Genomic DNA, 576,716 nt, shown 5'->3' on the forward strand with positions numbered 1-576,716 from the left:
TCACACAGTCTCCGACATGGTAGGCGATGACGGAAGGAGCCACATGAATTGACCTGAGTGAAGCCTTAACAAGAAGGGGTGTTTTTCAGTGGAGCAGTTTGAGAGAGAATGCAGAATATCCCACACTTATATTTATTGTTTATCTTTGTTCAGTGACATTGAGGAAAGGCTCTCACTTGACCCCTACTAACCCATGGCATCTGTGAAATGGTGGCCAAATTAGAGGGACAGAGGGAAGTCAGCTAAACTGTGAAGGAGGCATCTCTCAATCAAACTGAAAGCCCCCAGCAAGGTTTGCTGAAGGTCATCTGTGTTTGGAGTTGTGTAATGGGATGGAAGAGACAAAAGTATTGCTGATTTCATTTTTCAAAAGCTTATTTGTAACACAAAGACCATTTTCTATAGATTTCTTGTAGCATAACAAAGACAGCCTATTTGGTCCATAAATCGCCTGAAGTCGAGTGTCTAGATGGAGTACTAGAAGCTGAACCTATCACAGATAACACATGGGAGCATTTTTTTTTTAACAGAAGTGAAATTCTGTCCCCCTAAGCCTACTGGTGACTTCAATGGCCCGAGACAAGGAATCTAGAAGAGTGGGAATCGGGGATGTACCCTCAGAGGATGGAAGGGTAAGGAGCTGTATAAACAGCTAGGAACATGGCTTGTCCTAGGCAACTGCCTAGTCATAGCACTCGTTTCCTCATAAGGCTCCCTGATGGATTTGGCTTCCTCCCTTCCTGCTGTCAATTGTAGCAGAAAGAGCCATAGCAGGATCAGAGGCTGGATTGTCTTGAGTTTTTATCCTGTGGCTTAATATCTGTATGATTTGGGGCAAGTTTCTTAGCCTCTCTGTGCCTCACTTTCTGCATCTGTAAAATAGGAATGACAGTAACACCCACTTCACTGGATTATTGTGATGATTGAGTCAATACCTAGAAAATGCTTAGAACATTATTTGGCATGTTGTTAGTGTTTCCCATCTTGTCAACTCAATATCAACAACAAATGTTTAACTCTCTTTGTTTTTTGGTCAAGATGTGGTGGATAAAAACAAACTCATACATGGATTTTTGTTAATTTTATTTGTTATTTTTTAAAATTTAGTTAGCATATAGTGCAACAATGCTTTCAGGAGTAGATTCCTTAGTGCCCCTTACCCATTTAGCCCATCCCCGCTCCCAAAACCCCTCCTTAACCCTCTGTTTGTTCTCCATATTTAAGAGTCTCTTATGTTTTGTCCCCCTCCTTTTTTATATTATTTTTGCTTCCCTTCCCTTATGTTCATCTGTTTTGTCTCTTAAAGTCCTTATATGAGTGAAGTCAGATGATTTTTGTCTTTCTCTGACTAACTTCACTCAGCATAATACCCTCCAGCTCCATCCACGTAGTTGCAAATGGCAAGATTTCATTCTTTTTGATTGCTGAGTAATACTCCATTGTGTGTGTGTGTGTATACATACATATATATATATATATATATATATATATACACACCATATCTTCTTTATCCATTCGTCCCTCGATGGACATTTGGGCTCTTCCCATACTTTGGCTATTGTCGACAGTGCTGCTATAAACATGGGGGTGCATGTGTCCCTTTGAAACAGCACACCTGTATCCCTTGGATAAATGCCTAGTAGTGCAATGGCTAGGTCGTAGGGTAGTTCTATTTTTAGTTTTTAGAGGAACCTCCATACTGTTTTCCAGAGTGGCTGCACTAGCCTGCATTCTCATACGTGGATTTTTAAAGACAAATTTTTACTGTACTCTTAAGTGGTGAGACTTGAGCTAGAGTACTGGCAAATTTGATGCAGCAAACCAGATTTGAGCTGAGCCATGGGGACAGGAGAACAAGGATAGATGGGATGGGGCTTGGGGCCATTACTAGAAGTAGAAAACCAATGGCAGAGGTGCAGGGAAAGAAAAAGCAAATGAGGGCTTTGATTTTCCCTTCCCTTTTCCTCACCACCACCTAAATCACCAGCACATCTTCCTTGAAGCAGTGTTGGGGTGAGGTGAGAAATAGGAACCCAGGTGGTGGGTCCCAAGACAAAGTAAGTGAGGGGTGAAGGGGAGGCATAAAATGCCATATATTTAAAAGAAAATGGAAGTATGGGGGTGAGTATAAAGGAGCAACCATTCAGAGCCCAGGGAATTTTAAGAGTAGTTGTAGTGATGAGCAAAGAAGATGATCCTATGGCTCACTGCTATTCTGGTTGGCCTTTTGTTCATAAGCGTCACGACCACCTGGTTTATAAAACGTTGGAACTTCCTATTCCTAAAATAATATCTTGTGAAGGAAGTCACAATATACAATGAGTTACATGATAAACTTGGAGGCAAGACAGATTGCAAAAGGCAATGTGAACCAGGATGGTTAAAGAGTTTTCCATAGCATGGTGGTGTTTAAACTAGGTTTTAATACAAAAATTCTAGGGGCGTCTGGGTGGCTCAGTCAGTTAAGCATCTGACTCTTGATTTTGTCTCCTGGTTCATGGGATGGGGTCCTTACGGGGCTCTGTGGTGACAGTGTGGAGTCTGTGTGGGATTCTCTCTCTCCCTCTCTCTGTGCCTCTCCCCTGCTTGTGTGCACGCCCTCTCTTTCTCTCCTCTCTCAAAATAAATAAATAGACTTGAAAAAAAATAAAAATTATGTATGTGTGAACCAGACTCATAAGGTAGGATTTGTTGTATTTAGGAGGACTGACAATGGTAAATACTGAGTGAAAATAAGTTAGTAAAAATAGACCGAAGTGACACTGAAGAGATCCTTGAACACCAAGATGAAGGTCTCAAAAGACAATTGTACACAATGGAAAGCTGCTGAAATTTGAAGAAATCATGAATGCACTGCCTGAAGTATATATAATGGAAAGGCTAGACCAGAAGAAGGAGATGCTAGAAATATGTGTAATAAGGAAATGATCAGGAAGCTAATATTGGAATACTAACTATAAAGATGGAGAAGGAGGGTCTACCCAAGTTGCCAGAGAAATGTAGAAATGAAGTCAGTTAACCTTGAACTGTGACAGTGAAGGACTAGACAGTTGTAGTCTTAGGATATGGAGACACAACGATGAAGGTTTAATCCCTACTCTGGCTGCTCACTTGTCCTTTGTCTTTGGAATATTATTTAAACCTCTCTAAACACAGTCTCTTTATCTGTAAAATGAAGGTAACAAAATGCACCTCACAGTTGTGTGTGTGCGTGTGTTAAAGTATTGCTTTTAAATAATTCACTATTTTTCTGATCATAATAAATTGCTCAATGAATATTTATCATCACATCATTATGATTTCCATAAAAGAATTTCTGTTGTGTGCTATTTCTTTTCTCTAGAATGGAAGATCTACAAGAGCAGGGATTTTTGTCCGTTTTATTCATTGATGTATCCCCAGCACCTAGAAGAGTCTCAGAAACATAGCAGATGGTCAATAAATAATAAGTTGCACAAACCATCATTATGATTCGGCATTGGGAACTGAAAAAAAATAATAGAACTTTGGTCAAAATAGGTAAGTAGAAAGAGGAAACTACACAGAGAGGTCAGATGACAGTTTTAGATAGTTCGTTCTGAGGTGTTATTAAAGTATTACCTTCCAGCCGGCACCACCCACTGTCTTATACATGTTACACCTGTTTAGCAGAAACCATCAGTGTACCTACCATAGTCACTAAAATAGAGACCTAGAATGTAGGGAGGAATATGCTTGCCAGCCCTTGGTACTCAGAACAGAAAGCTTTCTCGGAGTACGGGAGTAGTATTTGATAACAATAGGAACACAGAGAACAGGAATTCCAAGAGGGTTTCAATTCAGAGAAGCTAGAAATGAAGCTGACCTGTTTCTGAAGATTATCTGGCCTTTTCCGTTGCTCACAATACACAGAGAACTCTTTCTTCTCTTTATTTTTGTCCCAGTATTATCTCGAAACGTATTTAAAATTCTTGTTTACAACACCCTTTTAAAATTAGTTGGCTATCATTCACTCCCATTTCTTACTAAATTATTTCATCCCATTCTTTTAATTAATGGTGGTTGACAATTTAGGGCAGACAAATCAGAACGTTTAAAGAGCCAATAATTCATGACTGTTGAATCGAAACAGTGGGAGAGAGTTGATAAGCACGGACCTCTTCATACAGTGATAAGGCTGAAAACAATATATGAGAAATGAGCAAATCAAAATAATATTTGAGCAATGAGTATGTCAATATAATAATATCACTAGCGAGTTAAATAAGTAGGAAATCATTATATAACTGTCAGCAAACAAAACTTATTATATAATGAAGAACACAACTCAATTGGAATAGCCATTTATACAGTCAACTGTGGGAGAACAAACCCAAAATAGAAACATTTACTGAGCACAAATATTCCCTTTGAGGTTGTAGACACTGCAACAGCACTTCTGAGTGAAATATAACCCATTTTGTATGGATAGTAACTCTACCCAGTAATAACTGATTCAATATTTAATTTCATAGTTTCAGAATACCATAAACCTTATCGAGAGAGACAGATTACACTGGACATTTCAGAGACGTAATACTTGAAAAACAAGTTGTGGCACAGAAGGATAAACAAGATCTAACAGTTTGATATATCACCGTCCGTGCCCTGAGAGGACAGAGGTAGTAGATGTAGAAATAGAGGCCCCAAGGAGACATGGGATGGTACCAAATGTTACCTTTAATGGAAAACAACTTGGACAGGATGCTTTAAGCACTCCGGCTTCTTACCGCAGCTTCCTTGAAACCCCTATCTTGCTTTCCTTCACCACTTTGACACGGATGCAGCGGCATCTGGCACCTCTCTTGAGGTCAGCGCTGAGGTGAGACACACAACATCTGCGTTTCAAGCTCTTTTGCTTCCCTTCCACAGATTGCAACCCAAGAGAAGGCCTTAGAAGTGGAAGAGTTCCTTGTGATGGGCAGAGAGCTGAGTGAGTCAGCCGACAGGCATTTTGCAGGGCTCTTTAGAGCTTGATTCCATCCAAGTCCTCTCTTTCCTTAGCCTGTCTCCTCCCCAGCAGGGGTTGCATGTTTGAGAGGGAGGCTGAAAGATGCAGAGGACTCGGGGCAAGGATGCCCAGCGGAAATCACGCGTTGTTGTAGCGGAAATTGTACCTCCTCGTCCATTTCTTTGATTTAGGCTTGGTGTTTTCTATTGTAGTATACTTCATCTCCCCCAGTCTTAACGTAATACCTTTCCCGTAACCAAGTGTGCTTAATCATGAGGTTCACCGTGTGGAAACTTTCCTGATTAGAAACAGATGGATCTTTGTAATAAAAGTATATGTCTTTCATAAAATGAATTCCAGGGTAATAACATTTATACTTTTGTGAATCCCCTCTGTGGCATGAATGTTATTCTTAATGCATGATTTTTAGATGTAAAGTAATGTATATAATCACACCCAAATATTTTGATACAAGTATAATACATTATAGTTATTTAAGTGCCCCAAACTAAATGTTCAAACCTTGACCAATCGGAATATCTTTGCTTTTTAAGTCTTGGAGGCTATTATATAAATCTGAAATATTCTGTATTCCTGTTACGAATTAAAGAATAAGGATTTTAACTCATCATTAAAGAGTGTTCTGGGCATACAAAGGATATAGAAATACCTGTGATAATCTCTGCCTATGAGGAGTTTTCAATGGAGGTAAAGAAGTAAGACTTGAAATAAAAGAAAGTAATATGACGCTGTGAGCTTAAGTGCTAAGTAAGTTCTAGAATTGAAAACAGGAAGTATCTTGGAGATTAAATCATTCAACCTCCTTGTTTTATAGAATATAAGTGTTAGTCCCAGGGAAGTTACCTCCACAGGAACACAGAAATCTACTCATACCAAAAGTCTCCTAACTCCAAGTTGAGGGCTCTTACTCCCAACCTCCCTTTTGTCCTGCTGTAACAGCGGAGGAGGCTTTAAAGCAGGCCTTTCATCCGTGACCACTGAGGTGTCAGGCTTAGTTGGTTTCCTGTGGTTGACCACAGACAGGGCATGTCCTTAACTTTGCTTACGGAGAAGCTAAGGATGGCTGTGCAAGCGGCCAGGGAAGGAAGAGGAATGTTCCCCGAACCCACCTACAGTGAGTCGTGGGAAGAGAAAAGGAAGATAAGGGCAAGTGAACAAGTGTCATCTGTCCACTGTGTCACGCCATACTGATGGGTGCCTCATATGCAGCAATGCCTATTTGCTGAATGAAGGATCGATGATCTCACTGACTTCTCACAATTCTGTAAGGTATGGTTGTTCCCAGCTTCACGAAGGACTTTGAGGCTGTTCACTCAGCCAGCAATGTTCACTCATACTCTGTTGAGTAGAAGGTCTTGTGTTAGACACAGTGGTACAGAGAAGCCTCCTTTTCCCTACTCAAATAGAAAGTAGACGTGCCGGAGATTGAACTTCGATGTTTGTATATGCACTCTGCCTCTGAGCTCTAATTCTACATATTCAGAGAAGTGACAAGTGGAAGTTAGCCTTCCAAACCGGAGCTTTTGAAAACTACTTAAGACTTCCCACTCTTTACGTTACAGTTGACAGCCTGCCATGTGAGAGGGCAGCAGAGAGAATAGGGTCACCTAGAGTCAGTTTTGGTTGGAAAAAGCCACTGAGAAGAACAGAAGTCAATGGGGATAGGAGCACAGAGCACAGAGAAAGCAGTAGTCTTTGTGTACTCTGTGTTGAAGACACGGGCACAGGGAGAGCTGTTGAAATGGATTCAGATCCAAGTACCTTGAGTGAGAGATCTGCACCAAGATAGATTGTTGGAAAATTAGAAACAGCCAAAGGAGGAATGAATACTCTTCCCAGCAGAGCAAAAGGAATGAAAAAGATAGGAATTGAGTACACCAAGGACAGTTTTCTCTTTACAGAATTCATATAAAAACACACCCTCTTACACCCTGCCTCATACGTACCCTCATATACATGTCAGAACCCTGTGCTTTACAGTTCTTTCTCAGCTTCTCCTTCCTACTTCCAATCCCTGACAATCCCTGCAAACTCCTCCAGAAGTTTCTTTGAAATCCACTGGACAGAACAGTGGTATGACGAAGTACCTAGTTTTCAAAAATCATGGGTCCCATTCTGTGCTTGGCATAGATGTGGGCTTATACTGAGGTATTTCAGAGACTCCTGTTAGGTATCAGGGACTTCCCCTGAGAGCTGGGCATGTGTGTGGATTCTAGAGAGGAGGACACACATATTATGGAATCTTTTTCTCTTCTGGCTTCAACTTGTGAGTTTATAGGCTGTTTCCTAATGTGAACAATGATTAAGTGAAGCACTCTTTTTAAAAATTGAGGCATGTTGGGGCGCCTGGGTGGCTCAGTCAGTTAAGCGGCCGACTTGGGCTCAGGTCACGATCTCGCGGTCCGTGAGTTCGAGCCCCGCGTCGGGCTCTGTGCTGACAGCTCAGAGCTTGGAGCCCGTTTCAGATTCTGTGTCTCCCTCTCTCTGACCCTCCCCCATTCATGCTCTGTCTCTCTCTGTCTCAAAAATAAAAATACGTTAAAAAAAATTTAAAAATAAATAAATAAATAAATAAATAAAAATTGAGGCATGTGAACTAGTGTTGGATATGTAAATGCACGGATCTCAATCTTTATATCTAAAAGAACTACCATGAAAAAGTAAAATTGTCCTGCGAGCAGTTTTGTGACTCTTACAGATGGGTCCTAACAACACTGGCCTATAATGTTTGCATAGACACACATCTGGGGTGAAATAAGCAAAAGAAGGGCTTGTGGCTGCTGTTTACTTTTGCAAACTCCTACAGCAGAACTAAATACTGCTCCCCCTCTAAAAAAATGACAACTCAAGACTTCAAATGGATCAGTGGTTTGAAGGGATCCGATTTAACTCCAAACACTTCCTGTGCCCTGAGAAAATGTGACTAGGATATTAAACTGTAAAAATCACAGAATCTTTAAACGTTTTAGACTAAAAGGCAGTGTTAGAAATGACCTGGTTCAGTGGTTATTAACCTTTTGCGGGAAGAAGAGAATCTAATATAATTTGGGGAATCACTCCCTAAGAAAAAAAAAACATGCATATTAATTTAATTTGCATACAATTTTTAGGGAGTACAGGGATTTCTTTATCCCTTGCTATCAGAGTAAGAACTCCTGAGCCAGCAACGTGCCTGCATGGCTCAGCAGGTTAAGCATCTGACTCTTGATTCAGCTCAGGTCACGATTTCACAGTTTGTGAGATCCACCTCTGCATCAGACTACACATTCAGATAGCATGAAGCCTGCTTAGGATTCTCTCTCTCTCTCTGCCTCTCTCTCTCTCTCTCTCTCAAAATAAATAAATAATCTTAAAAAAAAAAAAAAGAAAGAAAGAAAAGAAAACTCCTGAGCTAGTGGAACGCTCAATTAAATTAAAGCCTCATTTATTTCAGAGATCAACTGCCTTCCCCAGGATTGCATGGCTAACTGTTGTTGAAACAGAGCAGGAAGCAATTAGCTCAATACTTAATCCACGTTTGATTAAAGATACCACCCAAATTATAGGAAATCAATACCTGAGGGACTTAAAATTTCCTGGCAATGTTAACTCTCTGGGGGTTTTTTTCTTGTTTTTGTAGTTCAAGGTTATGTCCTCATGGCACCACTGGTAACTTTCTGATGAATTCAAATTAAAAGAAATATTTAATCAGATGACACTATTTCCATTTCATAAATTGCATTTGTTGATCTGTTGTACTTTTAATTTTTTTTCTTGTTACTCTGACATGTCAGGGCAATATATCACTTTAAGGGAAGATAGAAAAAATTGAAGACCACTCATGACATCCCAAGGGTAGTTCTCAGGGTATCAGGCATTCGTACTACCGGATTATGTTAAAGTAAAGTGAGATTCTGGAAGGATGGCAATAGGATGCCATTCTATTGACAGGATGGCAATCTAAAGTTGGCATTGTTAGGTTTTCTGATGAGGTGGGCTTGCTTATCTTAACAGAGATTTTGTGCATGACTTTCTTGGAACCAGTAGACAACTAGAGGTTATAAACTTATGTGTCATTTAAATAATAAAGATTACCAGTATGACATATACCCATTATTTCTGCTACGTAGCAATATCAACGAGCAGTAAAGAAGTGACCCAGTTCTTCCCCTGACTTCACTCCTCTCTTCCCAGAGAGCACTTGGGCTCATCCCACTTTCCCTGTCCTTTCCCTGTCCTGGAGAATTCTGCCACATAAGCAGTGAAAAGGGCAAGAGGAATCATAGCTCCTCGGGAGAGAGAATAATTGGGGAAGATGATAAACTTACAGATTCACTGAAATTGATTAGGACATTTGAGCAGGTATACCGAATGGGTTTGCTAGATATTAGATGTCCCTTCTCTCTCCCAATAAACTAAAGAGATTGATTTACTAAACACAAATGCTTCACATAGTGCTTAAGATAGGATTATCCTGAGACTTTATGCACGATTTATGAGATTTGAGTAACAGCTCAGGACAGATCTTATGTATACGTCAGATATTCAAGGGCAAAACCATGTCTTACAAGACATCTCTGTATCCTCAATATTCAGTATGAAGTCTGGCACGCAATAAAATAAAACTTTGTTTTATATCCTTAAGACATATATTTTCTATTTATCTAGATAAAAATTGTGTTGAATTGGAGTTTACCTATATGCCAAGCGATATTTGGGGTGTTCTAAGAAGGCCTTACTGTCAAATTCATCTCTTCTGTGATTCAGAATCTGAGACTCCATTTCTATAAAGTCATTCCCTTAAGTTACGCTTCTCGCACTTGGAATTTTTGAAAATTATTAAACATTTCTGCAAAACTTTTTAAAATATGTAGCATCGTTTTGCCTTGTGACTGTCCAAGAAAGGAGATATATGCTGCAGCCTTTTCCAAACTTATTTGACCTGGAATCTTTTTTCCAGAAACCTATTTTTGGGCTAGTGTTGCACAGAGTATCATTGGTAAAGGATACCATGAACTCATTCACACTAATGCGTTATGGTTTTATCGCTATAGATAAGGCCAGGTAGAGAAACCCCGCGATGAGGTACTTAAAATAGAGGGAAAAAATATCATGAGGTTAATTGTCATCATTTTGCAAATGATGGATCATTTCTCCAAAGCCCTTTCTTCTGGGTTCTTACTCTGTTATTACTGCTCATACTCTTTTTTTTATTTATTTTTTTAATGTTTATTTATTTTTGAGACAGAGAGCATGAATGGGGGAGGGTCACAGAGAGAGGGAGACACAGAATCCGAAGCAGGCTCCAGGCTCTGAGCGGTCAGCACAGAGCCCAACGTGGGGCTCAAACTCACAGACTGTGAGATCATGACCTGAGCCGAAGTCGACCGAATGAGCCACCCAGGCACCCCACTGCTAATAATCTTTTTTTTTTTTAACGTTTTATTTATTTTTGAGACAGAGAGAGACAGAGCATGAACGGGGGAGGGGCAGAGAGAGAGGGAGACACAGAATGAAGCAGGTTCCAGGCTCTGAGCCATCAGCCCAGAGCCCGACGCGGGGCTCGAACTCACAGACCGCGAGATCGTGACCTGAGCTGAAGTCGGACGCTTAACCGACTGAGCCACCTAGGCGCCCCCACTGCTAATAATCTTAACGATGCTAATCAGTAGTAGTTATAAACATTGTCAAAAACTCAATGTGAATATTTCCATATTTCTACATGGCCAAGGCTTTCTGATCAAAAATTACTGGCAACCTGGCTAAAAGAATAAATGAATGGCAAAAACCCTGAAAGTTCAAGACAGTTAACTACCCTACAAAGATGGCTCCAGAGAAATCCATCTGTACATTTGTTTCTATTCCGAAGGGTTGTCTGCACCTGAGGACTTTGCCCTTTTCTTCCCAGGGAGGATTTGTTCACATTCTACATTGGAGAACAAAGGTTTTTCTCCCTCTGTTTGCAGCAAAGAGGGGCAGCTGGCTAGCTCTGAGATTTATAATTTCAGGGCTTCTCTTGCATGTAAAAAACCCCAATCCTGCCTGTACAGTATCTTCCCTCCTCATGTTACCCCGGGAGGGATTAGGGCATAGGACACTAATGCTAAAATCATCAATAAGTAAATAATCAGTTTGCCTCTGGTGCAGAAAACTTGGTTACTGTCAGGATAGAATAAATAAATGTAGGTATTTAAAATGCATCAAGCCTTTATGATGTTCCAGTTTCTATGCGAAGTGATCTGTGTACAATATCATATTTATCTTCACAATAACTCTCCGAGGTGGGTGTTAGAATCGACCTACGGATGAGGTGGCTGAGGGTCTGAACTAATAAGTAATCAGCGTAAGGTCACTCCGCTCTTATTTAGTTGGGATGAACTTCTGTGTCACACGGACTCTTAATCACTCTGCTAGGATGTAGCATCTTGAGACCCGGGATTTTATCTATTTTGATCATCAGTGTATCCCTAACGCCTAGAGAAGTGCTTGACACTCAGTAGGTCCTTCTTTTTTTTTTTTTTTTTTCTTTAACGTTTATTTATTTTTGAGACAGAGAGAGACACAGCATGAACGGGGGAGGGGCAGAGAGAGAGGGAAACACAGAATCGGAAGCAGGCACCAGGCTCTGAGCCATCAGCCCAGAGCCCGACGCGGGGCTCCAACCCGCAGACCGCAAGATCGTGACCTGAGCCGAAGTCGGACGCTTAACCGACTGAGCCACCCAGGCGCCCCACTCAGTAGGTCCTTAGTAAGCATTTGCTGAATAATTGCTCTACTGCTGTCAGGAGCTCAGAATGTGGGGAACATTCCTTTCAGTTAAATCACACGTGCCAGGTCACTGATAGAGCCTACTTAGGGGGTAATGATTTCATTTAATTAGGCTTTTTTTTTTTTTTTTACAGGTTTTAAAGAATAGATTAAAAAATATTCAGGACATTAAAATAAGCCAGCGGTAGAAAATACTCAGATTTGGTATAGATGGCTTGTGCGTAAACTGAATTCACTACGGTGGAGTACATGAAAAGCATTGGTGTTACATACCAAACAAAAGAACAGTGCTGTCTCCTAATAAAGATTTATTTCTTCGTGTAATGTTTGTTATAACAGTTTCCTAAGAAAGTAATAAAATTTAGTTCAATTTGGCTGATTATATTAGAATGCAACTTACATGAGCCAAATTTACATTCAAATAAAATGAAGGGAGGATTTTGACCTTGGTTACTAAATTTATTTACCACCTATTTCCATGTAATCCACTGATTACTACAATGAATTAGGCTAAAATGTGTAATCCAATCCCTGGGCTAGTTAGTTAACCTATAGAAAAGTGAGTTTGGACCTATATCTTTGGACATAAAGAAACTGAAACGAACTGATTTTAAATTTTATTTGAATAATAAGATAGCTGTATGCAATTTTAAGATTTACCGAAGCCCGAGAGCAGATGAGCAATAAATTTGGATACTGGCTACATGGCGATGATAATTAACGCCAAACTAGGGAATAACCCCAGTTAATGGAAAATATAAACAGAGGTTTTAATTGGACTAAAGGGACTCCTAGTGATGTTAATAATGGATTATGAAACACAAAAAATGAATGTCCTCCAACAACCACTCTCAATAAAACAGTGGACCAAAAAGAATGTTCTGCTTCAACATAATCCATATCACATTGCATTTGCCATTAAATTAGTGACTTTACTTCTTGTTTATTATATCATTAACTAAGCTCAGGGACCTACATACATTTTTAATTATCACTTTACAATTAGCATCCTGTCGGATGTACTATTAATTTAGAAAGACAGAGACATGATTGTATCACATAGAGAAAATCACAGGCATGATAGGATTTTCTCTGGATAAACAAGCAAAAATTATGACATTTGTGCTGATTTTTTTTGAGCTCTTCTTTTTATCCCACATCGTAAAAAGCTACTGAGTGTTAACTAGAAATTAACCTTGGGGTGCCTGGGTGGCTCAGTCGGTTAAGCGACCGACTCTGCGTTTCAGCTCAGGTCATGATCTCAGGGTTTGCGAGTTCAAGCCCCTCATTGGGCTCTGTGCTGGCAATGTGGAGCCTGCTTGGGATTCTCTCTGTCAGTCTCTCTCTCTCTCTCTCTCAATCTCTCTCCCTTTCTCTCTCTCTCTTTCCTGCATGTTCTCTCAAAATAGATAAATAAATTTTAAAATAAAAAAAAGAGAAATTAACCTTTAGGGACTTCAAAAAGTAGAAACCAATTTCACCCTTCTTTTCTTTCTTGTCTTACTACCATCTTCTTTCTATCTCTTGCTACTGTCTTCTGCTTTCACTGTATTTGTATTTTTACATACAGAAGTCTTAAGCTCTTTATTCCTATAAATTCCTTTAGCTTTTACCAAATCTTATAAGATTTTTCATCCTTTGCCTCCGCTCTACTGAATTCTGTTTTTGAGTAAAGTTTCTCACTGAATAATATGTCAATCTCCCCGAGCTGAAAATGGATCAAACTTTGGGTCTGAATATGGAAGAGACTGCATCACTCAAAAATCTGGAAAGAGGGATGATGGGGGAAGGCTGTTCATAGTCACGATATATGGCTGAGTCTGGAAACTGAGCATCTTAACATTATAATTGTGGCTTTTAGTAAATGTGCTGCCGAAGCCAGCACAATTGTGGCTTTGATTAAAATAGAAATTACCCCAAACTGAAATGATGTCTGATAATCTAATGGGGGTGCATAATGAACTGGACTGGGGACACGTTGGTGGTTTGTCCTGAAAAATGCACGAAAGTATAAGCCCCAAAGGCAAGCAACACGCTCTGAGGTGTTAAGCCAAAATTCTTTGTTTGCAATGATAGAAAAGGATGCCAAGGCTGGGAAACTATTTCCAGAACCCAAACAATGGGTCTTTTAGGCAAGTCAAATTGGCAGGAGATGGTCTGTTGATGATGTAAGAGGCAGAGACAAAGGCTTTGCACTATGAACTACTCTAGAGTTAAGAATCTCTATGCACTGAAGAAGTAACACTTAAAAGAAATCGTAGGTCATCATTAAAATTCCTGCCATCCAGAACACATCCCTACACTCTGACGCAAACTTCTGGTAAATATTTGCTTCAAGAAAAACTGGTTTTATTTGAAAATGAATAATAAATAGAACCCAAAATAAGATATCAGCGCACATACTATGGAAAAAGAGGAGGGCTAAGAAAGCACAAACAAACAGCAGGAAAAGAACACTTAGAATAAACGTCAAATAAAAGTTAGAATAAAGTGTTTTCCATGAATTAAAAAAATTAACTCTGAAGTAAGAGCATTAAGCAAAGACAAAGAAATTCAGGAAAGCAATAATAAGGCCCCAGAGAAATATTAAACATGAGCCAAGCTGGCAGGTCTGAGAAAGTAAGTAGAAGAGGAAAAATAATCATTGAACTAAAAGATAAATTGGGAGAAAAGGAAAATTGGTATCGCTGCATAGTAAGGGATATGGAGGAAAGAAGGAGGAAATTGGCAAAATCAAACGGAATTTAATACAGAATTTAAAAGGATAAGAGAAAAAGATTTGGAAGACGGGCAAATGAATCCCAATGTATATATAGGCATACCTCGGAGAAATTCTGGGTTTGGTTCCAGACCACAGTGACAAAGCAAATATCACAAGAAAGCCAGTCAAATGAATTTTTTGGCATCCCAGTGCATAAAAAAGTTATGTTTATACCATAAGGTAGTCTTTTTGGTGTGCATATGGTAGAACTCGTTTCAAATTTGGAGTCAGTCCTCTCAAACCCTTCCATCCCTTTGTCAACTAAGTTTATGGAATATTCTAAATTCTTTGTTGTCATTTCAACAGTCTTTATAGCATCTTTACCAGGAGTAGTTTCCATCTCAAGAAACCACCGTCTTTGCTCCTCCATAGAAGCAGCAACTCATCCATTCAAGTTTCATTATGAGATTGAAGTCAGTCAGTTACATCTTCAGGCTCCGCTTCTCATGCTAGTTCTCTTGTTATTTCTATCACATCTAATTGATGAGGTTTTTGGAGTGACGGGGGTTTGCGGGGTCCGGAGCTGATGACCAAGAAAGAATTCTTGAAGACGTCTTTGGTGCAAAAAGGTGATTTTATTAAAGCACAGAGACAGGACCCGGGGGCAGGAAGACCTGCCCTGGGGACCATGAGGAAAGACTGGTTATATATTATGGAGTTGGGGGAGGTAAAGTCCAGGGGAAATTTCCAGTGAGATTTTCATATGCTAAAGAAAACTCCCAGGATAGTGGAGGCCTAGCTGTTGTCAAGCTAAGGTTGTTTTCCTTCTAGCAAAGCATTAGCATTAAGACAGTAGGGAGTTCCTGTAGAAACATCTTACTCTGCCTGCCTCAAGTATGTTAATGGGTTGAAGGTTAAAAGGAAATTGAGTTCTATCTGCTATTTCCTTCTGCCTTTGTTTCCCACTTCACTATGGAGGGGTGATGTTGGGGTTCCAGGAAACAGAGTCTATAGATTTCTGGAGATGAGACTACTGATAAGATTGCCTTTTACTTGTGAGTTACAAAGATATTTGTCAATAGATAGGACTCAGGTCTTGAGGGACTACATCTCTATAAGTTAACCCTTTGTTTTCCCCCCTTTCCTTTGTTCTTGGGCAGCCACCAGTGCCCAAGGAATATAACGCATATCCCACCTGGAGATGGGTGTGGGGTGGGGTGTTTGCAGCCTGTTAGCTTGCCTTATGCTCCCTCATCATAACGACATCTAAAATGGTAAATCCTTTCCAGAAGGCTTTTGATTTACTTGTCCCAGGTCCATCAGAGGAATCACTACCTATTACAGCCTTATGAAGGGTATTTCTTAAGTAATAAGAGTTGAAAGTTGAAAGTCATTGATCAATAGGTTACAGAATAGATGTTGTGTTAACAGCCATGTAAACATTAGTCTCGTTGTACATCTCCATCAGGGTGTTTGGATAATCAGGCGCATTGTCATTGAGTGTTGATATTTGAAAGGAACATTTTTTTTTTATCTGAGTCTTAGGTCTCAACGGTGAGCTTAAAATATTCTGTAAACCATGTTGTAAACAGATATGCTGTCATCCAGGCTTTGTTGTTCCACTTATAGAGCACAGGCAGAGTAGATTTAGCATAATTCCTAAGGGCCATAGGATTTCTGAAATAGTAAATGAGCCTTGGCTTCAGCTTAAAGTTACCAGCTGCATTAACCCCTGACATGATAGTTTTTGTGTGCTTTGAAGTTTTGAAGCCAGGCATTGACTTCTTCTCTCTAGCTACAAAAGTCCTAAATGGCATCCTCTTCCAATAGAAGGTTATTTCGTCTATATTGAAAATCTGTTGTTTAGTGTAGCCACCTCCATTAACTCTCCTAGCTAGGTCTTCTGGATAATTTGCTGCAGCTTCTATAGCACCAGTTTCTGCTTCACCTCGCACTTGTATGTTATGGAGATGATTTCTTTCCTTAAACCTCATCAACCAACTTCTCAAGGTTCCGACTTGTCTTTTGCAGCTTCCTCACCTCTCTCAGCCTTCACAAGATTGAGGAAAGTTAGAGTCTTGCTCTGGGTTAGGCTTTGGCTTATGAAAAGGTTGTGGCTGGTTTGATCTTTTATCCACACCCCTAGAACTTTCTCCCTGTCAGCAATAAGGCTGTTTTGCTTTCTTCTCATTCATGTGTTCACTGGAGGAGCACTTTTAATTTTCTTTAATAATTTCTCCTTTTCATTAATAACTTGGCTAATTGGTGCAAGAGACCTACCTTCCAGACTATCCTGTCTTTCAATATGCCTTCTTCACTAATATTAATCATTTCTAGCTTTTAATTTAAGATGAGAGACATCCAACTCTTCCTTTCACTAAACAGTGAGAGGCCATTGTAGGGGTTATTAATTGACCTAATTTCAATACTGTTGTGCCCCAGGGAAGAAGGAGGTCTGAGGAGAGGGAGAGAGATGGGGGAACGGCCAGTTGGTGGGGCAGTCAGAACACACACAACATTTATTGAGTTCACCATCTCACGTGGGCGTGGTTCATGGCGCCCCTAAACGATTACAACAGTAACATCCAAGATCACTGATCCAGATCACCACAAAAAATGCAATAATAATGAAAAAGTTTGAAATATGGTGAGAATTACCAACAGTGACACAGAGGCAGGAAGTGAGCAAATGCTGTTGGAAAAATGGCGCCGATAGACTTGTTCAATGCAGGGTTGCCACAAACCTTTAATATGTTTTGTTTTGTTTTGTTTTTAGAAAACAATACTTGCAAAGAGCAATAAAAAATGAAAATTTGAGGAACATGATAGCATAAGTTGGAAGGTTGTCATGAATTCTGTTAGAGTTGGAAACATCATGCTTTTTTGTGAACATGGGAGACAACCATTTAAATATTTAGTAAATTCATATATTTTCTTTCCCTCCAACCTTTTGTTTGTTTGGCTTCCCTTCCTCCCTCAGTGACAAAACAAATGGCACAAAAAGATTTAATACACAAAGAAAGAAAAACAAAAGAAACGGTTTCCAGCCTTAATGAGTTTGTTAAGCAGCCAACATCTGGCATGGCTGCCACAAGATATAACTGGCAACAATCGTTTCACCTCTGTCTCTGGTATCATAGTTTAGCAAAAAGTCAAATATTAGATACTACTTTAGATGAAGTTTTTCTACATTTTTCTAAAGAAAACATTCCCTGTTTGCTAACACCACATTCTTTTTTGATCCAAAAGCAATAGTAAATGCATGCCCGTTGTAACTCAGCTTCTCTAATAAAGATGAAAAAAAAAATCACAATTCTCATTTCTTCACTATTCAATAAAATTAAATCTTGGTAGCACACGTCAGCCATTAGAATAATTTTAAGAGTAGCTTCTGGAAAATTAAGAGTCCAGTCAGCATCTCAGAACCAAATAGCACTCTGTTAAATGGGAAGGGTAACTAGGACATTAGCTGAAAGGTCTAAGAGAATATAGATACCTACAGATGTTAATATAAAACCCAGTGGCACAAATCGTATGTTCAAAAATGGCTTCAAAATCTGTATTAGTTTCCTAGGGCCGCCATACCAAGGTACCACAAACTATGTGTCTTGGAACAAAGAACTGGTCTCCCAGTTCTGGAGGCCAGAAATCTCAAGTCAGGATGACAGCAGGGCCACCTTCCCTTGGTGGCACTAGGGAAGGATCAGCTCCAGGTCTCTTGCTTAGTTTGTAGTAGCCTCGCAATGCCCCTTGACTAATAGATGGCCGTCTTCTCTCTGTGTCTTCACATCATCTTCTCTCAGTGCATGTCTGCCTTTGTGTCCAAATTTCCCCCTTTTTATAAGGAAAATAATCATGAGATTAGGGTCCACATATGTTTCGGGGGACATAATGCAGCCCATAATAGTCTCCCTCTGGCTCCCCAAAATTGATGTCCTTCCCACATGCAGAATATATTTACCATCCCAACATCGCGGAAAGCCCTCCACATGCTAGCATCAAGTCTCATTTAATCATTACCAACAAAATCAACTCAAAGCCCCAGATCTCATCATCTCAATTATCCCAATTAACCATGGGTGAGAACTAGGGTAAGGTTCACTCTGAGCCAAGTGATTACATTTACTGATAAAACTTATAAGGAGCATTCTGGCTTCTGGAAGAACTAAGTCCAAAAACCAAAGGTACAAATTAGCAAAATCTGAGGATAAAACATTTAAGTGCTGCAGTGGTGAGAACATAACAATTTCCAAGCTCTAGACATGAAAGCTTACCATTTTCTGGCTGTCTGAAGCATTTTACTTATATTAACCTAGAAACAAGATTTTATCTGTATAATAATCAATAAGAAACATATACCTTAGTATCATACAGCAAACCTACTTTAAATTCAGCACTATTTATTGAACCCCTCTCAGTACTCCCAGTCCAAGCTGTTCCAAACTTACACCCAGTTGTTTTCAAGCCTGTGTATAGAGGAAATTTCCCCCTCCTTTTTCTAAATAGAATATCCACGAATATCATATATCACACTAGAGCTTGGTGAAATGTAACTTGATAAATATCTTTTCTAATGTATCTTAAGTAAGACATTATTCCCCGATAAATGGTTTTTTATTCAGTCTTACATGAGTTAGAATTTAGTGTTATGCAGATCTCATGCTTATTTTACTGATGTGCATGCCGCTTACAATGAAAGCCCAGTGGTTTTCCATCAGTTACGGAGAATCATAGAGAGGGGTGTATTCAGGGTCCCTAATTTGCCTTCACATCAGGTTGCAACAACAGATGGTAGCAATCTAATGCTAGAAACGTGGGGAGGAATTCAAGTGGGCAATGGGCAGACGATATATGACAGGACTCTGACCACTTCGTCTGCAGCAATCAGCCTAGAATGGTCAGGACCTGGTCAAGGCCTTGGGCTTTCCTGTTTTTTACCCCTACTTCTAACTCGGGGCAAACCAGAGAAAGCCCATTACGCTTTCCTAACCGGTCACACAAGGTTTATCCTTTCTAGTTAGCCCATCTCCAGCCTCAGTTTTTAATGCTAACAATTTTTAATCAGAGTATCTCCAAATCCTTCCCTTATTTCATTAAAGAGCTTTCTTACTTCTTTGCCTGCCTTTAAATCTCTGCCAAATGCAAGTGATGGTGGCTGACTTCTGTCCTAGATCAGTCTCTGAATAACTAGACTCTGTTTGTTCTCATTTGGGTGGTCTTCATTTATTCCCACAGAACATTTCACCTTAAAAGCAGGAGAAAATGGCTCAGATGAAAATCCAGACCTGGGACCATTTACTCTTAAGTGCGGCCGGACACAGCTGCCTGCCCTACATGAGGGAGTAGTGTTCACTAAACAGCACCCTTATGAAACTAGAAGATCCTTACTTTTTTTAATCTGTATTTTCAGGAAAGAATATGCTGAAAAAGAAATTAGAATCCTTTTAAAAGCATAGACAGAGCTAATTGGTTTTCACTTGTCACGTATTTGGTGTTTGGAAGATGAAAAATGATTATGGTTGACGTGTGGCAAGGCAAATTTTATGAGTGCTCAAAGTAATCTAAATGATCCAGAATAACTCCCTAAATTTCAAAATGCCCACTGTAGCTAAAAATGCCATCCTTCAGAATTACATTCTTTTTTTTTTAAATTTTTTCTTTTACATTCATTTTTTTATTTTTGAGAGACAGAGACAAAACACAAACGGGGGAGGGGCAGAGAGACAGGGAGAGGGGCAGAAAGAGAGGGAGACACAGAATCCGAAGCGGGCTCCAGGCTCCGAGCTGTCAGCACAGAGCTGGACGCGGGGCTCGAACTCACGAACCGCGAGATCATGACCTGAACTGAAGTCAGATGCTGAACTGACTGAACCACCCAGGCACCCCCAGAATTACATTCTTAAGTGATCTCTCTAATCTTTTTAAAAGATGCATTAATTCTGTTTAAACTAATCAGTCAGCTAACAGGGCACCTCGGTGGCTCGGTTGGTTAAGGGTCTGACTCTTGGTTTCCGCTCAGGTCATGATCTCATGGTTTGTGGGATTGAGTCCCCAGTCTGGCTCCATGCTAATAACCCGGGACCTGCTTAGGATTCTCTCTCCTCTCTGTCTGCCCCTACGTGCTTTCACACTCTCTCTTTCAAAATAAATAGACATTAAAAAAAACTTAGGGGCACCTAGGTGGCTCAATCGGTTAAGTGTCCAACCTCAGTTCAGGTAGTGATCTCATGGGTCATGAGATTGAGCACCAAATCGAGCTCTCTGCTGTCAGTACACAGCCTGCTTTAAATCCTCTATCCCTGCCCCCTCGAAATAAACATTTAAAAAATTTTAAACTAATCAGTCATGTATCATGTTTATGCACTGAATCATTGTATCAGAATCATCATGCATTAAAGAGAATGAACTTAAGGTAAAATAGCCATGGCCTTACCAACAAAATATTTGGGTAAAAGATACAAAGGAGGTTTTCTCTTCCCTTTATCATAAATGTGTGTATCTCCCACAGTCTTTGTAATACTTCAAGGCATATATTTGTATACATGCCTGCCTTCCTTTAATGGACCTTAATTTCCTTAAGAATAAAGACAGTGCCTTATTAGCGCTTGAGTATCTCAGCACCTTGTTGTCAGACTAAAAGCACAGTAGGTACTTAATAAATATGGAATGAGTAAATAAAATGAATGAATGAAATTGTCATTATCTTTACTTCCCACCTTTGGCACTGACTGTAATTTCAGGCAGTAGATACCATGAGAGTCTGAGAAAACAAAATAGCATGGCCATAGGATTTGGTAAAAGCTGAGTTACCAATCCAGTAAATATTAGCCTTGAAACTTTAAGTGAATAAACTACAAAAAGGTTGACTTTTCTCTCAAATTTCTAGCTCCTATGGAGAGTCAAACATACAGTTGAGCAAGGCAGGAAGGTTTTCTAAGGCAAATTTCACCAACAGGTACTAAAAGCTTTTCATTCCAATTCAACAGAGGCAGGAAATCCTATACTTCGGAAGAATTAAGAGATTGGCTTGAATTTGTGATGGAAATTCTGTGAGGATCACATAGGAAAGATAGAGGACAGTGAACAGGTCCTTAGATTTTAAAGAGCCCCAACACAAAGACTGTATATATTAAGGCTATTAGTTGATACATTTTGCTGAAAAATATAACTTCTTTAGGAAAATGTTACTGGATACTAAGTATGTTTACTTGCACTCTATATTTGAACAGCGGTTTGAAGGCATCTTACGGAGGAGACCATGGGGGTGATTCATGCATCAGATAATCATTGGACACTAATAATAACAAGATATCCTCCATTTCTGTGATTATTATTTCCATGAGACAACAGAGTGATTCTCAATTCAGTGCTGCCATGAGTTAGGACCACCATGCACTTTTTTGTGCCTCATCTTTCTCCTCCCTCTAAAAGACAGAGTAACACTAGTTGATATTTTAAAACATTTCCTTGCTCTAAAGTTTTAAATTCTTTGAGAACCAAAGCTTTAATATAATATAAAACATTATTTCTTATATCTGATTTTCCTAATACTGAGCCAATACAGGACGGGCATCCCATTTAGTTCTAGATTATATTGTCCCTCAATGGAAACCAAATAGTAAATAACACTGTACAGCAAAGGTTTGTAATAGAAAGGTTATTGTTATTTACTGCTTGTATACCAATAAATAACTTGGGGTGGTTATTTTTTAAAGAGCTGAACTTTACAGTTTCAGTTTGATTTGACTATATGATTAGAAACCCGATTTCTATACTGTTATTTTAGATTGAGTAATTAATACTCTCTAAATAATAGAAATGTTTACATCAGCTTTACAATTAAATACAAAAAAAACTTCACCTGAAGAGATCTTAGTGTAGCAAAGATTTTTTAAAAAATATTTGGGATATTTGCCTAAAAATTCTGTAAATTTTTATAATTCAAATATACAATGATATCTTGTATTTGGAAACACCTACAATAATGAATAAGTAAGACTTTGCCTAAACTCTGAAAATCATATGAAAGTATGGAAACTTAGAGAAAGAAATGTTGCCTGACTTCTTTATGAATATTATCTTAATGTAAAGGCATAGAATCATAGAACTTTAAAGATGAAAGTAACTTTTGAAATTACAAAGTCCAAAATTCTTACTTTTCATAAGATAAGACTGAGATTATGACTGCTTAAAAAAAAAAAAAGATAAAATTGGACTTCAAAGGAAGAATGACACCTTGATGGAGCCTCAACTATTCAGTCTGTTGTTCAAGTGGAGTTCTAGATACCCTGTTGTGTTGACAGAGGCCCAGGATTTATCAGGATCAGAGAAAACCGGTTCAGGCTGACCTAACTTTTAAGTTTTAAGTTTGCCATAAGCCAAAATCCAATATACTAATTTGAACTAAAGATTTTTTTGAAGTTGATTTTTATGTATTTATGTATGTATGTATGTATGTATGTATGTATTTATTGAGAGGGTAGGGGGAGGGAAGGACAGAATCCCAGGCAGGCTCCACACTATCATTACAGAACCCATCCTGGGGCTCCTTCTCATAAACCATGAGATCATGACCTAAGCCAAAATCAAGAGTTGAGCGCTTAATTGAATGAGCCACCCAGGTGCCCCATTGAACTAAAGATTTTTCGCTATAAAGCACGTAGAAAAGTTACATTGGTTGATCTGCTTATTTTCTTCCTTTAAAAACATCTACAATGAACGGTACGTGTCGAGAATAACACGAGAGCAAAGGATTTTCAGTGGCTGGTGTCATTTAGCTGTAGGGACAGTTAATCTGTTTACCCAACAAGGATATGACTTAAATCCACCACAGACAGGCTTGTGCCCTAATTCTCCAATAAAACTGATACTGTAAAGGTTACTAATAATTTTCACATTGGTAAATACAGTAGTTAACTCTTAGTTCCTGTTTTACTTGTCTTCTCTGCAGCCAATGAGAGCTGATCGTTTCTCTGCTTTGAAATAGTCATTACCAGCACACTATTTTCCTGGTCTTCCTGCCTCACAGGCTGCTCTTTATCTTCTATGTTGTTTCCTCATCTTTTTCCCGATTTCTTGGCACAAGTTCCCCCAGGGCTGTCATTGAACCTCTTTTCTTTTGTATCTACATTTACACCATAGAGCTGTGGTTTCCAAAGTTTGGTCCTCAGACTAGCATCATCAGCATGACCTGAAAACGTGTTAGAAATGCAAATTTTCAAGTCCCTCCAAAGACTTAATTAATCAGAAACTCTGGGATTGGGGCCCAGCAATTTCATTTTAATAAGCACTTCAGGTGATTCTCCTGAATGCTAAAGTTTGAAAAACATATCCTTAGGGGATCTTATAGATTTTTTAACTTACTAATACCATCTGCAAATTGTGGATTCTGATTGTTTTAATATATGTGGCCTAGACTCCTCCCTCTAAAGTACAGATTTATATATCCATTGCTAATATGATTTCCCCACTTGTTTGTGTTATGGGCACTTTAACAATTATATGTTGGGGCAACTGGGTGGCTCAGTCAGTTGAGTGAGTGTCTGACTTTGGCTCAGGTCATGATCTTGTGGTTCAAGAGTTTGAGCCCCATGTCGGGCTCTGTGCCAATAGCTCAGAGCCTGGAACCTGCTTTGGATTCTGTGTCTCCCTCTCTCTGTCCCTCCCCCACTCACGCTCTCTCTCTCTTTCATTCGAAAATAAATAAAAAACATTTTTAAAAATTAAAAAAAACTATTACATGTCAAAGCCAAGTTTCTGACAATACAATTTTTTTCCAGTTGCAGTATTCTCCATTTCAGTTAATGGCCAAAACTTCCTTACAGTTGCACAAGAAAAAATTCTTTATTTTTTATTTTTTTAATGTTTTATTTTATTTTTGAGAGAGAGAGAGAGAGAACATGCGAGCGAGCACAGGGGAGGGGCAGAGAGAAAGAGGGAGATACAGAGTCTGAAGCAGGCTCCAGACTGTGAGCTGTCAGCACAGAGCCCAATGCGGGGCTCCAACTTGCAAACCATGAGACTGTGACCTGAGCCAAAGTCCGACGCTTAACCGACTGAGCCACGCAGGCACCTCTAAAACTCTTGAAGTTATCTCTGACGTCTCACTTTCTGTCATGCTCTGTATCTAATTTATCAGAAAATTGTGTTGGCCCCACTTACAAACTACCTACTGAAAGGAGACTACCTCTCCTTATCTCCACTGCTACCTGCCGGGTCCAGTCAGCACCGTCTTTCATCTGGGTGTGTGCAATAGCATGCCCCCTTCTTACCCTTCTGCAATCTGTTTTCAACAGAGCAACTAGAATGATCCTTTTAAAATAGAATTTGGAAATTTGGTTCCAGTTTAATGGCACAGTACGAGCCCATTACATCCAGTCCTCCTCATTACAACAAAAATCTCTGAACAGAATACAAAGATAAAGAAAAGGAAAACAGAGGAACGTGTAGACTCTCAAAAGCAAATAAAAGAGAGCAGATTGTGGAAGGAAGTCAAGACTTAGAGAAGTAACCCGGCTAGGGGTATTTGCTTTTGTTTCTTATATGGTTTTGCTTCAATTGTGTGGCAATGTTTAGTCACAAAGGAGACTTTGGGCATGGATAGACAAATCTTTCCCCAAACCTCATCTTTCTCGGGTAGTAAGGACGTAATCTTTTTGGAGGAAAAAACAAAAGTTAGGGCTAACCTAATTCTGTGTATGAACCTGAACACAGCCAAGACTGGTCTCGGAGCTACTGATGCATGAGATATACCTGAAACAGTATGACAAAGGCTTTGAGAAGTGATGTAAAATTTGAACATACAGTCCACAGAAGGCAATGCACAATTCATACTTGAACCTCGCTCAGTCAATTGACAGTTAAAACAACAAAATAAATGTTTTATAAAGAATTATAACAAGACCCAGAGTATTCATATAATAACATGCAAGAGGATTTAAATTACTAATCTGAAAAATATATGAATGCAGAAATAAGTAGATAGATGGATAAATAAATAATACAGTAAAATGTGATCGTTCTCAGAAGAAAAGGCTATTAATAAATGCCATCTCAGAGATTACACAGATCTTGAAACCCAGACAGAGATTTAAGGTACTATTTTAGCTGTCTCCATAATGTAAATGAAAATTCTCTTGAAATGAATTTAAAAAATGGAACGTCTCAGGAGAGAAACAAATCAAAAGGAATAAAATTAAAAGTTTAGAGGTGAAAGACACAATATCAGAAAAAAAAAATCATGCTGGATAAGCTCAATGTAAAAATGAAAATGAGAGCGGGAAAAGTCAATGAACTGAAAGATGTAGATCAATACAAAGTTTCCCACCTGAAGAACAGAGAGAAAACACTTGAAAAAGAACAAAGATTGGAGGACTTGTGTGACAATATCAAAAGGTCTAATATACATGTAAGTGGAGTCTCAGAAGGAGAAAAAACAGATTGGGGAGAAAAAGAAATCTTGACTAAATAACAGTAGAAAATTTCCAAACTGGGTAGAAGACATATATTTACAGCGTGGCAAACCACAACTGAAACAAAACTTTCCTAATAATATTGTAACCAAACTTCTAAAGAAAATTGCAAATGCTTCCAGCAAAAAGAGACATATTACAAACAAGGGAACAATTATTTGAACAACTGAAATTTCTCATCAAAAATTATGGAGTTTAGAAAACAGTGAAGCAATACGTTCAAATCGCAAAAAGAAAAGAACTACCAACCCAGAATTATATTTTCATTGTAAGTATTTTTCAGAGATGAAGATCAAATAAAGGTATTTTCAGATGAAGGAAAACGAAGAGATAATCAACAGCATTTCTGAACATCCAGATTTCTCCAAAAAAGAAAAAAAAAAGGAAAGAAATTCTTCAAGTTGAAGGGAAATAACATAAGAGAGAAATCTGGATGTTCAAAAATGCTTGTAACAAAATCAACTCTTGTAACAAAAATGGTAAATAGCCTGTCAGGTTAAAATTTACATAGATGTAAAAAAAATTTTACATAGATAAAATAAATAAGAAAATTACAACAATAAAGGTCACCGTGAGGATGTTGCAAGTTTCTAGATTTTACTTAAGGCACAATATTAACTCTAAGTAGATTTTGAAAAGTTGGTATGTAAATTGAAATTCCAAGTCACAGCTAAAATTATGCATATTAAAAGATATAGGTTAAACATAAGGGCCAAGATGTAAATTAAACTGAAATAAAGGGAAAAATTTTTATAATACAAAATATAGCAAGAAATGGGGGCATAGAGAAATAAAAAAAAATGAAAATAAACAGAATACAAATAAATTGATAGATGTAAATCCAAACATCTCATTAATAACATTAAATTTTAGGGTCAAAATACTTGAATTAAAAGGCAAATGTTGACAGAATATGTACACAGGAAGGGACCACTATCTGCTACCAACAAGGTTAAATATAAAACCTCAAAGACTCTGAAAGTAAATGGATGAAGGATGTCAGTATCATAGTGGCATAAGATATCTCTTTTTTCCCTCATCAGCCACAAAAATCTGGCCTCCATCCACAGTTAAAGTGCCTTTGAGGGAGTTGTGGAATTCACTGCCACCTGTCAAGGGACCCACGAGAAATCTTGCCCACCCATTCACTGGGTAATAGGCCGAAAGTCTTTGGATCAAGCTATGGACCCTGCAATGGCGTGTGAAATGTCTCCAGCCCCTCTCAACCTCAACAGTCTGAGGATCCTTGGAGAACACGGACTTAGACAATCACCCCTGGATGAGAGAGGCTGATCAATCAATAATTACTTTAAATGTAAATGGATTGAATCATCCAATCAAAAGGCATAGAGTGGTTGGATAGATAAAAAATAAATAAATAAATAAGACCAGACCATATGCTGCCTAGCAAGAGACTCACTTCAGCCCTAAGGACAAACAACAGCTCAAAGTGAAAAAAAAAAAAAAAAAAAAAAATGGAAAAAGATATCCCATGCAAGTGGAAACCGAAGGAGAGCAGGAGTAGTTGTACTTATGTCAGACAAAATACAGTCTAAGCCAACACTGTAACTGGAACAATGGAAGGTTCCAGACTTTACCCCACACCAGAAACCCTTGTTTCACAGCAACCCACAGAATAAAGCAGCCTCATGAGAGCCGTGGAATTCAGGTCAGAGGTTTCAACACCTTGGTAGAGCACAGAAATGAGAAACAACTCATTGAAAGGCCTAAGAACAGTTTCACTTTGCCTGCATCACCTCTCCCCAGGCCAGCACAGTGCAGCACTAAAAGAGACTCCTTCTGGCAAAGAGATGTGTAGATTAAAGAAATAAATTATTAATTGAAAAAAAAGAAAAACAGTAATAGAAAAAATGAACGAAGCTAAAACTTGGCTCTATGAAAAGATAAACAAAATTAATAAATCCTTATTTAGATTAATTAAGAAAAAGAAGAGAATAAAAATCATCAATATCATGAATGAGGAAAGGATTATGAGAGCAGTTACTATAAACACTAAAGGGAAAATAAGAGTAGGCCATTAAAAACTTTAAGCTAACAAATTCACTAATTTTGGTGAAATGGATAAATTTTTGAAAAAATGCCACTTGCAAAATTGATACAAGAAGTAACCAAAAATCGGTTTAGATCTATATCTAATTTACAAATTGAACTTTTTAAAAAAGTTTATTTTGTGAGAGAGAGAGAGAGAGCGTGAGCGCATGAGCAAGGGAGAGGCACAGAGCGAGGGAGAGAGAATCCCAAGCAGGCCCTGCACTGTTCGTTCAGGGCCTGACTCAGGGCTTGATCCCACTCAACTTTGAGATCGTGACCTGAGCTAAAATCAAGAGTCGGATGCTTAACTGACTTAGTCACCCAGGTGCCCCTAAAAATTGAACTTTTAATCTAAAACCTTCCTCAAAGAAAGTTCCAGGTCAAATGGTTGTGATATGCAGGCTAGAAATAATGCCAATGTTACCAAAAAATGTTAAGAAACTACAAGTGTGATTACTATCCAACTAATTTGGAAAGTCCAGCACACCCCAAATATCAAAATCAGATGAAGATGTAGAGGTCTTAAGTATTACGGGAGGGGGAGGGGGAGCTGGGAAAATATAAAAGCCATAAAGATTAGAAAAGAAAAAGAAGAAAACTTTTGTAGATGATTTGATTAAATAGAAAATCCCATGGGACTGACAAAATAACTAGATCTAATAAACTAATTGAGCAAGCTCACAGAACATAAAGTTATTTTTAAAATATCAATTTTTTTTCATGTTTGTTTATTTTTGAGAGAGAGACAGAGTGCGAGTGGGGGAGCGGCAGGGAGAGAGGGAGACACAGAATCCGCAGCAGGCCCCAGGCTCCGAGCTGCCAGCACAGAGCTGGACACTGGGCTCGAACTCATGAACTCTGAGATCATGACCTGAACCAAAGTTGGATGCTTAACCAAGTTAGTCATCCAGGCACCACTTAAGTTTTCAATTTTAATCTTTACAGTAGAATATTCAATATGGGAAGATACTGTTAGAAAGGCAATTCTCAAACTGATCAGTAGATTCAATTCCAAAATGTTTTTAAAAATTGACTCACTGATTCCAAAATACATATAGAAATTCAAAAGACCCCAAAACAGTTATTAAAACAAAGAATAAATTTTGAGAGCCACCTTACCTAATTTCGAGACTTATTAAAAAGCAACAGTATTTAAAACTTCGGTATTTCTTAAAGATACACATGTAGATTAATAGATTAATAGAACAGAATAGAATACCCAGAAATAGACCCACACAGATATGGTCAGTTGATTTTCAATAAATGCAGAAAGGTGATTCAATGGAGAAAGGAACGTCCTTCTAGCAAAAGCTGCATCAACTGAATATCTACATTAAAAAAAAAAAAAATCAACCCTTTATCTCACTCCATATACAAAAAGCAGTCAGAAAGGATCACAGACCTAAATGTAAAGCTTAAAACTATCAATATGTTTAAAAGGGAACACGGGAGAAAATTTTCCAAATTTGGGATAGGCAAAATTTTCTTAGAACAACAGCAACAACAACAACATACACACATACCATACACACACACAAATGATAAACTGTTCTCCATTAAAATTATAAGCTTTTTATCTGTATTAGGTAACATTAAGAAATGAAACGGCAAACCAGAGACTGGGAGAAAACAATTACAAAATGTATATCTGATAAAGATCTCTTACAGATATATAACAAAACAATGAACTTTAAAGTGGACAAATACTTTGAATAGATTCTGCATAAAAGACACACCAGTGGCCAATCACATATAAGATGCTCTACATCATGAATCACCAGAGAGATCTGTGTTAAAACCACGATGAAGTATGATTCCATCAGAAAAGCTAAAATGGCAAAGATTTACCAGACATTGCATCTGTAAGGATATGAAGCAACTAGTATTTTTCCTACACTGCTAGTGGGGATTTTAAACAATAAAGCCATTTTGAAAACCTGTCAGTTTCTTGAAAAGCTTAATATCCAACCTCCATATCCCCCCAGCCTTTCCACACTTAGGAAACAAAAACTTATGTCCACACAAAGACTTAAATCTTTGTCATCTCAGTAAAACCCAACATGGTCACCTTATATAAATGTTCAATCTTCCCTTCTTCCCTGCAGTCTCTATCCATTGCACCGAGCCTATGTATTTTTCCCTGGAAATTATCACCGTATACCATTTATTATGTGTATTTTCTGTCTAAATCTACTAGAATATAAACTTCATGAGTACAGAGATTTTTTTTTCTGTTTTATTCACTCCTATATCTCCAGAACCCAGAACGACATTTGCCGTAAAGAAAATGATAACTAATATCTGCTGAATGAGTAAGTGCCTATTAAGAAATACCCAAGGAACCATGTATCCTGAACCTGGTAGCAGCAAACTGATAATTTATTGCTTTTTTAAATGCCTCATTTCTGGATGCTATTTCTCCATCAAACTGTTTTGTGCAACATGATTGGTCAGATTTGCAATTTTTTTGTAATAATCTTACTCTGGTTATGATGTTAGATAGAATCGTAGTTATCTTGACTGGATTTAAGGTGATGAAGTTGGTAGTATCATTGATGATAACAGGTAACACTTATTAAAGGCTTACTCTACGTGAAACATCCTACTAATGCTTTATATGTGTTTTCTTTTTTTTAAATTTTTTTTAATGTTTATTTATTTCTGAGACAGAGACAGAGCATGAGTGGAGGAAGGGCAGAGAGAGAGGGAGACACAGAATCCGAAGCAGGCTCCAGGCTCTGAGCGGTCAGCACAGAGCCCGATGCAGGGCTCGAACTCACAAACCGTGAGATCATGACCTGAGCCAAAGTCGGTCGCTCAACCGACTGAGCCACCCAGGAGCCCCTATGTATTTTCTTTTTAATCCTCCTAACAACCCTATAAGTGCTGGTCTTCCAATCACATCACAGATGAGCAAACTGAGGGGTAGGGAGGCTAAATAACTTGTTCATTGTCCAACACATAGTGGTTGTGCCTAGGCTATGAACTCAGGCCCATATTCCTCGACTAATTACTGACCCTTTTGGATTTCTACTTACATAAAATTATATGGAGTAAATGTTATTCTTACCCATTTAAATTTCAAAAAGTAATCTTATTTCTAAGATCATGGAAGAGGCGGTGCATTGAAGGTTATTGCCAAAGCCTTCTACAGGACTAAAGGCCCAGAGAGGGTATATAAAGCCCCTAAGGTCACACAGCTAACTGATCACTGAGCCAGTGGGCCTTATGGATCCTAAGAGTATCGTCAATCTCCTTTCCCATGTATCTCAGTTGACATAAACCATAATTTATCCAGCAAATTATGGTAGGTTTGTGACTGTTTTTCAGATGACTGCTTAACCACTTTTGGCAAAAACAAAAACGGAAACAAAAACAAAAGAAAACCACTTCTGATGAATTCTCATCCCAGGAATCAAGTGTGGTCAAAGCAGAGTCGCACTCAGTTTGTTAATGAGCACCTTGAGAAAAAAGTGTTATGTGTGGAATAGTGGAACAAGTCAGATCTGAAGCTGAAATGCCCTGCTGTGATGATTCTTTTCTTCCCGCCAAGTATCTAACCCTACTAGAAGAAGGCAGAGAAAATATAAAGGTCTCGTGAACAGGCATCATTTGGGGGAGCTAAAGTAAGCTGGATGTAAATAAAAGGAATTCTGACCACTGCCTTCGATCCAGACCAGCTGACTAACAAGGATGCTTGGAAAAGGGAATAAATGAAGATAATAGGGCGGGAAGGGCAGATCCCTGTTATCCTAAATAAGCCCAGATTCTAGAAAATCTCAACCACTCTAAAATGCCCGCGTTGTGACTTTTGAATTGAAAGAGCATTCGAACAGCTCCTCTAACCCTTTGGCATCATCCTTATGCAATAGACATTCATTCATTCAGAGTACTGCTGAAGGCAACGTTACTAAATTCAGTTGAATTGTATTAGCTTTCGATTCTACACACCAACTGTGCAAAGTATCGAAAGACATACAAATATGAGAAGCACCTAATTGCCATCCTCAAAGGGACTATTAGCTAGAATGGAAATAAAGGAGTTGATGGAGTCTTCATTACCAGGAGAAGCTGATGCAACAGTCAAGAGGATACGCCTGTGACAGTTAAAAATGAGGACTAGCAATCGGAAAAATTTCAAGATGCAAATATAAATGAGGAATGATCTGCCTAGAGGTAATGTGGAGAAGGATGAGACAAATGAGTTATACCATGGATGATGGAGAGAAATTAGTTCTAGAGGACTCAATAAAACTGAGAAAATTGGACAAGGAGGCAGAGTGGAACAGTGAACAGTTGTGTTTTAATGTTATGAAATTAAAGCACAAGAAGAAAAAAATAGCAAATACGACAAATGGTGCAGAATGAGGATGGGGTTAGCAACGAATTAAAGATTATGCTTGGTGTTCGGTCTGCTAACATTACATCTGGGAGAATGCTAACTTAAACATAAACTTCCAGAAGAACCATCAATGATTTTTTATGATGGAGGGTAAAATAAGGTCTATAATTAAGAATGCCCTGGGGGCACCTGGGTGGCTCAGTCGGTTAAGCATCTGACTTAGGCTCAGGTCGTGATCTCATGGTTTGTGAGTTCAAGCCCCGCATCAGACTGTGCTGGCAATTCAGAGCCTGGAGCCTGCTTCGGATTCTGTGTCTCCCTCTCTCTCTGCCCCTCCCCTACTCGCACTCTGTCACTCTCTCAAAATAAATAAACATTAAAAAAAAAAAAAAAGAATGCCCTGAATTTTTGCCAGGTGAAAGAAATGATTTTGTCCATATTGACTTGTCTTATTAAGAAAGACAAGGTGAACGTCTTATGTATTTAAATAAAGTCTTCACCATTAAGTTAACAATGACACAACAGCCACAATGGCAAGTAGATGACTTTATTGATATTTAGTTCTTAACAGAGTAGGCAGTTTGGAACCTATCTTTCAGTTGTAAGACCTAATTGTGGTTGCCCTTCATATCTATTAACCTAAAAGGTAAAATGGTCTCATTTGTACCATTCTGCTTAAATTTCCTCTTCTGATCTTTGGTGTCAGTCACAGAGAATTTTGGAAATTAAAGATTTCTATGCTCTTTAAAAGCTCGTTTTTAATGACCTGTCAAATGCAAAGGCTGTGGGGTAAGAATGAGGGAATGATTAGATTCATGCTATAGAATCAACGATCTAAGAACATTCAATTTTGCCAATTTCATGAAAATTAAAAATAGAGTATATGTGAAGCTATTTTAAAGAGGCAAATGAAAGTACAATAATAATTTAAACAGGAAGACAGCTGTAAAGGAAGTCCTGAAACGCTGTTTGAAAGGATTTCTATTGAAGTTGTACAATAATACGTGAAATCTTTACTTGATGTTTGCTCTGAATACACGTTCCCTCAGTCACTGAAAAGAATAATGAACGGCATGTGTCAATTTTTCTTAACATATCAACGGAGGAAAGAAAAGTTTTTAAAAGTTTGTCTTGACATCATCCTGTGACTGAATCTCCTGATAATCTAAGTTCTTTTGCTACTGAATATACCGCATGTGATCTCTGCTCTTCTCCAAGGTTCTAGAATTTATTTTCTATTTTTTAATGTTTTATTTATTTTTGAGAGAGTACAAGCAGGGGAGGGACAGACAGAGAGGGAGACAGAGGATCTGAAGTAGGCTCTGCACTGAGACCAGCGAGCCTGACGCGGGGCTCGAACTCATAAACCATGAGAGATCATGAAGCTTCCAGAATTTAAAGCTGAAGTTTTATGTTCATTGTAACCCCCATCCCTGTTACTCTTTTTCCACTTACATGGCATTCTCTTCAGCTGCCTCCTTATTTTGTTCCTTGGGTCTCCGTGTGAGTCAGGGCTTCTGACTCAATTCTAGCCCTAGTGTAGCCTGCTGGGTTTCTCTGCCCCTCATCTTTCCCCTATTTGCTTTCACAGATCAGATTCTCTGGAGGAAGAGCCTGAGACAGAGTTTGGGGACAAGATCTTTATTAGGGATTAATACCTGTGAAAGAAAGATGGACAAAGCCAAAGTGGACAGGAAGAAGGCAAATGATGAGAGAGGCCTAAGTCTCTCCCAGTGACACAGACCTTTCCAGAGTGTTGGCTCCGAGAGTTTCCGCACTGGGATTTTATTCCACAATCCACGCCATCCAGATCAGTGAAAAGACATGATCTCAGGGAGGTAGCTCTTTGTACTGACCAGACCTTGAAAAGGCTGATGGTTGAAGACTGTCTGAAGAGTATCATTTCCACAGCTGGGCAACATTCATGCCTGACCTGTTGGCTATATTTGTTTCCTAAAAAATATATTTAAGAAATGCAGCCGTTTCAATAACATGGATTTGGGAGGCAGAAAAACAAGAATATGAGTCCCCAAACCTTCTAGTTACTAAGTAATTTGCTCTGGGTGCATTATTTAATTGCTTCAAGCCTCCTCCAATTCACATGTCCAAAAAATGATTACACACACTTATTTGAGTTGTTATGAGGTTTTTGATGAGAACAAGAATGCAGATTTCTTTGAATATTGTTGATATACAATAGGACTTAAATCAATGCCCATATCCTCAGCCATCTTAACACATTAGATATTGGGGACTAGCCTCTCTTTCTCAAGGTATTATAATCTCTCCCCTTTCATGATATTGCATTTTCCTAGTTTTCCTATAACTTCAGTGAATTCTTCTCCAGTATCTTTTTTTTCAGCCTTTTGAGCTATAATTGATATGTAACATTGCATAAATTTCAGGTGTACAGCATAATGATTGATACATTTACACATTGTGAAATGATTACATTAGGGTTACTTAACACTCCCATCACCTCACATAATTATCCTTTGTGTGTGTGTGTGTGTGTGTTTGTGTGTGGTGAGAATGTTCAGCAATGTTCAAGTAAATAATATGGTATTATTAACTACAGTCACCCTGCTGTATATTAGATCCCCAGAACTTATTGATCTTATAACTAAAAGTTTATACCCTTTGACCAACATCTCCACACTTCCCATAACCCCATGACAACTACCATTCTATTTTGTTTCTATGAGTATAATTTTTTTTTACATTCTACCTATCAGTGAGATTATACAGTATTTATCTTTCTCTGACTTATTTCACTTAGCATAATGCCCTCAAGGTGCATCTATGTTGTCTCAGATGTCAGGATTTCCTTCTTTCTCATGCATGAATAATATTCCATTGTGTATATATATATATATATATATATACCACATCTTTGTCTATTCTATTCATATATTCATGTACAATTAGCTTGTTTCCATATCTTGGCTATTGTGAATAATGCTGAAATGAAGATGGGATTAAAAATACTTCTTCAAGATCTCGACTTCACTTCCTTTGGCTATACACCCAAAAGTGCAAATTGCTGCATCATACAGTCCTTCTACTGTTTTCCATAGTGACTGTACCAATTTACATTCTCACTCACAGCACATAAGGGTTCTCTTTTCTCCACATCCTCACCAACACTTGTTATCTCTTTTCTTTTACATGATAGCCATTCTAACAGCTGAGACATGATATCTCATTATGATTTTGAATTGCATTTCCCTGATGGTTAGTAATGTTGAGCATCCTTCCATATGCCTGTTGGCCATTTGCATGTCTTTGGAAAAATGTCTATTCTAGGCATTTTTAATTAGATTTGTTTCTGCTTTTAAAGCGTATGAGTTCTTCATATATTTGAGAAGTAACTCCTTTTCACATATATGGCTTAAAATATTTTTTCTGGGGGTGCCTGGGTGACTCGGTTAAGTGTCCAACTCTTGATTTTGGCTTAGGTCATGATCTCATAGGTTTGAGATTGAGCCACCACCCACCCCTCCATCCCCCGCCGATCGGGCTCTCCACTGACAGCATGGAGCCTGCTTGAGATTCTCTCTCTCCCTCTCTCTCTGCCCCTCCCCAACTCATGCTTGCTCTCTCTCAGAATAAATAAATAAACATTACAATAATTTTTTTTTTAATTTTGCAGGATGCATTTTCGTTTTGGCGATTTTCTTTTGCAATACAAAAGCTTCTTAGTTTGGCGTAGTCCCACTGATTTATTTTTGCTTTTGTTGCTTATTTTTTGTGTCAGATCCAAAAAATTATTTGCAAGTCCAATGTCAAAGAGATTTTCTCCTATGTTTTCTTCTAGAAACTCTATGGTTTTAGGTTTAAGTCTGTATTTCATTCTAAGTCAATTTTTGTGAATAGTGTAAGACAGGGGTTCAATTTCATTCTCTTTCATGTGATTAAGAGTTTTCCAAACACCATTTATTAAAGAAACTATCCTTTCTTCATTGAGCATATATGGCTGCCTTGTCAAGTATTTATTGTGTGTGTGTGAGGGTCTATTTCTAGGCTCTCAATTCTCTTCCATTTGTCTCTTTGTCTTTTTATGCCAGTACCATACTGTAACTACTATAACTTTGTAGTATAGTTTCAGCTCGGAAAGTGTGATGCCTACAGCTTTGTTTTACTGTCTCAGGATCGCCTTGGCTCTTTGGGGTCTTCTGTGGCTCTATACCGTTTTAGGATTGTTTGTTCTAGTTCTTTGAAAAATGCCATTGGAACTTTGTTAGTGATTGCATTGAAGCTATGGATGGCTTTGGGTGGTACGGACATTTTAACAATATTAATTCTTCTGATCCATGAACACAGGGTATCTTTTCACTTATTTGTGTCTTTAATTTCTTTCATCAAAATTTGAGTTTTCAGCATATAGCTCTTTAATTTCCCTGGTTAAATTTATTCCTAAGTGTTTTATTTTCTCAATGCTATTATAAATGGGATTGTTTTCTTGAATACTTTTTCATATATTTGGTGGGTGGTATATAAGAAACAAAATGATTTTTGTATGTTGATTTCTTTTTTAAAGCAACAATTTATTCTAGTTGTGATAACTGTAGGTCAACTAAGGTGTTAGCTGACAAGAGCTGTGTTTGCTTGAGTGACTTTGTCTCTAGCTGCACATTTAGCTGTAAATTTCATCCTGATATTCTCGGGATGAACTTATTTTGGTCCCAGATTGAAAGAGGTACAGCTCCCTGAGGCATATTTACTCTTTCATCAGTATAACAGATTTGCAAAAGATCGGTTCAACCCCACAAGCACACTTTTTTTTTTTTTTTTTTTTACAAATCAAAACCACACTCAAATACCACCTCACACCAGTCAGAGTGGCTAAAATGAACAAATCAGGAGACTATAGATGTTGGAGAGGATGTGGAGAAACAGGAACCCTCTTGCACTGTTGGTGGGAATGCAAACTGGTGCAGCCGCTCTGGAAAACAGTGTGGAGGTTCTTCAAAAAATTAAAAATAGATCTGCCCTCTGAGCCAGCAATACCACTGCTAGGAATTTACCCAAGGGATACAGGAGTGCTGATGCATAGGGGCACTTGTACCCCAATGTTTATGGCAGCACCTTCAACAATAGCCAAATTATGGAAAAGCCTAAATGTCCATCAACTGATGAATGGATAAAGAAATTGTGGTTTATATACACAATGGAATACTACGTGGCAATGAGAAAGAATGCAATATGGCCTTTTGGAGCAACGTGGATGGAACTGGAGAGTGTTATGCTAAGTGAAATAAGTCATACAGGGAAAGACAATACCATATGTTTTCACTCTTATGTGGATCCTGAGAAACTTAACAGAAGACCATGGGGGAGAGGAAGGGAAAAAATAAAGGTTAGAGAGGGAGGGAACCAAAACATAAGAGACTCTTAAAAACTGTATGTTGATTGTTTTATCCTGCAATAATACTGAATTTGTTTATTAGTTCCAACAGTTTTTTGGAGTAGAATTTAGGATTTTCTAGATAGGAAATCCTATTATCTGAGACAATTATACTTCTTTTTCTGATCCTGATGCCTTTTATTTCTTCTTCTTGCCTAATTGCTCAGAGTAAGATTTCCAGGACCTTGTTGAGTAGGAGTGGTGATAGTGGGCATGCTTGTCTTACGCCTGATCTTAGAGGAAGAGCTCTCAAATTTAGTCATTGAATGTGATGTTAGCTGTGGGCTTGTCCTGTAGGGCAATATGTTGAGGTACATTCCTTCTGTACCTAAGTTGTTGAGAGTTTTTATCATGAAGAGAAGTTGAATTTTGTGAAATGCTCTGTCTGCATCTATTGAGATGATCATGTGATTTTTATCTTTCATTCTATTAATTTGGTGTATCACATTAATTAATTTGCATATGTTCAACCATCCTTGCATCTGAGGGTTATATCTCCTTGGGTAAGGGTGTAAATCTTTATAATGGACTGCTGAATTTTGTTTGAAATATTCTAGTGAGAATGTTTATGTCTGTGTTCATAAAAGATACTTTTCTATAGTTGTCTTTTCTTGTAGAGTCCTTACCTCACTTTGGTATCAGGATAATGCTGGCCTGGTAAAATGAATTTGTTCCTTTCTCTTCAATTTTTTGGGAAAAGTCCAAGAGGGATTGGTGTTAATTCTTCTTTAAATGTTTGGTAAAATTTGCCAATGAAACCATGGGGTCCTGGCATTTCTTTGTTGGGACATTTTTGCTTACTGATTCAATCTCCTTATCAGTAATTGATATAGTTCAGATTTTCTATTTCTTCATGACTCATTCTTAGAAGGTTGTATGTTTGTAGGAATGGAATATGCCCATTTCTTCTAATTGTCCAATTTGTTAATAAATAATTGCTCATAGCAGTGTCTTATGATCCTTCACATTTCTGTAGTATCAGCTTTAATATCTCCCCTTTTACTTCTGATTTTCTTTGAGTCTTCTCTCATTTTTTCTTATTCTAGCTCAAGGCTTGTCAATTTTATCTATTCTGAGAAGCAGCTCATAGGTTCATTGATCTTTTCTATTGTTTTCCTGGTTTCTACTTCATTTATTTCTATTCTGATCTGCATTCTTTTCTGATAATCCTGGGCTTAGTTTGCTCTTCGTATAGTTCCTTGAGGGATAAAGTTAGGTTGTTTATTTGAGATCTCTTTTTTTTTTTTCTTAATGTATACATTTATCAGCATAAGCTTCCTTCTTAGAACTGCTTTTACTATATCCCATAAGTTTTGTTATGTTTCCATTTTCATTTGTTTCAAGTTATTTATTTCCCTTTGATATCTTCTTTGACCTTTTAGTTGTTCAGGAGTGTGTTGTGTAATTTCCATGTATTTGTGAATTTTCCAGTTTTACTCCTGTGTTGGTTTCTAGTTTCATACCATCATGATCAGAAAAGATATTTGGTATTACTTCAGTCTTCTTAAATGTGCTAAGACTTGTTATGTGACCTAACATATTACCTGTCTTGGGTAATGTTTCATGTGTTCTTAAGAGAAATCCATATATTCTGCTGCTATTGGATGGGATGTTTTGTATATGTCGGTTATTATCTATTTAGTCTAAAATGTAGTTCAAGTGCAATGTTTCCTGATGGTTACCTGTTTGGATAATGTATCTGCTGTCAAAGTGTGCTTTTGAAGTCCTCTACTATTATTGTGTTCTTGTCTACTTCCCCCTTCAAATTGGTTGGTATTCGCTTCATATATTTAGGGCTCCATTGTTGGGCACATTCACATTTACATTTGTTATAACCTTTTGATGAGTTGACCCTTTGATCATTATGTAATGACCTTATTTGTCTCTTGGTACAGTCTCTGGCTTAAAGTCTATTTTGTCTAAGTATAGTTGCCCTTTTTCTCTTTTGTTTTCCACTTGCATGAAATACCTTTTACCATCCATTCACTTTGAGCCTAGGTGTTCCTTAAAGCTGAAGTGACTCTCTTGTAGGCACCATATAGTTTGGTGTGTTCTTTTTGTTTGTTTTTCATTCAGCTACTCTAGGTCATTTAATTGGATAATCCAATCCATTTATCTTGGCAATAATTACTGGTTGGTAAGAAGTTGCTAATGCCATCTTATGCTTTCTGGCTATTTTATAGTTGGCTTGCTCCTTTCTTGCTTGCTATCTTCATTTGAGAATTGATGATTTTCTAGTAGAATGCTTTGATTCCCTCTTTTTATCTTTTGTATATCTACTGTAATTTTTTTTCTTTGTTGTTATCACAAGGCTTACATAAAAATCTTAACAACAGTCCATTTAGTTTACTTTAGCTAAGCACCAACAACTTAACTTGAATTGCATTAAAAACTACCCTTTTGGGGCGCCTAGGTGGCTCAGTCGGTTAAGCGGCCGACTTCGGCTCAGGTCACGATTTTGCAGTCCGTGAGTTCGAGCCCTGCATGGGGCTCTGTGCTGACAGCTCGGAGCCCGGAGCCTGTTTCAGATTCTGTGTCTCCCTCTCTCTGACCCTCCCCTGTTCATGCTCTGTCTCTCTCTGTCTCAAAAATAAATAAATGTTAAAAAAAATTAAAAAAAACTACCCTTTTGTTCTCTCCTTTTATGTTTTTGATTTCATAATTTATCTCTTTTTATAGTATATATTTATAAATTTTTGTAGCTATGGTTATTTTTAATATTTTTGTCTTTCAATCTTTTTATGAGAGTTGAGTTGTTAACACACTAACATGCTACCATATTCAAATATTCTGAACTTGACTCAATACATACCTTTACCAGTATGTTTTATATGTTCATGAGTTTTTTTTGTCACTGATTAGCATCCTTGCATTTCAGCTTCAAGAACTCCTTCCAGCATTTCTTGTAAGGCAGTTCTAGTGATAATGAACTCCCTCAGCTTTTGTTTGTCCAGGAACATCTTTATTTCTCCTTCATTTCTGAAGGACAGCTTTGCTGGTTATAATATTCATAGTTGGCAGGTATTTTTCTTTCCAACTTTGAATATATCATCCTATTCTCCCCTGGCCTGTAGACTTCTGCTAAGAAATCCATTTGATAGCCATCTGGGGGTTCCCTTAAAAGTTTCTTTTCTCTTTCCACTTTAAGATTCTCTCTTTTTCTTTTCTTTTTGACAGTTGTATTATGTTTTGGAGAGATTTCTTTTGGTTAATTTTTTGGGGAGACTTGCTAGCTTCATAAACTTGATTGTCTAAATACCCACTTTTGAGATGTTTTCAGCTATTTTCCTGTGTGTGTAAGTTTTCTGCCCCCTTCTTCCTCTCTTCTCCTTCTGGGACTCCCATAATTCACAGATTATTTCTTTTGACGGTATCTTACACATAATTTAGGCTTTCTTTACTCTTCTGCATTTTTTTCTTTGTTCTCCAACTGAACAATTCCAAAGGGTCTGTCCTCTGATTCATGAATTCTTTCTTCTGCTTGACCTTTCTGATATTGATGTTACCTTGAATTTTTCATTTTGTACATTATATCCAGTTCCAGAATTTTTGTGGGTTTTTTTTAATGATTTCTATATCTCTGTTACACTTACTCATTTTCATGTGTTGTTTTCCTGCTTTTGTTGTGTTATCTTGCTGTGTTTTCTTGTAGCCCATTGAGCTTCTTTAAAACAGCTATCTTGAATTCTTTATTGGGTAAATTGCAGCTCTCCACATCTTGGGGTCGGTTACTAGAAAATTATTTTGATCTTTGTGATGTTATGTTTCCTTGATTATTCATGTTCCTCAAAGCCTTGCATTGCTGTTTTTGTATTTGGAGTAACAGTCACCTCCTTCAATCTTTAGTGACTCATTTTCCAAGAGAAATGCCTTCCATCAGCCCTGCAAGGGATTCTGAGACTTTTTCAGATCTTCCTTGAATATGCTGGTTCTACTTGTGTCCTCTATGGCATAATTCTCAAGCTTTATTCTTCTTCTCAGTCCTACAACTCATCAAACTTAAGTGTTGACGGCCTCCTTTTCATTTTCCCAGGGGTGATACTAAATGCTCAAATTTATGATCTGTCTCTGACCCACAGATTTGGGCTAGCTTTCTGCTTATCACTGTTGGAAACATGCACAGCAAGCTGACCGCAGCATAGGAGGGTATGTGAGTAAGGTGCAGAGCATAGTGGGTGCTGTGGGCCAGTTGGGAGATTCATAGGTGAGGTGTCCCAGTGCTTCATATGGAATGTTCCCAATGCACCTGGCTCACAGTTAGTAGGGTGTTTCCCTTTCATATGTCTGAGCTCTGACTACTGTTCTCCTAGTTGTTCACCATTCACCAGTCGTGAACCTCAAAACTCAATGATCTAGTTGGGATGAGAGAGAAATGGGCCTCTTTGCAGCCTCCCATATAACTGGAGAAGCTGGTCTCTCATACACTCTCACTTTCTTTTGTGGGGGAAAGTTTGGGATGAGAAGGATCTCTTTGCACTGAACTATGCCACCTGAGGGAAAGATGATATAGTAAAGTCAAACTGTGCCTCTCAGCCTCTCCAAAGCACCCAATATTTTTTGTTTTACCTTTTTTCTCCAACAGTGTGATAAAACTTCTCTGTAGAATCCTGGACTTCCACAAAGTCTTTCTCATCCATGAGTGATTGTCTGAGTCCGTATTCTCTGGGTGTTCCTGGACCATGGTTAAGGGGGACTGGAGTCAGTTCATGGGCCACTTCAGGGTCTACAGCCAGGGTCTTGACTCCTGTGACCTGATTCAGGGAGATTCCTCCCTGACCTCTTGTTGGCTGATGCTGGAATCCACAGCTCCACAAAGGCACTTTTGGCCATGAATGGATGTCAAATTATTGTTGGTGGAGGATACCAGCAGGGACATATTTAGCCAAATTTCCAGTATCACTCCTTTTACCATTTTTTTACTCCTTTTCCTCTGGCTCACCAAAGTTTTTATTTTTCTTCAGCTCATTTCTTTCACTATATACTTTCTGTCTTATGTGGAAGCATGGTAGAGTGACAGGACCTTGAGATTGGAGTCAGATGATACTAAGATGTAATCCTTGCTCTTACGGGGGGGCAGCCTTGGGGAAGTGGCTCCGATTTTCTGAGTTCAGAAATTCTAAATTTTTAGCTTTATTGTTTGTAAATTTAGTCTAACATTTGAATCAAATATTAAAAATACTGTATGAAATATCTGTCATACACTAAGCACAAAAAATACTATATGAAGTATACACCATACACTAAGCACAAAAAAGAGTATCAATAACATGAAAAATGATTATGAAAATACTTATGATAGCAATGATGATGATCAATAACATTCAAGCTATTACTACCAACATTTGCCTTTGTCGAGATTGTTCTTGCATGGCAATCTCTAGAATAAATTATTGTAAGTGTCATTCCATACTTTCTACTGCCTATTGAACATCTGTACCTGACCATTTGGTTAATTAACACCTGTTACAAAGGTAATTCATTATTTTTATCTCTAAAATTGATTTTTCTGTCTATGGCAACATAGTTTTCTCAGTAATTTTTTTATTGAGGTGTAGTTGACACACAATGTTACATTAGTTTCAGGTGTACAATATAGTTATTTGAAAGTCTATATATTATGCTATGCTCAACACAAGTATAACTATTATTTGTCATCATACAATGCTATTATAATACCATTGACTGTATTCCCTATGCTGTACATTTTATTCCTGTGACTTACTCATTCTATAACTGGAGCCTGTCTCTTCCGTTCCCCTTCATCCATTCTGGTCATCCCCCTAACATCCCCCTGACATCTCCTCTGTCAACCATTAGTTTGTTCTCTGTATTTATGGTGTGTTTCTGCTTTTTGTTTGTTTTGTTTTGTTTTAAATTTCACATATAAGTGAAATCATATGGCATTTGTCTTTGTCAGTCTGACTTATTTCACTTAGCATAATACTCACTAGGTCTATCCATGTTGTTGCAAATGGAAGATCTCAGTTTCATTCATTTTTATGGATGAGTAATATTGTGTGTGTGTGTGTGTGTGTGTGTATAATATCTTCTTTATTAATCTATCAAGGGACACTTAGCTTATTTCCATATCTTGGCTACTGTCAACAATTCTGCAGTAAACATAGGAGTGTATATACCTGTTCAAATTAGAGCTTTTGTTTTCTTTAGGTAAATACCCAGAAATGGAATTAATGGATTGTATGGTATTTCTGTTTTTAATTTTTTGAGGAAGCTTCATACTGTGATTTCCACAGTGACGGCACCAATTTACACTGCCAGCAATGGTGCAAGAGGGTTCCTTTTTCTCCACATCCTCACCAATATTTTCTATTTATTGTCTTTTTGATAATAGCCATTCTGACTGTGAGGTGTGAGGTGAAATTTCATTGTGGTTTTAATTTGCATTGCATTCCCCTGATGTTGAGCATCTTTTTATGTGTTTCTTGGCCATCTGTATGTCTCCTTTGGAAAAATGTCTATTCAGATCCTCTGCTGATTTTTAATAAGATTATTTGAAATTTTTTCAGTGTTGAGTTGAATAAATTCTTTATGTATTTTGGATATTAACCCCTTATCCATTATATCATCTGCAAGTATCTTCTCCCACTTCATAGGTTGCCTTTTCATTTTGTTAATGGTTTTCTTCCCTATGAATAAGCTTTTTCATTTGGTATAATCTCAATAGTTTATTTTTGCTTTTGTTTCCCTTGCCTGAGGTGATACATGCAATTCTGTACAGTAATGAGAAACTGGCAGAAAGAAAAATTAAGAAAACAATCCCATTTACAATTATACCACAAAGAATAAAATACCGAGGAATGAACTTAACCAAGGAGGTGAAAGGCCTGTACTCTGAAAATTATAAAACCTTAATAAAAGAAATTGAATAGAACGCAAATATAAAGATATTTTATGGTCATGGACTGGAAGAATTAATATTGTTAGAATGTCCATAATACCCAAAGCAATCCAGAGATTCAACGTAATCCTTATGAAAATACTAACAGCATTTTTCACAGAACGAAAACTAGTCATCCTAAAACTTATATAGAACAATAAAAGACCTCAAATAGCCAAAGCAGTCTTGAGAAGAACAAAGACGGTGCTATCACAACTCCAATTCCAAGATATATTACAAAGCTGTAGTAATCAAAAAAGTATGGTACTGGCACAAAAATGGACATGTAGATCGATGGAACAGAATACAGAGCCCCCAGGAAAAAACCCACACTTAGATGGCTAATTAGTCTATGACAAAGGAAGCAAGAACATACAGTGGAGAAAAGACTGTCTCTCTAATAAATGGCACTGGGAAACCGGACAATTACATGCAAAAGAATGAAAGTGGAGCACTTTCTTACACAAACATAAAGTGAAAATGGATTAAAGACCTAAATGTGAGACTTGAAACCCTAAAATTCCTAGAAGAAAACATAGGTGGTAATTTCTTTAACATCAACCTCAGTGAATAATCTTAGTAACTCATACCAATGGAAAGACACAGAATCTGACACAGGCTCCAGGTCAGAGCCATCAGCACACAGCCCCATGTGGGGCTCAAACTCACGGACCACAGATCATGACCTGAGCTGAAGTAAAATGCTTAACTGACTGAGCCACCCAAGCTCCCCAGAGAAGATGATAATTTTAAAAGTAAATGTATACCTGAAAATTTTTTGTATTTCCACTTAAAAATAAGAAAGCCTAATGTTTAATGAATTTGCACAAAATAAACTAATAAGCCAAGTATATAAGATTTCATTTACTTGAAACCCTGAGAAATTAACTACTTTTTTCTTCTTAATTGTTCACTTCTTTGTTTTGGTGTATATTTTGGGGTACATGGGTGGCTCAATGAGTTAAGCATCTGATCTTGATTTCAGCTCAGGTCATGATCTCATGGCTCATGAGATCAAGCCCTGCATTGGGCTCTGTGTTGACAGTGTGAACCCTGCATGGGATTCTCTTTATCCTCTCTCTCTCTCTCTGCTCCTCCTCTCTCTCTAAAATAAAATAAAATAAAATAAAATAAAATAAAATAAAAATGTATATTTCACCTTTCCTGCTGATGTAAAGTCTCAAGCCTCTTAACCTTTTACTAGAACAGTGACAGTGGTTAAATATTGTTAATTCAAACAACTTCTATGATGAAACCATAAATTGAAAATTAAGAAATGATGACAGAGGAACTGCTGAAATGCCAGTAAAGCAGAAACCTTCTAAAAATGTATTAATAGGTATAAACTAATCAAGAAAACAGAAAGGAAAACAGAATATGAAGCATGAATTCTTTATAAAATTCCAACATGCTCTTATTTAAAGTCAAGCTCAAGAAGGTCTTTGTTCTACACTACTTTCCTACTTCTGTCTTGATTTGCTCTATAAGCTGGTGGTTACTTGTCATGTACCACTATTTAAAATATCAGTTATTTTTCTAGACTGCAAAATGATGCTCACAGATATGTTTTTAGGTTAACCACTCTGTAAAGTCCATCTCTTGTGAAACTGCTTATGAATATTGTGTTCTTTAGTCATTTTTATCTGAACTTGTCTTTTTAAATTCTATTTATTTGATAATAAGAAATTGCCTACATTCTTAGAGCTATATTAGTCAAGTCTTCTACAAGAATGGACTTGTCATCCTGGATTCCAGATTCTGCTTCCTTCTCAGTTCCCCATTATCACATCCTGACTGTCATATTCCACTGAAATGATTTAGATTGTTTTCTCGGTCTTAGATCATTATAACTAGACTCACATTCTTGCTTGCCAATAGCTCTTTTTATCTGTGTTTAACACAATTTCTCTGGCTTCTTGGTTCTGTCCTTCAAACTTTGCCCTGCCTAGCGGAGGGGCCGGACAGACTGTGTTCCGACAGCAAGCGCGACTTAGCGTCTGGGAGGTCATAAGTTAACAACTCTGCGCGGAAAGCGGGAAGGCTGGAGGACAAAGGGAGGGAGAGCTGCTGAGCCCCCGGACGGCAGAGCTCAGCTTGGCAGGGAACAAAGGCGCTCGCCAGCGCCATCTCCCCCGCCCATCCCCCAGCCAAAATCCCAAAGGGAACCAGTTCCTGCCAGGGAACTTGCTCGCTCCGCGCAAACACCCAACTCTGTGCTTCTGCGGAGCCAAACCTCCGGCAGCGGATCTGACTCCCTCCCGCTGCCACAGGGCCCCTCCTGAAGTGGATCACCTAAGGAGAAGCGAGCTAAGCCTGCCCCTCCAGCCCCCGTGCACCTTGCCTACCCACCCCAGCTAATACGCCAGATCCCCAGCAACACAAGCCTGGCAGTGTGCAAGTAGCCCAGACGGGACACGCCACCCCACAGTGAATCCCGCCCCTAGAAGAGGGGAAGAGAAGGCACACACCAGTCTGACTGTGGCCCCAGCAGTGGGCTGGGGGCAGACATCGGGTCGGACTGCGGCCCCGCCCACTAACTCCAGTTATACACCACAGCACAGGGGAAGTGCACTGCAGGTCCTCACCACGCCAGGGACTCTCCAAAATGACCAAACGGAAGAATTCCCCTCAGAAGAATCTCCAGGAAATAACAACAGCTAATGAACTGATCAAAAAGGATTTAAATAATATAACAGAAAGTGAATTTAGAATAATAGTCATAAAATTAATCGCTGGGCTTGAAAACAGTATACAGGACAGCAGAGAATCTCTTGCCACAAAGATCGAGGGACTAAGGAACAGTCACGAGGAGTTGAAAAACGCTTTAAACGAATTGCAAAACAAAATGGAATCCACGATGGCTCGGCTTGAAGAGGCAGAGGAGAGAATAGGTGAACTAGAAGATAAAGTTATGGAGAAAGAGGAAGCTGAAAGAAAGAGAGATAAAAAAATCCAGGAGTATGAGGGGAAAATTAGAGAACTAAGTGATACACTAAAAAAAAATAATATACGCATAATTGGTATCCCAGAGGAGGAAGAGAGAGGGAAAGGTGCTGAAGGGGTACTTGAACAAATTATAGCTGAGAACTTCCCTGAACTGGGGAAGGAAAAAGGCATTGAAATCCAAGAGGCACAGAGAACTCCCTTCAGACGTAACTTGAATCGATCTTCTGCACGACATATCATAGTGAAACTGGCAAAATACAAGGATAAAGAGAAAATTCTGAAAGCAGCAAGGGATAAACGTGCCCTCACATATAAAGGGAGACCTATAAGACTCGTGACTGATCTCTCCTTTGAAACTTGGCAGGCCAGAAAGGCTTGGCACGATATCTACAGTGTGCTAAACAGAAAAAATATGCAGCCGAGAATCCTTTATCCAGCAAGTCTGTCATTTAGAATAGAAGGAGAGATAAAGGTCTTCCCAAACAAACAAAAACTGAAGAAATTTGTCACCACGAAACCAGCCCTACAAGAGATCCTAAGGGGGATCCTGTGAGACAAAGTACCAGAGACATCACTACAAGCATAAAACATACAGACATCACAATGACTCTAAACCCGTATCTTTCTATAATAACACTGAATGTAAATGGATTAAATGCGCCAACTAAAAGACATAGGGTATCAGAATGGACAAACTTTGCCCTGCCTAGAAGCATACAAATCAGGATAATTTCAGACCTGACTGTAACCCAAGGATCCTACAGGTTGCCTCCTTGTTTTATGTGACATTTTTTCCAACTTGAATCTCTCCTACACACTGCTGTTGGTTTGAACTTCAAAAACAAAATATTCACCATAGTAATGCCCTTCTCAAGAATTCACACTAGGTCCTATTAGCCTCTTGCATCCAGTAAAAATATTTGTACTATTTTCAAGGTCTCTAAAATCTGGCTTTGTTTTAACCATTCCATATTGAATTTGTATGTGTGTGATTTTCCTCCTAAAATCCATCTAATTCAACGCCTTGCTTTTTTACACACTCTCCACAACGCACCCCATAAATCTTCTGTGACCTTGTCTAAGAATTCATTCCGCTCTTTACCCTGTTAGAATTCCCTTCCATCTTTTATCTATTTTTCACTTTCCTTCCAATCCCAAAGACATAGTGCCAGCGCTTCCTCCTGTGTTATACTTTCCCTGATGGCTCAGCCTACATAATCTCTGTTTATTTTTATTTTTTTTTAATTTTCTTTAATGTTTATTCTTGAGAGAGAGAGAGACAGAGCATGAGCAGGGGAAGGGCAGAGACAGAGGGAGACACAGAATCCGAAGCAGGCTCCAGGCTCTGAGGTGTCATCACAGAGCCCGACGTGGGGCTCGAACTCACAAGCCGTGAGATCATGACCTGAGCTAAAGCAGGACGCCCAACCGACTGAGCCACCCAGGTTCCCCTGTTCTTTTATTTTTTAATGTTTGTTTATTTTTGAGAGAGAGGGAGGGAGACACAGAATCCGAAAGGAGGCTCCAGGCTCTGAGCTGTCAGCACAGAGCCCCGTGCAGGGCTCAAACCCATGAACCGTGAGATCATGACCTGAGCCAAAATCGGAAGTTTAACAGACTGAGCCACTCAGGTGCCCCCATATCTCTGCTCTGATGAGCATTTTTTTTTATTAAGCGTTGCTAACATTCTGTCATATGATTAATACATTTCTCTATATAATATTAGCAAATCTCTACGTAGTCAGTAGTCTTCTAGTTATAGCAGCATTTCATGCAGTTGTATATATAAAATATGATCTTCATATATTCATCTTACCATCAACTAGCTTCTAAGCACTTTATGGGAAGGCCAAACATCTCATATTTCTCTTATGCTAAGAAGTACTTAGTACACACATCACTTTATCATTAACATTGAATATGCAGTAGTCACTCAAAGACTTGAGCCATAAGCCATTGGGTTTTCAGTACATCCTAAGATATTCATGAGTATTTTTTGTACAGTAAGTTATATGGCACTATTCATCCTGTACTTTTAATCATGAGATGAGGGAATAAACTTCATGCTATTCATTCTGTGACAATAAATTTATAGGTATGAACATGATATAAAGTCTTTGGTTTGTGTTGCCGGCAATTAGCGTAGTTTAAAATTTCCTGTTTGGTAGGTTCCTTGTTCCAGCCTTTGTTCTTCATCTAAGACAGTGGTTCTCAAACATGAACATGCATTTGGAATCACTCATAAAGCACAGGTTGCCAGGCACACCTGAGAGGTTCTGATTCAGGGGCTTGGGCGTGGGGGCTGAGAATTCACAGGTTTGACAGGTTCACAGATGATACTGCGGCTGCTACTCCTGGAACCACGTTTTAAGAGCCAGCGATCTAAGAAATGAGAAATCCAGATACAGAACCAAATTCTTTATCATTGAAGGGTATCATAAAGAGATTTGGGGGAAATGCCAGAAGCAGAACACATTTCAAGAAAGAACACTGCTCTCCTGTATTAAAAGTCTGTATTAATTTTAGGATCCTCTCTTTGCAGCCTATCTGCCCACAAACAGTTAAAAGTTTCCTATTCTTGTTTGCTTATATGTTATGTGCTTTGATGAAAGGCACGAATACATTTTTTTGTAGTGAACATTTTCAGATAAACGAAAGAATGTTTTCTTATTACAACACTTTAAAATAGTGATTTTTGGGAAGATGATTTTTCAGCTTTATACGTATGATATATAACATGTTGAAAGAAAACAAGTATTTTTTATTTGGCATCTGTTCATTATTTAAAATAGCAATAGTTTTCCTTGGGGGTGTAATATATATTTATTTTACATGTGCTTAACTAAGATTTCAGAACATACACATTTGTGCTGCTTAAATACATACACATATTAGTGTAATCAATAGAACAAAGCAAAGTGTATGGGATAGGAGCCAGGACTTTGGTCTTTGAGGGATCTGAATCTAAAGTCCAGCACTACAGCTCGCTGGCTGTGAAATGCTAAGCAAGTTACTTCACCTCTCTTAGCTTCCATTTCCTCATCGATAAAATGCAGATAACAATATTTCCTTCATAGGCAGTCTTGTAAGGAATACATAGGGGAATGTACTTAGCCAGTGTCTGGCCTATAAAAAATATCTGAGAAATGACTGCTATTCTTCTTCTTATTATTAAACAGTACCTGTAGAAGATGCTTAGTAAATGTTTAATGAATAAGTGAATGAAATAATGCATCTCACCAGGATTTCAAAAAATATGATACTGCATTCAAGGAAACAGATGAGAATTATTTATCCCAATATATTAATATAATAAGCTAAAAAAAATAGAGGACCTCACTTGATAGTATGAACACAGACACACAGTAGTTTGTGATGTTTGTTTTTCATGTTTCAGTTCATATTTGTATTTTGTACGCATTGGTATTTAGTCATGCCTAACATATTGTTTTCCATGTAATAGGGCCCAGTGAGTGTGGACTAATTACCTGCAAGCCATTTGGAACATAAAATGAGTACATTTTCTGTTCGTATTTTCTTTCAGTTCATTTTATGTGTTTGCCGAATCTGTCATATTGCTATCCTTGGAGCATGTACATTTCGAGGCTTGATTTCTTTGTTCTCTGGTTGTGCAGAAGCAAAGTGCTAACTTGGTGAAGAGAATAGACGGGACAGTTGCCCTCACCGTGAACAGCCTAAATCCCGATGAATGTTTTCACAGGTGTACTTATTCCACTTCTTCATGCTTCTGCATTTCAAATAGAAAAAACAAAAACCAAACGTGACTGTGTTTTTAAGAGAGCAACTCCGCAGTTACCTTTATTAACACGGCAGTCGGCAGGGACTGGTGGTCCCTTACAGCTAATGATGACATTATATGGGAATTACTGCTGGGTTTAATACGTTTCTTATAACAGCAAGTTCTAAAATACCAACTGGTCATTTCAGTTTCTGGCCTTCACATCTTAGATTTTATTCTCCAACGAAATAACAGAGAAAGATATTTTGGAGCAGCCACAAAAATAAAAATAAGAAAAATTACTTTTTCCCTTTCGTGTGTGACTTTGTAGAGCTAGTGTTGCCAGGCTCTGTAAATCTCCACTTCTGCTGTAAGCACAAACTCGGTCTAAACTATGATTGTAACTTACTTATATATCATTTGAATGGTGCTGAATTACACGCTGACTGTCAAAACGCACAGCTACTCCGTGAGGGCTTTTAGTATTGGGAAAGCTCTCGACTGTGAGTTGGTGAATAAGTAGGTTATGTTCCAGGCACTAGAGGTTAAACTGCGCATGAAAGCTTTGACCTAAGAGTTGTACCGAAGGAACTCCTGTTTGGAAGGAATCACCATATGAATTGAGTTTCCCGGTAGGTGGTACCAGGAAGCTGCACAATCCCTTAGGATGGCCCAGGCAGCCCTCCAGGACGCCTTGCTGATGGGTACCAATGCCAAGGTGCTTCGAAGATCTATCTTGTCTCGTAATATCTCCCTTCGCATTTTATTACCTGAATTTTCACTATGAGAATGATTAGTGTATCAGATGACATAAATCGGGCCTCGGTTCTCAGGAGAACAGTTAAAAGGCAGGTATTGCTATTTGCTCCATTATAGCCTCAGTATTCAAGCATTCCCAGCGTGCGTTCACAAAATGCGTGGCCCAAATCAAAGCATGAGACCTTCTGCTGTCTCTCTCAAAACTCATCTTCATTTCTATCCATTAGCCAAATCTGTTGAGATAATTTCGGAATCTGACTCATAAGCTGGGGCACAGCCAAAACTTGACAAATTGAGTAGAAGCTCCTAGAGATCTCCCTCCAGGTGATATTTGTCCAAACACGGCTGCCAACTGGGGAAACGCAGCCACTCGTCCTAACTGCCACTCACGTTGAAAGCTCACCAGATACACTGGCTAAACCACCTCACTGAAATTTAGATTCGATATACCTAGCCTCTCTTCCTGCTCCTTCTGAAAATGTTACCAGAAGAGTCAATGAGCGTGTCTCATGACTTGCTATTTATGGGCCCGTGGTAGCATGTAAAACATGGACTTTCTGGACTTTCCCCCAGAAACAATGCTAAATTTGCTATTTGATAACTTGTAGCGCTCATTTTTAGAAAACATTTAGTGATACTGTCTACAAGTTCTTTAATAAGGGCCTGAGATATAATTTACCCGAATCAAGAGATTTGAACTCGTTGCTCAAAAGATGAGAAAAAGACAGGCAAGGTGTCAGAGGAAGTGGAACTTGTTGAACCAGAGAGAGGCCTGACTTTGTCTAACATTTGCCCTGGAATAGGTATAGATTATCCTTCAGAGACTGCTGACAGACCCTTCTGTTCTCAGTTTCAGTTGCTCTTCCTGTGCTCGAGTTTTTCCAAAACATTGCTATTGGTTCGAGCTTCAAATAGAGCTGTTTCATGTGACTGCCCCATTCAAAAATTATAATAGTTCCTAATAGTCTACTGTATGCAGTGAAAACACAGCTACCTCTTCTGAGGATCTCTGAATTTTGACTCAGTCTCTAATTCGGTTGACCCTTGAACAACACAGCTGTTAGGGATGCCAGCCCTGTGCAGCTGAAAATGCACATGTAAATTTTGACTCCCTAAAAACTTGGCTACTAATAGCTTACTGTTGACCAGTAGCCTTACCGATGATCATAAACAGTCAATTAACACATGTTTTTGTATTTGGTACATATTCTCACAAAAAAGTAAAGCTAGAAAAAGGAAAATATTATTAAGAAAACATAAGGTTTGGTACACCTGCGTGGCTCAGTCGGTTAAGCGTCCAACTTCACCTCAGGTCATGATCTCGCGGTTCATGAGTTCGAGCCCCTGCTTCCGATTTTGTGTCTCCCTCTCTCTCTGTCCCTCCCCTGCTCATGCTCTGCGCTCTCTCACTCTCTCTCAAAAGTAAATAAACATTAAAAAATTTTTAAAAATCATAAAGTTTTTTCATCCCTAAAAACAGTGAAATCTTTCCATTTGCAACAACATAGATGGAACAGAGAGTATTATGCTAAATGAAATAAGTGAGAGAAAGACAGCCTACGATTTCACTCATACGTGGAATTTAAGAAACAAATGATGAAACAGACTTAACTAGAAGGAACAAACTGGTGGTTCCCAGAGGGCAAGTGGATGGGGTGACAGTTTTTAAAAAATGAAAAAGAAAATCATAAGGAAGAGAATACATTTACAGTACTGTACTGTTTAAAAATTCATATATAAGAGGACCTACAGAGTTCACCCATGATGTTCAAGGATCAACTGTACTAAATATTATTTATTATTATTTCCCCCAGAAACTCCATCTGATTCAGCATGCTGACTTCCTTACTATCTCTCCCTACCCAACTCTCAAGAACCTTCCATGATTACGTCCATGGATTTGCTCCTGCCCTTCCCCCTATTAGAATCCCTTCCATTGTCTATTTATTAATATTCTTTCCATCTTCTAGATCCACCTCCTTGATACCTTCCTTGAAGGTATCATAATCACTTTCTTCCTGAGGTTTTTATGTGTAAATCATTTAGTGACAGTTTATTACTTAATTAATATCTTTCTTATATACCACAACCTCATCTCATTATCTATATTCAGTGTCTTTTCACTATTACAACATTTAACTTGTGTGTTTGTGTGCATCTTATTTGTTTCTTGATGTATTTTCTTAGCCCCTAACTAAACGATAATCTGTGGATAACCAACATATATTTTCTCATACTTAGTAACTGATATATCTCACCTTTCTTCATGCTTAGTAACACTTTGCACAGAACTAAATTTATTGTTATCATTAAGTACATAGTTGGCATTCTACGTATCCTTGAATTCTGGGCCACTGGGTTTTCAGCACACCTCTAGGTATTCACAAATGTTTTTGTACTGTTATTTATTTGTTATTACTTAACATTGGTGCATCTCTAAGTCCAGAGGCCATCTGAAATCTTTAGTTTGCTCAAGGGGAAAATTTCGCTTAAAGACAATTCTTTTAGATAATTGAAGTAAACAATGACATTTGATGTATTTGCGTGCTAACATAAATGAAGATTTTTTCCTTCAACTTCTGGAAAAATGGATATTTATGGACTGAACAAATTCAATCACTTAGAGTCTACTAGTAACCAGAATGTCCTAAAAAATCAATTAACTTTTGAATCAAATGCATATTTCCTAGCAATGCATTGCATGGAGGTGGTTAAAAATGAGGTAATTATATTTATATCTTAGTAGATGGAGAACTATATCTTTCTCGCTTCTCCAATGTTCTACTCATATTAAAATGGGAATATATTCTTTCAAAGCGTTGAAAATACAAAACAAAACAAAAACCAATTTATTTTGGTCAGCTTGTGTCTGCATCCTTTTAAAAGAAAGATTTTTTTTTATCACGGAACTTGGTAGGAATACCACACAGGTACCCTATCACAGAAAGACTAAACATAACTACAAGTCAGTCAAAAATTAAATGGAGCTCTCAATCCCTCAATTCTGGCAGGAGGTATCTGCCGATGCTATAGCAGACTGAGTGCCAGTGATAAGTAAATTCTTTTTTAAACGTCCCAAATTTGGGGGCTTCTGGATGGTTCAGTTGGTTAAGCATCCGACTCTTGATTTTAATTCAGATTATAACACCACAGTTGTGAGATCGAGCCCCACATTGGGCTCTGTGCTGATTGGGGAGCCTGCTTAAGATTCTCATTCTCTCTCTCTCTCTCTCTCTCTCTGTCTCTCTCCCTCTGTCCTTCCCCTGCTCTCTCTCTTTCAAAAAAAAAAAAGTCACAAATTTCCAGATAACATATATATAGTTTTCTAACATAGTACTAAAATAATACAAAAACCTTCTATGTCCATGCACTGTTCTAATTACTTTATGGTTACTCTCTCATTTTTGTCCTCATAACAGCCATTGAGGTAGATATTATTATCATGAGGAAATTGAAACACAGAGAGGTTAAGTAACTTGTTCCAAGTCACAAAGCAAATAAGGGCAGGGCCAGAGTTCAGACCCAGCTCAGATAGCTCCAGAGAAATTCTACTATTCACACTTTATTATACTGCTTTAACATACTGCCTTGATAGCATTGATGTTGAATGACTGAAGAAAAATATTGAATGACTAAAAGGTAAACTCTCTCTTATCTGGGAATAAGCTATCTTTACCTTTACCTATCTTTACCTATTCCAGGAATGTGTAGATAGTAGGTACTCAGTATAAGGTGGTCATGTTAAAAGGATTCCATTTTCCCACATATCATATTTCATAAATTCTAAGAAACATATAATTTTTACATTTAAAGCATTTACATTTTTATGTTTTACATAAAACATACAGAGGCTCAGAGGCTCAGAGGAAAACCACTGATAGGAGTGACATATTTTGTTTTTTGAGGGTTTTTTTCTTTAATAAATGCTGCATCACTGATATTCTTAATGATGCAGAGGGACTCAGCTACTTTGAGTTGAAACCTATTCCAGATGAATCAGAATCCAAATTGGAAGAACTCGTAGGAACATTTTCACCAGTCTAGTTCCATTACGTTTTCTTTTGGTTGATTGTTCAATGTCTAAATCTAAATGAACTCTTCCTGCAGGTATAAAATGCAAATGCTGTGATTGAAAGAATTGTGACCTGCATTAATGACAGCCTTTTTTTCCTTTCGTGGCAATACTTAAATTAATCTTACTTTCCATGGGCTATTGGAACCAATGGAATAGGGCAAAACATATTTGAAACACCACCATTCATATACTTCTAGCAGTAGTTATCAATTGATCTTCTATAATTGGGAGTGATTTGAACACCCACTGTTTCCCCATGCCCAATAAGCCTCCCTTCTTGGGACCAGTGGCCACGGTTGAGGTGTGGACAGCCACGAATACATGTATTTTCTTAGTAAGAACTTAATTGATATACATGAAGCCCATGACCTAACGATAACCTGGCCATATTTTTAGAGCAGTCACAAATCCACCTGTCTCTGAGACTGTTTCTCTAACAAGCAAATGGATATATTAGAATCAAATACAATTTTTCGAAATTGTGCTACCAGTTGTTATCTATGTGCACACTATCATTTCCTTCAGATTTTGATTCCTATAGAAGCCAGTTAAAACCTACAAAAAGGTCTTCAGAATTTTATACTTTCTGCAACACCCTCTAAATGTTTACTGTTTGTGATTCTTTTGAAACTTTTCATCTATAATCCTCTGGATGAAAAAACTCAGATAATTTTACATTGAGTACTTATTTGTTTATAAGCTTTATATTCATGGCAGCAAATACATTTCAACTTAAGATGCACTTTAATGCCTGCTGACAATACAATTAAAACTTCTCATCTAAGTTGGATGTCCCCAAAACCTTGACAAGAAAACCAATAAAAGTAGGCTTGCGTCCTGCGTCCTATTTCTTTGGAGAATAAAAGGAATGCAAATTAAGTCAATAAAAAACCATGGGCAAAATATTTTGATGGATCATCATCAAAGAGAACATAAAACCCTCTGTTCTTCAAATACCTATTACCGTTTTGTTTTGTTTTTTTCATCTATTTTTAATCTTGCTGAAATCGGTAACTGGAGAATGACTCTGCTATTTTATGCAGGCTTTTGCTGTTCAGATAAATGTGACAGCCCTCAGTGAAACTCGAAAACATAATTGACACCAGATAGTTCTTTTAACCTTAGCTACATTATCAAAAGGCTATACACTTTTTTTTTTTTTAAGTCCATTGACCCTGCCACCTATTTACTTCCTCCTGTCCTCCTTCTTTTTCAACTTCAATTCAGAGGGCAATTGCGATAGTCATCTGGTTTTCCACACCCTCTACTTCTTTGACTCTCACTTGCTCTTTGTGCTTGCCCTGAAAACCCCAAATGTTGGTCAAATCCAACTCTGCATATATGCTTCACACGATCCATGCAGCTGAATATGTCTGGGAAAAAATGAAATCATGCTATCTGGCTTCGCTCTAAATTCATGTCTGTAGCCTACACTTCTGTGTCTTCAACCAGATCCTGTTTCCTTCTTCTCCTGGGCACATAACTTGGCCACATCTCCCAATCTCCTTTGCAGCTGGCAGAAGCCCTGGGACTTATGTCTGCTAGTGGAATATGGGCACAAGTGATACATAGTTTCTGGGTAGGACTCCTAAAAACCCTGGGAAAAATTGCTTTCCTTCCTTCCTTCCTTCCTTCCTTCCTTCCTTCTTTTTCTTTTCCTTTCTTTTCCTTCCTTTCTCTCTCTCTCTCTCTCTCTCTCTCTCTCTCTTTCTCTCATCAAATCCATGAAAAAATTTTACTGGAAGATTTTGAAGTTAGGGAGTGGGTTGGGAGGGGTGTGGCTGGAAATGCTTGATGAAAAGACTGTGTGGAACAGGGTACCTCTTTCTCCCCTGAAATCTCCTTGGAATGTAACAAAGAAGAGGGAAATAAAAAGCTTTTATGCAGCCTCTGAGACCTGGGAGTTGTTTGTTAGAGTCATCTGTTTACCCTTATTGATACAAATACCACAAACAGTGAGTCTTTAATACCTCAAGAAAACCAGACTGCATTTTCCAAGTCTGTTCACATGTTTATTCTCTTAAATGATTCTTTCACACTTTTTTCTGCTTTCTTCAAATCTGGTTCAACACCCCTCTCCCCCAGCGCTCACCAGAGCTCATGTCTAAGATGACCCCGCAGTGGGCACTGGCCCCCATATGTCTCAGCTGCTCAAGCACATGGCTTCACGGAGTTTCCTATCTCTCTCGAAAAGCAAATGTCTCTCTATTGAATTATTCTCATCAACCAACCAACATGCTATTATTTCTCTAAATAATATCAAACACAAATTAAGAAGACAGAAACATGTCTTAAAATCAAGAAGTATAGTAGATATGACTGACTGATTTCCAGTTAAAAGTCACAGAGCAGCAGATTGGAGTTTCTTAAATTCCATTTATATTCAGATTGACAGAACAGTTCCTAAAAACAGGTACCTGTATTTGTGAATTTTATTTTCCTTTTTTTTTCCCAGATTTTGTCAAATCTTCCCCTGTCAATATTTTTCTCCTTTATCCACTGAAGCTGCTCTACCCTCTGCCCGCCACATTGCTGACGTGTAGTCAAGTCTTTTTTTGTCTTTTTTTTTTTTTTTTTTTAATTTTTTTTTTTTCAACGTTTTTTATTTATTTTTGGGACAGAGAGAGACAGAGCATGAACGGGGGAGGGGCAGAGAGAGAGGGAGACACAGAATCGGAAACAGGCCCCAGGCTCTGAGCCATCAGCCCAGAGCCTGACGCGGGGCTCGAACTCACGGACCGCCCGCCACATTGCTGACGTGTAGTCAAGTCTTTAACGTTAGCCGGAAAAGGGGCAGCATCTGGTGTAGTTAGTCGGCTCTTCCTTTAGGCTTCCAGTCTCCTGGTTTTCTCCCTACTCCGCTGTCTTCCTCACTACTTCTGACTCATCCCCTTGGTCTCTTAATCCGGATCACTCAGGGGCTCAGTCCTTGCTCCCCTTCTATACCTACACTCCTTTGGAAGTCCAATCCAGCCACAGTTTTAAGTTCAACCTCTGTATTGACACGTCCTGAGTTTGCACGCCGTCCACGTTTCTACCCTGAACTCTTCTTGTCTGACTCCCTATTTGACATGTTTATTTGAATACTGTGTAAACACTGTAAATTCAATGTGTCAAAAACTGAACTTCAGATCTTCCCCACCGCTAACCTCCTCCATCCCATCTTCTCAGTTGATGGCACTTCCATCTTTCCCACTTGTGCAAGCCAAATTCTTTGTAGGCACCTTTGACTCCTCTCTTCGGCTCACACCTCATGTTGGGTGTGTCAGTAAATCTTGCTGACGCTCTGAAGTGAACTTCTTCTCACACCTCCACCAATAACTCCTTGGGATCCCAGTCACAATCACTTCGTGCCTGGATTTCTTAGAAGACCACAACACAGGTTTCTCTGCTTCTATCCTTGCCTCCCTACCATCTGTTCTCCACATAAGAGCCAGAATGATCATTTTAATGTATCAATCAAATTACTACTCTCTGTGTTCATAACCCTACAATGTTTCTCCATGTCTCTCAAAGTTGAGAGATTGCATATATCAAAGGACAATGGCTAGATGGTATATGGCAGCAGAACTTTGACATACAACCCCTGCAGCAATTGGTTCAGAATAGTCAGGTTGTGGTCAAGGACTAAAAATTTCCATATATATATATAGGTTAATCACTCCTCCCTAGCCCTGATTCCAACTCAGGGCCAAGCAAGAAAAGCTAAATGTAATTACATGAGATGCCCCACTCCTCGTAAGCCCCACTCCAACCAACATCCTCTGATCGAATCATATTTGAAGATTTCGCTTTTTTTTTTACTGTCAAGTTTTCCTACTCCTGTGACTACCTTTGGATCTCTGCTAAATAAGAGTGATGGTGACTGGTCCCCTTGCCATAGCAAGCTCTGAATAGATCACCTTTGCTTGCTCTCCTTAGTGTGTGCTCTTTGTTTAAGACCCCAAATTTGTATGGCCTTCCAGACTGCCATTGATCACATGTTGGATTACCACTCTGGTGGTGGATTACCACCATCTCCAGCACCTCTGTTTTTGTTCTCTCCTCACCACCCATGCTGTTCTCCATGCTGTTCCTTGAACATGCTTGACATGCCCCTGCCTTAAGGCTTTTCACTGGATATTGTTTCAGCTTTGAATGATTTTCTCTGCACACCTCATATCTACATGGTTCCCTCATTACTTCCTTCAAGTCTTTGCTCAAAGTGACTTTCTCAGTGAGGTCTTCCCTAACTTCCCCTCCCTTACTCCTACATTTAAAATATTATTCTTTATTCTACTTCGTCCTGTCTTGATTTTTTCTGCCATTACTGTCTTCTAATATAATTATATTTATAACGTGGGGCTCCTGGGTAGCTCAGTCAGTTAAGTGTCTGACTTCAGCTCAGGTCATGATCTCAAGTGAGTCCGAGCCCCGCATCGGGCTCTGTGCTGACAGCTCAGAGCCTGGAGCCTCCTTCGGATTCTGTGTCTCCTTCTCTCTCTGCCTCTCCCCCCACTCACGCTCTGTCTCTCAAATATATAAAAAATTTTTTTAATTTTTTAAAAAATTAAAAAATTAAAAAAAAAGAAACAAGACATTAAAAGGAGAAAAAAACATTATGTGTATGGGAGCCCTAAAGACATGAGACCCAAAGATAGTGAGCATTTGAGGCTTATAGGCCATGCTGAGCTAAGGAGAAGCGGATATGAGTCTTGGGCTCAAAGGGGAAGAAAATAAGTCACAGGATGATGCCTTGACCAAATGTTTGGTAAACAAATGTTTGCCATGTCAGGCAGATAAATCTTTCTGATAACAAGTTATCTTTGGTGTTAGCTTTCTCCTGGTAAAGGCCCTCTATTTAAATTCTTTTAGACAGTTAAGGGAAGGTAAACAGGTCTTTCTGAGTCTGTTCAGCCTCTATTGTCTTCCACTCAAAATAATACGTATGTCAAAATGTCATATTTTGGGGTGGTGTATTCTGTTCCTTTACTTAGGTGCCTTAAAACCTGTTGGTGTTGAGTGATTCTCGAATACCTTGCACTGTTTTCATAACACGGGAGCAAAGTTAACATTTACATATCCACTCTCCAAAAGGAAAATAAAGATCAAAGGTACAAATTTCCAGTTATGAAATAATCCTACGCCCGCACCAGAAGGAGACGTTGAAGGCAGTCATACAAAAATATACCAACATTAGTCATGGGGATGTAATGCACAGCATGGCGAAGTACAATAAAATTTAATTGTCTTTGTAATTTTAAAAAAGAAGAGGAAGATGGTGGATTATTTTTATCTACTCCACATTGTAGTCCACTGTTTAAATATGAGGCATATTTTAGGTTCATACTGTGCAATGTGAGTTTGGCTGTGAATTTCAACATCTTGTATCTAATGACTTGGTGTGGAAGAAATATTTTAATATATAATACTCTAAGCCAGATAGTCTCAAACTCTAGAGTGCAGCAGAATCACCAGGAGGACCTTTTATTAAAACATGCATTGGTGGGCCCCATGCCCAGGGTTTCTGATCCGGTAAATCTGGATGGAACCTGACAGTTTGGAGTTCTAGCAAGTTCTCGGGTGCCACTGCTGCTCCTGCTGGTGATCCAAGCACCACACCTTGAGAACGCTGTTCTGAGGCGGCCTGCTACTCCAGGTGTGATCCATGGGCCAGCTGCACAGGCATCGCCTGGGAGCATGGTAAAAATTCAGAAGCTCAGCCTTTTCCTCTGTTCTAGTTAATTAGGATTTGCATTTTAAAGGTGCTTTAACAAGGTGCATTCTCCAGAGGATTCGTGTGCATATTAGAGTTTGCAAAACATTAAGGTTCCAAAGCAGAGGAGGGATATAGGGTCAGATATTGTCCCTGAGGCTGGACAAAGGCCAGCATTGCCAGGTGTAAAGACAGCCAACTGGTGGGAACCTTTAAATTACATATAATTAGATATGTTTGTAGGCTACAGAAACATCCTTTAAAAAGACAGTTTGTTGGGTTGAGGAATTTCTGGTTCAATGAATGCACAGCCACAAGCCTGGTGGCAGGACAACCAGAAAGAAAGCAGTGTCTGGGGTCAGTAGCAAGCCCACGTGAACATCACACACCTGAGCCTAGAAATTATTTACAGTGAGGAGTTATTTTAACGGCAAATTTCCATCCACTGTCTCTAGCTTCTAACTCTCGGGAAGTATGAAAGACTTTTACACGAACTGCTTCTGTTTTCCATGTTCTTAGTTTCCTGGGAGAAGCAAAGGGCAGGTCTAAAGGTCATGGGTTAAAGAGTAATCTGAACAATCAGAGCTCAGGCTGAAAGCAGAAATAGCCTATGAAAGGTATATATACAAAGAAATTTCCTATCTCCTCAATTGTGCTTTGTCTAACATCAGAAACGTTCATGTGTAGTAATAAAATGCAAAGGAATATCAAGGCAGGCTTAAGTAGGTAAGTAAATGTATCCATTTTATCCCCCGCTGTTTATGACATAGGATTTTTTCAATTTTTTTTAACAAATTTTTTTTACAAAATTTTTTTTAGCAAAAAGTCCAGGCAGTGCTATTGTATCTTAGGGAACATTTATTACCAAGTAAAGGAAGCATGCACTGAAGATGGCAGGTAATTGTTAATCAAATCTTTTCGAATACAGGTGACAAAATAAAGCATCACTAATCTCTACAATAAAATGATATGGGGTAAGACATTCATAATATGCTGATAAGCCAGCATATGTAGGAGGCTTTATAAAGATACTAGTGTAACTGGGTTTTTACCCAAAGAAAACAAAAATACTAATTCAAAAAGATATATGCACCCTACATTTACTGCAACATTATTTATGATAGCTAAAATATGGAAGCAACCCAAATGTCCATAGATAGAAATGGATAAAAAAGATGCGGCACACACACACACACACACACACACACGCACACACACACACACAGAAATATTACACAGCCATAAAAAGGATGAGATCTTGGCATTTTTGACAACATGGATGAACCTAGAGTATATAACGCTAAGTGAAATAAGTTAGGGAAAGATAAATACCATATGGTTTCACTTATATGTGGAATCTAAGAAACAAAACAAAACAAACAGAAACAGTGTCCTCAATACAGAGAACAAACTGATAGTCGCCAGAGGGAAGGGAGTGGGGTGTGGACAAAATGGGTGAAGGGGAGTGGGAGTTACCAGCTTCCAGTTACGGAATGAATAAGTCACGGAGATGAAAAGGACAGCCCATCACAGAGTCAGTGGTACTGTATTAGCATTATTTGATGACAGACGGTACTGACCATGACATTATAGAGTTGTACAAACCCTATGTTCTACACCTGAAACAAATGTAACATTGTGCGTCAACTATCCTCCAAAAATATTATACTAGTGTAAACATTTTGAAACATAGATATGTAGCCTTATCTGCTATTGATATGTAGCCTTATCTGCTATTGAAATTTCCTGCCAATTTTTATTTCAAACCTGGTATAAGGGAATATGTTTTGTTGTTGTATTAAATTCTCCAGGTCTCACTTTCTAAATGTGACCTTTCTTATCTTTAATTAGAAATGTTTTATTTGATTTCAGAAGTTATAATGTTGAAAGGAGTTAGGTTTTTACCGTCATATGTAGGCTTATAAAGTTATTTTATAGCCTAATAACAATAACAGACTTCACAGTGGTTTAAACTGCCTTGTATGTGTTTAATTAGGATGGTAATACTAAATTTAGTAAGACATATAAGCAGTTCGATGTAATATTTCTTAATAGGCTTTACTTCTCTTTCCTAGTAAAAGAATCATCAAAAATAGGCCTGAAAGTACATTGCCTAAAGGAGAAATCCTATTTTTTTAAATGAAATCCTTTTTGAACAATTTGAAAATAACTTGCCCTCATTGTTTACTCGCTGCCATGATTATGACACTGTAAAGAGTATAAACTTTCAGAAGAAAGGAGTGAACATCGACATCGACCCTGTTCTTTAACTTTTTTCCCTCTTCTTCCGGCCATTATTGCCGTGAGTTGTTTGTAAGGATCACACATTTGCCTAAAGTGAATACTGTTTTTATCCAGCCATTATTTGTAGGTGACATAGTACATACATAATAATTGCTTATGCTTATTAATCTTTAAACAATTTTAATGCTGGGATGACCACTGAGCATGACTACAATTGGCAATTTTCTGCTACATTTAGCCAAATTCTGGGTATGAGGCTCCACAAATAGCTTTTCTTTTGAGAAGATATGCTTCATTTGAGTTACCTAAGAATTCTGCCTGCTGTCTGATTAATGGTTCTCAGACTGACCACACTGTGGATTCTATGACAGAGATATATTTCTGGATCACACACAAAAAGAAGTGATTAACCCTGTGTTTAGTCAATAGATGCCATTATAGCCATGTCACATGTTAGAAAAATAGATGCCATTATAGTCATGTCACATGACTTCCCATGTAAATCTACAAACAAAGGGGACACCATTTAGAGATGTCCTATGTCTCTTCTCATCCAGGGGACCACACAGACTTTAGTCTACACGACTAAAGGAAAACCAGCATGGTTCCTGTCACAGCATCATTATATTTTCTCCACCTTTCAGCATCTCTGGAGGTCCCATTCACCAGCCTAAGGCTTCTGGTCTCTAAGATCTCACCATTCATTCAAGCATTCCAAGCAACACCAAGGAGAGGCCATGTGAGGACACAGCAAGAAGGGGCCGTCTACCAATGAGGAAGAGAGCTTTCACCAGAACCCAACCAGGCGGGCATTCTGGTGTTGATCTTCTAGTCTCCGGAACTGCGAGTGAGGAAAGAAATGTCTGTTGTTTAGCCCTACACCACCCCCCACCCCAATTGGTGGCATTTAGTGATGGCACTCCAAGCTGGCCGAGACCACATCCAAGCACAATTCTATCAGCAAATTCCAAGTTCAGTGAAGATGTCCAGTCTCAAGCATTTTTTTAACTTCTTCTGAAGCTTGAGGGATCAGTTCCTCTCTAAACCCAAGAGATATGATATCTTTAAATACACAAGCTTAATGTCTATACAAAGAAAAATCTTTTACAGGAATTTTGCAATTATTATTTCTTCCCCTATTACAGTCTGCATAATTAAGATTTAAGACGGGGCACTTGCAACTTAGTGGAATTTACTTGAGAACCATGAACCACCAACATAGTTTATTAATGCCATGTCTTGCGACAAGAAAGAAAGTGTTAATTACCTAATGATTTCTGGGGTTCTTCATACCTGCAATGTGGGATTTCACCCAGTGTCTCCCCAAACACCTGCCCACTCTCTACTGTGGATTAAAATATGTTTAATGAATGTCGTGCTTTAACTAGGGACTCAGGCATTCTCATTCTACTTCTGTGTACGGCCAAGGCTGGCGTCGAACAGCCCTGAAGTTTTCAGGCTCTAATACCCTCTTTCACGCAGGCATTATCCAAGATTCTTCTCTAAGGAGAACTGTTGTCATGTTTACTAAAACCCACAAGACAGGGAAATGGACGGGTCATTTTGTTTTATCTCCTCATGAGTGCTAGTTAAAAGGCTTTAACAAGAAACAATAGCAGAGCTCGATTATCCCTACGGTAAAATCTGCGAAGCTGTTTCAGCACACAAATATGATTTCTTCAGCAAGCGTGCTCTAGCAACTGCACGATTGTTGAATTCTTGAAACTGTCCTTCTCACTCCCCCCGAACTCCACACCACCAGTCTCCTGGAATGTTCTCAGGATTTAGAGCACGAAGCAAAATAGGAAAATTTATCCCTGAAAAGTTGAGAAACACAACAGGCATCAAACTCACTGAAGGGTTTAATGGACAGAGAGATTGATTTGATATCCGCACTAAATGCCTCTCTTTGCAGGAACACGGGAGTCTGTGACTGTTTTGCAAACCATCAGGAATAATTGTGGTTACAATTTTATTAGTAGCTGGGGGATATAGTTATATTTCCTCCCATCTTGATTTTCAGGCAACTTTGCTGTGGAGTTTCCTGCATCTTAATTTGGGGAATGAGCTCAGAGCACACCCTTGCCATTGTGCATTAACGAACGCACACTGGTCGGCTAGGCAGTATTTACAGGAAATTCTTGACACACCCTTCCTGTTTTCAAGACCTCACCAGCTAGACTTAACAGGTCTCTTTTAGTGGTGCTCTTCAATGCAAATATTTGCATTTATTTAAAGTGTTTTATTCCCAGGGTACCTGGGTGGCTCGGCCGGTTAAGCGTCTGATTCTTGGTTTCAGCCCAGGTAATAATCTCATGGTGTTGTGGGTTTGAGCCCCGTATAGGACTCCATGCTGACAATGCGGAGCCTTCTTGGGATTCTCAGTCTCCCTCTCTCTCTGCTCCTCCCCAACTCGTGCTGTCTGTGCCTCTCTCAAAATAAAGAAATACATTTAAAAAATAAATAAAAACAAAGTGTTTTATTCCCCTCACACAGGGAATGAAACGTGGGAAAACAGAAATATTCTCACTCGAATTAAAGCCTTGTAACACCGTGCTTTTCAAATTTATAAAATTGTGTTTTCGGGGCCCTTAACTTCCCTTGTTTTGTTCTTTCTCACCTGTGAGTTTTCATCCTGCATTCTGAGGCCCTTCAGGTTAGATTCTGAACATATGAATGACGTGTCTGAAGTCTTAAGCATCTCTCAAGCACTGGGGTTTTTTAAGACATTCAAGCCTCATGTGGGAATGGAAGTACATTTTGTGGCGGGGAGAGGTGTTTCCAGGCAGGATAGGATCAAACTATCTCTTCTGAACAACATGTTAAATGCAACCCCGTCTTTATTATCAGGACAGCCTGACTGTGAAGTTGTATTGAAATCAAACTAGTTGTGTATTAGAAGAATAAGAAATATTAGCATTAGATACTCCTAAAAACAAGCCATGTTGTATTAACTTGTATTAGCATCAGCATTAACTTGTATTAAATCGAACTTGTATTAACATTAGTATTTTGGAAGAACTGGGAATTGTTAAAAATAAACAAAACCAACAGGCTCAGAACGGAGTCACTTATGCTAAGCCTCATGTCACCAAACTGAGGCTGAATTACAATTTCAGCTCGCCCAGAAATAAAATGTTAACATAGTTTCGGGACTGTTCTATGCTGGTCACCTGGTCAGCATTAGTTAGGTAATCTGCCTGATGGGCCACTCTGATCCCCTACAACGAAAGTAACCCTGCAGTAACCAATCCACTTCTTGCCAAGTACGACGTCCTCATTCCTGCTTCCTCTGCCTATAAAATCTCATGCCTTGCATACCTCTTTGGAGCTTCTTTCTGCCTTCTAGATTAGATGCTGCCCACTTCGCGAACCATTGAATAAAGGCCGTAAGATCTTTAAAATCTACTCAGCTGAATTTGGGTTTTTAACAAAATGTAGCAGTCACGGCCACAGATTTTGAATCAGAGGCATCTGGGGTTCAAATCTAAGTGTAACCCCACATAGGACGTTGGGTGAGCTATTTCACCTTTCTCTGTCTCATCTTGGCTGTTGTTGATCTGTTAAGGGGAAGTGGCCATAAGCATATCTATTTCATAAGGCTTTTGTGAGAAGTGAAGTTGAGGAAATGTGAAGAGGGCTAAGCGCAGGCTCACGCTGTGGAAAATGCTCACCGACCCAGCAGCAGCTGCAGGGTAAGCTCCTGCTTCAGGGGAGGTTGAATCGAGGCTGAAAAGGTCATTAGCATTACAGTGGGGGTAATAGAGCAGGAACTGTTTATTCCCCCGGCACGAAAGGGATTTAATAAATTGAAGCCTGCAGTATACGTCTTGTTTTCTCCTCATCTTAGCCCAAAGCCCTAGAGGGCTGGCTCCCTCTGGCCCTTTATCCGCCAACACCCTAGATTGCATGGCCCTTTAAAAATACACCCTGCAATATACCAGGTCAGAATCCCAAATGAGGACTTCTCTGCCTACCTTGCTTGTACCCTGGCAGCTGAAGTCGGCTGAGGAAAGACACACAGTGTCATCCTGACTGCCACCAGTTTCAATTCTTCCCCTGCACACTCAAGTGAGCCCTCAGGGCCTCCTCGCCATCCCCCCACGTTTTCCTAATCCCATTTTTCTTCCACCCCCTTATATGATGATTTCACATCTTCTCTTTGTTCCTCAGAGCTGCCACGCCCGGTCTCTCCTTTTCATCCTAATAATCTTGCCTCCTGTTTCAGGGAGAAAATCATATTAATCAGAGCAGTTCAACAAGCTCCCACCGCTAACAACACTGCCCTCTTTTCAGTGCCTTTTCTTCATGGGCGGACCGTCCCTCTTTTCTCCTGTGCCAGGCTGGCCACTCGGCTTGAGCTCTGGATCCAGGCTTCTCTCACCTACTCAGGCCATTTTTCCAGCAAGAGTACCTCTCCTCCTGCATTATTGCATGATGTCTCTCTTATATCATTTTTAGCATCAAAAATATGGTGCTATAGCACATTTTTTTAAAAAGTTCTCCCTTGACCTCCTGTAATCTTCCAGGTACTGTACAGCCTGCTTCTAGGCAACCAACTTGAGCAATGGAAACCTGAGAAAGGTAGAAAGGCCCCCAGTGACCCCTTGGCCCATTAGGCAACCCACCTCAAAATATCCATAAGCCCTAGCTGACCAATGGGTTACTTTTACCTGGACACACGTACCAAAAAAGGAAAATTCCATATGCTTCCATTCTTCCTCACCTTCCCCCTTAACTATAGCCCCCCACCACGGCCTCCCGGCAGATTGTCTCTCCTTTGCTGTCCTGCCCACTGCCCCTTGCGGCATATTCAATAAACTTCTAGCCCTTTCGTTCTGCCTTAGTTGAATTCTTCCTATTCCCCTTGCCTCTGGCCTCCACCCATCCTACAGATACTACCTGTTTCCTTGTATCTTTTAACAGAAAAAAAAATTGAAAACAGGTGTCTAATTTCACTGCTTCCACTTACTCTGGCATTAGCCCTTGAACTTGCAGAACTTGATTTTGTCAAGGTGACCAAGAACCTCACACTGGCAAACCCAAGGAGCAGCATTTAATCCTCGCCTTCTTGACCTATCAGCAGTATTTGAGTCAACTTAGGACTCCCCCTTTTCAAAACTTCTCTTTCACTTGGCTTCCAGAACACCATCATTTTGGTTCTTGGATGGTACATGATGGGTAGCTAGTTTGTACAAGCATACCCTGAATGTCCTTGTTAATCGCTGCTTGAGAATGTAGTAACCCAGTCCTCCCTCTATATTCCCGTCACTTAGAATTTGCAGCAGGATATGTTGTTCGGTGTTCAAGGTCAAGGGCTATGGGGGTGGCCAACCTGGAGCATCTCTCTTGTGACAAAGAGTGTTCAAGTGTCATGACTTAAGCTCCTTAGAAACCCTGGCCATGCAAGGAGAGGGAGGGCCACCGATAGTAGCGAGGAGAAGCTGCTGGGACATCAAAGCTTGCTGCACATGGTCCCCAGCAGTGGAAGCTTAGTCCAGGCAGTAGCTTCTGGACTCCTTGTATGTAAGTCCCTCCAATAAACCTATGTCTGGTCACTTTCTCCAGGTCTTTTTTGTGGCCTCACTGGACCATCACCCACCCTAGTCCTAGAGTCTACTGGGGTGCAGCTGCATGGTTCTCCACTTTAGTGCCCATCCCGACCCTCAAGCTGCATAGCTGGTGGTTCCTCATCTCCTGAGGGCTCAGGGTTCAATGCTTTTGGGACTCTGTCTGCAAGTATCTATATATACACAACTTCCCTTGGTGATCTCATCCATTCTCACTGGCTTTCAATAATGTACAACTAACTGTTCCCAAGCATGTATCCCCTGTCTGGAAATTGAAGGGGACCAGAACATGCCATTTTGGCATATTGATTATTTTGAATAAAAGCTACGTGGGTAATAGCTGGTACGAGAAGGACATTCTGAGCTTCCTTTGCCTCCCTGAAAGCAGGAGATAAATCTCCCATGTGAAAGTACCGGGTAGAAGGCATCTTGATCACCAGAGAGAGGGATTTTAGGGCCAAGAAGACTGTATAAACAAACCTTGTTACTTCTTTATCAGTTTACTACCCCAGGCCCAAACCCCTTTGTCTTGTCAAGTTTTCACAAAGTTACTGTTTCTTTCTCTAAAAGTTTTAAAAGTTGACTGCTTTGGTCACTTCTTTGTGTTTCATATATTATACAATTAATTTTTTTTCTTTTATTAGCCTGCCTCATGTCACCTTTATTATTACACCAGCCAAAGAGCATAGGAGGGAGGAAGGAAAAATGTTTTCACCCCTGCAACTTCTCTTCTGATCTCCAGATTTACATACTCACTGTCTGCTGGATGTGCGATCTCAACATTAACATACCTAAGTCCAGGCTCCTGATTCCTGCTCACCCTCCCCTGCCCCATCCCAATTCTGGCAGTTGTCCCCAGGTCATTATATCAAAGCTCCTTCCATGCAGTCGCTTAGGAAAAACAAACTAACAATCACGAAAACTCTGCTATTCTCTCATTTGCAGCACACTCTCTATCTTTACAGGGCCAGGAACTCTGGCTATCTCCACTCTTCTTCTGTTCCAGCCTCCATCATCTCTCACTTCATTTAATGAAATGTTTCCTTGTTGCATTCTCTGCCTCCACATTTTCCCTTTTATTTCCCTCTTCACCCGCTTTGTCTCTCTCCTTACAATAGCCAGTAACCCTTTTAACATATAAGCCTGATCATGTCATGCCCAAAACCCCCTGTCGACTTTTCACTCAGTAAAATCCAAAGGCTGTGGCAATGCCTTACAAGCACCTCCACAAGCACCCCCTGCCCCCCTCCTGGACAGCGTGTCCTACACAACAGACTCAAAAACACCAAGCAAGCCCAGGTCCCAAGGCTTTTCATTTGCTGCTCCCTTCGCCTAAGATGGTGGGTGGGTGACAGGGCTTACTTAGGGTCATCTTAGGTCTGCACTCAAATATCACCTTACCGTAGATGACTTCTTTGACCATCTTCTAAGATAGCCCTATCATTCTAATTCAGCACCACCTGTTTTCCTTATGTGTTCTATTTTTCTCCATTACACTGGCCCTACACTTATTTACTTTGGTATTTACTCCCATAGAACGTGTGCTCACAAGAGTAAGAATCTTGCTGATTTTCATAGTTTTATCTTCAGTAGCTAGAACAGTCCTAGGCACATAACAGGAGCTCAATAAATATTGTATGGAAGCTTAAATGACTAGTGTAGTCCCTAACTGCATTGTTTGGAGGTTTTAGACCAAGCAGGTGAGAATCCTAGGGTATGGAAGATCAGTAGAAGCCAGAGAAAAATGTGTCAAATTAAGAATAAAATTGTGCATGTTCCTTGCATTAAAAAGAGTGGTTTTGCTACTGGGTATTTACCCAAAGAAAACCAAAACACTGATTCAAAAAGATAGATGCACCCCTATGTTTATTGCAGCGTTATTTACAATAGTCAAGATATAAAAGTAAACCAAGTGTCCACTGATAGACGAATGCATAAAGAAGATGTGATATATAGGGGCACCTGGGTGGCTCAGTCGGTTAAGCAGCCGACTTCGGCTCAGGTCATGATCTCGCGGTCCGTGAGTTCGAGCCCCACATCAGACTCTGTGCTGACAGCTCAGAGCCTGGAGCCTGTTTCAGATTCTGTGTCTCCCTCTCTCTGACCCTCCCCTGTTCATGCTCTGTTTCTCTCTGTCTCAAAAATAAATAAACGTTAAAAAAAATTAAAAAAAAAAAGATGTGATACATATAAATATATTATATATACATAATATTTCATTGTATGTATGTGTAAACGTAATGTGTACACAGATACATACAATGAAATATTACTTAGCTATAAAAGAAATGAAATGAGTGCCAACACAGAGCTAGAGCATATTATGCTAAGTGACATAAGTCAGGCTGAGAAGACAACTACCGTATGATTTTGCTCATACGCGGAATCCAAAAAACTAAACAAATGAACAAACTAAAAGTGGAAACGGACCCAGAAATACAGAGAAGAAACTCGTAGTTGCTAGGGGGGGATGGGCAAAATGGGTAAAGGGGAGTGGGAGATACGGTCTCAAAGTTATGGAATGAGTAGGTCATAAGGATAAAGATAAGAGTGGTGTCCCTACAGCCGTGCCATGAATGTCAAGGTGTATGAATTCTTGGGAAGGCACCTGGTGACTTTCTACATTCTATAGAGCAGGTTGAAAAGCTGGCAGATACCAGAGGCTGAGGATAAGTGGTCACATCATCCGCATCGCTTTAACGTAGGTTCCCTCAGAAGAAAGCACTATCTGTGCAGTTTCCAAGTGGTGCTATCGGGGAAGAGCTACAAAGAGCTTGTTTGGCACGACTCACTTGTTTTCCTCTAAGTCTTAAAACCAAGGCACTGGCTGTTGTGAACTGTCTATTCAGGGAACAGCCTTGGGGATAGTAGTGTCTCTGTGCAGCAAACAAGAAATTTACTTACAGTCCTGGAAGATAGAGGGGTGTGTTTCCTTGGAACAGAGGTCAAACATGCCTACTGCCCGTTATGAAAACACTTGGGTTTTGTGGGTCCTCTTCTGTAGTACAACCCACTCCGTTGGCTGGTGCCCTCTGGTCTTCTTGGTGTGGCCCTGTGGGAACCGAAGTTCGGGAAACCGGCCCAAAAATGCAAACGCTCTCGCTGCTGTTGCTTTAGGTAATAATTTATCTTTCACCTGTGGCCTGAAGTTTCATGTCATCTACCAAGATCTATGAAGTTGTGGCAGGCTAACTTAGTAGCTCACAAGTAGGGTGATATTTCAGACCACTCATAGTCCTCGACAGTTTTGGCAGTGAGGGTAAGATGCTGACGAGGACATGCCTTGCTAGGAGATGAAGAATGAGGACCTCACAGGCTGATGAACGCCATGTGGGGGGAGTCTATGGGAACTGGTAGTGAACCTGTTGACACACTGTGTGATCAGTTGGACTATAAATGGTCCTTCACCACTGACCACGAATGAGGGGAAACTGGGGAAGTGGTCACAGGCTGAGAGTAGTAGGAAGCAGGCCAAAAACAATTGCCTAAGCGGTATGTCATTGTAGTTGACATTCCTCCAGGCAGAGAACTTCCTTGAGAGCATCGTGGCCAGCCCACACCCACTGCATCGTAAGGGGTAAGATTCATCCCAGGCAGGCGGAAGTTTCCTACCCTTTTCAGGCAACACTTACAGAGTTGTGTGTCTCCACGGAGCATGAGAAGAGGGAGACGTGAGACGGCTATGAGGAGAAACTAAGCTACTTCTTAGAACCTCGGCTGGTTCCCTTGGGATGTGAGGGTGAGGGGCTTGTAAAGGAGGAGTGGCAGCAGCTGGGCCATCCCACAGCCCAATCCCGCCTGTGGTCTGTGATGCCAGCTGTAGACCTATTTGAGGACAACAGTGTAGGCCTCAGAGGTTGGCTTGTTGTTGGGGTGGGGCATTTTTGTTTTTGCTTTTTTGTAGTGGATCCTGGCCGCACTTAGAAAGTGTTAGCCCTTTCCGGCAGATCTCTCTGACACAAAGTCCTGGGGCGACCATGGAAGCGACATTGACCAGGATCCTGGATTTGCGCACCTGGATTGGATTTACAACGCTGATTGCGGAGACCCAGTGGAGAATGAGAAACTGACCCACCGGAATTTAAGTGAATTTCTGTGGCCAGCCCCACCACAATGGAAAACGCCCCTAGCCCTTATGTGGAGATGAGGCGAGAGCTTAAGAGGTGTTAGTGTGGGAGTAGCGTCCCAGGTGTCCCACATGAAAGTAGACACCGTTAAAAAGTGGCTGCATGGGAGGCCAGCGTGAGTCAGGCTGCGCGCAAGCCTAGTGGTGCTGCTGTTGTGAAGCCGCAAGAAGGTGATGAGGGAGCGCAAGGCAAGCTGAGGGCAAAGCAGGAGCTAACACCCCGCACCGCAGCCCCCTCCCAACCCAGGAGCTAAGACTCCCCAAGGAACTCATGGCTGTCTTAATGCTAACGTTTGCCAGAGACTAAAAACAACCTTATCTTGACAACGATAGCCAAGCCCCCAGGATCCTACAATTCTTCTTTAACATGCAGAAATCCCTTTAGAGACTTGGCTTATCTCTATCCTCTCCCTCCACAAACTTACATGTATATAAACAGTCACTTCTCACAATCCCAGTGCAGATCTTTCTGCCCAGGGGTCCTGTCCCTGCGCCTTTTTGCACCAAAAACATCTCAAGAGTTTGTTCTTGGCCATTCACTCTTGGATGCCACTTCATATCCCATCAATGGGGCTCCTGAGTGGAGGGGCTCCCCACTACAGAGAGGATCTCACCCCCGGGGAGAGAGTCCTGGGTGGGGTGAAAACACTCGAAGTTCATGTGGTTGAACCATTGCTGCTGCTACACTGCTCAAAACTGAAGGTAAATGGAAGCCTCGGTGAACGGCACGGATCCTCCCTCTTTGTGCTCCCCCGGTCCTCCAGTGTTCTGTGCGGACCTCAGCTCCACTGAGGAAGCCTATTAGAGGTAAGTTGAGGTCCTCTTCCCCAAGGGGGAAATCAAAGACTGTATCCACCCACCTGAGTCTGGTTAGGAATTTTTGAATAGGGAAGAACTTAAACTTTCATGGCTTTTGGATATAGTTACCTCAGGCATAATTGTAAACAGACCAATGGAAAGAGAAGGTGACTAGATGCAGCTGACCAGGTTTGGAAAGACTTGACAGCGGGGAAAGGGAGCTCACGGAACCTTGCGTGCCTCTTCTGTGTTGTGTCGTTGTTCTGTTTCCACATCCCTTTGTACAGTAGAAATTGATGTGGGATCATTGTCCTTCCCTGTCCCATGGTGCCAGGGGCGCCATGATTGGAAAGAGCCACTTGTAGAAAACCTCTAGTGGAACCCGGAAGTTGCTCCCCACTTTGCATCCCTGTCTTCCCCTGGCTGGTGTCACAGAAAGAGGACAGCAGCTCAGAACGGGACAGGAAAATCACAGTCTTGATGAAGGACTTAAAAGTAAGGAAGCAAACTAAGAGCTGCAACAGCTGAATACAACAACAACCTTGCACCATCAGCAGGAAAATTTCACAGGAGCTAGAGGTTTGCAGCCAATGGTCACCGGTGGAATTGAATTGTTGCTCCCACAGCCTCAGCCGATGCAGACATTTTAAGAGGAGTCGAATCCCTCACACAGACCGGTAGCTCCTGGTATGTCTTGCTTCTTAAACATGTAGGCCTGGTCCACTGACGGTTTGGCTGAGCTGAAACCCACTAGTATAACTAGGCTGCTGGGGCTATTTAATCTCAGTAGTGGCTCTGCAGAAAAAGTATGTGGTTCACTCCCGTCAGTGGACATTACTCAAAGCCATTCGTGTAGGTCTGGCTGCTATAATCCTTGGTGAACTCTGTTATACTCGTACTGACTCGGAGACTGTTGCCAATGGCGGGGCTGTTTGGTGTGACATTTGGAAAACTCCAGACTAGCAGACTAAAAATACCCCTTTCTCAGGTCCAAAACCGGGGAAATATTCATAACTGCTTGTCAGTCTGGGCCACTCATGTAGACACACACTGAGGAGACTGAACTGGAATTAAGCACCAGATTGTCACTTCTGCTTCCTGGAGCTGTCGCCATACTGGGCGTGGTAACACATCCTCCAGTATACGCTGGGTACCAAGGAAGGGACTCTTTGTTTCTGATGCAGATACAACTGATGCAAGTCAGGCTTGCGACTCCTGCTGAAAGCCTGTCTCCAGACGGGGGAGGGTCACACTGTTGGGAGTGTTGGTCCCCTCTACTCCTGGAAGACTGACTTCATTGGACTTTGACCCTCTCTCAGGACTGTTGATGGTTCTTCGGCATTGTTGATGTATTTTCAGTTTGCATTGTTGCTGTCCCAGTCTGTTCATCTGACTTTGGGGCATTCTTTGGGGTAGACAGATGGCACTCAGCTGGTGGTATAAACCCAAAGGACAGGTTGGAACCACTGACCTCAAGCAGTCCCTCCCAAAGAAGAATTGATGACATTATCCAAATTGAACGGCAAACCCTAGCATTCCCCAGTCAGCTGGGAAGCCACGTTAAAGGCCCTGCAACCTTTGCACAAAAACTGGTATAGTTACTACTTGGAGGCACTCTGACTAATGTCTACAACATTTTCCTTCTAAAGCACCATATCTCCCCAGCTCCATGCCGCTTATACGAAGACAAGCGTTTCTTACCTCCTTCCTGAAAACGTGGTGACTCATCCCTTAGAGGTAGACCTGAGAGCTCTCAGATGACAGATCTCTCCCAAACGAGGCCACCTTGCTTAATGAAGAGGCTTTCCTGGAGGAGTAAATGACACATTATTTACATGCAACCTGCAGGCAGTAACCTGTACACGGGGAATTGTCCAATTAGAAATGTTAAAATTTGTCCCTGGCTGTAGCTCAAGTGATCAGTGATGTCAACCTGGCCCCGGAAGACCCTCAGGTCAGTTTCTGCTCACTGGCCAGGGTTGCGATGACGACAGAATTGCCCAATAACTCCTGCTTGCGGGCCGAAGCAGAGGGTGTGCAAATGCTAGTACATCCTGCTGTGCATGGATCAGTGTTTCAGCCAGATACAAAGTCAGTACAGAGATTTAGAGAGAAAGCTATCTGGCCTTCTACAGTAAACTCTGATGGCCTATGGGATTTGTTTGAATGATTGCATCTGGGATTCCAGAGGCCATGATTAAGATCACTACTGCTGCTTGGAGTCCTGTGGCTAATGGTCTCAATAAAATGCTACATAAGGTGAAGGATTTGTCCCAGTCTCTGTCAGCAGAGCGGCTGTCAGAGTGGCATATGGAAAGTTGATCAGAAACCAGGATGGGATAGCAACGAGGGGCAGATATTGTTAGGAAATAAATCTTCATGAGCCTCTCACATTCCTGTATATCTTGTAAGGCACTGATTTCCCTTTGTTCTGGATGGGCTTCTAAAGGATATTTGTACAGACAACAGCCATGGAAGACAGAGATAGTTTGTCTTTCTGGAGCAAAGGGCAGACATAGTCACCAGTATAATAAAGGTAATGTTTCCCTTGGGAGCAAAGAGCTAATGTGTTCACTGCCCACTCCAAAAAGTAGGGGTGCCAAAAGGTTAGGGTTCCTGTCCTGTTATTCAACCCATTGTATGTGGAGGCACCCTCTGGCCCTCTTTCTGTTGCTTTCTTGGAGTTGGAGCTTGGAAAACAGGCAGAAAAAGTAGAGTTGCTCTGGCTACAGTTACTACTTTGAGTAACAAACTGTCCTTGATGGTGAGGCATCTGATGCCTTCTACCTGCATCTGTGAAAATATGTCAGGCAAACTTGTGAGCTTGCAAGTGGGATAAAATCTCAAATTTTTGACAGTTCTCGATGATAAATTCCAATGAATTCAAATATGCTAGAGCTATTCTGCTGTTGGGGAGGAATCATCACTTTTACACTAAAAATATAATCTCATTTTCCAGTTAACGGGAAAGATGGAAGGCCCAGTGGCCACCTCCCTAGATAGAGTTGGTTAGAAAAATAAGAGCTTTTCTACTGGCTGTGTCGCTGTAGGAAAAAGTTCATTCACAGAAATGGCTGCGTTTTCAGAAAAAGGCGATGGGCAAGGAGAAAAACGCCGAACCCGGCAGGGCACGACTCTCAAGGGCCAAGATAGAGTTGTAGTCCTGCGGCAGACTGTGTGAGGGCCATTATATAGCAGAAGGTATGGTGTTCCCAAAGTGCCACAACTGAAGTGTACAGTTCATTCACTACCTAACGACCGACTGGGGGCCCTGGCTAGCGGAGGGGGAAAAGCATCAGGAATGGCAGGCAGCACTCAGCGTCTCCAAAGACCTTTGTGTTTTTTGACCCTTCCGCTTCTTCAGGAGGGAAGATCTTGGACCACCCTACCCTCTCCTCCTCTGTTCTAGCCACACTGACCTCTGTTTTCCTCAAACACGTCAACCTTTATCCCTTCATCGGGCCTTTGTTTGAGCTATTCCTTCTGCCCGGGGTATTCCTTCCCACGAACCTTGCAAAACTAGCTCCTTGAATGCATTCAATTCATTCAACAAATATTTAGTGGGACCCTAGGCATGCCAGAGTTTTTCTATAATGTGAAGATAAATCCATAATAAAACTAAACAACAAAAATGCTTTTAAAAATCCTGCCCTCCGGGCACCTGGGTGGCTCAATCGGTTAAGCATCCGCCTTCGGCTCAGGTCATGATCTTGCGGTCCGGTATGCGAGTTCCAGGCCCCTTTAGGCTCTGTGCTGACAGCTCAGAGCCTGCAAGCTGCTTTGCATTCTGTGTCTCCTTCTCTCTCTCTGCTCATATTCTCTCTCTCTCTCTCAAAAATAAACTTAAAAAAATTTTAAAAATAAAACTAAAAAATAATCCTGTTCTCATAAAACATATTCCAGTGGAGTGTGGGAGGACAGAGAACACACGATATAAATAAATGAGACCTACTGTGTGTCAGTTAATGATAAAAGGAGAAAAATAAAACTAGCAAGAAAGATAGAAAATGGCAGGGTAAGAGTGCAGGTTTTAGATAGGGTGTAGGGAATAACTCAGAAGTAACATTTGAACAAAGAACACAGGAGGAGGGATTGAGTCATAGAAATCTGGAGGAAGACAGCTCAAGGAAGAAAAAAATCCGAGATGCAAAGGCCCTCAGGTGGAAGTGTGCTATGCCCTGTTCAAGGAATAATGAAGAAGCCAATGTGGCTGGAGCAAAGTGAGAGAAGGACGGCAGAGGAGGAGCTAAAATCCTCAAGCCCCACAGCCAGATATCAGTGAGCTTTGTGGTCATTGTAAGGACTTGGGCTCCCACCGTGTGTGGTGAGATGCTGTTTTCCATTTGCAGGCAGGCTGGAGTGACGACTGGATCGATCAGGGAGAGAAAGAAATAGGAAGATGGAGGAGAGACAGGGGAGCAGAGCTGAAGCCATCTCAGGGAAAGTCAGGGAGCAGAAAAGCCTTGTGCAGGAGCCCAGGAGGCTCGTCCAGGGCAACAGGGGAAAAGGCAGCTTAAGTGGGTAGATGGCGCGGTGGCCCCTGGAGAACCTCTCTTAGGACTGCTTCTATCTTCCCAGTAAAATGAAAGGCTGGGGCCTCAGCAGAGAGCGAGGAAAGGAGGTATTGGGGCTTTGGAAAAGAAGTAGGTATGAAATGGACTAGAAACATGTTACTATGATCGCCAACAGCATCAAGGGCCCCGTAGAAGTCTGTGATCGTGAATTTCACGTGAGACTCCGTCAGCATGGTCATGTGTTTCTCTCCAGGCTAAATTCAGCTGTAGGTACAGCCGTGAAACAACCTAGTCTTTGTTCACATCTCAGCTTAAATGTTGTATCCTCAGAGACCTCTCTCTCCTTGACCCCACGGCTGCCACCCTGACCTCCACCTATTTTAATTCTCTGCATAGCGTGTGTCACCAGTTTTCTTGTTTATTTTGTTGTTTGGAGGCTACCCATTTCTCATGGGGAAATGTGAATGTGTTTTCCACCTCATTCCCTAAGTTCTGAAACATTGCTTGGTATATATTAGTTGTGTGATAAATGATGAATAAATGGTCGCTCCCCTTACAGTGTATGTGTGTTGGAAGTCGGTTAATAGCAGATTGACTTACTTTCTAAATCATAAATCCAGACTGGAAGGCAAACCTCTAACCCATAAAGCACAACACTCTCTTTGTCTGAATAAGATTGATAGGCCTAATGGAAACGTCTATAGCCTTTTTATATTCAAGAATGGAAAGTCTTGGAGACTGTTCAGTGTTTAATTTTTTCCCTCAATAGGTGAGATTTCATACAGGGGGAGGGTGGGAGAGGAAGTGATAAAAGTTGGCCACACAGATGATGGCATAGAATGAGATTTGTTACTTGAAGCAGTTTATAAACTAGAGTGGAATAGCATGTACATATTTTACCATGAAGACGAGAAAAAAATATATAGCAAACAGAAGACCCATGGTTTTATCAAGAGGTCAAACTAGTATATTTCTAAAACTGTGAATGGCTGAACTCTCTGACTTCTTACCTTCAATTGTTTTTATTGTGTAAGATAAAGGATTTTTTTTTTTCTATTTCAGCACTAGCAATGGTGTGAAATTTATTGAGAGAAGTTTAGGTCTAACGTAAAGGGAAAAAAAAACATAACAAAGCTGGCCAATAATGGGACAGAATTTCTCGAGTGGACCCCCCAGTTCTGTTATCCAAGCAGGAACCAGATTCAGTGATCTCTAGTATAGGTTTAAAATTAAATCTGTGCCATGCATTCACATATCTGGGTATATAAATATAAAAACAAGTCAAAGGGTATGTTCTATTTTGGTACCTGAATACTAGGATTACCAGTATTTACCATAACACACATTCCTATTTAAAGGCAAACAAGGCAGGTGTGGGGGGGTCGGCTGTGCATCTGTGTGCACCTGTATAACCAATACCCTGGACTAAGAAGGGGCTATCTCCAGTTAGTCTGTTTTTATCATTACATTAGTATCTGTCCTGGCAAATGGACAACCTGAAGGAAAGACAGATTCAGTAAAGGTAATTCTGCTGGTGATTCTCATAAAAGATTTAGTTGGGGTAAGGTTGTTAATTTTTTTTTCTCTTCTAAGATAAAAATCTCTCTTTTTTCTTCTTTCTCTTTCAACCCCACCTCCATCAACCAGGTTGAAGTTCATTAATTTTATCTCGAGTATTCCGAGTTCCTCCATAGCTGCCCCAATCTAATCTATTTCCACATGGTAGTCAAAACGCTGTTTCAAAAAAAGCAAATCTGTGCCTCTCCCTTACTTAAAAATTGCCAGGGGCTTTCTGACAGACTTAGAACCAACTCCATAATGGGATCATGTTGGGAACCCCACAGATGCCTCTAAGTACATTTCTGCCCACCCCCTCTTTTCATTCATGACCTCTCAGCCGTATTGAACTAAACTCCTGCTCCCAGATAAACCTTGGTTCTCCTCAAGTTCCAGTTTCTTCCAGGAGTTCTCATCGGTGTGTGTTGCCTGACCCCCTCCTGATATCACAAGGCATTTCTCTGTCACTCTTGCCCTTCTGAAGGTGGGGTGTCCTTCCTTCGTGTCACATAGCCCTATCATTTTCTTTTCTCATTGCCATCTGCTTTTCTTTTTCCTTATCGTTCATAAACTCATCCAAAGCCGGGGCTGTATTTGTCTTGTTCCTTCTTGTAGCCCCCGTGTATGTCCTAGTGCGAGGCTAAGGGTAAATGCGCAGTACGTCTTTGTTGAATGAATAATTTTTTGCTCATTATAATATATATGGAACTGATTGTATTTTATTGAAAAGTCTGCATACATAATTGACACGCACAATCACAAGTGATGTTTGTTTTTTTTTTTTGTTGTTAGGATGATTTGAATTTTCAGAATGGTTTTCGTTCCTAAAATTTCATGGTTTCATTATGTTAATGGCCTTAATTAGGCATCTCCAGGAGATCCTCTGTCAATAAACTTGTGAGCTCTTTCTTAAGACTGGCTGGCCGGCCAATCAAATGAGCCTACAATGAAAAGGTAAACATAATGTTACCAAAGTGGACTGGATTTAGACAATAGGAAACGCTCTTCTTGGAGATGGTATTTTCTGTTACTTGATTGTGCGGGGACTGGAGGCTTGGCTCTTGTTCACGTGCTTAACGTAGGGCATCCGATCCATGCTGAACACTGCACACAACCACTGACACACACACACATTTTCCTGCTCCGAGCCAGCGACAGGGGGTGCCTCAGTGGACTCCGCAGAGGCAGGTCTGAGGGCCACAGAAAACACCAAGCGGTTTGTCGCCTCCCACTCTGAGAAAACGTGGACGGTGTTATTAGTTCACAGTTCTGGGCATGCTTGAATGATGACCCTGATTCTGTTTCCTGGAAATGGCAGGAACTTTATTAAACAAACATATGTGGCGCTAAGCCTGAGGGTAGGAATTCCTGGCAGCTGAGGAAAAGGGGAGCCACGGTCTGCCAACGCCATCTGTTTCATTTTCCTAATAATCGAACACCTGCCAGTGAGACTCGTCTCGGATCCCAAAATGGCTGAGCGTTGTGGAAACGTCAACAATAACTTCTTTCAGGGCCCTCGCTGTCATTAGTAGGAGAGTGGCTTCCAACTTACCCTTTGGCTCTAAAAGGATGAGGACGCTGGTAACTCTCAACGATACCCTGGCTGACGCGAAGTCTGGTTTCCCGAGTGCCTAGAGCATTCTTGGTGCCCTGAAATAAGAGAGGGATTAAGGAAGAGGCGTGGGAGAGAAATTAACCTTTCACCTGATTGTATTCTTTGTTAGTGTTTGTTTCCATCAGTTTCCAGATAGGCTGCTTGGATGAAGGCTCGGGTTTCTTTTAACCAGCTTTAAAATTTGACTCTTAGGTAAGCCCTTCCCTCCCCCACAGGGAGGGAAGAATGCCTGTATTCTAATGTAACAGTTACCACGATTTAGTTTTGTTAATGTCTATTTTATTTACATTTAGTTATTTTAGGCCAAGTTATTGGAAGCAGAAAATTTCCCCCAATTATTCTCAGCTGTTTTCTTCACAGCCATGGTCTCTTAAAACCCTCAGCACCCTGTAAAGGTGAGAACTAACTACTGAGGGGGGAGGGGGTCAGGCCAGGCAGTTCAGGGGGGTTTGGAAAAGTTCCCCCGAAATTTGCATACCCATCCTGAGTTATTCTTCATGAAAGAGCAAATAGAGGAACCCTCTGAGGAAGAAAGATTGATCTTTTGTGACTACATAACTCCATTCACCTCTCCAAATGGAAAATGGTGACTTTCCTTAACACTAGGGTTCCTGACTAAAATTTATGCAAGCATAAATTCTTTTTTTTTTTTAAGCATTAACAGCTGTGGCTGTTTTATTTGTTTATTTTTAAAAGTTTGTTTATTTTTGAGAGAGAGAGAGAGAGCAAGCAGGGGAGGGGCAGAGAGAGAGAGGGGGACAGAGGGTCCAAAGCAGGCTCTGTGCTGACTGCAGAGAGCCCGACGTGGGGCTCAGACTCACGAACTGTGAGATCATGACCTGGGCCAGAGTCAGATGCTCAACCAACTGAGCCACCCAGGCACCCCGCAAGCATAAATTCTTCAAAGAATGAGAAACAGGGGTGCCTGGGTGGCTCAGTCGGTTAAGTGTCTGACTTTTGATTTCAGCTCGGGGTCATGATCCCAGGGTCCTGTGATCAAGCCCTGTGGAGGATTTCCATGCCCTGAGCATGGAGCCTACTTAAGATATTCCCCCCCTCCCCCCCTCTTCCCCTCTTTCTCCCCCCTCTCCCCCCTCTCTCCCCCCTCTCTCCCCCTCCCCCCTCTCCCCCCCTACCTCCCTCTCTCCCCCCTCTCCCTCCCTCTCTCCCCCCTCTCCCCTTCTCTACCCCGTCTCCCCCTCTTCCCCCTTCTCTATCTTCTCCCCCTTCTTTCTCTCCCCTCCCCCCTCTCTCCCCCCTCCCCCCTCCCTCCTCTCTCCCCCTCTCTTCCCCCTTCTCTCCCCCTCCCCTCTCCCTTCTCTCCCTCCTCCCCCCTCCCCTCTCTCCCCCTTCCTCCCCCCTTCTAGAGAGACTCACTCTCTCTCTAGAGAAAAAAAAATGAAAAGGAATTACTTGAACTATGTTTTTAGTATTAACCCTGGGAAGTGGGTTCTATTGTCAAAGACTTTCAGTCTAGGATAAAGGTGAATAAGCAGTGTAACAACAGACATATGGTGATCTGATTGGCTTTGCTGTGAATGAAGATTCAGTGCAGGAGATGGCTCTTCAGAGGTGAAACATCAAATTTTAATCCTGTGGAATATATATTAGAAGAGGAAGAAGTGATTGGTTGTCGTGAGGAAATAGACAGCAGTCACTAATATTGGCCTGACATTCTAAAAAAAGCTTTCATTGGCAATATAAAATCCTTTCAAATATAATTTTCTTGAAAGCTTTACAAGACTTTGACCCAAACACTCCAAGAAATATAATCAATAATAAACATATAATCTGTTGGCAGGATTTCACACAGATCAAATCATCATCTACTTTGTCCATTGCCTTTCCTATTTCTTGCCTAGTTTCATTATTGAAGATTGGTTCCAATCCACTGTTAACCAGCACATTGATGTTTCTCTCTGTAGTGTATATGATGCTGATAGTAAAAGCAACTTGCTTACCTTACTTTTGAAGCCATGTTGAAAAATATCTCCAAATTTAACACTACATGTATAAAAAAAAATTTTTTTTGAAAAAGACATAAGAGATAGCCTAATTTTAGCCACCGCAAAATTCTAAATTCTAGAAGGACATCTGAAATATCTGAAGAGTGCTGCAGTTCTAAATTTTGAGGTGCAGGGTAATGGGTGAATGAATAAGACAAGAAAAAAAATATATAACAAGTAACAATATAGATCAAAAGCCACTAAGCTTCGTGACTCCCTTTTTACCTTCCCTGAACCCCGTATCATCTAATTCTACCATAGTCGCATTTTTAAATGGTTTTATATGTTTCAAGTCTATCTACTTTTGTGTACATGCATGTGTGTTTGTGTAGACTAAGGGAATTAGCAATGTATCATGCTTTTTTCCCCCTTCTGTTAGACCTCCCTGATTAGTTCTAGGTTTTTCAAAAGGAAAGAAAATTACTGTTGCAAATTCACATCAAAACAAGAACCATTAGCTTGCTCTCTGTCCTTTTCAGTACTTTCTATTTAACTTCCACACTCTTTTATCTTTTTTTTTGAAAGACACATTAAAATATTTTGCTGTAAAAGTTTGACAGGGACATATTGTGCCTTTAAGATAAATGTTTTCAATTCATAGACATTTTTAAAGGTAACATTTAGTAACCTTTACCTCATTAAAATAGTGTCCTAAGGTCTGATAAACTTTGTTTCCAAAGGTAGTTAACTCTTATCCAGGCCTAGCTTGGACCTTGCTAAAGCCCATCTCAAAAACACATGATATGCATGAAAAAATATTTGACATGGTATGAAGATGCACTTATCTTTCAATTCAGGATATAAATGAGATGTTAGAAATATTGTGAAAATAACCAGGAAAGTACTAGATTTGTACTATGGAAATACCAGTGAGAAGTTTTAAAATAAAAAAATAACCACATTTCCCAGTTTCAGAAATCCAACATGGCCTGTACATTGTCTTCTCATCCCATTCACTAATGCATTAGAATTTCTTGCAAGTTTTATTTTATTTTGAATCCTGTGGAAAAAACCACTTTAGAGTTAGAAGGACCTTAGCTATCGTTTGACGAAATCTTTCATTTTATAGATTAGAATGATAGCTTCACAAATCGCCTTTTTTTCCTCCTAAGGTGATGTGTGTCTGTGGTATAAAGATGATAAAAGTTTTAAAATTGCTGACCTAGGGCTGAACTGGTGATGGTTGTTCTGGTTAGTATCATTTTAAAGCTACTTGTCCAATAAAAGACACAGCATGTTTTTGTTTTGTTTTGTTTTTTGCATTGACAATTTGTTACTCTCTTTACTTGGCTGTAATAATAATCACATACAATTTTTTATTTTAGTCATTTTTCACCTAACAGATTTTGATGAGCATATTTCACATCTTTATATCATTATAAACTTTTCTTTATTTTTTTAATTTCTATTTTAGAAAGCATGAGTGGGGATGGGGAGGGCAGAGGGAGAGAAAGAATCTCAAGGAGGCTCTATGTTCAGCACTAAGTCTGACACAGACCTCGATCCCACAACCCTGGGATCATGACCTGAGTTGAAATAGAGTCAGACGCTCAACTGACTGAACCATGCAGGCACCCCTGAAGTTTTCTTTTTTCATAAAAATATTTTAGGGGCACCTGGGTGGCTCAGTCGGTTGAGCGTCCACCTTCGGCTCAGGCCAAGATCTTGCAGTCTATAAGTTCGAGCCCCACATCAGGCTCTGTGCTGACAGCTCAGAGAGTGGAGCCTGCTTCAGATTCTGTCTCCTTCTCTCTCTGCCCCTCTCCACTCGCACTCTGTCTTTCTCTCTCTTAAAGATAAATAAACATTAAAAAAATTGTTTAATGTTTTATAGGCATTATGAAAGTAATAGAAATGTGCATTGAAGAAAATCAGGCTACTTAGCCAATTACCCACCAAGGCTGTCTAGCGCAGGGGAGTTCTCAGTGGGAAAGGACTTGGACTCCACTCGAAGCTCCTCTGCATTGACTGGACTCCCCATTAGAAAGAATGTAATACCTTTGCAGATAGAAAACTACGTAGGAAAATAGAAATTCTTTTCCTTGTATTAATTTCAGCCAACTCAAAAATGGACCCAACTTACCATTATTAATTACCAGGTAGGCACTCACCTTCCCAGACCTTTGAAAAATATATTTAGGTATAATATTTTAGTTATTACTTTAGAGTAATTGAAGAACTTGGCAAAAACCTATTAAAACTATAATGGTATAAAAATGTAGAGTCTCTCCTACTCTCCTTTACCAGTAAACCTCCACCCCGTGTCTCAAGTGTCTATCCCATAGGCAGATATTTTAATCAGAGCTTATTGAATCATTTCTTTAATGACCATGTTTCTAAAGGAGTTTTTCATTTTCCATGTCTTGTTTGGTCAAGTTGAGGTGCTATCAACAGAGTGACTAATAGACTAGACAGTTAGACATGAGCTGGAGGCCAGGCCTGTGAGAAATAGGTTTTACATTAGAAGTCCCGTGGGCACGGCATCCTGATTTTGTGGCTTCTAAGACCCCTCAACATCCTGGCCTTGTGCTTTCCAAGACCCAGAGCCTAACAGATGAAGAGCCACAGATGCAAAATAAGTGTTCTTCCCTTCCACCTCTGCCCCAGCATAACCCGAAGACTTAATATAATGCATTTGCATTGCAGTTTTAGACCCCTCAGTGGGGGAAGGCAGCCATGACGGTTCTGGTACAAACCTTGTAGGGTCAAAAACTTTCCCTCCCACCCTGTAGATGGAGCCCTTCAAATGACTGGAAGCAACCTCCATTAGAGACCACCCGGTCTGTGACCCAAGACCCCACTCATGTAAAAGGAAAAGACTTCTGTAGCCTCAGGGCTGTTGCCCCCTTTGGGCCTGCCCACTCTCCCTTCTCCAATGTAGTGTCCTTAATAACCCGCTTTGTGCTTGGTACTTTCGTTCTGTCCTTATTGGAACACGGATCCTCCCATAAATCCCTTGTGGGGAATCCAGGAACTGAGACCTCCATTCTCACAATGCAGACTCTCCCGCAGGTAACATAACTGCCCCCTCCTCCCAGCTGTCTCTTCTGTTATTAATCTGGTAAGATCCCAACAACTTTGGGTCTATTGAAATCACTTTAAAAAAAAACAAAAACAAAAAAACGTTGCAGCTGTTGATTGCATACCTATGGTTACCAAGCCTGTTTACATTTTTTTTTTTTTTTTTGCATGCAATGAAATTTCACTGGTGTCTAAGAGGTGTAAAAGCCACATGTGCTTAGTGTACCATATTAAATACAATATTTAAAAAATTTTTTTTTAATGTTTATTTATTTCTGAGACAGAGACAGAGCATGAGTGGTTGAGGGGCAGAGAGAGAGGGAGACACAGAATCCGAAGCAGGCTCCAGGCTCTGAGCTGTCTGCACAGAGCCCAATGCGGAGCTCGAACTCACAAACCTTGAGATCATGATCTGAGCCGAAGTTGTTCGCTCAACCCACGGAGCCACCCAGACGCCCCTACAATATTTTTAAAATAATCATTTTATTGTACACAAACCTTATTAGCACTAGTGGCCAGTGTAACTACATGAACAATAAATTAATACATAAAATTAAGTCTTCACACATTGAGATTTTTAAACTAAACTTCAGTTTATTAGTGGCATTATATGGCAATTCACATCATAATTTAAATATTGTAACTACTAATGTTGGAAGTTCATAATTGGCTAGATGAACACATTACTTTTTTTGGAATGATATAAAATATTGCTAATTTGTGCAATCAGAAGAGGAAGAAAATTCAAGGAATGTTTAGTTGTTTTTTTTTTTTTTAAGAAAATCCCTATTTACCCTCAAAAAAAATGTTTCCTAGATGTTCCATATTCTCTCCTTAGAAGGTAGATGTTATGCAATGTTAATCATAAAATATTTAAAATGGTAAATAACACTTTACATTTTCTATGGAAAAGATACCAGATAAGTTTATTGGTTAATATTTTCTTTCATCTTGGTCACACCACTTAAGAATGCAGGGTGTTTTTATTTGTTTTTCCATTTTTATTTTTTGGTAAGGGGATAAAAGTGAATATAATTAGAGGCAAATTCTATAAAGATGATAATTTTAATTAAACTCTTCTGCTTTTGCAATACTTGGGGTAGAGGAGTAGTTAAAGTTTCCAGTAAAAATGGCAGCCAAAATTATTAGGTAAGTCATATGAAAAATTTTCTATCTGAATCAAATAGGCACTCCTTACAGGAATTGAGGTGGTCCTATTTTAGTAGTACCCTTTCACCTGGTTTTTAAATATAATGTTAGAATGCCAAAACAGATGATAGACGATGACATTGAACAACCTGAATTCTAAGAGTTTTAACGAATTTAGTCATTAAATATTTACATGCTGACTATATGCCAGGCAGAGTGAAATCTACTGGCATATGCTATCATGATAAGTAAAAACCTTTTTATAGAGAGACTAGAAGGAATGGACAGGGACATATAGATTAGAAAGCCATCTGTCAGGAACGGGGTGACCAGCTGGATGTGGCTGACCCATCTGCTTATCTACCTGGTAAAAGGGTCATATTTAGAGCGATACAATCACAGGTGTTCACAGATGGATAGATGTAGTTTTAAATATTTAAACGTATATAGATAAGTGGATATAGAAAGATAAGTAATAAATTAACATCTATTTTTTTAATTAGAAGATTAGCATCCTAAACTGTGTCAGAACATATTTTTCCTGTTAATTCAAGATTTTTAAAAAATTTTCTTAATTTATTTTTTGAGAGAGAGAGAGAGCAGGGGAGGGGCAGAGAGAGAGGGAGACACAGAATCCAAAGCAGGCTCCAGGCTCTGAGCTGTTGGCACATAGCGGGACACGGAGCTCAAACCCATGAACTGCAAGTCATGAGCTGAAGTCAGTTGCCTAACCGACTGAGCCACCCAGGCGACCCAGGAGAGTTTTATTATGCATTAAATACTTGCCATATACAAATTTTGAAGTTTGTCTTTAGGTGCCTTTTTGAAACAGCATCTAGTAAGTTTACTGAAGTGCCTTGAAACAGGAGAATTAGTGGTCTGTAGATCAACACATTATAAGCGAACTACATTCAGTTTCTGTAACACAAATGCTTTATTCAGTTGCTCCGACAAACTGGGGATCCTAAAGGTCCCGGCGTAAGGTATGGTTACAACACTCTGGGGCCTTTCGCTCACATCGGAACTGGGGTCTGTGTGTGTGCCCAGCAGGAGACCACAATGTCCTCCGCTCACTTCCGCACCCACTGAAGTCCAGCAGGGAGTAGCTTCCCTCAGCTCCACCCATCTATTGCCTTTGACAGTTTGCTCTTTCCGTGCCAAATACGTCTGAGCCAGAATTATTCAAAGGGTGATTTGGGGAGACTGGGGCCCAAAAATCAACTTTATAAAATTTGGTATTTGGTGGTACAGTTCAGGGAATCATTTTTATCATGAAGTATCATGGTGAAAAAAATCCTGAAAAAAAAAGCATCTTAAAAAATAATTAACATGAGAAAAAACAAAAATCACCCTAATTCCACTACTCCATGACAATCATTTAACGTTTTCATTCATTGTCTTCTGGTCCCTTCCATTTGTATATACCTCCTGTATGCACAACTCGATGGCTAAATTGTTTTAATGAAATTTTAACTATTCATAGAAATGAATGGGTACCGTGTGGTGACGTTTAAATATCATAAAATTATGATTTTGTTAGAATTAGGAATAACTGACTTCTGTAAATTGCCCAATTTTCCTGTCCTCAAGTGAGGTATCACCATTTATTTATCTATAATTTCTTTTTACAAAAAACTCACAGAATTCTGCTTAGGATTAATTCTAAGTGTTCTTTGTTTTGCAAATGAGATATCTTATCTTTCTGTGGTTGTTGTTAAATAGCAAAGAGTTTTTTATGTTAACAAACACACTTTGGGGCGCCTAGGTAGCTCAGTTGATTAAGCAACCGACTCCGACTCTTGATTTCTGCTCAGGTCATGATCTCATAGGATCAAGCTCCTGGTCAGGCTCTGGGCTTCCAATGTGGAGCCTGCTTGGGATTCTCTCTCTCCTTCCCTTCCCCTCCCCTACTTGCTGTCTCTCAAAATAAATAAAATAAAAATAAACTATAAAAACACATACATACATATATATAAAGACTTCTGCAAATGTAATGCAGCTGGACAACATATAAAGTTCTCAAATTGTTTGAAACTTTTCAGTTCTTTTTAGGTTCTAGGATGTTTAATCCTATCTTGTATTCTCTGCACAAACTCCCACTTTCAAATAATTATCAGCGGTTATGAATTTTCAGGAGAAAGTTAATAATTATGAAAGCAATTTGTAAAAATCCAGAATGGGTGCTGCCCTATCAAAGGCCTTTTCTACAAAAAATAAAATCATCTACTTAAAGAAAGTAACATGTCACTATGTCGTGCATGCACTAATAAGCCACCCTGAAGATGAACTCTATTTTGCATTTGAACACTTCAAAATTTGCATTCATATCTGTTAAAATATCTGTATTACTATGTAAAACTTTGATAACCTCCCCCTACAATCTGATCTTGTCAGTGCTTACTGCTTTTTTTTTTTTTTTTGCTTTTCTTGTTTTATCACCAAAAGAATATCTTTATTTGTTCAGTTATTATAATTCCCTAATTTATGCTTTTATTCCTCCTTATTGACATCTTCAATTTCACTTGAATTGATTACTTGATTTCATAGTTGGCTATAGATGAACATGCTTAAAGAGTGTTTTTTCACTGATTATAATAATTTTAGATTCTTAAACTTTTCAGTATGTAATTCCAAAAACTTTAGAATTCTGAAACAGATCTGTAATTGTAATTTATCTTTCATAATCTTTTTTGCATTTTTAATTGAAATATATTTGACATATAACACTGTACAATTTAAGGTATACAATGTTGATTTGATCGTATTTATATGTTATAATAGGATTGCTGTTGTAGCAATAGGTAGCATCTCTATCATGTCACATAATTATGTTTTTGTTTGTTTGTTTGTTTGTTTTTCTGGTGGTGAAAATGGAGAGCTAGTTTCCTAACAAGTTTGATCATTGTAATACAATATTGTCTATATTTACTACACTACGCATTAGATCTCCAGGACTTATTTGCAGATTTGCACCCTTGAACAACAGCTCTCACATTCCCTCACCCCCCACACCCAGCCCCTGTTAACAAACAGTTTACTCCATTTTTAGGAATTTGGCTTTTTTAGATCCCACATATAAGTGATATCATGTAGTACGTGTCTTCCTCTGTCTGACTTATCTCACTTAGCATAATGTCCTCAGGATCCATCCATGTTGTTGTGAATGTGCAGGACTTCCTTCATTTTTATGGCTGAATAATATTTCACTGTGTATATACACCACATTTTTATCAATTTATCTGTACATGGATATCTTAGCTGTTGGGAATAAAGCTGCAATGAACATAGGAGTGAGTATATCTCTTGAAGATCTTGATTTGATTTCCTTGTGTATATACCCAGAAGTGGAATTGCTGTATCATAGGGTAGTTCTATTTTTTATTTTTTTGAAGAGCATCCATATCGTTTTCCTTAAAGGTGAAATCAACTTAATTCCTACTAAAAGTATACAACAAGGTTTCCCTTTACTCCGCTTCCTTGCCAGAATTTGTTATCTTCTTGATGAAGGCCATTCTAACAGGTGTGAAATGGTATTTCATACTGGTTTTGAATTGGGTTTCCCTGATAATCGGTGACGTTGAGCATCTTTCCGTGGACCTCTTGACCATTGGATGTTGTCTTTGGAAAAATGTTCACTTAGTTCCTCTGCACTTTTAATCAGATTGTACATTTTGTTTTTGTTGTTGTTGGTTTGTAGGAATTTTTCTTTATGTATTTTGTATATTAACCCCTTACACAGTATATGGTTTGCAATATTTTCTCCCTCCCATTCTTCAGGTTGCTTTTTCATTTTTTTTTTTGTTTTTTTTTTTTGTGTGTGTGTGAAAGAATTTAACTTTAAAATAGTCTACTTCACTAATTTTTGCTTTCTTTTATGTTCTTGGTGTCTTATCCAAAAATAATTGCCAAAACTGATGTTGAAGAACTTCTTCCCTATGTTTTCTTTAAGGAGATTTGGTCTTATGTTTAAGTCTTTGTTCTATTTTGAGATAAATTTGTGTGTGGTATAAGACAGGGGTCTGGTTTTATTTTTCTGTGTATGTGTATCCAGTTTTCCCAGCATCATTTGTTGAAGCAACTATTTGTTCCTTATTGAATGTTTTTGGTTCCCTGCTCAAATAATATTTTATATTTGATATAATCATACATATTATATATATGATGATGATGTCATGCCTCCAGCTTTATTCTTCTTTCTCAGGATTGCTTTGATAATTTATAGTCTTTCATGAGTCCAAATTTTAGAATTGTTTTTCTATTTCTATGAAGAATACCAATGGAATTTGGATAGAGATTGGATCACATCTATAAATGGCTTTGGGCAGTATGAACATTCTTTTTTTTTTTTTTAACTTTTTTGGTTTATTTATTTATTTTGATAGGGGTGTGGAGGGGCAGAGAGAGGGAGAGACAGAATCCCAAGCAGGCTTCATGCTGATTTCTTGAAGCAGGCTCTCATGAACCCTTGATATCATGACCCGATATCAAAATCTAGAGTCCAAAACTTAACCAGCTGAGCCACCCAGACGCCCCTGGGTAGTATGAAAATTCTAACAATATTTTCCAATTTATGAACACAGGATGTCATTCCATTTGTTAATGTCCTCGTTGATTTCTTTCGACAAAGTTTTATACTTTTTGTTGCATGGATCTTTCACTTCTTTTATAAGTTTATTCCTAGGTATTTTATTTTGTCGATACTATTGTGAATGGGATAGTTTTCTTTATTTTCAAATGTTTTATTATTATATAAAAATGCAACTGATTTTTGTATGTTGATTTTTATATCCTGCAGTAATACTGAATTGTTAATTAGTTACAAAGCTTTTTAGTTGAGTCTTTGGGATTTCCTATATGCAAGATCATATCCACAAACAAAGTCAATTTGACTTGTTGCTTTTTGATGTGAATGCCTATGTGTGTGTGCGTGCACGTGTGCACCTGATTGCTCTGTCTAGGACTTCCAGGACATGTTGAATATGAATGGTGAGAATGTGCATTCTTGGCTTGTTCCTGATCTTAGAGGAAATTTTTAAATTTTTCAACACTAGCTATAATTTGGGCTCTTGGTTTGTTGTAAATGGCTTTTATATGCTGAGGTATGTTCTTTGTATACCCGATCTGTAAAAGGTGTTTACTAATGAAAGAATATTGTATTTTGTCAAAATGGTTTTTCTGCATTTACTGGGGTGATCCTGTGACTTTTTCCTTCTATTAATGTGGTGTATCACATTTATTGATTTTCATATGATGAACCAACCTTCTATCTCAGAGATAAATCCCAATGATCATGGTATATAATCCTTTTAATGTGTTCTTGAATTGGGTTTGCTAATCTTTTGAGTATACTTGCATCTGTATTCATTAGGGATAGTGGTCTACAGTTTGCTTTTAGTGTCCTTAGTTGGCTTTAGTGCTTTTAGTGTCCTCTGTCTTACCCTGGTATCAGGGTAATGCTGGCCTGGTAAAATAAGTTCAGCAGTGTTCCCTCCTTTTCATTATCTTCTTTGTTGATGTTATTGTGGGATACAGTTGCAAAGACCGGCATTGATTCTGCAGGAGGTGTTAGATAGAAATCACCAGTGAAACCCTCTGGTCCAAGGATTTTCTGTGTTGGGAGTTTTTTGATAATTGATTCACTTTCTTTGGTTGTTGTCGGCCTTTTCACCTTTTCCATTTCTTCCTTACTCCGTATTGGTAAATTTTGTGTTTCTAGGAATTTATCCTTTCTTCCAAGTTATCTAATTTGTTGATACATAAATGTTCGAAGAAGTCGGTTATGATCCTATGTATGCTGTAGTATCAGTTACAATGTCTCTTTCATTTTTAATTTTATTTGAACTTTTTTCTGGGTTAGTCTGGCTAAAGGTCTGCCAATGTTATATATTTTTTAAAAAACGGCTCTTAGTTGCATTGGTGCTTTCTGTTATTTTTCTGGCCTTATTTCATTTATTTCTGCTCTGATCTTCATGATTTTCCTCCTTCTGTTAATTCCAGCTTACCTTGTTCTTTTTCTAATTCCTTGAAGTGTAAAGTTAGGTTGTTTATTTAAGAGCTTTCTAATTTCTTAATATATTCATTTATCACTATAAACTTCCAGAACTGTTTTTGCAGTGTCCCAGAGGACTTGGTATGCTGTGTTTCCATTTTTATCTGTTAGTGATTTTTTTTAAATTTCCCTTTTGATTTCTACTTTGACCCATTGGTTGTTTACAGGTGTGTTATTGAGTTTCCACATACTTGTAGATTTTCCACCTTTCTTGTTTTCTACTTTCATACCATTGTGGTCAGATAAGATGGTATCATTTCAATCTAAAATTTGCTAAGACTTGTTTGTGTTTTACTATGTGATCTATTGTGGGGAATGTTCCATGTGTACTTAAGAAGAATGTGTATTGTGCTGCTGTTAGATGCAATGATCTATCTACGTCTGTTAGCTCGATTTGGTGTAAAGGGTGGTCAAGTCCAATGTTTCCTTGGTGATTTTCTATCGATTGTTCAAAGTGGGTTACTAAAGTCCCCTATTACTGTATTATTGCCTATTTCTCACTTCAGATTTTTTAGTATTTGCTTAATATATTTAGGTGCTCCAATATTGGGTGCATATATATTTATCTTCTTGATGTATTGACCCCTTTATCATTATATAGTGTCCCGATTGGGACATCAAAAATTGCCCCTTGTTATAATTTTTGACTTGAAGTCTATTTTTTCTGATCTGAGTATGGCTACATCCACTTTGTTTTGGTTTCCACTTGAATGTTATATCATTTCACTTTTGTCCTGTATGTCTGTAGAACTGAAATAAATTTCTTATGGGTGGCATAAACTTGGGTCTTGTCTTTTTTAATTCATCCAGCCACTTGGGCTTTTTGATTCGTGATTTAAATCCATTTACATTTAGAATAAGTATTGATATGTAAGGACTTCTGCAATCTTATTGATTGTTTTCGGGTTGTTTTGTATTTCTATTGTTTCTCCTTTTATTTCTGCATACCTTCTGTAAACTGGTGGTTTTCCATAGTGGTATGCTCTATTTCTCCTTCTGGGTTTCGTGATTATATACTTTTGCTTGAAGCTTACCTAAACATCTCGTAGACAAAATAGGCTGATAGTAACTTACCTTCTTTCATCTGTAAATGCTCCTCTGTTTTACACTTACCTTTGACATTTTTGATGTCCCAATTGGGACACCTGGGTGGCTCAGTAAGTTAAGGTTGAACTCTTGATTTCAGCTCAGGTTATGATCACACAATTCATAAGTTCGAGCCCTGTGTCAGGCTCCACACTGATCGTTGTGGAACCTGATTGGGATTCTCTCTCCCTCTGCCCCTCCCCTGCTCACATGCATGCACGTGCTCTCTCTCTCTCTCTCTCTTTCTCTCACTCTCAAATAAATAAACTTAAAAAAAATTATAGTAGCTATAGGGGTACCTGGATGGCTCAGTCAGTTGAGCATCCGACTCTTGATTTTGGTTCAAATCATGATCCTAGGACTGTGGGATCAGCCCTGCTTTGTGCTCTGCACTGAGCGTGGAGCCTGCCTAAGATTCTTTCTCTCCCTCTACCCCCCTCCCCTGCTTGCACTCTCTAGAAAAAATAAAAAATCACAGTGGCTATAGCTATTTTTAATATTCTCTTCCTTTAACCTTTACATAATTAAGTAGTCAACCCACTATCCTATTAAAGAAATGGAGTTCTCGATACTATGCATTTTTCACCTTTTACCAGTGTGTTGTATACTTAGTCTTACTAATTTTAGCCATTATAATGGATACGTGGTCCTATCTCACTGTGGTTTAATTTGTATTTCCTAATGATTAATGATGCCAAGCATTTTCTCACGTGCTTATTTGTTAATAATAAATCTTCTTTCGTGAAGTGTCTCTTCACGTCTTTAACATTTTTAATTAGGTTGTAATTATGAGTTCTTGAGGTACTCTGGATACTTTACCAGATGATTTGTAAAGATTTTCTCCTGGTCTATGGCTTGTCTTTTCTCTTAACAATATCCTTTGAAGGACAGATAGTTTTTTTATTTTCAATGAAGTCTAATTTATCACTTAGGATTCTTGGAAACCACACATGTAGGGGTGCCTGGGTGGCTCAGTTGGTTAAGCATCCGACTCTTCGTTGTGGCTAAGGTCATGATCTCATGGTTGGTGAATTTGAACCCCACATCTGGCTCTGTGCTAGTGCATGGAGCCTGCTTGGGATTCTCTGTCTCTGCTTCTCTCTCTCTCTCTCTCTCTGCCCCTCCCCTACTGATGCTCTGTCTCTCTCTCAGAATAAATAAATAAACATGAAAAGAAAAAAAAAAACACCTCTAGTATAATATCTACAAAGTTGTTTAGATGAGATACAAACAAACATGAGATACAAACTCATGATACTTACGATTACAAACATTTTTCTCTATATATTTTAGGTTTTAAATATAAGCCTGTGATCCATTTTGACTTAACTTTGAGTCTGACGGATAAAAATATATTTTTATGCATATGGACATCCAATTGTTCCAGCAACACCTGCTGAAACTGTCGTTTCTCTGTTGCACTGCTTTGGCACTTTTGTTGTTTTTGACTTCTGTCAAAATCAGTTATCCATATCTTTGGCCCTAAGTATGGGCTCTATTCTGTTCTGTTGATGCAGTGCAAATGTGTTTTGATCACTGTTATTTTATATTAAGTTTTGGAATTAATATAATCCCTTCCTTTTTTTATTAAAGATATTTTGGCTATTTTAGGCCCTTTGCATTTCTTTTTTTTTTTTTTAATGTTTATTTATTTTTTGGGGGGCGGGGGGAGGAAGAGCAGAAAGGGAAAGAGAGAATCCCAAGCAGGTTCCACACTGGAACCTGACAGTGGGACTCAAGCTCACAAACTGTGAGGTCATGATGTCAGCCGAAATCAAGCGTCACAGGCTTAACTGACTGAGCCACCCAGATGCCCTGATCCTTTGCATTTCTCTATCAACTTGAAAATCAGCTTGTCAGTTTATACCGCAAAACAATAACAACAAAACAAAACCAAGAAAAACCACCTGGCCTCCTGGGATTTAGATTTAGATTTCATGGACGTATAGATATATCTAGGAGAAGTAAATTCTTCATGATAGTGACTTTTCCATCCGTGAACATAACGTATCTCTTGGGATTTAGATTTTATTGAATTTATCTCTGCAATGTCTTCTAGACCGCACTGTACAAGTCTTAGATTTCTTTCATCAGATTTATTAAATATTTCAGATTTTTTGAAATGTTTGGTAAAAGGCCTTTTTGCCTCACTTTCTAATTTTTTCCCCAGTGCTTATATGTAGAAGCACAATTGATTTTGGTATATTGGTTTTGTACCCTACAGACTTGCTAATAAGCTCTTTACTTCTAATAACATTTTTTTGGCAGTTACAATAAGATTTCCTACCTAGACAATTATGTCATCTGTGAGTTGAGATGGTTGTACTTAATCTTTTCTAATCTGGATGACACTTAAGTATTTTTCTTGTGTAACTTACTGGGTAAGATTTCTCTCTAGTAGATTGAATATAACGGGGGGGGGGGGAAGATCACTTTCATTAAAGATGGCATTGGCTTAGGGTTTCCATAGATGCTCTTTATCAGTTTGAGGAAGTTCTCTTCTGCATCCTTGGACAGTTTTTAATCAGAAATGGATGCAATTTTTCTCTGTCGACTTTTAAATTTACAGGTGTGCAAACAAATTGATGACTTAGATGTTTTTTTCAAAAATAGTTGAGTTACCTTTTGTAAAAAATTGGATTAAAAATGAGGTTCATATTTTACATGTATCCATATAATCCATTATATATCTATATGTATATCATCTATATCATCTGTATCACCTGTATCTATAATACTACTTTATCCATTCATCACTGCATGTCCATGGACATTTGGGATCTTTCCATAATTTGGCTATTGTTGATAATGTTGCCATAAACATGAAGATGTGGGGCGCCTGGGTGGCTCAGTTGGTTGGGTGACCGACTTCGGCTCAGGTCATGATCTCGTAGTTTGTGAGTCAGAGCCCTGCGTTGGGCTCTGTGCTGACAGCTCAGAGCCTGGAGCCTGCTTTGGATTCTGTGTCTCCCTCTGTCTCTACCCGACCCCTGCTCATGTTCTGTGTCTCTCTGTCTCTCAGTAATAAATAAACGTTTAAAAAAATTATTAAATCAAGGTGCATATATCCCTTTGCATTAGCATTTTTGTATTATTTGGGTAAATACCTAGTAGTGCAATTGCTGGATCATTAAGTAGTTCTATGTTTAACTGTTTGAGGAACCTCCATACTGTTTTCCAGAGCAGCTGCACCAGTTCGCATTCTCCCCAACAGTGCAAAAGGGTTTCCCTTTCTCTGCATCCTCATCAACATCTGTTGTTTCCTGAGTTGTTAATTTTAGCCATTCTGACAGGTGTGAGGTGATATATCATTGTAGTTTTGATTTGCATTTGCCTGATGATGAGTGATGTTGAGCATGTTTTCATATGTCTGATGGCTATCTGTATGCCATCTTTGGAAAAATACATGTTCATGGCTTCTGCCCATTTTTTAATTGGGTTTGTTTTTTGGGTTTTATAAGTTCTTTATATATTTTGTATACTAACCCTTTACTAGATAATGTCATTTGCAAATATCTTCTCCCATTCCATAGGCTGCCTTTTAGTTTTCTTGATCGTTTCCTTTGCTGTGCAGAAGCTTTTTATTTTGATGTATTCCCAGTAGTTTATTTTTTATTTTGTTTCCCTTGAAGGATGTCCATTATTTTTTGACTAAAAATTTGCATCTTTTATGTCTTTTCTCAGTGTTCTAATATCTTCATCCCTGCTGGGATTTCTTACATATTCTCAAGTTTCTCTCCACCACACTGATTTCATTCCCTACAGATTGCTTCTATTCATTGATCTTTTTGATTCAATTAAATTCCATTTTGCTTTGATTTTTTTTTTCTGTTCTGTCTCAGCACTCCCATCTCTTTTTAATCTTTTCTCCTATCTTGATCATGTCCCTCTTCATCTTATTTTACATTGCTCTAGGCATAGTTTATTTTGATGTCTCCATTTACTGAAAACACAAAGCAGCTTTAATTTTCTCATTTTTGCTTTTCACTTAACTAATGAGCCTATTGGGCAGTGTAGCGTCACAATTCAATGAAATAAATCAGTGATCAATCAATTGAAATTTGGGGCAATTGTTCACACCTGTGAACAAATTTCTTGAGTATGTCATGGGCCTCACCAGTGTCATAGAATAATCTCCAAAAACATTGTGAGGACTTTAATTAGCACTCTTATATTCTAGAAGATCCACCAATATGTCACTGAAAGAATGGGTTCCCTGTTAAAGAATCTGCACCACCTCTTCTATTCTTGATAACTCTGATCTCTCTGTCTCAAAATCCTTCCAGGTGGATGCTGAGATTCCAGACTGAGTGCCTTATACCTGTTGGCATTGGAAGAGTGGCAAAAGTCCAAGACTGACAGAAAGACACAGAAACTAAAGGTACTTTTTTCTTTTGAAACCTAGCCAGAAAGATACCCTCTCAACACCTCAGATAAACTTTTAGACCATAAAGATCATGAGTTTCAAAGCAATGTTGGTGCTCAATAAACACTTGGATTCAGATCAGATATAAATAGGGAGAGTAGACAACAGAAAGAGCATTCTAATTATTTTAAAAAGCTGAAAAGCAAACTTGACAAAAGAAAACAAATTATTTCACGTGGAGAAGAAAAGATTAGAAGGGAATTTAAAATTAGAAAGAAATGATTTATTCTTTGCTTTTGAGAACAAGAGTAAAAAAATGGCTTAGAGAATGAAATATTTTGTTTATATATTACAACATGCTTTTATATATGTGGCTTTTGTTACATCTTTTAAATGTAAAGGTGAGTCTCTAAATATCTTTAAAAATAGATGATAGTTGTATGTGTTTGTTATTGCCTATCTAAAGGTCAATAATAACACCTTAGGCAAACTACTCCCAAAGTTCCCATTGTTTTCTCACTTTCTTAAAAATATGCTATTTAATATCTGGTTTTTCTTTGTAAATTTGGTATGATACTTTTATGTGTGTGACACAAGGTATTCATAGGCTCCATGATATTTCTTCTCTTTATTAGTAAAAACTAATAAATTACCCATTAAGTAATAGAAATCAGGGTCTTTGTTGACAGTACATCTTCTAATTCCAAAGTTTCTTTAGGATTGCTACCCAGTTTGTCTCTATTGTCATCATGCCCCAACCACAAAGCCTTTACCCAAGGTCCTGGTGCCTCATGTTGGAGATACATGGGCTTTTCCCTTGATCCCACTGATAACAATACTTGTTTCTGGATAATCTAAAACCTTGTACCATTACTCTGTGGCTGAAAGTAATGTGAAAAAAGATAATGCTAAGGACAGACTATTCCTAGCACTTGTCCAGGATGTATATGAACATAAGTGAAACAGAATATCCCAACTTCAGCCCTAATGAAGTATTACTAAAGTTAAGCTCATAACAAAATGATATTAAAGTGAACTAAAGAACATCTGGGGTTTAATATTCAAATAGAATTAATGTAAATTCAGAGGCAGAAAACTTCTAAATGCTTCATTCTGTATTCATTGTTGTATATCTAATAATTCAAGGCAAAATGTCTTGCATAAAGAGTTTATTGCTGGAATCTTCACTCCCAGATAATCTGATTATGTGAAAACCACCCGTGTGTGTGTGTGTGTGTGTGTGTGTGTGTGTGTGACCAGTTATTGTCTTTCTATGAGGAAAAAATCCATTTTGGGAGAAGTATATTCGGAGATATACACTTCCCTTTTTTGGTATAAAATCTAGGTAAATAATGATTTTAAATTAATGGCATAAGGCACCTTTTATATTGTATTCAGCAAGTGATGATAAATGTTGGCAGCAGGATAAAAGAAGAAAGATGCCTGGGGTGCCTGGGTGGCTCAGTTGGTTGAGCATCCGACTTCGGCTCAGGTCATGATCTCATAGACTGTGCGTTTGAGCCCCGCATAGGGCCCTGTGCTGACAGCTCAGAGCCTGGAGCCTGCTTCGGATTCTGTGTCTCCCTCTCTCTCTGCTCCTCCCTCGCTTAGGCTCTGTCTCTGTCTGTCTGTCTCTCTCTCAAAAATAAACATTTTTTTAAAAAGTTAAAAAGAAGCAAGATGCTAGAATTTATAAAAATCTTTGTTAATAGTTTCCTTTTTTTGAGTCAAGCTTGAATTTTAGTCCCCTGGCATAGTGGATGCCGATTAGCAGAAAACACCTAATACCAAAGCCCAAAGATGTTTGCTTGTCTTTTTGTCTGTTGTTTCCAGGACCCTACAAACACATAATTATTGGAAAAATGGTATGTGTTACTTTTAACATTTTCTCTTTCTCACTTTTTATTGTTACCTTCATACTGATTATAGTTTCCAGAATGAATATAGTAAACCCAGTCCTTAGGAAAGTCAGGTGGAAGAAGCAGGTTTGGTCCTTGAAAAGCCAACTCATTAGTTGACAGCTGAGGTGGTGTTAGCCAGTTTTTCTGCCTGACAATAGGGGCTCAGAATCTGTGATGTGAGGGGCACATTGAGGTTGGTGGAGGCAAGAAGAGGGAAATGAAGATGGTCTCCAATTCTCTTTTCATCTCAAAGATCTAGGCATAGATTCTTTGATCATTTTGTATCTGATCCACCTACCCTCAATTTATGCTAATTCCTCCAAGAAACTGACACAACTGTATATGAATAGCCTTGATTATTAAACACTCTTAGGAATTTATACGTTTCATGTGTTTATGTATATGTATGTGGTATTTTAAAAGGGAATTTCAAGGAGAAGAAAAGAGGATGAATCAGGAATAGTGAATAGGCATCACAGTTCAGTTTTTGAGCGTTTTTTCTCCGTGCCTTAGACATCTATGAAATAAAGTTACACTTGGCTTATTAACTATGTGAAACTGTAAGGATCAAATGAGCTAATTAATGTGCAAAACTTTGAATAAGTAAAGATGCCATATAAAAATGTACTATTTTAGGGGTGCCTGGTGGTTCAGTCTGTTGAGCGTCCGACCTCGGCTCAGGTCATGATCTTGTGGTTTGTGAGTTCGAGCCCCACGTCGGCCTCTGTGCTGACAGCTCAGAGCCTGGAACCTGCTTTGGATTCTGTGTCTCCCTCTCTCTCTCTGCCCCCCCCCCCCCCACTCTCTGTCTCCCTCTCTCAAAAATGAATAAACTTTAAAAAAAATGTACTATTTTATATACATTATATTTGTTGGAGATCTGCGACTATGTCTTTCCTCTTTGATCCCATAACATGTAACAGAGTGCAAAATTGAATTATATTTTCAAGTTTATATTTAAAGCAGAATACATAAAGATGTCTGTCTTCTACCCCCGAACTTTTGTGCACTGGCACCAAGATCTGATAAAATTAAATCTCCCTTCATGGGCACTTATGACTGAGGTAAAGGAATTGTAAACTAGAGGAAAACTCTCAAAGGCAAGTTATACCTTTTTTCTTCATCTTTGGGAACAGCTTTATAACACCATTGACCCCCAAAAGGGGGTGAAAGTAATCAAGATTCCTTGAATTTGCTGGGGTGTCTGTATACGTTCTCTGAACTGCTAATTTTTTTTATACAACTGGAAGTTAGAGATGTTAAACAGCAGTTGACTCTTCCAATCCCAGTTTGTAAGGGCAGGAAACATTCTCGTTTTGTGCCTTCTACTCTTCAATGTCTCTAACTAGAAAAACTTTGAAACCTAAACAAAGAAATGAATAAAACACATTTTCTAGATTTCACAACCTGCCTGCAGTAGGTATAGTGTCACTACTTTATTTTATTTTATTTTTTTTAAATTTTTTTAATGTTTACTTATTTTTGAAACAGAGAGACAGAGCATGAAGAGGGGAGGGTCAGAGAGAGGGAGACACAGAATCTGAAACAGGCTCCAGGCTCTGAGCTGTCAGCACAGAGCCCGACGCGGGGCTCGAACTCACAGACTGCGAGATCATGACCTGAGCCTAAGTCGGCCGCTCAACCGACTGAGCCACCCAGGCGCCCCATTACTTTATTTTAAAGGTAGACATGGCAATGCTCAGAAGTTAGATTTTTTTTAATGAGCATAAAAATACAACAGTGTTACACTTCAGCCTCATGTTTTTTTCACCTTGTTCCTCTGCCTTTTTCACATAATAGTAAAAGGTATTGTCCTACAGAGATTTATAGACTCTTTGGAACATGTCAGTTAAAATGATTACAATTGATCCTTGAAACATGGGTTTACACGGGTCCACTAATGTGTGAATTTTTTTCAATAAATACAGTCCTGCAAATGTATTTTCTCTTAGGACTTTAACTCCACCCCCCCCCCAGCTTTATTGTAAGAACACAGTACTTAATACATAAATACTCAATATATGTTAATGGATACTAGTAAGGCTTCAGGTCAACAGTAGGCTATAAGTGGTTAATCTGGGGGGTGGGGAGCCAAAGTTATATGCAGATTTTCAACTGTGTTACAGTTGGCATTCCAACCCTCCTGTTGTTCAAGGGCCAACTATACAATATCCAAAAAAAGACTTTAAAATCTTCAGTATTTTGCAATGGTAGAATGTGAAACCATTTGTGAAGTAATAATTAAAAGATAATATAGCTCACTGCCAATTATAGGTAATAAGGATAAGGCAAAAATGTCCAAATGTTAAAAACTTATGAGATCTAAGAATTGATCTAACACCATAATTCTAAACTTTAATATTTCTTAAACACTAAAGCATGGTAATACCGAGAAGTCTGAAAAGCTGTGTTGAAACTTACAAATAGGAATAACTGTACATGATAAATGAATTAAAGACCTTAATTTTGAGATATAATAGGACTAGACTTGAAAAACACCATATTCACATGTCAAGTATTGAAAATGTTTCAAAAACGAGTGTTCCTTAGGTATAATGCTACCAAAGGAATGGTAGGCCACGTGTTTACATGTTAAGAATATTTGTCCTTTAATAAATAAATCTGAAAATACAGACTTTCCTGAGGGTCACAGAAAAAAAAAAAAAAAAAAAAAGTGATCCTAGGTGAAAATGAAGCACCAGAAATTAAAAAAAAAAAAAAAAAAAAAAAAATTTAAAATAGGGTGAATCTTGTTTCATAATTGACTGAAAAGCTGCTGATAGGAAAGCAATCACCAGTTAAGATATTCTTCAAGGCTACTGTCCTTTGCATAGTGATAAGCTAAAAGTGCTTTACCACATGGAAACTGCTATGCATTTGAAAAGCATTGAATTAGATAAGCACATCTTTTCTGTACCTAAAACTCATTCAGTAAAACTTAAGGATTGAAAAACCATTGATTAATTTCATCCCCCCCCCCCCCCCCCCCCCCCCCCCCCCGTCATTTAATTGGATTTCTTTTTTCTGCATTGGTTTATCTTGGTTTTTGCTCATTTTCTCTTGCTTTCCTTACCAGTCAACCTCTTTTCTCCTACACAGAGGCACAATACAATGGGGAGAGACACATTCAGAGGTAATGACTCCCTTCTTTAAAATCCTTCTTTAAAAGGATTAAATGTTGCCTTTCACCAATGTGGGTGTTGTGTTTATTTATGTGTGCGTGTTTGTGTGTGTGCATGTATAGACATTTATATACATATAGAACTTTTGTCACCTCAGAAGGAAACCCTGAACCCATGACATAGTCACCCCGCAACTTCCTCCTTCCTCTGGCCGTTGGCAGCCACTAATCTTCTTTCTGTCTCTAGATTTTCCTATAATGGGCATTTCATATAAATGTAATCTTAATGTGGTAGAGCCCCTCCCTAAGTGATATGGTGGAAGACTCCATAGAACAAAGAAAGGCAACGTGCCCCAATCAACTCCCATACACGTATGCATAGCTCTGACATTACTCCGTAACTTGGACTGTATCCAATCAGACTATATGTGTCACCATGTATGGGAGACAAAGAAGTAGAAATTGCATAAAAGGCTACACCCCGCTGTGCTTGGGGCTCAGCCTTTTTGGGGTCTTAGACCACTGAGCCTGTGCCGGCACAAATAAAGCTGCTTCCTGGAAAGAAGAGCCTTGATGTCCCATCTCTCTGTGAGAGAATCCTGCTACATTATAATATGTGACATTTTGTGTCTGGTTTCTGTCACTTAGCATGTTTCAACGTTCATACATGTAACATGTATCAATAATTCATTATTTTTATGGCTAGACAATGTTTCATTGTATGGATATACCCATTTTGCTTATCCATTTATCACTCTATGACTATTTGAGTTGTTCCACATGTTAACAGTTATAAATAGTGCTGCCATATACATTCACATACACATTTTTGTTTGAACTTTTGTTTTCAGTTTTGGCGGGGAGGGGGTTATATATCCAGGAGTGAAATTGCTGGGTTGTGTGACAATTGTGTTTAATTCATTGAGAAACTATTAAACTTTTCCCAAAGCGGTTTATTTAGTTGACATTCTCATCAGCAATGTATTAGGGTTCCCATTTTTCCCCATCCTTGAGGACATGTATTTTTTCTTTTTAAATGATGGCCATTTGGTGGATGTGAAGTAGTGTTTCACTGTGATTTTGAGTGGTCTCTCCTAGGAACTACAGGCAATAAGCATCTTTTCCTGTGTGTGTTGGCCATTCGTATATCTTAGCCCTAATGTTTACTCAGGTCCTTTGCCCACTGTATCAATTTTCTAGGGCTCATGTAATAAAACACCACAAACTAGGTAACATAAATTAGAAGTTCATGGTCTCATGTTCCAAGGGTTAGAAGTTCAAAATCAAGATGTAGGCAGGGCCATTTCCCTCTGAAATCTTCAGGGGAATCTTGCCTTGTCCCTTCCTAAATTCTGGTCATTGGATAGTGATCTTTGACATTCACAGCATAGAGATGCATCATTCCAATCCTCCTCCTTCATCACGGGGTTCTCCCTTTGTCCTCATGTGGCAGCCTTTGTAAAAGGACACCAGTGATATTAGAATGAATGACTACCCTATTCCAGTATGACTTCACTTTAACTCATTACATCTACAACTCTATTTCCAATTAAGATATTCTGAGGTACTGGTGTTAGGATTTCAACATACCTTTTTTTTGGAAGGACACAATTTAACCTGTAACATTTTTTTAAACTTGGGACTGTCTTTTTGTTGTTGATTTATGAAAGTTACTTATACACTTTAGATATTAGATCTTGATTAGATTTGATTCACAACTATTTTCTCCATTTCTGTGGATTGTCTTTTCATTTTCTGGATAATGTTATTTGCACAAAGATTTTTAATTTTGATGAAGTCCAGTTTATTTTCTTGGTTCACTTGTGTTTTTGGTTTCTTATCTAAGAAACCATTGCTAAATCCAAAGTCATGAAGATTTACACCTATGTTTACTTATAAGAGATTTAAGTTTTACTTGTAAGAGTTTTTATTCTTCTGTATGTGGGAATCCAGTTGTCTCAATATCATTTGCTGAAGAGACCACTCTTATTGAATAGTCCTGGCACCTTTGTCAAAAATTAAAAGAACAAGGAATACAGGTATATTTTTGAGCTCTCAATTCTTTTGCATTAATCTATTGTTGCAGACTTCGGGTCTGGAGTTCTTTCTTGTCCAGCAAGAGAGCAGACACAGAATTAAATACGAGAGAGGCTAATGTTTGGGAGGAGACAAGCCACAAGTAAGGGTCCTTGCTCCGTATTTATTAGGATCACAAGGATTACAAATGTGATTAGGTGTGCAGAAAGAGATAATGAAACAATGATCATTAAGTCAAGTGTATGAGAAAAAGGGGGTTTCAAAGATATGCAGTGTTAGGGGTTTGGGTCAATATAAAACAAAATCCTGGCACTGAGCAGATGGCTGTCTAAGGCAGGCACCAGAACCATCTGTTTATCTTAACTTGCCTAGGGGATAAGACCAATAGAGCATGCTACCTCAGGGTCAACAAGGCACCTTTCTTTTGGTAATTAGCTCTGGGCAATTTAACCCTGCTTTGGCAGTCTATCACCCTGTTTACCTGTTCTGGACACTTTCATCCTAAGCCTTGTTGACCCATTGGTGCAAGCTCAGGGAATTCCTAAACTTACTCCCCACAATCTATATGCTTATCATTCTGCCATTGCCTAATGGTTGGAAACTTGTAGTTGTCAATACCAGTGTTTCCATTGCTGTGGCATTATAGAAAGTTTTAAAATTGGGACAGGAGGATCTTCCACGTTTGCTCCTCTCTTTCAATATTGTTTGGGCTGTTTAGGACCTCTTGCAATTCTGAGTTTTACAATCAACTTGCTATTTTTCCAAAAAGAACTATAAATTTTAATAGGCATCGCATTGAATCTGGAGATTGCTTTGGGGAGTATTATACCATATTAAAAATACTGGTAATAATACCCTTTACCAAAAATAATGGTAAAAATGCCATTTTAAAAGCACGGGGTGCTTTCCCATTTATTTAGGTCTTCCTTACCTTGTTTCAGCAATGTTTTATATTTTAGGTGTTTGTTTCGTTTAGTTTTGTGGGGGTTTTTTTGGTAAAATTTATTCTAAAGTATCTTATTCTTTTTTACCCTATTATAAATGGAATTGTTTTATTAATTTCCTTTCAGATTGTTCACTGTTAGTGTATAAAAACCCCACATGTTGATCATGGATCCTGCAACTGTGGGGAACTCATTTATCCTAACAGTTTATTTTAAATTGTCTAGGATTTTTAATAGTGACAGTTTCATGTCTTCCTTTCAAATTCTCTTGTCTTTTATTTTTCTTGATGAATATTCTGGCTAGAACATCTACAATGTTGAATAGAAGAAGGGAAAGATGTTATCTTTTCATATTCCTTAGGGGGAAAGATGTCTTTCAACATTGGGTATGATCATAGCTGGCATTTCTCAAAAGTGTCCTATATCAAGTTGAGGAGGTTATCTTCTAACTTCCAGTTTGTTGAATCTTTTTTAATATAAATGGGTATTGGATTTTGCCTTATTTTTCTTCATGAACAAATAAGATTAGCTCTTCCCTCTTCATTCTGTCAATTGGGTGTATTATACTGATTACTTTTTATTGTTGTTGCTTTGGTTGTTATTAATTTAACATTTACTTATTTTTGAGAGAGAATACTGGCAGGGTAGGGACAGAGAGAGGGAGAGAGACACAGAATCTGAAACAGGCTTCAGGCTCCAGAGCTGTCAGCACAGAGCCCAATGCAGGGCTTGAAACTATGAACCATGAGATCATGACATAAGCTGAAGTTGAATGCTTAACCAAATGAGCAACCCAGGTGGCCCTGATTTTTTTTTTTTAATTTTTAATAACTCTGAAACTCCTGGAATAAATCATACTTGGTCATGCTGTACAAAACTTTTAATATTCAACTAGATTAGGTTTGGTAGAATTTTTTTTTTCTTAAGTATGTATAGTCCTAAAGGTTACTACTGCTCTGTAACTCTTTTTGCTTCTATTGTCTTTGTTATCGGTCTCAGGGTAATACTGGTCATATAGAACTAGTTAGGAAGTGCTTGCTTCTATATATATATGAGAATATATATGTAATATATATGTAATATATATGTATATATATATATATAATATATATATATATATATTATATATATATATATATATATATATATTTTTTTTTTTTTTTTTTTTGGAAAAGTTTAAGAAAGATTGATGACCAGTCTTTAAAACTTTGGTAGAATTTACTGATGAAGTTATCATCTATTGGGTTTTTATTTATTGGGAGGTTTCTGAAAACAGATTTCATTTTGTGTTACAGGTCTGTTCTGACTTTCTGCACTTGGTTCAGTTTTGGTAGTTCTATATTCCTGGCATTGTCTCTGTCATCTAGGTTATGTAATTTGTTGTTGTAGAATTATTTATAATACTGTTTTGGGTTGAATTTCTATTTTTAATTGAAGTGGACATAAAATATATTTTAGGTATACAACATAGTGATTTGACAATTGCATGTTACAAAATGCTGACCACAATAAGTGTAGTCACCATATAGAATTATATCATCGACTGTATTTCATATGCTGTAGTTTTCACCCCCATGGCATATTTTATAACTGTAAGTTTTTATCTCTTAATCCCCTTCATCTATTTTCCCTAACCCCCAGCCCCCCACTGCTCTGGCAACCATTAGATTACTTTCTGTTCAACTTCTTTTTTTTTTTTAGTTATTTATTCATTTATTTATTCATTTGTCTTTTTCACATTCCATATATAAGTGAAATCATATGGTATTTATCCATGACTGACTTACTTCACTTAGCATAATATCCTCTAGGTTGATCCATATTGTTGGAGATGTTAATATTGTATTCTTATTAGTTTTTCTTTTTCATTCAGTTGTTCTTTTTTAATTCTAGTGTAATTAACATACAATGTTATATTAGTTTCTGGTGTACAGTATAGTGCTTCAAATTCTATACATTACACAGTTTTCATTACAAAAGTGTACTATTGATCCTCTTTGTCTATTTCACCCATCCCTCCACCCACCTCTCTCCTTGGCAACTGTCAGTTTGTTCTCTGTGTTTTTTTGTCTCTTTTTATCTTTATTTGTTTTGTTTCTTAAATTCCACATATGTGTGAAATCATATGGTATTTGCTTTCTCTGACTTAATTCACTTAGCATTATACCTTCTAAATCCATCCATGTTGTTGAAAATGGCAAGATTTCATTCTTTTTGTGGCTGAATAATATTCCATTGTATATGTACACCACATCATTTTTATCCATTCATCTATCAACAGACACTTGGGTTGCTTTCATATCTTGGCTGTTGTAAATACTGCAATAAACATAGAGGTGAATATATCTTTTCAAATTAGTGTTTTTGTGTTCTTTGGGTAAATACCCAGTAGTGGAATCACTGGATCATATGGTAGTTCTGCTTTTAATTTTTTGAGAACCTTCATACTGTTTTCCACAGTGGCTGCCCCAGCTTGCATTCCCACCAACAATGCAGTGCAGTTCCTTTTTCTCCCCATCCTTGTCAACACTTCTTCCTTATGTTGTTGACTTTAGCCATTTTTCCATGTGTGTGGTGGTAACTCATTGTGGTTTTGATTTGCATTTCTCTGATGATGAATGATGTTGAGCATCTTCATGTGTCTGTTGGCCCTCTGTATACCTTCTTTGGAAAAATGTTCATGTTTCTGTTTTTAATTGGATGTGAGGTTTGTTTTGTTTTGGTGTTGAGTTGTATAAGCGCTGTATATACTTTGGATATTAACCCCTTATCAGATATATCACTTGCAAATATGTTCTCCCATTTAGTAGGTTGCTTTTTTGTTTTGTGGAATATTTCCTTTGCTTTGCAAAACCTTTTTTTTGGTGTAGTTCTAGTAGTTTATTTTTGCTTTTGTGTTCCTTGTGTTCCTTGCCTTAGGAGGCATATCTAGAAGAATGTCTCTATGACCAATGTCAGTAATTACTGCCTATGCTTTCTTCTAGATTTTTATGGTTTCAGGTCTCACATCTTAGTTGATTCTGAGATTATTTTTGTGTGTGGTGTAAAGAACTAGTCCAGTTTCATACTTTTGCATATAGCTGTCCAGTTTCCTCAACACCATTTGTTAAAGAGACTGTCTTTTTCCCATTGAATATTCTAGCTTCCTTGGTCTTAGATTAATTGACCATATTATTGTTGGTTTATTTCTGGGATTTCTATTCTGTTCCATTCATCTATATGTCTATTTTTATGCCACTACTATACTGTTTTACTATAGTTTTGTAGTGTCTTCAAATCTGGTATGGTGACGCTTCCAGTTTTGTTTTTAGTTTCCAAGTTTGCGTTGGTTATTTGGGGTCTTTGGTGTTTCCATACAAATTTTAGGACTATTTGTTCTACTCTGTGAAAAATACTGTTGTATTTTAATAGGGGTTGCATTAAATTTGTAGATTGCTTTGGGTAGTGTGGACATTTTAACAATATTTGTTCTTCTAATCCATGAGCATGGAATATCTTTCCGTTTATGTCATCTTCAACTTCTCTCATCAGTATTCTATAATTTTCAGAGTACAGTTCTTTTAACGCCTTGGTTAAGTTTATTCCTAGGTATTTTATCAGTTGTGTTGCAAATTATAAATGGGATGGTTAATTTCTATTTCCTCTGCTTCATTATTAGTGTATAGAAATGCAACAAGTTTTGTATATTGATTTTGCATCCTGCAATATTAATTCATTTATCAGTTCCAGTAGTTTTTTGGTGGAGTCGTTAGGGTTTTCTATATAGAGTATCATGTCATACGCAAATAGTGACAGTTTCACTTCCTTACCAATTTGGTGGGTATGTGTGGACATCCTTGTCTTGTTCCTGACCTTGGGAGAAAAGTTCTCAGGTTTTCAACATTGATGTCAGCTGTACCTTTTTTCATATATGGCCTTTATTATGTTGATATATATTCACTCTAAACCTACTTTGCTAAGGGTTTTTATCATGGATGTTGTAATTTGTCAAATGCTTTTTCTGCATCTATTGAAATGATTATATGATTTTTATCCTTCCTATTATAGGTGTGATGTATCATGTTCATTGATTTGTGAACACTGAACCACCATTGTATCCCAGGAAGAAATCCTACCTGATCATGATGAATGATTTTTTTCTTTTTTTTAATGTATTGTTGGATTTGGTTTGCTAGTATTTTGTTGAAGATTTATGCATCTGTGTTCAGCAGAGCTAATGGTCGGTAATTCTTTTCTTGGTGTCTTTATCTGGTTTTGATATGTGGGTAATGCAGGCCTCAGAATGAATTTGGAAGTTTTCTTTCCTGTTGTATTTTTTGAAATACTTTGAGAATAAATACCAACTCTCCTTTAAATGTTTGTTACAAGTTAACTATGAAACTGTCTGGTCCTGGACTTGTTTGTCGGGAGGTATTTTTTGTTGGTTTTTTATTCAACATCCTTGTAATTGGTCTGTTCAAATTTTCTATTTCTTTCTGCTTCAGTTTTGGTAGTTTATATGTTTCTAGGAATTTATCCATTTCTTCTAGGTTGTCCAATTTGTTGGCATACAATTTTTCATAGTATTCTCTTAGAACTGTTTGGATTTCTGTGGTGTTGGTTATTTCCCCTCTTTCAAATGAAAGGTTTGTTTATTTGAATCCTTTCTCTGAGTCTGGCTACAGGTTTATCAATTTGATTTTTTTTTTTCCTGCAAAGAATCAGCTCCTGGTTTCATTGATCTGTTTTTTGTTTTTGTCTTTGTCTTTTGCTTGTTGGTTTGTTTCTATATTTTTTATCTCTGGTCTAATATTGTATTCTTTCTTCTGCCAGTTTTGGGTTTTGTTTGTTCTTCTTTTTGTAGCTCTTTTAAGTGTAAAGTTAAATTGTTTGAGATTCTTCTTGCTTCTTGAGTTAGGCCTGTATTAGAATAAGCTTCCCCCTTAGGAAAGTTTTTGCTACATCCCAAAGATTTTGGACTGTTGTTTTCTTTTTCATTTGTTTCCATGTAGTTTTGAATTTCTTCTTTGGTTTCCTGGTTGACCCATTCATGGTTTAGTAGCATGTTATTTAACTTCCATGTAGTTATGGTCTTTCCAGATTTTTTTCTTGCGGTCATTTGCTAGTTTCATAGTGTTGTGGCCACAAATGATGGATGGTATGACTTTGATCTTTTTGAATTTGTTGAATCTTGTTTGTGGCCTAACATGGAATCTATTCTGGAAAATGTTTCATGTGCACCTGAATATGTATTTTGCAGTTTGGGGATAGAGTGCTCTGAATATATTTTAGATCCATCTGGTCCAATAGGTCATTCAAGGCCACTTTTACCTTGTTAATTTTGTGTTTGAGTGATGTATCCATTGACCTAAGTGGGGTGTTAAAAGTCCCTTACTAGTAATAGATAATAGTAATTATCTATTACTATTGATTTCTTCCTTTATGTTTGTTATTAGCTGCTTTATGTATTTGGGTGTTTCCATGTTGGGTGCATAAATATTTACAAGTGTTGTACTGTCTTGTTGGATTGTTCCCCTTCTGATTATATAATGTCCTTTGTTTCTTATTACAGTCTTTGCTTTAAAGTCTATTATGTCTGCTAAAAGTACTGTTCTGCCTGTCTTCACATCATTTTCTGGGTTATTTACGCTAATGTGGATGTTGCATAGGTGTATTCATGAGACAAAGTGAGCTTATAATCCCTTACTTCACCATATTTCCCAGATCCGATTTCATTCTTTTTTAGTCTAAATAAAAATGCTGCATTGAGTATATATACCACCTCTTTATCTATTCATCTATTGAAAGACATTTGAGTTGTTTCCATATCTTGGCTATTATAAACAATGCTGCAATAAACAGAGGTGTGCATAAATCTGTTCAAATTAGTGTTTTCATTTTCTTTGGGTAAATACCCAGAAATGAAATTACTGTACTGTATGGTATATCTGTTTTTAATTTGGGGGGAAATTTCCATACTGTTTTTCCATAGTGACTGCACCAATTTACATTCCCACTAACAGTGCACAAGAGTTCCTTTTTCTCTACATCCTCACCAGCACTTGTTAATTTCTGGATTTTTGATAATAGCCATTCTGACAGGTGTAAGGCAGTATCTCATTGTGGTTTTAATTTCCCTGATATTGAGAATCTTTTTATGTGTCAATCAACTGTATGTCTTTGGTAAAATGTCTATTCAGGCCCTCTGTCCATTTTTAATCATTTTTTTCTTTTGGTGTTGAGTTGAGTAAGTTCTTTACATATTTAGAATATTAACGCCTGGGCTCCTGGGTGGCTCAGTCGGTTGAATGTCCGACTTTGGCTCAGGTCATGATCTCACGGTTTGTGAGTTCGAGCCCCGCATTGGCCTAAACTGACAGCTCAGAGCCTGGAGCCTGCTTCGGATTCTGTGTCTCCCCCTCTCTCTGCCCCTCCCCCCTTGCACTCTGTCTCTTTCTCTCTCTCAAAAATAAACATTTTAAAAAATTAAGAAAAAAAAGAATGTTAACTTCTTAGTAGATATATCACTTAAATTATCTGTTCCCATTCACTGAGTTGCCTTTTTGTTGTGCTGGTTTCCTTCACTGTTCAAAGGGTTTTTAGTTAGATGTAGTCTCAATTATTATTTTTTGTTTTTTGTTTTCCTTGTCTGGGGAGACAGATCCAGAAAAATATTGCTGAGGCTGATGATGATTAGGAGTTTGCTGCTTATGTGTTCTTCTAGAAGTTTTATGGTTTCAGGTCTCATATTTAGGTCCTTAATCCATTTTGAGTTCTATTTTTCAATATAGGAAAAGAAAAGGGTCCAGTTTCGTTCTTTTGCATGTAGCTGTCCAGTTTTTCCAACATCATTTATTGAAGAGATGGTCTTTTCTCCACTGTAAGTTCTTTCCTCCTTTGTTGAAGATTAATTGTCCATTTAAGTGTGAGTTTACTTTTGAGTGCTATATTCTGTTCCATTAATCTATGTGTTTACTAGGCCAGTAACAGACTGTTGATAACTATAGCTTTGTAGTATAAAGTGCGAGATTGTGATACCTTTGGCTTGTTTTGTTTTTATTTTTTCCCCCTCAACAATGCTTTGGCTATTTCAGGTCTTTTGTGATTCCATATAAATTTTACAATTATGTATTTGCATTCTCTTGAAAAATGCTACTGGTATTTTGATAGGGATTACATTGAATCTGTATATTGCTTTGGGTATTATAGTCGTTTTAACAGTATTGTTCCAATCCATGAGCATGGTCTATTTTTCCGTGTGTGTGTGTGTGTGTGTGTGTGTGTATGTGTGTGTGTGGTCTTTAAATATTTTCATCATTGTCTCATAGTTGTTGGAGTATAGGTCTTTCACATCTTGAGTTAAATTTATCTCTAGGCATTTAATTCATGCCTTAATTTCATACAATTGTAAATGGGGTTGTTTTTTAAATTTCTTTCTCTCAGTTCATTATTAGTGTATAGAAATGCAACAGATTTCTGTGTATTAATTTTCTGTCCTGCAATTTTACCAAATTGATTTCTTAGTTCTATAGTTTTTGGTGGAGACTTTAAGGTGTTTTTTTTTGTTTTTTTGTTTTTTGTTTTTTTTTATGAATAGGATCCTGTCATCTGCAAATAGTGACACTCTTGCCTCTTCCTTACTAATTTCAGTGAGTTTTTTTCTAATTGCTATGACTAAGACTTTCAATTCTATGTTGGATAAAGTGGTGAGAGTGGACTTACCTAGATAATGAAAATATGTTCACATTTTCTATTTATTCCTGATTTAGTCTTGAAAGATTATATGTTCCTAATGAACATATCCTTATCTTCTTCCTGATCTCAGAGCAAAAGCTTTCAGCTTTTTATCACTGAACGTTTTTAGCTGTGTGGATTGTCATATATGACTCTTATTATGTTGAGGTATGTTCCCTCTATACCTACTTGGTTGAGTTTTTTTCATGCATGGATGCTGAATTTTGTTAAATGATTTTTCTGCATCTGTTGAGATAATCACATGATTTTTTTTAATCCTTTACTTCATTTATTTCATGAATCCTTTATTTCATGTATCATGTTGATTGATTTGGGAGGTTGAACCATGCCTGCATCCCTAGATTAAATCCTGTTGATTATGGTGACCAATAATTTTCATGTATTGTTAAATTTGGTTTACCAATATTTTATTGAATTTTAGCACCTATATTCATTAGGGATATTGGCCTATAACTTGTTTTTGTTTGTTGGTTTGTTTGTGTTTGGTAGTGTCCTTGTCTGGCTTTGGTATGAGGGCAATGCTGGCCTCATAAAATGAAGGTGAAAGCAATTCTTCTATTTTTTTTTTCTGTAATAGTTTGACAAGGATAGGTATTAACTCTTCTTTAAATGTTTTATAGAATTTACCTGTGAGGCCATATGATCAACTTAAACTTTTATTTATGGAGAGTTTTTTGATTATTGATTCAATTTCATTAGTAATCAGTCTGATAAGATTTTCTATTTCTTCTTGATTCATTGTTGAAAGATTATATGTTTCTAGGAATTGACTCATTTCTTCTAGGTTTTCCATTATGTTCGCACATAGTTTTTCATAGGAGTTGCTTATAATCCTTTATATTTCTGTAGTGTAGGTTGTAACTTCTCTTTCATTTCCGATTTTGAGCCCTCTCCTTTTTTTTCTTAATGATTCTGGCTAAAGATTTGTTAATTTTATCTTTTTAAGTAACTAGCTTTTAGTTTCATTGATTATGTTTTCTTTTCTTTTGCAGTCTCTATTTCATTTATTTCCACTCTAATTTTTTCTTCCTTCTTCTAACGTTGGGCTGTTCTTTTTTTTTTATTCCTTAAGGGGGTACGGTAGATTGTTCATTCAGATTTTTCTTGTTTCTTGAGGTATGCCTGTATCATTACAAATTCTCTGAAAATTGCTTTTGCTGCATCCCAAAGATTTTGAACGGTTGTTTCCATTTTCGTTTGTATTCAGTTAATTTTTAATTATCTTTTTGCTTTCTTTGACCCACTGGTTGTTCAGTAGAACGTTTAGTCTCACATGGGTTTGTTGTTATTGTTGTTGCTATTGTTTTTGTTTTTACCCCAGTATCTTTCTGGTAATTCTAGTTTCACAGTGTTGTGGTCAGAATACATACTTAGTATGATTTCAATCTCTTGAATATATTGAAACTTGTTTTGTGGCCTAACACGGGTCTATCCTGAAGAAAGCTTCATGTGCACTTAAAAAGAATGTGTATTCTGTTATTTGAATCAAAGTTCTGTCCATATCTATTAAGTCCACCTGGTCTAATGTGTCATTGAACACCAGTTTCCTTACTGATTTTTCTGTCTGGATGATCTATCCATTGGTCCAAATGGGTAGCTAAAGTTCTCTACTTGTAAGTGTATTACTGTGAATTTCTCTCTTTATGTCTGTTAATGTTTGCTTTATACAGTTAGATGATCCTACAGTGGGTGCATAGGTATTTACAGTTGTTATATCCTCTTATTGAATTGGTCCCTTTAGCATTATGTAATGCCCCTGTTTGTCTCTTGTTACAGCTATGTTTTAAAGTCTATTTGTCTGATAGATTTGTACTGCTATCTCAGTTTTTATTTTTTATGTTTTGTTTCCATTTGTATGGACTATTTTTTCCATCCCTGCACTTTCTGTTTCTATAGTACTAAAGTAAGTTTTTTTAAAGCAGCATATAGGTGGTTTTTTTTTTTAATCCTTTCATGCCCCATGTCTTCTGATTAAATGTAAATGGACTTAATGCTTCCAAGTAATTATTGATAGCTATGTACCTACTGCCATTTTGATAATTGTTTTCTGTTTTTGTTGTCAACTGTTCTTTCTTCAGCTCTCTTGTGATTCGATGGCTTTCTTTAATGATATGCTTGATTCTTTCATTTTTTGTGTGTCTCTTACAGGTTTTTGGTTTGTGGTTAATGTAAGGTTCATAAATAACTTCCTATGTATATAGGGGTCTATATTAAATTGGGTCAGTTGGCTTTGAATATCTTCTAAAAGACTATATGTTTACTCTTTGCACCCTGCCATTTTTTTAAAATAAGACATTGTATTTTACATCTATTTTGTGTATCTCTTAATATTTGTAGATAAAATTGATTTTAATACTTCTATGTTTTAACCTTTATACTAGCTTTGTATTTGATATATTACCTTTACAGTATGTTTGATTTATCAGTGAAATTTTCCTCTCTCATAATTTTTCCCTAGTTATGACCTTTTCTTTTCCACTTAAAGAAGTCCTTTTAACATTTCTTATAAGGCCAGTGTAGTGGTGATGAACCCCTTTAACTTTTTTCTTGGAAATTCTTTCTCCCCTCCAAATCTGAATGATAACCTTGCTGGGTAGACTATTCTTGGTTGTATGCTTTTCATTTTCAGGACTTTGAATATATCATACCACTCTTTTCTGGACTGCAAAGTTTCTGCTGAAAAATCTCTTGATAGCTTTGTAGAGTTTCCATTGTATGTACCTAGTTGCTTTTCTCTTTTTGCTTTTAAGATACTCTTTATTAGTTTTTGACTTTATCATTGTCTGTATGGACCTGCATACAAAGTGTTCATATTGTTTGAAGCTCTCTGTTTTTCATGGACCTAGATGTCTGATCCCTTCCCCAAGTTACAGAAATTTTCAGGTATTATTTCTTCAAGTAAGTTTTTTGCCCCTTTCTCTCTCTCTCCTCCTTTGCATTATGGTGTCCCATAATGCAAATATTAGTACACTTGATGTTGTTGCAAAGATCCCTCAAAATATCCTCATTTTTAAAATACTTTATTCTTGCTATTCAGGTTGGGTTCTTTCCATTACCCTGTGTTCCAGATCACTGATCTGTTTTTCTGTATCCTCAAATCTGCTGTTGATTCCCTCTAGTGTATCTATTTTCATTATTGTATTCTTTAGGTCTGGTTGGCTTTTATGTTTTCTTTGCTGAAGTTCTCACTGAGGTCATCCATTCTCAAGTCTAGTGAGTATCTTTATGACCATTACTTGGAACTCTTAATTAGATTATTTCTGTTTCATTTAGGTATTTCTGAGACTTTTGTCTTGTTAGTTTGGACATATTCTTCTGTCTTCTCATTTTGTCTGTCTCTCTCTGTTTCTATGCTTTTTGGAGGTCAACTGCATTTCCTGGTCTTGAAGGTAGTGGCTTTAGGTGGAAGGCATCCTGTAGGGCTCAGTAGGCATCTTCCTGATCCTCACTGGGGCTGCCTGCCAGGTGCATTGGGTTGGTAGCTGCTTTCAAGAGAATGCCAGTCCTGACAGCATTTAGGTGGTTAAGCCCCACTGATTTGCAGAGGTCCCAGAGTTAAGCTCTGCTGTTATGGGGGTTCAGCTTCCCAGTGCAGGTCCCCAGGGCTAGGAGTGCCCCATATGGGACTTAATCCCTTTGTTCCTCATGGAGGACCTCCATACCTATACTATCCCTCCTGCTTGTGGGTTCCCACTGTGTCTCTGTTTTGTGTGTGTGTTTTTTGTCATTTTCACTATGTCGCTCTGAGTGAATTGCATTATATGTAGGTGAAGCCTTGATTTGTCTGTAAGAAGAGGTGAGCTCAGAATCTTCCTAGAATACCATTTTTCCAAGATTTTTCTACAGAACTTTTTGATCCTTTTTACTTCTGTAGGATAGGTGTTAATGTTCTTACTTTCTAATTTTAGAAGCTTGAAAACTATTTTTGTTTTTCTTAGTCTAGCTAAAGGTTTGTCAATTTTTTCTTTTCAAGAAACCAAGTTTTGGTTTAATTGACTTTTTCTTTTTTCTTAAAAAATTTTTTTTAATGTTCATATATTTTTTTGAGAGAGTGAGAGGGAGTGTGAGTAGGGGAAGAGTGGAGAGAGGGTGACACAGAATCCAAAGCAGGCTCCAGGCTCTGAGCTGTCAGCACACAGCCCAATGCAGGGCTTGAACCCATGAACCGCAAGATCATAATCTGAGCTGAAGTCGGTCGCTTAACTGACTGAACCACCCAGGTGTCTCGATTGACTTTTTCTATTGTTTCTCTATTGTATCTCTAGCTTGTTTAGGTCTCCTCTAATCTTTATCATTGCCTTCATTCTGCTACCTTTGGGTTTAGATTGCTTTTCTTTTTCTAGTTCCTTAAGGTGTAAAGTAAGGGTATTGATTTGAGATTTCCTTTCTTATGTAATTTTATATACTTATATCATACTTTAAAAATCCTTTTGACAAATCTTTCCTTTAGGTGGAATGCTAAATGCATTTATATTTAAAGAAATTACTCATAAGGAATTCTGTCATTCTACAACTTGTTTTCGACATATTATATATATATAGTTACTCAATTCTTCCTTTACTACTTTGTGGTTTATATTAAATTTATAAAAGTCTAGTTGGAATTAATAGCAGCTTACATTTGATAGCGTATAAGAACTGCTCATGTACAGTTCTATCCATTTGTTTTTATGAGGTTATTGCCAAATTACATCTCATGCCCTGTGTCTGATTTGCATGTTCTGTTGAGTTGCTCTAGGGACTTCTTCAATTCACTTACGGTTTTTCCACTTTTAGAATTTGTATTTGACTCCATTTATAATTTTTATTTCTTCATTTATATTCTCTAATTGGTGATACCTTGTTCATCTGGTTTCCTTTAGCTCTTTGAGTACATTACCGACCACTAAAGTCTTTAGGAAGTTGAATTGCTGCTTTAAGGACAGTGTCTGTAAAGTTCTTTCCTGTGTATGGGTATAATTTATACTTTGTATGTTTTCTGCACTGGTCATTCTACATACTGTAATGAAGCAACTCTAGAAATTGGATTCTGCTCCCTCTCCACAGCTAGTTTTTGTGGCTTGCTGTGAGTTTTGTAGCTATTTAGTGAATTTTCAAAACTGTTTTTGTAAAATTATGTTGTCATTTGTGGTCTGCAAAGTTTGTGTTTCATTGGTTTAGTGGTCAGCTAGTGGTTTGACAGAGGTGTCCTTAAGTGCCTGCAGACAAAAGAGAGAAAAAGAAACAAACTAGTCCCCTGGGCTTTTGCACACTGACTCTGTTGGGGCACCCTTGAGCACTTATCCAGGGAGTTGACAACTGTGCTCTAGCCTTCATGTCTTGCTTGGGCTGGGTGTAAACATCAGCAAGAAGTAAAAGCTTAGCGTCTTCTCAGATCTTTTCTGAGGATGCATCCTGATCTGGGTTTTGGCACATGGCAGCTTCTCAAAGCCTTTATTCCCCAAAGTAATTCATTCTCCAGCTTTTCCTTTCATTCAGGCATTCAGCCCTGTGTCTATGTCTGTCACAACTGTTACCATGCTCCTGCCTGAGGCAAAAATTCATTTCATTATTTCAGAGAAACACCCTAGTAGTCACTTTTCTACCCTGAGGAATTCGAGTTAGGTGAAACAAAGACAAACCCCTTGCCTGAATTCTCCCAGTAATCCTCAGGTCAAAACACTATTCCTTAGGAACAGGAGCATTCTGCCTCCTCTACAGTCAGGTACACAGGCTGCCATTTTTAAGACCACTGCTGACTGGGGAGACTAAGATTAAAATGCCATTAAACTATCCATCTGAGTTTAAGTCATATTTTGTTTAAGCATTCATAGGGTTGCTGTCAACCTTTCACTATCTTTCAGACTTCAAGCAATATTGAGGGACAGTGCCAGTTTTCCTAGTGTTTCTGTGGAGTGCATGAGTTCTTAGAGTTTTTCATCTTGCCATTTTCATGGCCTATATGTATGCATCATTTTTAATGGAATTACACGTACCAACAAGTGACCTGATTTTCCTATTATAGTCCGAATGTGTGATACTTTATTAAAACTTTGTATATACTTAAGACTGTTATATGATAAAAACACAGCATATATATATTTCAGACATAAGTAGATAACAAAAGGAGTATGGAAAGATTCATAAATGACATACGCTCATGAATGAAATAAAGGAATTTAGAGGCTAACATGAACATACTTGTACCATTTTAGTGTGACTACTATGGTCCCCCTTTTCCCACTCTTAGAAAAATTCTATTAGATAAATTATTGGTTTGACCCAGTACAGTTTCTTGCTAGAATATGAAAAACCTCGTTTTAATATTTTAAACCGAATGGTTAATGAGCTCTGAGGAACACCGTCTCCTAAAGTCCACTCAACTGTTTTGTTCCTAGATGCTCCAGTTAATGTGTTTGCCTTTGTTACCAGTACTTGTAAAATGCAGTGTTTACGGTGTTTGATCTCAAAATAATATGCCTTGTTTAGAAATAACTACTCTGTTCACGTACCTTTAGGGAGGTTCTCCTAATAGCAAGAAAGGGAGTACTTGTCAAGCTCTATGGTTACAAGATCTAATCTCCCTAAATCACCATGCTTGTTGGATTGCTAATTGACAAGGGATATTATTGTATACGCAAAAGAAAATTACAGTATACACACAACACTCCTAGGCTTACTCATGTGAAATATCTGATGAAAGGAACAGTCAGCTGAGCAAAATGCAAGATTTTATTCATCAGATGTTAGAAATTAAACTCCTTTAGATGGAACTTTATGTTAAGATTTTTTTATTCTAAGTAGGAAAGCCATTCTTTTTATTCTAACTGGAGACGGTGAAACATACCAGTTTTTAAGGGAGTCTTCAAAACAGTAAATAGGGTTGAAAAGTGACGCTGGAGGATATAGCATAGTAGATACAAATTAATTTTTCAATGTGACTTGTTTGGCAAAGGTAAAGGTAGCCTATATCACATGTGTGGTTTTCCACATGCAAACTTCTGAAAGCAAACTCCATTTGAACCACTCTTTGTAGTTTTTGCCTGTAGCACTTTCCAATAACAACTTGTCTTGAGGCAGTTTATTTCCTTCTAGAATCACTTCCCTAATGCAACAACAGTCTAGAAAAGCAACAACTTTGTAAGCTATAAAATGCTAAAAAAAAAAAAATTGTCTTTATATAGTTGGCATGAAATTAATGTTGAGAGGAAATTACATAATATAGGCTAGAAAACTTTTACTAATCTGGGATAGGGAAGTTCTCCTTACCTGGGCCATTGTCTGACTTTGGTCACGACTGAACACTATGTTAAGCTTTATAGAGACTAGATGTATGTTGTTTAATAAGAACTCTCAGCCTTAAGGGGACAGACCAATGTAATTATAATAAAGATATGTTTACATGTAAAATCTGGTCTCAAACTTCAATTGCATGTCTTTTCTCAAAGAATCTTAGAAACTGTAAAAATACTCAATGGAGTTACATGTACATGTCAAGTGCTACGTAGGGATAGGCATTAAATAAATGATCATGATCATTTAATGCTTTTCCGTAAGTGACATTTCAGTACTAAACCTATCAATCTTTGAACAGGAACTAGGGGACCTAATGTGCTTTTTAATAACAGATTTGGGAATATGTAGTAAGGTGAATATAGTTCTGAATTACTATGCAATTTTCACTGCGTATCATGTTTTGATAAGACAACTTCTTGCTAGCACACATACTGCCCTGGAATTTAGCTTCATATGCCCCTATAGGCTTTGATATTTCCCATTCTTTATTAATTTCATAAAGGTACAAAATAAGTAAATTCAGTGGATGTACACCTGGTCCCTGTTTGAAACTGTGTGCCTGAAACTCCTAACCAACAAAGTTCTCCATGGTCTATTATTTGGATCTTAATGAAAATTAGATGACAAAATCTTAAAAAAAAAAAAAAAAAAAAAAGAGAAAAAAGTTGATTGAGCTGATTGTGTTTCTCAACTGTTTAGCACCACAGAAAATAAAAATTCAGGTTTGAGAGTCTGAAAGCCCGGTTACAGGCTCTGTTTTTCTATTCTTTGCAGCTTTCAGCTTCTAGTGCTTTTGTAAGTCAGACAAAATTTATATTCCTGTCTACCTTACAGGGTTGTTGTAAAGAAAAAAAAATCTGCCAAAGCGCTTTATAAATTAAAAGAGGACATACAAACATATTAACGATTAGATTCCCATATTTGGTTTTCAAGAAAGCTTCACTGAGTCACCCATGTACAGGATGACTACTCTCTAGCTATCTGGATTCAGGGAACCAAGTTGTAATTGCAAACTTTTGCCATGGAACATGGGGAAAATGGCCACGCTGGGTTAGTTTTGTAGTTCTAAGTCTGGATTCCTGGATTTTTTCTTTTTTTTATAGTCTAATTTTGGTTTCATTTTACACTTTCCAAAGAGGGAAGACAGAGAAAAAGAATGACTAATTCCCCCAAACTCTGGGGCCCAGCAGGTACATAACCAGACTTCTCTGACTCCAGGTTCATCCACACTGCTGGGAAGTTTCCATGTCTTGGGAAAAGCAGAGAAGGCTAGGGAAGCCCGTTGCGCCCCACCCCTACAGAAAGAATTCTCAGTGAGCCTATCACAGTGCTCTAGCTGAAGATGTATTTAAAACTAAAGAGGGTTTCAACTTAACATCTAAATTTTAAAACGGTAGCATTTCAGCAACCAGTCAGCTCCGAGAACTTGTCCCGGAAGTGAAATGAGAGAAGGACTGCTCTGACGTCTGATACCTCTAAAGTCAGAGAGGAATTAATGTCTAGTTTGGGCGGGAGGCTTCCCTCATCTGATGCCTTCAAGCTTGTTGATTTGGTCCTGTTTGCTTTAAAATTTGTATCCTAGGAAAAAACCTCCACTTCCCAGGTTAGGCTTCCAGTTATAGGCACTATTCATCCATCTCCCTCTTTATCTAATTATGATTAATAAGAACAAAACATTATTTGTAATCATACACATATCCTTTATACTGAAGTGACAAAGAGTAGAGTTTCACTGTGACATTTTCATGCATACACCTTATCTCTGTACAACCTTAAGGATTCTTTAACATATATTTCATAGTTTCCTCTTACTAACATTGTGGTTTTCCTTACTAATGAGTGAACAGTTCTAACACATGAATTGATAATTACATTGTCATTTATTTCAGTCCTAAGGCATACGCTGACTATAATATGCTCGAAAACATTTCAATGTCTCCTTTGTTCTTTCCAGTGCTAATATGAAATTGAACCATCTACTTCCATAACTTAAATTTACCAGGAAAACTCACATTTTAAAAAAATTACACAAGAATAAGCTAGATTATCACAATGTGGAAATGAACTCAAGAATTCAAAATATATCTCAGGAACACTTTATCTTCATGGTAAACATTCACTTTATGCAAATCCCACTTGGCTTCATTTAATTAAAAAGCTGAAAAAGAAAGAAAATTATATGCTGAAAGTAAGGAAACACAATATGCTTTTTATTCATTCTAAATTACTACATGTAAATGTAATATAAAATGTCATAATTATAATTAATTCACCTCATTTTCCTTTCTTATCGGGGCATTTTCTCTGAACTAGTTCCTGAAATGGGGTCACGCTTGTGGGGAGAAGAGGCAGGGGTGGGAGAGATGCTGATAAGAACTTGAACTAGTGGTGTTTAAGTTTGGGTAAAATACCCTATTTCTATGAACTGCTCTCATTGCTGGTTAGAGCATAGTTAAATCAGCATTTAAACTGGCAATGTAAGTAAAAGTTAGAATAAAAACTGTGGATGGATTAAAACAAAATTCGTTTTTCTCTTGAATCCGTAATTCGTTCACTTACACAAAATAACTAAACACTTGATCTCTTTTAAATGAAATATATAACTGAATTATATTGAACCAAAAAGAATGTACACGTAAATCGTGTCATCAGATTCTGAGGAAACACAAATGGATGCTTGTCCATACAGAAATGAAAGCAGAAGATCGCTGTTTTTAACTTCCCTAAGCAAAGTTTTAATCTATGAACAGAAATAGAACTTGTAGAATGGTAAGTCAGTTTAAACAACATTGACTGACTTTGTTTGAGATTTGTACCTTTTTCTAATACGTGGTGGTTTTTTTGTCTTGACAACACAACTTTGTAGGACAACCAGAGACAAACCACGTTTTAACTGAACATTAAAACGAAAATGAAGTTAATGGTTGCTATAGCTGAAAAGCCATGTAGCTGGAAAACTAAGCTTAGTAAGTTTACTATTTGGATGTTTATAATATCCTCGTCATATATTTCTTGGTCTTTCTGAACCTCGGTTTCCTCATTAGTGAGAAGAATGTTTGTTTGGATGATCTCCAGAGTTCTTTCTAGAGCTTGTACTTTACAAACCTAGTGACACTATGTGCTCAAAGTAAACACTATTAAAAAAAAATAAAACCTGACATAAAATCTGCAGTAAATACTTAAAATGTTATATAATGTAAATTATAAAGTAAACATGCTATGCAAACTAAAACAATTACTCTGTATATCTGTCTCTGAGGAATTAGTAAAGGGTGGAAATCATGTGCTGATACCTAGATGCAACAAGACCTTGCTTCTGTTTTCAAACTAGCAAGTTCTGGCTGAGGTACCACAAGGCTAACCCCCTGTGAGAACAAGAATGTCCGCAGGAAACGTCCCCAGCGCATTCAGCAGCGGCTGCCGTTCAGGCCACACAATTCTTAACACTGATGGCAATGCACGTGGAGGTGGCCTTTGGAGAGGAACTCTGGCATTTTCCGTCATGCATTTTAAGCTTCCCCTAAAGATTAAAGCTAACTGAAGAAGGAGGGTTAATGATAAAAAGAAAACTTGATCATAAACAATTTAGAATGTAAAGTTGAAAAAATTATAACTTTAACAAAACTGAGGATTTGTAGGGTGTTGGTTTTTGTTTTCTAATCATGGTCTGAACACTTCAAGGTGTGTTGCCCTAAAGATCACCTTTTATCACCGCTAAAAATACTTTACCGTAAGAGCAAAAACAGTAATATGACCCCTGTGATCATCTTATACTTCCTAACTTTTGGGAGCTGGAAAAGCAAAAAAGATTCTATCATTTTTAGGTGTTAAATTTACAAAATAAAAGGATCTCTGTATCTTCTTAATATTAAAATAAACTAAGAATCCTTAGTCACCACATTATTGGTTCATGCTAGGGATTTTTCCCAAACTAAAATACTTATTTCTTTTAAAAAGCTGTTAAGGGGCGCCGAGGTGGCTCAGTCGGTTAAGCGGCCGACTTCGGCTCAGGTCATGATCTCGTGGTCTGTGAGTTCGAGCCCCGCGTCGGGCTCTGTGCTGACAGCTCAGAGCCTGGAGCCTGTTTCAGATTCTGTGTCTCCCTCTCTCTGACCCTCCCCCGTTCATGCTCTGTCTCTCTGTCTCAAAAATAAATAAACGTTAAAAGAAAAAAATTTAAAAAAAAAATAAAAAAAATAAAAAGCTGTTAAAACAATCCTTCATTTTTATTCTTTTGTGCAATGACAAATATATATTTTATCTTGAACTGATACTATTCTACAATGAAGGATAAGTTTAACAGAATACTTGCTGTTCTTTTATAGTTAAAATCTTTTTCATAAAAAGGGTTATAAGTTTACAAGTGTTTGAAGACATTGGACAGCTTGAAGCCTGTCAAAACTGTTTGCTTAAAATGCTTCTTAGAGAAGGATACACTGTTATTCTCTAGGTAATCATTCAATATTAACATGAATATTAATATTAAATAGCCAATGTATATTCCAGTATGAATGTTTCATATGGATTTCACCACTCGGGACTTGTCCCTCAGTCTTACACATCAAGTTCCCACAAGATTTTTTTTTCTTTTCATTTACCTGTCTAGTAATCTTAGGGCATAACAGTTCTCATATATTTATGTTTCTAATAATGCTTGGATATTATCTTTCCAATAATGCTTACTGTAAAAAGGTAATAAATACTTGTGTAATACGAAAACTGTTGAATAGCAAACCAGAATAGCCTCCTCTTACTTGAAATGTATTTTTCAGGGCTGTGGCTGCTTTCCTCAGAGAGGGAGCAGCTGCCTTGGGTGCCACCAGCAACTTCCGTCTAGACTCTCCTCCACCCTGTCATGAATGGTTTTCCTCACAGTTCATGGTAGTCGGCACGTGTGTGACAGACACTGACTACTGTGACCGGCTTTGAAGTGACTGTATGTATGGTCAACGAACTCAAGTAGTAGTAGAAGTCGGAGGCCAGGCCGGTGAGTTCTACACAGGAGGATTAGAGAGCCGGGTAGAACCAGCACAGTTAGGTCCCAGAAACTCTCCCTTTTTCTAGCTTAAATGGGTGCAACTATTCCCTTCTAGTCTGTGTAACTTGGTTATTGTTGAGAGCACATCACTGATGCAGAGGAGACTGTGTATATAACGAAGGGATGGGATGGAAATCTCAAAACACCTTCCAGGTCCGGCTCTTTCCTAATTACTCCCTCCCACTAGCACACATTTTATTGACATAAAAATGTAGTCCTTGACTTGCTGAGAACGAAGGTTCTAAAAGTTGGTAGCAAGGTTATTATCTGAAATTCAAAATAAGTTTTTCTAGAGAAACATTGTTTAAAATGGTAGTTATTTTCTCAAATTTGGGCCAAACACTGTCCATCTCAATCAGTATTCTGCAAAGACTTATTGACCACCTATCGTATATGAGAGTATCATGTATAGAAGGGTGGTCGTAACACATGTAATGACTAAAGGTCATGGCCATTATATTTCTCTTCCAGAGGAAAGTAAGACCCAGACAAAATCAAGTATAACACAGTGATATACTTGATATGATGGCAAGTCAAAGTGTTAGAGGAATTGAAAAACAAGCATATAAAGCAAAACTGTGACTTTGAGAAGAAGTTAAATGAAGCGATAGTGGCTTAGGCTAAAGGGGCTGAGTGCAGAAATGTGCCAAAGAATGACAGTAACATTGTGCTGTATTCAGTATGTCTAACTGAGGAGTCCGTACACTTTTTGTAAAAGGCCCAGAAAGTGAATACACACTGTGGGCTAGAAGTCTCTGTTGAAACCACTCAGCTAAGCTGTTGTAGTGCAAATACAGCCCATAGACGATATAAAAACAAATGAATCTGGCTGTGTACTGATAAAACGGATACTGAAATTTGAATTTTAAATAATTTTCACATGTCACAAGATATCCCCCCCCCCTTAACTTAAAACTGTAAACACACTTCCTAGTTTACATGGCACACAAAAATGGCCAGGCGGCCAGATGTGGTCCACAGGCAATAGGTGCTGACTCGTGTACTACTACGTCATAGGGTATGATGAAGGCTGTGTGTGTTATAAGAAGAAATAGAGGACACAGACAGAATCAAACTTGAAAGAATTTAAGGTGATGGATACAATGGAGTTATTATGTCCCTAGTAAAATCATATTGTAGAATACTTAATGGCACTAAAATCTATTCACGATGTATATGAGAGGGATAAAGTAGCTTATAAAATATGTATGGTATAATCCCTTCTTAGGTTCAAAAGATAAACAAGCCAAAGAATTGACATCGATAACCTAGGTGTTGATTATGAAAAATTTCAAATTTTTATCTTTTTGCTTTTCTAGATCATGTAAAGGAATATGTATTAGCTTTTCCCCTCTTTCTTGTTATTATCCATTAATGGATTTTGATAAAGCAACATAATCTGTGCATATCTTAAATTAATTCTGTGTTACTCTAGAATAAGTGATTGCTTACGGAAGATAATGACTATACATTGGGAGATAAGCTTAGGGGATAGTCTGAAAAAGGCCCACGTGTATCAAGAGGGCAGCAGTGGGAACAGAAAGTGATGGAGGCCCAGACGAGTGACTCCTCTAGGACTGTGAGAAGAACATCGTCTTAGGGAAAATGGGAAGAAGAGCAGAAAATAGGTTTGGAGCACAGAGGAGGCTGCCCTTTAGCCGTGTGGGGGTGAGGTGGTAATGTGGTATTCAGGTCTGGTTCTAGATCTCAGGAGAAAGGTGTTCAGGATCTGACTTGCAAAAGGAAGTGGGAAATAATTGGGAAGGAAAAAGGAAGGTGTAAAAGTATCATGTTACAAAATCCAAGGTAAAACGTTTCAAAGAGGAGCTGGTCAACTAAAGTGCTAGAATGATTTTGTGGGTTGTAGAACGAGAAGAGACCTCTGGTCTTGGTCACTGGAGACACTGATTATATGCACAGCATGTTTATTCCTTTTTTCTTCCTGTGAAATATTTAAATAGGGATGAAACAGTGGCGTGCATTTTGTTTTTACTTACCTTAAACTGTCTTTTGTTGGTGTTTAAAAAAAACCAGCATGTACACAATGCTCTTAAATGAGTGAATTCTGTCCAACTGGGAGCTTGTTAAGTTCTCTGAGCTCTTCGGGTGGACACAACTTTCTTCTGTACTAACTGCCTATTCTCAAACTAGGTCAGGGAGACCTGATTACAAGACACTCTGTCTTACAGAAATCATTCATGTGTTCAATCAGCAGTTGCTCGCACTTCATTTTGGTTTTGGAAAAAAAAAAAAAAAAGGTAGAGAAGACAGGAAAAGCCTTGCTTCTTTCCAGAGAGCATGGATGGCCCACTACTTGATTTTTCACTCCTGTTTGGCCTTGTAGTTGGTGGAACTCAATGATTCCTATTCGTGAGATTTTTTTTAACCTTTACTCTATATTAAATGTTCTGAGGGACTGCAAGGGAGAAGTACATCATGGCTGTTAGCTAGGCCTCTTTAACCTGCTTCTTTGCTTTGTAATAATAAATTACTGAACCCAGAAAAAGTTCAAGTCTGAAGCAAACGATCTAAAACAAGGCCTAAGGAAATTCAGGACTTTATTAGGAGAAGGGAAGAGATCTTTGAGTATGGAAACCTTTCTGTATCTATGGTCGCACAGGGCACCAGAGGTCAAATCTAACTACTGCCAAGGCCACTTCTCTACATGGCCTGAACACAGAGAAACTTAGTAACAGTTTGTCTAACATGATTATTAATGATTAGACACGATCAGGAATGTGGATACTATTTCTGGGGAAAAACATAAAGCTAGTGTGTGGACTAAGGTTGGGGGAAAGGTGAAGAAGCAAAAAGTCTTCTAGGCCATGGGAGCTCTCTATGCTTTTCCTGTTTTCAGTGGGGTGCTGGATGGTGGAGAAAGTTGCACTTTCAAGACGGAACTGACCCTCGAGAGCTATCTGTGTGTGTGTGTCCGCTCAGACTACGTGTTCTGAGGTTGAAGGGCTTGGAATGTGCAGTACAAAACGTCAAGGAACAAAACAATTTTCTACAAAAATTATTTTGGCCTTATGTAGAGGTTCCTAGTATTTACTGCTGAAATTACCAAATGTTGATTAAAAATCTTAGTACAGAGGGGCGCCTGGGTGGCTCAGTCGGTTGAGCATCCAACTTCAGCTCAGGTCATGATCTTATGATTTGTGAGTTTGAGTCCAGTGATGGGTTCTGTGCTGACAGCTCAGAGCCTGGAGCCTGTTTTGGATTCTGTGTGTCCCTCTCTCTCTGACCCTTCCCTGCTCACACACACACTCTCTCTCGAAAATAAATAAACATTAAAAAATTTAAAAATCTTAGTACATATTTCAGACACTTGTATTTTATTTTATTATCTTGACATTTTCGTTAGTTGAAAAAGGGCTGAGACTACACCTGTCCTAGGCAGAGTTCAGTATATTTCTGTCATTTGTTTTGGTTCTGCTTTCCTCCTTAAAGTAATAAAACACAGGTAACTAAATGAAATTACATTTTGTTTGGAGTGGAGTGCGTATGCACATATAGGAGCATTTTAAAAATATACTGCTTGTCAGATGGTTAATTCCATGGGTCAGAGTCTATTGCTTGAGATTTGTATCTGAGGACTTGTCTGTAAAGCCGCTAAGCACAGTAGCCCACGACTGGAATGTGGGGTCTCACAGTTAAAAGTTATCTTACATCTGTAAAACGATAGTTTGCTACAACTTGTCTTACTCATGAGATAAATATTATGGCCTTTATTTGAAAGATGAGGAAAACTGAGGCTCAGAGAAGATTAAAAGACTTGCCTGAGGTTACAGTTTTAAAGTGCCATGGTCCAAATCATATCTTCTCACTCAGTCCAGATCACTTTCCAATACACCACAATGAAATACAACAATATGGAAAAAATAGTCCTTAAGATTCAATTTCCATTTGCACAGTATTATTACAAGATTTAGCACTGTATTCCTTATCTATACAAGAGAAGGGCCAGACAATGGTGCCTTTAGAGCATTCCAGCTCTTCCCCGAATCCTCTCTACATCTTTGGTCACTTATGTCATTCTTCAAAGCTGGAACCCAGCAGGAGAAAGACAATCCCAGTGAAATTCTTAGCAGTTACATGTATTATGGGCTGATCACCACACCATTTTGATATTATTTTTATATCTGTACGGCTCAAGGCTATATTTAATATGGTCTCTACAGATGAAAGATCCACATGTAAGATACAGAAAATGTGATACTGCTATAATACTGTACCCTGGGATTTTTTGGCCCTGCTGTACTTATTCAGTATCATAGTTTTCTCAAAATTCATATGAATAGCTCTCATTTCCAGCTATTTGTGTATTTTCCATTACTGAAGGTAAATCCATTTTTTGTTACTCATTATCTCTCAAAATAGCCAAGGACATCAGGAAATACAAGTATTTTTTTAAAAAAACAATAGAAGATAGTTTCCATGTCCATTATACGCAATTTTAATTAATAATAGATTTTTAGTATTTGATGTCAGCCAGCTAAGAATCAATCTGAGTTTGCAATAAGTATCTTTATAGCTCTGGTTTCTAAATAATTATCTTTCAACACACCACACATCCCTTTAGGTGTGTGGAATACCCTGACAACTCCACGGGGTGTCATTTGATGTGAATTCCATCTTCTGGAGTTGTGCAATGTGGCAAACCAGTACTCTTTTTTCCCCACTACTTTTCTATCTTAACGGTTCCTATTGCATTTAGATGAGGAATAAATAAAAAATGTTTTTGAGTTCAACGTTCAACTAATACGAAGAGCACCTACTATGTGCACAGCACTTTGGAGATACAAAAAAGGTATTTTCAAGGACTTCTCTCTATAATACCATACAGTATTACAGAATGAAAATGACTTGAATACATGAAACAGTTCTGTATGAATACTTAGTGAAAAAGGTAATGAAGTAAAATGCTGAACACAAATGTAATGAGGTAAAATGCTAAAGTTATTGTAAAGGTAAGACGTAGGCGAAGTAATATTTATCGAGAAGCCTACATTTCAGGCTCTACGAATTATATAATTTTTCCCCACAACATTCTGAGACAGGTGTTCGACCAAGTTTACCAATGAAGAAAGAAGCTCAGCAGAGTTAAGTATCTTGGCAAACGATACAGCATTAACGTGACACAAACCTAACAACTGAGCCTGTCTCCAAACCCCATAAAGAAACTAAAACACTATTTTAGAAATGAAGAAAAATAAGACCAAGAACTTAAGTGACTAACTCCAAGTCTCAAAGTTAGTGAAGAGAGGGTCTAAGATTCAAACTCCGATCTGTGTGACTGCAGAGTTAGAGCTCTCAATTACTATAATATACATTAAACTTGAACTCCACTCTTCTGAATGTAAATATTATCTGTCCATTCTGCCACTCTCTCTCTCTAAAGAGTTTTATAAACAGGAAGTGAAGTGGTAATTAACAGAGAATGGTTCATTTTAGTTTTTTACTAAATGAGAGACATGGGTCATAAGTACTTTTATGGAAATTTTTTGATTTTTTGTAGGTCAAAGTGTGTCCCTGAAAAATAATGGGGAATTACCCATTACTGAAGACTATCGTGTATCACTACTAGCTCTTTGCTTTTCTTTGAAGATGGGACAAGCCTAAAGTTAATCTTTATTTAATATAAAAAGGAATTCATTGCTACCCCTGGAATAAAATTTCCTTTCTGAACCATGGCTCAGATGGTAATTAGACCAAATTCTTAATAATCTTGATATTTCACTGGTAGTTTCAAGGGACTCAGGAGTCCAATTAAGTTTGTCAAAAGGTTCAGGGAAAATCTGTTCTTCACTCAACTGAATCATGCAAATATAAAACAGTTACTTAATCTTCAGTGTAAAGAAAATCCTGCTTAGGAAAGGAGATTAAATACAAATGAGTTTGAAATATTTACATCTGAATTAATGATGATAATTAGCAACTTAGTTACTGAATAATTAATACTGATAATTAGCAACTTACAGTTATTGAGTAATTAATACTATGTGGCATTTACCATGTATTCGGTAATGTGTTAAGTAATCTACATGCATTCTCTCATGTAATCCTGACAAGAGTCTTAGGAAGCATGTAAATTTTTTTTCCATTTACAAATGAGAAAACCAGTGTTCAGAAGAGTCCAGTAACTTGTCCAAGGTCACACATCCAGTAACAGATCAGGAATTTAAATCCAGGAAGTTTGCTTACTGAAACCTAACAGAGAACCTAGGAGAGTTAGTGATGGTGTGAAACCTACTGATACTGTAGAAAAACAACAACAAAAAAACCCCTAAGACTAAAATGTGGGACAGATTGAAGGAAACAGGATAAATATTTCATGCAGATCCTACCCCTTCAAAAGTTAGAAAGATCAACAAAAATAACAGCGTGAAGTACTGAGAAAATATCATGAAGGGTGTAAGGGTTTAAGATTTTGTGACGTTTAAGACTGAAGTCAAAACAGAAATAAAACATGTAAAGATGACTACATATAGAAGAAATGAAAGACTGTAGATTAAACAGAATTCAAAATTATGAGGAACTAATTAATAAAAATTCAGAACTGTGTTCAGAATTACCTCTAAACTATCAGTGGTATTTTTTTGATACAAAAGTTATAATTCTCAGACATTGTAATTAAAAGGGAGAACTAGAACTGACGTCCCTGGCTAAAGGTGATTTTTAAATTAGTGTATGCTGTTATGTTCAAATGTGCATTTTCACGAAGGGAGAGCTTAACAGTTTTATCCACAGGACAGGTATTATCCGCGGTAGGCAAGCAGTGGGCAGTTTTTTCATTCGTTTTAAAGGAAAAAAGTGTACTTGTCCTTGCAGTTCCTCTCAAAGTCAAGGATCTGGTCTTGGATGAGAACTCATTCTCCTTTTCTTTTGCAAGCCCACTTCAATGTATGTCTGCCACAAATAAGTACGTTAAGTTAGCCCTTGGTCCTCAGGGTTAAACGCAGGGCCTCACTCTCTGTGAAGACGGATAGCCACAAATGTCTTTCCGTACGTTCTCAGACCAGCACATGCCTTCGGGACTGTTGCGCATGTTTTCCTTTTCCTCTGATGATGGTGTCCTATATCTCATTCTCTCGTTCCTTACAAACTGCTTTTGTGGAGAAGAGCAAGTTGATTTTTTTTTTCTTTTAAATCAAGTACTACAATGCTTGTGCCACAGATACACCCTTCTGGGAATGGAAGCCGTTTGAGAACGCGGTGCTATGTTAGGTTCATAACTGACCAAGCTTCTCACACACGACAATTCAGTGGGAGGAAATTTCTTTTACTTCCTTATCAACATCTTACATTTCTACTCTTCTTAGGATTATTTCTCTCTTTCATTCTTTCATTTATTACCTCTGTCACTCTTGCTTCTGCTATCATCTTTATTTTTTCCTCCAGTGAACTAGTTGTACAAATAGATATTTTTCCCCTGGACTGTCAGGTTTTTAGGATTTAGCTCAGGATTTGTCCAAATCTTTGGCATGTAATCTCTGCAGTCCTTTTAGCAAAACTTGCTCTTGTGATGTGTATCAGCTGCTTATTACCATGATCATTCACAAGAGAGCTGATTAAAATTTCTGAGAAAAAAATAAAAGCTTATTCAAAAGGAAAATGATGCAGTGCAAGAAAAACAAAACCCAAAGCGGGATCTACCACAACTAAGGTAACTGTAGCATAAATCCATGTGCTAGACTAATAAAGGAATAACACCTGTCAAATGTAAACTTGGTATCTTTTCGGGTTCATACTGCTTTCCTACACTGTATTTTGTTAGCTCTGAGAGATGCTAGAAATAAAATGAAGGAAACATGTATCCTATATGAACCTGACGAAGCCAGAGAATCTGCATGTGAATGATCAGATGGACAGACAAAACAAGAGAGAGAAATTCTGATGAATTCCACAAAGCTAAACCCGTTTTATTATATGTACAAATATAATACATATGTAATATGTATCTCTAAAATGAAACGATACCCTGCCTGGGAACAGGGCCTGTGCCTACTAAGTCCTCTGCAAAGTCCAAGCTGAACACATGGCAGGTGCTCAAAAACTTGCTTAACTGAGTTTAAAGTCACTTGGCAAATGAGTTAGCTACTTTATGTTAGCCTTTAAATATGTATTACCCACGGGAATTCTGTTTATTAGTTAAAAACACAAACACACACATTAATATAATGATATTACCTGTAAGGATAGCCATGGTATTTGGAACGAAATATTGAAAGTAGAAAACTGAAGAAGAAGACCACCAGGCCTAATCCCACTAGGCAAATTACTAGAAAGAGACAGACAATGCTATTAGGGTCTGGACACATGCAACCCAAATGCATGTTTTTGAAATGCATTCAATTAATAACAGTATACTTACATTTTAATAGTTCATGGCACATACAGGCACAACAAACCAGATAATCCAAAATACAATGTATTCATTATTTTCCACATTCTTCTCAATGAAAATGGACTATTTGGGGTATGAAAACAACAAAAGTGACTGATCTAAGTCTTCTGGTGGTTTTCTTCTCTTAGAGAGTTCCTACGAGTACTAAAATGCCCCAGAGGGATCAAAACAAGACAAAATATGTGAAAACCACAAACATGATTATCAGCCCCTGCATTATAAAGCATTGGCTATATTAGCATAGACATTTGCATTATCAGAAAAGTAACTATAATTTTACTTTTTTCAGGTGCCATGCAATATTTACAAGGAAATGTTATTTTAGATTATTGACTAGATTACTGCTTCGGTAAAAGCCTATTACTTAGAAATAGTCATCCTGGTGGACAAAAAGTTAGGAATAAAGGCTTCAGGAGCAAAGTAATGTGGATTCTGGAAAGCCAAAGTGGGGACATCCCTCCCCCCCCCCCCACATTGTAGGTCACTGTGTCAAAGAGTTGTTTGTTTTCACGAAGGTAGGGAAGGCCAGTATTACAGTAAGAGGTGCTGTGGTCTAGGTTTCCCCTACCACTTTAAACCAGGCAAGTTGACAGTAGGGAAAATACTTTTTTGTTTTCTTTTCTTTCTGTTATGGTTAGGAAGATTTTACTCTAAAAGAGTAATAATATCTGTAACATACGCAATGGGAATACATATGAAAATATATTGGGTGTTTAAACAAAATTTATTTCTATTAGTAAAATATATGTTCATAAAATTAAAATACTTGTTAAAAATCTGAGCCAATTAAATGCAGACATGTTTAGAATTATGAAAAACTTAAATACATTTTAAAAAATTGAAACTGACTTAAATCTATGCCATAAATAAGTAGAAATTGGAGTTAGCTCTTAATAAGAAAAATCTAAGCATGTCTTAAGAATCAAACATTTGCACAATACTTGTATACTTTCATTAGTTTCAGGTAATTCTTAGAAAATATTGAAAAAAATCTGAAATAATTATAAAAGAAAGAGGAGTAAAGAAATGAAATACTAAGGCACAGGAGAACAAGGAAAAGTTAGCAGTTCTATATACTTCCATAATGATAAAATACATTTAAAAGTATTCTAGCAGGTCTGAGACCAGGTTTAATTACAATCCTGGAAATCAAGCAGTAGGTAAGGTATGATACTGTCAAAAAATGGTCTAGAAATCTGTCAGTTTTCATTCAATTCTACAGGAATATCAATCAGTTTTGAGTACAAATTGTTGAAAGTCATAAGCGCTTAAAAGCATTCAATTGCAGCCTCTGTGACATTTCATTTCAGACAAAGTTCATGCAGTTGAACTTCAAATGAATATTGGCAGAAGATAAAGTAAAAATCTGGTTGAATACCTCAAAATGAAAAAAACACCTTTTTAAAAATGTGTGGACTATCCAACTATGACAGACACCAGGCACTAGATGTAACAATGTTAAAACATCCCTGCTTATAACAATGTTACTAAACCCGTAATTAATTACGTGATGCTTTATTTCATACCTCACCACGTTTGGTATTTTTATCAAACACTTCATCCTTCCTTTCTTTTCTTTCTTTCTTTTTTTTTTTTTTTTTCTAATTTTTAGAAGCTAAGTAAAACCCTTTTATTCCCTTTGCCACTTTGGTCGTGCTCCATGGTCAATGAAGCTCAAAGTACATGATCAAGTAAAACAATGTATTTACTTGATTCTGCGCAGTGGAACAAAATAGTATTAGTCAAGTCCTCGTATATAGGAAAGGGAGAGGAACTGAGTGAGTACTAGTGAGGAGGTAGTAATTACTGAATTAACCACTGCAGCCCAGACAAGTTAACAGACTTGTGAGAAAATGCTATGACACAATCATTCTGACCTGAGCAATTACAATCACAGCCATTGTATTATTATATATCAAAAAGGAATAATTGTAAAATATATTTGCCATGTCTCTTCCTCTCAAACTACACGTGAATAAATAGTTTGACAGTGCTGGGGCTGGAGTGATATGCAGAGAAATTTCTACCAAGAGGAAAGTTGGAAGTACTGATTTTATAAACTTCACAGATGTTGTAAGATTAAAAATTTATGTATTTCTTACCATTACCTACTTTAATAAGACAGGACATATAATAACATAAACATTATCTGTCATTTCCAAGAGCATATTGTTTGATAGATATATCATAAAATGACATTCTGCACATTACTTATGCATTAGAGTCTTGAATAGTTTCTTTACAATAGTAAATCATGGGAAAACAAAGGACAGACTAAACTGTAAATTACATCCAAAATATTTTAACACTTAAGACAACTATTTAGAAATCATGATGATTTATTTATATACATGTCACCATAGGTGATACTTACAAGAAGAAAATAAGTCTAGATTTTTATTTTAAACTAAGATAAATTATGTGTCTCTTGGATACCTATAAATAAATTCAGGGTGTAAAAAGTTTCCAGAAATGCAGAGTATTGGGAAAAATTTTAATTATGGGTTTAATCATAAAATTATATAGGGATCTGATAATACTGTAAAAAGGTTTGTGGCAGGAAATTTAAGGCCCTCTCTTCTTTCCTAACCTATGCTCCTGAGGGTAGATTTTTTTCATATGTTCTTCCTTTGTCTAGCCAAAATCTACTACTTCATAAAAATGTATTTTTTTTCTACAACCCCCCGAAAGGAATAGTTCTATCAAAGGATAAAAAAAAATAAATGAAAGAAAGAAGGAAGGAAGGAAGGAAGAAAGATAAAACCTAGTTAACTTGCTTAGAAACAGAATGCTGGAAATCCGTACAGTTGTAAATCTTGGAATACCAATGGGAAAGGCAAAGACCCTGGAAGAGACACTGTCAACAGATCACCCCTTTTTCAAACGTTGATCAAAAGAGGTTTGGAGGTAATGGAAAGGTATTATATTTCAGTGTACAAAACCCATGTGAAAACAGAGTCCTTGAATGTATGCCTGATTCTTGGGGTAAAAGGAACACAGCCTTAATCAATAAAGTCTCTGAAGACTCTGAACAGAGAATTTTATGTCACTCTGAAGCGTGGACATTACTACGGGGACTCAGCTTCAGTAGACATGGGTCAGAGCAGCCCTGACAAGGGTAACAGCTTTCCTTTATATGCAATTCCACAGAAAATCGCCCACACCCATTTTGGAAGAAATATATTTTTAAGTATTTGTACACACACATCCAAAAAAAAAAAAAGTAAAACAACAACAACAAAACAAAACCCAAAAAACAAACAAAAACAAAACAGAAAAGCCCTCCAAAAACACTTAAATCAGAACATTTCTTTAGAAATTTGTTTTCTAAGGACTTTTATACATTTCCCATTTTATTTAAATGAACCTTAAGACTAAAGCAAAACTACAAAAATAGCAACAGAGACTTACTCCGTCTTTTTCCAACATCTCCCTTGGATGTTGCTGCTTCATTTAGAAGAACCATCCCCATGGTGATAGCAGCATCTATAGTAGTTGTCAAGGAAACAGTAGAAATACATGCGGATAAAATCTATTAATTTTTCTGGATCTGAACACGATGTGTTCTGTTCCAGAATCGTTAAGTTGCAACTGTACACAGAGGTAGATAGGACTTATTCTTATTATCCAACACAAAATTACCATTCTTTGGTATTTGCCTGAAATTGCGAGATTTTGAAGGGTCAACTCGAAATGTTCTTAAGTTTCAGGACTTTAATTTCTTAGCACATATGATTTACATGGCTCTCATAATCAGTTATGCCATTTCATGTTATACATGAAGAGATGTGCTAGTTCTAGTCACAGGGACAAACTTCATTGGCAATCACGGAAAATTAGACTGTATTTACCATGATTTCCCCCCCAGTTCACAACGAGTGCTTGTGTGCATAGTTTTTTCTGCCTGACTTCTAACTAATGTGCTGTTTCATAGATTACCTTGTTTAAAGAAACATTTATTAAGATCAGGTATTGTGTCACTCAGAAATTTTTTGTTATTCAATTACAAATTTTACAAAAGAAAACATGCACATTATAATAAAACACACTAACAAATTCAGCAGCATCTTAATTTAGTGAAATTTACATTTTAAGAATGAACACAAAATTCTGTACCTAATGTCTGCTTGCAGCAGGATGAATATTTTCATACCATACTGAAAGAAGCCAGAGATTAAGAAAATGAGGGGAGCTTTCCACCTTTATAAGAAAATTCTTAACCGTGTTAAAAAAACATTTTTGACATGGACTAATGTTAAGATTTAAGAACTCATCAATTCTGGAAATATATTTATTATGTATTCTGCCCAAATGACTAATGGATTAAAAAATGAAGAGGCGAATAATTTTAGCCCAGAAATTCCTCAATTTGTTCAACTTTACTAAGGTTTCCTTGTATTCATTTCTACTGCTACAAATGTACAACCCAACCTTAGTATCTTGTACAGGGTCTCTAATGTCTTCTACTCCAAACTGTGAAAACTCAAAGAATATTATCTGCCTATGTGTATGCAATTAAGTGGAGGAAGTCAAGGAAAATTCTGCAGAGTAAATATTTCCACTCTATTTTCAAAACCATTAGATCAAAGTACTGATTAATAACTGTAAAATATTTGAGTCTTTCATGACCCTATTATCCAATTTCTGGTAAACAAAAGATGCCTGACTTCTCCAGTTAGGCATTTACGCTTACAATAACTTCTCTATACAAAGTGTTTTCTTTCTTTTTTTTTTTTTTTTGAATTTTAAATTTTATTAAAATCCAAGTTAGTTAACATATAGTGTAGTAATGATTTCAGGAACAGAATTTACTGATTCATCACTTAGCTATAATGCCCAGGGCTCATCCCAACAAGTGCCCTCCTTGATGCCCATCACCCATTTGGCCCATTCGCTGACCCAACACTCCTCCAGCAATCCTCAGTTTGTTCTACTTAAGAGTCTCTTGTGGTTTGCCTGCCTCTCTCTTTTTATCTTACTTTTCCTTTCCTTCCCCTATGTTCACCTGTTTTGTTTCTTAAGTTCCACGAGTGAAATCATATTTATCTTTCTCTGACTTATTTTGCTTAGTATAATATACTCTAGTTCCATCAATGTTGTAAATGGCAAGGTTTCATTCTTTCTAATTTCTGAGTAATGTTCTATTACTCAGTAATATTCATTCTATGTATATCTTCTTTATCCATTCATCAGTCGATGGACATCTGGACTCTTTCCATAATTTGGCTTTTGTTGATAGTGCTGCTGTTGATAGGGTGCATGTGCCCCTTCAAATCAGCATTTTTGTATCCTTTGGGTTAATAGCTGGTAGTGCAATTGCTGGGTCATAGAGTAGTTGTATTTTTAATTTTTTGAGGAACTCCATACTGTTTTCCAGAGTGGCTGCACCAGTTTGCATTCCCACCAGCCATGCAAAACTGTTCCCCTCTCTCCGCATCCTTGCCAACATCTGTTGTTTCCTGAGCTGTTCATTTTACCCATTCTGACAGATGTTATGTGGTATCTCATTGTGGTTTTGACTTCTATTTCCCTGAAGATGAGATGTTGAGCATCTTTTCATGTGTCTGTTAGCCCTCTCAATGTCTTCTTCGGAAAAGTGTCTGTTCATGTCTTTTGCTCATTTCTTCATTGGATTATTTGTCTTTTGGGTGCTGAGTTTGATAAGTTCTTTGTAGATTTTGGATACTAACCCTTCGTCTAATATGTCAACAAATAGTTTTCAATTTATTCTATTTAGCAATCCTTTATGAAACCCTTTCTGGAGAAAACCAGCCAATAACCCAAACAAACTTGCCTGGAAGCCTACTGCATACAAGAGAAAAAGCCACTATCAGCACTATGCAGTATCAGCACTCCCCTCTCCCCTCTCCAACCAAGCTGAACACATGTATACACCATATACTACCACTAAATTTGGGGGGATCCATGATACATAGTTTGAAAACACTGAAATTTGGTTATTAGAGTTCCTTGAGATTCAGTCATGTCATGAGGGCCTGAAAAGGGTAACATAAGAGAATCAATATTTCATTATTACCAGTATATTGAAATATATTTCAGTATTATCAGTCTGTGCACCTTAAGGATTTATTCTTAAAATGTTTTGGATAATCCACTGGAAAAAAACTCAAGTCTAGAGTCATAGGACAATGCTAATAATAAAGTGATGGGAAAAAATTAAAAGCTTGTACCAAACTGTTCATATGTAAGGGTTTCTACTGCTTGACTTAGCTCCCTGGAGCAAACTACTGTGACTGTATAGATCCTAAGGAGTTAAAGTCGGTCTCCCTTTCATCTTTTTCTGGTTCCATTTGCCAAAAATCCAGAAATAACCAAATTTAAACCACCACATCGATAAATAATCCTTAATAAGTTTATTGGGAATATAAGAACAGTTTTTAAACTGGGAATCCTCAAATTCAAGGACTTACTAATATAAATGTTTTTTTTTAAATTTTTTAATGTTTATTTATTTTTGAGAGAGACAGAGACAGAATGCAAGTGGGTTAGGGGCAGAGAGAGAGGAAGACACAGACTCTGAAGCAGGCTCCAGGCTCCGACCTGTCAGCACAGAGCCCAATGCAGTGCTCCAACCTATGAGCTGTGAGATCATGACCAGAGCCGAAGTCAGATGCTCAACTGACTGAGCCACCCAGGCACCCCAAGGACTTACTACTATAAAACTCAGGGACATGAAGTTACAGAATGGCTTCTAAAGTAAAATGAAGAAGTTTGTTGACTTTAATAGTGGTTGGTTATTATAATGGGGGTTTCCAGGTGGCAGGTGATTGGTTACAAGTGATTATCTCATACCAGTTTTAAAATGATGACATAAGTTTTTTTTATGATTATCAGAGGTATTTACAAGAAATATCCCAAGTTAAGGTTTGCTTATACTCATGAAAAGGGCTACATTTAGTCTTAAAGTGTTTATGTGGCTTGAATGATTTTTTCTGCCAGGGAATTCTCAAGTGTGGTTTCTATTTTATATTTCACTTTAACACCCCTTACTTTATTCAGGTACAAATTTTAATCTACACATTTAAATAGACACATTTGATCTGAAAATTCATAGAAAATTCAGATTATTTTAACTGTAACAAAATATTTTTTTCAAATATTCAAATTAGAAATGACATTTTAAAATGATTTTATGTAGATATTATAAATAAAATACTTTAGGACCCCGTTTCCTACATAGCTTCTGAAATTTTATTAATAAAATCAATGGGAAAATAACATAATTTTCAGGGTAAAATTTTATATATACACAAACACCCATGTGCACATATATAGATGTGACATAAATACACATATATGTAGATATAATCTCAAGGAAAAGTATGTTTTATTAGGCAAAAAAAAATTGGATATTAACTATAGTTACACAAGTGTAACATATCCCTAAAGATCTTCATACCATTTTCACCATTTTTTCTCTACAAATTTTTAAGATATGATGGGAAAACTATGTGAGCAAACAACATGCTTCTCATTGGAATTTTTGAACTTCACACAAATTCAGTTTGCAAGGGAAAATTATGTATAAGATTTTCATAAGCATAAACCACATTTTGCTGGGCATTTATCTTACGCAAAATTGTTCCAAATATTTGCTATTACAAATATTCTTACAAAGATCTTTTTACATGTACATGGGCAATGTTTTCTCTAAGGTCCACATGTAGAGTTTTCTAGAGAGTGCACATATGTATTTTCAAATTAACTAAGGTTTAATCATATTGTATTTTCCTTATATTTCACCAATAGTATTGCCAAACTATTGATTTTATCAAACTGATGAAGGAGAATCTGTATTAATAGTTTGAGTATCTTTTGATAAGCTCATTTCTCTTTTTAATCTTTTATATATTGCTTTTTTTTTTCTTTTTCTTTTTTTTTTTTTTGCTCATTTTCCCATAAGTCTTTTTCCTCATCTGTGTATTTTTCTTAACTTGTAGGACACTTCCTTTTTCTGGACATGAAAGTGTTGCATATAAACTCTCTTCCTTTCATGTGTTGTCTTGTATATACGTATATAGGTCATTTAATACTAATAGCCAACATTTATTTACCCCAACTATGTGCAGGCAACTGAGGTAAGCACTATGCATGGATTTCTCTCATTAAGCCCCTTAACAGTGCTGTGAGGTGGGTATTGTTTTATTCTTACTTATAAGTTAGGATAATGAAACTTATGGGGGTTAATAACCGGGACACTGTTAGGCACTACTGGAGCCAGAATTCAAACCAAGGCTATCGAAGCCAATGCCTATTTGCTCTTAACTACAATGCAATGTGTTTTTGTACATATTAAAAAAAAAAACCTTAATATGTTTTTTTAGTATGTTGACATACATTGTGTAAATTTAAGGTGTACAACATGTTAATGTGATATATTTACATACTGTAATTTGACTGCCATTGTAATAATAATTATCACCTCTATCATATTACATAATTATCCTTTTTTAAAGGTTGAAATAATCAAGTTCGAGACTCTTAGCAAGTTTGATCATACTACAAGATTGTTGTCTATATTCGTTTCACTGTGCATTGGTTCTCTATGGCTTATTTACTACTACTCTCATTAAATTTGTACCCTTAACATTTGTCTTACTACCCTTCATTTCATCCTCTGATAACCACCATTTTACTGTTTTGACAAGTTTGGCTTTTTAAAATTCCACATGTAAGTGATATCATACAGTAGTGGTCTTTCTTGACTGATCTCACTTAGCACACTGTGCTCAAATTCCATCCATGTTATTCCAAATAGCAAGACTGTTTGTATGCCTATCATTTTGCTGTTTTGTTTTTGTTTTTTACACGTCTATCAACAGACACTTAGGTTGTGTAGGTTATATCCATATCTGGCTATTCCAAATAATGATGCCATAAACAGAGGGGTGCATACATCTGTCTAAATTAGTGGGTTTGTTTTTTTGGACACATACCCAGAAAGGTAATTGTTGAATCATATGGTAGTTTTATTTTTAATTTTTTGAGGAAACTCCATGCTGCTTTTCTATAGTGGCTGCACCAATTTACATTCGCATCAACAGAACAAACCTTCTTCTTCTCCACAGCCTCGCCAACACCTATTTCTTACCTTTTTGACAACAGCCACCATAACTGAGGTGGTATCTCATAGTGGTGTTGATCTGCATTTCCCTGATGGTGAGTGATGTTGAGCATCTTTTAATGTATCGGTTGGCTATTTGCATGTTGTCTTTGGAAAAGTGTCGATTTAGTATTCTTCTGCATGCACTTATCCATTTTCTTAAAACTATTTGTTAAAGAGACTCTTTTCCTCATGGAGTGTTCTGGGCCCTCCGGTCAAATTTGAGTAGATTGTATATGCAGGAATTTAATTTTGGGCTGTCTATTCTGTTCCGTTGGTCTCTGTGTCTGTTTTTGTGCCAGTACGATACTGTTTTTAATACTATAGCTTTGAAGTATTGTTTGAAATCTGTGTGATACCTCTGGTTTTGTTCTTTTACCTTGGGATTGCTTTAGATATTTTGGCTGTTGTGGTTCAGTACAAATTTTAGGAGTGTTTCTCCCATTTCTGTAAAAAAAAAAAAAAAAAAAAAGAGCCTTTATATTTTGATGAGGATTGCACTGAATCTGTAGATGATTTTGGGGAGTATGGATATTTTAATAGTATTATTCAGATCCATGAACAGAGAATGCATTTCCATTTGTTTGTGTTTTGATTTCTTTCAGCAAAGTCTTGGAGTTTTGTTGTACAGACGTTTCATTTCCTTGGTTAAATTTATTCCTAAGAATTTTTTTGTTTCTGATGTTATTATAAATTGGATTGTTTTCTTTTTCACATGTTTCATCATTAGTGTAAAAAATGCACCTGATTTCTGCATGTTGATTTTGTAACCTGTAACTTTACTGAAATTGTTAATTAGTTACAACGCATTTTTAGTTGAGAGTTTGGGATATTCTCTCAGTGTAAGTGTGTGTGTCTGTGTGTGTGTGCATGGGTATGTTCATATCGTCTACAAATAGCAACAATATTACTTCTTCCTTTCCAATTTAGATGCCCTCTATTTCTTTGTCTTCATTGCTCTAGCTTATTAAAGAACAGTAATGCTGGCAGGCATCCTTGTCTTCTTCCTGATCTTAGAGGAAAAGCTTTCAATTCCAACTTGGTTGTGATGTATAATCCTTTTTAAGTGTTCGTGAATTTGGTTTGCTCATAGTTTGAGAAATTTTGTATCTGTACTCATCAGAGATATTAGTGTATACTTTTCTTGTGGTGCTTTTATCTAGTTTTGTATCATCGTAATGCTGGCCTCAGAGAATGAGTTTGGAAGTGTTCCCTACTCAATTTTTTTTTTTTTTTTTTTTTTGGAGATTGAGAAGGATTGGTGTTAATTCTTTTATTTAAAAAAATTTTGGGGCGCCTGGGTGGCGCAGTCGGTTGAGCGTCCGACTTCAGCCAGGTCACGATCTCGCGGTCCGTGAGTTCGAGCCCCGCGTCAGGCTCTGGGCTGATGGCTCGGAGCCTGGAGCCTGTTTCCGATTCTGTGTCTCCCTCTCTCTCTGCCCCTCCCCTGTTCATGCTCTGTCTCTCTCTGTCCCAAAAATAAATAAAAAACGTTGAAAAAAAAAATTAAAAAAAAAAAAAAAAAAAAAATTTTATTTATGACACAGAGCACACAAGGGCAAAGAGACAGAGGATCCAAAACAGGCTCTGTGTTGACAGCAGCGAGCCCAGGGTAGGGCTCGAACTCACAAACTGTGAGTTCATGACCTGAGCTGAAGCTGGAAGCTTAACTGACTGAGTCACCCAGGCGCCCCAGTGTTAATGCTTACTTAAGTGTTAGGTACAATTCTCCATAGTGAAGCCATTTGGTCCTGGGGTTTTCTGCATTGGGAGGTTTTTGATTACAGATAGAATATTGTTACTCAATTTTGATCTGTTTAGATTTTTCCATTTCTTCTTGAAACACTGTTGGCAAGTCATGTTTCTAAGAATGTATTTATTTCTTCTAAGTTATGTAATTTGTTGGCATATAATTATTAATAGAAGTCTGTTATACTATGTATTTCTGAAGTATCAGTAGTAATGTCTTCACTTTCATTTCTGAGTCTTTTTTTCTTGGTTTAGCTATTTGTCAATTTTGTGTCTTTTTGAAGAAACAGCTCTTAGTTTCACTGATACATTTTATTGATTTTCTGGTCTTTATTTCATTTATTTCTACTCTATACTTATGTACTTCCTTTCTTATGTTAACTTTGGGCTTACTTTCTTGTTCTTTCTTTGGTTCCTTGAAGTGTAAATTTAAGTTGTTTACTTGAGATCACTGTCAATTCATAATTTATGCATTTAATGCTATAAACTTACCTCCCAGAACTGTTTTTGCTGTATCCCATTAGTTTGGTATGTTGTATTTCCACTGTCATGTGTTTAAAGATATTTTTAATTTCCCTTTTGATTTCTTTTTGACACACTGGTTGTTTAGAGGTGTGTTGTTTAGTTTCCACATATTTGTGTATTTCCTCTTGTAGATATGTAGTTTCATACCATTGTGGTCGGAAAAGACAGCTGCCTATGTGTTTGGGGCCTTATCAAATGATGTATCCTGAAGAATGTTCCACATGCACTTCATAAGAAAATGTGTTTTATGTTCTTGGATGGAGGGTACCTGGGTGACTCAGTCAGTTGGGTGTCTGATTCTTGATTTCAGCTCAGGCTGTGATCCTAGAGTCGTGGGATAGAGCCCTGCGTTGGGCTCTTTGCTGACCTTGGAGCCTGCTTGAGATTCTCTCTCTGCCAGCCCCCCCAACTCTGGCTCATGCTCTCTCTCTCCCCTGCTCATATGTGCTCACTTTCTCTCAAAACAAACAAACAAACAGACAAACTTTCAGGATACAAGGTCTGTTATGTACAAAAAAACAAATTCTACAGGAGTGCCTGGATGGCTCAGTTGGTTAAGTGTCCAACTCTTGATTTTGGCTCAGGTCATGATCTCACAGTTGTGAAATCAAGCCCCACATAGGGCTCTGTGGTGAGGGTGGAGCCTGCTTGGGATTTTCCTCCTCTCTTTCTGCCCCTCCTCCACTGGTGCATACAGCCTCTCTCTCAAGAGAATAGTAGGCTGTTGGATGGAATATCCTATATACGTCTGTTACATTCATTCTAAAGTGTGGTTCAATCCCAACATGTTGATTACCTATTTGGATGACCTATTCATTGCGACAGTGGGTTACTGAAACTCCCTATTACTACATTTTGTTCTTTTTCTTTCTTCAGATCTGTTAGTATTTACTGAATATATTTTGGTACTCTGATGTTGGGTAACATTCATAACATTCGTTATGTCTTCTTGATGTATCGACCCTTTTATCGTTATATAATGACCTACTTTGTCTCTTGTTAATATTTTTGACTTGAAGTCTATTTTGCCCAATCTAAGTATGGCTAATCCCACTTTCTTTTGGTTTATACTTGCTTAGAGTATCCTTCTCTGTCTCTTGATATTGAGCCCTTGTGTGTGTTTAGAGTTGAAATGAGCCTCCTACAGGCAGCGTATATTTGGGTCTTGCTTTTTAAAAAAAAATCATTCAGCTAGTCTGTGTCTTTTTATTGGTTATTTCAATCCATTTACATTTAATATGGTAAGTGATATATAAGGACTTACTACTGCCATCTTATCTTTTGTCTTCTGGTTGTTCTGTCTCCATTGTTTGTATCTTTGTGAATTTGTGGTTTTCCATGGTGATTTATTCAGTCTCCCTCATACCTCCACCCCCTTTATTTTGTCTCCTGTCTTTAGATTTTTTTACTTGTGGTTACCATGAGGCTTAGATATCTCAAATAAATTGCTATCGGCAGGGGAAAAAAAGACTATATTCATTGACCTATAAAAGTTCTGTTTTACTCCTCACCTTTTATATTTCTAATGTCACAAAATGTTTACACTGTGAATTCATTAACAAGTTACAGTAGCTATAATTATTTAGTGCTCTTTCCTTTAACCTTCATATTATAATTAAGGGGTTAATATACTAATATAGAATTACAGTTTTTAAATTCTACCACCTTTATCAGAGTTTTATAGACTTTCATTTTTTATGCATGTGTCCAAACAGCACTTTTTCATTGCAGCTTGAAAAACAACTTTCAGCATTATTTGTAAGATAGGTCTGGTGGTGTTGAACTCCTTCAACTTTTGTTTGGGAAAGCCTTTATTTATTGTTCATATCTACAGGGTTACTGTGCCAGATTAAGTATTTTTAGCGGGCAATTTTTACCTTTCAATTTTTGAATATGTCATTCTACTCTCTCCTGGTCTGTAGAGTTTCTGCTGAGAAATCCATTGATATCCTAATAGGAAGTTCCTTTCTAGGTTACTTTCCTTTTTTTCCCTGATTTTGAACAGTTTCTTGGAAAAGATCTTTTTACACTGAGATAGTAAGATGTTCCCTTAACTTACTAGACTTACGTCTAGTTTCTTTCCCAAGTTTAGGAAGTTCTGTGCTATTACCACTTTAAAATAAACTCTGCTCCCTCCCCACTCTCTTCTCCTGATATACCAACCATTCTGATATTTGCTTGTCTGACAGAATAACAACTCTTGTAGGATTTCTTAACTTCTTAAAAATATTTGTTCTCTCACCTTCCAACTGAGTCATTTCTAAATTCCTATCCCCCAATTTGCTTATTCTTTCTTCTGTCTGATGTATCCTAATCTTTATGCTTTCTACATACTCATCTTTTTAAGTTCTTGAGCTCCAGAATTTGTTTCATTCTATTTTTATAATTTAAATCTCTTTGGTTTAAAAACAAAAAAAATACGTCTCCTGTTCATTAATTTTATTCCAGAGTCCATTGAATTGCCTTTCTAAGTTTTCTTGTAGCTAATTAAATGTCTTCATTTCTCATGAGGAAATTTTGAATTCTTTAATCAGTTAGACTACAATATTACATGCCTTGCAGTTCCACTGCTGGAGAATTATCCTTTGTGTGACACCACATTACTGTGATTTTCCAGTGGCTAATGAAGTGTGCCTATGCTCTCCCATTTGAAGTGGCACACACCCTTGTTTACTTTGTTATAAAGTTCAACAGGCTGGCAATGAGAAACTTTTTTCTTGTGTCCCAGAAGGTGGTGGTATAGCACAAGGTTTTGGGTTTTCTTATTGGAGCCCTTGGGAGCAGGCCTATTAAAAAAAACTGGGGTTCAAAAAAAAGCTGGTGGCAAAGTGGGGGTAGGGGTGGTCTTAGCACCTGGGGCTTTGGGAGTGGCCTTGTGCCAGTAAGAGGATCCTCTAGTGGGGAAATCCCAGAGGTCCATGGGCAGACCTTGTGCTGAAATCCTGGAGCCTATAGCAAAAAACACTTTCCTTCAGGGCCCTCTGATGTTCTTGTCTCCCTCTCTCCCTTTCTTCTTCCTCCCCCGAGTCATGGGGGGGGTCCCGTCTCAGAGAGGTGGGTATTGCTGGAGAAATGGGTTCCTCCAACTGCTATCAGGCCATCTGTCCCTCCCCACTTTCCTTTCCCACCTCCTCTGCCCAGAGAGGTAGCTGCTGCATGCTCTGCCCCCCCACCCCCTGCAAAGCCCAGCAGGTGGCAGTGTTGCCCTCAGGAAGGGCACCATGGTGTGTTTTCCTTTTTTCTCTGCTCCCAAACTCGTTCGTCTCTGCTCTGTTTTGATGGCTTGCCAGTTTCTCCCATCAAGCTGGTTGGACCCAAAATACTCAATCTCTGGTCAGTGTACCAGTTTTGCACTCTCCAGATTATCTTTTCCGATGGCTACAAATGGGTCTGGGGCAGGCTCACAGACTCCTTTGGATCTGTGAGGGTCGTCCTGGCATACTGAACAGAGGTACTTTTGTTTGGTTATAGACCTCCAATTAGTTGTAAATCAAAAACACAAAAGGAACAACTCAGAGTGCCATGATGCTGATGTCAAGTTGCTTTGTTAGGCAGAGGGTTGTCATTTTAATGTGGCAAAATTTTTCATCTTTCCCTGTGAATTTTGGTTGTTGTTTCTTCCTCATGAAATTCCTGCCCTTAAGTTCTTAAAAATGTTCTCTTTCTTGATAGCTTTAAGTCAGTAATGTCACTCTTCTGTTCAGAACAATTTAATAGCTTTCCATGTCACTCTGAATAAAATAACCAGTAGGTTTCAAAATGGCCTCTAGGCCATACATGATTTGTACCCCGATCCGCTGCTTGTACTTGTCTGCCTTTGTTTGCTCTTATTCTTGTCCCACTCGCTATTTTTCCAACAAGACTGGAAACTCTCTGCCTTTGCATCTTTGTACTTCCTATTCCCCTGCTTAATGCTCTTCTCCCAATTAGGCCCATTAAGTCACATCGCTTTGAGTTTCTGCTCAAATGACAAATTATTAGAAAAGCCTCCTCCAACCTCTCTGCTTGCTTTTTTCTGCTTTTCTTCTGTAACACTGTTTTTGAAAGAAATTTTGCATTCATTTTTTTTAATAACTGTTTTTCTCCTGCCACTACAATGTTAGCCCCCAAAAGGCAGTAAATTTTTGTTCATTATCTCTCTCACCCATTGCCAAATAACTCTAAGACACAGATACCCTCTTCAGTTTACCAATGAGGAAAACGATGCTGAGCAAGGTCTGGATAACTTATGCAAAGCCAAAAAACTAGTAAGTGACAGCACGAGTCAAAAAAGCAAAAAAGAAACTGGGTAGGATGAGATCACAGGGTTAGATGAAAACAACAAGAGAAAAGGAACAAAACAGCTAGAAATGCAGGGAAAGATAATAAAGTCAGTAGCAACTCTCTTGAGGTAATAAGGTTGTGGGTTTTTTTCTTTTTTAATTAACACATCCTATAGAGCAGTTTACAAAGGTTTTCTGAAAAGGCCCAGAAAGTACAGTTGACCCTTGAAAAACATAGGTTTGCATTGTTAGGGTCCACTTATATAATTTTTTTTGTTACTACAGTACAGTACTGTAAATGTACTTTCTCTTTATGATTTTCTTAATATTTTCTTTACTCTGGCTTACTTTATTTGTAAGATTAGAGTATGTAATATAACAAAATATGTGTTGATTATGTTATCAGTAAGGCTTCTACTCAACAGAAAGCTATTAATAGTTAAACTTTTGAGGAGTAAAAAGTATTGTGTGGATTTTCAACTGTGTGGGGGGTCGGCACCCCTCACACTCATGTTGTTCAAGGTTCAACTGTAGATACTTCGGTCTGTGCAAGCTGTATCACGTTATGGCTGCTACTCAACTCTGCTGCTGTAGTGCAAAGTAATCATAGACAATACATAAATGAATAGGTGTGTCTGTGTTCCAATAAAACTTTATTTACAAAAATAGTAAATAGACTGGATTTGACCCTCATTGGTCCTAGTTTGTCAACTGTTGCTACCAAAAATACTGTAAACTGTAATATCTGAGAGGAAGTTAGTTTTAGTCATACTTGAAAATAAATGCAATAACTTAGTATATACTTGCATATAACCCCAAAGTAGGATTTTAAAGCAAAGGAGGGACTAAATATATGGTTGTCTTTAACTGTGAGGTAAAATATTCTGTTACAAAGCAGCAGGGTCAGAACGTTTCCTGCAAACTTAAGTTTTCTAGGCTTTACCAAAAAATAAGCTGCGAACCTACTTTATGTTTGATAGTTGTAATGAAGTATGACTTCAACTGAAATGGCTTTACACTAGCCAACTTCCCCTCTCTTTTTTTAACCATACCTTTTTAAGTTGAGGCCTCTGAGTGTTGAGAATTATTTAACTTCCATTCTAATGTATCAATTTAAAAAACAGTTTGGGTAAAAAAAGAACCTACATAATACTTACCCTTTGGAAAAAAGTCACACTTGTAACGTAATTTTTAGGTAAAGTATTAATTTTTAGAAAGAGGAAAAGGTTTGACGATTATCAGTGAGACGTGATGTGTAGGGCTTCCTTCCTTGAGTAGAAGGCTGAATGACAAATGAAAGCCCCTTCAAATCTGATAGCTTCTATGGCTCTCTAACTCTGAAATAACAGCTGATTTTCTGCCATTAAACTGTGGGTGTAGCCATTTTGGCTGTGTCTTATTGAAGAGTCCCAATGTTACAGTAAGAGATGGAACTATATAGTGGATAAACCATGTTTCTGAAACTTTTTCTAATGTTCTGAGATTGCTAATGTCTATGCCTGCACACACAAACACACACACACACACATCTAGTCTACCTCATGTATTACTTTGCACATTTGTATTGAGTAATGTCACAGCAATACATACTTAAACTACTGTGCACACTTGAGTTTCTCTGCTGGATCTGTCAATCACCTTCTTACTGCTTAAGAAATCAAAATATTGACATAATCCCACATAAAACAGAAGCTGTTTGTATAAATTATGTACAGCACCCAGAGGCACTGAGTTATGCTACTGAATGAGTAACAAATACATCTGCACTATCTTATAATCCATTCTCAGTTATACATGATGTTAAGTTTACTGTTGCTCCTTGGAAGAGAATGAGGATTGTCAGTTTAAAGATAAATGAGAACAGATGTTGAAAAAAATGTTAGCAAGTTATAGAAGACTCACAGAGATCTAAATCTGAAATTATCTTCAATTTGCATCCATCAATTTTTTTATGTAGTATGTTTTTCCTTGGACATGACATTCTAAAACACTTGCTATCTATCACAGATCAAAAACAAATACAAAGTCAAATAATATTCATAATAAATAGAAAACAAATGTATTTCTCATCGGAAAAGCAAATGTGATCTTCTTTAGAATATATGTATTTTCATTTTAAAATTGTTCTGTGCCCTTTGCCTTTGATATTAGCCCTTTTCTTCCAACTGATATTTATTTCATGTCATCATCTTAACACTGTAGAACTTGAAGGATGTGGAGAGCTAAGGGACAGATCAGAGTTGAAATAAAGTAAAAGCCAACTCTAGAAGTCAGGCTTTCTGTAGCCAAAAGCACACATAGACCACAGCCTGGTGGAGTCAGGCAAGATTCCAATTTCTTAGCAAGGGCTGGAAAGATTTTCATTATCCATCCCAAGTAACCTTTCATCGATCTTGTCTTCAGCATTTGTGAATATTCTCTCACATTTTATGTTTTTGTGCCTGCTGGACCTTCCACTGGAATAGTCTCTCTCATTCTCGGTCTGGCAAACTCCTTTTTCTACTGTATCAAAACCAACTGAAAAGTCAGTTCAAGTTCTCTAGGCATTGAGTGGCTCCTTCTGCTTTTGCTGCTTCCAAGAAATGATTACAACATTTGTCACACTGGATTACAATTAATTTTCTATCAGTCTACCTTCTTGTAAGCAGTGAATATCTTACATTTGCATTAGGTGTTGAAATATAACCGAATAAAAAAATAAATAAAAACGAATTTTTACTGGGAAAAATGTAAGGATTATATAAATTATTCCTAGTTCCCATATTCTGTATTAAAATGCCAAGGCACCTGGGTGGCTCAGTCGGTTAAGTATCCAACTTCGGCTCAGGTCATGATCTCATAGTCTGTGGGTTCGAGCCCCACCTTGGGTTCTGTGCTCACAGCTCAGAGCCTGGAGCCTGCTTTGGATTCTGTGTCTCCCTCTTTCTCTTCCCCCGCCCCACTCGTATTCTGTCTCTCTCAATCAAAATTAAAATTAAAAACATTAAAAAAATTTTTTTTTAATTAAAAAAAATGTCAAATATTTCTTACTCCTTTTTTATATAGTTCTCTCTTATGAACTTAGAACTGTTGTTCTTCCCTCACCCCCAAACAAGGTACTGAAAAAATAAAACACTACTAATAGGGAGAAAAATCTTATTCTTAGTAAATATGAATCTATAACCTATGAAGTCAAATGACTCCATCTGTTCTTAGGGTTTTTTCAACAAATTTTGCATATAGCAATTGCAGCTAGTAATCTGGCTTACTAAATGAGAAGGAGAAAAACCAAAAAACAGGCATATTCTCTCCAGATAAACAAAAAGTGGCCATCTGGAATTTACATTTTTTTCATATAAAGGAAAAAAATACATGATAAGTTGGAAAAAATATCAGTAGACTTTGCCAAGTGAAAATAAAATCAGACATTATTACTTTGGCTACTTCTTAACTTTCACCAATAATTTTAATGAGCCCACCATTTTAAAACAACTTTTCTCTTTCACAGGTATCTGTAAAGCAAACAAAAAATCAGGGGAAATAAAACAAGTAATTTTTGGTAGCATAAAGAGAGTAAGTACTCTTAACTCTTTTATGTATTGCTGTTAAAAATCTCTATGGAAGACTTCATACTGCTTGTGAAAGTTCTTTGCATGCTTGATGTCAATGAGCCATGAAATGAAACCTGGGAGATTCCTGCCACACAGTGATGGTCTCAACACAGCTCTTTGCTACGTACTCCTGATGTTTAATAGACTAGCTGCTTTGAAGGAAGTAACACTACTAAAATGCTACATCAAGGATGGAAACAGGTTAGGAAAAAAAGCCTACAATAAATAAAAGCTAAAATGTTACCTGCAAAAAACAATTTGTTTCCTATCAATGTGCTTTAACACAAATCTATTTTGCTTCATAAATACATGTATATAATAGAGAAGTAAAGAGTAAAGATGGCCTTCCCTTATTTTCCAACAAACAGATTTGGAAATACTTCATTTTCTCACCCAAGGCCCCTCTGATGTGCGGAAAGTATGAATCTCTTCCCACAATAAAGTCAGAAAAGAGAAGCTGGCACTTAATGATCCAGATCACGGAACTTGAGAATGTGACTTCAAATCTAGCTATTTCGGATTCTAGTCTATGAGACAAACTACAGCAAAAAACATGTTCGTAATAGTAGCTTCTTAAAAAGCACACAGCTAAATAAATGCAAGCAAGAAACGGGCTCTAGATCTGCACAGTTCCACATATCCACACAAGCATGTGGAAAGGGGGAAAGGTAAAAATGTAGAACTGGTGGGAAAATACACACAATAGCCTTTAGGGAGGACCGGATGCTTTTTGTGTGCTCTCTCCTTCACACAGAAGTGCCATGTGGTTACTTCAATAATCCTGATTCTATAAATGAGGATTTTGAGAGCTTCTTGAGAATCGGATGTGCCATAAGCACTTCCTACCCCTTTCCTTCACTTTAATCAATATAAGACTCAGTATATACCGATACCTGATACACTGTCCAGAACATATTATGCAAATAGATTGCTTAAATAAACTGAAGGTAGTAAATCTATATTTGCTGGTGAATTAAAAAGTGTACTGGTATAATAAGGTAGCAACATACACAAACATTAATGATATTAGTCATTTCCTTCCAGATTAAAAACAAAAACTTCAAGATGGCATGACTGATGTTTACTTATGAAATCCTACGCCACAGACCATAATAACATATATAAAACTTAACCAACAGATCATTAAAAAGAAAAGTGATTTCTAATCCTAGTTTTCCTCTAATCTAAAGCAAGCCAAGTAAACTTTATGAGTATTAGTTTTCCTACTTTTAAAATGAGGTTTGGGCCTAGATAAGTTCAAAGGTTCCTTAGAAGCTTAAATAGCTCTGATTATATAAAATACTGAAAATTTGGTCTAGACTACTGCAGTTGAGTATGAATCTTAGTAACCAGGAAAGTAATCAAATGTATAAACAATACTACAGTCACCCTTTAAATCCTGATAATGACTCACTATTTTCAACATTATAAATTTAAGGGGCGCGTGGGTGCTTAAGTCAGTTAAGGGTCTGACTCTGGACTTTGGTTCAGGTCATGGTCTCGCGGTTCATGTGATCGAGCCCCTTATCCGGCTCTGCACTGACAGTGTGGAGCCTGCTTGGGATTCTCCCTTGCTGCCACTCCCTAGCTCATGCTCTTTCTCTCTCTCTAAATAAATAAACTTAAAAAAAAAAAAACCATAAAATTAAGCTTCAAATATTTCACAAGACACACAAACATCAGTGTTCCCCAAGAAATAGTTGTTTACCTAAAGAGTGACTTTATTCCATTCTAAGAGTATTCAGAGTTTGTTTCTATTTGGACACTTTTACCTTATCTCTTTCCTATTCTATCTTCCTACCCTTTACCCCAAACCATAAATTGCACTCTCTTATTTGATTCATAACATTTAGTCTGGTATGTTCCAAAAAAGACATTCAACCATCTTAAGTCTCCCTCCTCTGACTTACCATAATGTTTAAGGGAACCAGTACTAAGATGTTTTCAAAGTCTGCTTTTTATATTATAGGATACTTTTTTTCCCCCTTAGGATCCTGTAAGGTAAAACCACACAAAACTCCACAAGACTTTAACCAGAGATAACCAATGCAGAGCAAAAGCTATACTCTGTAATTTCAATAGTTAGTAAAAAAAGACAATTATATATCTGTTAATGACTGAGAATAAAAACAAAATTATGTAATTGGAAATAATTAACCTAGGAACTGGAAAGTAACAAAGTTTAAAATTTAATGTCTTTTAAAAATCTTGATTAATGTCAGGGGAAAAAAAAAAAAGTCACTTTGATAGCATGCAACTTTGGTTTTGCCCTTTTCAATCCATCAGTATTTTAAAGGATACTTAGTACCAGAATAATGTGTGACTCTGCCACGAACTGAGCCTGGCTGCTTCCATGAATGTAGCTCTATAAAAGAAGACAAAGAAGCAAAAATTACAACCTAGAGACAAGCAGTTCTTTTGTACATTTTTTTTTTTTTGTATTTTGTAGTTTTATACCAGGAAGGGAAATAATGAAAAAATCGAATTAATCTTCTCTATATAATTATTTTAAATAAAATAGTTATCACCCAACATATTCATTTGTTTACAGTTATTACTGTTATTTGTAGAAAGCAACTTAATTATCAAAAGTAAATTTAATAGAACTTGTTAAAAGGTTTACCACAAACACATGATTACAATGTAATGGTTATTCCAGAGTTACTGTTAAGCTGTAAGATACAAACCAAAGCAATTAAGTTTATCTTTAAGCAAAAAAAATGACTTATCAAACATTAAATCACTCTTTTCCACATTATCAGAGTTTTAAAATAAGAAAATAGCTTTATATTAGCATTCAGTCCATTAGAGCATTCAAACTGGCTTTTTTCCAAAATGAAATTATTAAAATTTTTGCCGCACTGAGAAATGTACAGTTTTCTATACCTAGTAAGAATGATTATCAGTTGATATCAGTCAATTACAGAAAATATGACACAAATCTCCATCTAGGATATTTTACTGCTGAAAACACTGACTTCCATTATTTTTGCTGTTAATCTCATGAACATTAACTGCACTTGCTTTAAATATAAATCCTTTTCTAGGTTTTCTGATTATCAAAAAATAATTGAAGAAAAAAATAACACGTGTAATCTAACTTAATGTCCTCCATTTCACAACACATTTGAAGCAGAACTATCATTTCAGAGGACCACTTGGGCCCTCTCAAAATCTTTTGTTTTTATTTTCGATAAATACAGTTGAAAGCATATATGAGTATGCTCTCATAAAGAGAAACAGAAAATTATTCCTCCTTGGACTTCAGATGAGTCATGTCACCAAATTTCTCAGAAATTGAATAATCCTTCATCTGTAAAATCAGGAACTGAATTAGATGATTTGTGATCTTTTTGAAGTGTATACAGTCTTCTGTGTTTTGTCATAAATTGTGCCCTGGTATTTTCATTAGAGGCTGTTCTTTGTACTCTGATCTAAACTGTCTTTGTTCCCGTGTCTAATCTCAGTAATTCATAGGACAGCTGTCTTATCTGAAGGTATGTTTAGGTGTGTTCTTTAAGCTCAGCATCAAGCAAACTGACTAAAAGAGAACCATTTCTGTTTCATTCACAAATCCTATTACATAAATGTTCTCTGCTGACTCTATTCTTTAAATGTACTTATATGGAGATAAGCATAGCTGTGAAAATCATTAACTTAGCTGCCAGCTAATTATTAAAGGGTTTTAACATTACTAGTGAGTGACAATAGTGAAATTATGAAAAAAAAAAAAAAACAAAAACCAGGTAGCAAAACAAACACCATAAGCTATGTTTGGCATCAGTTAAAGTCTGATTAGAAACTGAGACCCTCAAAACTGAGAAACAGAGACTTTATTATTCTAATTGTAACTTCGAGGATAATAAATACAACCCCACCGAGTACTAATAACAATAGCTACCATCTATCAAACACTTACTTTGTATAAGACACTTAAAACTTTTAAATACAACAGCTTATTTAACTCTAATAATCCTACAAAAGAGGTATTTTTAGTACAGCCATTTTACAGACAAGGTAACTAAGGCTTAAGAGAAGTGAGAAATGTGCCCAAGTTTTCACATCTACTAGATGTAAACTCTGGGATTTGATGTTAGGTCTCTTTGATTTCAGATCTGGCGCATGTATTCTTGTTGGACATTTGTTAGACATGTTTTGTATGTTATCACATTGTATCTTATTAGCAGTCATATAAAATGATTAGTATCCTGTCATCTTCCAAAGGAGAAAACTGAGATTTACAGAAATTAATTTGCTTAAGATCGTACAACTATTAATTGGTGGAATATGGACCTAAACCTGGGTCTAATGACCTCCAAGGTCCATGTCTTTTCTGGTATACAATAACTGATTAAAAGAAAATCAAGGGAAACATTTTATAAAAGCTTTATCTGGCAGTCACATAATTAACTCTTGACCGTTACAATAAATAAAATGAACATTTATATAACCGACTGAAATATCTGAATATAACAATAAAGAATAATATGCTCAAATTTATAGAACAACCTCCAAGTAGTTTGCCTATGTAAGAATAACAAATTTAGAGAAGCAAGAACGTAAGATATTTTCTGGATGAGTGGTTTCAAAATATTTGTGTTAAAGAAAGAATCTTCTCTGGTGAATGTCATCAATACCCTTCCACATTTCAAATCCTATGGTCATAACTCAGACTTACTTGACTTTATCTGAAGAATCTGCTACATGTGATCGCTTTTGTTTTTGTTTTTTTTTTTTTGTAAAATTTTCTTGACCTCTAGGATGCCACTGTTTTTAAAAATTGAAGTATAACTGAGACATATGTTATATTAGTCACTGGTGCACAACACCAATTTGACAATTCTGCACATTACTCAAAGTTCACCAAAGTGTAGTCATCATCTGTCACCATACAACATTATTACAATATTGTTGACTCTACTGCTCATGCTGTACTTTTCATTTCCATGACTTATTTATTTTATAACTGAGAATTTGTAACCCTTAATTCTCTTACCTATTTCATCCACCTCCCTCCCCACCTCAATCTGTTTGTTCTCTGGATTTAGGAATCTGTTTTCGTTTCTGATTCCACATAGGTGAAATCTTGAGGTATAGGTCTTCCCTGACATATTACAATTAGCGTAATACTTTATAGGTCCATCCATGTAGTTGCACATGGCAAAATCTCACGATTTTTTATGGTTGAGTACTAATCAACTATTGTGTATATGGGCATGTCTCTGTGTGTATACATACGTACGCCACGTCTACTTTGTTTTCTTTTTTCCATCAAAAGAAATACATTTTTATTCCAACTGTTTTTATTGTGGTAAAAAACATACAACATAAAATTTGCCATCTTAACCTTTTTTTCCCTTCATCATGATGTGTATTCTTAATCACCTTTAGCAATATCACACATCTTCCCATCCATCTCCCATGTGATAACCATTGGTTTGTTCTCTGTATTTAAGAGTCTTTTGGCTTGTCTCTTTTTTCCTTTGTTTGCTTGTTTTGAGTGAAATCATAGGGTACTTGTATTTTTCTGGCAGGCTTGTTTGCCCAGCGTCATACTCTCTAGATCCATCCATGTTGTTGCAAATGGCAAGATTTCATTCATTTTATAGCTGAGTAATATTCCACTGTGTATCTATACCATCTCTTCTTTATAATTTCATCTTTTGATGGGCACTTGGGCTGCTTCCATAATGTGGCTATTGTAAATAATGATGCAATAAACCCAGGGGTGCAAACATCTTTTCAAATTAGTGTTTTTGTATTTTTTTAAGTTGATTTATTTTGAGAGAGAGTACGTGAGCAAGGGAAGGGCAGAGAAAGAGAGAGGGAGAGAGAGAATCCCAAACAGGCTATGTGCTCTCAGAGCAGAGCCTGACATGGGGCTCTATCTCCCAACTGTGAGATCATAACCTGAGCTGAAATCAAGAGTCAGACACTTAACTAAGTCACCCAGGTGCCCCTTAGTGTTTTTGTATTGTTTGGGTAAATACTCAGTAGAGGAATTACTGTATCATATGGTAATTCTATTTTTGTATTTTTTGAGAAACATCCATATTGTTTTTCCACAGTGGCTGCACCACTTTGCATTCCCACCAACAGTGTAAGAGGGATTCTTTTTCTCCACATTCTAGCCCACACTTGTTTCCAGTGTTGTTGATTTTAGCCATTCTGACAGGTACAGGTGATATGTCATTGTACTTTTGGTTTGCATTTCAAATAGTGATGAGTGATATTGAGCACCTTTTCATGTGTCTGGCCATCTGGATGTCTTCCTTAGAAAAATGTCCGTTCATGTCTTCTGCCCATTTTTTAACCGGATTGTCTGTTTATTGGGTGTTGAGTTGTGTAAGTTCTTTTATATACTTTGGATACACACCCTTTAATGAATATATCATATGCAAATATCTTCTCCCATTCTGTAGGCTGTGCTTTAGTTTTGTTGTTTCCTTTCCTTACAGAAGTTTTTCATTTTGATTAAGTCCCAATAGTTTATTTTTGCTTTTGTTTCCCTCGCCCCAGGAGACATATCTAGAAGAATGATGCTATGGCTGAAGTCAGAGAAATTACTGCCCCTGCTTTCCTCTAGGATTTTTACAGTATCAGATCTCACATTTAGGTCCTTAATCCACTTTTTTTTTTTTTGGTCTACAGTACAAAAGTGGTCCACTTTCATTCTTTTGCATGTATCTGTCCAATTTTCCCAACATCATTTGTCAAAGAGACTGTCTTTTTCCCATTAGAGATTCTTGCCTCCTTTGTCATAGATTATTTGACCATGAAATTGTGGGTTTATTTCTGGGTTCTCTATTGTGTTCCAGTGATCAACATATCTATTTTTGTGCCAGTACCATACTGTTTTCAATGCTACAGGTTTATAGTATATTTTGGAATGTGGGCTTGTGATCCAGCTTTGCTCTTTATCAACTTTGCTTTCGACTTCTGTTAGCATCATTTTTTTATTTCTGTGAAAAGTACTGTTGGTATTTTGATAAGGATTGCATTAAATGTGTACATTGCTTTCGGTAGTACAGTGTAATTATATTGATTCTTCCAATCCATGGACATGGTATATTTTTCCATTTGTTTGTGTCATCTTCGTCTTTTGCCTCCTTAGTTAAGTTTATTCCCAGGTATTTTATTCTTTTTTGGTGCAACTGTAAATGGGATTGCTTCCTAATGTCTCTTCCTACTAGTTACTAGTGTACAGAAAATCAGCAGAGTTCTGCATACTGATTTTGTATCTTGCAACTGTACTGATTTCACTTATCAGTTCCAGTAGTTTTGTTTTTGTTTTTTGGGTTTTTTTTTTTTTTGGCAAAGTCTTTATGATATTTTATACATACTATCATGTTATTTGCAAATAGTGACAGTTCTCTTTTTCCTTACCAACTTGATTGCCTTTTATTTTTCTTGTCTGACTACTGTGGCTAGGATTCCCACTACTACGTTGAATAAAAGTGCTGACATTGTACATCTCTCTCTTGTTCCTGTATTTAGAGGAAAAGCTTTCAGTTTTTCACCAAGTATGATGTCAGCTGTGGTTTTTCCATATATGGCACTCACTGACGTATGTTCCCTCTAAACCCACTTGGTTGAGAGTTTTTATCATGAACAGATGTTTACTTTGTCAAACGCTTTCTTCCATCAATTGAGATAATTATGTACTTCTCATTCTTCCTATTGGAAATCTGGTGTTTCACACTGATTGATTTTTGAACACTGAGCTGCACCTTGCATCCTGGGATAAATCCCACTTGATTGTGGTAAATGATCCTTTTAATGTATGGTTGAATTTAGTTGGCTAATATTTTGTTGAAAATTTTTGCATCTAGGATGCCACTTTTGATTTTTCTAGTTCACTGGCTCCACTTCCTCATGCTCCTTGGCTCTTCCATCTCATTATTTGAACTAAACTTCTGAGGAGAATCTCAGAGTTCCATAGATTGTGGTCTGTTCTCTATACTCAACCTTCCCTGGTGTTCTTATTCAACCCATTGCCTTAATAATTACCATTTCTATACTGATGATGTCCACATTTATATCTCCGGCTCAGTATGTCAGACTTTTACATTGCTCTTGTACATAGCCATCTTCACTTGGTAGTCTGATAGTTTTCACTAATATATTCCACTTGGAAGCCTAAAACTTAAAATGGTCCAAACAAAAATTAATGTGCTTCCCTATCTATCCCAGAATCAGCAACATGATTTTCCCAGTTGTTTCGGCCAAAACTTGGAATCATCTTAGTTCATTCTTTTCTCCTCCCTCTCTTCCTCTATCTTTAATCATTCAGAAAATACCATTGACTTTACTTTCAAAATCCATTCCAAATTCAACCACTTGTAACTACTTCCAGGAAGCATTGGCAAAAGTGCCCAAAGATTAAGTCCAGGACGTATTGTCTGGTCTAAGCAGTCATCGTCTCTCATCTAGATTATTGCAACAGTTTCTTTCTTCTCCCTGCCTCTACCCTATAATCTATTTGCCAGCCAGATTAATCCTGCGAAAACTAACAAGAATCTATATCATTATCCTATTCAGAACCGTTCAATTCTTTCTTAAATGTGTGAGAAAAATATATCATGTAATCTATTTTCCACTTCTAATCACAATTCCAAAGAATCTACATACTTCTACCTAATTAAAAAATAAAGCTAGATTTAGAAACTCTACTGTTGGTCCTTAGAGACTTACTTCACTATATCAGACCTATAATACTTGCAGGCTTACTTCTTGTATACATGAGCCAGGACAGAGTAAAGGCTCAGGGATAGTCCTGAATCTGCTACTTGCTAGCTATGTTATCCTGAAAAAATTACTGAACTTCACATCTTTAATAGGAATAGGAAGACATTTCCCAAAATATAGGCCTAAAAATTAAATAAGATAATGTCAAGGTAAGTAACCTGCATAGCATCTGGCTTTCTTTACAGTACATAATCAAATATAATCAAGGACAAATCATTTTAAGGTCTTTATTCCAAAGTAATTGAATCTTTTAAACATTAGACAAACATGCCTCAATACCATTCAGAAATCATTTTATTTTTATAGGAAAATTCAGTATGTTGAACTGATAATTTAAAAAGATGATATTCAGGAACCTGTACTAACATATGACTTTTATCCATCTCTTTAGTCATTAAAATCACTTCAAACCCAGATACTACAAAAGACTTCAGGATTCAATAAAGGAGAATTCATTTGATAAATGCTTACTGAGCAATTATTACGTACCAGGTATCAACGCAGGCAATGAAGACCCAGCATAATAAAACAGAAAACCAAAAGCCCAAAAAACTATATTTTCATGACTTACACATTTAATTGTGAGAACACAATTTGTCTACCAAAGTAAAACAGAGATTATTAGCACACACTAAAAGCCATAAAAGCAAACACAAAAATAAAAGCACAAATCAACATTCCAAAGGTCTTATGCATTGACCTTAGAAATAGTTATCTTTCATGGGGTGCCTGGGTGACTCAGTTGGTTGAGCCTCAGACCCTTGACTTAGCTCAAGTAGTGATCTCATGGGTGTGGGAATGAGCAACACCCCCTTCCCCACACTGGGCAAGGAGCCTGTTTGGGATTCTCTTTCCCTCACCCACTCCTTCTCCTCCTTCCTCCCTCCAAGAAAATAGTTATGTTTCATTTATGATGCCACCCAAAGTAATGACTTAATCCAATTAAAAATGAGCTAAGGTGCACGATTTTTAAACTGGTCTTAAAATATCGTATTTAATGCACACACTTTCAAGATCCTCTCAAAGAAGAAACATCAAGTAATGTTTCTTTGCAGCTTTAGCATGGTATTAATTTACATCACTTCCTTTTCTGATTTTTTACTAATTCTGATAAGGGAAATATTAGTAACTAATGGTAATTTCATCCTGAATATATATTAAACATATTTATAAGCACAATGCATTTACAGAATGCTACTCAAGAAGAAAATCAGCATGGTCTCAGATACTGGATACATATCTACAGAGATCTACTCTAGTCTGTAGAGTTTTTCTACAGAGATCAAATGTTTTAGCAAACCATGAATATAAATATTCTTCACTTGTTCAGTCCATTGAACACTTTATATAAACCAAAATTAAAGACTGGTTCACAAAAATTACTGTATCAGAAAGTTCATTACCTTGATATCACTTACTTAAAGGCCACTTTATTCAGAAGAAAAATTAGATGATTTGAATTTTGCATAGCATAATATAAATAAATAATATATATGAATAGGACTCATCTTAATTTCAAGCAACATACTTGAAAATAAAAATTAAGGGGCGCCTGAGTGGCTCAGTAGGTTAAGCGACTGACTTTGGCTCAGGTCATGATCTCATGGTTGGTGAGTTCGAGCCCTGCATCGGGCTCTGTGCTGACAGCTCCGAGCCTGGAGCCTGCTTCAGATTCTGTGTCTCCCCCTCTCTCTACCCCTCCCCTGCTCACGCTCTGTGTCTGTCTATAATAAAAACGTTAAAAAAAATTAAAAAAAAAGAAAAATTAGTATGTTTTAATACGATGGTTCTAATACCTCTTATCTAACCGTTTCAGAAAAGAAAATGGAAATTAAGCTAAATATAGTATAGGTCAGTAGATTAAAGGAATCTCATTTCACTTAACTTTTTCCAAAATTCTTGGGAAAATGATATCAGTCCTTCTGCTCTTTCAATATCTCAAAACTGTGTTGGTTTTGAATAATCATTATAGGGTCCTGTTATACACTGAAATATTTTGACAGTAACTGGCTAGTATGGACCAACAGTTTGTTGCCGGAGAAGGAAGCTAGTGTGATGAAAGTACACTGAACTTAGAGTCAAGGGTCTAGGTTTCTAGTGCTGATGAACTGGATAGATATTAACAAGCTACTTGTTAATCTTGGTGAATTCAATCATTTGGGTCTCAGTTTCCTAATCTATAAAACAACGACAATGAAATACACATTTCAATCAAAATGCCTGAGTGGAATCCCTATCCTGGATCTGCCACAGGTGTGACCTTGAACAAAATTACTCTAAGCCTCAAACTGTTCAACTGGAAACTATTTGAGTTGAAAAAACAAAATGTGAGAGGTGAATTAGGTAATACACGTGAAATAGTATCAGGCCTAAAACCCAGTAAGCACTCAATAAATATCTATCATTATTATTACCATTAATTATTTCAAAATTTCAAAATTCCACTCTCAGTTATGACCCACAAATCAACACAGTGACCATTGAGTTATGCCTATCGGTAGTCAATTAGCAGATTATGTCTGGGTTCAGTTCTGTCAGTGACTAGTCACTTTTTTTAAACTTCCAAGCTGATATTAAAATTATTTGCCTTGGAGCAAAAGCAAGCTCTAAACAACCAACCTGTTTGATGAACCTGAACAAAGACTGTTTCAGTTAAATGGGCTTTGGAGCAAAACCACATATTAACATAAGCAGAAAACAAAAAGTTCTTCACTAACATATCTAAGCCAGGAAATAACTCTTTCAAATACAATAGTACATAGGAATCAAATTAGTTGTTATTTCTCCCTTATTCATGGATTATATATCTGCTTTGGCCTGTAAGTTCCTTGTTGGGGAAAAAACCGAAAGTGTACTTAAACCAATCCTAGAGAGATAGAAGTGGTTTTAAACTCTGATCATTTTTAAACTGTAATTTATTTTAAAAGAATCATTAAGACACCAAGAAAATGGCAAATGCATGAAGTGAAGATTTGATACTGTTGAGTGTTACCCAAATGGCAAGGTGTCTCAGTTCAAGGTCAAATCCCAAAAGTGCCTTTGGTCCTTTCACTTTAAAATACATGATTGCAGGGGCACCTGGATGGCTCAGGCAGTTAAGGGTCTGACTTCAGCCTAGGTCATGATCTTGCCACTTGAGCTTGAGCCCCACATCGAGCTCTGTGCTGACAGCTCAGAGCCTGGAGCCTGCTTTGGATTCTGTGTCTCCCCCGGTCTCTCTCTCTCTCTCTTTCTCTCTCAAAAATAAACATTAAAAATAATTAAAATACGTGATTGCATCATGAACCCAGAACTTGTCAACTTCTAGAAGAAACAGTGCAGGGATTATCTTTTAGCATCTTATGTGAATTTTTTCTGCCCACTATTTTCAAGCAGTTTGACTCAAATGGCGTGTAAATTTCCTTTCCGTCCACTTTTTTCCCCACTTCTTGCACATATTGTGAAAAATTACCTTTGTGAATCCTTATAGCTTTTTTTAGTCCCTTATGTAGTACTTCCTAGTGCCAGGACAACAGACACTTAAAATTTAAGAAAATCTTTTAAGTAACAGACTCTCAATTGCCTAGTATATGATTCTTACTCTTTGCAAAAGAAGAATTTCATTAGCAAAAGAAAAAAAAAAAAAAAGGAAGCCCAATTTATTATCAACATAACAAAATAGGATGAAAATATTGCATTTTCTTTGACAGCACTTCCAAGAAGTCAAAAGAACTGCCTCACTAATTTAAAATTTTTGTCTATGAAATTAATCTTGGCTATTTAAGAGTTTGCAGAAGAAACAATGCTTTCCTGATGAAATCCTATGTAGAATGAGGGGCCCATTTTTTTGTGTATGATAGAATCAACCATTTTTTTAGTATGTAGTTCTAAGAAAATGAGATGGTATTTCCAAATGTGTATGTTAGTTGGACTGCAGTAATGATATCCTCATCCCGAGTCTCCTTTGTGTGCTAAGGTACACAGAACATGATAATGGAATGATCTTTGGTATTTCTTTTTCAGTTTCTTTACGGGAATATTAATTCCCCGGAAAGGAATCTTTTGAACCATTAATTTTAACACTAAATAAGATACTGTACCTTAACAAAAATACTTGAAGGCATCCTATGATCTTCTCTGCATGATATACTATAATCCTGCTTGAGATGGAAGCAATTAATTGAGTCTCTAGTAAAAGCAAAGCGTGAGATAAGGAAGGCAGGTAGGAAGGCAGACAGAGCTCTCTTTAGCTAACGGCAAAAGGAAGTATCCTGGGTCACCACTGTTACCGTACAAAACAAACTGAAATCCCAAGGTACTTATCACTCTGACATTGGAATACAAGACTGGCCGATTTTTTGATAGTTACACATTTCTAAACTTTTCCTCAGGGATTGTCTTTTTCGTCATCAGCCTACATCAACTTTTCTAAGGTAGCACTAGTTTTTGCTAGGCTGCTTCACCAAATGACAGATGTGGTACAGATCAGAGAATAGCTAAGCTGAGCCCTTCTGGATTTGCCTGAAAGAAGAGAGATAAATAGGTATTATCTACATCTAGGTGGTAAAGAATGCCACCGTGTTTGACTTCTCCAGAGGCTACACTTACCTCATGCTTGAAACTCCTAAGTACTTCATTAAATATTTGGCCTAAACTAAAAAATAATTACAACAGACATAAAACAGTTCATGTAAACAGTGATGAATCTGCCGCTCAAAGTATTGAATCTGACAGCTGTTAGCAATAAGCTACCACTCTCTCATTAACTGAATTTTTAGGGCATCTTTCAGCCCTGTTCCAGTCAAACTTACTGCGTGACCAGTCGTGGAGTGTGAAACCCATACCTGCCCCAGCCATATTGCAAAAAAGAATCTCTTCAGTTTTTGTTTATTTGCATATCAAAAAGCCTGACCTCTTTAATGTACACCAGCGATTCTCAAAAGGCTTGTGCATGACACTCACCTGGGATATCTGTTTAATAAAACAGATTCTCAGACTTCCTATGTGGAGATTGTAATACAATAAATAGGCCTCTGGTAGTACCAGAAGTTTGCACCGTTCATGAGCTGAAGGCCATTTCTATACATCTACATTTTGTAAGAGGCTGTATAGGAAGAAGGGAATGCGTAATTCTTTAAAAGTTGTCAAAAAGGCTAGGTATGGAGAAAAAGAAAATCTTACTAGTGAGAAGTTTGGTTTCAGGTAATAAAAGAATTGCCGCATATCCACAGAAAACATCTTACGAGTAGGAAGGGGTGTTGTTTCTGCAAACAATAAGGAATTGCTGTTTCAAACGTAGTCATTTAGCTCTAGGGATGCGAACCCGTAACAAGGGTGCTGGCTACAAACTGGACTCAAGCAACAGGAAAACTACCTGATGCTTGTCAGGTAGGTGACCAATGGATGTTACCACAGCACAAGTCTAAACTCAGATTTCAATCGTCCGGTATTATGGGATATTTTCTAGAACACTAAACCACACAGGGTAAAAGTTACGGGGAGGCAGAAAGTGAGCCTGTTGTAAAAGGCAAAACCAAACGGTGGGCTAGCACCTCCTAACTGGGGCCATAAGAAAAGTTGACAGTTTTAGAATAACTGTGGCCTAAGGCTACAAAGGGTGTGCTTGGTCCTACTCAAACCCTTCTCCACAGAGTTGTGGGCTCTGATAGCAGAGTAGGCAAATCTCTCCCGTTATGAACTTGACCTGAATGTACAGAGTCAATGAGACAGTAGTTCATATACTGTAAGGTAGCAGGGTGGGGGCGGGGAAGAAAGTAACAACAAAACAGAATAAAAACAAAAAGCAGTCAACCCAATAGTAAGGAAATCCTAAGGAGAATATGCTGCAATAGTTCATTATAATTGCCCCTTCTTAGAAGGTCGACCAATGAGAACATAGAATGCAGGGCTGGAAAACTTCTAGGGTAAACATAAAACAACCCTAAGCCCCAGACATTAGTGAGAGCAACTGGGGATAAATGATGTTGGGAAAGGCACCTTTTAGTTTTGAACAGAACTGATGATATGACCAATGAGATAAACCTCTCATTTGTACTTTCAAAATGTTGAGAGAATAAAAATATAGTAAGACTGTTTCTTCCAAGCATATGGCACAAATTTTAAAGATCCTGTCACTTCTAAGTAATTTTAGGAATTAATATTTTGTTGACGACACATTTCTCAGCTTACTACAGTTTTCATTTCATTCAGTAACAAAAGAAAACTTGAAACGCTTAGTATAATTATTCTCAAAGAATTTTCTTTTGTAACTAAATAAAATGTTCAAAAGAAGTTATCTGTTAGAATCTTTAGCATTTTAAAATCCAACTGGATGGCTTTTAATGTGAGATATAATGAATACGTAAATCTACAATGTAAAAGCTTTGGTAGTTCCATCAAATCAGGTGTATATGCTAAGTATGATCAAAATGTATGTTTTTTTGTCTTTTTATCCTCAAAAATAAGCAACCAATAAAGAAGACTAATACTCCCAAGTCATTATTATAAAAGTAATCCAAAATGCAAGAACAACAACAACAATAAAAAAAAAAAACAAAACTAATGTAGCTTCCATTTTACATCTTACTCTGTGTTAAAAATAAAATCACTCATTTTTATCACCAAATATTTTGGCCCTGTGACTGGTCTAAGACATGTATTAGGAACAGAGCTTCTCTGTGCCCTGTTCCAGTTTTGCCAAGAAATTGAACGCTTTCCCTTAGGAAAGCAATTTAACTTCTCTGTAATTTATTTTTCTAGCACGGATCATTTTTTGTTACTTACGAAGCTATATTATGTGATAAAAAAGGGGTTATTATCAAGCAAAGTCTATAAAAGGCATTTAAACAAAAAATAAACAATAATCACTCTTTTGAAGCAAAGTTTCTTAGACTTCTCTGCTTTTTTTCATGTGTCTATGAAAATGGATGTCCACATCTCCATTCTTAGTACTCCCCAGATAGATCATTCTTTGATAATTCTATACATGTAAGCATGTTTATGTGGATGACAAATGCTTTGGGTGGCCAGACAATTATTCCTTAATAACGAATCTTTTAGCACATCTCTGTTAAATCATCCTCGGATCATTATTTGTACTTCGTATTTATTCGTGTTGGTGCCTCACTGACTGCAGTCTGAGCAAAATATTGCTGAGTCTGAGTCCCATTACATCACGCTGGACTACCTGCTATGACAGTTCTTCTAGTCTCGTTCTTCAGAAAGCTTTGGTTTATATCCTTGGAACTTAAATTGTCTTAATAATGACACTTTCTCTGAAGTTTCCCAATTGCTTTAAAAGTCCAGTGTCATCCATTTTCTCCATATGTCTAGGACCACTGCATTTTGATGAGTGAAACTGGGAAATCACTGCCTCTAAATCTTTGACATCAGAGACTCTATCTTGACATTTGATATGAAATATAGTACAAAGGTATGATAAATGAAACCTGTCCAAGAAATGAAAATGAGACTGATAAGGATTCAGGTATTAGGCCCATATAACACATTTGACAGTAACATGGCTTTGCAGGCCTTGAGAATGGGTTTAACTGATGATGGATGTTACTGGCTGAACGTGCTAATCTGCCAAATGAGACATTAAATTCTTGGTTTAATTTTCCATTTCCTTCAACTTACTATCTGAAGGCTACAAATGATCAACATTCGTCTTTACTCAGTGTACTATCAATGTGAATTCAGTTATGTAAGAAGTATTTTGCATAGAACAAGCTGCTATACAACCTCATGTTCTACTATAAAAACCTTATAGCACCAACCACAATAATCTTCAATAGAAGTACCACACTCTAATTGTTGGGAGCAATGGTTCCAAACCAGGCTGCTAGGTTTGAATTCGAGTTTGAGGGATTGGGCATGTTATTTAATCAACCTATGGGGTCAGTTTCTTCACCTATAAAACTAGGTTGTTGTAAAAATTTCAAGCTTTTTAAAAAGTATAACAGTAAGCCTGAAGTGTTAGCTATTACTGTTCTTGTATTCTGCCAATATTTGCTGAATATCTAACATGTGACAGGTACATTTCTAGGCACTTGAGGTAAAAGAGTTAACGGAGCAAATATCCCTGGCCTCAAGGGCTTACAGTCATGGCGGGGGGGGGGGGGCGGGTAGGAAACTGGAAACAGGAAACTGGAGGGAGATAGACAAGAAACAATGTATAAATAATATAAAATAAATCGTACACTAAGGACAGTAGTTAGCCATACCAATCAGGCAAAGGACAAATGGTCAGAGCAAAAGCCTTAAGGTAGAAATGTGTTCAAGGAAGGTCCGTGGGTTGGCAAGGACTTAGATTCCACTGTGAGTTCTGTGGGAAGCCGTAATAGGAAGGTTTTGAGGAGAAGAGTAACATGATCTATGCTGAGAACAGACTATAATAGAAGCACAGAGACCAGAGAGAGGTTACTAGAGTAATCCAGACATAAAACGTTGATAATTTAAAGAAGGTTGATGGCAGGTGTTTAAGAAGTGATCTGAACCTGGATATATTTTGAAGAAAGAAGAGTATTTCTTATTTCCTTTGTGTTTTTATGTAAGAGGAATCTGCAACTATAAATGATAGAATGAACGGGTAGTAAAAATGTAGTTCAAAATTCATGGTAAATATATACATTCAAGTATTTATAATGACACATGCATAGGACATTTACATTCATTTGTGGAAATAGGAATTTAAAACAAAATCTACAGATTCAGTTATATGAGTTTATTAAAATAAAGAGGTCACTAAAATGGTAAACCTACTTTAATTACAAAAGAGATATGTTACACTATTCTATTCTCCTTTTTTCTCTTAAATGATTCATACTTTTAAATCCAACAGTTCTGTATGAGACCTCTTTCCAGTCACATCTATATTTTCACCTTTTATTAACTATGAGTTGTATATATTTATTTGAGTAATCCCACTTGAATTCCCTAACACTTTAAAATATAGTCAAATAAATGTCAATATTCTCCACACAAACTAATTTATCTTTGCCAGACTTCCAAGCTTCTATGAGTAATACAAACACTCTTCTGATCTCCGTTTCAACTTCAACATCTGTGCCTACATGAATCACAAAGCCAGTGAATACTTCCTGTTCTATATTTGCCATTTATCTATTACTTTGACACAACTGATTCTGTCTGAATGCTTATCATATCATGCTTGGATTATGGGCTTTCTAATCTTTCCTCTCTAATCTCTCACTTCTAGATAAATCTTCCAAAATCATCACTTTGATCAGTCTATTGCTCACAGACCTTTGAAAATTTAAAACTGCTGAGAGGCCTCGGCAATATGAGCCAGATACCTTTGAGCCAATCAGTCCGTCAATACAACAAATGCCTATTCAGTACTTAAGAGTAAAAGATACTATACCTCATAAAATGAGGAAAACAAGTAAATACAAAAGAAAGTACTTTGGGTCAAAAGGAAAGAGTGTATGTGCACAAAGAGATATGTAATCACACAGGCCAAAGAGAGCGAGAGCACTGTGCTTAGCACTGAAGATTTACTAGACCAAGATTTGAAATCTGTGCTGGAGTTACCTTCTTTGTAAATGGGAATAATGTATCTTTCTTACTGAGAAATGCAACAGGATTGAACATCATAAATCAGTAAAAGTAGCTACTAAGTTGCATGGCATTTAGTAAGGACTCTATAGTTTTGGTTATCAATTTAGCTATGTGTACAGTGCCTTTCAGTGAAATATAAAAGGCGAAATTACTGTATGTAAACTGGAAGAGAAAAACCCCGAAAATGGCTAACTGCAAACAGGATCCCTAGTTCAATGTATTTTACGTTAAGATGAGTTACAGATATTGGGAGATAATTTTGAACTGGTGGAATGTAATAAGGAGATCAACAGAGGATGGGAAACAAAATCGTTTACCTGATCTTACTGGGAAGGGGTCTGGAGATAGGCAGATCACACACAATTTTTCTCACATTATTTCTCTCTTGTTCTCTCTCTCTCTCACCTCCCCCCGCGCCCCCCACCCCGCCGCCGCCTTCCCTTCTACCTCCTCCATATATAAAATCGTGTTTTAGTAAACAAAATCTGATCCCAGCCCCTAAAAATACTATCCTCATTTCCATCTCTCTACAGATTCCTAAAGCACCAAGGAATGAGCTTTATTCATTTATTTATTATCCTTTACTGGTTAACCAAAAGTCACCTTGATTTTAAGGCAAACTCAAATTCCCCATCTTTTAATAAATTTTCCCCCAAGAATATTGCTTGGGGTAATATTTATTGCTCTTAAACTATAATATTTATTACCTATAATTTTAGTGTTGTTCACGTGAATTTTAAGTCCAGAATCCTATCTGTTTCAGGAAAAAGGATATATTATTTATAGGATACAAACAGAAAACATTACTTTAAAAAAAAAGAACAGTGTTCAACTACTTTGACATATTTTAAAACAGTTTAAATATAAAATGCATTAAAACCTTAGAGTAAAATGATTATAAGAATCTGTGTATTTAGTGTATTCAGGAATTTAAAATAAAAACCTAGAACATCTATTGACAATTTCCTGTTTTGTTTTTTTAATGTCTCAAATGAAGCTAACACTGAAGTTAAATTCCTCAAACTGGCATGAAGAACAGTTAAACTCCGATCTATAGAAATCTCAGAGAAAAACAGTGATGATTTAAACAACTACAGTGAATGTCATTTAAAATTAATTAAACCAGGGTTTACTGTTTTTAGATTTATAGTGAGTTCATTAAATAATAATCTCAAAGTAAGCATTTTTAAAAAAGCTAATTAGATTTTTAACAAATATTTGGTGGTTATTAGTATGCACTATAACCATAAAATCTAAAAAGTAGTATTTCATTGGAGATTTCAAAAGTGCATTCCATCATTAGTAATTAATGCATTACGTGTATGCACTTAATCCATTAAAAAAATTTTTTTAACGTTTATTTTTGAGAAGAGAGAGACAGAGCATGAGCAGGGGAGGAGAGAAAAAGAGGGAGATACAGAATCTGAAACAGGCTGCAGGCTCCGAGCCTCAGCACAGAGCCCAACGCGGGGCTCGAACTCACAGACCGCGAGATCATGACCTGAGCCAAAGTCAGACCCAGGCGTCCCCACTTAATCCATTTTTATACATAAATCAGTTTTGTTGTATAGACTTCTATTTTTAAAACACTGACACTTTCTTCATAGATTTAAAACACTTATATTACCTTGCAAATATCAAAATTTACTTTCACTTACTGAGTGTGATCCTGTTAAGTATACCTACTGTAAACACTAAGAGTACTTCTCTTTTAACTGTATGCTTTTTCTTTTCTCTTTTAACTGGCTAATTCGTAAGAGATCCCTCAGATTTGCCCTTTATCAGAAATACACAGGAGGAGGAACAGGGCATTCACAAATTCTCCATTGGGAAAGCACAGTCAAAACTTGTTTTAAATTACACATTTATAACTTTTGCACTTTTCTGTATACAAAATATAAATCAATACAAAATGGAGGTATTATTTAAAAAAACATTATTTGGAAAAAATAGGCAGAAAAAGTGAGTCCATCATACTATCGTAAATTATTAATAAAACTGTGATTATACTGAAAGAAAAGTTAGCAGGTAGAGAACAAAAAACTACCTGTTTACCGTTCATGCTAAGAAAGAAATATAACCTGGGGCACCTGGGTGGCTCAGTCTGTTGAGGGTCCAACATCAGCTCAGGTCATGATCTTGCTGTTCCCGAGTTCGAGCCCCTCATGGGGCTCTGTGCTGACAGCTCAGAGCCTGGAGCCTGTTTCAGATTCTGTGTCTTCCTCTCTCTCTGCCCCTCCCCCACTCACATAAACAAACATTAAATTTTTTTTTTTTTAAAGAAAGAAATATAACCGAGGCTTTTATTTATTCAGTACTGAAATATCTGCTTTGGATTCATACCAGATGCTTTAAGGTATCTCACAACTTTTCATTAGTATGGTTACTTAAGAACCAGTTTGTTATCAACTCTAAAGCCTCTGATAGGCATTTCCAGCAGTTATAATTTACCAGGTATGACTAAACATATAGTATCTGTATTATAATGTACACATTTGAAGTAATGAAATAGTTTTGTGGTTGAAGAACCTAAGATGGCTACGTGTTTCATTCCTCTGTCTTTGGTGACAGCATAATAACTTCCTTCAACAAACTTGGGTTTCAAAAATGAAAATTTCAAAGCAAGAATTCTGCATTTGCAATACTTTTTATTTACATAAATTGACAGGCTGATTATTCCAAAACCTTTATAAATGTGTTTGAGGTAAAGGGCTACAACAACAATTGTGTTGTCATACCCCCAACAACGGAACACAGTTAGTAACGGTAACACCCAGAATATGAAGTCTGTACGATGCACTGTGCACTTGATGTACACTGTCTCAAAATGCCTTATGTCACCAGTGAGGATATCTATCCCGCACTCAGCAAGCGAGGTGGAAGTACTGAGAGTTACTCTTAACCGTGAACACCTGCTAAAAGCTTCAATAAAGAGCCACTTTCCTTTAAGGCGCACTTTCGCTGCAAGTGCCTTTAATCTGCAAGACATTAACATGAAATTTGTAGTCCATTAAGCACTTTCCAAATGAGACCAAGTGCTTGAATAAGTGACTAAAAGTTTTTATGAGAAAACTTTTTAACAAATGTTTTTATGATGGTAATGCTCTCTTATGGGCTGAATTGTGTCACTAGACCCCAAGTTCCTATGTTGAAGTGCTAAACTCAAGAGCCTCAGAACGTGACTGTATTGGGAGACAAGGTCTTTAAAGAGGTTAAGTTAACATGAGGTCATTAGGGTGAGCCCTCATCCAGTATGATTGATGCCCTTTTAAGCGGAGGAGATTAAGATACAGACATGAACAGAGGGAGGACCACATAAAGACAAAGGGAAGGGAAGAAAAGAAAGCCATTTTTAAGCTACAGGGAAAGGGCTCCAAAAACTCCCCACTGAGACCTTATCTCAGACTTCTAGCCTCTAGAACTTTGAGGAAATGGGTAGCTTAAACCACAAAATTTTAATCTATGGTACTTTGTTATGGAACTCCTGGCAAAATAATACATGTTCCAAATGACAAAAATTGCTAGTTTTCTTAAAATCTTTCAATCGTTGATTCTGATGGTTGAAATTCTCATGGTCAGCTTCCTTTTGAAAAATAATAGCAACATTTTTTTTTTAATGTTTGGATATTACTCTTAAAAATACTTTTTTGTTGTTTAGGGCATGAGCAACAACTGTATTCTGTTTATGGTTTATTTTTACTGAATTATAATTGGCACACATTATATTAGCTTTAGGTGTACAACACAGTGTTTGATATTTTTTATACATACATTATGAAATGATCACAGTAGGTCTAGTTACCATCTGTCACCATACAATACTACAGTATTATTGACCATATTCCCTATGCTGTGCTCTGTATCTCTGTGAGACTCATTTTATAATTAAAAGTTTGTATTTCTTAATCCCCTTCATCTGTTTCACCCTATTCCTCTCCCCGCTTCCCCTTTGGCAACAACTAGTTTGTTCTCTGTCTCTGTAAGTCTGTTTCTGGTTTTGTTTTGTTGTGTTTTTTAGATTCCACATATAGGTGAAATCACATGGTATCCATATTTCTCTGACTTACTTCACTTCGCATAATACCCTACAGGTCCACAGATGTTGTCACAAAGGCAAGGTTTCATTCTCTTTTATGGCTGAATGATATTCCACTGTGTATATACACATCTTCCTCTATTCTGCTACTGACGAACACCTAGGTTGCTTCCGTTATCTTGGCTATGGGAAATAATCCTACAGTGAACATAGGGTGCCTATCTTTTTGAACTAGTGTTTTTGTTTTCTTTGGATACATGTGCGCAAGGAGAATATCTGGATTCCAAGGCATTTCTAGTTTTAACTTTTTAAAGAACCTGCACGCTGGTTTTCACGATGGTTTTCTCAATTTACATTCCCACTGGCAGGGTATGGAGGATTCCATTTTCTCTACATCCTCACCAACACTTGTCATGTCTTGTCGTCTTGATAACAGCCATTCTGACAAGTATGAGGCGGTAATGTCATTGTGGTTCTGATTTAAATATCCCTGATGATCAGTGATGCTGAGCATCTTTTCATGTGTTTGTTGGCCATCTGTATGTCTTCTTTGCAAAAAGTCTATTTAGGTCCTCTTCCTATTTTCTAATTATTTTTGTTGTTACTGAGTTGTAGGATTTATTTATAAATCTTGGATATCAACTCCTTATCAGATATATTGTTTGAAAATGTCTTCTCCTATTTTATTAACTTTAAATGCTTATAAACACAAATTATACTTATTACACATATGTATATATTTTCTACAAGTGGAGATATACAGAAAAGCAATTGGGAAGATCCATATAAAACTGTAAACCAGTTACCTGTAGTACAAATTTTACAAGTTGATAGGAGAGTAATGAAAAGGAGGCTTGTATTTTTTTATATAGTTCTGTATTTTTTTTTAATGTTTATTTTTGAAAGAAAGAGAGCACGAGCAGGGGAGGCAAAGAGAGAGAGACAGAGGATCCAAAGCAGGCTGTAAGCTGTCAGCACAGAGTCCGATGTGGGGCTCGATCCCGCAAACTGTGAGATCATGACCTGAGCCACATTTGGATGCTTAACCCACTGAGCCAGGCACCCCTACAGTTCTGTATTACTGGAGTCTTTTACATTGTTTACAAAAAAAGTATTTTTGTAGTCTGTGAAGAGCAGCATGGTCTTTTAAAGAAAGGCACAAATATTACTTCCTGCCATTGAGTAGTTTCAGAATATTCTAGAAAAATAAGAATTGCCTGCAAATGCTGTAGGATAAATTAAATTTTAAAAATGGCTGAAAAACGTCCACCTAATTCAACAACATGGAAATACCTGGTGAGCTTGGTGAGTGTGATTTTCGTGGGTACAGGTGCCAGGCCGAAGTGAACTAGGGAAGTAACTTCCGGGGCACAGGCAACTCTTTTGGTATCTCACACAGGAAAGAAGATCGCCTAACGAGTGTGAAGACTGGGATACAGGTGTAGTAATAAGAAACTTCAGGAGCAAACAAGTGTGGAATACATTAAATGAAAAACAAAACTTTATAATTGGACACAGTATTTTATGGGTAGCAGCCAAACAGAGACTAGAGCTTAACAGGAATGAAGACTGGTAAGGAGGATACGGTTGAAGAAAAAGAGCCTGGAGATTCTAAAGAAAGATCGCTTTTAGTGTCCTTAGGAGAACAGTTAAGTCCTTTAAAGAGGCTCATGGGATAGGAAAATACAGCAGAGATCCAACAAAATGGATAAGGAATAAAGATCAGAATAAGCAAAATAAGAGAGTAGAAGAAATTGAATTCAATGAATAATTTCAAGTTTGAGATCTTGGTTTTGGAATTGTTACAAGTCTTGGTGAGACGTCAAGTACTAGTTCCCAAATGAGCAGTTTAATTGGAATGGAAAGGTGGGTTATGGAATTTAAAAAGAAAAATGATAATATGAAGGCACTGTGCTCAAAGAATTGACAGCATGGGTGTTCTCAACAAAGGGACTTTAAAAACTTTTTTTTACCATATCTGAAGACAGAAGAATGAATTAGATAACCTTTAAAAGTCCTTTAAGACCTTCTAATCTTACTTTTCAAAAAAGTTACTATGTGATTGTCTTCAGTATCGTAAAAGAAAAAAAAAAATAGGTGACTTTTCCAAAAAGGAGTATAAATGACACAAAGATTCTAAGAACTAAAAATGTGACATCATTTACAGAAACTGTGCAAATCAACTTGGAGGGTTTTTTTCTTGAAAGCTGAGCAATTATAATTTATCCTTCTTAACTGGAATATATCATATGGCAGCTACTGCAATGTTCTATTTAATAAATCATAACATTATGTATTCATAGAGTTAGTTTCCTGTTTATGATTTCCTTTCAGTTCCCAAAAATATAGTGAAAATCTGACTATATCAAACTGGGGGGGAGAAGAAAGGTATACATTTTAAGACAGATTCTTAAAGAGTAGAATAACTCCAATTGTCAAGTAAAAATGTTTAAGCGGAAAACTTACTTCAGTAAACAAAATATATTGGCAATTAGTAACATCCTTATGGATATAAATAATCAAGGTTCTATCATTCGCTAAAAGATATTTGTTGAGTAAAGTAAACAGAACTCAGATAAAACTCTGCAGTCTCAATTGGCTTAGTAAAACAGGCCTGTACACGTAGGCACAAATCAACAACGGTAAATTTTTCTCAAGAGGATATTAAACTATCATAAATTCCTAAATTAACAGTCTTTGATTAATGCTGAAAGCAAGTTAAAAATACAGCTATGTACCTTTTTTTTTGGGGGGGGGGTCTAAAACCTAGTAACATCTTTCCTAAGCTATGCTTTTGGTTTAGAGAAAGTAAAATGAATTATTAGTGGCACATATACTATGAAATTATGCTTATTCTCTCAATCGTCCAAATAATGTCTGAGAAAAAGGGCAGAATATTCTGTGCCTATTGGACTAACACTGGAATACTACAAGAGAAGGGGGAGAAATATAACCTGAGAGCTTAAGGAGTTAAACACAGAGGAAAATCTTAGATGAATTCTTCAAAAGAAATTTTTCATAGCCTCTTATTACAAAGGAGGGCAACCGGTAGGGAGGGGAGACAACAAGACAACAAAGTGGGGAAGAAGAAAAAGGAGGCAGTAGTTTGGGGAATAATGTTTATTATGTCTACATCACCAGAAGCAAGGCTGGACTTTGGGCAGAAGTTCTTCAATTTAATGTACAGAAGACCCAGGAAACCCTTGGGCGGGAGGGTGGGCAGCTTGAGGTGGTAGATAACTTAGTGATTACAGAAGGGTATGGAATGGCTTCTGGAATGCGGGTTGCATTCCGGTTCTTGATCTGGTGGTAGTTATACGGGTGTGTTCTTTTCATGAAAATTAACTAATCTGCCGATTTAGGATTCGTATATTTTTCTAAATATATGAGATGCTTCTGTAGAGATTCCGCTTCCACTCAGACAAACAAAACCAGTATAACCTGGGAATCATGCTACAAAGGTCCGCTTCTGCATCCCATTTTCTGCAATCTTCATTTTATCAAATACCCTGGGGAGTCTACGCAGCCAATAACCAAAACGTAACTGGAAAAACAACAGTTGAGAGTTTCGGAAGTAATTTCTTTATCAGCTCAGCAATGCTTTTGCTCTGCCATAGGCATTTCTGGGTAACTCAATGAATCTGCTGACTTTAAATCCTTTTACTCCAGTTGTCCAGAAAGCAAACTGATCACTGACTATAGAATCAGGGCTCATTTTAGGTCGGAACTCACTTCCACCCTTCCTCTTTTATCGTATCTAGCTTTTAAAAACTACCAGCTCCTGTGCTAGATAACACAAAAATAAGAAAAACTGAGTTTTTGCATTCAAGAAGTTTATAATCCAGTTTGAGTTAGTATATATTACCTAAAATATAAAACAAACAAAAATTAAATGGTAAGTAGTAGCAAACAAAGCACTATAAAAAGAGGAAGAATGCACAAACAACATGTTTCTTGGAAGGTATCACAAAAGCTGGATAAAACCTAAAGTAAAATTTCAACAGAAGACAGAAGAATGAAACATTGCCAGAAAGGGCAGGTCGGGGGAGCACTAAGGTGAGAAATAATAGTCTTACACAGGGCTACCAGGAAGGAAATAGAGATGAAGCTAGAAATGTGGGTTGTCACTACATTTGGAGGGGCCTTGGCGAAAAGGCAGAGATAGCTATACCTTATCTTAATTTCAGAGGCATGAAGAAGTCACAGGGGACTTTGACCAGAAAAGAGATGTAATTTGGGAAGCTGAATCTGGAAGCCATCAATTTAACGGACTGCAGCAGGAGCAAGACAAAGGTGAGTCACCGTGCTAGTATCATAGTGACTGTGAAATGTAGGCCACACAGGTGGCCAGATCTACGTTCCACTGCAACTCTTTGACCGAGCTGCTTAGTCTTTCTGAGTCACAGTTTCCTCACTTTCGACTAGGAGCTAACAGCGACTACTTCATGTAAGAGTACTGCACAGACTGAAGGAGGTAACACAGTAAGCTCCTAACACATTAGAGGTAATTCGTCATCATCACTGTCATCATCACCCATTTGTTCACATGGCTCATCGCTTTTCCGGTGCTCTTAGGTACGGTGTATTTAGATGGCTCACGTGAGTTGCCTTGAACTAGATTCTGATGAGGGGAATAAAGGATAAGTCAGAGGGAAAAAGAAAATGAAGGCATAAAACACCACGATGACAGACTACCCAGTTCAATATGCCAAAGGAGAACTGGGAAATACAGGGAGTAGCCAAAATATACAGAATCCAACTTCTCTAGTAATGCTTGTTCTCATCATCTCATACTTCGATTTGGGCTAAAGCTCCAGATTGGCTTTCCTCCCTCTAGTAAAATACCCGAACTGTACCCAGCTGTCAAGTTAGTATCACCAAAAAAACCCCAAAACCAAACCAAAACAAACAGACAAAAACCTCCCTCTTTTCAATGGTAACTAACCAGTCAGCTAAACAGGTAACGAATCTGCCTACCTTGACCTTCCAAGATAGATTATGTTGGCTGCAATGTACCTTTCCAAACTTAATACAATCTAACGTCTGGCTTCCCTGAGGCTATCTTTCCTGTATATATAGCACAAACTACTTTCATTTCTTAACATATGATCACCTATCATTTTGAGTGTTTTCTAATCCTCTTTGAACCAACTTAAATATGACTTATCAAATCTAAATTAAGTACCATTTTCTCAGTGAAGCTTTTCATAGCTAGCACTCCACTCCACACAGATGTTTTCCTAATCTGAAACTCTCAAGTATTTATAAATCAGAACCACTAAGTTTCCATTTGGTCATGCTCTGATTTGAATTGTTTTCCACCTCACTTTTATTAGTCTCATGACTATAAATGGTTTGTAAAGTTCTTGAAATAGGATCATGATTATGCATATTAATCTCCAAAGTACACAGCATAATGCTAGACAGAAAGCGTTGCTAAATAACTGCTAATTGATTGTTCAACCACATGCTATATCTAAAATATCAATGTTCTTTCCATCCCCACCCAAAATCCTAGTTATGGCATACATGATCAACTTGTCTCCCAAGCAAATCTGAAAATCATCGAAATCCTCTTCTTAACTCTGCTCATTTTACTACCAATGAAGTTCTGTAATAATCAGTCTATAGTCACTACCACACTTTTCTTCAACTGTTGCCTCAATCTCCAAACTAGTCTTTCAACGATTTCATACGTCACTTTCCTAAAACACGTATCTGCCCGTGCAGCCCAAAGGCTGATAGGCTCCTGGGAGCCCAGTGCCTACAGAAGATGGCCTTCTGAACATCTCCGTGTAGCCCACAAGGCTTTTCCAAACCTGTGCCCATTAACTGTGTCAGCATCACCTGAATGGTACTCAATTACTCTCTTTCCTCTAAATTTAATTACCCTGAACCTTCCAGTAACTTTTCATGCCTCTATGCCTTTAGGCATTTTCTTTACTTGATGCTACTTTGCCCAGTGTAGTGGGGGTTGAACAGTGACTCCCAAAATTCATGCCCACCTAGAAATTCAGTGTGACATCATTTGAAAATAGGGTCATTGCACATGTAATTAGTTATGATTGAAATCATACTGAATTAGGGTGGGTCCTAAATCCAAGGAGAGTATCACTGCAAGAGACAGAAACACAGAGAAGGTGCTTGTGAAGGTGGAGGCAGAGATTGGAGTGAAACAGTTATGTCATGGAACGCCAAGGACTGCCACGAATCCCCAGAAGCTGGAATAGAGGTGGGGGGGGGGGGGGGAGAGGGGTGGGTTCTCTCTCGGAACCTCCAAAAGAAACCAAGGCTGCCAACATCTTCATTTCATACTTTGGACTCCCAACTATGAGAGAACAGATTTCTGTTGTTTTAATCTACCTAGCTGGTGGTACATTTTGTTATAGGAGCTTTAGGAAACGAAGACAATTATCTGCTTGTCAAAATCCTAGTTCAACTTAAAGGTCTGGGTCCTTCCACTTCTCCTTCTTCTTCTCCTGAAGATGCATCCGGGCAGTAAGCTGCTGCCACCTCTTTGCTCCCATGAAAACATGTCCAGCCTTACATCTGTCTGCCACTGAGTTGTATGGCCATTGTCGTTTTCCCTGTACGTCTGAGAGCATACGAAGAGAGAAAACGGACCCATTTTTCTTTGATTTACAGTGGCTAAGGGTGCTTGATACAATAGATGGTCAAGAATTACTTGCTAAAAGTATAGGTTTTAAAAAGATAACAGAAGCCATTCACCTTACACATTTTTGTATTATATTCAACACTGTCATTACGGTGCTTGTCACCGAAGTTCAGGATAGGAAGCAGAAGCCCAACAACTTTAACCTAATTTCAGATTTTCTTAAACCCTCAACTTAAAGCTTTGGAGAGTAACTTGGCAAAAGCATTTTCCAGTTGTATCTGCATTTACATTAACCTATTACCTGGTTCACTTAGTCTTTATAGGCACTATGAAAGCAGAAGCTGAATCCCAAAGTGATTAATACCATCTTATATAAAATGAGATTAGTTCAAAAGACTTTTGAGAAATTTAAGTGTAGCTGACATTTAATATATTATTTTCAGGTGTATAACAGTGATTCAACAATTACATACATTACCAAATGCTCACCACAGTAAGTATAGTTACCATCTGTTATTATACAAAGTTTTTACAGTATTTTTGTATCTTCTATGCTGTACCTTTCATCCCCGTGATTTATTTTATAACTAGAAGTCTGTACCTCTTATCCCCTTCACCTATTTCATCTACCCACCACGACTCTCCCAACTACAACCACCCGTTCTATATATTTACAGACTTTTTTTACTATGATACTAAACAGTGTGGTAAAACTTGGAGAGACTTAATGATGCAAAAAGAAAACAAAATCAGTATTCAGAAAAAAAATGGGAGTCTAAAACTCATTAAATCTACTTCTTTTACAGTTAGCAAATGGTGATTTATATAATTCCTATGACTGAATGACCAAAATTAGCATTCTTCTAGTGATCATTGTTTTTAATGTTGCTCTGGAAGCCTGAATCCATTTCATGAGTTTACTTCCAAAAGGACAAAATCGTGGAATAAAGAGCAGAATAAAGTTGACAGCTTAATATACACTTCTCTAGAAGTGTTTTAGATTCCTAAAACGTTGAAACTGCTGTAGAATGATGTTCAGAATATGTTCATGACCACATTTTTGCATAATCAAGAGTTCAATATGGTTCACACTTCATCTGTACACAGGCATAATTGTGATTTTGTTTTCAAGTTATGAAATATTCATCACCACTGTATTATGTTCTTTTACTATAGAGTACATTTTAATATAAGCAGCATGAAATTGGCTATACTATGTATAAAAACATTATAGTATTATCTTTTCTCCACTCCTGCAAACATAATTTCAGAATGGAAGCTTCTACTCTGACTTCAAACACTTTTTAAGTATTCACATTTTGACTGTGATGTTTGACTCATAAATGCAAAGTTGTGAAGAAAGTCTGAAAGTTAACTTTCTTAATTAGCCTACTTAAGAATAAGTATTTTAATACCTAATAGAATGTCTTTGTTAGATTATATATTACGAAAAACCTTTGTTCCATTTCCTGGGAAAATTACCTCAAAATAGAATGCTGTTGATGAGAAATAACGTTTTCCTCTTTCCCTTTGCTCCCTTAACTGACCTACTGATAAAATAAATACAAAGAATAATATTCCAGGCTCTAGCAGCAGATATATAAACATACATCAAGACATACCACAAATATATACCTTTCACAGTCATTATTTACTGAAAATTCAGGGAGCGATATGCAATACTTTGCTGTATCAGGAGTCCTGAGAAAGTAGCAGATATCGCTGCTGTCTCTACAGCACAATCTAGTTCAATCAGGTACAAAAGATCACTGTTTCTGTTAGACTCATTATTGAAACTGGGGAGAGACTCAACCATGTACAGTATTGATCACCCTAAAAGAGTACATTTAATTGGCATCTAAGCCACAAATTAGCATCATGTAAGAAAAGAGAAGAAAATGGATGCCTTGAATTTGATCTCTGTTGAGTCCTATCACAGGGATTCAAGCTTTATGAGTGAAAAAGGGAATATGGAGTTTTATCTGATTATAAGTAAGACTTAGAGCATAAAGAGGGAACGGCAGCAGAAAGAGAAGCTATTTCTAAGATATCTAAGAAAAACCCAACCTGCCATCACCATGGGAGTAAAGCAGTACTACAAAGACGAGATGCACGAAGACCTTGTTTCTTCCAATCTATCACAGAGTAATGCTCAAGGGGGTCAGGATACAATCTTCTGAGAAAGTTTTCTCGGGCAAGAGTTATTTTAAAGGCAGTTCGGTAGCTCTATCATGTTACAAAAAACTGGTTACATAAAGACTCTTCTAAATTTATGTGAATTAATAAACACATATATGGTACAATCTGATTTAACACATATCATATTCATCTTGGTTTCTAAAAACGGTTTCACAAAAAGGAATAGTTTCTGAATTGGACATTTTTTCTTTTTCTTTTTTTTTTTTTTTAATTTAAATATTTATTTATTTATTTATTTATTTATTTATTTATTTATTTTGAGAGATAGCGCAAGCACAAGAGGGGAAGGGGTAGAGGGAGAGAGAGAACCCCAAGCAGGCTCTACACGGTCAGCACAGAGCCTGATGTGGGGGTCGATCTCACAAATTGCCTGATCATGACCTGAATCAAAATCAAGAGGTGGAAGCTTAACTGACTAAGCCACCTAAGTGTCCCTGTATTGAATTTAGAAAACAATAATTTAAGAAGTCTTATTGCTTAAATATTTATGTTTAGAATACCTCAAAATTTAGTTTATTTTTGTTCAAAATATATATGTAAAAAAAAAAATCTACACCACCATAAAGTTCCACTCACCATAAAAAGCTAGGAAAATATTCCAGCAATACTGCTTTTCATCACCAAAATACTGTGTCTGTTCTCCTTTGGAATAATTATCCTGGTGGATTATGGCTCTAACTCCTGTCTTTAAAAAGGTCAGGAAAAAAAAAAATCATGCTTCCAGGACATTTTAAACAATCTTTGAACAACTGGATCATAAAAACACAAAAATGTAAATAACATAGTGATCAAATAAAGCCACAAAATATGGAATGCCAACTTGCTCTGCGGCTTTGGGCAAATCATGTAACCTGTTCGGGTTCTAGTTTCTTTACCTAAAAATGTACATGATTAAGGATCCTTCCCATTGCAAAGTCTATGATGATGAAAAACTAAAAATCTACGATGATAAAGCTGAGTCACACAGAAACAAAGATTGCTTATTCTCTCTATTCCCAAACATCCCAAATCTGTTGCAAAAGAAAAAGGAAAAGATGGAGGGTGGCAGGAATAGAGATGGGGAAGAGGAAGGAGGGAAGGGAACAGAAAGGAAAGAAAACTTCCTCCAACTGTCATTCATGTTCACCTTGGTACTACTCCTGGGCCGTGTTCTTCTGAATGGGGGCACATTTGGTGTGGGATGATTTTCATTGTGAGTATCCCACACATTGCAGAACATTTTGCTTCTCTGATCCTTGGTCTCTAAATGTCAGTCATGATAAAAGCAAAAATATTTCCCTGCACTTCCAAAATGCGTTTCTGTGTTGGGTGAGGAGGGGCAGTATATGTGCTATGGAGAACCAGTATGTAAGCAAAGAACAGCTTTATTAGTTGCCATGAACTTAATGAAAGCTAAGCTCTGTGGCTGTCTTTTTGTAAAAGTGATTCTTGAAAAATGTCAGTTCATCTCATTCCTCTGCTTAATATCCTCCCGTCAAGACAGCCTCCCACTCAGATCAAAATCCAAAGTCTCTCCCACAGCTTATGGGGCTGTGCGACCTCCGCACACCGACCCGCACTCGCACGGCTGCCCATGCCCCTGGAGGCTGGCAATCGGGCTAATCTCCTGTATCGCTCTCTCCTTCACTCACTGCCAAGGCCACGCTGCTTCGTTGCTATTCCTACAGAACATGAACCATGTTCGCACCTCAAGTTCTTTCAATTTGCTGCTGCTGCTTGTTCACTCTCTCATCTCCTTCAGGTCTGTGCTCAAATGACCTCTTTTGGGACAGGCCTTCTCGTACCACTATGTAAAAAAGCATTCTCCCCAACCCCCAAGCGCTCTGCTTCATTTTTCTCGAAGTACTTAGTACCACCTGACATACTTGCTTTTTCATTTGTCTGTTTCCCCCAACTAAGATGAAAGCTTTCAGAGGTTAGGAGATTAATCTGTTTTGTTCACTATTTAATTTGCAGTGCCTCGCCAAGATCACTTAGCAGCCAGACAAGGACAGTATCTGGCACACAGCAGACCCTCTTTAAACTTCTGTTGAATGAAGACAAGGCTGCCCAAAACTGTCACTTTGAGCATCACTGACAAATATAAAATACATACGTGTTAAAAACAAGACTGAAACTTCAGCTTCTCTCACTCATTTGCAGCCTAAAGTAGGCTAAATTTGAAGGGGAAATTCTCACTTAAAATAGCTCAGAGAACGAAATGAATAGTGTAGGGTAGTCCGAACGTAGTATTTGTTTTACCTCTATTAGCAGGATATTATACTCTGTAATTAATTAGGCTCACATCACACGTCTCTTTAAAGTTTACAGCTGCACTAGTGTCCCCAGCTACTTCCTCTACAAAGTCCTTGAATTCGCAGACGTCAGAAAGACACTTCCTTCCCTAAGCGCAGCAAGCCGTGCAGCTCGAATGGGACTGTTGTCACCATGTGGGGAGTCAACGGCAAGCATCTTGCCAGTTCTGCCTCTTCCGGGATCTAAATTAAAGAGTAACAAGATAGCTTCAAGGCTGCCTCCTTTGCACAACTGTTTGCGGCTTCAAAAAAAGAACTAGTAGACTCAAGTATGTTGCACCTCTCCCTAAGAGTTCATTACCAAAGGACAGAGGCTTAGTTAAGAAAACGAGAAATCCAAAAGCTGTCTGTTCCTTTGGACTTCTGCTGACAATATTTTCAAATCTCCTTTTTGAAACCATTAAAGTGTGTGAGGCCGATCACTTCAGAAACACAGCTACATTTTCTCTCTTAACTTGCAGGAGTGGTGACTTCTTGACTCACACAACCTCATTACAAACACTCTGTTACACCGCTCATTTTTAGCGGGGGCACCGCTATGAAGCCAAGGGCAGAATGGTCTTTTCTGAATTAAGAAACAGGGGCGATACACTTCCACGGATCACGCACACAAACGGGCACCTTCAGCCCCACTCTCTGCAACTGCACTCCTGGTAGTCTTCAACCGTGCCGGGTAATGCTGAAACCAAATGAATCCGGACTTTAACCTGAGTCCGATGTAGCTATCAGAAAAGCTAACAGAAAAGCTAGCTGTGTTTTTGTTAAGTGTTGTGAATTTCTTTTAGGTAATGCAGGTTTGGTACCCAGAAATGAAATGCTTGGACTTCTCCCCTGTTGGAGAGACATGTGGAGAGCGGTATCCAAAGTTGGGCAGCGCAGTTTCTCAGCGTGGCACTGACAGACTAGAAAGCAAGAAAGACACCGCCGTAACCAGGATGGCGAGGAGTTACGACATGAAGGAACTGGAAATCGGCGGCCTAGGAAAGTCCAGATTTGAGATTCCAGAGTGCGGGGAGGAAAGGACCAATACTAGTGTTAGACATCACAAAGAAGAATAGCTCTCAGCTCCACAGAAGAAACATCTTCCCAACAAATAGAGCTAAAATTGGCTACCTGGTGAGAAAGCAAGTGCCCTACCATCCAAATTGTTTAAGAAGCTCAGTAACTATTATTCAATACGGATGTCATAAAGGGGTTTCTCACTCAAATAGAGGACTCTGGCTTTAATAACTTCTAGACTCCCTTCCATCCATAAGAACTATGAAAAGTCTTCGAAGAATAAATGACAAGGCAACGTGTCTATAAAAATAAAAACCCTTCTCCCTCTCTCTCTGACCCTCCCCCGTTCATGCTCTGTCTCTCTCTGTCTCAAAAATAAATAAACATTAAAAAAAAAGGGGGGGAGGGCGCCCGGGTGGCTCAGTCGGTTGACCTTCCAACTTCGGCTCAGGTCATGATCTCGCGGTCCGTGGGTTCGAGCCCTGCGTCGGGCTCTGTGCTGACAGCTCAGAGCCTGGAGCCTGCTTCAGATTCTGTGTCTCCCTCTCTCTCTGACCCTCCCCCGTTCATGCTCTCTGTCTCAAAAATAAATCAACATTAAAAAAAAATAATAAAAAAAATTAATAAAACCCCATTAGCCCCTGAAAACCGAATCCCTTTAGTTTTACTCCACACACACCCTATTGGTTCCTTATATAATGGTTCTTCCATTCTTATCACATTGTTACTACCTGGATTGCAGCCTTAATAACCTGAAATTCATCAAGAGCCTCTTAACTTATCTGTGAGAACCGAGACTATCTGTGTCAACATGACTTACTAGTTTGTCCAAAGAAATCTTTGCCTGGCAAAGATAAGACTATCCACCCAAAAAATAACCTCACTGTTTGCTTCAGGAAATTCTTACAGATCAATTGATCAGAGACAAGAGTCTGAACACCTGGCCAAAGCACGTACTTTACCATTCTCGCCTCACAGCGTCCAACAAACCTAAACGGTTCTGTACAGAACTTTGCCTGATCCAAATCAGATCCTGTGTTAAAAAGCCTATCTTAAACCATCTGAGTCCAGATCCCAAGATCTTATATTCTCCCATTCCTACTTATGCGACACTGAAATGACTTTCTTATGCCAAGAAGTTCTTTTACATTTAGCTTTGCTTTAACAACTGCTAACAAGGACACTGTGGGGAAATCAACATCTCTGTGCACCTACTTTGACGATGACCCACCAACCACCTCTGCACACCCAGAACAGATGCTATATCTACTATAAAATTCCTTCCTAAAACATTACTTTTAATATACTGTCCTATGGTTTAAAAATGTTAATAGTAAAATATATACACATGGACAAGACGCTTTATAAATCACTTCAAATATCTCAAAAACATTGTGTAAAGCAAAAATGTCCAGATACATACAATATTTTTTGTTTTGTTTTGTTTTAAATTCATGTGCAGGCAAATTAATTTATGGTGATGAAAATCAGTGGCTTCCCATGAGGGGGAGGGTATTAATGGAAGAGGACCTAAAAACAACCTGTAGGAGAATACAAATGATCTATATCTTGACTGTTGAAAGATACATGTATTTATCAGAGCCTGTCAAGTTATGCATTTAAAATCTATTACACTGTATATTTTATAACAATTTTTAAAAGTCAACTTAATTCTTTTGTGAGAGAGTGCATGTGAGCAAGGAGAGGGGTAAGGGGAGGGAGAGAGAGCATCCCAAGCAGGCTCTGCACTGTCAGCACAGAGCCCCATGTGGTGCTTGATCCCATGAATGCTGAGATCGGACACTTAACTGACTGAGCCACGCAGGGGCCCCTAACAGTCAAATTAAGACTACTGGTTCTGAGGCCCCCTGAGAAGCCCAATTAGTTAAGGGTCCGACTCATGATTTCAGCTCAGGTCATGATCTCTCCATTTGTGGGATGGAGCCTGCTTGGGATTCTCTTTCTCCCTCTATCCCTTCCCCCTGCTCACATGCATTCTGTTTCTCAGAAAAGAAATAAAAGCACATTAAAAGAAAAAGACTAATGGTTCTGGATAAGATGGTTAAGTATATTTTCTCCCTGTTCTTCCTGTAAATACTGCCCTAAATCCTGGATGTTATACATAAAACAAACATAAAAAGACTTAGAAAGGTAGAGAGAAAGAAGCATACAGTCTAGGGATCTCAGGGACCCAGGTTTAACACAACAGTGAATTCACTGTTTTTTCTTTGCACTTGATGTATTTGGGAATGGATGATATTGGAGAAGCCAGCAAGCCAGAAAATGTCTGTGGGCTCAGATACCACCCCCACCCCCACCCGATCACCACAAAAAAAAAAAAAAAAAAAAAAAAAAAAAAAAAAAAAAAAAAAAAAAAAAAAAAAAAAAAGCTCCGAAGCTCCAATAAAAGCCTGATGTTTACAGCCAAAGGACCAGGAAAGGTGCAGCCTAGCAATATGACTTTTAAATAAACATTCTCTCAGGTCACTCCACCCAACTCTTACCTCACATTATCCCATGACTTTCTACTCCTCACAATATTAACACCAAATTACCACAAGGCTTTCAAGATGCTTCATAATCTAGCACAAAGTTATCTTTGATAGCCTCCTTGCTCAATCAACACTTATAGGCACTAATCCACAAAATAACTTTGTTCTCTGGACAAGGCATGTGGCCTTTGCCCATTCTGTCCTATTTTGAATATACTTCCCATTTCTCCCTTGACGAAATTTTACTTTTCCTACAATATTCAGCCTTAGGGAAAAGGTCTTTCATAACTCCTTACTCTGTGCTCCTGTATCATTTTGCTTTTATCACGATTATAGCTCTTGTCACACTGTATCAGAAACGAACTATAATTTATTTAACCTGCATCCTTGACTACACTGTGAAATTTACAAACGTGAGAATTAAGCGCAGAATATTGTGACGACACCAGAACAACACAGAGTGAAAGGCACATAGCAGTTATTCACGGAACTGAACTCAAATGATTTCAAAGGTAAATATTTCTGGTGGCATAGCATGGTGAACTTCATTTTTCCCGAGTCACTGCCATTAGTTTCCTAATTTGGATTAGGAAGATTAGGAGAGTATTTGGATTTCAATGGCCTCAGATACTTATTATATCATCATCTAGGCTTACTGCAGTCACTGTAGTCTTGTTCTTTTTTTTTTGCATCTAAGAAACGTGCAAAAGACAAAGTATTCAATCTACAATTAATAATGAATTCTGTACAAGTGTTTTCTACAAGTAGATTGCAGCATTACAATACTCTACCTGGACCCAAATCCTGCTTATGAGCTAGCAAGACATTTTATACGGGGTTTTGTTGTTTATGTCATTCTTCAGTGGCGTTTGTTGCAAGGACAACCACTTGGTGGGTGAGAAAAAAACAAAACAAAAAAAAAAAACTTTAAAAGTTCTATTTTACCTTTAAGTGCTTTGTATTAACATTGAAGTAGATTTTTCCAGTGCCTTTAGTTATGGCCTAATAGAAAGTCTCTGTTCTTTATGACACTAAATGAAGTCTTAAAAGGCACAAAGCATCCCAGTGGCTTGTCATTCTTACCTAAACCCGTAAGGGGGTGGGGGGGGGGGAAGTCCTATGCAATCAGAATCTAGAATTCATTAGAAAACCAACTATAATAAATAATGAAGTTTCATCCTGCATTTAAACTTCTTTCTAAAGCAAGTATTACTTTTTTTTTTTAAAGTGTATTCTGTGCAGTATTTTTTCCCACTTTATTGAGATAAAGACTTGTAACACTGTGTGCAACCCATGAATTTGATACGCTTATATACTGTAAGGTGATTAACACCACAGCATTAGCTAAAACTTCCATCCTGTCACGTAATCACCATTTCTTTTTTTGTGGTGAGCACATTTAAGATCTTAGCAACTTTATAAGATACGGTATTTTTAACTATATTCATCCTGCTTTAAATTATATCCCCAGCATCTTACACATCTTATAACTGGAAGTCTACATCCTTTGCCCAGTAATTCCCTGTTTCCCATCCCCAATGCTGGTCACCACTGCTCTGCCCTCTATTCCAGTAGTATGCATGCTGTCCTCTTAGCTATGCAGCCCTACTGCTTTTTCACCTTAAAATCAACAGTATACACTGAGGGAAACACTGGTGACAATGGCACGTAGTTTGTGGTCATCAGTAGAATCTGTATATAATGGGTCTCTTTGTCCACTCTGAACTTCTGATTCTAGCTTTAATAGTCCAATGTTCAAACTAGATTGACCTAACCGGATGAGACAGCTTAATTAAAGACTGTGGGGTATGTTGTTGGGTCTTCATTTAGCTATCAGCTTTTTTTTTTATTTATTGAAATTAAACATTTGCAAGTGCTTGGGTGGCTCAGTCGGTTAAGCCTCCAACTCTTGGTCTTGGCTCATGTCATGATCTCACGGTTCCTGAGATCAAGCCCCGCGTTGGGCTCTGTGCTGACTGCACGGACCCTGCTTGGGATTCTCTCTCCCTTTCTCTCTTTGCCCCTCCCTCGCTCGTGCTCATTCTTGCTCTCTCTCAAAATAAATAAACATAAACAAAATTTAAAAATTAAACATTAAACATTTGTAATGCTTGTTAGTGTTCATATTTTCATATATTAATTACAGAATAAAACATATCTGCAAGACCTAAAAATGTTACTAGAATGAGTTTCACTGTATTGAACTTAAATTTAAGCGTATACAGAGTGTAAGGAAAATTGATAGTGCACTCAGTATGATGCTGTGCTGATTTGCAAGTTTGCTTGTCACTATTAAGATGCTATGTAATAGCACAAGCCAAGTACTAATGGTTCACTTAACAGCATGAAAGCCATCACAAAAGCAGTTATTACTGTGTAGCTAGAGGGAAACTATACAACGGTATGGTTACGTGGGACAGAAAGGTATTCTGTTAAAAAAAAAATCATCTTCAATAAAATGCATTCAGTGAAATAAGTACTTATTATAACTCCCAACATATATTAACTAAGTGTTGTTTTTTGTTTTTTGTTTTTTAATTTCCCAAGATCGCACTTTTAGCTGCTGCCTGAGGACTGCTAGGGGTTTACCATATAAAACCCAAAATATTTTGCTGCCTTGAAGTTAGTTCAGTTGTGAATGAAACGAAGAGCTGTGCCCTCTGTGTACATGCAAAAGCACTGTATTGCAAAAATGGCATGCTGCTTCATCTAAAATTTATCCTCAATGAAGCACTTTTTGGGGGCCCCTGGGCGGCTCGGTCAGTTAAGGGTCCACCTTCAGCTCAGGTCATGATCTCACCATTCGTGGGTTTGAGCCCTACATTGGGCTTTTAGCTGACAGTTCAGAGCCTAGAGCCTGGTGCAGATTCTGTTTCCCTCTCTCTCTGCCCCTCCTCTGCTCACACTCTCTCTCTCTCAAAAAAATATATATACACATTAACAAAAAGTTTTTTTTCCAAAAAATGGAAGTACTTTTTCTGTGTCTCAGGCAGCCATGTTGTCTTACATTTTCCCCAATTCCTATACACTTTTATGCCTCAGGGATCTTGCATATGTTAGCTTTTTGAAGGACGCATTTTAGTCCTAAGTTATAAATTGTCTAAAACTTATTTAAACTAAACATAATTATCTTGAATGAAAATATTTACAAGGGTGTTGGGTAGTTTCACGGTAATCTTCCTACCTCTACCAGAGACAATGTCAACATACCATTAAAGTTTTTAACCAAACACTTAATCATAATCAACATATTGAAGGTACACAGAAACCTTACAATAGAGTTTGGAATTGGGATTCTGCCCTTTCACTTATTCATGTTTTTATTTTTCCATCCAGTAAGTATTTCTAGGGAACCCATTAAATGCTAGGTACTTTATTTGCCTTCGTAGTGCCAATATATCATGGAGCTCATAGACAAGTGGAGAAATGTGATATACAGGTTTGCCTAAAGTCTCAGTTAGTAAAGCCTTACCTCTTATTGCCCTGCATGGTAACAGAACCTAGCATTGTTTTATAATTTTGCCTCAGTACCACGGTCACTTTGTTGGTATGATCCTGCATCTTACATCTTGCAAGCTTTGCCTTAAATCTTCTTATTGTTTGTGTCTAGTTGGACTTGGGTAAAACTTAATGCCTTTCTCCCATCTGTTGCTGCTATTCTATGCCTCCAGCATCACATCTGCACTCTTAATCCTCAACTCTGACTGACCTTGATTCATCATCACATATCATTATAATATACACTCTTAATCCCAAACTCTGACTGACCTTGATTACCAACTTCTGAAACTAGCCCAAACTATCCCTACACCTACTTTAAACTGTTGCCGCTTACAATCCTAGCAGTTGTGTGGGAACCTGGGATTTGTATCCTTACTTCTCATCAAAGCATTTCACATATGATAGATATTAAATGAATAGTTGAAAAGAGGACTAAATCTTTCTCTACCAAAAGGAACTCAAACTGTATATTCACCCTCTCAAAAATATTTATTTAAAACAATGGTTTTCCCTCTAAGGTTTGTTTGCACTTCGTAATTAAAACATTGAAAGCACATACACAGAAGATAAAAGAACTATAAAATGTGTTTTCTTATGTCACACTTATACTTATTAATCTAACATAGTTAAATATTCTGAGAATCCAGAATAAGTGCAGTATCAGAAACAAAGAAAACAGAAGACAATCCCTTCCACAGAGAAAAGGATATATTACTTTCTAACTGGTTCATAGTATTTAAATTTTTCCAATTTGAGAAAATTATTTAGTGCATTGAAAAGAGTAATGTGGTTTTTAAAACCCAAGAAATTATTCTCATCCTACCAATAAAATTGAGTCTGTTATATTAAACATAATTCATAATGGACATACACATTCTAGTTTTAAAAAAGCATTTTAAAGTTTTATCTTTACAGCTTCAAAATAAGACCATGAGAGACTCTTAAAAACTGAGAATAAACTGAGGGTTGATGGGGGGTGGGAGGGTGACGGGTATTGAGGAGGGCACCTGTTGGGATGAGCACTGGCTGTTGTATGGAAACCAATTTGACAATAAATTTCATATTAAAAGTAAGACCATGTAAATGTCAATAACAGAGTAATTCCTGTTTAATGCATGATTTTTAAACATCATTATATTTTGATTCTCTAAAAAGCTCATCAGTGATTTAAATACAATTAACTTTTCATAAACCTGGATGAAATTTACATTCAAAAGTGACTTTAGTATATTATATTGCCTTTAGGTAAAAGGATTAGGAGCTATGGGAAAACTCATAAAATTTAAGTATTAGCTTCAGTAAAAAATGTCTTAATGTTTTTATATTAAGGAAGCTTTATCTATTTATTTTTTTTGTAAAGTCTTAAGTACCACCAGTCACATATGTCATAAATACTTATCAAAATCAAGAACTAAAATATACTGTGTCACTTTTATATTAAAAAAAAAAGGTCACAGTAGCATTTGATCATGTTGTTATATTATGCTTTAGTTTATAAATAAGTTCTCAAACTCCAGAATAATTAGTAACTCTAAAGGGAAGAAACGATAATATGCACTGGTGAAATTTCCCATCATTTTGGATGAGTCATGCTCAATATTTTAAAATAACAATAGATCTCTCACCTGCTTCCTCCTTCTCCCTAAATGTTATTAAACTTGTGGTGTCACTTTAGCTAAAAATTAAAATAGTCTAAAGCATGTAAGAATAGCACGTAGGTAGAAAAATGAGTCATATATTTTTTCTGCTAATTCTGGTTTATAACGAACACATAATGTATTTCATTTTGGAATGATGTTCTTACTTTCTCCATATTTCTAAAACCCTTTCTCTCTCCTAGTTTAACTGTCCCTTTTTGATAAAGCTGCTTCTTTATGTCCTTGGACACCTATAAAATTCTTCTATTCAGAATGGCCATGACACGTATTTGTCTTGTTTATTCCTTTCAACTTTATATTTTTGAACAACCATGTCCACTAATAAAATTAAAGTATCTTGAGTACAGACTGAAATGTTACTCACCTTTATAATCCTCTTTAAGACTGTATGTACATGAATGAATGAATAAGCCAAAAAATATGCACACAAAATGACCAAACCTCATGGATTTATGTACATTTTTTTCTGTATTTAGGTTACTAATGCTGCCTGTGTTTCCGAGATGTTTATAAAATGTCAAAGTTTTTGCTTTGGTTTGTTTTTTGCTTATTTTCAAGTTAATCTTCAAAAAGCAAGCGCTTTATCTATCTATCTATTTATTTATTTATTTTACTAGCTAGGAGAACACTAAAATAGTATAGAGATGATTATGAAATTATTTCTTGCTGTATAACTGTATATATGTAGTCTGCTTAATAGGCTACCTATACAGGTGGCTGCTTATTCCTTTCGTGCACTACAATTTAACCCACTTGAAAGATCCTGGACTTGTTCCAAGTGTATTTAATTTGAACTTACCCCAAATTGGGTAATAAAATAGAGTTAATATATACCATAAAATGCTTTAAAACAATTTTAAATTATTGTTTGCCTCTACTATAGTGTATACTCTTATTTTATCCATGAGTGTAACTTTTTAAAAAAAAAAAATTAAGCTTCATTCCTGAAATGAATTTTATAACAGATGTAGTGGCAGAGCTGCTGTGTTAATAATGCAAAAATGCCTTCATTCTCTCCCAAGGAAGCAATTACTGTGAAAAGCAACATTTTATTTCTGCCAAGGAATAAAATTATTGTGTCCGACATCACATCTCACAAGAACCTGTCAAAAGCCTTGAAAGTTAGGTAACATTAGTTTCTTTTCACTATTTTTTTTTCGACAATTGCATTTTTCGAAAATTGTCATTTTTTTTTTTTTTCGACGAACAACAAAAGGGAACACTGTGAAGTAAGTTGCCACTCACTGTATATCTGGAATTTTTCTGGCAACTTATTTACTTATTCAATCTTTAAGTTACAGTTTCAGGTTCAAAATGTAAACAGTGAGTCTTCAGGAATCCTTTCCAGTTAAACGATACTGCATCATATACCACTGTACTCTTTCACTGAAGTACAGATCTGCTTAGGTTCAAGTTAATTGAACATGCAAACTAGTACCCACAATTTATTCGCATCCACTCAAACTTCTAAGGGACCAAAAATGGGACAGGCTTTTTTAAAAAAGTGTGTAAGACTGCACACATATTAAGTACTCTCTATCAATTTCTGCTGTTCTTAAGGAGTCCTACAGCTTTTCGATTCACACAAAGTATGTCAAGACTCACGTATGAAGAAGAAACGTCTGAATTATTATTATCGTAATCTCTATGGCACCTAAATTGTTTGGAACTATTGTATCTCAAAATAATATCTCTTGTCAGGTGATTGCAGTATCTGACAGTGCATTTTGATATTTAGGAGATTTTCCCTGTACCTTTCCCTCATTTTACATACAAATTGTTTTTTATGCTTTGGATTGTGGTATGCCTTCATGATATTCTTGTATCGTTTATATTTTAAGTTTTTATAAGTAGAAAAAAATTATTTTTCTCCATTTTGCTTATTGGTTAATATATTAAGTTTTGAAAGCATGGATGTCTTCAATATATATTAAACAACTAATGGGTTTATTAAAATACACAAACAACATACCTGCTAAAGGGGTACTATCCAAAATCTATAAAGAACTTATCAGACTCAACACTCTTCCCCAAAAAACCAAAAACCCAGTTAAGAAATGGGCAGAAGACTTGAACAGACACTTTTCCAAAGAAGACAGCCAGATGGCTAACAGACACATGAAGAGATGCTCAACATCACTCATCATCAGGGAAATACAAACCAAAACCACAATGAGACTCCACCTCACACCTGTCAGAATGGCTAAAATTAACACCACGAGAAGCAACGGGTGTTGGGAGGATGCAGAGAAAGGGAACCCTCTTGCACTGTTGGTGGGAATGCACACTGGTGCAACAGGTCTGGAGACCAGTATGGAAGTTCTTCAAAAAATTAAAAATAGAACTATCCTACGATCCAGTAATTGCGCTGTTAGGCATTTACTCAAAAGGTACAAAAATACAGAATTGAAGGGGTACATGCACCTCAATGTTTAAAGCAGCATATAGCCAACAACAGCCAAACTACGGAGACAGTCCAAATGTCCATCGACTGATGAATGGATAAAGGAGAGGTGGTGTGTGTGTGTGTGTGTGTGTGTGTGTGTGTGTGTGTGATGGAATATTGCTCAGCCATCAGAAAGATTGAAATCTTGCCATTTGCAATGGCGTGGATGGAGCTAGAATGCATTATGCTAAGCGAAATAAATCAATCAGTGAAAGACAAATACCATATGATTTCACTCGTATGTGAAATTTAAGAAACAGCAGATAAACATATAGGAAGGGGTAGGGGGAAAGAGAAGAGAGGGAAACAAACCACCAGAGGCCCTTAATGGTAGAGAAGAAACTGAGGGTTGATGGAGGGAGGTGGGTGGAAGATGGGTGAGATGGGTGATGGGTACTAAGGAGGGCACTTGTTGTCAAGAGCCCTGGGTTTTGTATGTAAGTGGTGAATCAATGAATTCTACTCCCGAAAGCAATATTGCACTGTATGTTAAGTAACTTGAAATACAGAAAGACAGAAAGAGGAAGGGAAGGAGCGAATGAATGAATATATAAGGGCACTCAAGTTTAATGTAGCATTGGAACCAAAATCATTTATACCTATCTTGAAAGTTTACAAATCAGGAAAAGTTCTGTCAACACTCATCTAGTGTTACATGGTTCCAAATATATCAAGTATGGGAGAAATAATACTAGGTGTGAAGCTTATGCTTCTGAAACATTACTTAATAGTGTTATACATAAAGAACCATGGCTCTTCATGTGCATCTGTCGACAACTCGTATTCCCCATGAATAGCCCAACAGAGCCATAATAGGATGAAATAACACACAAAACACTCTGGCAAGATAAAAGAGATATGGCATGTGAAGTGAAACAGTATTTCTGGGGGATAAGTAAAATACATGAAAGCATATTAATGAAAACATACAGTGAACTTTGATGAAGTTCTTAAACACAAAGAAACTGTGCACCAATGTCCACTTCAAACGATCCTGGATGTTAATGGAAGTTCTCCAGAACTTTGGCATTAGGGATCCTTTGCTTTGCTTTGTAATTCTGTTTCAAGTTTTGCATTCTGCTGAATCTCTACCAGTGTCATAACCAGAAGGAAGGATAAGGTGTATCAGGCGATCATGATACATGATACATGATACATCATCATGTAAGGTGATACATCAGGTGTATCGTCTTAACCCTGAATCTCTCTCTTCTGTTTCACTATCATCTTTTTATAGTCTCATCTTGGGAATAGATACAGACTCATTCCCTTTGTTCAACTGTGTGTATGTAGGAGGTATTTATTTGATGCAAGAAAAAGCCATTCAATTCTCAGTGGCTTTTTAAGCTCTCTGCTCATATTCTGAATGGCTAGCCTGGTTTTTAATGTTCTGCATTTGATATTTGTCATGCCTTTACAGTTTAACACAAGAACATTCTCTTTAATCTACTATCTATAGATAGCACTTTGCTTAACTACATAATATATTCTTTCCCCTTGATAAGAAACTATAAGGTGGTACCATTTTCTGATACATATATTTTGTAATTTTCTAAATCTCCAAAACGAGCACTTATTATTTTATGATCAAAGGGTAAATTTTAAAAGCAAAGGCTGAAATACAAGAAGGCAAAGTATCCTATTTCAAAAAATAATTAGAAGAATCAGATAGTAAAGAAAAACAACGTGGAAGTAAATGATAACTTTTTTGGACTACACCTAGCCTCACATATCTTTAAGTCTCTAGGGCCTTATTAGGCCCTGGTCATATTTAAAAGGATCATGTTTGCCAAGAATACAGAGGTCTCATGACCTTCACCCCATATTTAATTAAGCAATCTTTACGCAGAAAATAGGAGGCATCATCCCTGATTCAGATTGTTCAGGGACTCAGATTTCTTAGCATTTCAGGCAAAATTTTAACATGGATTTTATCGGCAAGATTCAAACATTAACCACTGTTACTAACAATTTAGACATATATATTTAAAAATAACTGAGTCTAATTATCATCAATTTAGTCCATGAATGACTCTTTATCATGTTACGAGACCCACCATTCTAATTCTGGCTATATTACTCTCTCTTGAAATGTTACTTTTCCTCACTTGTAAAAGACCTGCTCTCTCTGACCTCATAGTATTGTTACTCAACATCTATTAGCTACCTCACACCAAAGCACTTGACATGTTATATCCTAGCATTTCCTGGAGTGTGTCTAGTAGCTACGTTAAGATGGAGGCAAAATTAAGTTGAAAGGCACCAGGTTAAACAAAATTAAATAAGTTTTTTTTAATCAATGAATATGTACCATACACTTCTACATGAATAATATCAGACGCAGTGTTTACCAAACGTGTGATGAGGAAAAGATTCTAGAGCAGCCTATTAGGTAAGTTTTATTATTAGACAAACTCATCTGCAAAAAAATATGTGGTAGAGTTGAACTCAGAATTATTAGCATTCAAAGCATGTATTGTTTGAAGCATGTATTTAAAACATTTTTCATTATTTAAGCGCCATTGAATATTATTATATTACCTTCCAGTGTGTAACATAGTGATCCCCTACTTATTAACATGATGAAATGAACACAGTAACAACTAGCTACAATCTGTCACATAAAAAATTGTTAAAATATTGTTAACTGTATTTCCTATGCGATACATTGCATTACCCTAATTTCATAATCAGAAGTCGGTACCTTTTAATGCTCTTCCCCTATTCCACGCATCTCCCAACCTCTCCCTTCTCCCCTCTGGCAACCATCCCCTCTGTTTCCGCTTTGTTTGTTCATTTGTTTTTTAGATTCCACATAGGTATTTGCCTTTTGTCTTGCTCTGACATACTTCACTTAGCATGATATCCTCAAGGTTCCTCCATGTTGCCAAACGACAAGAATTCATTCTTTTTATAGCTAAAATTCCACTGTGTATGTGTGTACATACCACAACTTTATCCATTCACCTAACAGGGAACACTTAGACTGTGTCTATATCTTGGCTGTTGTAAATAACCCTGCAAGAAACATAGGGGTGCATATGTCATTTCAAATTAGTGTCTTCTTCTTTGGGTAAATACCCGGAAGTGCAACTGCTGGATCACACAGTTCTATTTTGTAGTTGAGAAACATCCCTACGATTTTCCACACTGGTGTCACCATTTTGTGTTCCCATCAACTGTGCATCAGGGTTCCCTTTCCTCCTGCTAACACTGGTTATTTTCTGTCATTGTGATACCATCCATTCTCACGTGTCTGGGATGATATCTCTTTGTGGTTCTGCTGTGCATTTCCCTCATGATTAGTGGCTCTGAGCATCTTTTCATGTACCTGTTGGTCATCTGTATGTCTTCTTTGGAGAACTGTGTCTGTTCAGGTCCTATGCCCATTTTTTAAATGGTATATTTTTTCTGATACTGAGCTGTGTGAGTTTTCTATGTATTTGGGATATTAATCCCTTATCAAATATATCATTTGTAAGTATCTTCTCCCATCCAGTAGTTGCAATTTCATTTGTTGATGATTTCCTTTGCTGTGTAAAAGCTTTTTTGCTTGATATAGTCCCGTTTGTTGATTTTTGTCTTTTTTGCTCTTCTCTAAAGAAACAGATCTAAAAAAATATTGCTCAGACCAATGTCCAATACTATGTTACCTTTTAAGAATTTTATTTTCCAGACTTATATTGAAGTCTTCAATTCCTTTTGAGTTTATTTTTTGTATGGTATAAGAAAGTGGTCCCATTTCATCCTTTTGCAGCTGTCCAGTTTTCCCAACACCATGAAGAGACCATCTTTTTCACCATTGTATGTTCTTGCCTCCTTTGTCAAAGATGAATTGACCATATACACATGGGCTTATTTTCAGATTTTCTAATCAGCTCCATTGATTTGTGTGTTTTTGTGCTCGTACTACAGTATTTTGATGACATAGCTCGATAGTACAGTTTGAAATCAGGGAGCCTGATGATACCTCCAGCTTTGTTTTTCTTTCTTAAGATTGCTTTCTTGGGGCGCCTGGGTGGCTCGGTTGGTTAAGCGTCTGACTTCGGCTCAGGTCATGATCTCGCGGTCCATGAGTTCGAGCCCCACGTCGGGCTCTGTGCTGACAGCTCAGAGTCTGGAGCCTGTTTCAGATTCTGTGTCTCCCTCTCTCTGACCCTCCCCCGTTCATGCTCTGTCTCTCTCTGTCTCAAAAATAAATAAACGTTAAAAAAAAAAAATTAAAAAAAAAAAAAAAAGATTGCTTTCTTTTGTGGTTCCATACAAATTTTAGATTTCTTTGTTCTACTTCTGAGAAATAGGCCCTTCGTATTTTGATAGGGGTTGTACTAAAGCTACAGATTGCTTTGGGTAGTACAGACCTCTTAGCGTTAATTCTTCCTACTCATGATCACGGTGTATCTTTCCATTTGTTTGTGTTTATCTTCAATTTCTTCTGTCAACGACTTCACAGAAGAATGTTTATAGAAGTATAATAGCATGCACACAGAAAAGTTCCTATTTCACAAGTTTACAGTTAGATGAATTTCACAAACTGATAGCACCTGTGAATTTATCACCTAAATGAAGAGACAGATGTTGAGAAGCTGTCTCATGTCCCATTCTAGCTACAACTCACACAGCTCAAAGGGACTACGACTACTTTTCTAACATTTAACACACAGATAAGTTCTGCCTGGTTGTGAAGTTAAATACATTTTTTTTGTGCCAGGCTTCTTTCACTTAACATTTCATTGTTGAAATCAGTTCTTTTTGTTCTAAGTAAAAAGTAGTTACATACATTCCACAGTTTGTACTATGATTTATTTAATCATTCTGTTGATAGACATTTGGGTTGTTGCCACTCTGGGACTATTAAGAATAATGCTATTAACATTTTGTACACTGCATTTGGCAATCATTTCCATGCATTTCTCCTGAATATACATTTATGAAATGAAATTTCAGGATCATGGGTAGGAGTCTGATCAGTTTTACTACATGCTGTCAGCGTTTAAATTGCTTGAACCACTTCCTATTCTAGTGACTGAAACTCTGTTTGGTATCAGTGCTATTGATTTTAATCATTATGGTAAATGTAGTGCAGCACCTTATTGTGTTTTAACTTTCACATACTTAATAAAGTAATAATAAGGTTGAAATCTTTTTCATATGTTTATGCTTCCACACAGTATTATGGTGTCACTGAAGCCATATATGTGTTCATAGGTTTGTGAAAACTCATTCTGTTAAATTGGTCTATTTGTTTATCCTTCAATGAATAAAATGCCATCTTAGTTAATGCAGCTTTAAAGTAGGTTTTGAAATCTGGTGACCTAAAGTTAGAGTTAGCTTTGCACTTCTCTTTCAACACTGTCTTACTGTTCTTATGCATTTGAATTTCCTGTAGATTTCCTAAAGTATAACTTGAAATTTAAAATGTCACGTGATAATACTGATGTATATCTAATAAATCAGTGCCCTAAGTAAAAACTGTCAGTCTGAAGGAGAAAAAAAAATAAGCCTTTTAATAACTAATGTGGCTTTTGTGCTTAAAAAATGTAACACTAGATGTTATAAAGTCAAATTCTATTAAAAACTTACTTATACAGAGAAATGTCAATCTCATTATGTAATTAATATGTGGCACAAAAGATCTCATCATCACCCAGAATTCTATTTAGAATTTACAACCTCAGAGAAAAGCAGGAAAAAAAAAGTCCACTATTTTGGGAAATCACAGAGATCTTCATGGCACAATCCTAAAGTATTTACACAGTTACTTCACTTTAACATAACACTGAAATAATCCTTCATGAATAATTTTAACACAAATTCTTCTGACCACCTAAGATACAGTTGAAATAAAACATTTCTGTAACTTAGCAAAACTGAACAAAAATTACAACTCAACTAGCTGATCTTTGTGTATAATAGTTACCTACAAATAAGTCTTTAAAATGTGAGTGGAGGTTCCCTTTGTCATTTTATTCCATACCACTGGAAGAGGTAAATAGCCTCTTTATAATAACACAAATGCTACATGGTAATTTCTCTTTAGAAATGTAGGTTAAAATATGAAGAAATTACCAAAGAAGGATAGTGCTAATTTTTAAGTTATATCTTAAAATTTAAATACATCTATTATAAAGAAAAACATTCACTATTATCATTCTAATGAGCAATCATTAAAGTTCTGTACCAGTAACCATTTCATTTTGTAAAGCAAAGTTAATCTTCTATTTTGTTTCAGTAATATGAAAACACATTATTATGTAAATCAATTCATTAAAACAAAACTTAAACCGTAATTTCCTGTTTCACTGTATGTTGACATTATGCATATAAAAAGGCAGGAAGAGAAATTTTGCTGGAATATGTTAAAATGCAGAACAAGAAAAAAGCTACATACTCCTAGGCAACATTCAGCTTCCCCTTTACTCGATGCTATAATAAGCCCTTTCTACACTGCTAAGCAGTTAGCATTTCACATAAACCTACAACTATAGCCACATCTCTCATGCAATTGTTTCTGTAGCAAGAAACTCCAGAATTTCTAAGACCTTTATATTTTTGTGAAATACAAGGGGGTGAAGAGTTTGGAACAGAATTCATTTTTTTAAATACCTTGGCTATGGTTTCAATTTCATCATTTCTATCATTTTTATTAAGTTGCTGAAAGTTACGATAAATATGTTAAAAGAGGTACATAAGAAGGAAATGTTTTTCCCTTTCAAAATACAGAAAATTCTCTTAATGTGTTCCTCTGAGCCATCAGAGTTCCTTTTCCTAAGAGCCACACCAATCTCTACCTGAAAAACAAATAATTTTCTAAATAAAGAAAATGTGTCTCTACTCTGAACTGTAAATGTTCCTGTCACATTAAGGTCAGTAACTGGTTGATGCTGAATTAACAGTGACATGTTAATCCTATTATTCTTCTGACTAGTGAGAAAAAAAATTAAAAGGAGAATTAAGATAATCCAATTTAAGAAACAAAAATTTCCCAGTATGAAACCTTATAAACATTTAATAAAACATTTATTGAGAACAAGCTAAATGCAAGTTGTAAAGATAAAAAATAGCTTAGGAGAAACTCTGTATGTCTAAGGGCTTGACTAAAATGGGATCTATGTCAGAGAAGGACAAATATCATATAATTTTACTCAAATGTAGAATTTAAGAAACAAAACAGTTGAACATGGGGTGGGGGGAAGAGGGAGGCAAATCACAAAATAGACTCTTAACTGCAGAGAACAAACTGAGGGTTGCTGAAGGGGAGGTAGGTGGGGGGATGGGCTAGATGGGTGACGGGCGTTAAGGAGGGTACTTGTTATGATGGACACTGGGTATTATATGTAAGTGATGAATCACTTTAGTCCTGAAACTAGTATTACACTGTATGTTAATTATCTGGAATTTCAATAAAAACTTGAAACATAAAACAATAAAGTAAAAAATAGAATATATGAATCAATAAAAAAATATACTAAAAATGCATAGATATATAAGTGGACTAACTACATGTTAATAGATATATAAAGAAAGTAGGGAGCACTTCCAATGTAATTAAGAACTAACACATCTCAGCAGGATGGCAAATCAGGTGAGATCTGAGAGATACAGAGAACACTCCAGGAATGGAAGCAGCAAAATAAAGCATATATTTAGGAAACAAGCAACAGTGCAAACATGCTAATACTGAGTTTTTTTGCAAAGCAGTAGAGTTATCAAGGTAAAAAAGCAGAATTATAACAGTCAGGAAATGGAGAGGCTCTTGAGATACTGGTATCTCAGTTCCATACACATATTAATATTATACCTATAACAAGTTATGTTTCAGGAATACTCATCTGGTAGCCCAAAATATTCAGCTATGAAGTGTAATGCCTCACATGCACTGTTAAGTAAGCAACAGGTCATATCCACCGTCATCACCGCTGTGAGCACAAACATTTTAGAAGCTTACTCCAGTAAACTACATGGAATAATGAACTACATGTTTTGTATTAACTACATGTAAACTACAGTAAACTACATGTATTAGAAAAGCAGTAGTTGAAATATTAATAGAGATTACAGTAAGAATGAAGGGTAGCAGAAAATGACACTTTAAAATATGCCACTGGTGTCAATGATGAAGTTTTGGGAGCATGGTGGGGTGGTGCAGAGCCGACGGCCAAGAAAGAATTCTGGAAGATGTCTTTGGTGCAAAAAGGTAATTTTATTAAAGCATGGGGACAGGACTCATGGGCAGGAAGAGCTGTACTCTTCCTGGTTGTACACAACCCTTAGGGTTGTGATGGGTAACTCATTATACACCCTCAGCTTGGTTGGGAGGAGGTCAGGGATAGAGTTATGCTCTAAGAAATTTTGGACGCCAAGTTTCCAGGACCTTGAGGGGCTAGCTGTTGCTAGGGAAACACCACTTATCACCGTTTAATAAAACCTCAGTCATGAGACCCTTCAGATGTATATGGAGGCGGAGCATAAGCCTGGAGTCTGATTGCCAGCATATATCTTGGGGCAGTGAGAAAAATGAAGTAGACTTACAGGATCCTCCAGGTTGGGATAATGTTAAACTAAGGTTCTCTTTTGCCGCTGGCAAAGTGTCATCATTGAGGTAGCTAGCTCCTAGAGGGAGGTCACTCTGCCAGTTTCAAGGACTTCTCAATGGGCTACAGGTAGTAAGGGAATTTAGTTTTTCATTTGCCTTAGTCTCCCACATTATCATGGCCAAGCACTTAAACCCCGTTCCTTTGTTCTTGGGCAGCCAGGGGTGTCCTAGGAATATCACACATATTCCACCTGGGGATGAGGCAGTGTGTCAGCCCATATTTTGCCCTCAGCTTGCCCCATACTCCCCCATCATAAGGATTATTTTGAGCTGAAGGCAACCAACAAGCAGATACAACAAAAGCATTCTGCCCTCCCCAATCTGGCTAAAAGCAGCATATACATCTACAAAGGTGTCCCTCCTCCCCCCTTACCAGGAAGGACAAAGGTAAATTTCTGGAGACAACTTTAGACCCTTATGAATGGAAGGAAGGCACCTGTGGCTTAAATCTGCGTAACACATCTTACTTTTCCTGGTCACCTCCACAAAAGTGGCCTCCCCTCCACACATTTCCGTCTCTCTTTCACTAACGATGGTATTTGAGCATGTACGTTAAGTCATCTCTGTGTGTTTACAAATTTTTCCCTGAGTACCTCCTATGTATGCAGGCGGTACACATGTTAATAAATGTGTTTTTCTCTTATAATTATGTATTTTATTATAGGGATCCTAGCTAAAACCGCTGAAGAGTAGAGAAGTTACCACATTTCATAGGAATGTTGATTAATTTTCCATATACTTCAACAAATCTAACAATATAAAAAGCAATGCTTAATGCTTTCAACCTAAGGAATATTCTTTTAAAAGAATGTTAAAAGACAGTAATGATAAACTTAGAAGATTTCCTAAATTTACATGTTTAGGTATCATGAACATAACAGTGACCAAATCTTTGTGTCAGGACGTTCTTTATGTAATACGAAAATATCAGTGACAAAAACCGATAGAAAGTCATGCTGTCGGGTGCTTATATCTTACTGGTGTCATGACAAAAGTCAGACACACACAAAAATAATACAAAATAAGTAGATAACACAGCATGTTAGAAGATGATAAAGTGCTATGAAGAAAAATTAACACAGAAAAGGGAGATAGTGCGGGCACTGGGGAGAAAGAAAGGACTACACTTTCCAACAGGATGGTCAGAAAGACTTGCTTGAAAAATATTTCCAATTATTTTTCTTTAAAATAATTCAATTTGAATATTAAAAACATTCAATTCTTCTAAGTAGTGACAGACTTCAAAAACATACACGTAGCAAAACCCATGTCTAAATGACAACAGCAGCTGAGCATCCAAAGAAACTAACTCTGACTCCGTATCATTGCCATCTTTAGGAGAAATCTCAGTACGTTCACAAAAATATGAGGCCAAATTGATTATTATGTAGTATCTAACCTGGCAATTAGCACCTAGTCCTTAAAACCTGACTGGGCAGTCAAGGAACAGGCAATTGAATAAAGTGTATTATATCCTTATATTATAGAGTTACACAAAGAAGTTTAAAGAAAGTCACAATGTAGGAAGAAGAAATAAATAACTTGTTGGCTTTAATATTAAACATATTTCAAGTATTGTGAGCAGTGAAGAATAAATCTCCTAAGGTTATGTTATCATCTATACTTATAGAGAATTTATAACTATATTGCCATATGAAAATTTTATTCAGAACCACAATTTTAGAAATTAAGAATTTATTATCCTAGGTGATTGCAGTAACATGGTTATGATTTTCAAAGGCCTTATCTTTTAGGGATACTTACTACAGTATTTCTGTATGAAATGAAATGACATTGAGCACTTCTTTCAAAAGAATCCAACAGCAGGTAAAGAGAATGGAGCGGGGGACTGGATGAAACAAGGATTGGTTATGAGCTAGTAATTGTTTGGCCATGGGTATATGAGGGTTGTCATGACATTATTTTCTCAAAATCTGTATGTTTTCCAATGAAAAAGTTACAGAAAAAATTACATTTTTAAACAGTTAATCATCACCAACCTAATAAATACTAAGCCCCAAAGATAGTTGATCTATTACAATATATCCCATTCACACACAAAAAAAAAAAAAACCCCGAAATAATCCTCCTGAAAACAATACCCTAAAAAAGGAAAGCAACAAAATAAGTAAATTCAGTAGTAGTTACTAATGTTAACTTGGCTACTGATTTCATTAATGTCACTTTTAATTTTGTAGCAAACAATTGTTAGCATTCTAATACAAGGACTACCAGAGTTCATAATGATGTTTTAATTACTCTCTTCTGAACCAAATTAAATTTACTACTGATAGGACAGTGACTACAAACTGTTCCTATTTCCTCTGCTGGCATTACATATTATTACCAGAGCAATATGTAAAGTTGAAAGAGTAGGTTATGAATGTCTATTTGATATGGTAGGAACACTAATTTTTTTTTCTTTTTTAAGTTTATTTATTCACTTTGAGAGAGAGAGCCACAGCATGAGTAGGAGAGGGGCAGAGAGAATCCCAAGCAGGCTCTGCACCATCAGCACAGAGCCTGATGTGGGGCTTGAACTCACGAAACCGTTAGGTCATGACCTGAGCTGAAACTGAGTCGGATGCTTAACTAACTGAGCCACCCAGGTGGCCCAGTACATTAATTTTCTTAAACAGCAAAGCAGTCCTCATCCCAAAAACAATATATTGTATATATGTGTATGTATATAGCAGAGGTAGTATTAGAAGAGAAAGAACAAACTTATAATTTACAAATAAAATCCTTTCTCACTAAATAGTAAACATAATTTCTGATCCCTATATAAACAAGATTAAAGTGCAAAATTTGGATGCTTAGAACACACACTTACCACTTGTCCATTGTGTGGGTTCTTATGAGCATACGGAGGTCCACGGATATGATTCCACATCTGGCCAGAAGTCATAGCAAAGACTATACACTGAAAAACAGTGTATATGTGAGTTAAAGAATATCAGAATACTGAATTTTAAAAATATAGTGGTCATGAAACTAAATTTAAAAAATCATGTATCAGTTCACCAATTGGCATGATTTTCACTTACTAACTGTGGGACTTTGGGTAAGTTATTTATTTTCTGGCTTCTCATATTTATCTATAAAATAGGCATAAAAATCATGCTAAAGATGTTAATAATTAAATTCAATAACATATATAAAGCATCTGGCATAGTGGCAATCTGATATGTCCTAACCAAAGACAGTCCAAAGCATAGGTTATTAACCACCTAGATTCATAGTTGAAGGCAATTATATATATTATAAAATAGTGAAGATGAAGAATGTTTTTAGCCCATTTAAATATACAGACCTCAACTCAGAGAAGAAGGCAGTGGAGGAGGATGACTCTAGGTTCTTCTCGTCCCATGAACATGACTAGATTAACTATCAGAGCATCCTGAATACCCCAAAAATTGACCTGAAGACTGACAGAACTCCACAACTAAAGGGAGAGAAGAGGTCATACTGAAGGAAAGAGTGAGAGCGAGCGAGCGAGAGAGAGAGAGAGAGAAGGGGGAAGGAGGAAGAAAGGGAGGGAGGGAGGGTAAGCAAGCGTGAAAAGGGGGAAAAAACAAGGAGAATGGTTTTCCAGAGTCACTAGCTTAGAAAACAAGAGGGACTGAATTTCCTGAGTTCTTGCAACCGTGAGACCTAAAGCCTAGAGCTGTAAAGGTCAGAGGACTTGGCTGAGATAGAGCTCCCCTGTTCCTGGAGAGACGGCTGGCAAACAACCTGGCTGGAGCCATTTTCCTCCATCACCCCTCAGCATAAACACACACCACCTGCTGGAAGCAGCGCAGCTCTGATACTGACTGCTTACCTTGCTTACACCAAGCCCCACACCCCTGCGCTCTGGTGGGACTGCCTTTCTCGGTCAAGCTTGCCTCAGTTCCAACGGAGCGGGCCCCCTCCCCCAGACCAGCACACCACGTCCCCCAAACAGAGAGTTCTGCAGGGCTTCAGTTCTGGTAGGGTGGCGTCCGGTCTCATTTCACCAGAGTTAAAACTTGCCGCATCTAGGCCAAGGGCCAACCACTGCCCACAGCAGGCGAGGAGAGCCCCTGCGGACGACCAGCCTGAAGGCTAGAGCAGCCACAATACAACAGCAGAGTGCACGCACCACACACCAGAGACACTCCTTAAAGTGCTACATGATCTCCTCTTCATAAGGCCATTATGCTGAACAGCAGAAAACATAACGGGCTTTTCTAATACACAGATGAAGGCAGAGACTTAGACCAAAGTGCCAAGACAGAGGAATGTATCCCAAAGGAAAGGACAAGATAAGGCGACAGCCAGAGAGCTAAGCAAAACAGATATAAGTAATGTGCCTGATAGAGAATTTAAAGCAACTCACTGGGCTTAAGAAAAGAATAAAAGGCATCAGGGAGACCCTTACCATAGAGATAAAAGAGTTAAAAAAAAGAATCCCTGAGAGATGAAAAATGTGATGACCAAGATTGGAAACAGGCTTGATGCAATGAACAGCAGGCTGGAAGAAGCAGAGGAACAAATTAGTGAACTAGAAGATAAAATGATGGAAAATAAGGGTGAACAAAAGAGAGAGAGAAGAATTATGGAACATGAGAACAGACTTAGGGAACTCAGTGACTCCATCAAGTGTAATAACATTCATATTATAGGAGTCCCAGAAGAAGAGAGAGAAAGGGGGCCAGAAAATTTATTTCAAGAAATAATAGCAGAAAACTTCCCTAATCTGGAGAATGAAACAGACATCCAGATTCAGGAGGCACAGAGAACTCCAATCAAACTCAATAAATGGAGGCCAATACCAAGACATACTGTAATTAAATTTGCAAAATATACTGGTAAAGAAAAAGTCTTAAAACAAACAAGACAAAAGAAGTCCTTAACTTACAAGGTAAGACTGCTGAAGATTTCTCAACAGAAATATGGCATGCCAGAAGGAAGTGGCATGGTATATATATTCAAAGTGCTGACTGGGAAAAATCTACGGCCAAGTATACTCTATTCAGCAAGGCTGTGATTCAGTTTAGAAGGAGAGATAAAGAGTTTCACAGACAAAAACTAAAGAAGTTCGTGATCACTAAATCAGCCCTGCAAGTAATATTAAAGGGGACTCAGAGTGGAAAGGAAACACTAAAAGTGACAGAAACAAGAGAGGGTCACAGAAATCTCCAGAAACAACAAAACAAGTATTAAGATGGCAATAAACACTTATCATTACTTTGAATGTAAATGGACTAAACACTCCAATCAAAAAATATAAGGTGTCATGATGGGTTAAAAAAACACTATAGATACACATATAGATCCATATATATGCTACCTACAAGAGAATCATTTTAGACCTAAAGACACCTACAGACTGAAAGTGAGGGTATGGAGAAACATTTATCACACAAATGGAGGTCAAAATAAAGCTAGAGTAGCAATACTTTTATCAGATAAACTATACTTTAAAACAAAGACTGTACTAAGAGACAAAGGGCACTATATCACAATAAAGGGGACAATCCAACAAGAAGATATAATAATTGTAAATACTTATGTGTTCAGCATGGGAGCACCCAAATATATAAAACAGTAACAAACATAAAAGGAATTAATCGATAGTAAGGCAATAAAAGTAGGGGAGTTTAACACCCCATTTAAATTAATACATCATCTAAACAGAAAATATACAAGGAACCAATGGCTTTGAATGACACACTGGACTAGATGGACATAACAGATATATTCATAACATTCCATCCTAAAACAGCAGAATACACATTCTTTTCAAGTACAAATGGGACATTCACCAGAGTAGATCACAGATTAGGTCACAAATCAGGCTTCCATAAATACAAAAAACTGAAATCATACCATGCAACTTTTCTGACCACAATGCTATGAAATCAGAAGTTCACCAAAAGAAAATATCTGGAAAGACCACAAATATATATAAATTAAAAAACAGGCTACTAAACAATGAATGGTCAACTAGGAAATCAGAGAAGAAATTTTTAAAAAATACAAGGAAACAAATGAAAGGGGGGGAACCCACAAAAGTCCAAAACCTTTGAGATGTAACAAAGTGGCCCTAAGAGGGAAATATATAGCAATACAGGCCTACCTTAAGAAGCAAGAAAAATCTCAAAGAACCTAACCTTATACCTACAGGAGTTAGGAAAAAAATATAGTAAAAGAAGACTAAAGCCAGCGAAAGGAAGGAAATAATAGAGATCAGAGCAGAAATAATTATCTAGAAACTAAAAACAAAACAAAACAAAAAAACAATAGAACAGATCAATGAAACCAGGAGTTGGTTCTTTGAAAAAAAAAAAAATCAATAAAACTGGTAAACCTCCAGCCAGACTTACCAAAGAGAGAAAGGAACCAAATAAATAAAATCATAAATGAGAGAGGAGAAATAACAACCAACACCATATAAGAGAGTATTATGAAAAACTATATGCCAACAAATTGGACAACATGGAAGAAATGGATAAGTTCCTAGAAACATAAATGATCAAAACAAACAGGAATAAAGAGAGAATTGGAACAGATCAATAACTTGCAAAGAAACTGAATCAGTAATCAAAAAATTCCCAACAAACTAATGACCGGGACCAGATGGCTTCTCAGGTGAATTCCACCATACATTTAAAGAAGAATTAATACCCATTCTTCTCAAACTATTCCAAAAAAATAGAAAAGAAAGGATACCTTTCAAAGTCATTCTATAAGCCTAACGTTACCCTGATACCAAAAGCAGATAAAGACTACAGTAAAAAAGGGAACTACAGACCAATAACTCTGATGAACAGAAACACATCAATTTTTAATATATGATAGCCAAGAGAATCCAGCAATACTTAAAAGCTCATTTATTCTCAAATCAATCAACATGATACACTACATTAATAAAAGAAATAAGAACCATATGATCATTTAGATACACAAAAAGCATTTGATAAAGTACAAATCGATTCATAATAAAAACTCTAACAAAGTAGGTTTAGCAAGAACATACCTCAACATAATAGAGTCCATATGTGAAAAACCTGCAGCTAATATTAATTTTCAATGGGGAGAAACTGAGAGCTTTTCCTCTAAGGTCAGGAACACAACAGGGATGTCCACTCTCACCACTGTTATTTAACATAGTACTGGAATTCCTACCTACAACAATTAGACAACAAAAAGAAATAGAAGGCACCCAAACTGGCAAAGAAGAGGTCAAACATTCACTATTTGCAGATGATATGATACTGTACGTAGAAAACCCAAAAGATTCAACCAAAAACAATCGCTAGAACTGATACACAAATTTGCAGAATACAAAATCAACGTACAGAAACCTGGCACATTTCTATACACCAATAATGAAGCAGCAGAAAGACATTTACAACTGCACCAAATAAGATAGAAGATAACTAGGAATAAATCTAATCAAAGAGGTGAAAGACCTGTAGCCTCTGAAAACTATGAAACACTCTTGAAAGACATCAAAGATGAAACAAAGAAATAGACATTTCATGGACTGGATTGGAAGAACAAATATCGTTAAAGTGTCTATATTATCTCTATTATCCACAGCAATCTACACATTTAACGCAATCCCTATCAAAATACCACCAGCACTTTTCACAGAGCTAAAACAAACAATCCTAAATGTGTATGGAATCACAAAATACCCCAGATAGCCAAAGCAACTTGAAAAAGAAAAGTAAAGCTGGGAGCACCACAATTCCAGACTTCAATTTATAGTGCAAAGCTGTAGTGATCAAAACAGTATGGTACTGGTGCACAGATCAACAGAACAAAATAGAAAACCCAGAAATGAACCCACAACTGTATGGTCAATTAATCTTTAACAAAGCAGGAAAAAATATTCAACAAATGAGGTTGGAAAAGCTGGACAGCAACATACCAAAGATTCAGAGTGGACCACTTTCTTACAACATACACAAAAATAAATTCAAAATGGATTAAAGACCTAAATGTGAGACAGGAAACCATCAAAATTCAAGTGGCGAACATAGGCAGCAACCTCTTTGACAGCGGCCGCAGTAACTTCTTGCTAGATACTTCTGAGGTAAGGGAAACAAAAGCAAAAATAAACTATTGGGACTTCATCAAAATAAAAAGCTTTTGCACAGCGAAGGAAACAATCAACAAACCTAAAGGCAACTATGGAACTGGAGAAGATATTTGCAAATGACACATCTGATAAAGGGTTGGTATCCAAAATATATAAAGAACTTATCAAATGCAACACCCCCCAAATGAATAATTAAAACATGGGCAGAGGACTTGAATAGACATTTTTCTCAAGAAGACATACAGATGGCCAACAGACATAAGAAAAGATGTCCAGCATCACTGATCATCAGGGAAATATAAATCAAAACTACGAGTATCACCTCACACCTGTCAGAATGGCTAAAATCAACATCATCAGAAACAATAGGTATCAGCGAAGATGTGGAGAAAGGGGAACCTTGTGCACTGTTGCTGGGAATGTAAACCGGTGCAGCCACTCTGGAAAACAGTATGGCAGTACAGAGGTTCCTCCGATTTAAAAGAGAACTACCCTACAATCCAGCAATTGCACTACTAGGTATTCACCCAAAGAACACAAAAATACTAATTCAAAGGGATATATGCACCCCAATGTTTATAGTAGCATTATCTACAACAGTCAATTAATGGAAACAGCCCAAGTGTCCATCAACTGATGAATGGATAAAATGGTCTAATTTCTGTTTTAATACTATCAAATTTATTAGTAAAGTGTAATCGCCTTAATCCAATCAGGGAATGTAATGACCGAGTCACGGGTAATGGCCCTGATAAAGCGCCATCTCTCTTGACTGAACTCAGACAGGATTTTCAAAGACAGGTGGCTCCCACATCCGTTTTAAACCCAAGACTGAAAAATACTCTGCTTTTGAGACTTGATGCTTAGGGCTTTCAGCCACTCTCCATCAGCAAACAACCGGACTGTGCTTGAGAATAATGAAATTTGTACCAAAAGATATGCTTATTTTTCCATTTCTCTACAGTACCCCTTTGCTGGGACCTGGACTGGATTTTCAATTCTTGCCCAAATCAGCAATTGGCTCCAGTATAAAAGCGGCTGCAGAAGCCAAATAAATTCTACTAGGCCTCATTTTTAAAAAGTATAATTGACATACAATCCCTATTAATTTCAAGTGTACATCAGAGTAATACAATATTTGTATACATTACGAAGTGATCCTAACAAAATCTAGTTACCATCGGTCAAGATACAAAGTCATTACAATTTTGCTTACTGTATTCCCCATGCTGTCCACTACATCCTCATGACTAACTCAATAACTGGATGTTTTGACCTCTTAATCCCCCTGATTTAGTATGCATGTCACCCGGCATCTCCCTCTGGGAACCGGTTTGTTTCCTGTATCTGCCAGTCTGTATCTGTTTTGCCTGTTCATTTGTTTTGGTTTTTAGATTCCACATATAAGCAAAATCATATGGTACTTTTCTCTCTGACTTATTCAGCATAATAGACTCTAGGCCCATCCATTTTGTCATAAATGGTGTGATTTCATTCTTTTTATGACTAAGTAATATTCCCTTGAATATATACACCACTTCTTTTTTATTCACACATCTATTAATGGGCATTTAGGTTACTTCCATATCTTTGCTATTTTAAAGAACGTTGTGATAAACAAAGGGATGCATATGCTGAGTAATACTCCAGTATTTATATAGACATCCCATTACATATATGTTTACATACACATATAATGTATACATCCATATTATATATACATATATTATATATATACACACATATTATATATACATAATAAACATGCATTCCAGTATATACACACACACCACATCTTCCTCATCCATTCATCTGTTTAGGCTGCTTAAATATCTTGGCTATTGTAAATAATGCCACAATGCACATACAAGTGTATATAGATCTTTGCAAGTTCGTGTTTTCTTTCTCACTGGATAAATACTCAGAAGTGTGATTGCTGAATCATCTGGTATTCCTATATTTAAGTTTTGGAGGAACATCCATACTGTTTTCCATAGAGACCATACCAATTTGCATTCCCACCAGCACTATATGAGGGTTTCCTTTTCTTTGTGTCCTCATCGACACTTGTTACTTTTTGTCTTTTTGATAATAGCCAATCTGACAGGTGTGAGCTGATAGCTCATTATGGTTTTGATTTGCATTTCTTCGATTAGTGATGTTGAACATTGTTGAATGTGCTGTTGACAATCTGTATCTTAATTTATTGTACTTCACAATCTATCTTCTTTGTAAAATGTCTATTCAAGTCCTCCACCCATTTTTTAATTGGATTGTTTTCTTGATATTAACTTGTGTAAGATCATCATATATTTAGGATATTAAGCCCTTATCAGGTAAATGATTAGCAAATAACTTCTCCCATTCAGTAGGTTGCCTTCTTATTTTGCTACTAGTTTCCTCTGCTGTGCAGAAAAAAGGCTGAAATCCCATTTGTTTATTTTAATTTAATTTTAATTGTTTATTTTGCTTCCCTTGCTTGAAAAGACAGATCCAAAAAATTTGCTCAGACTGATGTCCAACACCTTACTGCCTATGATTTCTTCTATGAGTTTTATGGTTTCAGATCTTACGTTGAAGTTTTCAATCCATTTTGAGTTTATTTTTGTGTATGGTGTAAGAACGTCTTCCAGTTTCATTCTTTTGTGTAGCTGCCCAGTTTTCCCAGACCACTTGCTGAAGAGACTGTCTTTTCCCCACTGTACATTCTTGCCTCCTTCATAGATTAATTGACCATTTATGTGTGGATTATTTACTGGGCTCTGTGTTCTATTCCACTGGTTTATGCACCTGTTTTTATGCCAATCTCTTGGTTATTCATGGTCTTTTGTGATTCAATAGAAATTTTAGGATGCTTTGTTCTAGTTCTGTGAAAAATGCCATTGGTATTTTCATAGGAATTGCACTGTGTAGACTGCTTTGGGTAAGTATGGGCATCTTAGAAAAATTAATTCTTCTATTCAATAAGCACAGAATATCTTTACATTTATTTGTGTCTTCCACAATTCCTTCATCAACGTCTTAAATAGTCCTCAGAATTACCATGTTGGTTAATTTTTATCCTAGGTATTTTATTCTCTCTAATGCAATTATAAATGGGATTTTTTTTTCTTAATTTCTATTTCTGTAGCTCATTATTAGTGTATGGAAATATGACAATTTCTGTACACTAACTTTATCCTAGGACTTTACTGAATTCATTCATTAGTTCTAATAGTTTGGTGGATGCTTTAAGATTTTCTGCATACAGTATTGTATCAACTCAAATGACAGTTTTATTTCTTTACTTTTATTTATCTTGGCTAATTGCTGTGGCTAGCATTTCCAATACTTCATTGAATGAAAGTGGCAAGAGTGGGATCTCTGTCTTCTTTGTCATCTTTGAGGAAAAATCTTTCATGTTTTTACTACTAAGTATGATGTTAGCTGTGGGTTTGTCATATATAGACTTTATTATGTTGAAATATGTTCCCTTGAAACCAACTTTGCTGAGTTTTTATCATGAAAGAATGTTGCCCTTTAAAGTGCTTTTTCTGCATCTACTGAGATGACCACATGGGCTTCACCCTTTCTCTTGTGAATGTGTTATAAATATCACATTAACTGTTTTGCATATGTTGAGCATCCTTGCTTCCCTGCATAATTCACACTTCCAACTGTGATGTATAACACTTTTAAATGTATTGTTGAACTTGGTTTGCTAATTTTCATAGAGGATTTTTGCATCTATATTCATGAGAGACGACCTATAGTTTCCTTTTCTTTGTAATGTCTTTGTCTGGTTTCAGTATCATGGTAATGCTGCCCTCACAGAATGAATTTGGAGGCTTTCCTTGCTCTTCAATTTTTTGGAATAATTTGAGAAGCACAGGTCCTAACGCTTCATTAAATATTTGGGTAGAATTCACCTGTGAAGCCATCTGGTCCTCGAGTTTTGTTTTTTGAGAGTTTTAAAATTACTACTTCAATTTCATTACTTGTAATCCGTCTATTCAGATTTTCTTTTTTTTTTTTTTAATTTTTTTTTTATTCAGATTTTCTATTTCTTCACGATTCAGTCTTCAGAGTGATGGAATTTCTAGGAATTTATCCATTTCTTATAAATTGTTCAGTTTATTAGCATATGATTGTGTGTAGTAATCTCTTATGATCATTTGTACTTCTGTGGTGTCAGTTACTTCTCTTTTATTTCTGATTTATTTGGTCAATCTCTTTCTCTTTGAGTCTAAATAAATGTTTATCAATTTTGTTGATCTTCTCAAAGACACTTTTAGTTTTTTTTTTATTTTATTTTTATGTTTTATTTATTTTGAGAGAGAGCAAGCCGGGGAGGGGCAGGAGAGAGAGATGGAGAGAATCCCAAGCAGGTTCCACACTGTCCGTGGAGTCAAACACGGGGCTCAAACTCATGAAACCGTGAGATCATGACCTGAGCTGAAACCAAGAGTTGATGTTCAACCAACTGAACTACCCAGTTGCCCCTAGTTTTATTTACTTTTTAGTGTCATTGACCTTTCTTGTAGTTTTTAAATCTTTATTTCATTTAATCCACTCTGATCATCATTTCCTTCCTTCCACTAACATTGTGCTTTGTTTGCTCATCTTTCTCAGTTCTTTTAGGTTTAAAGTTAAGAATGTTTCAGATTTTTCTTATTTCTTAAATAGGCCTGTGGTGGCATGAATTTCCCTCTTACAGTGGCTTTTGGTGCTTCCAGTAGGTTTTGGAAAGCTTTGTTTCCATTTGTCTCATGGTGTGATTTTATTTCCTCTTTGATTTCTTCATCATTTAGTGTCCAAGTGTTGTGTTTTTTTCAGTTTTCTTCTTGTAACTAACTTCTAGATATCCCATTGTGGTCAAAAATAATACCTGATGATTTCATTTTTGAATTTTATACTTCTTTTGTGGCCTAATGTGATCTGCAGACTGTTCTGTGTGTACTTGAAAAGAAAATGTATTCTGTAGTTTTTAGATGAAATATTCTGTACATGTCTATTAAGCCCTTCTGGTCTGTCAATCAAGGCCAAAGTTTCCTTATTGATTTTCTATCGAGATGACCTATCCATTGATATAGGTGGGGCATTAAAGTCCCTTAGTATCATATTACTGTCAATTTCTATTATGTCTGATAATATTTGCATTATACATTTCAGTGACTCTATGTTGAATATATATTTACAGTTGTTACATCCTCTTCTTGAAGTGACCCTTTTATCATTATGTAATGCCCTTGTCTTTTTTTACAGTCTTTGTTTTAAAGTATATTTTGTCTGATATGAGTATTGTTACACTAGCTTTCTCTTTATTTCTATGGCATATCTTTTTCTAATCCTTCATTTTCATTCTGTGTCTTTAGATCTGAAGTGAGTCTCCTGTAGGCAGCATATAAATGGGTCTTGGTTTTTTGTTTGTTTGTTTGTTTTTATCCATTCTGTTATCCTATGTCTTTTGATTAGAGTAGTCTATTTACATTTAAAGTAATTATTGATAGGTGTGTTCTTACTGCCATTTTGTTAATAGTGTTGTGGTTGTTTCTGTAGTTCTCTGTTTCTTCTCTTGGTCACTTCCTTTATCAACTGAGGGTTTCCTTCAGTGTTATGCGTTGGTTCTTTTTATTTTAGTGTATCTGTTGTAGGTTTCTGGTTACATGAGTTTCATATACATTGAGATTATATATACATATATACACACCAGTCTATTTTAAGCTGATAATTTCTTTACTCCCCTCTTCTCCATGTTTTGTTTTTGTCATCTTGACATTTTTATTTTGTGTGTCCCTTAACTAGTTGTTGTAGTTGTAATAGATCTTACTATTTTTGTCTTTTAACCTTCAACTAACTTTTTAAGTGGTTCATTTATTGTCTTGACTGTATATTTGCCTGTAGAAGTGACATTTTTCTTTCATAATATGCTCTTATTTCTGGTTATGGCCTTTTCTTTTCCACTTAAAGAAACCCTTCAACATTTTTCACATGGCTTGTTTAGTGGTGATGAGCTCCTTTACCCTTTGCTTATCTAGGAAGCTCTTTTTTAATTTTTTTTTTTAATATTTATTTTTGAGAGAGAGAGAGAGACAGAGCATGAGAAGGGGAGGGGCAGAGAGAGGGAGACACAGAATCCGAATCAGGCTCCAGGCTCTGAGCTGTCAGCACAGAGCCCGATGCGGGGCTCGAACTCACAAACCCTGAGACCATGACCCTAGGAAGTGCTTTATCTCTTTCAATTCTGAATGACAACCATGCTGGGTAGAGTAAGTTTTTCCCTTTCAGCACTTTAAATATATCCTGCCACTCCCCTTCTGGCCTCTAATCTGCTTTTTATTCCCTCTAGTGTATTTTTCATTTCAGCTGTTTTCTTCAGTTCTGACCAGTTCTTTTTTATATTTCTCTTTGTTGAAGTTCTAAGTTCACTCCCTCTTCTTTGATGCGCATCTTTACGAGTATTACTTTAAACTCTTTATCAGATGGACTGTACATCTCCATTTTGTTTTAGTTCTTTTTCTGAGGTTTTACCTTGTTCTTTTGTTTGAAACATACTCCTCTCACTTTGCTTGACTTTGTATCTATTTTTATGAATTATGCACAGCTATCTCTATGAATTTTGAAGGAGGGTCTCCTGTAGGAACTTTGTAGACTGCACGTGCCTGATGGCTTTGACTGGCCAGCAGGAACAGGTGCAGAAGGGGAGTCTTGTGCTGCCCTCTGCACTGAAGCCCCCCTGGAGGGACAGCCTGAGCTGGAATGGGCATGTGCCAGGTGAAGTCCATAGGGTGCTTGGTGCCAGGGCTGCCCTGGCAGGATGACTGGTCCAAGGTTCCTTCCCTATCAAAGTCTGAGACCCTTTAGTTCTCATTACCTAAGTAGCTCTCCATGAATCAAAGAGATGATTCGTTTATTTTAGTTAGCTTTATAAATTATTTTAAATAGAAGCACTGGCCTGCATTAAGCTACTTTTGTCATCCAAAAGCAAAAGTCAAATTTTGATTTACTTGGCATATAAATATCCTGTGGTGTCGCTGGAAGTATGGCCAGACTCGCAAAAGATGAGTCCACAAACAAAGTTAAGTGAAGATCCTCATGCTCAAGTCAGAATGAGGCCCCGACTCCAGAATGAAGCTTCTTTTTATTAGGATAATTGCTAAAGACTACGTGCATAAAGTCAGCTAAGCAAGTGTGTTAATGAGTCTAATGGTTTAGCTTTTCAAGGTTGAATTTTGAGTCAATGGTTTCTATAACAGTAGGAAGGGTCAGGTGCGAAGGAGGATCCAGCCCTGGACAAATGTTAATGGCTCTAGGTGTTCCTTACGAGCATCAGCCTCGTTCAGCTGTGTAAACATGTCCTAAGGCCTTGCACCTTCTCCAGCCCTTCCCTTTTGAAGTCTTTTCCTTTGATGCTTCTCTCCTGCATGTCCCACACTATGGTTTGTTTTCCTTTGGCTTATAATACACACACACACTCACCCACAATACTCACAACTGTCAGAGAGGATCCTTTTGTAATACGTAAGAATATTTAATACCCCATGGAAATATAAACGGTTACCTGAGAAGGCAGATTTGACCAACTTACTAAATTGAAAGCCATCTAATTTCATATTCAGCAATAGATGAATAGCCTATAGACCCATGTTTTGGTTGGCGCTTCATCTAACAAGCCAGACTATCTGTTAGTATCAAAAGTTTTCGTCTTCTGTACTTCTTTAACATCAAAATAGCCATGAAACACAGTAACAAACTGGAGTGATCAGACACTGAAATGGAAGGAAAAAACTGAATGCAAGTATAATATAGTAAAATAAAGTATAATCAACAGTACATTCAGGTGTCCAAACTTTCATATAATATCGGAAGCCTTTTTTTTTTTTTGAGCACTGGCTGACTTCAAACCAAAAGTGAGACTAAAGAGTAACACTCTGAGGGGCGCCTGGGTGGCTCAGTCAGTTAAGTAGCCACTCTTGATTTCAGCTCAGGTCATGATCTCACAGTTCATGGGTTCGACCCCTATGTCGGGCTCCGCATTGACAGTGTGGACCTGCTTGGGATTCTCTCTCTCCCTCTATCTTTGCCCTTCCCCCACTAGCATCTGTGTGTGCTCGCTCTCTCTCTCTCTCTCTCTCTCAAATAAAAATTTAAAAAAAGGCTAATGTTCTGAAACAGTAAAAAAGCTACTCAGATATTTGCTGCAGTTCAATAATCAAAGAAAACTTGGTAGTCCCTTTGGAAAGCATTTTGGATGCCACATTTTCCTGGAGAGCCAAAAAAGAAAAAAATAGTACCATCTTAGAAAACCAAGATTTTGGACACATTTTAGTCAGAGCATTTATATCCTGTTGATTCTCCTCCATCATTAGGCAAGTAAGGTCTCTAGGGGCAAGAACTATATCCTAATCTTTTTTATCTTGTCCTTTTATTTTTTTGCAGGGGTGGGGGACGACTATGAGCAGGGAAGGGGCAGAGAGAGAGGGGGACACCTGATCTGAACTGGGCTCTGCGTTGACAGCAAAGAGCCCGATGTGGGGCTCAAACTCACAAGCTATGAGATCACAACCTGAGCAGAAGTGGGATGCTCAACTGACTGTGCCACCCAGGTGCCCCTTGTCCTATCATTTTATATCCACATGGTTCTTCACAGTTCTTAATACATAGTAGGCTTTCAAGCTCTTGTTGAATGGTCAATAAACGGCTAAACATGAATTAACAGAGAAGAGGTGAATATACTGAAACATAAGTATTTATTCTAAAACTGAATGAAATGTAAATTAGTTAAGTTTCCCCCAAAAAAAGAAAGAAAAGAAAAGAAAATGCAGTAGTCCTAGCCATGGCCTAGAAATGCCATAAATTTCTGTGAAAAGAGCATCTGTGTAATTTTGCTTAAGACTAAATATATTTTATTTCATGGAAAGGAATCCTACATTGAGGATCACTGTCTCAATAAATATTACTTATAACCACTACTGAGTGGCATACCATTAGCATGGAATGGAATACAGAAACTAGGCAGTCATTCCAAGTATTGGACCTTCATAGTGAAGCTTATTTAATTATGACTTTATAATAAGCAAAAGACTCAGGCAACCACACAACATCAAAAAAAAGAAAAAAAAAAAAGGAGGAGGAAGAGGAAGAGGAGGAAGAAAATAAGAAAAAGAAAGAAAGAAAAAGGAGGTCCATCCATGTCTGAGTAGTTTTAAGATACTCTTTTGAGTTATGGAAGGCATTGTCGGTCTTCATTATAGAAAATTAGGAAAAATATACACTAAAAATATATTAATTCTTTTCATTATATTGTTACCAAATCTCCAATACAAAAGTATACATGGGACTATATATAGAAACTATCTATTTGCAAACAGACATACCCATCTTCAAATGACTCAAACTATTTATGTTTAGAATCGTCTTCAAACAACAGATGCTTCACTGGAAAAAAAAATATCAGCAGCACTTATTTGCTTCTCACTTGTAAGGAGAACAAAGTAATAAACCGCAGAGACAGTATCTGCATAATATTAGAAGTTATATAATTTTATTCAAATAAATTTGTAAAGGCGCTCATTCTGAGGTCAGAGCTGCTTTGCAGTTTTGAATGCGCTTAAGAAATACATTTCTACTGATACAACACAATGTGCAGACACCAAACAACTCTTCAAGAATGTGAAAACTGTATAATAATTTATATTAATTTCAAGCTTAAGTTTTTCACAAAACTTACATAATTAAACTGATATAATTTCTTTGAGACAGAAGACACATTAAGGTATGTGAATCATCTTATAATACAGAGCATCAGTGTTAAAAGGCACAAAACAGCTTCTCTCCTACCAAGATTTACTGTGATAATAAAGTCTGGTTATTAGATTTTTTTTAAATGATGTTTATCTTTCATGTTTTTAATTGCAAATTCTTAGGATATTTTTCTTTGTATATGCAATCAATATAACTACTCATCACACTTCTATTTCTGCTTTGGAATGACAGCCATCTATAAAGAGCTTTAGGTTGCCAAGAAGATCTGTGCTATGAGCTATAAAGCATAACATTTTAACTCATTTTGATATTCCAAGTCAACATTTATTTCTGAAAACCATAAACTATAAACCATATAAAACCATAAACATATAAACCATAAACTATAGACCTATATTATACTCCTTAAAGTTATGTACCAGTGTAGTTCAATATTTTACTCAACCATTCCACTTTAAACTCATCATAAAACAGGTAATGTATATGCTTATTGTCTATTATTGCTTTTCCTTTGCAGGGTGGAGGAAGGGAAAACGGAGTAAAACCAGAACCAGAACTTACTCTGCTCTATAAACAATCATCATCACGTACAAACAGGAGTTCACAGCACTTTCTTTCAAGATCAGGAAGAACTTATGAATACTCCTTTCCCTACTTTTTTCAATTCGGAATCAGGAAGCTCTAATATTTACTTTTTAAATATTTGCATATCTCTCTCATATAGAAAGGAAATTGCAAATTTTGTCTCATACCCTCGAAAACACCATGAACAGCTTCTTTTCCCCTGCAAAAACTTCATTCTTAGCCTACCTGTGAGTCATATACAATAAGGTAAATATAATAATGAAAAAGACAACAACAACAACAAAAACAGCAGAAGCCATAGAACATAGAACATTGTCCATCAAACTAAAGATATGTTACACTAAGTAATCCCTTGGGAGGTACTTCTGCAGAGGTTCAATACACAAGTGCTCACTATACACAGACTTGTTCTATACTAAGAAGTGGCTATATGGACAGAGAGCTTCTTTAACAAACTTTTTTCTCTCTATTCACATTCTGCACCTTTGGTATTACACGAGGGGTCTGCTCTAATCTAATTCATCATTTTTATTTTAGGAGCTTTCCTTTCCTGTGCAATCCAGGGCTTTCATCAGAGTTTCTATACATCAGATGACAATATTTTGCCAAAGATTACCAAAATACATGTTCTCTTTCCCAAAGGAAAGCAGGATAGTGGTTATTTTGCATAGACAAATGTTTGAGAATCTGAATACATGATTAGCCATTTTGGGTAGACTCTTAACTTTGCAAGGGTATCTTAAGAATTGGGTAAGATTGGGGGGCGCCTGGGTGGCTCAGTCGGTTGGGCGGCCGACTGCAGCTCAGGTCACGATCTCACGGTCTGTGAGTTCGAGCCCCGCGTCAGGCTCTGGGCTGATGGCTCAGAGCCTGGAGCCTGCTTCCGATTCTGTGTCTCCCTCTCTCTCTGCCCCTCCCCCGTTCATGCTCTGTCTCTCTCTGTCTCAAAAATAAATGAAACGTTAAAAAAAATTAAAAAAAAAAAAAAGAATTGGGTAAGATTGGAAATGAACAAATGAACAAATCCTTCAAAATAGCCCTTTTTTAAAAATAAAGAGTCAAGTTTGGCGGTGGAACGGCTGGCTATCAGGCAGAAAATGGTAAAGAAGATTCAAATTAGTTCCCAGAAGCCATCAGTAGCTAAAGAAAAGACCACAAGTTTGTATATTTCTATAGTAATGAAAAAGGGGAGTTTCAAGAGGAGCTTTTTGAATTCAACATTGTATCATCAGAGTAGTTTTAAAACACACTGTTTGAAAACATGTCTGTTCTCTGCAGCCTGTTACTGACTTCTAAAAGGCTTCCACTGGTGAGCATGCATGCTTGCCAAGAATTCCTTCTCAAGTATGTGTTTGTGAATGTTAGACTATTTTCTGCTATGCCAAGGTAATTAGCTTCCAAGGATTCAAAGCAGAAATGCAAAATCTGCATGATGTAGCAGGGGATGCAAGAAAACTGACTGTTCGAGTATTTAACATTTATGCACCATATAAATATTCTCAGGCATTTATCTGCAGTCATAATGGCTCACTACATCCACTGGTTTAAACAACCAACATGAGTTATGTGCCCACATTATGAGACGCCCCGCAACGTGGTAAGAATACAGAACTTGAAGTCAGACAAGTGGGATCAGGTCCTAGTTAATCATTTTCTAGCTATGTGAGCTAGCAAAATGAGTTTATTGAATCTTAGTTTCCCTGTTTGTACAAGGAGGAGAATGTAAATTCCTTTTCATCGTTATTGTAAGGAATAAGTACATAAAACATATCCCAAAGAAGGAAAAATTCAATCAATAGTAATGATGATTATTACTAGCTTCTAACAGTAATTCTGGAGAGAAAAATGAAGGCATGCTATTGTCAACTGACTATAATTCAGAGAGACCATCAGTGTTTTGATAGACTGAAACAGTGACAAGATTTGGTATGACACTAAATACTAAAGAAGTTTTAACTTTACCATAACAGTGAAAAAAGTACATACTATACTTTCATCAAAAAACCTGGGTAGCTTTACTGAATGAAGCAACTTGAAAACTAGCCTGAGCAAAAAACCCACAACACTTTTAAACTTAATAAGGTGATTGAGATCATCTCTAGTATCCAATTATATTAGAGTATAATTCATCCATTATGACTCAATTATCAAAAGTGACCAAATATTAAACTTTAAAAAACGCACATTTGTATTCTCTCCATTTATTATAGAGGTATTTTTAAGTATGTTCTAGAAGGTTACAGGGGTTCTGTTTGAATATCTAGACTCTAGATATTATTGCAGAAGATGTTTGCTATAAGGTGATGTGCCTGGTCTTCTTAATCTGTCCTATTGCATCCAACTCAGTCATAAAGACCACTAATTTGTTGAAAATAAAAATAGAAGGATGAGGGAATACTACACGAAGACAAAAGGCAGAAAGCAATAATTAGCTATAAATATATACATGTATATAGTTTCAATTTTGATACTCTATTTATAAATTTTATACATCTTTTGTTAGATTTAAGTACCACACATTTTTTCTTCCTATTGTTAAAGATTTTATTTTCAATTATATATCAAATTGCTTCCTGTATAAAATTCCTAATGATTATTGGACATTAACTCTTCCAACTCTAGTAATAATTGTATTATTGGTTCTCCATAAATGGTGAATTTTCCATGTGGAAAGTCATAAGTAAATATGACAAGATTTATTTACTCCCTGCATTTCTTTTTTCTGTTCTTAAGCTTTGACTAAGACCACTAATAAAATGATGAATAGTAGGTAATTATAGGCTTTATTTTAAAGTATCACTACATAAGATATTTGCTAGAGATTTTAAGACATCCTTTACCTAGTTAAGAAAGTTCACTTGTATTTATAGTTTAACTTTTTTTTTTTTAATGCTTTTATGTATTTTTGAGACAGAGAGAGACAAAGCATGAGCAGGGGAGGGGCAGAGAGAGAGGGAGACATAGAGTCCAAAGCCGGCTCCAGGCTCTGAGCTGTCAGCACAGAGCCCGAAGCGGGGCTCGAACTCACAGACTGTGAGATCATGACCTGAGCTGAAGCCGGACGTTTAACCGACTGAGCCACCCAGGCGCCCCTACAGTTTAACTTTCTAAAACCATAAATGATGAATATCAAGTAATGTCTATGGCATTAGTGACACTCTTTCTACTTTACACCATTGCTGTGATGGTTTTCAATTAATTTCTACTTCCCCTATGGCTTAACCACCCATTCCTACAACCTGACTTTTGCTATTTTATACACAGCTGAATTTGGAAAAAAATTAAAGAGAAAAAAAATCTTGCTTCCATGTTCCTAAGCAAGATTTGACATATGCCATGCCACCTTTCCTATTTGCTGGCCATCTCTAAATTCTCATACTTAGCCTTATGGTCTTTCCTGCAAGTATTTCATTATCCCTACTAGAGTGATTTTTATAATTTCGCTAAACCTTCTGGGAAAATTTTTCCAGTAGGTTTTCCCTAGGAAAAACTTTTCTGTAGGAACAGTTGCTCTCATTTGCAAACTATTTCCTTGCACTAGATATGTACAGACAATGTGTTAAATTCTTTGTTGATATTGCTCTGATTTTGCTCATATTTGAACAGCACCCATTTTTCCTGAACTAGTGAAGTGGCTATAAGCAAGAGACTACATAGCTCAGTGGTTCAATTTTTTGTTGTTATGAAAACTGGCCATTTCTTTAAAATATGACACCACTGTGTAGCCATACCTCCTTTATCTCTCAGGTGGACTTCTTCCATTAAATCTTTACTCCCCTTGATTTCTTCATGAGTCACTGCCACCAAGAAATACAATCAGTATCTCAAGGTAAGCCACTCATTTTACTGGGTGGATCTTTGCCTGTACTTTGAATTCTGCCACCTTTTGTTCCTCAGCACTCACTGACTCAGCTGTCTTTTACCGCCTGCCCCATGTAAGCCTTCTGTATCGAAGTAAGGTCCCAATCACAACTATTCCTTCCCAGGACAGGGTCCTCATTTTCTGGGGGGAAATATTTCTTGCCAATTTTTGACATCTGCCACTAACACTATGCCCCTTAGCACTTTCTGCTCTTCTCAATAACAAAAGATCCTTATGAAAAAGAGCATCTTATAGTGGTTGTGGTCTCACTAGCTGTTGAAAAAATTTGCAGACAGATTGGAATGTATCAGATTTTTCTGTCTTCCAGTCACTTGGAATTTAACTTGACATAGGTTTTTAGTTCTCTGTCATGTGCTTAGTTTCCAAGAGGTAAGTGGAAATTTTCTGACCTGTAATCATGCTCCAAAGAAACACTTCCATACGAAGAATACAAACAAGAACCTCATTAAAGAAGGTGGGTAGTTTTCCCTTTTACTCTCTTCTGAATAAGTTGACAAACTGGCATAATTCCTTCACGTATCCTTGCCAAAAAATGACTTAGAAGCTACTGGACTTTTTCATTTCTCAAGGATGATTTGCAAATACTTCACCTTATGTAATGGTTACTGGTATACTATGAATTTATATTTCTTCCTGACATAATTTCAGTTGATATTTTCCAAGAAACTTGTTTTTTGTATAATAAAATTGACAGTACTGACTTTTTAAGAATTTTTGATTGTGTGTGATATCATCATCATGGCAGGATAAGAGCATTCTACCATTCTCTCTCCAAAAAAACATGGATTTTGACAATTGCCTATGAACAAGAGTGCCTTTGTGGAAGCTGAGTCCAACTGAGAAATGCCAGCACTACTGGAAAAACACTAAAAATGAAATACTGGATGCACTGAAGAGGGTAAGACAAATGGTTTCAATTTCGTAGCTCACTCCGCCCAGGGGGCATAGCTCAGTGTCCTGAGAGAACTTCTCTGTGATTTCTCCCAGAGGGGAAAGTGAGAGTGTGTTAGTGAGCACCCAGCTTCCCCAGCTATGTAGGACACTGAGAAGAGACACAAATCTTATACCATCCAGAATACTGAGTCATATACTACACAAGTTGGGGGCAGTGGACCGATGGGAGAACAGCAACCAGGCCTCGGAACGGAACACATCAAAAGGACGCAGATCCTAATAACCACTTCGTGGAATCCATCAGTAAGCCCGCCAGTGAGTTGCTGAAGACACTGCACCTGTGGATTCCCGGCAGCAGGCCCAGAGGCACCCTTCATGCTCCACGTGCAGCCCCTGCACACCCTCTGTCCTGTGGCTGTCCCCCTGTGCACACTCTGCTGGCAGTGAAAGTAAGCCTTTCAGATAACAATTGGACAAACGCAGAGAGCCAGCCCAACTCTGCAGCATGAGGAGAAAGGACACAAACTAGAGCATTCTAGTTTTACAGGATCAAGAGGAAGATATACAAACCCGAATCCCCCCCACCTCAGAGGGACCAAGAAGTATAGAGCAGGTGTGTTCACAAGAAAGATAGAAGAAAGCCTCAGAATTCCCTAACATAACTAAAAGGAAAGCCAGTCAGTAAAGATTAGAAGAGATGAATATTCAAGTATGAAGACTTCAACTTCAAGGACACGAAAAATCAAGGAAACATGATACCACCGAAGGAAAACTGTAATTTTTCCAGTAACTGACCAACAAAGAAATGAAGATCTATGATTTGCACAATAAAGAATTAAAAGTATGTGTTTTAAGAAAACTCAGTGAACTACAAAGTAACACATTAAAGATAATTCAACAAAGTAAGAAAAGCAATACATGAACAGAGTGAGTTTACCAGAGATAGGAATCATAAGAAAGAACTAAACAAAATAGGATATATAAAATGAAAAATACAATAGAGAATATCAATAGTAGACTGGATCAATCAGAAATAATTCGCAAAGTAGAAGACAGATCACTTGAAATAATCTAGACAGGAGAGAACAATGACAAAAAAAATGACAAAGAGTGAAAAAAAAACCTGTCTTACTAGAGTCTCAGAATGAGAAGAGAGGGAAAAAGGGGCAGAAAGATTAAAGAAATAATGGGTGAGAATGCCTCAAATGTGGGGAGATGTTTGAAAATACAAGTTCTTGAAGCTCATAGGTTTTCATAAAATTTCAACCCTAAATGATCTTCTCCAAATTACATTATAATAAAACTGTCTAAAATTAAATATGGTGAATTTTTAAAACAGAAACAAAAAAATATCACATGCAAGTGAACCCACCCTTAAGCTATCTCTTGTAAGACAAGAGAGTAGAATGATATATTAAAAATACTAAAAGGAAAAAACTATCAACCAAGAATATCTTACTTAGTAAGGTTGTCCTCCAGAAATGAATCAGTGATAAAAAAATTCCAAACAAGGAGTGGAGTTCATCACTACTAGACCTGCCTTGTAAGAAATGCCAAAATTAACAGACTTATTAGCAACACACAAGATGAAACAAGCACTGGCACAGGTAAATATATACTCAAATTCATAATTTTCTAATACTATATTATGGTAGCATGTTAATAACTTCAATGTTAATAACAAATATTTAATAACAAATAACTTATGAAAACCTATGACAAACAATATAAAACGAGGTAAACTGTGACCTCAAAAATGAAGATATGTGTGGGGGGAAAAGTAAAAGGTAGTTAATTGAAGTTAAATTATCAATGTAAAATAGACTATTATATTAAGATGTTTTATGTGAGCCTCATGGTAACCACAAAACAAAATTATACAAAACATACAAAAGAAAAAGAGAAGGGAATCAAAGCAACGACTGTAAAAAAGCATCAATTTATACAGGAAGGAACTACAAAACTAGCCAGAAAACCATTAAGATGCCATTAATAAGTCCTTACCTATCAATAATTACTTTAAATGTAATTCAAAAGGTATAGAGTGGGTAAAGGTATAAAAAAAGAAGACTCAACTAAATGCTGCCCCCTAGACACTCACTTCAGCATCAAGGAGACAAATAATTTCAAAGAGAAGGGATGGAAAAAGATATTCCACACAAATGGAAACCAAGCGAACATGTGGAGAATGGGGAACTCTCTTGCACTGTTGGTAGGACTGGTGCAGACACTCTGGAGAACAGTATGGAGGCTCCTCAAAAAACTAAAAATGGAACTACCCTACAATCCAGCAAATGCACTATTATTTACCCAAAGGATACAAAAATACAGAATCAAAGGTGTACATGCACCTCAATGTTTACAGCAGCATAATCAACAACAGCCAAACTACGGAGAGAGCCCAAATGTCCACTGACTGATGGTAGGTCTGTATGTGTGTGTGCATATATGTATACATACATATATACACATACGTACACACACACAAACACACACAGTATATACATGGTATACTGATGGTAATGTGTATATATATCCATGGTATACTGATGGTAGTATGTATACTATATCCATCAGTCAATGGACATTTGGGCTCTCTGTATAGTTTGGAGATGTGTATATATATATATGTGTGTGTGTGTGTGTGTGTGTATATATGTGTGTGTGTGTGTGTGTATATATATATATGTGTCATATATATATACACACACACACACACACATATATACACACACACACACACACACACACACATACTTGGTATATACCAAATAGTATATATATAGTGTACACATACACACACACACACACACACACACACACACACACACACACACACAGGAATAATACTGAGCCATCAAAAAGAGTGGAAATATTGCCATTTGCAATGACATGGATGGAGGCAGAATGTACTATGCTAAGTGAAATAAATCAGAGAAAAACAAATACCATAAGATTTCACTCATATGTAGAATTTAAGAAACAAAGCAGATGAACATATGGGAAAGTGAGTGGAAGAGAAGAGAGGGAAATAAACCACAAGACACTCTTAAAGACAGAGAACAAACAGAGTTGATGGAGGGAGAAGTTGGGTGGGAGATGGGCTAGATGGGTGGGGAGTATTAAGGAGGGCACTTGTGATGAGCACTGGGTGTTGTATATAAGTGGTGAATCACTGTATTCTATTCCTGAAACCAATATTGCACTGTATGTTAACTAAGATTTAAATTAAAAAAATAATAAAACTGAATGGTACTGTCATAAAAACATACAGACCACTGCAATAGAATTGCAAGCCCAGAAATAAACTCAAACATTGTCAATGAGTATTTAACAAAGGAGTAAAGAATACTCAATGGAGAAAGCATAGTGTCTTCAACAAAAAGTCCTGGGAAAAGTGGATATTCACACTTAAGCGAATGAAAATGGATTCCTGTCTTATGCCACTCACAAAACTTAACTCAAATGGGTTAAAGACATAAACCTAAGACACAAAACTATAAAACTCCTAGAAAAAAATATATGAAAAAACCTCCTTAACATTGGTCCTGACGATATTTTGAATATGACACCAATAACAAAAATAAACAAATGGGAATACATTACACTAAAAAGCTTTTGCAAAGCAATGGTAACAATCAACAAAATGAGAAGGCAACTTACAGAATAGGAGAAAATATTTGCAAATTATATATTGGATAAGGAGTTAAGTTCAAAATGTATAAGAAACTCACACAACTAAAACAAAAATCCAGTTAAAAAGCAGGCACAAAACCTGCATAGTATTTTCCAAAGAAGACCTAAAAATGGCCAACAGGTACGTAAAAAGAGGCTCAAAAGTCACTAATCATCCTAGAAAGGAAAATCACAACCACAATGAAGTAACATCTAATACCTATTAGTTATCAAAAAGATAAAAGGTAACAAGTGTCGGCAGGGATGAAGAAAAAGGAATTCTTTCTTTTTTTTTTTTTTTTTTTTTTTTTAACGTTTTATTTTATTTTTGGGACAGAGAGAGACAGAGCATGAACGGGGGAGGGGCAGAGAGAGAGGGAGACACAGAATCGGAAACAGGCTCCAGGCTCCGAGCCATCAGCCCAGAGCTTGACGCGGGGCTCGAACTCACGGACCGTGAGATCGTGACCTGGCTGAAGTCGGACGCTTAACTGACTGCGCCACCCAGGCGCCCCAAAAAGGAATTCTTATATACTGTTGGTGGGAATGTAAAAAAATACAGCCACTATGGAAAACAGTATGGAGGTTAAACTTAAAAAACTTAAAAATACAACTACCATGTGATCTAGCAACCTCACTTCTTGGTGTATTTCTGAAGGCAACCACATTTTTATCTTGAAGAGAGATCTGCATCCCCGTTTTCACTGCATCATTATACACAACAGTCAAGACACAGAAACAACTTAAGTGTTCATTGTTAGATTAATGATTAATCACATATATACAAATATGTATGTGTGTGTATACACATGCACGCACACACACACACACAAACCCCACATTTCAGCCATTAAAAAAAAATCATGCCATTTGCAACACAGAGATGGCCTTGGAGAACGCAACGCCAAGTGAAATAACACAGACAGAGAAAGGCTAATACTGTATGATCTCCCTCGTATGTAGAATCTTAAGAAAGGGAGAGTAGAATGGTGATTTCCAAGGGCTGTAGGGTGGGGAAAACAGGGAGACGTTCGTCAAAGGGTACAAATTTCCAGTTATAAAATGTGTAAGTTCCAGGATTGTCATTTATAGCACTGTGACTATAGTTAATTTCTAAGAGAGTAAAATCTTAAAGTCCTCACCACACACACACACACAAAGGTAAATTATCCGAGGTGATAGAAGTATTAACCTTATTATGGTAATCATTTTGCAATATATACAGGTATCAAATCGAGTCGTATACCCTCAGCTTTCACACAGTGTTATATGTCAGTTACACCTCAGTAAAGCTGGGGGTGGGGCAGGGAAGTACTGTCCTTGTAGGTGGCAAAGAAACAAACAAACAAAAAGTCTACTTTGTTTCTAGATTTATACAGTGTTCTACTCAGCAGCGTGGGGTCTCAATACAGCAATTTTCTGAAAGGGTATATTTGTGCTACATGTTTAACCAAGCCACCTTCCCCTTTTTTTCCAATTGCACACCCTTATTTTACAACATTGACATCTTGGTCTCCACAGAGGACCCCACAAGGGCCTTTCATATCCTTCAAGCTTTTAATCTCTTCATAATGTCTCAAATTGAGGAGAGATTAGGATGGCTAGTCAGCAGTCAGCAATGGAAGACTATAACCTCTTTCTCAATTTATTTATCCCCACAGTGCAGAACATGGGAATTTTGCCTACAAGTCCATCAACCAAACAATTAATTAATCAATCAATAAATAACCCTAACTTAGAGGCCTCAAAGTTCAATATTTTCTTTAACAGGGTCCTATCACTTTGCTTTAGGTGGCTTACGGGATATATATCAGTATACAAAATTCAAACTTTTATTGGACCACAAGAACATCCAAGCCAGAAGATACAGGTTCACTACCATTTAATTGGCATGTTGAACTGATGTGCTTCTCTGCCCTTTTTCTTGTCTCTTTAGTCAAGCATCACTTCAAATCTTTTGCCTATTTATTTTCTGAATTATTAAACAATAAAACGGACTTTTTATTCTTTGGTGTACAGTTCTGTAAATTTTGATAGACTGAGAAAATTTCCTCTCATTAAGAGTTTGGCTTCTGGGGCGCCTGGGTGGCTCAGTCGGTTAAGCGGCCGACTTCGGCTCAGGTCATGATCTCACAGTCCGTGAGTTCGAGCCCCGCGTCGGGCTCTGTGCTGACAGCTCTGAGCCTGGAGCCTGCTTCGGATTCTGTGTCTCCCTCTCTCTGACCCTCCCCTGTTCGTGCTCTGTCTCTCCCTGTCTCAAAAATAAATAAAACGTTAAAAAAAAAATTTTTTTTAAATAAAAAAAAGAGTTTGGCTTCTATAGTTTCCCACTGCCAACTGCTTTCATTGCCCCTACTGTCCTGCCACAGGATTGCCTGACAATTGGGGAGCAATAGAAAAATAATAAAATAAACAATAACAAAAAAACAAGAATCTACTAGAAGTATCTCCTACATATATGTCTCTTCCAAACTGCCCCAATTCAACTCAAGGAAAAAAAAAAACAAAAGGAAGATTGATAATTTTTTATTTAACTAATTGTCATCTTGAATACTGGCATTCTTACCTGATCTACTTGCTAACATTTACTTTTTAGGAACACCAAATACCTGATGAGCTTTGCATTCTCTCCAGGTTTATAGTTCTTCAGTGGGAGAGAAAGGTTAGCATGTATATATGCCATCTTGCCTATAAATAGATTGTCTTATTTTTTTAAAACCATGATTCTGTCTTCTGGGTAGCAATAATTCTTTACATAGTCCAGATACATGTCCCATACACATATATTTTCCAAATGTGTTCTCTGATTCTATGGACTGCCTTTTCATTCTGTTACCAGTTTCTTTGAAGAGCAAACTTTTAAATCATCATTAAGTGCTATTTACTATTTTTTCTTCCATGGTCCGTGCTTTTTGTGTCATAAAGATTTTGTGTTCTTCTGGAAGACCTATCATTTTAGCTTTTACATATGGTGAACCATAATCCATTTTGAGTAAATTTATATGTGGTGTGAGCTAAAACTTGTGGTTTGTTATTCACATGAGGATATTTCACCGTTCCAGCATAAGTTTCCAGTAAGAAAAGACTGTTTCTTCCTTACTGAATTATTTTAACACCTTTGTTGAATACCAACAACCATACAACTTCCAATATTATACAAAGAAATAAAGGGAAAAAGCATAGTGTAACAACATACCAGAGACACCATGGCCCAACCAGTCTTGTTATAGATGAATTCCAAGTTGTTTCTTCTTAAATAGAGCAAACCGCCAACAAGAGACACTAACAGGGCCAAAGCAATGGTGCCGGAGTAGTTGGGTGGTCTAAAGACTCGAATCTGCAAACATGCAACAAAAGTTTTATGAGCTGAATAAAGTACTTCAGTAAAAGTGTTTTTATCTTGACCATATTCTACTCCTTCCAATTTTCAACACCAAACTTTAGGAAGATGAAACCCTACTCTTCACACGTGGAACTAATACTCCCTTTACTCTTTACAAATCAAAAACAAATGGTTTCCAACATCGTGGCTATGTAAAAAGACTTGCTTTAGATGCATATAGTTCACACATGCAAACATGACTTATATTCAACCCAGAATTGCTGTGTTTCACCTATGGAAGATGGGATCATCTAGTACAGGGTAGGGATGAGACGGGTGTAATACATGTATTATTCCAAATTGGGGCATTTTAACATCTTCAACATTTTAAGTGTTTTTTTTTTAACATCTTTACCAAGATATAATACACATACCATAAAATTCACCCAGTGTACCATTCAATGGTTTTTAGTATATTCAAGGGATTGCATAACCATCACCAAAGTCAGTATAAGAATATTCTGATTAGGTCAAATGGAAACCCTTTAGCAAAACCCTCTTATTCCCCTTACCCTCTAAACCTAAGCAACAAAGAATCTACTTTCTGCATGTACAGATTTCCCTTATACTGGATTTTTCATATAAAATGTGTTCTTCTGCAACTGGCTTCTTCCACTTAGCATGATGTTTTCAAGGTTCTTCTTGTGACATGTTTTAGTACTTTATTCTTTTTTATGGCTGAACACTCCATTGTATAGATACAACAAAACTTGGTATCCATTATCAGTTGATAGGCATTTGGGTTGTTACTACTTTATGGCTCTTGTGAATAATGCTGCCATAAACATTCTTGGACAAGACCTTGTGTGGGCACATATTCTTGTTTATCTCAGGTACATACTTAACAGTACAATTGCTGGGTGATATGGTAACGCTATGTTTCTTGATTTGAAGAGCTGACAGACTGTTTCCAGAGTGGCTGCACCATTTTACATTCCCACTAGGGGTAAATGAGAATTCGGATTTCTCCACTTCCTTACCAATATATTTTCTCACTACTGATCCCAGCCAACCTAGTGGGTATGAGACACTATCTCACTGAAGGTTTGATTTGCAGGTTTCTCATGACTAAAGATGCTGAGCATCTTTTCATGTACTTATTAACCATTTGCATATTTTCCTCACAGAAATGTCTATTCAGATTCTTCTTCATTTGTAATTGGGTTGACTTTTTATTACTGGGTTATAAGATTCCTATATACATACTATATAAGTCCTTTATCAAAAAATGATTTGCAAATATTTTCTTCCCTTCTGTGGCTTGTCTTTTCATTTTCTTGATGGTGCCCACTAAAGCATAAAAGCTATTTTAAAAAATTAATGTTTATTATTTAGTTTTGAGAGAGAGACAGAGAAAGAGAGAGAGAGGGAGGGAGGGAGGGAGGGAGGGAGAAGGAGAGTTGGGGAAGTCGTTAGAGAGAGAAGGAGACCACAGAATCTGAAGCAGGCTCCAGGCTCCGAGCTGTCAACACAGAGTCCAATGCGGGGCCCGAACTCACAAACCGTAAGAGCATGACCTGAGCCGAAGTTGGACGCCAACCAACTGAGCCACCAAGGCACCTCAAGCATAAAAAGTATTTTTAAAAAGTAGAATACATTTCTATGAAATCACGATTTCAAATTACATAAAGATCTTGGTTCTAATAACATTTCTCACTAAAAAAAATGAACACTCTGAGGAGAGATGGCTAATTGAGTGCCACATAGGGCAGATTAGGCAGATAAGCCTGAAATATATGGTTACGTCAGGAAAGTAAGAAAATGCTTAAAAGAAAATGATGGAGAGATGTCACACAGACATAAGAGCCAGAATAAGAAGACCCCAATGGTCAAATCTAGAACAATTTTAGCACCAAAACATTTAAGCATAGTAATAACTTATAAACCACTGTAGAAAAATTCAACTTATGAGCCCCTACCAATGACTGACTGACTGATTGATAGGAGGGGAGGTCTCTTGCTCACAGTAGAATGCTGAAGGCCAACTAGGAATATGGAGGGACAGGCAGAATTGGATCATCACTTTGCAACCATCACAGTAAAATCTGAATCAGAGTAATATGACCAGTGGATGCTAGATCCAGCAGAAAATTTTGATGAGGAGCAGGATATTTCTTTAATCTAAGGTGTCTCCACACAGACAACTCACTAACAACAAAGGAGAAGGGGGAAAACAGTAATTATACAGGGGAGAAATGGAAAACACCTTGACCAGAATTAAACATCATCATTGAGGGTCAGACAGATATCATGTGCATAAAGATGTCATTAGAACAAATAATGACCTATGTAGTATTGTGTTTGAGAATGCATAAATAGAATCCAATCATAAACAAATATCAGAGAAAATAAATATCAGGCATATCAAATGAGGATCATTCTATTTAAAAATGGAAAAGGATTCAAAATGTCAATGTATTTAAAAGACAAAGATAGGCTATGGAAATATTCTGGATTAAAAGAGGCTAAAAAATCCTGACAACTAAATGCAATACCTAATTCTAGACTGGATTTTTGTATTGAAGGCATGAAAATGTTACCGTAGGCTATTATTAGGTCAACTGACCAGAATATGGATAGCCGCTCAAATAAAAATATTGCATCAATGTAAATCTTTGAAGGTGTTATCTGTACTGTTCTTACCTATTTCTCAGGAAATGCAGTTCACCTTCAGAAAAAAATTGTGTGTATCTATATATATTTTTTTTTTTTTTGAGAGAGACAGAGAGAGAGAGAGAGAGAGAGAGAGAGAGAGAGAGAGAGCGCGCGCAAATGTATGCAAGCAGGGGAGGAGCATAGAGAGAGGGAAAGAGAATCTTAAGCAGGCTCCACACTTAGCAAGGAGCCTGAAGTGGCACTCAGTCCCACGACCAGGAGCCTGAGCCAAAATCAAGAGTCGGATGTTTAACCAAGTCACCCAGGTGCCCCTCAAATAGATTTTTTAACAAAAGTATATTTATCAAGTAACTTAACATATAGGTATGATCAACAAGTTAGGATCATTTCTGATTAAAATTCAGCAACTCTTATAAAGAATTAATAGTACTTTTGCAATATTACCCTCAGTATCTTGTACGAACTACATGATACTGCTGCAGAACTGAATATTTGCCAAAACATTTAAAAAATATGTCAAGAGTTAAGAAAATGGGTTTAGTTGCCAAAATATCATTAAAACCCATGATGTAAATAATTTAACAGTGATGAGAGACACCCATCTTGACTAAGAATAAATGTGTTTACACCTTATGATAAAGTTACATATTTTAGAAGAAAGGTACTGGTTGTAATTGTTCACTCTAGCAAATTCTGGTGAGAAGTGGGAATAAAGCAGCCTTGAGCCCTCCACATAGACATTAACTACCATCAAGATTTTGGTTTGTTTACTCCCTGAATAAACAGTCTACATATCCACACTCCTATTTATGGTTTAAAACAAAACTATAGACCATACTATAAATACTGTTTTTCTAACCTACACTTTGGGCTTCTTTTGATGTCATATGTACTTGCAGATCATTGCTGTCCATGCTACAGTACATTCAACTACTTAAAGATAAAGTATGTAACTTATTTCCAGTTTTTTCCTACTACAATGAATGTTATTTTAAAAATATTTCTAAAAAATACACACATAAATAAATAAATAAATAAATAAATAAATAAATAAAATAAAGTCTCTATGGCTAAGTATTTGAATCATCCCTAATTATGTCCTTAGGTTAAGACGTGGAATTGTTAAAGTTACATTACTTAAAAGAAAGACATTACACACGCTCTTAAAATAGTTATTCCAGTCCCAAGAACAGCATATATGAGTATTTTTTCACATGGCTCATGAAAAGTGAGTATTGTATCATTTTTATTTGCCCAAAAGCTAAATAAAAATTACACATCTTTTTAATTAGAATTTCTTAATACCTTTGAACAATGTTCCATATATATTTTAGCCTCTGAAATTACTTTGTGACTAACTCATGTACTTTTTAATGGTTCTTAAAGTATCCGTGTACCATTATTCTAAACGGCCATTTAAATTCACCTAACTCAGTCAAAGTTCAGGTTACAGCTATCAGACAGTTTTCTCTAAGCAAGACAAAATGTTGTACAGCGTAATTTTAAAAATCCTGTGGCCTTATTACAGTGCTCTAACAAAGCAAACTAATTAGCCTCTTATTAAAACTGCAGGGAATAAAAACATACATGAACATCCGTTCTGTCAGCAATCCACTTTGCTAGTTGTTCAGCTGCAAATCCAATTCTTTGAAGGTCAAAAGTATCAGCTCTCTTGGGTCTCCCTTTTGGAGGAAAATGCATGAACGTGGGAGCAGAGTTCATGTTGAGCTGAAAAACATCAGATAAAAAATACTAAATATAATATCACAACAATCTTTACATATCATTAATCGAACATTTTATGGGTTATTTTTTCTGCATGAGTTTTGGAAAGAGCATTTATTCTGAAGATCCAAGTGGCTTTCCAGAGTTTAATTACTGTGTTTACTCACTGTAATGTGCTACTGACTGAAAAAGAACTTGTGAATTCAGCTAAGTTCTCTGAACCTGCACACTTATCGTACTGTCTCACCCAGTTTATTAAAGAAAAATACTGGCATTTGATGAAAAATATAAATGCATAATAGAATTAATGTCAAATTATTAAATTATTAAAAATTTAAAGACTTTTTAAAAATGATGGTATAAGAAACTAAGATTTTTGTTCCAAACAGCTTAAATTTACCAGACTACAGGAGAAATCCACAATGACAGTCTTCTTCTATTCAACTTCTCTGTTAATTCAACTGTCTTAAAATGGTTATATCTCCCAATTGTTTTCTACAGGTAATTCCATTCGAAAACTGTACTGAACAGAACACTACCTTAATGTAAATGGTGCTTATTAAGAATATGGTATCTAAAACAAATGCAGGTTAATTTGCATTGAGTAACAAGCTATAACAATTATGTCAATTGAATTCTCACTGCTCAGGAATTATGAAAAATGTCTCAAATAGAAGGCCAAGAGACTTTTGGCCTTCTTTGGCCATATAGCTCAGCATTTCCCCATACTGAGAATGAAAAAGCAAAAACTGTCATGGCAGCTGACATCAAAGTAACGAATCAGCAGTACCAGCAGCGGGCCTGCATGTTATGGATGTTAGTAACACTGGTTAAAAAGCACAAAACAGTAACCAGTTGCTTTCTTCTCTGTGATTTTTCCCACTCCAGACGTGTTTATGTGCGTTTCCGTGATGGGTACACAAGAGAGAGCGACAGCCAACATGTAAATAACAGATTCCAAGTAAAAAGTCTCTGTACTTGGAACAATCAGAAAATTCCTAATAAAGTTGAATATCTAAACACTTTAGAGTTTAAAAAGAGCGTATAATTCAAAGCTTTCACCTTCATTAAAATGTACAAATTTCCCAAGGCTACAAAGCAGAGCACAACACAAATCTTATTGCTGGTCCACAGGGGCTTGTAACACATCGTCATCGTTAACTGGCTGGTCTGTCATCAGTCTCGTACCCACAAGCATTACACAGAAATCCCATAGAGCTGACGTTACTTTCCCAACAAGTCCCCAGTAGGCCGGGAATTGCCAAGTTTTAGCACTCGTGATAATATTATCTTCAGACAGCACGGTGTTTTAAAATGTCACTTTAGAAAGAGCACTTCAACAAAATGTGGTTCAACAGTTAGTAAGAAAAGAAACATGGCACTGAAAATCTTTTAGTAGTTCTCAGTAAAGCAAAATGTGCACTTCCGTATTTTTTAGATTAAAGTTTCCCATAAAAATCGTTAACTGTCACCACTTTTATGTGTTTTAAAATAACTCTTACTGCTAAGCAAGGGGCTAGGTTTAGAAAAGACAAAGCAGTTGTCTATAGTCAGAATTCAGCTGAAAAAAAATTAACCTGAGGAAATTTTTCAATTAAACACAATCTTTATGTCAATTTTCCTATCTATGCCAAACTTTATAAAAATTCATATTTGGATTCCTTCTTGGAAAAACAGCTCCAGCTACATGTGGCCTGCATTTGCTCAACAGAGCTCAAATGAGCTCTATCTCTCTCACTGAGATCAAGTTTATCCTCTCTACTTTGCTGTAGTCCTCATCCACACCATATTGTTTCCTCAACAATGAGACCAATGGTTAGTTCCACTGTGTTTTACTGGCTTTATTTCTTACAGTAGTTAGGAGAAAAATGAAATAGTATTTCCATCAAAGATTAAAAAAAAAAAAGACCAAGACTTTGTTTTAATAGGAGAAAACATAAGTAATTAAGCAAGTCAAGAACGAATGTGTTCAATATATCAAAAATATATGTAAATAAACATACCACAATGAAATTAAGCTAATCCAATCTGATTTCTTCATTTAATTTACAAACTTGGCCAGAGTAGATGTTTGGGCTTGAAGCCTCTTCTCTAGCCATCAGATCAGACCTGGACAACTATTTCCTAATAATGAACAGCACTTCAACTGATTATCTCTAAGGTCAATTCTCCTGAGATTCTACGGAGACCTGTAAATAACATTAATGTTATTTGAAATTACAGACGGTCCCTGACTTAACGATGGTTCAACTTTATAATTTTTGGACCTTACTTTGGTACCAAAGTAATACACACTCATTAGAAACTGTACTTCAAATTTTGAACTTGGATCTTTTTGTGGGCTAGTAATATGCAATACAATACTAGCTCCTGATGCTAGACAAGGGCAGTGAGTCACAGCCCTCAGTCAGCCATGCAATCATGAGGGTAAACAACTGATACAGTGACAACCATTCTGTATCCATATAACCATTCTGATTTTCACTTTCACTACCATATTCAATAAATTACAAAGATATTCAACACTTTAATAGGAAACAGACTGTGTTAACTGATTTTGTCCAACTGTAGACTAATGTAAGTGCTCTGACCACATTTAAGGTAAGGCTAAACTATAATGTTCAGTAGTTAAGTGTATTAAATGCATTTTTTACTTGTAATATTTTCAACTTATAATGGGTTTATTGGGACATAACCCCATCATAAATTGAAGAAGATCTGTACATATGCATTTTTTAACGTTTATGTATTTATTTTGAGAGAGAGAGCGAGAGCGAGAGAGAGAGAGAGAGCAAGCGAGCAGAGGAGGGGCAGAGGGAGAGAGAATCCCAAGCAAGCTCCATACTGTCAGAGCAGAGCCCGACATGGGACTCGAACTCACAAACAGTGAGATCATGACCTGAGCTGAAATCAAGAGTTAGATGCTTAACCAGCTGAGTCACCCAGGTGCCTCTATATGTTTTTATTATTATATTATTACTATTATTATCACCTCCCTGATCCATAATCTCTTTATGGGTAAGAGCTATGTGTGTGTTTCTCTCGCATCCATTGCTCTGTAGACAGTCAATAATATCTGCTGAACAGGTGAACAAAAAGAAACATCCCCAAAGCAAAATAAATTTATAGGGGAAAAATAAGTAAGGAAACCTAACAGGAATGACCAAGAATAAAGGGTTTTGAAGGTAAAGAGAGAATTTCTCTCATTCAACTGGAAACTGACAAAGAGGAATGAATAATCAGTCTGGAAGCAAACAAGCAAAACTACTTACTAATGGCCCATTTATAATTAGTGATCTAGATTCTTTACAAAACTAAGTGCTTTCCTATGACCTGGTAAAGTATTAAGCCAAAGAATGTCACATATGAGAAAAATAAAATAGACCAAACTAGTCAATGCCAGGTACTAACATAAGTTTTACATTTGAAAGGCACTGATCATGCGGTATAAATATAAATCTATTAATAAGCGCAGGATAACCGCATAATTAAGAACTAGAGCCCTGGGAGCCAGACTGCTGAGCTCAAATTCTAGCCCTAAATGATATTAAATTTGTAAACTTAGCTAAGCAACCTCCCCATACCTTAACTTCCTTATTTGTGAAATGGAGATCACAGTATTTTTCTCATTGGATCATTGTGAAACTAAATGAAAGAATACATATTAAGCATTTCAAAGAGTGCTTGGAACATGAGTTTAGGAAAGATGATGACACAACCATGACAAAAGTCATGACCACTAGCATCCTTCGCCACAATTCATTACCTTGCTCGACAGAGAAGACTATGTAAATGAGAATGTATTCTTCTGCCTGGGTTGCCGTAACGGAATACCATGGACTGAGTGGCTTAAAAAACAGAAATCTGTTTTCTTACAGCTCTGGAGGCTAGAAGACCACGATTAAGACAGCAGTAGAACTGTTTCCTAAAGAGACCTCTCTTGCTTTTTTGCAGACAGTCATCTTCTTGGAGTGTCCTTATGTGGCCTTTCCTCTGTGCACGTATTCTCCTAGTGTCTTTCCTTCTTATAAGGACACCAGTCCTATTGAATTAGTGTCCCATTCTATGATCTCATTTAACCTTAATTATCTCCTTAAAGGCCCTATCTCCAAATACAGTCACTTTGGGGTTATGGGAGGGTCACAATTCAGTCCACCACAGAGAACACTTTTAAATAAATATTTAATACTTTACATGTAAAGTTCTCGGTATCTTTCACACTAGAAGCAGCGAGGGTTAAGTAAAAATTACATTGAATTTATACAAAATTTCAAAAATTTTGAAAATTTGTGCAAAATATCACCTAAACCCAATACAGTTAAATATCAAAATAAGGGTAATGGATGTAAACTACCACTATATACATGAAAAGACAGATTTCTTCCATAATGAAAAAGTTAACATGTGTTTACCACACACACTAATAGAAAAAACTGTGCACTGACAAAGATAATACTGGCTAAAATTACTTTAATCCTATCACACGATTTATTACAACCACTCATTGTATTTATTGACTTATTCAACGAATTGTATTTTTACTTGGCAAACAAAAATGTACCGACCATAACCAACTCTGTCATATATAGTAGCAAAATAAGAAACAACTCTTTTACCTGTTGAAAAACATCTGTCCCCTCATCATAGTCCACCATACTGAAGAAGAGTTTGTTACAGAAAGCAGACGAATAGCGCCAGGAGTTAGCCAGTATTTGATATTCTTCATTAGCTTGCCTGATAAAGATAATGGGGCAGAGTAAAAACACGTCAGCACTCAAGCACTAACAAAGCTGTTAATAAAACAGGTAATTCCAACACGTGGGTTGGCTAATTTCTACACATACTGCAAGCATTATTTTTATATTTTTACATGGTTGTAAAAAAAAAAAAACAAACAGAAGAAACAGTCCAGGATATTTGAAAACTATGTAAGATTCATACTGCGTTGTCCATAAAGGTTTTCTGCACCACAGCCACAATGACTCATTTACATATTGCTATGACGGCTACTGTGCTGTGTAAGGACACAGTTGAGTAGTTGTAATGGAAACTGTGTGGACTGAAAGCCTGGCATGGCCCTTTAAATAAGCGACAACTCTTATTCTAGAGTTTATGGCATCCCCTATATATATATATATATAATTTAAATCTTCGAATGACTTTTAGTAAAAAACATAAAGCAGATTTTAAGAATATTAGCAATTCAGGGGCGCCTGGGTGGCTCAGTCGGTTAAGCGGCCGACTTCGGCTCAGGTCATGATCTCACAGTCCGTGAGTTGGAGCCCCGCGTCGGGCTCTGTGCTGACAGCTCAGAGCCTGGAGCCTGTTTCAGATTCTGTGTCTCCCTCTCTCTGACCCTCCCCTGTTCATGCTCTGTCTCTCCCTGTCTCAAAAATAAATAAAAATGTTTAAAAAAAAAAAAAAAAAAGAATATTAGCAATTCAGTTTAACAAAAAGACAAAAACATAGGCATGTTTTAAATTGTAAATATAGTTATACTGCATCTTTATATATTCCATTTATCTAAAAATGCAATTACATTCAAAATTACTGTAAGTCAGCAAAAACTTGTCTGGTGGCCGAACCGAATGCCACAAATAAGCCCTCCTCTATGAATAACAGTCATTCCTATTTTGAATTTCTGTTGGACATTTTGCTGATTTTCCGGATATCAAAGCTTTATATCTAAGTGTACAGTTGGAGTATTACTAGAAGGACGTAGTGACAGTCTAGAAACAAAAAGCAACATGGGATCATTAAAGCATTTTTTTAAAAAAGTGTGTTCCTTCCATATAATTAAGAAAGGAGTTTATCTTCTTCTCCCCAAAATGGAAGAGATAAAAATGCACAATCTCATCATAACATAAAAGACTTGGAGGACAGTCAGCAGCAGATAAGAGATTTCATGAAGTACCTGGAAAACAGAAAGCTAGTGGCAAAGTTTTGATGGAGAAGGGTACAATCACAAAGTGAGACTGCAGTGCAGGAAAGAGTTAGGAAAAGTGCTGGGTTAAGAAGCAGCAGAGTCTGGAGGTAAGAAATGGAACTCAAAATAGAGATAATTAAATTTCTTTATAGAGAACAGAAGACCCAAACTTCTGCCCCACTCCCAACCAGTCTCAATGTTAGTCTTTCTACGGCGAAATGAAAAACAAAAAAAAAATCACCTTATATTTGAGGAAAACCTGACATGATTTAAAAAACAAAACAGATTCCAGAAGAAACTGTCTTATGTACAAGCTAACAAGCTACCCTGTTACCGTTTCATGGATGCTGGCAGAAAAGATGAGACAGCGGGGTCAGAGACAAAGGACTTTATTACTTCGTGTTTGTTAGCATCAGTTCCTCTTGCCCCCAAATCTTACCAGTGACACAAAGGGTCCCTCATGAATGCCACCACAAAGTTAACTGTGTTACAGGAGAGGAACAAGTTTGAGGCACTTACTGTTTTTATAATAAATGAAATAAATGTGCTTTGTTCAGTGGAAGACGTTATTTCCTTCCTTAAGGCTTCTCACTGTACATGTCCAGGAAAAGAGCAGCCAAGCCTATTCCTTCTTGGCATAACCGGTAAAAACATGCAGGGATCCTCAGGGCCCCTGACAGACTGCTTCTTCCAATAGTATTCAACAAACACACACACACACACACACACACACACACACAGAATGGTATCACAGAAAAGGAACAAAGAAAGTAAAGGGCAGCATTTAAAATTTAACATATGACTGTTCAAATTAAATACCAACGTAAGAAGATAGAGTTAAATAAAATTCAAAAAAACAAAAAATTCACAGGTGGACTACATTTGGCAAAGAAAAGAGGAAGGGACCCAGAGATATAACCCCCAAATTTCAACTTTCAGAGGAGACCTAGAAAAAGAAGCGAGCATGGAGGAAATACTTCTGGAGACACAAAACAATTAAAGGAGACTAAGTCTCCACACTTAAAATTACTTCCTAGGTTCTGCATAAGAGGAATGGGAAAAGACAGGACACCCAGACATACTGTGATATTTTAGATCATTATAGATAAAAAGAATGTCTGACCAAAAAGAAAAAAAAATGCAACAATGACAAACAATGAGATTGATTGGGCTTGGACTAGTATTTAGCAGTACTAGATATTGGCAGATAATGAACAATTCCTTCAGTGTTGAGAGCATGTTATTTTCAATGTATAATTCTATATCAAACCAATTTTAAGTCTGAAATAAACATGTTCTCAGAGATGTAAGAAACATGAAATTGACTTAGGGTGTAAATGGTAGAAAGGGAATATGAATGAAAAAATAAGAAAACTTAAGAGTATGATAGGAATACTGTAAGAAACGGAAAAGGGCAACCAGAATTATGGTTAAGGTAGGAAGGGTAGAAGATGTCTAAGAAAGCTGTGATCCAACTAAGAAACTATGAAGTACAAATTAGAACTGAAATTTAATTGGACTTTAAAATGAAAAGATTCAGTGAAGAAATGGGCAGAAAACATGAATAGACACTTCTCTAAAGAAAACATCCAGATGGCCAACAGGCACATGAAAAGATGCTCAACGTCGCTCCTTATCAGGGAAATACAAATCAAAACCACACTCAGATATCACCTCACGCCAGTCAGAATGGCCAAAATGAACAAATCAGGAGACTATAGATGCTGGCGAGGATGTGGAGAAACGGGAACCCTCTTGCACTGTTGGTGGAAATGCAAATTGGTGCAGCCGCTCTGGAAAACAGTGTGGAGGTTCCTCAGAAAATTAAAAATAGACCTACCCTATGACCCAGCAATAGCACTGCTAGGAATTTACCCAAGGGATACAGGAGTACTGATGCATAGGGGCACTTGTACCCCAATGTTTAGAGCAGCACTCTCAACAATAGCCAAATTATGGAAAGAGCCTAAATGTCCATCAACTGATGAATGGATAAAGAAATTGTGGTTTATATACACAATGGAGTACTACGTGGCAATGAGAAAGAACGAAATATGGCCCTTTGTAGCAACGTGGATGGAACTGGAGAGTGTGATGCTAAGTGAAATAAGCCATACAGAGAAAGACAGATACCATATGTTTTCACTCTTATGTGGATCCTGAGAAACTTAACAGAAACCCATGGGGGAGGGGAAGGAAAAAAAAAAAAGAGGTTAGAGTGGGAGAGAGCCAAAGCATAAGAGACTCTTAAAAGCTGAGAACAAACTGAGGGTTGATGGGGGGTGGGAGGGAGGGGAGGGTGGGTGATGGGTATTGAGGAGGGCACCTTTTGGGATGAGCCCTGGGTGTTGTATGGAAACCAATCTGACAATAAATTTCATATATTGAAAAAAATAAAAATAAAAAAATAAAATAAATAAATAAATAAAATGAAAAGATTCTAAGCAGTCATCAGAATCAGTACAAGTTGGAAGATACTAAGACCATAGTATGGAAGACATATTTGCTCCAGGAAAAACTATAAGAAAATGAATATAAAAGGTCTAAATAAAATGCAAATTAAAATGTATCATAATTTTGATTAATTGGAAATGAGAAAGGTTAATTATTTTGAATAGTATAGAATGTAAATGGTATCAACTCTGAAAACATGAAAATACAATCAACAAGATTTGGTAGGTAAAAGGGAAGGAAAAGAAGGAACAAGAAAGGGTGTGTTTGCTAATCTTCATATGACAAATGAGGGAACCAAGAGATGTCATCTCTAGTTAGTGGACAAGAAATAAAAGGATGCCATTTATTGTTACAATAATAAAAGAAGAAGGGGAGAAATGAGTTAAATCCTTACCTATCATAGCAAGAAATGCCAAGACAAGTATGCTGTATGAAATACTGTTATAACATTTAGATATATGAAGGAAAAAAAAAAAACCACGAGAGGAAGAAAACCCAAAGAAATAATAGTGATTGCCCACAGCCAACTATACAAATACATGAGTGCAAAGACTAGGGAGTGTAGTTGTTCATTTTAGGCTTTTTCTTTCTTTTATTATTAACAAGGAGCACATAATATTGCTGTTATTAAAATACATATTTAAAAGGGCTCTATAATCTGAGGTCAGCATAAAGACCTTCAGGGCATCTTTTTACTGGACCATAGTACAAACACAGATGACTGCAAGGATCGGCCTAAGGCTGCACTGGGCTCAATAGGCAGAAATATGTTCAATGAAAATGGTCATAATCTTTTAAAGCTCTGGTGGTTAAATAAGCTTTACTTTAGTATAATTCACTGCAAAACTACTTACTGAGGACTTAATGACAGTGAATGAACTAAACTCCAAGGTCTCTGCTGTCAGGAAGTTGATACTTTAGTGGGGAGACATAATAAACAACCAAGTGACAAATTACACTTTCCATATACACTGAGAACATAGCACATGGAACTGGTATTGCAGCAAACAGTGGAGGCTCTACAGAGATGGAATGTCCTAAAAGGTTTCTCATATAAAGTGACTCTGAAGCTCAGGTCCCAAGGATGAGAAGAACACATTATCGAAACAAGCTGGAGAATAAATTTCAGGCGGCAGGAAGAGCAAGCACAAAGGCCTAACAAGGGAAAGAACCAAAAGGCAAAAAGGAGCTGTGGCATAAATGAGGACATGCGCTCTGTTTATGAGAGGAATACACAGCCTGTGCCCTCCCTCATCTACTTAAAGCAGTGCCTCACTGCTACAATAAAAACAGTAAAAACCAGCATAAGTCCTAAAATCTGATTTGATTTTTGTCATATGGAATATAATATTACTGGAAAGTATTCACCATTGATTTTTAAAGAAGCACTTGACACAGTGAATTGGCAGCAACAATTAAGTATGTCTGAACATCTTTGCATGCCAATAAAACTCAAGAGGACAATGCGACCTTAAAAAAAAAATCAAACAGGTAACACTGCAATTAAAAAAAAAAAAGTGTATTTTTACACAGAAGAACATTTTAACTTCAGAAAAATGAAACTTAGAAAAACAGCGCCTCAGCAAAAACTTGCATTCTTGGGACGATGCTATTCTAAGAAATGAAAATGATTCATTCCGAAAAATAATGCAGGAAGAAAACAATCAAATTTTACTATTCAACATCTGTGTACAGTATCTTATAGAATGATGATGTGAGACAGGGATAATGTTGAATTTCTTTCCCTCATAATGTTGTAACCTAAGCCCAGACCTACTAGAATGTACATACATTCATGCACTCTTTAATTCATTACACAAATATACTTTAGTGCCACCAAAAATTAATATAAGAGTAAGGGCTCTGATCTTAAGGAGAATACAATCCAAGGGGAAAGAGAGGCCTCATGCAAGTTATACACAACAGTTCAGATCATCAAATATACTCTGAAGAAAATAAAGCAAGATTATGTGACAGAGTACTGAGGAGTCAAGGAGGATGAGTTAATTTTGCCTTTTAACTCTGTATCCATATCAATCCACTTTTTCAATTAAATTTCCCAAGTAGCAATTGTAGATTCTATCCTATGTTCTCAAATCCTAAGGAGTTTCCCATTGCCTATCTAATGAAGACAATGGGCAGAAGGAAGACAAGATCCTCGTGGCCACAACTTGTATCTATGGCCTACGTCTATATGAACAGTCTACACTTAAAGACTCTCTCCGTTTTATGACATCCATGTTCATTCTTTGAGCTTAAATCTCTTGCTTAGACTGTCCTTCTTTCTTTCAAAGCTTGCTTAAAAACTGCTTATCCTTCAGAAGTCACTTCAAATCTCTACACCTACAATGCTTATTAAGGCAAGTGCCTGAAATGGAAATTCTCAGCTAATGCATAGCACTATTTAATGCATATGTCTATTCTGTTCATGCATATTGTATTTATGCACTGATTGTTGAATGTCTAGGACCTAGTACAGAACAGTCATTTAACAAAGGTTTGATGATGGTGATAATAACATACTTTCCTAAATATATATATACATATATATATATATGCTCTAAAACTAAATATCACTACATTTAAGTTTCTGACTTCTAAAGGGACTAAAAGCCCACTTTGTGAGATTTACATTACAGGTTAATGTCTCTTTTAAGACCAATTTACTTCACTCTATTGGTGGTCTTGGGAAGAAAAAGAAGAAATACTTTAAATTCTAAGTTACCATCACAAATACATGGTATTTCCCAAAGGAATGGTAGTCATAATTTGAAAGGTTATAATGACTAAATCATCATCGAACATCATCTAATATAACGACTAAGTCATCATCTAACATCTAACATCATCTAACATAATTCATGTTAATTTCATATGCAAATATGGAATCTAGATCTAAATCATCAACGATGTTTATTCAGCATTTTAATATATGCTGCAATAATAAAGAAGTATAACTCACAATCTCCACCTTTAAGAAGCTTCTTAGAGAAATGAACAGAAACACACTAACACATAAGTAAATACATTCAGCTGACCCTTGAACGACATGGATTTGAACTGCAAAGATCCACTTATATGCAAATTTTTGGATATAATACAGTACTGGAAATGTATTTTCTCAATAACATCTTCTTTTCTCTAGCTTTATTGTAAGAATACCGTATATAATACATGTTACATATAAAATATTTGTAAGTCGACTCTATGTTATGGGTGAAGCTTCCTGTCAACAGTACGCTATTAGTAAAGTTTTAGGGGAGTCAAAAGTTATGCACAGATTTTCAACTGTGTGGGGGTCAGTCCCCTAACTCATGTGTTGTTCAAAGATCAACTATATATTAAAAAAAGAATGCAGATTGTAAGTGCCATATATATATGTAGAGGAGAATGAGATCACAGTAGATTAGAGCAGTTGTATAAAGTGTGAATGTGAAAAATTCAAAGAGAATGGAAGGACTAAAATTATAATCAAAAGGATAGGAAGAGAACATTAAGGTAGAAAATGCACTATAAACAAGGACTACCCAGTCTGAAATGTATATTATGCATTTCAAATAACAGAATATAAGCTTCATGTTCGAAACTAAGGAGAGATTGGAAGCTTTCTTGCAGTAGAAAGATAAATAGGACCTTGATTTTATTCTATAAACAGTGAACAACTATGAGTGTTTTGAAAAAAGTGGATTATGCAAAATACTAATTTAAAAATCAGGATCTGGCAACAGTGTGTACAGCATATTGGAGGGGAAGAAAATAAATGGAAGGCACTTAGAATGTTACTATACTGGTCTAATTGGGAAAATATATGAAGCTATTAAAATAGTACATAAATGAAATGATGACATATTTCTTACACATTCTCCTTTGGAACCTAGAGCACCAAAGTAATCAAAAAATTTTCTAGACAGGTTGCTTCTACTTAAGGATATATCTAGCTGTAATACAGAATTGCAGGGAAGCCAAGCAAATTATACTTTCTCAACACAAATGCAGTACTTTGAGAAAATTTAATACTGACAGGGTAGGTGGGGCTTTTTTTCTGTTGGGTGCAATTCAGTAGCAAGAGCATCAGTGAACAGATCTGTCATTAAAAATAATTCAGTGAACCTGAGAAATACATATTTCAACATTAATGATATCTACTCAAAGTGAAAAGGACTCCTTAGAGGGAATGTGCGCCAACAACATAAACTGACTTCTATAAACTTGACTCCGTTATCCCTCAGCCCCATATTCCAACTCCTTAATGCTTAATAGGTAAATAGAGAAATCCAAACTAATAATGGCAAAGAAATTCACTGGATTCTTGCATATGTCTATGTCAGCTTAGACTAACAACCAAATTAAGACCTCACCAGTGCTCAGCACACTTCAGACCTCACTGCCATCTGAAATTCAAAGCTGACGAGCACAAAAGCTACAAGCACTTAACTGTTACCTAAAAAAAAAATATTTTTTTGTTTTGGTAGTTCACAGGAATGGGAGAGGCCCAATTTTACCAATTCAAAGGACATTCTAAATTGTTCTAATATACTCAAATGCAGCCTGAAGAGGGCACTCAAGTTGCATCAAAGCATCCAGGAAGGTTTAGGCAATAGCCGCAGGGCGTGCTTCTGTTAACTCCGTTATATTAAGTCTTCTCAATTTTTTATTACAGGAACAAGAAAAAACACCACTTAATCCAAATACCGTAACTTTTTAGTATTATAACCCCTTTTAAAAGGTTATGTAAAACTAAAAGGGATTATTAATCTGTAGCTGTAGATGTTTAACATATTTCCCATGATGAAAGTAATTTTTATCTTTAATGTCCTTGAAGGGATTTTTTTAAGAAACATGGTTTCTCTTTTTAATGTTAACCAAACTTTCTAGAAAGTAGCAGATTCTTATCAAAATCTCAATGTATGCCTTTTAGAGTGATATATTTATGATAACTTATGTCTGTATATAAATATATATTGCAAAGTTATTCCAAAGTATTTCTTCATAAAACCCCTAATTAATCAATTTTTATAGATAATGATATATAGAGAGAGATCTGGTTGAGCAGAACTGCCTATTACGTATGGTTCTGATACCCTGAAGAGAAAAACAAACAAACTGGTAAACAGTGCCCTGTACAAACATTTTAACAGGGTGATTTTTCTCTGGCTGTGCTATACACACCTAGGATTCTACTAAATATACTGAAATGTACTAAATAGACCCAAAGCTTCTGAAGAGTTGAGGTACCAACAGTTCACTACTACACTGTAATTGACTTTGCATAATTCACTACTTGGTGAACATGTTCCATGTTTCCTATGCATTTTTTTTTTCTTTCTCAGTCCTAAGTAGATTACCTTTCCTTAGAAAATAACTCTAACATGAAACATGTGATTCAGACACATATCTCAAGGCAAAAATGTATATGGATATACGAGATATTAAATTGTATATATATATGCATAGTTACCAGTTTATAACTCAGTAAACTTTTTGCTCTCCTTGAAAACTGGTAACAACAGGGGCTCCTGGGTGCCTCAGTTGACCACTGACTCTTGATTTTGGCTCAAGTCAGGATCTCATGGTATGTGGGATCAAGCCCTGCACTGGGCTCCTGGGATTCTCTCTCTTCATGTCTCTCTCTCTCTCTCTCTCTCTCTCTCTCTTTCTCTCTCTCTTCCCCTCCCTGACTCATGCGTACTTTCCCTCTCAAAATAAATATTACATAAATAAATAAAATGGTAACAAGATATAAATGCCTCAAGGTTGTATATATCAGAAGACTGACACACAATGCAGTAATAAACTGATTCACCCATTGTTCTCTTAAGTTTATACACACACAGTATAGATATGAAAATTGTAATATATATTTGATCAATATTTGTAGAACTAACAATAAAGAATTAACGGATGAATGAAAAAATGGATGGAGCAATACAATGTTTGGAAAGGGTAAAAATGAGCAGAAAGGCTTAAGGCCCGTCTCAAGATATGTCCATCCATTAGGGAAATGTTTACAATGTTAAATGATGAATACAAACAACAAGTGATCAAGTTCAAAACTATGTAAATCTTGTTCATAATAACTTGCCCAGGAATCATTAAAATATCCAAATTGCTGAATAAACGAATACATCTGTCATAAAAACTAACAAGTTGAAATCAGGGAAGCATTAATTCACACCTCAAATCCTACAGGATTCTTTAAAAATTCTATGCTTTGGTTTCATGTCTGCCTAATACATACAACCCTGAGAGAACTTTGTTGGAATCAATCAAAAAGGCAGACCTAATATTAAAAAAACTGTATTCCCTGAGATGCAGATTAGGTGTTTTCTACTTCTTGAAAAGCATCACCATCATCAGTGACATTTATCGAGGTGTACCATGTGCCAGAACCCTTTTACACATCTACACCCAGATCATTTGGCCTCCACAAAGCCTTGTAATACAGGTAACTAGTTTTATCTGTTTCATTTGATGAATCTGAAGAACAGAATTTAATCATCTTAGCTCTGTTCTATGCCCAGTAATTATCAGAGCCAGAAGAGTATGAATTCAGAGATAGTAAGAGACAGGTTACAACTACAGCTAGGCCACATATAAACACAGAGATGCAAATTCAGTTCTCAGAGTATTGTTCCCTGAGCACTTGAATAAAAAATCACCTGGGATTTTTTTCCCCAGGACTTTGGGGTTTTGTTCATTTGTTTGTTTTCTCAGCAGTTTTAGGTTTTAGGTTTATGACAAAATTGGAGGGAGAAATAGAGATTTCCCATACACTCCTTGCCCTCACACATACACAGACCCTCCCATTATCAACATCATTAACCAGCATGGTATGTTTTGTTTTTTGGTTTTTGGGGTTTTTTTTTTTACCATGAATGAACATATCATCCAAATTCCACAATTTACCTCAGGGTTCACTCTTGATATTGTACATTCTGTGGGTCTGCACTACAGTATAATGACACACACCTATCATTATAATATCTACAGAGTATAGTCACTGCCCTACAAATCCTGTGCTCTCCCTATTCATCTCTCACCACTCACTCCCGGCAACCAATGATCTTTACTGTCTCCAGATTTCTGACTTTTCCAGAATGTCATACAGTTGGAATTAAACAGTATACAGCCTTCTCAAATTGGCTTCTTTCACTTAGTGACATGCATTTAAGGTTCTTCCATGTCTTTTCATGTCTTGAGAGCTGATTTCATGTCTTGAGAGCTGAATGAATGACATTCCATTGTTTGGATGTACCAGTTTATCCATTTACCCACTGAAAAACATCACGGTTGTTTCCAAGTTTTTGGCAGCTATGAGTAAAGCTGCTATTAACATCTTTGTGCAGGTTTTTGCGGGGATATTGTTTTCAACTTCTTTGGATAAATACTACAATGAGTGATTGCTATCATATGACAAGAATCTGTTTAGTTTTGTGAAGAAACTTTCTTCCTAAGCAACTATGTACAATTTTGTATTCCTACCAGCAATGTCTGAGAGTTCCTATTACTTCATGTCCTTGTCAGTATTTGGTGTTCTCAGTTTTGTTTTGTTTTGTTTTCATTCTAAGAGTTGTGTAGTGGTATTTCATTACCATCGTAATTTTCATTTTCCTGATGACATATCATGTGAAGCATCTTTTCATATTCTGATCAGCCATCTGTATATCTTCTTTGGTGAGGTGTCTTTCAAGGTCTTTGGCCCATTTTTTAGTTGGCTTGTTTTTATTCTTTTAAGAGTATTTTTATATTTTGGATAATAGTCCTTTAGGAGTCTTCTGCAAACATTTTCTCCCAGTCTGTGGCTTGTCTACTAATTCTCTTGAAATTGTCCTCTCACAGAGCAGAAATTTTTCATTTTTCAATGAAGTCTATTTTATCATTTATTATTTCTTTCATGAATTGTATCTTTGGATGCTCTACCTAAAAAAGGTGTCACCATGCCCAAGGTCATACAGGTTTTCTCATGTTATCTTCTAGTTTTATAGTTTTGCATTTACAATTAGGTCTACAGATTTTGAGTTAATTTTTGTGATGGGTATAAGGTCTGTATCTAGATTTTTTTTTTTTTTTTTTTTTTTTTTTGCATGTGGATGTCTAGCTGTTCTAGCACCATTTGTCAGAGTGATTGTCTTTGCATCACCGTGTTGCCTTTTGCCTCTTTCATCAAAAATCTGCTATTTACGGAGGTCTATTTCTGGGTTCTCTATTCTGTTCCACTGATGTATTCGTCTATTTTTTCATCAATATTACACTCTCCTGATTACTGTAGCTTTAGAATAAATCTTAAAATCGGGTAGTATCAGCTCTCCAATTTTACTCTTCTCCTTAATACGGTGTTGATTATTCTGGAACATTTGCCTCTCCATATAAACTTTAGAACCAGTTTATCATGATCTACAAAGTGACATGCTGGAGGTTTTTTGTTTTTTTTTTATTGGGATTGCACTAAATGTATAAATCAAATTGGGAAGAACTGACATCTTGAAAATAGTCTTCTTATCCATGAACATAAAATATCTCTATTATCTCTGATTTTATTCATTGTTTTTGTAATTTTTCTTCTATAGATCTTTTACATATTTTGTTAGTTATCCCTTAGTATTTATTTCATTTTGGGGGTGTTTAAATGTAAATGGAATTGTTTTTAATTACAAATTTCATGTATTGTTGTGGTATATAGGAAAGTAACTGGCTTCTCTATTTTAGCCTTGTATCATGCAACCCTGAAATAATTCCTCTTTAGTTCCAAACGTCTTTTTTTGTTGATTCTTCCGGATTTTCTACAAAGATAATCATATCGTCTGTAAACAGAAACAGTTTTATATCTTTTTTCCCCCAACTGTACATATTTTATTTCCTTTTCTAAGTTTTTATCTGACCTTCATTTATTCCTTCTTTGATGTTCTTCCTTTCTTTACATAGATCCAAGTTTTTAACCTATAGATTTTCTTTCTCTCTAAAGAACTTCTTTTAAAACATTTCTTATAAGGCAGGTCAACAAATTTCTTATAAGGTCAGCAACAAATCTCAATTTCTGTTTGTCTGACAAACTATCCTTCACTTGTGAAAAATAATTTTGCAGGGTACAGAATTCTAGGTGTTTTTTTTTTTCCCTCTCTCTCAACATTTGAGTAGTTCATTCCATTCTCTTACTGTTTGCATGGTATCTGAAAAGTCAGATGCAATTCGTGTTTTTGTTCCTCCATAGGTAAGGTTTTTTACCCCCTGCTCTGGCTTCTTTCAGGAATTTTTGTTTGAGTCTTTGAAGATAATGTGGCAAGGTGTAGTTTATTTGGCATTTATCCTGCTTGGTCTTCCCTGGCTTTCTCAATCTGTACTTTAGGATCTGACATTAATTTGGAGAAATCTCAATCATTACCGTTGCAAATATTTCTTCTGTTCCTCTGTTTCTTCTCCTTTTGGTATTCCCTTTAGACACATATTGAAATTTTTACAGTTGTCCCACAGTCCTTGGATAGTCTCTTTTTCTCAAGCTTTGTTCTCTCTGCTTTTCAGTTTTCAAAGATTCTGATATATCCTCTAGCCCAGTGATTCTTTCCTCAGCCATGTCCAGTCTACTAGTAAGTCCAGCAAAGGCAGTCTTCATTTCTGTTAGTGATTTTTTTTAATTTATGTTTTAATTTACATTCAAGTTAGTTATCATACAGTGCAACAATGATTCTAGGAGTAGACTCCTTGATGCCCCTTACCCATTTGGTCCATCCCCCCTCCCACAACCCCTCCAGTAACCCTCTGTTCGTCTCCATATTTATGTGTCTCTTCTGTTTTGTCCTGCACCCTGTTTTTATATTCTCTTTGCTTCCCTTCCCTTATGTTCATCCATTTTGTATCATAAAGTCCTTATATGAGTAAAATCTTTTATCTCTAATCTTTCTTTTTGGTTCTCTTTTAGGATTCCCATCTCTCTGCTTACATTGCCCATCTGTCCTTGCATGCAATCTACTTTATCCATTATAGCTCTTGGCATATTAATCAGATATTTTAAATTCCTGCTCTGATAATTCCAATCTCCCTGCCATGTCTGATTCTGATGCTTGCTTTTTCTCTTCAAATTGTGTTTTTTTGCCTTTCGATATGTCTTGTATATTTTTCTTGATAGCCAGAGATGATGTGTCAGGAGGAAAGGCACTGCTACAAATAGGCCTTTAAAAGTGTAGTGGCAAGGGATGCGTGGGTGGCTCAGTTGGTTAAGCGACCGACTTCGGCTCAGGTCATGATCTCACAGTTCATGGGTTCAAGCCCCGTGTCAGGCTCTGTGCTGACAGCTCTGAGCCTGGAGCCTGCTTCGGATTCTATCTCCCTTTTTCCCTGCCCCTCCCCTGCCTTCTCATGCTTCATCTCTGTCTCAAAAAAAAAAAAAAAAAAAAAAAATCATTAAAAAAAAAGTTTAAAAAATGCAGTGGTGAGATGTGAGAATAGGATATTTGATCTACAGTCCTCTAATTAGGTCTCAGTCTTTTAGTAAGCCTATGCCCCTTGACTGTAAATGTCACAACTGCTTTTCAGGTTTTTTTCCTCCTCTGGGAGAAAATGGGATAGAATGGCTAGAGTGGGATGGAGTTGGGAATTTCTTTCATTCACATGAAACACTAGTTGGGTATTCTCCTTCCCCAGGTCACCTAGTCTCTGATAATACTCCAGCAGGTTAGAGTCTAGTTAACAAGTTTCCCCTGAGAACAGGCTTTATTAAGAAGAACAAAGTGATCTGGTATATTTCAAAATGTTTCCATTCCCCTCCACCTATAAAAAACCCAAAGGACTTTTCTCTGATATTTACTACAGGAATCTGGTCAAGCTCCTGGAGGTAAATCTCAAATACTAAAGGGGCTCCCCATGACTGGGTCCCCCTTGGTTTTTTAACCCTTAGAGTTGTCTGCACTGAGCCTCCCGGCAATTCACCAATTACAGTTTAGGTTTTCTACCTCGGCACTTGTTCCCACACTGGTTTCTGCTCACTGGTCTCTGCTGTAGTAAGCTATGACACTCACTGTATTCTCTTTCCCTTCCAATTTTGGATCTCTTCTAGATCTAGGAAGAGCTGATTTTTCAGTCTGTTCAACATTTTACTTGTTGACAGGACGGAGTTGTAACTTCTAAGCCAGCTTGTTATATGCAAACTTGGGAACCAAAAGTGGATTATTTGTTTAAATACAAATCCCTGACCACATATCATGTTAAATTAGTCAGAATCCATTAAGAATGTATTCCAGAACTATATATATTGTAACTAGCTTTCCAAGTATATTTTATGCACACAGAAGTATGAGAACAGCTGGTATAAATGAACAGTAAAAAAAAAAAAAAAAAAACACACACACACACAAAAACAAAAACAAACAAAAATCAATGGAACGGCCTCTTAGATGAAGTATTTTCATCTGATCCTGTACTACATTTCCCCCCAAAAGTTAAACATTAATCTATGTACAGAAAGAAAAACACTATATAAAAGTATAATAATTTGGTATAATAGCTATATAACATTCTCAACATGACCTCTAAATTATGTAATACTAATCTTATTACCACCTTTCTGGCCAAGTAGGAAAAAAATATATATATATATTATATATAATATATTATATATAATATATATAATATATATTATATTATATATTATATATATAAATATTATATAATATATATATATATAAGTCCAGATTTTCAGAACTCAGATGGCATCTGAGTTCTGAAAATCTGGACTTGGGTACTGGCACTGTGCTTCATAATAATTCCAAGTTTATACTTAGAAAAGTCACATATACTTTGTTTATCTTTCCGTTCGTAGCAGGACAATGATAACTCCTCTCTCAGTGACTGTCATGAAGTTAAAAGCCTAAGACATAACAGTCCTTACTAAAAGGCAAAGGGTTATGCAAATCTCAAAGCGTTCCTCGTCTACCTTAAAATCTCCTGACTGCATTTTCAAATATCATCTCTATTTCAAATATCTATTTTCTATTTCTCTATTTCAAAACTCTATTTTCAAATATCATCATCTATTCCCTCTTACTCTACACCAGGCCCCCCAATTTTCTTTTACTTCCTTCAATAAACTAGGCTTACTCATGAAGTTGAATTGTTTTTACGTGCTCTTCCTTCCTCTCTTCAACCCTACTTTGTCTAGACACAGAGCACAGACACACTTCGCACACACATCACACAAACTTGTCCAGAGATAGGAACAAGATATACATGCCTTGTAAATGCTTACTCATCACATAGATCTTATTACCTCAATTATTATTTTGCAAAATAAGCCTTTTTTAGACATGAGTATTAACAGAGAAGAGCAGGGTCCTCTCAAAGATCTCTGTGCTTTTCCTTCATCGTATTTGCGAGACAGGTAATTAGAAGGTTAACTATGTAATGTGATACTATTGAGCTCTTCAACTAAATTCTGAGATCAATGAGAGCTGCAACCAGGTCAGTTTGTTCACATTCTCTCCCTAGCATCCAGAACAATATCTATACATAGTGACTGTTCAATAAATATTGGTTCAAAAAATAAATTAAATGTCAGGATCAATATAACATTGTATCATCACAGTAGTATCCAATTCCATGGCGGAAAACCACAATTCACAAAATAAAGATTCTTTTTATTGCCAGTTCTGTTTAGATTAAGGGAAAAACAAAATAATAAACCCTACTCTGCAGACCTGAAAAATGAGAATTTGAATTAAAAAACTTAAATGAATAATGAATATATTACTTCCTTGCCTAGAGTGTTAATAAATACCTCATAATTATTAAAAGGCTTCATGTTAGGGGTCCTCGGTATCAACCCCAAGCTCAGATATTCACAAAAAAGGACTCACAGGAATTAGCATATAGTCATATTCACTGCAGTGAAAGGTTAAGATTATAGTGGAAGAATACAAAATAAAATCAACAAAGAGAAAAGGGATCTGCAATCAGTTTGAGGAAACTAGATGCAAAGTTCAAAGAGTGACTCCCAGTGGAGTCACACAAGATCCACTTAATTCCTTCAACAGTGAGCTGTGACAACACCCAAAAAAGCTGACTAAAGATTTAGTGTCCAGGGTGTGTACGGAGGGCCAATCATGTAGCTACCCCCTGTCTAACACATAACCAAAATTCCAGACTCTCAGAAGAAAGACAAGTGTTCAGCATGAACCACATTGTTTGGATAAAGAGTTTAGGTACAGTGAGTCACTCTTATCAGTTATGGAATTGTGGGAACACTCCTCAAATCCAAGTTCCCATACACCAATCCTTTCTAAGGTTAGTAATCTTGGGTCTGCTATATGTTAACTGGTTTCTGCACAGGTTCATCACTTATGCAAAAAAAATAACAACCAAGTCATGTTGTTCATTGGATTTTACTCACAAAGACAATGATCTACCACGAAGAATAAATCTGAAGTTGTTATAGTTGACAAAGCACTGATTGTACAAAGTAGTCACATGGGACCAAGCCTCCTATGTATCTAAGAGAAATTAATTAGGGACTAAGGTTGGGAACCCAATAAATAGTAAGCTATACTTAATATATTAATGACTAACACATCCTAAAATCATGGAAATCAAGGACAAATGCTTAAATATAACATTTTATAATTTGTGATTATGAATTTATATATATGAATAGTATTTCTGGCATTACAGATAAAATTAACTTTATTTTGAATGCTTGAGAGTAGCTATCAAGACTATAAGTGTATCCTTTTAGCTATAATCTTCATAAATAAAGCTTTCTAAAGGAATAAAATACTATTTTATGCCTACTTGCTTCTATAACTGTAATAAGAAACTTTTCAATGTGTTTTTTTCCAATTATGTAATATTAATCATAATTTCATTCAATCAAATCCTACTTAGTACACAGAAAATGCAACGCCCTTAATTGCATGTGATCTAGCATTGACAAATCATCATCGTATTTGTAGAATAGTTTTTCCTTCAAAGAACTTTTTCACTGGTGTGCAGACTCCAAATTTTCCTACTAAGATGAACTCTACTTGAAGAGTTCACTTTTCTTGTCAGATAATAACAACCAACTAACGACTTCTAAAAACTGTGCAGATCGATCAGAAGAGGAAACAAAACTATTCATCCTTGTAGCATAACTAGGATAAAAAGTAGACTACAGACTGTAAAATATACAAAAGTGGGAAAATCAACATCTGCGACCTCCTACCCATCCAAGAATGGGAAGTAAGGGTGGAGACCATGGAAAAGGAGGGGAAGAGAAATCCTAGCAGTGGTGAAATGCAAAATAGAAAAATCACGCCAAGAAAGAAAAGATCTCACCTGAATTAGGAAATATTGACAATAGGTCTAAGAATTGGTGGATAAGAAAAGTGGCGGCTGGCCAATATAAAAGAAGAGGCTTAAAAGTATACAGGAACCAATATAGCAGTCTTGAGGATGCACTACTCTGGGAAATGAGAGGCGACACAGGAGAGCTAGAAAGTACTTAGGGGCTTGTTGATATAGTGAAGGGAGAAGCAAGTCATGAGAAGGAAGGAACAAAGGAAGGAAGGAGAAAACTGCTGTGTTCAACCTATTCCACTTTATAAAGAGAAAAGGGTACCTGAGTTTAAAAAAAAAAAAAAAATTAAAAACTAGTAGGCTAGGTGTGCCTGGCTGGCTCAGTCAGTAGATCATGAGACTCTTGATCTCAGATTGTAGGTTCGAGCCCCGCATTGGGGTGTAGAGATTACTTAAAAATAAAATAAAATAAAATAAAAAAACTATTAGGATAACCATCACTCCCACATATAAACTATTATTTCTAGTGTAGAAAAGAAAAAAAATTAAAGCAGCAAATAGCAAGCAGTATCCATGCAACGCTACTATAAAAAGAAAACAAACACACAAAAAAGAAAACCAAAAGTGCATGATCCTTCAACTGATGAAAAATTTACCTAAAAAAACAACCATGAAGAGAAAAATAAAACACAGTATTCCAACTGTAGCAAGCATCATTAAATAAGCATTTGAGGATATTAAAAAACAAACACTTACATTAGAAATTCAAAAACTCAAAAGAGAAAGTAAATAAAAACAGGAAGATGTTAGGTGAGAGCCAACCAAAAAATCAACAGAAGGAATAAACAAGACTAAACAAAACAAAGCAGAATCCTTGAAGAACTGAGCACTGTATTGCAAGGTGCTCAAAGAACAGAGTTGACTGAAAATGTAATAAAGGACACCACTGAAAAGAATTTAAAACAGGTAAGAGAACAAAAACAACATAAAAGTGAAAAAGGTGTGATATCAAAGTTGGACTAAAAAGATAGGATGAGAGACACTGATTTTATGGTGGTAGAAGGCAAGCAGCAATTTCAGCACATGAAAAGAGAACACCTCAGACCCTGGGAGGTACAGTAAAAGGAGAGACATGATCTTTTGCCTTTAAGAACCACACTTGGAGACTTCCTCGAAATAAAAAAAAAACACACCCAAGTGCAGCTCTCCAAAAACCATTCAAGCACCTTTAAATTACCCAGTTGCTGGACCTGCCATCTTCTACCAGTGGGCTCTGAACTAACTTTGCCATTCTTCTGAAGCTTAAGGAATTTATGGGAAACATAAATGGCTACTTGGCTTCCATACAAAACATCAATCAACCTTTCTAGATATTTTTCTCAGCCCATTCCCACGGCTATTGCTTCCTGGGAGTAGACAAGGGATATCATGTTAATGGCATGGGCAAATAAGACAAGTGAGACTATCCTCAGGTTCTGTCTAGTATCATGCACACAATTTAATCATGCAAACCGAGTTGGGGATCTGAAGTCTACCAACCAGTCAAAAGATGACATCGGAGGCACTGTAAACCAGTGCCCCTTAAATCATGTAGGTCCTACTGGGGAACCTCAATAATTATAAACAACATTTCTTAGGGGCACAATATGCACTCCCGTGTTCCTCATGTGAAAGTCTAATACTATCTTGTCATCAGTACCATGGTAAACTGTACCTAAGGATGGATAAGAGACTATCCAGTGCTTAGTGTTTAAGAAAGCATAAAGCTTCAGCTCCAACAATAAGAAAAAGAAAAGGCATCCAAATTAGTAAGGAAAGAGTAAAATTGTCACTATTTGCAGATGACATGATGCTATTCATAGTAAACCCTAAATAAAGACTCCATAAACAAATACGTGAAGTCCCAGCATACAAAATTAATAAACAAAAATCAGTTGCACTTCTATACACTATTAATAAAGTAGCAGAAAGAGAAATTAATAAGACAACTACATTTACAAACTGCACCCAAACAAATAAAATATCTAGGAATAAACTAAGGAGGTAAAAGACCTGTATTCTGAAATTTATAAAACACTGATGAAAGAAAATGAAAGTGACACCAACAGATGGCAAGATGCACCATGCTCATGGACTAGAAGAATTAACACAGTTAAGACCCCCATACTACCCAAAGCACTCTATGGATTCAATGCAATCCCAATCAAAATTCAATAGTATTTTTCACAGAACTAGAACAAATAATCCTAAAATCTTTATGGAACCACAAAAGACCCCAAGTAGCCAAAGCAGAGAAAGAAGAACAAAACTTGGAGGTATCATAACTGAGAATTCAACATCTACTACAAAGCTAGAGTAATCAGAGATGCCTGGGTGGCTCAGTAAGTTGAGCATCCGACTTCGGCTCAGGTCATAATCTCGCATTCAAGGGTTGTAGCCCCGTGTTGGACTCTCTGCTGACAGCTCAGAGCCTGGAGCCTGTTTTGGATTCTGTGTCTCCCTCTCTCTCTGTCCCTCCCCTGCTCATGCTCTCTCAAAAAATAAAATAAAATGTCAAAAAAAAAAAAAAGCTATAGTAATTAAAATAATATTGTACTAGCATAAAAATAGGAATACAGATCCATGGAAAAGAAGAGACAACCCAGAAATAAACTCGCGTGTACAGGGTCAGTTCATCTACAACAAAGGAGACAAGAATCTACAAAGGGGGAGAAACCATCTCTACATTCTGAAGAAGAAGCTGGACCACTTTCTTACACCTCTACAAAAATAAGCTCAAAATGGACTAAAGGCTTAATGTAAAACCTGAAACCATAAAATCCCTTAAGATTACGTAGGCAGTAATTGGTCTTAGCAGTGTTTCTTTGCATCTGTCTCCTGAGGCAGGGGAAACAAAAGCAAAAAGAAACAATTTGCACTGCATCAAAATAAAAAGCTTTTACACAGTGAAGAAAATCATCAACAAAACAATGTAACAAAGTGAAAAGGACAAGGTATTTATGAAACATGCATCTGATAAGGGGTTAATATCCAAAATATATAAAGAATTCTTACAACTCAACATCAAGAAAACAAAATAATCTAATTAAAAATGGGCAGAGGATGTAAACAGTCATTTCTCCAAAGAAGACGTAAGACGGCCGACAGACACAGGAAAAAATGCTCATCATCAGGAAAATGCAAATCCAGATCACAATAAGATATTACCTCACACCAGTCAGAATGGCTAGAACTAAGAAGACAATAAATAACAAATGTTGCTGAAAATGTAGAGAAAAGGAAACTCATAGACTACTGGTGGGAATATAAATTGGTGCAACCACTGAAGAAAATAGTACTGAGGTTCCTCAAAATATTAAAAATAGAAATACCATATGACCTAGTAATTTCTCTTCAGGATATTCATCCAAAAAAAAAAAAAACCAGAAAACACAAATTTGAAAAGATATACACACCCCTATGTTCACTGTAGCATTATTTCCAGTAGCCAAGATATGAAAGCAACCCTGACATCCACTGATAGCTAACTGGATAAAGAAAATGTGGTATACACACAATGGAATAGTATTACTCAGCCTTAAAAAAAGAAAAAAAATCTTGCCATTTATGACAACAGGGTAGACCTAGAGGATATTATGTTAAATGAAATAGACAAAGAAAGACAATTACCGTATCATTTCACTTCTATGTGGAATCTAAAAAAGCAAAACAAACAAGCAAGCAAACAAACAACAGAAACAGACTCATAAAAACAGAGAACAAACTGGTGTTTGCCAGAGGGGAGAGGGTTGAAAGGGGTGATGAAATAGGTAAAAAGGAGTAAGACATACAAACTTCCAGTTACAAAATAAAGAAGTCACAAGAATAAGAAGTACAGGGAATACAGTCAAAACATCATAACATTGTAGAGTGGCAGACGGTAACTACATTTATCATGGTGAACATTTTGTAATGAATACAATGTATATAAATGTCCAATCACTGTTATATATCTGAGACTAATATAATATTGTATGTTAAGGATACTTCCATTTCAAATTTTTGATGAAGTTGAAAACAAAAATAAGAACCAAAACACATTTTGGAGACAAATGCAAAATTTCAATATGGACAGTATAAGAATATATCATTGAATTAATGTTAATTCACTTAAAAGTGATAATGGTATTCTAATTATGTAAGGCAGTCCTTTTCTGAAAAGTTGCATACTAAAGTATTCAGTGGTGATATTTCATAATGTCTAAAATTATAGATATATTTGGTGTTATTTTTTATCTGTATTTAAAAACATGTAAAAGGAAATGTGGCAAAATGTTAATAATTAGTGAATCTTGGTAAAAAGTAGACTGGTGTCCTTGTACTACTGTTTCAATTACTGGTAGGTTTGAAATTTAAAATATGGGGGGACTAAAACCAGACTTAAAAACAACAAAATGGAACACGGAAATAATATGGAAAATACAAAGCGCTCCACGAATGTTACAATGTCACACTGAGTTCACTGAAAATACTAAAATAGTTGAAATTACCCAATCTGAGGAAGAGACACCTAGCAAGAAATTTCATACAATGAGTAAGTTATATATATGCCTTCACTTAAAAAAAAAGTAAGCTAGATGGAGCTCATCAAGAAGTGAGATCATTATTTATATTACACTGGTCATGGATTCAATCAAGCCTGAAACAGTTCTCAGGTAACACTCAAGCCAGGCAAAGAATGTGTGTGTGAATGGCATGAGAGTTTGCCAGTCTTTGACAAAGAAGTGAAATACTCCGTTCAGGTAATCAAGCATATGAGGAATACTGAATTCTTAAGTATTAAGAATTCTTAAGTATTAAAAATTAAGTCATAGAGAAATATTGTCTAAAGCAAAGAGGAAATGAGAAGGTTGTAGTCTCCAAGCCATTTATAAAGAACTTATATGTGCATTAAGCTATGTACAAGGGTAATTTTATTTTTATGCAATTTTCACCTTCTGTACTCACTTTAGAATCTAATCTCCTAAGAACTGTAAGCTCACTGTAGTAAAACCAAAGGCTGATGAGCTCCTTTTCACACAGTTTTCACCAGCCATCTCTAAACTGCCAGTCCTTGCTAGGAGATGGCTACTCTGAATCAAAGCTTTTCATGATCTAATGAATTTAAGAAATGCTGGCTTATGGATCCCTGCCCTAAAAGATTAATAATCTTAGAAGGCAACGCAAAAGCAAAATACAAAGTACAGTTCACAGGGTAAAGGCAATGGTGAACATGTACACTAAGGAAAACATTAAACTCTAACAGCTCTGGAGTTCCAAACCTCATTCCTGACAGGTATAAGCTGTGTGACTCGGGATAAATTACATAACCTCTTAGTTTTGATGTTCTCATCTATACAATGGTTATTTCTTCAGGAGTACCTTCCTGAGTAGTGAGAATGACATGAGATATTATATAAATGACTTCACATGGGACCCCAATAGTTTATACATAATTAATTATTATACCTAGAGGAGGAAGGATGTTATCCAGGTAATATTCATGTGTCAATATCATAATTTATTCACATTCCTCTCTAAAATACCTGTATAATTGCTAATCTTTTTCATTTATAGAAATCCAGTAACATACTAATCTCCAACACATCACCAAACTTTGGTTACACATGCACCCTGCTTGATTCTACATGACTTTTTAATTTTCCTTTACTTGATTTTTTTCCTGCATCTAATGATCCATAATAATCTTAGAAAAGGATATTTTGTTCTTAGAATTTTTAGTGAATTCTGGAAGAGATGAGTAACGTTGTGGTAGAATACCCCTAAAAGACTTAGCAATTATGGGAAATGCTCCCTAGAGTACAATATGATAAAGGAAGTTTGGAGTGAACACTTAGAGGAGGTGAGAATTGTACTGAGCAGTCTTAATTAACAACTTCATTTGCCCAAGGAGTTTGATGTTAGAACTGAGGAAGGTGAGAATTGAATTCTGAAATTTGTGAGTAAACTAACTGTAAAAGAAAAGCAGAATGATTTGGTAAGAGAGTTTACAAGGAAGCCAATAGCTCATTTACCAGCCTTTCAGAAAAGCAACTGGAAAATCTGAGTTAACTCTGGAAGAAAATTTCACTTTTTCTTTTTTTTTTTTTCTTTTTGGGACAGAGAGAGACAGAGAATGAACGAGGGAGGGACAGAGAGAGAGGGAGACACAGAATCGGAAACAGGCTCCAGGCTCCGAGCCATCAGCCCAGAGCCTGACGCGGGGCTCGAACTCACGGACCGCGAGATCGTGACCTGGCTGAAGTCGGACGCTTAACCGACTGCGCCACCCAGGCGCCCCGAAAATTTCACTTTTTCTTAAAGAAAATAAAAACAGCAAAAACATCTCACAGAAGACAGCACTAAGAGTTTTAAATTGTAGCTATGAAAACAGTTGTAGCTATAAACTTTTCAATGATTTGATAGAATTATAAAAATTATAGCGGTATTATTAAAATGGTCCAAAATTACAATGACACAGAAGGATCCAAGAAAATTTAATTCATGTTAAAAAAAAAATGGCTACTGATGACAGGCTGCCTTTCTCAAAGCCACATAATTTTTGTGGCTTAATTTATAATAAAGAAACATAATTTGAATAATTTTTCTTGAAAATTTTATTTGAAACTGTATTTCATCATAGTTGACACCCTGGAATCTCTTTGGCCCACGCTGCCCATTATTATATGGGTTACAGTTAGTACTCTCTTGGCTCAATAGAAATCACAGACCACTGCTAAACCACCATTACTTAACGGATCTTTCTTTGAGGTTTATACTATCCTGTAGTATAAATTTGTTATCCTCATCCACCAAAGTCCAAAGTATCCCTCTACCAGCTCACTTAATTTTTTTCCTCTCCGGTTCCATGATCACCCTGAGTAATTTTAAATACATGTTTATAACATAGATATTACCATAGCCTTATAGCTCCTCAAATGTCTCTACAAGATCAATAATAATCTATATTATATTTCACCCATTTACTTATTAAATAAAACCTTCTATAACTACTTCCTGACTTTCAATCCCATCCCACTTTTACACAAAACTTTCCACTCTTGTGACATTTAGCTAAGTTTATCAGCAGTCTCCAGTTTCCTCTGACCCATCACCCAACTCTGAACCCAGAGTTTTATGTTTCAAATACACTCTTCCTAGCACTCGGAAATCATCTGCCTAATCCAGTTCACACCATAAACCAAACATGCTAACTTATAAGAAGGGTGTTCTTCTTCCTTGATGGCTGAGTATTGATTAGGGAAAAAAAAGTCATTAATTTCTACAGATTCTTCAGTAAGAATTTGGATATTATAGTTTCAAAAGGATTCTCAATGCTACATGGTCATTCAGTTAGTTAACCTCCATATTCTTGATGCTCCTCAATGAAAGTAAATAAACAAAAGGTATGAATCATGTACCTGCTTCTTACCTCCCCTTTCTCTATACTGGCTGCACACTAGAATCACCCAGAGATCGTGTTTTTTAATGTGGCAATGCCTCAGTCCCATCCCGAAACAATTACATCAGAATTCTAGGGGAAGAAAAAAGAATTCTGGATATGGGAACCATGTCTGCTGTTTACTTTCTATTTGCCTCTAAACCTTCAACTATTTTTAATTCTCTAAAAATCCCACCCCTTCCTTGATCCACAAATTGTCTTAACTTTTCTAATAACTTCAATATTTTTCTCTTATATAATCTAAAACTTTTCTAAAATGTTAAAATTTATTACAAAATAGGCTATAATACACAGGTTATTTTGGCCTATGTGCCATTAAAAAATCAAGGTTCCATATTCGATAATTCATTCAAAAACATAATGCAGTAAGTAAAATAATACCTAAAGGATAAAGCATTTAACAGTATGTTATAGTTTATGTCATCAGAATACATGCAATTTTATATAACTATGAAGTAAAATACTTGGATAACAAAGTCTTTCTAAGTCACAGTTACAAGAAAACATAATGATCAATTAAATATATTTCTTCTTAATAGTGACAAATATAGGAAATCAATATATTTACTTTTTAAGAGCAAATTATTTCCCTGAAATATACAGTATTGTAGGATGTCAGAAGACACGTATTTTTAGTGGAAAATTAAATATTACACCAAAATGCCAGTTAAGGTGGTGTTTCTGTCTGAGTAGGATCTTATGGCATCCTTGAAGGTACAGAAACCTTTATCCAAATGTGCTAGCCCAATTGTGACAACACTGTTAATGCCAACTCGAATACTGGTCCTCATATACGATAGGAGGAGAACCCAGAATCATCTGCAACGCTGTTTTTCAAAATACTTTGCTCACCTTCTTCTCTACCCACTTTCAGACATGCCCCCAACATACAGTCTTTATCGGGTCATAGGGTCATAATAAGATCCTTCTAGAATTTTTTTTTTTATTTTGAAAGCCGAGAGAGAGAGAGAGAGAGAGATCGAGAGAGAGAGAGGAAGGGAGACAGAGGGAAGGAGAGGGAGAAAGCAGGTGAGGGGCAGAGAGAGGGAGAGGAGAATCCCAAGCAGGGTCCATGCTCTCAGCGCAGCCCATGTCTCGAGACATGGGACTCAATCCCACAAACTGAGATCATGACGGGAGCCAGAATCAAGAATTAGACACTTGACCAACTGAGCCACCCAGGTGACCCAATCCTTCTAGAGAATTCTGAGACACCGAAATTCCCTTTCTGCAAACTAGTCTGAATGAATTAAACTTTTTTCCATTGACCCACGTTACTAACAACTTCAGTTTGCAATCGAATTCACAATTATTTAAAATCTAAAAGTCTACACATAAATATACAACGTGAAGAATGAAGATGTGGAGACACCGCATAAAAGTGTTTGTTCTTGAGAAGAACGAGTGTTCAGCCAAGAAGAAATAAATAATCTGAACTGTCCTTAACCACTGAGGAAATGAAATAATGCAATTTAAAATCACAAGGCCAAGATGGTTTTACTGAAGGATTCTATCAAATATTTAAAGAAGAATTAACACTAGCTAACACTATCTTCTAAAACTGTGTAATTTTACACAATCTCTTCCAGAAAGTAAATGAGGAGGGAACATTTTCCAAATCATTTTATGAGGCCAGTATTAGCCTGATACCAAACTAGACTAAAAAGAGTATAAAAAATAAAGAAGTATAGGGGCGCCTGGGTGGCGCAGTCGGTTAAGCGTCCGACTTCAGCCAGGTCACGATCTCGCGGTCCGTGAGTTCGAGCCCCGCGTCAGGCTCTGGGCTGATGGCTCGGAGCCTGGAGCCTGTTTCGGATTCTGTGTCTCCCTCTCTCTCTGCCCCTCCCCCGTTCATGCTCTGTCTCTCTCTGTCCCAAAAATAAATAAAAAACGTTGGAAAAAAAATTAAAAAAAAAAAATAAATAAAAATAAAGAAGTATAGATCAATATCTATCATAAACTTAGATGCATATTTGTAATGGATTTTTATTAGCAAATAGAATCCAGCAATACGTAAAAAGAATACACCATAACCCAGTAGGATTTATTCCAAAATGGAAGGTTGGTTCAACATACAAAAATCAATTACCGTAAGGTACCATATTAAGCACCTAAAGATGAAAAATCCTATCATTCACGCCAAAAAAAAATTTGATAAAATTCAACACCCATTCATGATCAGAACTCTCAGCAAACTCATAGAGAACTTGCTTAAGTTGATAAAGAACATCTTTACAAATCTTACAGCTAGTGGGGCACCTGGATGCCTCAGTGGGTTAAGCACCCGACTTCAGCTCAGGCCATTATCTCAGAGTTCCTGGGTCTGAGCCCCGCATCTGGCTCTGTGCTAAAGGCTCAGAGCCTGGAGCCTGCTTCAGATTCTGTCTCCCTCACTCTCTGCCCCTCCCCCACTTGCACTCTGTCTCTCAAAATAAATAAATAAACATTAAAAAAAATTTACAGCTAGTATCATCATTAATAATGAAAGACTACATAATTTCTTCCAAAGATCAGATTAAAATGTAAAACATAAAACTATAAAACTTTTAGAAAACAACATAAGAGAAAAATTTAGGGATACAGTGCTAGGCAAAGAGTTCACCTGGATAACAAAAGTAAATTATAAACCAAGAAACTGGTAAAGTGGACTCATTAAATAAATATCTGCAAAAGATATGTTATGAACATGAAAAGATAAGCCATAGACTAGGAGAAAATATTTGGAAGCTACATGTCTGACAAAGGACTAGTATCTACAATACATAAGGAACTCTCAAAACTCAGTAAAAAATCCAATTAAAACGTGGGCAAAAGGCATGAACAGATAGTTCATCAAAGACATGATATACAGACAACAAATAAGCAGATGAAAAGATGTTCAACCCAATGCCATAAGGAAAACGCAAAATAAAACCACAATGAGGTGTCACTACATACTTGTCAAATGGCTAAAACAGTGAAAAATGCTGGTGAAGATATGGAAAACTACATCAGGCATACACTGCTAGAGGAAATGTAAAATGATACAGCCACTCTGGAAAACATTTTGGCAGTTTCTCATAAAGCAAAACATGCAACTACCAAACAACCTAGCCATATCCCAGAGAAATGAAACCTTAGGTTCGTAGAAAAACCCATACCAAAATGTTCACAAAAGTTGTATTTTTAATATCCATAAACCAGAAACAATCCAGATGTCCTGTAACAGATGGATGGTTAACAAACTGCAGGACACTCACCCCATGAAAGTTTACTCAGTAATGAAAAGAATGATGACTATTGATAAATGCAACAACTTGGATGCATGTTGAGGGCATTATGGCAAGTTATATAAAACACCAAACCCAAAAAATCATCAAGAGTAGGATTGCACCCACATCACATTATTAAAACAACAAAATGGAGTACAAATGCAGGATGTGGGAGTGGAATGGGAATGGGTGCATGGATGTGGCTATAAAGGGCAAGAGGAAGGATTCTTATGGTAATGGAACTGTTGTATACCTTCTATACAATACCTTCCATATCATATGTTGTATACCTTCTATATCAATACCAATACTCTACTTTTGACATTGTACTACAGTTTTACAAGATGTTACCATTGGGGGACACTGAGCAAAAGGTATATAGGATCTCTCTGCATTATTTCTTACAATTGCATGTGAACCTACATTATCTCAACATTAAAAAAAATTTTTTTAAAGGATGTTGCATACGTATTTGTACTTGTCCAAAATTTTCCTTACTATGTTCCCACTAAAAGATATTTCAATCATTTAAATGATTTACTTCTGGGCGCCTGGGTGGCTCGGTCAGTTGAGCATCCGACCTTGGCTCAAGTCATGATCTTACGGTCCATGAGTTCAAGCCCCCCGTTGGGCTCTGTGCTGACAGCTAAGAGCCTGGAGCCTGCTTCAGATTCTGTGTCTCCCTCTCTCTGACCCGCCCCTGTTTATGCTCTGTCTCTCTCTGTCTCAAAAATAAATAAACATTAAAAAAAATTTTTTTTAATAAATAAATAAATAAATTTAAAAAAATTTTTTTTTTTTTAACGTTTATTTATTTTTGAGACAGAGCATGAACGGGGGAGGGTCAGAGAGAGGGAGACACAGAATCTGAAACAGGCTCCAGGCTCTGAGCTGTCAGCACAGAGCCCGATGCGGAGCTTGAACTCACGGACTGCGAGATCATGACCTAAGCCAAAGTCAGCCGCTTAACCAACTGAGCCACCCAGGCGCCCCTAAATAAATAAATAAATTTATAAATGATTTACTTCTGTTTTATAGAAGAACCTTCTAATCACTGGAAGTAATTAAAAGTAAATGGATTTCTGTAGGTAAAAGTATGACTCTCGATTAAACTGTTAAAATAGAATATGTTTAAGGAGGTTACTTGATTGCCCATAAAATATAATTAGGTAACTTACAGACAATATTCGAAACAAATCTTATCACACATTTACCTTTATACAGGACATAAAGAAGAAAATATGTTTTATGATTACTCTTGCATTGGTTAATAAGTATTACACACAGTAAAAGAATATTATTTTCTAAAATATACCGGTATTGAGCTTACCTTGAAGTGCACATTTAGAGCAGACTATAACCTTGAACAGCTGTTGAATTCTATTACATAGATTTACTTAAGTGTAATAAATATACAAGCATGGGATAGTATTTTTAAAATTTTTTAGAACACATAAATTACCTGCACACAGAACACTGCCGTTGAGGCTGAAGAGCAGTGAACATAACGATCATAGAATAGTTTCGAGGTGGTGCCTTTATAAATTTTCGGAATTTATCGCCATTCATTCGGAAGATTGAGCGCCTGGAACTCCATTCCATCAGCTGTTCTACTTTTTCAGCTAAAAGATTCTGCAATTAAACACAGGAATTTAAATTTACACAGGGTTAAAGTCCTCCACTATGTATTTCATAGATACTGAATTGCATGAGATTCTACCTTACCCCAAATTAATTTCTGGTGAAAGTTTTTCTTTTGGTGAAGATATCTATTATTAATTGACTGTATATGCATAAAATATTTCATTTTATTTTCCCTAAAGATTGCAAAGGTTTATAAAACAGACATAAAAAGTAAAACAGACTACCACTTCCACAAAGATAAAACACACATGCTTTTCCCTAATCAACCACTAAATACAGAAAAACATGCTGTCCATTACATAAAAAGCAAATACAGGAAGGCTCTGAAAAAGGATGTCCAATGTTAAAAAAAGAAGGAAATCCTGCTATTTGCAACAACATGGATAAAAATACGGGGTATTACGCCAAGTGAAATAAGCCAGTCATGTAAGAATAAATATGGCATGATTCCACTTGTATGAGGTTCCCAAAATAGTCAAACTCCTAGAAGCAGAGAAAAAACAGTGGTTGCCAGGGGTTAGGGGAGGAAGAAATGGACAATTGTTGCTCAATGGGTATAAAGTTTCAGTTACGCAAGGTGAGTAAGTTCCTGAGATCTACTGGACCACATAGTATCTATAGTTAACAACTGAGTACCGTGACCTTTAAAATATGCTAAAGAGGACAGATCTCATGTTAAGTGTTCACACCACCACATACACACACGCACGCACGCACGCAAAGAACACAAGGCAATTTCTGAAGGTGATGCATGTGTTTGGTATTTTGATTGTGGTAACGGAATCACAGATGTGTACATATGTTGAAGCCATCAATATATATATCACGGGTGTTCAGTGTTTTGTATATCAATGATAACCCAATAAAACTTTTAAGAAAGGAGGAGAAAGAGAGAGGAGAGGCAGGCATCTTACCCTGAGTTAGGGTAAAAGACTTGCTGAACTGCTCTGCACCTACCTGAGGGAGAAAAAAGATAAAAGAAATGGAAGAGAAAAGGGAAGCAGGGGCAGTAACTTGCTCAAAGAGCATCATGCTTAGTTAGTAGTTGGACACAACATTCAGGTAAATGCACAATGGCAGAGTGACAATGACAAAAAAGAAATATTATAACTAATTACTGGGATAATGTTACTTAAAAAAAAAAAAGACAACAAAATTTTACCTTACCAAAAAAGTACCAGCTGAAATTCATCCTAATCTCAAAACAGGCTAATTATTTGGATTTGATTATATTTGTCTGTAGGCCTTTAATTCCACGTGCAGATAGAACATGAATATATTTCCATAAAAATAATACTCTTGCTAAACTGAAAGTTAAATAAAATTTTAGAAGACACTGCTCTGCTTCATCAATACACACAAAACAGCTAAAAACTGAGCAGAAGGACTTACACGAACTTTTCTTACTTTGAATTCTGAGGAATAAAGTGAGGCTGTTTCCATGTTAAGCATAATTTACTAGTGTTTGTCTTATAAAAATTGTCATATATTTAATATGATTTAAAATCTTCAATTGTTTACCCTAACACTCAGTGAGTCAATTTAACATCTGTAAATTCTTCTGAAATAATTTTAAAATAAAGCATTTTATTTATAGGGACTGTGACCCTCTATGTAAAGACAGAACCTCCAACTAGCAATCAAGCAAAGTCTTAATACACTAATGAGGGCAAAAAGAACTGGTCTAAAAAACAGCAGATTGTCTGCAGGTTCCTAGGGTGTTTTAGTATACTTTTCTCAACACACACACACACACACACACACACACACACACACACACTTTCCTCTTATTATTATTTTTTATTTATTTATCTTGAGAGGAAGAGAAAGAGAGAACGCACAACCCAAGGGGGAAGGGGCAGAGAGGGAGAGAATCCCAAGCAGGCTGAGCGCTGTCAGTGCAGATCCCGACGCAGGGCTTGATCTCATCAGTGAGAGCGTGACCTGAGCCAAAATCAAGAGTCCAGACGCTTAACCGACCGGGCTACCGAGACACTCCCACACACACACGTTCCTTTTAAATTCTCTAATAATAATTCTATAACAATTAGATTCTATAATAATCTAATTCTATTCTACAATAATTCTATAATAACGTTACTCTATTTTTTGTTGTTAAAAACAATCACATCTTTACACCAATACGTTATCATGACATTAAATAAATTTGAAAGGTAGAAGATTTTGTTCTACTTCCACTTTTTCAGTTATCAAAGAAGCAAGCCAGTTTCAAGCGTGCTGGCAAAAACAAGTATCCTGAGTCAGAAATATACTTTTTTTCTCTGGCAAGGTTTTTTTGTTTTCCAGCTTTACTGAAGTATAAGTGACCAAACTGTAAGATATTTAAAGTATAGAACATGATGAATGGATATACATATACACTGTGAAAAGATTCCTTCCATCTAGTTAACTGACATATTCATCACCTCACACAGAATACCTTTTTTTCTTTCCTTTATTTATGGTGGGGGGCGGGGTGGGCGAGAACACTTAAGTTCTATAGTCACCATGTTATACATTAGATCCTCAGACCTTATTCACCTTATATCTAAAAGTTTGTAACCTTTTATCAAGTTTCCTTGTCCCCCTCCACCACCACCCTTTTATGGGCCTGCTCCTGACAATGACTTTTCTGTCCCTACTGTTTCTATGATTTCAAATATATATATATTTTTAATTCAACATATAAGTGACTGCATTTTATAAACACACATACATCATACTTGTTAATCCATTCTCATGGCACAAAAGGCACCATGAGCTCCATGTTGTCACCCAAGTCTCATGGGGCTGGTGTGGAACAGCCCGGATAGATGATCATTTAGCGGGTTTATGAGAGAGCTGAAGAACTCTAAGGTTAAGAAAACCCAATCTTTGAAAGGTACTGCTGGCAAACATGCCCAACCTCTGCTCTAGAGGTAAAAATGATCTTTATTATCCTGAACAGGAAATAAATCTGTCCTGAAACTTTCCTAAGTCTAGATTTCTAAAGAAATCTAAATTAGGGGCACCTGGGTGGCTCAGTCAGTTGAGATCCGACTGTGGCTCAGGTCATGATCTCGCGGTCCGTGAGTTCAAGCCCCACATGGGGCTCTGTGCTGACAGCTCAGAGCCTCGAGCCTATTTCAGATTCTGTGTCTCCTTCTCTCTGACCCTCCCCCGTTCATTCTCTGTCTCTCTCTGTGTCAAAAATAAACGTTAAAAAAAAAAGAAATCTAAATTAAAATCAATTTACTATCTTTCAAGGCTGTTTGTACAACAATATCCTTGAAAAGACAGTCCAGCTAATGCCTTGGTTCAGACGTGCAGAAATATGAGAGATCCATGGAGATTTGCCTCCCCAAAATATCAATCAATGCATTCTTTAAATCACAAAATTTGAAAACATAATTCCCCCCGCCCAACCTGCCAAAAAAAAAAAAAAGAAAAAGAAAAAGATCAAGTCAAATACTAAATACAGGTTGTTTATTGACCTTTTAGGAGTTACAAATCTAGTTCTGCTAAATATGCCTAAAAGAGAGTATGGAAATATAATTCAACTTGTCAAGAATAACTACTCTCTGAATGGTGGATATGGGTAGCTGTCCCTCATAGTTTCACAACTGGATTGTCACAACATCATAATCAGCTAAGAAAAATGTATCCATATATTCTAAAATATCTTTTGTCAGGATGTATATAGTTACAAAAATTTTTTTAAGCCTTCAAGACTTGAAAGGTTAAATATGGCACTCACTTTCCACAAACATCCACCTACATTAACAGATATTCCACATACACTTTCATTCCATCAAAACACATGTTAAAGAAAAGAAGAAGGTAAACAAGCCTGTTATTCATATTTCCCAGTGCTTCCATCTTTCAGATAATATGAAGCTTCTTACTGACAGAGACTAAATAAGTTACATCCACCCTTTAAAAATTATACAAAAAATGTATAATAACTTGGCTAAAGTGGATTCTTTTTTATTATTTAATGTTTACTTATTTTTGAGACAGCGTGAGTAGGGGAGGGGCAGAGAGAGAGACACACGCAGAATCCAAAGTAGGCTCCAGGCCCCACGCTGTCAGCACAGAGCCCCACGTGGGGCTCAAACTCATGAACTCTGAGTCAGACACCTAACCAACTAAGCCACCCAGGTGCCCCAAATTCCTTTTTTAAAGTACACTTTTAGTTACTGGGTAGTTACTCTTTCAGAATTAAGCAAATATAAATCTTCCCTTTTTCTGACTATTCAGATTCTATAATTTGACAGTCACGGTGCTACAGATTTTAGGGTACACAGTCACATTCAACACCAATGTCAACATATAACTTTTACACAGTCATGCCTGGAAAAAAGTAAAATTCCAATTTTATGTAGTTTTCCTACTGCAAATAATCAGGAAAATACTTTTTTAGAAGAAAATACCCATCAGTTCCATCAGGGTACATCAGCCTGATAGACTAACTACAGTTGACCCTCTACAACACACGTTTTCAAGTGTGTGGGTCCAATTGAACTTTTTTCAATAAACATGCAGGACAGGTGCCTGGGTGGCTCAGGCATTAAGCATTCATCTTCGGCTCAGGTCATGATTTCACTGTTGGTGAGTTCAAGTCCCACATCAGATGAACTCCGAGCCCTGCTCTGGGTGAGCACAAGCCCTACTTCCAGTTAAAAAACAAAACAAAACAAAACAAAACCCACGAGCCCCACTTCGGGGGGAGCCCTGCTTCTCTCTCTGCCCCTTGTGGGATTCTCTCTGCCCCTCATTCACTTGCAACCCCACTCTCAAAGGGGTTTATATCTCAAAGGAGATATATGTATCTCTCAAAGAGAAATATAAATGTAAATAATATAAATATATAAATATAAACAAATAAGTATATAGGAAATTTTTTGGAGATTTGTTTGAGACAATTTGAAAAACCTGTGTAACTTAGAAATACTGAAAAAGAAAAAAAGTTGACATATTATTGTGAAAAAACAGTATTTAATACAACATACAAAATATGTGTTAATTGCTGATGTCATTGTAAGGCTTTAGGGCAAAGGAAGGCTATTAGTAGTTAAGTTCTGGGGACTCAAAAGTGATACTTGGATTTTCAACTGCATGGGAGTCGCCACCCCTAAGTCCTGCATTCTTCAAGGGCCAACTACATTGGTATTTTTGTTCCTACTGTGCTTAAAAGCCTGGGTGGCGCAGTCGGTTAAGCGTCCGACTTCAGCCAGGTCACGATCTCGCGCTCCGTGAGTTCGAGCCCCGCGTCAAGCTCTGGGCTGATGGCTCGGAGCCTGGAGCCTGTTTCCGATTCTGTGTCTCCCTCTCTCTCTGCCCCTCCCCCGTTCATGCTCTGTCTCTCTCTGTCCCAAAAATAAATTAAAAACGTTGAAAAAAAAAAAATTAAAAAAAAAATAAATAAATAAAAAATAAAAAAATAAAAAAAAATAAAAGCAGGGTATCAGTGTGGACTGCTAATGCTGCCTGCAATGTATTCATGTACTTAAGTGTCACCACACCTTTACCAGATTAGGGTACTCATTTTCATTCATATTCTCTCTACTAACTTAATAAGTAAAAATGGTAGCTCATTGTTCTAATTTGCACTGCGATTTGCTGGCAAAACTGAACAATTGTCTACAATTCTGCATACCTGTTCCATGTTCCTAGTTACCTCATGACCTTTATCTGTCATCTATTCACGAACACAATTTTATAGAAGACATGAAAATATATGTAATAAACCCCTTTCCATACTGATTCAAATTAAAACAGCACTAGGATAAGATTTTATCACTTCTAAATTATGTTCATTTTGCTTACAGCGTGAGCACTAGCAAAGTAATATTTTAAAAGTATGTATTTGAGGGCACTTGGGTGGCTCAGTCATTAAGCATCTGACTTTGGCTCAGGTCATGATTTCACGGTTCGTGCATTCAAGTCCCACATCGGGTGATCTCGTGCCCACACTGGGTGATGATGAGCCCCGCATCAGGGGAGCCCCGCTTCTCTCTCTGCCCCTCACTCACATGTGCTCTGTCTCTCTCAAATAATTAATTAAAGTATTTGATTATACTTTGTGAATTATTTCTCTTTAAAAAGTTTCAATTTACACTGTGAAAAATCTCAGTCCTTTAAAATCTGAAAAAACAAATCCATTTTCTGGTGCCTCAACGAATAACAAATGATGGTGCCATTAAGAAGTCTCCCTCCTTTTCTCTTTTAATATCCTAACCGTTTGATTACTCACACAAGTTTCTCTCTTAATGTGATGATTCAACCCACACAGCGTAAAATCCACTGGTAAAATTTTCTTATGCATTTCAAGTACCAAACAACTTTTAATGTTTTCTTCTAAAATATAAGCATAAGGGGTGACTGAAGTGTTCTCTCTCATGAATGTGGTGATGGAAACAAAACTAGGCTTTTGCCAAAACCCATAGAAATATACAACCCAAAAATGAATTTTAAGTATTTTTTAAAAATCAACCAGGATGGGGTGGGGGGTTCTGAAATGAAATATAAACTTTAAAAAACAAAGCTCACTGTATTACAAATCAATCATATACACCTACTTTGGAAAACAGTATTTGACTGGATACTCTTAAAGCTAAAGAGAAAAGAACTGTATATAAATCCCATACTCTAGTTAGTTGTTTTATTTCTCACAAGATTAGCAATTGTGTTACTTTATGAGTATACTAGAGTTGAAGAAAAAATTAAATATATATAATTATCAGATTTATTATTTTCAAAACAAAAGAACTTACAAGTAAGGAAAAGGAAAAGCAAGGAACAATGCTATGGTATTAAACAGGAGAGGCATCCATATTAAGTATGGCTTTTAAAACAGAAAACACATACATACACTTATGTACAAGTATACAGACACACACATATGTATGGATTACTATAAATATATTTCCTAACTACGTTCAATGAGAAGGCTGAGGAACAAGAACATCCCAACAGCACACATAGCGCTGAGATCTTAGTTTCTAAACAACATTCTCTATTAAAAAGAACCAAGGTTTCTTAGAGCAGCAACTGATTAAAAGGCTGAGACAGAGAAAAACAACATGAGACTAGAGTATCTTGTGGTACCAGAAAGTAAACAAGTGCTCAAGAAAGGCATGTCAAAGGGCATAGGAACCAACTAGAAAAAGCTCCCAATAACCAAAGCTGTAAAGTTCAAGCAACAATAAAAATGACCGTAGTACTGAATTTTAAACCAAATACTAAGAGGAAAAAAAAAAAGTCTGTGAGTCCATACTTACATGTAAATTACTGAATGAGAAAACAAATAGGAGAGGGGCACCTGGGTGGCTGAGTAGGTTAAGCATCCAACTCTAGGTTTCAGCTCAGGACACGATCTCACAGTTTCCCAAGTTCAAGCCCCATGTCAGGCTTTGCACTCACAGCGCAGAGCCTGCATGGGATTCTCTCTCTCTCTCCCTCACTCGCGCTGTCTCTTTCTCAAAATAAGTAAACTTAAAAAAAATGTTTAAAACAACAAACAAATACAAATAGGAGAAAGGGATTACTCTTCCTCAGAGAAGAATTCCAAGTAATAAATGGCGAAGTATTAGGGGTAACAGGAATACCACAGTAAGTAACATCAATGGGTTCTAAGCTTAGTTAGGAGGTACAATTTTGAAGAGAAGCAGAATATTTGCATAGTCTCAAAGTATCTTCCTAAAAATGTTTATTAATCATCAATAGAAAAATAGTACTGTGATAGTGAAGCAACCTAGCTGATACCTTACCCAAGCAGTCAATGTTAACAATACAGTAATAAGAGATGAACATCATGTATTCCTTGATACTGAGAAGAGCATATTATTCTTGCCAGAAACACATGACCTCAATCTAATCATGAAAAAAAACAAAAAAACATCATACAAGCCCACACTAGTAACATTCTACAAAATAACTGACCAGTATCCTTCCAAGGTGTCAAGTTCATGAAAATAAGCAACCACGGAGGAACTGTCATAGAATGCAGAAGATGAAAGAGACGTGACAACTAAATACAATGTGAAACTCTGGAATGGATTCTGGAGCAGGATGGAGACATTTGTGAAATAACTAGTGATATGTGAATAATATCCATAGGTTAGTTAATAATACTGAGCCAAAGTTAACGTCTCATTTTTGGTAACCGTACGTATTGTTAACTCTGGGAGACACTGAGTGAAAGGCATATGGGACCAGTGTACAATTTCTGCAACATTTCTATAAATTTAAAATTACAGGTGACCCTTGAAAAACCCTGGGGTTAATGCCCCTGACCCCCCATGCAGCTGAAAATCCGCCAATAACTTTTAACTCCCCTAATAGTTAACTACTAATGGCCTACTGTTGACTGGAAGCCTGACTGAGACTATAAATAGTCTATTAACAAATATTTTGTACATTATCTGTATTATATACTGTATTCTTACAAACAAGTAGCTAAAGTAAATGTTAATTAAGTTATAAAGAAGACAAAACATATTTACAGTACTATACTATAAAAAATCCACATATAAGGGGACCTGCAGTGATAAAACCAATGTTGTTCAAAGGTAAACCATATGTCAAAATTAAAAAAAAAGACATGCATAAGTATATGATATAAATATACATTAGGTCTCTCAAGTTTTTAATATGCACAAGTTTTACCTATTGGTTAGTCTAAGTTGGAATGGAAGCTTCTGTGCTCTAAGTTCAGAGAAAAATTACATTTAAGTGTTGCTTCATACTGGCACATTTTTAAAATGAATAATTATTTCTATTTTTTGAAAATATTAGGATCAGGATTGCAAAGGTGAGAAAAAAGGCAAAACTCTTTCTTAAGTCAACAGATTTTGATAGACTCATTGCCTATCAATGGAGACAGGATGCAGGATGCCTCCTGAAGCATGCCCTAAAAAACTGAAGCACAACTCCAAAGGTGCATCTATTTACACATGAGAAGCCTTCCGTAATTCAAAAAATATTTACTATCTCCTATGTGCCAGGCACTGAATTAGGACCTGAGAATAGAAGAGTAAATATGATATAGTCCCTTCCATCATTGACTTTATAGAGTGATGTTTCTCAAACTTTAATAGTGCTCTGATCCCTCTTTGAAGAAAAGGAATTCTTGCAGCCCCTTATCCCAAGTGTCTTAATTATTTTTATTGTGATGCTATTCCCATATGTAGAAATAGAATAGGTATAAACTTAGGCTTCGGTATTTAGATGTGCAACTTCTTTCGATATGGATATGAACCTTTTATTTTAATTCCAGTATGGTTAACAGTGTTATTGTAGTTTCAGGTGTACAAAATAGTGATTCAACAATTCAACGATGTATATACGTATATATACATATATATACACATACCCTACTTCATCCTTTTATCAATCGATGGGCACTTGGGCTGCTTCCATAATTTGACTACCTAAAGAATGCTGCAATAAACATAGAGGTGCATGTATCCCTTTGAATTAGTGTTTTTGTACTTTTTAGGTAAACACCCAGCAGTGTAATTACTGGATCATAGGGTAGTTCTATTTTTAACTTTCTGAGGATCCTCCATACTGTTTTTCCAGAGTGGCTGCACCAGTTTGCATTTCCACCCACAGTGCACGGGGGTTCGTTTTTCTCCACATCCTTGCCAATACTACTGCACAGCAAAGGAAACAAATCAACAAAACTAAAAGGCAACCTACTGAATGGGAGAAGATATTTGCAAATATTTCTGTATGTTAGGTCATTTAATTTTATTCTATTTTCTATCCATAAGAAGCAAGTGATTAGTTTTTATATCCCCTACTGAAAGCATCTTTTCCTTGTTTAAAAGTCAACAATCCCAAAGTCAAAGGCACCTGAAATTACTCTAAAATATATAGTTTCGACTCATTTCTGAATTCTCTCATCTGTGAACACTAGAAAAACACAAGGAAATGTTAGAAGGCATACAAATAACTACATTAACAACATAAATGACCTTTATAAAAAAGGGGAAAAAAACTATCTAAGCCAAATTAAAATTTTTGCCTTCCCACCTCACTAATGTCAACAGAGACAATGACTTTTAACTACATTCATTACAGAAATCATAATAATTCATTTATTTTTTAAATGTAGCATCATCATCTGTACCATAATATGAGGCTCAAAATCAATGGAAAAGGACAAATATTTAGTAAGTACTTCCAATGTGCCAGGCATCATACTAGGCATGCCTCATTTTACAATGTGTCAGGTGCCATACCAACAACCCATTCTACAGAAAAAAGTTTGGGTTCGGTGAACCTAAATTACTTGAGATCAAATGAGTAAGTAGTTAAAAGGGATTCAAACATGGCTTCTCTATCATTAATGCCTATGCGATTATCTCTATGTAATGGGATGTGTGTGTGTATGTATGTTATACAGATATATACATGTATGTATATGATATATATGAATACACACACATTCTTTTTTTTTGTTTTCAAAATGGAACTATTTAAACAAAATTAGACATTTCTACCCAGTGACAGTTTATTGTAAAACTTCCTCCAATTTAATTCCCTGACTAGGTTTAGAAAGTAATTCTTTGTAACCATGTATGATATATGGCAAAGTCAAGCCTAGATAAACAATTACTGTGTAGTTTCCAACTGCTTAAAGGTTTTTAGTTAATACAGAAAAATGTATTTTAAAAGTGCCAATATACTAACAACACACTTGAGCTTAAGAGCAAAAATGCTGACTATTAAAAGTAAACTTAGCTGGCGCCTGGGTGGCTCAGTCAGTTAAGGGTTCAACTCCAGCTCAGGTCATGATCTCACCAGTTCAAGCCCCACATCAGGCTCTGTGCTGACAGCTCGGAGCCTGGAGCCTGTTTCGGATTCTGTGTCTCCCTCTCTGTCTCTGCCCCTCCTCCACTCGTGCTCGCTCGCTCGCTCTCTCTCTCTCTCCAAAATAAACATTAATTTTTTTTTTCGGGGTGCCTGGGTGGCTGAGTCGGTTGAGCGTCCAACTTCAGCTCAGATCACGATCTCACGGTCTGTGAGTTCGAGCTCCGCGTCGGGCTCTGTGCTGACAGCTTGGAGCCTGGAGCCTGCTTCAGATTCTGTGTCCCCCTCTCTCTCTGCCCTTCCCCCATTCATGCTCTGTCTCTCTCTGTCTCAGAAATAAATAAACATTAAAAAAATTTTTTTTCAAGTAAAACTTAGAACATATGATTAAAGAGACTAACGTGTCAGATTCTCTATTTAGGAAGTAACGTGCAGAAGAGATCTGATTAGCTGTACTTCTGTAATTTTAAAACATATCAAGATTGAATTTCAAACTACAATTCTAATTCAAGGAACCTGTTGCAAGTATAAACTACTATATGCCTTGGCAAAGAAGAATCTAATCATTAACAAATTACCACATTATGGCCAAAGAAATTTATAATTTTATAGAAGCATGATTTTAAATTTAAATGTCATCAAAACCTAAATGCTGGTTAATGGACAAAGGAAATGTAGTATACCCATTCAATGGATACTACTGGAAAATAAAAAGGAACAAAGTACTAGAAACGGGACAACATGGATAAACCTCAAAAACATTCGGGGCGCCTGGGTGACTCAGTCGGTTAAGCGTCCGACTTCGGCTCAGGTCATGATCTCACAATCCGTGAGTTCGAGCCCCACGTTGGGCTCTGTGCTGACAGCTCAGAGCCTGGAGCCCGTTTCAGATTCTGTGTCTCCCTCTCTCTCTGCCCCTCCCCTGTTCATGCTCTGTCTCTGTCTCAAAAATAAATAAACGTTAAAAAAAAAAAAAAAAAAAACCATTATACTCACTGAAAGAAGCCAGATATAAAAAAGACCACACACTGTATGTTTCCATTTATATGAAGTTTCTAGAAAAAGCATATTTATAGAGAAAATAAGTAACTTGTTGCTGAGGGGTAGTAACACGGATTAACTGTAATGGGCAGGAGGCTGCTATTAGAGGAATAAAATGTTCTAAAACTGATTTGTGGTGACGTTGCACCACTCGGCTAAAGTTAATGAAAATCACTAAATTGTACAGCTGAAATAGGTAAATTTTATGATGTGTAATCTATGTCTAAATAACACTGTTTTAAAAAAGTTAAATGTCATGGGCTAGTGGGCATAAGGGAGTATTCTACCTACTAATGAGTGAGCCTGGCCCAATGCTAAATACCCATCTCTCAACCTAGATTAGTTGTTCTCTACCTGTCTTCACATACTCAGTACCTGCATGAGGTGAGAAAACATAAAAATAACATGAAAATAACATGTACTGTGAAGCAATGCACATAAAACGTATAGTTCCTCTAGAAGACATCATTTTGGTACTAAATATCTGAGGATTCTCAAAGGTCTCAACAAAGATGATTGCAAAGTATGTATAGTAGATACGAGTCAAGAGTCAGCACCCTGAAAACTTAAAATTAAGATTTGCGGCTTCTAGCCTTGGAATTCCAAATTCTAATCAGTACGAAAGAAAATTTAACCCTTTTAACTTTTATTTCTTCATCTGACAAGAAAAGGATAGCTATTAGTCTTAGTCCATTCAGTGAGATGGTCTCAATGACTGAAAATAAGATATGACTAAACAGAACCATTATAAAGCTTGTTTAATTATGGGCTTTCCACAGAAAATACTGAAATCATGGATATGACTTGTATAAATCAATTATATAAAAGATACACCGAAATTACTCTCTCAAAATGTAAAATAACACTGAACATACTTTAATTAAAAAAAAAAAAGAATTTTAAATCTATAATAAAAATTCTGATTCTGGCCAACATTTTCACAGGTTACAGGTTTTCCTTTATTTCTTTTTTTTTTTTTTTCCATTATCCAAACCAAAACAAGAGCAGTACCTAAAATTGTTACTGCCAAAAAGCTATCACAAGAGGCAACTGGTGCATCAATTATCTCCCATTCTTTACTCCCAACATTCATATGTGAGTCTAATTAAAAGGCTTCCCGGTCACCACATTTTACCCTAAAATCAAGTTCATCAAAACCTTAAACCAGTACAATTACATAAATGCCATTTAGAGAAAGGAAAATGTACAATACTTGCAGATTATTCTAATCTGAGTTTGAATCTAGACCCACACCTCACAACATACATAAAAGTTAATTCCAAATAGGATTTTAGACACAAATATGAAAGTCAAAACAAAATCTTTAGAAGTAAATATGAGGAGGAAGAGGAGGAGGAGGAATTATCAATCATAAAAGAAAAACATTGGTAAACTGAACTTTATTAATTTATGGAAGATACCATAAAGAGGGAAAAGGCAAATCACAGATGGGAAAAGATACTGGCCATACACATAAGTGACAAAGACTTTAGAAGAGGAATATACAAAGGACTCCTTACAACTCAGTAAGAAAAAGACTATCTGACTTTTTAAAGAGCACAAAAAGATCTGAATAGATACTTCCGAAGAGAAAATATCCACTAACATCAGAAAAGGTGCTCGATATGATCATTCATCAAATAAAAGCAAACAAAAACCATAATGTGATAATACTAAGCACCCACCAGAAAGACTACAAGGGGAGAAAAAGACAATCCCTGAATGTCCTACACTGAAGGGAGTGTAAAATGGTACAATGGATTTGAAAAGCACTTAACTGTATGTTTTATAAACCAACAATTCCATTCCTAGATCACTACCTAACAGAAATGCATATATAAATGCTCTCCAAAAGGCATGTACATTCATGTTCATTGCAGCATTATTCTTAAAAGCTCCAGTTTGGATACATCTCAAAAGCTCATCAACAGTAGAATGGATTAATAAATTGTGGTACGTTCATATAGTACATACTATACATCAATGAGGATGAATAAACTACAACTACTTGAAAAATTTGGATGAATTTCATAAATATAATGAGTGATGAGTCAACTATTCAAAAATAACTAAAGGTAATCTATAAAAAGAAAAGTCAAGATTGTCATTAACTTTGCGAGTGGGAATGAGTAATAACCAAAGGGGGCTGATGGCTGACTTCGGAGATTCTGGTAATGTCAGTTTCCCAAAAAAAAAAAAAAAAAAAAATCACCAAACTATATAGTCATAACTTACATACTTTTCTGATTTTAAAAAGTACCCCATGTAAACTGTTGAGCATGCCACACACCCTATAAGCACTGACCATCATGTATTCCTAAATGATAGGAACAAAATTATGGAAAAAGTACCTCAGCAAGAAAAACCTTTATGTTCTGAATTAAAATTCTGTACTTAAGTTGTAAAAATCAAGAAAAATAATGTCTAAGAAATCTAAGGAATACATAACTTCCTGAATTTCTATATGCACACTTCTAGCTTCAAAACTCAAGCAAATCTTCATTGATGAGACAATACCCAGAGTTACACCCGACGCTACCAAGCAAGTCTACAAATAATGTAGAACAAGGAAAAAGAACTAAGTTCTGGTCACTAAACAGGAACGCTTAGACAAGTCACTTCACCTCTTAGAATCTATGGACTCATCTACTAACATCTAACCAATCTAATCAACATACAGATTTATTGATAAACACGCAATGGGTGACAGATAAAAATCTTTGTAAATGATAAACTACTATACGAATATAATGCAGTATTATTAGTAGTACTGTGTTTGTTGTTGTTAAATACCCAAGGATGATGATCTTACAACTATAATCCTACAATTCCTTTATTGTCAAATTCCCCACATATTCTAAAAATACATTAAAACAACACTTCTGTGAGAATTAGTTTTAATTCTGGCTATTACCAGAAAACTTGAGACCTTTATATTCAGGTTAAATACTAGATGGCAAAAAATAATGAGATATATCTCAAATAAAAGTGTATCTTTCTCTAGCTACCATCTAAAAATATTAAGTGCTTTGTATATGCTAAACACTCTGCAGTGGACATCACATATGATGTCTTAGTGAACTTCCATAACCATCAGCAGCAAGCAGCTGATATACTTCTTTTACAGATGAGGAAACCCAAGTCTAAAGAACTTTAGCTCTCACCATTGCCCTACACTGAATGGCTTACTTGAAATGGACTCTCAAAAGTACACAAGAGTTACCTTCATCCAACAACTGACATCTCTAGTGAGTTCTATCACTTTCATTCATTTGACAAGCCACAAAACCCCATCATTACTGTAAAAGGTACTGCTGACCTATTGTCTGAGATAAAATGATGAGTGATAGAGGATTAGTTTTATTACATGTTTTAAAAAATTTTTAGGGGCGCCTGGGTGGCTCAGTTGGTTAAGCATCTGGTTTCGGCTCAGGTCATGATCTCACGGTCCGTGAGTTCGAGCCCCACGTCGGGCTCAGAGCCTGGAGCCTGTAGCCTGTTTCAGATTCTGTGTGTTTCTCTGACCCTCCCCCGTTCATGCTCTGTCTCTCTCTGTCTCAAAAATAAATAAACATTTAAAAAAAATTTTTTTTAATTGCTTATTTTATTTTTGAAGGGGCAGGTAGGGGGTGGAAGGAGAGAGGGAGACAGAGGATCCAAATCCGGCTCTGCATGAGAGGGGAGAGCCTGACACGAGGCTCAAACTCACAAACCGTGAGATCATGACCTGAGCCGAAATCAAGAGTCAGATGTTTAACCAGGTGCCCCTATTACATGTTTTTGGAAAGAAACATTCCAATTTTTAAAAAAAAATAAGTCAAAAATTTCAGTATGTAGAGAAAACAATATACATGCTTAGTAAGTAATGTCTGTCCATGTGAAAAACAATATGTAAATAGCAACAACTTCTGAAGACACTGAACGATATTAACAAATTATTAAGTCTAGGGGCACCTAGGTGGCTCAGTCAGTTCAGAGTCAGATTTCAACTCAGGTCATGATCTTACGGTTTGTGAGATTGAGCCCCGTGTCAGGCTCTGTACCAGTGGCAGGAGGTCTGCTTGGGATTCTCTCCCTCTCTCTAGGCCCCTCCCCCACTTGCAAACTCTCTCTCAAAATAAATAAACATTTTTTAAAGTTTTAAATGATTAAGTCTAAAAAAATGTATGCAAAAGAAAAGGTATTATGAGCATAACAGTAACGAACCTTACAGATCTGTAGTAATAATAATAGCTAATGCCAATACTGGGTGCTCACTATATGCTAGGTGCTGTTCAAAACACTTTCCTTGTATCAGGGAATTCATGAGTCCTCATAACAAGCACGTGAGTGGGGTGATCATTGATATCTCAAGTTTAGAGGAAAGAAACCGTGGCACTGAGAGGCTAAGTAAACTGTCCGAGATTACACCGCTGGCAAACAGCAGAGTCATGATTCTCAGACAGTCTTATTCCTAAGTATATACACTAAACCTCTACATTATACTGCAGAATCTTACTGGTTTCGGAGGTTATACAAAAAATTCTTGCAATCAATAACCTAATATTCAAATGCACATGTTGCATAACAGAAACCTCACAGCACCTCACAGAATAAAAAATGCTCCAGGAAGGGAGCTTTTTAGGGCATCCTGGTTAACTCAAACTTTTAAGAGCATCTGTTGTAAAGAAGGTAGAGCTGTGCTATTGCTGGGTCATAGGATAGATCTATTTGTAATTTTTTGAGGAACCTCCACACTGTTTTCCAGAGTGGATGCACCAGTTTGCATTCCCACCAACAGTGCAAGAGGGTTCTCGTTTCTCCACATCCTCTCCAGCATCTATAGTCTCCTGATTTGTTCATTTTGGCCACATTTTGGTGATATCTGAGTGTGGTTTTGATTTGTATTTCCCTGATGAGGAGCGACGTTGAGCATCTTTTCATGTGCCTGTTGGCCATCTGGATGTCTTCTTTAGAGAAGTGTCTATTCATGTTTTCTGCCCATTTCTTCACTGGATTATTTGTTTTTCGGATGTGGAGCTTGGTGAGTTCTTTATAGATTTTGGATACTAGCCCTTTGTCCGATATGTCATTTGCAAATATCTTTTCCCATTCCATCGGTTGCCTTTTAGTTTTGTTGATTGCTTCCTTTGCAGTGCAGAAGCTTTTTATCTTCATGAGGTCCCAATAGTTCATTTTTGCTTTTAATTCCCTTGCCTTTGGAGATGTGTCAAGTAAGAAATTGCCGCGGCTGAGGTCACAGAGGTTTTTTCCTGCTTTCTTCTCTAGGGTTTTGATGGTTTCCTGTCTCACATTCAGGTCCTTTATCCATTTTGAGTTTATTTTTGTGAATGGTGTAAGAAAGTGGTCTAGTTTCAACCTTCTGCATGTTGCTGTCCAGTTCTCCCAGCACCATTTGTTAAAGAGACTGTCTTTTTTCCACTGGCTATTCTTTCCTGCTTTGTCAAAGATTAGTTGGCCATACTTTTGTGGGTCCAATTCTGGAGTCTCTACTCTATTCCATTGGTCTTTGTGTCTGTTTTGTGCTAATACCATGCTGTCTTGATGATGACAGCTTTGTAGTAGAGGCTAATGTATGGGATTGTGATGCCTCCCGCTTTGGTTTTCTTCTTCAATATTACCTTGGCTATTTGGGGTCTTTTGTGGTTCCATACAAATTTTAGGATTGCTTGTTCTAGCTTCGAGAAGAATGATGGTGCAATTTTGATTGGGATTGCACTGAATGTGTAGATTGCTTTGGGTAGTATTGACATTTTACCAATATTTATTCTTTGAATCCATGAGGATGGAATGTTTTTCCATTTCTTTGTATCTTCTTCAATTTCCTTCATAAGCACTGGGTGTTGTATGGAAACCAATTTGACAATCAATTTCATATTTAAAAAAAAAAAAAGAAGGTAGAGCTAATTCTCAAAAAAAAAAAAAAAACGTTACAAGACAGCATAGAACTATTCAGTAAGGAAAAAACTGTATTAATTTGAATACAATTGTAAAACACAATTTTAAAATCTACTAAGAAAGACTCACACATTGACCTATGTCCATAAATAGGGATTATTCTACTGCTATATTGTTCTGTGACAGAAATATGTCCAAGTGTTTCCCTTTCCAGGGCCATCTATACTCCTCTTGGTTGGGAGTTTTTTCTTCCTGCCACAGTTTCACTTACTACTTTCAAGATTTCACCTTCTCTGTTTGGGTGTCCCTTCTGGTCTCTTGAAAATAGTGATGTTCATGAATCTTAACTCCCCGTTCCCACTAGAGAATAAAAAAATACTCACGCCTAAGGGAACTCTGCATAGTTAACAAAGCACAGAAACATCCCTAACATGGAAGATAATATAACTTCATAAAGCTGAGAAAGTGCCATATGTCCATTTTAAAAATAGAAAAGGATTCATTGGCTCAAGTTCAAATGATGATTCTGTATTTACATGCAATGTGATGGCCCAAATTACTTCTGTACATCTCAGTTTCTTCATCTGTATCATTGAAATAATACCTCATAAAGATGTTGTCAAGATTAAGTGAGTTAATGTATGGAAAACTTCTAGCATGGAATCTTGCAAAAGGATAGGTACTCCAATTTTTCTCCCTGCCTCAGGTCAATTTCTATTAGCAACAAGGACTTTTTTAAACATCTCCAGTGGGGATTTAAAAAATCTCATTAATGATACCTTCTACCTCAGAGTTACCAAGTGTTTTCTGAGTATTTATCACATGACAAGCATTACGCTAAATTTATTAATAAGCATTAGGAATTACTAATTACATGACAAGCATTGTCTTAAATTTATGGAAAATGAAAAATGAGTACAACTAAATCCTACTCTTAATGCCTTACAGCAAATAAGCTCTATTATTAGAATATACATATTATTTATATTGATGTGTGACAGTTGTGACTTTGTTAAGTAAACAGCTTGATGCTAATTAAGGAAAGTATGGCCTATAAGATCTTATTTCTATGAATACTACCTGCTTCATAGTGGCTAATTTAAATTCAGGACAGAGGAAAATTCTGAAACCTAAATTGGTCCTATCAGTAAGGACTGGGTTTTGTCTGCTCTGGGACAAGCTGGCAAACAAGGACATAGGTACTATAAACTGACCATGTATCAGTAAAGGAAAATGAAATCTAAAAATGAGATTCTTCAAGGGGGAAACCCTGTCCTTACCTGTTACCTTGTAAACAGCAAGGGCTACCACATCCCACAAGTTAATGAAGATAGTCATAATAACTACAGGTGCCCAGCCTTCTGAATTATATTTTTATCTTAATGTTTTTATGAAAACTAAATTTTAAGGCAATTTACTATAATCAACAAATTGCCATAATCTATGTGCCAGTCCCAATATATATTACTACAATACTCAGTTATGCAAACTTCTTCGAGAAACTCAGTAGTATTTCCAGTAACATTTTTTTTTTTTTTAAAGAGAGAGAGAAGGCAGAGGCAGAGAGAGAGGGAAAGAGAAAATCTTAAGCACACTTCACGCTCAGCCGGAGTGCAAAGCCCAACATGGGGCTCAATCTCACGACCCTGCGATCATGATCTGAGCCAAAATCAAGAGAACCTTAACCCACTGAGCCACGCAGGCGCCCCTCCAAAAGCACTCTTAATTAGTGGCTCTATCAACCTGAACTCTGCTCAGAAAATTTCCCTGAGGAAAGATCCACATTTTTGCTATTTTGTATCCCTCAATGCATCTGAACATGGCTCGCTCTTGGTAGACCTTGAAACTCCCCTATGCATATATATAAACTCCCCTACATGTATCTACTCAATGAATGGATAATTTGTAAGATTTCTAAGCTATAATCTAGGAATTAATCATTTATTTCCCTATTCGAATGGATTATTTTTTAATTTAATTTGAATAAATTAAATAATATCACCTGACAATTATCAGAATGGCTAAAATCAAAACTACAAGAAACAACAAGTGTTGGTGAGGATGTGGAGACAAAGAAACCCTCTTGCACTGTTGGTGGGAATTCAAACTGGTGCAGTCACTATGGAAAACAATATGGAGGTTCCTCAAAAAATTAAAAACTACCCTACAATCCAATGATCACAATACTATTTACCAAAGAAATATATACATAAACACGAATTGAAAGGATACATGACCTCCTATGTGTCCTGAAGCACTATTACAAGAGCCAAACTATGAAAGCAGCCCAAGTGTCCACTGATAGATGAATGGATAAAGAAGATGTGATACACACATACACACAATGGAATATTACTCCAGTATTATGCTACAGGAAATAAGTCAGAGCAAGACATCTCACTCATATGTCGAATTTAAGAAACAAAACAAATGAGCAAAGGAAAAGAGAGAGAAACCAAGAAACAGACTCTACAGAGATAAACTAATGGTTATCAGAGGGGAGGTTGGGGGGATGGATTGTGGCAAAATAGGTGATGGGGATTAATGAATACACTTACTTTGATGGAAAAAAATAATAAATGGATTATTTTTAAAGGGTTTATAACTTCAGTCTGTCATAGACTCTGCTCTATTCACTGGTTCAAAAGTAGAAAGAATATTACAAAAAAAGTTATTTCCTAAACTTAAATATTTATAGTGTAAATAGTTAACAAAAGAATTTAATAGCCAAAGAACGATGCTGTGGTCAAAGTTAAAATTAACAATTCATGAATTTAATATCAACTTTTATTGTTCTAAGATTTCCTGATTCCCAAAAATAAAAGGAGCAGTACCTTTACATATAAACACAACAATATAAATTCTACATTGAAAAATATCAGAATTTTTGCTCCATAAAAAAACTTAAATATCCCATGGAGGTTAAAAATTTTAAGAAGCCTAACATTAAATGCTATTATACTTAGTTTTGTTAGAGAAAATACATCAGAAAACATACACTTTTTGGAAATATTTGTATGTGATACTAGTAGTAACTTAAAAAAAAAAAACAAAACAAGATTAGTCCATGTATAAAATTATATAAATTCAGGCATACAGGAATTACATCTCATTCCCCAAATGCAGGCCCCATGTAAAAACATTGATATAAAATACAAACTGATTCTAATAGTTAATTTATTAATCATACATTTTTAAATATACCTTAAAAAATAATGCAAAAGAGGGGTGCCTGGGTGGCTCAGTTAAGCATCTGACTTCGGCTCAGGTCATGATCTCGCTGTTTGTGAGTTCAAGCACCTTGTCGGGCTCTGTGCTGACAGCTCAGAGTCTGGAGCCTGTTTCAGATTCTGTGTCCCCCTCTCTCTCTGCCCCTCCCCACTCATGCTCTGTGTCTGTCTCTCAAAAATGAATAAACATTAAAAAAAATTTAAATAATAATTCAAAAGAAAAAACTCGCAACAGTTATGTGATTAACAGTAATAAAAATAAAAATAGCCCGAAATGAAGAGCAAATTAAAACAATGAAATATTAGGAACTAGAATGACCCATGTGTAATCTGTAACTAGTGAAAATTTTCTATCCTAACATTAAGTAAAAAGATAGAAGACAGTATGTTTATACTAACTATACAAAATTATATCTAAAGATATATCAGAAAGTCATGCAAATAGTCAAAATGTTTTTTTTTTCAGGATTGAAAGTTATTCTGTTTTAATTTTTACTATAAAGTGAAAACGGGTTTTGTGTGTGTGTGGTTTTCAGAGGTTTTCTTAAATTCACATGGGCTGTCTTTATGACTGTTTTTCACCACAACATTACTTAAGTATCCTGCTTTCCTGTCAAGACAAAACATCATTAAAATGGGAACCAGGAGGGACACCTGGGTGGCTCAGTTAGTTGGGCATCTGGCTTCGGCTCAGGTCATGGTCTCACACTCCGTGAGTTCGAGCCCCATGTCAGGCTCTGTGCTGACAGCTCAGAGCCCGGAGCCTGCTTCGGATTCTGTGTCTCCCTCTCTCTCTGCCCCTTCCCTGCTCATACTCTGTCTCTCTTCCAAAATAAAATAAAAACTAAAAAAAATTATAAAAAAAATTTTAATGGGGACCATGATATTTCACTGCAAGATCAAAATATAAAGTCATTTTAATAAGGGGCAGGCAAAATGTGGGTTAAATGAGCAGCTCATTTTCATACTACCACTGCATTAGTTTCTGTCATCATCTGTTTTGAACTCCTTCATATCCCTTCTCTTGGATATTCATTCTTGTATAAATAAATATCCCATTTTAAAACAGGTACCAGATGCAAAGAGTCCAGAGCAGTTATAGGGCAGAGAAGAGGGGCGCCTGGAGGCTCAGTCAGTTAAGTGTCCGACTTTGGCTCAAGTCATGGTCCCACGGTTTGTGGATTCGAGCCCTGCATCAGGCTCAGTGTCAAATCAGAGCCTAGAGCCTGCTTCGGATTCTGTGTCTCCCTTTTCTCTCTGTCCCTCTACCACTCGTGCTCTCTCTCTCTCCCTCTCTCAAGAAATGAATCAATGTTTAAAAAAATAAAAGAAGGTGTAGGCCTTTTTCTCTAAAGAGCAGAGAAGAAAATCTCGTTGGAGCTGTACATAGGCATCTGGTCTTACTCCCTCGAGAGCAAGCATGGATCCAGCCATCGGCAGCTTCATTGAGTACAGCAGATACCCTATTATGATACTATAGTGCATCGCAAAATAATCTGCACTGTTTAGAAGTCCTCGCATGTAACTGCACTATTAATAGCATCATACTGTGTACTAGAGCTGAAGAAAATTTTTACTCTAGGAATATGAAAAAACAAAAACTATTAACTATTCATAAGTTGCAAAACTGAGAAGTGACTTTTTTTAGTAGGTTTATTCTTGAGTCACACAAACTAACCAGTAAAATCTGTGGTTGAATTATCAAAACCAAGAAAAATTAAATAGAATCCAACAGAAAACAAGCCAAGAACAAAGCTTTACATGTCCTTAAAATGTTTTCCAATTCCTTTTTTACTGGCCTAAATTGGATTTGGTCTACCATATTATTTCCAAATGCCAGGAGTAAATTAAGTTTTGGAGGGAGAAAAAAGATTTGTTTTGGTTATTCTGTATAAAAAGTATGCTACTTAAAAGTTATCACAGCTACCTACTAACTTAAATCTGTATTCTTGGCAGAAAATCTCCAAACAAACTTCTTATGTGGGGCTTTATGTAGAAAACACTGAGTAATATTGGAGACATTACCCCCAACCCAGAAAAGACAGAATGAGATGCCCCTACTATTGTTCCATTTATCCCTACAATACAAAAAACAGTATTACATGAAATCTATTGTTTATTACAAGTACAAAAAGAACATAAGCTGACAAAGCAAGCAAAAAGTAACAAATTCAATACAAATTAGACCCTCTTGGGGCAGAGGAGGGGGTACTTGAGGATAAAATCCAACCAAGTGATAAATCAAAATAAGTAACTTATGGAAAGACAAACTAGAGATAAAATCCAGCTAAGAACAGGTGAATCCGAATAAAGAACTCAGGAAATAAAGAGCTATGGTAAAAGACTGAATGGTGACTGTAGAGTTTAATGTATTAAATACAAACACATTTAACTATAATACCAAGAGTCAACAACTCCAGAAATTACTGTTATAGACAGACCACTCTGATTTGCGTAGGAGGTCCCAAATTATACTTGCTGTCACTACATATTCATCAATTAGCACCGCTTTTCTCTCTCAAAAATATCCCAGTCTGGATAAGCTATATGGTCTTTCAAGATTTACAACACTTACATTATGTTTCATAATTAAACAAAGTTATTACTATTTAGAGATGGGGAAGGAAGCCTGGGAGGGATGTAAGAATATAAATTTCCACATCTTCTACAGCATATAGTCAACCAATACAGGCTTTAATTATAACATGTTATTTAAAATAATTAACAGCATGCATTTGAAGAAAGGAAATATAATTATGTCTGCAACTTTATTTTTTTTAATAAAGGCACTATTTTTTTATTTTTTATTTATTTTTTAGAGATAGTGCACGAGTGAGTGTGAGCTGGGGAGGGGGACAGGGAGGGGGAGGGGGAGGGGGAGGAGGAGAGGGAGACGATCTCAAGCAGGCTCCATGCCCAGCACAGAGCCCTTTGTGGAGCTTGATCAGGATCATGAGATCATTTCGTCTTGAGACGAAATCAAGAGTTGGACACTTAACCAAATGAGCCACCCAGGCGCCCCTGCAACTTTCTTTAAATTCCATTTTTAAAATACGGAATGATGGATGATAAATAAGATGGACATGTGATAAAGCAAGCAAAGTAAAATATTAATTGTATCATATGGATGGTAGGTATTTCAGTATTCAGTGTAAAAATTCCTTTAACTTTTCTGTGTGTTTGAAAACATTCACAAAATGTTGGAGGAAAATGAAATTCACCTTACATTAAGTAAGATGCTTCAGGATGATGAAAGTTTAATTTTTTTTTTTTGCTCTCATCTTTGTACATTTCTATTTTTCTTTTCTTATAATTTCTTATAATTTCTTATAAACATGTATCATTTCATAACTAGGATGCTAGTTTTAGGAAGAGTTGCCTATCATCAGCTACATATCAGTTTCAACCACTAAATTATTAAAATAAAACCCAGAACTTAAAAGCCCAGAACTGTTCATCATTGTATCTCCAGTGACCAGACACATGCTTGACACTTAAATAAATACCCGTATAGCTAATTAAGTCAAGGAACAATTGATTGGAAATGCACAAACAGCAATAACACAGCCCCCTTCCGAATAACATGGTCCTTGGTCCAGATATCCTTCCCCATCTACTTTTAGAAGGAAAATGACTCCATTTAATTTTTTTAAATGTTTATCTTTTTTTTGAGAGAGAGAGAGAGAGACAGAGAGAGCATGAGCAGGGGAGGGGGCGAGAGAGAGAGAGAGAGAGAGAGAGAGAGAGAGAGAGGATCTGAAGCAGGCTGCAGGCTCCAAGCTGTGAGCACAGAGCCAGATGCGGGGTTCAAACTCACAAACCGTGAGATCATAACCTGAGTTGAAGTCAGACGCTTAATCGACTGAGCCACCCAGGTGCCCCGAAAACGACTCCTTTTAAAACATTCACAATTATGATCAGAGACAGCAGCCCAGGGCAAAAATTGATCATTAAAACCTGGAAATAATGTACACAGGTCCCATGTTTAGTGCTAATAGTCACCTGGCAAAAGTATTATAAAAACATTTTGCATCATTTAACATATAAATATGTTAGAGTAAAAAATGCCACTGAAAGTGTTAAGGGACACAACATGGATATACATCAGTATAATCATTCAAGATCACACTACTAGTACACATAAATTTTAATTTATATATCCTTTAGTACAGCAATATCATTTGTAGGAATCTCTCCTCAAGAAGTAGACAAGGCACACATGTGTATGCAAAAGGCTACTCACTGCAACACTGTTTATAACCACAAGGATTTGAAAATAATTTCTGTGCCTATAAAAAGGAGGCTGGTTGGATGATAATACAGTATAAAATAGAGCACTATTACAGTCATTAACAAGATGAGACAGACTTACCAAAAAGGATATTCACAACTTGCCTTTAAGGAATCCAAAAGGATTACTTATCAGAACACTGTATTAAGTACTATTTCATATTTTAAAAATACATGTGTATGCCTATTAACTCAACTTATTTTTACATATATGCTAAATATCCAATAAGATACACAGCAAAATGATAATGGCTTATTTCTAGAGGAGATTATACAGGCATATTTATTACTACTTTATAGATTTCCATGTTGTTTGACATTTTTGCCTGTATTACTTTATACAGAACAACAGTTGTTGCCCAATGGAAAGAAACAGTAAAAGAGATATCCCAAATAGAGCAGCTGAAAGATAAGAAATTCTGATTCCTCTAAGAAGAAATGTTTAATACAGTCAGGTGCCACATCACTATGTTTGCCTCTTTGTGTTCCTCTACTAATCTCTCCATTTATTAATTGATCCCATTCTCATGAAAGCTACACTCACTTCACTTCAGTCTAATCCTTACTGTTCGTCAGGCTGGGTATTTGAGAAAATGACGATGTTTCATTATAGAGCAGTCTCCCCTTATCTGTAGGGGATAACACTACACAACCCCCATTCATCTGAAACTGCAGACAGTACCAATCTTTATGTATACTATGTTTTTCCTTATGCATACGTACCTATGATAAAGTTTAATTTATAAATTAGGCACAGTAAGAGATTAACAATGACTAATATAGATAGAAAAATATACTGTAGTAGAAATTACATGAATGTGGTCTCTAAAAATATTTTATAATATTGTATTCACCCTTCTTATGATGACAGTGTAAGACGATAAAACGCCTACATGATGACATGAAGTGAGATGAATGACATAGGCATTGCGACACAGCGTTAGGCTGTTATTGACCGTCTGACTGTCAGCAGGAGGATCATCCACTTCCAGATGGTGATTGACTGAAACCACGGAAAGCAAAGCCATCGAGAAGGGGACTACAATATTCTAACCTGCACAATTACTACTACATTCATCTTTATTAACGAGCACCTTATTTCATGACCTGGAGCATGGATCAAAAATTCTTCTTCAATTACCAGGTTTTACTTATCTCTTTACCATGAAACTTAAGAAAGCAATCCCAGACATTTCAAATACAAGTCAGTAAACCATTGGAGAAAAGAGATACAAGAAACCAACAGGAAGTCAAAAAATGAAACCATTTTCCTATGTTTAGTAAGATACAGGTTTGAGCTTTTCTGGTGATAAACATGTCAGAAATGGACAAATTGAGGGCTGTTCAGTTATTGGACAATATAGTCCTAACCACATTAATAGAGCTTCCATTCTGCTACCATCAACATCATCCACTATTCAATGGCTTACTTGTACCAAATACACAGAAAAGCAAAGGGCGAACAAAATCTTGCATTAATCCCGATGTATCAATTGTATCATTATGCCATATATACCTGGAGCAAATGACGGGAGTTAATCCCCTTTTCAACTAACATATCCCTGCACCACTTCTTTACTGCAATGTTTCTTCGTGATAACTATAATATTTTTATCATAACCACTATTTTAAGAATTGAGAACTGTTTTAAGTAAGAAAAGTACGAAGAGAAGCAAAATAAACACCTATGTATCAACTATCTACAGATGACAATGATCATTAAGGTTTGTGGGTTTTGGGGTTTTTTTGTTTTATTTTGTTGCTTTTTTTTTTTTTTATAACATAACGAAAACACTGCAGGTGTATCTGAACTCTATCTCATCTTATTCTCTCTCCCATCCAGGTAAAAGTTTTTTGGTTTTTTTTTCAAATCTATCTTTATTTACACCTATACAAACACACACAAGCACTTAAAACAATAAATAATATAAAATACAGTTTTATATGTTTTTTTAATTTGCATAATGTCCTCTTCTACTATCATACTGGAACTTTTAGGTCAACGTTTCATTTTAGTAACTTATGCATGAAGTATACAGGTATTATTCATTTGCATCCCATCATATAAATATATATTACTAATGTTTTCTAGCCTTTTCAATAATAGTCATTTCAATTCTTCCCATTTATTATTTTAATGCTTATAAACAATGCTACAATCATGAACATTGTTCATGGTTTAGAGAATCTCTACAGAAGTTCTTAAACTGGGTCCCCATAGCTTCCATGGTTAGAATTCAGAGAAAGACAATGAACTTGTGAAGGGGGAAAAAACAGGTCTTCATTTTCACAAATGTCTAAAAGAAATTTAACATTTCAATTATAAATGGAGAGAACAACACATTAGAATGAACAGCATTTGTGACTTGGTCATCAAAAGAAATTACAGATATTTTACTATTCTACTCCATTTGTTACTGATATAACTCTTAGATATCGTTTATACTCATCACTACTTTGAAACTGTAGTTGTTATCAGCCTAGTCATTAGACTATTATACAAATGACTTCATAAAGAAGCATATTACTGGGGCACCTGGGTGATTCAGTCGGTTGAGTGTCTGACTTCAGCTCATGTCATGATCTCACGGCTCATGAGTTCAAGCCCCGCGTCAGGCTCTGTGCTGACAGCTCAGAGCCTGGAGCCCGCTTCAGATTCTGTGTCTCCCTCTCTCTCTGCCTCTACCTTGATCACTCTCTGTCTCTCTCTCTCAAAATAAATAAACATTAAAAATATATATTTTTTAAAGAAGCATATTACTGTATCACACTGTTTAATCTTTTGATAACTCTATTTCAATATGGTTATCTTTTGTATTTCTGTACATTTTATTCATTTCAAAATTATTCTGCCAAGTACAAAGGATCAGACTGCCAAATTTGCTCACAACACACAAAAAAGCTAGTAACCGAACATAAGACAATGCCAAATTGCTCATCCAAACTAATTCTACTAATTTACCCATCAGCATTGCAAGAGTTCTCGTTCTTCCACACCCTTATCAACAACACGACTTTCAGACTTTTACATTTTTTTCTAGGCTGATGAGTAACAAATGGCATCTCAATCTTCTTGTAGTTTTCACATCCTTGATGGGCAATGATATTACACACATTTTAATATATTTATTGGCCACTTGGATATCCTCTACAAACCGTTCAGATCATTTACCTATTTTTCAACTGAGGTGTCTTTTCTAATGAATTCATGGTTTTTAACTGGTAATTAATTAGTAATGTATTAGTAATTAATATTCTTCATTTACATGAGTGGCAACTATCTTCTATCATCTAAGACTGCACATATAATTTTATTTACATTGTCTTCTGTCATACAGAATTTTGTTTTTAAATTGGTCAAATTCAATCTGTTCCTTCATAATCTATACTTCTTTCTGCCTTACTTAAATCGACCTTCTCGGGGCGCCTGGGTGGCTTGGTCGGTTAAGCGTCCGACTTCGGCTCAGGTCATGATCTCACGGTCCGTGAGTTCAAGCCCCGCGTCGGGCTCTGTGCTGACAGCTCAGAGCCTGGAGCCTGTTTCAGATTCTGTGTCTCCCTCTCTCTCTGACCCTCCCCCGTTCATGCTCTGTCTCTGTCTCAAAAATAAATAAACGTTAAAAAAAAAAATTAAAAAAAAAAAAAAAAAAAAACGACCTTCTCAGGGCACCTGGGTGGCTCAGTCAGTTAAGCATCCAACTGCAGCTAAAGTCATGATCTCACAGTTTGTGAGTTCAAGTCCCACATTGGGCTCTGTGCTGACAGCTCAGAGCCTGAAGCCTGCTTCGGATTCTGTGTTTCCCTCTCTACCTGCCCCTCTCCTGCTTGCATTCAGTCCCTCTCTCAAAAATAAACAAACACTAAAATAACTAAACAAACAAACCTTCTCTACTCCGATATAATAAAATATTCTCCTAATATAATAGCATTAAAGCTTTATTTAACGTTTAGGTTTTTATTTTTTTTAATTTTTATTTATGGTAACATGAGGTAATCATCTATTTTTATTTTTCTATATAGATCACTCTTAGTGCCTTTTGTAGCAATAACAGCTAACATAAACTGAACTCATACTATTTTCTAGGCACTATGCTGACAGATGTTGTGTGGGGGTGTGTGCAGATTGTTAACAAAGATTAAGCAATTTGCACAAGATGTGCAAACTCTGTGCTACTCACCTCATTTATACTGCATTATCTTCTCATTCCAGGATGAGAAACTGACTGAATAAATGCAACAGCACTTATAACAAGTGAATGTAAAATGTCAAGATAGAAATGACAGTATCCATTTGACAAACTGTGTGGAAATACAGGCTAGTAAATGTATTTCATATTTGTATTAAAATTAATTTAATGGAGGTTTTTCCCCCAGAGAAATAAAATTTTATCATACACAGTCGACCCATGAACCACATAGGTTTGAATAGCCCCATCCACTTATATGCAGATTTTTTTCTAAGAGTTGACAGCAAAAGCCGTAAGACATTTATTTACAACTACCCACCCCAGTCTGTCAGGACCTACTGGAGAATTACTGGTGCAGAGGTCATGAATGCTGCCCTCTGAGGACCCAGAAAGGCCCACTGAGGCCATCAGCAGCCCCCAGGGGGCCAGGACCAGGCAGGCCTGCAGGTTCCCCTGTGTGCCAAGGGATAATTAGGTAAAGGGCCTGGGGCTGGCAGGCAAGGGGAGGAAAGTTCCCAGAGGGCAGGAACGGTACCACACATGGAGACCCATGGCCCTCGTGCTGCCCACTCCCTGCCCTAGTCCTCTGTGCTCCAGGCTTCAGAGCTATACTGGGAGGACACGGGCCTTCGGCCCTCACAGGCCCTGCACAGACCCCCACCCCCACCCCCACCCCCCCTGCACTGCTGCGGAACCACAGAGGCCAGCACACTTCTGCCAGCCAGGCCACAGCTGTCAGTGGGCAGGGCTGGTGGCTTACCTTCATACAGATGGGACAGCTGTACTGCAGCTCCAGGCTTCTGTCACAGCCCACAGTCCCAGCAGCGCTGCCACTGCTGAGCCAAGGCCACCAGGCTGCACAACACTGTCATCCTGGGGCCAGGCCCACCAGCGCTGCCCCATCTTGGCCTGCCTATATGCAAATTTTTTCAACAAATATATGTATAATACTATAAATGTATTTTCTCTTTCCTATGGTTTTCTTAACATTTTCTTTTTTCTAGTTTTCTTTATTGCAGGAATACAGTATATAATACATATATATAATATACAAAATATGTGTTAAAGACAGTTTCTGTTATCGATAAGCCTCCTGCTTAATGGCAGGATATGAGAAACTAAATTTGCATATGTTGAAAGTCATAGGCAGACTTTGGACTGCACAGGGCTCAACAACCATAACCCCAGCACTGTTCAAGGATCAACTGTATTCTATACAAAGTCCACAGGAAATAAACAGTTCTGTGGGAAAAGCAGGCACTAAAACAATAAATTTACTAGCAAATGAAGTCCCATGTAATACAAATTGCTGTAATGTAAAAGTAATAAATGGTCCCGCATTTCAGTTAATTCTGAAAACTAAAAACAGAATAAAAATAACCAAAGATTCATCTGAATAAATTCTTAAATAGTATATGCAGACAAACCAAACAGATTCATAAAAACTAGTACAAAGCAAGCCACAAAATGCAGTAAATGTGTACCCATTCCTATAAGGTTCAAATCACAGTACATATAGAAAAACAAATCTTTCAGAAGGAAAAACTGGCCTGAAGCTTACAGCAATGTAATAAATTGAAGGAATTCTAACATTATGCTCATACATATAGTAAAACCAAATGTTTAGGTTAGTATAATGTATATCGTCAAGTGATAAAATATAAATCAATTCTAATAGAAATTCATACCTTAATGACTGGTATAACAATAGTAGCAGAAATATAAAACATTTAGCATGTTTTTATCCTCAAATCTAGAAAAATCATCAATCCCAAGGTCTCTAAATCCCTCATTCCTTCAGAATCTCAAGTGATCTCTTACTCAGCAGCATTCACTCACTGCATTAGAATCATCACCCTTAACTTCATTTTTTTCAATGCATTTATTTTTTTTTAATGACATCGAAGTTAGTTAGCATATAGTGCAATGATTTCAGGAGTAGAATCCACTGATTCTTCCCCTACATGTTAACACCCAGTGCTCATCCCAAGTGTCCTCCTTAATGCCCCTTGTCACTCAGCCCATCCCTCCACCCAACATCCCTCCAGCAACCCTCAGCTTGTTCTCTGTATTTAAGAATCTCTTATGGTTTGTCTCCCTCTATGTTTTTATATTGTTCTTGCTTCCCTTTCCTTATGTTCATCTGTTTTGTATAATTCCACATGTGAGTGAAGTCCTACATTTGTCTTTCTCTAATTTTGCTTAGCACAATACATTCTAGTTCCATCCACATTGTTGCAAAAGGCAAGATTTCATTCTTTTTGATTGCCGAGTGATATTCCAGTGTGTGTGTGTGTGTGTGTGTGTGTGTGTGTGTGTGTGTGTGTGTGTGTGTATCACATCTTCTTTATGCATTCATCTTGGAATGGACATTTGGGCTCTTTCCATACGTTGGCTATTATCGATAGTGCTGCTATAAACACTGGGGTGCATGTGCCCCTTCAAATGAGCACTCCTGAATCCTCTGGATAAATACCAAGTAGTGCAATTGCTGGGTCATAGGGTAGTACTGTTTTTAATTTTTTGAGGAACCTCCATACTGTTTTCCACAGTGGCTGCACCAGTTTGCATTCCCACCAGCAGCGCAGCGCAAAAGGGTTCCTCTTTCTCGGCATCCTCGCCAACATCTGTTGTTGCCTGAGTTGTTAATGTTAGCTATTCAGACTGGCGTGAGGTGGTATCTCATTGTGGTTGTGACTTGTATTTCCCTGATGGAGAGTGATGTTGAGCATTTTTGTGTGTCTGTTAGCCATCTGAATGTCTTCTTTAGAAGTGTATTATTTATGCCTTTTGCCCAATTCTCCACTGGATTATATGCTTTTTGGGTGTGGAGTTTGATAAATTCTTTGTAGATTTTGGATGCTAACCCTTTATCTGATATGTCAATTGCAAATATCTTCTCCCATCCTGTCAGTTGCCTTTTAGTTTTGCTGAATGTTTCCTTTGCTGTACAGAAGCTTTTTGTCTTGATGAGGTCCCAATAGTTCATTTTTGCTTTTGTTTCCATTACTTCAAGAGACATGTCAAGTAAGAAGTTGCTGCGGCCAAGGTCAAAGAGGTTTTTGCCTGCTTTCTCCTCGAGGATTTTGATGGCTTCCTGTCTTACGTTTAGGTATTTCATCCATTTTGAGTTTTTGAAAAGTATAAGAAAGTGGTCAAGGTCCATTCTTCTGCATGCCCTGTCCAATTTTCCCCATTTGCTCAAAAGTCTGTCCTTATTCCATTGGATATTTTTTCCTATTTTGCAAAAGATTAGTTGGCCATATGTCTGTGAGTTCATTTCTGGGTTCTCTATTCTGTTCCACTGATCTGAGGGTCTGTTTTTGTGCCAGTATATAGTGTCTTCATGATTACAACTTTGTAATAGATCTTGAAGTCTGGGATTGTGATGGCTCCAGCTTTGGTTCTTTTTCAGGATTGCTTTGGCTATTTGGGGTCTTTTCTGGTTCCATACAAATTTTAGGATTGTTTGTTCTAGCTCTTGGAAGAATGCTGGTGTTACTATGATAGGGATTTCACTGAATACATAGATTGCTTTGGGTAGTATTGACATTTTAACAATATTTGTTTTTCCAATCCATGAGCATGGAATGTTTTTTCCATTTTTTTGTGTGTCTTCTTCAAATTCTTTCATAAGCTTTCTATCATTTTCAGTGTATAGATTTTACACCTCTTTGGTTAGGTTTGCTCCTAGGTATGTTATGATTTTTGGTGTAATTGTATATAGGATCGATTCCTTGTTTTTCTCTTTCTGCTGCTTCATTACTGGTGTATAGAAATCCAACTCATTTCTGTACATTCTGTACATTGATTTTATATCCTGCAACTTTCCTGAATTCATGGATCAGTTCTAACAGTTTTTTCGTGGAGTCTTTTCAGTTTTCCACATAGAGTGTCATGTCCTCTGCAAAGAGTGAAAGTTTGATTTCCTCCTTGCTGATTTGGATGCCTTTTATTTTTCTGTGTTGTCTGATTGCTGAGGCTAGGACCTCCACCACTGTGTTGAATGACAGTGGTGAAAGTGGACATCCTTGTCGTGCTCCTGACATTAGAGAGAAAGTTCTCAGTTTTTCCCCATTGAGGATGATGTTAGTGATCACCATTATCTTCAAAATACCTCTATACATCTCTACTTCCTTCATAAAGTCTCCTCAGATTTTGCATGAACCTAATATCAGAGCAATGTCTTCACTGCTATAGAAGCACAGATTTTATAAGTGGATGAGAAACTTAAGTGGAAATTATTAAATCTAAACGTTATTATACAAAAGTAACCCAAATTCTAGCTCTGATCAGTTGTTTGGCCTGTGGCTTATTTTTCTAAAGAAGAATAAAGAAAAAACCCCACAGAAAGGGACTTGAGCTTTGCTTTAATGTTGTAGGTTACCAGGCTGTGCCACCAAGTAAGCATGTCACCACTGCAGTCTTTCTTAGTGGACTAGCATCTCTTGTCAGATCCTTTCAATCTACAAACCTCTTGCTTCAAGCACTTACTTAGACCTTCCGCCCACAGCTACTATGAGTGCATACCGGTCACAGAACAGTCTGGCGAAATGTGTGGGAGAGGGCCCCGGGGGAGGGATGGGCAGTGGGGATAATGCATTTCATATACTACCAAATACAAATAGAGACAGCCACTGTAATTAAGAAATAAATACAAATGCTGCTTCTTAAAACAACGGTCTCTGAAAATGGTTAAGACCTCATCTTCCTAAGAATCTTTGGGTTAAATAAATCCAGTTTAGGCTGCTACCCAAGGATACTGTGAAAATGAATCCAATGATGACCTTTTACCAAGTTAACTCATATTTTAAAGTTCTTTAGTGTTGTAGGCCTGTTTTAAGTATTTTGATTGCAATAAACATGTGTTTTTCCTACTGCAATAAGAAAAAGATATTTCCACTAAACACATATTTAACACAGTACCTGAACACATAAGTTCTTAATATGTATAATTCCCATTATTAAGCTATTTGGATTAGCCATTTCTGTTGTTATAAAGCAATTTCCCACTGATATTCTATTTACCTAATCTACTAGGAACAAAATCCTTCATTAGCAAGATCAACAATGCTAATAAACACAAAGAAGTTCACAATCCATAGCAAGTAGCTCAACTATTCATGTGATTTCTACTTCTTAACTTGCATGGCAAAATAGTGTCTCACACTTCATACATATCTCATGACCAGCACTGAATCACCCCCTCAAATGTTCACGTACGTTTATCCCTCTCTCCCACTGCCCAGGCAATTCATTGTAATGTATAACCCATTAAGACAAAGCAAAGATAAAACAAGGTTATCCATATGCCTAACAAACTTAAGAATCACAATAATGCTAAACTTTGATCCAGGGAAATTTATACACAAAATAAACTGTAAGAATCACCACTCATCTCTCATTCTCTTTAATGTTAAAGTTCTCACTGCATTCTCTAACCTACCTAAATCCTAATCAAACCTGTTTGTCCTTAAATACAAGCATTTCTGACATTTTAATCTAACTTAACTTTCAACGTTTTTCTTAATACTACTACTACAGCAGTATAATTTTCTTTTACTTTCATTGTAAATGTCAACATTCCCCACACTGCCACTTAAATGTTCTCCCATGGACTAACCATAGTTTTTTAATAGAAAATGTATTTAGACAACAAATTCAAATTTCACAGGTGAAACGCTTATGAAATAACTTTACAACAAAAGTGCATGCAGTGTATACATAGCCTATATAATTATATGAAATCATGTCTTACCATACTAAAATTGTACATCTTTAAGAGGAAAGTCATGAAATAAAAATGGGAAATACTCCTTACTTCATCAACACAAAAAGATGTCCCAAGTCATACAGCATAGATTAAATATCAAATCAATAGCAACGAAGAATATTTTATGAAGAATGAAGAATATCAGGCTTCACACTCAGCCTGGAGCCGGATGCAGGGCCAATCTCATGACCCTGAGTTCATGACCTAAGCCAAAATCAAGGGTCGCACACTTAACTGACTGAGCCACCCAGGCACCCCAGAAGAAAAACTTTTTTAAAAATTTTTTATTTTTTATTTATTTTGAGAGATAGAGCAAGCAAGGGAGAGACAGAGGGGGAGACAGAATCCCAAGCAGGCTCTGCACCGACAGTGCAGAGCCCAACACAGGGCTTGAACTCGCAAACAGGGAGATCATGACTTGAGCTGACATCAAGAGTCAGATGCTCAACTGACAGAGCCACCCATGCGCCAGAGAAAAACTATTAATGTATTAATTAATAAACATCTGAATGGAGTGTTGGGGGGGGGGAATGAGGGTCTAGATTATAATGACAGAAATCATATAAAATCTCAATTTATACTATGTTCTCCAAACACCTCCTTGAACCAGATTTCTTCAACCAGAAACTCTTTTAAGTTTGGAAATATCTAAATGCTTACAGCAATCATTTATCGTGAACCTAGAAAAAACATCCTTATGTATAAAGCACTTCAAAACTATCAATGATGGCCCACAGAATAAGTGTATGTGTACATATGTATCATATATAAATGCTAATCAGTGCACATTACTGCATACTACAATCTACAAACAACACACAGTATCAACTAAAGGGTTTTCCCCTTCTTACCAAATTATAATTCCAATTGCTTTAAAAATTTATGTGATACCAGGGCGCCTAGGTTGTCAATTGGTTGAGCATCTGATTCTTGATTTCAGCTCAGGTCCTGATCTCAGGGTTGTGTGACTGTCCAACTCTTGATTTCACCTCAAGTCATGATCCCTGGGTTGTGGGATTGAGCCCCACATGGGGCTCTGTGCTGAGCATGGAGCTTGCTTAAGATTCTCTCTCTTTCCCCTGCCCTTCTCCCGCACTCGTGCTCTCTCTTAAAAACTAAAAACAAATTTTAAAAAAAATTTTAAAAAATTCGGTGATGCTTATTTCTGACAAATGATAAAATGTGGAATAGTTACAGGGCAACAAGCTTAGATTTAGGCATATGCTTTCAATAGATGTCCTTAATTCCAATGACAGATATCTAGTCACCATTTTGCAAGAACACATTTATGAAGTTTGTTCTAACTAGTGTCAGTCTCATCTCAAGGCATATTTTGCTATTATATACCCAAAGTTCTAGGTTTGTGAAACTAATACTTTAGATGTTAGGTTGTCAGTATTTTATAGGCCTGATCATTTAAAAAAAAAACGATTTGCAGAGTTTTAAATAATTCAAACTTACACTGAGTTCAAGAGAACAATTAATTTTTTTATATGAAATTTATTGTCAAATCGGTTTCCATACAACACCGAGTGCTCACCCCAACAGGTGCCCTCCTCAATGCCCATCACCCACTTTCCCCTCCCTCTCACCCACCCCCCATCAACCCTCAGTTTATTCTCAGTTATTAATAATTTTTAAAAAAAAGAAGAAAAACACATGAATTTACTCAGTAAATTACCAAGCATACTGACAAATTGAAATTAACAACTAATATTTCAGTTACCCAGCGTCTAACTGGCCCAAGAATAGTACAAAATTCTCTTCAAATAAATACTTTCCCAGATTATACTCAGATAAACTGGACGAAATTTGGTTCAGATCTCCCAGGCTCATAGGGCTATTGGGCCTTTTCAATCAATATATACAATTCCTGGGTTGGACTGAGAGAGACTTAAATTACCATCATCAAAATCTGCAACCAGTCTCTATTATTAAGCTTCTCCCTCACACCTATCCTATTTCTGACCTTGAGCAAGGTGCTATTTCATCCCTATATTTCACTTTTCATTTTATTTCTGACATCTTGTTGATATTCTCAGGCAACAATTCTTACTTTTATTCAACGGACTCATTTTCTCCCAGCCTTCCACTACCACTTACTTACTTTAAACTGCTGTTCTCTGCCCAAGCTTTAAATCACACTGTCAACCCTGTCACCTACTGCACACCTTCCATCACAATATGTGATGACCAGTTTACTAGGTTAAATTAAAAAAAAATCTTCTATTAGTTGAAGTGATACTTGACTATAGTTAGAAGATACTCATTTAAAGAAATATTGAAGGAATGGAGAAAAAGAGTTATGAATAATACAACTACACTCATGCCCAACCAGAAAACTATATCCACTCATTTCAAGTAATGTAAATTCTCCCAATGCCCATACCATATATCGCACTTCAAAGCCAAGAGGCTTTGAAGCCTCTTCAGAAATCAATGAAATCTAGGATTTTATAGGGAAAATGTAACAATAATTGATAGGAGGATATTAGCATAATAACTGTTTAAAAATTAAGGTTACAACTCATGAACAGTATACCTCATAATCAGCCTACAATCACTATTATAAGGCATACTAACTGAAGTTCCAAATAATTTTTACCAAAACACTAAAAAAGTATTTTTTTTTCTGCCAGCACATAAAATCGAATTTAAAAACGATCCATTTCAGATAATTCATCTCATGACTACAGATAGATTATATGCTCCCAATAAGAACATGTGACTATAAAACGGGAAGGAACACTGACATCTTTAAATACCTCCTATAAACACATTCTGAGAAAATAAATGTTATATGACTTCAGGTGAGAGATTAGAAAACTGTCAAACTAAGTCTACTATTTTACACAAAACCTTAATTGTAAAGACCTGGAAAATATGTTAAATATATACCATTGGAACCTTTATTATTCAGTTGGTTGAATTACAGTCATTCCCTAAAATCACTAACTCCCTGTAGCGTACTTTTAACTTACTAAGACTGTCATTGTAATTCTTACGGCAAAGATAGCTGAAGTACAATTTGTATGTTAAAAAAGTTTGTTTTTAAGTCTATTTCGATTTCCATACACATACCAGGAAAGACTTACTGAATTTTTGAGACAACTACAGAGTAATACAAAGCTAAAATGAGTGCTACATTGGGCTGCACTAGGCCTAAAAACGACTAACTCTAAAAACTTCTCTCACTGATCTCCTAATGCTTTCAAAAAACAACAACAAATACAACATTTCCATCTCTAGCCAGCATAAGCAACAGGGACTGTATTTACCCACCTACCTGAAACAAACAAAAGCAAATAAAATATATTAAACGGTTCTTACGACACTGGACATCAGGAAATAAAAGAGACTGATGCTGAAGAGACAGGAAACAAACCAGGCAAACCCCATGACTGTCCTGCCTTCCTGCCCTGAGACAGAGTCAAGGCTGAGGCGCAGAGACGAGGAATATAGGTAGAGCTCAGTTGACTTCCTGAGTTAAGAAGCGGCTTAAAGTCAAGGTAACCAAAGCAGCTAGAATCACAGGACAGAGAAGCTGAGGGGAAAGAGTTGCACAGAGAGAAACCCAGAGGTTTACAGATGGTCCCCTTAAGTATTCAGCTGAGTGATGATCAAAACTAGCATGTAAGGGAATTTACCTGAGGCCAGGAAGAAACTCCACCCATAAGCATAATGAAAACGGTATGCGGCACTCACAAAGGGATCAGAATAGAGCCTGTTCCGACAGCCAGACTGTAAACTTAATTCACGAGGCACTGGGTGCCATACTCACAGGGTCTTGCCTCATTAGTGGGGAAACATCCTTACATTGAATGCTGCTTTGGTACTGCCTAATAAATCTTACAATTGAGGCCCAAAAGGATCAAAAGCGCATGCATGCCAGAATTAAGCTCAGTGACGTTGACAGAAACACAAAAATATCCAGCCTCCAATAAGGTAAAATGTTCAATTCTTGAATCCAATCCTATGTCACCAGGTATTCAAAAAAGCAGAAAAATACATTCTGTAATGAGAAGAAAAATTAATCAAAATTGACCCAGAGCTGACAGAGACGTTAAAATTAGCAGAGAAGTACATTTCACTGCATTCAATATGTATAAAATGTTAGATGTGGAAAATATTTTTAAGAAGACCCAAACTGAGCTTCCAGAAGTGAAAACTACAATATCTGAGATGAAAAACACAATGTTTGGAATCAACAGAAGATTAGGCATATAATAGAAAAGATTAGTAAATTTAAAGACATACCAAGAAAAGCTATCTAAAATGAAACAAAGAAAAATAAAGATTAAAATTTGTGATGAAAATCAATGAGCTGTGGGACTTTAGTTCCAATAAATGGGTCCAATAAATGTGTAATGACAGAAAAAGAAAAAATATATTTGAAGAAATAAAATAGCTGAAATTTCTCCAAATTTGATGAAATTATGTACCCAGAGATCGAAGAAATGCAACAAATTCCAAATATAAGAAACATGATGAAAATTGGACCAAAGCCCAGCATAATCAAATTTCTCAAAACCAGTATTAGAAAGAAAATCTTAACTGTTATGATATAATGCCAGGAAGAAAAGAGCACAGTAACATAAAGTACGGACACATTATATGTCATCACCCCAGATTATATGTTTAACTTATATACAGATGTTATATTAAACCCTGAAATCTTTATACCTATTCCAAATCAGCAAATTTTATGGTTCTAAACTGAATCTCACTATTAAAAAAAATTTCAGGTTTATTTCCATTCATCCTCAAACTTATTTTTAACATGTGAATCAAACACACATCAATTCTGATCCTCAAGTAAATAACAGTAACACAAATAAGCACATGTTAATACTCACACCATTCAAGAATAGCCTATCACACAAAGTGTGACCAAAGTGTGACCTTGGATACCAACATAGGTATTACAGCTTTGATTCTCGGTTGGCTCTTACCACAGTGCATGAAAGGACTGAAAATAAAACAAATGCTTTGATTTTCTCGAATTTAAAAAGGGCTCTCTAAAATAAGAATAACTGGATTCAGAACATAAATTTAAAATAAAAAACACCGGGGCGCCTGGGTGGCTCAATTGGTTAAGCGTCTGACTTCGGCTCAGGTCATGATCTCATGGCTAGTGAGTTCAAGCCCGGCATCGGGCTCTGTGCTGACAGCTCAAGAGTCTGGAGCCTGCTTCGGATTCTGTGTCTCCCTCTCTCTCTCTCCCCTTCCCCCACTCACACTCTCTCTCTCAAAAATAAAAATTAAAAATACTTTTAAATAGTTAAAAATATGTACATATAATCAATGATCATTTTATTTTCATAAGCGAATTCAACAATCAAAAGTTCTTCAGTGAGTGCCTTCAACGGACACAACACTTGCCAAATTCTGAAAGTAAAAGAAACTTAGATACAATTCCTGCCCTCAGTACTCATACAAGTAAGGGGAGAAAAGATACATGTATAAAACGCCTTATAACTTAGTATTATTAGTACATGCCAAACTTAGGAATACTGAATAATCAAAAGATGCTTAACATTGGCTATGATGACTAGAGACAACTTAATAGAGTAGGTTAATGTTTTCACTAGTTCTTCACAATCGGTAACATTTTGAATGATAGAGAAGAAAGTAAGAGAGACAGCAGTAATTAAAAGGCAAGGAAGACAAAAAGAAAGTTGGGCCTAAGTAATGATAACCTATGGTGCAAAGGGAATGAAGAATAAAAGCATTAAAAGAATCCTGGATATAGAAAGGAGAATATCAGCAAAAAGTACCAAAATAATTTCAATATAATGGTGGAAAAAAAAAAAAAAAGACTAAAGGAAGTTAAGAAGGTATAGATAGCAGAGATATGGGGAACAAAAATCTGGACATTTGAATTCTAACTGTATCACTAAACTAATCTTTCGGAATGACAGGGGCCAAATCCTAACTCCAACAGTTCTCATTTTAAACAAAATTAAAAAAAAACAAAAAAACAAAAACAAACAATGAAACTCACTAAGTAGATGATAATATATATACATAACTATTAAAAATATCACTGTGTAACAGTGCTCTGACCATACTACTGGCATGGGAAAATGTACTTTATACCATTTAACATTGCTTAAAAGCACATTATTACAAAATGAATGGTTTATGTTGGTATTATCTACAGGCCAATGAAATCTCAAAATATCCAGATCTCCAAACCTGACACTTCCTCAAACTCCAAATTCATAAGCACTACACACATTAGTGAGTCAGTGCATGGGCCCTAGAGCCAGAGTCGGAGTTTGAATCCTGACGACACCACTTACTGGCTGGGTGACCTGCCCCAGGGGAAATAATTCATCTTGCATCCTCAGTTTCTGAAGATTAATGGTAGTACCAACGCCGTGATGTTGCTGTGAGGCTTAAGAGTGAATGTATGTCAAAGCACTTACGACAGTGGCATTCACATAGCAGAGACTCAATAAGCACTAGTTATTACTACTATCATACTCTATACTCTTTTGGCTACTATTAGAATATAAGACCGCCCACCTTAAAAGCTAGAGTATGTTAAAGCACAGAAAAGTGATCATATCCAAAATGAATTTGGACCTTTGCAAAATCTACTCCTCTTTTATTTTTTTCTTACTTTAGTTAAATGTTTACAGCTATTCAAATCAGAAATCTAGGAAACATTTCAAATTACCTTCTACCTCATATCTCTTATCACCAGCACAGGGGATTCAATCTTTCCTTCTCTTCTTCCCATTTCCATTCTCAACTGCCTAGTCGAAACATCAACAGTTCTTAACCTGGACACTGCAGCTGCTTGCTAAAAGGATTCCCAAACATGTCCACTCATTTTTTTCTCAAAATCTTTCTCTGTATTATTCAGAGAATGATCATTTTAAAATGTATACGAGACCACATCGCCTCCTTGCTTAATATTCCTCACCATCTACAGTTGCCACCCAAAATACAAATTCTCTCTCTTCTTACATTGGGCACTACCTTGTTCTGCCCTCTGCCTACCACTCTAGTCTCACTAAGACCATTCTCTCCTTCACTCACACATTCACTACGCACTATAACTCAATGCTCCTCCCAGGTACATTTCCCCTAGGTGATTATGTCAAGTCTTCTGAAACAAATTATAAATGCTTTGCCCTATTTCTTCTACGTGCAGGTCGCCTCTGACTAGTTAGTGTTCAAAGACATTCCTCACATTCAAAACATCTAAAAATTGTAAAACAAAAATTAAATTTTAATGCATGACCAAGCTGTCAAGAAAGTAAAGTAAGTCATTCCACAGTTAGAGGAAAAGAAAATCAGAATACAGGGGAGAAAGAAAACCTGGGAGCTAATGTCCACCCAGGAAACATTTCACTGTACCTGTTGACCCAGAGACTGAGTTTTGTAAGTCATCAAGATGGAAGTTGAGAGATAAAGCCTGAGGACAAAAGATTCAGAAATCCAATCAGAAGCCCTAAAATAAAGCCTTAGCTAGCTTTACATGGCAATTACCTAAGAAATTTTAAAACACAAAAATATGAAGGTCCCTCTCAGAATAATTAAATCAGCATCTCTGTAGAAAGGAGCTTAAGCATTAGTCCAACCTTCCCCAAAAGAACAAGTAGGTATGGTAGTTTCATGCATCAAAAGTAGGTATATATTTTCTTTTCAACTGTTCTTGAATAAATCATCATACCAGGTATTTTCCAAATATTCTATAATTTAAAATACACTGCCACAAAAAATATTACTATTATAATATGTAATTGCCTGCAGAGAAAAGCATGACAAGGAATCTCAGAACATGAGCTGGAGGGACAAGGATCTGTAACAGACAACCCCCCAACGACAAGCCCACGGTGGTATGGTCTCAGGCCCCTCAACAGCATAGGGACCATATCCTGCCCTGTGCATCTATGGCAGGCAAACTGGCCAATACGGCCCACAGGAGTGAAGAAAAATGTGGCTAGGCCACAAGAGTAGGGGGCACGCAGCCCGCACAGGAAACATCCTGAAGCGCCTGGTTCTAGTGACCAGGGAACATTATGCTACAGAGCACCACACAACCTCTTACTCATAAAGCCACTACTTTCAAGATCAGGAGATATCACTGACCCTCCTAATATATAGAAACAAACACAGAGAGACAAGATGAGGAGACAAAGAAATACATCCCAAATGAAAGAAAAGCACAAAACTACAACAAAGGGGGTAAATGAAATGAAGTTAAGCACTATGCCTGATAAACAATTCAAAGTAATGGCCATAAAGATACTCACTAGACTTGAAAAAAGAGTGGAGGATTTCAGTGAGACCCTCAGCAAAGAAATACAAAATATAAAAAAGAAACCAGTCAGAGATGAACAATTCACTAATTAAAATAAAAATACACTAGAAGAGGGGCGCCTGGGTGGCTCAGTCGGTTGAGCGTCCGGCTTCGGCTCAGGTCATGATCTCGCAGTCTGTGAGTTCAAGCCCCACGTCGGGCTCTGTGCTGACAGCTCAGAGCCTGGAGCCTGCTTCAGATTCTGTGTCCCCCTCTCTCTCTGACCCTCCCCCACTCATGCTCTGTCTCTCTCTGTCTCAGAAATAAATAAACGTTAAAAAAAAAAAAATACAGGGGCACCTGGGTGGCTCAGTCGGTTAAGCGGCCGACTTCGGCTCAGGTCATGATCTCACGGTCCATGAGTTCGAGCCCCACATCGGGCTCTGTGCTGACAGCTCAGAGCCTGAAGCCTGTTTCAGATTCTGTGTCTCCCTCTCTCTGACCCTCCCCCGTTCATGCTCTATCTCTGTCTCAAAAATAAATAAACGTTTAAAAAAAATTAAAAAAAAAATACACTAGAAGGAATCAATAGGATATTAGAGGTTGCAGAAAAATTGATCAGTGACCTGGAAGACAGGGTAATGAAAAGCAACAAAGTTGAAGAGCAATAATAATAATAATAATAATAATAATAATAAATGAAAGAGAACTCAGTGACATCATCGAGCATAATAACATTTACCTTATAGGGATCCCAGAAAGAGAAGGGGGTAGAGCAGAAAACATATCTGAAGAAATAATAGCTGGAAACTTCCCTGAGAATGAAAAGAGACCTCCAGATGTGGGAATCACGAAGAGCCTCAAACAAGATTAACTCAAGAAGGACCACACCAACACACATAGTAATTAAAATGGCAAGAAGTAGTGATAAACAGAGAATTTTAAAAGGAAAAAAAAAAAAACAGTTACATGGACAGGAAACCTGATGAGGCTAATAGCCAATTCTTTAGCAGAAATTTTGCAGGCCAGGAGGGAGTGGGATGATATACTCAAAGTGCAGAAAAGAAAACATCTGCAACTAAGAATATTCTACCCAGCAAGTTTATCATTCAGGATAGGATAAAGCGTATCCTAGACAAACAAAAGTTAAAGGAGTTCATCACCATTAAACCAGCCTTACATGACACATTAAAGGGCACCTGGGTGGCTCAGGCAGTTAAGTGTCCGACTTTAGCTCAGGTCATGATCTCACAGTTCGTGGGTTCGAGCCCTGCATCAGGCTCTGTGCTGACAGCTGAGAGCCTGGAGCCTGCTTCGGATTCTGTGTCTCCCTTTCTCTCTTCCCCTCTCTTGCTCACACTCTATCTCTCAAAAATAAATAAACATTAATATATATTTTTTAATAAAAATATATTTTTAAATAAAAAAATATATATTATATATTTTTAATAAAAATATATTTTTAAATAAAAAAATATATATTATATATTTTTAATAAAAATAAATAATAATAAATAAAAATAAATGAAGGGAATTCTAAAGTGAAAACACAAAAGCATTAAAATCAATTATATCTATGAAACTCAATCAAAGGATTCACAAAATAGAAACAGGTAAAATATGACATCATATACATAAAGCAAGGGGAGGGGGGGTTAAAATACAGTGCTTTTAGAATGAGTTCAAATTTAAGCACCCATCACCTTTAAATACAGACTGCTATACACATAAGATGTTACATACGAACCTAAGAGTAAACACAAATCAAAAATCTGTAACAGATAAACACACACACACACACACACACACACACACACTCACTCACAAGAGAAAGGAATCCCAGCATAACAATAAAGAAAGCCATAAAACCAAAAGAGAAGAGAGCAGAAGAAGAAACAGAGAACTCCACGAACAACTGAAATATAAGTAACAAGATGACAATGAGTACATACCTATAACTATTTACTTAGGTATATTATTAATTAAGTATATAGTAAGTATACTAAATGGGCTAAATGCTCCACTCAAAATATATACAGTGACTGAATGGATAAAAAAACAAGATTCATCTATATGCTACCTACAAGACATTCACTTCAGACCTCACCACATATGCTGAAAGTCAGGGGATGGAAAAACATTTATCACGCAAATGAAAGCAAAAAGAAAGCTATGATAGCAATAGTTACATCAGACAAAAAATACTTTAAAACACAACTGTACCAAAAGACAAATAACAACACTATATATAATAAACATAAAAATCCAGTAAGAGGATATAATAATTATAAATATCTATACACCCACAGGGAATCACCTAAAAACATAAAACAAATTATTAACAGACTTAAAAGGAGAAACTGACATAATACAATAAAACCGTATTGCAAAGTTTAACATTGCACTTAAATCAATAGATACATCCAGCCAAAAATAATAGTGATAATAATAGGGAAACAGTGACTCTGAATGGCCCATTAGAGGAGATGTTCCTAAAAAATATATACAAAACATTCTATCCAAAACAGCATAATACACATTCTTTTCAAGTGCACATGGAACACTCTCCAGAAAAGATCACATATTAGACGACAAAACCAGTCTCAATAAATTCAAGTGTACTGAAATCACATAACGCATCTTTTCTGACCCCAACAATATGAAACTAGAAATCAAAAGAAAAAATCTGCAAAGACTACTACTAAACAGTGAATGGATCAACCAAGAAATCAATGAGGTAATTAAAAATACACAGACAGAAACAAAATGAACACACAATGGTCCAAATCTTTGGGATGCAGCTAAAAGCAGTTTTGAGAGCAAACTTTATAGCAATACAGGCCCACCTCAAGAAACAGGAAAAATCTCAAATAAACAACCTAACCATAACCTAAGGGAGCCAGAAAAGGAACAAGTAAAGCCCAAAGCCAGTATAAGGAAGTAAATAATAAATATTTAACCAGAAATATATGAAATAAAGACTAAAAAAAGTAAATAAATAAAACAAGAGATCAATGCAATGAGGATATGGTCTTTCAATAAGTAAGACTGATAAACCTTTAGCCAGACTCTAAGAAAAAAAGGGAGACGTCTCAAAATCAGAAAGAGAAATAACAACATCACAGATATACAAAGAATTATAACAGAATACTATGAAAAAGTGTATGCCAACAAATTGGAAACCTTAGAAAAAAAGACATAAACTCAGAAACATATGCTATTCCTAAACTGAATCAAGAAGAAGTAGAAAATTTGAACAGAATGATTACCAGCAATGAAATTGAATCAGTAATTAACTCCCAACAAACAAAAGCCCATGATCAGATGGCTTCATTGGTAAATTCTATCAAATATGTTTTAAAAAAGTAAATACTTACTCTTTTCAAACTATTCCAAAATATAGAAGGAAAGCTTTTAATTATTTTACAAGCCAGCAATTCCTTGATACCAAAACCAGACAAAGACACTGCAAACCAATATCTCTGATGAAGACAGATGCAAAAACCCTCAACAAAATATCAGCAAACCAAATCCAACAATACATTAAAAAAAAAATCATTCATCATGATCAAGTGGGGTTCACTTCCGGGATGCAAGGGTGGTTCAATATCCATAGATCAATCAATGTGATACATCACATTAACAAGAGAAAGGATGCAAACCGCATGATCATCATCATCTCAATAGACACAGAAAAAGCATTTATCAAAATACAACATCCATTCATGATAAAAATTCTCAACATAGGTAAGTTGAGAGGGAACTACATTTCAACATTATAAAGGCCATATATGAAACACTATTGCTAACATCATACTCTGTGAGGCAAAACTGAACGCTTTTCCCCTAAGATCAGGAACAAAACGAGAATGTCCATACTCACTACTTTTATGATCAGACAGGAAATAAAAGGCATCCAAATTGGAAAAGAAGTAAAACTGTCACCATGTGCAGATGAAGGGACACTATATACAGAAAATCCTAAAGACTCCACCAAAAAAACTGATCAATGAATTCAGTAAAGTCACAGGATACAAAATATACAGAAATGTGTTACATTTCTACACACTAATAATAAAGTAGTAGAAAGAGAAATTAAGAAAACAATCCCACTTACACTTAGACCAAAAAGATTAAATTCCTAAGAATATACTTAACCAAGAAGGTGAAAGATATGTACTCTGAAAACTATAAAACGCTGATGAAAGACGTGTACTCTGAAAATTATAAAACACTGATGAAACAAACAGAAGATGACACAAATGAAAAGATATACAACACTCACAGACTGAAAGAGTATCATTAAAATGTCTACACTGCCCAAAGCAATCTACAGATTCAAAACAATCCCAAAGAAAATACCAAAAAGCATTTTTCATAGAACTAGAACAAATAATCCTAAAATTTATATGGAACCACAAAAGACCCCAAATAGCCAAAGCAATTTTGAGAAAAAAGAACAAGGCTGGAGATACACCACAATCCCAGATTTCAAGATATATTACAATTCTGTAACAATCAAAAAACAGAATGATACTGGCAGAAAAACAGACACACAGATCAATGTAACAGAAGAGAGAGCCCACAAATAAACCCACACATACATGGCCAATTAATGTACAACAAAGGAGACAATAACATACAACTGGGAAAAGAAATTCTCTTCAAGAAATGGTGCTGGGGATACTCTGGTTTCTCTTCAGATGGTATAAATCTTTCACCGTGGGTGGAAGTGGAGGGTATTATGCTAGGTGCAATTAGTCAGTCAGAGAAAGACAACAATCATATGACTTCACTCATCTGAGGCCTTTAAGAGACAAAACAGATGAACATAAGGGAAGGGAAACAAAAATAATATAAAAACAGGGAAGGAGACCAAACAGAAGAGACTCAAATATGGAGAACAAAGAGGGTGGCTGGAGGGGTTGTGGTAGGGGGGGATGGGCTAAATGGGTAAGGGGCACTAAGGAATCCACTCCTGAAATCATTGTTGCACTATATGCTAACTAATTTGAATGTAAATTTTTAAAAAATGAAAAATAAAACAAGTTTAAAAAAATAAAAAAATAAAAAAGCTGGGAAACTGGACAGCTATATGCAAAAGAATGAAACCAGACCACTTTCTTACATACAAAAATAAACACAAAATGGACTTAAGACCTTAATGTGAGAACTGAAACCATAAAACACCTAGAAGAAAACACAAGCAATAACCTTCCTCACTTAAGCCATAGAAACATTTTTCTAGATAGGTCTCCTAAGGCAAGGAAAACAAAAGCAAAAATAAACTGTCAACACTACATCAAAACAAAAAGCTTTGGCACAGCACAGGAAGCCATCAAAAGAACAAAGAAGGCAACCTACTAAATGGGAGAAGATATTTGGAAATGACATTTCAATAGAGTTAACATCCAAAATATATAACGGAGTTGAATCTAATTCAAAACTTAAGTAGATATCAGAAATTAGAGATACATTATGAAGTGAAATTTATCCAACCAACACGAACAAGTTTACCTTAAATAAAACTTAAGTTTTAAGTTCTTTCCTCATCTATCCTTGTTTGAAATAATGATATTTTTATACTCTTGTGCTCATACATGGAAATAATTTTTTTCCCAACTTTTATAAAAGTCAGAAGAATTCAAATCATGTCTTATCTCAATCATGAATCCAAGGTGGGACACTGACTATATTGCTTACATTATCTAAGACTGTTTACTTGTAAGATGATGACGGTGGTAGTTAAGTGGGCCACCAAGAAGAAAATACTCAAACCTGCATTTTTTCATCTCTTTTTAAGCATTTATAAAGGTGTTTTAATTTTTTTTTTTTTTTTTTTTTTTTTTTTTTTTTTTTACTGTTCCTTTCCAATTTCATTATCAGTTTCGAAACTTTCAATTCAAATTTACACATACTGTCCAAGTCATCTAAAGCTGCAAAGCCTGGAATTATACATAGAATTTTAATACGACCTAATAAATACAGGATGTAAGAACATGAGCTTAGTGGTCCAGCACACTACACTTAAGAATCCCAATGTGGCAGCGGGCTTATTTTCTATCTCAGAGTAAATTTAATGTTAATTTAAAATTTAATTTTTAATTACCCACTAATGACCTTATGTTAAATTAACTCTGCTCCACACTACACTTTTCTTTCCTAACCTCACCATTATGTTTTGTTACCCTTTACAATAAAACTACCAAAATATTTTACCAGCAACACTGGATTTGGAAATAGCAGAAAAGTGCAACTCGGGACAAGCAAGCTAAGGCACAATCATAGGCAAAGGAGAGGAATAGGAGGAGGAGGAAGTCGAGAGAGGTTGTTTTGAAGGAAACTCCATTGGAAAAAAGCAAGAGTTCAGGGTGATGATGTTTTCTCCCTCAGTGAGTTGCAGGGGTAGCCAATTTCTTACAGATGATGCAACGTAGCTCCCTCCCTATTGAGGACTATAATTGATTCTTTCCTGTTGAGAATTCTTTCATTGGGGTAGGTAATTGACAGGACTGCTGGAGTCTGTTGTTAACAATTCTTCCTATAATTGACAGTTGAATGGTAGGACCCCCCCCCCCCCCCCCCCCCGCAACCCTTGCTCCCCATGATGGCCTAGCAACTCTATGTTAGTGAGGTTGGCCTTTATTAATTTTCAGTTTCTAACTGATCGATTTACCAAAACCAACTCAGATTCTAATCTTATCCTATTCTATTTTCTAAAGGCATGCTTCTCAAACTTTAATATGCATATGGATAACCTACTTAAATTGTAGATTCTGAAAATATCTCTAGTATGAGTCCAAACTGTTGCAGTTAAACTGATGCTGCTAATCTATGAAGCACACTTTGAATAGCAATGGTCAAATTACTAGCAACCTAAGACTAGCTACTGGGGGAAAAAATTTTGTTTCTGAGACAAAACCTTAGCAATTATGTTGATTTGAAAATAATAAAGTCAATTATAATAAAGAAACTCAAACACTTAATGGCGTTAGAACACTTTTTAAAGAGTGATATAAACAGAGCATTTACAAATAATTATGCCACAAACACTGTCAATTTATAACATCTTTGGCGATACAGTTCATTTGAGAGACTCAGTTATCTAAATATCAATTCTATTTTAAAGGCCATGAGCAAAACTGCTCTACAACTTTCCTTACTCTATTCAAGAACTTAAAAGCCTACTTTGAGACACATCTTCCTTTTAGTATGTTTCTGGGGAGCAGAGTGAAATAAGATGCATGTACCTTTAATAAGGGCTACTCGAAAACCATGGGGGCATCATTTAAGTATGAATGGCAGGTCCTTTTCTTTTAACATAAAAGACAAATAGTAATAAAATCAAATGCTATGACAATACAATAAACGGGAAACGTTTATGGCAAGCTGATACAGGCGTATTTTTTTAAATAAACTCAAGATCAGGACAGATATAGACAGAACAGTGTAAGGAACAAAGTCCACAAACATTTCCATTAGCTTCAGTTTGTACCATATTTACCAGTAAACCAGTACATAAGTAATAAAATCCGAACATACAGTTTATCACAAAGTTTCTATTAAATAATTGTTTCAGCACAAGATGAAAAATAGTTGCTACGTTAGAAAAAAAGGGTTGTGAGAGTCAGGAAATACTTGGTAGTAATAAAAGCAGTGTTTTTCAAAGTGCAATCCCCCAAACAGCAGCAGTTCTCAAACTTCAGCATGCTTCAGAATTACTAGGGAGGCTTCGTTTTTCAAATTAAGAGATTTAAAGTCAAAAGGTCAGCGTGGCCCAAGAATTTTCATTCTAACAAGCTCCTGGTAATGGTGAAGCTGCTGGCCCAAAGATTACTCTAAGAACCACTACATTTCATTGATGCCGGTTACCAAGCCAATCATCTATGGACTCTGCTCCCCAGCTACCTCTCCATGTCAGCCCTGGCTCCACAGCAATAGCGGTGTTTGGCCCTGGACAATCTATAACATTTGCTACGCTGACTTACCTCCTACTTCATGGCAAAAAGTGAAGCCATGTTACATAAACCTCTTCAATTTCTCTTCCCTAAATTATTTACATCCACACTAATTACCCTAGATTCAGAGAGGTATGTGTCCCACAGGGTCAGAGGTAGCCCCTTTACTTGTGTTCCAGAAATCAATCATTCTAGGACCTTGATTAATCATTTAGCCTTCTACTAACCCACCTTCAGATCTTCAGGGTAGATTACAGGATTCTACTGATGTTTGTCCGATAGACCAGCTCTAGCCTCTCCCATAAAAAACAAAACGCTTGTCATTTGAACTCCTGTTTACTTCGAATTAACTGTGTTCTTCCCCACCTCCTGCTCTTTAAAAAGTCATCTGTCCAATTGTTTCTGCCTTGAGTTCACTTCTTAACCCAGAACATCCAATCTTCCGTACTTAAAGTGTTCTTGACAAACTAAAAATGACCTAGCAAATCTGGTGGATACTTTTCTGGCTTTACCTTACTAAACATAGTATTTGGCACCATTAGTCACTTCCTCCTTAAAATGTTTTTCCCAGTTTCTGACACACCAACGTCCCCTAGTTTCCTCACTCCACCCTAATTTTTACAGCCTTCTTCGCTGTTTTTTGGTTTTGGTTTTTTTTCCTCCCAGAATTCTGTTTTGCTCCTGGCCATCTAGTCTCCTCATCCTATATGAATTCCCTGGGTGATCTCATCTACATTCATGGCTTTATCAACTTACACATCTATAACACCAATTATGGATTCCAAGTCTATACCTCTCTCCTGAACCTTAAATGAAATTTCCATGTGTCTAAAGTTGAAATCATGTGTACCCAAATATACCACCCACACTTGTACTATTAATGCCAGGGAATAATCAGCTGCCTACGCCAGAAACATAAAATCCATTCTCCAGTCCCCAGTCTCTTCTATTCCTATTCCCTAGCAGCCATTCCATCTCCTAAAACATTTCGCTCTATCCCCTTTCTCTCCATTCCTTTCACCATAGGATCAGTAGCCTTTCATTATCTCTCCGAAACTAGTACTTTTATAGCTCTGATCGGTCTTTATTCTAAGAATGTCATATTTAAAAAATACCTCCAACCCAAAATCTATTCTATACTACTGAGTTATCTTTCTAAATGCAGATAGATGTAGCGCCTCACACATCTGTGTATTATCCTTCAATATCTTCGCATCTCCTACAATGTAAATTTCCAACACTTTGTATAGCATTTAACACCCTTCAAGAGTTGGCTTCCATTGATGTCTATCCATCCTCACCTCACATTAGTGCCAAACGCAAATGGAAAATGCCTTATGCAAATGCAAAACTCACTATTTGAAATTCCCTGAACTCATACTTTCAGATTGTTGTACCTTTGTGAGTGCTGTTCTCACCAGCTGAGATTCTCCATTCCCCTCCCTTCACCATCACCACCACTACCACCACCACCACCAACCCAGTCCAGATTCAAACAAATGCTTTTATCAGCACATCAAACTCCTCACTAGTCAAAACTAAATTCAGTCAATTTCCTAACTCTGAAGCTTTCTCAATTCTTACCATGCACAGCCATGGACTTATTCTTATCAGATCATCAGGTGAATGAACCTAGCACTTATGATATTGTTGTTCTTAGTATTTATATTGGTCTCTCTCACTAAACAGAATCTCTGAATAGGACATACTTTCTTCACCTTTAGATTTACATAAACCTGTAAATACCTTCAATAGTGCTAGTATAGATTTAACGAACAAGCAATAACTTAATCAAAATACATAAAAGACAAAGCACCTGGGTGGCTCAGTCGGTTAAGCATCCAACCCTTGATTTCGGCTCAAGTCATGACCTCATAGTTCATGGGATGAAGCCCCACGTCAGGCTCTGTGCTGACAGCGTGGAACCTGCTTGGAATTTTCTCTCTCCCTGTCTTTCTGCCCTCTCCCTCGCTCATTCTCACACATGCTGTCTCTCAAAAACAAATAAACTTTCAAAAAAAACATAAAAGAACTATAAGACAATTAGGACATGTAAGTGAAATCTTTTCCCACTTTTATAATGCAAAAACAAAACAAAACAAAACAAAACAAAACTCTTATCTTCCTTCATCAGTTTGTCTTTAGTTCTGATTAATAATTTTAAAACTACTCACTGGCATATCAAAACATTTGTCCTCTATCCACTCAAATTAATGATAATATGTTTATGAGGTTCACAATTGAGAATATGTTAAAATTAAACGTTTAACATTGACTAAGCATCTAACTATTTTTAATTCCCACAGAAATGTTACAGTGTACCAATGCATTTGATCACATTTCATGTAAGTATCTGTTTTTAAGAGCATTTTCTTGCAAACTCCCACCCCTTTAGTAGAAAGGGCAATCTACTTACACCACTTGTCATGAGATTTGATTCAGCACATCTGCTTACTAAGGTGATTTACCCCTTTCTTCTTCCCATTCCTGATTTTTCCTTCCTAAAAATGTATCCTAATCATTTAAGAGAAGTCTCTTCTCAAATAAGACATATTTTTGGTTTAAACTATATAAAAGGCTCACGACTCTTGTCTTTTCCAGAGTTCCCCAAGAAAGACACCAAAAAAAAAATCCCTTTTGTAAAAAATAATTCAGCACCACTTCCCTTCACAAAAGAATATAATTAGCATTGGAGTAGTTGTAATTTAATTAAACCTCCCATACAATACACATGTACAGTATCCTGACAATTGATGACAGAATGTCCATAGTTTTTTTGCTTGTTTAGACAAAGAGAGAGTGCAAGCAGGGGACACAGGCAGAGGGAGAGAGAATCTCAAACAGGTTACACACTTACGAAGGAGCCTGACACAGGGCTCAACCCCACGACCCTAGGCGATAGTGACCTGAGCCAAAAATCAAGAGTTGGATTCAACCAACTGTGCCACCCAGGCACCCCTGAAGGTCAATACTTTTAATAAAAATTAGCTTGCTATCTCAGCAGGGATATTTCATTTCAAAACAGTGATAATACTTTAAAATTCCTTCTTATATTAAGAGTATATATTTACCCATGTTATATCCAGCCACTGAACCTAATTTTGCCCTCTGGAGCTACAAAGAATAAGGCTTAACCATAGAACATACGTTTCTAAATACTTAAAGGGAATAATAATGAGCAGTTGTCTTTCATTTTTTAAGTTAAACTTGCCAAATTATTTTCAATATTCACCCATGTAACATGGTTTTCACTCTTTACCATCTATGTCAATCTTCTCTGCATTGGCTAGAGCTTTCAAATCTAAAGAGAGTTTTAGTTGCTCTTCATTTAATTACAAAGTGACTATAAATGCTTAAACAAAAAAAGAACACAACTTAGAATTCCTAATGGTACCAAGTCTTATAATTATTATGATTAAATATTAAGTTTAATGGATTACAATTAGATTATCAGAGCACTCAATTTATATTTATAAAGTACCTAAAAACAATGTCTGTCATGGCAGTCTACTTAAGTGTTTGACAAATAAAAGGAACAGATCCACTGTTCATAATCTTCATAGCGGTAAGGAACTTTATCTGAAATGTGTGTGTATAATCACATGGAAGAATAGTTACCCTATTCACTACTGGATTTTTTTTTAACTCCAATATAGTTAACATACAGTGTTATATTAGATTCAGGTGTACAATACAGTGATTCAACAATTTATACATTACTCAGTGCTCCTTTTTTTTTACTGAATTTTTAAAAACATTTTCACCTTCTTAAATGTCAAGTTCCTAAACAATGAAGCTTAAAAATCTACCAAAAACTTCAGGGCGCTATGCCTAATCTTCAGTTGTAACTCAAATTAGGATCACAAGATCAAGAGAATCAAGAGATGCTATAGAGAAATTCTAAAGTATCTTCAAAAAATCAATTTCCTCTTTAACTTCCTAGGTTTGGAAGGAATATAAGGTCACAGCAAAAGGGAAACCACATCAGCAATGGCTCCTCCTCCTACCAGAAATGTTCACTGCTGTTAAATCTATTCAATTGGCATTACTTAATCCTTCCTGACTACAAAGTCAGAAGACACATTTAGAGATGTAAGGAAACACAGTGTAGGTTGTATCTTAATGCAACAACATTGTCAGATTTTGCTTCATGCACAATAATTTCCAGTTGGTGTTTAGAATCATCTTTTGGGGAGAGAGATAACCTTTAAAATTATTTTATCATGGTAAGAACACTACATGAGATCCACTTAAAAATTTAAGTGTATGGGGCACCTGGGTGGCTCAGTCAGTTAAGCAACCGACTTCAGCTCAGGTCACGATCTCACGGTTCATGAGTTCGAGCCCTGCGTCAGGCCCTGTGCTGACAGCTCAGAGCCTGGAGCCTGCTTCAGATTATGTGTCTCCATCTCTCTCTGCCCCTCCTGCTCACGCTCTCTCTTTCCTTCAAAAATAAATAAACATTAATTTTTTTTAAATTTAATTGTATATAATACATTCTTGTTGACTACGGGTACAATATTGTGTAGCAGATCTCTAGAATCTATTCATGCTGCTTATCTGAAATGTTATGCCTGTTAATTAGTACTCCCCATCTTCTCCCTCTCCCAGGAAGCTGGCAATGACCACTTTATTCTTGGATTCTATGGAATTTGACTATTTTAGATGCCTCATCATGAGTGGAGTATTTGTCTTTTGGTGACTAGTATTTAACTTACTATATAACATCTTCAAGGCTGATTCATGTTGTCACATATTCCCTCTTTTTCAAGGCTGAATGAATGTATATACCATATTTTCTTTATCCATACATTTGTCATTGAGTAAGTTTTTTCTACATCTTAGCTATTGTGAACAGTGCTCCAATCAACATGGGAGTGCAGATACCTCTTCAAGATTCTGATTTCAATTCTTTTGGATAAATACCCAGAACTTGAATTGCTCAATCATGTGGTAGTTATAGTCTTAATTTTTTGAGGAACCTCCATACAGTTTCCATAGTAGCTACACCATTTTGCATTCTCATCAATACTGTGCATTTCTATACACTAACAATAAACCATCTAAAAAAGAAAATTAGAAAAACAGTATCATTTACAGTAACACCAAAAAGAGCAAAATACTTAGGAATAAACTAAGGAGGTAAAAGACTTGTATAGTGAAAACTACTAAACACTGATGAAAGAAATTGAAGATAGCACACACAAATAAATGGAAAGACATCTTGTTCACATGGACTGGTAGACCTAACACTGTTAAAATGTCCATACTACCCAAAGTGATCTATAGATTCAAAGCAACCTCTATCAAAATTCCAGTGGGGCACCTGGGTGACTCAGTTGAGCATCGACTTCGGCACAGGTCATGATCTCACAGTTCATGAGTTGGAGCCCCGCACTGGGCTTGCTGCTATCAGGGCAAAGCTGGCTTCCTCTGTCCCCCTTTATCTCTGCCTCTGACCCAGGCATGCTTGCTCTCAAAAATAAACATTAAAAAATTTTATAAAGGGGTGCCTGGGTGGCTCAGTCAATTAAGCATCCAACTTTGGCTCAGGTCATGATCTCGTGGCTCCTGGGTTTGAGCCCCGCATGGGGCTCTAGCCTGACAGCTCAGAGCCTGGAGCCTACTTCAGATTCTGTGTTTCCCTCTCCTTCTGTCCCTCCCCGCTCACTCGCACACTCTCTCTCGCTCGCTCTCTCTCAAAAACAAACATTTAAAAAAATGTTTTTAAGTAAAAAAATTCCAATGGCATTTTTAAATAGAAACAGAAAAAACAATACTGTAACTCATACAGAACAACAGAAACCACAAATAGCCAACTCAATCCTGAGAAAGCAGAATAATCTTGATTACCTTTCAAATATTATTACATTTAGTTTCATCAGCAGGTAAACACTTTAGCTTCAACATGTCGACTGTATATGATTTAACTCAAAAAAAATTTGTTGGTGGTGCTTTTAGATTCCACACATGAGTGAAATCATATGGTATTTAGCCTTCTCAGTCTTGACTTATTTCACTTGGCATACAGAGAACACACTGATTGTTGTCAGAGGGGTGGGGGGCTAGGAGATGGGCAAGATGGGTTAAGTGCAGTGAGAGATAGAGGCTTCCAGTTACAGAATGAATAAGTCAAGGGAATCAAAAGCCCAGCATAACAAATACAGTCAATGGTACTGTAATAGCTTATGGCAGCATTGTATGGTGACAGATGGCAGCTGCACTTGAAATGAGTACTACATAACGTATAAACTTGTGGAATCATTATGTTGTACACGTGGAACTAATACACATTAGGTCAATTATACTCTAATAAAAAAAACGCAAAAAGGAGTAAATTTAAGAGAGTAGAGATTATGGGTATTATTATCCCATTAAAAAAAATATTGTTATGTCATTTATTAGAAATAGCCAAGGGGGCGCCTGGGTGGCTCAGTTGGTTAAGCGTCCGACTTCGGCTCAGGTCACGATCTCGCGGTATGTGAGTTCGAGCCCCGCATCAGGCTCTGTGCTGACTGCTCAGAGCCTGGAGCCTGTTTCAGATTCTGTGTCTCCCTCTCTCTCTGACCCTCCCCCATTCATGCTCTGTCTCTCTCTGTCTCAAAAATAAATAAACGTTAAAAAAAATTAAAAAAAAAAAAATAGCCAAAATAATTTTAATAGGTACTACCAATTTTACTTGGGCTGTTTTAGTGGGGCAGTACAGCTACCATATACACATGTTCTTAACACAAGAAATAACCTTCCATATCTAGGAGAAACGTCACCCTAGAGCTAAGGATACACAGGGAATAGTGAGAGAAGAGGGCACATGAATCTAGACTTTCACATCAGCCCTGGTGTTCAGTGAAGACAGAGATTTCACAGCTCTACGAATCACATCCTATCCAGTCTGGTTTCAGACTGCACCACCATATCGCAAAGTTGAATTTTGATATTATGTTAATAATAATTTAGAAGCTATGGTAATTACGGAATGAGTAGAACCTAAAATCAGAACAAAAAAAAAAAAAAAAAAAAACAAGGTCAGATTCATCACAAACTAGTTTCTGGCATTAAGTTATTTACCCTCCCATGTGATAATTTCATTGTCACTCAGATGCATAAAGTATCTGTTAGATGCTTTCTAGAATCAGGATTTCTGGAACAGCTGTTACAGAAGTTTGGCAGACCCTCTACCTCAGAAAAACAGAATGAAACTGGTGAAAATTATCAAAAGTGATTATTAAAACATAAAATCAGGCATTTTAACTCTGGAAACTGACCTAAGGCCATGTAAAGAATTGACAAGCATTTATTCAAGATAACCTACAGCATCTTGGTAAGAACACCAAGTGTGTGGCATCTGAGCCAGAAATTGCTCCTGCTCTCGATCCCAGTTACGAGCTGCAGAAGTTCTATTCTGGGCAGATGAGTCTGAGAAGGAAGAGGAGAGGGCTCTCTTTCCTTGCCAACCCCTGTCTGTAGGGCATAAGGTAGAGGTTCCACACTAGCAAGGGACACGCTCAGAAGACCAGGATGGGAATCCCCTTTTAACTCCTACTCATAGAGCTGAGCTACTTCTCAGGGAGAAACGGGCCACGATCCCCCTGATCCCCAGTTCCAAGACAATAAAACAGAGGCTCTGTCAGGAAAGGAAGACATGAGAATTGGCGGTGCCATAGCACTGCCTGAGGTCTTATATTAAACAATAGAGCTTATCCTAGCAAGCAGTTAGAGAAAAAAATTAGAGACCAGACGTAGCAAGAAAAACAGTACACTAGTCATAAATTTAACAAAGGGATTCAGGAAAGATACTGCCAAAAAGGACCCTACTGTGACCGCGCTCAACAACTCCCCCCCTCCCCGCCGCCGCCCCCCCTTCCCCCCCACCCCCCGCCCAGTGGTCTGGAAAGCTGCAAGTACACACTATACTCTACACTCAGAACAACTAGAAAAAGTACTTGCCAGCTGCTAATCCCTGGTTAAATGCCAGGCAAACATAAAAACTCCCTGAATTTTGAAAACATGCCTCAAACCACACACAGATACATTGCAAGGGTGTAAGGCTTACTGCGTCTGGGCTCTTAATCACAAAATCTAACCAATCATCGGCAATTTTTAGCCAGGTTAAAAACAAAAATAAGGAGGCAAAAAACGGAGCATTAAAATCCAAAGTTGAACACTACAAGGGAAATAAGACTCCAGAGAATCACTCCAGGCAAGCCACTAAACAATTAAAAAAGTAAAAAGCGGGGCGCCTGGGTGGCTCGGTCGGTTGAACATCCGACTTCGGCTCAGGTCATGATCTCGCGGTCTGTGAGTTCGAGCCCCGCGTCGGGCTCTGTGCTGACAGCTCAGAGCCTGGAGCCTGTTTCGGATTCTGTGTCTCCGTCTCTCTCTGACCTTCCCCCGTTCATGCTCTGTCTCTCTCTGTCTCAAAAATGAATAAATGTTAAAAAAAAAAAAAGTAAAAAAAAAAAAAGTAAAAAGCACAAGAGTAAACTGGGGGAAAAGGCAGGTGTCAGAATCTGGAGTTGCTAAAATATACTTGATTAAGATATTCACTTTTCAACAAAAAAAACATACAGAAACAACAAAAAGACATGTGGAGAAACACAAAAGTACAAACCTTGCACAGGAAAAAAAAAAAAAAAGAAGAGAAAAATTGTCTGAGTGGGTCCAGATATTGGACTTAAAGATTTTAATGTAGCTATTTAAATATGTTCAAACAACTAAAAAAAACATGTTGGAAAAATTAAAGGATAACAATAATTCATCAAATAAAGACTAAAAATAAAGAGACAAGGTGCCTGGGTGGCTCAGTTGGTTGGGCATCCGACTTTAGCTGAGGTCATGATCTCACAGCTTGTGGGTTCGAGCCCCACGTCGGGCTCTGTGCTGACAGCTCAGAGCCTGGAGCCTGCTTCCGATTCTGTGTCTCCCTCTTTCTCTGCCCCTCCCCTGCTCGCGCTTGTGTCTCTCTCAAAAAAGAATAAACACACATAAAAAAAATTAATAAATAAATAAATAAAAAATAGACAAACGACAAAGCATGACCAAATGAAAAATATCTCAAACAAATCTATCTCAAACAAATCTAAGCTGAACTGTTTTCTATCTCAAACAAATCTAAGCTGAACTGTCCTAACATAATAAAATCAAATTATCTTGATTATTAACTCTAGGATGCACTGTGCAAAATAGCAAATGTACATTTTAAAAATATCTAAACCAAAATATACTACTTATGTTGTCCTTAAGAAATAACATCATTCAGGGTACTTGTATCAGATATACATGAGCAATCATAAATTATTCCTATTACCACAGGATAATTATTATGAGCATCCCCTTTCATTCCCTAATGTGTTCCAATTCTCATGTCAATTATACGGTCACCTATAACCTGTATCTATCTTTCAAGTTATTTACAGTATCTTTTTTATTTTATGTATATATACACACACACATATATATGTTTATAGTTTATTTATTTACTTTGAGAGTACAGTACAGAGACAGTACAAGTGGGACAGGGGCAGAGAGAGAGGGAGAGAGAATCCCAAGAAGCTTCGTACTACCAGCACAGAGCCCCACGCGAGGCTCGAACTCACAAAACTGTCAGACCATGACCTGAGCCGAAACAATTAACCTGAGTCGGACACTTAACCAACCGACTGAGCCACCCAGTAGCCCCTATTTACAGTATCTTTAACTTTTGTTCTCTTTAATCTTTCAGTATTTAATTGCCATTTAAAATGTTAACATGAATTTTTAGAAACTTAATATGGAATTGTGTATAATCAAAGTAGTCAAATGCCCTTCATTATAGATGAATGTATAAACCCATTTGGATACACAAGTAACAATAAAGGAAACTATTGGAACAACAATAAAAGAGGTTTTATAAAAACTGGTTCAAGTTTTATTTTTCAAGAGAAACAACATATTTTACTCTATTTTCACATCCGATAGAAAAAGCAGCAGAATCCTAATTGCCTAGCAAAAGGAAGCTGGTCCATCAACTCATGAACTTATAGTTTAGTCTCACAGCTAAGAAGAGTTCTGCACACATCATTCAAAACTGATTTGTTGCTTTAATAGAAAACTTTTACTTAGAAAAATTAAAATGGGAATCTTTGCACTATATGGGTTCAAATAAAGAACCACAGTAAAATAATAGTTTATAAATTTCAACAGGAAAACAAAACCAAAAAAATGCTGAGATCAATCTCAAAATCTGAAATTGGTAATCTTATTCAGTCGCTACTATACCCACCTGTAACTAATACATATTTTAATATATAAATCACACATTTCTCACTGACTTTTATAACCCTTTTCTGGATTTAAAATTTGTTTTAATCTTGGGATAAAAGTGCTTTTAGGAAGCACATGTGCATTTACATACACATGTATGTAAGTGATGAATCACTGAACTCTACTCCTGAAACCAATACTGCACTGCATGTTGACTGACTAGAATTTAAATAAAACTTCGAGAAGTCTAAAAAACATATCATTTCCACCAAAAATAAGAATTATGTATTTTTCAAGGAAGTATATCACAGAAGAATTTTTGAAATAAAATATACTATCCTCTTACCAAGATATGTACATATATTAGATATTTAACCTAAATAATATCTAAATAAAATCTAAATAAAATATCTAAATAAAATCTAAATAAAAATATCTAAATAAAATCTAATATCTAAAGATTCCATTGCAGTTGAAAACCAATTCTGAATAATCAATGCAAAATAAAATCAAATTATTCCAGTTCAGTAGCTGTTTTTATACTCTGCTGGTTAGTTCACAAGGTAGTTTTTGTCCTTTTTAAAACAGTGTTAAGGATCAAACACAGGCAGTGCTGGGGTGACTCAGTCAGCAAAGCATCCGACTCTTGATTTTGGCTCAGGTCATGTTCTCACAGTTCGGGAGACTGAGCCCTGAGTCAGGCACGGAGCCTGCTTGGGATTCTCTCTCTGCCCCTCCCCCATGGCACAGACTCACTCTCTCTCCCTCTCTAAATAAATAAATAAATAAACAAATTTAAAAAAAAAAAATCAAACACAAAGAAAATGAACTTTACAAAATTCCTGTTATTTCCTAACACAGAATATATATATAAATATATATATAAATTATATATAAATTATATATAAATATAATATGCATGCAGTGTTAATATATATGCAAAAATTATTATATACATACTACATACATATATATGCATGCAAAATAATATAATGCAATAATTATTCACCCGAATACATTGTGCATTTCAAATGACAATGTATATATTTTTAAAGAACCACTTACTGCTTTTAATGAATAAGCTTAAAGTATAGAACATTTCTAAACAATAAATGCAAGAAAAATGTAAATAAAAATTATTATGTAGAAATAAACAAAAAAAATCCCAGAAGTTAAACTATCTTTTCTCCTTCAAGATAACTTTAAAATATGTAAGGCATACCTTAGATACATTGTGGGTTCAGTTTCAGACCACCACAATAAAGCTAGTATCACCATAAAGCAAGTCAAATCAATTTTTTGGTTTCCCACTGCATACAAAAGTCATGTTTACACTATACTGTAGTCTGTTAAGCATGTATTAGCATCATGTATAAAACATATTATAGATGCCTTCGTTTAAAAATATTTTATTGCTAAAAATGCTAACCATAATCTGAGCTTTCAGTGAATTACAATCGCTGATCACAGATCACTGTAACAAATATAATAATGAAAAAGTCTGAAATATTCAAGAATTACTGAAATGGAACAGAGACAAGTGAGTAAACACTACTAAGGAAAAAAAATGGTGTCTGGATGCAGAGTTGTCATAAAGCTTCAATCTGTTTAAAAAAAAAAAAAGAAAGAAAAAGAAATGCAGTATCTTTGAAGCACCACAATAAAAGGAAGCATAAACTAGGTATGTCTCTACTAACCCTGGGATAAGTTAGCTCCACAGCAGGAGATATTCCTACAGCTGGAAGTATGAGATTTGGCATACGTAATAGCTCCTAATTGGCTGATCCCTCTAACGTTTTCCAAGTCAATCACACCTAAATAAAAATCCATTTGGACACAAAACGTAACGTCTAGCTTTACAATAATGTTTGCACGATCGATTTCTCTAAGGTGGTTGCAACGGACTGAATATTTGTGTCCTCCCCCAAATTCACATGTTGAAATCCTAACCCCCAATGCGATGGTGTTAAGAAGAAGGACTTCTGGGAGGTAATTAGGTATTGAGGGTGGGGCCCTCATGAACTGGATTAGTGCCTTATAAAAGGGACCCCAGAGAGCTCTCTTGCCCTCTCTCCACCATGTGAGGCTACAATAAGTTAGCCGTCTCCAACCCAGTAGAGAGCTCTCATCAGAACCTAATGATACTGGCACCCTAGCGGAACTTCCAGACTCCAGAATAGTGAAAAATAAATTTCTGTTGTTTGTAGTCCACCCAATCTATCGTATTCTGTCACGGCTGCCCGAACTAAGACAGCATATAAGTCCTCCCAAATTCTGAAGAAGAATGAGACGGTGCTAGTCTAACTCTTAGGGAAACACCTGTGAGTAAGAACTCTGAAGTAGGCTTTGTGAGGCAGAGCTACCAGAATTATCGGTAAATAAATTACTCTCATCAGGCTGAGAGGCAGCTGAATGCTTTACTAAACCACATCTACTGTCGGGCCCACCATAACCTAACTGCTAAAAGCAGAAAAGAAGCTCTGGTTTTAAGAAAGAGCCTGAGCAAGACAGACAATCTGATGAAGTCTAACCACACGGAGGAAGAAATAAGAGCAGGATGACAACAAAACAGAAGAAATCGAGTGCTTAAAAAATAATGCTTTTGACATTTTTATAACCTGTGCAATTTTGCCATCCTCATCATATTTATATTTAAAATCATAAATGTATGCTTTGGGGAGCCACAATGAGGACTGCAGCAGGTTAAACATCTATAGCTCTTAATGGTAGGGTTGGAGTGTACAGAGAGCAGGAGAGGTAGAGACAGAGGGAGAGAGTGCATAAAAAAAGTAACAGGTGACCATGAACTAGGTTAACATTTCAATGCCAGTGAGGTTCCTTTAACGGAATAATGCTGAATTTCTTACTGCACCTCTTACTAAGTGCACCTAACCCAGATAATGCATTCAGGAAGAAGAAGAAGAAAAAGACTGGAAAAACTGCCATGAGCAAAATACCCAAAATACCCAAAATACCCAAAAATGACAATGGAAATCGTTAAAATCACCCAAGAAAAGGACTGGCCGATCATTCTCCCCCTTATGTTTTCTCCTTATATTTGGAATTGCCAGGGAAGTTACAAGATGGCGTGTGCTTGGGAAACAAATCTCCAATATCGGCATGCCCTAGGATAGCTTTTCTTCCAGAATATCTTTGCAGTAATGTTTGCAAAACAAGCCTCAGAAGCTAGAGACAGGTTTCCTTCTGGGTCAGAGGACACATCTGTTTCCTAACCAGAGTAATAAAGATCTATCTTCTGCAGGGCAAAGACTGAACAGGTTAGCCAGGCCTCCTTTAAAACAGTTTCCTAAACTCATGGTCCTCGGCCATGACACAGCCTCACTGAGCGCACAGCATCTACCAGGGCCCTCCCCTCTATCACTCACCTGGGTGGAGACAGGGGAGCCCATTAGAACCTGAAGGTCATAATGCCTTCTGTGTCCAGAGAAATGAAACTACCTAAATCCATTTGGGCTCCCTGCCTCCTTACCAGCAAATTCTATGGAAGTATGGCAAGCCAACTTTGCAGATTCCACCACACTGTTTATGAACTGTTTAACTGCTTGCCATACACAAGCTCTGTATGGCTGAAGCTAGTAAGAATTCTGAATAAAGATTCTATCGGAAGGCATTATACCTGTCACTATCTCATTTCACAAACAGAATAATCCTAGGCACTCTTAGGATGACTTGATATTATGCCAAGAATCATGGTATACTATCCTGAAGCAATAGTTATTTTCAACAACTGAAAGTACAAAAAATAGGCAATTACATTTTAAAAATTAAAGGAAAAACCTAACAGATGATGGAATAGAAAGAAAAGTTCCAGAATGTTTTAATATAAAGTCTAATACCACATGGACATTTTGAACAATCAGGCAGCATCTTGCTACACCTCCAGATCCCCCTAGGTATGCATTTACTCTTCTGTCCTCAGTATGAGAAACACAGGAAACTGGTCATTAGTTACACCATACAACTTAGAAGTCAACTGTGTATTTGAATACTGGCACAATTGTTAGCTGCATGATTTGGAGCAAATTAGTTCAATTAACTGAACCTCGTCTACACAATAAAATCACATTAAGTTGTGCTTAAAAGAAATAACACATATAAAACGCTCAGAGCATGGCACATTGCAGGCATTTAATAAATGCTAGCTACTGTCATTATACACCATAGTGAAACATGCCAATGAAACATAAATATTAGTGGCTGTTTTAATTAAATCTGAACAATTACATGCTCATTTTTATATTTTTTATGTTTATTTTTGAGAAAGAGAGACAGAGTGCAAGCAAGGGAGGGGCAGAGAGACAGGGAAACACAGAATCTGAAGCAGGCTCCAGGCTCTGAGCTGTCAACACAGAGCCTAATGCGGGATTTGAACCCACAAACCGTGAGATCATGACCTGACCCAAAGTCAGACGCTTAACCGACTGAGCCACCCAGGCGTCCCAATACTGACATGTTTTAAATAATTTCCAAATTTCTTCTTCCAAGAACAAAACTAGTATTCCTGCCCATGAAAATGTTATGTTTGGGTGCCTGGGTGGCTCAGTCGGTTAGGCTTCCAACTTCAGCTCGGGTCATGGTCTCACAGTTCATGAGCTCAAGTCCTGCTTCGGGCTCTGTGCTGACAGCTCAGAGCCTGGAACCTGCTTCAGATTCTGTCTCCCTCTCTCTCTGCCCTCTCTCACTCATGCTCGCACTCTCTCTCTCTCTCTCAAAAATAAACAAACATTAAAAAAAATTTTTTTTAAGAAAATGTTAAGTTTTCCTTAGATTAACAAAGGATGGGGTACAAACTTAAGTCTGTATTTGAGTTTATATACTTTCATATGCTATATACTTCTGACATATCTCAAATCAACGAATACGATCTTTTAACCAATTTCCAACAAGTGTCATGAGAAAGATCAATTAACATTCAACAGAAGTGGCTCATCACTCATTATATGTATATGTGTCTGTGCACAAAATACTGTTTAAACACTCCAAAATAAAAACATGTGCAATAGTGGTTTATGAAATAAATGAAATAAATTACAGTCAAGATATAGGATGTGCAAAATCAGCTTCACTACACAGAAAAGGTTACAAAGAACTTACAATGTTATGGACAAGTTATAAATAATGAGTAACAATAACCTGGGTACCCTTTTTATGTCTATGAGCTCTTTTGAAATATCAACATTATATATATATATATATATATATATATATATATATATATATATATATATATATATACACACACCATATAAACCGATATATAAACCAAAATCCATTATTAACATATATATGTATGCAAAAAGCTTATATTTTAAGTGAAAGTGTGTTGCTTAAGTGATGAAAAGAAATGATATAATTTTAAAAGCAGAGTTTAAAAATTAGAGAAATATTATACGTTGGGAGTTTTCTGATTATGGATTCAATTTCATTGTTAGGAACTGGTCTGTTCAAATTTTGTATTTCTTCCTGATTTAATTTTGGAAGGCCATATAGGCATTTATCCATTTCTTCCAGACTGTCCAATTTTTGGAATATAATTTCTGATAACATTCCTTCATAAATCTTTGTATGCCTGTGGTGTCAGTTGTTATTTCTGATTTTATTTATTAGAGTCCCCTCTCTTTTTTTATTGATGAGCTTGTATAAAGGAGTATCAATTTGGTTGATCTCTTCAAAGAACCAGCTCCTGGTTTCACGGATATTTCCTACTGCTTTTTTAGAATATTTCATTTATTTCACTCTAATATTTATTATTTCCTTTCTTCTACTACCTGTGGGCTTTGTCTGCTCTTCTTTTTGTAGCTCCTCAGGTTATGAGGTGAAGATGTTGAAGATTTTTTTTTTTTGAGGTAGGCTGATATTACTATAAAATTCCCTCTTAGAACAGCTTTTCCCACATCCCAAAAATGTTAGACTGTTAGGATTTAATTTTCATTTGACTCCATGTATGTTTGATTTGCTCTTTGATTTCATGGTCAACCCATTCATTGTCTAATAGCATGTTATTAAAACTTGAAGTATTTGTGTTCTTTCCAGATTCTTTCTTGTGCTTGATTTCTAGTTTCATAGCACTGTGGTCAAAAGAACTGCATGATGTGATTTCAATGTTTTTGACTTTATTTGAGACTTGTTTTGTGGCCTACCAAGTGATCTGTTCTGGAGAATGTTCCATAGGCACTTGAAAAGAATTTGTAGGGGCGTCTGGGTGGCTCAGTCGGTTGAGCGACCGACTTCGGCTCAAGTCATGATCTCACGGTTTGTGAGTTCGAGCCCCGCGTCGGGCTCTGTGCTGACAGCTCAGAGCCTGGAGCCTGCTTCAGATTCTGTGTCTCCCTCTCTCTCTGCCCCTCCCCCACTCATGCTCTGTCTTGTCTCGGAAATAAATAAACATTAAAAAAACTGAAAAGAATTTGTACTGTTTTGGGGATGGAATGTTCTGAATATATCTGTTAGGTCCATTTGCTCTAAGAAGCCATTCAAAGCCACTGTTTCCTTGTTGATTTTCTCTTGAATGATCTATCCACTGTTGTAAATGGAGTGTTAAGGTATAAAATGTTGTGTGAAATTGAATCGATAATCCAAAAAAAAAAAAAAAAATCCCAACAAACAAAAGTCCAGGACTGGATGGCTTCACAGGTGGATTTTACCAAACATTTAAAGAGTTAATACCTATTCTTCTCAAATTATTTCAAAATAGAAGACGAACTTCCAAATTGATTCTATGGTGCCAGCATTACTTTGATACCAAAACCAGACAAAGACACTACAAACCAATCTCTGATGAAGAGAGATGCAAAAATTCTCAACAAAATGTTAGCAAACCAAATCCAGTAACACATTAAAATAATCATTCACCATAATCAAGTGGGGTTCATTCCACAGATGCAAGAGTGCTTCAACATTCCCAAATCAATGTGATACATCACATTAACAAAAGGGAAGATGAAAAACACATGGTCACCTCAATAGACGCAGAAAAAGCATTTGACAAAATACAATATCTACTGATGATAAAAACTCTCAACAAACTAGGTTTAGAGGGAACTAAATCTCAACATAATAAAGGCTTTATATGAAAAACCCATTATACTCATACTCAGCAAGCTTCATACTCAATGGTAAAAAACAGCAGTTTCCCTGTAAGATCAGGAAAATGACAAGAATGTCTACTCTCACCATTTCTATTCAACATGGTATTTGTGGTTCTAGCTGCAACAATCAAACAAGAAAAAGAAATAAAAGGCATCCAAATTAGAAAGGAAGAAGAAAAAGTGTCACTTCTGGCAAATCCGACAGGATCCTATAAATGGAAAACCCTAAAGATTCCACCAAAAAACGACTAAAACTGACAAATGAATTCAGTAATGTCACAGGATACAAAATTAACATACAGAAACATTGCATTTCTTTACACTAATAAGGAAAGAGCAGGAAAAGTAATTATGAACCCCACTTACAACTGAACCAAAAAGAATAAAATACCTAGGAATAAACTTAATCCAGAATATGAAAGACTTCTAATTCAAAACTATAAAACAATGAAAACAGAGATTTAAAATGACACAAATAGAAAGACATTCCATGCTGATGGTTTGGAAAAACCAGTATTATTAAAATGTTCATACTACCTACCCAAAGCAATCTACAGACTGAATGCAATCCTTACCAACATTTTAAACAGAACTAGAATAAATAATCCTAAAATTTGTATGGAATCACAAAAGATCCCAAATAGCCAGAGCTATCTTGAGAAAGAAGAACAAAGCTGGTGGTATTACAATCTCAGATTTCAAGACATACTACAAAGCTATAGTAATCAAAACAGTAATCAAAACAAAAACTGATGCAAAGATCAATGGAACAAAACAGCCCACAAATAAACCACTCTTACATGATCAATTAAAGTATGACAAAAAAGGCAAAAATATAAAATGGGGGAAAATAGTCTCTTCAACAAAGAGTGCAGGAAAAATTGAACACCTACATACAAAAGAATGAAACCGGACCACTTTTTTTTTTTAATGTTAATTATTTTTGAGAGAACGTGTAAGCACAAGCAGGGAAGGGGCAGAGACAGGTAGAGAGAGAGAGAGAGAGAGAGAGAGAGAGAGAGAGAGAGAGAGAGAGAGAGAATTCCAAGCAGGCTCTGTCCTATCAGCACAGAGCCTGACATGGGGCTCAAATTCACCAACCATGAGACCATGACCCAGGCCAAAATCAAGAGTCAGACACTTAAATGAGTGAGCCACCCACACACCCCAAAACTGGACCACTTTCTTACACCATACACAAAAATAAACTTTCAGACCTAAATGTGAAACCAGAAACCACAAAACTTATAGAAAACACAGGCATTAATTCCTCTGATATCAGCCATATCAACATTTTTCTAGATATGTCTCCTAAGTCAAGGGAAACAAAAGCAAAATTAAACTCTTAGAACTACATTAAAATAAAAAACGTTTTGCATAGCAAAGGAAACAACCAATAATATCAAAACAGGGCAACCTAATGAATGGGAAAACATATTTGCAAATGATATATTGGATAAGGGGTTAATATCCAAAATACATAAAGAATTTACACAACACCAAAAATGTAAATAAATGTATTTTAAAAAGGACAGAGGATCTGAATAGGTATTTTTTTTTCTCAAAAAAGACAGAGATGGGCAACAGACACATGAAAAGATGATCAACATCACAAATCATCAAGAAAATGCAAATCAAAAATGCACAATGAGGTATCAGCTTAAACCTGTCAGAATGGCTAGAATCAAAAAGACATGGAATAACAACTGTCGGGAAGGATATGGAGAAAAGGAACCCTCACACCCTGCTGGTGGAAATTCATGTTGATGCAGCTATTGGGCAAAACAGTATGGTACATCCTCAAAAAATTAAAAATAGAAATACCATATGATCCACTCATTTCACTACTGGTATTTACCCAAAGAAACTAAAAACACTGATTTGAAAAGATATATGCACCCCTATATTTACTGCAGCATTATTTACAATAGCCAAGATATGGAAGCAACCCAAGAAACCATCTATAGATGATTGAAGACAATAAGGTGTACACACACACACACACTAGAATATTAGTCATAAAAAATGAGATCTTGCCATTTGCAACAGTATGGATGGACCTAGAACGTATAAGGCTAATAAGTGCAATAAGTCAGACAGTGTAAGACCAATAGAACATGATTTGGGGGCACCTGGGTGGTTCAGTCAGTTAGGCATCCGACTTCGGCTCAGGTCATGATCTCACAGTTCTTGGATTTGAGCCCCACGTCTGGCTCTGTGCTGACAGCTCAGAGCCTGGAGCCTGCTTCAGATTCTGTCTCCCCCTCCTTCTGCCACTCCCCTGCTTGCGAGTGCGTGCGGGCACTCTCTCTCTCTCTCTCTCAAAAATAAACATTAAAAAAAAAAGACCAATAGAGTATGATCACATTCATGTGTGGAATTTAAGAAACAAATGAGCAAGCCAAAAACAAACAAACAAAAACAGAGAGACAAAAAGAGACAGAAATAGAGACAAACAAAAAAACCTGACTCATAAATACAGAGAACAAACAGATAATGGACAGAGGTGAGGTGGGTGGTTGACAAAGGTGAAGTGAGTGGGGCAATGAGTGAAATAAAGAGGATTAAGAGCACAATTATCTCATGATGGGCACTGAGAAATGCACAGAATCGTTGCACTGTATTATTCACCTGAAACCAATATAGCACAATTATACTTGAATAAAAAATCTTAATTTGTATTCAAAATTTCTGAAAATCAAAATAAAAAATAAAAATTAGAGAACAGCACCAAAGGAACCAGAGCACCATATAAAATCCTCGTGCAGGAATGAATGAAAAACACCATACATAAAGATAAAACAGTGCCTAACTACAGAGTAACACAAAGAAAATTTTTCAATCAAGATTGCTATAAAATCATTTTAATCAATCAACAAAAACATATTAAACTTACTGTATATCCATTTTAAAACTCTTCTATACTACTTCTAAGATGACCATATGTCCTAGCCAGCCTAAATACAGTCCCTGTTACCTCACTAAAATTATTAACTGCACCTTTTTTCACTTCCAAGGGTCCTAGTTTGGACGATAAATTACTTGGTCACTCTACTTCTATTCCCCAGCTCCTTCTGGCCATAAGCTATTATCCTTCAGCTGGCCCAGATGTCAGAGGTATTATAGAGATATTCCAAAACAGATTAAACAAATGTCATCTATCTTTATAATGTATTTTCATTATCATTATAATTTGTTATCACATATTCATATGGGGAAATTCCATCTGAATCTCACCTCAGACTCAATTTCAAAAGAACACAGTGTGAAACTAAACAAAAAAAAAACCCCTCACTCAAAATGGAGTCAAGAAATCCTGAAGGGGGAGCTCTCACACACAAAGAGCTTATTGCAGCATTCTTTACATATCTAAAGCAGCTTACCTTACCCCGCCAAAGAGTAGTAACAAAGATTTTCCTGTGGCCCAGCAACAATCAACCAATGAGAACCACAGTAACTCTGAGAATGTGAAGTCACCACAACCCTGAACTCTCACTCTCCTCCAATGGACTTTTGTTCCAAAACAGCTCCTCCCAACTTCCTTCTTTCCGCTACAGGAAGAATCCCCTCTCCTTTGTTCTCCAGATTTGCCTATTGTTCACTGTAGCTGACATGTCCTGAATTGCAATTTCTCTGCTAATCTCAAATAAATTCATTGTGCTGGTAAGTAAAGTAACTGGTAATTTTATTTTCAAGGTTGATATTACATGGTGTCAGAAGTAGGATCGAAAGCAGATTAAACTCTTAAGGAAGTAGCATCATGTACCCACTTGATCTCTTTCACACTCTCACCTTCCATGAGCTGTCTTTCCATTTGGTTTGGTTAAGTCTTCTCTTGGATTCAAACTTCCTCCCTTTGACGGAACTCTCCAACTTTATTCAGGATCTGTTTTTGGGTTTTGTGACGGCAAAATGCTTTTCGTAGTACTCATTTATTTTCTAGGTTTTAAGCTAAGATCATAAGATGTCAATCCTCTAAATTCCCTCAGGAGAGTCCTCCTTCTGGAACCCTGGATAGTTCTGTGTTTGAAATTTATGTTCCCTCCACATGAACGTTTTTAACAAAATGGACCAATTTAACCAAAAATAATTTAGAACCCCAATGGCTATTATGGGGAACTATCAACCTCTCTAAATACATTTTTCTGAGAACGAAATTAGAAAGTCATGCCTCTGAAATTAAACACACAGGGGATGGCTATTTTAATTGGTACATAGAGGCTTCCAAACGTTCCCAACACTGTAATCTCACCTCTTTACAAAATAGCATGTCCAAATTAATGTGAGTGAACAAACAATTGAAAGAAAATAAAAAAGCTTCTGAGACCTCTTTCTCCTGTCTTGTCTCCAAGCGTCCAACACCCATCTTGTGTCAAGCCTTTGCCCGGCCCCCCGGCCCCTGCACCAACATCCTCTTTCCCTTCCATACTGTCTCTAGCTCCACTATAACCTCTGCTTCCTCATTTTAACTCTCTCACTGAAATTCCCTTTTCCTCTCAAACTTTCCCCATTTTCTACTCACCTGGACCTAGTAAAACCTGTCCCTTTCCAAATTTTTTTAAAGTTTATTTATTTTGAGAAAGAGAGACAAGCATGCATGCACATAAATGAAGGAGGGGCAGAGAGAGGGTTAGAGAGAACCCCAAGGAGGCTGCACGCTATCAGCACAGAGCCTGATTCAAGGCTCGATCTCACAAACCGCGAGATCATGACCTGAGCTGAAGTCAAGTATGGGGCACTCAACCAAATGAACCACCCAGGTGCCCCAAACCTGTCCCTTTCAGATCAGACCTACTGCAGAGTTTAGGGAACATGGCAGAGTAAGAGGATCCTGAGCTCACCTCATCTCACAAACATGTTATGATAAAAGCTACATATATTCAACTAACTCTGAAAATGACCTGAAGACTGGCAGAATAGATTTTCCACAATTAATCAGAGAGGAAGCCACATCAAAACTGGTAAAAGGACAGATATAGCTTGGAACCAAACCACTTGTAGGAGGCTTACTAAGACAAAATATTTTGCATAAAAATGAAAAAAACATTTGAATATTCAAAACAAACTCTTTTTTCCGTTTTGAATTACAAGTAAATAAAACAGTGGTTTGTCCTATAGTTTTATAAAGCTCTTATGTAAGAAAATATATATTTAAGATATGTTCCAATTTTATTTTTTCATGTTTATTTATTTTTGACATATATTCCAATTTTACATAACAAGTTTTAGGCAGAATTAAAATTTCTTTTTAATTCTTAACTTTGTCAGTTTCCCCAGTGAAGAAGAAAATGTCTATTATACTTCCAAACTTAGTTACCCATTTAATAGGTATTCCGAGACTGCAAGATAGGTGAGCTGTTTAAATAAATCTGATTTCCAACTATTTGTTTTTGTAAGTAACTACTATACTGTGCAATTCAGAATTGCACACTGCAGTGTAATTTCTAACTACGAGCTTTAAAATCACTCCAAGGATGCTTTCTCTCTATCCTCATAGGCTTGTTCTTCTTCCCCACCTTACAACCATCTTCTCTTCTCAGCTGCCCTTGGACCACAAGCTCCAGCATCAAACATGCAAATAATATCCTTGCAGAGACAACATAATCATCTCCCACTATTGCATAAGGACAAATCCCTGCATGCATACATACATCTGTAGGTACGTGTACATACGTTCATCTTCCTATGGTCCTACTTCTCTGACTAAATCCTGACTGATACACAACACTACCACTTTAATTTTACTGACATTGCTAACAGTCTTATGTTACAAGTTATCCTATGCACTATCATATTTCTTTTGTTGATTTCTTTAGGCCACCATTTAAAAGTATATAAAAATTTAAAAGTGCAAGTTTGCTCAATACAGTAGACAGAAATCTAAAATAAACCCTAAGCATTGAAGGTTTTTTTTGCGTCTCGCATCCATGAAATACAGCCAGATCAACACTAAACCATCCTGCATGCCTAGAAAACTGATTTGAGGATTAACACAACAATCTGCACAACCTGAACCACAGAACTTAGAAGGTACACAGCGCAGAGAGGTGAACTGGGGGGACAGAGAAGCCACAGAGGGCAGAGAGCTGTTTTTGCTTGCGAACAGAGGGCAGAGATGGGAAGAACAGTATGGGAAAAGCACCCACCCCCCAAAAGCAGCTGGAGACAAAGTGGAAACACCTGCAGGGTCTGAACTAAAATGGGAAAAAGGAGAAAGGAGACAGTTTTGATTCCATTAAGACTCTGAAACTCCGCAGCTTCATACCTGGTGGCGGTCTAGTGGGAAGGGCAAATCCCCAGGAACAGAGTGAAGTCTGGGGGGGTCCTCGGGTCACACGGGGAGAGGCATCCTCCTGCTGGAAGGATGTTTGGAGGAGGCTGTATGGCCACCCCACAGGCAAAGTTACCAGGAGACCCCAGAGGTCAACCACATTCACTGGTGCTGGAACAAGGTCGTTAAGGGTGAAGCCTGGTGCCAGATGTGTGTTGTGATTTTCTATAACCCCTGAAACTCTGCTGCTACACGATCACATGAACTTTTTCTGGGGCAGGCTGGCACCCAACCCCAATCTCTGGGCATCAGCAGAAGCACGGTCCCACAAACATTCCTGGGTATGCAGGCACCTGGCCAGCGCTCAGTGAGACCCTCCCGCAGAGGGTCAGAACAGGTCAAAGCCGCAGTCCCTCAGAAGTGAGGGGTCAGGAAACACAGCCACATCTGAGATAAGACTCAGGAGTGAGGTGCTGCCTGGCAACCTGACAGCTTGGTCACGGACTGTGTAAAACCAGGGAGTGGATGGAACACAGAGACAAAGGACAGGTGCATGCTTGCTGATCAGGGAAAACAGAGGTCCGATACTAGAGACTGGGCAGCTGGGTGAAACCATTTTCACTCCTCCCGTGCATGCACATACAAACCAACAAGTGCCACAACAATCCACCCCAGTAAGCTAAGCAGCACCATCTAGTGGAGAATGGAGCCATTACACTAAGCCCCCTCGATCTTGGCCTGGGCCAACCTTGATCTTCAGGAACACCACAAGTCCCTCCGCCTGATTAGTTTACAGACTATAAAGTGCTTCATAGTTTGACTTCCAGAGGAAAATGATAAATTTCAATTGTATTTCAGTCTGTTCGCTGGTCCATCTATTCAATTGCCTTTTTTTTTCTTTTTTGTTTCTTTTCTTTTTCTTGAATACAGAAAGAGAAAAAAATTATTTTTATTTTCAATTTTTATTAAAAATATTTTTAATTTTTTTCTACTATATTTACTTTTCTGTAAATTTTTCAAATTCTGTTTACTTCCATCATTCATTCTATTTCATTGTATTCATTTTTTCAAATTTTCAAAAGTTTTCCTTTTTTTTCTTCTTCCGTTTTTTTCGCTAATCTATCAAGCTCCTTTCAACACCCAGACCAAACACACCTAGGTTCTAGCACCATTTATTTGATTTGTATGTGTGTGTGTTTGTGTGTTTAAGTTTTTATTTGAATTTTTTTAACCTTATTAATTCCTTTTCTTCCTTCAGAGAATTAGCCAACACAGATACAAGCAAGATGTCTGACCCAGAATTTAGAATCATGATAATAAGAATACTAGCTGGGGTTGAAAATAGATTAGAATCCCTTTCTGCGGAGACAAAAGAAGTAAAAGCTAGTCAGGATGAAACAAAAAAATGCTGGAACTGAGCTGCAATCTCAAACAGATGCCACGTCGGCAAGGAAGGATGAGGCAGAACAGAGAATCAGCAACACAGAGGACAAACTTACGGAGAATAACGAAGCAGAAAAAAAGAGGGAGACTAAGGCAAAAGAGCACAATTTAAGACTTAGAGAAATCAGTGACTCTAAAAAGGAACAACATCAGAATCATTAGGGGCCCCAGAAGATGAAGAGAGAAAAGAGGGGGTAGAAGGGTTATGTGAGCAAATCATAGTGGAAAACTTTCCTAACCTGGGGAAAGACAGAGACATCAAAATCCGGGAAGCACAGAAGACTCCCATTAGATTCAACAAAATATGACCATCAATAGGGCATATCATAGTCAAATTCACAAAAACTCAGGCAAAGAAAGAATCATGAAAGCAGCAAGGGGGGGAAAAGTCCTTAACCTACAAGGAAAGACAGATCAGGTTTGCAGCAGACCTATCCGCAGAAACTTGTCAGGCCAGAAAGGAGTAGCAGGATATATTCAACGTGCTGAATGAGAAAAATATGCAGTCAGGAATTCTTTATCCAGCAAGCTTGTCATTCCAAATAGAAGGAGAGATAAAAAGTTTCCCACACAAACAAAAACTAAAGAAGTTCATGACCACTAAAACAGTCCTGCAAGAAATTTTAAGGGGGACTGAGGGGAGAAAAGAAAAAAAAAAAAAAAAAAGACCAAAAGCAACAAAGACTAGAAAGAATCACCAGAAACTCCAACTCCACAAGAAACATAATGGCAATAAATTCCTATCTTTCAGTACTCACTCCAAACAGCAATGGACTAAATGCTCCAATCAAAAGACATAGGGTACCACAATGGATGAGAAAACAAGATCCATGTATACGCTGTGTACAAGAGATACACTTTAGACCTAAAGACAACTTCAGATTGAAAGTAAGGGGATGGAAAAGCATCTATCATGCTAATGATCGCCAAATGAAAGCTGGAGTAGCCATACTTCTATCAGACAATCTAGACTTTAAAATAAAGACTGTAACAAGAGTGAAGAAGGGCATGGTATCATAATTAAGGGCAAGAAGACCTAACAATGGTAAACATTTATGCTCTAAATGTGAGAGCACCCAAATATATAAATCAATTAATCACAAATTCATTGATAATAATACCAAAATAGTAGGGGACTTCAACACTCCACTTACAACAATGGATAGATCATCTAAACAGAAAATCAGTAAGGCAACAATGGCTTTGAATGACACAGTGAACCGGATGGACTTAACAGTTATATTCAAAACATTTCATCTTAAAGCAGCAGAATATACATTATTCTCCAGTACACATGGAAGGTTCTCCAGAATAGATCACATACTGGGACACAAATCAGCCCTAAGTAAGTACAAAAAGATCGAGATCATACCATGCATATTTTCAGACCACAACACTAGGAAACTCATAATCAACCACAAGAAAAAATTTGGAAAGGTAACAAATACTTGGAGACTAAAGACCATCCTACTAAAGAATTAATAGGCTAACCAAGAAGTTAAAGAGGAAATTAAAAAGTACATGGAAGCCAATGAAAATAACACCACAGCCCAACACCTCTGGGATGCAGCAAAGGCGGTGACAAGAGGGAAGTATATAACAATCCAGACCTTCCCAAAGAAGAAAGGTCTCAGTTACGCAACCTAACCTTACACCTTAAAGACCTTGAAAAAGAACAGCAAATAAAACCCAAAGCCAGCAGAAGACAGGAAATAATAAAGATTAGAGCAGAAATTAATGCTATTGAAACCAAAAAAACAAAAAACAAAACAGTAGAACAGATCAATGAAACCAGAAGCTGGTTCTCTGAAAGAATTAACAAAATTGATAAACCACCAGACAGTTTGATCAAAAAGAAAAAGGAAAGGACCCAAATAAACAAAATCAGGAATGAAAGAGGAGAGATCACAACCAACACAGCAGAAATAAAAACAATAATAAGAGAATATTATGACCAATTATATGCCAATAAAATGGGCAATCTGGAAGAAATGGACAAATTCCTAGAAACATATACACTACCAAAACTGAAACAGGACGAAACAGAAAATTTGAACAGATGCATAACCAGTAAGGAAATCAAATTAGTAATCAAAAATCTGCCAAAAAACAAGAGTCCAGGGCCAGTTGGCTTTCCAGGGGAATTCTACCAAACACTGAAGGAAGAGTTAACACCTATTCTCTTGAAACTCCTCCAAAAAGTGGAAATGGAAGGAAAACTTCCAAACTCTTTCTATAAAGCCAACATTACCTTGATTCCAAAACCAGACAGAGACCCTACTAAAAAGGAGAACTATAGACCAATTTCCCTGATAAACATGGATGCAAAAAGCTTCAACAAGATACTAGCCAACAGGATCCAACAATACATTAAAAAAAATTATTCACCACGACCAAATGGGATTTATACCTGGGATGCAGGGCTGGTTCAATATCCACAAAACATTTAACATGATTCGTCACATCAATAAAACAAAGGACAAGAAACACATGATCCTTTCAATAGATGCAGAGAAATCATTTGACAAAATACAGCATCCTTTCTTGATAAAAACCCTCAAGAAAGTAGGGATAAAAGGAGGATAACTCAAGATCATAAAAGCCATATATAAATGACCCAACGCTAATATCATCCTCCATGGGGAAAAACTGAGAGCTTTCCCCCTGAGGTCAGGAACAAGACAGGGATGTCCACTCTCACCACTGTTATTCAACAAAGTATTGGAAGTCTTAGCCTCTGCAATCAGACAACACAAAGGAATAAAGGCTTCAAAATCAGCTGGGAGGAGGTCACACTTTCACTCTTTGCAAATGGCATGATACTCTATATGGAAAACCCTAAAGATTCCACCAAAACTGCTAGAACTGACTCATGAATTCAGCAAAGTTGCAGGATATAAAATGAACGCGCAGAAATCGGTTGCATTCCTATACACCCAACAATGAAGCAACAGAAAGAGAAATCAAGGAATCGATCCCATTTACAATTGCACCAAAAACCATAAAATACCTAGGAATAAATCTAACCAAAGAGGTGAAAAATCTGTACATTGAAAACAAGAGACAGCTTATGAAAGAAATTGAAGATACAAAAAAAATGGAAAAACATTCCATGCTCCTGGATAGGAAGAACAGATAGTGTTAAAATGTCAATACTACTGAAAGCAATCTACATATTCAATGCAATACCTACCAAAATAACACCAGCATTCTTCACAGAGCTAGAACAAACAATCCTAAAGTTTCTATGGAACCAGAAAGACCCCAAGTAGCCAAAGCAATCTTGAAAAAGAAAACCAAAGCAGGAGGCATCACAATCCTGGACTTCAATCTGTATTACAAAGCTGTAATCATCAAGACAGCATGGTACTGGCACAAAAACAGACACTCAGATCAATGGAACAGAATAGAGAAGCCAGAAATAGACCCACAAATGTGTGGCCAACTAATTTTCAACAAAGCAGGAAAGAATATCCAAAGGAATAAAGACAGTCTCTTCAGCAAGTGGTGCTGGGAAAACTGGACAGCGACATGCAGAAAAATGAACCTGGACCACTTTCTTACCCCATACACAAAAATAAACTCAAAATGGATAAAAGACCTAAATGTAAGACAGGAAGCCATCAAAATCCTCGAGGAGAAAGCAAGCAAAAATCTCTTTGACCAGGGCTACTGCAACTTCTTACTCAACATGTCTCCAGAGACAAGGAAAACAAAAGGAAAAATGAACTATTGGGATCTCATCAAAATAAACACTTTCTGCACAGCGAAGGAAACAATCAGCAAAACTAAAAGGCAACCGATGGAATGGGAGAAGATATTTGCAAAAGACATATCAGATAAAGGGTCAGTATCCAAAATCTATCAAGAACTTATCAAACTCAACACCCACAAACAAATCATCCAGTGAAGAAATGGGCAAGAGACATGAATAGACACTTCTCCAAAGAAGACATCCAGATGGCCAACTGACACATGAAAAAGTGCTCAACATCACTCATCATCAGGGAAATACAAATCAAAACCACAATGAGATACAACCTCAAACCTGTCAGAATGGCTAACATTAACAACTCAGGCAACAACAGATGTTGGCGAGGATGTGGAGAAATAAGAACCCTTTTGCACTGCTGGTGGGAATGCAAACTGGTGCAGCCACTTTGGAAAACAGTGTGGAGTTTCCTCAAAAAATTAAAAATAGAACTACCCTACGACCCAGCAATTACACTACTAGGTATTTATCCAACGGATACAGGTATGCTGTTTCAAAGGGGCACATGCACCCCATCGATGGATGAATGGATAAAGAAGATGTGGTGTGTGTGTGTGTGTATACACACACACACACACACACACACACACACACACACACACACTAGAGTATTACTCAGAGGTCAAAAAGAATGAAATCTTGCCATTTGCAACTACATGGATGGAACTAGAGGGTATTATGCTAAGCGAAATTAGTCTGTCAGAGAAAGACAAATATCATGACTTCACTCATATGAGGACTTAAAGACAGAAAAAAGATGAACACAAAGGAAGGGAAGCAAAAATGATATAAAAAAGGGAGGGGGACAAAACATTATGAGACTCTTAAACATGGAGAACAAACAGAGTGTTACTGCAGAAGTTGTGGCAGAGGGGATGGGCTAAATGGGTAAGGGGCATTAAGGAGTCAACTCCTGAAATCATTGATGCACTATTTGCTAACTTGGATGTAAATTTAAAAACTAAATTAAAAAAATATTAAATAAATAAATAATAAAATAAAATAAAATAAATCCTAGTGACCCATACCCTTATATAACTTCCTCCCCTGAGTTTGGACAAGACCTGTGAACGTGATAGAATAGCACTCCCATAATTACGTTATTTAGATGGCAGAGATCTGCAGATGTATGAAGTTCCCCTCATTGGTTAACCTGGAGTTACTCCAAAGGGAGATTATACTGGGTGGGCCTGTGCTAACTGGGTGAGGATTTTAGAAGAAAATGAAGTATCAGAGACGTGATCCTACAGGCCTAGAAGAAAGCAGTCGTGTTGAACTGTCTATGGAGGGGGCCACATGACTAGGACATGAGAGTGGCCTCAAGAAGGCAACAGAACATAGCCAGCAAGAAAATCAGAACTCGGTCCTACAACTGCCAGGAACTGAATTCTGGCAACAACTGAATGAGCTGCAAAGAGGAGCTAGAGATCCAAATGATTATGTAGCCCCGTTACACCTTTAACTTCAGCTTTGTGACACCCTGAATAGAAAATCCTGCTATGCCATGTCCAGATTTTCGAACTATATAAACGATGAGATTTAAAAAAATGAGTGTTATTTTAAGTCACTAAATTGGCACTAATTTGTTACGCATTGATAGAAAACTAATATACTCACAAACCACTGTTTTATTTATAACCTATTGCATAATGCTCACAGTGGATTATTCATCTTACAAGAAAGAGATAAGAGTGATGGAAAGATAAATTGCAACACACTTCTATTAATAGCTACATCACATTTTCTAAGAGATAAAATGATTCTAAAAAAGGACATTTAGTACACAAACTACAAATGATAATATGTGAGAAGAATACCACGAGACAAGTGTTAAGTCACTGCCATTATTCTGTAATGACACTCCCAGTTATAAGAAAATGCTGAGAAGAGTTTTTAATCTCCCAAATCTCCGAAGCCACAGGCTCCTGCCTGGTTGTTATTGCTACTGTTTTTCTATTTCTTTCTGAGGTATGAAAGCTTACTTAAAAATTGATTCTGACTTCTACTTGTTAATGGTCTTGAGCATTTATACCCAGAAATCATACAGTATGGATATATTTTTAATCAGAGAACTATGAATCAATATGAATTCATATTGGCTTACAGTTCACACAATGATCCACAGCTGAAACTGTCTGTAAGGAACTTAGCTGAAGTGGGTATTGGTAAACAAAAGGCTGCCATTTGCAGAAGATCAAATGTTGCCAAATTTCCACAAGATCATTTAAACAGAAGCAATAGTCCATACATCTTTGAAATACCGCAAACATGAAAAAGTTGATCTTATTCATAAAAATGTCCTAACATCAGGAAATTGGTCTGAGACCTTGGAAGCAAGTTACGAGAGAAATGAAGGTTACCATTAACTGCCTAACAATTTCTCATTTTAAGACTGCAGTCCTGTCACCTAATCAAAGGAAAAGGCCTACGTAAAATTTTCACAATCATAACCAATTCCTTACATCTGGAATGGTACCTGTGATGTACCTGTGATGAATGTACCCATAATGTACCTGTGATGAATGTGCCCATAATGTCTTCGCTAGAACCCCTAGGACCACTAAGATGGAAACCATTCATTCTCTTTAACTTTCACCCAGGGGCAAGAACAGAGTCAGCACCCTTCTAGTTCTTTACATCACATAAAAACTCCTGCTCCTTTATAAATCACGCCTTCAAATCAGAACAGTCTCTCTGCCTTCCTCAGTCATTGTCATCTGACGAACCCTAGGTCACTCCCCTTCATCGTCCCTTTATGCTGAGGATGGAACAAGTCCACGTGAACACCTTACACCCTAGCTTTCAGCTCCTACCCTCATCATTTCTAATAGCTAACCTCCATTTGACCTCAGCCACCCACCAGCAGGCTCCCATGTGGTACTGCTTCATCTCTGAAACGAGTTGAAATAAGCCACTAATGACAAAAGCCTGTTCTCCCATCTTGTTCCCACCACAACACACCTATTGTTTCGCTCCCACTGGGACCTTTGTTCGTTCCCCTGTCAGCACCGCACGGTCTATGTCCCACATCACGCACTCAACAGCCTATCTTCAACTTGCCTTTCCATTCCTTCTGGCCCACCCACCTGGAAGCCTCCAACCCCGAATCAACCCAACCACCTACATGTCTTGTCGCTACAGCCCACCTTCTGAGCTCAGCTAGAGGAAAACAAGAAAAATCAAGTAAGAATTGTACTCAGCACGTGATTTACAAATTTAAATGATGCTGCCTGTGATTTAACAATGCTTTTTTCTTTTCTAAGTAAAATGACCTATTCTAGCTATTTGAAATTGTACTCCTGTCCTAAACCTCCCAACCCTACCATCTCAGTCCTACACCCCATTTCACAGAGACCTCTGCCAACAAATGAACAAACTTATCTGTATCTGCACCCCTTCTTTTGCCCATTCCTTTCAAAATTTAAGAGGTCAATACTCCATGTAACCATCCAAATAGCTTATATTACAACACACTGACAGCTCCAAATCTCAGTATTTAAAAAAATAATAAAGGCGCATTTCCCCATGTTATGGGTTAGCAAAGAGACTCTGCTCACCCTAGTCAAGAGGCTGTGAGAGCATGCACCATGTCAAACATTCCAGTTACCGTTCCAGAGGAAAAGAGAATGGCAAAGCATGCGAGGACACTTGAAGCTCCTGCGTAAAACTGACACAAAACATATCTGCTCCCATTTCACTGGCCAGAATAACTCCTGAGGCCATGTCTGAGTTCACAAGAGTAGGAAAGTGCAATCCTATCACGTGCACGGAAGAAAGCCTAATAGACGAACAGCCCTAAGTATCACATTTCTATGCAAAACTAACTCCACCTGATGTTCTCTGATTCCTACTCCTTCCTCCTACCTTCTCAGCCACCTGGCTCTTTAGAAGTTATTTTCTCTTTTCATTTCAACCTCTTCACCAGCCATCACCCACGTAACTCTCCGCTCATTCACAGCAAATTGGTTGATAAGAAGCGTTGGCTGTTTCCACTTCCTCATTACCCACTCATTCATTAAGCTACTATATTCTCATTTCCCCCTAACACTGCAGTTAAACCGCTCTCGCTAAATCCAAAGGACGCCACACTTTTTATTTAGCTTCTCGGTAATCACCATTTGTCATTGTTGTCTCCCTTTTTGAAACATTCTTCTCCTGTGACATCCAAAACCTGCTGGATTTCTTTCTCTCTAGCAGTGCAGTCATGGTCTCTTTTGTGAGCCTTCTTTAGGCCTTCTTTAGGACACTACAATATTGGTAACACTGAGGGTTTGCATTAGTTCTTCTGTTTTCACTGTACCTGTTCTGGCTGAGTGGTTTTTAGGCACCAACGCAAATTTAATTCTCATTTATACTAATGATTTCTAAATCCATTTTGTCTTCAGCCCAGATCAAAGGTCTATAGTCATCCATTCTCTACTGTCTTTCAAACATCTCAGTTTAGATTTCACACGAGCATGTCACACACTCTCAGAAGTTAACGTGTTCTCTTCCTTCCAATTCCCATTTCAGTAGATACAACATCCCTTTTACCAAGATATGTAGTCCTCATTCTTGTCTTTTCTTCCCTCATAGCATACATAATGAATTACCAATAACTGTCTCATCTGGCTCCTAAATAGCTCAAGAATCCAATTATTTTTCTTCCTTCTCAACTGCTACAAACCATGTCAAGTTATGATTACCTCTCATGTTGATTTCTGCAGTGGCCTCCCGAGTACATTGTTGTCCTTCCTCCGATCTTACATCCCTACCTAAACTATAATCTCTCTAAATATAATCCTCATATCCTCTTCTCCAAGATAAAACTCTTCAATTCTGCCCACTTATTTCAGGACCAAGTCTAGATTCTTTAACATGGCTTACAGAGTCCTTCAGGATTTGACCTTGGCTTCCATTCCAGCCTCAACTCCTGTCATTCTCCCAACTAGTGCACTCTAAGCCTACCCGTATTGTACTCCTATGATTTCCCTGAATTTGTTGTGCTTTTTCGCACTTCTGGGCCTTTTTTAAAAAGTGTTATTTCCTATGCCTACAATACTCTCCCCTTCATAGGTTGTTTCCTGTGTGTATCTCTACAGTTTTCATCTTACCCTAATGAGTTAACCTAAACCATAGCACCCAAGAGTTCCCAGTTTATGCAGTCCTCACACTGGGCTAAGAGCTAAAGGATGTATCAGGGATACTGACTGTCTTATTCACCACTCTGCTCCAAAGTCCAGCATGGTGTCTGACATGTAGTACTCATCAACAAATGTTTGTTGAAAAGGAGGGGTAACAGAATAGATCACATTTTACAGAAACATTGTAAAATAGCCTTTGTTCACTAACATGTGCCACATCTTGGTGCGATGACACCCAAACATTTTTATTTTCTATTGCTTCCATCAGTATTATTTCCATTTAAAATAATCCAAAAGGACATGATATGAAAAACATTTACAACATACTTAAGAAATTAACAGCCACACTTACACTCACAACTATAAAAGACTTTTCTACTTAGGCCTTCTGCAATGATTATGATAGCACAAATATAAAAAATTGAAAAGTTACACGCTAAAAAAGGTTAGATTTTAGTAACAAATAAGTAAAACACAATATCAAAAGGTCCCTAGCAATCACCTACTTACCATGACATGACGGGATCCTGTGAAAATGAAAAGACAAAAAGACTGCAATCGATGTAGAGAAATGACACAAGGCTCACTTAACTTTACCTAAGGAACTTTACAAGGAAAGGGGATGGGGCGCCTGGGTGGCTCAGTCGGTTAAGCGGCCGACTTTGGCTCGGGTCATGATCTTGTGGTCCGTGAGTTCGAGCCCCACGTCGGGCTCTGTGCTGCCAGCTCAGAGCCTGGAGCCTGTTTCAGATTCTGTGTCTTCCTCTCGCTGACCCTCCCTCGTTCATGCTCTGTCTCTCTCTGTCTCAAAAATAAATAAATGTTATAAAAAAAAAAAATTAAAAAAAAAAAAAACAAGGAAAGGGGATGTGGAGAAAAGAAAAACAATACCTTATTTCCCTCACCATTCCTTTTTAAGTTATGAAATATGTTCTTTCTATTCTACTTAGATGTATCTTGAACACTAAAGGCCAGTGCTAATGATTGTAGTCGGACAAATTACTACTACCCGAAATATTCCTATCATGATTTACTACAGATATAGTACCCACTCAGTACTTTGAAAACTACAGCACTGCAAAAAAAAGTAGATTATTTTAATTTCTGGTTTTGTAGATTACATATTTGAAAGAGACAAAAATAAAATAAGCATAAGTGGAATTGCTATTTAATGGTCAAATAAAAAAAATTACTAAATAGTTCGGCCACAATTAGTTTTTGTTATTCCCTATGGATCTTATAACTCAGTTGTTAGGAATATTTAAGCTTCTTTACAAGACTCTTATAATCAAATCAAAGCAGAACTATTATTAAAGCTTCTATGAAGATTCAACCTCTAGGTAAGCCTGGGTGGCTCAGTCGGTTGAGCATCCAACTTTGGCTCAGGTCATGATCTCACGGTTCGTGAGTTCGAGCCCCGTGTCGGGCTCTGTGCTGACAGCTCAGAGCCTAGAGCCTGCTTCGGATTCTGTGTCTCCCTCTCTCTCTGCCCCATCCCCACTCATGTTCTGTCTCTCTCTGTCTTAAAAATAAATAAAACATTAAAAAAAAATTTTTTTAAAGATTCAACCTCTAAGTCATGAAATTACCTTTGATATATAAAAAAAACTATCATAAATCATTCTACTATATTTCATATAATCTTAACATCTAGAAAGGATCTAAGCAAATATTTAATCAAGTAATTTTCAACCTTTTCTAAATCTAACAAACATTACAGATGCTCATGCCAGAAAAAAAAAAAAAAACATTTATGCTATAATTGAAAAATATACATATTTTCAGAGAACCAATGGGAAACTTCTAATTTTCTCCAGATTCAGAAATCCTAATCTTGTTCAATGTTCTCATTTTACATGTGAACTGATGCTTCAAAAGGCTAAGTGACTTGCCCAAGAGCAAACAGTTTATATTTTATTTTTTAGAACTTTTAAAAACCCTTAACATTTTGTAAAGTTAGCATTTTATCTCATTCCATCTTCAAAACTACCTATGCAAGGAATCATCCCTAGTATACAAAGAAGCAAATTGTGGTCTAAATAGATAATTTGCCAAGATAACAGGGCTAGAATTCACATTACCTGCTTTTCTGATTCGAATTCCATTTTATAACACTACCAAACAATAAAATAAGAAAAGGTGAATGAGAAAACAAATGACAGAGAATGGAAGAAAAGACCAAACCAAGTATCACAAGTTTCAACTAGAGGTCAAAGAAAAATGATAATTAAATGAATAGCAAGATTGTCTGGCTATACCCTGAGGCATCAGGGTAGAGCATGCAACTCTTGATCTTGGGGATGGGGGCTTGAGCCCCACATTTGGTATAGATATTAAAGAAATAAAATCTAAAAAAAAAAAGAAAATTATATATATATATATGTATATATATATATATACATACATATATACACACATATAGTGGAGGAGACAGTATTCCAAAAAAACTAGGTGCACTGATGTCCCCAAGATGGTGACATAGATCATTCCTGACTTCACTTCCCCTCACAAGAAGAACTAACAACTATTCACCGACAGGACCTCCCTCAGAGAATCCTAGTGCTCACGAGTGAGGTTAGGTCCCTCCCTGCACCACAAGACAAGACAGACAACATTTGAAGCGTGAAAGGAACATCTACATGCTGTCCACACCCCCAAGACAGCACAATAGTTGAGCCTCCAGTTCCTCCTTCCAGAGCCCAAGGGTGACATCCAGTCCCCCAGCATCATGGGTCTATTTGTGGGAGCCCTCACTATGGTTTTCCACCACAGGGATCACAGGAGAATCTGTGGGACTCAACCACTGATTGAGATGGAGAAGGGAGTAGAGACTTCCAATGAGCAACAACAGGGTGTTAGTTGACCAAGTTCCCACCTGCAGAGCCCAACCAGTAGTACCAACCAGCAGCTTTGTTCATTTGCAGAGCAAGGTCAGTGGCATACTTTGAGGAATTAGCAAGGTACAGTTTCTACCTAATTCAGGCCCCAAAGGAGAAATTCTCCCATCTCTAGAATCTGGTCTGCGAATGCCCAAGCAGAAGAGTTGACTCCTACCCAACCACTGTGGATCACGTCTCCCTTAACTAGAAAGCCTGTTTAAGAACATTTGAGGGTGGCCTCAAGTAGGCACTCCCAGTACTGCTCAGGCCGGAGTCAGAGACACAGTCCCATCTGCTGCAGAGCATGGAACCCAATCCCATCGAACAGGAAATGCTGGTAAGGACACCTGGAAGCAGCATAACCCAGCTACTCTTAAACGGAGATGCAGAGGAGAGCTGATTACCCCCGGAGCAAGGCCAGTGACTGTGTTCTGCCAGAGAACCTGGGACACAGGTCAGCCTGGGTCAAGACCACAAAAAAGAGCATTCGTGGCCTTGGAGCTGTTCTGCTGCTGCACCCAAGCCACCAAACTAACTCAGAGCCCTACTTATTGCTGAATACAACCTTCAGCCTGCCAAACAGGGAATTTCACCACAGCACGCAGGCAGCTATGCAGCCAACCCATCCAAAAACCCTGTTTACAGTGGCACTTTAACACAGAGAGCACAACTGGTGGCTTTCCCTGTCTGTAAAACAAAACTGGTAGTCTCAACTGACCAGGATATTCAGTACATACTGTTGCCTGATTTGGATACCCAAAATAACAAGCTATGCAGGCCCAGGGTCTGGTCCTGCTGCCCTAGGAAGACAGAGAGCTAATCCATATCCCCACCTACTGCTAAGTATAGTCCCCATGCCTGAATGGCTAATAAGCCTGACCAGAGAATCCAGGAAACCACAAAGCCCATCCTACAGCCTCACTTGGGCAGGGAACAAAGCCAACAGTCCTATCTAGCTATTCTCAGACAGTGGAACACCCATCCTCCCCTGACCTCAGAGATCAACAGTTGCCTCGCCCAAAACTTATGCCCAAATAGGAGGCCCAAGGACATTACCAGCAGACAGATCCAGAAACCTGAACTAAGCTGACTGGTCAAGAACTAAGTCAAAGCACATCTGCAAAGTCTGGAAGAGGAAATTACTTATTCAAATGTGCAAATACAGGCATAAGGAAAACTAGGATAACAAATAAAATCAAGTAAATATGACACTACCAAAGGAAATAATAAAGCTCTGGTAACTGATCCCAAAGAAATGGATGTCTATAACAGCCAAAAATATACCAAATAAACCTCTTATAGTGAACTACAAGGACAGAAATAGAATAGGGAAACAATGCACAAACAAAACAAGAACTCTGACAGAAATAAAGTAAGAACAACAAAAATCATAGATCTCAAGAACACAAAAACTAAACTGAACAATTTAACAGAGAGCTTCAAAAACAGATATCACCACACAAAAAAACAAATCAGTGATCTGGAAGACAGGACAATTGAAATTATCCATTCAAAGGAGCAAAAATAATTTTTTTTAATTTTTTTAATGTTTATTTATTTTTGAGAGAGAGAGAGAGACAGAAAACGAGCAGAGGAGGGGCAAAGAGAGAGAGAGAGAGACACAGAATCGGAAGCAGGCTCCAGGCTCTGAGCTGTCAGCACAGAGCCTGGCACAAGGCTCGAACTCACAAACTGTGAGATCAAGACCTGAGCCAAAGTCAGACGCTTAACCAACTGAGCTACACAGGCACCCCAAAAAGAATTTTTAAAAAGAAACCTGCAGGAATTATGAGACACAATGAAAACAATAATTTTCACTATAAAAATTCCATAAGGACAAGAGAAAGAGAAAGGGACAGAAAGTGTATTTAAAGTAACAGCTGAAAACTTCCCAAACTCAGGGAGAGAAATAGACATCTGGATATGAGAGACCCAAAGGACCCCAAATAGGTTAAACTCAAATACAGCTAAGACACATTTTAATTAGATTGTCCGAAGTCAAAGACAAGGAATTTTAAAATCAACAAGAGTGAAGTTACATACATGAGAACCCCCATAAGACTATAAGCAGATTTCCTAACAGAAACTTTTCAAACCAGAATAAAATAGGGCAACAAATTCCAAATATCAAAGAAAAGAAAACCTCATCCAATAACACCATACACACCAAAGCTGTCCTGAAATGAAGAAGGGATAAAGACTCTCCTAGAAAACAAAAGCTTATTAGGAAATTCATTACCAGTAGAACTACCTTAGAAGAAATGTTAAAGGAAGTTCTCAGGGTAGAAATTAAAAGATGCTAATCAACATCATAAAAATATGAGAAGGCTGTAAAAAACTCACTCGTAATGGTAAAAATATAGTCAACATTGGAAACGTGTAAAAACAATCACAATTAAAATAATCTGTTATCAGTTACATGGTATTAAAAAAACCAGGTAAATTTTAACACTGATAACCTAAAATATGAGAGGGATGAGAAGTAAAAATGTAAAGCTTAAGAATTTGATTGAAATTGGGTTGTCTTTAGTTTAAAATAGAGTGACAAAATTCTAAAATATTGTATGTAAGCCTCGAAGTAACAAAAGGGAAAAATCTATAGCAATTACACAAAAAAACATGATAAATAACTCAGAGCATACTGACACCAAAAGACAATAAAACACATAAAAAGACAAGAAACAAGGAAGAGTGGATATACAAAACCAGAAAACCCTTAACAAATGGCAATAATGAGCCCTTGTTTATCAATAACTACTTTCAATGTAAACAAATTTTCTAATCAAAAGACACAAGGTTTGTCTTGATTTCAGCTCAGGTCATGATCTCACAGTTCATGAGATCAAACCCCACATCAGGCTTTGCAATGACAGCACAAGGCTACTTGGGATCTCTCTTCCTTTCTCTGCTCTCCCCCATTCACACATTCTCTCTCTCAAAATAAACAAATAAATTTTAAAAAAAGACACAGGATGACTGATGGATAAAAAACAAGATCCAACAACATGCTGCCTACAAAAGACTCACTTTAGATTTAAAGACACATAGAGATTAAGAATGAAGGAATGGAAAAAGATATACAAGCAAAAGGGGGAGGGGGAAAGGAGGGTTAGCTATACTTTATTAGAAAGTGGACTTTAAACTAAAAATGGTATACAATGATAAGGAAGCCATATAATGATAAAGTGGTCAATAAGTCAAAAATATACAACAATTGTAAATATATGCCCAATATTGGAGCATCTAAACAAAGAAAAAACTGAGCTAAAAATAAACGTAAGTACAATAATAGTTGGGGACGTTAATACCCCACACTAAACAATGGATAGATCATGCAGACAGAGAATCAGTAAGAAAACAGTGGATTTGAAAAACACTGTAAACCAACTGATGCTAACTAACAACCATATACAGATGTGCAACACTCTGCCAACAGACTACACAGTCTTCTCAAGCACACATGGAACATTTGCTAGGATACACCTTTATGTTAGGCCCCCAAAAAGTCTCACAAATTCAAGAAGACTGAAATCATACCAAGTACCTTCTCTGATCACAATCACAGCAACCTAGAAATCTGTAACAAGAACTGAAAAATTCACAAATATTTGCAAATTAACACTCTGAACAACCAATGTATCAAAAAATAAACCAAAAGCAAAAGTATCTTCAAACAAATGTAAATGGAAACACAACAAACCAAAATTATGGGATGCAGCAAAAGCAGCTCAAAGGGAAATTCATAGCAATGAACATCTATATAAAGCAGCAAGATAACAACCTAATTCTACGCCTTATAGAACTAGAAAAAGAACAAACTGAATGCAAAGTTAGCAGAAGGAATGAATAATAAAGGTTAGAATAGGCATAAATGAAATCGAGAACAGGAAAACAATAGAAAAGATTAACCAAACTAAGAGCTGGTTCTTTGAAAAAATAAAATTGACAGAATTTTAGGTTTATTAACCAATGAAAAAGACAGAAGACCCTAATCAACAAAATTACAAATAAAAAAGAAAATATTACAACAGTCACCACAAAAATACAAAGAATCATAAGAGGTTATTAAGAGCAACTACATTGCCAACACACTGGACAACCTAGAAGAAATGGAAAAATTCTTAAAAATATACAAACTGCCAATACTGAATCAGGAAAAAATATTATCAATACACCAATTATTAGTAAGGAGATTAAATCAGTAATCAAAAATCTCCAACAAAGAAAAGCCCAGGACCAAATGGCTTCACTGGTGAATTCTACCAAACATTTAAAGAATTAATGCATGCTTCTTAAAGTCTTCCAAAAACTCAAAGAAAGAACAATCTAAAATTCATTTCAGAAGGCGTGCATCACCCTGATACCGGCCAGTAAAGGACACTACCAGAAGATGACAGACCAATATCCCGGATGAATACAGATGAAAAAATTCTCAATAAATTCTAGAAAACTGAGTTCAATAGCACATTCAAAGGATCATTCATCATCATCAAGTGAAATTTATACCTTGGGTGCAAATATCATTCAACATATACAAATCAATCATTGTGATACATCACATTAATAGAATGAAAAATACCATTATCTCAAAAGACACAGAAAAGAAATTTGCCAAAACTCAACATCCATTCATGATAAAAAAAACTCTTACAAAATTAGGTATAGAATAAATATACTTCAACATAATAAAGGTGTTAGATAATAAGCCCAAAATTAGTATCATACTCAATGATGAAAGGTTGAAAGCTTTTCCTCTAAGATCAGGAACAAAATAAGGTGCCCACTCCTATCACTCTTACTCAAAATAGGCCTGAAAGCCCTTGCCAGAACAATCAGGCAAGAAAAAGAAATACAAGGTGTCAAAATCAAAAGGAAGAAGTAAAATTGTCTCTATTTGCAGATGACATGATTTTATACATAGTAAGTCCTAAAGACTCCACCAAAAAATTGTTAGATCTAAATCAGTGAATTCAGTAAAGTTACAGGACACAAACTTAACAAGCAAAAATCAGAAGCATTTATATACACTAACATTAAATAATCTAAAAAAATAAAAAAATAATAAAAAAACACAATTCCATTTACAATAATTTTAATAAAATACTAGGAATAAACTTCACCGAGGAGTTGAAAGACTTGTACTCTGAAAACTACAAGACTGAAAGAAACTGAAGAAGACACAAATAAATGGAAAGGTATCCCATGATCACGGATTGGAAGAAGATTATTAAATGTTCATACTACCAAAAGCTATGTATAGATTCAATGCAATCCCTATCAATATTCCAATGGCATTTTTACAGAAGTAGACAAACTATCCTAAAATGTATGTGAAACCACAAAAGACCCCAAATAGCCAAAGCAATCCTGAGAAAGAACAAAGTAGGAGACAATACACTTCCTAATTCCAGGTATGTTACAATGCTACAGTAATCAAAACAGTATGGCACTGGCATATAAACAGACAAATATATATCAATGTAACAGACTCAAGGGCTCACAAATAAACCCAAGCATCTGAAGTCAACTAAGAGAGTCAAGAACACTCGGTGGAGAAAACACAATCTCTTCAATAAATGGTGCTGGGGAATTGAATATTCACATGTAGAAGAATGAAACTAGATTTCCATCTTACACCACAGAAAAATAAAACTGAAGTGGATTAACACTTAAACGTAAGACCTGAAACCACAAAACCCCTAGAAGAAAATATAGGAACAAAAAGCCCTTGACATGCATCTTAGCAATGATTGGCTATGATACCTCAAGTACAAGCAACAAAATAAAAAAAAAGTGGGCCCATGCCAAACTAAGAAGTTTCTGCACGGCAAAGAGAAACCACAAAAAAGTAAAAAGATAATCCACAGAACAGAAAAACATATTCGCAACTATGTATCTGATAAGGCGTTAATCTCCAAAACATATAATCAATACAACTCAATAGAAAAAAAATCCTATTAAAAAAACTGGGCAAAAAACCTGAACATTTTTTCCAAAGAAGATACACAAAAGGGCACATGTACATGCAAAGATAAACATTATGAGTCATCAGACAAATGCAAATCAAAACCACTATGGGTTATCACTTCATGCCTGTTAGGATGGCCATGATCAAAAACAAAAACAAACAAAAAAAAACAATACCTGTTAGAATGCCTATCAAACACATGGAAAAAAGAACCCATAGATATGCTCTTGGTGGGGCTGTAAACTGGTACGGTCACTATGGAAAACAGAATGGAGGATCCTTAAAAGCATAAAATTAGAACTACCATATGATCCACCAATTCCACTTCCAGGTATGTATCCAAAGAAAACAAAAACACTAACTCAAAAAGGTATCTGCAATGCCATGTTCATAACAGCATCATTTACAATACCAAGACATGGAAACAACCTAAGTGTCCGTCAATAAATGACTAAATAAAGAAGTTGTGGCTGGCAGACACACACACACACACACACACACATATGTATATACATACACACAGAATAGAACATTACCCATAAAAAAAAAAAAATTGGGAAATACTACCATTTGCAACAACATGGATGGACCTTAAAGGCATTATGCTAAGTAAAATTATGTTTAGCATTATGCTAAGTAAAATAAGGCAGAGAAAGAGAAATACTGTATGACTTCACTTATATGTATAATCTAAGAAAAATAATAAATAGAAAAAGAGATCACACTTGACTTGTGATTACCAGAGGCAGAGTGGGGAGTAGAATAATTGGAGGAATATGGGGGCACTTAGGTGGCTCAGTCGGTTGAGTGTCCAACTCTTGGTTTCAGCTCAGGTCATGATCTCACGGTTCATAGTTTCCAGCCCCACACTGGGTTCTGTGCTGACAGTATGGAGCCTGCTTGGGATTCTCTCTATCTCTCCCTGCCCCACTCTCCCTCTCCCTCCCTCCTTCCCTCCCTCCCTCCCTCCCTCTCTCTCTCTCTCTCTCTCCCTCTCTCTCTATAAATAAATTAAAAAATAAAATTGGAGGACTATGGTCAAAAGGTACGAGCTCCCATATATAAGTACTAGAGATATAATGTACAACATAATGACTACAGCTAATGCTACTGTATGATGTATAAGAAAACTGTTAAAAGTCCTAAGAATTCTCACCAAAAAGAGATATTTTTCTTTTCTTCTTTCTTTTCTTTTTACTGTATCTATATGAGAAGATGGAGGTTAACTAAACCTATTGTGGTAATCACTTCACAATATATGTAAATCAAATAATCATGCTGTACATCTTAAACTTCTGTAATGACGTATGTCACTGATTTCTGTATACAACTAGAAAAAATAAAGACAAGTGATAACAAATGCTGGTGAGGATGTGGAGAAAAGGGAATCCTCATACACTACTGGTGGAACTATAAACTGGTATAGCCACCATGGAAAACAGAATAGAGGATCCTCAAAAAATTAAAAATAGAACTACCATGTAATCCAACAATTCCACTTCTGAGAACATATCCAAACAAAATGAAAGCACTAACTCAAAAAGATATCTGCACCCCATGTTCATAACAGCATTATTTACAATAGCCAACTCATGAAAACAATGTAGGTGTTCACTGAAACAGGACAATGAAGAAACTATGGCATATATATAAAATGCATATCCATCATATATAAACCATATCATACACACACATACACACACACACACACACACACACACACACACACAGACAACGGAATATTATTCATTCACAGAAAAACTAAGAAATCCTGCCACTTGCAACAACATGGATTGATACTGAAGGCATTATGCTAAGTGAAATAAATAAGATAGAGAGAAGACAAATACTGTATGATTTCACCTATATGTGGAATCAAAGAAAAATTTGTAGAAACCGAGTAGAGTGGTGGTCACAGGAAGTGAGTGAGGGTGGGGGAAATGGAAGATATTGGTCAAAGGATACAAACTTCCAGATAAAAGGTAAGTTCTCATAATCTAATGCTCAGTATTGTGATTATACTTAACAGTAATGTATTACACATTGGAAAGTTATAAATCTTAAATGTTCTCACCACAAAAAGGGAATGGTAATCATGTGATGTGATGGGAGTGTTACTGAAGTCTATGGTGATAATCATTTTCCGATATATAAGTGTATCAAGTCGGCATGTTGCACACCTTGAATATTCAAAATTTTATGTGTCAATTATATGTCAATAAAGCTGGGGATGGGGAGGGTGAGGGAGCAATAGCCAACAATGTAAAATGCTATGTAAGTCAAATAGTACAAGAACTCATGTCTGGCAGTGAAGAAAGCAATGACATTCTCTAGAGCCAATTCAGTAGCATAACTTGTCAAACAGGAAAACAAAATATTTATGAAAAATTATGATTTTTAACTTTTCTCTTGTGATGCCAAATCAATTTGTACTATCCATTTAAAACAACCCATAATACATCCTACAATTCATTCACCAGGATCAGCACCAAAGCTAACATTAAGCATTTACTACGTTCCATGCACCATGCTGCGAAGTACTTTGCAGGATTAAGTCATGTAAAGCTCTACAGCAAGGACTAACATACTGTCTACATTTTACAGATAAGGAAAAGAGGCTTAGAGAGATTAAGTAACTTGACCAAACTTTACTAAGCTTTTACCAACTGCAAGGCACTATGCCTGAATATGCAGGTAGAGATATGAAGAAAAAAAAAAAAACAACTCTCTTCAAAGGGCTTGTATAATAAGAATGATAGACAAGAGACAATTCACAGAAGTGTTATAAAGAAATAAGCACAAAGTTCCATTTGTGTGAGCACAGAGAAGTCCCTCATCTGAAATGGGGAAGTGGGGATAACTGACTTAAGTTAACACTGGAGAGAAGCATGGAAACACTGGAGACAGCAAACAGGAAAGTTAGACAAAGGCTCACTCAGGAAAAGCACTACCAGCATGCAAAGAACTGTGGAATGCACCCCATGGCATTGAAACAGCAGGTAAACAGTGCTCCTCAAAGATAGCCATGGTCAAGAGAAGTCTCAGGGTATCTTTAGCTGGGGTGGGGAAAGGAGTGTGGAAAAAGTCACATGTAAGTAAAGATTTGAGACTAAGTGAAATGTGCCCAGATTTCTGGCTTTGCCAAACAGACATGTGAACATGCTTTACTTACTATTAGGGACTGTATGTAGGAGGCACTGGTCTGGGTCCTGCGCTGTTTTAGAGTTCTGACTATTGTGATTTAGGTTTACCTTAACCTAAACTCATTTATTTAAAGCTTCATAAAGAAACAGATGGCTTAATTTTATAAACCATGTTCTCAAAGGAGTCAAATCCAAGTAGTATTAATAGGTTTTACATCTGCCAAATTTTTAGTCATTTCAGACTTTAAAAAACATGAAGAGGAAGTTACAGAGTTAAAATATCAGCTATGAAACGACACAGGAAAAAATAGTATAACGAAAGTAGTGAAGGGAGAGCAGGGAGGAAGAACTTGACAGCCTAAATGAACATGAGAATACGGAAATATAACCTCTGGTGTCAGGAAACCTAACTTCTAGTCCCAACTTTGTTATTTAGCCTGAAAACTGACTTTCCTGCTCTAATATCCCATAATGCAGTATTTTTTTGAAAACATCTATGGTTACTATTCTCGTTACGATTTGGAATACACTCCAACATCAAAGCATGTGACTCATGTACCTGTCAACAGGAAGCTAAATTAAAACAGAGTACCATTAGGACAGTATTACACCTTGATTCAGCCACTCTTTCTCCCCATGAACTTTCCAGGAGGAGAATGTACAGGAAACAAAGCAAGATAGAGCACACCATTTCACCTCCCTGAGCAGGAGAAAAATCCTTTATTCATTCTGAAAGCTCCAATGCTAAAAAAACAAACAAATAAAAAACATGGAACAATCTGCATTGCACAATATCCTCAATGGGGGAGAGGGGTTGGAGGTCTCAACTTTTCTTTTGCTTAATCTTAAACTCAAATGTAAACCAAAAGACTATTAAAATATGATCATTTTTAAAATAAAGGTGTCTTCCTCTATTTTATCCGGCAGTCTTTAAGATGAAACTAGGTACCAATCTATTACATACACAAAAGCAAAAGAAGTATTTTTTTAAAGCATTCACATAGAAAACCTCATACAGCAAATATATCTATCTGAGGCATAACTAATTATTTCTCTCCTTTCTTGGGCTAAAAGCTTTTAAGGCATATAATAAATTTATTCCCAAATTTCCTTCCTACAATCTTTTGGATATATAATACTTAGAGAACTTCAATTCATACAATAAAAACAGTTACATTAATAAAAGGAACACATGGAAAATTCACTTCCAAACACATTTCCAAAACATATATAGACTCCTAATAATGACTGTTAACATTCAAAGATAAGGGAGAACTATATGTATCTAAAAAGTCCTTTAACATTTAACATATAATTTACAAAGAGGGTCTTATAGCCAGGTAATTGTTAAGCTCCTAACACAACATAGAGGCAAATAGGGGTGCCTGGGTGGCTTAGTCGGTTGAGTGACCAACTGTGGCTGAGGCCATGATCTTGCAGTCTGTGGGGTGCAAGCCCCCCCTCAAGATCTGTGCTGACAGCTCAGCCCCTCCCCCGCTCTCTCTGCCCCTCCCCCGCTCACTTGCTCCCATGCACACGGGCATGCACTGTCTCCCTCAGTCTCTCTCAAAAACTAAATAAACATAAAAAACATTTAAAAAAAAAAAAAAGAGGTCTTTGGAGTAAAACTGTAAAGTTACAAGTTGGGTAAATCACAATCATGGGTAAAACCCTTAAAATAAGATGACTTTCTTTGGTAGAATGCTTTCAAATACAAAAAATCAGAAATTCATTTCAAAATGAACAATATAAATCTTATTAACATATAACAAGGATTCCAGAGTTAGAGAAATTACAAGGCTAGTTAAGTCAGGTCATCAAGCACCCATGTTCTCTCCATTTTTCTACCCTGACATCAGGAACCCACTGGTTTTTGCCCCAGCCTTATACTTTCATGTTTATAAGATGGGTTCAGCAACTCAAGCATCATATTCTCATATTCATATACTGAAGACATGAAGAGACAATTTCTTTTCCTTGTGTCCTTTATAAAAGAAGTGGAAATTTATCACAAGTCCCATATAATTTATGCGCTTACTACTAAACCAATACTCTGCAAGGTAGTAGATAATCATGATATAATCTCTGACTAAGAAAAATGTTTTGGGCTTAAGACAGTTCCAGTTTCTCTAAATGAAAACAAAGTATTGTCGGCAAAGATAAAGGTAAGGCAAACAAAGCTGTCTGCCAAACCATCAAGCAAAGATATTATAAAGATTGTATCTAAGTACATGAAATGCCTAACATTCTATCTCCTATCTGTTCTACTGTTATTTTTTTTGTCATTTGTCATATAATTTAGACTTCCTTCCAAGTTTGTTAAATTCAATGAGTTATCCTAAGATATCTCAATTTAATACTTGATATGAATAGTAAAGAGATTCCATGATTTACAATGAATTCTGTACCCTAAGTTTTATCACAATACTCATATAAACTAATTTCCCAATGGTTTGTTTTGTTTCCAAGCACAGAAGACTCTGAAATAAAGTACTTCCAAAAGTTGAGTCAAATCATACCGATAATGTTAAGCCATCTCTAAAAATACACTCCTAAGATAAACAACAGAAAGTTCCATTAATAAAATGAGCATCACAATTTATTCAACCTATACTCAAGTACCCCTTTTCATTAAAGGTACTAGAGTTCTATAGGTAGTCGGGTCATGGTAACATGCAGTGGAGAATAATTTCTTTACCTCCAAATGTCAAACTAATTACGTATCTTTAGATGATCAACCAAAACTTTAATAACAATAAATATACTAGTGAAGACTTTCTTTTATTCTTACTCTTCAGTTCATTAATAGCTGCAGAGTGCTACTCTTTTATCATAGATTTTGAAGGACTCCATAACCTCATTGTTGATCTTTTTTCTTCTGGCACAGGCAGATACCAATTATTAGGAAAAAACATATTACCTATTGTTTTGAATAACACTTTTGAAATTTTAATATTCCAACTGAATATTTAAGTTTTCCATAGCTATGTATTGAGAGAAATCCTATTTTTCCAGGATGTTCTTTTCCAAGATGTTCCTTCCAAGGAACAAAAAATCCTATTTTTCCAAGATGTTCCTTTAATCTACGTACAACTCCCCAGGAAATTATGTAAAGCCAGCCTTTCTGTATACAACATGCAAAATACAGGGTAAGAGCTCCAAATATATATTATATTGGCAAGTGATTACTTAAAAAATGAGGTTCTAGGGATGGTAATAGTTGTTCCCCATAAACCAGCACTGTTAATAGCACTTAGAAAACAGATGGGCCAGGAGCACCTGGGTGGCTCAGTCAGTTAAGCGCCTGACTTCGGCTCAGGTCATGATCTCACAGTTTGGGAGTTCGAGCTCGCATCAGGCTCTGTGCTGACAGCTTGGAGCCTAGAGCCTACTTCAGATTCTGTGTCTCCCCCTCTCTCTACCCCTCTCCTGCTCACACTCTGTGTCTCTCTGTCTCTCAATAATAAATAAACGTTAAAAGAAAATTTAAAAAAGAAAAAAAGAAAACAGATGGGCAGAAAGAAAGATTAAGAGTTCCCCTTCTCAATTTGAGAAGCTGCAGTCTTGTTCAATAGATAAAAACTGGGTAGAGATTGGGGCGCTTGAGTGGCTCAGTCAGTTGCGCGTCCGACTTTGGCTCAGGTCATGATCTCACGGTTCATGATATTTTATCACATTTTAGGATCTCATCATGTCTAATGCTCTCATTTAAATGAAGAACACATAATAATAGCCACTAGTACTGACCATCTGTTATGCTCTAGGCACTGCACTAAGTAATTTATATACAGTCTTATTTAATCCCATTGACAAACCTGAGATGTAGGTATTCTGTGTTTAAAATTTTTTTATTTGAATATTTTTGAGAGAGAGAGAGAGAGAGAGACAGAGCATGAGCGGGGGAGGGGCAGAGAGAGAGGGAGGCACAGAAGCCAAAGCAGGCCCCAGGCTCCGAGCCCTCAGCACAGAGCCCGACACGAGGCTCGAACTCCTGGAACCGTGAGATCATGACCTGAGCTGAAGTCGGACGCTCGACCGACTGAGCCACCCAGGTGCCCCTATATATGTGTTTTAAAACAAAGAAATTAAAGTTCAAGGAAGTTAGGTTGTTTGCCTGATGTCATACAATTAGTGACTCAGTTGTAACTGGACCACCTGTCTGACTCAAAAACTTACAGTGATAGCTATTACTGTCATAACTATTACTTCCATAAAAGCAACTAGTGTCCATTCTTGGTTCCAGGTTCAACTTTAGACTTCAACCCCCAGAATGAAGGAATACACTATTAATGTCAAGTGAACTCAAGTATTTATGTCAGTAACATTTTTTGTAGTAAACTAAGTTCCAACTGCTATACTTGCTGGTTCAACGGTGTCAAACGTTATAAGGGCATCAGGTTCTAAACTCAGCAAAGAATGAAGTGACATGTTCAAAACAACCCTGGAATGCCACGAGAGACCAACCACTTTCCACTATTTCCAGTGAAGTATATTTTTCTTCCAGTATTTAAAGAGATCACAGCCTCCAAGTTATTAAGGACTAAGACTGAATCAGGTGCTCTGAACTTCACAATAATAATAAATTTGTGTAACTTAAATAATGTGAGTGTATTCTCAGAGAACTGAGTACCAGATACCCAACTAGATTACATTCCAGATATGTATACTCATTGAGCAAAGTATTAAAACTTCAATTATTTGTTATTTTCCTCTTCTTTAATATGGGCATTCTACAATACCACGATGTAGTATTAGACTCTCCTGTTTAAGAAAAACAAAAGTGGTTTTGGAAAATATCCTTTTCTAATCCTCAACAATTTTCTCCCTAATTTTTCATTTAAAATGTCTTTTATAAAAAATGGTAATGGAACAGATGTTAGTTTATTGTCATCGTACTAAGGTAACCAGTGTTGTCATCTGTTAAAGTTGTCACACAATTGGAAATACTAAGACGCTTTGAAGATGCACACTTTTCAGTCTGTTCAGATTTTTTTTCTTCCAATTGAAAGTTACTGTGGTCATGAGAATTTCCATGAAATCCTTCATCATTTTTTACTGCCCTCTGCTGTGATAATCGGCAAAAAAAAAAAAAAAAAAAAAAAAAACCACCTTTTAATCCCCTCCCTCAAGAAAAACTATGACACCTAAAACTCTTGGAATGTGGTCTATAAATACCAAATGCTAGAAAATGTACCTTTAACTTATACTTGTAAATACAGTTTTAATTTTAACAGTTCTTCTCTAAACCTGTTACCAGAACTCCAACAAGAATTCTGTATGCCATGCTTTCATGTTAAAATTAAAAAGCTGGGGCACCTGGGTGGCTCAGTCGGTTAAGCGCCCGACTTCGGCTCAGGTCACAATCTCGCGGTATGTGAGTTCGAGCCCCGGGTCTGGCTCTGTGCTGACTGCTCAGAGCCTGTTTCAGATTCTGCGTCTCCCTCTCTCTCTGACCCTCCCCCGTTCGTGCTCTGTCTCTCTCTGTCTCAAAAATAAATAAACGTTAAAAAAATAAAAAATAAAAATAAAATTAAAAAGCTAAAGGGAAGAAGTTCATATTGAGTTCAGAGTTGTTTCAGGTAAAGGTAAAGAGAATCACAATTATTTTGCGCAGGAGGCTGTTTCATTACTCTCTACTCAGCTATCAAGAAACGTGTGGTAATATTTTAAACCCGAATTAGATTTTGAGGCACGTGTGTGTAATACTTCACCAGTAAAAACTATCTTGAACTACAGCGAATACTCTTACTAAAATAATGAACGAAACACTACTCACATTTCCTAAAGAATTTTTTTTCTGATCCTTCTAGATTGAGTATCTAAGGGAAGGATGGATCACTGAAATTCACCAATAACTCTACTATTTTAAATATAGTGACTTCAACCTTCTCATCGAAGTCATTAGAGGACCAAGGTTGAAATCAGGTGATCTTCACTTCACAAACAAATTTACATAACTTAAAAAATGTGAGTTTATTCTCAAAGGAGTTCAACATAAGTAAGCAAATAAACCTACAGCTTTAAAAATGTGTAATTACGAATACAAACTTAAAACACATTCCCAATACGCTCCGCTGTCGCTTTAATCGAGTAACGAAGGGAGCTGGGTACTGAACCTGAAGGACAAACAGTTCTCACAGGTTTACAAATATTCCTGAAGAGTATTTTCACACCCAACACACCCCCTTTCAGGGACTCAAGGGCCCAAACCTCGGCCTCCGAGGATCAAAAGCGCCGTGAGTCTGAAAGCGTTCGGTGCTAAAGCACAGAGCGGAAGACGATGCTGTACTGTTTTTGAGCAAACACCACGATAACGCTACATCCGTGACTGCGCGGCAAAAAGGACTCGCCCCAAGGCCCCCCAACCGCTCCGCGGGCGCCCCAAGGCCGCCTTCGCCCCAGCCAGCGGCCCGGCTGCCTAGCAACGCGGAGAAGCTGCCTGGCAACGCCGCCGCCCCGGCCCGCCCCAGCCAGCCTGGGCCCACCCGGAAGGTCAAGGGATTCATTCTACCTCTTTTTTCTTCTGTCCTCCCCCGAGCTGGATGCAGAGCAGCAGCAGGAGGAGGAGAAAGGGAAAGCTCCCGGTGGGCAGGTATCGCAGCCGCCGCCCCGCCAGCCTCCGGCGTGAAGGAGCGCCCCTGGCACCCATCGCCGCAGGGCAGTGTCTCCTCCACGCTCGGTAACCGTGCGCGCCCAGCTCCTCCCGGCGTCCTACTCCTGCCAGGCCAGCCGCCGGGTGCCCCCGGCCTGTGCCCTCGTGGGCGCCTGCGGCTTCGCCAGGGAAGCGGAGGCCGCCGAGGACGCGGAGGAGGAAACTGACAGAGCATCCGGTTCACCGGAGAGGGAACCTGGAAAGGCCCGGGATGGGGCAGGAAGTGGGCGTGGCGAGGGAGCCGGGGCCTCGTGCGCGCCTTGCTGAGCCCAGGGCGCCGGAGCTCTCCGTGAGACCCGCGCCGCGCTGGGGCTCCGTTCTCCAGCCGGGTGACCGAATGCTCTCATGTTACTGAAGCCGGTGCGAGTCTCCAGGAATATGCGAGGGCCCGGTTCAGTCCAACGGGACTAAATTCCTGTTTACCAGAAGCCACAGACAGGCCTAATTGCCTTTTGGACGATAGAGGAGCAACTTAAGGAATTAGTACCTGCCCGGCCCCTCTCGCCCATGGGCCATCTCCGTTTCCATGGGACGTTTTTTGAGACAGTTGTGGCTCACATACTGAGCCCTCTCAAGCCTCTAACATAATCCACGGAATATAATCCCCTGGATGCATAGTGGCCGCCTGCAACTTCACAGCTATTTCTGCAGCCCCAATTGAGGGGCCTGAGGAGCCCTTCATTCACTTCCTGCTCTCTGAACATTTTAAGAACAAAGCAGCAGGCTGTTTACTGAATATCTGATATGCACCAAGTCCTGTTCTGGTGTACCTTTTATTCCATGGCAAGGTTTCTTCTCTTGGATCATGAACACCTCTGCTAGTCTGATGAAGCCTACTGGGCCCAGTCTTAAAACAGTATTTCTAACTGCATAAATTAAATTCATAGATTACAAAGGAATCAAGTATAGTGAAATACCATTATCCAAATGAAAACAATTCACCTCTTTTGACCCAGTGGTCAACAACATTTGTATTTGGGGAAATACTGGAAAGCAATGGTAGATGTAAGAACCACCGTATAAACATTCGGACGTCACAGGGTGATTGTAACTGACCAAGAGACAGAATTGTAGGATCCTTGGCCAGCTAAGTAGCATGAGGGCTGTAAATAAACTCTGCAATAGTATCAAATCTGACTGTATCTAACACCAATTCTAGTAAATATGGTAATACTGAAATAGCGAGGATGATAAACAGTATTTCAAAATATCTGCTACGGGGGCACCTGGCTGACTCAGTTGGTACAGCCTGTGACTCTTGACCTCCAGGTCGTGAGTTCCAGTCCCAGGCTGGGTGTAGAGATTACTTAAAAATAAAATCTACTGTACTGTTATCATAGGAAAAGATAGGATTCAGTAGGCAGAGAGGGAAAGGACCTGAGATCCCTGGATGGGGAGAAACTCGTATTTTGGAACAATGCCGGGCTTAGTCTGACTGCAGCAAACCCCCTCAGGCATAAGATTCCTCTTAAGAATGTAAAAGACACTACCTACTCCCCCTCAAGTTTTCCTCAGGAATTTGACAAAAGACCTAACTAAAAATAAATAGACTAGAAAACGTTTGACCCACAAGGAATGATCTAGCCATAGACCACCCCTCATACGATGGAATCGAGCCAATCAGGAGTGGACGACCCAGAACCTAGAGGTTTCAAGCCAATAATGGTAGGCCCTGGGAAGGAACGAGGCAGGAAAGAAGAGAGGGCTGACCAGAACCTTATAAAAGGACACTTGCCTATTGTAGCGGGCATTTACTGTCAAATGCCCCCTCTCTGTAAAGAGAGCTTTCCTACTACTCTTACTTTCTTACACTCTAATAAACTTTTGCCTGATACTCATTTTGTGTCCACGGCTTCATTCTTCCAGGCGGTGAGACAAAGAACCCCAGGTACCCAGGTAAAAAAATCCTGCAACACTGTGATACTAAGTTATTTGTAGTTTGTAATTTCTGCAGGAAACAAAGCCGTATGTACTGTTAATACCACCATGGTTTGCTTTCTGCTTTATAATTGAAGAAAACAAGATTTTTCATGAGAGGTTAGTACCAATAAGGTTAATTTTTTTCCATTTCAAGTTTCCCCAAATTTCATGGACTCCAGATTAAGAACTGCTCCACAACAACCTTATCAGATAAGTCTTATTGTAACAATTTCACATAAGGAAACTAAGACCAGAAGATCCAACTCAAAGTCACACAATTTGAAAAAGGTATACCAGGAATTTGAACTTGGGCAATCAAGCTCGAGAGCCATTATTATATACAATTCTATGCTGCCTTTTTTAAAGGTATTTACGAATAAATCTCTCTTCTCTGTCTCCCAGACTTTTGATTTCCCACTATTATGTGAGCATTTTTGCCCATAGTAATTACTCGCAAAAGAATAGTTCCTTGCTTTTTCCTTGAAATGTGTGAAAATGGCCTCCACTTTTATCTATTTGGAGACAGGAGTAAATTTATGGTCTATATCAGCTGAACATCTATATCAAGATACACTCAACATAATCAAAATCCACCATCTGCCCTGTTCTCTCCCAAACTCGTCTTAATTTCTATTACTGTAACTAAATGCTACCACTGGAACCAAACCAATGTGAGTTCTCTCCTTGCCGAGTCACAGAGAGAGACTACACGAGGTGAATTTTTGCACAAAGGAAATTTTATTTGCAACAAATAAGGAAATCATAGGAAATAACTAACAAAGCTGCAACTCTGAGCAAGGGTGTATGGGTTCCTTTCAAAAAAAAAAAATTTAGTGTTTATTTATTTTTGAGAGCGAGCACGAGCAGGGGAAGGGCAGAAAGAAAGGGGGTCACAGAATCTGCAGCAGGCTTCAAGCTGTCAGACACGAAGCTTGAGCCAACAAACCATGCGGGAGATATGACCTGAGCGGAGGTCTGACACTTACCGACTGAGCCACCCACTCACCCAAGGGTTAGGGAGAATAGTTTAAAAGGGGATCCTTGTCAGTGCATGTAGATGTGGGCATGAGGTCATGCATGCACCTTAAGGAAACATGCATTATACGTGCATTGTAAAGTAAATGAGGTTTGTGCTCCTCCTTGGGCAGAGGTTTTAATATTATAATGAGGTAAAGGTAATTATTGGTTATTCTAGAGGTCACTGCACTGCCCACTTGAGCAGGTGAGTCAGGGAGTTAAGCTCAAAGCGGTGGGAGTGGTCTGGGCTAGCTGGAGGTCCTGTCAGAACTGCTTGAGGGGTGGTTTTGCCTTCCTTTTGCCTGAATTAAGAGATAAAGCAGGAAAAAACGCTTAAGGAAAAATGTAGGACAAAGGTCGGTGAGTAGGAGCGGGTGAGCAGTAAAGGTCAGGTCTTGGGATCTAGTTGATGATACCACAATCCTCCTAATTACCAATTTTCAGAGCCTCAGAGTGGCCTTCCATTTTCCTCATTCTCTCCAACCATACTGCCATCCATACTTGGTTTCCAAGTTACTCAGCCTCCAAAGTGTCTTAAGAATCTGTTTTCTGCTTTTCATTTTGTAACTCTTGCATTCATTAGAAAGGCATCAGGACACCATTATTAGTCCATTCTCCCCTTGTTTATAAATTTACCTTCCTCCTCTACCAACCTAATCCAAAACTTTTTAATCCTGCCTTCCTGCATTCTATTCTTGGTACATTAGCCAGAGTGATCCTTTTTATACAGAAACCAGTGCAAAGTACTTTCTCTGTCTTCAGCATAAAAAGCAGTCTTTTCCATGCCCTCGGGCCCCTATGTTACTTTCCTCCTGGCTGCCTTTCCAAACTCATTTCTACTTCTGCTTTCTGACTATGCTTCAGCCAGGCTGGTTTTCTTTTTTTCCTTAAATATGTCAAGCATACTCTTCCTCTGTCCTTCCCACTGTTGTTCCTTCACACTTTCACACAGATACATGTCCACATGGCAAACTTTATCATTTTATTCAGGTCAAGGCTCAGATCTCCTAAACTATCATCTTGAGATAGGGAAACTAAAGGGACCCCATGACGGGGGAAAAAACTGTTTTTTTAGCTCCTTTACCTATTTCTATTCTTGTGCCAGGATCTGCGCACACACACACACACACACACACACGCGCCTTAATATATGTCCTCATAAGGAATAAGGAGTTAATGATTCGTTTGGAGCCTTCCAGCCCAATAGATGACATCTCAGGAATGACTGGGTAAGAATGACCCGGCAAGACCATCATGTGTGTATTCTGGACCACTGGCGCTAGACATCTCAATGCCAAAACCCTCTGGCTCCAAGGAATCTGTGACTTATGATGCACACATGGCCCCTGTCCTTGTTCAGACCAGTTCCTGGATGCCAGAGAGGACATGTGCACCAGACCACAATCATCAGTAAAAACCCCAGACCCCAAGCAAAGAAGAGACTCTCTCCTTTGCTTCTGACTCTCCTGGACACTCTGTCCGTTCCTGCACTCCCTATATATCTCCAATAAACCCTGCTCTCACTTCCTACTGGCTCACAGTTTGATTTCTATCCTGCCGCACTTAGCCAAGGACCCTCCGGGCTCATCCTGCAGGACCCAGCCTGCCTGCATTAACCTCATTTCTCAGACAACGCTTTCTAAAAACTAAACTCCTTACTCTTCACACACATACATACACCCTTAACTTTTTCATATAGCACTCATCATTACCTGAAATTATGCTATGGATTCATTTATTTCTAGTCTCCCCTATTAGGATGTAAGCTCCGTAAGACAGGGCTTTTTACCTGCACTGTCCAGAATAATCCCTGTTTCACATTTTTTATAGTTATCTATCACTAACTGGCATTATGCTTTTATATTCCTTTCCCCATTGTAATGTAAGCTCCAGGAAGGCAGAGACTGTTTTCTTTATGAGTACACACTACACCAAATAGTGCATTTGTTGAATGCATGAATGATTTCAGCCATTCTCTGTTTATTCCCTGAAGTACAACACTAAGCATGTCACTGTCTTTAGTCCACATACTTTCAGTAGCTCATCCCTAGGTTTCAAAGGAGGTCCAAACTCTGGATAATGGCTTAGAGCCAAGTCAAACCCTTTATCCCTGCTTTAATATAGTAGCCTTCAAACTGGAGTTCACACCAAGGACTACATAGACAAATGGTTTTATTAAGAGAAGCCATTTCCAAAATCTCAAAAATCCTGTGTTCTTCTCTAAAATTAATGGACTTGGAAAAAATGCTGAAATGCAGGCTAACTCTTCTTCTTCTTGCCCAGCTTTGTTAGGACAAGGGCCTTCTATCTTAGCTAAAGAAAGAGATCTCTCCCTCCCATCCTGACTAGTATGTCTAGGTGGGTTGCCCCCCACAAGGGACTAAAAAGACAAAACAGAACAAAACAGGGTCTCCTGGGTGACTCAGTTGCTTAAGTACCCAACTCTTGATTTCAGCTCAGGTAATTATTTCCCGGTTGGTGAGTTTGAGTCTAGAATTGGGCTCTGCACCGACAGTGCAAAGCCTGCTTGGGATTCTGTCTCTCTGCCCCTCCCCTGCTTGGAGGGAAGCAGGCACTCAAGCGTTTGTGCTCGCCCTCTCTCTCTCTAAACAAGTAAAGAAACATGCAAAAAACAAAAAAACAAAAAGCCCTCCAGGGCAGCCAAAGGAACATCCTAAGTATTTGTATATGTGTTGAAAAGTGAGTGATTTTAATGTCTTAGACAAAAATCCTTTTGTTAATCAGAGGTTTCTGGTTTTTTGCTTTCAATAATATTGAAAGAGGGCACAATCCACTTGTCAGGTACAGATCATTTATTTTATTTTATTTTATTTTTTTTCACTCCAAGGGCAGTTTTTATTTAGAAATGTGCCTAGGTATAGATCATTTAAAAATTGTTTTGGGAATAGAACGCTACATAAGTTTTGGCCCATTACTCAAAAGGAATTCAAAAATTGAGTGATATTGTGATAACAGACTCCTATTCTTGTCTCCTCATTGTGATCATAGTTCTTTAACACCTAATACAAACAAAAATTAAAAGTAAGAGTAAGAGCCCACTGGGTGGCTCAGTTGGTTAAGCATTCAACTCTTGATTTTGACTCAGAGCCCGCTTGGCATTCTCTCTTTCCCTCTCTCTCTGCCTCTCCCCTACTTGTGCTCTCTGTCTCTGTCTCTCAAAATAAACATTCTTTTTTAAAAATAAGAATAAAATAATGCTGAATATTATCTCATTCCAGCAATAATTAATATTCATCCATAGACATGTAAAGTAATTTTTAAAAACCTTAACCATTTCTATAAGTAATTCTTTCCCAGTACACTTTTGCTTTTCATTTTTTCATGTTTACTACTATTTTCTCAACTTCATAATATATGTTGTTATTTTGATCAATTTGGGTACAACTCATAACTAATGATGACTCAGTGCAAAACATAAATTTTAATACAGCCTTATGGTCAGAAGTGTGTTTAAATCAGATTTCAATTCACACAACTCTTTTTGGCAGAGAAGACTTTCAAGCAAAACAAAAATTAGGATAAAAGTCTATCTGATTACACTGCCAGTGGGAGGGTAAACTGGTTGAACCAGTTTGTAACAGTGGCAGTGTCTACTAAAGCTAACTGCACCAGCAGTTCCAAATAGACATAAATTCACCATATGACATGTATAAATTCGTATAAGCAGCTTTGTTCATAAAAGCCCAAAGCCGGAAAGAGACCAAACATCTAACAACAGTTAATCAGATATATAACTTGTGATACAGTCATACTATATAGATCAATAAAAATGAACTAATGACATCTATACATAATGTGAATGAATTTTACAATCTAAGGATCCAGACACAAAGCTAATGTATTTGGATGTGTGGAGATAGATAACATCAACCAAATGAGAACAGGAAGAGGCTATTTTTTTCTGAGCTTGCTATAGCAAGGGAGTAAGCCACCCTCACTTGAGTTTTGACAGACTTAAATACAGGCAGAGGGAGTAGGAAACCTTAATGTAGAAAAAAGGGAAGATGTTAGGTACCCCCCAATTGGAAGCTATTGGCTTGGAGGAAACTGTAGTTAGACTAAATAGAAGGAGGGCATCTATGTGATTGGCTAGGGCAGCATATTTGGCTCTCTGTAGTTGGTCTAAGTTGGAAACGGACAAAAACTAGGTAGCTGTCAGTTTTTTATCAAGTCTTGGCTATTTGGGGCTAACCATTAAAGAAGTTATTGTTGGGATATCTGGATTGACTAGCGATAGCAGTCTGACCTCCTATAGGTCGAGGCTGGCTTCCTGGGATGTTTATTACATATAAGGGGTTGGTTTCCTGGACATATTGCTACAGGTTGTAGGTCAGAGTTCTATTTTTATATATGATCTGGCCATTGTTGGCTAATATATTAAATATCTCAGGTTGGAAGTCAGGATAGTAGAAGAGGGCTCAACAGGGCGCTAGAGTACTGGAAATAGTCTATGATCAATTTCCTCCTGTTCTGAGTGCTGGTTATTACACAAGTGTGTATTCTTTGTAAAAATTTCTTGAGCCATAACTTTGTGATTTATGTATATATGCTATATTTCAATATAAAATTTACTTTTTAATAATAAGTTCCATAAAAAATTATTATTTTTCAAATCCCTTGGAAGCAACATAATGGAAATGCAAACTCAGGAGGATAAAAAGATAATATAAAACAAGCAATTGTTAAAAAGAAGAGCTCCTTCTTGTGTGTGCATTTGTTTTTTAATGGATAGCTATCATTTCCATTCCTTCAGAAATATTTAAAAGAATGCCATGACAGTTTTAATTTTTGAATGTCAATATTTATAACTTGATGGAAATTTTCATCTTTGTATTTTAAGCTTGTAATGAAAACTTTGATGTTTACTTTAAAATGCACAAAGGGATATCTAGTCTTCTAAATTCCTTTAGAAGGATGTTATTGAAGATCACATTGTGTGTTCCTGCCTTTGTCACTGTTGCATCTTTCTGGAATGAACTTGTCTGTCCTCCCTGCACTTCACAATTTTGCTCATTCTTTAGTGCACAACTTAAATATCATCTCCGTTATGATTCCCAACTCCTAGTCAACAGTAATCACTGTTTTCTCTTTGCTTCCATACATTTTGTTCACAGTTGCTTATTTAAAGTCACACAAGTCATAAGTATCTAAAGACAAAAATATTTATAGGTAATTGTGTCAAAACACTGCAACAAACAGTGATGATTACTAAGAACTTAACTTTTCTTTCAAATATAAGTAATCTTTTCAAAAATTATTTGAGAGACTATAAAAGCATTTTTTGTGACAAAACTTAAGTGCTAATCTAGGCATTAAATAACATGGTGATTTTATAGATAGAGATTAAAATAATAATTTTAGGCTTTCTGTGCATTATTCTTGAAACAATATGTAGTAAAGGATTTATTAACACACCTTACTGTTGCAAGATTTTTTTACGTCAATACCCACGTTCATCGTCTCACCGCTTTGAAGAATGAAGAGGTGGACACAAAATAAAATGGGCAGCAGGCAAAAGTTTGTTAGATTTAAGATGAGAAAGTGAGAATAGTAGGAAAGCTCTCTTTACAGAGAGGGGGCATTAAAATGTAGATGCCCCCAACTATAGGCAAGGGACTTTGTTCTATAGGATTTGGGCGGGCCCCTTCCCTTTGCCCTTGTTCCTCCTCAGGTCCTACCCTATTGGCTTGATCACTGTAGCTGCTGGGTTGTCATTCTTGATTGGCTGGAATTCATTGTGGGAGGAGTCAGGCTATGGTCATACTATCCACCATATAACTTATTACTTATTTTACTTATTTTAATTAGGTATTCTGATGGTCAAATTCCTGAGAAGAAGCTGAGGGGGAGTAGACGGGTGTCTGTTACAATCTTAAGAGGACCCATATGCCTGAGGGAGTTTGCGGCGGTAAGAGGCTCCCAGCATTGTTCCAGAATATGTTTTTCCCCACCCAGGAACATCAGGTCCAAACCTTTTCCTTTCTGTCTACTGAGTCTTATCTTTTCCTATTATATTACTATATATGTATTTAGGCATTCACAGATTAAAAAATTAATAAGTCTGTGAAACTTAAAGCTGTAGCTTTAAAATATTAGTATATTAAATAAGACACTGTATATGTCATAATAAATACACCATATTGATCAACTATAATAACTGTTAATAAGCAGACAATCACACGCATTATTTTGTATGTTTATACATCTTTGTAATTGGAGTGCCTGGAATACTCAAACACTTGTGTTAATTACCATATTTAATCAAAGTAACTATGTTTTTCTCCAGACACAAGAGAAAAATAGAAGACAGAAAAGCAAGAACTGTTGAGCTATCTTTATTTCATGAGTGCTAATGTCTTACTTTACATATATTTACTAAGGTAAATAGTGTATATTTTGCTCATCTATAGCTATTCTCCAAATTTTTAAATTATGTTTAGCAATTGTGACATTGTGATTTATAATATAAAATGTATATCTGGTCTTCATCCCCATTTCTGGCACAGAGCTCCTTAAAACCCTTGAAATTTCCTAAGTGGCAAGGGTGAGAAAGATGTTTTTATTATGTTAATTAGGTGACTTTTGGACTCCACCCAAGGACGGGGCTGGTTGCCAGGGGAACTAACCACATGATTAGAGGGAAGGGAGAGGAGCTAGAGGTTGAATCAATCATGCCTGTGCTATGAAACCTCCATAAAAACCCAAAAGGACTGGGTTCAAAGAGCTCTGGGTTGGTGAACACGTGGAGATTCTAGGGAAATGGTATAGTTTGAAAGGGAATGGAAGTTCCACCCCCCTTTCCTTATACAACACCCTATCCATCTCTTCCATCCAGCTGTTCATGAGTTATATCCTTTTATAAGAAACTGATCATCTAGGAAGTAAAATGTCTCTCTGAGTCTTGTGAGTCACTCTAGCAAATCATTCGACCCGAAGGAGGGGGTCCTTGAAACCTCCAACCAGTTGGGCAGAAGCACAGATGTTGTTAACTTGGCCTTGTGACTGGAGTTGGTGGGGTGATAGGGGAAGAGAAGCAGTCTTGTAGGACTGAGCCCTTAACCCATGGGATCTGACACTATTGATGTGGTTTTGGAGTGGTGGTGGGGGTTTGGGGCCCACAGCCAAGAAGGAATTCTTGAGACTTCTTCATGTAAAAAGGTAGTTTTAATAAAGCACAGGGACAGGACCCATAGGTAGGAAGAGCTGCCCCGGGGGTTGGGAAGAGAGACTACGTACAGTGGATTTGGGAGAGGTAAAGGCAAAAGGGAGGTTCCCCAAAGGATTTTCATATGATAAAGAAGACACAGGATCCCAGAGGCCTAGCTGTTGTCAGGCTAAAGTTGTTTCTCCCTCTAGCAAAACATTAACCTTAAGAGGGTAGGGAGTTCCTGGAGAAATATTATATTCTGCCTGCCTCAAGTATTTGTCATTGATCTGCAGATTATAAGGAAATTTAATTTATCTGCCATTTCCTTCTGTCTTTGTTTCCCACATCAACTATCTCCTGATAGAGAATATCCACAGAGTTAAATTCTAGGACACCCTGCTACTGTCTGAGAAATATTTGGTGCTGTGGAAAAATCCCTGCCACACTGGAATGTGGTGCAGAATTCTTTCAGTGATCCATGTATTTTCCTGTTACTTACTTCAAAATTATCCAGGCACTTCCTAGGGAAATTCTAACAAATATTTAAGGAAGAGTCAATACCTATTCTTTTGAAGCTCTTCCAAAAAATAGAAATGGAAAGAAAACTTCCAGACTCATTCTACGAGGCCAGCATTACCTTGATTCCAAAACTGGACAAAGACCCCGCTAAAAAGGGTTCGTGAGTTCGAGCCCCACATCGTGCTCTGCACTGACTGTGTGGAGCCTGCTTAGGGTTCTGCCTCCCTCTCTCTCTGCCCCTCCCCCACTTGCTCATGCGCACGCTCTCTCTCTCTGTGTCTCTATCAAAATAAATAAAAATAAACTTTAAGAAAGACATCCATTATTATCATTTCATTTATTTAAATATGTTTTTATATTATTCAATTCTTTAAAAAGTCATGAAAACAGTTATAATTTACTTAACTCATGAAATCAGTTTAGTGAATTTAAACTATATAACACTTAACTCTGGTCTTGTATAAATCTAAATATTGTGTCGATGTTATTTTTATTGGTAAACTGAATTTTACAGATTCTTTATTTTTTTTTAAGTTTATTTATTGATGGAGAGAGAGAGAGAGAGAGAGAGAGAGATGGGGGTGGGGGAAGGGCAAGAAAGGGAGGGAGAGTGAAACCCTAGCAGGCCCCACACTCAATATGGAGCCCAGTGTGGGACTCCATCCCACGAACCTTGAGATCATGACCTGAGCCAAAATCAAGAACTAGACACTCAACCAATTGAGCCACCCAGGCACCCCTGCAAACGCTTTAAATAATGCCAAAAAGTCTTTTCTCGTATTGCAACTGAGGTCTTTTTTTAAACTTCATAATTATAGTAAGGAAGGCTATTAAGTCAATGCATTTTTCAGCCACCACAATTTTTAGAATAAATGTAACAATAACGTATCTATTTCTTAAAAAACAAAATGGTACTGTTTCTCTACACTAGATATTCCCGGAGTGTACACAGTCTAATCTGTTACTCTTAAATTTCCCAGCTGGAGAAAAAGGGACAAAGAGGAACAGAAACAGAAAAATAAGTGCATGGGGCACCTGTGTGGTTCAGTTGGTTAATGACTAACTCTTGATTTCAGCTCAGGTCATGATTTCACGGCTCATGAGGTTATGCCCGCATAGGGCTCTGAACTGAGCCTGCTTGGAATTCTTTCTCTTTCTCTCTCTCTGCACCTCCCCTACTCACAAGCACATGTGCATGCTCGCTCTCTCTCTGTCTCTCTCTTTCTCTCTCTCAGAAATAAATAAATAAACCAAAAGTGCAAAGAAACCAATTGTGGACAAATATTGAATTGTCACCGTGAAGAGCTAATAGTGTCCTATCTGCAAGAGAGGAGACAAAGTTTAGATGCAGGAAAACCCATCTGACATATACACACAGAAAAGAGAAAGGCCTTGGCAATTTTATCAAGCCGTAGAATTTAAAATCCAGAGATTGTGGAACCCCGAAGTATAGAAATGAAACATAAAAGGAATCTTCGACATGAAATAAAATGATCTCGCTTTTCTACACAAGACAACCTCCCCATGACTGTTTGTTCTCCTTTTGTTGGAAAGGAGCTACCCAGTAAACATCTTGCTAAGTCAGAAGTTCCCCCCAACAGTCACTGCAGTTCCAATTTACCTCTGCAAAATACTACCAGTCAGAGGATAAGTATGCATTTAGAAAACATAAAGGAAACAGGAGGTTTGGCCTGAAAGATGTGCAGTTTCGGACTGAGACGTCCCCGTGAGAACTCTCGCGGTGAGTGGGGTCGGTGCTTGAGGAACTTCACTGATCAGGGGCCGGACAAAACTGACTCTGGGCACATGAAACTAAAGAAATCATTTCTCACAAGCCTGAGGGAGAACCCCCTACAACATCCGGAAATGCTGGCCTAAAGCAACTTTTACCCAAAGAATGCCAGGCTGAGGGCAACTTCTGATCTCCCCGTTCCTCACCACTGGCCCGAGGGTGGACTTACAGACTTATCAGGTCTCTGTCCAGACCCTCCTCAAAGACTGTTCTCGAACGGACTACACCAGCAGACCATGAAAGTACATGCCACAGGGCAGAAAAACAATTCACCAAGAATACAATATAAACCTGATCATATAACCAAAAAGTCGCAAAAGAACTTATTCCTGAGAAAGGAAAATAAATCTGGTGCAGAAGAATCACAATGAAATATTAATCAGAACTCAGTACAGAGTAAAACTTACCTCTCATCCGTGGCCGGGGTGACATTTCGAACCTTTTGTTTCTAGGGCCTCCAATGTGTACGTAATTACTGAGTCTCAAGTCCTGGTCCAAGGGTGAGGGTCTCAGCTCACCCTTGTGGAATTTCTTTTTCCGTTACTGTTCTCCATCTAAACACAATTGAAGCCAAATCGAGTTGGGTTTATTGGCTCATTGCAAACACTCCTTCCTCATTCCATGAGGCATTGTGGGTAATCTAAGTAAGAGAATGTTAGAAGGGGCTTGTTAAAGCATTAACGCTTGTTTTTAATCTTTTAGGGAGAATTCAAGGAAGTATGGTTCTATTCTGGATTCAGGGCTCTCAGAAGCAGGAAAAATCCTGTGGTAAGGCATCTTTATAATTTCTGCCTGGAAGGTGAAAGGAACAAAATAAAACTAAATATAAAATTGATCAAGAAAGGAACAGTCACTTCTATCAGTTGAGAGAGGCAGATGTTTGGTCATTGTGGTTTATACAGAGCTCTCGTTTTTGACAAGATTATGCAAGGGACTCGTTTTCATCTTGCTCTGTCACAGTCATAGAGTGGCCTTGTCTGATGTTGGTCTCTGGTGGAATTTTTTATATTCAGCAAAGAAATACCAAGGTCTGTTCGAGTTAGATCAGCTCCAGGCTGACCAGAATCAGGAGCTGATTTATTCTTTCGCATCTTGGGTAAAAGTATCTTAATTTCCTAATCAAAAAAATCATAGGGGTGCCTGGGTGGCTCAGGCAGTTAAGTGTCCGACTTCAGCTAAGGTCATGATCTCACAGTGCGTGGGTTCGAGCCCTGCCTCAGGCTCTGTGCTAACAGCTTGGTCAGAGCCTGAAGCCTCCTTCGAACTCTGTCTCTCCTTCTCTCTCTGCCTCTCCCCTACTCATACTCTGTCTCTTTCTCTCCCTCAAAAATAAATAAATGTTAAAAAAAAATTTTAAAATAAGTTTTATGTAATGAGTGTGTCTCCTAGAAATATTCTAGAATAAAAGTGATTGTGTATATTATGCTAAATTATATTCAATTACTTTTAAGCTGTATCTTAACAAATAACTGAAGCCTTGAAGTACTGTGTCTGTGTAATCATCAGAAATTAGATTATTTTTGTAAATATTGTTACACTTCAACCTAATGCCACTTCCCATGGCATTAATTAAAACATTTTCTGGGGGCGCCTGGGTGGCTCAGTTAAGCGTCTGGTGGTTAAGCATTTGACTTCAGCTCAGGTCATGATCTCTCTGTTTGTGAGTTGGAGCCCCGTGTTGGGCTCTGTGCTGACAGCTCAGAGCCTGGAGTCTGCCTCGGATTCTGTGTCTCCCTCTCTCTCTGTTCCTCCCCTGCTCTCACTCTGTCTCTCTCTCTCACTCTCTCAAAAATAAATAAAGATTAAAAAAAAACATTTTCTTTTATTCATACAATTTAGTAGTGTTTACAAAAATTCATTGCATATGATTTTTTCATTATTGTTTGACTCCTGTCTTAGAATTTCAAAATCAATATAAATTCATATTTGAAACACGGAATTAAGGAAAAGTCTAGTAAAGATTCGCCAAATCAATTACAGCACCAAGGAGCACGCACCCACACAATTACATTTGGAACCTATGTTTGTGCTTGGGATGTTTTCAGAAACAACCCCCAGCACGTGTTTTCATTATGTTGAACATATGGTTAACTCAGAAGGCCTTGCACTAATTTTTTTAAAACATTTATTTATTTTGAGAGACAGAGAGCGCGAGTGGGTGAGGGACAGAGAGAAAGAGACATACAGAATCCGAAGCAGGTTCCAGGCTCTGAACACAGAACCTGACTCCGGGCTCGAACCCATAAACCGTGAGACCATAACCTGAGCCAAAGTCAGACATTTACCGGACTGAGCCACCCAGGCACCTCTAGCCTTTCACTTATTTGTTCAGCAGGTTCCCTGTATCTGAAAAGGCCAGTGGAGCATATGTTAGCACCACAAAATACTATTTCAAAGGACTTGTACATAGGTTACTAAGTGGGGGCTCACAGTGGGGAGCAAGGCAGAAGGCATTATTCTCTTAAATTCTTCTATATCAGATGCTCTGAGGTCAAAGTCCAAAGTTTGGCTGCCTTTTGGCAGGATGCTTCCAGAGTTTTATAGACTCACTAAGAAAATTCAATTTATCTTAATGAAATGATATAGAAGCAAGGTAGGGAAGTGGACAAATGATTGAAGGTATTTAATTCAAGCAATCTGTAGCAATTTTTTAAAAAAGAAAAGAATCCAAGAGGGTCACAGAAGTGCATAGAGAGTGTCTCTGAGATTCTGAAATAATTGAAGAAGTGTTCTACAGAGCCAGGAAAATATTAGAAAGGAAACTATGAAGCCAGGTGAGCTTAAGAGATAGTTTCACTATCCTCATTAGGCCAAACATTGTTTGAACTTGGACAGATGTGTTTGCTGCAGAATTCTTAACAGTGTCCTTTTATTTGTGGTTCTCCTGGTTTGAAAACGCTGTGATTTGTTAAATACAATGACCAATTTAACTTATGTTTTACTTCCTTTCAATTTTCCATTCTTTTGAATATATAAAAGGTTGAACTGAACTTTTAAAATTAACGAGTAAACTATGCACTGAATCTCTAAGTGCATCACTTTCTTCCTAATACATTTCCTAAACTCGACAAATAAAGTAACTTATTTGATTGTACGCCTGTGCCAGTAATTGTGTTTCACTGAATAAATGTTCATTTTCAACTTTGTCATTTTTAAGGAAAGAAATGATGGCTAGTTTTATTTAAAAAATCACAAATGCTGAGCTAAGCGTGAATTTTTTTCATATTAAGTTTTTAACTGGAATTATAATCAGTAATTAAGTTATATTGGTAGAATTATGATAAATTCCATTGGTTTCCTACAAGAGTTCATCATTTATTCCAGAGGCTAAATTAGATATTAAGAAATATGTCATGGTCCCTGGATGGCTCAGTTGGTGAAGCATCTGATTCTTGATTTCATCTCAGGTCATGATTTCACAATTATGAGATCGAGCCCTGCATTGGGCTGGACACTGGGTGTGGAGCCCGCTTAAGATTCTCTCTCTCCCTTTCCCCCTGTCCCTCCCTCAGTCGTGCTCTTGCTCTCCCTCTCTCTATCTCTCAAAAAAAAAAAAGAAGAAAAGAAATAAAAAAGAAATATGTCAAGGCATATTTCTCTTGGCTAGGCTAAAACCTGGAAGCTCTAAGTTTAGTACCCCAATTTATTAGTTAATAATGTTTAGTCTAAATTGATTCTATTACTAAAAAATCATCTTTCTCATTAAAATTGTATATCAATGAATACAGGGTACAAAGAAGAGAATGTGTATGGAACATTTAAAGAATGAGAGAAAAAGCATTCCAAATCAGGGACATGTTTTGTCCAATGATATTGTAACTGTTGCTCTCAGGAGCAATGCTTACTAATTGCATATAGGACCTTTCCCACTGAGAATAAAGCAAGCTTCCGGAACATTCACGCTTCATATAGAAAGGGGTTAATAACGTACGAATCAATAATTTTAAATCAACAAGGACTATATTTTCTTTCTCATTAAGTGAAACAAACCAACAGTGTACATCAATGTGAAAATTATAGTAAACTTTTAGTGATCTGGCATGATTGAAAATGGAGAACTTATGGGTCTGGGGATGGATGAAATAAGTGTTGAGTTTAAGGAGTGCACTTGTGATGAGCCCTGGGTGATGTGTGGAAGGGTTAAATCACAATACTGCACATCTGAAACTAATATAAAGTTGTACATTAACTACACTGGAATTAAAACTTAAATAAAAAAATAAAATGGGGAATTCATGAGTTACTCACATTAAGTTCTGAACTTTCATATGTTTTGCTTATGAATTCACACAATTAAAAATTCTAATGTGACAAAAAAGAAACAGTATTTAAATTATACCAAATATCAATTAGTAGTTATGACCCAGAGGCCTCTTGAACATCAAATGGCTACTTATTGTCTTAATCAATATTTTATCTTTCTCCTTCCTACTGAGTGCTCTATTTCCCTTAATGCTACCCCCTTCTCCCCCAGCACTCAGGCTTCAAGCCCTGAAACTCTAGCTCTGGTCCTTATCATTTTATACATGGAGTCTTATGATAACATTTCTACTAATTTCCCTCTATATGGAATCTAATGCACTCCCAAGACAAATTTCCCTCAAGCAGAGTTGGATTTATGTCACCCTCCTGCTTAAAAGCCTTCACTGGCTCCCTAAAGCTTAACTCCCTAAATTGAAACTTCCCTAGTGCTGTGTTCCAGCCTTTGTCTTTCTTACCTTTCTTTTCTAAGTACTTTGCCACTACTTGCTTTCTCCTTACAGCCAAACAGATCCAATTTCTGTACCCCCGACCACTCTGATTGGCACCTGCGTCTTTGATCTTTCTGGCTCCCGACTTTTGGCTCCTTTCCATTCTACAAAGCTCAAATCCTTCTGTATCATTTAAGACTCAGTGCAAGTTTGTGTTTCTCCTAGAAGTCCTCACAGAATCTTCCAGTCCACCATGAACTCTCTGAATTCTTTGCCTAGTTCTGCCATTGGACATTTATCAATATATTGTAGCAATTTTCAAACCTTTTGAACTCGGGACCCTTTTGCACTCTTGAAAATTATTGAGGACCTCAAGAGCTTTTGTTTGTGTGGGCTGTATATATCAATATTTGTCATATTACAGATTAAAATTGAGAAAAAAATTTAAATGAGTTATTTAAAAATAGTAACTCCAGTGCTTGTTAACATAAATAAAATAACATTGTTATTTTTTTAAAGCATTAGTGGAACGAGTGACATTGTTTTACATTTTTGTCAATCTTCTTAATGTGAGATAGTTGTGTCCTCATACTGTCTCTACATTTAATTTTGTGATATCACATATCATATAAATTCTGGAAAACTCCATTGTACACTCATGAGAGAATAATAGTGAAGAGTTTTACCATAGATTTTTTTTTTTTTTGAAAGAGAGAGCACAAGTAGGGGAGGGGCAGAGAGAGAGGGAGAGACAGAATCCCAGGTAGGCTCCATGCTGTCAGCACAGAGCCCCACATGGGGCTCAATCCCACAAATGGTGAGATCATGACCTGAGCCTAAATCAAGAGTCAGATGCTCAACTGACTGAGCCACCCGGGTGCCTCGAGTTTTACCATAGGTTAAACCATAGGTTTGGGTATCTAAAAGTGAGTCCTTCATTAGATCTATCTATATCTCTATCTACTTGAGAAAAATTAAAAGAATCAGGGAAGTCCCATAAGGTCACAATTATTCAAGCACAAATAATCCTCCTTGTGGTTTAAAGGAAGGAATCAGAGGCTAGCTACGTTGGAACATTAGAACATATTTCTCATATTTCCAGCCCCCATGATGTGGTTTACCTGCAACACCTGCTAGTCACTCAAAAATGCACAACCTGAAAGTGCAAGGGAATTAAAGGCCTGGATTGGCCTTGATCAAGGAGGAGGGGACCAGTGAGAAAAAGGAATGAGTGGCCAAGTGGGGACATCAATTCTGAGACTAAGATACATTTCATAAAGTGCCTTGGAAGTTCCAATGGGACCATGTGCCAGCCTCCAACAGTTGGGGCCAACTGGATAACACATCTTTGGGGGCACCTGGGTGGCTCAGTCAGTTGAGTGTCCAACTTTGGCTCAGGTCATGATTTCACACTCGTGAGTTTGAGCCCTGCATTGGGCTCTGTGCTGAGAGCTCAGAGGCTGGAGCCTGTTTCAGATTCTGTCTCCCTCTCTCTGCCCCTCCCCTGTTCACTCTGTCTCTCTCTCTCTCAAAATAAATATAATTTTAAAAATGTTTTTAGATAACACATCTTTGTAAAGACTTTCTTTCTTCCCTGTTTTGTTCCCACTGCCCTTTATTCCTCTGTGATCAATTCCTAAATAAACTACACGCACATAGCCCTTGTTTCAGATTCTGCTTTGGCAATCACTTTCATTATGTTATTGTAAACATTGGTTTACTTTTTTTTTTTTTCTCTCCCAACAAGACTATATGGACAGGAATTTTGACTTACTTATTTCTGCATCTCCTAAGCCTAGCACATAGTAAAACCTTAGTGTGTTTTTGATGAATAAATGGTAGCATTTGTGAGAAATTTTCTATGGGTAGAGTCAATAACAGGTTGCAGGCTGGAACTGGATAGGTAAAGAGAAATATTAATGCATGAGAAAAATTATGGAGGGATAAACCCATGAATCTCCTCTACCATTTGTGTATCTCTATATTTCTAATACATACAAGAAAAACGTTGTTTGCTACCATATAATGCAGAGGTTGGATACAATACAGAGGAGGGGATGTTTCATGACATCCTATTTGGCTCTTTTGCTTTTGTAGAAATGCAGACTGATGTTTAAATAACAAGTACCTACAGCACGCCAAAATTTTTTTATAATCATGACAGACACTGGACCAAGTGGTTTGCATAAATTATCTCCTTTACAAATGAGGAAATTAAGGCTTTCCGAAGTTTAATATCTTAGTCAAGGTCATAATGTTGTTAAATGTTACAGCGGGAAGTAAAATCCAACTTAGCATTAATCTCAGTCATCATAAGGGGTAAAGGTATTTAAACATGTCTATCTACTTACAAAATCAAGAATCCTTACTGGCAGGGACCATGCCTTCTCTCTCTCTCTCTCTCTCTCTCTCTCTCTCTCAGTGTTTCCACAGTGCCTTTCAAAAAGCGAGTGTTGGTTAAATATGAATTCATTTCAATGTAATTGTAAAAGGTAACATGCAACTTGCAAAAAATGAGGTGATGGAAGGATAAGCAGGATGAAGAGGTAAATTGGAAGGATACCATTTTGGAATCTGTCTAAATCCAATTAGGCACACTGTAGGGGAGGGGGCTGCAGGAGCATCATCAGTGACGTGGCAGTTTTGAAGAACCACCAGTGAAGAGTCTCCCAATTTTTCATCCATATGTACCTCCAGTGTCTCCATCTAGATATATTAAAGGTCATAGTGTCTATAACCACAAGCCAAGACTATTGCTTCCTAGTGAATGGACTACTTAGTGAACAAATTAGAGAATTTTCCTGTATAAAAACACTTAAAACTAGAACAAGTATCCCGTTCCCTTTGATGGTAGATACAGACCTTACTACCACTCTACGACCATTGAGTTTACTATAGCTTCAAGCATCTGTGATTTAGGAGTAGTAAATTAGTTGAAAGCCTACAAAGCTATAACACAGAGAAGATCTATGAAAAATGCTGATTATGTAAAATATACTTTGGGGATTATTACCAAAAGATATGAATGTCTTCACAATCTTTAATAAGTTTCAATTAGGATTTAATCTCCAAAAAAGTTTTAAAACTCTCCTAAAATTAGCCAAATAAGAGAATAAAATGCAATAATTATTCTTACAATCATGACTCCTCCATCATGCTTCAACAATTTAATTAAAAGATAGGTGATAAATCTTATGTCAGCAGATGTGTATATGAGAGTGAGCAGGGAGCCAAATCAATGAGCCAAAATACGGAACTGCACAGCACTATGGTAATAATGTTTTTGTTGTATAAGCAAATGCTATTTTGTGACTTATTTGCATACAAAATTTCATTTATTGATTCAATTTTAGGATAGTCTTGTAGTGTCATGGGCATAGTTCAATAAACATTTTCGAATAGAGAGAACAATAAAATTTAGATTGATTCTGTTTTTTTAAAATGAAATTATTTCTTCATGTTTAGATGCAAATTTGGGCATAAAACTTATGTTTAGTTTTATGAAAAGATGAGGGATTATTAGCATTGAAATACTTACTTAAGTATGTCCTTAAAGTATCCCTGAATAAACCTTTTAATCTCATGTGCTGCTTTAACCCTATGTTTTTCTTTCAAAGTTCAGATATACTGCCATGACTAGCTATAAATATATAGCTATAAATATATAGCCTAACTTAGTTAGCATTAATATAATGATAGCCTTAATTCAATTAGTTAAAAAGAAAATTCTTCTATATAATACATATGTACAAATATATTCTATTATTAGATATATATTATAGCTATGTGTTACTATATTCTTTTATACATATTGACATATTATATATATATGTATACATATATATATATATATATCTTCCATTAAAGAAAACAAAGACTTAGAAAGGTCTAGTAGCAGTTTTTTTTTTTTTTTTGAGAGACAGAGAGAGAGAGAGAGAGAGAGCACATGCATGTGCACAAGCAAGGGAGGGTCAAAGGGAGAGGGAGAAAGATTCTTAAGCAGGCTTCATGGCCAGCACAGAGCCCAATGTGGGGCTTCATCTCATGACCAGGAGATCATGACTTAAGCCAAAATCAAGAGTCAGACACTTAACCAACTGAGCCACCCAGGCACCTCTCAGTTTACTTCTTTTTTCCTCCGTTTCTACATTCATAAAAACAGGCTGGATTAAAACAAAGTGTGGCAAATATTTGTGATTTCAAGTGACAATCCTGAACCACTGATAAAAGCTCCCTAGAGTCTTTTGTTCAGAAGGAAGTTCAGGTTCCCAAGAAAAGTACAGGTATTGATTAGTAACTCCAGTCACGAGTATAAGAGAAGAAATTAATCTAGGCTTTGTTACCATGAAGTAAATGACCTTTAAAAACCTTCATATTTCTAAAATTCTATCACATTTTATTGAAATTTTCCCCAGTTAGCATACAATTTCAACTAATTGTATTAAACAGAGTATAAAATTAGTCAGCTCACTCCTTAAAATTAAACTTAAATAATATGAACATTTTCACATTACATCCTACCATTAAAACCATAGGATCACTTGGAAATTTATTCTTTGTAATGGATAACCCCCATTTTTATATTTTGTCTATTACTCGTAATTTTTATTATTCAACAAACATTGAGGAAATAGTGAATAACCCATTATATTTCATAGAATTAGAATTAATTGTCTACATTGCCTGTCTAAATCAGAAGCATTTTTGCCCTCTGGTTAATGGTAGTGTGAATGTGAGGGAAAACACTTCAAGTAATGAATGGCAGAACAGAATTTCATGGAGGAGGCAAATGCTTTCAGCTCCAATTTATAAACCTACCCACTTTAATTAAGAAAAGTAATCTTCATGGTAATGGAAATACAAACCATTTTTTGGGGAAAAAAATCACCTGCCATAGTATCAAGAAGCTATGTATGTATCAACAGACATTCAGTCCAAGTGTGATATAGTGGAAATGACTGATGCCCTCGAGTAATCAAAGTGAAAAGCAGTCTGCAACAAAGGAAGCTAGTAAACAAGAGGAAACTGTCAGCAATCAAGGTCAGGTGAGGACATTAGAAACATTTTAATAACTTGCTTTAAAAAGTTGAAATAGATCATGAATTCTGTATATTGGTTGGCAGTGCATTCCTCTGTAATTGTTCTAATGTCCACTATATGCTAAATATATCAAGGACATAATAATGTAGGAAATACATGTCAATTCTAAGACCAGTGAAGCATTTCTGATATGGTAGAGGAGGGTGAGTCAAATTCAGTTAACTCAAGCATGAAAGTCATTAACAATGAGTAACTGTAAAAATCTATACTAGCCTGACTTCTTTATACATTCCTCCAAAGTCCCCTACAACTTTGTGGGATCATTTCAAAAAATATAAAATTATGGGAAAGTACTAAGGATTTGGGAAAATTTTATATAGGAAATAATAAATTTCTTACACAACTGTACTGTATACATTTTTGTATCTGAAGACAATTAATAAAAACTCCATTGTAGTTTTTTCTAGGTTGATGTTTGGACAGTCTCCAAATTTGATTTCAAAATCTACATCTAATAAAGAACTAAGGAAAATGTAACATTGGCTAGAGTCAGGAAGATGTTGCATGACCTCTCATACTAGAAATGACAGAGTAGAATTTAAGTAAAATACACAACTAGATTATCAGTCAATCTTCGGTGAATTAGCCCATCATCCCAAGGTCTTATCTTCACCTCAGTAGAGCAAGTTAGAAAGAAATGTATGTTCGACTTTGGCAGTATTTATATCTCACTGAGGATTGGCAGCTGACATAACTGGATTTTTTAAAAAGTCCTTTAAAAAATATTAAAGTAGAAACTGAAAAACTCATCCTAAAATTCACATAGAAATACAAAGGCCCCTAAATACCTAAAAGAACCTTGAACAAGAACTTTCTGATTCTAAAACTTTCCACAAAGATACAATAATCAAGACAATGTGGTGTTGGCGAGTAGATTAACATACAGATTATCAATGGGAAAAAATTGGATTCCAACATCTGTAGTCCATTGATTTTCCAACCAAAATTAAGTAAAAATATTATCATTCATGGACTGTCATTTATGTCAGGCATTGAGCTACAATATTTAGATTATTTTCTTCCTTTCCTAACCCCAGCCATTCAGGGCAGCTTTTTATTCTACCCGTAATATAGATAAGGAATTTGAGTCGGAGAGAGGTTTAGCCAACCCACTAGTAAATGGCTGAGTTATAATTCTGAGTGCAGGTTCCCCTGATCTTGGAGCCTGATTCCAAAGGAATCATGAATACCACCCTGTGTAACTGCTCGGACATACCTTTATAAAATAAATAAGATAAGGTGGATATTGAAGAATGTTATTAACCCCAAATAAACATAATTATATTTTAAAAATAGTTTAATAAATGAATACGATAGGCAAATACATACCAAAATCAAAATAAAATGGCAGTGATTGTGTATCTCGAACGTGCAAGATACATGGAGCTCTGCCTTTGGCGCGATTTTAATGTGAATCTTAACTTCAGATTTCACGATCTTCTACCTTGTCTTTTATAGTTAAAATATTTAAGAGTATTATAGCATCCAAAGGAATATATTTTATTTTGCATGCTTTGTAATGATGAACAATTTTTTAGTATGCCTGTTAGATTAATTTTCTTGCCCAACTCACTTTTGGCACACTGTTATGAAAAAAATATCTAAAATATAAAAATAGGAGCACCTGGGTGGCTCAGTCATTTTGGCGTCCTACTTTGGCTCCGGTCATGATCTCCCGGTTGGTGGGTTCGAGCCGCCCATTGGGCTCTGTGCAGATACCTCGGAGCCTGGAGCCTGCTTTGGATTCTGTGTCTCCCTCTCTGTGCCCCTCCCCCACTCACAGCCTGTCTCTCTGTCTCAAAAATAAACATTAAAAAAATTTAAATATGAAAATAAATTACCACGACAAATATAAATTGTTATTGTGAAAGAAAACATCTATTTTGTCAGCTTACATCTAATAACTTATCATTTACAATACACAGGAACAAAATGTATCTAAATACCTGTATAATTACAAGAGCACAGCTCTTAGTTGTTAGTATATCTAAATAGTTTTAGTATTTTTCAGACAATTGACCATTTAAAGTAAGTTTTCTGGGGGCGCCTGGGTGGCTCAGTCGGTTAAGCGTCCGACTTGGGCTCAGGTCACGGGCTTGGGCTTGATGTCACGGTTCGTGAGTTCAAGCCCCGCATCAGGCTCTGTGCTGACAGCTCAGAGCCTGGAGCCTGCTTCGGATTCTGTGCTGCACTCTGTCTCTCTCTCTTTCAAAAATAAATAAACATTTAAAAAAAAGTAGTGGCCTTGAAGAAGTGGTCCTGTTGTATCCTGCAGTACAATGTCCTCTGTTCACCAGAACCTGTTGCTTCAGAGGTGTCTCCTATGTGTGTTGCGTGTATCCTGCTATTGTGGCTAAACCAGTTTTGCCTTTAGTCCAGTCATCTGTGGTGACTCTTGTTGCCTGTTGTGGGCAGGATTTGGTCCCTGTGTTGTTAGTGGGCCATTCTGGGGTCACCTTGGGCTTGAGTTGTGTCAGACCAGGCATTTGCTAGAAATGCAGTCTCATGAAACCATAGGCACCTTCCATGGGTTGTCCCCTGAGAAGCTTTTGTTGGTGTTAGGGCCTGCAGTCAGACTAGATGTCTGCCCCAGCCTCTTGCTGGGACCAGCTGGACTGGTATGTGTGGTTATTTTCCCCTCTCCCAGGGCAAGAGTCACTTTGGAGTGGTGCTGGCCCCTCTCAGGGCTACTTGCACATTGCCAGGATTTTGGCACTATGTTGGGGGGGAGGGGGCTCTGGCCATGGGCCTATTGGAGGGGACAGATCCTCAGGAGAACATGGGAGAGGGGGCACCAAGACAGCAAGTTCCGCTGGATGTGCCATGGAAGGGGACCTGTGTCTGGCAGGACCAAGGCATGCCAAGTTGAAGGGGGTAGATTTGCAGAAGTGAGTGATGGTGGGGTGTGTGGAGTCAGCAAAGTTTGCTCAAGCCTTTTGTGGAAGGAGACCTGGAACCAAGGCCTAGCTGGAGGAGGTGTTGCTGCAGAAGAACGAGGGTACGAGCATGTTGTTAGCAAGTCAGGTAGTGAGTGTTAGCAGCCACACTAGTTCCTGCAGTGTCCTGTGTATATAGGCTGGGAGATGAGGGGAGGGAAATGGTGCCTGCCTGTCAGCTCCGTTGTTCCTAGAGAAGACCCCCAATGATCCCTGCCCCTGCAGTGCATGCTCTGAGATCAGTAAAAAAAAAAATCTCCTTCCCATACACCCCAGGCATTTTTCAAACTGCTGCCTTTATGCTGTATTTCAGGGTTGTTTCTTGTGCTGTCTCTCACCCTCCTGCTCTCTCAGAGCTGAGCCAGCTGATTTTTAAGGTTCCAGGTGTTAAGCCCTGCTGATTATAAAAACTTATGGAATTCAGCCCCTCTGGTTTTCAAGGTCAAATGTTATGGGAATTCATCTCCCCCGTGTGGGTTCCACCTGTCTGGGGTGCCTAGTGTGAGAGGTTTTTTTTTTTTTCTCTCTCTCTTTGCTTGTAGCATCCCTCCCTCCTGGCAACAGTCCTGTGGGTCCACTTAGCTCCTGACTGCATCTGTGTTCTTGCTTCCCTCTTCAATGTGGCTTCATCTCTACATTTAGCTATGGAGAGTCTGTTCTGCCAGGCCTTGGGTCATTTTCTGGCTTATATGCATTGAAAAGGGTGTTATCTAGGTGTATCCATGGGACAAGGTGAGCCTGGGATCCTCCTACTCTGCCATCTTTCCCTGGAAGTCGCCTAGAATAGAACGTAAGTAATGGCAATCTTAGTGAAACCTAGGCTAAAGAAGGGGTGAAACATGGAAGATAAGATGAGGTAGAGAGCAACTGATGTGCTGAATAATATCTTTGAGTCTCCCCAGAGCCACTCTCCATCCCCTTCTCCCTGATCTGTGGCCTGAGTCTGGCCTCCAAAGTCTGTACAAGCAGATCCTCTTCTGCTTTCTGCCTTCCAGTTGAGTTCAGCAAATCAAAAGCAATGGCAGAAAATCAGAAGGTGCAAGGGGAGAGACATATTTATCCCTCTTTCCCCCTCCTTGATGGGAAGAAGTTAGGCAGTGGCTGTAATCTACTTAGTTGCACTGTTCATGATACATGATCTGTCTCTTTGGCTACAACACTATCTAGGTTCCATGAACAGTTCCCTGTCTTTGCTCTAATAGGTAACAGCTTCCTGATATCATTAGTTGCCAAGTGCCTCACCATTACTTCTTTTTATTATGATAAAATTCTCATACCATAACATTCACACTTCCAATGTGTAGAATTCAGTGGTTTTCAGTTTACTCACGAGGTTTTACAACCCTCACTGCTACTTACAGCATAACTTCATCATCCCGCAAAACAAACACGGTAACCCTTCGCAGTCATTCTCCATTCTTTCTTCCCCCCAGCCGCTGGCAACAACCAATCTACTTTCTGTCTCCATAGATTTGCCTATTCTGGATCTTTCATATAAATGGAATCATATGTATGATATGCGGCTTTTTGTGTTTTTAAGGTTCATTCAGGTTATAGCATATATCAGAATTTTATTCCTTTTATGGCTGAAAAATATTCCAGAGTATGGATATACAACATTTTGTATATCAGTCGATGGATATTTGGGTTATTTACATTTTTTAACTAGTATAAGTTATACTGTCTTGAATATTCATGTGTAAGTATTTTTTTCACTTATAATTTGTTAAAACTTTAAGTATAATTGCTGCATTATTTGTAGTAGCCAAATTATAGAGGCAGCTGAAGTGTCCATGGATAGATGAATAGATAAAGAAGACATGGTATATATATATACAATGGAATGAAAGACAGAATGAAATCTTGCCATTTGCAACAACATGGATGGATATAGAGAACATAACTGCTAAGTGAAATAAGTCAGCCTGAGAAATACAAATACCATATGATTTCACTCATATGTGGAATTTTTTTTTTAATTTTTTTTTCAACGTTTTTTTTTTTTTTTATTTTTGGGACAGAGAGAGACAGAGCATGAATGGGGGAGGGTCAGAGAGAGAGGGAGACACAGAATCGGAAACAGGCTCCAGGCTCTGAGCCATCAGCCCAGAGCCTGACGCGGGGCTCGAACTCACGGACCGCGAGATCGTGACCTGGCCGAAGTCGGACGCTTAACCGACTGCGCCACCCAGGCGCCCCTCATATGTGGAATTTAAGAGACAAAACAAACAAAGAAAAAAGACAGACCAAAAGACAGACTCTTAACTATAGACAACAACCAGGGGGGTCGTTTGGGGGGGGTGGGTGAAATAGGTGAAGGGGATGAATAGTACACTTATCATGATTAGCACTGAGTAATGTATAGAATTGTTGAATCATTATATTGTACACCTGACACTGATGTAACACTGTATATTAACTCTTCTGGAATTAAAAAAAAAAAGACTTTGCTGAAAGCATGTAGTTCAGTGTTGGGCATGTAGCACATGTTTAATAAACATGTATTATCTTCTAAAAAAGAATAAAGTGTAGTTGACATATGATGCTGTGTGAGCTTCAGGTCTACAACATAGTAATTTAACCATTCTACACATTGTGCTATGTTCACCACAGTAAGTGTAGCATGTGTGAGTTTTGTGTTAGCATATATTTGCAACTATCTTCGTTATGTACCTAAGAGTAGAAATGTTGGCTTATACAGTAACTCTACATTTAACTTTTTGAAGAAATGAAAAACGTTTTCAACAGCAGCTATACCATTTCACAATCCCACCAGCAAATTATGAGCGTTCTAATTAGTCTACATTCTTGCAAAAGGGATGTTATTTTCATTTTTTGTTTTATTAATTATTATTATTATTACTATTTTTGCCATTCTACTAGGTGTCAGTTGGTATCTCATTATAGTTTTGATTTATGTTTCTCTAATGACTAGTGATGTTAAGCAACTTTTTGTGTTATTAGTCATTTTCACATCTTTGGGGAAATGTCTATTTAAGCTCTTTGTCAAGAACTTTGTCAAGTTCTTAAAATTAGGTTCTTTTTCTTTTCATTGTGGAGATGTAAGACTTATTTTTGTGTTCTGAATACTGGGTTCTTATCAGATATACGATTTGCACATGTTTCCTCCCATTGTGTAGTTGCCTTTTTGCTTTCTTGACAGCATCTTTTGAAATAACAATAATGAAAACCTTTGAATTTTGATGGAGTTCAATTGGTAACTTGTGCTTGTGGTGTCATATCTAAGAAATCATTGCTTAATTGAACATTGTTGCAATTTAAATTTTGTTTATTCTCAACCTTCTATTTTTGGTTTAGGTCTTTGATTAATTTTGAGTTAACTTTTATATGTGATATGAGGTATGGGGTCCATATTAATCTTCCTTTGCCTTCCTTGCTAACATTCTGTCTAGTTTTCTTTTTAATTATTGAAATCGAAGTATTGAAGTCTCCAACTAATGTTGAATTGTGTATTTCTCCCTTCAGTTCTATCAGTTTATGTTTCATGTCATTTGGGGGCTCGGTTGTTAGGTGTATATATTCTTATAATTATTATATATTCTTTGCTGTATAGACCATTCCATTCTGAAGTATCCTCTTTTTTTCCCCTAGTAATAAAATTTGTCTTAGGTTCTATTTTATCTGATATTAGAATAGATACTCCAGCATCCTTTTGGTTACTGTTTGCACGGTATATCTTTTCTTATCTTTTTATTTTTACCATTGGTGTCTTTGAATCTGAAGAGATTCTCTAGTTGAGCCAGTTTTAAAACTCCATTCTGCCAACTTCTGACTTTTAATTTGGGAGTTTAATACAGTTACATTTAGTGTAATTACTGGTAAGGTAGGAGATATGTCTGGCTTTTTGATATTTTTTCTATATATTTTTTCACTCTTCAATTCCCCATTACTGCCTTCTTTTGTGTTAAATAGATATTTTCCAGTGAATCACTTTATTTTCTTTGTAATTTGTTATATAATAACTGTTTGAGAATGGATTTTTGAAAGAGCTTCAGAACTGAATGTTCTTTTTCTAGGTTACCACTGACTTATAGAGCAGGAGATGTACTAGGGCTATTTAAAATACCATGAAAATTTCTGTTCTTACCAAGATTCAACTATATTTTTTAAATTTAATATCCCTAGCATGCTGCAAGCCTTTGGTTAACCCCCATAATTTTGAAGAAATTAGTTCTGACAATTTTTTCCAACTTTATTATTAGTGTTATGGAGAGGAGAATTTCTGGAAATCTTTCTTCCACCATTTTTGTTGATATGACTATTTGTTTTTCTTTTTATAGAAAATTTTTTGGGGGCTCCTGGGTGTCTCAGTCAGTTAGACCTAAGACTTCAGTCATGATCTCACGATTCGTGATTTCAGGCCCTGCATCGGGCTCTGTGCTGACAGCTGGGAGCCTGGAGCCTGTTTCAGATTCTGTGTCACCCTCTCTCTCTGCTCCTCCCCCACTCACACTTTGTCTCTCTCTCTGTCTAAAAAATAAATAAAAACTTAAAAAAAAAGAAAAATTTTCTGATGTTTCATACATCTTTAGTTTTGTACTATACTTGAGAGAGAATTTCTCTTTATGATGCTATTCCTTTCCCAGCAATAGATTATTATTATGAGCCAACACTTTTTAGCCTAGTGAGGGGAAATAGGAAGAAGTCTTCTCTGTTATTTTGATTAAACCTCAGTCTTAGGTAGGCACCATGTACCTAACACTCAGAGGGCCTTCTCTGTGATCCAGCCCTGATCTGATTTGTAGATCTGAGTCCAGGATATGTTCCTATCTTTTCCCAGGAATAGAGAGTTTTTCTCTGTTCCTTTCAGCAGTATTCAACATGTATTCAACAGTGCTTTAAGAAAGACAGGGTTTGTTCACCTTCCTCCAGCAGTATAAGGCAATGGAGACTCATAAAGACCATCACGCTTATCTTCTTTTTCTCTGAGAGCTGGTGTTGCGCTCCTCAGTACTGCCACCTGAGGGGCCTTTCTCAGCCTCTAATCTTGTAACCATTTTTCGTTCGTTTGTCTTTGTGAGCACTTGGTGAGATCTGTCAAGATGAGCCTGTGAGCAGAGGCACGTACCCCATGTCTGGAATTCTCCTGAGTTCTGCATTCCCTCATTATTCCACATTGGACTCTTAGCAATTCATTAGGAGTTTTAACCAAAGTTTTACTGATGAAAAGCAGCCTCTGTCCCAGGGAAGTAAGTTCTTGCTTTCTGTCTCTCCTTAGATTGCTTGTCTTCCCTTATAGTTCAAGTTGTGTGGTTGCCCTGTAATCTCAGTCTTGTGATGGGTTCAAAAAAACTTGTGACTTTCCTGTTTCTAGATTTTTATTGCTGTCATGGTAGTAAAAGTAGGAGCAATGTTCTTTCCAGCTTTCTACATCCTATGTGAAAGCCAGAAGTCTCACTCATTTTTGAATAGACAACTTGTATCTAGACTTGTGAAGAAGAATCTCAGTAGTTTTTCTTTACTATTCCTCAACATTGACGCATGCATTATTTGTTGTTGTTGTTGTTGTTATATGGCCTGGGGATGATTTTCTAATCTATGCATGTTTTAGTTTCCTTGTCTATAAAGTGACATTTAAAAAATTCCTTCAAAGTGGTGTTGTGAGAAGCAAATTAAACAATAAATTCGAAGACCTCAGTAGAGTATCTGGATGACATGAGCATTCAGTTTAGCTGTTTAGTATCATTTTCTTCTCCATTGTGTCTCACTTAAGAGAACTGGTTGAAAAACATAAAAAATGACAATGGTTTCTTCTTCTACCTAATCTCTCCACTGATCTTCAGGTTGAAATGGGCCTCTAGTAGGATATTTATTGCTTCTCTCAAGGTCTACTTATATTGCAGAACACTTTCTTTTTAAGCAAGAATTCTTTGTAAGGCCTCTGGGTTGCTGTCTTCTGCAAGGTCAATAGAAATGTACAGTGTATCTTTGTCAAGAACTGGGAAGGGTCTAAGGTTTTACTGTACTTGTAAGCTAACAAATTAGCCTACCACAGTTTTCATTGATGTTAGCGAAAGACACAACACTCCTGGATCAGAGACAAGGACTTTATTCCTCGTGGCACAGTGGGAAGTATGATCTTAATGTTTGCGTAAGTTCTCCTTTCCCTGATATCCCAAAAGGGTAACAACACAGAATACCTCAGGTGGATACTGTGCACACAGTTGAGGAAATTGGAGGTTAAGAAACCATCAATCTAATGCTTGGCTGCTAGCAAACCTACTATCCTTTGCCCCAGAAAGATAAATTACCTTCATTATTCTGGTCAAGACGTGAATCTTCCCTTGACCCTAATGAGAGACACCATCTCTCTCTTCCAAAGCTGTTTGCTATACAAGCATTTTTGAAAAGAGTCTGGAGCCAACCTGTCAATTTTTGCTCAAAAAAGAGACTTACATACATATGAAGAACTGCCTTCCAAAAATCTTGACCTCATTGTTCAATTTGTTTCACATTTTTAGGGCCTTAATTATCTGTGACCCTCCCCTCTATCTTTTCTTCTTTTTTATGTTTGTTTTGGTACATTTGAATACTAAAAATCACATAACTGTCACTTAATCCTTGGAGGGTGGGATCTTCCTGATGATGAATCTGGCTCAAGATCCAGGAGTTCTGATGACCATAAGCTCTGTCCTGTGTTTCAGAAAGGATCTAAGCCTTGTTATAAAAGAGCCGTTGAGTAGTGAGATGTCGGCGTTTTTCTCAACTCTGAAAAGTTACAGACAGGTATGTATCCCTCTAGGGACCAAAGACTATCTGCATAGATGATCATAACATCTACCAAGGAAAGAAATATTCTAAAGAGAGCCTCATCATTCCCTGCTCTATGCAACCACTTTGTTCTGTTGTAATCTGTGCTTCAAGCCTCATTAATCCAGAATTTATAGCAGGAGTGTACATGTTGTCTTTTCCTAAATCAATAACCCACCTACCATGCAGCAAACTCTAATGCGAACACACTTTGGTAAGCAGTAGAGAGCCATTAATGATTTCAGGCCTGGTTCAAGAGCTACATTAGAAAGATTTAACTATAAGCAGATATTAAAATAAATTTGAGTATAAGAGATGGTAGATGGAGAAATAATTTTGAAAACTTTGAGACTTGAAACTTTGGAATATGATATACAAGTTAACAATCTTGGGGTGCCTGAATGGTTCAGTTTGTTGAGCATCTGACTCTTGATTTCAGCTCAGGTCATATCCCCGGGTATGGAATCTGTGCTGAGTGTGGAGCCTGCTTAAGATTCTTTCTCACTGCCCCTCCCCTGCTCACCCTTGCTTGTGCTGTCTCTCAAAAAAATAAAATAAAATTTTCTTATATCGTTTGCTTTGTATAGAAAAAAATGATTTCCATTTTCTTTTCAACAAACTAATACACACACTTACTTAAAAAATTACATAGTATCAAAATCACTTTGCTAAAATAATGCAATTATGGGGGCACCTGGGTGACTCAATCGGTCAAGCATCTGACTTCACTCAGGTCATGATCCAGCAGTTCATGAGTTCGAGCCCCAGGTTGGGCTCTGTTCTAACAGGTTGGAGCCTAGGGCCTGCTTTGGATTCTGTGTCTTCCTCTCTCTCTCTCTGCCCCTCCCCTGCTCACACTCTGTCTCTCTCTCTCAAAAATAAGCACTAAAAAAAAAAAAAAAAAAAGATAATGCAATTGATTGCACCTAATCCTTCTCCCATGATATTTGCCTCTCAGAGGCAACAATATTCAATTCTTTCAGCTATTTCTTTGGGGGATTTTAAAAACAGTTTTCTTAAGGTATAATTGATATAAATAAAGTAAGTATATTCAAAGCATAGAATCTGACAGGTTTTAGATATGTACACACTCATGAAACCATCACCATAATCAAGATAATAAACATATTCATCACTCTCAAAAGATTATTCATGCCCCTTTATAATCTCTTCTTCCTGTTCTATTCTTTTTATCATAATATCTCTTTGTGATTTTAATTTTAATTTCACTAATGATTAATGATGTTGAATATCTTTTTTTTGCACTTACTTGCAATATATTTCCATCTTTGATGAGGATCTGTTAAAATCTTTGCCCATTTTTTACTGGGCTTTTGTTTTCTTCTAAAGTTTTGAGAATTATTTAAATATTTTGGAAACAGTGCTTTGGCCATATCCCAGTCTGTGGTTTATTTTTTCATTCTCTTAATAGTGTCTTTTAAAGTTAAAAAATTCTTGGGGAGCCTGGGTGCCTGAGTCGGTTAAGCATCTGACTCTTGATTTTGGCTCAGGTCATGATCTCATGGTTTCTGAGTTTGAGCCCTGAATCTGGTTCCCCACTGACAGTGTGGAGCCTGCTTGGGATTCTCTCTCTCTCTCTCTCTCTCTCTCTCTCTCTCTCTCTCTCTCTCTCTCTCTCCCCTCCTTTCTCTGATCCTCCCCTGTTCATGCTCTCTGTCTCTCTCAAAATAAATAAAAGTAAAAACTTAAAAATTTCTTAGTTTTGATAAAATCCAATTTACTCATTTTTTATGGGTCCTACTTTTGGTGTTCTATCTAAAAAGTATTGCTCTACACAAGGTCCAAAAGATTTTCTCTATTGTTCTTTCCTAGAAGTTTCATAGTTTTTGCATTTAGAAGTATGTTCTATTTTGAGTTAATTTTTATATATGGAATAAAGTATGAATTGAAGTTAATTTTTTTGTGTGAGGTCCAATGTTTGCATCACCATTTGTTGAATAGAATTTCCTTTTTTAATTAAATTGCCTTCTTCACCTTTGCCAAAAATCAATTGACTATACATTTGTGAGTCTCTTTCTGGAATCCTTTCCTGTTTCATTGATCTATTTCTATATATTTTCACGAATATCTCACAGTCTCAATTATTGCAACTTTATAATAAGTCTTTAAATCACATAGTGAAAAATCTTCCCACTTTCAAAATTGTTTTGGATCTTCTAGGTTCTTTGCATTTCCATATTAACTTTAGACTCAGCTTTTCAACTTCTACAGAATGACCTCTGGGGTTCTGATGGGGATTGCATTAAATCTACACAAAAGTTTAGGAACATATGACATCTTAACAATATTGAGTCTTCTAATTTAAGAAGAGTGTATATCCCCATCCACTTAGGTTTTAGTTTTTCTCAGTTTCGTGTGGTAGCTTGCAGAGTACAAGTCTTGCACGTCTTTTGTCATATTTATAAATTTTCACATTTTGATGCTATCGTAACTGGTGATATTGTCTTTTAAATTTATATAAACATTTAAAATTAACTTTTTCTAATTCTTCATTACTATGTAATGTATACTGATTTTCATTCCTGCAATTATGCTAAACTCACTTATTCGTTTTAATAGCTATTTTGTATATTTCATCATATTTTTCTACATAGATGATCATATCATCTACAAATAATGAGCATTTTACTTCTCCCTTTTCCTTTTAAAAAATTTTTTTGTTTAAATGTTTATTTATTTTTGAGGGAGAGAGACAGAGTGAAGCCGGGGAAGGGCAGAGAGAGAGGGAGACACAGAATTTGAAGCAGGCTCCCGGCTCTGAGCTATCAGCACAGAGCCCAGCATGGGGCTGGAACCTACCAACCATGAGATCGTGACCTGAGCTGAAGTCGGATGCTTAACTGACTGAGCCACCCAGGTGCCCCTATTTCTCCCTTTTCAATTTGGATGGCTTTATGCCTTTTTGTTCTTGCTTTATTACACTGGGCAGATATTTCAGTACTATGGTTAATAGAAGTGGTAAGAGTGGACATTCTTGTTTTCTCTCTAAACTTAGGGGAAAGCATTCAGGATTTTACTATTGAGTTTCATATTAGTTGTTAAGATTTTTTGGATGCTCTCTATCAAGTAGAGGAAGTTCCCTTTTAGTCTCAGATTACTGAATACTTTTTCAGAAATTGATGTATATTTTTCAATTTTTTTTCTGCATCTATGGAGATTATTAAAATTATTAAATAATTCTCTTTACAAATTTTCTATTGGGTATGGTTAATATAAAATGTTACTTAGTTTCAGGTGTAGAGCGACTCACCTTCTCTATATGTTATACTAAGCTCACCACAAGTGTAACTATCATCTGTCATCATACAACACTATTACAGTATCATGGACTATATTCCCTATACTGTGTTTTTTATTCATGTGACATATCAGTTCATAACTGGAAGCCTATATCTCCCACTTCCCTGCACCTGTTTTGTGCATCCTCCCACTTGTCTGGCAGCAATAAGTTTATTCTCTCCGTATTTATAGATCTCATTCTGCTTTTTGTTTTTTTATTCCTTTGTTTTGTGTTTTAGATTCCACATATAAGTGAAATCATGGTGCGAGTTATGTCACTTGGCAGAATTCCCTCTAGATCCATCCATGTTGTTGCAAATGGCAAGATCTCATCCTTTGGTATGGTTGTGTTAATATTCTGTTATACATATATGCCATATTTTTCTTATCTATTCCTCTGTTGATGGACACTTAGGTTGCTTCCATTTCTTAGCTATTGTAAATAATGTTGCAATGAACATGAGAATGCATATATCTTTTCAAATTAGTGTTTTTATTTTGGGCCGTAAATACTCAGCAGTGGAATTGCTGATCATATGGTTATTCTATTTTTATTTTTTGGAACCTCCATATTGTTTTGCACAGTGGTTGCACCAGCTGGAATTCACACCAACAGTACACAAGAGTTCCCTTTTCTCCACATCCTCATGAACAGCTGTTATTTTTTGTCTTTTTGATAATAGCTAATATGATTTGCATTTCCCTGGTGATTAGTGGTATTGAATATCTTTACCTGTGTCTGTTGGACATCTGTATGTCTTCTTTGGAAAACTGTTCAGTTCTTTTGCTCATTTTTTAATTTTTTTTTTTTTTTTTGGTGTTGTGTTGTATAAGTTCTTTATATGTTTAGATAGAAACCTATTAATGTATATATCATTGAAAATATCTTCTCCCATGTAGGTTTCCTTTTTATTTTTTTGATGGTTTACTTTGCTATTCAAAAGCTTTTTTATTTTGGTGTAGTCCTAATAGTTTAATTTTGCTTTAGTTTCCCTTGCTGGAAGAGACATGTCTAAAAATATGTTGCTATGACTGGTATCAGAGGAACTACTGCCTATGTTCTCTTCTAGGATTTTAATTTTTTTAGTTCTCACATGTAGGTTTTTAATCCATTTGAGTTTTTTTTTTGGTATGGTGTTAGAAAATGGCCCAATTTCCTTCTTTTGCATGTAACTCTCTCATTTTCTCAGCACCATTTATTAAAGAGACTGTCTTTCCTCATGTGTATTATTGCATTCTTTATCATAGATTAATTGATCATATAATCATGGTTTTATTTCCGAGCTTTCTATTCTTTCCCATTGATCTATGTGTCTATTTTTGTACCAGTGCCAGCTTGCTTTGATTACTATAGCTTTGTAGTATATCTTGAAATGGGATAGGGATAGCTCCAGCTTTGTTCTTCTTTATCAAGATTGCTTTGGTTATTTAGGGTTGTTTGTGGCTCCACACGAATTTAGGATTATTTGTTCTAGTTCTGTAAAATATGCTACTGGTATTCTGACAGGGATTGCATTGAATCTGAAGATTGCTTTGGGTAGTATGGCATTTAACAATATTAATTCTTCCAATCTATGAGGATGGAATAACTTCTCATTTATTTGTGTCATCTTCAAATTTTTCATCAATGTTTTGTAGTTTTTAGAATAGAGGGCTTTTCTCTCCTTCATTAAATTTATTCTTCAGCATTTTATTCTTTTTGGTACAGTTGTCAACTGGATTATTTCTTTAATTTTTCTTTCTGCTAGTTTGTTATTAGTGTATAGAAAAGCTACCAATTTGGGGTATTAATTTTGTATCCTGCAACTTTACTGAATTCATTTGTTTTTTCATGGAGTCTTTAGGGCTTTCTATGTAAAGTATCATGTCATCTGCAAATAGTAACAGTTCATTGACAATTTTTATCATGAACAGATGTTAAATTTTATCAAATGCTTTTTCTTCATATTTTTATCCTTCATTTTGTTTGACGTGGTGTACCATGTTCATTGATTTGTGAATATTGAACCATTCTTGCATCCTGGAATAAATCCTACTTGATCATGGGAAATGATCCTTTTAACATACTGTTCAATGTGGTGTGCTAATATTTTGCTGAGGAATTTTGCATCTATGTTCATCGGGGATGGTGGCCTGTATTTTTCTTCTTTTGTACTCTCTTTGTCTGGTTATGCTGGTGTCCCAGAATGAACTTGGAAGCCTTCTTTCCTATTTTATGTTTTGGAATAGTTAGCAGAGAATAGGTATTAACTTTTTAAATGTTTGGTACAATTCACCTATGAATCTATTTTGTTGTGGACCTTTATTTTTTGGTAGTTTTTGATTATTGATTCAATTTTGCTACCAGTAATTGGTCTGTTTGATATTGTATTTCTTGCTGATTCAGTTTTGGAAGATTATATGTTTGTAGGTATTTATCCAATTTTTGATATTGCCCAATTTGTCAGCATATAATTTTTCATAATATTTTCTCATAATCCTTTGTATTTCTATGGTGTCAGTTGTAAGCTCTCTTTTGTTTCTGATTTTAGTTATTTACTTATTTGGGTTTCTTTTTTTCCTGATGAGTTCAACTAAGTGATTATCAATTTTATTTTTTCAAAGAACCAACTTTTGGTTTATTGTTCTTTTTCTATTGCTTTTTAGTCTCTATGTCATTTATTTCTGCTCTGATCTTTATTTTTTTCCTCTTGGTCTTTATTTGTTCTTCCTTTTCCAGTTCCTTGATGTATAAGGTTAGTTTGTCTATTTGAACTTTTTCTTGTTTCTTGAGACATGCCTGTATCACTATATATTTCCCTCTTAGAATTGCTCTTGGGAAGCCCCCCCAATTTTGGGCTGATGTGTTTTCATTTTCATTTGCATCCATGTATATTTTGATATCTTCTTTGATTTTTTTCACTGACCCATTGGTTGTTTAGTATGTTCTTCTCTAGCCTCCATGTGTTTGCATTTTTTCCAGTTTCTTTCTTGTGATTGATTTCTAGTTTCATACTTCTCTGATCAGAAAAGATCCATGCTATGATGTCAATCTTCTTAAATTAATTGAGACTTGTTTTCTGGCCTAACAGGTGATGTATTCTAGAGAATGCTCCATGTGCACTTGAAAAGAATGTATACTGCTCTTTTTAGAGCAATATAACTATCTATCTATATCTATATCTATCTACTGATATAGATATAGATAGATAGATATAGATATAGATATAGATATAGATATAGATATAGATGACTGGTTTAGTGGTGGTAGACTCCTTTAATTTTGTTTGTATGTGAAACTCTTAATTTCTTCCTCAATTTTCACTGATAATCTTGCTGGGTAGAGTGTTCTTGTTTGTAGTCTTTTATTTTCAGGATTTTGAATATATCATTCCACTTCTTTCTGGCCTGCAGAATTTCCCTTGTATGTATCCTTTTGCTTCTCTTTTGCCGCTTTAAAATTTTTCTCTTTATTTTTAACCTTTGAGATTTTAATTATTATGTGTCATGGTGTGGAACTTCTTGGGTTCATGTGTTTGGAACTTTGTGCTTCTTGAACCTGGATGTCTATCTATTTCCTTCCCTACGTTATGGAAATTTTCAGCCATTATTTCTTCAAATAAGTTTTCTGCCCTTTCCTCTCTCTTCTTCTGGGACCAATATAATGATAATGATTGTTCAATTGTTATTATCCAAGAGATCCCTTAACCTCATTTTTAAAATTCTTCTCTCTTTTCATGCTTCAGCTTGGGTGCTTTCCATTACCATGTGACTTTCTGTGTATGTTTCTATGGATTAGGCAGAGCAGCTACTTCTCCTAAACTTGAGGGAATGGTCTTGTGTATGGTCATTCCCTAGATAGACTGTGTGTGCTTGATGACTTTTTTGGCTGGTCGTAGCTGTTGCTGGTGTGGGCTGAGTGTCCCAGGGCTCTTCACACAGTGGGCATCCTGGCAGGACATCTACAGCTGAAGTGGGCACAAGCTGGAGTGTCCCAAGGCTCTACATACACAGAGCACATTTGCAGGCTAGCTGAAGTTAAGTGGGTATAAACTGTACTGTTTCATAACTCTGCACAGAGCGTGCTCTGGAGGGCAGCTGGAGCCAAGGTTGGCTACAGGCTGGAGGTCTTGGAGTGCTCTGTACAGGGGGTATCCTGGCTGGGTGAATGGGGCTGAGGTTGACATGGGTGGGGGTGTTATGGAGTGCTCCATGCAACGGTCACCCCAGTGGGGGGGCTGGATCTGAAATAGACATCAGCTGGAAGGTACTAGAGTGCTAAGCACCCAGGTGCCCTAGAAAGCTGTCTGAAATCCAAGTGGTGCAGGCCTGAGTGTTCCTGGGTGCTCTGTGCTTGTGTCACCTTGGTGTGGAGGCTGGAGCTGTAGTGAGTGCTGATCAGGGTTGTCCTGGTGTGTACCATCCTATGGCCACCTGGGTGGGATGGCTGGGGCTGGTGTTGGCTAGGGCCCCAAGGTGCACTGAGGTGGCAGGCCAGTTAGGACACCTGTACCATATACTGGTGCCTGTTTCATGGTGAAAGGGGAGCATAAATCATGGTGTTCTCCAGTTCCTCTGGCCCAACAAGAATTCCAGCAGCTCTTCCGTTGCTTGGCAGAATTCTAGGGCTGGGTCTTTTATGAACTTAAACCATAGCTTTTTTCTCTGTGATCAAGGACAGACAAATCTGAGCTCAGTCCCTCAGGACTATCCCTCCCCCTGCAATTCACAACACTGGGGGTGGGAGTTTCATTGGTTACTCTGTCTCCATCTTTCTTGATGTCTTTTGCTGTTCTATCTTTCATGGTGCAGAAGGTATTTAGTCAGCTCTCAGTTCTTCTGCCCGAGCTCTATTAACATGTGTAATGTGGCCTGTTCTGTGGAGGAGGTGAGTTCAGGGTCTTCCTATGTCACCATTTGTATGAGAAACCCCAATGGTTTTCTTTTGTAGCTAATAAGGTGATTTACATTGATTGAGTTTTCAAATCTTAAGCCCATTTTGCATTCCAGGAATGGATGCTCTCAGTTACATAATGATGCATTATCCTTTATATACTTTATCAAATTAAATTTTTGAGTTTTATTTAGAATCTTTGCATTCACAGTCATGAGGGATATTGGTCTCTGGTTTTATGTTCTTATAATATCTTTGGTTTTATGATCAGGGTAATGCTGATTTCATGGGAAAAGTTGGAAAGTATTTCCTCCTCTTCAGTTTTCTGGAAGAGTTAGTGTAAAAGTGGCATCATCACTTCTTCAAATGTTTGATAAAACTCACCAGTAGAACCATCTGGGTTTGGTTTTCTCAGTAGGGAGGTTTTAAAATACAAAATCATTTAAAAGATAGATACAGGATTATCTACTTAAAATGTTTTTTTATCAAAGTATAATTGATGCACAATATCGTATTCGTTTTAGGTGTACATCATAGTGATTCGATATTTTTACACATTATTAAATGATTCCCACAATAAGACTAGTTACCATCCATCTTCTTAAGTGACTGTTGGTAGTTATCTTTCAAGTAAACTGTCATTTTTGTATGAGTTGCTGAGATTATTGGTGTGCATTTCTACATAACATCCCCCGTTGTCACTGTAATATCTATAATTTTCTGTGGTCATGTCACCTCTCTCATTTCTGATACTGTTAACTTGCACGTTTTCTTTTTCTTAATAGTCTTTTTAAAAGTCTATCAATTTTATAGATCTTCACAAAGAACCAGCTTTTGCTTTCTTTAATTTTACTCTCTTCTTTTTTTTTTTTTTTTCTGTTTTCTATTGCTTTAGTTTCTACTTTTATCTGTAATATATCCTTCTTTCTGCTTACTTTGGGTTTAATTTGATTAATATTCTAGATTCTTAAGGTTTGAAGCCAAAGCCTTTGAATTGAGGCCTTTTTTTCTTTTTTCTATTATAGGCATTTAGTGAGAAAAATTTCTCCGTAAGTACTGCTTTAGCAGCATCCTACAATTTTGATATGATGTATTTTCATTTTCATTCAGCTGAAAATACTTTCTTTTAACATTTTTTAACATTTTTTATTTGTTTTTAGGGAGAGAGAGAGAATCTTAAGCAGGCTCCATGCTCAGTGTGGAGCCCAACAGGAGCCCAATGTAGGGATCATGACCTTGGGATCATGACCGGAGCTGAAATCAAGAGTGGGACGCTCAACTGAGCCACCCAGATGCCCTAATTCAAAATTAGTATTTACACTGTAATATCTTTTTTGACTTATGTATTATTTAGTTTCCAAATATTTGGGGATTTTCCAGATATATTTTTGTTATTTTTAATTCAATTCTGTTTTCATAGAGAACATGCTTGATATGACTGCAATCCTTTGAAATCTATTGATAGCTTAGAATATGATCTATCTTGTAAATGTTCCATGTACACTTGAAAAAGTATGTGTATCATGTTTCAAGCTACTCTTATTTATAAACTAAATGAGTTTAGTTGTTTCCCAGAGCAAAGCAAGGCAGAATTTGAGTTATAATGTTCTAGTACATAATTTTAGCCAAGGAGAAATTTACCCTACAAGTTTCCCAAAGACGCTCATCGTCATTGAAACTTTACTAAATAGGACTTCATGACTCTGTCTTTAGTAACTTTCAAACATCGGGCTTCCTTTTGTCTTAATGTTTGATTTAAATCGGACTGCTGAATTCAGCTAGAAATTAGATATTTAAAAAGATAGAAGATGAATTAAATCTTGTAATCTAAAGCACACATACAATGCAAAGATTAATTTTATTACCATTTGCCATGTTTGAATTGTCAAAGCATTCTAGAATCTCCTATTCAGCATTACACAATGAGAAAGAGCTTATTAACATAAAAAGTATATACATAGGTATATTTTGCTCAACTCATACACAAGAAAACAGTCCGTTTATGTATTCACATTCATCTTACTTTTATTATGTCAGTTCATTTATAAGGATGAAATGTGAGCTTCAAAATCATCTGCTTCTTTAAAATGCAACGCCAAAATTGGGACTATAAATTTATTCTGGTAATACTTAATCTGATGTTTTTGCACTATTGTATCATGATTTCAAATTTTACAGAGCATTTGACTAAAAAAGAAAAAGGAAACTGACATGAGGTGTTATTGACAAGACCATTAAAAAAGAAAAAAAACCTCAAAAAACCCTGTCACTCCTATTCTCCAATATCCATTTTTTCTTTTCTATTTGGAAAATACAGTTGGCTTTTATCAAGGCAAAGGACTTCATGCTTACCCTGGTCCCAAATATTCCTCAGCTATTCTTTTCCTCTTTCCCCATTAACTGCTTCTCCCGTTCCCAGTTTATCCACACCACTCAAAGCTTGCCCTAACTATCCCTCTCGTTCTGAGCTGATGTTCTTATTTGGAAGTACAATCCCACCAGTCAAGACTTCTGTAACCTGGGGCAGTTAGATCATTTCTTAATTTTTTTAAATTCCTATTTGGTACAATGGAGACGGTACCAATTCTGTTGAGAGAAATTCAGGTAATGCATTTATTTATTTATTTTGAGAGAGAGGGAGGGCAAGCAGGGGAGGAGCAGAGAGTGAATCCCAAGCAGGCTCCATGCTGTCAGCACAGAGTCCTATTAAAGGTTAAACACCCAGCAGTCTCTTAAGGCAATGCATTTAAAGCTCTTAACACAGTGAGTGGCATACTAATGTCAATACTGGCTTTTGTTGTCTTTATTTGTTAAATCTGAGTCTGGGATAACTTTTTTTTGTTATGGGTTCTAACATGTGAATCAGTGTCACCTTGATGTACAGGTTTCCATAACGCATTGTAAAGATAATGGGGAAAAAATTCACTTTGAAAGGAAGCCTTAGATTCCTAAACTACCTCAGTGTTGTGTCTTTGGTCCTACCCATCTGTCTGTAATCTCACTTAATCCCATTTAACCATCTTGTCCATTTTGTAAGAAAAGGACTCCATCTCTAGTTACAGCTAATCTGAACTTGCACTGTTAGATCCCATGCCCTGCCCCCCTCACTGAGATCTTGTCAATCGTCCATCCCTCTTGCTCTTCACAGGGGCCTTCATTTTAGTTAATAAAATATCCGCAGGTCTGTCTCAGTAAGAAAGAAGTTTTTGTTCCTCACGGTATGCCCAGAGCAAGTTTTGACTTCTCTCTTATCACTCTGGTTCGAGTATTACCTCTCTATCAACATTTGTTCACCTCTACTTCTTTCTGTCTGGCCCTACTTTTTGGTTCAGCAATTTCTTCTTTTTGTTCCTTTTGCATGTTTCTCACGTAACTAGAATTCTTTTCTCTCTTTTTTCCTTAGTAGACTGTTAGCTACAAGAGTGCAAAAACTTTTATTCTTTAAATCACAGCAAATATCAAGTTCTCAGTACTTAGCGCTCATGAAATAATTCTTGAATTAGACTACGGGAAGTTATAGAAATTGCCCTGATTTGCATCTTTTTTCTATGTCTCGTCTTTATTCTTAGAGTCTCCTTTAACTTGAAAAGAGTTTTATTTAAGTTTAAAAAAGTTGCTAAAACTCAGAAAGTGCACAGACTCCTAATTTTCTTTAAGTATAAAAAGTAGCTGGAATCTAAAAGATACAAAGGAAATGGGTGTTTTCCTTTTTTTTTCTTTTTGCTGAATCACCTGTCTGATTTTCAACAAAAATTCCATTTTTGACTGTGCAGATTTGTATGAAGAGAATTTTGGTAAGGCACTATATACATACATATATATATATATATATGCACACACACACACATATATACATATATATACACATATATATACCTACATACATACATATATATATATATATAGTGCATGTGTATGTATGTGTGTATACACATACATATCAGAAATGTATATATATACACATACATATCAGAAATATCTGAATAAACAACAAATGTTTCTCCTCTCAATTTAAAAGGACCCTGAGGCCAAGGAATTAATATACACTAGAAGAGAATTATGTTTTGAAACAATAAAATTTGCTTTAACTTTCCTTCCGTCAACTTAATGAATGTAGATCCAGAGTCCTTCTATAGTTTGGATAATATACTCTGTGTTCTGGTGTGAAGTGAAAGTTTTAATTTCTATTCAAGGCATTTTTACACTTATTGATACAGAATTTCTCATCTAGAAGCCATCGGAAGCTCTAGTACACCAGATGGTTGTAGACGAGGATCAAGAGTCGGTAAAATAGATTTTTAAACATTTGTTCTAGCCTCTTCACTGGGTCCTATTGTATGTGTGGCCAGACTAGGAAAGAATATGTTCCCTAAGATTTTACAGAGATCTGTATTCAGATATGGGAAAGGAATGTTCTCACTCAACCAGGGAAGCTTATCAAATCCTTTCATGTGTTTACTATCAATCCTTACTCCCTCTGAGGGACTTAAAACAAACAAACAAAGAAAACAATCAGACATAACTTCACAAAAACAGTGCTTCTAATTTGTCTAATCATGGAATTCATCAGTTAAAATTATAGTTTCTCTGGCCTCCCATCAGACCTGCTAAATCAGATTCTCCATGGGAGAGTCCTGAGTATTTCTATTTGTAGTTGACGATTCTTAGGACACACAAGTTTGAGAAATACTGTGGTAACTTACAAAAGCCAGAGAATGAGAAGGTACAGCTAGTGTAGCTGGAACATGCATTTGGGAAATGTATCGTTGTTCAATGCTGGAGATTTTATCAACAGGAATGATAGTGTTGCTAAGATTCTGTACAAGCAATTAACACTCAAATTGACTGATAAAGAAATAGACACGGTACATTAAGTACAGACCTAAAAATATGTCAGAAAACAACTAGACTTGGCACAATGCCATAAGAACAGATTAAAAGCTTGGCCATCAGAACAACATTCTGGTCCTTCTTTCTTCTTTTCATTGTTTTTCCTTTTTCTTCTTTCTTTCTTTCTTTCTTCCTTTATGTCTTTCTTTCTTCCTTTTTTATTTTTATTTTTTTTAGAATTGACAGTGCAGTTTAACTTACTGACATATTTGCTTTGTTTGAAAAAAGTATTCCAAAAATATTTTATCACAAAAAAGTAGCTGTGGCAAAGGGTCTGAGCCATATAAGAAAATAGTCATGAAGTAAAGCCAGTTCTCATATTGCTAAGAGGAATGATTTATTCCAACTGATGGATATTTTGTGGTGGATGGCAGGCAATCTGTCATATTTTCACAATGTGGGAGGCAATATTTCCAGACTCTTGCCATTTGGCAATAAAATTTCTATTATTTTGTTTAATGTTTAATGGATGTTGAAATAGTATTGCTTAGAAAGTCTCTACCTCCTTTGAAATGGAAAACCCATGAATTACAAAAAGGAAGGTAAGAAATTTCAAAAATATAGCTCAAATGCTGCCATTAATAGAAGAATTTGTTGAGGGAACTGGGGACGCACATCTAAAGAGCAGCGACATTATGGCTGTAATAGGAATCCATTTCTTTTGAGTAATTTAACAACCGATTTTAATAGTAATGGTGATAACCAATACTAATAATAACTTAACCTTGCTGAATGCTTACACCTACTTTGTGCCAGGCATTATAGTTTATATGGACCAATTGTTTAAATCTCACAAAACCTTTACAGGGTAGGAATTCTAGTTGATCTTTACAATTCAGCAAACGGGCTTACAAAGTTAGAAAGCTGGCGAGTGGCAGAGTCAGCACTTAAACCCAGGCAAGTGTGGCTCTGAGGCCTCTGCCATTACCCATTACTCTGTAGTGGTAAAGGCTTGCCTTTGCTGGAAGCGCTGTGTGCCCATCTGGACTAGGTGAACAGTGGACAGCGAGAAACAAACTGTGTTCTTTTCCATAGAAATTCTTTTTAGATCTGTACCTTTGGGTCTTACAGCCCATATAGTGTAAGTTCAATATATAGCCCTAAAAAGAGATTGTTACAAATTCATCAATAAGTACTACATGATAATAATATGCCAAGACCAGATTATCATGAGTTCCAAAAGTGATATGCTATCAACTGATGTATTATTTCCTATTGCTGCTGTAACAAGTTACCACCATTTGGGTGGCTTGAAATACTACAGATGTATTATTTGATAGTTTTGGAGGTCTAAAATCAAGTTGTGAGCAGGGCTGGTTCCTTCCAGAGGCTCTAGGGGAATACGTGTCCTTTTCTAGCTCCTGGAGCCAGCCTGCATTCTTTGGCTCGTGATCCTTTCCTCCATTTTCTGAGTCAGCAACATACCATATTCAAATCTCTCTCTCTCTCTCTCTGACCTCTGATTCCCTCATCATATCCCCTCCTCCCATTCTGGTCCTTCTGTCTCCTCTTACAAGGACTGTTATGATTATATTGAACCCATCTGGATCATTCAGAATAATCTCCCCATCTGGAGGCACTTAACTCAATCTCACCTGCAAAGTCCTTTTGCTGTGTAAGGTAAAACATTCACTTCGGGTTCTGGAGTTTAGGGTACAGATACCTCTGGGGATTATTATTCAACCTACTGCAGCTGGATTAATATATCCTAAAGCTTGTGCATATATTTTATTTATTCCACAGAATTTTACGGAAGAAAAAGACTCATTTTTACTAATGGAGAAACTGAGGCCCAGAAAGAATGAGTGTGGAAGAAAAGCAGCTTAGGGTCTTCAGAGTTTTCTAAAAATCTCAAATTAGAAGAGAAAATGGAAACTGGGTGACGTAGCGTGTTTGTACAAATGCCAAATACAAATGAAAATAAGAGGCCAGCCTGTGTTTGGATAGTCAATTGGGTAAAAAAACACAGTTTAGTTCCTTCATCTGTCCTACATGCTTTTACTTGTGGAACTTTTACAGTGAGAAGCATGCACTTGACAATTCTTAAGTCTTTTACAAAATCACTCATAACTGGTAAATCGGATGCATTCAGTCACATTTGGTAGAGCATATGAGTCCTTAGATTTAACACTCACTTTCAGGACCTAGCACAGTAAATTTAAAAGACCCATGTCAAGGCATATCATGGTGGAGCATATGGGGAAGAAATTCAAATGTATATATAAAACTAAGCAAGTGAAGAGATAAGGAATTTACAGATTCCAGCAAAAAACATGTGCAAAGGAAGACACAATCATAGTTTACTATTTGGCTTAAAGGTCAAAATATTCTGTTGGACAGATGTTGGTAAAACACAAGAAATGGTAGTATAAAGGAATTAAATCCTCATAAAAACAGGAAGTCAATAGATATTACCTAAAATTGAAAAATCAGGAAAAAACATTATGAGTCTATTGTTTGGAAATACGGAGACAGATATCAGAGGGAATAGATTAAAAGTTATCAGTGGATAAAATCTTCTACACAGCAAAGGAAACAACCAACAAAACTAAAAGGCAACCAACGGAATGGGAAAAGATATTTGCAAATGACATATCGGACAAAGAGCTAGTATCCAAAATCTATAAAGAGCTCACCAAACTCCACACCCGAAAAACAAATAACCCAGCGAAGAAATGGGCAGAAAACATGAATAGACACTTCTCTAAAGAAGACATCCGGATGGCCAACAGGCACGGGAAAAGATGCTCAACGTCGCTCCTCACCAGGGAAATATAAATCAAAACCACACTCAGATATCACCTCACGCCAGTCAGAGTGGCCAAAATGAACAAATCAGGAGACTATAGATGCTGGCGAGGATGTGGAGAAACGGGAACCCTCTTGCACTGTTGGTGGGAATGCAAATTGGTGCAGCCGCTCTGGAAAGCAGTGTGGAGGTTCCTCAGAAAATTAAAAATAGACCTACCCTATGACCCAGCAATAGCACTGCTAGGAATTTACCCAAGGGATACAGGAGTACTGATGCATAGGGGCACTTGTACCCCAATGTTTATAGCAGCACTCTCAACCATAGCCAAATTATGGAAAGAGCCTAAATGTCCATCAACTGATGAATGGATAAAGAAATTGTGGTTTATATACACAATGGAATACTACGTGGCAATGAGAAAGAACGAAATATGGCCCTTTGTAGCAACGTGGATGGAACTGGAGAGTGTGATGCTAAGTGAAATAAGCCATACAGAGAAAGACAGATACCATATGTTTTCACTCTTATGTGGATCCTGAGAAACTTAACAGAAACCCATGGGGGAGGGGAAGGAAAAAAAAAAAAGAGGTTAGAGTGGGAGAGAGCCAAAGCATAAGAGACTCTTAAAAACTGAGAACAAACTGAGGGTTGATGGTGGGTGGGAGGGAGGGGGGGGTGGGTGATGGGTATTGAGGAGGGCACCTTTTGGGATGAGCACTGGGTGTTGTATGGAAACCAATTTGACAATAAATTTCATATATTGAAAAAAAAAAGTTATCAGTGGTTGCTTCTAGGGATCAAGACAGGAGGAAGGTAGAGATCGGTAAAATAAGAGACTACTATTAGCAAATTTTTTCAAATATAATTTGAATTTTAACTTTGTACCAGTATGACTTTGACAGAAATAAACACTTTCTAAAACAGCACTCGAAACAAATAAGTAAAGCAATCAGCATCCTGTTAGGTATACAGTAAGCATTAAATAAGTATTATAATTCTTACTTAACCCTTGGCTGGAGAGGGAAGATAAAAGAGTGAGTTGCTGACTCTCATCATCAGTATTCTTGGGTGCCTGTGGAAATCTTTTGTCAGATTGAGGACTAGTACTAAAAATCAACCTGGCTTCTTCCTCCCTGCTCTCAAAATACTGTGACCAACTAACTCAAAAGATGAAAAAACAAACCTACCACCATTCCAAATTCAATATACATTTACTAAGCAGCTACTGTTTTCAAGGCACTAGTGATTCAAAGATGAGTAATCTGACATTTTCTGTTTTCCAGCAACATAAGGCCTACAGGGCGTAATAAACATCTGTCGCGTTTTGTTAATCGCCGAAGAGAAGTACAAGCAAAGTACCATGTGTACATTAATTTAGAGCCATTGGTCTAGATTTTGGGTTCATAGAAGGATTCATGGAGGAGGTGGTATGTATTTTACTTAAGCCTTGAGAGTGTGTTCATAGATTTAATTAAGAAATGGAAAGAAGGTAAGTCCAGGAGGAGAAAATGGGTTAAGCAAAGCCTCAAAATGTGAGAAAAGCATAGTTTTTGTGACTGAAGTTCAGGGTAAAGGAGTGTAGATGAAGGTAGACAAACGGGGAGCAAATTTTTTGAGTGATCTGTTTTCATAAACTGTCTCATTTTTTTTTAAATTTTTAAATGTTTGTTTATTTTTGAGAGAGACAGAGACAGAGACAGAAAGCTCAAGTGGGAGAGGGCCAGAGAGAGAGGGAGACACAGAATCCGAAGCAGGCTCCAGGCTCTCAGCTGTCAGCACAAAGTCTGACATTGGGCTTGAACTCACGAGCCATGAAATCATGACCTTAGCCGAAGGTGGATGCTTAACCCACTGAGCCACTCGGGTGCCCCTTAAACTGTCTCAGTCTTAAACTTGACTGGACCGAGGAAAGCAGAGAGAATAGATAGGAAAACTGTTACTTGGCATTTTAGCTATACTGGAAGACTTAAATTTTAAAATTTAACGTTTTTGTTGTTGTTGTTGTTGTTGTTGTTGTTGCTTTGGAAGAAATATTAACCAGGCCGGCCAAGTGACCAGTTGAAAGAAAGAGAACTGGGGTTCTTTCATTTTGGCCATTGCTGAAGACTTAATGTGCACGAATTGAGAATAAATCATGCAATTTTCAGGTTGTAAAATTTTATTAAAATAATTTATCTACTGATGTTTCATGTCCTATTTTCTATGTCTTTGCAGATTAATAACTTAAAAAATCTATTTAGTGGGGCATCTGGGTGGCTCAGAAGGTTGAGAGTCTCACTTCGGCTCAGATCGTGATCTCATGTTCCTGGGTTCGAGTCCCACATTGGGCTTTGTGCTAACTCAGAGTCTGGAGCCTGCTTTGGATTCTGTGTCTCCCTCTGTCTATGCTCCTCCCCTGCTCACACCCTATCCCTTTGTCAAGAATAAATGAAGATAAAAAAATTGTTTTTAATCTATTTTAGTGTTATTTAGGAGAGCTTCTTTGTTTTCAGTCTATCAAGTTCAACTGAATCCTACTCTATTTTCAATATTTTCGGAATCTGAGCAAATTAAAAAGAAAATTATCTCCTTTATGAACTTTCTCAGACCGACTAGAATATTGATTTTTCTCTGCTTTGTGATAATAGTGACTAGTTCATGAAAGTCCAAACTTTTGATTGGCAGTAAAATCTTTGATTGGCTAAAATTCTCAATGTCTCTTATTTAAAAAATACTTTCAAAATGTGAACACCATAGAGGAAAAAAAGCCTATGGGAACTTTGGTGAAAAATTAAGTTGAAAACAAGTAACTTATAAAATAGTGGCTCTTGTGGAAATTAAGTATAGAATAAGAGAAAGCCTGACTTCCCTTGATTTGTTCACTTCCATTAATAGAGATCTTTTCAAGTTTGGAGTAAAACCACCAGCCCAGGCCTCTTTGTCTCTGAGAGGTAGCTCTCAGACATCCAATTTGACCTCAACCATCAGAGTTCTGACCACCATGTTCAACAAAACTAATCTCACTAACCCCATTATCCTTATACACGTGGCTTCAGTAAACACAAATATCCCACCTTACCCTCCACACCTGCCTTCTAATTTCCAATTAACTGGCTGCACTCCCTATTTTGTCCTAATCACCAATGCCTCTCTATCTACAGAAACACTTCAGCTAATCCCAGCGTAATTTGTGCTTTGTCATAATTTCTCTAAATGTTCCTTTTATCCTCTTGCTCGAAAAGAAACTTGACTCTCCCTTAAGAACCTTGTTTCCCCTACAGATCTCCCAAGAGATCACGTGGTTGCATTGTACTGGGTCAACTTTGATACTCAGAATTCTCTTCCTCTTAAGGCTCTCGGTGAAAGTTGGCTACAAGCGAGATTTGCATGGAATTTGAAAAACAAAAGTGAAGCTGCAGCCATTATGCTCTGAAGGTCAGTCAAGTGTGCCAGTTTCACTGCCCTCTGGACTCATCTTATTTTCATGGGGCAGCAGGTTGAGCCCTCAGCTCCTTGAAAACCTTCCTAATCACTTCCTTGAGTTTCTCCAACTTCTGTGCCAGGTATGTGTGTAACTCCGTGAAGAAAGGCTTTATCTTCTGCCGATCACCTGCTTTATCAATCTTGGAGGCAATGAGAGGGTGTCAAGGGAATTGGGTGTATGTGCAAGAGGGTGGTTATAATGATGGCCAGATAACTTAATGTAGATAAGGAGGAGGAAGAGGATCTTCTGAGGATGAGGAAAGGTAAATAAATGGTAATAGTATTAATAAATTATTTGCTCTGATAACATTGAAGACTTGTTGCAGTGAGGATATAAAAATATGTTGGCCAGAGAGTTGTGTGGTGGTGATTAGAGAGTGGGATGCACAGAATTAAGATTTGAAGGTGTGAAGATTCAATTGTTGGTAACAGCCAGGCTATGGTTAACAGTGGCAATGAGTGGATAAGATGAATTAGAAAAGAAAAATCATGGAAGGAAAGGTGTTCAAAACACAGGGCATGAGAACTATTATCTGTATGGAAATTGAAGTTACCAAGAGTGAATATCAGATTGTAAATTATGGTTAAATGCATTCTCAAATGCAAAAGAATGCATACTATATGATTCCATTTATATGAACTACAAAGAATAGGCAAAGTTGATCTAATATGATAGGAACCTGAACACTTATTGCCCCGTGTATATGTGTGGCAGGGGGGTGGGAGGTGGATGCTGACTGAGAATGGGCACAGGTGGATTTCCTGGAATAATATAAAAGCTCTCTATCTGATTTGGTGATGATAACATAGATGTATAATCTGACAAAACTAACTTAACTGCACACTTTGATCTTTGCATTGTATAGAGTATACCTCAATAAGGAAAATATATTAAAAAAAACAAAAATGTTTAAAGAATTTTAGACATGAAAGAGAGAGAGAGAGGGTGGGGAGAATAGGAGAAAAGGAGGCTGGCTTGGCATTGGAGGGAGTGACAGTGAACCAGGAATGAAAAGTATCAAGACAAAAGCAACAGTGGAAAGTAGTGGGTGATATAACATGATGACATGAGAGGGGAGGCAAAGGTTAGGCAAGAACAAGAAAAATAATTCTAACCAACAGTGAGAAACAAAGAAAACACCTAGCTGACCTCCAGACCCCGTTTCAGAAGGTCTGTAGGAGAATATAAAAAGCCACCACTGTCAGTTGAAGTTCAATTCAGTAAGCAGAAACACTGAGTGAGATGAAACAAAGGAATTTATTATATGGATCAGAGTTTACACATTTGCAGGAAGTGGTGAAGGAGTCTATGGAAGGCTCTAGTCTCTGCATCTGGGGGTGGCTAAATGTCGCTGTGGGTCAGCAGGGCCAAAAATTGGGAGGAAAAGCTTGAAGGGGAGAAAAGAAGTAAAATTGGAACACATAAGGATAAACCAGAACCTATTATATTTTTCACTGTCTTGACACCTTGACAGTGTAGTTGATGGGAAGGAGCAGAAAGATGGGAAAATCTGAAACACTGTCCACTTGATCCATTAATCAAGACTAGAAGAAAACAAAATCATACTGAATGATTTAACTTAAATTCATGGTTAGGAGACTTAGGTGGGTTCCTTGGCAACCATACTATAGTTTTCTGGTCCATGTGCTCTCCCACCCTTCTAGAAAACTCTTTTATATACTTACTCGTCTCTACTCAAATCTCCAACACTTTTGCTTTTGGTTCCTACTTCACTGAGAAAATTGAAGCGATCGATAGAAAGCTTCCACAAATTTACCACCACATCCATTCACTCATTCAACCTGTGTTCTTATGATCTCTTCCCTCTTACACTGTTATCTTAAGGTTGGAACCTCCATTTTAAAATAAATCTCATCCTGTTTCTCTACTCAAAGGCACTATTTCAGTAACTTTGCATCCCCTTTCCCAAATAATCATTTTTTACTTCTTTAATAGGTCATGTTCATCAACATACAACAAACACTTCTGTCTGTTCCATCTTAAAAACTCAAAAGAGGAAACTTGTCTTGATAACATTTCTCTCCCAGCTATTATCCCACTTACCTGCCTTCCTTTGCAGCAAAGCTCTTCAAAAAGAAATGTCTGTATGTAATTATTGTCTCTAAATCCTCTCCTTCTATTCTTTCTAGGACTTAATTCCAATTAGGTTTTAAATCCCATTCCTCCAACGAATTGCTCTTTTTAAGGTCTCATTTACAAAGAGAGCATTCCTTTAGGGTCTACAGCATCTCTGTAAGTTTTGTGAGAAGACACAATGACTCCCTTTGTTCTAGAATATCTTTTAAGGATGTTGGTGTAGCAACCAACCTTGAAAGATAGAAACAGTGTCTCCTCTTGAGATAAAAGTCAAGAAAAATACTGCTCATTATAAAAGATTCGGATACCCTAAGCTTAAGGCTTTTTTCTCTAATGCAACTCACTGTCTGTGTACTCATTACCTGGCCCTCTATATCATCCTGTGAGAACCGGGGCTTGAAGACAAAAGCTGACACTGTATACCATGGTTCATCTGTCCATCAAGTCTTTGCTCAAACTTAAACTCAGAGATGCTTACAATGAATACCCCACTCATTTGAAACTATTATCATCAACTCTTTTGCTCATTTCTCTCCCAGAGCTTATCACATTTCCCATGTTATATCATTTACTTATTTAGTATGTTTACTGTTCTTTGTCGGATTTCCTCATCTTCTTGGGGACAGAGGTCTCTTTCTGTTCCATTCACCAATGTTTCCCTAGTGTCTAAAACAGGATCTGGCACATAGTAGCTGTTTAATAACTACGTGTTACAAGAATAAGTTCATTTTTTATTCTTCCTAGATTTCTACCACTAGTTTCTTTTAATTCTGCTATAAAAATTCTCTGTGGAAACCAGACAAGGTTTTGAAAATTCATTCACAGCAAAGTAAAATTTAAGGTTTAATGGAAGCTATAAACATTGAGAAGGACTTGTCAAGTAAATTTTCTAGTATTTTTATTTTTCTCTAGTTAAATTTTACACATTGGATAACAATCGAATAACCCACATCGTCACGATCTAATGCAATAGAAATTCCTACTTTTAACAGAAATTGAGCAGATCAACCTCTGTCACACAGGTGTTGATCCCAAGGACACTAATAAACATCCTACCTGCTAACCTCCATTTAGGAATTTGCTTCACAGAGAACCCGAACTGACTTGCGATACTTGATACCAGGAATGTTTTGAGAAAGCAGGTGTTAAGATGGGGTTAGGAACTGCATCGCTCACTGGCTGCTGGCAACAAGGACCCCCAAACTGGTGGAATATAGAACAGAGATAGCCCCCAGCACTGATTGTTAAAACTTTTATCAGTAGAGATTTGGTATGGTATGTCAATGCAGGGACTGAATTAGCTGTTGTGATGTATCATGAGTCTAAGAAATATGGAGGAAATGGTCAATTGAAAGATAGCGGGATGCTAACATGGCTCATCCCTCCTTATTAAAATGACCAACTCCATTTTGCTTGGAGATAATATAGAGGCTTATTCCCTGTGAGACATGTCCTTTCCTCAGGATCTGTTTCTATTCTCTATCAAGTCACTGGGTCTATATCTCAGCTAAATCGCAGAATAGCCCAGTTGGGAATGGGCTGAATTTGATCGAGGAGGAAAATGACTCTCTCTGAAAGGACTCTCAAGACCTTGCCAGCAGTATGCTAGCAAAAGTCAAGAAAATATGTGTTGGACTGAATTTTGAAGGCTTTTGATCAAGAGGGCAGTGCATAAGGTTGGATAAGGGAAAGTTTATTAATTTGAGATCACTCTCCCAGAATACTAGATTTAATACCTGGGTAATGACACTGGGAGATGGTGTAAATTTACTTTTAGGATGTCTCCTAGAAGCATGGAATAATCAATGGCCTATGCTAAGTGAGGTTCAAGTGCCAGATATCACTTTGGCAGAGAGCAAAAAATGTGTTTAAAGTCTCAAGGCAATGGGTGTGCTATATAAAGCAAAGAGCTATACCAGATGGTTATATGCAATGGAAAGACCCAGAGGATAGACCATTTTTTAAGGCTATAAAGAATGTGCTGTTGAGAGAGGGATTTTAAAACTAGCACTACTAAAATTAGCTGAGTCCTCTGTAGGACAAGGCTGACAATATTAGAGAGTATTAGAGAATTAGGATCACTGATAGCAATAAGGATGATAGGATTCTGGAAAAATAGAGACTATTTGGTAGAGTTAACTGTTAGAAGTCAGGTAGATGCAATTTTCACATTTAATGGCAAAGTAGAAGTCAGAGCTCTACACATTTAATATAACATGATAACCCTAGAGACAAAATAAGTGAGTAGTCAACAAGGATACACTTACTTTGTAACATCAAAAGAAACTTAAAGTGAGTGATTATAAATCTGAGAGAAAATTATCCAATATAAGGCTACAATTTCTTTCCCAGTTTCTATGCCTGAGCTAGTTTTTGGATCTTGACATTAGGAGACTCTCTAAAGAAGGGGACACTTCCCCTGAATAATGACACTGAAAGATTATGGCAAGTATATACTTGGTAAAAGTTTCCATCTTTCCCCAAAGGAACATATAGCCATTATCTTGGGTGGAATTACACCCAAGAGGAGTGCACAAACACATCAAGGGCTACAACGCACAAAATCTGAGTTGTTACTAACACCTTGAGACGACTGAAAACCTCATCACAGGCTTCTGCTAGAGATGAGGCATTTATAAGACAGGTAAAAAGTGAAGTTCTGCAAACTTCCAAGCAAAGTAGGTCACTGGTTCTGTGAATCCACCCAAAGATCATTTCTATAATTTTTTATTGTATATTCAGAATATAAATAACTAGTATTTGGCAAAACACTACCATTAGGTTATTTTTGAAGTAAAATCTATCACATTTGGGAAGGCCAAGTGGAAGTCTTTGAAACTGCTCTCCTTTCTTCCCCAGTCTAGCCAAGGAGGAAATAAAAACAAATATTTTGCTCCAGAGGGATCGCAACGATTAGTGCCACTCTAAAACATCTAAAGGATTTAGGACTGGTGGTTTCTATCAAACCTCCATTTAACTTACCAGTTTGGTGCCCATGCAATAACCGGAAAGATCCTAGAAGATCACTATCATCAATTCAATCAAAAGAAATCCTCAACTGCATCTGCTATGCCACATATGCTCTATTTTTGCTAGAAGAGATTAATATGACCTCAGCTACACAGTATGCAGCCACCCATATGACAAATGAGTTATTTTCCATTCGTAGTACAAAAGAGGATCAAAAACAGTTTGCATTTACACAGAAAGGACAACAGTATATATTTACAGTTTTTTGTAGGACTACATTATTTCTCTTATCCTTTGCCATAATATAGCCCCAGGATATTTGTTCTGCCTGGACATTCTACATGACATCCCATTGACTGTGACATAATAGTGATCAGATAGGATGTGCAAAAGCTGGCTAGAGTGCTAAAAGCCGTGGTAAGAATGGAAAAGATAAGCTCTATCAAGATTTAGAAGCCTACCTCACCAGTAAAAAGTTTAGGGGTCCAGTGAGTAGGGGAATGCTTCAATATCTCATTAAAGGCAAAGGAAAAATTATTCCTTCTCTCACTTTCAGTATTACGGCAAAGGAAGCACAATACCATGTGGGATTCTTTGGTTCTTGAGGCAGCACATTCCATAGTGAGGAATAATGTTCTGATCCATTATCTGGATGATTCTAAATACTGCCAGATTTGAGAGCCTCTCAACGCAAGAAAAGGGCTCCATAGCAGGTCTAGACTGTGCTACAAGCTTTCCTGCCAGTTGGGCCATATGACCCTGCAAACCCTATGAGATTGGTCATATCAGTGGTAGGAAAAGATGCTGTCCAAATGAGAAACTCACTATTTATATTGTTAGGTTACTAGAGCAAAGTCATGGCATCTTTAGCAGATAATTATATACTTTTGAAAAAAACTACTTCCAGGCCTATTACTGGGTGCTGTTAAAGACAAGGTGCCTGACCATGGAGTTCTGTGATAGGCTGAAAAATGGTACCCTTAAAGACATCCACATTCAAATTCCTGGAACCTGTGAATGTTCTTACATGGCAAAGTCTTCGCAGATGCATTTACTTAAGAATTTTGAAGTGGAGACATTATTTTGGATTATATGGGCAGGTCATAAATTGAGTAACAGGTATGCTTATAAAAGGAAGACAGAAGATGATTTGACATTAACGGAGGAGGAGGAGGCAATGCACCCATGAAGGCAAAGAATAGAGTGATGCACCCACACAGTAAAGAATGATGACCACCACCAGGAAATGAAAGTTAAGAAATAAATTCTTCTGTAGGTCCTTTTGAGAGAGTGTAGTCTTGCCAGCACCTTGATTTTGGCCCAAAGTTACCAATTTTGTACTTCTGGCCTCCAAAACTATGAGAGAATACATATGGGTTCTTTAAGCCCCACATTTGTGATAATTGGTGATAGTAGCCATAGGAAGTGAATACAGATACTAAGTGACCTGGTAGCCATAACTACTCATTGTGAGTTGGTTTCTGTCAGAACAATCAAGTCATCAGGTTAGGCAGTCTCAACAACAATCCACTGTTCTGTGGGAGTGGCACATTTGGGTAGAAGCATCAGCAGGACTAGAGGGCACAAGAGGAGGTATCCAAGAAACTCACATCACTTGCCATAGCTTATACTTGCAGACATATGGAGAATCTATTAACTAAGCCTGAATTTCGTTCACAAATGGGTTAGCTCAACAGATACAAGTTGAAAATGGAGGGCAACTGTAACACCACCCTATTAGTGGGTGGACCTTGGAAGATGGTACCAAGATTAATGTGGTTGTTCTTTTACTTTGCATGAAAAGAGAAGTGGCTCATATATATCATGTATTAGTACTCATGGACAGCAGTGAATTGTTTGGCCAGTCAGGTACATGATATACAGCCTGGTCTCCTTCATCAGAGTCCAAGAAAGAAAAAGTGTAGAGGATTGGAAAAGTAGATTTGGGATAAATGTATGAAGTTGGACATAAGAAAATGGGCACAAAGTGTTAATATTTGTATCACATGCTAATTCCACCTAGTGAGCCTCCACTGGGGAAGAGACAACAACTTGACGAAAAGATTTGGCCAATTTATGTCAGAGAGCTTCTGCAATCAGTCATTCCCATGCTGTTACAATGACACATGAATGAAATGGCCATAAGGGCAGGGATGGAGGAGTAAATTAGTCAATTTTAGTTTTAGTTTTGAGACCTGCTACAGTGCTGGAGGCTATAGTCTTTCCAATGATGTTTCTCTTATAAATTTCCCCATAGAAAAGTATTCCACTGGATTCACAGATTATGTATGAGTTGTGCTCCAAGTGGCTTAAGGAAATGGTTATAGTGGACACTGTGATGTGTTGCCTAGATCCCCGTTCAGTGAACTATTTGTTATTCTAGCTGCCAAAAAAGTTGTTGGGAAAGGCTTTGTCATTGAATCCTCTTCAGGAATTGCCTTGGCTCCTGAAAGCCTCCTTGCCCAAGGTCACAACCTTTCCTGATTAGACTACATGCAATGGCTGATCTCAGGCTGACTTGTGACTATTCTGAAGGGACCTTCTCCTCCAGAGTCTCCCATGGGGCTATCTGACATTGTCATTTGTCTTGCATCAGAGCTATACTCCTCTCTCTGTTCATTCTTGATTCTTCTCCCTTCCATAGACAACCTTTATTTATTTTTTAATTTTTTAATATTTATTTGTATTTGAGAGAGAGAGAGAGAGAGTGCACAAGCAGAGGAGGGACAGAGGGAGAGGAAGACAGAATCCGAAGAAGGTTCCAGGCTCTGAGCTGTCATCACAGAGCCCAATTCAGGGCTCGAAACCATGAACCTTGAGATCATGACCTGAGCCAAAGTCAGATGCCTAACCGACTGAGCCACCCAGCCACCCCCATAGACAACCTTTAATAAATATTCTGTGTGCTAAACTCCATCTCAGAGTCTGTTTCCAAGAAAAGCTAATCTGTAACACATTTACTTTTTTTTATGTTTATATCTTTTTGAGAGAGAGAGAGAGAGCATGAGCAGGAGAGAGAGGGAGACACAGAATCTGAAGCAGGCACCAGGCTCTGAGTTGTCAGCACAGAGCCTGATGTGGGGCTCAAACTCACTGACCTGAGCTGAAGTCAAACACTTAACCAACTGACCACCCAGGCACCCCTGTAACAGATATATTTAAATATCTATTGATAAAAAAGAATGATAAACATGATAAACATGATTTTAAAAATAAATGAAAATAGCTAAAGGGAACTCAGCAACATCCTCAAGCATAATAATTTTCCATTACAGGGATCCCAGAAGAAGAATAGAAAGAAAAGGGGAAAGAAAATTTATTTGAAGAAATAATTGCTGAAAACTTCACTGATCTGGAGAAGGAAACAGACATCCAGATTCAAGAGGCACAGAAAGCTCCCAACAGAATCAGCCCAAGGAGGTCCACACCAAGATACATCATAATTAAAATGGCAAAATGTAGTGGAAAAGAGAATTTTAGGGGCGCCGTCATGGTTCAATAGGTTAAGCGTATGGATCTTGATTTCTGCTCAGGTCACAATCTCATGGTCATGAGATGGAGCCCAGTGTAGGGCTCTGTGCTGAGAGTGGAGCCTGCTTGGGATTCTTTCTCTCCCTCTCTCTCTTCCCCCACCCCTCCAAAAGAAATAAACATTAAAAAATAGATAATTTTAACAGAAACAAGAGAAAATAGTTACATACAAGGGAAACTCCATAACCCTGCAGTTGATTTTTCAGCAGAAACTTTGTAGGCCAGCAGGGAGAGAGTGTTATATTCAAAATGATGAAAGGAAAAAAACCAAACCAAAACAAAACAAAACTACCACCAAGAACACTCTATCCAGCAATGCTATCATTCTGAAAAGAAGGAAAGACAAAGAGTTTCCCAGACAAACAAAATTTAAAGGAATTCATCATCAGTAAACCAGTCTTGAAAGAAATGTTAAAGGGGATTGTTTGAGTGGAAGGGAAAGGTCATAATCAGGAATAAGAAAATTATGAAAGGAAACATTTTGACAGGTACATATAAACATAATAAAAGTAGATGAATCATGCAAAACCAGTGTGGAGGTTTAAGCACAAAAGCAGTAAAATATCTATATGTATAAAAATCAAAGGAATCACAAAATAAAAAGATGTCAAGTATGACACCATAAATCTAAAACAGATGTGGGGGGAATATATTTGGTGATTTTAGAATGAGTTCAAACTTAAGTGACCATCAACTAAATATAGTCTGCTATATGCATTAGATATTATATATAAAGTCAGTGGTAACCACAAATCAAAAACTAAAATAGATATGCAAAAAATAAAGAGACAGGAATACAAACGTATTACTAAATAAAGCCATCAAATCCCAAGGGAAGAGAGCTATAAAACAAGTAACATAATGGCAATAAGTACATACCTATCAATAATTATTATGAAAGTAAATGTACTAAACGCTCCAATCAAAAGATACAGGGTGACTGAATGGGATAAAAAAGCAAGACTCATCTATATGCTACCTACAAGAGACTCACTTCAGACCTAAAGATACATGCAAATTGAAAGTGAAGGGATAGAAAAACATTAATTATGCAAATGGAAGCAGAAAGGAAACTGAGTACTTATATAGGACAAAATAGACTTTAAAACAAAGACCATAACAAGAATCAAAGAAGGGCACTATAAAGGGAACATTCCAACAAGAGAATACAACTATAAATATTTATGCACCATGAAACACCCAAATGCATAAAGCAACTACTAACAGACAAAGGAAGAAATCATCAGCAACACAATAGTATTACTTTACTTTAACACCTCACTCATATCAATAGATAGATTACCCACATTGTACCATGTAGATCTTACAGATATATTCAGGACGTTCCAGCTTAAAACAACAATACAGATTCTTTTCAAGTGCACATGGAACATTCTCCAGAATAGATAACGTTAGGCCACACATTTTAAAATATGGAAATATTATCATGAATTTTCTTTATCACAACAGTATGAAATAAATCAATCATAAGAAGTCTGGAAAGAACACAAATACATGGAGATTAAATAACATGCTGACAATGAGTGGGTCAATAAAGAAATCAGAGTAGAAATTTAAAAATACATGAAGACAAAAGAAAATGAAAACACAATGGTCCAAAAATCTTTGAGATGTAGCAAAATCTGTTCTAAGAGGGAGTTTTTTTTTTCATTTTATTTTTGTATTTTTGGTAATTAATTAATTAATTTTAAAATTTACATCCAAGTTAGTTAGCATCTAGTGCAACAATGATTTCAGGAGTAGATTCCTTAATGCCTCTTACCCATTTAGCCCATCCCCCCTCCCACAATCCCTCCAGCAACCCTCTGTTTGTTCTTTCTATATAAGAGTCTTTTATGTTTTGTCCCCCTCCCTGTTTTTATATTTTTATAAAAATATTTTATATTTTTGCTTCCCTTCCCTTATGTTCATCTGTTTTGTATCTTAAATTCCTCATATGAGTGAAGACGTATGATATTTATCTTTCTCTGACTAAATTCACTTAGCAGAATACCCTCTAGTTTCTTCCACATAGTTGCAAATGGCAAGATTTCATTCTCTTTTTTTTTCTTTAATTTTTTTAATGTTTTTTATTATTTATTTTTGAGAGAGAGAGAGACAGAATGTGAGTGGGTTAGGGGCAGAGAGAGAGGAAGACACAGAATCTGAAGCAGGGCTCGAACCCACGAGCTGTGAGATCATGACCTGAGCTGAAGTCAGACGCTCAAATGAGTGAGCCACACAGGCGCCCCAAGATTTATTTCATTCTTTTTGATTGCCAAGTAATACTCCATTGTGTGTGTGTGTGTGTGTGTGTGTGTGTATACCACTTCTTTATCCATTCCTCCATCAGTGGACATTTGGGCTCTTCCCATACTTTGGAGCATTGGGGAGCATGTGCCCCTTCGAAACAGCACACTTGTATCCCTTGGATAAATGCCTAGTAGTGCAATTGCTGGGTCATAGTGTAGTTCTATTTTTAGTTTTTTGAGGAACCTCCGTACTGTTTTCCAGAGTGGCTGCACTAGTTTGCATTCCCACCAGCAGTGCAAAAGAGATCCTCTAAAAGTGAATTTTAAAGCAACACAAGTCTACGTCAAGAAGCAAGAAACAATTTCAAATAAAGGACCTAACTTTACACCTATAAGGAGCTTGAAAAAGAAGTACAAACAAAGTCCAAAGCCAGTAGAAGAAAAGAATAATAAAGACTAGAGAAGAAATAAATGAAATAGAGACTAAAACAAAAGAAAACAAAACAAACACAATAGAACAGATTAATGAAACCAGGAGCTGGTTCTTTGAAAAGATCAACAAAATTGATAAACCTTTCCTCAGGCTCATTAAAAAAAGAAGAGGACTCAAATAAACAAAATCAGAAATCAGAGAGAAATAACAACCAATGCAACAGATACACAAAGGATTTTAAGAGAATATCATAAAAAAATATATGCCAACAAATTGGACAATCTAGAAAAAAATGGAAAAGTTCTTAGAAACATATAACCTCCCAAAGCCAAATCAGGAAGAAATAGAAAAATTGAGCATACTAATTACTAGCAATGAAACTGAATCAGTAATTTAAAAACTCCCAACAAACAAAAGTCCAGAACCAAATGGCTTCATAGGTAAATTCTCCCAAACATTTAAAGAAGAGTTAATAATTTTTCTTCTCAAAATTTTCCAAAAATAGAAGAAGGAAAGATTTTAAATGTATTCTATGAGGACAATATCACCCTAAAAACCAGATACACTAAAAAAACAAAAACAAACCCAAAAAACAACAAAACCAAGCAACTACTGGCCAGTATCTCTGATGAACATAGATGCAAAAATCCTCAACAAAAATTAGCAAGCTGAATTCAACAATACATTAAGAAAGTAATTCACCATGATGAAGTGGAATTTATTCCAGGGATGCAAGGGTAGTTCAATATTCAGAAATCAGTAACTGTGATACATCTCAATAACAAAAGAAAGGCTAGAAACCAAAAGAACATTTCAATAGATGTAGAAAAAACATTAGACAAAGCACATTTATTTGTAATAAAAACTATTAACAAAGTAGGTTTACAGGGAACATACCTCAACATAATAAAGGCCATATATGAAAAACCTACAGTTAACATCATACTCAATGGTGAAGAAGTGAGAGCTTTTCCTCTAAGATCAGGAATAAGACAAGGATGTTCACTCTCACTTTTATTTAACACAGTACTGAAAGTGCTATTCACAGCAATCAGACAAGAAATAGAAATGCCACCCAAATTAAAAAGAGAAAAATACAACTGTCACTATTTGCAGAGGACAGGATCCTATATAGAGGAAATTCTAAAGGTTCCACCAAAAAACTACTAGAACTAATAAATAAATTCAGTGAAGTTGCAAGATGCAAAATTAATACATAGAAAGAAATTCATTGCATTTCTACACACTAATAATGAAGTAGCAGAAAGAGAAATTAAGAAAACAATCCCATTTACAATTGCACCAAAAATAATAAAATACTGAAGAATAACCTTAACCAAGGACGTAAAAGACCTCTACTACAAAAATTAGAAAACATTAATGAAAGAAATTGAAGACGATACAAACAAATGAAAAGATATTCCATTCTCATGGATTGGAGGAACAAATATTGTTAAAATGTCCATACTGCCCAAACAAATCTATAAATTTAATGCAATCTCCATTAAAATACCAACAAAATTTTTTGCAGAACTAGAACAAATAATCTTAAATTTTGTGAGGAACCAGAAACTACCCCCAAATAGCCATAGCACTCTTGTGAAAGAACACAAAGCCAGATTCCAAGATATTCTACAAATTTGTATTAATAACAACTGTATGGTACTGGTACAAAAACAGACACATAGATGAATGGTACAGAATAGAGAGTGAAGAAATAAATTCATGCTTTTATGATCAATTCATCTACAGCAAAGGAAGTAAGAACATACAATGTTAAAAAGACAGTTTCTTCAACAAACGGTGTTGGGAATACTGAACAGCTACTTGCAAAAGAATGAAATTGGGCCACTTTCTTACACAATACACACAAAAAAACCCTTAAAATGGATTAAAGACCTAGTTGTGAGACTTGAAACCATAAAATTCCAAGAAGAAAACCTAGGCACTAATTTCTTCAACATCAGCCATTGCAACATTTTTCTAGATATGTCTCATTTGGCAAGGGAAAGAAATGCAAAATTAAACTATTGGGAGTATATCAAATTAAAAGCTTTTGCACAGCAAAGAAAACCATCAACAAAACAAAAAGGTAACCAACTGAATGGGAGAAGTATTTGCAAATGTTGTATCTGATAAGGGGTTAATATTCAAAATATATAAAGAACTTATACAACTCGACACTAAAAGAAATTCAATTTAAAAATGTGCAGAGAACCTGAATAGATGTTTCTCCAAAGATGCATACAGACAGCCAACAGACACATGAAAAAATGCTCAACATCGCTAGTCATCAGAGAAACGCAAATCAGAACTACAATGAGTTATCTCTTCATATCTATAATATTGGCGTTTATCTATAATATTGGCTATCATCAAAATGACCAAAAAATATTAACCAAGTGGTTGGTGCAACCACTGTGAAAATCAGTATAAAGACTTTTCAAAAAGTAAAAATAGAAATAACATACGACCTACTAATTCCACTACTGGGTAATTACTAAGGAAAACAAAAACAACAGTTTCAGAAAGCACTATTTACAGTAACCGAGATAAGGAAATGACCCAGAGCCAAATGTCCAGTGTTTGTCCATAGATGAATGGATAAAGAAGATGTGGTATATATTCCACACAACAGAATATTACTCAGACACAAAAAATAATGAAAGCTTGCCATTTGGAACAATATGGATTGATGTAGAGGGTATAAAGCCAAATGAAATAAGTCGGTCATAGAAAGACAAATACCATATGATTTCACTTATATGTGAAATCTAAGAAACAAAAAAACAAGCACATTAAAACAGAAACAAAGAAACAGACTCTCAAATACAGAAAACGAACTGGTCGTTGCCAGAGGGGAGGTGGGTGGGGGGGATGAATGAAATAGGTGAAAGCAATTAAGAGTCCTGTTGTGATGAGCATTAATGTATAGAATTGTTGAATCATTATATTTTATACTTGAAATTAATACAACACTCTATGTTAATTATACTTGAATTAAAAAGTTTATACTTCAGTTATAATTTAGTAGCAGAGATAAGTCATTTGCAACTTCTTCTGTCCTTCTGTTGGTTGCCTTTTCTTTTGCTGATATTTTCTTTGCTTGCAGAAGCTTTTTATCTTGGTGAGGTCCCAATAGTTCATGTTTGCTTTTGTCTCCCTTGCCTCTGGAGACACGTCTAGAAAGAAGTTGTTGCAGCTGAGGTAGGAGAGGTTGCTGCCTGTTTTCTCCTCTATGATTTTGATTGTTTCCTATCTTGTATTTAGGTCTTTCATCCATTTTGAAATTATTTTTGTGTATGGTGTAAGAAAGTGGCCCAGTTTCATTCTTCTGCATGTCTCTGTCCAGTTTTCCCAATACCATTTGCTGAACAGAGTGTCTTTTTCCCATTGGATATTCTTTGTTGAAGATTAGTTGGGCATATATTTATGGGTCCGTTTATGGTTTCTCTATTCTGTTCTGTTGATCTATGTGTCCATTTTTGCACCGGTACCATGCCTTCCTGATGATTATAGCCTTGTAATACAGCTTGAAGTCTGGAATTGTGATGCCTCCAGATTTGGTTTACTTTTTCAACATTACTTTGGCTATTTGGGTCTTTTTAGTTCCATATCTTGTGTGTGTGTGTGTGTGTACTTAATTTAAATCCAAGTTAGTTAAAATATGGTGTAATAATGATTTCAGGAATAGAATCTAGTGATTCATACTTACTTATAACACCAGTAACATACTTACTTATAACCTCCCTACAAGTATCCTCCTTAATGCACCCTGCCCATTTAGCCCATCCCGCACCCAACACCTGTCCAGCAACCCTCGGTTTGTTCTCTGTATTTAAGAGTCTCTTATGGTTTGTCTCCCTCTCCATTTTTATATTAGTTTTGCTACCCTTCGCTTATGTTCATATGTTCTGTATCTTAAAGTCCACATATGAGTGAAATCATATGATATTTGTCTTTCTCTGGCTGACTTATTTCACTCAGCATAATACACTCTAGTTCAATCCATGTTGTTGCAAATGGCAAGATTTCATTCTTTTTTGATTGTTGAGTAATATTCCATTGTATATGTATACCACATCTTCTTTATCCATTCATCTATCAATAGACATTTGGGCTCTTTCCATACTTTGGCTACTGTCAATAGTGCTGCTGTAAGCATTGGGATGCGTGCACCCCTTTGAATCAGCACTCCTTTATCCTTTGGATAAATACCAAGTGCAATTGCGAGGTCTAGGGTAGTTCTATTTTTAATTTTTTGAGGAACCTCCGTACTGTTTTCCAGAGTGGTTGCACCAGTTTGCACTCCCACTAATAGTGCAAAAGGGTTCATCCTTCTCCACCTCCTCGCCAACATCTCTTTTTCCTCAGTTGTTAATTTTAGCCAATCTTACAGGTTTGATTTGGTATCTCGCCATGGTTTTGATTTGTATTTCCCTGGTGATGAGTGATGGTGAGCACTTTTTCATGTGCTGGTTAGCCATCTGGATGTCTTATTTGGAAAAGTGTCCATTCATGTCTTTTCCCCTTTTCTTCAGATTATTTGTTTTTTGGGGTGTTGAGTTTGATAAGTTCTTTATAGATTTCGGATACTAACCCTTTATCTGATATGTCATTTGCAAATATCTTCTCCCATTCTGTTGGTTGCCTTTTAGTTTTGCTGAGTGTTTCTTTCACCGTTCAGAAGCTTTTTATCTTGATGAGTTCCCAATAGTTCATTTTTGATTTTGTTTCCTTTGCCTCGGAGAAATGTCAAGTAAGAATTCGCTGCGGCCAGGGTCACAGAGGTTGTTGCCTGTTTTCTCCTCAAGGATTTTGATGGTTTCCTGTCTTACGTTTAGGTATTTCATTCATTTTGAGTTTATTTTTGTGTATGGTGTAAGAAAGTGGTCCAGGTTCATTCTTCTGCATGTTACTTTCCAGTTTTCCCAACACCATTTGCTGAAGAGACTGTCTTTTTTCCATTGGATACTCTTTCTTTTGTCCATGATTAGTTGGCCATACACTTGTATGTTTTCTTGTATAAAAATGTAAGGTGATAGAACTTGTTTAGGAAAATAGGTGCTTTAGCTTATGAAGAAAGTTGTGCTGATACTGGAGTAACAGATTATATGATATGGCATCTAATTTAAATGCTGAGTTAAATAAAGATTGAGAAACTAAAAAGAGAGCTGGTGTTTACTTGTGTATTAATATTTATTTTTTATTTTTATTTTTTATTTTTTGGAGGGCGAGAAAGGGAGAGGGTGAGAGAGAACCTTAAGTGATTTTCACGTGGAGCATAGAGCCTGATGCAAAGCTCAATCTCACGACCATGAGATCATGACCTGAGCCAAAATCAAGAGTTGGATGCTGAACCAACTGAGCCACCAAGGCTACCATTATGTGTTAATATTTTTAAAAATGTTTAGCATCGCAGTAAACAGAAGTAAATCTACTGGGAAATAGTATATATCTACATTTTTAAGAAGGTGATAAATTGATTATGTCAGAAGTTGTAGAAGAAGAGAAGATTATTCTTGGAAATTACACAGTTAAAAGTCTAAAAAATGTTAAAACCTAGTACTAGCAGTCTTGCTTTGTATAGTCCAGATATGCACACATTTCAGTTACCATATTTTAGTTAAGAAATACCAGTCCCCAACAACACCAGCTTCACTTGTCTCAAGTTTCAGCTACCACCATATACTAACTGTGAGATTGCAAGGAGGAAAAACTTAGCTGTTAGCTCTCCAGTTCACAAATCACTACGCAAATCAGAGATTTACATCATGATCAGTGACCAATCCCCTCAATTCTTTCAAAATCTGCAGGTAATTCCTCACTACACTTGTTTTTCAGTTCCTGCACAGACAGCAAAGTGTGTAGTTATGTTGCTGCCTTGTCTCCCAGTGATAAAGCCACGTGGCATTTTACAAAGATGCTCATTTAAAGAGGGGCTTAGCCAATAAAGATGAAAGTACAGCAAAGAAGTAAAAAATGATGACATCGAAAGTGAGATTCACACTGAACAGAAGTGCGGTCATAGAAGAAATAGCTGGTAATGAGAATGTTGACATTGCTGCTGCTTGACAAACTAGGCATGGAGCTAAGAGAACTTTGTGAAGGTGAACTTACATACCAATGAAGAATGTGGTGGTGACAGCAGCGAGACAAGTGTCTTAGAGGAAGTGATGGTGGCAGGAAACGTCACTTGCAAAAACTCTTGGAGATATTTCCTGACATTGCAATGGCGTATCGATTCTCCAAGGCATAGCAAAGATGCTCACCACACATGCAAACTATGCTGTGAGAAGAAAAGTAAGCAATGTTCAAATTAGTCTTGATAAATTGTTTTGCAAAAACAAAATGAAACAAAAAAACCTTTACTTCTCGATTTTCTAATGTTTTAAATTATAATGTACAAAGTGTATATGTCTTTACTATCTTTATTTTTCTATATATTTACAAGCAATAGTAAGAGCTTTTAATATTTACACAAGAATGGTAAAGGACATTGAACTATCATAACCTTGACCTTTTATTATTAAGGCTGCTCTGCATGGCTCCACTCACACAGTCATTTTACTGTGCAAAACGAGAACTGCCTACGTTAAGCAACTGGCTTTTATGTATCGAGAATAATATAAGATGTTGCCAAATTATTTTTATAAAGAGTAAAGGTACTCGAGAGTAATATAACTTTTCATCTATATCCTACTATGGAACGAGAAAGGGATAAATATTTTAAATCTTATTTTACTAAATACTAAGGTGCGTCTCCCATAAACAACACTTATTGGGTCACTAAGTATTTCCTGTGTGGCCTCTATTGTACTACAAAATGCAGAGAAAACAAAAGAACCTTTTCCCTCTGTAGCTCTATGAAACAATCATAATCTAAATGAGCACAAATGAAGCAACTAGAGGACAATTAGGTAGTGAATTATATTCTTTTCTGATAAGAAGAGATTAATGTGATGCGACGCTTCCTGGGGGATTGGGTTTAGGGAGGAGCGGGGATTTAGGATTGAATTATGAGAAGGATTTGGCAAAGTAGAGAGGATTATATTCTAGGGAGGAGATGCATCATATCAGTGCCAGATCATCAGTGGCTATTGTCTTCACCCATGTGCTTGATAACAATAAGGCCCAGAGTAGAAAAGGAGTTTGCCAGAACATGCAAACAAAGGAGCCAAATACTCTGTAGGTTAGTGCCTAGGTCAGAACAAGGGATGAACCAGAAACACATCAAAAAAAGGAGAGCGAATCTACCATTTATCAAGAACTACGCAAGGCAAACACTGAATCCAAACATCTAGAAAAACAGGACTTTGTTCCACTTTTGGTATATATGCTGCCAAAGTGAACACAAACATTCAGGAATTTGGAGAATAGCATGAACTCTGAGAATCGTGTTTTTGAACCGGATTTACAGTTATACGCCATCAGGAAATATCTATTTCCTTCAAGAAAGACATTGGTTTATAAATTCCTGTTTATTTAGTCCAAGATCCGAAAGTGGCACATTGCCTTGGTGCACTTCATTAAATGGGGTTGCGGATAAGAGGTAAGATAATTGTTAATAGAACATGAGCAGAGGCACCAGAGAAAGAACTGTTTTCTGGAAAACTGGCTGGAATAAGTGTAATCTTCAAATGATAGCTCATAGGTAGTGAAATAATTTCTAATTAACAGGAAGAGTGTCAATCTAATATAGTAAAAGCAAAAGACAGATCCGCATAGAGCTACCTTATTTAACAATGATTAAGATGTATAAAATAATGTGGTAACTATGTAAAACATATTACAGACACAATAATAAGAAAATTTTAAAAAAAGAATAAAAAAGACCAGGTCATAAAAGACAGATCAAGGAATACAGTCATATCCTCCATTGCTTCAAGCAGTAGAAAGTCTTTTAAGAATAAGAATTCAATAAAATAAAAGCTTATGACATAAAGCAGATAAGACATAGATGAAAATAAGAAAACAACAAAAAAAATGGGGTTCCTGATATACTGGCTCCAAAAAATGGAGCACAAAAGTAATCAGATACAACATGGCATAATTTTCCTGAAATGAGGAAAAACGGATTCTATAGTTCTAAAGGACACCACTTATGCCAAGAAAACTTATTGTCATTGATAAATATCTTACTATGTAATTGAACATCTCTGATAATAAAAGACCTCCTCAAGATTCTGGGAAATTGAAACCTCCAAGCAGTGAAAATCAGATTGGCCTTAGACTTTTTCACAGCAACACGCACTGCAAGAAAGGAATGAAGCAAATCTGCTAAGAAAAAAAGGAAAGAAAGTCTGACCCAAGAACAAGTGTAAGTGCAAGAGGCAGATTTCTTCACACAGGAAAAATCCAGGTAATAGATTATGTACAAGTCTCTCTTTAAAAAAACAAACAAAAAACCTACTTGGTAAAAAAACAAGTGAATTTAGGAATGGAAAGTGTGTGGCACAGTGTTGGTGGAGAACACTGAATCCACTTAAATCAAAAGCAAATTTAAACAATTTGAAATTTCTTGGTTGTATAACCAAATGTAAATGTTAAAAATCTATTGAAGTAGACGTAATGTAATATACATGAGAAGATGGTGGGCAAAAATGGGAGGACATGCATTACTGCTGATCGCTTCATCTTTAATGTTAGAGAAATAACACAGCTACAAATCACAATGGTTTCTTTTATTCTTAATCTCAGAGGTATTTTTTTAAAATTTTTTTAATGTTTATTTATTTTTGACAGAGAGAGAGACAGACAGAGTGCGAGCAGGGTAGGGGCAGAGAGACAGAGAGAGGGAGACACAGAATCTGAAGCAGGCTCCAGGCTCTGAGCTGTCAGCACAGAGCCCGACGTGGGGCTCGAACTCATGAACCGGAGATCATGACCTGAGCCGAAGTTGGATGCCCAACCAACTGAGCCACCCATGGGCCCCTCAGAGGTATTTTTTTTTAAGGAACTAATAATATGTCACTTAAGAAAATTTGTCTGAAATTTAGAAATATTTTTAGTTTTCTTCCAGTTTCTTTTTATGAAATACAATTAATAATAAAATTTAATCGATTTAACTTAAAAAGAGTATAGATTAATTTTTCAAATTTTTAAAAATTTATGTTTATTTAATTTTGAGGGAGAGAAAGACAGAGTGCGAGTGGAGGAGGGGCAGAGAGAGAGGGAGACACAGAATCCAAAGCAGGCTCCAGGCTCTGAGCTGTCAGCACAGAGCCCAATGTGGGGCTCAAACTGATGAGCCATGAGATCATGACCTGAGCCAAAGTCAGACACCCAACCAACTGAGCCGCCCAGGTACCCCAAGCATTCTTTTAACACATTCTTTAACACATTTAAAGAATATTAACACATTCTTTTTGTTACCTCTCCCTTTTATTCCTGCTAAGACATATGAATACAGAAATATTTTTGCATGTTTTGTAAATGTTTAAGGTGGTTTTTAATGTGTTTGTAGCTTTAAATAATAGTTTTCCTTGAAATTTTTATATAGTTTGAATTTCTGTTTTGTACAGGTATTATTTTATTTATTCAATGTACACATTTCAGAACATATTACAAAGTTGAAAAAGGAGAAAAAAGTCACTTATTCTATCATTCAAAGACACTGCAATTAAAATTGTGTTCCCTGGATTTTCCCATTCTTTTTCCTATTCCTAAGAATTTCTATATAAAGAAATTTTTTTGTGTATGTCATGCTTTACCACAGCACTAATTCCCCCAGTCATTATAAACTCTTTATAATCATCCTTTTAACAATTGTATATTTTGCTAAGTATATATATCATAATTTAAATTAGGTATATATCATACAGTTGAAAGGGCAATTCTAGAAATAGCCTTGAAAGTTCTGTAGTGGTGCAAACATATCATTAAAAGAACAGTGATTAGTATGCTGATACTCAACTTCTTCCTTAATTATATTAATTGTTAACCATGAAATCACCAGGAGAATCCATCACTTATTTTCTTTATCTGCCTTGAAAAAACGAGGTCATAGAGAATGAAGCTGAATGCACAGGAATTGAAGATTTAAGGTGAAACATCTAATTCAGAAAACTTCACACACCTATTGCATTAATCAATTAAATAATTTAATTTCCTGTTTTCAAAGCCAGTCTAAACAAAATGAGGGACTCCATTTTTACTCGTAGGGTATAAAGAACCACAAAGAACTTAATAGAACGTCAGTGATGTATAGGTACTTATGTATTAATCAGAATAAGCTATGTGCTGCAGAAACCATCATCCCCCAAAATATCAGTGGCTTATTTCAACAGAGATATATTTCTTGCTCACCATAGATATCCACTGAAGGTAGGTTGCTGATTGGCTCTATGTCATCTTTCCTCTGGGATCCAGAATGATACAGTAGCCTTTATCCACGACACTACCTAAGGAAGAGAGATCCTGTGAGCCACAAAGTGGTTTCAAAAGTTTTCATTATATTTCATTGACCATATTAAGGACCAAAAAACAGGAATGTATAATAATCATCTCCCCATCAGGATGGGGACTGGAGTGAGGGAAAGTGGTTTCTTTGGCAGAAAAAGTTAGTCATGCTATGGACTGGATTGTTTCTCCTTTTTGACACCTTCCCTCGTTCCCCATACATACACACACAATCTGAAATTCATACCTTGAGGCCCAATCTTAGACCTCAGAATGTGACCGAATTTGAAAATAGGCCTTTAAAGAGGTAATTAAGATTAAATGAGATCAAATGGGTGGGCCCTAATCCACCTGGACAGCTGTCTTTAGAATGTGAGATTAGAACACTTATTTAGAATGTGAGATTAGAACCATGAGGCAGTGCAAAGAGGGACAACCATGTGAAGAGGGAGAGAGAGAGTGGTCATTTGTAATTCAAGGAGAGGTTTCTGAATGAACCAATCCAGCCAAAGTCTTGGACTAGATCTTGGACTTCTGTGAGAAAATAAATTTCTGTTGGTTAAGCCACGCAATCTGTGAGGGCAGCCCTAGAAGGCTAACACAAATCAACTACAGCAACTTTTCATAAAAGTTTCCATGGAATTTTACTGGGTTTGTGTAGCATTATGAAACTTTATGGATAAAAGCTAAGAAAGAGGGAAACAAGAAAAAAGTAAAGCAGGAAAGCAGTATCACCTTATTTATGATCCAGAATTCTTTGACAATTTATTTGAATTTACCATATGTGTATATATACAAATATATTTCTCACTAAATTTATTTCTTCTAAGTTACCCAATGTGAAAAGTGAGGTCAATTTTTCAAGTTAGTTAATTGGTTGCAAGTCATTATTTGCAGAATTACACTATCTTTACAGTGATAGTGTTAGGTTGTAGGCAAAGTTTCATAAGTCTCTAGCCTAGAAAACTTAAAAAGCAATAAAGTGGGGGAGGATAGACATAACCACGTAGACCATTAGATGGAGGCACATTTACCCTCTGGTGAATGGAATTCAGAAATTCCAATTTGGGGGCACACTATAGAATAAATTCCCTGGTAAATGACATTTTAAAAATATAAGTGAGCCATGTCTTAAGTCTTAATATCTGAGATTTATTAGCCTTGGTGATATAGCTACTGTGCTCCTTAGGGAGGAAAATCACTTTAATTAAGAAATAAAAAGACTATCATGTGTTAAGTCAAAACACCCTGTAAACCTCTGAACTATACAAAATAAAGGGTGAAATAGAACACAAAAGAATAAAATACATTCCAAAGCAAGATACACATTTTGGGTGATTAAATGTATTTCCTAGGAATTACTGTATATATATTTTTTATGTTATGCTCTGCTCAGTGTTCATATTGAATTAGATATTACTAACTGGATTTCTTTTTCCTTTAAATAGATTTTTTTTCTTACATAAGAGTATAAAACCTATTTGAAAAATCACACAATTACTTAGTCATTCTTTGGGTACAAGCTGCACTTTGGTGTGTTAAAAAAAATTCACTTTATTCAGAATGAAATTTCTAAGTAAGAGCAAACAAGAATTGTAGCAATAATTTTAAAGATATCGTTGAAAGTTTGATGTACAGAAAGCCAAAAAATATCTTATTATGTCGTTAAAGTTCTAAAAGTTCTATTCTTTTGAGTTCTAAATGTTCATCAAACTGAATTATCCTTGTTAGAACAATCTAATTAGAAACGAATATATTCTGGAATCACTTAAATCTATCAGGGGAGGAGAATTAATGCAACTATATCATCTAGACTTTCAGAGTGCATACGTCCTATTAATGCTAATTACATTTATAAAATGCAAATTACTTACTTCCCTTTGCTCTGTGTATTTATGTTAATGTGCACAATTTAAACTAAGGCAAAAACATACTTAAGCCAATAATCTTCATATAAAACTAAAATGATTAGTGTATTTTAAAAAGTAGCTATTGTAATGGTATGCATCCCCAAATACTCCAAAGCTTCAATTTTCCTGTTTTTCTATTTATATTTTTTCTTTCAGCTCTATGAAAATGAAAGTATCTGTACAGGGTTAAACAGTTTCTGATCTCAAAGTTTATCTAGGGGAATTTAAAAATCGCTTTTGGGATTTGGCTAAGAGGCCGAGAGATAAACAGAAAACTGACAGATGGGAAGAATAATATTGGACTAATTAACTGAATCCAAAGATGATACTACCTAAAAATTATCTCAAATGCTGCCTTATCTGTGTACGCACCATACAAAGGTGTGGGGAACAGTGTAGAGTAGTAGTTCTATCTTGGGACACGCTGATTTCGATTCTGGTCTTAGCTCTGCCCTTTACCATTTTCATAACTTTAGGCAAGTTTCTTAACATCTCTAGACTCATCTATAAAACAGATCTAGTAATCATACAAACCTCTTAGAGTTGTTGTCAAGACTAAATAGGATAATTTAAGCCTTCAGGGGTTAGCACAGTGCCTAACAATGTAATAATTGCTCAGTAAAATTAGCTATTATTATAATGTAGCAGCAAATCATGCATAAAAGGGACCCTTATAAATGCAGTAGTTGGATCATAGCAGTTGACAATTATCAAAACATTTAAGTAGATAATAGCAAAATAAAGAAAGTGAATCTTTATATCAGCATGTGTCACAGAAAAGAGGGATGGCTTAAAGATAGATAGATTTAAACACTCCATTAACGATGGTTGTGGAAAGGCTGGCTCAGGATTGTGGTAGAATGAAACTGGGATGTGTGTGGGTGAATATGAAGGAAGAATGTGAGAAGTGAGATTACGAAATAAATCTGAAGTTCTCTCTCTCTCTTTTTTTTTTTTTTTTTTTGAGAGAGAGAGATAGAGTATGTGTGAGCAGGGAGAGGGGCAGAAGGGGAGGGAGAGGGAGAGAGAATCCCAAGCAAGGTCCACACTGAGCGGGGCTGGATCTCATGACCTTGAGATCATGACCTGATCTGAAATCAAGGCTCCACGCTCAACAGACTGAGCCACCCAGGCACCCCTAAATCCCAAGTTCTGAACTGTCAAAATTTCCTAGTAACTTACTTAATTTTTTTACTGTACTCTCTTACTTCTTTGAACATTCAATTTTAAGTTTTTCTACTATGACAAAGCAAATGCACATATTTAATTATTAAAAAAAATATCACCCCCACCCTGCAAGCTGTGAAATTATGTATTATCTTCAACTTCCCAGAAATGATGTTAAATTCCAAGGTGCATGCAGCATTTCTATACCTGTTCCATTTGTTACTCTAGTGAAATTCAATTATTGTGCCAATTAAATCAGGTCTCTTTGCTGAGTAAAACTAAGTTTTTTAACTTGCTCTATGAACCCAGAGCTCCAAACCAGTGCTTTGATTGACTGCCAATAGGACTTAAACTTGAAGAGCAAATTCAGATGAAGCCAGATTTTTTTCTTTAATGGTTTCATGTGAAAGAGACATTTATTCGACTAGCAAGGACAAAGTAAGGGCTAAAATATTTCCTTTCGGGTAAACTGAGCAGAAATTATTTTTGTAAGTGTCGTAAGCAGTCCAGGTTGTACCCTTCATAATCACCACCAGATGTTTTGATCAAGTAGTTACAAGTTACACGTAAATGCCACATCTTCCAAATGTTAGCAATTCACCATGTTGAAAATGGATGTTAACTCAGAGGTGAGACCTTAAATGAGGGAAAATAAACAGAATGAGAAAAATAGGCTCGACTTGAGACTTTTTCCATCCAGCTTCACAAAGGCAGTACCTACTGCAAAGCCCTTGGGTTTGGCCTTGTCCCCACAGAATCATGGGTTTGAATCCTACTTCTGCCATTTGCGTGTTAGACAACATTAGGTAAGGTTTCTAACCTCACCTAAACTCTATTTACCTATCTGTGAGATGACACCATATCAACTCTCCATGTTGGGATGTGGAGACAATTTTTAAGTGTCACATGTATGAGGCCTGTACATAAGAGCCACTTATTAGTGTCGGGTTTTTCTTCTCATCCCCCTTATGAGAGGCTCTTTCGTGACTGGTTTTCCAAAGTCAGTACTGTAGTTCACTGTCACTGGCCTCAGGATCGCCTCCCTCAACTTCTCTGCATAGCAACCCCCTTCTGGATGACTAGTTTCCTCCCAGAAGTAAACTGTGTGCTTATTTTTCTGTGTTTATCAGTCCTACTTATAAAAAGTGGTATTGTTGTTTACATATGTCTGCATACTACATTAATTAGCATTGCTTATTTTTAGGTTCTATGAAATGGTCTCACAGTATAGGTAGTTTTCTGGGACCCGCTTTTAAAATTCAATATTTTTCCAGTGTTCACCCTTATGGTAGCCTGTAATTATACTTTATTCATTTTCACAAACACATTCCAGTGAGTAAATATACTTCCACTTTACTTCTCTCCTCTCCTACTGATGGACTCTTAAACACAATGCTGCTCTAAATGTCTTTGTATATTTCATCTAGGTCCACAAATGTAAAAGTCTCTAGGGCTTGTGGCTAGGATCAGAATTGCTAGGTTGTAGGGGTTTCAAATGTTCAGCTTTGTAAGATAGTGCCAAATTATTTTCCAAAATGTTCGTAATAATTTACATTGCCACTAGGGTTGTATAAAGGTTCTTGCCAGACCATATTCTCAATAAACTTGATATTATCAAATTTAAAAATTTTAGCCATTGAAGAATGGTATTTCACTATGGTCTAAATCTGCATTTTCCTGATTAACTAATAGGTTGAGCAACCCATTAGAACCTAAGGAGGCCTACTGCTAGTTTTATGGATCTTCATCTGCACATCAGAACACTTGATATTCTACTACCCACCAGGGGAAAGTTTGACTAGTTTTAGAGATAATATTAATTATAAAATTATACTACAAGTTGAAAATATCTATTCTCCAGATTGATGCAAGGAGTCCGTATAATTCCTTTCCAAATTCCAACAGAATTTTTCCAATTTACAATATTATTGTAAAGGCTATATGGTAGAGCAGAGGTATGGTAGGCACAACACTCTTGAAGAACAAGAAGAAAGCCCGAGGAATTTCCCTGAAAGATACCAAGGCATAATATAAAGCTATACTAATTGGGAGCAATGAGACCTTAGTCATATCGATCAGTATAACAGAATAGAGCTCTTCAAAATAGGCACATACATGTAAAGAAATTTTATATATCATGGAGTGGATGCTGAAAATCACTAAGATTAGAAAGCTATCCTGTAATAACAGGTACTACATGAAAAAAAGAAAAATAAATCAAATTCCTATTTCAAACCACATAGGATGCTCTAAAACATCACGCAAACCTTTTTTAAAAAAATGGTGTGGCAGAACTTCAACATTGGTGCTTTCTCTAACACCAGCTGATCTTGGGGCCAGTTAGAGTGATATTTTCGATACACAGGGAAGGCCCATGTGACCCAATACATTGGCTCAAACTTAAAATACCACTATTTATGTTCTATATAAACGTAAATATTCCTGACAAGGGTAATATTTTAATCCACTGAATATCACTTATGACATATTAGGAGCAAAGTATATGAGAGTGGGTTTTTATTGATATAGAAGGAACAAAGACTTCAAATGATCTTATTTTTTTCTCAAAGGTCACTGAGAAATCAGTATGTTTTCAGCTGTACACCTCTGTCTTTTCCAAAAGACTTCTTAAAAATCTGCTTATTAAGAGAATATAACTTTTTGGTTTCTTTCTTTGCAAGTTTAAACTATATGGGATTGGTTTTTCTCATCCCTGACTGATAGACATGTTCAGGCAAATATTTCTGAAAACAAACTATACAGATTAGTTCTTAGTAAGTCTGGGAAGCTGTTTATTGATGCCGTGGCCAGGAAGTCTCAATAATATCTTTGTCTCTAGAAATATGTTTCTGTATTTGAAGCATTTATAGAATGAAAACATTATTTTTCACAACTTGAGACTCAAACGATGCAATATATTCAAGTTCATATCCTTGGTGAGGGTCACAGCTGAGGTTAAAATCCAGATCTGCCTGATTGCAAAGTCAGTATTTTTTCTATCACCTTATCATTCATGCAGAGGGAATGAAATAGTGACTGTCCTGTGTCATGCAGTTTAGGTAAATAACAAGGTGAAAATTTAGTGAACTATTTTAGATTTTGCGTTAGACATAGATATGGAGTTCATGTATGATTTCAGATACAATCTCATATAGCATAACTATAAACTAATGTTTATGTCTGTTTAGTGAATATATTCCATCCTAAACATCTGCATTCTGCCCACCTATATCTGTAATGCACTTACCATCCCATTGCATAAAAATATTTGAACAGACTCTAACACTTTATTTATTTTTGAGACAGGGAGAGACAGAGCGTGAACAGGGGAGGGTCAGAGAGAGGGAGACACAGAATCTGAAACAGGCTCCAGGCTCTGAGCTGGCAGCACAGAGCCTGACGCGGGGCTCGAACTCACGGACCGTGAGATCATGACCTGAGCCGAAGTCGGCCGCTCAACCGACTGAGCCACCCAGGCGCCCCCCGAACAGACTCTAATAGCATAATGAATTTGACCTTGACTTTTAGACTGATAACACATAAATTAAAAAATTTAAAATTAATATTGTTTCCACTTTACAACTGGAGTCCTAGGCAAGCTACTTTCTTGTGTGGGTCTGTATGCCATTCTGGACATCACTGAAGTGAGCTTTATTTCAGAAGAAAAAAAAATATGATTCACTTTGATGTCCCACTCTGAACAGAAAGTTTGGGCTTGACAAATACTTAAGAGATTGAGACGTGAAAGAGGTTTTCTCTACTTTGAACATACTTTTGTCCATAAATAGAAAGAATCACCAGTCAGATACAAAATTTAGAACTTCAAGAGTCTCTGCAAAAAATGAGTTATTCAAAGCAATACCATAACTTTATCTAAGTATGATATAGAACCCTTAGCTCAACCTCTTGGATGACAATGTTTTATAAATCCTTTTTACGTTCATTTTTGTGACCAATTATCCTTAGTCTGAGAATCTTTTACCATTTCTTAGACTTTAAATTACAGAAATCGCCCGACATTTTGGGACTTAACCATACAAAGACAAATCGTGTTTTAGGCATAAGTAGGAGAATTTTTATTTTGCTTTTTCCATATGGTATGTGAAACTCCGATTTGGAAAATTCCTTCCAGATATTCCCACTAGAGATACACCAAAGAAATTTTCTCAAAGCCAAGAATTATTCTATATATTTCACATGTATTATTGAATAGTTAAAAATTTGTTTACCATGACTATAACTTGATTGAACAGGGTATATATTGCGCACATAGTCGAAAGACACAGAAGTAGGAAACTAATACAGAAATATTGGACCTTCTCTACTTTCCCATATCATGAAACAATGTTATTGAAACTTTTTAAAGCCATCTAGTACCTAAAAAATACAATAGATACTATAAGAACTTATAAAAAGCTTCCCTCTTTTTAGAGGGCTAACATAGAGATATAAAGCTTCACCTATTTGGGCATCTAAAGTAAGAACTAAGGACTTTAAGAAATTTAAACTGGCTTATTTGCTCTTGGAATTTGGATAGGTATAACTTCACAATTTCCATGTACAGGTTAATCAACAAATTAAACAACGTTTTTTGTATTTGTTATCTATTTGCTACCTATTACAACAGATCACCCCAAAGCATAGTGGCTTAAGACAATAATCATTCATTTTTCACATGGTTTCTGCTGGTTAGGATTTTAGGGAGGGTTTGACTGGCAGTTCTTTCTCAACCAGGGTCTCTTATGCAGTCACAAGGCACATGCTGGCTTGGGCTGCAGATACCTGAAGGCGTGACTGAGGCTGAAGTACTCACTTCACAGATGGCTCACTCACATCGTTGGTAATTTGATATCAGCCATCAACTGGGGGTCTCTGTTCTTCCCCCAGGATTGCTTGCATGTCTTCATAGCAAGGAAGCTGCCTTCCCCGAGAGCACGAGGTCTGAGAGAGAGTAAACCAGGTACAAACCTGGTTCTTGTGATCTAGTGTCGGAAGTCACACGAGTCACTTCTGCTGCATATGGTTGGTTGAGACAATTACGAAAAGGAAGGAACATGGATCACTGCTGGATGGAATTATGCCAATGTCAGATTGTAACGAGAACATGTTAAAAGCCATCGGCTACCATTCTGAATTTCTGATTCAACCAACAGTGAACATCCACTGCTTTGCTGTTTTGTTTGGACTAATTTGAACTTCAAAATAGCCTTGTGAGATAGACGTTATTTTTTTTTTTTCATTTTTACGCAGAAAAAAACTGAGGCTAAAATAAATTAGTTTTTTGAGCTCTGCACAGAAGCAGTATAGGGGATAGACCCTGATGATTTAGGTGAACATGAGTTCAAATTCTGGTTCCGTTACTTATTCACTATGTGATTGAAAGCAGTATCAGTACTTAGCTGCAACCCCCCACCCTGAACTTTTAGAAAAGTACATATTTTGTAATAATAAAATGAATCAAATATTGTGTTTCATAGTTTGCACGTCTCATTAACCTTATTCACAACTGTAAACTGTTTTACAGATGGGGAAGCTGAGGGAAGTTAAGTGATGTTTCCATGTCTAGGAAGAGGCACCGTCAGAAGTATAACCAAGGTCTTTGGACTTTTAGGACTCTGCTTATTATTATTTTCCATCTTGTTAATTTAGATCAATTGTGCTTACGCACATTGAAACATCGCAATTTTGATACTTTGAGACAATTTGCCACTTGAAATGGATGAAGGAATGCAGAAAATGGGCAAGTTTTAAGAAATTATTTCTTTGCCATTATTTAAAAACTTGAAGAAAATTAAATTAGCCTTTTGAGGTGAAATATTAAAACAATCTCTAAAATTACAGAATTCCAGATGTTCTGTTTGCTTTAAAACACTTTTCTAGTTATTGGTACCATTGTCGTTGTATTAATTATATTATATGAACAAAGAATAGTAGGTCAATGCAAAGTTCAAGGGGCACAACTTTCCAGCTGTTGACGTGTTCCAGTTATTTCATCAGATAAAAGCAAAAGAGGATGAAAGCTTGAGGCCATTGGTCTAGACAGCACATGCTTCTGTTCACTATATCTCTAAGTAGCTTTTATTTTTCTGAATGTATTTGGCATTAAGTTTCTTAATTTTTTATCGCTAATGACATCCTGAAAGAGATTCGTGATTTTATTCCACGGCTGTTGTAAGTGCTTAGAGCTCAATTCTTTAGTTTGAGTTGGAAAGGTGTAGCAATGATAAGGATTTTTACCTTTTCATTGCCCTGTTTGAGAATTCTGAAAGCATTAAGAAAATGTACTGCAGATGAGATACATTAGGACAATCATCTTATATTAAGATCTAAAGCTTTACCTAGATTTTAAAAAGTATGTATATAGCTAGAAGCAGGTCTGGCTTTGAGACCACAGAGGCAAACCTTACCTCTGGATCCTTCCAGCCACATTCTTTGGGCGGTCCCAGATACCATGCACCTGATTTCTTCTACTTTTTAAAGTTTATTTATTTATTTTTGAGACAGAGCGGGAGAGAGAGAATCCCCAGCAGGTTCCGTGCTGTCAGCACAGAGCCCTAGCTGGGGCTCCATCCTGAGAACTGCGACATCATGACCTGAGCCAAAATCAAGTCAGAAGCTTAACTGATTGAGCCACCCAGGTGCCTATTTCTTCGTGGAAACCAGTATCCATATTTCTAGTTTCATATTTTCTCCTATATTCTTTTTTTAAATGTTTATTTATTTTTGAGGGGGGAGCAGAAAGAAAGGGAGACACAGAATCCAAACCAGGCTCCAAGCTTTGAGCTGTCAGCACAGAGCGCAACATGGGGCTTTAACTCACGAACCTCAAGATCATGACCTGAGCTGAAGTCGGACACTTAACTGACTGAGCCACCCAGGCGGCCCCTCTTCTATATTATTATCTTCAAGAACTCAGGAGTGAGTACCCCTTCTGAATACTAATCTATATAATTCATGTCTGTTGATACACAAAATGAATGCACTCTATTTGGATAACATGATAATTCTAATTTGAATAGGTAATGCTAAAATGGTAGTATGAGAAGTAGACAGAATAATGGCTTTGCAATCAACTAGATTTTTGCTTTAAACTCTTTCTACCCATTACTAGCAAGTTGTTCAATTCTTCCAAATATCAGTTTTCTCATCTATGAAATGGGGTTGTTGTGTGGATTGGAGACACTGCCCAGGAAGTGCCAGCAGTATCTGGCACAGTCTTAGAGACTTGATAACTGCAGGTTATTATTTCTGTTGAATATCTAAGGAGTTTGAAGTAAGCCAGTGGTGAGACATTTTTGGGCTTAAAAAACAATTATATACTATTCATAATACCATCTTGATTTAATAAGAGTGCTTAACTGACTGAGCCATCCAGGTACCCCAATAAGAGTGCTTTATATCAGTAATGCCTTTAGCGAATTGAATATGTTCTGTGTGCCAGGCATGATCTTCTTCATAAAACAATCCTTGACTTTAGTATAGGGTTTCAGTGTTCTCAAATTACATTAAAAAGCATTATATTATGTGCTTTGCCCACCAACAATCCCAGAAGTTAAGCATTGCCCCCCAATAATCCCAGAAGTTAAGCAGAGCAGATATTATCATCTCTATTTCAATTTGATAAAATTGAATATGGCAGTCAGACTCCTGGCAGGAAATACAAGCTCATTCAATTTGAGTAACACAAGGAGAATTTAATAAATACACTCCTTACAATTATGTGGTCAGTATATGAGGAAACCACAAAGGATAGTCATATAATTCAGAGCTAGTAACATCAGAAGCCATTGGGCCCTTCTGGCCTGAAGGGTCCAAGAGTGATGGGAAGAGGTTATCTGAAACTAGAGAGAAAGGGCTGCCTGCGTAGACTGTGATCTGGTTCAGGAATGCAACCAGTACATAGGGATTCAATAGGATAAGCCTGGAGATAAATATCTGATCGTCCTCTATCTCCCTTTGATCTATTGGTGTTGCTCTCATAAATCAAACCCAATTGGAAACCAAGGGTCAAGAAAGCCCACTAATGCAGTCCATAATAGTCTTCCCATTGAGTTACAGAGCAGAGTGGTGAAGCATCAATGAATCTGAAAGGGCAAATGGAAGTTTTCTAGAACGCGGCATTTTAAGAGGGTCAGGCTAAGATTATACAAATTTGGGAATGAGGACCAGACCTCAGGTGCTTTGAATTGTAGACTTTTCTTTTCTTTTCTTTTCTTTTCTTATCTTTTCTTTTCTCTTTCTTAATATGCCATGTTATCTCCCTTTATCTCAATAAATATCCCCCTCTTATTTTGTTCCTTCTATATACAATCTTTATCAGTTTTTGCTTTGCTTTACTCTATCGCTGTACAAACCTATCTACTCCCAATACATCCTACAAGTCTGTCAGTTCATTAATTGTAGGAAGCTTTCTTTTTAATCATTATATCGGTTTGTTCATTAGAAATAATGCAATACTAGTTGAATTCAATCATTTATTAATTCATTCATTGTTCATTCACTCAATCGTTCATTCATTTGACAGCTATATAGTGAGGGGCTACTATTTACCAGGTCAAGAAATTAGTAAAAGCAAACATGGTCCCTGCTTTCGTGGTGTTGTAAAATAAATTCATCCAGGGGCGACTGGGTGGCTCAGTTGGTTAAGCATCCGACTTCGGCTCAGGTCATGATCTCACGGTCCGTGAGTTCGAGCCCCACGTCGGGCTAGGTGCTGACAGTGCAGAGCCTGGAGCCTGTTTCAGATTTTGTGTCTCCCTCTCTCTCTCTGACCCTCCCCCACTCATGTTCTGTCTCAAAAATAAATAAACGTTAAAAAAATTAAAAAAAATAAAATTCATCCAATGACTGCATTAATATGTGCATAACTGCAAGCTGAGATAAGTGCTCTAAAAAAGAGAGACACTTACATGCTTTTGACCTTAGGTTTTAAGGACAGCTTCCCTGAGGAAGCAAGGCATCACATGACACCTGAAAGGTGAGCAGGAATAAATAAATTGAAAAAGGGGATAGGGAGGAGAATTTATTAGATGGTGAGAACACCAAGAAAGGTGCCTGTGGCTTTAGGGAGTATGGCATATCTAATAAAATAAAGCTTATAGGGGAGGGGAACAGAGAAAGGGAAAGGGAGAGAGGAAGGTAGGTGAAAGGAGGCAAAAGGAAGACTGGAAAGTGCCCTAGGATCTATATTAGATTTTGGTGTTTTTCCCAGGAGCAATAGAGCAATTAAAGGATTTAAAGCAGGGAATTACATGACTAAGTTTTCATTTTAATAAGACTTAGTGACATTGCAGAGTGGGAGGAAAAGTTGAAAGGGGCCAGAGGGGACTCAAAGAGACCAGTTAGAAGGTTGTTGAAGACATTGAGACACAGTGTCTTATGAAATGGAATGCCATGATTTATTTAACCTTTCCTTTTACTGAATGCTTACCTTTCCCTCCTATATTAAACTATGCTACAAAGAACATATCTTCCTGTGCTTACAGATTTGTGCACATGAGTGTGAGCTTCTCTAGAACAGACACCTTAATTTTCTTTAGGAAACTAAGTCTTCCTCAGCGTAAACCTGGGTGAGTTGGCAGGAAATGAATTCACCTTAGCTCTTGAGTACCCATGTGAAATAGGCCTGGCTAAGCAGAGGACTGTTTCCCGACTCTGGAGATTTTGCAGGACTATTGGAAAGAGAGGGAGACAAATTTTTGATGGGAATGTTAATAACTATCACTTTAAGCTAGAGGTGGTGGCACTGTCACTGTAAGTGGAGAACTTTCTTGGAGATAGATCCAACAAAGAAGAAAGCAGTGCCAAGTTACAGTGATGGAATAATTTTTTAATAATTTGAATTCATGGAGCTAGAGATGCTTAGGGGGAGAGCTCCATCTGGAATTACATGTTTGATTATATTCCCCATTGTTGCTGAAGCCAATTTGAGTTGGGTTTCTCACTTGCAACCAAAAGTAAAACAATGGATGAATGAATAAATAAAATGAAATGACAAATTCATGTGAAAATTCATGTTACAGTGGTCCTATAGAATTAATATTTACTAAATTTGGAGGAATTATTTACATCTAACCAATATTAGTTATATTCTTGGAGCACAGACATTTGAATGGAAAGAAATGATGCTCATAGACATACAGAATCATTACAATATATAGTAGGCTATGCTGGAAGTCAACAAAAAGACAACTATGAACAGGTTCTTTTAACAATATTAGAAAAAAAACTCTTGCCAGTCATTGCAGACAGCTGGACAGAGGGCCAGCCCCACCCACCAGTGCATCTGTAGGGTTAGCAGCTGCACTGGGAGCAAACCTACCTACCAACGCACCCATAGCAACCAGGGCCCATATTTTGGGCAGCTGAGCTGAGAGCTGGCCCCGCTCACCAGTGCACCTGCAGCAGTCGTGGCTAAGCCACAATAGGAGGGCACCACAAAACACCTTCTACATAAGGCCACTATTTTCAAGACCAGGAAATCTAAATGACCTGTCTAATAACCTAACGTACATTAACAAACACAAAGTGTCAAATAAAATGAGGAGACAGAGGAATATTATCCCAATGAAAGAACAATGGAGGGACGCCTGGGTGGCTCAGTCAGTTGAGCGACTGACTTCGGCTCAGGTCATGATCTCACAGTTTGTGAGTTCAAGCCCCTCATCAGGCTCTGTGCTGACTGCTCAGAGCCTGGGGCCTGCTTCAGATTCTGTGTCTCCCTCTCTCTCTGCCCCTCCCCCACTCATGCTCTGTCTCTCTCTGTCTCAGAAATAAAACATTAAAAATAATGAAAAAAAATAAAAAAGAAAGAACAATGGAAAACCTCATAAAAAGAGCTAAAGTTTTGGAGATAAGCAGTATACATGATAAAGAGTTAAAATGTATGGTCATAAAGATGTTCACTGGATTTGAGAGAAGAGTGGATTAACTCAGTGAGAACTTCAACCAAGAGAAAATTTAAAAAACAACCAGAGATGAATAATCCAATAACTGAAAAAAAATACACTGCAGGGAATCAACAACACATTAGAGGAGGCAGAAGAATGAATCAGTGATCTGGAATTCAGGGTGGTGGACAGCACCAAAGCTGAATAGCAAGTAGAAAAATGAATTTAAAAATGAACACAGGTTAAGGGAACTCTGGGACAGCATTGAGCACACTAACATCACATTATAGGGCCCAAGAAAGAGAATAGAGAGAGAAAGTGGCATAAAAATTATTTGAAGCAATAAGAGCAGAAAACCTCATTAACCTGTGGAAGGAAACAAATATCAAGAGAGCCTCAAACACGATGAACCCAAGGAAGTACACACCAAGACACATAATAATTAAAATAGCATTAAATTAAGCATAAAAATTTAAACACAGAAAGGGAAAAGCAAACAGTTATGTACAAGGGAAATCTCATTAGGTTATCAGCTAATTTCTCAACAGAAACTTTGCAGGCCAGAAGGGAGTGACATATATTCAAGGTGCTGGAAGGAAAAAATGTACAACCAAAAATACTGTACCCAACAAGGTTATCATTCAGTATCAAAGGAGAAATAAGGTTTCCCATAAAAACAAAAGTTAAAATTCATCACCACTAAACAAGTCTTACAAGAAATTTTAAAGGGACTTCTCTAAGTGAAAAGGAAAGACTATAACAAAAAGTAAGAAAATTATGAAAGGAAGAAACTTCATTGGTAAAAGAAAAGACACACAGTAAAGGCAGTAGAGCAATCATTCATAAAGCTGCTATGAAAGTTAAAAGACAAAAAGTAGTAAAGTCAATTATATCAACAAAAATTAGTAAAGGGAGACATAAAATAAAGTATGTAAAATATTATATATAGTGGATAGAATAGTAAAAATGTGCTTCTGAATGTCTTTGAACTTAAGTAATCATCAACTTAATATATACTGTTACAATACATGGGATGTTATATACCTTGAGGTAACTGCAAACCAAAGCCTATAATAGATACAAACAAAATAAAGAGAGCAAATCAAAGGATAACACTAAAGCAAGTCATCAAATCATAAGGAAAGAGAACAAGAGAAAAAGAATGGAACAGAAAAGAACTATAAAAACATCCAGGAAACAATGAACAAAATGGCAATGAGTACATACTTATCAATGATTAATTTAAATTTAAATGGACTAAATGCTCTAATCAAAATACATAGAGTGACTGAATGGATTAAAAAAGAATCCATCTATATGTTGCTTGCAAGAGACTCACTTCAGACCTAAAGACACATAGAGACTGAAAATGAAGAGAAGGAAAAATATATTCCATCCAAATGGGAGAGAAAAAACATTAGAGAAACAATGCTTATATCAGACAAAAGAGACTTTTAAAAAAAGACTGTAAGAAGAGAAAAGCAGGACACCACATAACGGTAAGGGAATCAATAAAAAAAAAAGGATATAACAATTGTAAATATCTATGTACTCAACACAGAAGCACTTAAATATAGAAAGCAAACATTAACAGACATAAAAGGAGAAATTGATAATAAAACAATAATATTATGGGACTTTAATGTTCCAGTTACATCAATGGATAGACTTTCCAGAAAGAAAATTAATAAGGAAGGAGCAGTTCTAAATGACACATTAGATCAGATGAGTTTAACAGATATATAAATAACATTTCATTGAAAAACTGCAGAATATACATTCTTTTCAATTGCAACTAGAACATTTTCTGGAATAGACCACATGTTCGGCTACAAAACGTGTGTCAGTAAATTTAAGAATACTGGAATCATTCATATCCAGCATCTTTTCCAACCACAATTTTATGAAACTAGAAATCAATTTGATAAAAAGAGACATGGATGCCAGACAAATTCTACTAACAAACAATCAGTAATTGAAGAAATTGAAGAAGAAATAAAAAAATACATGGAGACAGTGAAAAGAGAAATATAACAATTCAAAATCTATGGTATATAAGGCAATCTATGGAATGGGAAAAGATATTGGCAAATGACATATGTGATAAAAGGTTCATATTCAAAATCTATGAAGAACTTATAAAACTTAACACCCAAGAAATGAATAATACAGTTAAAGAAGACATGAATAGACACTTTTTTCCAAGGAAGACATACAGATGGCTAACAGACTCATGAAAATATGCTCATCATCACTGGTCAGCAGGGAAATACAAATCAAAACTACAATGAGATATCACCTCACACCTGTCAGAATGCTAAAATCAACAACACTAGAAACACCAGGTGTTGGTGAGGATGCAGAGAAAGGGGAGCATTCTTGCACTGTTGGTGGGAATGCCAACTGGTGCAACCATGCTGGAAAACAGTATGGAAGTTCCTCACAAAGTTAAATATAGAACTACCCTATGATCCAACAATTGCCCAAGTAGAATACAAAAATATGAATTCAAAGGGATATATACCCTGATATTTATAGCAGCATTATCTACAATAGCCAAAATATGAAGACAGCCCAAGTGTTCATCAACTGATGAATGGATGAAGAAGTGGTACACACACACACACACACACACACACACACACACACACCAGAATATTAGTCAGCCATGAAAAGTATGAAATCTTGCCATTTGCAATGACATGGATAGAACTAGAGAGTATTATGCTAAGTGATATAAGTCAGTCAGAAAAAGACCAATACCATATGATTTCACTCATATGTGGAATTTAAGAAATCAAACAAATGAACAAAGGGGGAAAAAAGAGAGCAGCAAACCAAGAAGCAGACTCTTAACTATGGAGGACAAAAGGACCAGGGGGGAGGTGGGTTAACCACCAAAATATGTTCATCAACAGGTTAAATAAGTATTGGGGATTAAGGAGTGCACTTGCTATGATGAGCACTAGGTGCTGTATGGAAGCACAGAATCAGTATATTGTACACCTGATAGTAATATAACACTGTGTTAACTAACTGGAATTTTAAAAAAATTAAAAAAACAATCTATGGAACTCAATAAAAGGAGCTGGAGTTTTTGGGGGACACAGAGACAGAGAGGAAAAAAAAACAGAGAGAAGGAGAGAGAGAATCTTAAGCAAGCTCAGTGTGGAGCCCAGTGCAGGGCTTGATCTCACAACTGTGAGATTACAACCTGAGCTGAAATCAAGAGTTAGATGCTTAAATGACTGAGCCATCTAGGTGCCCCAATAAAAGTAGCTCTAAAAGGGAAATTTATAGAAATATATGCCTGCCTCAAGAAATAAGAAAAATCTCAAATAAATAGTCTAGTTTCACCTAAAGAAAATAGAAAAGAACAAATAAAGCCCCCAAGTTAGTAGAAAAAAGGAAATAATAAAGATCAGAGCAAAAATAAATGTAACAGACACTAAAAATGCAATAGAAAAGATCAGTAAAACCAAGAACTAGTTCTTTGAAAGAATAAACAAATTCTATAAAACTTTACTCAGACTCATGATAAGAAGAAAGAGGACTCACACAAATAAAACAGGAAACGAAAGAGCAGAAGTTACAGCCAATACCACAGAAGTACAGAGGAATATAAGAGACTATGACAAAAATTACATGCCAACAAATTGGACAATCTAGAAGAAATAGATACATTCCTAAAATATGCAATCTTCCACAACCAAATTAGGAAGAAACAGAAAATCTGAACAATTACTGGTCATGAAAGTGAAATGGTAATCAAAAAACTCCCAACAAACAAAAGTACAGACCCATATGGTTTCACAGTTGAATTCTATCAAACATTTAAGAACAGTTAATACTTATTCTTCTCAAACTATTCAAAAAACTAGAAAAAGAAGGAAAATTTTCAATTTTCATTTTTTTTTAATTTGAGAGAGAAAGAGAGAGAGCTTGGAAGAGGCACAGAGGGTGAAAGAGAGAGAGAGAGAGAGAGAGAGAGAGAGAGAGAGAGAGAATCTTAAGCAGACTCCATGATCAGTGTGGAGCCCAATATGGGGCTCGATCTCATGACAGTGAGATCATGACTTGAACAGAAATCAAGAGTGCGGTGCTCGACTGAGCCACCCAGGTGCCCTAAAATTCCCTCCTTGATCAAATTTTAGGCTCCCGTGAGCCCTATTTATGACTAGGACTCCACCTTGGTCTTCTGTGTCCATTGCTTGCTGAACCCAACTTTAGTGAGTATCTCATGATCTTTGATATGTGAGCAAGAGTCTTATCTCCCCATCATTGATATCTAAGTCACTGATCTGCCTTTAGCAAGAATCCTTCTGCCTTTGATGTTTCCTCTTAGAATTTTTCTTTTAAAAAAAAAGTTTGTTTATTTATTTATTTTGAGAGAGAGAGGAGGGGGAGAGAGAGAGGGAGAGGGAGAATCCCAAGCAGGCTCCATGCTATCAGTGCCCCACTTGGGTCTCAATCTCACCAAGTGTGAGTTCATGACTTGAAACGAAATCAAGAGCCAATGCTTAACTCACTGAATCACCTAGGGGCCCCTCTTCTTAGTATTTTTTCATCCACTGACCGCTTCACTCTGCGTGTAGGCTGGAAATCCCAAGCTGTCTTTGCTATATTCAGAGTTGAGCTCAGTTCTCAACTGAATTCATCCGAATTCAAGTCTCCTTCCTTTACTTCAACAGTTTGAATGAAATCTGTCTTGTCATTTTTAAAAAGTGTCTAGTGCAAAACTTTATATTAGTAAGCAATTAATTGATGCCATTAACACACACACACACACACACACACACATACACAGACTCACAGCTTATTGAGGCTAAAGTATATGACACAATGCATCTTTGCTTCATGAAATAGACCACCTGAAAAGTTAGAAGAGGTTCCATATTGTTAAAGAATGTAATTATTCATGAAAGTTTTTAAAGAACAGTGAGCCAGGCTTTATGTATAGAAGGACCATTGCAATAGATTTAGGGACTACTGCATGGGGTTTTACATTAGGGAAGAGAGATTGGGCTCAGCTGCAGAGATAACAAGGAAAAATGGAAATGTATAGCCAAGGAGCCAGGGTGTGTGTGTGGTCAATGGATGGAAAATTACTAAGAGGAAACACCAAGGATAAGGGGGCATATTCTGGATAAAATGATGTAATAGAATTTTTGTTGTATGCAAGCCAGGGTGATTAGGTATCACAGAGAGGGTGGTGGAGAATGAGGAAACTGATCAGATATTGAGCATGGTTAAATATTGAGGGTGGGGAAATCTGGCTAAACTGACTTAGCAGGATTCCCTCTACAATTGGACACTATATCAAACAAACAGGGAAGATCCAAATCAGGTCCTACTCAAGAAGAGAGTTCAGAGGAGCCTCACCAGAGTTTGGTGACAGAGAGGATCTTTGTCAATACCTCCCAAATATTTGTTCTCTAATTCAGAAATCTAAAATTTATTATATGTGGAGGGAAAGGTAATGTTTTCCTCCATTCTTAAAATCGTATTCAGTGAGGCAGGTACATACTATTTCTCCTGTCCCTCATCTCTCCATTTGTTAATTTTCTTCCTCTTGAGAGAAATGCAAAAATCCCAGCAAAGTACTGGAAAGGAAATAGGAGCAGACTGCTGGTAGAGAACATTCTGCGAATGTCAGACTCAGGAGAAGGACAGGATGGGAAACTTATTTTTTCCTGCAGTGTATCAGTTTAGGTACCAGAGGACTGGGCAACGGAGGAAAGAAGCAGATAAACCAGGAGATTCTTATTAGAAACAAGAAATTTGACATGAGACATTAACATCAACAGCCTTCCAAATGCAGAGGATAGAGATCAGGAACAGAGAATGAGAAAATTAAATAATCTCATGTCTTAGGGATAAATAGGGATTAGTGGGAAAGAATAGAAACTAAGTGTAGACCATTAACATCATTGTAGAATAAGGAGAAAGAACTCTCTCCTGGGACTCTGGAGATATGGCCTCTTTGGAAAAGAGTAGCAGGTAATACACAGAAAACAAACTGAGATAAAACGTGAAGAACATGGAAGTGTAGGTAGGTAAAGAATAGAACAAAAAAAGGAGGTCAATAAAGTAAAATAAGGATTTCAAATAAAAACACAATATTCAAAGAGAAATTCATACTGGCAGTAACAAGTGGAAATGCTTCTTTTTTTTAAGTTTATGCTTTTATTTTGAGAGACGTGGGGGGGGGGGGAGCGGCAGAGACAGAGGGAGAGACAGAATCCCACTCAAGCTCTGCACTGCCAGCACAGAGCCTGCTGTGAGGCTCGAACTCATGAACTTTGAGATCATGACCTGAGCTGAAATCATGACCTGAGCTTAACTGGCTGAGCCACCCAGGTGCCCCAAATGGAAATGCTTCTGAAGAAAAATCAAATGGTAAGGTGGAGAGCAACTTGAATCCTGTTTCCTAAATGCAGATGAAGAAACATAAAATTAATTAGATGACAGAGAATGTAGAGTGTTCATACACATAACGGATGTTCCTAAATTTAGTTCGAGACAAAGTGTAAAAAGAAATCTCAAGAACATCTGTGTTAGTATGCTGGGACAGCCAGGGTTGGTTTCTGGTGAGACATCTCCTCCTGGCTTGCACAAAGCTGCCTTCTTGCTGGGTCCTTGCATGGCTTCCGTTCTCTGCGTACACGGAGAAGAAATCCCTGGACTATCTTCCTGTTCTGAGAAGACGTCCATCCTACTGAATTAGGGACCCGCACTTTGACCTCATTTAACTAACTTATCTCTACAAAGGCCTTATGCTCAAATAGTTACATACATGGGGATTAGGGCGTCAGTATATAAAATTTGAAGGAAACACAGTTCAGTCCATAAAAACATCCGCTCAGGAAAAAAAAAACACAACAAAAAAACCAAACAAGTTTCAAAAAACCCCCAGAGCAACTAATATTATAGTTCAAGGATGTAACCTTAAAATCCGGAAAACAGTGGAGCAAGATCTAAGAAGTTTTGATGGGAAAATGTTATAACTCAATTAATTTATATGTGTTAGTGCCTCAGCTGTCAGAAAAACAAAGGCAAACATTAGAAATAAATAAAAGCACACAAATGAGGAAGATATGATACTAATGGAGATTAAAGTTACAAACAAAATTACTATTAGATACTTCATAATGAAACTAAAACTTAAAATATTAAAAAGTTTTCTAGGATGCAATTTTAAATGTAGTAAAATATTTCTTGATTGAAATGCTCAAAGACTGGAAAGTTGGTGACTAAGGAACAACAAAAGAAGCAATAAAAATATAACAAATGCCTTGTTTAAAACAGATTTGACACAAAGCTTCCCTGTCACTTTTGACACTCTTGATATTAACAAACTTCAGAAATACAGGCTAATGATTACCTATGAAAACAAAAAGTAATTATATCATCTGATCAGTTATTTTTTATTATTTTTTTATTTAGGATAGATTATATCCACCTTCCTGCAGGAAATCAAGTGTATATGATGGAAAATATCAAAAAATTATTACAAACAAAAAAAGTGGTAAAGGGTACCATGCAAGAACATTCAAAATCAGAGAAAGCCTCAAAATGTTTATGTAAGATAATGTATGATTATGAAAAAAAATTTATAAACCATGCAGAACCACATTGTTCAACATGGTAGCCCCTGTGTGGGTATTTAAATTTAAAATAATTTATTTTTTATTAAATTTTTTAATGTTTATTTATTTTTGAGACAGAGAGACACAGAGCACGAGTGGGGAAGGGGCAGAGAGAGAAGGAGACACAGATACCAAACCTGGGTCCAGGCTCTGAGCTGTCAGCACAGCCCCAGTTCAAGACGTGGGGCTTGATCTCACAAACCAGGACATCATGAGCTGAGCCGAAGTTGGCAGCTTAAACCGACTGAACCATCCAGGCTCCCCAGTGATACAGAAGTTCTTAGCAAAATATCAAGAAATGTGGGGTTTGAACTCATGAACCGTGAGATGTTTAACTTGGATGCTTAACCTACTGAGCCACCCAGGCACCCCTAAATTAAATTTAAATTAATTAACTTAAAAGTGCTGTTCCTCAATCACATTTGCAACATTTCAAGTGATCAAATAACCATGTGTGGTGAGTGGCTACTGTATTGTACAACTTAGATATAGAATATTTCCATCATGACAGAAAATTCTATTGCACAGTGTTGTTCTAAAGAGCAAATTAATATAGATAAAAGGTGAAATGTACATATCAGAGTCATCTTTGGAGCTTTTTCCTATTTCACAGAGGGACCTACTCAGTGTTTTAAATGTTGTACTATTTGAAGAAAATAGTAGGTCAAATGTGAAAAAAAGTATATGCAGGTGAGTGTTCACTATAGTATTATTTCCAATATAGAAATATTAGAGATAATTTTTTATACAATAACATTAGAGTGTTGGGGAAATAAGTAGGTACCTAGCACTATTAGGTAAGCATTGAAATTAATTGAAGCGAAAACAAATTTTTGATGCATTGTAAAAAATAAAAAAGAATTGTGCTAAAAGAAGCACTCTACCAAAAAATCCAGAAAACAACAACCACAAATCCAGAAAATGATTGACAAAGTGGCAATAAGTACATATTTATCAATAATTGCTTTAAATACAAATGAACTAAATGCTCCAATCAAAAGCCATAAGGTAGACTACAGACCAAGACCCATCTATATGCTGCCTATAAGAGACTCATGTTACACCTAAAGACACGTGGAGACTGTAAGTGAATGGATGGAAAAAGATATTTCATATATAGTCTTAATATATTACATACTCTTTATATATATATAATGTATACTGTACATAATATATTAGACTTTAAAACAAAGACTCTAACAAGAGGTAAAAAAGGGCATTACATAATGATAAAGGATAAAGGGATCAATCCCAACAAAGGATCAATAACAATGGTAAATATCTATGCACCCAACATAGAAGTACCTAAATACATAGAACAAATACTAGCAGTCGTAGAGAGAGAAATTTACAGTAATAAAATAGTAGTAAAGAACTTTAACACCTCAATCATATTAATAGATAGATCATCCAGACAGAAATCAATAAGGAAACAGTGGCTTTGAATGACATTATTAGACAAGATGGACTTAACAGATATATAGAACATTCCTTTCAGAAACAGCAAAGTACACATTTTTTTTCAAGTGTATATGGAACATTCTCCAGGATAGAGAACACTTTAGGTCACAAAAAATGTCAATAAAGTTAAGAAGATTGAAATGATATCAATTCGTTATCAGAAGAAAACTGGAAAAAACACAAACATGTGGACGCTAAACAACATTTACTACTAAACAATAAACGGGTTAATAAAGAAGCAAAAGAGAAAATAAAACATACCTGGAGACAAATGCAAATGGAAACACAACAGATCAAAATCTTTGAGATGCAGTGAAGCAGTTCAAAGAAGGAAGTTTATACCCATACAGGCCTATGCCGAAAAGTAAATGAAAAAAAAAAAAAAACAAAAAAACACCAAGAAACAAAGAAAAATATCAAATAAATGATCCAAACTTACACCTACTTACACCTAAAGGAGCTAGAATAGAAGAACAAACCAAGCCCAAAATGAGTAAAAGGAAGGAAATAATAAAGATCAGGTCATGAATAAATGAAATAAAGACTAAAACAACAGCAGAAAAGATCATTAAAACCAAAAGCTGGTTCTTTGAAAACATAAACAAAATTGACAAACCTTTAGCCAGACTCATGATGATAAAAAGAAAGAGGGATTAAATAAATAAAATTGTAAATGAAGGAGAAATAACAACCAAGACCCCAAAAATACAAAGGATTATAAGAGACTACTATGAAAAATTACATGCCAATATATTGGACAATCTTGAAAAAAAATGAATGAATTCCTAGAAACATAAATGATCCAAAACTGAATCAGGAAGAAATAGAAAATCAGAATAGACCAATTACTAGTAATGAAATTGAATGAGTAATCAAAAGCTCCCAAACAAACAGACCCAGATGGTTTCACAGATGAATTATACTAAATATGTAAGAAGAGTTAATACTTATTCTTTTCAATGTAGTCCAAAACCTAGAAGGAAAACTCAATTTCATTCTTTAAGGCCAGCATTACCCTGATACCAAAACCAAAGAGACATTACAAAAAAGGAAAACTCCAGGCCAATATCCCCAGTGAATGTAGATGCAAAAATCCTCAACAAAATACAGCAAATTGAATTTAAAAATACATTAAGAGGTTTTATTTATTCTCAAGTTAGTGAACATATAGTGTAGTCTTGGCTTCAGGAGTAGAACCCAGTGATTCATCACGTACATATAACACCCAGTGCTCATCCCAAGTGCCCTCCTTAATGCCCATCACCCATTTCCTCCACCCCCATCAACCCTCAGTGTGTTCTCTGCATTTAGGAGTCTCTTATGGTTTGCCTCCTTCTCTGTTTTTATCTTGTTTTTCCTACCCTTCCCCTATGAGCATCTGTTAAGTTTCTCAAATTCCACATGAGTGAAATCATGTGATATCTTTCTCTGATTTATTTCACTTAGCATAATACCCTCCAGTTCCATCCACATTGTTGCAAATGGCAAGATTTTATGCTTTTTGATCATAACGTATAAGGTTCTTATAGTCTCCATTGACGTATGCCTAAATTCTTTTTTTTTGTGACTAAATTAATTCTTAATGAAGAGTTTCCTCTAAATTGGACATGTCAGAAATTTTAAAACTCAAGTTAAGAACTTATTTTTATTTGAAATGGAGACATCATCCCAGTTTATACACAAAACTGGCTGTGGTTGACTCCTCTTGCACTGTTGTGCAGCCACTCTGGAAAACAGTGTGGAGGTTTGTCAAAAAACTAAAAATAGAAATACCCTACAACCTAGCAATTACACTACTAGGAACTTATCCCAAGGGTAAAGGGGTGCTGATTTGAAGGGGCACATGTACCCTGATGTTTATAGCAGCACTGTTAACAACAGCCAAGTTATGGAAAGAGCCCAAATGTTCGTCAACTGATGAATGGATTAAGAAGATGTGGTATAAATATACAATGGAATACTAATCAGTGATGAAAAAGAATGAAATCTTGCCATTTGCAACAATGCGGATGGAACTTGAGGTTATTATGCTAAGCGAAATAAATCAGTCTGAGAAAGACAGATATCACATGATTTCACTCATATGTGGGATTTGAGAAACTTAACAGATGGTCATAGGGCAAGGGTAGGAAAGACAAGATAAGAACAGAGAGGGAGGCAAACCATAAGAGACTCTTAAATACAGAGAACACACTGAGAGTTGATGGGGGTGGGGGAAATGGGTGATGGGCATTAAGGAGGGCACTTGTTGGGATGAGCACTGGGTGTTACATGTATGTGATGAATCACGGGGTTCTACTCCTGAAACCGATACTACACTGTATGTTAACTAATTTGAATTAAATTAAAAAAAAAAAGAGAACTTTATATGTTAACAAACAAAGCAAACCTGTAACTAAAAATAATTAGCACAGTTAAAAGAAATGATAACAAAAAGTAACTGCATCATGGATAGACTTGTCTAATCACTATGTTGTACACTTCAAATTAATGTAACATTGTGTCAACTATGCTTCAATGATAAATAAATAAAAATAAGCTTGGATTCACCAAAAAATATATTAAGAGAATCATTCACCACAATCAAGTGAGGCTTATTCCAGAGACACAAGGATGGTTCAGTATCTACAGATCAATCAATGCAGTACACCACAATAACAAAATGAAGGATAAAAACCATATGATCATCTTGATAGATTCAGAAAAAAAATTTGACAAAATTCAGCAACCATTAATGATAAAAACTGTCAATAAAGTGTGTTTAGAGGGAACATACCTTGATCTAATAGAGGTCATATATGAAAAACCCAAAGTTAACATCATAATTATGGTAAAAAACATAGCTTTTTTTTCTAAGATTAGGAACAAGACAAGGGTGTCTATTCTTGCCACTTTTGTTCAACATATTACTGGAAGACCTAGATACAGAAATCATACCCAAAAAGAAAGAAAGAAAGAAAGAAAGAAAGAAAGAAAGAAAGAAAGAAAAAGAAAAAGGAAAGAAGGGGAAGGAGGCAGAAGAAGAGGAGGAGGAGGAAGGGAAGAAGAAATAAAAGTCATCCAAATTGGTAGGAAAAAGTAAGACTTAACTATTTGCAGATGATGTGATACTTTGCATGCAGCAAACCCTAAAGATTCCATCAAAAAACTATTAGAACCAATAAATATGTTCAGTGAAGTTGTAGGATACATAATTAATACATAGAAATCTGTTGCATTTCCATACACTAATAACAAAATAGCACAGAGAGAAATTAAGAAAACAATCCTACCAATACTATGTGTTAACTAACTAGAAATTCTTTCTTTCTTTCCTTCCTTCCTTCTTTCTTTCCTTCCTTCATTCTTTTCTTTTCTCTTTTCTTTTCTTTTCTTTTCTTTTCTTTTCTTTTCTTTTCTTTTCTCTTTTCTTTTCTTTTTTCTTTTCCTTTTTTTCTTTTTCTCTTTCTTTCTTTCTTAAAAATGATGGATACATTTAATCTTATAAAAAATTTAAACTTCTGTTAACAAACATTATTGCAAATAAAGTTAAGAGACAACAAGTAGATGGGGGAAATATTTGTAACCTATCTAATCAATAGATCAATACCCCAAATTTTACAAACAATATGACAAACAATATGAACAGGCAATTCATAGAAGAGGTAATACAAATTACCAGTAAACATAGAAAGATGCTCAACTGTACCACGTATCAAGGGAATACCAAAACGCAAACTTTTAAGAAATACCTTTCTTCGCCCATCACACTGCAAAAGATATTAAAATTTGATTTAACCTAATTGCTAGCAAGTCTACAGGTAAAGGGACTTTCTTATGTGCTACAGTTGGGAATAAAATTCCATAATATTATAGAGTACAATTTTAAAATGTAGTGTAATCTAGAGTTATTTTTAAATTAAAGTTAAAAATTTTATGATCCGCAAATTTAAATTTTTGGTGATCATTCTGGAGAAACACTTGCACATGTGAGCAAGGAAGCATGTTTAAGGTTGTTTATTACACCATTGGATGTAATAGGAAAACTTGTAAGTAGATTAAATGCCTAGCAGAGTTTAAAAAAACAAAACAGAACATATCTACCTACTATAACTATGAAGCAGTTTAAGGAGGGTTATGGGCCTTTTGTTGTTGCTGTTTTTGTGTTTTGTTTGTTCTAGAGAGAGAATGAGTGTGCACATGAGAAAAAGGCAGAGGGAGAGAGAGAAAGAATCTCAAGTAGGCTCCACACTTAGCACAGAGCCCAACTCAGACTCAATCCCACGACCCTGGGATCATGACCTGAGCTGAAATCAAGAGTTGGACGCTCAACCGACTGAGCCACCCATGCACCCCAAGAGGGTTATTTTTAAATATCTGATGTGAAAAGACCAAAGACAGACATTTTAAGTAACTAGAATTTAAATAAAAGCTTGAAACAAACAAACAAACAAACCAAAAAGAAAATAATGCTATTTATAATTGCACCAAAAGAATAAAACACTTAGGAATAAATATAACAAAGGTGGTGAAACATCTATACTTTGAATATTACAAGACATTGAGGATAGAAATTGAAGATGACACAAACAAATGGAAAGTTATTCCATGCTCATAGATTGGAAAAGTTAATACTGCTAAAATGTCCATACTACCCAAAGCAATCTACAGTCAATTCAATTCCTATCAAAATAATAATAGTAGCTTCCACAGAACTAGACCAAATAATCCTAAAATTTCTTTGAAACACAAAAGATCTAAATACCCACAGCAATCTTGAGAAAGAGGACAAAACTGGAGGCATCAGAATCCTAGATTTTAAGATGTACTAAAGGGGCACCTGGGTGGCTCAGTTGGTTAAGCCTCTGACTCTTGATTTCAGGTCATGTCTTGATCTCACAGTTCATGAGTTCAAGCCCCATATCAGACTCTGTGCTGACAGTGTGGAGTCTGCTTGGGATTTTCCCTCTCTCTCTCTCTCTCCCTCTCTCTCTCTCTGCCCCTCCTCCACTCACGCTCTCTTTCTCTCTAAATAAATAAATAAACTTAAAAAAAGATATACTATAAAGCTATAGTAATCAAAGCAGCATAGTACTGGCATAAAAAAAGACACATAGATCAATGGAATGAGATAGAGAGCCCAGAAATAAACCCACTCTTATATGGTCAATTAATCTATGACAAAAGTGGCAAGAATACATAGTGACCAAAAGACTCTTTAATAAGTGGTGTTGAGAAAACCAGATAGCTACATGCAAAACAGTGAAACTAGGCTACCTTCTTACATCATACACAAAAAATAAACTCAGAGTGTAAAAAAAAAAAAAAAAACCTAAATATGATACCTAAACCATAAAACTCCTAAAGAAAAACATAGGCAGTAATGTCTTTAACATTGGCCTTAGCAACATTTTTATACAGATGTACCCTCAGGCAAGAGAAACAAAAGCAGAAATAAACTATTGGGACTACATCAAAAGAAAAAGCTTTTGCACAGTGAAGGAAACAAAAAGGCAACATATTGAATGGGAGAAGATATTTGTAAATGCTTTATCCAATAAGGCGTTTATATCCAAATTATAAAGAACTTACACAATTTAACACCAAAAACCCAAATAATCTGATTAAAAATGAGCAGAAGAGACATAGACTTGAATAGACATTTTTCCACAGAAGACATACAGGCAGGTAACAGAAACATGAAAAATGTTCAACATCACTAATCATCATGGAAATGCAAATCAAAACCACAATGAGATATGACCTCATACCTGTCAGATGACCTGTCTTTACTAAAAAGACAAAATATAACAACCGTTGGTGAGGTTGTGGAGAAAAGGGAACACCTGTGCACTGTTGATGGGAATGTGAATTGGTGCAACCACTGTGAAAAGCAGTATAGAGATTTTTCAACAAATTTAAAATGGAATACAATACAACCCAGTAATTCCACCACTGGGTAATTACCCAAAGAAAACAAAAACACTAATATAAAAAAGCACTATTTGCAATAGCCAAGATATGAAAACAACCTAAGTGTATATCAATAGATGAATGGATAAAGAAATGGTGGGCACGCAAACGCGCGCGCACGCGCACGCACACACACACACACACACACACACACAGAGGAATATTATGCAGCCATAAAAAAGAATGAGATCTTGACATTTGTGACAACATGGGTGGAGCTAGAGGGTATTATGCTAAGTGAAATAAGTTAGGCAAAGAAAAATGCCATGTGATTTCACTTATATGTAGAATCTAAAAACCGAGAGAAAACAACAAAAAACAGACACAGACTTATAAAGAGAACCAACTGGTGGTTACTAGAGGGGAAATAGGAATGAGCAAGATAGGTGAAGAGGATTAAGAGGTTCAGACTTCCAAGTATAAAATAAACAAGTCACGGAGATAAAAAGTACAGCATGGGGAAGATAATAATATTATAATAATCTTTTACAGTGACAGATTGTAATTACACCAACTGTGGTGAATGTTTCATAATGTACAGAATTGTTGAATCACTATGTTGTACACCTGAAACTAATGTAACATTGCATAATAATTATAATAAACCAGAGTAGTCTAAAAGGTATATGTGACATAATATTACACACACACACACACACACACACACACACACACACATATATTTATAAACGCACTTCAAAAAGTTTGAGGGGATTTACTCTTAGTATGATTTATTTCTGGGTAATGGGATTTTAAAGTGTGTGTTTATCTGTTTTCACTATTCTCTTTTGTTAAAACAAGGATCAGTTTTTGCTTGTGTAGCAAGTTTATAAAGTACTCTTAAAGGATGACATAGAAAACTACTGATCTATATATATTTGATACATACTTTATTTGGTGAACTATGTATTTAAGGTTGACTCTTTTCCCAACTAGGAAATTCTTTATTTATATTTTTCTAATTTTTTAATGTTTCATGTATTTTATTCTTGAGGGAGAGAGCAAGCATGAGTGGGGGAGGGACAGAGAGACAGGGGACAGAGGATCCCAAGCAGGCTCTGGGCTGACAGCAGTGAGCCCAAATGTGGGACTCAAACTCCTGAACCATGAGATCATAACCTGAGCCAAACTCAGATGCTCAACTGACTGAGCCACACAGGTGCCCCAAGGAATACTTTGTTTAAAGCACATTACTAATACATTATTTATAACACTCAAATTCTCAGTCACAGATCTTACTTAAACCTAAACAGAAATTGATGCTGTTTTCAGCAGAAAATAAGGATATTAAAAGGATGTTGGGTAGCTCCTAGAACCTCTGGGGGACTGGGGGGGGGGCAGGCTTAGAGCCTCTGCAACCAGAAGAAATGCCTGGAATCAGCCATTGAGAGGATATTGCTGAGTTCTGGATGGGCGGCTGGCTAGGCTGACCACGTGGGCAGTGAAACAGACACCACAACTAGCACCATTGCTACTGCTGTCTGAGAACTGCAGTGGTCAGAGAAGATACACCACAGAGGGACAAGAACGATGTCCCTTTCCTGGACATCACTAGCTCCTGACTAAAAATCCCCATGCTGATGTTGGGTCATGAGGCTATGCCCTATCTGCAAAGGAAGGTTCAAAGGAGCAAGCATTTCAGCTTTTATACTGTGGGTGTTTCTAGATCATGGGCAGCCCCAGAAGAGCGATGACATCTCACACGAGTAATTAGAATAGAATATGAAAGTGCTCAGCACCATCACCATTTGCTTTCTCTTCCAACTCCTTCTGTTCCTGCAGTAATCATGAATTAATGGTAACAGTATTTTGTTTGATTGAACAATGAAATCATTGACGGTTTGCACTTTTTAAAAAATGTTTTAAATGTAAGATCACATTTAATTTCTACAAACATATCAAGTAGTTATTACTAGTGTCCGCATAAATTTAGCTACAGAGACGTTATGAAAATTGAGCAGGGTCACAGAGTAAATGAGCAACATAACATTTTTAATCCAGGAAATCTGGTTCCAATGCTCATACTCTGAATTCTGAGGCTGAACTGCCTCCCATATATCTTAAAATAACTTTTTTGTGGTGCTGCTGATGGTGGGAAATATACATGTATTTATTCTCGACCAGATTTATTAGCATATCTTTCTACGCCAGTAATAAAGAAGGAATGGGGGGGGGATTATCATTTTTGCCATCAGTGTAGCTGGACTATCTTACTGAACATGGGAATTTTTTGTTTTAGTTTATTTTAGACATAGCACTATGATATGCATGTAAAATGTTAGATATTCCCCTGCCCGGGAAAGAAAACATTTGTCAACAATGGAATATTTTCTTTACTCCCCATTTCCTTTCCTTTCCAAACTTGTTTAAAAATGTTTTGAGTTCTTGGTTTAAATACTGCATTCCTCAAGTATAAAAAAAATAGATGAACTTGTAAATTAAATGTCAGAAGATCCATTAATGAAGGCAAATGGCAACTGATTAATTGCACAGGGCAATTAATTATTTTAATTAAGTGCATGGGGAAATTACCCTCCCCTCCTGAGGATTAACAGTTCACCAGTTGTAGATATCTTCTTAAATTCTACAATAATCCCAAACTTTAAGAGAAGGCAAGACATATTAGCGCTACTCATTTTCAATTAAAGATACTGTAGAATAAAGAGAATTATATAACTAGAGTCAGTGGCTAGAATATAATTTAACATACAGATAGACTGGTGACTTTAATATTTATACATGGGTGACCAGGTCCTTTTCACTTTCTGTAAATGTCAACACACGACTAATACATGTGATTGCTCAAAAGCGGCCAATTGGGACAATGGTTTCGAAGAATGTCTGTCTAAGCAACTTTGTATGGTTATCATAATTATTTCAAAGTTTAATAATGTCCCATGAAAACAATAGGCTCTTATTCCTTAATCACTAAAAAATAAGTTGAGGCAGAATATATATTTATTAAATGTTCATTTCAGTCCCAATGATACTGCCTGTTTACTTCTATGGCACCACCAAAATAGCAAGTAGTTCCTTTTCTGCCAGCATTTCTCAAGAAAAAGTGATTTTCGATCAGACTTTTGACTTGTCAACTTATGCACACTGACTGATGTCACAGCTATGAAGGGTTTAACAAATAGCTTTCTTTTCTCATTCAGTTACAGTTTCATTAGCTATGACGGCCACATTTTCAACACATGCATAAATGCATGCATTTCCTAAAGAGCAAGACATAGGCAAACAGGATTTAAATATATTCATAGAACATTCTACTAGTAGCAATCACTCGGGACTTTATAAAATTACATAGAGGACTACTTCTCAGGAATAGGGTAAATATTCCCAATGTGGACCCTCTAGGTTATGTATAGATTATATTTAGCTAAAGGAATCTATTTTGTCTTGCCAGATTTTCTGTCAGGTATTAAGGTTCCAACTAGCCTTCCAGCTAGCTATTTGTTTCAATTCTGTTCTCTATCAAGAACACAGCTTTCTCCGGCTAGCTGTTCATTTTCTTCTCTTAGGGTTCCTTTTACTCTGTAAATTTAATCAAATATTGCTGTAATTCAAATGGAGCCCTTATTGTGTGTGTATTATATAACCACAAATAATTTGGAGGAAGTATCGAAGTTGCCCGCTCAATTCTTACAGCTAAGTAGGCAAAGTTGGTTTGGAGAATTCTATCCTAAACTTTGCCAGGATATGATTCAATCAGTGATTTAAATAAGCGTGTCTATTGGCTTGTGTATATTTTTCATGCCAAATATAAACTTTTTCTGTATAAATTCTCTTAGCAGCTATTACTGACTTTCTCTTCCAAGATGAATCCTAGAGCACCTAAAGATTTAAAAAAAAAAAAAAAGACCAAGAAAATTGTGAGAGGGATTGAGATAATTGGGTAAAGTGATGACTTTGACCTGGGGCAGTAGGTAGCCTCAATGGGCTATGGCAGAAGTAGTAACAGACACATTTCTTGGAGTTCTACTCTTGCTTATCCCCATTATTGCCTTGCAAATATACCTGTAAATGAAGATCTCAGAAAAATAAGTTCATAGTAACACATCTCTAGCATTTGCCTTTCCAAAGTCTCAGGGCTGGCAAATCATAATCTAAGGAATATCTCACGTGACTTCTCTTTGGGGAGTGAAGAGTAAAATCCTAATCTGTAGATGTGTTTTATAGACTGAGGAGCTGGTGACTGGCTTTCTAATGCTTAGGTTTCTTCATCCTGGGGCCTCTGGTCAAAATGATAAGCTTTTTGAGGAGCCTAAACATTGAAAAGGGGAAAAGGCCATATTGGACTACAGATTTCCATTGGGAGCAGGCATATTAAAAAGATGGACCAATCATATAAAACTAATCCACATAAATGTTCTAAAAAATTATTGGGAGGAGATTAGCAGTATGACTATGAATAAGAAAACATGAGAAAAATCAAGATAAATATTAGGCAAAACTTTTTTGAACGAATGAATAATGTATGTGAAATAAACATTGAAAATATAAAATTGAATAATGAATTAATTCATTGACAGTCTGGATTGAGTAAATCTTCCAGAATAGGAGTTGGGAAACTTCTGATTAGGGTCAGATAGTAGATTTTAGGACTTGTGAGCCACACATGGTGTCTGTCATTTAAATAACTTAAAAGAACTATTTAAAAATGTAAACACCAATAAGTCTCTGGCCATACAGAAACAGGATTCAGGCCAATGTGGCCCCTAGTTTGCTGACCCCCTTGACTAGAAGGAAGAAAAAAAGCAAATTAAATAGAAAGTATAAAAGCCCATCCTAAAATATATATGAAAAGTAAAGGAATAATAATAGCCAAGATACTACAGAGGAATAAGAGCTGAGAGGAAGAGTTGCCTAAATAACTACCAGGGCCTATGATGAACTTAATTAAGAAAGAGTGTTATCTGTGTAGAAAACACAGTTGTCCACAGAGGAGAATGTAAAGTCTAGAAATATAGCCATTCATCTATGGAAGTTTGATATAGACAGAGGCAGGGAAAAGAGAAACTCCTCAATAAATAAAACTGGAAGAAAATAGTTGTCCATGTGTATAAAGACAAAATGGGATTCCTATCTCATAGACGGGGTTAGAAAAAAACAAATTAAAATGATGAAAAAGAAAAAAAAGGAAGAGTTGTAGACAACTCAACATCTTTAAAACTGTCAGAAGAAAATTTGTGTGTTTCTTTTATTTTTTTATTAAAATTTTTTTTAATGTTTATTTATTGTCAAATTGGCTAACATACAGTGTGTAAAGTGTGCTCTTGGATTTGGGGTTAGATTCCCATGGTTCATCGCTTACATACCACACCCAGTGCTCATCCCAACAAGTGCCCTCCTCAATGCCCATCACCCATTGCCCCCCCCCCACTCTCCCCCATCCACCCTCAGTTTGTTCTCTGTATTTAAGAGTCTCTTATGGTTTGCCTTCCTTCCTCTCTGTTTGTAACTATTTTTCCCCCTTCCCTTCCCCCATGGTCTTCTGTTAAGTTTCTCAAGATCCACTTATGAGTGAAAACATATGATATTTATCCTTCTCTGACTGACTCATTTCACTCAGCATAATACCTTCCAGTTCTATCCATGTTGCTGCAAATGGCAGGACTTCTTTCTTTCTCATTGCCAAGTAGTATCCCATTGTATATATAAACCACATCTTCTTTATCTGTTCATCAGTTGATGGACATTTAAACTCTTTCCATAATTTGGCTATTGTTCAAAGCGCTGATATAAACATTAGAGTACATGTGCCCCTATGAATCAGCACTCCTGTATCCTTTGGATAAATTCCTAGTAGTGCTATTGCTAGGTCGTAGGGTAGTTCTATTTTTAATTTTTGAGAAACCTCCACACTGTTTTCAAGAGTGGCTGCACCAGCTTGCATTCCCACCAACAGTGCAAGAGGGTTCCCCTTTCTCCACATCCTTGCCAACATCTGTTGTTTCCTGTGTTGTTTATTTTAGCCACTATGATCAGTGTGAGGTGGTATCTCAGTGTGGTTTGATTTGTATTTCCCTGAGGATGAGTGATGTTGAGCATCTTTTCATGTGTCTGTTGGCCATCTGGATGTCTTCTTTGGAAAATGTCTATTCATGTCTTTTTCCCATTTCTTCACTGGATTATTTGTTTTTTGGGTGTTTGGTTAGTTCTTTATAGATTTTGGATACTAACCCTTTATCTGATATGTCATTTGCAAATGTCATTTCCCATTCTTTCGGTTGCCTCTTAGTTTTGTTGATTGTTTTCTTTGCAGTGCAGAAGGTTTTTATCTTGATGAGATCCCAATAGTTCACTTTTGCTTTTAATTCTCTTGCCTATGGAAATGTGTGCAGCAAGAAATTGTTGCAGCTGAGGTCAAAGAGGTTTTAGCCTGCTTTCTCCTCTAGGGTTTGAATGGTTTTCTGTCTCACATTTAGGTCTTTCATCCATTTTGAGTTTATTTTTGTGTATGGTGTAAGAAAGTGGTCCAGTTTCATTCTGCTGCATGTTGCTGTCCAGTTCTCCTAGCACCATTTGCTAAAGAAACTCTTTTCCATTGGATATTCTTTCCTGCTTTGTCAGAGATTAGTTGGTCATACATTTGGGGATCCAATGCTGTGTTCTCTATTCTATTCCTTTGGTCTTTGTGTCTGTTTTGTGCCAATACCATACTGTCTTGATGATTACAGCTTTGTAGTAGAGCCTAAAGTCTGGGATTGTGATGCCTCCTGCTTTGGTTTCCTTCTTCAAATTACTTGGGCTATTTGGGGTCTTTTATGGTTCCATACAAATTTTAGGATTATTTGTTCTACCTTTGAGAAGAATGTAGGTGCAATTGTATTGAATGTGTAGATTGCTTTGGGTAGGATTGACATCTTAACAATATTTATTCTTCCAATCCATGAGCATTAAATGTTTTACCATTTCTTTGTGTCTTCTTCAATTTCCTTCATAAGTTTTCTATAGTTTTCAGCATACAGATCTTTTACATCTTTGGTTAGGTTTATTCCTAGGTATTTTATGGTTCTTGTTACAGTTGTAAATGGGATCGGTTTCTTTTTTTCTCTTTCTGTTGCTTCATTATTGGTGTATAAAAATGCAACTGATTTCTGTACATTGATTTTGTACCCTGCAACTTTGCTGAATTGATGTATCAGTTCTAGCAGTCTTTTGGTGGAGTCTTTCATGTTTTCTATGTAGAGTATCATGTCGTCTGCAAAAAGTGAAAGTTTGACTTCATCTTTGCCAATTTTGATCCTTTTACTTTCATTTTGTTGTCTGATTGCTGATGCTAGGACTTCCAACAGTATCTTAACAGTGGCGAGAGTGGACATCTCTGTTGTGTTCCTGATCTCAGGGGGAAAGCTCTCAGTTTTTTCCCATTGAGGATGAGATTAGCTGTATATATGGCTTTTATGGCCATATATGGCTTTTATGATGTTTAAGTATGTTCCTTCTATCCCAAATTTATTGACGGTTTGTATTAAGAAAGGATACTGTATTTGTCAAATGCTTTTTCTGCATCTATTGACAAGATAATATGGTTCTTATCCTTTCTTTTATTAATGTGATATATCACATTGATTGATTTATGAATATTAAACCAGTCCGCAGCCCAGGAATGAATCCCACTTGATCATGGTGAATAATTCTTTTTATATGCTGTTGAATTTGATTTGCTAGTATCTTGTTGAGAATTTTTGCATCCGTGTTCATCAGGGATATTGGCCTGTAATTCTCCTCTTCTGCAGGGTCTCTGTCTGGTTTGAGAATCAAGGTAATTCTGGCTTCATAGAATGTGTCCAGAAGTTTTTCTTCCATTTCTATTTTTTGGAACAGCTTGAGAAGGATAGGTATTAACTCTGTTTTAAATGTCTGGTAGAATTCCCCAGGCAAGCCATCTGGCCCCAGACTCTTATTTGTTGGGAGATTTTTGATAACTGATTCAATTTCTTCACTAGTTATGGGTCTGTTCAAATTTTCTATTTCTTACCGTTTGAATTTTGGTAGTGTGTGGGTGTTTAGGAATTTGCCCATTTCTTCCAGGTTGTCCAGTTCGTTGGCCTATAATTTTTCATAGTATTCTTTGATAATTGCTTGTATTTCTGAGGGATTGTTGTGATAAATCCATTTTGATTTATGATTTTATCTACTTGAGTCCTCTTTCTTTTCTTTTTGATAAGTCTGGCTAGGGGTTTATCAATTTTGTTTATGTTTTCAAAAGACCAACTCATTGTTTCATTGATCTGTTCTACTGTTTTGTTTTGTTTTGTTGGATTCTATATTGTTTATTTCTGCTCTGATATTTATTATTTCTCTTCTTCTGCTGGGTTTGGGGTTTCCTTGTTGTTCTGCTTCTAGATCCTTTAGGTGTGCTGTTAGAGTATGTATTTGGGATTTTTCTTGTTTCTTGAGATAGGCCTGGATTGCAATGTATTTTCCTCTCAGGACTGCCTTTGCTACACCTCAAAGGGTTTGGATTGTTGTGTTTTCATTCTCATTTGTTTCCATATATTTTTAAGTTTCCTCTTTAATTGCCTAGTTGAGACATTTGTTCTTTAGCGAGATGTTCTTTAACCTCCATGCATTTGAAGGTTTTCCAAACTTTTTCATGTGGTTGATTTCAAGCTTCATAGCGTTGTGATCTGAAAGTGTGCATGGTATTATCTCAATTCTTTTATATTTATTGAGGGCTGTTTTGTAACCCAGTATGTGATCTATCTTGACCCAGTACATGCACTCGAGAAGAATGTGTATTCTGCTGCTTTAGGATGAAAAGTTCTAAATATATCTGTGAAGTCCATCTGGTCCAGTGTATCATTCAGGGCCATTGTTTCTTTATTGATTTTCTGTTTAGATGATCTGTCCATTGCTATAAGTGGAGTATTAAAGTCCCCTGCAATTACCACATTCTTACCAATAAGATTGCTAATTTTTGTGTTAAATTATTTTATATATTTGGGTTCTTCTGAATTCGGTGCATAAACATTTATCATTGTTAGCTCTTCCTGATGGATAGACCCTGTAATTATGATATAATGCCCTTCTTCATCTCTTGTTACAGCCTTTAATTTAAAGTCTAGTTTGTCTGATATAAGTATGGCTACTCCAGCTTTCTTTTGGCTTCCAGTAGCATGATAGATAGTTCTCCATCCCCTCACTTTGAATCTGAAGGTGTCCTCAGGTCTAAAATGAGTCTCTTGTAGACAACAAATAGGTGGGTCTTGTTTTTTTTTTTATCCATTCTGATACCCTATGCCTTTTGATTGGAATATTTAGTCCATTTACATTCAGTGTTATTATTGAAATACATGGGTTTAGAGTCATTAAACATAGTTGTCTTAATAGCTGAATGGCTTTCCCTCTCACATCCTAGTAGTCTTTGATGAAGTCACCTTGGGGAGTGGGGACTTCTCTGAACAATTTAAATTTTCAAGTATTTTCACCAAAACTGCCCATCCCTCCTTCCTGACTTGAAGTTATCCTTAGCACCTGCCAGCAAATAAACACTCTGTCTCTTATTTATTATCTGTATTCCTAACTTAGGTTTAAGGTCCATGAAAGCAAGGTTTGTTTTTATTCTATTTTGCTCATGCTCTATGCCAAATACTTAAAATAATAGGAACCCATAGCAGTTGCTTAATGCATATTTACTTAATAACATATTGCAAATTAGGTGCCTACGTCTCTTTCAGTGTTCCTGAATATTCCTTGATTAGCAAAGCTTTTTAAAAATTTTTTTTTAATGTTTATTTATTTCTGAGACAGAGAGAGACAGAGCATGAGTGAGGGAGGGGCAGAGAGAGAGGGAGACACAGAACCAGAAGCAGGCTCCAGGCTCTGAGCTGTCAGCACAGAGCCCAACTCAGGGCTCGAACTCACAAACCATGAGATCATGACCTGAGCCAAAGTCGGTCTCTCAACCAACTGAGCCACCCAGGTGCCCCAACAAAGCTATTTCAAATATTATATGAAATAAAGGAGTCTGATATGACCAAGCAGGACATGGACCTCTTGTTGTCATAATTTCTTATGTCTTTTAATTTAAACTATTACATAAAGTATCATCTGATCAAGAAACTAGAATTATTGAGAACTTGACAGAGGACATGAGGTTACCCTGTATGTTCTCAGTATACTCCTTTAGTATTGACTTTTTTGTATAAATTAACCAAATTCCTCTGGTTAATATTGGAAATTTTTTTCATCTGATGAATCCTTTTATAATTAATGTATGTAATTGTATATACCATATATAAAATATAATTGATATATTTTAATATATTTTATATAAATTATATTTATACCATATAATTATATATACTGTATATGTTATAAAGGGAATAAAAATATATTTTATAATATATTTATATACTGTATTTACATATATGTTTATAATAAATCTGGTTAAATATATTTTATATTTTAAAAATATATTGTAAATATATATATTGTAAATATATTAAAAAATATATATAAATAAATATATATATGTATATATATATATATCCTTGACTTGGCAAAAGTTTCATCAGTACAACGTTTATCATGCTTAGCTTGGGCTATCAAAATGTTCTAGCTGGGGGAACCTGGGTGGCTCAGTTGGTTAAGCATCTACCTCTTGATTTGGGGTCAGGTCATGATCTCATGACTGTGATATCAAGCCCTGCATCTGGCTTCATGCTGGGAATGGAGCCTGCTTTAAAGTCTCTCTCTCTCTCTCTCTCTCTCTCTCTCTCTCTCTCTGCCCCTCTCTGCTTCCTGTGCTCTCTCTCCCTCACAAAAGCAAAAACAAAAACAAAAAAAAAATAAAAAAACAAGTCCTAGCTGAATTATTAGTTTGCATCCAGTAATAGTGTTTACTTTCTAGTTCTGAAAATTCTTCATTTTTAAAGTGATAATGGAAATTGTTTCAAATATGTATTTAGTTGGTGTTAATGACTGTCCATATTCTTGCTTAACTGGGAGTTGAAGAAACTCTTTTCTTAATAAGCAATTATTAATTAATGTAGACATTTGTATGTATGTCAAATTAAAAGTTGCAAAAATAGATTTGTATGTGTGTTCAAATTAAAAGATTAAAATTATATAAGATTTCATTCTAAGATAAATTTACTTGGCTCGGTACAAAGAAACATTTTATGAAAATATAGTAGGGTTCTTTGGAAATTACAGCAAAATCATGAAGGTGAAAAGTGAATGGATGGCTGAAGTGTGGCTGACATTGTTTCAGATGATGGAATAGGTGTCAAAACTTTGGACAAACACATGGCACCCAATTTACAATGATTCAACTTAATGATTTTTGACTTTAAAATGGTGCAAAAGTGACATGCATTCTGTGGAAACTGTACTTTGAATTTTGAGTTTTGATCTTTTCCTGGGCTAGCAAGACGAGGTATGATACTCTTGCAATGCGGGGCAGCATTGGTGAGCCACTGCGCCCAGTCAACCACACTTTCACAAGGGTGAAAAACCAATACATTTACAACCATTCCATACCCCACACAACCATTCCATTTTTCACTTTCAGGATAGTATTCAATAAATTACAGAGATATTCAACAGTTTTGTGTTAAATGATTTTGTCCAGCTGTAGGTTAATGTATATATTCTAAACATGTTTAAGGTGTACTGGGCTAAGCTATCATGCTCAGTAGGTTAGGTGTATTAAATGCATTTCAACTTGATGATATTTTCAACTTACTATGGGTATGTCAGGATGTAACTCCATTGTAAGTCAAGGAAGGTCTGTATTTTCATTTTCTTCCTTCCTTCCTTCCTTCCTTCCTTCCTTCCTTCTTCCATTTCTTTCTTTCTCTTTCTTCCTTCCTTTTATTTCTTTCTCTTTCCTTCCTTCTTTCCTTCCTTCTTCTGAACAAGTTGTATTATAAGATTTTTGAATTCAATGAAATATCTATGGATCTTTAAAATTTTTTTAATGTTGATTTATTTATTTTGAGAGAGAGAGAGATAGAGATAATGAGCAGAGGAGGAGCAGAGAGGGAGAGAGAGAGAGAATCCCAAGCAGACTCTGCACTGACAATGGAGAACCTGATGCAGGGCTTGAACTCATGAACCATGAGATCATGACCTGAGGCAAAATCAAGAGTCCAACACTTAACTGACTGAGCCACCCAGTCTCCCCTCAATGGGCATTTAATAGATGAAAAGTGTTTAAGGGTCAGGAGGGAAGCATTTAATAACTGTTAGGTTACTAAGAGAACTTGGTCCAACCTTCATAATAATTTAAGTAGTGCATACCATGTGTCAGGCTAAATTGTAAAGCAGTTTATATGTCTTAAATCATTTAATACAGCAATTCTATGAGGCAGAAAAATTTTCCAAATTATGTATCTGAAAAGTGACTTGTATCTAAAACATAAATAACTATTACAGCTCAATAATAAAGACAACTCTGAAAATTGGACAAAAGATCTGTGTAGACATTTCTTAAAAGAATGTACTGCTATTTTCATTTTATAGAGGAGGAAATTGAGGCACATGGTGACTGAAGAGATTGTTTAGGGGGACAGAGTCATGATTTGAATCTATGCAAACATCATAACCTATACATGATGACTGAATCTTGAAGTGATCTCCCTATGGTATTAAATCCATTTTTAGACTTTAGAATGACATTTCTCCAGAAGAATTTAAGTATCACTATCTTAAAAACCTGCATTATTTTAACTACAAGCCAATGCTATGTTTAAACCAAAATATTTGTTGTTTTTTAAAGAGATGGCAAAAGTTGGTGGAGAGGCATTTAATTCCTAAAATTCAGTGTCTCTTACTGGCTTGTGGTGGTACTGATATCTACTTCCTGCCTAGCAATTTACCTTTGCACCTGTACAAATCTGTTAAACCTTTGGCTTCAAAAATAAAATCCAACAATGAGCAGAAGGGATGCTGTTATTTTACCAACAATGCTGAGTTACCAACTCCCTGGATCAAAGAAGCCATGGAAAAGAGGTATTTTTATTTTTCTAGCAAATGTGAAACAAGTCTAAAATCAGTTTCTCAACTGTAAAGGGATAGTAAAAGGAGACAATAAAATGAATATCTTTGGGTAATGACTTCGATTCTTTTCTCTTCTTTTCTATCCTTAATCTTTCCTTTCCATTCTTATCCTTGCTTCCCTCTCTGGTTACAGATATTTAGCAAACTATGGGAGTTATGGAATATATGAAACAAAAATTTTCATCAGGAGACTGGTTTACTACAAATTACTTAGCATGAATTTTCAGTAACTGAAAGCATTTTGGTAAGACAAAAATATATGCTGTTAGTTTAGCTGGCCTAAATTTAGAGAGGCCATTCATCTCTATGATTCACACAATTAACTAGCCTCAGAGAATTTTTCTGAGGCTTAGAATAGTGTCAATATAAACATTGAGAAAATAATTGTTTTGATAAAATTGTTATAAAATATAATATTTATTATTGGCACCAAAATTGGACTAGATAAATTTACCTGAGTGTGTGATTCGTGTTATTCTCCTTTTATATGCTCTTAATTAGAAAGCATCTGGCAAATGAACACCTGAGTGAAAGAAAGGTAGTAGGAAGGAATAATAGCTCTTCATATTGTTTAATGGGCTGTACTGAAACAACTTTTTCAGATCATGAAACCTTTTGATTATTGCCAAATAATTAGTGCTGCAAAGCACCATTAAGTTAATTTTTTTCCCTTCACCTGCATTAAAGAGAATAATGAAGGGAAAAACTCACAGAGCTTGGCTTACTTTCTCATGTCAGAGGTGGTTAGTTCCATTTAGAGTCTCTCTAAAACCATGATGATTATGCTGCTACAATGAAGTGATTTATACTCGTTTACGAGTGCCCCAGAGTTTGCTATGACGTCACATCTTTTCAAAACTGTACATATCAAGTTCTGTTACTTTCTTCCCATCAAGGTCCACTTACCTTTTTGATAATTAGTGGACTTGTGCATTTCTAACGTAGTGTTTCTTGACTACAGTCTTACAGATGAAGGAACTGTTGTGTTTATGAAAAAGATACCTGAAGTTCCTATAAGATGCTGTTTAGTAAGAGTGTACCAGACGTTACTCAAGTGTCAAAGAGTTAATCAATCCATAAGCATTATTGTCAACTGGAGCAGAGCAAATTGGCCAATATAGTTTACTGATTACCAAGGTTATTGAATTTTTGAGATAAAACTGGATTCTGTTGAACTTCAGTGTATCTCAGAGCAGATACGGAGTGACGAATGTCAGCCAGGTTGATGGCTCTGCTTACTGGGTTGAAGTCTCATTAAATTGACTCAAGCATGAAAAAAGCACAGATCCATGCTTCAACAACTCAATAAATCAGGAGGGACTGTATGTTACATATAAAAATAACTATGTATCACTGGATGTAACTTGACCCATTAGTTAATTAGCTAAACTAATATTTCATAAATGCTTATTATATGCTAAACAATATTCTAAATCTAGATATAATAGCAGTAAACAGAAAAAGAACATTTGTTTTCATGCTTCTTTCTCTCTAGTGTTCTATGTGAAGCATGAAACAAAATACGTTTTAAACTTACTAAATATACAAGTAAATTATTGCATATTTGTTAATATATTTTTTCAACCAATTGACTTTAATTTGCTTCAGTTTTTCAATAAATTTTACCTTTTAAATTGGAGCTATGGAAGCTCCATATTTAATCAGAGCAAATGTATAATGGAATTCTAAACTTTTATTGTCTGTAAAGCAAATGGGTTTAAAACCCTTTTTATGTATATCCGGTTTGTTATCTCTTGGAAATTATACCTTCGTGAGGCATATGTTGGCTGTATTTTCTGTTCAAAACGTGGCGATAATTGATATCTTCTAGAAATCCTCAAAAACTTCTAAGACAAATTTCTGTTTTACATTGAACGTGAAAAATCCTCCATTGTGAGATGCATTGTTATTTTGCATGGCATTAAGAAAGCAAAAATAGCCAAGGTGAGATATCAAAGGGCTACACTCAGTAATGTAAAGGTAAAAATAAATGAAACCACCAAATTGAGAGAGTAAGGAAACTGGCAAGTCTTAACCTTAACACTGGATATTAGAAGGAAAAAAGTGATTTTCCTCTGAGAATTTGAACTACAACTAAGTTTATGTTTTGAATTTACACCACCAATGTGGTCCAAAACTCATAAAGAAATTGTAATTTAAAATGATCTCAGCTGGGGCGCCTGGGTGGCTTGGTCGGTTAAGCGTCCGACTTTGGCTCAGGTCATGATCTCATGGTCCGTGAGTTCGAGCCCCGCGTCGGGCTCTGTGCTGACAGCTCAGAGTCTGGAGCCTGTTTCAGATTCTGTGTCTCCCTCTCTCTCTGCCCCTCCCCTGTTCATGCTCTGTCTCTCTCTGTCTCAAAAATAAATAAACGTTAAAAAAAATTTAAAAAAATGATCTCAGCCTATACCAACAATGATTGAAAAACATTATTGATTATAAAATACAAATTGATTTAAGACATACTAAAATGTTTAAAAAATGAACCTTATATTTAATAAAACATGATCATAGTTATGCTGCATAAAACTACATACAGTGTTTCCAATGCTGCATTATAAAAGACTTATTTTTGAGATCAGGAAGTCAAGTTTATATAAAACTTTCATCTGCAAACAACTTTTATCAAGACATGCTTAAAATAACATACAATTTTGTAACTAAAGATCAAATATAAAGGCACTCTATAAATTACTTTTCTGCAATGCATACCTGCTCATTTGTTCATATAAGTAATTTACATGGTGAATTGGTTCGTTTTCTCTTGGTCTTGCTTGCATTCTAGGTGCCCTCAAAGTTGGCTAGCATTTTTTCATTTTCTGTAACAATCTACCTACTGATCCCTAATTCAGCGAATACTCAGGAAATACTGAGTTTATAAAATGTAGTATATGCTTCTTTTGTTTTCTATGAATAATATCTAACATAATAATAGTTAAATAGGGTTATATTAGTTTTACTGAAAGAAACTACGATGAAATCACTATTATTTTGAAAGATGCATTTTTGAAGTTGTTTTTCTCTTAAAGATAATATATTTTCTGCCAGAGCCTAACTGCAGGAGACACATTCCTCTGCAATACTTTCAAAACATCTAAAGGACTGTTTACATCAAAAAGGAATCACTTAAGGGTGGAGGATTCAAGACGGTGGCATAAGAAGATTCTGAGCTCACCTTCTATCGACATGACAAAGATGCAACTACATATAGAGTAATTCTCTCAGGAAAGGCCCTGAAAACTAGATGAACAGAGCCTCCACAATGAGGGACAAAGGACAGCACTGAGATGGATAGAAGTGGTGGAAATAAGGTCTTGCCAAAAGAAGAAAAACTCCACTCCAGGTACAACAATGGACAACTGGGGAGGGATTTCAAAAACACAGAACTTCCCCCTGAAGAGCAAGGGATTGGATTGCCACAGCAGGCACTCCAACCCTTAGATCACAAGAGACATGAGCCCCCAATAGCTGGGCTTTGAAAACCAACAGAAAAACCATAGAGCTACAGGAAAAGGAGGATCTACTCTTAAAGGGCTCATGGATAGTCTCACTTGTCATGAGACTCAGTGATAATATACCAATTGCAAAAGCATCCAGAATATAGGTGAAGAAGACTCACTTACTATTGTGGGGGTGTCTCCCAGAGAGGCAAGAAACTGCTGAGATCCTCCCCATGGACAGGGAAACAGGTGCCATTTTTGTAGCATAATCTACCTTGTTAGTGCCCATGCTAGCAGATGCCATCTTGAAACTCTCACTTTAACATGCTAATTTTGGTGGGGTGCCCCACTGATAGCCCTGACCACAGCCACAGCCATGGCAGCCAATACTGTGCCTCAGCCAGCTGATCTGGGGGTAGAACTCCACTCACCACTGCAGCTGTGGCAGCAGCCAGGGCAACCAGCAAGCTGGGCCAGAGAGAGAGAGCTCTGTCCACCATTATAGCTGAAGTGACTATGGTACCCCACCCAGCTGGGTAGGGGAGAACAGCACAAATGACCCCAGAGACAGCATATTATACCAGCCAGCCAGCCCAAGGGAGAGTCCCTCCAGACAGCAAGAGCCTCAGCCAGTCAGGTTGAGGGGAGAGCCCCACACACCCATCAGGCCCCAGCCAATGCCCTACCACACATTTCACACAGGAAATGCTCATTAAAAACCTGGATTTGGTGAGAAAAGGGGGTTATGCTTCTGAGCTCTGTGGGACATCTCATATATGAAGCCATTCCTTTAAGACTGGGAGAGGTAATTGATTTGCCAAACACACACAAATAAACACTGAGAGTCAAAATGAGAAGAGAGAGGAAAGCATTCTAAAAAGAGAGAGAGAAGGAGAAAGAGAGAGAAAACCTCAGAAAAAGATCGTAATGGAACAGAGGTAAATAATCTAGCTAATAAAAGAGTTCAAGGTAATGGCCACAAAGATACTCACCAAACTCTAGAGAATATGAATGAATACAGTGAAAACTTAAACAAAGTGATAGAAAAACATAAGATAATAACAACAAAAGCTAAACAATACAGTAACTGAAATGAAAAATACACTAGAGGGAATCAACAGCAGTTTAAGTGATACAAAAGATCGGATTAGTGACCTGGAAGACAAGGTAGTAGGAATCATCCGATCAGAACAGCAAAAGAAAAAAAAAAAATATAAAGATATTTTAAGGGACCTCTGGAACAATATCAAGCATGCTAACATTTGCATTTAGGGCTTCTAGAAGGAGAAAAGAGAGAAAAGGGGGCAAAAACATATTTGAAGGAATAATGACTAAAAACTTGCCTAACCTAGGTAAGGAAACAGACATCCAGGCTTAAGTCTAGGGAGCCGAGTCTCAAACAAGATTAACCCAAAGAGATTGAACACCAAGACACATGGCAAAAGATTAAGATTAAGATCAAAATGTCAAAAGATAAAGATAGAGAATGTTAATAGCAGCAAGAGAAAAACAGATACATACAAAGAAGAAAAGAAAAACTAGACACATACAAAGAAACCCCCATGAGGTTGTAAACTGATTTTTCAGCAGACACTTTGTAAGCCAGAGGGATGGCATGATATATTCAAAGAGCTGAAATGCAATATCTTATAACTCACACTGTATCTGGCAAGGTTATAATTCACAATCAAAGGAGAGATAAAGAGTTTCCCAGAAGCTCCTGGGTGGCTCATTTGGTTGTTTCTGACTTTGGATTAGGTCATGGTCTCATGGTTTGTGAGTTCGAGCCCCACATTGGGCTCCACACTGACAGTGCAGAGCCCGTTTGGGATTCTCTCTCTCTCCCTCTCTTTCTCTGTCCCTCACTACTTGCCTTCTCTCTCTCTCTCTCTCTCCAAAAATAATAACTAAAATAAAAACAACAACAACAACAACAACAACAACAACAAAGTTTCCTAGATAAGCAAAAATTAAAGGAGTTCATAAACACTAAACCAACCTTAAAAGAAAGGTTAAAGGGGCTTGGACTTTGTAAAGTAGAAGTCTAAACTAGAAATAAGAAAACATATACAAGAAAAAAATCTCACTGGAAAGGGCAATAATACAATAAAGGTAGTGGACCAAAAACTTATAAAGCTAGTATGAAGGTTAAAAAGGCAAAAGTAATAAAATAAACTATAACTACGCTAAGTCGTGAAGAGATACATAAAATAAAAAGATGTAAAATATGACATCAGAAACATAAAACGTGCGTGTGTGGAGGGAGGCATAAAAACATAGTGAGTTTAGAATGCATTCAATTTTAAGCAATCATCAACTTAAAATTGACTGGGAAATATATGTATATATGAATATCAGGGTAACTACAAACCAAAAACTTATAACTGATACACAAAAATAAAGTGACAAGAATCCAAATATTACACTAAAGAAAGTCATCAAAACAAAAGTGAGAAGAGCAAGAAAAAAAGGAAGAGAGAACTACAAAAACAACCAGAGAAAAACAGACAAAATGGCAATAAGTACAAACAAGAACCATCTATATGCTGCCTATCAGAGACTTGTTTCATATCTAAAGATGCACACAGACTGAGGGTGAACAGATGGAAAAAGATATTCCATGCAAATAGAAATGAAAAAAAAGGTTAGCAATATTTATAACAGACAAAATAGACTTTAAAACAAATGTGAGCAAGAGACAAAGATGGGCATTACATAATAATAAAGGGATCATCCCAACAAGAAGATATAACTAAATATCTATGCACCCAAGCACCTAATATATAAAGGAATTATTAACAAAGATAAAGGGAGAAAATGATGAGAATACAATAGTAGAGAACTTTAACACCCACGTACATCAATGTATAGATCATCCAGACAGAAAAATCAATAAAATATTGGCCTTAACACAACAGACCAGATGGATTTAATAAATATATACATACATTCTATCCCAGACATGCCATCCCCAAACAGTAGAATACACATTCTTTTCAAGTGCACATGGAACATTCTTCAGGACCACCCACATATTAGACTACAAGACAAGTTTCTATAGATTTAAGATTGAAATCACATCAAGCATCTTTTCCAGTCATAACAGTATAAAACTAGAAATCACTTATAAGAAAAAAGGTGAAAAAGCACAAATAAATGGAGACTAAAAAACATTCTACTAAACCACTAATGTGTCAATAAAGAAATAAAAAAGGCAATCGAAAAATATCTTGTGACATGAAAAAAGAAACACAGTTCAAAATCTATGGAACTCAGCAAAAGCAGTTCTAAGAGGAAAGTTCATAGTCAGAGGGTCTTACCTCAGGATAAAAGAAAAATCTCAAATAAACAATTTATTTTTATAGCTAAAGGAACTAGAAAAAGAAGAACAAGCAAAACCCAAAGTTAATAGGAGGAAGAAAATAACAAAGATCAGAATGGAAATAAATGAACTAAAGACTAAAAAAAAAAAGATATTAAAACTAAGAGCTAGTTCTATGAAAAGATAAAATTGAAAAACCTTTAGCGAAACTCATAAAAAAAAAAGAGAGAGAGAGATGGTCTGAATAAATACTATCAGAAAAGCTACAGCTTATACCACAGAACTAGAAAAGATTATAATGGACTACTATGGACAACAGTATGTCAAGAAATTGGACAGCCTAGGAGAAAAGGGAGACTTCCTAGAAACATATGACCTTCCAACACAAAATCATGAAGAAATAAAAAATCTGAGTACAATTGATTGCTACTAATGAAATTGAGGCAGTAATCAAAACACTGCCAACAAACAAAAGTCCAGAACCAGACACTGTCACAGGTGAATTCTATTAAACACTTAAAGAAGAGCTAAATAATACACTAACTGAAATACCTTTTTTCTCAAATTAATCCGAAAAATTGAAAAGGATGGAATGCACTACTCTGATACTAAAACCAGAGGAAAACACTACACACAAAAGGAAATTACAGCCAGTATCATTGATGAATATAGATGGGAAAATCCTCAACAAAATATTAGCAAGTTAAATTCAACAATACTTTAAAGGAATCAGTTGTGCCATGATCCAGTGGGATGTATTCTAGGAATGCCAGGATGGTTCAATATTTCAAATCACTCAAAGTGATATACCACATTAACAAAACAAAGGATAAAAACTATATGATCATCTTAATGGATGAAGTAAACACATTAGACAAAATTCAATGTCTGTTCATAATTAAAAACTCTCAACAAAGTGGGTACAGAGGGAACATACCTCAACATAATAAAGGCCATAAATGGCAAATACAAAGATGACATCATTCTCAAGGGTGAAAAGCTGAAAGTTTTTCTTCTAAGATCATGATGAAGACATGGATGCTCACCTTCACCACTTTTATTCAACATAGTCTTGTAAATTGTAGCCACAGCAATTAGGCAAGAAAAGAAATAAAAGGCATAAAAATGGGAAAGGAAGAAGCAAAACATTCACTATTTGCAGATGACATGATACAGTAAACCCTAAGGAGTTCACCAAAAAACTATTAGAACTAATAAATGAGTTCAATAAATTTGAGGATACAAAATATTAATATGCAGAAACATATTGCATTTCTATACACTAATAATGAGCTACAGAAAGAGAAATTGAAAAAAACAGTCTCATTTACAATGGAATGAAAAGGAATAAAATACCTGAGAATAAATTTAGCTAAGTTGTTGGAAAACCTGTACTCTGAAAATTAAGACATTGATGAAAGAATTTGAAGGTGACACAAATAAATGGAAAGATATACTGTGCTCATGGGTTGGAGAAATTAATGTTGTTAAAATGCCCATACTACCCAAAGAAATCTATAGCTTCAATTCAGTCCCCATGAAAATACCAATGGCATTTTTCATAGAACTAGAACAAATAATTTTAAAATTTATATGGGATCACAAAAGAACCACAAATAGCCAAACCAACCATGAGCAAAAAGAACAAATCTGGAGTTCTCAAACTTGTGGATTTCAAGATATACTACAAGTCTGTAGTAGTCAAAACAGTGTGGTACTGCCACAAATACAGACACATAGATCAATGGAAGAGAATAGAGAGCTCAAAATTAAACACAGGTTTATATTTCAATTAATGCACAGGAAAGGAAACAAGAATATATACTGGAGAAAAGAGTGTTGTCAGTAAATGGTACAGGGAAGACTAGACAGCTACATGGAAAAGAATAAAACTGGATCACTTTCTCATATCATATAGAAAAATAAGCTCAACATGGATTAAAGACTTAAATGTGACACCCCAATCCATAAAACTTTTTGAAAAAAACATAGGCAATAAGGTCTGTAACATCAATGTCAGCAATATTTTTAAACAATCTGTCTCATTAGATAAGGGCAACAAAGTAAAAATAAACAAAGGGGACTGTATCCAACTTAAAAGCAGAGGACACGAACAGACATTTTTCCAAAGAAAATACACAGATGGGCAGCAGACACATGAAAAGTTCCTCAACATCACTGACCAGGGAAATACAAATAAAAACTACAATGAAATATCACCTCACACTTGTCAGAATGGTTAAAATCAACAACACCAGAAACAACAGGTGCTGATGAGGATGTGGAAAAAAGGGAACACTCATTCATTATTGATGGGAAAGCAAACTGGTGCAGCCACTCTGGAAAACATTATGGAGGTTCCTCAAATTGTTAAAAATAGGGGTGCCTGAGTGGTTCTATTGGTTAAGCGTCCAACTCTGGATATTGGCTCATGTCATGATCTCATCGTTGTGAGACTGGCCCTGCGTCGAGTTCTGTGCTGGGCGTGGAGTCTGCTTAAGATTCTCTCTCTCACTCTCCCTCTCCCCCTCCTCCACTCTCTGTCTCTGTCTCAAAAAAAAATGTTAAAAATAGAACTACTCTATGATCCAGCAATTGCACTACTAGGTATTTACTCAAAGAACACAAAAATTCAAATTCAAAGTAATACATGCACCCTGATATTTATAGCAGCATTATCTACAATTGCCAAAATATGGGCATAGCCCAAATGCCCACCAACTGACGAATGGCTAATATATATATATATATATATATATATATATATATATGCAATGGAATATTACTCAGCCATTAAAAAAAGAAGTCTTGCCATTTGCGATGACATGGATAGAGCTAGAGAGTATCATGCTAAGCAAAATAAGTTAGTCAGAGAAAGATAAGTACAATACGATTTCATGGAATTTAAGAAACAAAACAAATGAGCAAAGGGGAAAAAAAGAGAGAGATGCAAACTAAGAAACAGACTCTTAAGTGTAGAGACCAAACTGATGGTTGCCAGAAGGGAGGTGGGAGGAGGGATGAATTATGTGGGTGATGGGGATTAAGGGGTGCACTTGTTGTGATGAGTACCGGGTGTTTTGTGAAAGTGTTGAATCCCTGTGTTGTACACCTGAAACTAATATTACATATATTTTAACTAACTGGAATGGAAAATTTTAAAAAGCTTTGTACAGAGAAGAAAACCATCAACAAAATGAAAAGGCAACCTACTGAATGGCAGATGATATTTGCAAATTATATATCTGACAAGGGCTTATTAGCTAAAATATATGAAGAACTCATACAACTCAATATCAAAAAGAACAAATAATCTGATTAGAAAATGGGCAGAGGACTTACTTGAATAGACATTTTTCCACAGGCATTCAAATGGCCAACAGACACATGAAAAGATGCTCAACAACACTAATCATCAGGGAAATGCAAATAAAAACCAATACTACACTGTATGTTAACTAACTTGAATTTAAATTAAAAAAAAAAACATGATGAGATATCACCTCATACCTGTTAGAATGGCTAGTATCAAAAAGACAAGAATTTTCAAATGTTGGTGAGAAAGTGGAGAAATGGGAACCCTCATGTGTTGTAGGTGAAAATGAAAATCTGTGTGGTTACTCTGGAAAACAGTATGGAGTTTCCTTAAAAAATTAAAAATACAGGGGCGGCTGGGTGGCTCAGTCGGTCAAGCATCCAACCTTGGCTCAGGTCATGATCTCGTGGTTCGTGAGTTTGAGCTCTGCATCGGGTTCTGTGCTGACAGCTCAGAGTCTGGATTCTGTGTCTCCGTCTCTCTCTGCCCCTCCCCCACTTGCACTCTGTCTCTCTCTTTCTCAAAAATAAATAAACATTAAAAAAATTTTTTTAAATTAAAAATACAACTGCCATATGATCCGGCAATTCACTCCAGGGTGTTTACCAGAAGAAAATGAAAACATTAATTTGAAAAGACATATTCATTCCTTTGTATATAACATTATTCATAATAGCCAAGATATGGAAACAACGTAAATGTCCATCAGTAAATAATTAGGAAAAAAAAAAGATGTGATACAATGGAACATTAGGATAAAAAAGAATGAAATGTTGCCGTTTGTAGCAACATAGATACACCTATAAACTATTATGCTAAATGAAATAAGTCAGACAGAAAAAGATAAATACCATATGGCTGTATGTATGAGTGGAATCTAAAAAAAAACAACCAAAAAACAAAAACCAAAAACACAAACAGACTAATAGATACAGAAAACAAATACTTGTTTGCCAGAGGGGAGTGTGGTGGGTAGATTGATGCAATAGGTGAAGGGAATTTAAATGTATAATTTTCAAGTTATAAAATAAATGAGAAATAGGGATTTAATGCACAATCTAGGGAGTATGGTCAATAGTATCGTAAAAACCATGTATTTTGCCACACTGAAACTAGACTTATGGTGATCGTTTTATAAGGTATATAAATATCAAATCATTATGCTGTGCATGTGAACGTAATATAATACAGTGTCAACATACTTTAATTTAAAAAAAAAGCAGTAATCATTAAAAGTTACCATTCTCTAGGGAATTTCTTTGGAACTGAAATAGCTTTTTATATTGCATAGAATCTAAATATTCAAGAGTAATTGTATGATTTGTATACTTTAGAACTTTATATAAGTTACAAAAAATTTCAAAATTATAAAAACGTAAAGTTATTGTCCAAGAAGTACTTTAAATATAAGAAAAATGGTTATATGAAATTCAAAAACTCAGGGGAGCTTGGGTGGCTCAGTCAGTTAGCCTCTGACTCTTGTTTCGGCTCAGGTCACGATCTCATTGGTTTCATGAGTTCAAGCCCCACATCAGGCTCTGCACTGACAGCGTGGAGCCTGCTTAAGATTCTGCCTTTCTCTCTGCCCTCCTCTGCTCACACTCTCTCTGTCTCTCTCAAAAGTAAATAAATAAACTTTAAGAAAACGAATAATAAAACTTTAAAAATCATTCTTAGGTTATATCTTAAGTAAAATTCAATAGTATATGCAAAGTTAAGCTATTAATAATTGTAAGGCAGGTTTTATTCTTAACATTTGATTTAAGAGACTTTCAATGTTTTCTCAACTCACATACCAGCCATCTCACTTAAATAGGGCATTTCTTTTTGCATTTGTCCGAACAGGAGATGAAAACAAGTGTCCTGTGAGCTTTTTTCCCTGTTTTTGTTGTTGTTTTGCTTTAAAATGAGGGTTTTTTTTTGGGGGGGGGCGCACCTGGGTGGCTCAGCAGCTGAGTGTCCAACTCTTGATGTCTGCTCAGGTCATGATCTCACAGTTCGCGAGATCAAGCATTGAGCTCTGCGGTGAGCTCTGCTCTGACAGCGTGGAGCCTGCTTGGGATTCTCTTTCTCCTCTCTCTCTCTCTCTGCCCCTCCTTCCCTCTCTCAAAATAAATAAATAAACTTTAAAAAATGAGGTATTTAAAAATTCATTATTTCTTTTTCTTGTTTTCCTTCAGGGGAATGGAAAATTGTTCCATTCTCAGTCACTTCACTTTTAATTTGTCACTGAGAGGACCAATGATCATTGAACATTGATTCCTTTCCACTCAACAGACACTTCTTCTTCAGTTAAATTAAATTTCTGATATTTAAATTTGTGGCTGCACTCTCATTTGGACACTCACTCCACTGACATTTAAGAGGTGATCTTCCCAGTGTATACAAACAGCAAGGAGAGGCCAGAGTATTGTGCACATTTTTGGTTACACAATTTAAGAGCTTGGAGTATTTAGAAAGGATTCAGAAAAGAGCCATACATTTAATGAAAAAGTAACAAAATAAAATCTATGAGGAATGATTAGAAAGCAACACTGATAGGTTTTCTTAAGAGTAGTCAAGAATACTTAATGTGAACTAGAATGACATTCTATTTGAAACTCATTCTTATTTCATCCAAAGGTATTAAGTAGGAAAATTCTCTAGTCAAAAAAAAAAAATGTGATTCCAAGCTTTTCTCTATTGCTTTTCTTCTTTCACTATCTATCACCCTCCTGTGTCTTGCGCTCACAAACCGAACAACTTGAGATGAAGTCACGATGTGAAGAAATTCAAGTGAACCCATCCTAATCAGAATCAACTGCAGTAAATTACAAATGCAGACTTACGGGATACCTCTGTTTCAGGCCAGCACACTTTTCTAATTCCTAAGTCTTGTGGTTGCTGTTCTTTGCACTATTTTATCTTGCTTTCACTTTCCAGTTTCATTGGAAGTTACTAGAATTGGTACTTAAAGAGAAAAGCCATTTCTTGCTTGGATCTTAAGAACACACGTCAATTAGGCTTCTAATGGAAACTTCCAGTACAGTAAATTTCTCCACTAAAACCAGCAGTCGCCCTGGCTTTGCTTTAACCCTGCCTAAAGTCTTTGACCCTCTAAGGTTATCAAAATATAGTCAATCATCTTAAATTATCTTTTTTCTCAGTTTTTCTTTTTTATCTCTCTGCCATTTATTTCTGGGACACAGTATTTTATTTTCCACACATCTGCTTATCACTTAGGACTTATTCACAAATATCTTTCCACATTTTTTAAAGTCAGAATCCAGAAGTATAACTCACTCTCTTTCCCATGGAAGAAATTTGTAACTTTATACAAGTTAAAAAAATAAAATCTGGATGGCAAGATGGTGGTGTCAGCATAGGAATATATTACAAAATAGAGAAAATATAAGTAGGTAAAATATAGATTGGACATTAAAAAGCGAATGAGTATCATGTGGCTATTAGAAATCTGAAGTCTTTCTGCTAAATGTACTGTTGATGAGACCATGTGGAAAAGCAAAACTGAGAACTACTATATAATTATCTTCCTGAGAGAAACAAAATGTTCTCCCTTCATTCCCTACCCTGGAAAGAAGACAGATACTCTGGCAGAATCCCACAGACAATTCTTTTGTCCAAAAAGTAAAAATTGTGTTTTCCTAAGACATGGAAGCCCACAGGAGCCTCAGGAGCTAGTCAGAGACTTCCATTTCACTGCCTCATGCCTTTGTGAAAAGGACACTGTAGCAGGTACATTAAGAGTGAACTACTTCTAAAGAAGATAGACAGTCATAACAATGGACCCTTCCCTGAGGGGACTCTACATATTTATGCAGAGATGTTACTCATGACCACGGCTCTGCCAATGATTAGGGTTTCCTTTTTCTTTCCAATCTTTTAAATTATGTACTGCCAGACTTTTGCTTTCATTTTTTCCTTAAATTAAGACCTGTTGTGTGTTAAGAAAAATTTGGATTTTGAATAATGCAATTTACATCTTGGTTTAAGTAATTAAAGTCTTGTCAGACTATACGACAACCCGGGACCAGCATGGTAGCTTCTAAAGAAGGATGAAGAGACAAAGAGAAGTGACAGTGGGTATGAAAATCTCCTTCACATAGTAGGAGGACCCCCTTCTAGAGATTCAAGACATTTATCCCTTTTAATATATTATTTAGGATATATTCACAAAAATACTTTAAACTTGTTTTCAAGATTATTTAAAAAATTGCTTTCCATGAAACTTCACAGTAAAAACCCAGGTACAGTTGGATAGAAGAAGGCAGATAAATAGAGGATTTGGCCCAGAAAAAAATGAATTAATGAAAAGAAAAGCCACACAAACTCTCTGAGAACACAGAGGGGAAAAATGAGAATAAAGACCAGAAGATAATAATGAAATAGGCATCTCACTTTAGAGATCATAAGCTTCTTAAGAGATAATAAAGCAATTAGAACCACAAAGACATGACCCATGAAAAAAATTGATAACTTGGATTTCATTAAAATTAAAAATTTCTTCTCTGCAAAAAATAATGTTAGTAGAACAAGATAAGCCACAGATTGGGAGCATATATTTGCAGAAGACACATCTGATAAAGGACTGTTATCCAAAATATGTAAAGTACTCTTGAAATCCAACAACAAGAAAATGAGCAACCCAATTGAAAAATGGGCAAAAGATATGAACAGATACCATCTCCAAAGAAGATACACAGATAGCAAGTAAGTTTATGAAAAAATGTTTGACATCATATGTTACTAGGTGCTTTAAATTAAGACAATAATGGCATATGACTGTACATTTATTGGAATGGCCAAAATAAAAAATACTGTTGACACCAAATACTGGTGAGAATGTGAAGAAACAATATTCATTGTTGGAGGGAATGAAAGCTGGTACGGCTATTTTGCAATGCAAAGTTTGACAGTTTTTTTTTTTAAATAAAACTAGACATATTGTTACCATATGATTGTTCCTTGGTAATTATCCAAAAGACTTGAAAACTTAAAAACATGCACAAGGATGTTTATAGAAGCTTCATTCATAAATGCCAAAACTTGTAAGCAACCAAGATGTCCTTCAGTAGATGAATGGATAAATAAACTGTGGTATACCCAGACAATGGAATACTAGTTATCGTTAAAAACAGATAAGCTATCATGTTATGAGAAGTTATGGAGGAAACTTAAATGCATATTACTAAGTGAAAGAAGCCAACCTAAAAAGGCTACAGACCATATGATTCCAACTATGACATTTTAGAAAAGGCAAATATGAATGGAGAAAAAGTTCAGTGGTTTTCAGGAACTAGGGGAGAGTGAGGGATGAATAGGCAAAAAACAAAGGATTTTTTAGGGAAGTGAAACCTTTCTGTATTATACCACAATGGTGACACATATCACTGTAGAATTTGTCCAAACTCATAGAATTGAAAATACCAAGAGTGAATCCCAATGGAAACTATCGACTCTGGGTGAAAATGATCTGTCAACATATGTAGTCAATTATAACAAACGCACCACTCTGTTGGGGGATGTTGATAGAAGGAAGGTTGTTGGGCAGGGGGACAGGGGTATATGGGAATTCTCTGTACTTTCTGCTCTATTTTGCTGTAGACATGAAACTGCTGTAAAAATTATTAATTAAAAAGAGAAACCATTCTTAATCTAAAAATTTCAGTGAAGTTTACTGCTGTGATAAGGATGATGGCAGTGTGATTGGACTATCTCCATTTATCCTTACTCTGTCAATGTTAGCAGAAAATTTCTAAAGAACAACAAAACACAAATTTCCGTTTATTTCACTCTGAACACATAATAACTAGAACTGGCCACTTGGTTGAGGTATGCATCCTTGAGAGAAGCAGAGTTATCACAGGAGAGAACATTCTGGGGCAGATGAGGTTGATAATTTCTGCATGGCTGGAATAGGTAAGAGAGGATAATTTAATTTAAGAATTTAAATAAATATATTTGCATATTTTAATTGTGAGTTGTGATGCAGGATAAATTGTTGACATCTGCGGGAAGGTGATGGTCATCAGGCAGTCTGGCATAACCCCTGTCTCTTTACAGACAGTGTTGACTAGTGCACAAATTTCTTGCCATAAGAACAAGGCCGTTAGAAATTTGTCTGTGTAAAAGGTAGAGAATAATATAATATTTGGTTCTGGTCCATGGGTCTTCAGCATGCAGACCCATGAAATTAATTCTCCCATAGCTCAGACTCAGCACCACTTTGAACTTACACGAAACACAGCTGTTTTCCCAAGATCTTCTGAACATTGTGCTTGAAGGATGGGTTTTCCAAGCAACATGCAGACTCTACTTGAAAAATCATCTCTGTTGCCTTCTGCATCTTCTAATTCCCACCCAATTAGCGAAATCTCCTTTTCTCTCAGTCCAGAATTAAGTTCCCTTAATTTTTGTCCTAGGATTATGGTACCTGTTTTGCGAGAAAATTTTACCTTACTGTATATCCATTTGTCATGACCAATCCTAAATGGAGGCTGCTAACGCATTCTCAAGGGGAAAAAAATCACACAACTATGAAGGTTCTGTGATATGACAAATGACAAATTTGTGTACCATGAAATATTTAGTTCTCAACCTCAACTGGGCCCTGAATACTGCTTAGTAATTTTTTCACTTCTTTTTTTCTAAGATTCTTTATTGCAAATTAAAAACCTTACTATTCCACTTAATCCCCGATTCCCTCACTAGCAAATGATCTTTTATTTTAACCATACTATTCCTTTGCCTACCTTAACAAAGGTTAATTACTGCTAATACGATCTTATGTTTTTACCTCTTTCTCCCAGAAAACTTTCTTTTAATGTGTATTTATTTCTTTTGAGAGAGAGAGAGATAGCGAGCAGCGGAGAGACAGAGAACCCCAAGCTGGCTCCATGACGTCAGAGCAGAGCCTGATGCAGGGCTCAAACTCATGAACCGTGAGATCATGACCTGAGCTGAAACCAAGAGTCAGACGGTTAACAGACTAAGCCACCCAGGCACTCCCTCCTTTTTTTTTTTTTTAATCTTTATTTATTTTTGAGTGAGAGAGAGACAGAGCTGGAATTGGGGAGGGGCAGAGAGAGAGAGGGAGACACAGAATCCGAAGCAGGCTACAGGCTCTGAGCTGTCAGCACAGAGCCTGACGCGGGACCCTAACGCACAAACCATAAGATCATGGCCTGAGCCAAAGCTGGTTGCTTAACTGACTGAGCCACCCAGGCGCTCCTCCAAGATAATTCTTTGACCTCCACAAGCCTAACTGAGTTGAGCACTTCTATCCCTAAGGAAAGAGCGTGTTTTTAACACCTTTGTTATAGTACTATCCCATCACTGCGATAACTATTTTGTACGTGTCTACTCAATCCCTAAAGCTAGTAATGGAGGAGGGTGCTACTGAATTTTATTCAGCTTGAATCCCTAAGGCTAAACATTGTAGTGCTGGGTACATAGACAGCTATAGTGGGCAGATGGCCCTTTTGTTTGCCCAAATTTTCATTGGAGAAACCACATTTATGTGATTTCCTATTGGTTTTATGGGTAGAAAATAATTTTTCTCTCCCTCTCCTTAGACATAGTCAAGATTTGGTTTGTTATGTTCTATTTTGAGGTTGATAAATAAATACTGGGGAGAGGAGAAAAATCCTGCCATTTGCTAGAGTTGATAAGGTGGGATGATTTAATCCTACTGCTACAACAGTGACTGCCTTCTTTGATTATATAAAGAGTGAATACAAAAGAGAAAAATGAACATATTCCCAGAAAGATCAGGGAGTCAATAAAAAGCCCTGGACAACAGGAGTAATCTCATCCTCTCCCAACAGAGATCACTACTGATCCCTATTAATGGGGACTTGTAGTCCTGCCCCTGTTACAAGGACTTGAGAGGGCAAGAAGGGCCATGAGGCTCATAAAAATATCCTCAGGCATACTATTTAAAAAGAGGGTAAAGGTAAACTTCTGACTTGTCTTTCCACTTGGAGTGAGCCTGCCCTACTCCTATAGGAGGGTCAAGAGTGGACCCTTGGAAGGACTTAGACTTCCAGCAATAGTGAGTAACTATTTCAGAACTACTCTCCTGTTAGAAACAACTAGAATAACTGAGTAAAGTTTAACAAACACTGGGAGCTAATAAGGAATTGAAAAATTATTGGACCAAGGTCCAGAAGATGGAAATTGAGAGAAGGAAATTTAGAATTTAAATATATTGTTCCCTCAGGCACATTTGCTGATTCTCAAAGAGGCTGAATTTATGACAGACTTGTGGGACCCACCATGTAGGGGCAAGCCTAGTATGCAGCACACTAGAACTAAGGTAGACCTTGAAATAGAAAAGGAGGGTACTGGGGCGCCTGGGTGGCTCTGTCGGTTGAGCGTCCGACTTCAGCTCAGGTCATGATCTCGCGGTCCGTGAGTTCGAGCCCCACGTTGGGCTCTGGCCTAATGGCTCAGAGCCTGGAGCCTGCTTCCGATTCTGTGTCTCCCTCTCTCTCTGCCCCTCCCCTGTTCATGCTCTGTCTCTCTCTGTCTCAAAAATAAATAAACTTTAAAAAAAAAATTAAAAAAAAAAAAAAGAAAAGGAGGGTACATAATCCAATTCATCTTAAATTCAGCAAACATAACCTTAAAAAAATTCTGCAAGAACACTTTAAGGATAATTACAGACCAATCTCTCTCCTAATTATAGATGTAAAAATATTAGCAAACCAAATCCGTGTATATACACATATCTCTATATACAGTATCTATATGCATATGTATATACAAATGTATATGTATATATATATGCACATGAGTGTGTATGTGTTACAGGTGTTGGCATGTACATACATGTCTGTGTATTTGTGTATGTGTTAGTTGACATGCTGATTTTAAGATGTAAATACAAAAGGTCAACATTAGAAAAGACACTCTTAAAGACCAAGAAAGTATTAATCTTTCTAGTGGATAAGACCTTTATAAAACGATAGAAATTGAGGCAGGGTGGTATTGAGTCAAAGGGAGAAAAACAAAACAATAGAATAGAACCAAACAGAATAGAATAGAACCAAAGGCTTGTTGAGGATATTGTCTATTGACTACTCAATATTATAAATTTATATGAAAATAACAGTGACATGAGACTAATGTAGTTAGCACATTAAAAAATACTATGTCTAAATACTTAATTGGTTATAGTTTGAATTCACTTAGCAAAATTTAGATAACAGGTATTTTGACAGAGGAGGAGTAAAGAAAAAAGGAGCATTAGAAAGAGAAAATAAAAGAATCCAGAGACAGTTAAAGTACAATGTCATTTGCAGCACAGGACACGAAATAAGTAATAAGTATAGTTAGTAAATTAGGATGTTCCAAGGTAAAAGGAGAAAGTGATCTTTAAAAAGGAAAAGAAAAACAAGAGCAGGTACACGGTGCAGAGAGGTGAACTTGGGGAGTGAGAAGCAGCAAAAGGTAGGGAACCGCTTTTGTGGGCAGAGAGAGGATGGAGACTGGGGAGGAGGGAGAATATGGGAAAGCATCCCTCCCCAAAAGCAGCTGGAGAGAGAGTGGAAAATTGGAAACAGCTGCAGGGACTAAACTAAAAAGGGAGAAAGAAGAAAGGAGAGGGTTTAAATTCCATTAAGACTGTAAACAAGGGGAGGGCAAAGGCTGCAACTCTGCAGCTCCATACGTGGTGGTGCCCTGGTGGGAAGGGCGAATTCCCAGGAGCAGAGTGGGGTCCGGGAGGTTCTCGGGCCACACGGGGAAAAGCGGTTCCACTGCTGGAAGGACTGTTGAACCCACCTGGTCCCAGCAGACCCCAGAAAACAGCCACATTCGCTGGTGCTGGAACAAGGTCTTTAAGGGTGAAGGCTGGTGCCGTGTGTGTGTTGTGATTTTCCATCATCCCTGAAACGCTGCAGCTACACTGTCTCGTGAATTTTTTCTGGGGCGGGCTGGCACCTGGCCGTAGTCTTGGGGCACTGGCAGCAGCAGGGTCCAGCAAGCGTTCCTGGGTGCAACCGACATTCAGCCATTGCTCATTTGGCCATTGCTCGGTGAGACCCTCCTGCAGAGGGGTGGAACGGGTCAAAGCCGCAGTCCTTCAGAAGTAAGGGGCTGGGGAAAACAACCGCATCTGAGACAAAACTCGGGAGAGAGGTACTGCCTGGGGCCTGGTCACAGAGAGTGAAAAAGTGGGGAGTGGAGGAAAGCCGAAGAGAGAAGATGGGCGCGCAATTGATGATCAGGGAGAACAGACTGGGTAGCTGGGGGGCGCCATTTTCACTACTCCTGTGCTTGCACATGTGCACCTACGAGCGCTGCAACAATCCACCCCAGTAGGCTAGCAGCGCCATCTAGTGGAGAGCAGAGATGTTACACTGAGCCCGACCCAACTGGGCCAACTTTGCTCTTCAAGGACACAGTCTCACTGCTGGCTTAATTTATGGACTATAAAGAGCTACATAGACTGACTTCTAGGGGAAAACAAAGCAATTTCAGTCCTACTTCAATCTGTTAGCAGGTTCATCTATTCAATTTTCTTTTTTTTCTTTTTTCTTTTCCTCCCTTACAATTCTTTTCTTTTTCTTGAATACAGAAAGAAAAAAAATTCATTTTTATTTTCAATTCCTATTAAAGATATTTTTCTTTAATTTTTATTACTATATTTTTTACTTTTATGTAAATTTTTTTCAAATTCTACTTTACTTCCATCATTTTATTTTAGTCTACTTCAATGTATTCACCTTTTCGAATTTTCCAACGATTTCTTTTTTCCTTTTTTATGTTTTTTCTCTTTTTTGTTTCTTTTCTTTTTTGTTAAATACAGAAAAAGAAAAAACCCATAGTTATTTTTAATTTTTATTAAATATATTTTTCTTTAATTTTTTCTACTATATTCTTTACTTTTGTGTATATTTTTTCAAATTCTATTTTACCCCCATCATCTCATTTTAGTCTACTTCAGTGTATTCGTTTTTTCAAATTTTCAAATGATTTCTTTTTTTTCTTTCCTCCCCCCTTTTTTTTTCTCTAATCTGTCAAACCACTTTCAATACCCAGACCAAAACACATCTAGGATCTACCATCATCTATTCGATTTTTGTGTGTGTTTTTTTAAATTTTTAAATTTAATATTTTTTTTATTTTAATTTTTTTAATTTCAATTTTTCTACCTCATTAATTCCTTTTCTCTCTTCAAAATGACAAAATGAAGGAATACACCCCAAAAGAAAGAGCACGAAGAAACGACAGCCAGGGATTTAACCAACACAGACACAAGCAAGATGTCTGATTTAGAATCACGATAATAAGAATAATGGCTGGAGTTGAAAATAGATTAGAATCCCTTTCTGCAGAGATAAAAGAAGTAAAAAATAGCCAGAATGAAATTACAAATGTTATAACTGAGCTGCAATCACGGACGGATGCCATGGCAGCAAGGGTGGATGAGGTAAAACAGAGAATCAGTGATATAGAGGACAAACTTATAGAGAATAACGAAGCAGAAAAAAAGAGGGAGATTAAGGCAAAAGAGCACGATTTAAGAATTAGATGGGGCGCCTGGATGGCTCAGTCGGTTAGGCGGCCGACTTCAGCTCAGATCATGATCTTGTGGTCCGTGAGTTCTAACCCTGCGTTGGGCTCTGTGCTGACAGCTCAGAGCCTGGAGCCTGCTTCATATTCTGTGTCTCCCTCTCTCTGACCCTCCCCTGTTCATGCTCTGTCTCTCCCTGTCTCAAAAATAAATAAACGTTAAAAAAAATTAAAAAAAAAAAGAATTAGAGAAATCAGTGACTCATTAAAAAGGAACAATATCGGAATCATAGGAGTCCCAGAAGAGGAAGAGAGAGAAATAGGGGTAGAAGGGTTATGTGAGCAAATCATAGCAGAAAACTTTTCTAACCTGGGAAAGACACAGACATCAAAATCCAGGAAGCACAGAGGACCGCCATTGGATTCTACAAAAACCGACCATCAACAAGGCATGTCATAGTCAAATTCACAAAATACTCAGGCAAGGAATCATGAAAGCAGCAAGGGAAAAAAAGTCCCTAACATAAAAAGGAAGACAGATCAGGTTTGCAGCAGACCTATCCACAGAAACTTGGCAGGCCAGAAAGGAGTGGCGGGATATATTCAGTGTGCTGAATCTGAAAAATATGCAGCCAAGAATTCTTTATCCAGCAAGCCTGTCATTCAAAACAGAAGGAGAGATGAAAAATTTCCCAGACAAACAAAAATTAAAGGAGTTTGTGACCACTAAACCAGCCCTGCAAGAAATTTTAAGGGGGACTCTCTGAGGGGAGAAAAGATGAAAAAATATATATATATATATACACACATACCATATATAAATATATATATATAAATATATATATATATATATTTATATATATATAAATATATATATATATATATAAATACCAAAAGAAACAAAACATTAGAAAGGACCAGAGAACACCACCAGAAACTCCAACTCTACAAGCATCATAAGGGCAATAAATTCATATCTTTCAGTACTCACTCAAAACAGCAAAGGTTCAATGCTCCAATCAAAAGACATAGGGTAACAGAATGGATAAGAAAACAAGATCTATCTACATGCTATTTACAAGAGACCCACTTTAGACCTAAGACACCTTCAGATTGAAAATAAGGGGATGGAGAACCATGTATCATGCTAATGGTCAACAAAGGAAAGCCAGAGTAGCTTTCTCATACTTACATCAGACAATCTAGACTTTAAAATAAAGACTGTATCAAGAGATGCAGAAGCGCATTATATCATAATCAAGGGTCTATCCACCAAGAAGACCTAACAATTGTAAACATTTATGCACCAAATGTGAGAGCACCCAAATATATAAATCAATTAATCACAAACATAAAGAAACTCATCGATCGTAATACTATAATAGTAGGACCTTCAACACCCCATTCACAACAATGGACAGATCATCTAATCAAAAAATCAACAAGGAAACAATGGCTTTGAATGACACACTGGACCAGATGGACTTCACAGATATATTCAGAACATTTCATCCTAAAGCAGCAGAATGTACATTCTTCTCCAGTGCACATGGAACGTTCTCCAGAATAGACCATATACTGGGACACAAATCAGCCCTAAGTAAGTACAAAAAGATCAAGATCAAACCGTGCATATTTTCAGACCACAACACTATGAAACTCGAAATCAACCACAAGAAAAAAATTGGAAAGTGACAAATACTTGGAGACTGAAGAACATCCTACTAAAGAATGAATGTGCGAACCAAGCAGTTAAAGAGGAAATTAAAGTATATAGAAGTCAATGAAAATGATAAGACCACTACCCAAAACCTCTGGGATGCAGCAAAGGTGGTCATAAGAGGAAAGTATATAGCAATCCAGGCCTTCCTAAAAAAGGAAGAAAGATTTCAGATACACAACCTAATCTTACGCCTTAAGGAGCTGGACAAAGAACAGCAAATAAAACCCAAAACCAGCAGAAGACAGGAAATAATAAAGATTAGAGCAGAAATTAATGCTATTGAGACCAAAAAACAAAAACAAAAACAAAAACAAAAACAAAAACAAAAACAAAATAGAACAGATCGATGAAACCAGAAGCTGGTTCTTTGAAAGAATTAACAAAACTGATAAACCACTAGCCAGTTTGATCAAAAAGAAAAAGGAAAAGACTCAAATAAATAAAATCAAGAATGAAGGAGGAGAGATCACAACCACATCAGCAGAAATAAAAACAATAATAAGAGAATATTATGAGCAATTATATGCCAATAAAATGGGCAATCTGGAAAAAATGGACACATTCCTAGAAACATATACACTACCAAAACTGAAACAGGAAGAAGTAGAAAATTTGAACAGACGCATAACAATAAGGAATTCGAATTAGTAATCAAAAATCTGCCAAAAAACAAGAGTCCAGGGCCAGTTGGCTTTCCAGGGGAATTCTAGCAAACATTGAAGGAAGAATTAACACCTATTCTCTTGAAGCTGTTCCAAAAAATAGAAATGGAAGGAAAACTTCCAAACTCATTCTATGAAGCTAGCATTACCTTGATTCCAAAACCAGACAGAGACCCCACTAAAAAGGAGAACTATAGACCACTTTCCCTGATGAACATGTATGCAAAAGTCTCAACAAGATAATAGCCAACCAGATCCAACAATACATTAAAAAAATTATTCACCATGACTGAGTGGGATTTTTTACCTGGGATGCAGGGCTGGTTCAATATCCACAAAACAATTAATGTGATTCATCACATCAATAAAAGAAAGGACAAGAACCATATAATCCTCTCAATAGATGCAGAGAAAGCATTTGACAAAATATAGCATCTTCTTGATAAAAACCCTCAAGAAAGTAGGGATAGAAGGAGCATACCTTGAAATCATAAAAGCCATATATGAATGATCCAATGCTAATAACATCCTCAATGGGGAAAAACTGAGAGCTTTCCTCCTAAGGTCAGGAATACGACAGGGATGTCCACTCTCGCCACTGTTATTCAAAATAGTATTGGAAGTCTTAGCCTCTGCAATCAGACAACACAAAGAAATAAAAGGCATCTAAATTGGCCAGGAGGAGGTCAAACTTTCACTCTTCGCAGATGACATGATACTCTATATGGAAAACCCAAAAGATTCCACCAAAAACTGCTAGAATTGATTCATGAATTCAGCAAAGTAGCAGGATATAAAATCAATGCACAGAAATTGGTTGCATTCTTATACACCAACAATGAAGTGACAGAAAGAGAAATCAAGGAATCGATCCCATTTACAGTTGCACAAAAAACCATAAAATACGTAGGAATAAATCTAACCAAAGAGGTGAAAAATCTATAAGCTGAAAACTATAGAAAGCGTATGAAAGAAATTGAAGAAGACACCAAAAAATAAGAAAAGATTCCATGCTCCTGGATAGGAAAAACAAATATTGTTAAAATGTGCATACTACCCAAAGCAATCTACATATTCAATGCAGTCCCTATCAAAATAACACCAGCATTCTTCACAGAGCTAGAACAAATAATCCTAAATTTGTATGGAACCAGAAAAGACCCCAAATAGCCAAAGCAATCTTGAAAAAGAAAACCAAAGCAGGAGACATCACAATCCCAGACTTCAAGCTACACTTCAAAGCTGTAATCATCAAGACAGCATGGTATTGGCACAAAAACAGACACATAGACCAATGGAATAGAATAGAGACTCCAGAATTGGACTCATAAACATATGGCCAACTAATCTTTGACAAAGCAGGAAAGAATATCCAATGGAATAATGACAGTCTTCAGCAAGTGGTGCTGGGAAAACTGGACAGCGACATGGCAGAAGAATGAACCTGGACCACTTTCTTACACCATACACAAAACAAACTCAAAATGGATGAAAGACCTCAATGTAAGACAGGAAACCATCAAAATCCTCGAGGAGAAAGCAGGCAAAAATCTCTTTGATCCTGGCCGCAGGAATTTCTTAGTCAACACATCTCCAGAGGCAAGGGAAACAAAAGCAAAAATGAACTACCGGCACCTCATCAAAATAAAAAGCTTCTGCACAGCGAAGGAAACAATCAGCAAAACTAAAAGGCAACCAACAGAATGAGAGAAGATATTTGCAAAAGACATATCAGATAAAAAGGTTAGTATCCAAAATCTGTAAAGAACTTATCAAACTCAACACCCAAAAAACAAATCAACCAGTGAAGAAATGGGCAAAAGACATGAAGAGATACTTCTCCAAGGAAGACATCCAGATGGCCAACCAACTCATGAAAAAGTGCTCAATATCACTCATCATCAGGGAAATAGAAATCAAAACCACAGTGAGATACCACCTTACACCTGTCAGAATGCCTAATATTAACAACTCAGGCAACAACAGATGTTGGCAAGGATGTGGAGAAAGAGGATCTCTTTTTCATTGTTGGTGGGAATGCAAGCTGGTGCAGCCGCTCTGGAAAACAGTATGGAGGTTCCTCAAAAAACTAAAATAGAACTACCCTACGACCCAGCAATTGCACTATTAGGCATTTATCCATGGGATACAGGTGTGCTGTTTCAAAGGGACACATACACCCCCATGTTTATAGCAGCACTATCAACAATAGCCAAAGTATGGAAAGAGCCCAAATGTCCATCGATGGATGAATGGATAAAGAAGATGTGGTATATATACACAATGGAATATTACTCGGCAAATAGAATGAAATCTTGCCATTTGCAACTACGTGGATGGAACTGGAGGGTATTATGCTAAGTGAAATCAGTCAGAGAAAGACAAAAATCATATGACTTCACTCATATGAGGGCTTTAAGAGACAAAACAGATGAACATAAGGAAAGGGAAACAAAAATAATATAAAAACAGGGAGGGGACAAAACAGAAGAGACTCAAAAATATGGAGAACAAACAGGGTTACTGGAGGGGTTGTGGGGGGGGGGTGGGCTAAATGGGTAAGGGGCATTAAGGAATCTACTCCTGAAATCATTGTTTCACTACATGCTAACTAATTTGTATGTAAATTAAAAAAAATAAAATTAAAAACAAAAGGAAAAGAAAAACAAATTGAAGTCAAGATGCATTCAACAAACAATTATTGTATGTTTTATTATAAGAAAAAATCTAATCAAACTAGTTGTATGAAATTGGAAATTTTTGGATGATATAACTCTGAGCATGTTACCCTATCACATGCCCATGATTCAGGGTCTCAGAAGAGATGCAGATCTTATTGTCTTTCCTGTCTTTCAGCTCTATTTCATTCATGCATGCATGCAATGAGTAGGTACCTACACTCTTTGGTGCATGTTACGTTCTTTGTTCACTGTCACATGAATGCATGCAACTGACAAAATTCCCCTTTTGTGTGGACCTTTTATTCTAGTTGGGAATTAGAGACAATAACAAATAATGTAATAAATACATTTTGTAGTGTGTTAGATGGCAATAAGTGGTATAAAAATAGAATGACACCGGGGGGGGGGGTACAGTTGCTCTTTTAAACAAGATGGTTGGGGATGCTTCTTTGAGCATCTGATATTTGAGCAAAGACCTGAAGAAAGTGGAGGAGGAGTTAGGATATCTGAAAGAGTGTGGTAGCCAGAGAGAATAGCTAGGATAATGACCCTAAGATGGCCTATGCCTTGTGTCTTTGTCAGAGAATAAATAGAAAAAAGTAGAAACTCAATTTAGGAAGGTAAAGAAGAATCAGATGTGGTTGGTCCTTGTGAGCCACCATGAGGACCTTGGCTTTTACTCTGAATGAGATGGGAGGACACTGGAGAGGCAGAGGAGTGACAAGATCTAACTTGTGTCTTAAAAGGATCACTCTGGCTGCAGTGGAGGGAGGATAGGCAGTGGAAGAGTCAGTGTTATAAGCAGTGAGACTACTTCGAAGGTTATTGGGGGGGGGTAACCCAGCTAAATGATGGCGGTGGCTCCAACCATAAAGGGAACAATGGAGATAGTGCCAGGAGTTATTTTTTCCACATGTTTTGGATGCCATAAAGATTTTATGAATGATCAGGTAGTAAATCTATGAAAAATCAAGATGACTCTAAGAATTTTAGCTTGACCAACTAGAAGGATAGAGGTTCCATCAAATATGATAGGGAAGATTATAAATGGAATAATTTGGGGAAGGGAGCCAGAAACAGTAGTTGGGTTTTGGAGATAATTTGGATATAGCTATGCCACATTCTAGCAGAGAGGCTGAGTAGGTGGTTGGATATACAAGTTAAGAGTTTAGTACAGGAGTCTTGGCAGGAGATTAATAAAAATTAGAGTCATTTGCATGCAAAGGGCATTAAACCAAAGAGGCGAGATGAAATTACCAAGAGATTGTGTGCAAAAGAAGAGAAGACTGAGTCCCAGGCCACTCCAAAGTTAGGGTGCCAGGGAGAAGAGTGGGCATCTGCAAGAAAGACCGAGAACCAGTGACTTGTAAGACAAAGCTGAGTAGCATAAGTCCACTTGAAGAAAGAGTATTAGTGAAGACAGAGTGAATGCCGTTTTTTAAATCTGCTAATAAATAAGATCACTGGTAACATTGAGGGAGGCACTGTTTGGAACTAGGGAAGAAAAGCCTGATTGGACATGGTTTGAGAGAGAACAGAAAGAAATGAGGTAAAGAGAGAAGCTATAATCTTTTGAGGAATCTTGTAGGAAGGAGGAGCAGGCAAATGGGTGGTAACAGGTGGGGAAAATAAGGTCAGAGGAGGTTGCGTCTGATACATTAGCAGATTCTTTTTCATAATTTTTAAAATATTTATATATTTTTCAAGGAGAGAAAGAGAGTGCGAGTGGGAGAGAAGCAGAGAGAGAGGGAGACACAGAATCCAAAGCAGGCTCCAGGCTTTGAGGTGTCAGCACGGAGCCTGACCTGGGGCTCAAACTAGGAATTGCAAGATCATGACCTGAGCTGAAGTCAGACTCTTAACCAACTGAGCCACCCAGATGTCCCTGATATGGAAGCAGATTCTGTTTGACTTTTACTTAACATGATCTTTATAAAAGTCAACTACTTATTACTAAAATATAACTTTCTAAAAGTGAATCTTCAAAGGCCAGCACAATATTCCATTCAGAGTATATAAATTTGTTTAAAATTATATCTTTGGCAACATTACATTAAAAAATTAAATACTGGGGCACCTGTGTGGCTCAGTCGGTTAAGTTTCCGACTTCGGCTCAGGTCATGATCTCACAGTTCGTGAGTTTGAGCCCCATGTCAGACTCTGTGCTGACAGCTCAGAGCCTGGAGCCTCTTCACATTCCGTGTCTCCCTCTCTCTGCCCCTCCCATGCTCACGCTCTGTCTGTCTCTCTCTCTCAAAAATAAATAAACATTAAAAAATTTTTTTTAATTAAGATACTGATTACATGCTACACACAGCCATATTTAATTATTTGTTAAACAATGAATACTTAAAATGCACATTTTGGATGAATCCTTTGAAATATATTGACCTTTACTTGGTGATTGCAATCAAATATGTGGAACATGATGAGACATCCAAATAGGTGGGTTTATAAAAGACAGTACAAAAATTCTCTAAAGTATAAATGATTTCGAGGCTTTCAATGATACATTGTGCTAAATGATCTTTTCCTTGATTTTACTCTCCACAAAATAGACTGAGAACATACAGTGGTATTAAATACATACCCTCATTTTACAGATGAAGCAACTGATACTTAGCATATACAAAAGTCAAATTGTATAAGATTGTATAGATATTCCAATGTTCTTTCTAATACTCTATATCCTAAAAATATAGAACAAACACCTTTGGCCTTTATGTTCACATTAGTTCATTGCATTCATTGCTTTGCATTCTTTCCCGCACATATATCCCTAGACTGGAGGAATTGAGAGGAGGGATTGCACTATTTTTTTCTCAGACGTTCGCTGCACCAAATGTGGCACCACATGTGAGTAACAATTTCTCCTAAATTTGTGAATAAACAGTCGAAAATATTATGATTGGTATCGCCTTATTAAAGCAAAGACTAACATTGAGAAGATAACTGACTTCAGTTATAAGATCTGCAAAACTTAAACCGTCCTTTTAGGCATTTAGCGTATCCAAAGTTATGCAAACAGAGAAGGTAACGCGACAGCTCAGTCTTCCCTGTCGGCTGCTTTTCTCTCTATTATAATGAAAACACTGTGACGCTTGACAATTGCTGGAAATATTTTTAGCATTTTTGTGCCGTATCTTTTATCATGGGACAGAAACCCTTTTCTCCTTTCTCCCAGTTACCTTCAGTCTCTTTGTTCACTGGAATGAGACAGAATAGACTTCTTTACAGACTTCAAAGGGAATATTTGGAAAGGAAGAAATGTATAATCATTTTGTCTTATGATGCCCAGATGAAATTTAGCTGCAAGACATTTTTAAAATTCAGTTCTTAATTTTAACTCTTCGATATTGACAAAGACAGTACTGAGTTTCTGTCTTAACCTTATTTACTCTACTATCAATATACCCATTTCTTTCCTGCTAGTTTACATTCTTTCTCATCATTGCCTTTTGGTAGCAATTTTATTAATTTTTATTTTCTGACATAAAATCTGACTACTAATTCTTCTCTTTTGCTGTCTATTAATAGTGTTTCTTGACAGCCTTGGGTGATTAATGACAGCTTTGTAAAATACAAGTTTCACACGCAGCAGTAGTTTGAGACATATTGCTTCAAGTAAATACTTGTAAAGACCTAAAACTTTTAGGACTTTTGGCAGATGAGAGTGTTTTTGTTCGGAACCCTGTATAATCTGAGTTGGAAAATGTTTATTTAAAAGTACTTTTTGTTGACCTTCCTCAGTCTGTTCAGATATGAATACTATCTATCTTTGTAACAGGAGAGACAAACTAAGTTCATGTTGATAAGAGACTAGCACAGGAGCTGACCAAACTACAGGAGATCCCAATACAGTTAATGATGAATTTCACAGTATGTTCTCAATGACTGATGTTGACTAGTTGACTTACTGTGCTTATCTGTTACTGACTGTTGATTTCTTTTTCTTCAACATGAAATATACATTGCTTTCTTCCTTTTTAAATTAAATATGAATTTCTCATACTTGTCTATCTAATGGAATAGATACCTGGAAAGATTTTGTTTTCAAGTGTTATAAAATGTCACAGCTTCCCAGGCTTCAAGAGTTTTAATAATTGCTTCTGCAATGCTGTTAAAAACCTTCGCATGGCTTATTAATACGGGCAGGTTTCTATATCTTCTTCCCTTTTCTCGGCTTAATTAAGATAACTCCATACTGAGAGTGAAAGAGAAAGACCAGTCGTATTTAGCAGCACGACAACTTAACCATCAGCCACCACTAATAAGGAACATTAACTGTAAAATATGACAGTGGGCTACCTCACAGGTATCTCACCTATTGGGCATGCCACCCCTCCAAAGTCAGCAGCATAGCTTTCAGATGGCTGCTGCTTCTCATTGTCACATGTGAATGAGTAGCACTGTTTCCTTTCTAGTGCAAATTTACTCTAATGCATTTATTACCTTATTACGTGTTGTAAGCATTTTAGGCCCTAATTACATAGAAGTCCCACAGTGGCTTGCCATCACATGGCTTCTGAGCTGAACATATATGGTTTCGCAGGTAAGGACCCAAGTTTACACTCTAGTGTCACCTGCTGACGCTTGACCTCACGTGGTCCATGGTAGCAACAGACTGAGCTACTCACCGTGACTGCAGTCTGTTCTCTTTGCCTAGATGATTTTCCTCTCCTTTTCGGTTTGGTAAAATTTTGCTTGTTTGCAGCTCCAAAGTTGACACTCCTCTGAAGCATTTCCTTTTTTTCCATGAGGAATTAGTCGCTCCCTTTTTCTGTCACCAAATACATGCCCCTTATAGCATCATGTTGTCATGTAATTAGTTATTTGCCTTTTTCCCCCTCTGCAAGTGTAGAAATTAGAGCTTAGACTCTGTCCATCTCCAAGTATAGCAGCTGTGTGTTGTGAAGCCTCCTCAGTGTTAATAAATAGATGGCTCCTGGGCTCTTGTCAATATTTCTGTTTCTGCATTATTTTATAAACTACAACTCTCATACCTGGGACATTTTTTCTTAAAATATTTTATTAAATAAAATAGAATATACTTTGGGATACCTTTTTTGTCCTAAGAACTTGAAGCTGACATGTAAATATAGAATTAAAAAAAGAGAAAGGATGATGAACAATAACTAGCCTATTCAATGACTATGGATTATATTATATCCCATACAGAAGAGTCGTCTCTGCAAGTCACAGAGGCATCCGTTCTCCAGAGAAGCAATACAATATCCTTTCCTAGTGGTTAGGAACCTTGAAAGTCACAGAAGTCTTCTCATGGGCCAAATGAAACATCTCTTAATGAAGTTTAATTCTGTTTCTTGGTTCATTCCTCAAGGGTAATTGATAGTGGCTGAGTATCATCAATCAATTAACAAATCAGCAAGTACTATTTATTGAGTTCTTACCACACAGTCATCACTGTAATTATAAAACTGGGAAGCATAAGATGTAGAAGACATCATAGTTGTCCTTTGGCAGTTTTCATTTCCTTATGCTATGTATGCTCCATGGAAAAATCATTTATTCATTAATCCAATACTATTTACTGAGAATCTGATTTGTTTTAGGGACTGAGCAAAGGCATAGGGTTACAGGAAGAAGATTTGCTCTCTTTAAGAAATACAAAATAGTCTATCCTCTCCCAAAATACAACCTTCTTAATATGAACTCATGCACCAAAGTGGCATGAGTTTTGTTTGAGGCATGGATGTTGACTATATTCTGTAGCTACAGAAGTCGGGGTTGTTAGAGTAGCATTGATTGTTGCATGTATTAGTTATCTGTTGCCACAATAATACTATATAACAAACACCCACAAAATGTAGTAGATTAAATCAACAAGGATTTATTATTTCTTTCAAATTTATAGATATGTTGTTTCTGCTGAAACAAAGCTTAGCAAAACTTACTCCTGTATCTTTGCTTAACTGTGTGTTGGACAGGTGACTTTTCTGATATTGACGGGCTCTCTCGCTTGTCTAGGTTCCCATCTAAGACAACTGATGAGGCTTAGCTTAATGTGTCTCATCTTCTAGCAATCTAGTCTGGGCGTGTTGGCATGTTATCAAGGCAAAGGCAGAGGAGCAAAATGGAGAGAGAAAGAGGATAAATGTGCAAGAATTCTTTTCAAATCTTTACTTAAACCAAATTAAATACTGTTCCATTAGCCAAAGCAAGTGACTTGGACAAGCTTAAAGTCAGAGCAAACATTAAAGGGCATAGATACCGACAGACATCAACAACTTGGCACTGATGTAATCAATTTGCCACACTAGATTGGCTAATCATTGAGACGTAGATTTAAAGCCAAAGTGCCCAGGACCCTTACGTTATAATTTTTTTAATCCTTTGCCATTTCAAATGCAGGAGTTAGGGGGAGGTTAGACTGACTCTTATTGAAAAGAAGATGATTTGATGGACATGACCACAGGATCACTAATCGCATATAAGCATCCTTGCAACAAGTGAATCTTTCTAGGCAAAGGTGGAGGCTATAGGAATATGAAGAAGCTAACTGTACCACAAGCCTACCCACAGAGTTCATGTCTACACTATAGCAATAATGGTATTTCTCTGCTCCAGCTGCTATCTTTATGTGATTCTCTTCAGAAAGGTGATTTCCCATGGTCACACTTAGTTGAGGGGCTATTATGCCTAGGAGATCTGAGTTATTGGCATTTTTCAAATTATACTTTGTTGTAGGTTGAATTGTATTTTCCAAAAAGATGTGTTGAAGATCTCACACTCAGTACTTCAGAATGCGGCCTTATTTTGGTAATAGGGTCATTGCAGATGCAGTTAGTTAAGGTGAGGTCATGATGGAATAGGGTTAGCGCTTAATTCAACATGACTGGTGTTCTTATAAGAAGAAGGGAGAGAAACACAGAAAGAAGAATGCCATATGAAGACACGGAGGAACATAGGAATACATGAGATGTTGGGGCAGAGATAGGAGTGATGATTCTACAAGTCAAAAATTGCCAAAAACTGCCAGAAGCTAGGAGAGAAGTCTGGAACAGATTCTCCTTCAGAGCTGTCAGAAGGAAACAACCCTCCTGACACACTGATTTCAGATTTGTGGCCTCCAGAACTGTGAAAGAATACATTTCTGTTGTTTGAAACCATCTATTTTTTGTAAGTGACTTTGGAATGGGGCAATGAGTAGGACTAGCCCCAGGAGAGCTCTTCTGGGCATGTTACCAAGTCTCTGAAGGTCTTCAGATCTAGAACTACCATTTGCTCTTCCTCCTCTGTGACCAACTTTCTAGGTATGGAATGGCTTTTTAAAATTCTCAAAATTCACATCTTATTTAGATCATTTTCCCAGAACTGTTGGAGCTGCAAGCTGTGTCCCTGTGTCTCTAAGAGAATGCTAACCTCAGTGATTTCAGGGTGATTGGCTAATCCTATTTTTACTGTGATATTTTTGGTTATTACTCTGGCTTTAAAACTCAAACATTTAATCTTTGAGCACTCTAGTAGGGCCACTTGCTAACTATTCATCCAAATAACTTTACCTTTTGAGGATTTGAGTAAGTCCCATGGCCTCCTACATTTCCTCAAGCACTATAGCCTCTGTAGAATGCTTCTCTTCTCTAACTCCTTCAGCCTTTATTAAAAGTACCCCCAGGAGAGCCTGTTGGCTTATCTTGTTCTCTAGTTATTATTGGGGATTAGGATACTTGTCTAACAACCATTCTACGCTTTGACCTCTTTTTATATTCCCAAGGTGCCTAGCACATTGTAAGGAACATTTTGGTGCTGTTAGCTTGCTGATTAACTGATTCTTGACCTTTTCATTGGAACAGTAGTTGTCATAAATCTATGGAGAAAATTCTCTGGAGGTTTATTGGTGGTGGTGACAGGGGGAAGTTGAATAAAAGGGAGTGAAGCCATGACACAGGATGGGTGAATCAGCTGTCTCTATGCTCCCAGTACTATCCCTCCCTAGCTGTCAACCAAAGGGCCTGAAATGATTACCATTAAAGTTACTTTTCAATTATTTTTGAGAGATACTAAATTTTAACTTTTAAATGGAAGATCTAACACACTGAGAAGCTGGAACAGGAGACATGCTATGTATAAATATTAACTCTTTTTTTCATAGAGTCTAGAAGGACTAAAATTGGGGAGAGAGGTTTCAGTTATGGGGAAGTAGTAGTCTGGTAAAAAATATCTCCCCTTGCTCCAGAAACTTTTTTTGAATGACAGGGAGTAGTTTTGGGGCCTCAGGAAAGAAAAGAGTTTAATCAGCAGTAAGATATCAAAAGTAAAAAAAAAAATAGAATAAAATGTGGGGGAAACAATTTTGCCAATTTCTTAAGGCTGATCCATAGTGAGAGAATTGGGGTGCTCATTATGAGGATAATTTTCTTCCCCCATTGTAGTTCCCAGTAGTTCTGACAGGGGGGGCATGTATGTCTCGATTCCATTTATGAAAGCTTTTACATGACAGAAAATATACCGTGAATACATCTTAATTTTTTTTTTAAGAGCCTAGAGAGCTTTTCACAGAGGCAATTAAAAACATCTTCAGCTTTGATTCATTCCTTTGCAATACTTAGGTTTTAAATCAGACATGTGAGCCCTCTATAAAAATAGCAGGCAAATTTCACAAACACAAGTATACATTTTAAATTCTAAATGTCATCAGACCATATTTAGGATAAATCAGAATTAGCTTCATTTTTAAGTTAAAAAAATCCAGCCCTATACATTATGAATATATTTTGATTTAGAATTATTAAATGGCTTTAAGCAAATCAAAGTATTTTTATACCAACTTGAAACTTTCTATAAGAAAAGTACTTTTTGGGCCAATGTTTTTCTTCATGTTTAAATATGAAGGAAAATTAGATCTTTGAAACAGCAGGTAACCCTCGAAGTACTCAGTCTGCTTGACAAAGAAAATATCTCATCATTTCAGGTTTGGATTCTCAGAAATAATCTCATGAGGTTAAGGACTCTGGAATTGAAGGCTTCTGACCTAAAGGGATTTTAGTTTTTGCCCAAGTCTCTGTTTTATGGAAACTGTGGTTAGAAACAAAATTATTCAAGCATGATTGAGAATCAGTAATTTGTAAGGCCCAGACAGATAAAACTACTTTAAATTCTTGGAATAGCTATGGTGAGTAACACAAGCTCTTTGACAGTCAATCATTTTATTCTATTGATGTCCTGTTACCTAGTAAGCATCTTAACTGTTTTCCTAGATACCACAAGAAACTAAAAAATAACATTGAACATTTCTTCTTTAGTAGTATTCAACTATCAACCAGAGGAAAACAGACATTTTATTTGAAGACCTACGTTTAAAACCTCTTGGAGAATAGGGTCTAATATAGCAGCATATGAAGACCCTGAACTCATGTCTTCCCTTGGACACACTGAATCTACACCTACATATAGAGAAATGCCTCCTGCAAAAGAACCAGAGGCTGAACAAACAGCTTCTTCACAAGAAGCAATGGAAGTATCATATACAAAAGGGAGAGACAGACATGGTAACAATGGGAACACTACCTACAACACTGCAATCTACAGCAGGAAAGGGTATCACTGAGGGTCCCACATGCAGACTTGCCCACACTCGGGCACAGTGGAAAAATAGAAGGTTAGGGAGCAACTAGACTATAAGTGAAAAGTATCTACTTACTAACCCTAGAGTGTTGGCCAAATGGGTGGAGAACTGCTGGAATTCTCTCTAGGATTGGAAGTTCTAGTGAACACCATTCTACACTCCCCCTCCACCTTGATAGTGTGGTGTGAGCAGGTTACAGTTACTCTAGGCAGGCTTCTAGGGTCACCCCAGCTGCTCCAGGGTCCTGGCTCACATCAGCTTCTGCTTTCCCCACAAGGTGACCCTGGTGCATTGCATCCCAGTACCTATCCTAGCTGCAGCTGTTTCATCAGGGTGACCCCAGTGCTGTGTGCTCTTGAACTCTCCTGGCCTGCATGGGGCACAGCTGTCCTGCCAAGGTGAAGTGTGCTCCAAGACCCTCATTGTCTGTGCCTGCTCCATCTCCAACCATCCTGCCAGGATGGCCCCAGCCTGCACCTGTTGCAGCCTAGCTGAATCTCAAGACAGCCACAATACCTGTGCCTGCTCTAGCTCCTCCTGTCCCACCTACGTGGCCCTGGCCTCGTGCATGCTGAGATTTCGCAACGCTTGTTCACTCCAGCTCCATGTGTTCCACCAAGGAAGCCAGGCCTATTCAGTCTACAGAGGGTACACTCCTACACAAAATCACTCCTTTAAGACTGGGAGAGGTAGACACTCCACCTATTCATAGAAAATGAAGTCAAACAAATGAAGAGACAGAAAAGTATGTTCTAAACAAAGTAAGATAAAAGCATAGAAAATAAAGCCCTAAGGAAATGGAGATAAGCAATCTATTTGATAAAGAGTTCAAAGTAATGGTCATAAATATGCTGACCCAAATTGGGAGAGAGATGTAAGAACACAGTGAGAGCATTAACGGTGAGGTGGAAAATGCAAGAAATAATCAATCAAATATGAATAATACAATAAAGTGAAAACTACAATGGAGGGAAACAACAGCCAAATAGATGATATGGAAGAATGGCTCAGGGGTATGGAAGACAGAAGAGTAGAAATCAGAATAGCAAAAATAAAAAGAATTTGAAAATATGAGATAGTTTAGGGAATTTTAAGACAATATAAAGTGTACTGACATTCACATCATAGGGGTCCCAGCAGAAGAGAAAGAGAAAAGAGTAGAAAACTTATTTGAAGAAATAATGGCTGAAAACTTTCCTAACCTGGAGAAGGAAACAGACTTCCAGGTCCAGGAAATACAGAAAGCCCCAAATTAGAGTAACCCACAGAGATCCACATCAAGTTATATTATAATTAAAATGGAAAAAGTTAAGAATAAAGAGACAGTCTTAAAGTCAGCAAGAGAAAAACAGTCATATACAAAGGAAACCTCATAAGACTGTCAGCTGAGTTTTCAGCAGAAACTTTGCAGGTCTAAAGGGAATGGTAGGATATGTTTAAAGTGCTGAAAGGAAGGATGGACACTGAGTAATACACACAATTGTTGGATCACTGTATTATACACCTGAAACTAATATAGCACTGTATGTTAACTTGACTGGAATTAAAAGAAAATAAAAGGGGGGAACAGTGCCAAAAGGAGAAAACTTGTAACCAAGAATACTCTGTTCAGCAAGGTCATTATTCAGAATTGAAGGAGAGATAAATAGTTTCCTAGAGAAGCAAAAACTAAAGGAGGTCATTACCATTAAACCATCCTAACATGAAATGTTAAAGGGTCTTCTTTAAGGAGAAAAGAAAAGGCCATACTAGAAATAAGAAAATACACGCAGGTGCCTGGGTGGCTCAGTTGGTTGCGCATCCAACTCTTGATTGTGGCTCAGGTCATGATCCCAGGGTTGTGGGATCAAGTTCTGCATCGAACTTTGCACTGAGCATGGAGCCCACTTAAGATTTTTCTGTCACTCTCCCCCTGCCCCTCTCTCCAACTCATTCTCTCTCTCTCTGTAAAAAAGAACAGAAAAGAAATAAGAAAATACATGAAAAAAAAGATCTCAGTGGTAAAGGCAAATATGTAGTAAAAGCAGTTGATCAATCACTTAGTATGAAGGTTAAAAGAGAAAATAGTAGGGCCCCTAGGTGACTCCATCAGTTAAGCATCCAACTCTCAATTTAGGCTCAGGTCATGACCTCAGGTTTGTGAGACTGAGCCTCATGTGGGGCTGGGCACTGACAGTGCAGAACCTGCTTGGGGTTCTCTCTCTCCCTCTCTTTGTCTGCCCCTCCCCCTCTCAAAATAAATAAATAAACTTTAAAAAAAGACAAAATAGTAAAATCAATCATAACTACACATAAGTACTTAAGAGACACACAAAATAAAAAGATGTCAAAAACATAAAATGGGGGAGGGGGAGAAAAATGTAGTGCTTTTAGAATGTGATCAAATTTAAGCAACTATCCGCTTAAAATACATATATCAATACATATGTCAATTTATGAACCTCATGGTTCATAAGCGTTTAATAGAGGGAAACAAACTGTTGATTACCAGAGGCGAAAGCGGGGATCGAAAAGGACAGAAAAGATGAAGAGAATTAAGAGGTACAACGTTCCAGTTATAAAATAAATAAGTCATGGAAATGTAATGTACAGCGTAGGGAATGTAGTCAACAATATTGTGCTAAGTTTGTATGATGACAGATGGCAACTAAGGTTATCATGGGGACCATTTTGTACTGTATAAAAACATTGAATCTCTATGACATACACCCGAAATTAATAGGATATCATATGTCAATTATACTTAGAAAAAGAAAGCTTCAGTTATGATAAAATATGACATAATTAATGGGCAGTAATTAAACCTGCTTTAAATGAAGGAGGTGTTAGATTAGTTTTAAATTGCATGAAATATTTACAATAATTATTCCAAATGCTGAAACTGTTTTCTATGACCAAGTCATCTGCACTCTTTAAAAAAAATTTTTTTTAATATTTATTTATTTTTGAGGAAGAGAGAAAGAGAGACAGAGTGTGAACGGGGGAGGGGCACGGAGAGAGGGAAACAGAATCCAAGCAGGCTCCAGGCTCTAAGCTGTCAGCACAGAGCCAGATGCAAGGCTCAAACTCACAAACCGCGAGATCATGACCTGGGCCAAAGTTGGAGACTTAACCAACTGAGTTGCCCAGGTGCCCCCAAGTCATCTGCACCCTTAACAAATTCATGCATTGTGGAGACCAAAAGGACATGCTAGGAGAGGATTTTAGCATGCTCTGTGTATGTGAAATTAAATGCTTAATAGAGAGACATTACTTGGTGGCTTCAGCCCCTTTGCAAATGTTAAACTGCTGATGTTACGCAGACATGCGGTCTCACTCCTGTGGAAGGCAGTTCAGTGGAAGAATCCCTCTTGGCTATTTTGTAAGGCTAATACAACTCTTTCTGTTTTCTTGACATTTGCTTTTGACACCCCAACCAGTTTCTTGTCTTGTTTAGGATCCCCGTGGAGTCACTCTGAAGGCAGAATGAGAGGAGAAGGAGTCCAGTTGTTAGACGGTGGCCAATATGGATGACCTACATTCCAGCTCCCAGTGGTTAGGCCTATAAACCTGGAGTGGGTCTGTGTAGGTCGGTGCAAGGAATGCAAGACAGAGAACTTGTGTACAAGAAAATAATTTTCAAGAGGCTTTGGGAATAGATTCTCTTACTGAAAGAAAGAAGCTCTTTCTGAAGGAAAGAAGAGAGAAGGCTTTAAAAATAAAGCATAAACTCCCTCCTGTGCGTTTAGACACTAAAGTCTGCAGGTAAACAAGGCAGCAGGGAGCATTTGCGCGCAGGGTGAGGAGAGAGGCAGGCAGGGGGAGATTACCACTTGTTACAGCACTTGACATTAATTAAACCTGCTTTAAATAAAGAAGGTGTTAGCTTATTTTTATATTGCATGCAATATTTACATTAATTATGCCAAATGCTGAAACTGTTTTCTATAACCAAGTCATCTGCACTCTTAATAAATTCATGCAGTTTGGAGACCAAAAGGATATGCTAGGAGAGGATTCTAGCATGCTGTACCCTGCATATGTGAAATTAAAATGCTCAGCTCCAGAGAGCTAGTCCTTTGTTTCCACATCAGACGCTGCTCCTGTTTTTTCCTCCCCTGTGGAATCATTAGTGAGCAAAATTCCTCTATAGCACACTGGGGTAAGGACTTGTCTCTTATATTCTCTCAGCTTATGGCCTGGAATGTTATTTCCTGGGGCTGAAACTCTGACCAAGGTCTGTTTGGTTTACAGAAACAGGAGGTGGTGGCTCTGGAAGTTTCCTTACTGTTTCTTATTGGCTTGCTGCATCTATTGATTTTCAATGCTTCTAATTATGAGCCTGTAAGATGGCAATAGATGGCGTTCCATCGAAACCCATGTTTCCACGCTCCCTCCTCCCTCCAGGCACATAGATCTTCTTCTAGTCCCTTGTACCCATGTTGTTCCTTCTCCATATAAATTTTTGCACATGCCAATTGCTTGAACTGAAGACTTTTCTTTCCCCAGTTGGTCTAGTTACCTTTATTATCTTCCCATAGACTCATTAGCCTCTTTTACAGGACACAGCACAGTGACAATCATACATTTGTGATGTGATTATTTGACCAACTCCTCTCTTCTATTAAATTATGAGCCTCAAAGGGCAGGGGTATATTTGTTTTGTTCTACCAGTATATCAGGGTCTCTCATTGATCTCAGAGGGTCTGGCTATAGTGAAGGCATATAAAAAAGTTGTGTGGATTAAACGAAAAGGTGAATAAATGGAGTGAATGAATGAATGAAAATAAACTCTACAGATACTGTATCCATCTTTTGTCTCAAATGCCTTTCTGCTTATTATGCCCTCTGGTTTGTCAATCTTTTTATTCCCTTCTTCCCATAATTGGAAGGATGTCAAGTTCCAACTCCTGCATGAAGTAATTTTTAGCTACTAAATCCTCACAAAATCTCTTTTCTTCTCCAAATGTCACACATCATGAATATACGTGGCCTTTCATTTTATGGTAGTTTTTTCTCCCACATCTGTGAAATATGTCTTCCCCACCAGACTGTAGGCTTACAATGACACTTGGAAATATTTCCTACCATGCTTAAAACAACACCTAACATCGAAGATACACAAATAAATTTGATTCCTTTCTGGATTCACTGAGATTCTATCTGTAGCTATACAAAGCAAAGCATTCATGGCTATGGAATGGGTACTATACTCTTAAACAATGGATTGGTTAGGGTAGGGTAGAGTAGAGTAGGGTAGGGAAGAGGAATGGAAATAATGGCACAGTGAGAAGGAGTGTATCTGTCTGGGTCCATAAAACATAACCACACCAGTTATTTTGACAAAGAATTTAATACAGGGTGTTGGTTAAAGAGGTATAAGAGAGCTAGTAAAGTGAAAAGGGGGCACTAAAGTGGCATGAGAGACAGTAAACATACATAGTAACAACCATCCCCGGGGTTAGCCACAAAGAGAAGTGGGATCATTAGAACGAGAAGCTTGGAGGAAGCACTCTGGGCTAGAAGTCAGATCTCGGGGGAGATGCTGCCCAGCTGCTGCTGGTATCCACAGGGGCCACAGAGAAACCAGTTCTGAGAGTGAGGAGGAGGTGGGAACCTGGAACTGACTGTTATTGGAACAACCTGCTGCCACTAAGGCAATGCTAGTACAAATAGGACGCATTGTGGGTTCTCTGTCCCTCCTCCCACCTGCTGGTCTTCCTCTCAGTGGCAGAACTTACCAGCTGAAAAAGAATAAATGTACTTGGAAGTATCCCAGTTCTAGCACCACAAATTAGAGTGTAGGTGGGGAGGTTTAGAGCTGAGAGACAATAGCTTCGTGATAGTCTAAGAGTAAGAGAAAGAATGAGATTTCCTGCTACAATAAACTGCCAAGAAAACACATATATTTGGCAAAACATATGTAACACAGTAGTCCTTACTGAAGTGATAATTTAGGATTTAAAAATGACTTTTTTTATTAGCTGATTTACAAATAAACCCTTCCATATAATGATTATTTTGGGACAAGTTTTTACTTTTTCCATGGAATTTACTAATGGTCCACAGAATCATCAGTAAATTATATCACGTTGAAATACTATGGGGAGGAGAAACTTCTGATGTTTAAAAGAAAATATTTTTTTTCCTTTTGGTCTGAAAAAGGTAATTAGAAAAATGCCTCAGGATTATCAACAAATGCTTAAATTATGAGAATAAAAATATAAAATTAAATACTAAAACTGTGAAAGCTTAACTGACTTAATTTTTCCCTTTATTGGGTATTTGTCATGATGCTAACACTATACTCCTGCGTGATAGAATAGGGAGGGAAGCAAATCAATCTCTACCATAATACTGCTCAGTTCTATTAAGTCTCCTGGACTATTTTCTGTTCTCAAATCCTTTCAACCCTCCATCCCTCAACACACACACTCAAAATCTAGTGTTCACCTCTCCCTGCCTTGCTCTGTGCCCCAAAAGGTTGACGCCTAGAAACTTCATCATCCATGCTCTCTTGCTACCTGGATTCCAGTTGGATTTGGCCAGCAGGATGCATGAGCAGAGGATCAGAGAAGAGGAAAAGAAAGGCAATGGGTTATTTCTTCTCGATCTTGACTCACATTTGGCTATGTCTCTGGAAGTGGCTGCCATCTTTTTCCCATTACCACACCTGTTGTGTGGCCCATTTCCATATCTTCAGCACTTACTGGGTCCAAATAATAATATTTGTCTCTTTAATCTTTGATCCCTAAGGGTAACAATGGCTTTCGTGACCTTTTTGGTGACCTTTGAGCATCTCAGTTTCTTTGTCCATTGCCTTAGCGCTGTCCATACCTCTGTAAATATTCCTTTATTTAAAATCTTTGAATAATTGGAATTGCATTCTGTTTACTGGCAAGAACCTGAGTTATTCACAGGTGCACTACAGCATCATTTAGATGCTAGCTGCAACATCAGAAATAAAATATAAGCTTTACATATTTATTTGTTTGGCTTTTTGGTTAACATTTGTTTCTGTTACCTGATTACAAACTACATGAAGTCAAGCACTATAACTACTGTCCTCCTTAGTATATACCTAGAAATAACATTGCACCACCTACAGGATGGTTGAAAAATAAGAGTTAATGAGTGATTTCATTCATTCAATACATACTTATTGTAGTTATTATACACTATGAACACTAATTGACATTGGGAGTACTACAATGAGGAGACAAAGGGCTACGAAGAAGAAAGCCTCATGGCAAAGAGATGGAGAGTTATGATGTAATAGTTGAGTGAGTTCAAAGTTACTTTGGATGGGGTCAGGGAGTGTCTCTTTATGAAAGATGATATTGGAGCAAAATCTAAAATAAGGGACAAGTAAACTAGATGAAGTGGGAGATGAACAGCCCCACTAAACCTGCAGTAGGCAAGTATACCATTATGGAAAATCATTAATTCATGAAGAAAGACAGAAAGAGAAGAAGAAAGGAAGAAGGAAACTACAAAACAGCTAGAAAACAATTAATTAGATGGCATCTATAAGTCTTTACTGACCAATAATTACTTTAAGTGTAAAAGGATTAAATTCTCTAATCAAATGGCTCTGAGTGGGTGACTAGATTAAAAATAAGACCCATGTATATGCTGCTCATAAGAGACTCACTTCAGCTTTAAGGACACACATAAGCTCAAAGTGAAGGGACGGAAAAAGATATTCCATGCAAATGAAAACCAAAATTTGAGCAAGCCTAGCCATACTTTTATCAGACAATATGGACTTTAAGTCAAAAACTAACAGACAAAGAAAAAGTCAACTTATTAAAAAGATATAACAATTATAAATACATATACACCCAACATCAGAGCACCTAAATATATTAAATACTAACAGATAGGAAGGGAGAAATAGGCAACAATTCAATAATAGCAGGGAACTTCAAAACCTCACTTTCATTAATATCTTAGACCAAATGGACCGAACAGACATAAAGAGAACAGTCCATCCAACAGCACCAGAATACATATTCTTCTCAAGTATACATGGAACAGTACCCAGGATTATCTCAATTATGCATAAAAAGCTTTTGACAAAATTCAATATCCTTTCATTATAAAAACTCTCAAAATATTGGGTATAAAGGAATGCACCTCAACATAACAAAAGCCATATATGACAAACCCATAGCTAACATCATCCTCAATGGTGAAAGGTTGAAATTTTTCCCTTTAAGATCATGAAAAAGAAAAAGGTGCCAAGTCTCACCACTTCTATTAGACATAGTTCTAGAACTTCTAGCCAGAGCAATTTAGCAAGTAAAAGGAGAAAAAAAAAGTATCCACGTGAGAAAGGAAGAAGTAAAGCTCTGTTTGCAGATGACGTGATCTTATTTATAGAAAATTCTAAACACTCCACCAAAAAACTATTAGAACTAACAAACAAATTCAGTAAAGTTCCAGGATACAAAATTAACATATAAAAATCAATTGCATTCCTATACACTAACAATAATCAATCTGAAAAAGAAATAAAGAAAATCTCATTGAAAATAGCATTGAAAGCAATAAAATACTTAGGAATAAATTTAACTAAGGAGATTAAAGACACGTACATTAAAAATTACAAGACTTTGATGAAAGAAATTGAAGAAGGCACAAATAAACGTGCCCTGTTCATATATCAAATATCATTTTCATATATCATGTTCATATATCATGTTCAAATATCATGTTCATATATCATATATCATTTAATTAATATTAAAATGCACATGCCAGGCAAACCTACCTACAGATTCCATGCAATCCCTATCAAAATTATAATGACATTTTTTTCACAGAAATGGAAAAAACAATCCTAAAATGTGTGTGAAACTATAAAAGACTCCAAATAGCCACAGAAATCCTGAGAAAGAACAAAGGTATCACACTTTCTGATTTCAAACTGTATCAAAAACCTACAGTAATCAAAGCAGCATGGTACTGGCATAAAAACAGAAACATACACTGATGAAACAGGATCAAGAGCCCAGAATGAAACCCATGCATGTACAGTCAACTAACATCTGTCAAGGCAGCCCAGAATATTCAGTGGGAAAAATATAGTTTCTTCAGTAAATGGTGTTGGAAAAATTGGATATTCCAACTTTTTGGAAACGGGGCCCCTATCTTTCACCACTCACAAAAAATAACTCGAAATGGATTAAAGACTTAAATGTAAGACCTGGAATCATAAGGCTCCTAAAAGAAAATACAGCGGTAAAGCATCTTGACATTGGTCTTGGCAACAATTTTTTGGATGACACTAAAACTGCAAGCAACAAAAATAAAAATCAATAAGCAGAACTACGTCAAACTAAAAAGTTACTGCATAGCAAAAGAATTAACAAAATGAAAAGGCAACTAAAGAATAGGAGAAAATATTTATAAGCCATCTGTCTGATGAGGGGTTAATATCCAAAATATATAAGGAACTTATACAAGTCAATAGTAGAAAAAAATAATCTGACTAAAAAATAGGCAACGACTTGAATAGACTTTTTTTTCTAAAGAAGATACACAAATGGTCAACAGGTATATGAGAAGATGCTCAACATCACTAATTATCAGGAAAATGCAAATCAACACCGTGGTGAGAAATCACTTCATGTCTTAAAATTTTTTTTCACATTTATTTATTTTTGAGAGACAGAGACAGAGCACAAGTGGGGGGAGCATCAGAGAGAGAGGGAGACACAGAATCCGAAGCAGAGTCCAGGCTCTGAGCTGTCAGCACAGACCCCCACACAGCGCTCAAACTCACAAACTGTGAGATCATGACCTGAGCCGAAGTCGGACGCTTAACTGACTGAGCCATCCTGGTGTCCCACTTGATGTCTGTTAAAATAGCTCTCATCAAAAAGACAAGGAATAATTGTTGGTGAGGATGTGGGAAAAAGACAACATTTGGGCTCTGTTGGTGGGAATATAAATTGGTACAGCCAATATAAAAAACAATATGGAGGTTCCACCAAACTAAAAATAGAACTACCATATAATCCAGCAATTCCACTTAATTCCAAATAATCAAATAATTATTTCAAAGAGATATCTATAATCCCATGTTCATTGCAGCATTATTCACAATAAACAAGACGTGTTTATATCACATATTCTTTATCCATTCATCCCCTAATGGACACTTGGTTTGCTGTTCCATGTCTTGTATATTGTGACTAATCCTGCAATGAACATGGCATGTGCACACACACACACACACACACACACACACACACGACCAGTATTCAGCCATAAGAAGGAAATCTTATCATTCGCTACAACATGGATGGACCTTGAGGGCATTATGTTAAGTGAAATAAGTTGGACAAAGACAAACACTCCATGTTCTCTCACTGCCTTTTAAGAATCTCCACATTCTCCAGAATAGATCACATACTGGGTCACAAATCAGCCATCAACAAGTACAAAAAGACTGAGATCATACCATACATATTTTCAGAGTACAATGCTATGAAACCTGAAGTCAACCATGTGAAAAAAAAATTTGGAAGGCCCTCAAATACTTGGAGGTTAAACAACATCCTAGTAAAGAATGAATGGGTTAACCAGGAAATTAAAGGGGAAATGAAAAAGTACATGGAAGCAAATGAATATTAAAAACACAACAATACAAAACACTTGGGATGCAGCAGAGGCAGTCCTAAGTGGGAAGTATTTTGCAATATAGGCCTACCTCAAGAAGCAAGAAAAGCCTCAAATACATGAACTAACCTTACACCTAAAGGAGCTAGAAAAGGAACCGCAGACAAAGCCTAAAGCCAGCAGAAGAAGGGAAATAATAAATGTTAGAGCATAAATAAATGATATAGAACAATATGTACACACACTCATATAAAACAGTAAAACAGGTCAACAAAACTAAGATCTCATTCTTTGAAAGAATTAAAAAAATTCATAACCCTCCAACCAGACTTATCAAAAAGAAAAAAGACCCAAATAAATAAAATCACGAATGAAAGAGGAGATCACAATCAACACCACAGAAATAAAACAATTTTAAGAGAATACTAGGAAAATTACATGTGAACAAAGTAGGCAGTCTCGAAGAAATGGACAAATTCCTAGAAACTCACAAACTACCAAAACTACAACAGGAAGAAATAGAAAATTTGAACAGACCCATAACCAGCAAAGAAATTGAATGAGTAATAAAAAATGTCCCAAGAAAAAAAGCCCAGAGCCAGATGTCTTTCAAAAGGAATTCTACCAGACATTTAAAGAGTTAATATCAGGGCACCTGGGTGGCTCAGTTGGTTAAGCATCTGACTTTGGCTCAGGTCATGATCTCACAGTTCGTGAGTTCAAGCCCGGGATCAGGCTCTGTGCTGACAGCTCAGAGAGCGTGGAGTCTGCTTCAGATTCTGTGTCTCCCTCTCTCTCTCTCTGCCCCTTCCCTGCTCATGCCCTGTCTGTTTCTTGGTCTCTCAAAAATAAATAAACATTAAAAAAATGGTAAAGAGTTAGTATCTATTTTTCTCAAACTGTTCCAAAAAATAGAAATGGAAGGAAAACTTCCAGAATCCTTTTATGAGGCAAGAACTACCTTGATTCAAAAACCAGAAAAAAGACCCCTCTAAAAAGGAGAATTACTGGCCAATACCCCTAGTGAACATGGATGCAAAAATTATCAATGAGATACTAGCAAATTGAATCCAACAGTATATTAAAAGAATTATTCACCATGATCAAGTGGTGTGTATTCCTGGGCTGCAGGGATGGTTCAAAATCCACAAGTTAATCATTGTGATACACCACATTAATAAAAGAAATTATAAGAACCATATGATTCAATAGATGCAGAAAAAGCATTTGACAAAATACAGCATCCATTCTTGGTAAAAATGCTTAACAAGTAGGGATATATGGAGCATACCTCAAAATCATAAAGGCCATATATGAAAGACCTACAGGTGATATCACCCACAAGGGGTAAACACTGATGAGAGATTTTCCTCTATGGTCAGGAACAAGACAGGATGTCCACTCTCACCATTACTACTTAACATAGTACTGGAAGTCTTAGCCTCAGAAATCAGAAAACAAAAAGAAACAAAAGACATCCAATTCAACAAGGAAGAAATCAAACTTTCACTATTTGCAGATGACATGGATACTCTATGTAGAAACCTGGAAGACTCCACCAAAATTTTGCTAGAACTAATACATGAAATCAGCGAAGTCGCAGGATATAAAATCAGCACACAGAAATCTGTTACATTTCTATACACCAATAATGAAACAGCAGGGAGAGAAATCAAGGAATTGATCCCATTTAGAACTACACCGAAAACCACAAGATTCCTAGGAATAAACCTAACCAAAGAGGTAAAAGGCACACTGAAAACTATAGAATGCTTATGAAAGGAATTGAAGAAGACACAAAGAAATAGAAGAACATTCCAAGCTCATGGATTGGAAAGACAAACATTGTTAAGATGTGTATACTACCCAAAGCAATCTACACATTTAATGCAATCTCTATAAAATACCACCAATACTTTTCACAGAGCTAAAATAACCCATCCTAGAGCGTAATGCTAAGTGAAATAAGTTATACAGAGAAAGACGTATACCATATGTTTTCACTCTTATGTGGATCTGAGAAACTTGACAGAAGACCATGCAGGAGGGAAAGGGGGAAAAAAAAGTTAGAGAGGGAGGGAGGCAAACCATAAGAGACTCTTAAAGACTGAGAATAAACTGGGGATTGATGGGGGTGGGAGGGAGGGGAAAGTGGGTGATGCGTATTGAGGAGGGCACCTATTGGGATGAGCACTGGCTGTTGTATGGAAACCAATTTGACAATAAATTTCATATTAAAAAATAAAATAAAATAAAATAAAATAAAATAAAATAAAATAACCAATCCTAAAATTTCTAAGAAACCACAAAAGACCCCAGATAGCCAAAGTAATCCTGCAAAAGAAAAGCAAAGCTGGAGGTATCACAATTCTAGACTTCAAGAAGCTATATTACAAAGCTGCAGGCATCATGACAGTGTGATACTGGCACAAAAATAGACATATAGATCAATAGAACAGAATAGAAAACCCAGAAATAGACCTACAACAATATGGTCAACTTATCTTTGACAAAGCAGGAAAGAATATCCAATGGAAAAAATACAGTCTCTTCAACAAATGGTGTTGGGAAAACTGGACAACAACACACAGAAAAAATAGAACTAGACCATTTTCTTATACCATACATGAAAATAAACTCAAAATGGATAAAAGACATAATGTGAGATAGGAAACTGTCAAAATCCTAGAGGAGAACACAGGAAGCAACCTGTTTGACCTCAGCTGGAGCAACTTCTTACTAGACACATCTCTGGAGGTAAAGGAAAGGAAAAGCAAAATGAACTATTAGGATTTCATCCAGATAAAAAGCTTCTGCACAGCAAAGGAAACAATCAACAAAACTACAAGGCAACTGATGGAATGGGAGAAGATATTTGCAAATGACATATTGGATAAAGGGTTAGTACCCCAAATCTATAAAGAACTTATCAAACTCAACACCCCCCAAAAATAATCCAGTTAGGAAATGGGCAATAGACATCAACAGGCACCTTTCTAAAGAAGACATCCAGATGGCTAACAGACACATGAAAAGATGTTCAACATCATGCATCATCAAGGTAACACAAATCAAAACGATGATGAGATACCACCTCACACCTATCAGAATGGCTAAAATTAACAACTCAGGCAACAACAGATGTTGGCGAGGATGTGGAGAAAGAGGATCTCTTTTGCATTGTTGGTGGCAATGCAAGCTGGTGCAGCCACTCTGGAAAACAGTATGGAGGTTCCTCAAACAAGTTAAAAATAGAACTACCCTACAATCCAGGATTGCACTACTAGGTATTTACCCAAAGGATACAAAAATACAGATTCAAAGGGGTATTTACACTCCCAATGTTTATAGTAGCACTATCAACAATAGCCAAGCTATGGAAAGAGCCCAAATGTCCATCAAATGATAAATGGATAAAGAAGATGTGGCATATGTATACAATGGAATATTACTCAGCCATCAAATAAAATGAAGTCTTGCCATTTGCAACAATATGGATAGAACTATAGTGTATTATGTTAAGCAAAATAAGTCAATCAGAGAGAGATAAATGCTATATGATTTCACTCATACATGGAATTTAGAAAACAAAACAGATGAACATACGGGAGCGGGGGGAAGAAAAAAGAGAAGAAAATAAACCACAAGAGACTCTTAAAGAGAAGAGAACAAACTGAGGGTTGATGTAGGGAGTTGGGTAGGGGATGGGCTAGATAGATGATGGGTATTAGGAGGGCACTTGTTGGGGTGCCTGAGTGGCTCAGTTGATTAAGCGTCCGACTTCGGCTCAGGTCATGATCTCACCGTTCATGGCTTCAAGTCTCGTGCCGGGCTCTGTGCTGACAGTGAAGAGCCTGGAGCCTGCTTCAGACTCTGTATGTGTGTGTCTCTCTCTGCCCCTCCCTTGCTTGTGCTCTGTCTCTGTCTCTCTTTCAAAAATAAATCAAAAATTAAAAAAAAGAGGGCACTTGTTGAGATGAGCACTGGGTGTTTATGTATGTGATGACTCACTGATTTCTACTCCTGAAACCAATACTGCACTGTGGGATAACTAACTAGAATTTAAATAAAAAATTTTAGAATACGCCCTATGATGCATTTTTCATCTCTATGACTTACTTATTTTAATATTGGAAGTTTGTACTTCTTAATCCCCTTCACCTGTTTTGCCCATCCCTCCACCCACTTTTCCTTCATGTTCTTCCTTATATGCAAAATATTAAAAAGCAGAACTCATAGAAATGGAGAGAGTAGAATGGTGGTTGCCAGGGGCTTGGGAATGAGGAAAATGGAGAGATGTTGGTGACAGTGATTTCTAGTTATCAAATAAATAAGTTCATGGTATCTAAGGTACAGCATGTTACTATAGTTAACAATACTTGAAAGACGCTAAGACAGTAGACCTTAAGTGTTATCACCACACACACAAATGGCAATCTGATGTGATGCAGGTATTAACGAAACTTATTGTGGTAATCAATACACAATATATGTGTGTATCACACCATCATGTTATACACCTTAAACTTACATATGTTACATCTCATTTATGTCTTAATAGATTTGGAAAAAATTATTTAAAGCTCAAAAGTCATCCATTTCTTTTACAGAAAACAACAAATATGATGGGTCCTGATGGGACCAAGGGAATATAATTATCTATATCTATATCTATATCTATCTCTCTATCCACCCATCTATCTATCATTTCTCCAAAAAACCCTGCACAGTCAAGATACTATAACAAGCATTGAGTACATGAAGAAAAGGGTAAGAAATTCATGGCTATTAACATGAACAACAGTTGGTATGAAAAGGCACAAAGATATATTATCAAATTCCCAATGAGTGACAGAGATGATGTTCGCTAAAAATCTGAAGGAGGCAAGAAAGTTGGAGAAAGATAGAGGCAGAAGTGCAACTCAAGCTTGGCATTGAACTTAGATATACATATAGTATAAGGATGTCATCATGGAAGTAAAAACTCTGGCAAAGACCTAGAAGCCGAACTCCTGGTCTTGGTGCCGCAGAGGGATAGGAAAGGGAAGTCGAAGGCTTACAGAAAGAGGGTATTCAGAGAGAGAAAAGTCACAGGCCCTCAACTTAATTATGTGTAATCCTTCATGAAGTGGAATGTGGAAGAATTACTTTGTGGTAGGACGAACAAATCTGCATAAATTCTTTTTGTTTTAATTCTAGTCATATTGTTCTAGCTCATTTTTGGAGGTGGCAAGTACATCTTGCAATCTAGAATAGCAACAAAAAAGGAAGAACCAGAGGATGGGACCAAAGCAGTCCCTTAGAGAGTATATAAGGTCAAAACAAGGAGCTCAAGGTGAAGGAGCAGGCAGGAACACTGGATACAAAGGCAAGAAGGTCAAGAGCTAGGTTGCCTCGGATGTTGTGGTGCACTGTTTAGGTGGCCCTTCAGGGTCAGCTCACTCATTTCCCAGCTTCAGGAGTATTGGCTGCTAAATACCTCTCCTGGAATTGTCATTTTGAAAGGATGTTGTTGCAGTCATGGTGGCACCCCCTTGAAAGGGTTAGTCTGCAACCAGTGACTAGTCAAGCATGGTACAAAGTCCTGGACCCCTTTCTTTGATGCAGGACAACTCTGATGGGTCATTTGAATTTCAGCCCTCCCCACAGAATCTACTAAGAACTCTTTGCAACTGCATTGCTATTCAACCTTTCCTTCTGTCAAATCCTGCTTCTTTCTCTCCTTTGTAAGTGTTGCTCTGAAGAGCTCTTTTCTCTGAAGGGAATGAATAATACTCTTTTGGGGATTGGCTTGCCCTAAGAGGCCACACAGAGATGTTCCATACAACACCCTTCTTCAGAGGAAATGATAAAATCATGGGCTGACTGAGTCAGCAAATGGTCTTAATACCTATTCTTGATTTTCACAGATTTCATGTAGAAAGATTGACGTGAAATTACTTCACTTATTCCACAACTTCTTATACATAAGGAATAACCGATCATTTTAACGTTTCCCAGTCTCTTAGAGTAGGAAAAAAACCACCCTATTGATAGCTCATGTTTTCATTTTATTGTTTAGCACTAGTACTTAAAGAAAAAAACCAACGTAATAGTTCATTTATCCTTTGAATGTTTGCAGTCCCGCATTGTCCTGATGTCTGCCATTTTTTGTCGTTTTTGTTCTTGTTTTGTTTTGTTTTGTTTGACTTGGTGATCCTAACAATATGATTGCTTTGAGTAAGAAGGCACTAATAATATGAGATATTCTATCTAAAAATTATAAAATGCTAGAGGTAAAAGGAACCTTCAAAATAATAAATAAACTAGAATAGTTCTAGTAAAATAGTCATGATACAACCGTCACAATATTTTTTCTAGCTCAGGCATCATTCATTTTTATGAGAACATCTGTCTCCAAAATAAATTCTTCCCAGATAATTTTGGGGTCTTTCCAGAAATAACTCACATGTGTTTTGTGAAAAAACTTCGCTGGCTTTGCCACAGCATCAGACATTTTCTTCTCTCCTCCTATCTCATCGTAGAGCCCAGAATGGAAACTTTGAAGCAACGCTTGTGCTACCATCAAACGTGCCCTCCAAAGACAATACTACCTCTGCTGATGCTAATTAAAAGTGGCTCCAGGGGCGCCTGGGTGGCTCAGTGGGTTAAACGTCTGACTTCAGCTCAGGTCATGGTCTCGTGGTCTTTGAGTTTGAGTCCTGCATTGGACTGTGTGCTGACAGCTCGGAGCCTGGAGCCCGCTTCACATTCTGTCTCTCTCTCTCTCTCTGCCCCTCCCCCACTCATGCACTATCTCTGGCCCTCATTCTAGAAGTCAAAAATTTGTTCAAGAAAACTGGGGTAGGAACACTCTGAAGGATTTTTACAAGTTGTATTGAGAATTCCCGTTCCCCATTAATGTTGCCCTAATGGCATAGGACCTAATTAGTATGTCTGGCCTTTTATCAACTTATCATAAAGTCAGCATAGTATAGCAACTGGGAGGAAAAACATTGATTTAACCTATTTTTGAGTTTGAGACCCATTCTACTGACTCACTAATGTGTTTAGACAAGTTAAATATCTCAAAGGCTCAGTTTCCTCATCTGTAAAATGGACATAATAGTTGTGAACATTAAAGTGATATATTGTGTTGTTTCCTAATACCTTAGTTAGTCATTAAAATTTAAACACAAACAGGTGGGAGAGGAGAGAGAAACAAAGCTTAGTCAGATAATACCATTTACTACTGCCTCCATTTTATGAGTGAAATTACATTTTAACACCAAACACATAGACTATAGAACTGGCAACTTTATACAGCTCTCTTTCTGCCATATGTTTATGTTTCTATCTTTACACAGTCATATGTAGTTATATACATTCTGGGATGTGGTATTATTTGGAACATGTTCTGGTCCCTTTCAGAGAGAAGATCTCTAAACTCCATGTTTGCATCTTAGCATCGTGTTTTGAGTTTGCCAAGACCTATGATTTGTGTATCTCATGAGATATCATGAATTTGAAATAACATACTTCCCATACTTCTGACATACTTCTACTTTATCCTAACTAGGCTCGGGCCTTCCAAGGTTGGGAGTAAAATTTAAACCAGAAGGTCACAGTCAGAATGATAGTCTGAGTATGCTGACTATTCTAAATTCTAAGATCCAAATCATTGTTTTAGATTCTGTAGATGGTTACTGATTTCATCATGTCTTTCCACAGTGACAGTGATGTAAGACTCTACATAAAAGAATGAAAGAAAGACAATTTTAGAATTAGATGGAGAAAAAGCTTAATGGTATTTAGGGCATAAATCATAGGTGTGGTCTAGATATTGATAATGCATCAATTTATTTTCTAATAAATAAAAATGCTTAGAGGTAATGGTTAGAGTGCTTTTCAACCTGAGAGGATTTTATGAACATTGACTAATTTATCATTATTTACAAGCCAATTAATTTTCACTAACCTGAGGTAGGAATTGTAATTATGCCAGACTGGCAGATGGGAGAAAAGAAATTGGGGAGAGAATCAAAAAAGAATTATGAGTTTAATAGTCCTGAATTAAATGGATATTTACTGTTTAATTTAAATCCCATAAAATAGAATGTGCCGTGGATATTCTGATAGGACACTTTTACCAAATACTTTTAGGTCACTCATGTACTCACTCTCTACTTCCTCCCTTCCTCCCTCATTTATTTACTGAATTCATCCACTTAACAACAGTTTATTGAGGTAAGTACTAAAAATATAAACCTAAGTAAGATATATTAGCAGTTCTTAAGAAGTTTATGGTACCCTACAAGAAACAAACTTATGAGTAGAGAATGGCAAAGTAGTGTTTTAGGGACACTAGATAAGTTACCAAACTGAACTAGGGGGTTGAGGATAGTAAAAGGTTCTTAGGTAAGATGTTGCTTTCACTGGATCTTGAAGGATGATATTTATTATATCAACATGATGGCAGAGGCTAACCAAGGCAAAAGAAACACTAGATTGAAAATCCAGATGTATGAAAGAGTGTAACATTTGAAGGGGACACAAGCAATTCTTTCTTTTTTAAAAAAATTTATTTTAATTTAATTTTGAAGAGTGGGAGTTCCGGTGGGGAGAGGGGCAGAGGGAGAGAGAGAATCTTAAACAGACTCCACGCTCAGCGTAAAGCCTGATGCGTGGCTCAATCCTATGACCCTAGGACCCCGACCTGAAGTGAAACCAAGAGTTGGACGCTCAACCGACTGAGCCACTCAGGCACCTCTGGATACAAGCAATTCTTTTTTTTTTTTTTAAACGTTTATTTATTATTGAAAGACAGAGAGAGATAGAGTGTGAGCAGGGGAGGGGCAGAGAGAGATGGAGACACAGAATCTGAAGCAGGCTCCAGGCTCTGAGCTGTCAGCACAGAGAGCGACACGGGGCTCGAACTCACAAACCGCAAGATCATGACCTAAGCCGAAGTTGGACGCTTAACAGACTGAGCCACCCAGGTGCCCCTGGATACAAGCAATTCTTAAAGGTTGCAATAAAGGTATAGGCTGAAGGTGCAGGAGGATATGAAGTCAGAAAGTAGGAATAAGATCATGGTAGCATATGAGTTAGACGTTAACCCAAAGGCCAATGGGATTCTTGTTAGAATTATTTTTTCAGAAACAATGTTCAGAAATTTACAGCTAGTAGTCTGAAGTAGGATCTAAATATCTATATTCTTAACAAGAATCCCAGATTCTTGACATGCAGATCTTTGCCTATGCTTTTAGAAACAGATGTAGGCAGTGACGAGGTATTGAAGAACTTCAATAAGAGAACAACACAGTCAAATTTATATTGTAGAACAGTAAGTCTGACAGTAATGTGGGGAGTGGATTGGAGGAGGCTGGAGATAAAGCAAAAGTTGGAAGAGAAGATGGAAGTCTATTTCAATTATTCAAAAAGAAAACAGGGAAGGTGACTTAACATAGTTAAGGGAGTTTAGAAAGGAGAGGTTAATTTAAGGGACATTAGGGGGGAGGGTTAGGTATTGACTTAAGGTGAGCAGATAGAGAGAGGAGAAATTAAGATTACTCCTAAATAGTGTAAACTTGGTTCTGAGTGGTTCTGGAACCACAGAGTGGTTCTGGAAGGAGAGAACATCTCTGCTTACACATAGAGCTTCATAAGTATGTGCTTGGAGGAAACAAATTTGATGTTCAAAATTAAGATGTGTGTATGATTTGTATGGGGCAGAATTTGTGGCTACATAGGGCTATAATTCCATTTGAATAGTAAGACGGTTGAAGCCATTTTATTTGTAGGATTGTAGAAAGGAGAGACCATAGGGCGAACAGTTATTTGGCTATTAAGAGAGAAGTTAGTGAAATGAAAGATAAAATTAATATTTCAGGATTAATATTAAGAAGTTGGAAGTTATGGGGGTGCCTGGGTGGCTCAGTGGGTTAAGCGTCCAACTCCTGATTTTTGTTCAGGTCATGATCTTGTGGTTTGTGAATTCGAGCCCCATGTTCCAGCTCTGTGCTGACAGTGTGGAGCCTGCTTGGGATTCTCTCTCTCCCTCTCTCTGCCCTCCCCAACCCCTCTCAAAATGGATGGATAAACTTTAAAAAGAAGAAGAAGAAGAAGAAGAAGAAGAAGAAGAAGAAGAAGAAGTTGGAGGTGATGATGAACTAGAGTAATTGGTAAGGAGAGTGGGTTTGGGGGCGGGTGAATAGCTGAGTTCATTTTTGGAAAAATGATGTGATGATAGTGGGATATTTAAGGGGATGAAGAACCAGTGGGCACTTGATGCTACTGTACTGGATCTCAGATGAAAGGTTTATGGACAGGTTGAACTGTCTCAGTCCTTAATTGTGAGACTGCTTCCAGATAAGAAAGCAAAATTACCATCAGTTACCGTATGGTGGCCAGTGAGGTCATGGGTTTATCAGAGGACACTGCTATTTACAACATTGAAAAATTTGCTTTCTTTTGATCTGCTCCCAGTTGCTGCAATAAGAATAGTGTAGAATATTAATCAAGAATATGTGTGTACTAATTTTGGAGGTGAATCTTCTTTTTATAGAAAATCTTTAACTCAAGGTTCTTGTTTTTCTTTTGTATTCTATCAGCAGCAGTAAGTGAGTAACTGTCTTCAAAAAGATCTGTGAGTTTAGATGATTTCTTCAAGGCAAAAGTTATCCTCAAACCTACAGGGATAAACCTCAAATGATTTCCTATTTCAAATAAAAGAAAGGGTTGAGAGGTTTATCTAGGCACAAGTCTTTAGAGTGGACTTACATAAGAATGTAAATACAGTTTTACTCACTTCTAATTTCTTTTTTTTTTAATTTTATTTACCCAAATGTCAAGTTAAAACATCTATATAGATTGAAAATTATTTTAAAAAATGTTGCCAGGATCTCACTACTAATTATGAGACTTAGGACAAACAGCTGTAGGAAAGAATATTTCATTGTTGCCTTCTGTTTTTTGTTTTTTGTTTTTCCCCCAAGAAGGAAGCTTACTCCATTCTCAAGCCAGTGAAATATTTACAGTGCAAAAACACATTTGTACTTTGGGTTTGCCAGTGATAAAATCTTCTTTACTGAATTCCAATTATTCTTTTCCAGGCTATTTTGAAAGAAATGTAAATCTGTTTCAGGGTCTCCATGTTTCAAAAGTGGTTTCTACCAATTTACTTCAACCCAAATCGGGGCTTTTTGACCTGGATGTGCCTGGTGCTATAACTTTAACTATTTCAGACAACCAAGGGGCATGATCGCTAGCAGTTTGATCAGTCGATTAAAACAAATCACTGTGGATTTTAAAACCTAATTGTTTTTGTGTCTGAAGAATCCCTCTAAATAAGCCATGAGAAGGCTTTCTAAAAACATTTACCAGCTGGGCAAGCGTTACATGTTCTGTTCTGTGTTGACATCTTTATCCAACAACTGCAATGGGAAAGCTATTTACTGACAAAGACGTAGGCTTTACTGCCTATATTCATGGGATTGTAACCAGGTCGTATTCTTTTTTGTGTGTGTTAGAGTTGCATTGATGAGATTAGCCCATAAATGAATCTGCACCATTTTGCATTTAAAGAGTTTATTTAAACCTTTTTAAATTTCTATTTTTCGACTTATGCATGTGAGCATAAACTGCTAACTTGGTGAGAAAGCAATGATGATAAAAATTCATTCTTTCAGAGTTCACACTGCGGTGTAAACCACTTTCGCATTCATGATCTCTTTCGTACATTAACCGGATGCTAGATACTCAATGGTACAAATGCTACACTAGTGAATTTATGTTCCAGATGTTTCCTACCTGCTTCACTACAATCTTCCTCACAGACTGATTGCAAATGTGCACTCTGGCATTAATCATCAGGCCATTGATCTTAATAACTTTAATGTGTTGTCACTGCATGTCAAGTAGATTAAAAAATGGTGAAGACCACTTAAGACAAAATAGCATGGTGCTAATCATGTCTTCTGGCCTCTGTCTCACTTAATCTTATAGTCATGAATTCATATCAGAGGTTTTCAGGATTTGAAAGAGAAGAAAATAATGGGTTACCCACTTGTAACTATATAGACCATGATCAAATTCGGTAAGATCAGATTTGTACGTATATTACCTAAATATGAGTAATAAAGCTTACTGGAAATTACATGTAGATATCTCTTGATTAGACACAGAAGATGTTGTCATAGAAAGTTGTTACAATATTCCTTATTGCAGATGATTACCAAGCAATGTATGAAGCATGACGGGAAATATAAAAGAGAGCAAGCCCTTTGGTATTTTGGAGCTATTTATTCTGTGTCTTACGTAACCTTAAAAACTAGTGATAAATTTTTAGTGATAAATTTGGTGACAACTTAGTGATTAATTATATCTTGGGGTCCATGGTGATCCTCAGGGATCTGTAAAATCCCTAAAATTGTGTATAAAATTTTTTTATACAAATATTTGTTTCAGATGCGTACTTGTAATCTCAAAGGAGTAGAGGGGCTGAGAGCTACTGAACTAGATATGTAATTTCCTTCATAAAATCCAGGAAATTACTCCTTTGTACTGTTAATAAATATATAAATATCAAGTGACTTAAATACCAAATACCAAAAAATTGTGTTGAATAATACTTCTGTCAAAGTAAGATAACTCACAGACTCAACTTCCTTCCAAGCTTTATCTATCAATTGTTGTGTACTTATTGGTCTGGCTGCAGCATTCACTATAAGAGTTTCACAAATCTCTTTGATCTGTTTCCAAACAAAGTACCTGGTAGACTCATTCACGTTGTTGATGTGATTCACTATCCGTTTCAATATTCCATTTTTTAAAAAATCCAAAGATCTCTACTCTGTTTAAACTAACACAGACAATAGGCTTTATTCTCAGAATCATTTTAAGAGGATCACTTCACGGGAATTTATGAATATAGAGTGTTGGTAGAGAACAAAACAACCCTGCATTGAGATACGGAGGCTGGGCAGTCAGGTAAGTTTGCTTGTTAGCTTAGTTATTCACTTCTACGTAGTAATCTTACGTCATGTGCTTCTCAAGTGTTTACCTTAGAAAAATTACATCTTGGGGCGCCTGGGTGGCTCTGTTAGTTAAGTGTCCCACTTCGGCTCAGGTCACGATCTCACTGTTTGTGAGTCTGAGCCCCAGCATCGTGGGCTCTGCACTGACACTCACACTCTTTCTCTCTCTCAAAAATAAACAAACATTAAAAAAAACTACATCTCCTATGAGTCATAACTTCTATGTATCATTCATAACATTTGAAATTATAAAGTTAAATCCAGGAAGAATATGGTCTACTATTGTTCTAAAGTAATGATACGACTATAAATAATGACTGATTAAGAAAGAAATGACAACACTCAGTAGAATAGTAAATTCATTTGGTTTTAGAATTGGCTCTGATGGCTATTCCAAGGTCAAATTTAAAAGAAAAGAAGTTTGGGGCACCTGGGTGTCTCAGTGGGTTAAGCGTCCAACTTCGGCTCAGGTCACCATCTCACAGTTTGTGAGTTCCAGCCCTGCGTCAGGCTCAGTGCTGACAGCTTGGAGCCTGAGGCCTGCTTTAGATTCTGTGTCTCCCTCTCCCTCTGCCCCTTCCCCCCCCTCTCAAAAAATGAATAAACATTAAAAAAATTAAAAGAAAAAAGTTCTAAGCAATGGTAACCTTATTGTAATACATATGTAGAGACTCTGTAGATTTTACTTTGTAGAAAAGTATTCGTTTTGTTTTTGTTTTTTTAAAGATACTTGTTTATTTTTAATTTTTTTAATGTTTACTTATTTTTGAGAGACAGAAAGAGAGACAGAACATGAGCAGGGGAGGGGCAAAGAGAGAGGGAGACACAGAATCAGAAGCAGGATCCAGGCTCTAAACCATCAGCCCAGAGCCCAGTGTGGGGCTTGAACTCACAAGCCATGAGATCATGACCTGAGCTGAAGTCGGATGCTTAACTGACTGAGCCACCTGAGTACCCCGAAAAGTATTCATTTGTATATGCAAATGTGATGTTTTGTTGAAAAGAAAATTATCCTAAAAAAGTTATGAAGTTTCACAGCATTTCAGATGTTTGGAAATGACTTCTGCTGGCTAAATAAGGACGGAGTATGCCAGGAGACACCATTGGATCTGAACTCTGAAAACTGCTACAATAGGGACAATAGAAGAATAGTGGCAAATGTATTCGTAGAGTCGGAAACAGAGCAAGTACACATCCAGAGGAAGAAAAATGCCAGGCGCTTCAACATGACAAGTTTGTTTTGTGCTCTTCGTATAGGAAAGAAAGAAATAATAATTCCGGAAAATTAGGTTGAGATCAGGTCATAAAGAGTCTCATTCCAAATCTTCTGGGCATTTTGTAGCTGCCAAAGTTAAGATCATTTTCTCCTTTGACCCCTAGTAACACTTTGTACCTGTATTATTCACAGACATTTATTATTTATAGTCTTCTGCTACCAGTTATCTTTTCATATTCAGTTGTCCTTTCTCCAGCTGGCTTGTAAGTTTCTTTTTTTTAAAGGAAGAGCCTTTTTTATCTTTGCAAGCTGTATGGCACCTAGCTAAGTTTTTGGCCTATTGTTAAACACACAAATATGTGTGGATAGAAAACTGCCTTGTACTTGTGAAAAGTTGTCAATTTTGTCGAATCAATCTACCTAGCACAGTCTCTGCCTTATCCTCTCCAAATCATATGCAGGAACAAGTGAGGTATTACATGGTACCGGAGAAAGATTACTGGCTTAAATTTATATTCAGGGTTCTAATTCTAGTTATATTGCTGGCTTTCATGTGAACTTGGGCTTACTGGATTCTCCTCTGCTTTCTCATTTGTACATTTGGGTTATTGCTACCTGTCCCTTATTTCACAAGAACGTTCTCACAGTTAGGGCTGACCACTAATGAAAAAGATAGAGTACTTTAAATAAGGAGTGGATAACCATATGCCTGACAGGGTACAAAAAGGACCGCACTGTAGAAGAATAACTTGTGGAGTCACAGCAAACATAGAGATTTCATAAATTTATTATTTTGAGTGATAAACAGCAAAACTCAGCAAATAGTGAAAGTAACTGTAAATCAAAGACTGGTCTTTAATCCAGTAGCACGAAGGAAGAACATTTGAGCACACTCCGGTCTGCTAAGCCACACTGGCATAAAGACAGTAGTCATAAAGATACAGTACAAGGAACATTAACGATTAACCTCTTTGGATGGCGATTTCTTCACCTGTAAAATAAGAAAGGCAGAGTGACGACCTTCAAAGACCCTTCTAGTTCTAAGTTTGTTTCTGGAACTCTTCAGCAGCTGAATCATTTCTGCTGGAGAAATAGGGCGAAAGTCTAATTTTGCCCGTTATTGGGTACAGAATGGCTGAGTCAGTTTGCACTGCCTGGTGAGAGGAGGTTGTTCGATTTCCAGGAATTTAGCAAGCCAGTTGACATCATGTTGGTAACTGGAAATCTGCCAGAGTGCACCACAGAAATCAGCAGATCTACAAATCAGGACCCCTCCCCGAGAGTCAGCCATTAAACTTTCACTAGCCCAACACTGGTTCTACAAGATCATGTGATCCTGACTGGGAAAATTATGCAGCTCTAGATAGAAAAAAAGAGAAAACACGGAGATGGCAGTTTGGAAATCCCTCAGGGCAAGACAATATCCAAAAGGACCAAGGCAATGTGGTCAGAAAACAGAAAGCAATTAGTAGCAAAAGAGTGGACTTCTGACTTGAATGGCTAGAAAGTAAATCTTTAGTTAGAACCTCTGGGTAATAGTCCTGATTAGCACAATGTATGTCAGGCAGTGGACCCCGATGTTCAGTCTATAAGTTTATTTAACACAATATGTAATTGCCTGATTCTAAAGTTTAGATTCTATTGTTATTCATCCAAGCATAAGTGTGATGGTTCTTTTTTTTATTTAAAAATTTTTTAATATTTATTTATTTTTGAGAGAGAGAGACAGACAGAACGCAGGTGTGGGAAGGGCAGAGAGAAAGGGAGACAGAATCTGAAGCAGGTTCCAGGTTCCAAGCTGTAAGCACAGAGCCCAACACGGGGCTTGAACCCACAAACTGCAAGATCATGACCCAAGCCGAAGTCGGCCACTTAATGACTGAGTGTGTCAGATACTTAACAATGCCCCAAGTGTGATAATTCTTTCAACATAGTTAATAATTAGTCTGGTTAGCATCTATCGTTGACATTAATAAACCTGTTTGTGACTACAGGACTGCTCATTGCTCTTGGTTGACTTGCTGTTCTACTTGGTAATAAACATTTCTTCCTTTGTGGGTAAAATTTTTTTAATGTTTTTATTTATTTTTGAGACAGAGAGAGACAGAGCATGAGCGGGGGGGAGGGGCGGAGAGAGAGGGAGACACAGAATCTGAGGCAGGATCCAGGCCCTCAGCTGTCAGCACAGAGCCCAACGCGGGGCTCGAACTCGCAGAGTGTGAGATCATGACCTGAGCTGAAGTCGGACGCTTAACCGACTGAGCCACCCAGGCGTCCCATCTTCCTTTGTGGTTAAATGTCCAAGTTTGTCAAATCAGTCACCAGTTATTAGGAAATTAGAAGTCATGAAAACATAAAAATGTTTTAATTTTTTTAATGTTTATTTATTTTTGAGAGAGAGAGAGAGACAGAGAGAGAGGGAGAGAAACAGAGCTGAGCTGGGGAGGGGCAGAGAGAGAAGGAGACACGGAATCTGAAGCAAACTCCAGGCTCTGAGCTGTCAGCACAAAGCCGGACGCAGGGTTCGAACTCGTGAACCACAAGATCATGACCTGAGCTGAAGTCAGACGCCCAACTGACTGAGCCACCTAGGCTCTCCAAACATAAAAATGTTTTAAATTGGAAAACTTAAAATGTGATGTAGCTCAGTCATAAGTTACGCACCAGGTTATATATGTTTTTAGGCTAAAAGATATCTTCAGTTAATGCTCATCTACTGTTCACCTCTTGGTACTGGATCTACTTTAACTTTCTTTTCATTCTTAAAAAAAATTGTCTTCATTAGCAGGTATTTATACTTCGCTATTTAAGGTGATTTCATACGTATATAACTTTCAGAGAATAAACCCAGTACCTGCTTTGCAAAGATTCAGATTTCCAGTTAATTGAATGTATTTTCTCCTTTGATGTGTCCATTGATTATGATAGGTGATTGGTAACTGGATGAATCTGGCCCAATATAAGCATGTGACTTGAAATGATTATGTAAAAGAATGACTTATATATGCAGATTACACTATCTACTCTTTCTAGGAACTGCAGTTTTATAAATAACTTTTAAGAAGATGCTGCGATTAAATCATAGATGATTGTCAGCATGAGTTCAGGATTGCCAAAGCTTATGGAATTTTTTTCCTCAAAATCTACTATTTTATGGTCAAAACTATATCATTTATCATATCTTTTGCCTACAGTTTATTTTCTTTATTTTCTTTTTTCTTTTTATTTATTTTTTTCTCAATATATGAAATTTATTGTCAGTTTGTTATTTTCAAAAATATTTAAGATCCCTTCGAAAATCTTAAAACACTACATTTTCAAATGGAAATGGTCCAGGCCAATAGAAATAAATAAATAATTAACTTCTAATATGTTCTAGCTACATTCCAGACTTTGGGTTAAATTTTGTATAAATGCTACCGAACCTATATGGCAACCCAGCGAGGCAAATACTTGTTACGGGTTGAATTATATGTCTCTCTAAATCATATGACTGTGTTTGGAGATAGGGCTTCTAAAGAGGTAATTAAGGTAAAATCAAGTCATAAGGTAAGCTCTAATCCAATATTACTGGTGTTTCTCTCTGTACAGGACACAGACGATCATGTGAAGCCAAAGGGAGAAGATTGTCAATTGCAAGCCAAGGAAAGAGGCATCAGAATTAAGCCAACCCTCGTGCACCTTCATCTTGGATTTATAGCCTCCAGAATTGTGAGAAAATAAATTTTTATTGTTTAAGCCACTTGGTTGGTGTTATTTTGTTATGGCAATCCTCATAGACTAACACAGTATTATTATTATTTCCATTTTACAAATGTATAACCTGAGGTTTAAAGAGATCAGACAAAGTGTGCAGAAACATGGATACAAAGTGGTTGAGTTCAGCTCAAACTCTGGTTATTTTTTAAGCAAATATCTCCATCACATACCATGTGGCAACCACTATTATATCAAAAGGTACCAAGGTAAAGAAAAAAAAAATCCAAAGTGGATCAGGACTAAGGGTTCCAAATTGTAAGTTAAATAGTTAAATAGTCCTTGCATCAAAATCAAGCATTACCAGAAAACATTCTAGATGTGGCTAGTGGCAGTGATAGTATTCTCAGGATTCCTGCCCTGTCCTTCCTGCTGTTATAAAGCATTTTTACTGACTGCCCACAAGTCCCAAAGTCTTTTCGGAGAAACACAAGGTCCACAAACGAATGCTTCTTAAAAAAAAAAAAAAAAAGGAATTCTTAGCAGATAAAGTAGGAAAATTCTCTTTACCTCCCTTTTGGAGTTTCCTATTATGTATTAGCATGTGAACGATTCTAAAGAAATGTCTTTGTTCTGTGTTTTCTATCTTGATTGATCACTAGACCCTCATTTTCTGCAACAGCTATTTACATTCTACAGTGGTCATGTTCCTCAGCACTGATTTAAAAATTGCTTACTTAGAAGGGTAGCGGATACTATGGTGGTAATCATATTACAATATATAAGTGTATCAAATCAACACGCCGTTCACCTTAAACTTACACAAAATTTTATGTTAATTATATTTCAACAAAGCTAGAAAAAATGCGTGAGCAATAGGCTTTTTGAAGTAAGAGGGTGTTAATAGTAAACCCTATATTTCACAAGAAATTATTTGAAATAAAATAAATTTTTAAAATTGGGAGCCCATCACCATTTACATTATGATTTTAAAAGCTCACAAATGTCAAACATACATGTTCAATCCCAAATAAAATCTCTAAAAAACACTTTACATTTAAATGGGAGAAATATTAAGAAAGGGCATATGGTTACATGCATACAGATTACTGTTTTTTTCTTGTGCATACAAATTAGTTTGAACAAAACAAACTTACATCTGTACTCTGAGTAAGGTATATCAAACTCTGAATGAAAAAGTTTTAGAGTTTTCAACATAATAATTTTGATGTTTTTCCATTGCACCTAAGATAATGTTATCTCTGTGACAGAAAAGGATAAGGACATATTTTGCTGAAAGCTAATTATAGTAAAAATTATGTGGATACTACCTGGCATTTTATTCCTTATCTTCATGGTTGATTTTTTTCCAGAAAATCTATATGCTAAGGGCAGTTCTCCAAGCCTTCACATATTCAGGACAGGTAGGCAAGTGGCCTGAAGAACCCAGGAAAATGGTGGCTTGGGAATATTTTTTAGAATCAGGAAATATCACTTGCTACTTGTTTTCATGCTTACAAGTGCCATCCCTGAGGCAGGCTTAGACCACGTCTTCTCTCTCTGAGCTTGGCGGGTCCAGCCTCAGCCCTTGTGCTCAGTGATTGAGAGACAACACTATTTCGCACATATCTTATTTTTAAAAATTCAGAAATTGAAAAGAAGAAATTAAGACTCCTTCATTTTACAAAGACATTGTAAACTTAAAAATTAATTTTATAGAGATACCCATTGTAAGTTTTCCTTATATATCTTTTTAAATATAGTTCAATTTACACACAACTTTCCAAGAAAGTATTTTTTGCTTGCCGTGTGGCATATTAGATTTTCTCCCATAATTATTTTACATATATTCAGTTATAATTTACACTTAACCTGGAGGGCACGGAAAGTTACTTAAACTATTTTAAAGTTATAATTATGTTGTGCCATAGATAGAATTTTAATTAACAGGATAACCCTATAGAGTCTAAATGATGATCTTTACTATATTATAATCATTATATATTTTAGGGAAGAACTCATTCAATAAGTATTTTAAGATAAATACTTTGATTAATTAGAGATAAAATATTTGTGTATAGAGAGGTAAATTAATGTCTTCTAATGCAATCATATTTTTACTGATCAGAGAATGGTAATAATGTGACACTAATTTTAAACAATTCTTTTATACATATATACGATCCCTAATAAGAAAATAAGCTAGATTATATGCTATTTTAACAAATAATGCTATTCTCTTCCTCATATAATGGTTAAGTACAAAGAATAAATATTTTCTAAAACTTGTTAAAATTCAGACACATTTCTTTAAAGTAATTAAAAAATTTTTTTTAACGTTTATTTATTTTTGAGACAGAGAGAGAGAGCATGAACAGGGGAGGGTCAGAGAAAGAGGGAGACACAGAATCTGAAACAGGTTCCAGGCTCTGAGCTGTCAGCACAGAGCCCGACCAGGGCTCGAACCCACAGACTGTGAGATCATGACCTGACCTGAAGTCGGACGCTTAACCGACTGAGCCACCCAGGCGCCCCAATTTTAAACATAATTATTACTCTTTGAGCTTTCTAAAACTTTATCTTATTTATTAATATGATAATGTAAGTCTCATGTACTACATGTAGGCAAAGAGATATATATATATACACACACACATATATATATATGTAAATTACCTCAAGAGTATATAGGACTTGATATTAAACTAAGTCATGTATAACCTAATTACTTTTTATAATAAAATTTTAACAAAATTTTGGAAAATATTTTATTTTTTTTTACTAAGGAAAAAAGCTACATCTTTTGCTTAATAGATTTCTATGCTTCTCTTTTTTCTGAAAATACAAAAAAATAAATTTAAAAATGTTCATTTTTTGGTTTAAAAACTTTTGGAGACATTTCAGATGGGCACATTGCCAATTTGAAATGGTATTGCTCAAATAATGATAGGGAATTTTTTAATGTTAGATTTTCCAGGGTCTGAATTTCATGTTAAAAAAAATAACAAAGAAAATATACATGTTTTCCAGGCCTTCTTTAGTTCCAGAGTAGATTAAAAATTTTTCAGCATTGTATTTTAGGGAAATGACCTATCTCTTCCACTTTCTAGAGAGAGCCAGTGCCTTCCACATGACTCTGACGTGTTTGTTCTGATTCTATCTCAGCCCTTCCCAGGCTCTTCAGGAGGGGCAGGTGAGCCAGACCTGGCCTAACAGATTATTGCCAGAATGTGACTGGCTCTGACCCAGCAGTGGCCCACCTGCGTGTTTTGAGATGCCACTGTGATCTCTGGGACACAAAGATCATGTAAACCTAAAGCTGCTTGGGCCGATTTCTCCTCCAAGGGAAAGATCCTCTTGGACAATGAAGCAAAAAGACAGGAGAATACCGTTAAAAGACAGAGGTGAGGGGGGCCTGGGTGGCTCAGTCGATTGAGCATCCAACTCTTGATTTTGGCTCAGGGTCGTGGGATCAAGCTCCACGTCAGGTTCCATGCTGAGCATGAAGCCTGCTTAAGAGTCCCTCTCTCCTTCTGCCCATCCCCTACTCACACTCTACCCCCACCCCCCCAAAAAAGAGGTGAAACCCTGTTGGCTTTCTTTGAGGACCTGGATTCAGATGAGCCTCTGTAAGAATTATGAATCCTGGGCCATCTTGTTACATGAACCAAACCAGACCAAAACAAAGAAAAACAACAAGACAAACAAATGAACCGTCGCTGCTTGTGTTGGTTGCAGTTAGGCTCTGTCATTCAAAATCATGAGTTTTATCTGATATAAGCAGATTATTCCATCAAAACACCAGGGCCTGGGAAATTAAACTAAATTCAATGTGTTTAACAAATACTGAGTTTCAGATATGTCCTAGGCACTATTCCAGGCACATGGGATTTTTTAAAAAAAATCACTGTCTTTTTCAATCCTACATTTTACTTGGGGGAGATAGCGAATAAAACATAATCACAATTAATTAGTATTTTTAATGTATACCTGGAGGAAGGGAATTCCAGACAAAGCAAAAGCCAATGTCAGTATACAATCATGTCTACTATAACCGAGGAGCAGTAGAGAGGCAAGGTTCTATAGAAAGAGTGACCAAGAGACTGGGTCAGTAGCTCATGAGGAAATTAGTATCAAAAAAATACTTTGGGGGAATGAACCAGTGTAGAAGGAAACACTGAACACTTTTGACACTTTTGACAGTGAGTTTTTGTACTGAATAAGGAGGTTACTGGGGTCTCTAGGGGATGAATAGTAATAGTTAAGACTACAGAAATTGGATGAGCCAGTGATGCCTTAGAGGAAGTGCATGGCAAAGTTGGGCAGTGGAGGCCAGTGAGTGCAACGCAAAGGAGGTTATGGGATGCAGTACAAGAACCTTGAATGTGACGGTCAGAAATGTGAGTGGCTGTCTGTGGAAGAATGGGAGAAGTGAACACCAAAAGAGAGTGCAAGAAAGCGAGAGGCTAATATTGAACTTATCCGTTGGTCTGGCTGGAATGAGAACATACTGTTGGGTCTGAAACATCCATCTTGGTGGGACCTTGACGTGATCTTGGTAATGGCATCCATGTAAAGCACAGCAGCCAGACAGAAAGAGCGTAAGCCCCTGAGGCCTCTGAGGGACCGAATCCCAACACTGGATGACCTGGACCACTTACTTCCATATATGTGTCTCAGCTACTGATTGGTGATGCCTGTTACTCACAGCTCAGTCTAATTCAAGTTGATATACCATGATCCTACTTCTCTCCCTCACACCATTTTCTCCCTCACCTTACTTTATCCTCCACATTCATTTAAATGCCAGAATTAGCTTTTTAAAAAGACTCTTCCATCCTTTAAGACCCAGAATAAGGACTAAGCACTCCATAAAGCATTACCTGGCTCTCTCGGGCAGAATGAACCACTTGGCCTTACATGCGTTTATGTGGCTGTGCACTCTGAGTTTTAAATTTGAAATTCTGAATTCATCATACGTGAAACATGGTCTTACGTAATCGTTGTGCAATGTCTCAGTGTGGTACTTAGCAGACAGTAAGCTGTCAAATCACTAGTCGAACGAATGAACTCACCATAGATCTCTGCTATAATAAAGGGCAGTTTGAAGACAGAGCAGCTACGGCTCTTGCCAATGGCAGCAGATCAGAAGTGAAATGGACTCTGGCCACAGAGACGTAGATCAGAGAGACCTCAGACAGAGGACTACTTCAAGAGGACAAAACACATCACTGAGGTTTGCTTCAGAAGTGTGACAACGTAGTCTGTCCCAGGGGGCAAAAAAACCCCGGCTATGATGAAATGTGGATGCAGAGCTCGACCAAGGGCATTTCTGAGCTTGTAACTATTTCTTAGTGGGGTGGTTAGTACAAAGGCAACAGTAGCATAGAACTCTCCATGGGATATTATTAAAAAGCCAGCTATCAACCGGTGTGTGTGAAAGTGTTCTCAGACAAGTCAGCGAAGTCAGTGCAGGAAATCCTTCATCTGAGAAGACCCAACTTAAAAAGACACAGATAAAAATAACGTCACAACAGGAGATGTGCCTCAAGTTTGTGCAGCATTTTGCCAGAGCAACACTATTTAAACGCGATTTTCTTTTTTCCTTAGTATGTATGTATTTATTTATTATTATTATTATTATTATTATTATTATTATTTTGGTGTGGTTTATCCTGAGAATATAACCACCACTGTTAGATTCTAAGCAAAATGGGTTCTGGGTTCTAATTGGCTAGTTTCCCTCCAGTCACGCACAGCAAAATGCTTGCTTCCTGCTCTATTTGTTGCCCTTAAAAAGGGCTTGGTTTTTATTCGGCTGTAGAGCACTTTTTCTAATCTGAGTACTCAGTCCTGTTTCTATCCTGCGTCAGCTACACTCTGATAATTCGCTGTTTATCTTTTTTATTTTTTAATCTCAAAAGAGGAGATTTTATTTCTCTCCTTTTGAAGAATAAGATAGGTTTCTCCTTGGGATTCAAACCAAAAACAAGTTCCCACCCCCTTCGGTTAACGTTATGACACTGCTTGTGAGTCATATTCATTGTATTCTTCTCCCCACCAGTGACGATATGTAGAATTCAGCACTTCCCACCATTAGTGATACAGGAATAAACAAATTTCTGCCAGGATACAAGAAACAAACCCACCAATCTGATGTAAATGTTCACAGTTTTCAGCTCTGTATTAAGCTTTGGGATTAGGGGGACATTCCTTCAGTTCAGTTTAGGCAATTATTGCTCCAAGACTCTCTCCTTTTCCTAAGAAACTTGACTTCCTCATTACCTGCTGGTCCTTATCACATGTTATCATTTTATTTCAAAGTTGCTTGATTTTCTCAGTTCACTTTATCTACACTCATAGGACATGTCTAGGTAACCTAGACAATTCCAAAACACCTTCATCATGTTATTTCCTCTAACATGTACCGAGTGCCTTCAGGACGCACACGCTTACGCGTGTGTGGCTCCGGGAGCTGCTGGGTTGGAAGAAGACGATCCCCACCTCTGTCTGGAGATTTGGAGCTCACTCCAGGCATACTGACATGAAAGCAGAAGTAGGGAAAATTACTAACGAAACACATAACTTTAATCAGAGCATTTCAAAAGCTGTGTGGGAAAGGGAGAAATTAATTTCGGTAGCATGGCCTAGTTTGGCAGAATTTGATCTGGATCGTCTAAATAACTGCAAAATTATAAATGCGTCTTTCCCGCGTCCCACAATATGGCTTTGGCTTTCATGGTACTTTCACAAAGCCTTATTTCCTTCCACCTAATCATTTGACACTCCAAAAGCCATTCAGTTGCCAAGAAACGGAAAGACAAATCACTAGCAGGCACATTTTATAAGTCTATCATACGTCTCACAGTGGATGACAGTTTTGTAAAACCATGCCTGTGTCTTTAAGGCTTTCATTTATAGCAAGTTACGACAAAATTAATGTTATTCTTAGCTTCTTATTCTTATTAAAGTTATTCTTAGCTATTTAATAAATAAAGGACATGAAGATCATGGAAATGAATACTAATCATTATCAGCGTCTTTCTAGAGATTCAGTAGAAATAAAACCCACCACCATCACCCTACTCTTGCGCACGTACGTGTACATTTTACATCATCTTTCTAACAAAAGGTGGCAGATTTGGGTGAACGTAGAACCTCCCTGGTTGTATAAGTTTGCTAGGGCTGCAGTAACAAAGTACCATGGGCCAGGGGGCTTAAACAATTCAAATTTATTTTCTCATAGTTTGGAAGGCTGGGAGCCCAAGTTCAAGGTGTTGCCAGGTTTGGTGTCTCTCTGTGTTCTCACCTGAGCTCCCCCTGAATGAGCACGTCTCTGATGTCTCTTCTTATAAAGACACCAGTCAGATTAGGGCCCACCCTTATGACTCCTTACACCTTAATTACCTCTTTAAAGGCCCCATCTTCAAATACAGTCACATTCTGAGGTACTAGCGGTTAGGGACTCAACGTATGCATTTAGGAGGGCTGGCGCAATTCAGTGCACGGTAGTGGGGGTTTGAATTGGCCAGTAAATCAATCAACTCTCCTGGGCAGTTTTAAATATTATTTTGTAACACTGTACATTGTGATGGGCTGCTATAGCCATGCTGAAGTGAGAAGGTGAATGAAAGATGCCTTTGACGGCATGACTCTTTCTCTAGCAGCCCACAAATGTTTTGCAAAAAAAGAGACTGGTTCTTCATTTCTAGAATAAGAGGAAGTTTGTGGTGCCTTATTACTGTAAGGTCTGCCTATACAGGGACACATTGGTGGCTCAATCAGTTAAGCGTCAGCCTCTTGATCTCAGCTCAGGTCATGATCACACAGAGTCTGCTTGGGATTCTCTCTCTCTCTCTCTCTCTCTCTCTCTCTCTCTATCTCTACCCCACCCTCGCTCACATGCATGTGTGTGTGCGTGCTCCCTTTCTTTCTCTAAAAATAAATAAACAAGCTTTAAAACATAAAAAAAAGACTTGGGGTGCCTGGGTGGCTCAGTCGGTTAAGTGTCATGATCTCGAGGCTCATGAGTTTGAGCCCTGCATGGGACTCTGTGCTGACAGCTTGGAGCCTGGAGCCTGCTTCAGATTCTGTGTCTCCCTCTCTCTGCTCCTCCCCCACTTGTGCTCTCCTCTCTCTCAAAAGTAAACATTAAAAAAATTGTAAAAAAATAAATAATAAAAATAAATAAAAAAGACTTGCCGACACCACACCTATCCTAGCATCTATTACCTATGTCTAGCATGTACTTACTTTCTAAGGGAAGGAACTATAAAGATAAAATGAGGCATTGACTGAGAAGTAGAACTTGAGGAATTTAAAGCATTGTAAAACCATTGGGTAGCAGTGTGGTGGGACAAGGTGGGGCCGTGGGATACAGTAGATGGGGGTGGGAATTGTATGGCGGTGGAATGGGAGGAGGGGAGACATCAGGTAGACTTGGGTCTGTGTCTTAAACCTTCCTGGTTGCATGACCTTGATCAAACTAAGTTTTAGTCTTCATTGTATCACACTAAGATGAGAAATGAGAAATTTCTAGAAAAGTAACAGTATTCTCTACTCCAAGGTGAGCTCATTATTTCACCTAGCTCCATCTTTTTCTTAAATTAATTAATTAATTAATTTTAAATTAAAAAAAATTTAATTTATTTATTTTAAGAGAGAGAGAGAGAGAGAGAGTGCATGTGTGCATGTGGGCATGCACAGGAGCAGGGGAGAGGCAGAGAGAAGGAGAGAGAAAATCCAAAACAGGCTCCACACTCAATGAAGAGATCATGACCTGAGTTGCCCTGAGCCACCCAGGTGCCCCTCACCTAGCCCTATCTTAATGACAGTCTGTATTTACTTCATAAAATGTTTTATAATCTCCCTTCATTGACTGTGAATTATAAGCATTTATTAAATGTTTCCTGCTTAGCAGCATTAAGCAGACTGCTGGATATATCAAATGAATGCATATTTTTTGGTTTTGGTAAGCTTGTATAATTTATTGATCGAAAGGGTATATAAATAGTCCACATATTACTTGCATTGAACATTTACATTGAATATTTAATTTACTAAATCAAATTCAAATAAACTCAATAACTAATGGAGGGTGTACTTCATGCTAGCCCCTATATTAGGAGCCTGGGTTACAAAGACTGTGGCACTTGGAGAAGAATTATTGAACTTGTTTTTATTGAAAACACTAGCATTATAAATTAAAAAAAAATCTAACGCCATATATGTCAGATACTTTATTCTCTATATTCTAGTCTATAATAGTGTCAAAGTTATAAACTTATAAGTGAATCATTAATATTTTCTGAGTTTGTCTAAAGGTCCTTGTGCACGGACATAATTCAAATCAACACTTCAATCAATAACACAGTTTCACGAATCTGCATCATTTTTACTTCATGGAAATCTTTTAATCATTTCAAAGTGTTTCATAATGTTAAAATATTAATGAAATTCCATTGCATTTCTGGTAATATTAATTTTATATGGATATGCTTCAAAACTAGTCTATGGAGTACCATAGAAGAAATTCAGAGTGCTTTCAATTAGCTAATGCTTTTCATTCAAATTGCACTTTACAGAAATAATTTTGTGCCATAAGAAATACACTAATAAATGACTTCTTGGATATAGTGGCTACCATTCATTCATTCATTCAATCACTTTACAAATAATTTTTGAATACTTACTATTTAATGGAAACTATACTGGGCACTACCTGGTGACTGAAAAATAGGCATAGTATGATTTTCATGTAAAGTACAATAAAATTTTTTGCTTTTAAATGACCATTGCATATAATTTTTAAAAGATGGTATTTAGAATTTTACATAAATTATTATAATTATGGAATTCATTGATTAAGTTTGATATTTTCAAATTTAATCCTTGCTGTTTTTCCCACCATCCTTCCGTCGGCACTAAGCTATTTGCTTGCGGGCCTGTACACCATTGCAGTACCTAATCTTCCCAGAAGATGGCGATATATGGTGAATGCCAGCGACGCTGGAGCCATGTTACCCCGTTTCTCAGCCTTCATTCCTATTTGGATGTCTTCTAACAGGAGGATACAATTACCCCTGAAACTGACTAAACATTTGAAGTATATTAAGCGTATCTGATAGGGTTCATAAAGCTTGCTTTTTTTTTTTTTTTTTTTTTTTTTTTCCCCACATCTGTAAGAGCCATGCATTGGAAGAGACTAACGTGAGAAAAGGGGACTAAAGAAATAGATTTCTACTCTTTTATTTCCCGGAATTTGTTGTAAAAGTAATCAAAGCACATTTAGGCAGGATTAAAATTAAAGCCTCCTGTACAATTTATTTCAAAGGTAAATTGTTTTTGCTTTTGTTCTAACAACACAAATCCATACAAGAAATGAAAAATGTTAACAGTGGTTAACATGAAAGTCATGTAGTTTCGTTTCGTAGAGAAATATAGAATGACATTAATGAAAGAGCTATAAAATAAATATTATAAGAGTACAGAGTAGCTATTTGATTATAAATTGATCTTGGAAGGAATGACCTACTTTTCTCTGAATTAAATGCAACCCCCTGAAGGTATTTTGAACACACACAGTACTTTAGAAATAGTTATCTGTTTTTTTTCTTTAAAATCTTGAATGCAGTTTTCTTAAAATGCTATTTTTGAATTTTGTGCTCTTAAAAAAACTTGGTCACAGACAACTGCATATAATTAGGACAGATAAAAGAGAATGAGTATATTATAGAAAGAAATTTCTTAAAAAATAGAATATTATAAAATCTTTATAAATAAGAAACACTAATACATTTATGGCAGGAATTTTGTCGAATTGTCTTACACAGATTTCCCACAGTTGGGACCATGGGAGTTAGCTATTTTACAAGTTCAAATAGGTTTTAGGCTCCTGCTTGCTCATGTTCACAATTGAAGGATAGTATATATCTGTCCGTGGAAGGCTCCCTGCTTGCCTCTCAAGTGGTCCCACTGCAATTTAATATCTGATTTTATCAACGTACCAAAAGGAGATCATCTCTTTGAGATGGACTCATTAACCAAACTCCTGAGACAGGTGTATAAAAACATACTGCCAATTTATTTCATTCACAACGAGAAGTCCAAGTGTCACGGAAACTGGAATACTTGTAATGGATCATATAATTTTCTCTCTGTAGACAGAATTGCTGGAGAGGCCAAATTATAATCAGAAGTTTTTGGAGTGATTATGTGTTTTACGAGTTTGTTAAAATCAGAGGTAGTCCTAATTTTCTTTCTTTTAAAGTGGCAATGAATTTGAAGTTTTATGATAACAAGAAACCTGATGATCAGTCAAAGTGTAATTGTGCTGCTCTTTGGCTCTGTGTTCAGAACAATATTACCAAGTATCAATCAACAGGAAAATGGATAAATTATAGTACATTTATACCATAAATTATTATACACAATGAAAATGAATGAACTAAAGATCCATGTAACCCATGATGTATCTCACAAGACACAAAATGTTATATGTACTATGATTTCATTCACATAAAAGGAAGAACAGGAAAAACTATATATTTATGAAATGCATACTCAGGTGTTAAAGCTTACTCTATGGATAAAGTGAATAAAAAATAACCATTACAAACATGAGGAGAATAGATACTTCCAGGGAGAAGGGGTCCATGGTAGGGACATGTGTGTTGGTAATGTTCTTTTTTCCTTTTAACTGAGGGGGTTACATGGATATTTGAGAAACTAAATTTTTCGTTTTATACTCTTTTCTGTATGTATTAGATTGAGCTATGTAAATGAACTTGCTGATATTGATCATTTTTGATATACAAAATTGCAATTTCATATAATTTGATGAAATAAGTTATATTTCATTAATTAAAAACCTTATTACTTAATACAGCATCTGTGCCTACAAAGATGGTTAGGTAAATAAATGTTAATAGATATTTATATAGACATGAGTCTACTGTATACACATATTTTCTTGCTCTTGAGAGAGCCTAGAAGCAATGGTACCCCAGTAGCAATGAATATACCTAACACAATGATCTTGACCTCTATTACTATTCTGCAATAAAAGGAACCAGGGCTCCTTGGAGAAACTGCTGATCATAGGACCATAACAAGAAGTAGACAAGATCAGTCTGGAGCAACTTATCTTGCCAGAACGTAAGCAAATGCACACATATATTAAGGAGGGTAGTTCAAAGGGCCACAGGAGCCAAATGAAATAGTTCCCAAAGGCCAAAACTGAAATAACAAATCAATAAAATGGTATTGGTAGTGTTGGCTTATAATCCTGCTTATAAACTAAATAGTCATGATCCATGCTGATACAAATTAATAATTATACGAATAAACGGGGTGAATAGACAAGTATCACGTAGAGAAGGATTACAAATAATTTATGCAGATATCCCACTCTCAGTGAGGAGAAGCCTAACTTCCCATTCCTTAAGTGCTACCTACAAATGTTCTAACACATTGTTTAAAACAGAGGCGGTCCTAAATTTGGTTCTTTTATAACAGCGATGAATTTGATCCCTCAGTCTGGTTAAGAGAGATCAAGGTCTTTTTCAATAATGATATGTCATTGGATAGCATGTACACTTGACATGATGTGATGAGAATGGCAGTCATCCCTGTATTCTTCCTCCCCAAACTCATAAGCCCAATTTAATTATAAGAAAAAACATCAGATAAATCCCAACTGAGGGATACTCTATAAAACACCATATTAGTACCACTCAAAACCATCAAGGTCATAAAAAACATGAAAAATCTGACAAACCATCACAGCCCAGAGGGGCCTAAGAAGAGATGATAACTACCTAGAACGTGATGTCCTGAATGAGATCCTGGAACAGAGAAAGGATTGGGAAAACACTAATGCAATCTGAATAAAGTAAGGGCTTAATTGTTAATAACATATTAATGGGGTTTACCGATTGTGGCAAATGTACCATACTAATGTTGATGTTTTAATGGGGAGGGGAGTCTGGCTGTGCAGTTTATGTGAACCCTCTATATTATCTTTGCAATTTTTCTGTGAATCTGAAACTGTTCTAAAATAAAAGTTACATAAAATAAAACAAATCATTGTATGCTCTCTCTCTCTTTTTTTCCTCCCAAGTATCGGAACAAATTAATACTTCTCACTTTGGAGCTAGTACACGCAGACCATTGCCCATAGTTGAATCTATCTTTATAAGCAGGGAGGTGCTCTGATCTTATTTATAACTTATTTGATTGGTTGCGGTGAAATCCGATTGAAATTCCATTATGACGCAATGGGCAGTCCTAAGGGGTTGATAGCATGGCATTTGTGGTAAGTCATACCCACTCTGAGAGGGGACTGATTGACCTACAGGGCTTGCCTGTGATATTAGGGTTGGAATAAATAGCGTCACTTTAGTGTCTTTTCATTGGCTCAACAATATTGGGTGCAAGTAACTATTCTTACAGACTCTGAAGCCTCTGAATAAAAATATTCAGCCAGTGGGATCAAAGCCAGTTTTCCTTACGTACAGGTGGAGTTTGTCTACCTATGTGGTGGATAGCTGACATATACTAAAAATTTTCAACTTCGTTATCAGTTGATGTTCTAACTCCTCAAACTACTGCTAGGAGTTTGGGAAAAGATGCCCCAGCCAGGAGGCCAGAGTTTGATGTGACCTGAAGTACTCCTAGACATATTTATATCTGTGTAGGATGTACAGTGAAAATTGAGGATGCCTATATACAGGGAGTGGAATTACCAGAAGGTAAATATATAAATAGGTGAGTCCCACATGGAGGTAATCAAAGCGGTACAGAATTCTTAGACACAAGTATGGTTCCTTTTCATTTTGCATCAATCCGATTATAGTTGAGTCCTATGCCCACCTCAGGGCAACACTGTTTAAAAGGGCCACAGACACACTGACCTCCGTAAAAGGAAAGCAAACGGGGACATGAGAAAACTGGGAGCCGTAAGATTATATGAGGCAATGTGAGGTAACTTGAGCTTGAAGGAAAGGCATGATTTCTATTCTCAGGTTTTCTAGAGTCGTTAGGATGGTGAAGAAGTGAACTTACTCTATGTTGCCCCAGATAGATCAAAGTAGTAGTAGGTAAAAGTTACAGAAAAACAGATTTTGGAATACTGGAAACAGGCTATTTCGAATATCACTTTTGGGAGAGAGGTCAGGTTATCTTACAACAAGCATCTCACTAGAAGGCATGCTCTGTGTCTGGAGTTCACTGTCAATGGGAAATTCAGCAACCATAACTGACAAGGGCAAGGCAAGAATATCGCCATAGTCAGGATTCTCCAGAGAACAAATCCTAAGATCGGTAGTTAGCAAGCTGGAGACCTAGGAGAGCCAAAGATGTAGTTCAGCCCAAAGACTGGCAGGCTCAAGACTCAGAGCTGATGTTTCAGTTTAAGTCCAAAGCAGGAAGAAAAGTCAATGTCCCAGCTTGAAAGGCAGGAGGAATTTTCTCTTATTTAGGGGAGCACCAGATCTTTGTTCTATTGAGGCCTTCAACTGATTGGATGAGGCCCACAAACAGAGGGCAATCTGCCTTAGTCTACTGATTTATTATTTTTTTAATATTTATTTTCAAGAGAGAGAGA

General features: G+C 37.0%; 1 protein-coding gene across 6 annotated transcripts; it reads right to left on the reverse strand.

Annotated features, from left to right (window-relative positions):
- Positions 1-124,796: 124,796 nt before the first annotated feature.
- Positions 124,797-395,378, reverse strand: TUSC3 (tumor suppressor candidate 3). Of its 6 annotated transcripts, XM_042983057.1 has the most exons (11): positions 343,431-343,469; positions 278,187-278,356; positions 247,971-248,088; positions 243,217-243,357; positions 238,828-238,968; positions 211,610-211,699; positions 157,932-157,995; positions 139,792-139,866; positions 136,164-136,254; positions 131,753-131,813; positions 124,797-125,093 (listed from the first exon to the last, which is right to left on the reverse strand). In XM_042983057.1, the coding sequence occupies exons 1-10, from the start codon at positions 343,452-343,454 to the stop codon at positions 131,801-131,803; spliced, it is 927 nt and encodes a 308-aa protein (XP_042838991.1). In that variant the 5' UTR covers positions 343,455-343,469; the 3' UTR covers positions 124,797-125,093; positions 131,753-131,800. The 6 variants fall into 6 exon arrangements, with proteins under 6 accessions (XP_042838991.1, XP_042838992.1, XP_042838990.1 ...); XM_042983058.1 differs by lacking the exons at positions 131,753-131,813; positions 343,431-343,469 and adding an exon at positions 395,228-395,378; XM_042983056.1 differs by lacking the exon at positions 131,753-131,813.
- Positions 395,379-576,716: the final 181,338 nt, after the last annotated feature.

Source organism: Panthera tigris, chromosome B1 (assembly GCF_018350195.1).
Source record: "Panthera tigris isolate Pti1 chromosome B1, P.tigris_Pti1_mat1.1, whole genome shotgun sequence".
Classification (NCBI taxonomy): Eukaryota; Metazoa; Chordata; class Mammalia; order Carnivora; family Felidae; genus Panthera; species Panthera tigris.

Bases quoted from the DNA above. Each gene is read 5' to 3' on its own strand.
- TUSC3 (XM_042983056.1), bottom strand. From the start codon at position 343,454: ATGGGCTCCCCTGTCTCCACCCAG. The intron at 278,357-343,430 runs GTGAGTGATAGA...GTTTAATTGCAG, and splicing joins GCTCCCCTGTCTCCACCCAG to AATCTTTTAGCTGAAAAAGT. The intron at 139,867-157,931 runs GTATCCTTTAAA...CAACTACTATAG, and splicing joins ACACATTATTCTGGTACTAA to ATGCTGCTATCACCATGGGG.